General features: G+C 49.5%; 109 protein-coding genes and 13 non-coding genes across 132 annotated transcripts; 68 read left to right on the forward strand and 54 right to left on the reverse strand.

Moving 5' to 3' along the window:
- Positions 1 to 6,918: 6,918 nt before the first annotated feature.
- NCU03441 (ATG18) lies at positions 6,919 to 10,301 on the reverse strand. Its single transcript, XM_951634.3, has 3 exons — positions 9,630 to 10,301; positions 8,509 to 9,554; positions 6,919 to 8,452 (listed from the first exon to the last, which is right to left on the reverse strand). Exons 1-3 carry the CDS (start codon positions 9,843 to 9,845, stop codon positions 8,404 to 8,406), a joined length of 1,311 nt encoding a protein of 436 aa, XP_956727.2. The 5' UTR covers positions 9,846 to 10,301; the 3' UTR covers positions 6,919 to 8,403.
- A 488-nt stretch (positions 10,302 to 10,789) lies between these two features.
- On the reverse strand, positions 10,790 to 15,118 carry NCU03440 (AP-2 complex subunit alpha). The gene is made up of 4 exons (XM_951633.2): positions 14,261 to 15,118; positions 13,886 to 14,175; positions 11,522 to 13,823; positions 10,790 to 11,410 (listed from the first exon to the last, which is right to left on the reverse strand). The coding sequence occupies exons 1-4, from the start codon at positions 14,468 to 14,470 to the stop codon at positions 11,246 to 11,248; spliced, it is 2,967 nt and encodes a 988-aa protein (XP_956726.1). The 5' UTR covers positions 14,471 to 15,118; the 3' UTR covers positions 10,790 to 11,245.
- Positions 15,119 to 15,431: 313 nt separating this feature from the next.
- NCU03439 (hypothetical protein) lies at positions 15,432 to 17,123 on the forward strand. The gene is made up of 2 exons (XM_951632.3): positions 15,432 to 15,801; positions 15,887 to 17,123. Exons 1-2 carry the CDS (start codon positions 15,571 to 15,573, stop codon positions 16,721 to 16,723), a joined length of 1,068 nt encoding a protein of 355 aa, XP_956725.3. The 5' UTR covers positions 15,432 to 15,570; the 3' UTR covers positions 16,724 to 17,123.
- Positions 16,751 to 18,511, reverse strand: NCU03438 (Arp2/3 complex subunit). The gene is made up of 2 exons (XM_951631.2): positions 17,778 to 18,511; positions 16,751 to 17,647 (listed from the first exon to the last, which is right to left on the reverse strand). Exons 1-2 carry the CDS (start codon positions 18,158 to 18,160, stop codon positions 17,413 to 17,415), a joined length of 618 nt encoding a protein of 205 aa, XP_956724.1. The 5' UTR covers positions 18,161 to 18,511; the 3' UTR covers positions 16,751 to 17,412.
- Positions 18,512 to 18,773: 262 nt separating this feature from the next.
- Positions 18,774 to 22,382, forward strand: NCU03437 (hypothetical protein). Its single transcript, XM_951630.3, has one exon. It carries the CDS (start codon positions 19,207 to 19,209, stop codon positions 22,192 to 22,194), a length of 2,988 nt encoding a protein of 995 aa, XP_956723.3. The 5' UTR covers positions 18,774 to 19,206; the 3' UTR covers positions 22,195 to 22,382.
- Positions 22,383 to 23,405: 1,023 nt separating this feature from the next.
- On the forward strand, positions 23,406 to 23,521 carry NCU15656. Its single transcript, XR_897814.1, has one exon. It is a non-coding gene; the product is annotated as a 5S ribosomal RNA (ribosomal RNA).
- Positions 23,522 to 23,715: 194 nt separating this feature from the next.
- On the reverse strand, positions 23,716 to 25,952 carry tng (tangerine). Its single transcript, XM_951629.3, has 4 exons — positions 25,406 to 25,952; positions 24,881 to 25,277; positions 24,388 to 24,817; positions 23,716 to 24,315 (listed from the first exon to the last, which is right to left on the reverse strand). Exons 1-4 carry the CDS (start codon positions 25,551 to 25,553, stop codon positions 24,124 to 24,126), a joined length of 1,167 nt encoding a protein of 388 aa, XP_956722.1. The 5' UTR covers positions 25,554 to 25,952; the 3' UTR covers positions 23,716 to 24,123.
- A 308-nt stretch (positions 25,953 to 26,260) lies between these two features.
- NCU03435 (hypothetical protein) lies at positions 26,261 to 29,430 on the forward strand. Its single transcript, XM_951628.2, has 2 exons — positions 26,261 to 26,847; positions 26,906 to 29,430. Exons 1-2 carry the CDS (start codon positions 26,606 to 26,608, stop codon positions 29,181 to 29,183), a joined length of 2,520 nt encoding a protein of 839 aa, XP_956721.2. The 5' UTR covers positions 26,261 to 26,605; the 3' UTR covers positions 29,184 to 29,430.
- Positions 29,431 to 32,244: 2,814 nt separating this feature from the next.
- NCU03433 (hypothetical protein) lies at positions 32,245 to 35,952 on the reverse strand. Its single transcript, XM_951626.2, has one exon. The coding sequence runs from the start codon at positions 35,296 to 35,298 to the stop codon at positions 34,138 to 34,140; it is 1,161 nt and encodes a 386-aa protein (XP_956719.1). The 5' UTR covers positions 35,299 to 35,952; the 3' UTR covers positions 32,245 to 34,137.
- Positions 35,953 to 43,617: 7,665 nt separating this feature from the next.
- On the reverse strand, positions 43,618 to 44,833 carry NCU03430 (hypothetical protein). The gene has a single exon (XM_951623.2). It carries the CDS (start codon positions 44,716 to 44,718, stop codon positions 44,014 to 44,016), a length of 705 nt encoding a protein of 234 aa, XP_956716.1. The 5' UTR covers positions 44,719 to 44,833; the 3' UTR covers positions 43,618 to 44,013.
- Positions 44,834 to 45,341: 508 nt separating this feature from the next.
- Positions 45,342 to 47,182, forward strand: NCU03429 (hypothetical protein; the record flags this gene model as incomplete). Its single annotated transcript, XM_951622.3, has 5 exons — positions 45,342 to 45,417; positions 45,634 to 45,774; positions 46,367 to 46,702; positions 46,930 to 47,019; positions 47,097 to 47,182. 5 exons carry the CDS (start codon positions 45,342 to 45,344, stop codon positions 47,180 to 47,182), a joined length of 729 nt encoding a protein of 242 aa, XP_956715.3.
- An 815-nt stretch (positions 47,183 to 47,997) lies between these two features.
- On the forward strand, positions 47,998 to 48,082 carry NCU15255. Its single transcript has one exon. It is a non-coding gene; the product is annotated as a tRNA-Ala (tRNA).
- Positions 48,083 to 48,105: 23 nt separating this feature from the next.
- On the forward strand, positions 48,106 to 48,190 carry NCU15256. The gene has a single exon. It is a non-coding gene; the product is annotated as a tRNA-Ala (tRNA).
- Positions 48,191 to 49,879: 1,689 nt separating this feature from the next.
- Positions 49,880 to 51,518, forward strand: NCU03428 (hypothetical protein; the record flags this gene model as incomplete). Its single annotated transcript, XM_951621.2, has 4 exons — positions 49,880 to 50,187; positions 50,288 to 50,605; positions 50,677 to 51,198; positions 51,285 to 51,518. 4 exons carry the CDS (start codon positions 49,880 to 49,882, stop codon positions 51,412 to 51,414), a joined length of 1,278 nt encoding a protein of 425 aa, XP_956714.1. The 3' UTR covers positions 51,415 to 51,518.
- Positions 51,519 to 53,773: 2,255 nt separating this feature from the next.
- On the forward strand, positions 53,774 to 55,091 carry NCU03427 (hypothetical protein). Its single transcript, XM_951620.2, has one exon. It carries the CDS (start codon positions 53,778 to 53,780, stop codon positions 54,144 to 54,146), a length of 369 nt encoding a protein of 122 aa, XP_956713.2. The 5' UTR covers positions 53,774 to 53,777; the 3' UTR covers positions 54,147 to 55,091.
- Positions 54,022 to 57,991, reverse strand: NCU03426 (pps1 dual specificty phosphatase). The gene is made up of 2 exons (XM_951619.2): positions 55,669 to 57,991; positions 54,022 to 55,567 (listed from the first exon to the last, which is right to left on the reverse strand). The coding sequence occupies exons 1-2, from the start codon at positions 57,434 to 57,436 to the stop codon at positions 55,197 to 55,199; spliced, it is 2,139 nt and encodes a 712-aa protein (XP_956712.1). The 5' UTR covers positions 57,437 to 57,991; the 3' UTR covers positions 54,022 to 55,196.
- Positions 57,992 to 60,657: 2,666 nt separating this feature from the next.
- NCU03425 (threonine synthase) lies at positions 60,658 to 63,462 on the forward strand. Its single transcript, XM_951618.2, has 3 exons — positions 60,658 to 61,327; positions 61,387 to 61,971; positions 62,022 to 63,462. The coding sequence occupies exons 1-3, from the start codon at positions 61,232 to 61,234 to the stop codon at positions 63,000 to 63,002; spliced, it is 1,662 nt and encodes a 553-aa protein (XP_956711.1). The 5' UTR covers positions 60,658 to 61,231; the 3' UTR covers positions 63,003 to 63,462.
- Positions 63,463 to 64,688: 1,226 nt separating this feature from the next.
- NCU03424 (hypothetical protein) lies at positions 64,689 to 65,781 on the forward strand (the record flags this gene model as incomplete). Its single annotated transcript, XM_951617.1, has 3 exons — positions 64,689 to 65,058; positions 65,151 to 65,240; positions 65,558 to 65,781. 3 exons carry the CDS (start codon positions 64,689 to 64,691, stop codon positions 65,779 to 65,781), a joined length of 684 nt encoding a protein of 227 aa, XP_956710.1.
- A 3,143-nt stretch (positions 65,782 to 68,924) lies between these two features.
- On the forward strand, positions 68,925 to 70,784 carry NCU10483 (hypothetical protein; the record flags this gene model as incomplete). The annotated part of the gene is made up of 1 exon (XM_001728332.2): positions 68,925 to 70,784. The coding sequence occupies exon 1, from the start codon at positions 69,111 to 69,113 to the stop codon at positions 70,782 to 70,784; it is 1,674 nt and encodes a 557-aa protein (XP_001728384.2). The 5' UTR covers positions 68,925 to 69,110.
- On the reverse strand, positions 70,607 to 72,089 carry NCU03423 (secretory pathway protein Ssp120). Its single transcript, XM_950668.2, has 3 exons — positions 71,683 to 72,089; positions 71,291 to 71,612; positions 70,607 to 71,186 (listed from the first exon to the last, which is right to left on the reverse strand). Exons 1-3 carry the CDS (start codon positions 71,813 to 71,815, stop codon positions 71,021 to 71,023), a joined length of 621 nt encoding a protein of 206 aa, XP_955761.1. The 5' UTR covers positions 71,816 to 72,089; the 3' UTR covers positions 70,607 to 71,020.
- An 822-nt stretch (positions 72,090 to 72,911) lies between these two features.
- Positions 72,912 to 75,719, forward strand: NCU03422 (hypothetical protein). The gene is made up of 2 exons (XM_950667.3): positions 72,912 to 72,992; positions 73,070 to 75,719. Exon 2 carries the CDS (start codon positions 73,838 to 73,840, stop codon positions 75,443 to 75,445), a length of 1,608 nt encoding a protein of 535 aa, XP_955760.1. The 5' UTR covers positions 72,912 to 72,992; positions 73,070 to 73,837; the 3' UTR covers positions 75,446 to 75,719.
- Positions 75,720 to 76,114: 395 nt separating this feature from the next.
- NCU15257 lies at positions 76,115 to 76,204 on the forward strand. The gene has a single exon. It is a non-coding gene; the product is annotated as a tRNA-Phe (tRNA).
- A 696-nt stretch (positions 76,205 to 76,900) lies between these two features.
- Positions 76,901 to 80,878, reverse strand: NCU03421 (C2H2 finger domain-containing protein). The gene is made up of 6 exons (XM_950705.3): positions 80,378 to 80,878; positions 80,133 to 80,224; positions 78,960 to 79,641; positions 78,548 to 78,739; positions 78,404 to 78,483; positions 76,901 to 78,301 (listed from the first exon to the last, which is right to left on the reverse strand). The coding sequence occupies exons 3-6, from the start codon at positions 79,035 to 79,037 to the stop codon at positions 77,437 to 77,439; spliced, it is 1,215 nt and encodes a 404-aa protein (XP_955798.3). The 5' UTR covers positions 79,038 to 79,641; positions 80,133 to 80,224; positions 80,378 to 80,878; the 3' UTR covers positions 76,901 to 77,436.
- Positions 80,879 to 80,993: 115 nt separating this feature from the next.
- Positions 80,994 to 81,460, forward strand: NCU03420 (hypothetical protein; the record flags this gene model as incomplete). Its single annotated transcript, XM_950704.3, has 3 exons — positions 80,994 to 81,203; positions 81,276 to 81,295; positions 81,373 to 81,460. 3 exons carry the CDS (start codon positions 80,994 to 80,996, stop codon positions 81,458 to 81,460), a joined length of 318 nt encoding a protein of 105 aa, XP_955797.3.
- Positions 81,461 to 87,418: 5,958 nt separating this feature from the next.
- Positions 87,419 to 88,158, forward strand: NCU03418 (the record flags this gene model as incomplete). 2 transcript variants are annotated; one of them, XM_011395241.1, is made up of 2 exons in its annotated part: positions 87,419 to 87,589; positions 87,998 to 88,158. In XM_011395241.1, 2 exons carry the CDS (start codon positions 87,419 to 87,421, stop codon positions 88,049 to 88,051), a joined length of 225 nt encoding a protein of 74 aa, XP_011393543.1. In that variant the 3' UTR covers positions 88,052 to 88,158. The 2 variants fall into 2 exon arrangements, with proteins under 2 accessions (XP_011393543.1, XP_011393542.1); XM_011395240.1 differs by lacking the exon at positions 87,998 to 88,158 and adding an exon at positions 87,786 to 87,984.
- Positions 88,159 to 93,134: 4,976 nt separating this feature from the next.
- NCU15258 lies at positions 93,135 to 93,219 on the forward strand. The gene has a single exon. It is a non-coding gene; the product is annotated as a tRNA-Ala (tRNA).
- Positions 93,220 to 94,690: 1,471 nt separating this feature from the next.
- On the forward strand, positions 94,691 to 94,792 carry NCU15259. The gene has a single exon. It is a non-coding gene; the product is annotated as a tRNA-Asp (tRNA).
- Positions 94,793 to 95,107: 315 nt separating this feature from the next.
- Positions 95,108 to 99,205, reverse strand: NCU03417 (hypothetical protein). Its single transcript, XM_951771.3, has 4 exons — positions 97,920 to 99,205; positions 96,102 to 97,856; positions 95,859 to 96,035; positions 95,108 to 95,749 (listed from the first exon to the last, which is right to left on the reverse strand). The coding sequence occupies exons 1-4, from the start codon at positions 98,631 to 98,633 to the stop codon at positions 95,660 to 95,662; spliced, it is 2,736 nt and encodes a 911-aa protein (XP_956864.3). The 5' UTR covers positions 98,634 to 99,205; the 3' UTR covers positions 95,108 to 95,659.
- Positions 99,206 to 99,509: 304 nt separating this feature from the next.
- NCU03416 (telomeric repeat binding factor 1) lies at positions 99,510 to 104,056 on the reverse strand. Its single transcript, XM_951770.2, has 3 exons — positions 102,067 to 104,056; positions 101,485 to 102,015; positions 99,510 to 101,428 (listed from the first exon to the last, which is right to left on the reverse strand). The coding sequence occupies exons 1-3, from the start codon at positions 103,472 to 103,474 to the stop codon at positions 99,918 to 99,920; spliced, it is 3,450 nt and encodes a 1,149-aa protein (XP_956863.2). The 5' UTR covers positions 103,475 to 104,056; the 3' UTR covers positions 99,510 to 99,917.
- Positions 104,057 to 106,539: 2,483 nt separating this feature from the next.
- On the forward strand, positions 106,540 to 108,818 carry NCU03415 (aldehyde dehydrogenase). The gene is made up of 3 exons (XM_951769.3): positions 106,540 to 107,036; positions 107,119 to 108,410; positions 108,479 to 108,818. Exons 1-3 carry the CDS (start codon positions 106,969 to 106,971, stop codon positions 108,601 to 108,603), a joined length of 1,485 nt encoding a protein of 494 aa, XP_956862.1. The 5' UTR covers positions 106,540 to 106,968; the 3' UTR covers positions 108,604 to 108,818.
- A 320-nt stretch (positions 108,819 to 109,138) lies between these two features.
- NCU03414 (hypothetical protein) lies at positions 109,139 to 109,621 on the reverse strand (the record flags this gene model as incomplete). The annotated part of the gene is made up of 2 exons (XM_951768.1): positions 109,139 to 109,287; positions 109,402 to 109,621. The coding sequence occupies 2 exons, from the start codon at positions 109,619 to 109,621 to the stop codon at positions 109,139 to 109,141; spliced, it is 369 nt and encodes a 122-aa protein (XP_956861.1).
- Positions 109,622 to 110,961: 1,340 nt separating this feature from the next.
- On the forward strand, positions 110,962 to 112,149 carry NCU03413 (hypothetical protein). Its single transcript, XM_951767.3, has one exon. The coding sequence runs from the start codon at positions 111,008 to 111,010 to the stop codon at positions 111,956 to 111,958; it is 951 nt and encodes a 316-aa protein (XP_956860.3). The 5' UTR covers positions 110,962 to 111,007; the 3' UTR covers positions 111,959 to 112,149.
- A 449-nt stretch (positions 112,150 to 112,598) lies between these two features.
- NCU15657 lies at positions 112,599 to 112,714 on the forward strand. Its single transcript, XR_897815.1, has one exon. It is a non-coding gene; the product is annotated as a 5S ribosomal RNA (ribosomal RNA).
- Positions 112,715 to 114,594: 1,880 nt separating this feature from the next.
- On the forward strand, positions 114,595 to 116,325 carry NCU03412 (hypothetical protein; the record flags this gene model as incomplete). The annotated part of the gene is made up of 2 exons (XM_951766.1): positions 114,595 to 114,853; positions 115,001 to 116,325. The coding sequence occupies 2 exons, from the start codon at positions 114,595 to 114,597 to the stop codon at positions 116,323 to 116,325; spliced, it is 1,584 nt and encodes a 527-aa protein (XP_956859.1).
- Positions 116,326 to 117,689: 1,364 nt separating this feature from the next.
- Positions 117,690 to 117,788, forward strand: NCU15658. Its single transcript, XR_897816.1, has one exon. It is a non-coding gene; the product is annotated as a 5S ribosomal RNA (ribosomal RNA).
- A 549-nt stretch (positions 117,789 to 118,337) lies between these two features.
- On the forward strand, positions 118,338 to 119,444 carry NCU03411 (hypothetical protein; the record flags this gene model as incomplete). The annotated part of the gene is made up of 1 exon (XM_951765.1): positions 118,338 to 119,444. One exon carries the CDS (start codon positions 118,338 to 118,340, stop codon positions 119,442 to 119,444), a length of 1,107 nt encoding a protein of 368 aa, XP_956858.1.
- Positions 119,445 to 119,799: 355 nt separating this feature from the next.
- Positions 119,800 to 121,055, forward strand: NCU03410 (hypothetical protein). Its single transcript, XM_951764.2, has one exon. It carries the CDS (start codon positions 119,926 to 119,928, stop codon positions 120,796 to 120,798), a length of 873 nt encoding a protein of 290 aa, XP_956857.1. The 5' UTR covers positions 119,800 to 119,925; the 3' UTR covers positions 120,799 to 121,055.
- Positions 121,056 to 121,477: 422 nt separating this feature from the next.
- On the forward strand, positions 121,478 to 121,593 carry NCU15659. Its single transcript, XR_897817.1, has one exon. It is a non-coding gene; the product is annotated as a 5S ribosomal RNA (ribosomal RNA).
- On the reverse strand, positions 121,557 to 123,897 carry NCU03409 (RNA lariat debranching enzyme). The gene is made up of 2 exons (XM_951763.2): positions 123,660 to 123,897; positions 121,557 to 123,596 (listed from the first exon to the last, which is right to left on the reverse strand). Exons 1-2 carry the CDS (start codon positions 123,717 to 123,719, stop codon positions 121,803 to 121,805), a joined length of 1,854 nt encoding a protein of 617 aa, XP_956856.1. The 5' UTR covers positions 123,720 to 123,897; the 3' UTR covers positions 121,557 to 121,802.
- A 479-nt stretch (positions 123,898 to 124,376) lies between these two features.
- On the forward strand, positions 124,377 to 126,404 carry NCU03408 (hypothetical protein). The gene is made up of 2 exons (XM_951762.2): positions 124,377 to 125,493; positions 125,580 to 126,404. Exons 1-2 carry the CDS (start codon positions 124,829 to 124,831, stop codon positions 126,217 to 126,219), a joined length of 1,305 nt encoding a protein of 434 aa, XP_956855.2. The 5' UTR covers positions 124,377 to 124,828; the 3' UTR covers positions 126,220 to 126,404.
- Positions 126,405 to 126,553: 149 nt separating this feature from the next.
- Positions 126,554 to 129,778, reverse strand: rho-4 (rho-type GTPase-4). Of its 2 annotated transcripts, XM_011395239.1 has the most exons (4): positions 129,080 to 129,519; positions 128,291 to 128,605; positions 128,019 to 128,222; positions 126,568 to 127,954 (listed from the first exon to the last, which is right to left on the reverse strand). In XM_011395239.1, the coding sequence occupies exons 2-4, from the start codon at positions 128,444 to 128,446 to the stop codon at positions 127,508 to 127,510; spliced, it is 807 nt and encodes a 268-aa protein (XP_011393541.1). In that variant the 5' UTR covers positions 128,447 to 128,605; positions 129,080 to 129,519; the 3' UTR covers positions 126,568 to 127,507. The 2 variants fall into 2 exon arrangements, with proteins under 2 accessions (XP_011393540.1, XP_011393541.1); XM_011395238.1 differs by having other exon boundaries at positions 126,554 to 127,954; positions 128,291 to 129,778.
- Positions 129,779 to 130,542: 764 nt separating this feature from the next.
- Positions 130,543 to 132,103, forward strand: NCU03406. 2 transcript variants are annotated; one of them, XM_011395237.1, is made up of 3 exons: positions 130,543 to 131,039; positions 131,286 to 131,425; positions 131,527 to 132,039. In XM_011395237.1, the coding sequence occupies exons 1-3, from the start codon at positions 130,864 to 130,866 to the stop codon at positions 131,535 to 131,537; spliced, it is 327 nt and encodes a 108-aa protein (XP_011393539.1). In that variant the 5' UTR covers positions 130,543 to 130,863; the 3' UTR covers positions 131,538 to 132,039. The 2 variants fall into 2 exon arrangements, with proteins under 2 accessions (XP_011393539.1, XP_011393538.1); XM_011395236.1 differs by having other exon boundaries at positions 130,590 to 131,039; positions 131,286 to 132,103.
- NCU03405 (hypothetical protein) lies at positions 132,078 to 132,964 on the reverse strand. The gene is made up of 2 exons (XM_951759.2): positions 132,652 to 132,964; positions 132,078 to 132,525 (listed from the first exon to the last, which is right to left on the reverse strand). Exons 1-2 carry the CDS (start codon positions 132,814 to 132,816, stop codon positions 132,277 to 132,279), a joined length of 414 nt encoding a protein of 137 aa, XP_956852.1. The 5' UTR covers positions 132,817 to 132,964; the 3' UTR covers positions 132,078 to 132,276.
- Positions 132,965 to 133,682: 718 nt separating this feature from the next.
- On the forward strand, positions 133,683 to 135,542 carry NCU03404 (acid phosphatase PHOa). Its single transcript, XM_951758.2, has 3 exons — positions 133,683 to 133,918; positions 133,981 to 134,294; positions 134,381 to 135,542. Exons 1-3 carry the CDS (start codon positions 133,799 to 133,801, stop codon positions 135,102 to 135,104), a joined length of 1,158 nt encoding a protein of 385 aa, XP_956851.1. The 5' UTR covers positions 133,683 to 133,798; the 3' UTR covers positions 135,105 to 135,542.
- Positions 135,543 to 136,040: 498 nt separating this feature from the next.
- On the forward strand, positions 136,041 to 139,866 carry NCU03403 (hypothetical protein; the record flags this gene model as incomplete). Its single annotated transcript, XM_951757.2, has 4 exons — positions 136,041 to 137,449; positions 137,513 to 137,667; positions 137,718 to 137,861; positions 138,348 to 139,866. The coding sequence occupies 4 exons, from the start codon at positions 136,041 to 136,043 to the stop codon at positions 139,490 to 139,492; spliced, it is 2,853 nt and encodes a 950-aa protein (XP_956850.2). The 3' UTR covers positions 139,493 to 139,866.
- Positions 139,867 to 140,173: 307 nt separating this feature from the next.
- Positions 140,174 to 142,975, reverse strand: NCU03402 (membrane transporter; the record flags this gene model as incomplete). Its single annotated transcript, XM_951756.3, has 3 exons — positions 140,174 to 141,796; positions 141,859 to 142,550; positions 142,609 to 142,975. 3 exons carry the CDS (start codon positions 142,973 to 142,975, stop codon positions 140,174 to 140,176), a joined length of 2,682 nt encoding a protein of 893 aa, XP_956849.3.
- A 1,376-nt stretch (positions 142,976 to 144,351) lies between these two features.
- Positions 144,352 to 145,274, reverse strand: NCU03401 (hypothetical protein). The gene is made up of 3 exons (XM_951755.2): positions 145,223 to 145,274; positions 144,958 to 145,160; positions 144,352 to 144,899 (listed from the first exon to the last, which is right to left on the reverse strand). The coding sequence occupies exons 1-3, from the start codon at positions 145,235 to 145,237 to the stop codon at positions 144,707 to 144,709; spliced, it is 411 nt and encodes a 136-aa protein (XP_956848.2). The 5' UTR covers positions 145,238 to 145,274; the 3' UTR covers positions 144,352 to 144,706.
- A 637-nt stretch (positions 145,275 to 145,911) lies between these two features.
- Positions 145,912 to 146,786, forward strand: NCU03400 (hypothetical protein). Its single transcript, XM_951754.3, has 4 exons — positions 145,912 to 146,140; positions 146,216 to 146,247; positions 146,307 to 146,388; positions 146,466 to 146,786. Exons 1-4 carry the CDS (start codon positions 146,048 to 146,050, stop codon positions 146,490 to 146,492), a joined length of 234 nt encoding a protein of 77 aa, XP_956847.2. The 5' UTR covers positions 145,912 to 146,047; the 3' UTR covers positions 146,493 to 146,786.
- A 437-nt stretch (positions 146,787 to 147,223) lies between these two features.
- On the forward strand, positions 147,224 to 149,678 carry NCU03399 (hypothetical protein). Its single transcript, XM_951753.2, has 4 exons — positions 147,224 to 147,720; positions 147,815 to 147,842; positions 147,914 to 148,430; positions 148,499 to 149,678. The coding sequence occupies exons 1-4, from the start codon at positions 147,521 to 147,523 to the stop codon at positions 149,170 to 149,172; spliced, it is 1,419 nt and encodes a 472-aa protein (XP_956846.2). The 5' UTR covers positions 147,224 to 147,520; the 3' UTR covers positions 149,173 to 149,678.
- Positions 149,679 to 150,349: 671 nt separating this feature from the next.
- NCU03398 (hypothetical protein) lies at positions 150,350 to 154,805 on the forward strand. Its single transcript, XM_951752.3, has 14 exons — positions 150,350 to 150,381; positions 150,672 to 150,712; positions 150,983 to 151,977; positions 152,114 to 152,191; positions 152,295 to 152,414; positions 152,494 to 152,559; positions 152,641 to 152,703; positions 152,792 to 152,854; positions 152,922 to 153,005; positions 153,066 to 153,191; positions 153,258 to 153,338; positions 153,396 to 153,458; positions 153,532 to 153,591; positions 153,697 to 154,805. The coding sequence occupies exons 3-14, from the start codon at positions 151,698 to 151,700 to the stop codon at positions 154,707 to 154,709; spliced, it is 2,097 nt and encodes a 698-aa protein (XP_956845.3). The 5' UTR covers positions 150,350 to 150,381; positions 150,672 to 150,712; positions 150,983 to 151,697; the 3' UTR covers positions 154,710 to 154,805.
- A 40-nt stretch (positions 154,806 to 154,845) lies between these two features.
- Positions 154,846 to 155,984, reverse strand: NCU03397 (hypothetical protein). Its single transcript, XM_011395235.1, has one exon. It carries the CDS (start codon positions 155,894 to 155,896, stop codon positions 155,111 to 155,113), a length of 786 nt encoding a protein of 261 aa, XP_011393537.1. The 5' UTR covers positions 155,897 to 155,984; the 3' UTR covers positions 154,846 to 155,110.
- A 178-nt stretch (positions 155,985 to 156,162) lies between these two features.
- Positions 156,163 to 158,743, reverse strand: NCU03396 (nucleolar protein nop-58). Its single transcript, XM_951750.3, has 3 exons — positions 158,571 to 158,743; positions 158,289 to 158,378; positions 156,163 to 158,226 (listed from the first exon to the last, which is right to left on the reverse strand). Exons 1-3 carry the CDS (start codon positions 158,603 to 158,605, stop codon positions 156,558 to 156,560), a joined length of 1,794 nt encoding a protein of 597 aa, XP_956843.1. The 5' UTR covers positions 158,606 to 158,743; the 3' UTR covers positions 156,163 to 156,557.
- A 286-nt stretch (positions 158,744 to 159,029) lies between these two features.
- vma-6 (vacuolar membrane ATPase-6) lies at positions 159,030 to 160,801 on the forward strand. The gene is made up of 4 exons (XM_951749.2): positions 159,030 to 159,184; positions 159,241 to 159,329; positions 159,406 to 160,295; positions 160,356 to 160,801. Exons 1-4 carry the CDS (start codon positions 159,153 to 159,155, stop codon positions 160,437 to 160,439), a joined length of 1,095 nt encoding a protein of 364 aa, XP_956842.1. The 5' UTR covers positions 159,030 to 159,152; the 3' UTR covers positions 160,440 to 160,801.
- NCU03394 (ribosomal protein S15) lies at positions 160,461 to 162,218 on the reverse strand. Its single transcript, XM_951748.2, has 2 exons — positions 161,858 to 162,218; positions 160,461 to 161,756 (listed from the first exon to the last, which is right to left on the reverse strand). The coding sequence occupies exons 1-2, from the start codon at positions 161,901 to 161,903 to the stop codon at positions 160,840 to 160,842; spliced, it is 963 nt and encodes a 320-aa protein (XP_956841.1). The 5' UTR covers positions 161,904 to 162,218; the 3' UTR covers positions 160,461 to 160,839.
- A 154-nt stretch (positions 162,219 to 162,372) lies between these two features.
- Positions 162,373 to 164,690, forward strand: rap-1 (ribosome-associated protein-1). Its single transcript, XM_951747.3, has 6 exons — positions 162,373 to 162,655; positions 162,743 to 162,762; positions 162,855 to 162,912; positions 163,027 to 163,475; positions 163,540 to 164,376; positions 164,443 to 164,690. Exons 1-5 carry the CDS (start codon positions 162,564 to 162,566, stop codon positions 163,791 to 163,793), a joined length of 873 nt encoding a protein of 290 aa, XP_956840.1. The 5' UTR covers positions 162,373 to 162,563; the 3' UTR covers positions 163,794 to 164,376; positions 164,443 to 164,690.
- A 583-nt stretch (positions 164,691 to 165,273) lies between these two features.
- NCU03392 (hypothetical protein) lies at positions 165,274 to 167,273 on the forward strand. The gene is made up of 3 exons (XM_951746.3): positions 165,274 to 165,432; positions 165,905 to 166,853; positions 166,916 to 167,273. Exons 1-3 carry the CDS (start codon positions 165,397 to 165,399, stop codon positions 167,062 to 167,064), a joined length of 1,134 nt encoding a protein of 377 aa, XP_956839.3. The 5' UTR covers positions 165,274 to 165,396; the 3' UTR covers positions 167,065 to 167,273.
- A 2,691-nt stretch (positions 167,274 to 169,964) lies between these two features.
- On the forward strand, positions 169,965 to 170,945 carry NCU03390 (hypothetical protein; the record flags this gene model as incomplete). The annotated part of the gene is made up of 2 exons (XM_951744.3): positions 169,965 to 170,751; positions 170,866 to 170,945. 2 exons carry the CDS (start codon positions 169,965 to 169,967, stop codon positions 170,943 to 170,945), a joined length of 867 nt encoding a protein of 288 aa, XP_956837.3.
- An 11,554-nt stretch (positions 170,946 to 182,499) lies between these two features.
- On the forward strand, positions 182,500 to 184,284 carry NCU03388 (stomatin family protein). Its single transcript, XM_951742.3, has one exon. The coding sequence runs from the start codon at positions 182,539 to 182,541 to the stop codon at positions 183,784 to 183,786; it is 1,248 nt and encodes a 415-aa protein (XP_956835.2). The 5' UTR covers positions 182,500 to 182,538; the 3' UTR covers positions 183,787 to 184,284.
- A 1,555-nt stretch (positions 184,285 to 185,839) lies between these two features.
- Positions 185,840 to 188,950, reverse strand: NCU03387 (vesicular-fusion protein SEC18). The gene is made up of 2 exons (XM_951741.3): positions 188,309 to 188,950; positions 185,840 to 188,244 (listed from the first exon to the last, which is right to left on the reverse strand). The coding sequence occupies exons 1-2, from the start codon at positions 188,665 to 188,667 to the stop codon at positions 186,042 to 186,044; spliced, it is 2,562 nt and encodes an 853-aa protein (XP_956834.1). The 5' UTR covers positions 188,668 to 188,950; the 3' UTR covers positions 185,840 to 186,041.
- Positions 188,951 to 189,252: 302 nt separating this feature from the next.
- Positions 189,253 to 190,729, forward strand: NCU03386 (hypothetical protein). Its single transcript, XM_951740.3, has 2 exons — positions 189,253 to 189,322; positions 189,377 to 190,729. The coding sequence occupies exons 1-2, from the start codon at positions 189,315 to 189,317 to the stop codon at positions 190,434 to 190,436; spliced, it is 1,068 nt and encodes a 355-aa protein (XP_956833.3). The 5' UTR covers positions 189,253 to 189,314; the 3' UTR covers positions 190,437 to 190,729.
- NCU03385 (hypothetical protein) lies at positions 190,604 to 191,557 on the reverse strand. Its single transcript, XM_951739.2, has one exon. The coding sequence runs from the start codon at positions 191,432 to 191,434 to the stop codon at positions 190,772 to 190,774; it is 663 nt and encodes a 220-aa protein (XP_956832.1). The 5' UTR covers positions 191,435 to 191,557; the 3' UTR covers positions 190,604 to 190,771.
- Positions 191,558 to 192,218: 661 nt separating this feature from the next.
- On the forward strand, positions 192,219 to 193,976 carry NCU03384 (hypothetical protein). Its single transcript, XM_951738.2, has one exon. The coding sequence runs from the start codon at positions 192,526 to 192,528 to the stop codon at positions 193,345 to 193,347; it is 822 nt and encodes a 273-aa protein (XP_956831.1). The 5' UTR covers positions 192,219 to 192,525; the 3' UTR covers positions 193,348 to 193,976.
- Positions 193,977 to 195,406: 1,430 nt separating this feature from the next.
- On the reverse strand, positions 195,407 to 196,124 carry NCU03383 (hypothetical protein; the record flags this gene model as incomplete). Its single annotated transcript, XM_951737.1, has 3 exons — positions 195,407 to 195,491; positions 195,553 to 195,705; positions 195,781 to 196,124. The coding sequence occupies 3 exons, from the start codon at positions 196,122 to 196,124 to the stop codon at positions 195,407 to 195,409; spliced, it is 582 nt and encodes a 193-aa protein (XP_956830.1).
- Positions 196,125 to 197,331: 1,207 nt separating this feature from the next.
- NCU03382 (hypothetical protein) lies at positions 197,332 to 198,446 on the forward strand (the record flags this gene model as incomplete). The annotated part of the gene is made up of 4 exons (XM_951736.1): positions 197,332 to 197,334; positions 197,483 to 197,574; positions 198,073 to 198,082; positions 198,255 to 198,446. The coding sequence occupies 4 exons, from the start codon at positions 197,332 to 197,334 to the stop codon at positions 198,444 to 198,446; spliced, it is 297 nt and encodes a 98-aa protein (XP_956829.1).
- Positions 198,447 to 200,766: 2,320 nt separating this feature from the next.
- NCU03381 (phosphatidate cytidylyltransferase) lies at positions 200,767 to 203,181 on the reverse strand. Its single transcript, XM_951735.3, has one exon. It carries the CDS (start codon positions 202,406 to 202,408, stop codon positions 201,209 to 201,211), a length of 1,200 nt encoding a protein of 399 aa, XP_956828.2. The 5' UTR covers positions 202,409 to 203,181; the 3' UTR covers positions 200,767 to 201,208.
- Positions 203,182 to 204,177: 996 nt separating this feature from the next.
- Positions 204,178 to 206,594, forward strand: NCU03380 (ATP-dependent rRNA helicase spb-4). The gene is made up of 2 exons (XM_951734.2): positions 204,178 to 204,485; positions 204,550 to 206,594. Exons 1-2 carry the CDS (start codon positions 204,255 to 204,257, stop codon positions 206,281 to 206,283), a joined length of 1,965 nt encoding a protein of 654 aa, XP_956827.1. The 5' UTR covers positions 204,178 to 204,254; the 3' UTR covers positions 206,284 to 206,594.
- A 590-nt stretch (positions 206,595 to 207,184) lies between these two features.
- NCU15260 lies at positions 207,185 to 207,276 on the reverse strand. The gene has a single exon. It is a non-coding gene; the product is annotated as a tRNA-Glu (tRNA).
- A 4,260-nt stretch (positions 207,277 to 211,536) lies between these two features.
- NCU03379 lies at positions 211,537 to 218,998 on the forward strand. Of its 2 annotated transcripts, XM_011395233.1 has the most exons (3): positions 211,537 to 211,948; positions 212,207 to 213,026; positions 213,083 to 218,998. In XM_011395233.1, the coding sequence occupies exons 2-3, from the start codon at positions 212,545 to 212,547 to the stop codon at positions 218,061 to 218,063; spliced, it is 5,463 nt and encodes a 1,820-aa protein (XP_011393535.1). In that variant the 5' UTR covers positions 211,537 to 211,948; positions 212,207 to 212,544; the 3' UTR covers positions 218,064 to 218,998. The 2 variants fall into 2 exon arrangements, with proteins under 2 accessions (XP_011393535.1, XP_011393536.1); XM_011395234.1 differs by lacking the exon at positions 211,537 to 211,948 and having other exon boundaries at positions 211,991 to 213,026.
- A 175-nt stretch (positions 218,999 to 219,173) lies between these two features.
- NCU15660 lies at positions 219,174 to 219,288 on the forward strand. The gene has a single exon (XR_897818.1). It is a non-coding gene; the product is annotated as a 5S ribosomal RNA (ribosomal RNA).
- A 1,070-nt stretch (positions 219,289 to 220,358) lies between these two features.
- On the forward strand, positions 220,359 to 223,057 carry NCU03378 (TOL; the record flags this gene model as incomplete). Its single annotated transcript, XM_951220.3, has 4 exons — positions 220,359 to 220,923; positions 221,023 to 221,311; positions 222,209 to 222,374; positions 222,516 to 223,057. 4 exons carry the CDS (start codon positions 220,359 to 220,361, stop codon positions 222,849 to 222,851), a joined length of 1,356 nt encoding a protein of 451 aa, XP_956313.1. The 3' UTR covers positions 222,852 to 223,057.
- A 2,031-nt stretch (positions 223,058 to 225,088) lies between these two features.
- On the forward strand, positions 225,089 to 226,533 carry NCU03376 (hypothetical protein; the record flags this gene model as incomplete). Its single annotated transcript, XM_951218.2, has 4 exons — positions 225,089 to 225,383; positions 225,461 to 225,588; positions 225,651 to 225,827; positions 225,880 to 226,533. 4 exons carry the CDS (start codon positions 225,089 to 225,091, stop codon positions 226,531 to 226,533), a joined length of 1,254 nt encoding a protein of 417 aa, XP_956311.2.
- A 160-nt stretch (positions 226,534 to 226,693) lies between these two features.
- NCU03375 (hypothetical protein) lies at positions 226,694 to 227,698 on the reverse strand (the record flags this gene model as incomplete). Its single annotated transcript, XM_951217.2, has 1 exon — positions 226,694 to 227,698. One exon carries the CDS (start codon positions 227,696 to 227,698, stop codon positions 226,787 to 226,789), a length of 912 nt encoding a protein of 303 aa, XP_956310.2. The 3' UTR covers positions 226,694 to 226,786.
- A 946-nt stretch (positions 227,699 to 228,644) lies between these two features.
- NCU03374 (hypothetical protein) lies at positions 228,645 to 231,030 on the reverse strand (the record flags this gene model as incomplete). The annotated part of the gene is made up of 6 exons (XM_951216.2): positions 228,645 to 229,580; positions 229,702 to 229,895; positions 229,966 to 230,093; positions 230,168 to 230,453; positions 230,516 to 230,677; positions 230,757 to 231,030. The coding sequence occupies 5 exons, from the start codon at positions 231,028 to 231,030 to the stop codon at positions 229,765 to 229,767; spliced, it is 981 nt and encodes a 326-aa protein (XP_956309.2). The 3' UTR covers positions 228,645 to 229,580; positions 229,702 to 229,764.
- Positions 231,031 to 231,898: 868 nt separating this feature from the next.
- Positions 231,899 to 232,299, forward strand: NCU03373 (hypothetical protein; the record flags this gene model as incomplete). Its single annotated transcript, XM_951215.1, has 2 exons — positions 231,899 to 231,968; positions 232,028 to 232,299. 2 exons carry the CDS (start codon positions 231,899 to 231,901, stop codon positions 232,297 to 232,299), a joined length of 342 nt encoding a protein of 113 aa, XP_956308.1.
- A 612-nt stretch (positions 232,300 to 232,911) lies between these two features.
- On the forward strand, positions 232,912 to 234,939 carry NCU03372 (nonspecific lipid-transfer protein). The gene is made up of 2 exons (XM_951214.3): positions 232,912 to 233,574; positions 233,653 to 234,939. Exons 1-2 carry the CDS (start codon positions 233,081 to 233,083, stop codon positions 234,533 to 234,535), a joined length of 1,377 nt encoding a protein of 458 aa, XP_956307.1. The 5' UTR covers positions 232,912 to 233,080; the 3' UTR covers positions 234,536 to 234,939.
- A 3,701-nt stretch (positions 234,940 to 238,640) lies between these two features.
- NCU03370 lies at positions 238,641 to 240,472 on the forward strand. 2 transcript variants are annotated; one of them, XM_011395232.1, is made up of 3 exons: positions 238,766 to 238,982; positions 239,080 to 239,151; positions 239,216 to 240,470. In XM_011395232.1, the coding sequence occupies exons 2-3, from the start codon at positions 239,092 to 239,094 to the stop codon at positions 239,705 to 239,707; spliced, it is 552 nt and encodes a 183-aa protein (XP_011393534.1). In that variant the 5' UTR covers positions 238,766 to 238,982; positions 239,080 to 239,091; the 3' UTR covers positions 239,708 to 240,470. The 2 variants fall into 2 exon arrangements, with proteins under 2 accessions (XP_011393533.1, XP_011393534.1); XM_011395231.1 differs by having other exon boundaries at positions 238,641 to 239,151; positions 239,216 to 240,472.
- Positions 240,473 to 240,962: 490 nt separating this feature from the next.
- mig-8 (menadione-induced gene-8) lies at positions 240,963 to 242,504 on the forward strand. The gene has a single exon (XM_951211.2). The coding sequence runs from the start codon at positions 241,227 to 241,229 to the stop codon at positions 242,373 to 242,375; it is 1,149 nt and encodes a 382-aa protein (XP_956304.2). The 5' UTR covers positions 240,963 to 241,226; the 3' UTR covers positions 242,376 to 242,504.
- Positions 242,505 to 242,615: 111 nt separating this feature from the next.
- Positions 242,616 to 243,689, reverse strand: NCU03368 (hypothetical protein). Its single transcript, XM_951210.3, has 2 exons — positions 243,199 to 243,689; positions 242,616 to 243,072 (listed from the first exon to the last, which is right to left on the reverse strand). The coding sequence occupies exons 1-2, from the start codon at positions 243,287 to 243,289 to the stop codon at positions 242,870 to 242,872; spliced, it is 294 nt and encodes a 97-aa protein (XP_956303.1). The 5' UTR covers positions 243,290 to 243,689; the 3' UTR covers positions 242,616 to 242,869.
- Positions 243,690 to 244,195: 506 nt separating this feature from the next.
- On the reverse strand, positions 244,196 to 246,846 carry NCU03367 (hypothetical protein). Its single transcript, XM_951209.2, has one exon. The coding sequence runs from the start codon at positions 246,583 to 246,585 to the stop codon at positions 244,381 to 244,383; it is 2,205 nt and encodes a 734-aa protein (XP_956302.1). The 5' UTR covers positions 246,586 to 246,846; the 3' UTR covers positions 244,196 to 244,380.
- A 1,063-nt stretch (positions 246,847 to 247,909) lies between these two features.
- NCU03366 (hypothetical protein) lies at positions 247,910 to 251,296 on the forward strand. Its single transcript, XM_951208.2, has 4 exons — positions 247,910 to 248,214; positions 248,328 to 248,363; positions 248,422 to 248,662; positions 248,867 to 251,296. The coding sequence occupies exons 1-4, from the start codon at positions 248,198 to 248,200 to the stop codon at positions 250,334 to 250,336; spliced, it is 1,764 nt and encodes a 587-aa protein (XP_956301.2). The 5' UTR covers positions 247,910 to 248,197; the 3' UTR covers positions 250,337 to 251,296.
- Positions 251,297 to 251,763: 467 nt separating this feature from the next.
- On the reverse strand, positions 251,764 to 254,084 carry NCU03365 (hypothetical protein; the record flags this gene model as incomplete). The annotated part of the gene is made up of 2 exons (XM_951207.3): positions 252,245 to 254,084; positions 251,764 to 252,174 (listed from the first exon to the last, which is right to left on the reverse strand). Exons 1-2 carry the CDS (start codon positions 253,916 to 253,918, stop codon positions 251,764 to 251,766), a joined length of 2,085 nt encoding a protein of 694 aa, XP_956300.2. The 5' UTR covers positions 253,919 to 254,084.
- Positions 254,085 to 257,760: 3,676 nt separating this feature from the next.
- On the forward strand, positions 257,761 to 262,349 carry NCU03364. 2 transcript variants are annotated; one of them, XM_011395230.1, is made up of 3 exons: positions 257,761 to 259,070; positions 259,138 to 260,851; positions 260,909 to 262,349. In XM_011395230.1, the coding sequence occupies exons 1-3, from the start codon at positions 258,681 to 258,683 to the stop codon at positions 261,556 to 261,558; spliced, it is 2,754 nt and encodes a 917-aa protein (XP_011393532.1). In that variant the 5' UTR covers positions 257,761 to 258,680; the 3' UTR covers positions 261,559 to 262,349. The 2 variants fall into 2 exon arrangements, with proteins under 2 accessions (XP_011393532.1, XP_011393531.1); XM_011395229.1 differs by having other exon boundaries at positions 257,836 to 259,070; positions 259,138 to 260,857.
- A 393-nt stretch (positions 262,350 to 262,742) lies between these two features.
- NCU15661 lies at positions 262,743 to 262,855 on the forward strand. The gene has a single exon (XR_897819.1). It is a non-coding gene; the product is annotated as a 5S ribosomal RNA (ribosomal RNA).
- A 288-nt stretch (positions 262,856 to 263,143) lies between these two features.
- frh (FRQ-interacting RNA helicase) lies at positions 263,144 to 267,484 on the reverse strand. The gene is made up of 2 exons (XM_951205.2): positions 264,009 to 267,484; positions 263,144 to 263,940 (listed from the first exon to the last, which is right to left on the reverse strand). The coding sequence occupies exons 1-2, from the start codon at positions 267,146 to 267,148 to the stop codon at positions 263,760 to 263,762; spliced, it is 3,321 nt and encodes a 1,106-aa protein (XP_956298.1). The 5' UTR covers positions 267,149 to 267,484; the 3' UTR covers positions 263,144 to 263,759.
- Positions 267,485 to 267,781: 297 nt separating this feature from the next.
- Positions 267,782 to 270,349, forward strand: NCU03362 (steroid alpha reductase). Its single transcript, XM_951204.2, has 2 exons — positions 267,782 to 268,214; positions 268,286 to 270,349. Exons 1-2 carry the CDS (start codon positions 267,953 to 267,955, stop codon positions 268,972 to 268,974), a joined length of 951 nt encoding a protein of 316 aa, XP_956297.1. The 5' UTR covers positions 267,782 to 267,952; the 3' UTR covers positions 268,975 to 270,349.
- Positions 269,126 to 270,998, reverse strand: NCU03361 (hypothetical protein). The gene has a single exon (XM_951203.2). The coding sequence runs from the start codon at positions 270,741 to 270,743 to the stop codon at positions 269,301 to 269,303; it is 1,443 nt and encodes a 480-aa protein (XP_956296.1). The 5' UTR covers positions 270,744 to 270,998; the 3' UTR covers positions 269,126 to 269,300.
- A 360-nt stretch (positions 270,999 to 271,358) lies between these two features.
- Positions 271,359 to 275,543, reverse strand: NCU03360 (hypothetical protein). Its single transcript, XM_951202.3, has 3 exons — positions 274,548 to 275,543; positions 274,367 to 274,478; positions 271,359 to 274,306 (listed from the first exon to the last, which is right to left on the reverse strand). The coding sequence occupies exons 1-3, from the start codon at positions 274,862 to 274,864 to the stop codon at positions 271,646 to 271,648; spliced, it is 3,090 nt and encodes a 1,029-aa protein (XP_956295.3). The 5' UTR covers positions 274,865 to 275,543; the 3' UTR covers positions 271,359 to 271,645.
- A 2,334-nt stretch (positions 275,544 to 277,877) lies between these two features.
- On the reverse strand, positions 277,878 to 281,193 carry iap-1 (intermembrane space AAA protease-1). Its single transcript, XM_951375.3, has 3 exons — positions 280,967 to 281,193; positions 278,813 to 280,876; positions 277,878 to 278,752 (listed from the first exon to the last, which is right to left on the reverse strand). The coding sequence occupies exons 1-3, from the start codon at positions 280,991 to 280,993 to the stop codon at positions 278,312 to 278,314; spliced, it is 2,532 nt and encodes an 843-aa protein (XP_956468.3). The 5' UTR covers positions 280,994 to 281,193; the 3' UTR covers positions 277,878 to 278,311.
- A 345-nt stretch (positions 281,194 to 281,538) lies between these two features.
- NCU10376 (hypothetical protein) lies at positions 281,539 to 283,795 on the forward strand. Its single transcript, XM_011395353.1, has 3 exons — positions 281,539 to 281,917; positions 282,032 to 283,209; positions 283,335 to 283,795. Exons 1-2 carry the CDS (start codon positions 281,736 to 281,738, stop codon positions 283,173 to 283,175), a joined length of 1,326 nt encoding a protein of 441 aa, XP_011393655.1. The 5' UTR covers positions 281,539 to 281,735; the 3' UTR covers positions 283,176 to 283,209; positions 283,335 to 283,795.
- On the reverse strand, positions 283,202 to 284,854 carry NCU03358 (ketoreductase). Its single transcript, XM_951374.2, has 4 exons — positions 284,610 to 284,854; positions 284,497 to 284,517; positions 284,089 to 284,319; positions 283,202 to 284,026 (listed from the first exon to the last, which is right to left on the reverse strand). Exons 1-4 carry the CDS (start codon positions 284,629 to 284,631, stop codon positions 283,260 to 283,262), a joined length of 1,041 nt encoding a protein of 346 aa, XP_956467.2. The 5' UTR covers positions 284,632 to 284,854; the 3' UTR covers positions 283,202 to 283,259.
- A 1,184-nt stretch (positions 284,855 to 286,038) lies between these two features.
- Positions 286,039 to 290,020, reverse strand: NCU03357 (the record flags this gene model as incomplete). 2 transcript variants are annotated; one of them, XM_011395228.1, is made up of 5 exons in its annotated part: positions 286,039 to 287,112; positions 287,169 to 288,571; positions 288,631 to 288,844; positions 288,907 to 289,297; positions 289,364 to 290,020. In XM_011395228.1, 5 exons carry the CDS (start codon positions 289,659 to 289,661, stop codon positions 286,176 to 286,178), a joined length of 3,243 nt encoding a protein of 1,080 aa, XP_011393530.1. In that variant the 3' UTR covers positions 286,039 to 286,175. The 2 variants fall into 2 exon arrangements, with proteins under 2 accessions (XP_011393530.1, XP_011393529.1); XM_011395227.1 differs by having other exon boundaries at positions 286,046 to 287,112; positions 288,907 to 289,661.
- Positions 290,021 to 290,773: 753 nt separating this feature from the next.
- On the reverse strand, positions 290,774 to 293,442 carry NCU03356 (hypothetical protein). The gene has a single exon (XM_951372.2). It carries the CDS (start codon positions 292,936 to 292,938, stop codon positions 291,103 to 291,105), a length of 1,836 nt encoding a protein of 611 aa, XP_956465.2. The 5' UTR covers positions 292,939 to 293,442; the 3' UTR covers positions 290,774 to 291,102.
- Positions 293,443 to 294,473: 1,031 nt separating this feature from the next.
- On the reverse strand, positions 294,474 to 298,029 carry NCU03355 (calpain-5; the record flags this gene model as incomplete). The annotated part of the gene is made up of 5 exons (XM_951371.3): positions 295,974 to 298,029; positions 295,662 to 295,890; positions 295,363 to 295,598; positions 294,909 to 295,293; positions 294,474 to 294,821 (listed from the first exon to the last, which is right to left on the reverse strand). The coding sequence occupies exons 1-5, from the start codon at positions 297,284 to 297,286 to the stop codon at positions 294,474 to 294,476; spliced, it is 2,511 nt and encodes an 836-aa protein (XP_956464.3). The 5' UTR covers positions 297,287 to 298,029.
- A 1,093-nt stretch (positions 298,030 to 299,122) lies between these two features.
- Positions 299,123 to 302,436, reverse strand: NCU03354 (hypothetical protein). The gene is made up of 3 exons (XM_951370.2): positions 300,739 to 302,436; positions 299,712 to 300,672; positions 299,123 to 299,487 (listed from the first exon to the last, which is right to left on the reverse strand). The coding sequence occupies exons 1-3, from the start codon at positions 301,965 to 301,967 to the stop codon at positions 299,452 to 299,454; spliced, it is 2,226 nt and encodes a 741-aa protein (XP_956463.2). The 5' UTR covers positions 301,968 to 302,436; the 3' UTR covers positions 299,123 to 299,451.
- A 732-nt stretch (positions 302,437 to 303,168) lies between these two features.
- Positions 303,169 to 306,393, forward strand: aod-2 (alternative oxidase-2). Its single transcript, XM_951368.3, has 7 exons — positions 303,169 to 303,883; positions 303,967 to 303,989; positions 304,174 to 304,191; positions 304,259 to 304,574; positions 304,650 to 305,449; positions 305,518 to 305,714; positions 305,798 to 306,393. Exons 1-7 carry the CDS (start codon positions 303,727 to 303,729, stop codon positions 305,838 to 305,840), a joined length of 1,554 nt encoding a protein of 517 aa, XP_956461.3. The 5' UTR covers positions 303,169 to 303,726; the 3' UTR covers positions 305,841 to 306,393.
- A 254-nt stretch (positions 306,394 to 306,647) lies between these two features.
- Positions 306,648 to 309,980, forward strand: NCU03351 (hypothetical protein; the record flags this gene model as incomplete). Its single annotated transcript, XM_951367.3, has 9 exons — positions 306,648 to 306,723; positions 306,798 to 307,157; positions 307,229 to 307,380; positions 307,443 to 308,165; positions 308,222 to 308,349; positions 308,406 to 308,821; positions 308,873 to 309,430; positions 309,501 to 309,676; positions 309,756 to 309,980. The coding sequence occupies 9 exons, from the start codon at positions 306,648 to 306,650 to the stop codon at positions 309,978 to 309,980; spliced, it is 2,814 nt and encodes a 937-aa protein (XP_956460.3).
- An 81-nt stretch (positions 309,981 to 310,061) lies between these two features.
- xdh-1 (xanthine dehydrogenase-1) lies at positions 310,062 to 314,719 on the reverse strand. The gene is made up of 2 exons (XM_951366.3): positions 314,291 to 314,719; positions 310,062 to 314,212 (listed from the first exon to the last, which is right to left on the reverse strand). The coding sequence occupies exons 1-2, from the start codon at positions 314,485 to 314,487 to the stop codon at positions 310,282 to 310,284; spliced, it is 4,128 nt and encodes a 1,375-aa protein (XP_956459.2). The 5' UTR covers positions 314,488 to 314,719; the 3' UTR covers positions 310,062 to 310,281.
- A 5,393-nt stretch (positions 314,720 to 320,112) lies between these two features.
- Positions 320,113 to 321,955, forward strand: NCU03348 (aldehyde dehydrogenase). The gene is made up of 2 exons (XM_951364.2): positions 320,113 to 321,482; positions 321,557 to 321,955. Exons 1-2 carry the CDS (start codon positions 320,327 to 320,329, stop codon positions 321,838 to 321,840), a joined length of 1,440 nt encoding a protein of 479 aa, XP_956457.1. The 5' UTR covers positions 320,113 to 320,326; the 3' UTR covers positions 321,841 to 321,955.
- Positions 321,894 to 323,779, reverse strand: nic-4 (nicotinic acid-4). Its single transcript, XM_951363.2, has 2 exons — positions 323,417 to 323,779; positions 321,894 to 323,343 (listed from the first exon to the last, which is right to left on the reverse strand). The coding sequence occupies exons 1-2, from the start codon at positions 323,596 to 323,598 to the stop codon at positions 322,128 to 322,130; spliced, it is 1,398 nt and encodes a 465-aa protein (XP_956456.2). The 5' UTR covers positions 323,599 to 323,779; the 3' UTR covers positions 321,894 to 322,127.
- A 1,030-nt stretch (positions 323,780 to 324,809) lies between these two features.
- NCU03346 (hypothetical protein) lies at positions 324,810 to 326,974 on the forward strand (the record flags this gene model as incomplete). Its single annotated transcript, XM_011395226.1, has 5 exons — positions 324,810 to 325,751; positions 325,814 to 326,106; positions 326,165 to 326,192; positions 326,251 to 326,511; positions 326,576 to 326,974. The coding sequence occupies 5 exons, from the start codon at positions 324,810 to 324,812 to the stop codon at positions 326,972 to 326,974; spliced, it is 1,923 nt and encodes a 640-aa protein (XP_011393528.1).
- Positions 326,975 to 327,480: 506 nt separating this feature from the next.
- On the forward strand, positions 327,481 to 329,396 carry NCU11245 (hypothetical protein). Its single transcript, XM_951362.3, has one exon. The coding sequence runs from the start codon at positions 327,839 to 327,841 to the stop codon at positions 328,958 to 328,960; it is 1,122 nt and encodes a 373-aa protein (XP_956455.3). The 5' UTR covers positions 327,481 to 327,838; the 3' UTR covers positions 328,961 to 329,396.
- Positions 329,391 to 332,216, reverse strand: NCU03345 (hypothetical protein). The gene is made up of 3 exons (XM_951361.2): positions 331,792 to 332,216; positions 330,877 to 331,701; positions 329,391 to 330,821 (listed from the first exon to the last, which is right to left on the reverse strand). The coding sequence occupies exons 1-3, from the start codon at positions 331,918 to 331,920 to the stop codon at positions 329,679 to 329,681; spliced, it is 2,097 nt and encodes a 698-aa protein (XP_956454.1). The 5' UTR covers positions 331,921 to 332,216; the 3' UTR covers positions 329,391 to 329,678.
- A 330-nt stretch (positions 332,217 to 332,546) lies between these two features.
- NCU03344 (hypothetical protein) lies at positions 332,547 to 334,165 on the forward strand. Its single transcript, XM_951360.2, has 2 exons — positions 332,547 to 332,873; positions 332,935 to 334,165. The coding sequence occupies exon 2, from the start codon at positions 332,966 to 332,968 to the stop codon at positions 333,977 to 333,979; it is 1,014 nt and encodes a 337-aa protein (XP_956453.1). The 5' UTR covers positions 332,547 to 332,873; positions 332,935 to 332,965; the 3' UTR covers positions 333,980 to 334,165.
- NCU03343 (mitochondrial 37S ribosomal protein RSM25) lies at positions 333,913 to 335,313 on the reverse strand. Its single transcript, XM_951359.3, has 2 exons — positions 334,588 to 335,313; positions 333,913 to 334,497 (listed from the first exon to the last, which is right to left on the reverse strand). The coding sequence occupies exons 1-2, from the start codon at positions 334,971 to 334,973 to the stop codon at positions 334,161 to 334,163; spliced, it is 723 nt and encodes a 240-aa protein (XP_956452.1). The 5' UTR covers positions 334,974 to 335,313; the 3' UTR covers positions 333,913 to 334,160.
- A 316-nt stretch (positions 335,314 to 335,629) lies between these two features.
- On the forward strand, positions 335,630 to 338,814 carry NCU03342 (hypothetical protein). Its single transcript, XM_951358.2, has one exon. It carries the CDS (start codon positions 335,926 to 335,928, stop codon positions 338,209 to 338,211), a length of 2,286 nt encoding a protein of 761 aa, XP_956451.1. The 5' UTR covers positions 335,630 to 335,925; the 3' UTR covers positions 338,212 to 338,814.
- NCU03341 (exocyst complex component Sec6) lies at positions 338,608 to 341,542 on the reverse strand. Its single transcript, XM_951357.2, has one exon. It carries the CDS (start codon positions 341,116 to 341,118, stop codon positions 338,854 to 338,856), a length of 2,265 nt encoding a protein of 754 aa, XP_956450.1. The 5' UTR covers positions 341,119 to 341,542; the 3' UTR covers positions 338,608 to 338,853.
- An 816-nt stretch (positions 341,543 to 342,358) lies between these two features.
- On the reverse strand, positions 342,359 to 343,122 carry NCU03340 (cytochrome-c oxidase chain VIIc). The gene is made up of 3 exons (XM_951356.3): positions 343,026 to 343,122; positions 342,694 to 342,913; positions 342,359 to 342,620 (listed from the first exon to the last, which is right to left on the reverse strand). Exons 2-3 carry the CDS (start codon positions 342,911 to 342,913, stop codon positions 342,592 to 342,594), a joined length of 249 nt encoding a protein of 82 aa, XP_956449.1. The 5' UTR covers positions 343,026 to 343,122; the 3' UTR covers positions 342,359 to 342,591.
- A 252-nt stretch (positions 343,123 to 343,374) lies between these two features.
- NCU03339 lies at positions 343,375 to 345,682 on the reverse strand. 2 transcript variants are annotated; one of them, XM_011395225.1, is made up of 3 exons: positions 345,431 to 345,682; positions 345,058 to 345,373; positions 343,450 to 344,978 (listed from the first exon to the last, which is right to left on the reverse strand). In XM_011395225.1, exons 2-3 carry the CDS (start codon positions 345,309 to 345,311, stop codon positions 343,721 to 343,723), a joined length of 1,512 nt encoding a protein of 503 aa, XP_011393527.1. In that variant the 5' UTR covers positions 345,312 to 345,373; positions 345,431 to 345,682; the 3' UTR covers positions 343,450 to 343,720. The 2 variants fall into 2 exon arrangements, with proteins under 2 accessions (XP_011393526.1, XP_011393527.1); XM_011395224.1 differs by having other exon boundaries at positions 343,375 to 344,978; positions 345,058 to 345,682.
- Positions 345,683 to 346,566: 884 nt separating this feature from the next.
- NCU03338 lies at positions 346,567 to 348,510 on the forward strand. 2 transcript variants are annotated; one of them, XM_011395223.1, is made up of 2 exons: positions 346,567 to 348,093; positions 348,145 to 348,510. In XM_011395223.1, exons 1-2 carry the CDS (start codon positions 346,951 to 346,953, stop codon positions 348,442 to 348,444), a joined length of 1,443 nt encoding a protein of 480 aa, XP_011393525.1. In that variant the 5' UTR covers positions 346,567 to 346,950; the 3' UTR covers positions 348,445 to 348,510. The 2 variants fall into 2 exon arrangements, with proteins under 2 accessions (XP_011393525.1, XP_011393524.1); XM_011395222.1 differs by having other exon boundaries at positions 346,603 to 348,500.
- A 54-nt stretch (positions 348,511 to 348,564) lies between these two features.
- NCU03337 lies at positions 348,565 to 350,540 on the reverse strand. Of its 2 annotated transcripts, XM_011395220.1 has the most exons (4): positions 350,213 to 350,540; positions 350,039 to 350,157; positions 349,939 to 349,973; positions 348,565 to 349,883 (listed from the first exon to the last, which is right to left on the reverse strand). In XM_011395220.1, the coding sequence occupies exons 1-4, from the start codon at positions 350,287 to 350,289 to the stop codon at positions 348,663 to 348,665; spliced, it is 1,452 nt and encodes a 483-aa protein (XP_011393522.1). In that variant the 5' UTR covers positions 350,290 to 350,540; the 3' UTR covers positions 348,565 to 348,662. The 2 variants fall into 2 exon arrangements, with proteins under 2 accessions (XP_011393522.1, XP_011393523.1); XM_011395221.1 differs by lacking the exon at positions 349,939 to 349,973 and having other exon boundaries at positions 348,565 to 349,934; positions 350,003 to 350,157.
- Positions 350,541 to 350,727: 187 nt separating this feature from the next.
- On the reverse strand, positions 350,728 to 352,173 carry NCU16525 (steroid 5 alpha-reductase). The gene is made up of 2 exons (XM_011395371.1): positions 351,806 to 352,173; positions 350,728 to 351,749 (listed from the first exon to the last, which is right to left on the reverse strand). Exons 1-2 carry the CDS (start codon positions 351,899 to 351,901, stop codon positions 350,937 to 350,939), a joined length of 909 nt encoding a protein of 302 aa, XP_011393673.1. The 5' UTR covers positions 351,902 to 352,173; the 3' UTR covers positions 350,728 to 350,936.
- Positions 352,174 to 352,201: 28 nt separating this feature from the next.
- Positions 352,202 to 356,698, reverse strand: NCU03336 (hypothetical protein). The gene is made up of 2 exons (XM_951352.2): positions 356,391 to 356,698; positions 352,202 to 356,273 (listed from the first exon to the last, which is right to left on the reverse strand). Exon 2 carries the CDS (start codon positions 355,892 to 355,894, stop codon positions 352,643 to 352,645), a length of 3,252 nt encoding a protein of 1,083 aa, XP_956445.1. The 5' UTR covers positions 355,895 to 356,273; positions 356,391 to 356,698; the 3' UTR covers positions 352,202 to 352,642.
- A 527-nt stretch (positions 356,699 to 357,225) lies between these two features.
- NCU03335 (ER associated DnaJ chaperone) lies at positions 357,226 to 359,155 on the reverse strand. The gene is made up of 2 exons (XM_951351.2): positions 358,223 to 359,155; positions 357,226 to 358,152 (listed from the first exon to the last, which is right to left on the reverse strand). Exons 1-2 carry the CDS (start codon positions 358,743 to 358,745, stop codon positions 357,596 to 357,598), a joined length of 1,080 nt encoding a protein of 359 aa, XP_956444.1. The 5' UTR covers positions 358,746 to 359,155; the 3' UTR covers positions 357,226 to 357,595.
- Positions 359,156 to 359,580: 425 nt separating this feature from the next.
- On the forward strand, positions 359,581 to 360,701 carry NCU03334 (hypothetical protein). The gene is made up of 2 exons (XM_951350.3): positions 359,581 to 359,789; positions 359,866 to 360,701. The coding sequence occupies exons 1-2, from the start codon at positions 359,735 to 359,737 to the stop codon at positions 360,237 to 360,239; spliced, it is 429 nt and encodes a 142-aa protein (XP_956443.1). The 5' UTR covers positions 359,581 to 359,734; the 3' UTR covers positions 360,240 to 360,701.
- On the reverse strand, positions 360,565 to 363,057 carry NCU03333 (tyrosine phosphatase). Its single transcript, XM_951349.2, has 3 exons — positions 361,772 to 363,057; positions 361,523 to 361,712; positions 360,565 to 361,459 (listed from the first exon to the last, which is right to left on the reverse strand). The coding sequence occupies exons 1-3, from the start codon at positions 362,278 to 362,280 to the stop codon at positions 361,145 to 361,147; spliced, it is 1,014 nt and encodes a 337-aa protein (XP_956442.2). The 5' UTR covers positions 362,281 to 363,057; the 3' UTR covers positions 360,565 to 361,144.
- Positions 363,058 to 376,262: 13,205 nt separating this feature from the next.
- Positions 376,263 to 377,633, reverse strand: NCU03332 (3-oxoacyl-(acyl-carrier-protein) reductase). Its single transcript, XM_950803.2, has 3 exons — positions 377,323 to 377,633; positions 376,927 to 377,257; positions 376,263 to 376,837 (listed from the first exon to the last, which is right to left on the reverse strand). Exons 1-3 carry the CDS (start codon positions 377,456 to 377,458, stop codon positions 376,381 to 376,383), a joined length of 924 nt encoding a protein of 307 aa, XP_955896.2. The 5' UTR covers positions 377,459 to 377,633; the 3' UTR covers positions 376,263 to 376,380.
- Positions 377,634 to 377,716: 83 nt separating this feature from the next.
- On the forward strand, positions 377,717 to 379,051 carry NCU16526 (hypothetical protein). Its single transcript, XM_011395372.1, has 2 exons — positions 377,717 to 378,460; positions 378,526 to 379,051. The coding sequence occupies exon 1, from the start codon at positions 377,896 to 377,898 to the stop codon at positions 378,172 to 378,174; it is 279 nt and encodes a 92-aa protein (XP_011393674.1). The 5' UTR covers positions 377,717 to 377,895; the 3' UTR covers positions 378,175 to 378,460; positions 378,526 to 379,051.
- A 1,395-nt stretch (positions 379,052 to 380,446) lies between these two features.
- On the forward strand, positions 380,447 to 382,888 carry NCU03331 (hypothetical protein). Its single transcript, XM_950802.3, has 3 exons — positions 380,447 to 380,933; positions 380,990 to 381,023; positions 381,092 to 382,888. The coding sequence occupies exons 1-3, from the start codon at positions 380,627 to 380,629 to the stop codon at positions 382,692 to 382,694; spliced, it is 1,944 nt and encodes a 647-aa protein (XP_955895.3). The 5' UTR covers positions 380,447 to 380,626; the 3' UTR covers positions 382,695 to 382,888.
- A 1,067-nt stretch (positions 382,889 to 383,955) lies between these two features.
- Positions 383,956 to 388,081, forward strand: NCU03330 (TBC domain-containing protein). Its single transcript, XM_950801.2, has one exon. It carries the CDS (start codon positions 384,264 to 384,266, stop codon positions 387,675 to 387,677), a length of 3,414 nt encoding a protein of 1,137 aa, XP_955894.1. The 5' UTR covers positions 383,956 to 384,263; the 3' UTR covers positions 387,678 to 388,081.
- A 242-nt stretch (positions 388,082 to 388,323) lies between these two features.
- Positions 388,324 to 388,395, reverse strand: NCU15261. The gene has a single exon. It is a non-coding gene; the product is annotated as a tRNA-Trp (tRNA).
- A 125-nt stretch (positions 388,396 to 388,520) lies between these two features.
- NCU03329 (hypothetical protein) lies at positions 388,521 to 389,955 on the reverse strand. The gene is made up of 3 exons (XM_950800.2): positions 389,373 to 389,955; positions 389,264 to 389,315; positions 388,521 to 389,184 (listed from the first exon to the last, which is right to left on the reverse strand). Exons 1-3 carry the CDS (start codon positions 389,748 to 389,750, stop codon positions 388,730 to 388,732), a joined length of 885 nt encoding a protein of 294 aa, XP_955893.2. The 5' UTR covers positions 389,751 to 389,955; the 3' UTR covers positions 388,521 to 388,729.
- Positions 389,956 to 390,114: 159 nt separating this feature from the next.
- gh61-6 (glycosylhydrolase family 61-6) lies at positions 390,115 to 391,772 on the forward strand. Its single transcript, XM_950799.3, has 2 exons — positions 390,115 to 391,247; positions 391,329 to 391,772. Exons 1-2 carry the CDS (start codon positions 390,842 to 390,844, stop codon positions 391,616 to 391,618), a joined length of 696 nt encoding a protein of 231 aa, XP_955892.1. The 5' UTR covers positions 390,115 to 390,841; the 3' UTR covers positions 391,619 to 391,772.
- The last annotated feature ends 16,599 nt before the right edge of the window (positions 391,773 to 408,371 follow it).

The raw sequence follows: 408,371 nt of genomic DNA on the forward strand, positions 1-408,371 counted from the left end.
AATAAAGTAATATTAAATAAAAAACTAACTACGGGAGGTCTTATACGTAAATATATAGTCTAGGCAATTAAATTAAGTTTCGTTAGTATACCTCTAGTACGTTATATACTAGTTTTGTTAAAAGATAAGGCGGTAGGAGCCAAACGGTTTCTTACTATATAGTAATTAGTAGTATTAACGTTACTAGTACTAAAGATATATAAATAAGGGTATTACAACGTACTAATTATCAAATAATACTTTCTTCTACTATTTTATATACCGGTTAATAGTAATAAAGATATTCCTTCTGTAGTCTCACTAATATACTTAATATAAAGCTTTAATAAATACCGGGCGTATTTACTTCTTGTATATAGGGAATCCTATACTCTAATATATATTAATTTTCATACGTACTATAGCCTTAAATAATAGATATTTATTATTAGATATAGTATATAAGGCTATAATTAGGTTATCTTTATCCTTAACCTCTTATTTAATTAATTTATTATACGGGACTAAAGTAATAAATAACGATAGTACGACTTTAAATAGGGCCTTAAACTTCTCTATTATAATAGGCTTGTTTAGAAAGTTGTTGAATAGTATTAAATAGACGATTTAAATTAGGCCCTCGTATATAAGGTAATCTTTCTCAGGGTTGATGTAATTCTATTTCGTAATAATATTCTTCTATACTCTATTAATATAAAAATTATTAATAATTACTATTCTAATATAGTAACTCTTACGCAATACAATATTAAATGTATTAATACGGTAGTAAGCGCTTAAATTAAATATAGTATAGCAATAGCGAGTAGGGATTGGGGTACTTCATATTGATACCCTAATCCTATTAAAGGACTTCTATACGCCCTACAATAATAAAACGGGATAGAACTCTTCTCCTTTCTATTATTAATATAATTACTGTTATAGTAATTTACTTATATTTAAATTCCTTAATTAATACTATTAATAGAGCCACTAATCTATATTAATAATATACTCCTCTATAATATAATCTAACGTATATATTCGGTCGTATTACCTACTCTCGGTATTTTATTACCTTCTAAGTTTTAAAAAACTAACTAATATTAATATTATTGGCGACAGCTTCTTCGTCCTTAATAATTATAGAAATAGCGGCGGCGTTATTATTATCGGCTATTAATACTTCGGACTATCGGTTAGATTCGGGAGTATTTGAGGCCGGTAATGCAATGTACCTTACGAACCGGCGTAATTTTAAATACTACTGCACGCCCTACTACTACAACCCCGGGCGCTGCAACTACAATTACAACTATAGTTATAAGTAATTATTGTATTTATAATAGTTATTGCTATTAATATTAACCCGGTTATACTAGTAGTTCGGGTTATAGCCTTCTAAACTACTACGCCTTTAGTTGGAAATATTATTTATAATAATACCTTTACAATTAACTAAAATATCCGGCGGTTAATATATATTATTTATATAATACTATACTCGTCGGTACCTAATAGTAGCTTACTAATTGATAAATTAGTATTAATTCTTATAATAATTATTAATATAAATATTAAAATCTCCAGTACCGCTTTACTATCTACCCTCCGAGCAATCTATTTATTGATAGAGCAAATATTATAATCTAATCCGGGTTATCTATTAAATTACAATTACGAAAATACCCCCTTTATAGTGCAGACGAATAGTTTTTTGAAATCCTCCTCTTTCAACCAAAGTAGGCAAATTATCGTTATTAATACCGACTATCGAACGCTCTCTTAGAGACTATATTTTAGGATATTGTATAGAGATTATATATAATTCTAACCCGGGGGAAATAGTATCTATCGGAGAACCTTAATATATTTAATAATAGTTTTAGGTTTTATAACTTATAATATTGAGCAAAGTATATTAATTAATAGTTCCCACTCAAAGATCTCTTACTTACTATATTAAATAAGAATTAATATATTATTTTACTAATACCGTTGAATTCGGAATATACTGTATTACTAAGTTAACTAATGATAAGATTTAAAGCTAGTATAATTAGCAATATAGTAATTAATTCGAAGGATATACCCTATTATTATATAAATTCCTTTTTATAGCTCTTGAAACGCTTTTTATTAATAACCCTACGAAGACGGACCAGTTCTATATAGCTACAACCTTTACCGATAATATCGAAGTCTAGATTTCCGCGTTTAATATTAGTAATTATATAACTATAATACAAAAAAGTAATAGTAATACCTAAACAGCCTGCATTCTATTACTATTATAGTATATCCCTAATAAATACTAGAATAGGGGCGTATAGTAACACCTTCTTATTTAATTTAAGGGTTATATTATCGACGGTTATACTCCGGTCTAGCGTTTTTAATAATAATAAAGCCTCTATAATATTATAAAAATTAAATCCGTACGGGCCAAATATTACTAGTAAAATATTAACCTAACGGGTATAATTGTTCTGGGGCTAATAAATAAATTATAAGTAGCTGCCTATAATTAATTTCGTTATCGTATAATATAGGCTAAATCCGTCGTTAAAATTAAAATATAGGAGGCTACGAACCTCCCCTATTTTACTTAGAACAAACTTATTAATAAGTATCTACCGAATAAACTCCTCGATTTCGAAGATTATAAGGATAAGGGATATAAGGTATAGTAGTATTAAAGAATTTAATTCTTTAGTATATATCCGTATAATATAGTAGCGGTTAGTAGTATATAAATTCGGGTTATTTAAAAAGGATGCTTTACTACCAAAGGTAAAATCGAAGTATATATCGTATCTATATCGATGAATATTTTTAAGAGTAATGAGTTCTAGTGGATTTTCGGCGAATATCTATTTATTAGTACCTAGTACTTTGCCGATTAGATTAATAATAATCTTAGCGGCTAGATTATTAAGAATAATTCTATTAGGAAGTATATATGTAATAACAAGGATAATATTATCTAATTAGGTTTACTAAATACCCTAACCACCGCCGTTGAATAGATTAAAGGTGTATTTTATATAATAGTCCTAGTATATAGCCTTAATTTAGCTTGTATACGATTTTCTTCCGGTATAATAAGTAGGGTAGCTGTTGAAACTATATTTGAATTTAATAATATTACCTAAAAAAATTAGTTCGAAGGAAGGGTAAGGTGGGTAGAATGCGAATTTACTACTCGTTATATAGATAAAGCCTATTTATTATATCGAATACTATATTTCTATAGGACTATTAATAAGTTTAGCTATGTTGAAATATATATTGTTAGTTAATTGGGAGGTATAAATATACTATATAAAATTAATTAAGTTAAAGAAGAATAAATCCTAGGTAGGTTTCTCCCCTATTGTTATAGCCTTTTTTTCTCGAAACAACGATAATTTCTACGGATTAAGGGGCAGGTCCTTCGTTTTATATAAATTAATATATAGTAAATATTTTTAGACTTTACGCTTTAGGGTATTAAGGCTAGCTAGTAACTTATTAATCTTTAATACGGATCCTAATAATTTAAAGAATTATAATTAGGTAGTATACTACTTACGTATAACATTATAAACTAAGTAATATAAACCCTATCTAAAGATGAAGTTTAAAATTTAATTAATACCCTTTGCGCGGGGTTAGTCAATAGGCTCGGAATTTTTAAATAGGGCCTAGTCTTCTAAATTATTATACTAGCTATTACCGACGATAAATTTATTAAATATTACTAATTCATTATTAGCATTATTAATACTATCGGCTTTATCTTTATAATTATCGAATATAATATTGTTCTAATATTTAGTTAGCTTATAAAATTCCTCTTAAATAGGTATATTATCAATTACCAGCTTATCTTTACTAGTATTTAAATTTGGAATTATACAATAGTCTTCTTCGGCGGCTACCTCAATAAAAGTCCTTACTAGATTAATAACATTAAAGTTAATAGTAGCAATAATCGGCTCCCAATCATTATTATTATTATCGAACCCGCTACTTAAGTCCTAAAAGTTCGGTAATAGAGCTAGTTTAATATTTTTAGCCTAGTATATAACTACTTTAAATTCGTTATAATAGAGGGGTTATAAACTAAAGTTATAAATAGGCCGATTAATCCGGATACGTTACGTAGAAGGAGGGGTTATTAGGTCGATAATATACTACTATTCTTTCGTAGCATTTTTAAAAGTAATTAAAGCTTCTTATTTTGCCTCTTCTTCTTTATATTATTACTTTTAATTTAATTTATTACGGATAATTATAGTTTTATACCGATAATATACTCTACGAACTATAATAATAGTAATTAATAATAATAATTAATAGTAATAAATAGTAATTATAAGAATACGTAGTTAAAGGGAAATTAAAAGTGGAGCGTTTAAAGCGACGACTGTATTAATATTAAATATAAAAGATTTTTACTTAGCGGTATAGTATTAATTAAAATAAATAAAAGTTAAAGAAGGAAGTAATTAACGGTACAGTTCCTATTTAATAGGATACGTACCGCAATTTATTTACTAATTATTACTCTAACGTAACTATAGGTTACGTATTAATAATAAATCTCCCTCTACATTCGTAATATTAACCTTTAGCCGGGTAAACCCCTTTTTCTAATTTTAACTATCTATTCGCAATACTTAATAATAATAGCCGGGATTTACAATTTAAAGTAAATTAAAACTTTAGTTTCAATTATAACCGCAAATAACGAATAGTAATTAATATTAGTATAGTAAAAAAAGGAAAAAAAAAGAGTAATAATAATAATAAATACAACGAACCAACTATAAGAAAAAAAGAAATACAATTAAACATCCCGCCCGCCGTACTAGTTAATCCGCTAAAGGTAGCGCTTTATTAATAATAAATTTATTTAGTAAATACGCCTTCCGTTCCGCCTCCTTTACTTTAAACTTCTTCTAGTAGCGCTATTTTTCAAAAATTTCTTTAAAATGTTACTTCTCAATATTTCGAAAGACGGGCTTACTGGGTATTGTATTATAAAAATCTAATAAATCTATCCGGGTATAAGTACTCCAACTTTTCTCGGGCTTATAATTCTATTTATTAATTATTTTATCCCGGATATACTAAGCCACCTCCAATACTAGACCCTTAAATATAATTAGGAATTATATTATTAGTATAATATACTATAAAGTCAAGTAATATATTATATATATATACTTACTATATATATAGAATTGGCCGAGCTTATAACTATTCTTATAATCTATTATACTACTTATATATAACCAGACCTTAAAAAAATTATTAGGGGACTAAGCTGTATAAGCCATCTCCTTTATATAGTCCGGTTTAATAGTAATTTTGAAGTTAAATATATTAATATAGTTGGGCTACTTAGTATACTTCCTAATTAACTTCTATTATTATAATTCTAATTAATACTATATTATTTTAATTATTATATAATCGATATACCTCTATCTAGGTAAGAATTCGCTATTTGAAATTCTTTTAGTTATTTATAAACTGGGTCCTAGTATTAAACTAATTGGTACTATAGGGACTTATATTATTACTATATACCTCCTTAATATTCTATATAAAAAATTATAACTAATTATTAATATATATTCTTACCTTAAATATAAATTCGGAATTATACTAATACTTAACTAACCTTCTTATCTAAAGTAGGGATACGCTAATAATATAAAAAAATCTACTAGGCGCTTACGGCACTAAAGGCCCGCTTATTTTTATCGTCGGCCGCAAACTTAGTAATAAATTCGGTATCCTCTTCCTCCTTATCTTCGGGACGCTTATACTTATATTTCTTACGTACATCTATAGACTATTTACCGGCTAAAAGTCGCTAGCGCTCTATCTATACTACTATTAATATAATATTAAGAATAAATATAATATCAATAATAAGGAATATTATAATAGATAGTAAATAGACGGGAAAAATATTTACCAACCCGGAGTCGTTATTAGCCTCCCTATCCTTCTCCAAGTCTAATTTATCCTTATTGTCCTCCTCTTCCTCCTATAGCTATTATTATTACTATTTCTACTTCTACTTCTACTTCTATTACTATTACTATTATTAATACTACTAAACAAATAATTCGTTTATAAGTTCGTCCTACTACTCCTCTATCTTATTACCCTCGGGCTAAACAATATTTTTAAGCTTAGCAACCTAAGCCTAAAGGAGGGTAATAGTAGTAGTATTATCTTACTACTTCTACTTCTATTATTACTACTTCTACTACTACTACTTCTTCAACTCCTCGATCTTTTTCTATAATTCCTCAATTTTTAAGGCCTACTCTTAATTAATAGGAGGGGGGAAGGTATTATTCAAATTATTAAAAAGGTTAAGAGGGTACTAGGAAACTATAATTATAAAATAGGATCGTCGTTAGAATTTGGATAAAGTAACGAGGAGAAATAGCGTAGTAATAGTAAGTACTGTAATAGGACGGAAGGAAATTACTAAATTCGAAGTTTATTATTGCTGATACAAGTGGGGAAAATTTAATTTCTAATTATAAACCGGTCTTTCCTTCTACAATTCGAATAATAAATTATTTACCTATTTTAAATTACTTACTATATAAACGTTTAAAGAAAGAGCTATTAGCCTACTGCTTTATAAGTTTAAGCCGTTTAAGGTTTGAATTACTTATAGTTTAAATAATTTATTATATAAGTCGTTATTTTGCGGTACGCTAATGGTCTAAATATATAAATATTTAAAAAGCCTAAGCGTATATAGATTAAATTATGCGCTAGCGGTTTAGAAGAAGTAGCAATTCATACACGGTTCGATAATATTAAATATCTAAAATAATTAAAACGCTAATTAAATAAACCGTATCTACATAGTTCATTCAGTATGCCGTACATTTTTGCAAGTGCTTGCAAAACTGACCGCTTACTAAAAAAAGCTATGTACGTATGGTTTACTTATCTCAAGCCATTATTATACGGTACACCACACCCCCATAAATTCCGCTAAGTTGCCTATGTATCGATACTGTAAAGGCTAGTGTAGTCCACAGCTAATGAGCCTATATACTAGGTCTAGTCGGTGAGTATTTCCCCACAAGCATCTCAGTATAATAACGCTTATATCGACGGCGGAAAAACAAAATATTGACAAGCCGTAGAGTGAGATGAGACATAATCCTCAAACGCCAACGGAGTAAGGAAAGAAAAAGTAAACAGCATCCGTACGCTATGCAAAGAATGATAACAAAAGCAAGAAAAGAGATAGCCATGACAAAGTTCCCTACAGTCGTCTCAACGACGTCTAGTAACGGTTACCGTAAACAAACCCAGACGAGGTTCGAATCATCCCTCGGAAAGATTGGAGTAGGTAGCCCATCTAGGCAAGTTCCTTCCTCAGCGAGATGGATTAACCTCGTCGAACGAGCGCCCTTCAGTCCCTTCCAATTCCTCTCTAACCTGATCAGACCGTTGTCTAACGGGTCTAGAACGCTGCCTATCATGTGGTGGAAGTCTATTGACGACGTTTTCTCTCTCGGTGTCCTCTAATACCCGCAATGGGAAATCCGCATTGATCGGCATCTGCGGAGGAGGAACGTTGTTTAAAATTATGGGCTGGTTGGCCATCATCGAGCGACGAAGGAGATATGCGATATGACGACGGTCTTCTCTGATGCGAAGATCTTCCTGGCGTAATCTTTCCATGCCCTCTAGCAGTTGAGCTGCAGCTATGTTGGCTGCAGTCCTGCCACGCTGACGTGCCCTCCAACCTGCGCTTCCATCAAGAATGACAGGTTGCCGCGGTCTAGGGTTATTGGGCAAAGGATACTGTGGCGGCCAAAGTCCCGGTAATGATTGATGAAATTGGGGAAATCTGTCCAACAGGATGTGACGAAGCCACAAAGGCAAATCATCCAAGGACTGTTCCCATATATGTTCCGGCAAAGTATCATTGCGAATCCCTGGAAGATTAGTTCTCATGGAGGGTGTCCTCAGAATCTCTCCAATCCGAATCGGGGGCAGCGATGATTGCCGGTCTGGCTCTGCAGGAGATGGTGTATGAATAACAGTTCCGTTCGATGATGCTTCCGAGCGGGTTGATGAAGCCGAGGATCCAGAGAACTCGGAAGGTATGTCAACCATCGAATGCAAAGACGGGCTCGAAGGCGATGTGAGACTTGGTCGCTCAGCCGTGGCGACCAGATATTCGTCTGATGCAAATATATCAGGGGGTCCGCCGCCCCTCAAAGTTATGTAAGATCCCTTTGGTTGAAATGGATTGTCGATGCCACACGGGAAACGAAACGAGACTCTCTGTCCAATAAGTGACTAGCGTTCAGCGTCAATAGGGTCGCCTTCGACAAATTCGAAATCGTTTCCGACAGCTGCGTCTGTTTCAATGTCCTCCTAGGCTCCATAGTCCGAGTTCGTAAGCTTGTCGTCGCCGTCCAGCACCCTAGTTTAACAGAAATTAGCAACTGCTCTTTTTAGCATGACAAAACCACCACCTACGAGAATTGCTTCACCAAATATCCCTCTCCTCCCTTCTCCATATCAATATTGTAAACGTAGAAGCCACCATCACTTGTAACCACCATGACCTGCGGCGAGCTACTGCTCATGGCCACCACGCTCCTAAGCGGCGTCGCGCTCAGCCCACCCGCCCTGTTGTTAGAAGACTTTGGGATCTTGATAAACGCAAAATCTCGCTCTGGCTCCCACATCTCCGCGACCGACTGCGGAAGGTACGAGCTAGCCACGCCAGCCACACCGCGGACCATCATCTGCGATGACCGCCTGAGCATGTTACCGAAGGAACCACTTGGCTCTCTCTTGTGACTACCAGAGCCATTGTTGCCATTGCCCGCAGACGGTACTTCCCCTTTGTGTGGAGAGGGATCATTGACGTCAAAGCTTCGCGACCGGGTCCCCTGCGCCGGGCCACCTCCTGGCAGCGCATTCGCGTTCTTTTGGGTGTTGAGCAGACGGAAGATGTGCACGGTATCCGAAGTCGACGAGACGCACAGGAGCGTGGAGCTCAGGTTGAAGGACATGCTGTAGATCGAAGTAGGAACCGTGCCCCGGCGGAACTGGAAGAGCTTTTGGCCCTGGGGAAGCGAGAAGACGCGGATGATGGTGCCCGTCTCGGAAGCGGTGGCGAGCATGCTACCGTCGTGATTAAGCGCGATAGCGCAGAGAGGGGACTTGTGAGCCTCGACGACATTAACCGTCTTAAGGTTGAGGGCATCGTAAACAAGCACATCGCCGCGCTTGGGCGGGACATATTGGCTTGGTGGCGGGAGGTGTGCGGGGGCCTTGGCACCGACGTCTTCTCGCGGGTTGGGACGGGGGTAGACCAAATAGCAGGAGTCGGACGAGGGAGAGAGGGCGCAAATGGCGTTGGGGTTCGGCGAGGTGTCGATGGTCTGAACCAGATTCATATTGGACACATCGTAGAGGTAGATCTGGCATTCGAGCACCACGGCCAGGCGTTTGCGGTTCAGACGGACAGCTAGGACAGCAGAGGGGAAGGTAAGTTCGCAAATAACGGACGCTCTCTGGGTTGGTAAAATGGGTCGCCGCATTAGTCTGAGTTCGGAGGCTAAACAGTGGCGCTGGGAGGGCTGGTCTACCTTGGTGTTCTGGATCTCGAGTTGCCTAGGCGTCAGGATTAAAGCTACTAGCGAGGTAGAAAACAGCATCTCGATGATGGATACGTTGCCCTCATCGCTGCTGAAGATCTTGGAAAAGGGATCAGTGTGGTAGAAGCGGAAGCCCTTGGAGGTGCCCACAGCCAGGCAGCTGTAGTCCTGGTTGAAGGTGATGAAGTTGAGGGTGCCTCCCGTCATGGCGGCGGTGCTCCCTTGGGCAAGGGAGGAGGGGATACTAGGTAGAAAGTATCAGGAGGTCGATAGGGCGAGGAGAGTATGATTATTGATATGTTTGATGTTGTCGAGATTCGCCAAGGACAAGTTTGAGGGGAAACTTGAGAGATCAATACAAGAGATGGAACTGGATGTTTGGTTGGGTCCTCAGCTGTGTTGGTCAGTCCAAGCACAAAGGATGGGTGGAAATGTGCTGGTCGGCAAGGGCCAACTGAGCTCCAAGATGAGTCGCGAGTGCCTTGGGTGGGTCAGCAAGAGACAAATTGCGTGATCGTGTCGCGAGGGAGGAAGCAACGAAGCGAGCTCTTTGAAAAGAACGGAACCGAAGTGCAGTGTTGTTGTGACTGGAGAGAGAAAGAAGAATAGAGGTTGGTAACTTGAAGCTCCCAAGGCGGCAATGGCAGGGGAGTGGTGTTTGCACACGCAGTAGAAGCTCACGTTATCACTTATCACTGCGGTGAAAGCCCGCCGTCTCAACGGTCAAGTGATGCAACCGCAATCACCCACCCGACCAGCCGCTGATGAGCAACCAGAGTGATCGGCGCTAATAAACCTTAGCTTAATGGGTTTGTTCGTTAGCTCGAGACCTCTAGTCGACTTGTGTAGGCGTTTCAGCAATAACTTAATGTACTTGATATAATGATTGAGAGTTGTATCTGACATGAAAAGTTGAAGACAGATACAGAGAGTTTGTCTGGCTATAGCTGGTCTATCTCCAAACAACATTGTTGCGTTTGTAATAGGTTGGACAGTATCTTCCTCGGGGTACAGAGCTAACAAACAAACCAGCATTATATGTAGAGCTCGGACCATACGATCACGGCTCAGTGGGGCCAGCGGGGTACCATTTCTCGCACCTTGCTGGCTGCTGCAGTCTGACGTCCACGTCTGTTCACTTGTTGGTTATCGCCTTATCAGCCCGGGGATGGAATACAAGGAAAGTCCACACACAACACTCAACGCACACTCCCTACACCATCATGGAGTCCTGTCTTCCCTTGAGGTTACTTCCATATCAACATTATTCTTTGCCAGATATACTACCTTCTAGCATAATGAACTCTCTCATCAGCTCCTCCTCCTCCTCCTCCTTCTCCTCCTCCTTGGTGCTGCCTCTTGCAAGTTTCGACAGCCAGATAGACAATGACCGTCAACAAGTGCAGTTGCACCTCCGGTTATTACTATAATACTACACCTTTCGCTGACTTCGGGCCACACTAATCACATGTGTGCCCTTGGCTCAATGACTTGACCCGGTACTGTAGGTAGTCGCTGACTTTAATCAGTAGTCTTTTGACCTTCGACCACCACCCCTGACCCCTCTTAATCACATACACTACCGCCATCACCCACCCACCCCCTTATTACCTAACCATGATATTCCTAAACGACTCGGTAATGTCGCTCGCCGTCGGGGGTTCATATCTCTCCGGGCGAATCGACACACCCTGCGAAAGGCGTTCCTCCATCATCTTGAGCAACACGGGCGGCACCGTCTCATCCGTCGCTCTAATCGTCAACCGAACCATCTGTACACATTTCATCGTGTATTAGCATTCCATCCCATCCCATGCGTCAAAGTTGAATAGAGAGTGAGAGAGAGTAAAAGAGAGAAAAAAAAAAAAAAAAAAAAAACTCACCTGAGTCCCATAGTTAGGCTCCAACCTCATCAAACATCCAAACTTGCCTCCCTCGCTCGTATGCACCACACTAGCCCCCACAAAGTTCTTGCTGTTGGGATCAACATTATACAGCAATCCCCATCTGAACCCCTCCAGCACCTGGCGAATGAAACTCTCCGTAATCTCCCTCTCCCCATCCTTGGGCCCAGAGAGTCCAAAGATGCGCTGAGCCTCGCGCGGTGCGCCGCCAATCTGCTTCCACCGCTTGAAAAAGTCGTCAGCCGACAACTCGGCCTGGTCCATGAACTTGTGGATGACGACGGGCAGTTTCAGGGTAAGCGCCTGCAGAGCGCCAGCCAGATACGAAATGCGGACGGTGGGCGCCTTCTCAAACACGCGCTTGGCTTCAAAGACGACGACCTGCTGCGTTTGCGCGCCCTGGTAGATGGTGGTTTCGGGCATGCTCTTGACGTCCCAAGACAGGTTGGCGCGCTCCGAAGGGTCCAGATCGAGCGTGGTGGTGAAGGAGCCGATGACGGCTGGTGTTTTGTTGGTGAAGTAGAGGATGATGGCCGCCATTTGGCCGCGATATTCGGCGCGCACGCCGACCTGGATCTGCCCGTCTTCGAAGAGAATGCCGTCGGCGCGCAAGAGGAGCCGGTTGAAGCCCTTCTCCCACCCGGGAGACAAGTGAGCGGCGCTGGCGAGGTTGGGCGCCTTAATGACTTTGGCTTCGGCAGGACCGATGTTGTTCATGTCGAGACCAGCAAGGTCATTGGCAGATGAAGATCCGTTGGTGGCTCCGGCGGCCGGGGCAGCACCGCCGTTGGCTGGTCCGGTCTTGGTGCTAAAGGTCCGCCTGAGGCTGGCTTTCTTGGCCAGGCTGAGCTCTGCACTGTCCGCGTTGGCATCCTTGCCACCAACAATCCAGGTCCTCTTGTCGCTGGTGTTGGCGTGCTTCTGGTGTAGCCTCGAGAGCAGGGCGGATTCTCTTTCGGGGAACGGTGGCATTTCATCGCACACCGTTCGAAGGAGGTCGTCTGTGGGCAAGCTTGCGATGGCCAGGAACTCGCAGGCACGCTGTTGCAGTTCCGCATCGAGCGCGTGGCTATAGACGTGGAACACGTTGACGAGCTGCGGCTTGATTTCCGGAAACAAGTTGACAAACTTGATGAAGCACGAGAGGATCATGGCTCGTGTGCTGGAGGAGCATGCAGGAAGCTTGCCTTGAAGGGCCAGGAACTGCTCTATAGGACTGGAGCCCCTCTCCTCGGCAATCAGATGGCCGAACTCACCCAGGATATAGGCACCAATCTTGACAAGCGTCTCGTGGCAGTGGTCCTGCTTGCAGTACTGGAGAATATTCTGGGCTGCATACACCTGAAGCTCCTCGTTGTTCGTAACAATCTGCGTCACTCGCTGCCAAACTTCGTCGCTGACGTGGTCACCAGCCATGGCAATCAGGCGCAAAGAAATGTCAACATACCATTGCACGTCGGTGGCGTACTTTTCCGTGAGAATGGCAATCTTGAGCACCATTTCCTCTCGGATGGCAAAGTCGGCATTCTGTAGGTAGTGTAGCAACTCGGCCACGATCTGCTGGGCATTGGACGTGTCGCACATGCTGTACAGCAGGTCGAGACCCTTCCTCCGAACACTGATATCCCTGTCCTTCAGAGAGCCGATAATCACATCCTGGTGCTGCTTGATCGGTTCCAGGGTGTCGGTTCGTGCTGCCAAGTGTGTCATGGCCTCGAGACCGAGATAGCGGACATTGGTCTCTCGCGATTGGATGAACCGGCCAAGTCTCTGGGACACCTGCTTCATGAGGTCATGCTCGGTATCGAGATGGATGATGAGGTTGATAGCCTCGAACAGGACGGCGTTTTGCGCATTGTTCTGCTGAACGTTCTTCTGACTCTCCACAGCCAGGTTGAGAATCTTCTGCAGCGACTCCCGGATCATGGACCGGACATGGCTATCCTCGGATGGCGGGAAGTACTGCAGTAATCGTAGAAGCTTGACCTGGATCCATGGACAAGGCACCTTGTAGTAGAGGTAGTCCTGGCTAAACTCGCCGTCGATGAGAATCCGTTTTAGCCTGGCGGCGGCTTTAACATAGGCACCCTTGTATTGCTCCGTGTTATCCTGCGCCAGCGCCATGACAAGGGATGTTACCGATAAGGCCACGCCGAGGTCGGTATCGTCCATTATAGATATTATACGTTCCGCCCATTGAGCCTGGACAATATCGGGGTTTTTGCGGTATAGTCGGAGTAGCGTGAGTGCCGCCTTTTTCTTAACGAACGCCTTCGATGTTCTATAAACCGAGTTAGTATGACAATGCGCCGCTTCCAGATGTAATAGACAAAAACCACGTACGGGGAAATCAGAAGCCTGTGAACCTCGGGACTCAGCGCTTCACCCATCTCCTTGCCACCGACGTTCGCAATGGCGTGCAGCGCCAGGCAGTTGAACAGCTCGTTATGGTCCATCAAGTCCTTGCGAATGCTGTTGACGACCAAGTGTAAAAGCTCGTGCTTCTCGTGGAGGAATAGGGTCATAGCGAGGTAACCGATCTGCTTTTCCGAGTACTTGGTGGCCGAAATTAGATTAACGGCCTCTAGGTGGCCAAAGTCGACGTTCCATCCCAGAATGTAGATATAAAGCAGCTATTTGGGCATTGGTTAACCGTGGTGTTCTTGCTCTTGCTGGTGGTACAAGTGGGCGCTCAGGGGGTTTTGGCGTGGCGCATACCTTGCAAACGTATTTCTTCTTGTGATAACCACTTAGGCTGCCGTCCTTGAACTTTTGACGGATGTTGGCCAGCTCCTTGTTGATCCGCTTCTCCTCGAGTTCCCTAGCCCGAGCATTTCTGAGATCGGCAATGAACTGGACCAAGCCGCGCATGTTGGAGTTGCTGCTGGACGAGCGGCCCAGGAAGCCGGTTCCTGTTGACGACGACATTATGGCGGTTGTGCTGAGTTGGCCCGGGGTATCTTGTTGTGATTAAGTTTTGTATTCGAGCTTCTCTGAGTCTGACTGTTCGGTCACGTATACACGGTGGTATCGTCCAGCAGGAGCTTTTTCTCTACGCGGTTTCCGGAGAGCCAAATAATTCTGCTTTGCTTTTTTATGCCGACCTTTTCACACTGAGAGCATCACGAGCAACAGGATTGATCCATCGACATTCGATAATTAACAAGCTAATAACCGTGGCAGCACGAGTGGTGGTCGTCGGAGTTTAGTGTTGTGTATGAATGGTGGAAGTTGCGGTCGGCGCGGCGGCTGACAGCATCGATCGATGTCACTTCGTTCGGTTTCGAAGTGCTGAGTGGTCAACCAAAAGTGGAAGTTCGCGATGCGCTTCGTTCGGTTCGATGTTTCGTCGTGGTGTACAGGGTATCGGACAGTCGACTGAGACAAAAGACAGGAACCAGGGTCGCGGAGACAATGAAGGGCTGGCAGAAACACACACTTGTCGGGTTCAGTTCGCGACGTGTGCTGTGTCGAGTTGGGGAAGGTCGGCGTGGTCGGCGGCTCCGGACTGGTTGTTGGTTGACGACGAGGATTCTCAGGGGAGGGGACTGGCGGACGGCGACGGGCGGATTGGCGATTTCCTCCACTGCAAAATAAAGGGGATCTCCATCCAATAAGTTCAGTTTTAACCCGCTGAGGGAATACGATACGTACCGTACCGGCGTACCTATGGACCTCTACTGGGTGCCCTGGCCCCCCCGCGAACCTCGCTAGCCAGCGGGCAACCACGCTGTAACATGTACTTCTAGCGCTTCTCTATCACGACCAAGGGCGCCACAATACCCCCTTTTTGTGGCTAGTCGCACTTATAAACCCCGGCAAGAAATGTGGCTTCCACGCTACATCGAGCCTGAGAGGAGCTATGACGATTTAGATGCGCCTTGGCATCCACCAATCCGCGGTACCTCGATGTCCGGCGTAGGTAGCATCGATTAGTTGTCTTCAAACCCAAACTTCCCCTCTCAACTCTTGCCTATCATGCCAAAGCCGGGCTCGAGTTGTGACGGCTTCACTAGTGTACTCCGAGGATGCGGCTGACTTTGGCTCCAGTCTGCCGGCCGCAGCAATGGAAACCGCTCCTCACGGGCGGGACGGCCCGTCGATCATATGCCTTTCAGTCCGGCAGCCTCAACTTTGAAGTCTTCAACCGCCGCGCAAAGTGGTTGCAGAAGGAGAGGGCAGCTGCCAATGTTGAAGGGGGCCGTCAAGCCGACTACCTCAAGGATGAGGTCGCCATGCGCGTGTGCGAACGTCTTTTGGTAAAACATACCCCGTCTCCCTCTCCTCTCTTCTTTTATACTGTCTGTCATATGATATCGAACTAACCTCATCCCACCCCTCCAGGACGTCAAACGCCAATTTCCCCGCGTCCTCGACCTCGGCGCAAACTCCTGCAACATCGCCCGCGCCCTCCTCCGCCCAGACCCGGACCCCGAATCCGAGCCCCCGGTCACCGACCCCCTAGCCACCAAGATCACCGAGCTCGTCGCTGCCGAATCCTCCCACTCTCTCCTCCACCGGGACCACGACCACCCCTCTCTCTCCACCACCCACGTTCCCGACTTCAAGCTCACGCGCCACGTCCTCGAACACGACGAGCTCCTCCCCTTTGAGCCCGACTCCTTCGACATGGTGCTCAGCAGCATGTCCATGCACTGGATCAACGACCTGCCGGGCGTGCTCTCGCAGATCAACAGCGTGCTGAAGCCCGACTGCCCCTTCATCGGCGCCATGCTCGGCGGCGACACCCTGTACGAGCTGCGCACGTCTCTGCAGCTGGCGGAGCAAGAGCGCAAAGGAGGAATCTCGCCTCACGTGTCGCCATTGGCGGACGTGCGCGACGTCGGCGGCCTGCTGCAGCGCACGGGGTTCAAGATGTTGACGGTGGACGTGGAGGACATCGTGGTGGACTACCCGGACATGTTTGCGCTGATGCAGGACCTGCAGGCCATGGGCGAGGGCAACGCGGTGCTGGGGCGGGAAATGGGACCCATTGGCCGGGATGTGCTGCTGGCGGGTGATGCGATCTATAGGGCGCTGCACGGGAACCAGGATGGGAGCATTCCGGCGACGTTTAGGATCATTCACATGATTGGGTGGAAGGAAAGTCCGCATCAGGCGCAGCCGTTGAGGAGAGGCAGTGGGCAGGCGAGCTTGAAGGATTTGTTGGAGGGTCAGTGAGGGGGCGAAGAGTGACAGATATCGACAGGAAACAAGAGGGAAACAGAACTCGATGAGGAAATGAAGATATATTGAAATACGCTTTTTAGGTATGTTGTTAAAGTTTCACGACGTGACTCTGAGAATTCCATGCCGTCGAAATAGAATAATGGAAGTAGATATTCATCACGTTGGAATAAGATTTCTTTGTGTTCCCATTAAGGTGCGGCGTTGGTGGAAGCAAATATTCGTGTCGTTGGAGTAAGGTACCCAGAGTCTCGAGTTGACCTGTTGGTGTGGTTGAAAATAAGGGTGCTAGTGGTTGTGGCGGCTCTCTTCATAGGCTGTTCGTCCTGGAACTCTGGGTCAATTGCTCCCTTGATATCTTGAACCAATAACACCGTGAAGGAGGCACAAACACTTGCTACCGGCAAGACATTGTCAGCCGGTTCCCACCAGAGTCACAATTGTTTACATGGTCAGGGGTATGTAAACAAGACAATCCGGCCTGAGGCCGAGAATAGTCCAAGCATGCCTCCTCAACCTCTCCCTGCTCGTCAACCGCGGACATCAACCCAACATAGAGCCAGTTTGATGTGTAATGCGTTATGTATTATTGCTGTATGATGGCGTATATCTCGCTCGGAACCGCATCGCATCGCTTCAACTCGACAACCAGCTTTCTCTTGCCCTCCCTCTGCTTAACCTCCTCATACCCTCCGGAAGTCAGTCATGACGCGGCCTATGCAACCCAACCCAGCAACCTCGACAACCTTCTCATGCCAGCTCAACAAAACACTCATAGCCGAGCCGGTCGACTCGTTCGCAGCCATAGGGCGCTGACTGACTTGGCTGAACCCGGTAGCCTGGGGAGTCATGGCGCGAGCGGGCGTCGTCCTGCCAGAGCCATCGGAGGAGGCGGACGTGGCGCCCATGCCTTTGTACCTATTATCATATTAGAAAACCAAACCGTTAGCTGTATATCCCGTCTTGGTCTCCAACTCCTCGGCCTTCCTGCCGGAAGTGAAACAAAATAAAAGAACAAGGAAAGAGTTGTCGAGGAAGCCACACATACAAATACTTCATCAAAACATCCAAACACTCGCTGCCCCCTGGCTGTCCGTAAATGCGCTGCAACATGGGCGTCATCTCGCTCGCCTTGATGCTCTGCAGCACCTCGATGACCGTGTGCAGGTGCGTCTCCTTGGCCGCTTCGGACCCGGCGTAGACGGGCATCTCGAGACATCCGCGCAAGGCGCCCTCGGCGTCGCCGCCCCTGAGCAGCTGTCGCACCTGGCCGTTGATGGCGCGCGCGTCGGCCTCGCTGATTTCCGGAAGCGGGGGATGCAGCGTCGACACGTCAAAGTTGACCGACGAGTCTTCGGTGAGAGCGTCAATGTTGATGGTGCGCCAGGCGTCGCTGAGCGTTGCTTGCGTGTGTTGCTGGATGATGGACATGTTGTTGACTTTGGGGTGGTGGTTTGGTTGGTTGGTGACGGCGGTGTGAGGGTCCTGCGTTCTGGTGATTACGAGGGGGTTGGTGTTTGCGATGGAATCCTGATACGTTTCGGCTTGAGTCAAGGGCGAAGTTGGCAAAGTTACCCGGTTGCTGTGTTCTCGGATGTGGAATTTAGAGGATTGGTAGGTGTTATGGAGGCTTGATTCGTTCGGCGTTCGGGTGTTGGTGATGATGGATGCTTGGACTAGGTGTCTTGGCCAGTGGAGGCTTGAACTGCAGCTAGGCACCTAGGAACAGCGTCTGAAGAGGGGGAGGCGTTGCTTCAATGCCCTGAAACGGGTTGAACTGGGGGGGTATGTACTACCTCTAGGTACACCTCTGGCATTGGAAGCGGCCCCTCTCACTGGCTCCAGGTCAGCCTGAACTGCCCGGGTACCCGGGTGGGGCCGCGGTTACATAGGTACCACAATGGACTACACCTCCAGGTTCCGGCCCCGGCCCCGATCCCGTCACTGGACCCCACTGCGGCCCGGTGCTTGACGTACCTACCTCTACGTACCGTGACCCTTACTTACTTGTGCTTGCCTTTTCAACTTTCTCCAATCTTCACATGCCTGGTCCCCTCTGGTGTTTACCTACTTCCTCGCACCCAACTTCAGCGTTGCCTCCGTCTTCCATGAGGGGTGACTTCCAGCCGGCGGGTGCCATCCACATCATGATTCTGGATGGCTTCCCTCACTGGGACTTTGTGCTCCTTAGGTAGGTAGATAGCAGCATTGTTGAATGCCTACCCCGTTCCCCCCTTAAAGAGTTTCTGGAAATGTCCCTGCTCCAAGATAGGAACGATGCTACTTACCAATCCGTACTTGACTCTACCTAGGATTGGGAGGGGTCGCTGTGATTGTAGCCATCGCCTGCCAGCGACAACAAGTCATCAACAACAACAATAAATCTGCAAGTATTTCATCCTCTGCTTGACCATCATCTTGGCTTTTCCTGCCTCTTCACAAGCTCAGTCTAATTACACGACAATTTTATCACAACCATGACTATGACCATGACTACACCAACAACTACAGAGTCCAGGCCCTACTTGTACGCAAAGTACAGGTACCAAATCAGCCCTCTCGTCTACTGGGTTTTGCAAACATCCACCGCTCTCGTCTGGTCTCTGCCATCATCGCATCCAGACGCCCCAGACGTGCCTCTCGGCGACCCGCACATCACTCTTTCAAACCTCGTTGCCCTCTCCAAGTTCATCGGCAAGCATGTTGCACCCGGTGATGTTCCTACCGCTATCCTCGGCTTGTTTCTCTCCGTCACCGTCGCGGTATATGATTGCCAGGCCGCGCTGCAACGTATCGCAACCAAGAAAACACACCCTGATGTCGAAAATGGCATTTCTTCCCTGGAGACATTCGCCGAAGCCCTGGGAGACTGTTACCGTGCTCTCGGCGGGTGGGACTGGGCCCTTCATGATCATACCCCGTTAGACAGCCTGTCTCGCTGTCTTCCCTTGACCAAAGGAAATGTCGACTGCCTGGTGATCAAAGAGTTTGTCGCACTCGATCCCCCTGAAGCTTCCGAGGCCGACCAGGACTCGGAGCAAGAGACGTCTCAGCAAGCCGGCCCTCGGCTTGGGCACCAGCGGAAGCAAGCCAGACCCGGCAAAGGCAAAAGGGGCAGGCGTAGGAAAGATAAAGATACAGCAAAGCCCAAGGCCAAGGACATCGACAAGGGACCTCTCCCTGACGTGCTCAGCAATAGACTACTGGAAAGCTTTGATGTCACCCTGGATCAGCATGGTATGACTACCGGTTATATCATAGCTGCCTACGACCTGATCAAAGACTGTGTTGAATTCAGAGCATATCTGCAGGACCTGTGGTACGAGGTTGCCTACGAAGGGCTCCACAGCGCGGTAGCGGGTGCCCTATCCAACACCGCCCTGCTACTGGTCCAAAATGGTGAAGACTTCTTGTCGGTGTCGGCAGATTTCCCTGGCAGACAGGCTTTTCACAGCGTTGTAAGCACCGTGTCTTCCGTCCTCGGGTTCGGCGCTGAGCGAGAGGTCACTGGAGCCAACAAAGGAGACACGGATCTCATGGATGCCAAGGAGATGCTTCTACTGCATACCTACCACGATCTTCTTGATTTTATCACTGATTACCAGAAGAATGACAACGGCAAACCAACAAAACGGATGATGAAGGAAATCAACAACTGGAATCCTGATTTTGACCTCCGACGTGCCACCATGGGAGAACGTCTTAAATGGCGTCGTGCATATACGATCAACTGGCTATATGACCTGGCCAGTGTCTTGTCTAACAGACTAGCCCAGGTAACAGAGGTCAGTGCAAAAAGGCCTGGAGGAGGGATATCGCGTAAAGAAGCACAAAGTGCCAGAGTGTTGGGGCTCTCGTCGTTTGCCGTTCTTATCAGTCTTCTCGCTACCCCGGACGGCAAAGTTGGCATTCGCGAGCGGATTTTGCCTCATCATGTCTTTCAGCTGCAGTGCATCGTCGATTCACTTACCGTAACAAAAGGGTGGATACATGATCTACCCAAGGGCCACGTTTTTATTGCACCTCCGCCCGCCGACAAATTCCGGCCAATGCGCGATGTAGACCTTTTTCTACACGGCATCGGTGACGCACGGCCAGGCATCCTCACTGGGTTTGAGCGTCTGGAGGCCTTGCTGAGGATTGAGGCCAATCTGCGTCCAACAAGCAAGAAGAATCCGGAATTTCAGGAGACACTTGAGGCTGTCCGCGAGATATGTACTCAATTTCTCGGAAAACACCCAGCCCTGGGGAACAGGTCTCGATTTTCCACCACAGATTCAAACGCGTTGTGGCACTATTCGCCCTATCTTTGCGGTGTCGGCCTTGCAGACGCTCTGGACGCGCAGTTTGTCGCCATTCTGTATGTCTGGGGGCATCAGATGGAGCCTGTGATGCTAATGCATTTGTACCATTTCCTCCGACAAGAAGGATACCTCGAAAAGCCCGTTGATTTGTTCGAGAGCTTACAGCGACTCTTCCCAACTAGCTTCTTTCCGAATGGAGAGATGCCTGTTTCAGACCATGGTAACGCCCTAGCCGACTTTCTAATCGACCTCGAGAACAAAGACTCGAGGAAGAAAGGAAAGTGGAGAACCCTGAGTGGTTCGGGAGTTCCTATTCATCTTACAATCCCATATGAGTCTATGTTGGTCCTCCTACGCGAAAAATCATGGAACCGTTACCGGGTGCCTGATGATCACGTCGCTCTGTCTTCACTTCTTGCGAAGCTTCGTATTGCTCAAACCGAGCATATCATTGATCATGTCACCGGGAAAAAACGTCTGAAGCAAACAACCCTCGTTAAGCGGGCCAAGGCCGCACTTGTCACCGAAGGCCTCGCAGAAGACCTTGCCGAAGAGAAGTTGTTAGCCCTGGCGGATGCGCTGGAGGGAGTTGACTGTATGCAAGAGCAGCAAGCAGAGGATTCCCACGACATACCGCCAGAAATCAGTGACTGTGAGTGGTTTGACATTCTAAAGGTCGATCTCACGGCCGACGTCGATGGCGACCATCCACTATGCGGCCTCAATCTAGCTGAGGTCACGTGGCGCATGGTCAATATTTTCAGCTGTATCGAGGGGGAGTTGCGCAGGTTGCGCAACAAGACTTATCTTAGCTTTTGCAATGACAAGGGCGAGTCTGATAGCGGCAAATACATGTATAAAGAGACAGACGCACGCATGCTCCTGGTTCCGATGGCCATGGTCAACAAAGACGTGCAATTTTTTGAGGTTGTCGCAAAGACTCTTGCAGAGGAGTTCACGACGTTGCCGGATTTGATCTATTGGCGTGAGCTCAAGTTGGGCACCACCGGGCGATCAACATCACCACAGACGACGGGTCATGAAGCTACCGCCGATGCTACTAGTGCCAGTACCGTCGACAAGAATGCCGTTCATATGGATCACTGCGCGGTGATCAAGGGTGTGGCTACTGAAGATGGCACCATGTTGATCTGGAATTGAGTAGATTGTATTTTCTCTTTTGTTGTCTTTCTGTTGTACATGTTACTAATAGCAGTATAAACTACTGGTTTATCACAGCGTATAGTAATCAAAGTCTTCAGGTCAAGGTCGCAAATACTGATCTTAACCTAGGTATGTTTTTCCGGGTTCGCTTCGTTTCCGACGACGCGAAAACCTCAACTACACCACGTTAGTTCCCATGATAGGTTTAATTACATATGAACTTCAGTCATCATCGGTATTACACGAAGGCGTGGTTCACAAGTGATGCCAAAAGAGAATGATAGAGTGAGCAACTGGTTGCTGGACAGAGCAACAGTACGTAACGATTAACGACAGTCTTATCAAAGGAAGCAAAAGACAAGACCTGTCACGAGCCTCAACCTAGGACCTCGTACACGACTTCGCTAAGTATGAACAGAATAGACTATAGGTTGATATAATATTAACTAATAATCCATCCACCTTAACAGATATTGACGGGACGAGCACTCTTATATGACAGAAGCTATGCGCTCTGCCGAGCGGCTGAACATCTTCTATGCTATGGAGTTCTATTCTCGTCATCTCAGTGACCTATCATTACAAGCCTAGTGTACACCTTTCTATTATACATACCAGACGCCATCTCAGCATCCCTTAGTGAGCTTAACTGCCTGTCAAAATAGACTTGTCTTCAAATCCCATCTCCTCCAGCTCGTTAGTAACGACGAACATCAAACATTAAACCTATCATTTACCTTTTCGTTACGTACATGGATCAAAGAAAGTTATAATGACGCTTCAGTTAGAAGGGACATTGAGAATTCGTCGTTCTGGATTCGGGGAGGGAGCAAGGGCATGCTGCTGTTGACTGGCGTGTCTCAAAAGAATCTAACCTCATGACAGGCCAGAGGTAAGTAGGGTACAGATTACAAAGACAATAAAAGCAAACATAAAGAAATGGGGCATCACTGGCTGTTTTTGTCTGAACGAAGTCATCAATACATAATATAGATCTCAATCGCAGTCTGGATTAGGTAAAACCAATTAGAAGAAGAGTGCAGTGGTAGACGGACGAGTGTCCTTTGATACTACTGACTGAGATACAACGAAGTGTCTGTCTTCATAGTATATGTCTACACCTCTGCCAGCACCGCACCAGAATAATGTGGCTGATTTCAGTTGTGCTAGGTATTATAAACCCATGAAAGAAAGTAAGACAAGTACATACGACCATACCCACTGGAAAACTCGGGATCCCGTCCGCTCTCCCATAGATAAGCCAGTGAGGGCCAGACTAGTAGTTGGGTCGGTGACGACCAGCGAATCCCTGGTGTTGTATGTTTTTTTTTTCTCCTTAGTTTCCCGTCCTTTTTCTTCGTTTCCTCTTACCTTTCATGTTCGTTCATGCCCGTGACCTCGAGGGTCAGCTCTTGCACTGGCTCTGGCTATTTGTTGGATGTTGGTGACAAGAGAGGCCTTGTATTGTTGGGAGCCAATCAAGAGATCGAAACAATCACGCACAGACCACAATCTTGTGTTTTGGTTGTCTCCAGTTGCCCCTATTATTTGTGTTTAGCCAAAATCATCTTCCCTGCGACTCTCCCTTCATAGCTATCATCAAGTCCGCCACTTCGCTTTGGTGTTGGCTCCAACACTTAATGATTGAACAACGGTAAAAGCCATAACAACGGGATAGTGGTCGCTGGCACTTTCATAGCCTCATTCTGGCACTTGAAACACAAAATTGGGTAGTATAACGCCTCGGAAACGCCAAGTATAAATCCCAGGCAGAATGTCATACATGAAAATTAGGATCCTTGGAGTGGTTGCCACCAATTCCCGACGACAAAACGTGACCTGCCCATAACGCAACGACATGCTTTCTTGACAACAAGACAATCATAACACCGCCCTCTCACCTCACCTCGCGCCCTCGATGTTCTGTCATAGGAAGTAGTCACCCAGCCCCCTTCGGCCTGCGGGGATATGCCGTTGATCGTCTGGCACGGCCGAGAAGATGCTGAACTTTGTGTTTTGGTCGCGGTCCACCGTCATGATGGATGCGACGTTACCGCAACGGTAACAGTAGTTGGGTGCCGACCATACGGTTACGACCGACTTTTCGGCAAAGTGGAACTAGATGAGAAACGCAGGTTAGCTGGCATTCCTTCTCATAACTGTGGAGAGCAACAAAAAGTGATGACCCACCTTGTAACCCTCATTTACCAGCTGATGCGCTCTTGCAATGGTTGTCAAACCGTTGACGTGGTTGAACTCTGTCGCGACCTTGTCTCCGAACAGCCAACCAGCGCCACGTGGACTGACAGCCCATGTATCGACGTCTTCTGGGTCACTCCACACAAGATCGCAGAAAGCACCCTCGTGCGGAATCTCCTGAGCACGCGCAACGACGCGGATCTGGTCAATCGTGCGGATCTCGGGACTGAGACCGCCGTGGACGCAGAGAACGGTACCGTCGACAATGGCGGCAAGAACAAGAAAGTCAAACACTTGGCAGCAAGCCTTCCAGACAGAGGCGTTGCCGTACTTTTGCTGGCACTCCTCGTAGAAACCGTAGACCTGGGTGATTTGTCGGGACTCGTGATTACCGCGCACTAGAACAATGCGATCTGGGTATCTGTTGGGCGAAAAGTGTCAGCAGCGTGAACCGAACCAGAACTAGAACGGGGGGCCTTCGTACTTTGCCTTGAGACACATGAGAAGGGTAAATGTCTCTAAACTGAAGTACCCTCTATCCACGAAATCTCCGAGGAAGACGAAGCGAGTATCGGCCGATTGAGAGCCCGTGTTGGCGCTGGATTGGGGGGTCTCTTCACTTGGGGATTCCTTCTCGCTTCCAGCCCCAGCCTCACTGTCTGTACTGCTCTTGATCTTCTTCTTGAGGTTGGGATCTGTGATTTCCGTTGGGGGCTCGATGTCCTCGGATGTGATGACGGTTGTTGCGGTCTTGGGCGCCTGGACGTTTGTCTCACCGGGCATGCCACCAGCAACGCGAAAGAGTTCGAGGAGATCGTAGAATTGGCCGTGAATATCACCGCAGATGGTGACTGGCGTAACAACAGGCTGGATGTTCGATTCTGATGACGTGGGGACACAAGTCAGCTGGACAAGTTCCCTTGTCGTGCGCGCCTTGGGAACACGGGATGCGAACGCGCGCGCGCGCGCGGGCATGTGTAATCCTGACTAGTAGTTGGTGCTCAAGTACCTTCCATAAGAACTTCCTTGACAATTTCGCAGAGCTGCTTCATGACAGGCTCAGGAAGGTAATGACATTGTTTCGCCTCCTCCAGCCACTCATCTAGACCGGCTCCGGGACGAAGATTAGCCGGACCCGGCTTTGGAATCGTGGACATGATGGTTGTATATAATCGGACTCGAGCCTTTTGGTGTACGGGCTGTAGTTGCAAGATGGGCGAGCAGCGAGCAGCGGGCGAAATATCTTATCAATCGAAGGGATGCTTGTGTAAGGCTGCGATGGAACTTGGGTTCCGCAATTGTTAATGTCGCTAGATGAATCGCGGGTCGCAAGGATTCGTGATTGAAGGGTCCTGGGGCCACCAAGTGCAAGTGGGAGGGCACTGCTAGACTTAAGTTGTGTTGTCGGGTGTGTTGGGTTGTTGTTTGTTGTTGGGATGAAATTCTAAGGATGACGACGATGCCGAGCGCGGGATCTGGATGGCTGAGGTGAGGTTGAATGGATGGGGCTGGAATCAACCTCGACCTCGACCTCGAACTGTGACCGGGCGGGCAGCCTGCCACCCACCCACTGGAAACCTACTGGTACTGTGAAGGTACTGCGTGGGACCCGTGGCCAACTGCGGTTTGCCAGTGGGCGAGTGCCCTGAATGGATTGCGCTGCAGGCCAAATCACGCGCGCACATTGGCGCCGAGAGCTGCCCCCCTCAGCCGCTGTGGGTCTGTGCACTCCCTTAAAGCAAACGAAGTTCTGGATCCCCGGAATTGCGGGGCACTTGGATTGTGGATTTCTTATCGAATCCGATAAGGCTGAGCGGTAGGTACCGCCGTACCTTAAAGACCAAGCTCCACCCTTTCCACTTCACTCAGCAATCGCATCCCGTCATTGCTCTTTGGATTTGTTACCCGAAACACTCATCCAACACCGCTCGCGCCAGCCGCGCCCTCCACTCTCACCAACATCGACAGCTTGATGTAAACTGTCGTTTCTCCAAAGACGGAGTCTCCCATCACGACACGAGCCCCCGCTGGTCTCGACCACCAGTACTTAGTACGCCGACAGACAGCTCTATCAACCACCGATAGACAATCATTCCGCCAATACTGTGAGCGAAGCATGAGGCTGTGATTTCTACACTAGCTCGAGACTCCACCCAGAAACTACACATACCCCGACCATTCCAAGCCACGGTAGCTTCAAAATTCAACCATGATGGCGGCGCCCCAGCTGCTTCTGCGCAAACCTAATGGCACCGCTGCCGGCCAGGCCACCAATGATGCCCAGAACGCACCCAAGACCAAGCCTCAGTCCGAGGGCGAAAAGGTGGTTGTCCGTCGACTTCCTCCCCTGCTAACCGAAGAAGAGTTCTTCAAAATCCTCGGCGATGAATGGAAAGTCGGCCATGGCAAGGTTGACTGGTTTTCATACTGGCCTGGCAAGAGCTCCCAGCAGTAAGTACATCACCGCAGCTTCTCCCCAACGCGCTTCTCACACAATCATGTGTCACAGTCCCTCACGGCCATCTCGACCCTCCCGCGCCTATATTCACGTTATCAGGAAAGATGACCTTTTAGTGCTCTCACAAGCTGTACAGAATGGCGTTTGGGAGGACGCCAAGGAATCATACAACGACCCGGTCCTGAACCTGCCGCCCACAGTCGAGTTGTCGATTCACAAGAAGATCCCTAGCGACAAGAAAAGGGTGGATAACCGCCAAGGCACTATCGACCAGGAGCCTGAGTTTATGGCCTTTCTTGAGAGCCTTGCCAATCCCGATGCCCACAAGACTACAGATACCGCCGGTGAACCGAATGCCGAGGAAACATCAGCCAAGCCCGAAAAGGTCACCACCACGCCACTCGTCGAATATCTTAAGGAGAAGAAAGCACAGAGAGCCAAGGAGGCGGCACTTGCCCGGAGCGCCAAGCAACATGCTCGACAGGAATCGCAGGGAGGAAAGACCAAGACTGCCACCGCGACTATTACTCTGGAGGAGTTGAAAAAGCGGGCTAGAGAAGCCAAGGGCGAGAAGACGGATAAGGTTTCAGAGAAACCGAGGGACAATGTCAAGATTTTGACAAGAAGGGGCGCATCAAGTGCTGCAGCGGAAGCCGCCAAAGCTGCCAATACGGTTGCCAGCCAGATCCAGGACAACGCCCGGTCCAGCTCAAAGGCCGACTCCCAGACCAAGGCCGCCCAGAGCTCGTCACAATCCGCCACTCAGTCGACTCCTTCCGGCGACGCAACATCGGAGCTACCCAAGAGTCGACGGGCAGGCATCGCCGCAGCAGCACGCATCTTACAACGTGACCTGGGCCTCAGCCCGGGCAACGCTCACAGAAAGGCACGTCAGGAGGCAGCAAAGGCTGAGGCTGACGCAAAGGCCAGCGCTGCTGCTACTGCCAGTGCCAATGCCAGTGCTGCCAAAGAAACTGCATCCAGGGAGAAGAAGGAGAAGGAGACAACTCCTGCGCCGGCTAGCTCTGAACGCTCTTCGACGCCCGCCAATGCTGCCGACTCTTCGGCTGTTGCATCGCCTTCGGCGTCTGCTAGGGGACGAGAGTCAGCCTCCGGAAGAACGCGCGGAAGGAGAGGCCGAGGTGGGACTACAGAGGAAGGATCAAAGTCAAAGGGAACAGATGCCGGCAAGGAGACCAAACCTGCTGAGGTCGCGACACCACAACCGCCAATCAAGCCAACAATGATTCTCAAGAAGAGGGATTCCACACAGGCGACTCCATCTGCACTCTCGACGCCTTCGACGCCTGTAAATGCCCAATCGCCGGCCTTATCAGCCTCGCAAAAACCTAGTTCTCCCAAGCAGCCTTCCACTGGAGGCAGGCAAAGGGGTGGTGGCCGCGGAGGCGAAGCTAAAGAGAACGTCCAGCCCGGTAACAACACAGCCAACACCCCATCCACTCCGGCCCCCACAGGTCCAACCCAAGCCTTCATCAAGCACGCTCACCAAACACAGGGCGTCACCGAGTCAACACTACGCGAGGCTCTGCAAGCCTTCGGCGCCATCAACTCCATCGATTTGCGAAAGAAGGGCTTGGCCTACGTCGACTTTGCGGACCCCGAGGCGCTGAAGAAGGCTATAGCCTCGAGTCCCGTAACGATTGCGCGGGCGAGCGTCACGATTTTAGAGCGCAAATCGGATACCGATAAGAAGGAAGATGGCGGCAAGGATAAGGACAAGGAGACTGCTGCTCCCGGACCTGCGGGGGCGAGTGCACTAGTAGAGAAGGAAAAGACGGTGCCAGAGAGGGAAAAGGAAAATGAGAAAGAGAAAGCACCAGAGAAGGGGAGGGAGCGAGAAAAGCGCGATGATGAAAGAAGAAGGGGAAGAGGCAGGGGCAGAGGACGCGATGGCGGCGGCGGTGGCGGCGACAAAGACAAGGAGAAAGAGAAGGAAAAGGGCGAGAAGGGTGTTGATTCGAGGGGAGGAGCAAAGGGCGATGCCCCTGCTGGTGGTGCAAAGGAAGCCGTTCCTCAGGAGGGAAATGGGTCCGATCGTCCTGTTAGCACTCCCAAGGCCGAGAGAGGCGCCGCTGCTTCTGCTTCGGCCCGACCGACCTCAGCACAGGACAAGGGCGAGAAAGACAAAGAGAATGACAAGGGGGAGAAGGGCGAAGGCGAGAAGAAGGGTGAGAATCGCAGTCGCAGAAGACGCGGCGGGAGAGGAAGAGGTGGTGGTGATAAGGACAAGGAGAAGGATAAAGATGGCGGTGGTGGTGCCAAGAAGGCCGAGGGTAGTGGGTCCGCTCAGGCCGCTCCGGCTTCATAAAAAAGACGTTCACGGGCACGGCCTTGCAAGAAAATATGGTGAGGAAGAAGAACGGATATGACTAGTTGAGAGATGAGCAAAGTCTAATGAATGATGGTATTTGATCAACGTCCTACCGCCTTAGCGTGTTATCTCTCGTTTTGCTGAAGGTTTTGAAGGATTAGTTATGCGTATTAAGCAAAAAGGTTGGTTTAATATACGCTAACTGGCGCGCAGTTGTGAGGATGAGTTCAACAGAGCACCGAACTGCGAGAAGAACATCCCGAAGGCTTCATCTGCTTCGATATCGAGGACCGGGGGGGTGGGGGGGCAAGTCTATATAGACATCTATACTTTGCAAGCTCTCTAGAGGTAGTTCCGTTAATTCCACTTCATCACAATACACAAAGTCTGGTGCAGAGTAAAGCACAAGTCCTTGTCTTTTTGAGCTGATAGAATATATGCTCACTCCTGACTCTTCCAGAAAGACGCGGGTGAATCATCTCTCACGCCATGCAGTAAACTACAATTGAACGCGCCCCTGGAAACTTGATAGGTTTCAAAACCTCTAGTCAGTTTGTCCAGGCGTTTCCACATCCAGTTTGTTTTTATGTCTTTCCATCGATGACGGGGGGTTCATCATTGATATGATCAAGTCAAAGTATACCAATTCATTTCTAGCTGGTGATCATGTCGTGTAAAGTATTATTGACAGCGTCCGGGACAGGTTCCTGTTACGGCTATATCTCTCGAAGTTCGAGTGACGTGGATGATGATTGGAGAGAGAAAAAAAAAAAAAAAAAAAAAAAAAAAAGGGAAGAGAGTGTGAGAAGTTGATCAGGTAAAGATATGGATTCACCCCCGGGTTGGTTGTTGCATAGGTATCCAGAATCGAAGAGGCAGACAGATAGTCTCGAAAAGAGAGGTCTGGAAGAAATGAATGTACGTAAATCGTCTGCAAGGGAACCAGAGTCGTTGATGTCGTTGTCAACTTGTGGTGATGGCCCAGGCTGATGATTTCCTCCTCAGCCAGGTCAGGCTGCCGGGAGTTTCGTTCTGTTTCTTCTCTTGTTGCCTTTCGGATTCCCTTCTTTGTTGCCTTTCGGCTTCGCCGGTAACGAAAGTTACGAAACCAAATGGTAATTTGGCGATAGGATTAAAAGTTACCTACCTATCTGACGGATGCCTTGTGGTGTTTGGATGGTTAGGTAGACTCATGAACCAGGAAAAGGGAAAGGCGGACGGACCACTTGCATTGTTTCTGTACTTGGAACCGCCAGGGACACGCACGCACGCGAGGGGGGGCTACCTCCCGTCAGTTGAGATCCATGGAAGAAACAGATAGGGCGGGACGAGCTGCGGGGGGATATTGGATGGAAGAATGGAAGTCTTCGAACCCGCCCGGAAGTCGATGCAGAGGTTTGAAGTTCGGGGAGATTACCTAAGACAGATCGCAACGTGATAGTTGGCTAACGGTTTTTTTTTTCCCGACGTTATCGGCTTACGTTTGGCGGAGTTCGGTGTGCTAGTTGCAGATTTCTCTAGGATGGAGGGCCTTGAATTGGAGCGGAAGGAATGTAGGAATGTGGCGAATAGGCCAAGGAGTGCTGGGAGGAAAACTACAGTAGAAGAAAGAAGAAGTAAAGGAGCCGGATATCTTTGATTCCGCTGACGTTGTTTCCCGATTTCTGAAGCTCAACAAATGAGGGAATCCGATGTATGGGACCAACAGCACCGATGATGAAAAGTTCCAGCGGCACCACTCGTCAGGTTGTCCAACATGTTATGTATGGAGAGTTCATCCTCGTGACCACGAATTCAATGAAAGTGCACTTAAACGGGCAGCCGCGATTCCTTGCCTCCAAAGCGTCGGCCTAACTCCTGGGACTTCTCGACGATATCCTGAGCAACTTACCGGCCGAGCGACGCCTCGGGGTCATTGTGTATCTTTTTTTTTTGCATGAAGTAGAAGACCAAGTGGATGTAAGATGACGCCGTTTGTTATTCCTTCCTTCCTTAGTAAAGTCGCCCATGTCGTTTCTTGATCCTCACTTTGCTTCGGGCGCTTGCTCAAATGATGATGACCCCATTGGTACTATGGTTGGCGGGACTCCTGAGGCGGCAAATTGGGTCTGTGAAGAGAGTTACCTAGTCATGGTAGCCCCTGGATATGTCCTCTATCCTGATGCTTGTTTAGTTGGTAGGTTGCCATAATCATGGTAGTTTCTCTCAGGTGATTGCGCCACTACCTAGAGGTAGACTAGTCCTCGACAGACGCTGTGGTGAAATCAGCCACATCGACGTTAATATAGAATGCGGGTCTCACGGTTTAGTTCCCATAAGTAAGTCAGAATATGTGAACACCGTCTTCGTAAGGTATCACAGGCTTGGGTCGAAAATCATTACCGTTCACTAGGTGGTCAGCTCGACGCATTCCAGGCTTCTTGAGAACTTGACTTTGTTTTTTTATTTTTTTATTTTTCCTTCTTGAATATTCCTCGATGGAAAACCAAGGAAAACAGTCCGCAATCTCACGCTCAAAGTCCTCATACACCAAGCGGGATTTTCACCGACACAAGGTTCGCCTCTTGGCTATAGCCGTTATCGAAGATCCATTCTAGTCTATACTAGTACCTTATTGAGTGAAGTATTGTCCATATCCAGGCTTGCAGTTAATAGGATTGAACAACTCAGTTTGGTGCCGAGTGCTCTAGCATACTGGCTACTCCGGTGAGAAAAAAAAAAGAAACTTGCTAACCCATTATTAGAAAATTATGACAGCCCGAAGACAGAATCACAGAACTGGAACAGTCCCGAGCAAAAAAGTAAAGCTACCCGTGAATGGAATATGGTATTAGAGGGCGGAGCTGTCGACCAAGGCAGATGTGGTTGATTTGGATGTTTTGCCGCCGCCTTGGACATGGGGACCAAAATGGAGCTTTCACAGATTGAGGGAGTTCAGGGGAGGTGAGGTGAGGTAATGTTGAGGAGATATGTTTGAAGAGAAGCCCTGCATGCACCTTTCTCGAGAACTACACTTGCCCACCTGTTGGTTGGACACTTGACAATGACGCTGTGCTAACGATGTATAAATCTCGTGACATGTTAATTGTGGAACGTAACTGATACAGACTGGATATATCTAGAGTCAAGTTAAGGTATCGAAGCAGAATCGTCGCACTCTGTCCTGCCCGCCGAGCCAATCCACAATTAAAAACCATGAAGGGGCAAGAAAGTTATACGCAAACACTTGAAACCATGGAATTGACACCGTACTACCGCCCACCTTTTCCGACACTTTTCTAGACTACCCCATCTATATACCCATTCGTTACAAAACATAAACACATTTCTTTTTTTCATCCGCCCATTCCGCAAAGTACATAACATAACATCCACTCAAGGTACATAAGACAGCATTCCATTATACATCCAATCCGTCCAATTCGTAATCACAAATGAGACAAGCTTTCAAAAAGCGGGAGAAACAAAAAAACAAGCAGGTATGAATGGGTATACATGATGAAAGAAGAAAAATGTTCTACATGGTTTTTGGGGACGTAGGGGTATAATGTGCTTTTATCAGAAGAAAAAGAAGAAAAGGAGATGCCAACCAAGAAAAACAAAAGAAAGGAAGGAAGAACGAAAGGTGAACCTCGGCGAGCGAGGTATCGGATGAAGGTGTGAAGTTGCAACCGGACCCCGGGCACGGCGCCGATGCCGATGTGGAAAGAAGTGGAGATCCCGAAGTGGGGTCGCCGGCGGGTGGGGTCGGTCAGGCACCGAGACGTCCTCCATCAATGTGGTTACCGCGGTCACCGTGGTGAGTTGAGATGATGGAGACTGACACACAGTGACCATTGTGGCTTTGGCACATTGTGTGATTAGGCTTGTGCGTGTCTCGTGTGTTTCGGTGAGTCGGTGGTGGTGGTGGCAGTGGTGCTGGGGACCGAAGGACGTCTCCGGGAAAGTAAGAAAAGAGAAAGCCCGAGCCGACACCTTATACACGTGGGAAACGTGAATAAGAGCTCGAGGCAGGGGAGAGGGGAAGAGAAAGAAAAAAAAAAGAAGAAAAAAAAAAGAAGAAGAATGGTTTCAAGTTCCCGTCTTGGCCTTGACCTCGCTTAGTTGACCACGGTTGGAACCTGAAAGTTCCTTGATTCCTTCCTTTCTTCTCTGAGCTTGTTCCTTCCGTGGGTCCACCCGAACCCCGACGGGCCGATTGCCCACTTTACCCCTTGACTAAGACCGAAACCGAATGGTGGCCTGCCCCTCCGATTCCCGAACGGAACGAAAGACGCAAGTTGACCGATTGGGGATGGCGGGGTTGGACGGCTGACAGGGGGTTCGGAAAAATGATGAAAATTTTCTCTTCTGTTCCTGGCTGCGGTCCGAGAAGAGACTGGAAGCGAGGCGCCAGAAGACGATCCCTGCTTGAGTGTGCAGTGCGCGATCGTGGGGCCAGCCGTCCTCTCGATTTTGTTTGGAGGGGAGCATGCCGTCAGGCTTGGGTGTGAATGGCGGCGGCAGTGCCTGAATGGGTGCTGCTACCGCTGGCGCGCGGCAGACTGCTTGCTGTCCTGTCAATCAGGCACAGAGAGACGGGAGGGCGGTGCAGCCATGCTGTTTGGCAGACCCCTGGGAGGTCCGCTTGCTTCCTTGCTGCCCACGCGTGAACCTTGCTGACCAGCCAATATCGAAAGTCCAACGAAAACGAGGTGCCTTGCAGGAGACGACAGCCCAATCTGTTGCCGGGTGCAGATGCAGATCCGAAGACTGCCAATTGGGGAAGGGGATTCAAATGTGATGTTTGGCATGCAATGGTGAAAACGCAGAAAAGAGGTCTCAGCTGCGGCGAAGTAATCAAAAAGACGAGGTAGAAAGAAAAAAAAAAAAAAAGTATCCAATGACGGGTGTTGTTACAATAAGCATGGTTTTTGCTGATGGCCGTGGCGATTGATCAAAAAAAGACTCATTACCTCCGCGGCATCTTTGCGCTAGCGATGGCCTGTTGATAACGGAAGTCATCATCGGTGGGATACCGGTTGTCAACGTAGCCAGCAGGCGCCTGGACATAGACAGCTGGATGATGTGCCACAGCCCGAGGAACAGCAGAGCTTGGCTCGCGGATGCTCGCGTACTGTGGTGCCGGGTAAGAGGGCGCATTATAGGCGTAGTCGTAGGCATCTCTCGCCGACACGAGCTGAGGGCCTGGAACCTGGGGTCTGGGTGCGCCGCGACCAGAAGATTCAATGTAGCTATCACGCTGGCTGTTCCGTGGCTGGCCTCTGATGGTGGCCGGCGGGAGAGATGGGAGAGATTGGCTGCTGCTCTTGGCATCGCTGTCGTCACCCCGAGTGCGGAAGCGGCTGCGGAGACGCTCCTTCTCCTCGTCAATGACCGGTCGTTCGTGTGCCAGTGCCATTTGTCGCTCCCTCTCTAGCTGTCGCTCCCACTCACTGTCCATGTCCAACTTCTCGTGTTCTCTGTGTGGAGCACGTCGGCTCGAGCTTCGGCGAGGTCTCCTGTCCTCCGATGAGTCGGATGGCGGGGGCATGGACATGCTCTTGCGCCGGGGTCTCTTTGTCTTTTCCGAATCGACGGATTCGCTCGACTCTTTGGGGTCCTTTAGGTCTGTGGGTTTCTTGGCGTCTTCGAGTTCCCGCAGCTTCTTGTTTTCCTCCTTGAGCTGCGTGTTTTCGCTGGTCAGATCCTTGTTCTTTTGCACTAGCTCGGCATTCTTGGACTTTAGCTCGGTGAGTTGATCGGATAGGACTTCGTTTTCATTCTGCTTCGCGTCTAGCTGTGCTTGCAGTGTAGCCTCACTCTGAATGACCTCCTTGTGAGTGATCTTGAGCTGGCTGTGGGATACCTGAAGTCGCTCAAGGTGTTGGATTTTGGCCTGGAGATCTTTGATCTTGTCCTCTGCCTGCGTCAACTCATTCTTGAGGCGCAGAATCTCGCGAGCGTCCCGATGGTCGTCATAATCACGGGGTGTGTAGGTACGATCACTGTTGGGAACACCGCAGTCGCTTCCACTCAGAGAACCGACCCCGGAATCGCTCCTCTGGTGATCCGAGTAGTGGGATGCACCCGAAGGGGAGTCGTCCCGGAATCCAACCTTCTTGTGGGACATGGCTGCTGCGGGCGTCGTAGTAGCCTTGAGTACGGATAGGTATGTAGATAGCTGTAGCAAGCTGTAACCGTAGACGGAAGCGTATGTAATGGTAGGTTGGTGATGGAAGGCTGAAGGGTGTTTAGACCAGAAGCAGCAGAGTGCAAAGATGTGTTTTGTGCTGATTTGACGGCACAAGAAGGGACGGTGCTGCAGAGGTGCCCGACTGGTTATATTATAAAGAGAGAGTGGGAGAGGAAAGGGTTGCGGGCAAAAGAGACTGAGGCAGGGGGGGATGGATGGGAGGCCCGCGCCGAAATTGGGTAACGGACAAGAGACTAGGGCGAGGACAGACTGTGGCCGGACTGATCAGGACTGGTGTGGCAGGGGGTGCAGAGATGCAAGTACACTATGTAGACTCGGTAGCTTGCGCGTACAAGAGGGTACCTCTGCTCAGTGACGTCCACGGGCGGGACGGCGGATGACAAGACTATACTGGGCAAGATTAGGAATGCTGATGCTGCCCTGTTCTGTTTGGTTGGGTTGGGCCTCAATGGCACCGAAAAAGCCAGTCTGGATCCCGGAGTTGGGCCAATAAGCGGAGCTGGGATTCAAGGGTATAAAGCGCCGATGGTATGAAGTCCTGGGACAGAGGAATGAAAAAAGAGATGCCTGGTGAAAGTGTGCGTGTCTCACCGTCGTCAGTCACCCGGGCGACCAGAACGTTTTTATTTTGTTTTTTTTTTCTCGACTACGGTGTCTCGAGGCAAACACTGCCCTTTCGACGCCGCAGTTCACCAAACAAGCCCAATCGTCAGAAAACACAAGGGAAAGGGGGTACGGATTCGCACTACTACGACTACACCTTGGATAACAAGAGGTGGAAGCCAGGGCAAGCAGATGGCACAAGGAAGAAACGGGAAAGGGTGGTGACAGTGGGGAACCATGCCATACAGGGCACAAGAAGCCAGAAGGACTCTGGCCAGGTATCAACTTGTATTCAGAACTCGATGCTGTAGTGTAGCTGGAGAGCCACCATCCAGGCAGCTCGCGCCGGCTACCGACCACGAGGCTTACCTTGGTGACGAAAAGGGAAACAAGGACGTGTTGTAGGTATGTACTGGTTACTTGCACCCCTGTAATCTCATGGGTCTGGGATCCATTGATCGGCGGACCATGTCGGACCCCCCCCTGGAACAGAACCCAAGCATGGCGAGGCAGGGTTGGGAAACACAGCAAACACCCCATGTGAAGGTCAATTGTGCACCTAGGTATGGGCAAAAGAGCATAGGAAACACTGGGCATCAAACAGGAGGCAATTCTCACGCAGCCACCATGTTCACCTTCAGGGGCAACTGGGCCGTATAATCACCGCAAGGCTCTGACAAGACCAGAGCAGCAAAAGCGGCGATCAGGGTACCTAGGTGTGTGATACACGAGAATATAGGTGAGAAGATCCACAGCGGCACAGCCACATCCTGACACGTCCCGGCTTCCGGCTTTCACCAAGGCGTCTTTTGGGGAAATAGTCAAAAGTCGGAAGAAGGTTGGTCGTTTGCCATGACTGGTGAGACGGCCAAGCCAGGTCTGACAGAACAACGGCAACCAAGTCTCGAGTCGGGCATGTCATGCCGGCGACTATCGGTGCTTTTCGTTTGCCTGGCTGCATTTGCGGAAATTGGATGCTCGTTGGCTTTCTCGCGAGCTTGCTCATCTTGTGGGTTTGCGTGTACTGCGCGGGTCCTGGATCTTGCTTAGCCATTTCCCTAGCCTCGGAGGCTTGGTTTGACCGTTTCAGTAATCTGGCGAACCAGAAGACTGGCCAAGGGGGTGCTTATACCTCTAGCCCGATGTGCTGAGTGCGGACTAGCAGGACGAAGTGCGTCTGGGTAGTGTCTGCGAGGAATGCCATTTGCACACATGGGCGGATGGATTACCTACTGATGGGGGACCGTCCGTTTGCCCATGCTTTGTGTCGCCATGACAGTAATACCTACATACATATGTCTCTTGTGGTTTTCTTGGGGACAGTCCAAACATAGATTAAGTGGATTGCCCAATCCAGCCTTTTCACTGCGCCCTCGATTCCGAAGCACCAGTCAGGAAGTGCATAACGAGGCGAGCAACAAAGGGGAAGCGCGGCTTTGTGGATGTGAAGCTATTCGTCCGGTCGCGCAAACAGACGTCTGACGGGCGCGGACAAGCAGGGGAAAGGGGGGAGGGATTTTGGTGAGACGTCTCCTGGCTATTTCTGGCCCACGATGCGCGGCTGTGATGTAGGAGACGCCGTGACTGACGCATTGCGCACCCGCCTTTATTATGCGTGCTGTGCAGTGCAAGTGCAAGTACCTCTAGGATGACCAGACCCAAAAGAGTCGAGGGATTCCAAAAGGGACCCTTCCCCTTGCCCAAAACACGAAAAAGATCTCGGCCGGAGGATATCAAACCTTTTCTTTTTCTTGTTCAATTTCTATTCTGGTTATTCGATTATTTGACTGTACGCGTCCAAATGAAATTTCACGTGCGTCGTCACCTATTGGAGCCACTGTTGTTGCTGTTACTGCCGTCGTCCCTTGTCTTGTTTGTGAAGCGGGGCACGCCATTATCGCGAGATTGTTGTGGTTAGTTTTGTTTACTATTTCTCCCCCAGATATGTCTGATGGGCAGTCGTCGAGGGTTTCAGTCCGCGCTCGTGAGCGATCTTGGTCGCTCGACTTTTGTTGGCCATTTGTGAATGAGAGAGTTCCAAGATGTTGGATGGCGCTGTGAGTGTGAGAAGAAAACTAAAGATTTCCAGGGTTCGTACTGGTTGCCCGAGGTGTGGGTGACAACGGGCAGGAAATGGCTGAGGCGACTTCCATCTTCAACGGAAGTTGATGGACGCCCCCTCCTTTTTTGCTCAGTGGAAGGTCCCGTCCGCTACATACCTCTACAGTACCCCCGCCTCCTCCGCCGCCAAGTCCACTCCGAATGACCCCGCGGGCCCACACTGTGAACCCGCGATGATCAGGAGCTCCACTGCACCCTCCTTCCCGTCTGGGGCTCCGTCTTCCCTTCCTTCAACATTTCAGGAAAAAGATGGGAAAAAAGAAGAAGCCGGCGTCGCGTGTGTCTTTTGTGCAACTGCAAATCTCGCGACCTGACCGCTTTCAGCCAGCCCGTTCTCGCTTAACACATGACTACTTCATCCATCATGGCCTGTGTTACCACACGCAAATGGGATGCTTTTCTCTGAGGGCGGCTGGTTCTCGTGAGATTTTCCTTCGACGCGGATCCAAATGTCGCGACGGTCATTCGGGGGAGGGGGCTTACAAATTTTTTTTTCCCTTGCCTCTCATCTCTCCAAAGCTGAGGTCGCATCAGCTAATCTAGCGCGGGTCGGTCTAGGGCATCCGGATTCGACCTGTCGCTACCTGGATCCATCAGATTGGCAGAAAGGCGCGCGTCAAAAGGCCAGCTGCCACGGCTGCTACTGCATCAGAAATGAAAAGGGCTGTCACGGGGTTCTGCAAGTCGTCGATGGCTGTTCCCGTCTTCAAGGTTGCCATGCGACGCACTCCCACTGTCTACCAATCTGGGGAGAGGGATGCAAGTCATAAGCTCCCGTGTTCGTTTCTCTCGGTCTCCAGTCAGCCAGTCTCCATCCGGCTAACGTCGTTGAGCTGTCAAGGTGAGCGAGGGTGCCTGGCTCTCCCCGCAGCCCTACGACGAAGCGAATGGAGAATGGTTTGGTGGAGTTGCCGACGGGAGCCAAGAAAGACGGAGTCCACACCCGGACCGCAAGTCCACGACTCCATCGACGGCGACGTGCTCCACCCGGGGAACAAGAAGCCCCGACGCAGGCGACAGTATATCTATAGAGGTAGTGTCCACTCGGGGGTTCCATCGTCCGCCGTCGTCATCTCTCCTCCCCTCCAAATTAGTTTTCATCGCCGCTGTCGACCGCACCATTGCAAGCGGGGAGTGGGATGTCACCGACACCACGACCTACACACTTATCATCACAGAAGGGGGGTGCAAAGAATTGCGTCGAGGGCGACCAGGGAAAACGCCCGCGAGAGCGCCGAGGAACAGCCGTCATCTCTTTAGTCTGCCCAGAGATATACTAACCATGCAGTATATACTGCTCCATGTTTGTCAGTCCTTCATCTATTTCTCGGTCTACTCCCGTCTATCCGCCACAGGCGTCCATATTATTCAATTTATTTTGATGCATTCGCGCATTTGCGTCTTTGGCTCTTTAAGTCTGCAATATGCTATTCCCCAACTCACCTCGTGGTCTTTATGACTACACACCTTTTCAGAATCTCTTCTTGTCATACGAATGGAGACGATGAGGAAAGGTGTGCCATTTAGGGCGTCTGACTGGCTTATCATGTCCCCCCGCCACCTGAACTACAATCTGAGGCCACGCTGCCGGCTGTAGAGATACATGATGGGAACACGACCTTCAGCAGAACAGCCAGTTTCAAGATAGTGGAAAGACTGAGACAGATGGATGGGAGGGTCTACCACGGCCGACCTCGCACACCCCCATTTTGGCAACTTTCGGTCAAATGTGACCATTTGATAGGCCCGGTCAAGATCCAACCCTCGCCTAAGTGGGTGTAATGGACGTCCCCGGAAGCCAAGATCAGAGGGGGAAGTGGAAGAAGTGTGTGAAAGTCCAGGCTGAATTGCTCATTCGGTCATCCTCTGCTGATAAGAAAGCAGCAGGCGAAATATCGGCCACCAAAGGCCCGGAGGTTGTCACCATCCTAGTTCTCCCACTTTGTTGAGATCGGCAAGTTCATACCATCCCCAACGAATTTTCCCTTAATCATTCTTTTCCTGCGCAAAGAATGCGCAGTTCAAAAAGCGCGACTCCATCTTCTCATCACCTGCCTTTTTTTCTTTGTTCTTAGTTCATATCCGTTGGCGATCACGATGTCGACCAGGTCTCGGAGATACGTCACGCCGCCAGCCGGCCGTTTAGATTCGACCCGACACGCCAAAAAGCAAGCAACTACCCTGACAACCTTCCGATCACGATGTCTTTCGCTTCTCACCTCTCTTCTTCGCGTACAACATACATACATACCTGGCTGTGTGCGGCCGATTGATTTGACCATGCAAAGCTCCGCTGAGACAAGCAGAGCTTTAGTTCCGTTAGCCACAGTATCGGATCGAGAATAACTCTGATGTTTGCACATTCACCCGGGTGGGGTTCATGTCTTCAGAAGGCGGCAGTTCGCCAAGCCATCTCTGCCTACCCTAGCGCCAACAGGGGGGGTCTTCGACCACTTCCCACCATAACTTGAAGGATCCTTCGCCCTTCGTTATAACGATAGAGAGTCCTTGATGGCTCTGTCGGTTGTTATCTCACACTAAAAGCAAAGCTCCTACCGCCCACCATGTTAATTTTTCAAGTAGAGCAGTAACACTCAGAAAGCCGGGAAGTATGCCGACGGGGAGTCCAGTTTCGTCCATGTATGTATACATTTAATCAACCCTCGGCTTCTTGCTTCGTTTCAATCCCTTGTTACCTATGTAGTGTAAACGTCGATGCATATCTCCGCAAATCTCATCTACACTGCAGTGAACCAAAGTGAAAAAAGGAAAGCCCATTGTCTGCCTAAGACGCCGAGGCTCTTCCATGTTCCAGTCCACTTGTAGCAAACTATGGTACTACCCTGTTGGTATCCGCTTCTGGAACTATATATTGCAGGCAGAAAGCCTAAGGCCTCAGATCGGATTTGTGATATGGTATGCATACCTACCTTACCTAGATGTGGACAATGTGTTTCCCCTCATCTATGTATGTGAATTGCTCCGGTGGAAACCTAGGTATGCAAGTCATAGGCACAGCCAGGCATGTAGCCATTCGTGTAGTGTACACTATTAGAGATAACTACCTACTAAGCCGTTTGAAATGCCAACCACGTTCTAGACTTTGTCGCCACTTCCCAGGCAGGAAATATGCAGGGTTTTATGTACAAAATCACTAGTGTGTAGTTGTAGTTGAAGATCACTTCTGTTTTACAGACCAGCAAGCGTTCACGATTGTACACTACAAACCCCACAAGCTTCCGAAACGTGGAGGATCTCGAACTACACTACACAAGGTAACTCGGTGCCACGGGTGTTTGCCAGGGCTTGCAAAGTTGAGAAAATGCTAACCTGCAACTAAAAGAGAGAGTTCGGACCTTCGGGGAGACTTTCGCCTTCCCCTTCTCCTTCCTCACTTCCTTCAGTTCTCACCTTCCTCCTTCCTCTCACCTCGTGCCCCGCACCGGGCGGGCACAAAGTAGTACCCTCTACATCTTGACATTCTACAGACCTAAGAGCGAGCGCAGCCCAATCAAACCCGGACTCTTCCTCCAGCCCATATGTAGAGGTATCCTGAAAAGCGACAGGTCTCGTGCATTGTGCATTTCTCCTGCGTCTAGTCCCATTCTCGCAATCTAGGTACACTGCAATGCAGTACGTACGTACCTATTGCGTATTGCGTATGCATCCGGCGGTCGCATCCGTCTCTTTTCGCCAATGTAATTTCTTTTTTTTCCTTTTTTTTTTCTTCACAATCCAGCCTTTTGTACATATGTATGTATGTATGTATGTACGTAACGTCGGTGCAGATTATTGTAGGTATGTAGTTGGGGTAAATGTTGGTAGGTACCTAGGTAGGTAGGTATGTAGGTAGGTAGGTAGGGTGAAGTTCCACGGATATTCCTACCTTCCAACACAGCACTATGAGATAGCGCCAAACGAAAAGAATGGTCTCCAAAAAAAAAAAAAAAAAAAAAAAAAAAAAAAAAAAAAAAAAAAAAAAAATGACTCACAAAGGAAAGGTCAACTACATATCATCAGAAGGTAGTTATCTCTCAGTTACATACCCAGGCAACTACAATCAATAACAGCCTCGTTAAGTCCTAGACATAGGGTTCAGTTGCCCCTCATTTCGCATCGCATCGCATCGCATACCTATCTCCAAGACTACACCTACATACCCGCCAAGGCTTTCAATCCGTAGTCACAAGTGGAAGTGGAAGGTTAGGTAGTTGGCGGGGCCTCCCGCATTGCACTACACCACAACTTACCTCCACATACCTATCTCCTCAGTTCTATCATCATATGCTTTGTCACATGTTCCCTTCCCGTCCAAACCATCCACTCCGGACTAAGCCAAAAACAAAAACAAAAGAAATCACCATTCAAACTCGACCAACTAAACGGATGTGATTGGACAGGCCTCACTTACTTACGACATACATACGTACGTCGGTACACTAAAAAGGGACTTTACTATAACTTCCGACTTCTTCAGTACCAAGTAGGTGGGATGTTGGCCATCAGTCTTTTAAAGCGAGATGCTTCCGTTGAGTAGTGTAGGTAGGTAGGTAGGATGAGATGTGATGAGGTGAGGTGAGGTGAGGTGAGGTGAGGTGTAAGTAAAGATGGACCTATCCATCCACTAACGCTGAGCTGAGCGGGGGCTTCTCTTGAGGTCTACATGCTGCTTCTGTTTCTTTTCCCCCCTGCGTGCAATAATGTGTAAGTCACTGTCAAGAAATGTGCGTCATGAGGGTCTGTACTTTATGTTCGTGGTAGTTTATTGGTGAGGAGGTAGTGGTTGGTAGTGGTGGTGGTGGTGTTGGTGGTGGTGGTGGTGGTGTTGGTGGTGCTGGTCTTCTGCGGTGTTCTTCAAACTTGTATTTTCTTTCCAGACAGTCTGGTACTTCAAATGCGAACTGAACTAGCAGAGATTCTACTGCTTACTGGAATATATATTTCCTGACACGAAAGACATGTATGGGAAGATTCAAAAGTCTCCAAAAACACATGAAGGAAACACTCGAGGAGTGTACACCTCAGTTCATCTTTATACTGGTACGATTGGAAATTACCTAGGTAGATAGCACAAGGATCGCGAGGAGTCCCATCTGATCAAGGTATCCTATCCTAAAAGAGAATGTACAAAAAAAAAAGCACGGGCACCTGAACTTAATTGCCCAACTGCTATCCAGAGCTTTTTGAAAGTTGTGCAGGACAAATGTATGTAAGTCCCCCAGCTGGATTTTCTCTTCAAGTTTTGGCTGGATCCGGATGTAGTGATGCACAACATGACCACGGCGGCGCACGAACCACACATGACTTTGTTGGTAGGTAGGAATCTACCCAATTGAGTCATCCGTGTAGGAGTCACAACCTTTTTTGCGTTCTGCAGTCGCTCATTGCTTTCTCCTTCTTATTCGATGCCATCGGTGGCTTGCATGACATGTACACGATCCCAGTACATGATAATGATGATGAGCATACGAGGCTCTGAGGAAAAGCTAAGATAGTTTGGGTGGTAGGTTACTGGGATTGATCTTGGAATTTCAGAAGAATTTGATAAGTTGCAAGAGGCTAGGGAATTGATGTCTATGTAGTCTATTGTGTGGGTGAAACGGTGTAAGATAAGGAAGTAAAGTAATCGTTAATATCCTAGACGAAATCCTTCCATTTGAGGTCTCTGTTGCACGCCAAGTTCAAACTGCGAAAAAGACTGATGAAATACTTGGATAAAAAAAAGGGGTATCGTCGTCGCAGAGATGTTGAACAAGTGAAAAGAAACCAAACCGCAAGCGTACTCGGGAAGAATCGTATCGTACAATTCCACCGTGAAATGAATAGAGTGTGAAGAGAGACGAAGGGAAAAAAAAAAAACCAAAAAAAAAAAAAAAAAAAACCGTCAACCGCCGGCCAAAACGCCTCTTAAAAGCGAGAAACCCTCAACCTTCGCTCCAACTCGAGCACCTGAGCAAGCTGCTCATTTTCCGCCCTCAGATTCTCATTCTGGGTCCTGAAGGCTTCACTCTGCTGCGTGTGGATATCGAGGTTCTCACGCAACCTCCCGTAACGACGCTCAAGATCGTTATTTTTCCGCTTCTCCGACTCAAACTGCAACCTCCAGTTCGCAACCTCCTGCTTGAGCGCATTGATCTGGTCCACCATGGGCCTAATCTTGGCGTCTATCTCATGACGGAGATCGCGGGCTCTAGCGTTGAGATCGTCCCTGTCCTTCCGGAGCTTGGAGTTCTTGCGCTTCAGGTTATGGATCTCGCCCTCCTGGAGTCCGTCAAGGTTGGACAAGCTGTCGAGCGAGCGCCGGAGGTTCGTGTTGTCGAATTTGAGCTCCTCTATGCGGGCGTCCTTCTGCTGGAGCTCGAGGTCCTTTGCCCGGAGCTCGTTGCGCAGGTTCTGGTTCTGCCGGTAGGCTTCGTCGTAGGCCTCCCGGAGGACTCGGTCGTGGTCGGTCATGGTGTTGGTGTTGTTGTTGCTGTTGTCTGCCAGTAGCTCGTCCCGGTAGACGTAGATGCGCTCTTCGCTTCGGGTTCTGGGCCGATAGCGCGGGCTTCTTGGACTTCGTGGGCTCCTATCAACCGCTCGGGTTTCGATAAAGACTCGATGAGCGGGCATAGGGCCGGCGAGGAATGATGATGATGATGGTGTGCTAGGAAGAAGGTGTCTTATAGATAGGGGACTATCAATGGCTCGTGGGAAGACGGTGACTAATAGTTGATGGCAGGGCAAGTGATTGGTAGGGCTGAGCTAGGGATATGCAGGTTATCTGCTGCAGGCGTTCGTTGCTATTCACCACTAGGAGTTGAGAGAAGTAAAAGGTGGCCGGGAAGGGGGAACGAAGCAGGTGGGGATAGGTGGGTGCGGCTTGTTTAAGAATGACGATAGTTGAGCATGATATTGTGATAGGACTGGATGGATGGAGAGGTGTGTGTGGCACAAAGGTCACCAAACACTACAACACTGGCACATCTGAAGGCCCGGTTCCGGAGCGAGGCGTGTAGCAATGCCACGGTAGGTTGACTTGATTATGACATGGGAAGGGCGAAAGGTCCAGACTGACACGGATGTAAGGTTCTGCATGAATGTGTCCTTGACAAGCAATGATGACCAAGATACAGCCGCAACTCCAAGGGCAATCACAGGTCGGAAAGGCTACCATGAGGGCGGCCGCCGACATGATTGAGACAACAACTGTTGTTGCCCCCCTGGCCTTTTGCTCTTGATGTTGTCCATACCCCATGGGGAGAGAGGGGCCGGGAGAGGGCTGCCTTGGTGCCCTGGTGCCTGGAGCTGTTGGCCAGGAAGGTGTTCTTGGTAAGTGGTGTGTATGCCAGGGGGGTGAAGGGTGTCGTCTCCAAACTGAAGAAAGTTGTATCTGGTATGACTGGATCTCGTGTAGTTCAGATAAGGTGTAGGCAGTGTCTCAGGTCAAGGTCAACAGTCATTCCTATTCCACCCACTTGGACGGTGAATGACGGCGGAAGGCCGCACAAACGAGTGTGTCGGTGTCAGTCATGAACGAAACCCCAGGACAGAAAGAAGCACAAGAGCGTGGTTATGGCCAGAAGGGAGACGGACGATGTCGGCGGCGCCCAACACCAGAAAGGCAAATGACGTATGTACCTAGCTTCGACTCGGTGAGGTGCCCCTCCAAACTGAGTGTCAGCCAAGGTGAGTGAGAGGCCGACGATGGTTGCTCAGTAACCAAGAGGTTTGGACTGACGATGCCCGGAGAAGGCGCTTATTGTTGTCGTGGCCTGGCATCCAATTCCTGAAAGCGGAGGTGCAATCGAAGGAACGAAGAGAATAAACGCGGCAGTCACGTTCGGGACACACTGACTGGCTCATCAGTCGCTGTGCGTCAACGGTCGGTTAGTTACACCTAGCGGGGATGGCGGGGCCACCTGCCACGGGGCCCCTCAATCAATCATTACACTTGTGGCTCTGTGGCTTAGCTCCACTACACTATTGGTACCCGTGTAATTGTGCCTCACAGGGGCTGCCCCGGAGTCCTCCCTCTCTCCAGCAAACCTCCCGTTCTCCTCCGTCCTTGATCAAGTTCTCTTCCATGACAACTGAACCTACTTGGTCGTCACATCGATTTCTCAGTCCTCAGCCTCCAGTCCCCTGTCATCTTCTTTTCTCCAATTGACCCAGCAGAAACCTCTCCATTTTCCCACCATCTCGAATACCTTATAGTCAAGGGCAAAAGGCTGTCAATGTCTACGCAAAGTCCCCTGCTGGCTGCTGCCTTGTCATCTAGAATGGAAGTCGTCCAACAAGTTTGGCGATTGTGTAGTCACCACCCCACAACAGGATGTCTGTCATTCGGATACAGCCAGCTACACCACAACCACATGGCTTAGAAACATGACTATACCAGCCTCTCAGCCTCACTTCGATAGTCATACGGCAACCCTCTTTCTCGAAGCCCTCTGGCCGGTCGCTCGTCACACGTTCTTTGCATGCCCCTCAACCTTGGGCTTGGACATCGACAGAGAGTGTCGAGGTTTACGCAATCATCGCAGTCCAGATCTTCAGCCTTTTCGTGCGGCTGAACACCATGACTCAAGGACGGCAAGGCTCTGTGGCCTAGCAAGTCCATCCATGCTACTCGTTGGACTGACTGTCCTCTGCGACCGTGGCATGAAGTCGTGCCTCGTTGTCACATCAAGAGCCTCCGTCCGTGCCGCTTCTTCCAGCTGGTCAAGGGCCAGATGTAGTGGTATTAAGAGGCCGCCCTATCTCTTTTTCTGCCGTTGGCAACAACTCTCTGCTTGTATATGCCCGCCTGGGAAACAACTCATAGCTGATTCATCCTCACAGTTACATGCCATCAGCCCTTGATCGGTGCAGGGATTGACGGGTTTGATCCATCAAAGCACGACCGCGACAAGAACCAGTATTCGTTATGGTGTAAGACAATCCGCGTCGGTGATTAATCACTATTCGTCTTTGTCTGTCAAGCATTCCCTGCTCTATCACGCTGCAAGCCGTATACCTTGGCTACCGAGAAGTCAACGGCATTGTTCAGTACGCCGACGCACCAGCTCGACCCCGAGCCTTCAAAACAGTCTAGACCCCTCAAGCGATGCTGTATGGGCCTGGTTTGTTGGATAAGCACGGCCCATATCGACCAACGAATAGAAGAGAGGTCCATATTGACCACTACGGGCTGGAATGTCATACGTGTACATGATCTGTCGTCTCCCCGTGCGCTCATCATCTTGGACCCACTGAGCGGAAGTTGCTGCTGCCTGCACTAGTGTGCGGGATGCGGTCGTGAGATTTTGAGCAGTGGCTGTCACGAGCGCCTACGATCAAGTTCCCTTGTTGCAGCTCGCTGGTCAGTACCGGCGCTTTGCACCCTTCACTTGCAGAGATTCGTTTCGTTATGGAGCGGTTCACGCCACGGGTTCCTTTCTTTCTCCTTTCCCCATTGCAACCTGTTGAGGGCTGGGAGCGAATTGGTCGACAGAGCTTCCTAGATCCAGGCAGATATCCTGTTGGAAAATCGAGACTCCTCGGTGGCCAGGCCGAGAACGACCGATTGGACACCTACATGTCTCAACTATCTTCGGTCAACCTCTCTCAGGCATTTCTGCTCATTTACTTACTGTCACTCGTGCCGTCCTCATCATTCCTGTCCCTGAGATCGCCGTCACCTCCCGAGCTGAGTGCCACCAACCCTGTCCAGCCCTGCCCAGCTCACCCTTTAGTCCTTACGCTCTCCAGTTGTATTGAAAGCACTTCCTCCTCCTGCGAGTTTGACCCTGATGGCACCAACGGGGTATTCAACAGTTTCAGAGGTTACTGTGCTCGCAACCTCGAGCTGCCCTGACTCAGGCTTTCTGAGCATTATTCCCGGAAGTATCTACAACAATAAACTTGTTCGGGCGTGTGGCTCAGTTGGTAGAGCGTTCGCTTAGCATACTCACCTGTATGCGAAAGGTCCTGGGTTCGATTCCCAGCTCGTCCATTTCTCATCTCCGTTTCTCCTTAGGGCGTGTGGCTCAGTTGGTAGAGCGTTCGCTTAGCATGTTTCCGAGCATGCGAAAGGTCCTGGGTTCGATTCCCAGCTCGTCCAATACGGTTGATGTGATCTTCGTCTTTTCTTTTCCTTTTTCTTGTCTATGACCTTTCGCTCTATTTCTCGGTCTTATCCACTGCGTTTGGGTTGATGAACGCATATTTCATATTTTAGTCCTTTCTTTTTCGCTGCCCAATACAGCAGTGTACTATAGTCCGTTTCTTTTTTTTGAAGCCGGCTTTGGCATTTGGTCTTTTTCCTTCTTGTCTCGTTTTGCTCTTCGTGGCGCAATTCAAAGGGTCTACTACACCTGAGTGATCTTCACGAACCCAAGATTAAGGCAAAGCGAGATAATTGCTCTCTTTGCCACCACTTGTTCTCATTCGAAGCGGATCTATGTAACACGGGAACTAGGCTCAGCATAGTTAGTATATGCTGTGTCGCTCGATTGGCTGCCCGTCATTTGCGTGTCAGACTTGCCAGTCGCTCTAAATTGGTTTGCTCAGCTTACCGGCCCCGCCGGCTGCCCTGCATGCAGCAGATGCAGGTGCTTCCCAGATCTGCTAGATCGTATGGGGAATAAGGCAGATCTGGTTTGAATCTGAATTGCCTGTCGTTGAAGTGCTCGGGCAGATCTCTTCATCGAATCGATGAGTGAGTGCCCACTCGGTTTGAGGTTTGACACCTTGCATTGCCCGAGATACAAACCAGGCACAAATGAGCCACCATCAACTATAGCTGCATCACGGCTTCTCAACATCAACAGCAATATCAACAACAGGAATAACAAAGACGACGACGGCGACCGTGATACAACCAAAATTGTGTGGTAGTGGTGAACGTGGTGGTTCTGGACTGGGCGGGCGGCTCGTTGCAAGCGAGGTGACTATTCGATAGTGTTTTCTCCATCGCACATCTCTTCCCAAACAAAAGCCGAGAGATCCACGATAACAGACGAACCAGTATCGAGCTATACAGCCTTTGACAGCCGATCAAAGTGATCTATCTTCCTTGCCGATTAGGGTCATCTGCAAGCTGGCCATAAGGGTCCTTTGGGGCGGTTGGCAGCCTGGTCGCCACCACGGATGAATGACAGCCGAGCTCTTGATCAACGCTAAAGCATGCAACTGAAGCTCTTGTAGAACTTATTGGCATTTATCGAACCAACACACCAGGGCCCCGTGCTGGATCCAGCATAAACTCCTCGGACGTTCCTCGACTCAGGACGCACAAAGCCAACGACAACATGGCCTCTTGCTGTTTGAAAAGCAACGAGTAACTACTTTGATGTCTTGTTTTCCCTTTTCAGCTCATCAACATCGAGCCAAACTATGCTGGCAGTACCTTGTTGATGAGGCCGCAAGAGACTCGAAGATCGATGATCGACACGATAGCTTCATGCTGTACCCGAGCTATCACTTCAAGACTTTCCGTAGCATCTGAGCTGGCTACACGTCTAGCAGTGATCGACTGGTGGATTCAGCTCCAGCTGGTTTCTCGATGGCCCTCGAGCGACTTCACCTTTCGGAGATGCCTGGTCCGCGGCTCTCAGCCAGAGTTTCGTGATGGGTGCTACTAGGAAGAAGCATGTCGACGTTGCAAAACCAATATATATAAACCTCGATGCCAGTCAATCTCTGTTGCCTTGTCTTCTGCTCCTCATCTTGTCTCTTCTTGCAGCACGTCATCTCATCCTTCCAATTATTTTTCTCCCCAACCTAACATATCGCTAACTTTCTCACCAACATGGCTTTCTACAACAGCTGTCGAAACGTCAAACTCACTGGACCAGTACTCTCTGCCGATTGCAAGGACCACAATGGTAACTGGATACCCTCGGATATCAATCTCAGCCGTTACATTGGCAACAACAATGGATGCTTTAGCACTAAAACCGAAAAATTCTTTGAGAGTGCTACGAATGTCCGCCTGGAAGGCTCAGTCCTCCATGCGCAAATGCTAATGACTTCGGGACATTGGCATGACGAGCAAACGATTGATCTCAACCTGATCATCTACAACAATGATGGAGATCTCAAGTTCAAGCAGCACATGTGAGTCGCTCCCTCTTTCACCCTTACACACATGCAAAGACACCTCCTACGCTTGAGCTTGCTGTTTACCAATATTCTTGCTCACCTATCTACTGCACAGGCACGAGTCCATTCTGAAGACTGGCTCCTTCTTCTACCTCGACGGCAGCGTTCTGTGCGGTCTCGTCCTTGGCTACAACGGCAAGTACAACGTGGCCGAGATCGATCTCAACGATCACTACGCCAACAAGAATGGCTCCTTCCAATCCGAAGACAACCACTTTTACTATTCGTCTAGGAACCTCACGCTCGATCCGTCGCCCGGCGCTCTTACTCTGAAGGGCGAGCTGAGGAACTGGGACAAGAATTACCAACATGCAGAAATGAACCTGGCTATTTGCATCATGAACGACGATGGCAAGTTTCGTTTTGTCAGGCAGTAAGTTGAACTTTTCTATTCCCCTGAGCATTCTCTCTCTTTATATCTTGCGAACTAACATAAACAAACAGCGACGGCTTCTGGGACCGCGACGGCTGGTTCGCCAAGACCTTTGAAGGCGTGCCCCTCATCGGCTTCGTCATCGCCGGCGTGCACGAGGCCGCCGGCAACCACGAACATGCCGCTCGGGCGCTCGCCAAGTGCGCCAACAGCTCCATCGTCTGTGTTGGCGTCGTCGTCGGCTTCATGCTCGGCGAGTCGGTCGGGGCCGTCATCGGCGCCGGCATCGCCACGCCCATTGGCATCTGGGTCGAGACGGAGATCAAGGAACACCTGATCGAGGACCCGATGCTGCTGGCCGAGTTCGAGGACGCGACGCTCGGTCGCTACATCGGCGAGACCCTGCTGAACATGGGCATGGCTGCCATTCCTGGTGATCCGATTGCCAACATGACGGGTGCCGCTGGCAACGAGGCGTTGAAGGTGACTTTCCGAAAGGCCTTGACCAATTATACGCGCCAGGTAGTGGCGGGGATGAGGTCCACTGTGGCGCCGACGGAGGTTGAGGAGAAAACCAAGATTCTCTTGTCAGGGTATGCGTCCTTCCATCCCTTTTCCTCTCCCAGTTTCTGCACGTGGTATTATGGTTTGCTAACGATTTGTCTGTCTGGCAAAATAGCATCGGTGACCTGCTCAAGGGCCAGCCGCCTGCCAGCTGGTCGGAGGCGGAGGAGAAGGTCAAGAACGTTTTGCGGGACAGGGGCGCGGAAATGGTGAACGTGCCGCCCATGGTAGATTTCAAGCTTTAAGGGGATTGTGAAACGTTGAGCGCGTATGTCCCTCGAGAAGTGATGGATGAATGGATGGATGGATGGATACATATAGACGACGGCTTTCATGGATGAAGTTATAGGCCACGTTTAGACATGAACATGATGATGATGATGATGGTTCGTAGCCATAACCTTTGCAAGATCTCTTTGCTCCACAAGAAAGAGACAAGTCACCCACGCGGCACTCGCTCCTCCTGAATTAGCCACCCCATTCTGTTAAGATTTTAGTAAACCACTCAGTTACACCCATCACTTGCGATTCTCTAAAAGAGAATCACATGTTTTCACTGACATGACGGGGCCAATTAATCGCTAGTGTCCATATGGTAGTGTAGGTATCCTGGCACGCCTGGCACATGCCGAGCAACTATGTAACTTGAAAGATGGCGGGCGGGCCGTCCCGTTACATACGTACGTCCCAGTGTCGATAAGCGCACTGTACTATCTGCATCATGATGTGCCTTAGTTCAGTTCTGTAGGTACAAACAGCATTTGAGAATGTTGGAAGGTGCATTAGTGGCTTGGGCTGGGCTTTAGTCAAGTACTTGAAGGTGATTTCTCGTTGGTTTTTTTTTTCTTTCTGTTAGACTTCTCTTTTTTACAACTAACATCGCTCCACCTATTGAACTCTCCATCCGTAAGCCACCATTCTCTGATTGTAATGTCTTGACCAACAACTAAGGTAGGCCCGAGTTGTGGCTGCTTACTTGGGATTAGTGAATCTACCAAGGTTCTGGCGTTCTGCATTACAACACAGCTAGAGGTAGTTTACGATAGTGTTTACCTGCAAGTCTAGACATTAGTTGGAAATACCGCCTCGTTCTTCTTCGTCCTCCTCGTTATGCACTTCCAACGAGGTTAAGAAAAGGGAACTCCCCTCACTCCTACGGTTCGGTCTGCCTTCCAACCTACACTAGCTACACTGACTGGTTTCCATCTCACGAAAAAAAAGGCTCGAGAGAAATTCATTACGGAATTGCAAAGTCTACGTCCTTTGAGGTTTGAGGGGGAAGCAATAGTAGGAATAGGATTACCTTACCTTAGCCTGGACCAAAAAAAAAAAAAAAAAAAAAAAAAAAAAAAAAGGGTTTTCTGTAATTTGGGAGTTTAAAAAAAGATGCCGATAATATAATGGGGGGAAAAATAAAGGGAAGTCGCCAAACGGGGTTTTCATTCATCTATTTAACAAAAATGGCACCAGACCTTAGGAGTCTTCCACCAACTTCCTTTACCTCATCTACAGTGATTTTCAACTGGACCTAACTCAGCAAGCGCCAACCAGCTAGCCAGCCAGCCAGTCCTAGTAGGTCTATCTACCTACCTATCCAACCTACCTATCTAACCTACCTACCTATTCACCCTCAATACAGTGCCTCTTCCCGAATTGCTTGTTATGATCGCGTCCAGTCCTCAACATCTTGAGTTTAGCCCATACAACTACGACAAAGACGAGGACAAGGCGGACAAGAACAAGGACAAAGATAACGACTAAGATATCAAAGCTACCTTATAAGAGCTCTTCGGGAATTCTCGTGCAACACTCTACCCAAGCACCTCTCTCTATCTCCCCCCCCCCCCCCCCCCCTGCTGTGCCCCTCCCTCCCACATGCGGGATTCGGTGACTTGACACTCATCATCATCATCATCATCATCATCACCCGACCGGGCCGGACCGGACTACGCGCAGGCATTCTAGTACCACAGGTACTAGTTCGAGGCCAACATAAAGATGCAAGATCTATATATCACCCATCCCTCATCGTCAACCACTACGCCACTTTCCGGGGGTATCCAGCGTCGAACTTAGCCTCGGCACATACACATACACTAGACACAAGTTTCCCTCCACGACTGACTGGAGTGGAGTGGATTGGATTGGATTGGATTGGATTGGATGGCCCGTGGTAATGGAGAGGGGGTCTAAATCAGTCAGGGCCCGATGGTAGATACATATTCCCCCCCCCTTACAACGTCCGAAACCAACCGCACTGATGCAGAACTCTATAACCAGAAAGCACCATGGTACTGTACAGGTGTCTCTCGGTCGAGCTTCCTTTTAGCGATACCATGATTCCAAGGTCTTAAAGAAGAACTCTGTACTACATCTAGTGAAATCTTGGGAGGGGATATCAAGATGGTGGTGATGTTGTTGAACAGGGGATAGGGGTGCCGAGATGTTGGTCAGGATGACGACGGAAAGACACCGCTCTTGGTTTCGGGGAGAGAAGGACAACGATCATGGTTGCGAGGAACCGAAAGAGCCGGAAGGACGCAATGGGGATAGCAGCGTTGATGGAAATTAGCATTGAAGGAGAGAGGATTACCCCAGGAAGATGTTGATGAATGTGATGAGTACCCTATTTGGGCGAATTCAAGGCCGCCCAAGAAAAAGAAGACAACCTGTAACCGATGGTTGCGCTTTTCCTAAGTTAACTCGAGTACGTCTTAATTCAACGTGCGTCGTGGTCACCATGGTTGGAAAACCGAGAAAGCGTCTGAGTCTCGGAGAAAAACATCAGTATGTTCATTTTGGTAAACCCCGCCTTCCGTCCCGCACATTCTCTCTCGGAATCCTCCGTCTTCTTCTCCGCCACCTTCCTTTATTCGGCCTAGTACCCTCTCAAAATGGAAGTTGTTACACTTATCCAGGCCTCAGGGTCTTGCAGCGGCCCGGGAGCTTGGCACTACGCTACGCCGGCTCATCTTGACGCTTAGAGATGTCTCAACGCTCAACATGACTCAACGCTTAGGGACTGATAAGTCTCACGCAGCAATGACAAAGATGAAGCGAACCCACAACCCACAGCAGAAGTGAGCAAAAATAAACAAGAGAGAACTCGCGATATAGGTGATGCAAGCACGAGTAAAAGCAAGTAATATTGTGTGTAGGGTATCAAAAACATCTCTTCTGTTGAGTCACAGCGGAAGGGCCAAAAGCTAGACGGAGACTTCTCCGGTTCTGGCAAGACTTTTGGTGATCAGACAAGATCGACGGGTGTTTAGACCCGACGCCATCTTGCAAGCCTCCCCCGTTCAACACTCATTCCAATCCCATTCTTCTCCTTTCGTTTCATCGCATCTTTTCAACGGGGTATGCACACATCCTTGAATAATCCAATCCAGCCCTTCAAGCCAAAATGTGTATCCTGTTCTCTCGGGCCAACGTTTTCCTTCCAGCCGTAGGAACCATGTAATCAAAAATGAAGTCCAAGAAGATGGAGATGAAGAAGAATAGAAAACATGATACAGGGACAAGGTAACCAAAAAGAAAGAAGAAGAAAAAAGAAAGAAAGAAGGAAAAGGAAGAAAAAGCTAGCCGCGACGGATGAATGTGGCTGATAAAATAAACAGCAAAGTCCTAAATCTGCGACGATGAAAAATGGAAGCGAACTGATACTATTCAAGGACGGCTCAGTCAAGCACAACCTTCAAACGGGCCATGGAACTTCCGGCTTCTCGTATCGCTTATTGAACAAAAGGCACGTGTCCTAAGTCAGCCACAGCTTTTGTAGGTTGTCTGGCCTTGCAAAAAGAAGCATGGATGCCGGCGAACATGCCTGCACGTTGTGTAACGTTCGAAGACATTTTCGTTCCTCCAAGCGGGAGAACCAAGGCAGCCTGCCATATGCATCTGCTGGATCGCAATACTGTCGGCAATGTGAACGAGGCTTGGTAAAGCGACTGCTGCGACCACACCTCACAACAGTGAACTACCCTGGATGAAAAGCGTCCTGCTAAATCGAGAGTTATACCACGCTCTATCTCGAGTATGGCTTGTTCATCAAGGCAACCTCTCTCGCAATTTCTCCCCACTCAAGCTCCCGCATGATGCCTTGGCCTTCGGAAGACGACTCGTTATCGTCCTTGCCATCGGCCGTCAGGGTGTAGTTGCCGTGATCCTTGGTCTCTTGGTTTGAGCGAAGGAACTCCTCCCACTTGAGCAGCTCGTAGGCAAACCTGAGGTGAGGCTGGATGATGACGTTGAGCCGCCGAGCGCGGACAAAGCAGTATGCGCGCGGGAAGGACATCCCCATGGATCGCATCACCTCGGCGATGCAAATGGTGGCAGAGCGGGATACACCCACGCGACAGTGGACTAGGGTTGCAGTTCCGAGGCGGCGGCCACGGTCTGCGGGAAGTTTTGTCAGTGAATCTGTGATGTGGGGAAAGGAATATGGGAAATCATAGGGTGGAAGAATGTGAAGGAGGTTGAATCAAGAATCAACGTACCAATGAACTCCAAGCAACGCTCAAACTCATCTGTCAACGGATCAATCCCGTTATCTTGCACTCTTCGCACGATACATGTGTTCTCCTCCCCCCATTCCTGCAACTCCCCGTCTCGCCACATGGCCATCTCACCCACACTCAGAATCTGGCCGATGCCCATGGCCCTAAGCAGATCTGGATTGTTTGCGTGGGTAAGGTTGCCGAGGTACATGTAATCAAGGATCCTGCTGGGTAGGGACCCGTCGAAACCTGTCCACCACTTGGGTTCGTTTCTGACGAGTTCCGTTACTTGTGCGAGGCTTCGGTCGGTTCCCATGGGTGATTCTTGTAGGAGTCGGGGAGCGATTGTCGCTAGGAAGTTCACGTCGGAGGGGTATGCGAAGAAGTTGCGTTTCATGATGGTGTGCAGCTTTAACCAGGCTTCGGGGATAGGTAGGCCGGTGCTATAACTGTAGTATGCAATGGCCAAGACTGTGGATTCCGTATAACCATCTGCGCAGTGAATGAGAATCTTTCGTGGGCTTAATGGTGGCCAAGATTTGTCTCTACCAGTATCAGAAGATTTCTCTGGCCTAGTCCCATGTGAAAGATGCCAAAGCCATTTGCAAGTGTCCAGGAGAGCGTCTGCATCCTCATGGGAATAGTCGGGAACTAGGAAGCTTCCTGAGGAAGGAAAGTCAAAGTGAACCGGTTCTGGTACATCGCCCAGCCCATCTTCAGCAAGAGCTTGCAAGAAAGCTGCGCAGGTGTTGGCCCTTCCCATGTCGCTGCACTCGAGCTGAATATGATAGCCATTGTCCTCTTCGATGATTGGATCGGGTGTAGGACCCATCCACACGTTGGGTGCAATTTCCGAAGCCTGGGTCATGAGATACATTTCAAGTCTCTCTTGATTGACAAAGTCCAGTACATTTCCCGTCAGATTACCTGTCGAATCGACTGCCACAATCTCACGATGGTTCTGTTCAAACTCGTCGAATGGACTGAGGCAGATAAAGGTGTTGTACTCGGGAACCCAATGACACTGTAGCTCATGCTTGTAGCGCCACTTGTGCTGGGCCGAAGCTATGTCCCAGCCCAACTTGCGAACGGCCGCTTCGTTATCGCCGTAGACAATGATATCGCTCGTCATGGCGGCCTTGGCGGCTTGAATCTGGAAGTTGCGGACGGAAAAGCCATGCTCGGGGTCAACATCGATGAACTCGGCGCTGCTTGAGTGAAGGAACTCGTAAGGAGCAATAGCGCCCTTGAGGCGAGAGAAGTTGAGGTCGCCATCGGCCTTGACAAGGGTGATTCCACGAAGGCAAGAAGGGGTCTTTTTCTGCGCACGCCACGTGCGGGGGCTGGTAAAGAAGTGCTGCTGCACTTGGTTCCGGGGGTGGAGGCCATGATACCATGGGAAGACGTGCGCGGGGTCTGGCAAGGGTTGCCTCGAAAGATGGTCCAAGGCAGCAGCTACATCGGCGGCGTCGATCTCGTAGAGCGAGAGATGGCCGGAGTCGACATGGTGGAAGCGATGAGGCGGGTAGAGAAACGAGCGGGGGGGCGAGTGCTCGTCGGCGCCATTCGTCACGGGCCAGGGCGAAGGCGGCGGCGTATCAGCGTCGTCCCGCGAAGCTGTACCTGGAGGGCAAACGGGAATATGTTTGTTGGGGACGGGCGTCGGGTGACTGGGCGGCTGCTCTATGGTGATGGTGGTGGTCATGGAGCCAATGGTGGAGGTGGACCGATAGTTGTCGAATGGTGGTGGAAGGGCAATCGTCGCCATTGTTCCTGCGTTATGGTGGATATGATATATGCGAGACTAATAGAGCTAGTGGGGGTAGGGTCATTCGATTGCAATTGCAACGGATCGAGGTGGTCGGATGGTGAAGAGGGAGGGAATCATAGGAACATGTCGACAGCAAAGCAAACAGAAGGAAGGGAGGCGCCAAAGGGTGAAGTGGTCGAAAGTCGTGTAGCACAAGAGGAGGTTGTCAATGGAATGCCCAGGCGGATTGGAGATGAGGAAGAAGCAAGAAAGTGAGGGGAGCGGGTAGGGGTAGTGTTGTAAGGTGGTGTTGGGGGAGATGAAGAGAGACGGGGCTGGGCTGGCCGAGCAGGGAGGAGGGATGGTCGAGGCCGCAACAGTGACAGGCTTATCGCAGATCCCTGCTTGTTATATAACAATAACAGCCTTGGGTGGTGTGGGAGGGCAGCTCGCGCTGAGACAGGGCAGATAAGATCAGGGCAATGGCGTGGATTGTGTCAGGTTGTTCACTCCGAGACGTCGAGACAAAGAAAGGGGAATGGTGTAAATACCAGGCTCAAGACTGGAGATGAGGGGAAGGAGGAATAAGACGTCGCTTTGCTGAGCTCGAGACGGCACTATGAATGGAGAAATGTGGTGTGCTATTAACGAGGCTAACTGCTTCGAGACCGGTGTCTTCCGAGGGGTGGGACGAGAGCGTTGAAAGTCACCACCTCGTCCTGTCGTGTATCCGTGGTGTTGCGCACACCCGAACTGAGGTGCTGGCTGAGTGTGTGGTGAGGTGATTGTGGGGGGTCAGGATGAGGGAGAATGGTTGGTGTCAACAATACATCCCCCTTCTTGGGCTCTCAAATGGATGATGACGATGGTTGATGATGATGGCGATGATGTTGGAGACGATCAAGTATTTACTCCAAAAAAAAGAGATGCTGAAAGTGGAAGCTTTCCCCGGAGCCCACTTCGCCCACACTGCCCTGTTCCGCACCCAACAGTCTGGAAGGGTCCTCGTCACGAAGGGGCCGACATTGGGGAAAGGTTGCTTTATTGAGCGTTGGCGCTCAGCGGAATGGGGCGTCGCCAGGGTATCCCAGGGAGCGTGGTAACGAGCAGGGACTAGATGGGCAAGGCGTGAATTGCCTTGCTCCCCACGTGATATTGTTGGTTGGTGATTTGATTTGTTTCGCTCAATGTTGGATGACTAGGTGACTTGCGGTCGTGTGTGCAATTGGAATCAATTCCTCGAGACGGAACGTAGGTATGTAGGTATGTTTGTCATGCTGGGCTGATTGATGGTGCAGAGTGCAAGTGCGGGCAGGCAACTAAGCAAGTGCAACTAGCAATTGGGGGGAGAGGGTCCAATCACTGCAATGTGAAACAAAAGAGCATTCCAGCCCGTGTGTGTGTGTGAACAATGCGATACCTACATGACGGTATGTAGGTATGTAATTACCTATGATTGACGGCGAGCAGCGGGTGGGAAAAGAACGAAGCCATGATGGCACTCGCTTCCAGTGGTTGGCCAGGTGCAGAACCCCGCGCCGCATCGTCCAATGGCATGCTCGGGCGGCTCCTTTTTATCTGCTTGTTGCAGGCATGCGCCTTGGTGACCGTGTCACAGGCACAACGTCGAGATGGACCAGTAGGAATCCAACGTCGCTGAAGGATTAGACGACCACCTGCATGTCGAGCGAGCCAGTGGGGAGTCATTGCAGACCATCATGTCGTCCAATGCTGAGCTGATCGCGATCGCTTTCATGGCCGACAGAGTGCTTTCAGTTGGACATGCTCCAAAGATTCAAATCTGAAGGAGCTTCGGCAAGACAGCAGCATGCTGCTAAGAGGTAAAGCAGCTGGACAGGCCGGAGTCGGTCATGGAGACACTGCCGACTGCGAGACGGTACCTAGGTAGAGAGTATTTTGAAAAGTCCAAGGCCCAAAAAAGGCCGGCATACCCAGACAAAGTGGGCGCTAGGTGTCACTCCTTTGGACTGAATGCTCCGGGTGCCTGCCCAGAGTGTGACGGTTGATAAGATAAGGTCCATCCCGGACCGGGAGTCAACCTCATCCCGCGCCAAGTTTTCCCAAGTTCGTTTCCATCATGCTCGATATTCAAGACGAAGACTCCCAAGCAACTTATTGCGCCATATCTCTTCAGTCTTCATCAAGGTCCTATCTTTTTCTTTTTTTTTTCCCATCCCTCTGAACACAAAGCCACAAGAACAGTCACGGGTCCACCCTGGGTCACACGGCAGCACGCGTCTAATGATGCTACGGAAAGTTCCACGTTCCCCGCTTTGGCCCACGACGGGGGGTCCGGACCCTTTATGGGTGCCCGATCCCACGTGTCGATCGATGAGTTTTAGTTGTCGATAAGCTAAAACCTCGCAGTCGTCAACAATATTTTGGACATTGGCTACCTACCTAGAGGTACCCATGGCATTCTCCAATCTTCTCTTCCGTTTCCAATCACCTCAACTACACTATGTAGTACACTATAGACATCTTCAAGTGACATTACAGGGTTCAGTATTTTAGGTTGTCGAGTTAATATCAACCCAATATCCCCAACCGATAAACATTAGAGGTACCTTGTTCTCGCCTCATGTGTTATATGACAATGAGGATCTCGCACTCATGACTCGCACCCTGTAGCCGTTGTCATAGTTTCAAAACACCATAACCGTTGTTGATCTTGACGGATGCCAACCTACGACAGGTAAACATCGGCTGACGAACAGCAAAGACATTCTGGCGCCGACATGATCGGCCCAACCCAACTTCAAACTCAACAACATGCGGCGGCATATGCAGACCAGCCGCACACGTCACATTCACATTTCCGCCGGGACACCAGCGGGACATGGAAATGAAGCCTGGTGCTGATCATTTTAAACGCGTCCGGGATGCCTGGCTCCTCACCAAGCCCAAACAAGATATCCATCCGCCAACCGAGCCTCCCAATTGGTACCCATGCAGACGAGGCGGACATCACGCGCCGCAAACATGGCCGTCTTTGGTGGAACTAGGTGGTGATGATGTCCAATTGCTGCGTCATTCCCGTCTTAAATCTTTCAATCATGGAGCTAGGTAACGTTGGGATTTTCGGACGTTGGAATCATCACTAGTCTTCTTTCTTTATCTCAGTAAGTAGGCAAGCGCCCTTTGATACCTACACTAATTCAAACTCCCATCTACGGACACTAGATGCATTTTGCATGGTCCATGTTCATGTTCGGCATGATGCTGTCTCTCATTCGGCTGCCCCGCCCCGCCGTGACGCCGACCTACCTAGCGGCTGAGGATAAGAACTTAATTGGGCTCAACAGGGGGCTCAGGGGCGGCGGGCAGTTGCAAATTCGTCTCATGACGGCCGGGATGGGATGGCTTTTTAGGGAGGATGAGCCAAGGAACCGATACGGATGCGGGGCAAAATTTTCAGCGGCCCCGCCTCCAGTCCGTGCTTGCTTGCCCACGCATTTGCTACCTATGTAGGTGTTTACAATGGGCTGACAGGCAATTGCCCGCCAATTGCTGCCATATTGCCATCCGCCACGCCTTAAAGGGCGGGCCCGGCGGCCGATGCTCGGCGGGAGTCATTCATTTCTTGACTGCCCAGCCCGATCGACGAGACTGCCACTCAAAAGACTCTGAAACTGGGGCCGCTGTCAACAATTTCAGCTTCCACTTCCCCCCATTCCTCCATTTCCTCGACAAACTAGTTCCCAAACACCAAACCCAAACCCAGCAATTAGAACCCGAGCGAGGTCCGACTGCGAAAACCACCCTCCCAACACCGCCAGCAAATTGCCCACCATGTCCAACGGCGTCGCGACCAACGGCACTGAGTCCCAGGACCAGACTCACACCCCTTGCCAACGCTATCTGAGCACCCGCGGTGAGGACGGCGGTGTATGTTTCTCCCTCTGGATCGCCTCACCTGTGGTCGCCAGCTGCTGACTTGACCTTAGCACTCTTTCGAATACGTCGTCCTCAAGGGTCTCGCCGCCGACGGCGGTCTCTACATCCCCCAAGAGGTGCCTGTCGTGCCCGAGTCCGTATGGCAGAGCTGGAAGGACCTATCCTATACCGACCTCGCCTACAACATCATCTCTCTCTTCGTTTCCCCCTCAGAGATCCCCGCCGAAGACCTTAAAGACATCATCAACCGCTCCTACGCTACCTTCCGCACCCCCGAGGTTACTCCCCTTGTCCACCTCCAGGACAGCATACATCTTCTCGAGCTCTTCCACGGCCCGACTTTTGCCTTCAAGGATGTCGCCCTTCAGTTCCTCGGCAATCTCTTCGAGTACTTCCTCGTGCGCAAGAACCAGGGCAAGGAGGGAAGAGACAGGTACCACCTGACTGTTGTTGGCGCGACGAGCGGTGACACTGGCTCCGCCGCCATCTACGGTTTGCGCGGCAAGAAGGATGTCTCCGTTTTCATGCTTCACCCCAAGGGCCGTGTAAGCCCCATCCAGGAGCTTCAGATGACCACTGTGCTCGATGCCAACGTTCACAACCTCGCCATCACCGGCAACTTCGACCATTGCCAGGTAAGTCCGCCTCACCACGCCCTTCATCACATTCTCTAACCCCTTAGTAGGACATCCTCAAGTCTCTCTTCGCCGACCCCGAGATCAACGCTACCCACAAGCTCGGCGCCGTCAACTCCATCAACTGGGCCCGTATCCTTGCCCAGACCGTGTACTACTTCTACTCCTACTTCTCCCTGGCCCGCCAGTCCGAGTCCTTCAACATTGGCGACAAGGTGCGCTTCGTCGTTCCCTCGGGCAACTTTGGCGACATCCTCGCCGGCTACTTCGCTTTCCGCATGGGTCTCCCCGTCGACAAGCTCGTCATCGCCACCAATGAGAACGACAGTCTTGACCGCTTCTGGAAGACTGGCTGCTACACCAAGAAGCCCGTCAGCGGCTCCAAGGCTGAGGGCGGTCTTCCCGAAGACGGCGCCAAGGCGCACGAGGATGGAGTCAAGGAGACCATGAGCCCCGCCATGGACGTCCTGGTATCGAGCAACTTTGAGCGTCTGTTGTGGTATCTCGCCTACGAGTTTGCCTCCAGCGCCGGTATGGATGACGAGTGGAACAAGAAGCAGGCCGGTCAGGAGGTCAGCTCCTGGCTTACGGATCTCAAGGTGAAGGACGGCTTCGGCCCCGTCTACAAGGACGTCCTTGAGAGCGCGCGCCGCAACTTTGAGAGCGAGCGTGTCACCGACCAGGAGACCCTCGACACCATCAAGAGCCTGTACCAGGAGGTTGGCTACGTACTGGACCCCCACACCGCCGTCGGTGTCGAGGCCGCCAGGAGATCGGTCAAGCGCGCCGGTGCCGACATCCCCCACATTTCCCTATCGACAGCCCACCCCGCCAAGTTCTCTGGCGCCGTCAACCTTGCGCTTCAGGACCAGCCCGAGTTCGACTTTGAGGCCAAGGTGCTACCGCAGGAGTTTGTCGGTCTGGACCAGAAGGAGAAGCGCGTCCAGGATGTGGCCAATGACTGGACGGCAGTGAGGGAGGTGATCAGGGAACAAGTAGAGGAGGAGTTGAAGGCGCTGGATTCTGCTTAGGCTGTCTTTGAGCGGTGGAACGTTTGCGGATAGGAGCGAGGGCAGCAAAAATCAAGAGGTCATTTATTACGTTCAACGCGTGTGTATCGCGTGAGGTTTTCTTTTTGGGATAAGTTATCGTTTTGGCTTGGGTTTACACATTCCATTTTTATAGAGAGAGGTTGCAAAAGACAGTTTATCATTGTAAAGATGTAAAGTATGAGGTGATGGTTGACCTGCCTTTGCATTTGGGTATGTCACAATGATTCTTGGATGAACCATGATCGCCACTAGATAAACGGGGAGTGAGAAAGACGGCGTACCGGGTTAGACGGGTATGTTAAAATACCAATGTTTAGGCGTGCTTTGGTCATGTATGTTATATAGAGAGGTAAAGATATTAAGGAAGGGAAGTGCTACGAAACTGAACTATGTTGCAGAGGCCTCTTATTTCCGTCGGAATGAACCCAATCTCTCTCTCTCTCTCTCTCTCTCTCTCTCTCTCAAACTCTAAAAAAAAAGAAAAAAAAAAAAAAAAAAGAAAAAAAGGAGTTTTCAAAATAAAATGAAAAACTTTTTTTTTAAAGAAAACTCTAAAGAAAAGAGAAATGCAATAAAAAACTAAACAGTAAACATCTGTACAACACCATACATTCATTCTCTGGTCGTCCCACCGACCCAACCCTAACCCCAATTACTTTTCTTAGTCTGGCCCTCACCTGCTTCAATTATGGAATGAGCGGACTTCCGCTGGATATGTATGGTCGTGTGTGCTTGTTTATGGTTTTCCTTTTTTTTTTTTTTTTTTTTTTTTTTTTTTTTTTTTTTTTTTTTTTTTTTTTTTTTTTGGAAGGAGTTACAGATAATGGACGTTGGTCTGTCGAGATTGGGTTGTCGTGGGTGGTTCGTGGCGGGGGTAGTGATGGAGTGGAGAGTTCCCGATGGTTCGTTGTCGATGGATGGATAGGTACCTAGGGATGGGATGGGTTGAGGCTGAAAGGGGTACGGTGGTACGGCGGTACAATAAGTACGTAGGGGGGGATCGCTGGGTTAGGGGAGTTGAGGAGGGATGAGTGACTGGATGAATGGGGAGGATTTATGAGTAAGGGGAGCTGGGCTTCGGGTGTTATCGATCTATGCTGTGTGCGAATTGGGGCTGGTCACGGCTGTTCCTGTTCATCTTAGGTATCAACCCTGGGTTATTTTTTTTATTTCCAAGCCAAATTCAGGTGGGCGAGATGCGTGGTGGCATTGGGAAGGTGCGTTCTTCGAGTACACCGGTCATGACGATGTCGCCGCGCACGCTTGTATCCGGTTATGGGAGCCATCGATTGCCTATAGAATTTCTGACTGCGCGACGAAGATGACTGTGTTGTGTTGCGCTAGAACAGTCACGGCCTTTCTCCTCCTTGCCTACCTGATCTCACCAGTCATGTCAGTTTGGCCGCTCAACGTAATCGATAGACTTGAAGTTTGGCTTGACGAATGACTCTTAGTCTCTCACCACGGTGCAATGACTAATGAAGTCAAACATCGTTATTGCAATCAATTCGCCGGTGGTTGCATTTTCAGAGGTATAAAGGTATTCTTAATGAGCCGAGCCTTTTCAATCGCCATCTCAAATCCTCCAGCACCACCCTCACTTTTCAGTACCCTCCTTCTGTTGTTACCATATTTGCGCCACTTTCCTTCCTCCTGTCGCTAACAATGTCTTCCCCAGGCCGCCCCGACTCCCCAAATCTTAATCCTCCGCCATCCTCCCCTCTTCCCCTCCTGCCCCCCTTCCGCGCTCCCTCAGGGACATCCAGACCAACAGCAACCGACACAGCGCGCCAGCAAGGCGCCCTGCTTGGTCTTTTGTCAAGCGTTTGTCGAGTGATTGAAAGCTTGTACCAAGATCTCCGGTTCATGGAGAGAAGATTCGGCGGGGATGCTGTGCGCGCGCCCAAGCAGCAGTTGGAAGAGCGCAGGAAGAGGGTGAGGATTGTGTGGAAAACGGTGGAAAAACACCCCGGGTTGGCTTGGGAGGGAGAGGTGGTGAGGTTGTGTGAGAGAATGTTGGGGGATATCTTGAAAGGTGAGTTTTTGGTTCCCGGAATGATGGGGAGTGATGATTTGATGCGTGTGTGCTAGTGGAAATGATGTGAATGTGTGAAGATGTGAATGAAGGTTCAGTTGCTTTCAACGTTGGAAGGGCAAGGGGGTACAGGGGGCGGATGGGTCTTGGCGCGCGCAAGCTGGTGGGCGTGGGGGTAGATGGTGGGTAGAAGGGTTGGGGACACTCAACCCCCGTTTGCGAATCACCATTTCAATATTCTATTACCGCTCTATAACCAAAGCATACTATATATTGATTTAATATGGAGTAGATGTTCTGGAATCTTTGAAATACAAGAAAAAGATCTGGTCGAGTGTCCTCCTTCTCGGTACCTATTTTCTACCCAGGCCCACCCCTACCAAGGAGCCAACCCAATCTACCTCCCTGGCTTGGCATCGCATCAACATACCCCCCATCCCAAATGCAACAAAAAGTACACTACAGCACCCCAGTACTGACGAGCATATTTTTCCTCTAGTATACCACCCATTCATCAATAACGGAGAGAGCACCACCACCTTCATGGCGCCATGGGGAGAATACCTTGGGACCTTCACGGGAACTATCTCAGACGTTGAGGAGGAAGTAGACAAGGCAGTAAAGAAGCTGACCGCCAATGACCGGAAAACTTCCGGCACATATGGTGGCGCCGGCTCCGGAGGAGGAGTGAGGATAGAATCGTTGATGCGGCCACTAGGGTGATTTCGGCAGGTAGGAAGGATTTACCACATGGACGACGGGGCAGGTGATGGTGGGGTTCGGCGGATGCGAATCGGTGAAGACGAGAGGCCAGGCAGATATATGTAGATGGAAGAGTGAAAGAGGGTCTTCTATTCAAATATTAGCAAACCCCCAAGTTCCTCACAAATCTGTCCAATACGTCAAGTGACCTGGTTTATGTGAGCAAATGCATCGCTCGTGCGCTCGTGGCTGATGCAACTCGGTTTCTGGGCGTTGCTCACGGTTATGGGTAGAGTAGAAGGGAGTGGATTGGTTGATCAGGCTAACTAACGGTTTCTCGCCGTGGCCACTAGTTAAATACTGCTGCAAAGCCCACCAAAATCCTTACACCCCATAGCACCTTCCACTGACCCAACATGTTGGCCGGTAGGGAGCCGGTGCGCTCACGTCCTTTGGCGCAAAGGACGTCAACGACCCAACAAGCTCAAACAACCGACCGGTTTCATACATATAATGCTAACCGCCATCAAATCCTTCAAGAACCATATCGTCATGACGTGGTAAGAAGGCGAAGAAGTGCATGTTAGATTGCACAAAATACATAAAGCAAGAATCGGGAGGTGGGTTCATAATATTGAAAGCGACCTGAGGCTGCTTTGTTGCCTCCTACATGCAAATTTTTGACTCGTAGATTGACCAACCGATATCGACACTCAACGGATGGTTCGACCCCTGTGTATGATAGGGATGGGATGGACCGTCGCTCGCGGAGGAACAGGGGTTTACCGGGGAACTCTTAAGACATTGCAAAGTGGCTCAGTATTCACTCCGTAATATTACTTGAAAATGCCCATCATGGAATGACATGGACTGCATGATCACGAACATGATATCGCGAATTTGTCAAGGTGAATATGTAGATGATTAGAGTAGATGGGGTGCATAGAAGCTGATCGCTCATCGCCCTGGGAGAACCTTGAACAACCTAATCGAACTGACGGTCTATGTAGATGATTTGAGTAAACGGGATGTATAAAAGGCGGCCATGAACAGTATGGTGGCTACCCTCCGCGCTAAACTTTGCCCGCTCGGAATTGCGTGTCATCACTATCGTGATCGGTGCTGTAGAGTAGGTACATACGCTCATCCACGCCAAGGCCAATGATCCTGTCTTGTCGGAAGGTTCGTACTATCGGCAGGCCTTTGATCGATTGGATCACTTGATTGAGAAAGAGGCTGGCGCAGCCGGGATCCATGGATATCTCAGTGCCCAGGTGGTTGCCAGATCTATCGTCCGAATCTCGAAATTGGAAAGAGTGGTGTAATATGGCGTGGTGGGACGTCATCCTTGATCGGCAGGTATCTGGTGTGGCTGTTGCCGAATAGGCTTTTTAAGACTTTGGTAACCTGCCTGTGCAAGGGGTCTGGAATGTGTGAAGACCAAAAGGAACCAAGTAGGTTCGGTCTAATTGCTGGATGTTTTTGTCGCTTGTCATCTCTTTCAATTTTGGTGTCATTGCTCGTACTTGCCCTATATGCATTGTTAGAAATGTCATCACCGTAGGCATCAGACGACCAACTTCGGATCTCGAACGTACTTGTTTCCTATGTCGAGGAAAGTGCGAATCGCCGGTGACTCGGTTCTGGCATTTGATCGTCTGAGCTTGGGGGCTTCCTTGCAAGCTTCGCCAATTAAATGTGTCGTCAATGCCTGCACCAAAGGTTAGCATATTCTGTCCTTCCCAATGACCTTTCGGTCCATCAGTGACGACCCAGGACATTTCAACATCATCGCCTTCCGCCGCAAGTCAAAACCTTACCGTCGCCTTGATAAGCATCCTCTGCCTTCCTGTTTCGTAATCATCTGCTCTCCCGCTTTCCCTGCATCACCTCGTCTGTTGCCCTTTCCGACATCAACACCAGAACTGCTCGCTTCAGTTCAACCGTCATTCCGCCCACCTTCTCGCACTGGATCACTCCTCGCCATCAACATCACAACTTCCAACCAAGTCATTCTCTCCTCAACCCACCCAAACATCACAACTTTCTCTCGTGCACAGGCCACCTCGTCTGCCTATATAACCCCCAGTCCCCCTCAATTTTGCAAACAGTCTCCTCTTCTTTTCTTCATAACGTTCAGTCCGACTGTGGGAGGCTCAAGAATCTCTCACAGTAGGCAGCCATAAGGTTGCTTGCACTTCTCGTAGACCCCCCAGGGCCAACTCCCTGGGTAAAGAAGTCCGGGCACAATTTTTGGAAACAAACCTTCAGGTTTCACCTGACTGTGACATTTCACTCTTTTTTTCGTTGTGCTTCTCTGCCTTTGGGTGGGGACATGAGGAAGAAAAATCAATGCACGGGATAGATGAGGGATGGAGATGGAAGTGATGGGGTGGGATAAAAGAGGATGGGCAGGTGGTTGGAAGGAAGGGAAATCAGTGGTGGTGGATGTGGTCGATGTGGTGGATGTGAATGGACAGAGACAGGAGGAAAAAGAAACACTGGATTTGGGATGGGGATCTGGGGTTTAAGTACTGTGGTAGGTGTGGACGTGTCCTTGTTTTGAACACCATATGCACAGGGCATTTCTTTTCCAAGATTCATTGATGCATTGCAGCGGAGGTCACTTTGTTGCGCCGCTGGGCTCGGTCGCATGTCGCTCTTCCGAGGGCTGAGACCTTTCAAGAGGGGACTCTTCTACATCATCATTGATGCAATGAGCGTTTAATATCTTTTTCTCCGCTGTGAACCAAGGGCCGCTGTTTGGCTTGGAAAAGATGTGGCATTGTTTGTCTTTAACCATCGAGTCGTGAACTAGATGCGATACTATCAGGAATATGGCTTTGAGACGCACAACTTTGTTAGTACGGTATCGGTAGCCCTGGTTGCTTCACTCAGCGATTTGGCATGTCGAAATATCACGGCGTCCACATTCCATTTCGAGTAGCCGACTGAGAGATAATTGCCAGAATTAAGGACATCACGAAGAAGTTCACAACAACTGTATTATGATGCTGGCCGTGAAATCATGACCACGACCTTACCATGAGCTCGACCAAGTTCTTGGCATTCAGGAGTTTGAAGCTGTCTCTATTCTCACAGGGTTAGGGTCAAAGCGGAATGTTCGACTTTTCATCCGTACGCCAACATCCCCGCCGCCGATCTTCTGTTGTACCTGCATCACCGGCGGGCCGTTCCCCAACTCGCCAGACTCCCGGACCCCGGATATTCGACGTTTTTAGCCTGGTCCCATCAAGAAATTTTATTTGTACGCCGTCTCACCTTCAAAGACTGTCACCGGTCCACCAGATCCCGACCAATCACCAAGCACATCCAACAAGTGCAGCAACATGTCAGAACAAATTCCATCCACCGTGTCGAAAGACGAACATCAGAGGAAACCGAGAGGACCCAAACCACCGAAACAAAAGAAGGAAAACCCCATCACGGCCGCTGTCAACTCATGGCTCCAAGACCACACCCAATCCATTTCCCTTCCCACACTACTTTCAACACTAGACAGCATCCAGGATGAAGGCCAACTCAAAGCCCTCCTCCTCGACAAAGCGCCCAAGCGGTGGGTAATCTACGAACCCATGGTCCTTCTCCCCAGCGGTAGTTTCACCACCACTCCCTGGCCTCAGCTCCTTGACTCTCTTTCTTCCAACGTCAAATCCAGTTTGTGGACCCGCATCTTGTCAAACATCACTAGCGACGGGGCGTCAAAGGTGGACTTGAGCAGGTTGGCTGTTAATGAAGGGATCCCTTTACATATTGCCGACGGCGCTGCTGAAAAGGATGCAAGAGAAGAGGAAGAAGAGGAGAACTTGTTGCGCTCTCCCAGCGGCCTCAAGTTACTCCACGGCGACTTTGGTCCCGCCTTATCACCATCCCCCACCGTGGCCCTAGTACCAACGCCACAAGATTTCGAGCAAGCATTCTGGGTGTCGACCAAGCAGAATGGGATCACGCAGATTTGGGCGCCGCGGTACACCATGTTTTCGCGGGGGAACGTGAAGGAGAAGGCTAGATTGTTGGATTTCCACCGGTCTCCAACTCCCATTGGCGCAGCGCCCACCAGCAGCAACGGAGCAGCAGCACCACGACAGCAACAACAACAACAACAACAACAACAACAACAACAACAACAACAACAACAACAACAACAACAACAACAACAACAACAACAACAACAACAACAACAACAACAACAACAACAACAACAACAACAACAACAACAACAACAACAACAACAACAACAACAACAACAACAACAACAACAACAACAACAACAACAACAACAACAACAACAACAACAACAACAACAACAACAACAACAACAACAACAACAACAAAGCCTGAGTCATCGAGGAAGAGCACCGACCGTCCTAAAGGGCAAATACGCCCTAGATCTATACGCAGGCATCGGCTACTTTGTCTTTTCGTACGCCAAGCTGGGGATGCGCGTGCTCTGCTGGGAGATCAACCCGTGGAGCGTGGAGGGGCTGCGGAGGGGCGCGGTGGCGAATAAGTGGAGTGTTAAAGTGTTTCAGGGGGAAGAAGACCTGACAAAGAAGACCACGGCGGAGCTGCTACAGGAGGCAGATGCCGAGGGGGTACAGATTGTGGTGTTTTTGGAGGGGAACGAAAGTGCAGGGCGGAGAGTAAGGGAATTGAGAGAACGGAAAAGGGAGTTGGATGTGGTTCATGTGAATGGAGGGTTTTTGCCTACGAGTGAGAAGAGCTGGAGGGATTCGTGGCAGGCGGTGGTGGGGAAAGGGGTGGGGGATGGATGGTTGCATTTACATGAGAATGTTCATGTGAAAGATATCGAGTCGCGAAGGGGGGAGATTCAGGAACTGATGACCCGCTGGAACGAAGAGTTGGATGACAGTGATGGGACAACAACAGAGACAAAGGCGGTGGTGGAGCATGTAGAGCTCGTCAAGACGTTTGCGCCAGATGTGTGGCATTGTGTCTTTGATGTATACATTAAAAGGTGTTGTGATACAGGTAGTAAGTAGTAATGGTAGTGGTAGTAGTCGTCGTCCAACATGACGGTCTGGTTTCGTCGTAACCCTTTCGCCAATGCGCGCGGGTGGGTATTCATCAGTTTATACATAGATCCGTTTCCAAACAAGCATCCATCCGTATCTAGATATCCAGTCCATCCTGGACCTCTCCATATGCGCCGGGGAAAAAAAGAAACAAAAAATCAAATCATGTACGCAGATCGAGCAGCTAGGGAGGAGCGCTCGCCTTACCCACTCCTCCGGAACTTGGCGGGGATGTTCTCCTCGATGATGGCGATCTTGTCCATCTGGGCTAACCGCTCCTCTTCGAGTTCCATCTCCTCGTGCTTCTTGAAATGTTCAATGTCTTCGGGGTGGGTAAGGTCCTCGAGCTTGGTGTTGTCGTCGTGGTACCTGCAGCAAGCGATCGTTAGTCTCCGTCATCATGTCTTGGCACAGGGCCGGCGGGTTTTTGCGCCGCCCCCGTTTCGGGGGGGCCAGGGACAGGACAAACTCACTTTTCCCAGTGATGAATCTCGTATTCGTACTCAGCATCGCCGTGGTGTCCCGGTCCCGTACCCATATCTGGAAGCGTCTTGCCCTCGACCTCGATGAAGCGCACGAACTCGTCCTTGGTGATGACGCCGTTGCGGTCGTAGTCGATCAAGCCAAGGATGTCGCGGACTATCTCGTCTCTCCTGGGCTGGGAAACGCCCTTGTTGGAGTCGTCCATCAGGCCGTATGTGCGGAGAATCTCGAGTCCTTCCCAAGTGCCGTCGGCATCGAAGTCGTGCAGAGCGAAGAAGGAGGCGGCGTCGAAGTTCTCGACGTGGTGTTCCTCTGGAAGGAAGCAAGGGCGATGTTAGTGGCTGTCGGGCCGTGAGACATGGACTGCGTGCGGAAAACATACCAGCCATGTGCTTAACCATCCATGAGGCGTTCTCGCCGACAATGGGCTTTTGCGATCTGCTGCTGTGGTCGCCGTGGGCGAGGGCGGACCCTGTCAGGCCGAAGGCGGCGAGGATAACGGTGGACGGGCGCATGGTTTTGGTATGGACGGACGGATTTTGGGTCGGAGGATTTGGGATGGTATGACGATTGGAAGAATGCGCCGGGCGACTCGGACTGAAAGACGGATGTGTTTATAAAGAAGAAGAAAAAGATGCGACCAGCCCCCTTTTTGATCAATCGGTTTTGCGATTTGCGATTGCTCTGTTTTTGGTTTGGCAAGCTGGAAACGACCCCTGATCTTATCGCAACTTGATTGATCAATTGGACGTTTGCTCGTGGAGACGGTGACAAACTGGGTCTGGCGACTCGGTGACGTGCTTGTTCTTCCAGAAGGTTTAGCGTGCCAAGAAGATTCTTCAAGCCCATCGCCGACTCCATCCTTGGCGTTGGTTCTCGATGCCCTACAAAATAGTAGCGTTAAGGCGCCAAGTTTTCGCGTAATAAGCCTGGTTTTATGTGTAACGCCATCCGCACTTCGGGCGCCAAGCTCCAAACTGGATGTCCATGCTTCCACCCAACAACATCAGTCAGATACAGATGGATCTCCGACTTTTTGTCATCTGATATCTCATCGATCGCCCTTCCCATGGACTCTACTCAAGTCAGTTTGAAATCACCTGGATGCCAGGCTTCATGAACATCTACGGCATATCCCGCCTTGGTTCTTTCTCGCCAATGAGTGCATGTCCACCTCCACGTCCAGCAGTTCAAAAGGCAGGGTGATGAAACCTAGCTGTGTACAATTCTTTTTGATCTTGGAGTGCTGGGGAGACGGACACTTTGGTCCTGTTCAGCATGATATCTCGGTCCCGAGCTTCCCACTCTCGCTCCCGGATGCGACACTGATATCAATACTTGAATATCTCTCCACACCATTCCTTTTTCAACTCACCTCTTCGTCAACTCTAGCCAACTTCAAGTGAGGTGAGCAACTTCTGACCGGGGTGCTGCCGTCCATGATACACTGGTTACCCCCCCGAGCATGTTCATCAGCGGACGCTCGGGAGGAAACACTGAAACTTCGCAACCCTTGGGAAACTGGAACGGACATTACTGCGCCAAAGTCATCTGCAACTGCGAAATCACATGGAAGCAAGTGTGTCAACCATCTTCATGCAGCTAAGCATGCACCTCGCTGCAAAGGGCACCACACTCCGCGGCACCCCAAGATCGGCGGAGGCAGCCAACATGTGAAGCATGTGATGAAATGTCCTGAAGCTATATTTACCACCACCTCCCACCCCCTTTCAGTTATTCAGTACTAATACTTGATCCAGGAAGTCCAGAGTAAGACTTGCTCGCTTTTGCAAATGTCGAGGTTTTCTCTCTCGGAACACCCCAAACATCTACTTTCTTTTCGGAGCAGTTTATCGTTTTGTCCGTCTCTCCTATATCCATGGTATACCCGTTATTCATCCGGACTAGAAAGGGAAAGAAACAGCCAAGGCTCTACAGCCCGGACCTTAGCCTCTCTACGATTGACCAGGGAGTCATATAATTAATACCGCCGTCTCTCGTCGTTAGGAGGTGCCTGGGAAGAAGTTGGAACCAGCGACAAAACTACTTGGCTCGCGAGAAGATCAGATGACAAAGCGTACCTTTTCCGTTATGTCAGCATGTTATCTCGAGTACCGATGATCGATAAAGGAAAGGGAGTCAGGGACAAGGTGATCGACTTTGCAAGGATACGCGCACCTGGGACAACGACAACAACAACAACAACAACAACGACACCCCCCGCATACCACCCGAATGACATTCTCTGTATCTCAGCCCTCAATCGCTGCCAATTAACCAGACAGTACCGCAGTTTGAATCAGCGCGTCCGATCCGGAAGCTTATTGATCTCCTCTCTACCGTTGTTCAGGTTCACCAGATAACACGACTTTAGAAACTGAATTATGAGCACAAGCACCACCTCCTCTCATAGTTGAAGCACGCTTCAACAAACCTTGTTCTCACCTCTTTCCTGGATTCTTCCCTTCACATGGATTACGGGCTCACACAAGACTAATCAGCCATCCCAACGGTACCACTTCAAGAGAATCTACACGATGGCGTCCCGATACATTCAAGTAGCCACGCCGCCCTCCAAAAACGCCATCCTCGAATCCCTCGTCGAACATGTCCGCGCCCGCAATGCGCGCTTACCGCCCGGACGCGACAAGATGGCCTTTGGTGCGTGCGAACTCAAGGTGGAAATGCCGCTGCTTCTCAACCAGCCTGGCGCGCCCCTCCCGTGTAGGGAGTCGCCCGCCGAGTTCGAGACCGTCAACGCCCACTTTTCAGCCCAAATTCACGCTTTCTTCAACGCACTCCACGCCCTGGAGGACATGGCAGACAAAGCGTCCTCGGACGACCTGAACCTCTGCCGCCCAGACGAATGCCTTCGGCCCGTCATATGCGTTTCCAACCAGTCCTTCGAACCCCATCTAGACTGTTTGCACCGCGCCTTCCACACTCGCCGCCTCACCGTCCAGAATCCGGACAGCCTGCCCCTCTTCAACCGCGTCACTCAACTGCGCATCCTCCCCGACCGGGATGTCACCTTTGACCCAATCAACATGCGGCCCGTCTCCTTACGCATGCCCCTCGAACTCACCACCCGCCTGCCTCAACTCCGCGAGCTGGACTGCCCCTGGCTGTGGGAGCGCCTTCCCGTTGCCTTCACATCCAAAGCACTGCGCATCATTTCCCGCGTCTGGGCAGGTCCTTGGCGAGATGACCGCGCCGAGTTCGCGCGGGCTGTGCGTCATGCCATGCCCTTGTTGCCGTCCTCCCTCATCAAGGTCCGTCTCTGGTTTTGGAGGCCCAGCTCCCATGGGGACGAGGTGGACCAGGCGGCGCAGATGCCCGACCTTGTTGGCACGTCGTCGTCATCGTCCTCGACCAACGAGTTTGGAAGCATGGACCCTGTGTCTCTTGGCTTGCGGGACCTGGGAAGTCGCCTGGAGGAACTAGACGTCCGCGCGCTCATCACCCCCGATCTTTTCCCTTCCGGTGGCGACGGTCCGTCATGGTCACACATGCGGCACCTCAAGGTGGAATTCCACCCGTGCGCGCCTGACGGCAGCTGGTACTTTTCCGGCCCGCGAGGGGAGGATCCCCACGCGACAGGGTTCGCCATCACGAGGGAGGAGCACTACCCGCCCGGCTTGGAAGACGACGACGAGACGCACCAGTTGATGTCCGACGAGGAGGAAGAGTACTGGGGCGACGCACCGGATATATACGACCTCCGCAACCCCGACATGTTCCGTCTGCGCCCCATCGCGGAACGCATCAACCCTTTGCTCTTGGCGTTTGCCTTGTCCCTGCAACGGCAAAAGATGCTCGCCTTTCGAGACGCCGAGCTGTTCACGTGGCTTACGTGGCGGCCCTCCAAGGAGAGGACGAAGGAGTATGAAGGGAGTGATGACGTGTCTCCAACTTCGTATGAGGAGGAGACGGTGATGTTCCGATGGGGGGTGAGATACGAGGCGCCTGCTGTTGGAAGAGATGGCAAAGGAAAAGTGACGTGGCAGGTCGGTGAGGACTGGAGGCCTGAAGACGAAGTCATCAAGGCGTTTGAGCATCTTGTGTGCGGCGATGGGGAGAACATGGAGTGGAAAGCGTTTGAGTTTGTGGAAGAGAGGGAGGAGGACCCGGAGGACTATATCTGATTCCCATCAGATGTGACCACAGTCGAACCTCAAATTCAATCAACGAAGGGCCGACAGTCGCGCTCATCGCTACCGACAAGCAGAAAAGAAGATACAGCCAACTTCTTTGATCGATTCCTGTCCATATACTCCTCCTCCTGTATGGTCAAACTTGTTGCTACCTCGCTAGCTAGTAACCAGCACCATTAGTCACCCTTCCCGTACCAAGCACTGACACCACTACAGTACGCCTCACCCAATGAATAATTCGTCACACACAATCGCTACTGAACGCCGGAATCCACGCCAAAAACACTGCTTCAGCGTACGTAGTCCTCGCCTGGCTCGCCAACGCCGTCGTGCAAGAGAGGCGTCAGTCACAAAGGGACCACCTTACTTTCTTGTTTGTCTTTTCTTCAACGCCTCTTTGATTTTTTCGGTCCCCCCCCCCCCCCCCCCCCTTTTTTTTTTTTTTCTCTCCGTCTTCTATCAACCCTTTCACGTAGCGAAACCCTCCCGAAAACCATTGCCGCCAAACCACAAAGCGAGTCCCACCACCAACAAGCGACATCAATGAATTATTTGGTTGGCATCACACTCGACAAGTCACACTCAACCAGCCACACTCAACAACACACAGCTTCACTCATAAGACCCACCGCCACCCCATGTCTTCAAATCAAACAACTAGCGGGTTTAGCTCAGTTGGGAGAGCGTCAGACTGAAGTCCACTTCACTCAATAAATCTGAAGGTCGTGTGTTCGATCCACACAAACCGCATCTCTTTTTGTCTCTTTTTTTTTTTTTTTTTTTGGTCTTTTTGGGGGGTTTTTTTTTTTTTGGCTAACCACTTACTTACTTTACATACTTACTTTTACTCTACTTCCCGCTCTCTTCTTCTTTTCTTTTCTTTCTTTTTCTCGTTTCATTTCATTTCGACACCTGCCTGATCTTATTTCTATACCATTCTCCTTTCATAGTGTGTTCACTTCTGTGAGCAGTCATCACACAGCACACATCACACCCCGTCGAGGAACAACAAGTTGGCGGAGCAAGCGCACACTTTGTCTAATGCTCCGAGTTATCACGGGCTACATACATCCCAAGTATACTTTCTGCGAAAAGGCATGAAGACTTCGAGGAAATTGTTACACTTCGAAATATATTATAGTACATTCCCTAAACCATTAAGCAAGTGCAAAAGATCCCCTTAGTTTCAAGATGTTTCCTGCCTAGCTCACACTCAAACCAAGCCCAAGCTATCGGTCCATCCAGCAAATATATTCGTCTCGGTCAATCAAAACACCTCACGATCTTTTACCCGTACATGTCTTCTGTTTTCTCAAGACGTTCTTATTACATATGCGCGTTTTCTGTTGCTTCACTGTTGCTTCATACCCCTTCCTATTCCGAATCACTTTTCTTCACCCAGTTTTGCCCTAGTAGTCACAGCTCAATATTCCTGGGGTATTGTATCCGAGTCGCATTATCTCTACCAACTATCCCTTTCCCTTTCCCGCCCCCGTTGCTTCCATCCAATTGATCCTTCCATCTTACATTTCCATAGCCCATCATGGTCTTGTCATGTCATGCCATGCCCTTGATATACATACAATATCAATCTCAAGCCAACGTGAACCACTAATTATAACAGACAAGGAAAATTACAAAGAAGCGAAGGATAAGGACCAACCATCCACCAAGCCAAGCACAACCAAAAGCAACACTCCTTCCCAGGGCTTCCATTATGCAAACAAGTGTGTGTGTGTGTGTGTGTGTGTATGTGCGTGCGTGCGTGTTTTGAAACTTTCAGGTATCTCATATGCAAAAAAACCCACCAAATCCCATGCCCGAATGATTAAAAAGACAACGAAGGGAAGGAAGAGCAGTGGAAAAAAAAAACCGTACGAACAAACTCCGGGAGTCCAGGGAAAGAGAAAAAGGCAACCGCAAGCCGAGTTCACCAATTGATGAACTGACCGCGTTTTTTCTTCCTTTTTTTTGTTCTTTTTTTACAAGCCAGCAAACCTCGCATCTGGCAGCGTCATTCCCGGATTGTTATCGTCGGCAGTCGTTTCGACCTTGAAAAAGTGGTCATTGAGATCATCACCGACAAGTCTCGTACCATAGATATGGCCCGGCATGGGCTGCAGTGGCTGCATGGTTCCAGTACCGGCAGAGACTGGTACCGGCGTCAAGGGCTGCGACGGAGAAGGCAGTGAGTACTGACGCTGATCCTGCTGGCCCTGGTTCTGAGGCATGCCCCATGATTGCTGCTGTTGAGGCGGCGGATATTGACTGTTAAAGTCATTCTGGCCGGCCAGCATGTTGGGTGGCGCCGGATAGGGTGAGAACATCCTGGGAGCGGTATCGTTGGAGGTCAGCACACGCGGATACTGGCGCTGGCTGTTTTGGAAACCTGTCGCCCATGGCTGTTGTTGAGCGGACTCTACAGGCGAAGGTGAGTAGCTGCTGAAGCTGCCCTGCTGCGGCATCTGTGGGGTTATCATATTTGGGGGAGGCGCAGAGTAGGAAGGCACCACCCTTGATGGCATATAGGACATGAGCTGTGGTATCTGCTGCGACCTGATCTGGTTCTGAAGGGCGATCGACGCTTCCTGCAAGTTTGGCAGGTGCGTATAGTTGTTGAAATTCTGGTTGGACCAATCACCTTCCAAAGCAGCAGGCGAGTAAGCAGTGCTATCAGCCGGGCTACTATCGGTGCTGGCTGTAAGCTCGGGCGGTGCCGACATGTGGAACTGATCGAACCCAGAGCCGAAGCTAGGGTGTAGTTGCTGCCTGGGCGTCATGGAGCGATTGATACCACCCCGATGGGAGTTGGTATGGTGCTTGTCTCTGGTCGTTTTTCTGCAGAAACTGTTAAAATGGCGGTTAGTGCCGCAGATGGGGGGAGCGACATGGGGAAAGGAATGGAGGATCGTCAAGGAAGTGTGTTTTGGAATCGCGAGAAACACTTACGCTTTGTTACAGCCGACATCTTGGCAACGGTATGGCTTTTCTCCCCTATGGATACGACGATGTCTGGCCAAACTCGAGGACTATTGAACATACAAAGTCAGCGCTTGAGTCTCTCATCTCGAGCGATCAGTGAATCTAGCTTACGTCGGCGAATGGCTTTCTGCATTCAGGAACTTCGCATTGGTGAGGCTTTTCGCCTGTGTGCGTTCGAAGGTGTACGGTGAGGGCACTGCGCTGGATGAAGCGCTTTCCACAATCTTGCCAGTTGCATCCGTATGGCCGTTCGTTTGTGTGAATGCGGTGGTGTCTCTGAAGATCCGACTTTCTGTTGAAACGCTGGGTGCACGAGAGAGACCAAGTCAGCGAAAATTCACGATGAAGCCTTTTCCAATAACGACTGGCGTTGCTGCAATGCGGCACCAGAGGCGCCGATATAGAATGATATCCAAGAAGCTATCCCGAGCCATGGTCTCGAGCGACCAACGGACGAACAAGCAAACGAAGGGATGGACGGCCTGTGCAAAGAAGCTTCAGAAGGGGGTACTCAGTAACTAACCTTGCCGCAACCCTGCCAGTCACACAAAAATGGACGAGGCCTCTCTGGGTCTTCAGCCATGATTTGAAAGAGTTCCATACAACAAACGTCAAACTGCCTTTGCGCTTCGGGTCGTTGCTCCTTTGGTCGTTGGTGCTCCTGGACGGAAAGATCAAAGCACAAAGTTTTGCGGGCGGACGATGGTCGTGCACCTTGGAACTTGTTCTTATAAGGTGGTTGTCCTCGTGGATGGATTCGCCTCCCGCTATGGACCGGAAGAGTATCTGGCTGTAGGAGGTAAAGAGCGGGGGAGAAAGTGTGAAGGGATATACCTGGGTGGGAAAGAGAGTAAAGTTATGAATGATAGGGAGCTGGACACCGAAAGTCCGGATAGCCTGGAGCTGTCTGCTATGTTGCGTGTGCGGCGGCGCTCTGCTCCGGTGGGCGAGCCACAAGTGCGTGGTTATGGCGAGTGGCCAAAACCGTCTGAGGCCTGGCTCGGTGTGAAGAGAAGGAATGTGATCTGAGCAAAAGGCCGTGTGTGCCGGAATATTTAACTTGCTGGGCGTGAAGATGAATCCGACGCCAGTGTCGTTATTGTCCGCTTCTTCGGCAAGTTCTTCTCGTGTTTCTCTTGAGCGAATGAAATATACGACCTGAAATCACGACGTATAGGTACCGCAATTCAAATTGAACCAACAACCTAGAAACATAAACAACGGATTAGAAAGACGGAACTGCAGAAGATGAAGGTCGAGTCATTCGGTTTCCGGACGAGCTCCACGCGTGATGATAAACGTAGTGGATGGAAGGCAAACTGCCTCCTGGAGCTTTGACGTGGGGAAGAGAATACCGAGCCTTCTACTACAACACCGCGTGCCATACGTAGACACTCCAACGATGAGACGAAGGTCCTGAAGATATCAAAATAGATACGCATCAAAAGAGTACAACACTTGAGAGAGATCATCCAGTCGGCCACAGCACGTCCGACATGCCGATGCCAGCCTGGGGGTCCGTGTCGACTAAGATCCTCCGCCCGAGATCAGAATGACGACATGGCCCCAAGGCTGCATGATGCAGTAGATCAGAAGGACACCGTTGAGTTTGGTCAAACGGTGTCTTTTTGAAACAGAGGGGAAATGGTGGAAAGGAGAGCCACTGAGAAAACGTAACTGAATCGCGGTCACTCACCAAAATGCTCGTTGACAAGGCCGTGCCCTGGACACGAAGTCGTCCAAAAAGGTTTCCGTGGAGATACGTTCACAGGTGGTGACCCACAAGAGCTAAGATAAAGTACTTGGTTAGTGGACAAACTACAAACGATCAACTCAGCCGGACCTATGATCCATCATGGCCTGATACTAAACACGGAAGTCAAGGCGCACACTAGCATGCCAATGGTGTAAATCTTCAAGCTTCTGAACGTTCCAACTCACCCCAAAATGTAATTCCTGCTACCGAATGAGAGGAGTATCAGGAGATTCCGTTCCTTCTTTGTAAAGCAACGAGCAAGTGTCCGAGTTCGTAGTCGTGTGCTGAAGTATGCGTTTTCTCTTCGCTTTCGATCTCGTTTGAGGTTGTCGTTTGGTAATCGTGAAGTGGTGTGTGTGCACTAGCTGCTTCCCAAGTTCGGTAATAGCAAATGATTTGACAGAACAATTCCAACGTTGTTCAAGATGGTTGTCAACCCCTTGTCGCCAAACTCGTCTAAGTCACACGTTACTCGATTAACGCAGATGTCTGATATCCGATCTTTCAGTGGTTTCTGTTGATGTAAGCAGCGCAGCCGTCATGCGGGTTGGCGCGTCTGGCATATACGTGGTGGATAAACTGTCTGTAAGGCAGGCGCATAAAGGTTCGTAAGTAGTGAGCGAATGTTGGTGCGTTGGCTTGCAGTTATGGGCCTATATGCACAAGTTGGTGGTCACTCTAGTCGGATCGAGCTGGCACCTCGTTGGGTAAAAGGCACCACGAGACCCTTTATGTGAAGCGTTGCTGGATCAAAGGGGGGGAGTCAAAAAGGCTGCGGTGCCTGTAACGGGTACGGAGACAATGTTGCAGCAACAAGCAACCCTGGGCGAGGAGGGTCTGGTCTGGCACCGGGATACAGATGTCCATTGTCTCGCCCTGTCCCCTTTTTGGTATAACCATTTTTTCCTCACGACTGTGCACCATTTGGGCAGTCTCCCGCAACGGCCCAAGGCAAGGGGGGTAGTGCATGGGCCGACTACCGAACAAGGTCCGCCAGGGGTATCGGTAGGGGTGAGTGAGTTGCAGTGGGTGTGGCAGAAGCCCACGAGCTGCGGATATAGGAGGTACTGCAATAGTATGTAGGTAAGGATCCTATGCGAACTGTAAGTGGTGTGGTGCTAGGCAAAGTACGAATCTGGCATAAGAGTCTGGAGCCATACTGGCAAACCTAACCTACTAGCACCCAGGCCCCTTGCTTTGGTAATCTTGGGCGGAAGCTAAAGGCAACCGACGAACCACCGAGACAAAGAAGCGAGAGCCAGGGATGAAGCAATGACTTGATGGTGCACTAGGGTTAGGTGAACTTCTTGGATAATGCTGGCGTGGCGGCATGTTGATATCTGGATGTGTCCACTTTGCAATCTCCGGGGAGAAGCGATCCTCAAGAGTCGGGTTGCCCTGGGTACCTAGGAAGGGCCTGGCCAAAGGTATAGCCTCCATCGATGCGATGCGATGCGATGTCATGCCCTGGGGAATATCTCTGGCTTGCAGCCACAGTGCCGCCGCGCGCTTTGCTTTTTCCTCGGCTGTCTACTTACTGTAAGTGGGAAGTGCTTTCGTTGTGTACAAGTACCAACCCTAACCTGGTCGGCCGGCTGTGCCCTCAGGGGAGGGGACCCATGGCTCGACTATGCGAAGCATATCAGCTGGATGGATACCATGTGATGCAATAGAAGCTGGGTCCGTCGCTCGAGGTTGGTGAAGCTTGGAGGAAAGGATGTTGATTGAAACGCGGAGGATTGCGCTAGACGATAGCTCCGATTGAGGAGACTGACGAGGAAGTTGACGAGGGGACCGGGAGTACAAGGCCAAGTGGACCCCTCCGCATGCAATTGACCCATTTCACTGGCTGTGAGAAGCTGACAGTAGTGGAACCTCCTGTCTGACAGCTGAATTGCTGCAAGGACGGAAAGTGGGTGGATGGCGGATTGACATCGCATCCACAGGAAGGTACATAGTACACTACATTACGGCACTCCCGCCGAACGTCCGCAGTCAGGAACACACCCAACTGTCAGGAACTTTGAACAGTCGGCAACATCCCGTCGCTACGAGGTGGACTTCAGTTCCGCGCTTGATGTCAGCTATGCTTGCTTCCCTTGGGACGGGAGTCTTGAACCGGAGCAAACAACTGTGTACACGTACTGGGCAAGACATGACAATATGTCGATGCCAGACATCCCAAAAGGAGACTTGACGATGCAGCTTGAAAAGATGAAAACAATGAAGGTGTTGGGTACCTGTACCTATAGAGGTAGGCAAGGTACCTAAAGCTAGGTAAGAGACACGGAATGACAGACAGAAGGAGTGCCCCGAGAACCCCGAGGGGCCTGCCCTGCGACTGGGCCAGGCCTGGAGCCACCTACCCACACAGAAAGTGCAAGAGGTCCCTTCGAAGCGAAGCCCGCGACCTGGAATGGAGGGGTCCCACCTTTCCGCTCCACACTCACCCTTTCCTAATCGGGAATCAGACTGCACGGCCAAGCCAATTGTAGAAGGGAGTCGAGCCTATGAGACCGACCGGTGTGCAAGGGGGCCTGATCTTAAAACCAAGGGGCCTGCTAATATCGCAAGGGCGATAGGGTTTTACTGTAACCAAATGTTCCTTCCACGCCAACGGCGACATCACCTCTTGCTTTAAGCCGTTCACTGCCACCTCCTCTGTTCGTTTCTCGCTTCGTTCAGATGCAACCTGAACATCTATCGCCATGGGATACATCCCTGACGTTAGTATAAGAGACTGTGTAAATTTGGCGACCCGTTTTTTGGGGGGCAATGGCATCAGTTGTTGAACCGTGCCTCGACTGGGCGGAGCCGAAAGACAAAGAAAAAAAAAAAAAAAAAGAAGAAAAAAAAACCCAGCCAACCGACCAATCCCGCACTGTCAGCCATCCCGTTGCGGTAGTCTTCCCGCTCCGTCAGCGGCCCGCTTGTATTCCTGACCTTTGATGTCCGTCTCCACGTCGCACAATCTGGCATATCGTATCGTATGCGAGTCGCCGGCGCCGGAAATCACAATGCTTATCTCCTTCGCGATATGAATACTTTTGAACGATCGCGGCGCATCCTCGTCCAAAAGAAACTCCGCAAAGAGCTTTGATCATCTCCGGGGAGTGGATGGGCTAAGCCGCACTTGATCTACTATACCTGCCTTCTCACGAACGACCTTCCGCATTTGCCATGTCTCCTAACTGAACGGTATTTTGAGTGCTACGGTAGTCTCACGACTTCCGGAATAGATCTTAACTGCTGTCGTGATATCTATATATCAAGCACGATTAATCAATTCGCGTCTCGCGCTGTTTTTTGCAATAGGCCGATGCGACACTATATGTTGAGCGGCGGGCATATATACGCACAGGGTACCTTAGTTATAGTGCTATGCCGAATGTGTCGCAGCAGTGTAGAGCTTGCGTGGTGGTTTCAGTGTACCGGCTGTTGACGTCGTGACGGAGTCTCAATATCGTCTTTTTCGGAACCTCGGCCGGAGTTCGGCCTGTGAGTGTCTCGGGAGTCTGCCGAAGGGTGTCGGCACGAACGGCAATTCCTTTTTTGAAAATTGAAACACGCAAGAGACAGTATACAGTACGCCTTTCTTTTCTTTTTCTGTTGTTTCTCTTTGGAGCGGACATAACACCAGAAAGGGATTAAAAGGGTGGACTCCCCTTTTCCCATGTGATGCAGTTCACTCTCCTAAAAGTTCCGTTAGCGCGGTACTTACCGAGTGCTCTTTTACTGCTTTCAGGTGGGTTTTGCGAGAGTCCTGGCGTAACAGCGTCTACACTACTACTAGTCTGTTATCGCCAAGCTGTAAATCGAGTCATGTTCTACCATCGTGTGTATGTGAGACATATTCGCTTGCCGATCTTGGATGTAAGGTGGTTTGAACCAATAGGAACGCTGAATCTCCTTATCCTTTCCCCTGCCAAAAAGAGGTTGCAAGTGTTAACGCTAACAAACTTTCAAGCATTGAACTACACTATAGCGCCCCGTGACTACACTACACGACACTACATTACACGTAGAGACGGATTGCGCCAGAATGAAGCCTTGTCTCGCAACCTCCGTCGTTGATGATCTACCATAAACTTCGTGTTTCGTTAACTTTAGCTCAAATGTCAAAGCTACGAAGATCGCATCGATCGGACCTATCATGTAGCGTAGGTAGGCCGGCAATGCTGATTTCAATACCGACAGTCTTGGCACGCTGTTGCGAAAGTGACCGCAGTGGTGTGGGAATAGGTACTATACCTCTAGTTAAGTGAGATGTTATCCACTACCGATTTTTTCTCGGCGTCAATCATGTCATTTGATCTCGCTTCCATCTCTCTAGACATACGCTACTGATCTACGAAGACGGGGTCGGCAAAAGACAATATCGGACCATAGTAGGTGGGGCACCTATAATTCAATACTGGTTTGTTTCTTAGTTTGGTCTTCGGCCATAGGTTGAACATGGGAAGTTTGGGGCTCTCATTGGCCTCCAAAGAGAGAAACTGGCCTCCGTTTGAAGCGTCACAGGACAATAGCCAGGGTGGAAAACGCTACAGACTCAGGGCCCCCAAGACTGGATGATAACAGGGGGTGGTCCTCTTTCAGTACCCGTCTGTCTGAAGATCGAATGCTTTCCCTACAATTGGTGGCTCTAGAGTAGAAATGGCCTTTTTTTTTGGTGCCAAACTAACAAACAAACCAGGGTTAGATTGTATGACTGTCAAAATGAACACCCTGTCTTCCCCGTATTTACACGCACGGACGGATCCACGGATGGCTCCACGGAAGCCCGGTAAGGCACGTGGAACCGGATGCCGAACGAGCCACGGAGCCGAATGGACCAATTGCAAGGGATGGAAAAATGTCCGTCGGTACGTCGGAGCTGGACGGGAGACACGCCGGCTGCTTGTGATAAATTTCGGGATATGGGATATACCTGCCCAATCTGGTGGCAAGACAAATTACCTCGGCCAATTTGAGCAGGAGGTTTTTGGACTTGGGTCAAGGATGGACGGCAACCGCCGTGTCTCTTCATCTCGCACCCAGCTAAGCGCAGTGATGAACCGCTGACCAAGCGGGGGCAGCGGATGAAGCTTACTCGCCTGGGCTAGAAACGCCTGGCAGTCTTGATGCAGACGCGGCTCATAGTGTCGGGTTATTCACCAGACTCGGTTAAATTTGCATGTCGCTTGTTGTATATTGGTTTTGGGGATTCGAGGCGGTGTGATAACGAGTAAGTACCCTTCTTTGAAGCTATATCCAGTGTGACTTCAAGTTGGATTGCTAGCCGGCATCGAGGATAGCCATGTGAGTCGGTATGCCTCCATTCATTGAACGTTGGCGTGATCTCTCGCGATCTGACATTGCCTCGGAAGAGAAAAAAGAAAAGAAAAACAAACCTGAAACTTCTTCACATCCCCCCGATCTGCAGTGTCTGTGTACCCGCAAGTCCCCAATGTATCAAGGTTTCGCGGAGTAAGATGTCTCCGGCTCACAACCCTGAGCAGCCCTGCTCCTCTTCGATCTGCAAGTACCTACGATAATATGCTGATGTCTGTTTGTGCGCATTAGGTAGGGTTGTGCGTAGACCGGTACATAGTGTGGTGGAGCCGGTGCCGGTGTGCCGGTATTTCCGAGGTTCTTGAAGAGGATTCTCGCTTCGAGAGTGCTTGGAGCAGCGGGAAGCTAGTCGCATCGATGCGATGCAGAGATGATGATGCAAAGTGTGGGAGTCGATGAGGCAGACCTTCCTGATCAGGCGGGCAGGGACGTAGAGGTAGTAGCACTAGAGCATACCTCTACATTGTGATGCAGTCAGTAATTGCCCCTCTTTGGGATTGCGCGCTGGGAGTTGTTGTCTCAAAGGAAGAATGCTGCACCCCAATTCGGATTGACGAAATCCAAGTGCCGCTTCTCAAATACTGGAACCGGGCACTGATTTTCCATCACGGTATGGTCAACTAATTAAGGTGGTCGATTTAAACTTTTAGGTGCTGACTGTGCGACGGGACCGAAGATCACTTCTCGTCACTTGTCGGCCATTGGAAAGGAGGTATCGTCGGGATGGCTTGAGCGGGCACATTACGGCTTGTGTACATTTGCCGCTCCTATTGTCAAGCAAAGCGGTAGGCTCACTGATTAGGTATTTTCCTCCTTCATGAGGGGGTCCAAAACGGGAAAAGAAAAAAAAAATGGTTGCTCTGGGAGTCTGGGTGAAGAACGTCCATAGTACCCTAGCTACTAGGTAAAGTTGCGTTGATTGGTTGTCGATGGAAGGAAGACTCAGTGCAGTGGAAGAGAAATACAGCAAAACCCCTTGCAGTTGCAATGCAGTTTTGTGACCGATATTTCTTGCAATGGATAAGGTGTTTGCAGGAGGGGCATCCAGCGCACAGACCGCATTGTAAGTAGGTGCCTGGGCCACCAAAAGACCACCGAAAGACACTGCGTAAATGAGGGGGTCTCTGAATCCCAGTATGGGGTTCCAAGTAATTACTCTACAAAAACTTGACCCATGCTAATGCAAGAAACGAGTCGTTGTCTTTGCAGCTAACAGTTAGCAGTCTCAGTACTACATATGTATGCCTCCATGAATCTGGCACTCGGTGGTGCAATAAGTGGGGAGCTAGCATCAGGGGCAGTTGCAACTGCAGGAGTTTTTAGTGTGCTGTAAAATGCAACCTCCCTAAAGTGCAAATACCCCACAAAATGCAAAAGAATTCTGGCAGCCCTAATTGCTTGCACTTTCAGGGGTTTCTACTGTAGCTGGGGTTGGCTGGCCCTCTTCTTCTCCCCATAAAAAGAATGCAAGTGCTCGGGCTTTACGCAGGAGGAGGCGGCAGGTGGGTCCACAGTCAGCAAGTGCTTACAAGTTAGGTATAAGTCGGGGTTAAATGCCCCTGTTTTGTGCCTTAGTTCAGAGCCAATTCTACGTCCCCACCATCATAGAATCTACCCGGGACGCTACACATAACCTAACCACCAGACAACCATCTTGATGCTAGATGTGGAGGACGAAAATCAACGCATCCCGCCTTATCGCTGTGGACACCTTCCCTTACCCATTCCAAATTCCACTGTCAACTCTTTTGACATCCTCGTTTCTCAATATCCCACCAAACAACCTGCCGCGTGACCTGAAGATACTATCATCTCTACGGCCGCTCTCCCCCTAGGATCCGTAGTAGGTTGCAAGAAAGGCAACCTCGGCAGTGGACGAGAAATGGGTCTTGATGAACGCTTTTTTCGCTCATCCACCCAGTGGGCATTCGTTCACTCCCCGTGCGGGTACGCATCACGGCGACGCCGGTCAAGCTACCTCGCAGCCCGGGCTTCAGCATCCAGAACCACCCTCCGGGAATATCATCTGGGCCCGGGAATATCCTACCACTACAGATATCAAGGTGAGCTTGAAGCTGTTCCACAATCTGCACACACTTTCTGCACCTCATTACTCATGACTTCTTCTCCCTCAACCCACGGCCGCTCCTGCATACCTCTTCTCTCCACCTTGCTATCCACCTTGCTACCTCTATCCACGGCACCTTGCTGTTTTTCGTTATGAAGCCGAAACCACTGCATCAAGCTGTCCTCACGCAGCCGCCCCGTTCATCTGAAGATATCCAGGCTAGAAGCGAGTCCATCATCCACTGCACCGAGTGGCCTTCAATAAGGCTAAGCTCGAAACTTGGTGTCGGATCCTCTTCGGTGGAATTGTTCTAGCGTGGATATCGTTATGTTCTCGAAAGCGACCATCATTCCAACCACCTTCTTTTTTCTGGATCTTCTTTTAGCGTTGATGATCAGCTTAGGGCCGAGTTCGGCGTCTCCGAAAATCCGGACTCGGACATAATTTGGGAAGTTGAGAGGTGCAAACTGCAAAGGCGTCAAGAAGCATTCACCACCATGCCCGTCGGAAAAACACACTTCCACGCCTCAAAAGCTCCGGAAATCGGACATGGGTAATTTAGTTACCAAGCTCCGTTTATCTGGCAGTAGTGTAGTGTATAGGTATGTACATGATACGGACGACATCCCAAAATCATTTCCAAAAGTCCATTCACAAAAGTCGCCGAACACGCCCTAACTTGTTGGGGTTTGGTGAGGTCTTCAACGGTTTCTTGACTAACAACAGCTGAGGGGCTGCAGGGGAAAGTTCGCAACTGAGTTTAACCCCGCCTGTTTGATATGGTGTCGTGGTATTGTGATAAACAAGGGTAGCTCTCAGTTCGATAGAGAGCAGGTACGGATGGCCTGAAACTGCACTGAAACGCCTTGGCCATTTGGATAGCAACCGTCTTCTGCCTGTTCGTGATCATGCTTCCTCGTTCGGCCAGTCTTCAATGTGATGCAAAGCAAGCACACAGCCGGACACGCACCGACACGTCATATATGTGTTGATACTGTATGTGAGTTGTATCCTCCATGTCCAGACCAGCACTTTGAAAAACGCAGACCAATCCCAGGAACCCCCCAAAATCTCTTATTTTGTCACGCAAAGGATGGATATGACGAAGCTTATACGAAAGCTCAAATCGTTTCTGGCCTGTAAATATATGTGGAATGCGCCGTCATACTGTATACTCATATGAACAAACTATTGGTATGCAACGTGATTAGCTAGCATACGAGTCCCGTCGTAATGGGATGTGGCGTCGCCGTTGGAACCACCGGCCCGGGCCACCGACTAAATTCGGCATGTAGTATTACAACTCAACTCAACAACATATTAACGTGGTACGGGCTATGGGATGAACACACTACATACTGTATTCGAGGTTGGCACATTGATGTTGCCGGGGGAACGGTCACCTTCTTCGTTCCTTGCGACACATTGACCAAGCGTTCATTTGTAGCACGTCCACGAACCCTCGTCTGATGGCTGACATTCAGCTTTGTCTATGTTGAGGACGAGTACGACCCAGATCCAACGCCCACTAAGAAAGGCGTCTTGGCTTGGATCATTGCATGATTGGTCAATGGCATACTACATTGCTTCTTGCTTATTGCTTAACCTGAGAAAACTCAACGGTTGCAAGACGATACAACCCATGAGGTCACATTGCGCACCGGTTGGCGTTACAATCTTCAACTCCTTCCACGCAGCAATCACAGTGCACTACCGTGACAACTTACACATGCTACATGGCGCACTGAGTGCAGACAACAACCTCTATTTACAGAAGACGCATCTGGGACAAGGGGCGAGAAGTCGGAGACCACTACGACCTCGTTCCTGACAGATTGAACGCAGAGATATGTCTCATCACGACGAAACAATCACGCCCATGTTTAGCTATCTGATTGAATGTCTCGGAAGATTATCCAAGCCGTGGACAAACAAGTATGTACAGCTTGTTGAAGACCAAACTGATTTGAGGTTACAATATCTCCAACTTTTGCTGTCATGAATGGCAACACCTTGTCTGACCGTTCTTATAAAAAAAACAAATTCGCATTGGAGCGGCAGAAAGCAACACGATGGGAAGAGATGGGAAAAAAAAAAAAAAAAAAAAAAAAAAAAAAAAAAAAAAAAGATCAGTCTTCAGCTGAGTGGTACTGTTTCTTCATAACCGTTCCTGCATATGCTGCTGCACCGTTCGGCAAGCGATTCTGCGCAGAGTTCGCGAGGCGGATGGATGAGGCGGTCTGCCACTCCCAAGACGACACTCGACCAGAACAGCCCGAGTTGCCAACGGAGTGAGTAACCAGGCCCCCACGACTCATCTGCCGCAGAGCCCCTAAGTCGCAGAATATTGCAGAAGAATAAATCCATTCCGCTAAATCCTGCCGGGCGCGGTGTGGGTAAGTGTCTCTACAGACCTCGAGTTTCTTCCTTGCACCCATCAATCACTTCATTCGCTCCTGCAAAGTCAAAAGTCTTCTTTCCTCATTCCCTTCCGCTTACATAGGTAGTAATCTAGACAGCGCAGCTAATCGCACTAAACTCGAGCCCCGAAAACTTTCGGAAGGCAGGAGCGTCCTAGCACTGTGGGTCTCATACGTATTCGCATTCATCATCTTGCCCCCGCAACCAGAGGTATTCCTGTTTGGAGACCCTCCCGCGATCTGAGGCCATCCCGACCAATACGTAGAGGAGATAAACCTTCATTGTGAAGTGGAAGGAGATGGTCTAGAGCTCCACATCGGTGTGTCTCTCAACTCGGAGTTCGGCACCACGAGAAGCCAGCCGGTCTGGAACATCCTGACCAACATGCCACGCGGTATCTGGCAGAAGTTCCGCCGTCGATCTAGAGCGGCGCAAGGAGTTTTCACAAGGCCCCAAACAGCTCCCCAGCCTTCCATGGTCTTTCATTCAGAACTACTCGTTACCCTTTTGATCACCGAACCTCGAACAAGGAAGTCGCCACAAGCTCCACCTCTGCAGGCCGCCGCAAGCGCCCAACAGGTCGAACCCGAGACATGCTGATAAAATGCCCGGTTCTGACTGGATAGGAGGGATATCCGTCAGTCCGGGTCATTGACCTGCTTTGCGCTTCTTCCCCGTTGACAGTCTGAAGATTGTGTAAGGGTGGAATGGACCCTGAGGACAGTGTGAGACTTGCATGAAAGACTGAGATAAGTCCAGCCTTGTCTTCTCGTGTTGTTTACATATCTCATGGTTGTAACTAGTTGCACTATGTACTTAAAGCCTAGCGGAAGCAAGGTGAGCCGGTAGGAAGTTCGCATGAGCAATCTACCTTGGAGGTAACCACCACGAACATTTCTTCTTTTTTCGTTATCCGCCTTGGCGCGGGCCGACCCTTTTTGTGTTGCTCGCTCTTTTCTGACTTGGGCAAGGGCAGTGTCGGAAAGCTGAAAATTGTCAGTTGACAGGAACTAACGCCTCCAGCGAGTCCCCTGTTCGGTCAAGAACTTTTCAGTGCTACGATCGACATGATGGCATATTGATACTGTGTAGGTAGCCGTGAGAATGAAGAGCTGAGATTCCCGTCTCTCGGACTTTTCGATGGCATTGAAAACCCGGGATAATGGACTTGAGAACAGCACTAGAAGCACTAATTGCTTCACCAAGTGGATATTCGAATTTTTCTCCCGATGACCGCCGCTGCCTAAGCATGTCATCTTGGATGATGCTGGAGGTCAAGTCCATCATTCCCAGCTCCACAACCCAAAAATACAAATCCAATTCCGATTCCAATTCCATTTGTCTCACACGGCAACTTGACAGATCCCGATGGCTTTCCCAGCCTTTCGGGATGTGGGGAGAATCCAGGAGCCAGGCACACCGAACCAGGGTCCCTTCTCCAATGGACCACGTTGTGACAGCCTGCACGCCACAGGTGAGACAGGCTGTGAGGACCGTATTGAACGAGGGCTAATTGGACAGCTCAGCAGGAAAACATAAAGGTCGCATCAATAGGCCGCGCTACTGTCGGTTGTTTAGCACGTGTATTTTGCCGAAGACCGTGCCTGGTCGCATTCGCTTGGTGCTGGGCTGCACGCGCTGCTCGGTACTGTGTGGATTCCGGGAGTCTGTCACCGTACAAGTAGTTCAAAACGAAGACGTCGACGTCGTCCCTGAGGAAAAAGCTGGGACAAGGACATCATCTGTACTCCATCAACATGATGTTAGTTATTATGCGATTCTTCAGAGGCAAATCAGAAAACTTAGTCTTCTACGCTAGTTACGTCATTTTTGCTACCCTTCTTCAGGCCTTTTGCCATCGTTGATCTGCATTGTTTCACCCTAATTCAACCCTTTATCCAAGCAGTCGGGTGTCCCTGACCAGAAACCGCCTCTGTCAACCTCTTTCAACCCAATCCTACCTTTTCACATCCACAATGCTATCATCGCACTTCTTACTGTCATGACCTGACATTGAGCCGCCGGAGAAACTTCATTTTCCGTCCTCCTTCCGTGATCATACACCGACTATCCCGTATCTCACATACCACACAGTCCCAGTGCACCGTCGGGATGTATTCATCGTACGCCCTTGTTCTATAGCTGTCAGTTCCGCTCTATGTAAGCAGCAAGGATGATGATTGCGAGCTGTCAGATACACACAAATCCCAGCACCAACAACAGCACGTCGGGCCAGGCCTTCCACCTTCCCGTCCACCCGTACCCGCCTAAAATGTCTGTCTGTTCCGCCCGCCGCCACCGGCCGGTCTAGGTTTAGCTCAAGCCTGTCATGGCCCCGGCTCTGTAGAAAAGCAAGTTGCCGGGGCCATAGCCAAGGCGGTCTCGACGGATAAGGCTCTAGTGTAACTGTTCTGGATGGATGATCTTGCCTTTATCCTTCACAGTCGCCATCCGCGCGCGGAAAAGTCTCATGTCTTGTCCTCTTCTGCGCCGGCGTGATGAAATCTCCTATCCACAGCAGTTCAAGCACGTTGGTCCATCTCGATCTGGACTTACTCTTTTCCATTAGAAAAAAAAAAAAAAACCAAAAAAATTTGGCTAGACCCAGCCACAGCCACAGCCTAAAAATACGAAACAGCCGGATGTTTGGGATTTGGTTGACATCCCTGACAACACCGGACGTAGGGATTCCGATATTTAAGCCCCAGCTCGAACTAAAGGGACAAATGGGTCCAGTCCGATTGGGTCAGTCACCGTCAACAATTGCTAGCAAAGTATCTACGTACCGGCTCTCTACCTAGGCCTGTTTGAGGGGGGGGGGGGGGGGGGGGGGGAATGCCGGACTGGAGACTGGACGGAGTTCCGGAGGCTGAAGACTATGCCGGTCCGAAAGGAGGGTATCGATCCGAGTTTGTCTTAGTTGATCTTGATATATTTCAAGACTGAGGCCTCTTCTGAGGGACCAAGGAATGGGTACTTAACCTATGGATGGAGGTACAAGGTAGAATGGACGTCGTCAAGGGAAGACCTTAGAAGACTTCGTGGGGAGATGCAATACCGCGACAATGGAACAGCTTCCATTGATAAAATGCAGAAGGTTATTGTTATCTTCATCGTTCGGGCGTGTGGCTCAGTTGGTAGAGCGTTCGCTTAGCATACTCATCTGTATGCGAAAGGTCCTGGGTTCGATTCCCAGCTCGTCCAAAATCAGCTTTTTTCTTCTTGCTTGTGCATTTACTGCCTGGTCTCTTTTTTTGCCTTTTTCGTTTTGTCGCGATATGCTTTCTTGCACAGCATGCGGCGATATTGAGAGCAAACTCGTAGAGCGGCGATTGTTGTCCTCCCAAAAATGATCAAGAGGATTGACAACAAGGCTCCACTAAAGCTGTCCGACAACTTTCTAATATCATTTTCGATGCTTGCATTGTTGCTTTACGGGGTTCCAAATCGCCATTTGCGAGACATTAGTATTTTTCTAATTTTTCTATAAAGACATCATGGATGGAAGTTGGACGTCACATTTGTACTCTCGTTTTCATTTTTTTTTTTTCTACGAATAGTGCAGGCTTGAGCGGGCTAAGCTTCTTTGGAAGAACTCGCGCGTAAAATTTTCATCTCTTAGCTAAAGAGGTTGGACAAGATGTGGTCTAGATTCTAGAAGGGTGAGAACTTTAGCAGATTGCCCATCTCGCTCGCTGCAAAGTATCTTGAGGGTAGTTTTGTTCATCAAACAACCTTTACTGTCATGACATGACCCATATCTTATGTGATTTAATCCCAGGCTCAACCATACATGTGTGGAAGAAATACGACAAACTACCACGTTAACATGATATTTCGGTATCCAAATATCGAACAATCTATACCTCGGTCTCGACTACGTACAAGTAAATGTTCAAACAGTCAGTATCGCAAACGGCGACCCTACGAGCACTTGCCACCCAAGACAAGAAGACATCAATACCAACAAAACATATGAATCACACTCGATAGTCGATATCCGACAATCAAACGTTTACAACGTCCGGAGAAGGGAAGAAGCTCGCAGGTAGCAGGCGTAGAAGAAAACGGCGCATGCTATCTATCTATCTATCGAGTAACGAACTCCTAGACTAGACTTGACTCGACTAGACTAGAACTGTCATCACAAGTGCATGCATGCATGCATGCTAAAAGATGGATCGTTTGTTTCTCTCTCTGCTAAACTGGATACGAGCGCAGAAGACGATTTAATAACCCCCAGGCTAGAAAGAAAAAAAATCAAGAAGTTGCAAGACGTGACGTGCCGCGTGACGTTATTGCGTTATTCATCTGCACTTAAGCACTTCCACGCATCACGCATCACGCATCGTGCATCGCAGACTGCTGCTGCTGCTGCTGCAGCGGCGTTTTGTTTGAACTTCGTCACAACCACAATCAAAACTACACTACAGAGCCTCAGCTGACTTTGCAAAAATTTCGAAACCCCCATTTCTTGCCAAAGAGAATTACGAAAATTGTAAGGCGATATAACGAGTCGAAGCGCGCAACCTCCTCGAGTGTCTCCCGAGGCGAATGCCACATTCTGTAAGTGTCGCATTCCCACTCTCACCTAGATAGTCCCGCCTATATAAGCACTTGCTCCCAGCCCGATTCCCAACAACCAAACTACGACAGTTGCCTCACAACTGTAACATCTTCCGTAGTATAGTGGTCAGTATGTGAGCTTGTCAAGCTTTGAACATCGTCAAATCAGTTCGATTCGCTCGAGACCCGGGTTCAATTCCCGGCGGGAGAGACCAACATTTTTTTTCTCTTCTACTTCACTATCGTTGTAGTGCTTTGTCTCCTCTCCCCTCATAATTTTTTTTTTTTTTTTTTTTTTTTTTTTTTTTTTTTTTTTTTTCGCTTGTCGTTGTAAGTTCTTCTTTTGTGTTGCATGCCCCCTCCCCTCCCTTGACTTTGCATTTTTCTATTCTCCCACGGTCAGAAAAGAAAATCGGACATCACGCAGGACCTCAAACAGTGGAAGAAAGGTGCCGGTCGTACTTCACCCAAATCATAAACTCCAGCGAACCGCATCTATAGGTCCATCCATCATGGGAATGTCATCGTGATGCAACCAACCTACACCAGTTGTTCCATTGTTCTCCTTGTCCATCAAGTAATGTTGCTTTCCACCGCTGTGCTCGTTAATCGGTATCTATCTCTACTATATACCACAAGCCAGGCGACAACGCACCTCAACGCTCGCATCCCACCCATCCTTGTCATCATCAACTATCCCAAAGTATACATTATCCTGAAGTGTGCTTCCCTTAATCCTTTCGTGTGAAACCATTCTTTCTAATATATCTTTTCTTCCCCCCTCCGTCCTTTTCCTCTTGGCTCGCCTTTTCGCTGTCCATCCCCAATTTTTGTCTTTCACTTTCCTTTCGTGCCCTTCTTCCATGATCCATCGCGCTTTTTTTCAAGGTCATGTCCCTCCTCTTTAACCCACGGCATGTAGGTGTATATGCCTGCCTTTCTCCTGGCTTGTCTACTAAAAGCCCCCATGGTAATCGTTTGGTTGCTCGCTTTCTTCGCTTGATGATCGATCGCTCGATCCCTCCTCTCTTCTCTTGATTTGTTGCCGCATCTTACCGTTCCCTTAAGAATGGTCCCACTATATCAAATCCCACAAGTCAGACGGCCAAAGTTCGCCCATGCTAGCACCTAACTGGGTCATGTCGAATTCGGAGTTCATGGTATTAGGCTATTTTGAGTTATATCTGGTTAGCTTATTGCGCGCATACCATGAAAAATGAAGACGAGGAAAACAAGAAAAACATATTATGTACGATAGCCAGGGAAGGGATACTCACAAACTGAAAACCTCCAGCGTTAGACCATTCGCCTCCAGCACCCGTCAGACCAACACCGGGAACTACACTCCACGGTGTGCCCGGGATGTCTACCGCCGGACCGAGCGTGACTGGCGGCATGGGTGCTTGTTGCGGCTGTTGTTGCGTGTTTCCGGGGTGAAGGAAGGGCGTTGGGGGCTGATAGAACATCCAACGGTTAGCTTGTCTTTCGTATATATGCGAGAGAGGAGAACAAGAACATACCCTTAACCGAGCCATATAATCCGCCGCTATCCCATTTAGAAACTGCGAATTGGAAGGCGTCGCTAGCCCATTTGGCGCTACTTTGTTATTCCCAACACCACCAGAGACATCAGCAGGCTGACCATTAACAGGCGTCGCAGACTCCCTATTCCCAGCCAGTCCAGGCTGCTGTGGTGGCCTCTCCGCGTCTTCCTGCTTCTCAGCACCACACTGATGTCCACGTTCCTGACTACTGCTCGGCTGACTCTCGTTGGACCCACCGGCTCCTCCCTGGGTCATCGGCACGAGTTTACAGTGCAGTTTGATAAACCTTTCAGCGCTCGTCGCCTTTGCTTGCTCTGTTGTTTTAACCCCCAAGTGTGCCTCCAGCAATCCAACCGCTGCGCACATAATCGAGTACCCCCACGGTTCGTTGTTGCCGCATCGGAGTATACGGTCCTCCTTGATGGCCAGGCACTTCTCCAGAAGCTGCAGCGTGTGCTGCGAGTTAATCATGATCATGTTGGTGGAGCCGCGGGGCTGCAGCATGGTGACGCTGCAGAGATTGATGGCTAGGGTGAGACAGTCTTCGCGGAGGTAGTTGAGGGTGCGGATGCCTTGCTGAGCGAGCTTGTCGTTGAGAAGGACCATGTCGCGCGCAGCGTTGTAGTAAATTATCTCGGAGTATTGATACTTCGAATTGTCTTTGCGAAGCTTCAGGTAGGGATGATGGAGCTTGATGATGAACTGTCGAAGCTGGATGTGCAGGAGAGTGTAGGCGAGGAGAGGTTTCTTTAACACGCCCGTGGGAGCCTCGGCGTCGGTGACGTCCCATGAGGGTAACGAGTCGATCTCTTGATTGATCTCGTTGGTGTAGCGTATTATTTGGTCATAATCGAGTTTCTCGCATGGACCATTGAGGACGCGGATAAGGTCAAGACGAAGGTCGAGGCTTTGCCGGCTGAGATGTTGGTAGGAGGAAAAAGTATACTCGGTGGGTGGTTTAGAAGGAGGAAGTTCTTTACTGTTTTCGTCGAACTCGTCATCGTCAATGTTACGAGGAGGTTCGACGTTGAAGTGTAAAGCGCCGAGAATGCTGGGTAGGCCCATGTCAAAGGATGCTTGCAGATCAAAGCTCTGGATGGTTGCCCATATCCTGCGTCTCAGTTCCTGGTTGAAGGGGCTGATATTATGGCTGGGCTCGAGATGCAAACCAACCGAGATGGCATCCATCGACATGGCGCCAGCTCCTTTCCAGAATCGCTTTTTCTTCACCGTGTTGACGCGTTTTGCGAGGTACACCAAACATGCGATCTGGTAGTGGATGAGACGACGATGTTTTTGACTCTGCTTTTGCTGCCACTCATCAACGGCATCTATCCATTTGAGTGCATCAGCATGTGAGCGGCTGATCATTTTGTCAAACTCTTGGGGAAAATGTGAACCGAGACAACTGGAAACGCCCAAGATGGCCAGGATGAGAGCAGTGAAGGCGGCTGATCTTGTTTGAGCAGGGTCCCAAAACTTGTCATAGTCCCTGCGGAAGGTGGGGATATGAACAATGCGATGAATCTGCTCGAACTGATCAAGGTAGATGGTCACAAGGGAATCCGTCCTCTCCTTGGACGGCAGCAAAGACTCGAGCGACTCATCCGCTTGATGGAACCTGATCTCTCTCTCTTCTGTACGCTGTTGTCGGTCCTTCGTGTTAGGAATGGTAAACGGACGGAAGAACTCTTCCGATGTTTCCTTCATAAAGTGACAAAGGCCGGCAAGCTAGAGACGGTGATTAGCAGAAAGAACACCTCACTTGCTCACCGTCACGACTCCAATACATACCTCTGAGAAAGCACGGGATGCGCTGTGTGGGCCGAAATACCGCGTCTTGAACTCCTTGCCACGGAGAAATCGCAGCTCCTCCTTGGACTCATCGTTCACAGCATCGGAAAACTGGTTATACCCATACTGCGCCCCGATTTCTTGGTCCTCTCCAGAGGCGGCGTGAAGCTTCTGCATAGGAGGTGAGTTGTCTGTAACAGTGCTACCATCAAGCGAGGCGTGCTGCTTGAGCACGATGTTCTTTAGCTGGGCAATTTCCAACTCGAGACGACGGATCCTCTCGGACTCGCGGGCATCCTTGCGGTAGTAAGACGAGTCGCCGCTGCCGCCATTGGGCAGCGACAGCCTGGAGTCGAAGCCGGCCAGGGCCGAGTGAGACAGGCCGAGCTTGTTTGGCGGCGCCAGACCGGGCCGGGTCTCGTACTCGCAACGCTCCGGAGTGCCGGACTGCATACAGCGAGAGCAAGGGAACTCGCGGTCACACGAGAGTTTCCTCCTGCGGCACTCTAGACACGAGAGACGGACACGCTGCCTCTTTCTTGGGGGTGGGCGGGAGCCATTGCTGTCATGATGGTCGTCGTCCTGGTCATGGGACTCGTCCCGGTCCCGGCTGCTGATGCGGTCACGCCTGTTGCTGGCGGCAGGAGACTGACTCGGCTCGACACTGCGCTCAACACTGCTGGGTTCGACGCTGCCCCGGCTAGGCTCCGACATGATGAAGGGCAGCGGAGGTCCGAGAGTAAAAGCGAGGGGCGGCTCGGACTTGGACCCAGAGACGGCCGAGATTTTGGTGGGTCTTGGCCCCTTTAGCCCTTCAGCCCTGTTTGAGTGGGTGTTGTGGTGGATGGCAGGGTCAGTGCAAGATCAATGCTTGACCGTGTTTTTGCCGGCGGGTGGAACAAGAAGAAAGAAAAGAGTCGTCGGATTGGTACCGGAAGATCGGAGAATGACGTTGCGTGCGTTGGGGTTCTGCTGGGCTAAAGTGTTTTTGGAGCTGCACTGTCTCGCTGCAGTTCGCCTACTTAGGTTCCGTCGGGTCCAAGGAACGGGTACCCAGGCTGGCCCGTGGTCCCAGATGGATCTGATAGTAAGTACCTAGATCTTCCAAAAGATCCGGGGTAGGCCCTCGATGGAGCAAACGATGTGAAACGTGGCGTTCCGAGCAAAAAACAGCAACAGAGCAACTCAAGTCCCAGAGGGAAAGAAAGGTGGAGTTGAAGAATGTTGAGCGTGGAAGGATGGAATATTTTCAACAAGGCCCATCGTTGCCTGGAATTTTGGTAGTGTCCGGTGTCCCCCCCTCGTAAAATTTCTCACAGGCACTTTTCTGGCTTCGATGTTTCCTTCCCAGCGCTGACGAACATGGGGGAATTGTGCTGGGGGGCATGTTCAGTTCAGCCATTTAAGTCGGAAGTCCGAGCTTAACCCCGCACACTCCCTGCTTTATAGACTCATTAACCAGTCACGAGTCAATTCGCTGCCTGGGTAATCTTGGCCAACTCGGCATCAACCTCGGCGTTAATCAAGACAGTCGTGCATAAAGAGGGGGTCATGCATAAAACTTGAACTCAACCTGCATAACTCGACCGTTTGGACAACACGAAAGAGCATCATCTTAGTTTATGTTTCTCTATCACAATCAATAAAACCTTCCACTACAAAAGGTACAAGACAACACTGTCTAAACCCATACATATATTCCCCGTGGTATCACCATCCCTCTTGCATGGCCACTGGTGACCTAACGCCTCCTGAGAATTCAAAGCATGTCTAAAAAGCGCCCGACACTTCTGTCCTGCCGCCCATACTGTAACCCCAAACGCCTGAACATAATAATCATGACAGTCCCTGAATCATCTCAGTTTCATGCCAAGGAAGAAAATAACCTCCTCAATCCCACATGTACTCACATCCATCGAGCATCTGTAGTGACATGAAACGCTTTCCCAACTGTATAATACTCGTCTCCACGTCTTCATCACTCTCAGGGCTTGGATTCTATCCAGCAGACGTTTCCGGCACAGTTGCCGCTTGATGACTCTCGTGAGCAGGCGAAGTCGCTCCAATTGCAGCCTGGAGCGTCTCAAAGAGCTTCACGTCTTGAGCTTGATCTGGTGTTGAGTGGTGGTTCGGAGGTATGGGTGGGAGCCCAAAGCTCGGTGTAGCTTGATTGCTCAATGTTGAGCTTGCTGCTGCTGGCTCCGCAGCGGCTACGTGGACATGGGGCTGAGCAGCTGCTATTGCTGGTGTTGCCGTTGTCGTAGTTGATGTTGATGCTGGAGCCGGGGCCACATGGTGCTGCTGTTGCTGCTGCGGCGGCGGCGGCTGTGCCTGTACCTGAGGCTGCGGTTGCGGTTGCGTCTGCTCGTGTTGCTGTGAACCTGGGTGTAATTGCTGCTGCTGGTGCAACTGTTGGTGCTGCTGTTGCCCTTGCGGCTGATGATGTTGTTGTTGGTGGTGGTATTGTTGCGGTGGAGCTGGCGCCAGCGCTTGGGGAGTTTGAGAACGCATTTGGGATTGGGCTAGCTGTTGAGGTTGCTGTTGGGGTCGAAGTGGCTGTAATGGTTGCGAGTGTTGCTGCAAGTGCTGTTGTGAGTGTTGTTGAGCGTTTGCTTGAGGGTGTTGTTGTAGATGTGGCTGAGATTGTTGCTGGTGTAGAGGCTGAGGTTGTGATTGAGGCTTCAACGCCGGTTGCAAAGACTGAGGAGCTGGGGCCGGCTGAATTTGCGGCAGATTGCCGACCTGATGCGCTGAGTGGTCTACGGGCTCAGTCTTGACCATTGGTGAGATCGGGACTGGAGCAAGAGCCGCAGGCTGGTTTGTCGGTCCTTGCGTGGGCGTGGGCGTAGGCGTCCCATTCAAGTGACCAGTCCCTGGTCCAGGAGTTGCGGTGTGAGCACGAGCGGGAGAGGGCGCAATCGGACTGCCGGCAACTGGGTGGTGGTTGTTATGTAGCCCACCCAATGTCATGATGCCTGCTAACCGTGCTTGTTCATCCTCCGCATTAAGGCGGGCCTTTTCCTCCGCCTCCTTGCGAGCAGCCTGTCCGGGCGCCCTGGTCTTGAGTTCACCCGTAACACTCTGTAGATAGTAGGGCATCTCGGAGTTTGTCTTGAGAAAGAACAGCTTGAGGTTCCTTGCCTTGTCCTTGAGCTGGACCTGCGTGCGATCCTTCAGAATGTCCGAAACGGACCCATGAGCCCCAAAGAGTGACAGAATCTGACTCCAATGAGGCCCCTTCACCATGTCCAGACCCATCATGAGAGCCTTTTCCTCGTCGGGGGTCCATGGTCTGCGAGTCGAATGCAGTCCCTCCCTGCGAGTCGTACTCGATGACTTTGCGACAGCGGCCTGTCTTGCCTTCTCGTATAGCACTGAGGTGGGACAAGATTGGTTAGGAGGTAACGTCTCCCCCGTTGTCCCCATTCCAATATTAGAAGATGATGCTGGGGGATATTGCTGGTATGTCGGTGTTTGTAGCTGGTTGATGTTATGGTACTGAGGATGTACTGTCATATCAAAAATTAGTCTTGGGGTCCCGTCAGCATGATGTGTTCAGCCTTACCTTGGCCGTGATTCTCCCGCATGGTATCTTCATAGTTCTGTGGAACATTTGAGAGCCCGTCAACTGGTGTCCCAAGATTATCGTTTAGCTTTTCAGCAATGAGGGATGCCAGATCCTTTGTGTCAAAAAGCCCGCTTGATTCACCCTGCCCGTTTTGTTCTAGAAGCCCGTCTTTCAATCCATTGATATGGTCGGGGAGAGATTGCTCGATAAGTTTACTTAGATCGAAATTGTCATCAGCAGATACGGACGCCTCATTGTGGAGGTTTCCCGCGTGGAAGTCTTTAAGCTCGCCGTTCTCGACAATCTTGGACTGCAATAGGGCGGCCAAGTCGGCATGCTCGTCCTGGACGTTGTTGCCGTTTTGAATTGGGTCCGATACGATCGACTCGGGTGCAATCGGCTCCTCACTGATTGGGATCTTGACCCCATATTCTTCGGCATATTCAACGACTACCCCAATGTGGCTTTGCAAAAAGGCACAGAGGGTCTCGGGAAAAGTATCAGGTGGGTACTTGCTCTCTAGAGATTCTTTTATACGTCAGCATGACTTGCCTTGAAAAGGTATGGGGCCAGGCATACTTTTGGGCTGTTCACTGTTGGCGAGTGTGGACAACAGCTCCCTGCGGTCCTTGATCTTCACGGCGAGTTGGTCCGCATCAGTGTCTGTGACGACATCAAGGTTACGTTGCTTGAGCCAGTCTTCGAAGTTATCTGGAAAGAACTTGTCGAGTTGTTCTGTAACCTGCTGAGGAGTCGCCTGCTCATCCAAGGAATCCAGAAAGGCCTGAGTTTTGAGGCTGAGGAGCAAGTCGGCCAATGTATCTTTAAACTCGCCATCTTCCGGTACAAAGATTGAGAAGAAAGAGTCGTCCAAATCCTTGCAGGCAACATCGTTTGCACCAAAGACACTGATAGCCGTCGTAGCTAGGTTTGCAACCCGAACCGTCTCGCGGTCCTCTGAATCATTGATCTCCAGTTCGTCTGGAAGAAGCACAGGACTGTCGGAGAAACCCTTTCTGGCTAACTTGAACGACTCTGTCAACAAATCGTAGTGTTTCCGAAACTCGGCATCGGTTTCAGAAAGAAGTGATAATGTTTCGTTTCGGGGCTGTTGGGATAGTCGAAGCAGAATCTGGACAGCCAAGTTTCCGAGCACCGGAAGACTCATTGAACGGATCATATACGTCGAGTTAGATGAGGCCTTCATAAGTTTATCCCCGCATTTCTCGGGCATCGGTGTAGCTGTAGCAGACAGAGAGACAGCGAGCGCCGGAGGAGGAGCCGAGCTGGGGCCGGATGGATTTTCGAGCGAGCTATCATTGCCGATTTGGCTGTGCTGTTTCTCAAAATCGCCAAGCGCAGTTGCGAGGGCTGCCTTGATATCAAACGGTATGTCCTGATCCATCTCATCAACGTGTTCAAGCTTGGGGCGCTTGCCATTCGAGTCTTGCGGATCGGGGCTATGGGACCGTTTTGGAGGTTCTGTCAAAGCGGGAGACGCCTGGGGAGGCACGTTGGATACCGCATGAGGGCTCGGCTGGGGCAGCGGGACTTGTACGAGTGGTTGGGAGATCGGTGCAGCGGTCGTCGTTGAGGAGGGTTGAGGCTGGGGAGTCGAGGGCGTCTGATAAGACGGGGGATTCGAGCTTTGTAGAGCCTGCTGAAGAGCATGGCTGAGAGAGGAAGCTTGTGACAATTGCTGCTGGGGAGGCTGGGCTGTCTGGCTCGGGGGTCCTTGAGACGACTGTAGGGAGTGGTTCAGCGGTGGCTGCTGTGCTTGTTGTGGTTGTTGCTGCACTGGCTGGGGAGGAGGAGCAGAAGCACCTTGGGTCGGTATCGACGGTGGTGTCGGCGTGGGAACGGGAGCTGGACCCGGAGCGGGAGCGGGAGTCGGAGTTGAAGCCGGGCTCTTGGCTTCTTCGGTATGCTTGCTCAGGGCAGCGAGGAGGTTGGCCTCGATGGCCGCTGAGAAGTTGAGGTCGGCCATGGTGAAGCAGAGGGAGGACCACGACCCATTGAACGCGACAACGGAACGGTGTTCGTTGAAGGAGACTCGGGCCCTTGTCGCAAGGGAGCAGCGGCCTCCTGAGCCGGCGACCGGAGCAATCAGCGGCCGCGCGAAGGGATCGAGTCAGTCAAGAGAAATGGTACACGTGAAGATGCTACGGTATAGGATGGATATCAATTGGGCAGACGGACGGTCGGTCGGTCGGTCGTGGATCGGCGTTGGTTGCTGGCCGTTGAGGTGTTCGGACATGGATTGGAGGAGCTGGTAGGAGAAAAATTTTGCCCTTATTTCTAGCCCCAACGGGTTGATACACAACGTCCAGGCAATGCTAGCAAATTTTGGGAGGCGCGTCAAAAATTGCAGACCAACCGACGAGTGGCGGTTGGAGAAGGCTGCTGGAAAACGGAATGGCATTTGGCCGCAACGAAAGAACGGAATGATGCCAAAACTGTTGCAATTCATGGTTCAGTTTCGTTGGCCTCATCCGATGACAGAGTAAATTACCGTACTGCCCAATTCCGCCATCAAGTCTTTCATTCACAAGAGCTGCCTCGCTGGTCGTGAACTAGCAGACGACCGAGCGAGGAGTCGCTCCTTCCATCCTCACTAGCTAGTACCGACATTAGGTGCTACCCCTGGGTGTTGTAGCGGTAACTGAACATCGGCTAGCAGTTATACGTGCTGAGAATCTGGTATACTGTTAGGCTTGTGTTAGTCAGCGCTCCCGCCCCATTGCCTCTAACAAGACGCTGGCCCCACTTCGTAGTGTAATCGTGCATGGTGCTCGGCTGCCCCTGCCGGTGGCCGTTGAGGTTCACGCATTCCTAGTTGGTTGCCCTTTTGGCTGCACTTTGTCAACTGAAAGTCAAAAAGAGGTTCAACCACAGCAATGAGGTGAGCGGAAGTTCCACTTGTCGTGTGAGTGCCTACCTACCTATTTGTATCTCATTCACAGCTGATGACAAAGAAGATTGTTCATGCTTGATTCAAAAACACCGACACGCCCAACTGGTTGGTTTAGTAGGAACCGATGTCGAAGAACAATGCATCCTGCAGACGGGTAAGACCGGTCATCAACGGTAAGCAGACATTCCTCACTTTATGTACCTATCTATCTACCTACACCCAGATGCAGTTTAATGTGTAAGCAGTCCAATGTGTATGTACTTGGATTTCTCATTGGTGATCATTGTGCTGGAAACGTATGCTGCGCACGAACTTGAAGTCTGCTTGCTCTGACCTAAGCCACGTTGTGAAGGAAATGTGGACGTCTCTGAGCATTCGTGATGATGGGTGACTTGTGCGTTGATGTCCTCCTACACTGTTTGGAGAAACCTCCAAACAAAGTCCATCAAACATGTACTGGAATGACATCCAATCCATCTGATTCGATGGCAAGTCGCCTCATAGGCTTGCTTACCATCTGCTTGGTCCGTATTGTACACTGCACTAGAACCCGGAGGCTCGTTGGTGTGGGGATGGCCTCGTGTCATGGGAACGTCCAGATGCACAAATACGACGGATCGTGATAGGTTAGACAAAGCAAACCTAGTTAACGCTGGCACCGCCATCCCGCACCAAGACCCCCCATGCTCCGGAGAGAGGGAAGAATCTCGGAGAGCCGGAAGTGATTGATGCCTCGTGGCTGCATATGTGTCCGTCCGTGGGGGAAGGGCGCCGAATCCGATGTATGTACACTACATCTGGCCGCCAAGGTAGCATTTGAACGAACATCAGCTGGCATGGGCTTGGTTGTCGCCGGGTGAGGTTGGTGTTGTTGGTGTTGTCCTTTCAAAAGTCCGGGGTTGGAGTTCAGAACCAAAAAGAGTCCACAGCGGCATCGCACATGGTCAGCACTCCACCCCAGGCGCTTCGCAGAACATTACCCCGAAATTTGTGTTTTCGTTTCAGGAACTCCAACTAGTATTTTGTAGGCTCCAGTTTCGTTCTCGACGAAAGCCCCCCCCCCCCCCCCCCCCAAAAAAAAATAGCATTTGAGGCCGACACGCTTAGATCTTGGATATGCTTCATATTCCTTTCAGTAGCATTTTCAGACTGGTTCAAGAAACGAAAAAAAAAACAAAAAAAAGGCCTTTGGAGATGATGGTGGCTGGAACACGAGGATGGATGGGCGAACGGGTCCACGGAACAGGGGGTGGACTTTGGGGCAGCGAGATCCTATCTGGAGAAATCTGCGGGGTAAGCACTGCATCACCTATGACAATCCAGATGGCGCTCGCTGTTGTTGTAGTCGCCCACTGCTGGTCACTTGCGCCTCATTTGTCGTTTCTTAATCTGTTTTCCTTCTTTTGGAGAAGCTTGGGGAAACCGTCCAATGTGCATGAGCCCCTTCATCCGATTGATACTCTACACCTGGAGGGACGGTCGAGAAGAGGCTGTCGGCCCTATTGATCGTCAGCCAAGGAAAGGGTTGAGACGTCACGTGTGATTGGCTGTGCTCCAGCCCGGCTTCACTCTCAAACCATGATTGGCCACGCGCAGGGAGATGCTGGAAGCGGACTTTGCGCTTACTGGCGGGCCCCCTTTTCCGCACTGACAAGGGGAATGCGGGGGAGGCACGCGGGGAAAGAGTATGGAGACTGTGGGGACCCCATAGCGACGACGGCAACAATGACAGCCCCGACGTGGCCATCATGGAATGCCGATCCGACTACCCTTGCTGCTTGGTAATCCCATCACAATAGGGCAATCATGAATGGACATGGAACCTCTCAGCCTCCCGTCGGTCTCTCTCTTTCCGTGTCGCTGGACAAGTTATCCGTTTCCAGAAAATAAGACGTAACTCTTTACGGTAGGTTGCCATATGCGGTGTGTGTCCTGTGGTCTTCGTTGTGTACTATGTAGGTTCAACTGAACATCAAGATAAGGATCTGATGGAGCTTGATGAACGACTCGAGATCCGCAGTTTTAGTTTCGTATCCCGTCTTGCCCTGAGTAGGTGGTCAAGGCCGGGACGGAGGTGGGTGGCACTTCCCTTGGCCACACCCACACCCAAGACCTTTTCAGACTGGTTTCAACCGTCAGCCGCCCACGCTAACGTCGCCCGGCATCATTGACCCCGCTCCGTGTTGCGGTCATCCTCCAGGGGGACCCGACCTACCGCCCGCATTATCACGATCCACCTCGGGCGCAAAGAAGGACAAAGACGGTAAGCAGGTACTGGGGCTGTATGTACTCGAGTGCCCAGACTCTACTAGTCTCCAAGCCTACTTACTGCACATGCGCCGACTACTTGAACCTCCCCCTCCCACCACCTCGTCGTGCTTTTCTGTCTCTCCTATCTCCAAGTCGTCAACTATTTCTTCTCCTTCATCAAGTATTTAACCGGAACACTCTCCCAGAGTTTCGAGTTTGTGTTCTATTCCAGCCTTGCTCTCTTCTCTCTTCAGTTTTTGTCTCTTCTTATATACCCCCCACCACCGTACCCCACTTCTCCATTAGCTTCTGTCACAATGTCTTCCAACGTCTTTGTTGAGCTCAAGACGCCGGTTACCGGCACCTACAAGCAGCCCACCGGCCTGTAAGTTCCCATCCACAGCTCTCTCCTCCCCCAAGTTAGGTACTCCCCAAGCACGAGAGCTAACCACAGAATACGCTACCAGGTTCATAAACAACGAGTTCGTCGAGGGTGTCGACAAGAAGACCTTCGAGGTCATCAACCCCGCCACCGAGGAGGTCATCTGCTCCGTCCACGAGGCCACCGAGAAGGATGTCGATATCGCTGTCGCCGCTGCCCGCAAGGCTTTCGAGGGTGTCTGGCGCGACGTCACTCCCCAGCAGCGTGGCATCTACCTCCTCAAGCTCGCCGACCTGCTCGAGAAGAACCTCGACCTCCTTGCCGCTGTCGAGTCTCTCGACAATGGCAAGTCCATCACCATGGCCCGTGGCGATGTGGGCGCCGTCGTTGGCACTATCCGCTACTACGGCGGTTGGGCCGACAAGATCGAGGGCAAGACCATTGATATCTCCCCCGACTCCTTCCACTACACCAGGCAAGAGCCTCTCGGTGTTTGCGGTCAGATCATCCCCTGGAACTTCCCTCTCCTCATGCTTGCCTGGAAGGTCGGCCCCGCCCTGGCCACCGGTAACACTATCGTCATGAAGACCGCTGAACAGACGCCTCTCTCTGCTCTCGTCTTTGCTCAGTTCGTCAAGGAGGCCGGTTTCCCTCCTGGCGTTCTCAACATCATCTCCGGTTTCGGCAGAATTGCTGGTGCCGCCATGGCCTCCCACATGGACATTGACAAGGTTGCCTTCACCGGCTCTACCATGGTCGGCCGCCAAATCATGAAGGCTGCCGCCGAGTCCAACCTGAAGAAGGTTACCCTCGAGCTTGGTGGCAAGTCCCCCAACATTATCTTCAACGACGCCGATATCGACCAGGCCATTGATTGGGTCAACTTCGGTATCTACTTCAACCACGGCCAGACCTGCTGCGCTGGTTCTCGTGTATACGTCCAGGAGGGTATCTATGACAAGTTTGTGGCGGCCTTCAAGCAGCGCGCCCAGCAGAACAAGGTCGGCGACCCCTTCCACGACGAGACCTTCCAGGGCCCCCAGGTCAGCCAGCTCCAGTACGACCGCATCATGGGTTACATCAAGGCCGGTAAGGAGGAGGGTGCTACCGTCGAGACTGGTGGTGAGCGCCACGGTGACAAGGGCTACTTCATCCAGCCCACCATTTTCACCAACGTCCGTCACGACATGAAGATCATGAAGGAGGAAATTTTCGGCCCCGTCTGCGCCGTCGCCAAGTTCTCCACCGAGGAGGAGGTTATCAAGCTCGGCAACGACTCCAACTACGGCCTTGCTGCTGCCGTCCACACCAAGGACCTCAACACTGCCATCCGCGTCAGCAACCACCTTAGGGCTGGTACCGTCTGGGTCAACACCTGTAAGTATACCTGCTTTGTATTGGAAGGAGTAACGTTTCATCGTGCTAACCAAAATTTGTTCCAACAGACAACGCTCTTCACCACCAGCTTCCCTTCGGCGGTTACAAGGAGTCCGGTATCGGTCGCGAGCTCGGCGAGGCTGCTCTGGCCAACTACACCCAGTGCAAGTCTGTTGCTATCAAGCTCAACTAGACAATCCAAGTGTAGCCGACTTCACGATCACACAAATAAAGTAAAACAACAAAAATAACATAATTACAGGAAGGATGGTCAGCGACAGGAGCCGGGTCCGGTGTTATTTTTTCCTGGTGTCTACGGAAAGGGGGACAAAACCTTGGGCCTAGGGTTGTACTACTTGACATCTATGATATCCCATATGAGAGCAATGATTTTTCTATGAACACAAAAACTGATCCCATTTTACTGGCATGATTCTTTCGTGAAATGTTTGTTGATCATTACTTCTTAATCTAAAACTGTTCGTTGTCCTCTCGAGCTTAGTGTCAGGCACACTAGGTAGCTGGGTAGTTAATCACTTGCCGGTTATACAGTTCAAGAAAGCATAATGACGGGTAAAAGAACCTCATATTCGTCAAACTGTGGACGACAAGTCCTCAGACTCAGTCGAACCAAGTCTATCCATTCCTACCTAAACTAGGTACTTAAGGTAGTCCAGCTACCTTAGTCCTCTGTTCATTTGCGTAGGTACGCATCCCTTCAATCTAACCTAGGCTGCGGGAGCCACCCCGGTCGTCTGGGATTCCGTAATGGCACTTTCAAGAGCTTGTATCTTTGGGGTGATGTAATCACTGAGGGTCTGGACTTTCTTGAGGAACGTGTCCTTGTCGTCGGTTGGCATGTTCTCTGCCTTGGTTTCTAGAAGAGAGGTAGTGGAGAGTCAATCATCTTGTTGTCTTCCCCCCCCCCCCCCCCCCCATCCATAAGAAGGAAAGAACGACTGACGACAATGATGCAAGAAAACAAACGCACCTTCGTCGATATATTTAATCAATTCATCCCACTCTGCCTTGATCTCTACAGATTGAATGCCGCCAAGCTTCCTAAACAGGTCTTGGAGTTGCTTCTCTTGCTCTTTGAGTTTCCCTAATAAACGGGCCGCTTTCTCGTCTCCTTGATCCCACCCACATATCTTTATCATTGACAGGTGGCTTGAGAACTTGGCTAGTACCATGTCTGCGCGGTTATTCATTTTGTGCTGATTCTGGGGGGCTGGTCTTTGTGGGTGGTTTTTCTTGCTGAGAATGAAGGTCTCAAAGTTAAGAAGGCTTGTGATGGTCAACTGAGTTGCTTTTTAGGCGCTGCTTATTCGATGGTGGAAATAAGATGCTCTGAGGAACAGGGTAAGAGATGAAGACTGGAGAAGCATCTTTATACCTCTATAAAATGTCTCTTCACAGAGGTGTGGTGATGTTCGAGGCACGCTCATGGCGCATGAGCTTGACACACAAACTATGATTCCTTTGATCGTTTGGAGGCGGCGCCGATTATGAAAGAGATCACCAACGTGAAGTACATGTTGAGGTGATATCGGTTGAATCAGTGTTGGTGTGATTGCCCTTGGAAGTTTTGGGCCACTTGTCATCTCTAGATATTGACTGCATCACTGCCTTCTCCTGGCCTTGGTTGAAGTCATCGCTGATGTCAACGATGAGACGGAGCTCAAAGAAACGCACGGGAACATGACTTGATGTTGGCGCGGCACGAGCACGGCCGTCAACGTCAACACGGGTGGTTAGTGATATCCAGTTTGTCACAGATGGTAGTCGGCTCGTTGGGGCAGTGTGCCTTCTGAGTTCCTCGAGGGATGAGTCCCGACCGGTGAACACATCGAGTTGACCACAGGCCTATTGGGTCGGCTTTTCATCTGAGAATAATCACGCCATAACATGTAAAACGAGTGGCTTCAGTGATGGAGTTAGTTGCTTCATTGCACTCAATCTGCGTGGCCGGCATCGTTCAAGATCGAACAGCCCCCTGCCTTCTCTTCCAGTACAGATGCTGATTTTAACAGGCGAGATCACGCTCACCGGATGGCCTCGGGAAAAAGGTCTAATGCACTTACGTGTCCTCATCATCCTACGGAGGGTTTAACCATACCTGTGCACCACATTACCGGCAATCACCTCGCACTTCAACGATGATCGAAACCAACGGTGTTTTTGAAGGATTGACACACCTTCGAATGCCAAACATGACCAGTTTGGGAGTTTGTGCAATGTCGAATACAGGACGAATGATTCAAGTGCGTCACCGGTTCGTTTCTCGAGTCACTTCGTCGAGCTGATTTACTGTGTTGTCTTGCAGAATTCAATGCATATTGGCACAGCCGCTTGCGATTACCAACTCGATACCGTATTTCTCTAGATGACTGTCATTCAGGGAGGTATTGGTGAACCCGATAGTTTCCACTTGCGATGATCGATCAATGAACACCCCGCTCCCGCAGCATAAGCCACTGCGTCCAAAATGACTCGAAAGTAGCAACTAGGTTTACATAAGAAACAGGCTCGCCCTTCCCAAATGGAGACTAGTTCTCGAGCACCGAGCATCGATTATCGAGCGCAACACCGTCGACATGTCTACTTCTACAATCCCCAATCAACCCAAAAAGTCCATCGCTATCTCGCTGAGCCTAAAAATCAGCGAGGAAGACCGCAACTGCCTCCTTGATGATGGCGCAGAACCGCTCCTTCCATTGTTCCGCAAACTCTTCGAGAAACAGGAAGGCAACAGCAACACCAAAGCCGACCAGGGAGAGGCCGCAATCCCCGCATCACTCGATATTTCCAGCCGCATCCGTCTATTAGACATCATCAGACACGACTGGGATCCCCAACAAGAAGAACTCACCTCGGAAGAAGAATCAGAATGGGAACGCCGTCACAAGCGATGGCTAGGGCACCTCGCCAATGCGCTCACCGTGATAATGATCTCCCATTGGACCTCCCTACAAGACTCCGACTCCAGTGATGGCGACGACAACAGCGCCGCGGTAGGTACCTCTACAGATGATGCCGAGAACGAGGACGAGGAGGCAGATAAACAATGGGAGATGGATGCGCTACAAGATGCGCACGAACTAAGCGACCGCCTGATGAAAGAACCCAAGCGGTCCCGTTCGTGGATCAAGTACCTGGGTCTCGGCGCGGAGGAGCGGACTTTTACAGGGTCTGATTTTCAGGAGCCTTGTGCTCTCGCTGGAATGGCGGAAGGGTTTGTAAGTTATCTGCGGAGAGACAAGGTGGGGAGTAAGCAACAACGAAAGGGGCTGAAGGTGCTCATGAAAGCTTTGGGGGAGGATATAGAAGAGTGCGAATCGCTTGAGGACTGGTTGGTAACTAGTCTCATGCTGTTCTTGGGGGCGGCGGAAGTTCTTCGGCTGCAAGAGAACCCGACCAGACAAGCGGCTAAGCCTGTGGTTTTGTTTTTGAGGAACTATGTGGCGTCGGTGTTGCTGGTGGAGTCTGTGTTTGGGGGAGAGGGAAAGGCGAAGACGGAAGATGAGAGTGAGTTTGTTGTTGTCTAACGGATCAGGGAGGAACCCAAGTCATGGTAGCATAAAAAGCAGAGGGAATGGTCGAGGGAATAGGAAGCCTGATGAGGGGAGCAAAGTAGGGAATCCAACAGCGTACTCAAAATGCAGTAGATAGGAAAAGAAGAAGGTGGCCATGGTGCTAAAAAGAAGAGAGAAGGGGGCCAACCCAATCCGTTTTTTTATTTTTTATTCTTGGTGATCCGCTCCTTTCCCAGAATTTCCAGTGTGTTTTGACACGTCTTCGTTGGCCTGTTGGTTCCATAACCGCTTTGTGTTGTCTTGTGTGCTGCATAAACTCACACCCACCGTGTGTGTGTGCCGCGGGTGGAGTGACGTCGGCCTTTGTCGGGTTCGGAACCTGTATTCCCCGCGCCCATGTTTGCCATACCTCGCGGCTTTCATGCGGCTCTCGCGCGGTTCATGATATAGGTGATAATTCGACGGCGCCTGATATGCAAACGAAACGGACGGCTAGATGATGGCCTTGAAGATGGTATATATGAAGGGGGTCCTGTTCGCTTTTCTAGGGTACCTTATATGTTTGTTCAGTTCCTCACATCCTCGAAGAGGCCAAAGGCGGACCATTTGCTTTGTACTTTATAAGCAGTCAGATAGCACAAGAAAGACACATACGACCATACCCACTGGAAAACTCGGGATCCCGTCCGCTCTCCCATAGATAAGCCAGTGAGGGCCAGACTAGTAGTTGGGTCGGTGACGACCAGCGAATCCCTGGTGTTGTATGTTTTCCCCCCTTTTTTTTCCTCTTTTTGCTTTTTCTCCTTCTTTTACGCTGTCTTTCATGAACAATAAAAAAGTAGTAAAGGAAGTAACAAAAGAAAGAATCGTATCTACGGAGTAAGTAAGACTTGGTATTAATGGTAGTGGTGATCTGGAGGTAGACGTGTAAGAGGAGAATCTTCCGAACCAAGTATATATTTGAGGGCTTGGATCGAAGGGTTCGAAGGTTGAAAGACTTAACCGTCGTCAGTACCTGATGCGAGATGCGTTCAAGAGTGAAAGGTCAGCTATCTTCCATGCTTATAAGCGATTACCATCACGCAAACCGACGTTTCCCACTGCAACCATGAACTCTATCTGGTTCGGTTCAAACATCCCGCATATGATTCTCAATCATTACCTAGAAATTAGCGATATAAAAGGGTGATTAGGTAGAATTGCCCCCTCCAAACGCGAATGCCCGAGTTAAACGGCTCGCAAGTCTTGACCTCACCAGTTGTACCTTTACATATTGAGCGCCTTCTGACTACAATGCTTTGCATTCATGTAACTATCCTGGGGCGATAAGGAAGTTTTCAATAAGAAACGCCTCGCGATAAAACTAGCTGAAGTTATGTTCCCCGACTTATTTGATGACATTCAACTTCCTGCAGCCTTTTGGAAGGGGAAAGAAATACAGCAGAAACAAACCGACGCCGAGAAATTGCTCTGCCAGAACGACGAGCAAGAACTGGGAGATAAGAATTTGGATTGGGAGTGCTGGACCGACATGATAACTGAGATAAAGAAAGGAACGTTCATACCAGACGACTTTGCTTGCCATTGATGAGATCAAAAAAACCATGGGATGGGACGATGGCGGAACTGGCTGTAAAGATGGAAAAGCTTGACTTAACTTAGTGATCAGATTCCGTCCTAGCCAGTATGAAGACCAAACTACGTACGTCGCCTTGATTCTAGACATGGGCAAAGCTACGACCGAATGCTCGGACATGAAAACCTACATGCGCATCATTCTCTTCTTATTCTTGGCGGTGGATAGTCTCTTCCTCGAGATGAGGTCGTGGAGTGAGAGCGGAAAAGAAGGTGCGGGCCATTGGACGCAAACACTGGGGAATTTCGTGACGCTGGTGTAGGTTGGAGAAAAGATGCCCATGCTTGGGAATGTTCAGAAGACGAAAGCCAAGCAAGTGTCTGGATGTTTGTATCGACTTTGGTCAGTCAACGATCATCTTTAACATGAGGACAAATTGGGTTCGCGCTTTTAAGGGGAGACATGAGAGATTGATTTATTTAGTTCGAGAGATCACTTGGCTTTTCTGGCTTTTCTGACATCACTGCGTTGCTGAGTGTCTGATGGGTAGGTAATCAGCTCAGATCAAAAGCCTTTATGCCAGACATACACCAGCAGAATGCCAGTTACTGGGTATGACTAGGTTTCGGAAGCGATTTCTACCCAAGCGCCCTGGGAAAGTGGGCAGAAGAGGTTTCGACGCCTGTCGAATACGTGTGCTGTTGGTTCGAGGCCCCTTTGTCCACAACTGTGAAGTATTTCCGGAGGTCCTTCATGTTGGTCCGGATCCCACGCGCTCTCTTCTCACGCGCCTGTCTGGCCGATCACCAACAACACCTTTTGTTACCTGCTAGAAAGAGGTTAAGGCTAACGAGTCCGCGACGATGCTAGACAAAGGCAGGCGAGTGCTATGGTCCACGAGGACAGCGGCGAACAGGAAGGATGAAGGAGATATAAAGTAAAAGATACTCTGGGTCTTCCCATATGACCAGAGTGGCCTAGGACTATCGTCAACTTCAGACCCGCGCATTCGCTGTTCTTTTTTTGTTTCTTGTCAAATCACGGTTAATTCATATTCACCCTTACGATAACCATGTCTTTGACCCTCGATATACCACCCGAAGATGTTGATAGACTTCTCGACGAGCGAGGGAGAAGTCCCGATGCGGAGGACAACAGATTGTGGCTACTGTGTCGCAGACACCATTTGTCCAAGAAGTTTGAGACAGACGATGGCCAGTTCGACTCCGACGGACTCGCAAAGGCCTTGAGCGAAGTCATGGCTGGGGACCGCGGCGATAAATATGTACCGAATCTATCACGGCACGAGCAGCATCACCTTAAAGACGACCGTGAGCAAGAACGAAGACTTGCTCGCGAGCGGATACTGAAATTGACAAGTCAAGAAATGGAAGAGGGGTTAAGGAAGCAATTTGTTGCGGACTTTAGCCCGTTCGGTAGTCACAAGTTCTCATATGACGACTTGATTCATGTCGAAGATTTTCCTGACTTGGCAAACGTTGTAGCCAAAGCGGCGCGCCGTGCCAGAGAGTTTTGCAAGGGTGAAAAGGACAAGGAGGACCACCTCGAGTCGTTACGACGCCTTGTTCTCGATTTGGGGAGGGCAGTAGCAGACTGCGATTCAATCCAGGACTATCTCTCTGTCAGCAACCTTCTTTTCTGGTCAGCACAGAAGGTTTTGGAGGTTACTACCGACCCGTCAATGCCGAAAATCACAGGAATAGGATCATTGAAATCTATTGTTAGGGATTCCTTCATGAACTATGTAACGTCCCTCTTACTCGTCGAATCAAAGGCAGGGATCCCGAGCGCCGGTCTCGCTGGGATAGAACTGGGCATACCATCTGAAGAATTTGACAATCTCGTCAAGGATCGCCTTGAACTTGAAAGTATAGGGCTCGGTCCAAAGCGATTTGGACAGAGCCAGCTTTTCCCAAAGTCCTCCACATACCTTACACCCAAGGGCAGAGTCGATATCGGAAGCTTCGCAGATGTACTTGCGAAGATGATGGTCATCGATAAACGTGATGAACTGCCGCTGCTCATGGAGGTACAAGATTTTGAGAGCAAGTATCTCATCGCGATAAACACTACCAATCAGTTTGAGAGAACCGTGAGGTATCTTCAACAACTAGAAGGGGAATACAAGATTCGTGAAGAAATGGGGGCGAGTACGATTATGGAGCGCCTGGTTGGTATCGGGTTGATCTTGCCCATTTTCGACAAAGCGAAGTTTCTATCCGATGATTTGATCTCGCCAAAGTCAATGCAAGAGATGACTGAGGAGCTGGCGGTGCTGATCAGAGACCAACTACTGACGGAGGAGACCAAGATTGTCGAAACGCAGCCGAAGGACGGGGAGGTCCATATACGGCTCACAGAAGTTAGACCCTTTATCATTGACTTGGGCGGGTGTATAACGAGGTGCTGCAAGAGCTTCCCGATTTACTTACTAACCGCCACTCTTTACCTTTTCTTGGCTACGGCTGATGCCTGGTGGTCCTTGCCTGCCAGCGACTCCTGTCGAGAAGCACGAGAAGTTATGCGGAGCATCGCCGAGAAGTTCTTGCGGAACTACTTGGCCTTGGTTTTAATCTGTGAAACCAACGCTGAGGCACAGAAGGTGGAGGAGCTTGAGACCAATGAGTCTGAGGCAGAGCAGCCCAAGGCAGAGCAGCACAAGGCGGAGGGATCGGGAGCCGGTGAATCCACACCAGGAGATTCGGAACCCGTTGTGGAACCACTCGTAACGTACGACATCCCGCGAGAGCCGTTTTCGAAGCCATGTTGTATCCTTCTCTGACATTTTTTATATCTGGTTATCTAGTTACCCCGAATCCTTCGAACACGTTTGGAATGATTGGACCTATTATTTTTAACGTGTCGGACCGGTTATCGGAATTCGTGCAAGGCCAATTACGCCGGTCTTGATGTCGCAGCGGAAACGTTCGTCGGATTTCCTTCAGTTCGAGGATACGCGGGAAGGCTTTCATTTAGACCGGTTGCGGAGCCGGTCTCGCAATGTTGGAAAGAGGGCGTTAAGAGATAGATGTCATCGTCATCGTGTTGCAACCTGTTTCTGTCAATGTCAGTCAATCCATTTCCCTTTCTCGTGCGTGTTGATTCGGCTGTTAGCTCACCGTGTTTGCCGCTGATGTTTGGCTTGTTGGTTCTGTTGCTGCTTTGTCCGATGTGTTGGTGGTCGTCTTAGCCGCCCTGGATAAACTGTTGGTTCAGTGACCTACAATTGCATGGGCCTTCCTTTTGTTTGGCTTCAATTCGGAAGATGTATTGATCAAAGAGAATTGTTGGCGACGAGGCCGCCGGTGAAAATTTGACGACTAAATGCAGACCATGTGATCCGTTCTTGTCGAATGTTGCAGAAGAAGGAGCGATTGATCTGTACATGAGCCGGATTTTCTCCTCAACCTCCACGGCAGATCTTATCAATAATCCCTAATCGAAAATTTCCCATGTTGCCAAAATCGCCCACCGCGTCCACTTTCAACGTGGCCAAACATCGATTCTTACAACCACATACCGAGTTAATTGATAATTTCCCAAAGATGAAATAGATGGTGGTGGATCTGGATCCAAATCGTCATGTACGTATTCAACTTCATCTGGTCAACAAGCTTCCAAAGATGATGCTCTTCAGATACTTTGGTAGTTACATGATACATCGAGAACCACACTGGGAAGGGCAAATCACTCTGTTTCCGACCAGAGGAGACTTGCCTCTCTGTACAAATACCTACGTTCGTCCTAGACAAAATAGGTGAGACCTTTGACATTATACCTTGGGTCCACTCCTACTACGCATCCAGCGACTTTGTTACACCTCTGATGTTGAGTTCTGGGAAATTGCTGAATAGACATATCCAATCGGGACTCTAGCCGATGTCTTTTCGAATTGTTGTAAGTTTTTATCACAGTCTTGCAACGGCCTTTCTTTTTTCTTCTTCTTTTTTCCTTGACGAGTGGTAGCGGACTGGGTTCTCTAGTCTGTTAGTCGGTCTCATCTGTTTTGTCCCGGATGAGCTACGTTTATAATAGTATCGGGAGGTGGTACCAGAGGTAATTGGGATTTGTCGATGGCAGTTCTCACTTTGAAGTGTCTTATAGGTTTTTGTTTTGGTTGCAATAAGTATATACGGCCATAGATAGTGGAAAACTCGGGATCCCGTCCGCTCTCCCATAGATAAGCCACTAATCGCCTGACTAGTAGTTGGGTCGGTGACGACCAGCGAATCCCAGGTGCTGTATATTTTTTTTCATTTTTGTTGACTTCTTTCCCCAAGATCGCTTCTGATGAGACAGATGTGTTGGTTGGGCATCTGGTCAGAAGAGAAAAAAATGCGACCAAAATGTTAAGCCCTAGCTAGTTTGTGAGGTGAATAGAGGAACAAGGGACAGGCTGGAGAGCTTGAGCTTACTGGTAGAAAGATTGTGAGAGAGTCAGGACAAAATCGAGATTTCGGTCCATAATTGACTCTGACGTGTGTTGGCATGTTAGCGTATTACAATTCCGTGTCTGTGTGGTCAGCCTTCAGTTCATGATACAGGCAGTTTGCTTCAGTTCCGTCTTTTCCGCAGCATCGATAACCAATTTGTCGCTCAGCTTAAATGCTTGCCTCGTGCACTGATCATTCTCCCGTCAAGTTTGATGATTGTTATGGTTGCTTGATCGTGGAAGATGTCATTCAGGCCGCGATGGTTGCTCAATGAGTGTTTCCCTCGACAATCAACTTCAAGCGACAAACAGTGCCGCTGATGTATAAAGAACAACCGTTTGCCCCGTCTTCCAGCTGGTATATGGTGAGCGCTGAAGCACCATCGCCCTTCCGCTCTGAGTCCAACAAATTCTGCCTATACTCACACGGCCCATTCAAGATCATCCAGAGGACTCAGCACATACCCATCGTCATGGCTCTGCCAGTGTCAACAGTCGCGCTGGAGATATTCGTAGACGCCAATCCAGAAGTATGGTTCTCGCGGCTACGAGACCAAGCACACTGCAACGATCTCAACCGAGCAAAAGCGGCGGTACGTCACCGAGAAATTTTCCTCGTTGATCTCCTGCAAAAACATGTCGGCAAGCCCGATGGTCATTATCTGATCTCTGCCCAAACACACCCTTCCTTCCCCAGGGTCTTGGCAAGGGCCATGTACAAGGACAAGTCCGCGATATGGTGTCTCCCCCATTGCAGCGACATCACCTTGTCCAAAGAGGAGAAAGAGGAAGTCGACTTGACAAAGCGATGCCGTGCTCAAGTAGAAACGATGTCGGAATATGACATGGTGAGACGAATGCATGAAGAGGGTTGGATAGAAGAGGCAGGCCGTGCTCCGGTGACAGTGCCTGGGCCAGAATGGCAAGTCAGTTTGCGAGAGGAGGTCGATGAAGCGATTGTTTCGGCCATGATCGTGGAGACCAAGATCTGTCAGCGTTTCCAGGAGGTTCGCAGAAGGGCCAAGATAAGCCCAGGGACGCTGCCCCTATGGGAGGAGTTGGAGAAGATTGAGGAAGAAATTCGGAAAGTCAAGCTTCTCAAGGGGCTTCTAGGGAGCCTGAACCTTTACCTCAACAGCCGAAACAGGTCGCAATCTCCTCTGAAAGTATTGATGATCGACCCTATCAGGGCCTACCTCTCGGCCACCGTACACCTGTTTTGGGCCACAGCCAACCTCTTTCAACTGGCCTCCTCATCGTGTTTAGAGATTCCCAAGCCAAACAAGGCGAAGGTGAGATCAGATGGGGGTGGAATTCTGAGGCGATATGTGGCGGCCGTCCTGTGCGCGGAAAAGGGAAGCCAGATAATCGACGCCCAAGAGGGTAGGAAAAGGATCATGAAGACCCTCAAGGCTGGATCGAGAGACACCTACATCGATCCAGCATTTCATTTTGACGACCAGTGGTAGTCGGACATTGCTAGGGAACCTTTATCAAGTAGAATAGAGGCTGCAATTCATCTTTTTCTCCATTCCGTGCCCATGGCGACGATAGTAGTGAAGTGAATCGAGAAAGGCGACGTTGGGATGAAGTGCAGTTCAGCGGGACGCACTAACAATTATCAGCGGCTCGGCGGCAACCTGCAAGCCCCGCGCATGGGTCACCCCTACTACCTGACCCTGATCTCATCGACCCACAGTTGTGGTTCCCCTGTAATGTGCCCAATCGGACCATCTGGTAACTGTGTAGCGTGCCAGCGAAGCGCGCCCCCAGCTCCAACCTAAACTCAACCTCACCTCACCTCTCCTTTCCGTCCTCCTCCCATTTCATACTGAGCATCATCAACCCTCTCCTGCCACCAGCCAAGAATTAAATCTCTCGACGAAGGAAAACCCACCCACCACCAGGCCACCAAACACATAGAAAACCAAACAAATCACCACCGCAACAATGGCCACCCCCACCCCCACCACCACCAACAACAACAAAGACGGCATCGACCCCACCTCCCTCGCCCGCACCATCGCCCACATGAACAAAGACCACGCCACCGACCTCCTGCACATGCTCATCCACTACAGTCCCTTGGCCCTCCTCCAACTTCCCCTAGATCTCGAAAAGCCCGTCCGCCAACTCGTCCGCGACCTCCGCGGCGAGGACGTCGACCTTCGCCTCGTCGACATGTCCCTGGCGGAACTGAAAGTGCAGACGCGCGCCAAAGAGGGCGCTTTCCAAACCAGGACGACAATTGCGCATACGATCCCCATCCATCCGCCCATGAAGAGCTGGGCGGAGAGGAGGGAGAGGTTGGTGGCCATGACCAAGGAGGCCAGGGAAGGGTTGGGGCTTCCTGTTGAGGGAGTGGCTAGCGAGGAGGAAGGGAAGAAGAAGGAGCAGGAAAAGGTTGGGAAGCGGGAGAAGAAGGGAGGAGGTGGTGCTGTGATTGATACGTACCTGGCGCCTAGACTGTTCTGGGATGGCGCCGTGGCTATTAGTGTTGCCTTCTTCTTTGGCTGTTATGCAGCTGTTAAGGGAGGGTACGTGGAGCAGGGCCTGTGGGCGTGGGAGTTCACGCAGAAATGGTGGCCTGTAGGAGGCGCGGATGGGTTCAAGTGGTTGGTGAATGCCATGTTCTGGCCCGTGTTGGGGATCCATATTGCCGAGATGGTCATGTTTGAGCGGACGAGGCTGGCGAAGAACGACAAAATTCTGATGGGCGGGCTGACGTGGTTGAAGTGGATGGTTAGCGTTTTCTTTGAGGGGTATATGGCCTTCAGGAGGTATGATGAAAAGGCGGCGGAGCTGGAGAGGAAGCAGCATTAAGTATGGTCGGATGACTGCCTCATGCGAAAGTAAGCAGTGAGATCCATAGGTAGAGAAGGGCCATACACATACAAAAAACGGACAGAAGATGTGCTACATATCTCTACTGTTGCCATACTCTGTTAGACGAAGCGTGTTTTGATTCTGGAAAGGAAACACACCCGCGACAATCTTGAGGGACCCAGAACACAGACATGCCCCCTATGGAACAGGCAATGGCTATCACTGCAGTCTTCCTCCCAGGCCGTACTCTCCTGCTTCAGTTGCACAAAAAGGCTTCTAATACCGTGGGGCACCCATCAGTCCCGAGGACGTCAATCAGACAGGAGTAGCGTCATTACAGTATGGAATGGCCTGTTCATGTAGTCAGAGAGTGGCTCTAGGGAACTTGGCGAGGGACCAAACAAAAATGACCAGCCTTCAACTAGCATCAAGGGCATCACCTTAACACCAGACACCAATTTTTTGGGCGCAACGACACAAAGGCACCGGCGCCAAACCATCAAAGTCAAATGGTGTCATGCCCTGAATTATTAACTTGCCTAGTATCCTGACGGCAAACCACAGAAAAATACAAAGCGTGAATAGCAGCAAACGGAAAGCGGTTGAGGGGCGAGGGAGAAGAGGCCAAAACATCACTTGATGTAATAAGCAGAGTTTGGCTGAGCGATAAGCACATACGACCATACCCACTGGAAAACTCGGGATCCCGTCCGCTCTCCCATAGATAAGCCAGTGAGGGCCAGACTAGTAGTTGGGTCGGTGACGACCAGCGAATCCCTGGTGTTGTATGTTTCGTTTTTTGTCCTTTGCTTTTTTTCTACGCTGTCTTTCATGAACAGCAAGAGAGTTGCAAGAGAAAGAACAGAAGGAAAAGTCCTGCCACCGGAGCAAGACGTGGTATTGATGGTGCTGATATGGGGTTGAACGGGGAGGAGGAAGAAGGCTACAAAAATAGATCAAATCACTCGTGCACTTCGACAATTCCACCACACAATCATCCGTTACCATCCACCGCGTCCCCTACCTCTACCCCTACCACCGCCTCCTCCCCTTCCTCCTCCACCTCCTCGCCCTCCACGTCCGCCTCTCCATCCTCCTCCTCCTCCCCCACCACCGCCGCGTCCACCACCTCTATGCCCACCACCACGTCCACCAAACCTCTCCGCCATCGGCCTCGGCCCCTGCACCCTCCTCCCTTCCCTCTCCTCCTCACTAGCATCCCAATAATTCTCCACCCCCAACAGCCGACAAAACTCGGCCGTATGCGGATTCGTATACTCCACCGGCATCTCATCTGTCATATTTCCCGTTTCCGGCCTGTTGACCAAATCGATCGGCGGCGCCGTTTGCACAAAATCCTCCGGCACTAGCAACTTATCGCCCGTAATGTGCTCATCTACCCATTTTCTCGCTTCCTCGATCAAGGGCTTGTAGCCAGCTTCGCCGAGGTCCACGGGAATGGGGGCGTTGGGGTGCGAAGGGCAGTGTTTGCCGACGGCAGAGCGGAGGAGAGGGTGGAAGGCGAGGGTTATGGAGAGCCATTCTGGGTCGTAGGAGAGGCGGAGGGGACGTTGTAATTCTTTGGGTGAAGGGTTGATGGGTTCGATCTCGGCTAGTTGGAGGAATTTGCGGCCGGGAAGACATTTGTCGAGGGAAAGGAAGCGGACGGTGGTGTTGGTTATTGTTGGGGGAACCGGTTGGCCGGGTTTGGGCTTGTTGCCGCTGTTGCCGCCGTGGGGTTGGGCGTTGTAAGAGGATTGGGGGTTGGGATTCGAAAAGGACGCTGGGAGGAGAGAGCGGAGGGCTTCAGTTGGGTCTTCTTCTTCGGTGACGGCGGCAGCGGGGGCTGCCGATGTGGGAGCAGGTTGTGAAGGCGCTGTAGGCGCAACTTCATCGTCATCGAGATCAATCTCATCGGGGTTTGAGGTCGCTACGGGTGCTGCTGTTTGCTGGGGTGCTGGCGCGGGTTCGTCCTCCATGTCAAGATCTATCTCGTCAGGGTTCGCGGCCGCTGGTGCAGGTTGCTGCTCTTGGGGCTGAGGAACGGCTGTCTCCTCTGGTTTCGTTGTCTCTCCTCCGTCACTAGTCGTCTCCTTCGGCAGATCATACGTCTTGATAGCCGAGTACTTGCAATGCAGATGTGCCGAAAACCAGTAAGGTGGCCTCAGCCTATCCATCACATACTCGGCCGCCTGATTTCCCAGCGATCCATCAGCCGACTCCCTCTCAAAATCCGGCTTCATATTCCAGAGGTGTTTGGTGTTTCCATGCTTCTCAATGGCCCTTGGCCAGTCGTGGCTGATGCCGATATCCACCTGGGTTTGCAGTTGCAACAGTTTGCGAACATCGATCTCACGGACGTGGTAGAAGCTCTTGACGTCGTCGTCGTTGAATGGTAGGCGCTCGTGATGCGCCTTGCGGTAATTGTATCCCTTCCAGATACCACTCATCCCCGCAATGCGCAGGGGACCCAACCGAAGCACATTGGCGGCGCCCATGTAGTAGATGTTAGGGCACACCCAGCCGCCGTAGTACAGCTCCCACAAGTGTGAAGCAGCCTCGTGGTTGCCGGCGACGAAGATGGTCAGGTATGGCGCCTTCCGGACGCCGCTGTAATATTCGTGGAAATCCCCGAGTTCGCGGTACTTCTTGGGTACAGACATGGCGTTCAGATCAGCAGCGTTGCGGACGGCTTGAAAATCGCCTCCGATGATGAGGAGGTCGACGCCGTCCCATCCGCGCTCCTTGGCCGATTTTTCAGTGGCAGCGTAAATGGCGTTGAGTGTGCCATGACCCTGGGATTGGCGTTAGGATTGGGTTCAGTCAACTGGTGGTGTAGGGGAGATGGTAAAACTCACACAACCCTCTACGGCAATGCGTACGCCCTGTTGGGTCGTGGTCTGGATGTCGATACTCATGGCGATGCGACTCGAGGGTGGCCGATGGAAAAACCTTTGGATTGTTCTTTTTTGTTGTGTTCAAGCCAGGGGAATTCGGCGTGAGTTTCTGAACATTCAAGTGATGGATTTTGGTATCCCTGACCCAGGCGATGAGGTTGACGAAATTGGAGAGAAGTTCAATGGTTTTGGTGTTGAGGTTCTTCAGTTTCACTGCAGTTGCCTGCACTTCAAACACTCACAGTGCCGTGCAGTTTTCCCCACTATCAAACTTCTTGTTCCCACACTCAATCGCCTGTGCAGTCTTGGCGGATGTGTGTGTGTACACGCACACACGACTTTTTGGCAAAACGGACCATCGAAACGAAAGACGAAGATGAAGAAATTCAATTATACTATAGAAAAGATTATTGTCTTAGTAGTCTTAGGTACGCCGATTCTAAAATTTGAGTCCATTTTCTTTTATCTCTTCGTTTGGTAGAGATATAAGCAAACGAAATCTTATCGATAGTCCGTTTTGCCAAAAAGTCGTGTGTGCGTGTACACACACACGTCCGCCAAGACTGCACAGGCGATTGAGTGTGGGAATGACCCACTTATCAACAGTGCGCGGCCCTCATACAAGTACGTCCCCGTCTCGACTTTCCGTTGTCCTTTCAACTGTCAAACATCCAGACACCAAGTCTTACACTCGTATGAAATTTGACTTTATTTCTACATCACATCGCAATATCCCGCAGCCAGTCGCTATAAGGTTGTGTCACTAGTATAGATGGCCTTTTCCAAGCCAAGAATGGCTTTTGTCAGCAGCCCGGAACGGTCCCCGAGATTGCCCGGGTAGTCATCGGGGTTCAACTGCCGGATTCAGCCGCATCTCGGTATATATATATATAAATCACCACGAGCATATATCATCGCCAGACTCCCAGGTGTGATGACCAGGTATCTCCAGGCCTACTTCCGACGATATCAGCATTCTTTTTCTTTGGTCTCATACCATTGACTCTGAAGCCCGACCCAATCCAATAAATCAGCAACTCCCCGCTCGAAGACCGAATACAGTACCCAACAACCGCATTTTCCTCTCTTACTCTTGATAACTCACATCTCCCTCCCTCCCATTAACCAAAATGTCCTTCCTCAACCTCAACCTCAACCTCAACCTCACTTACCAAAACATCCACTTCCGCCACCCTTCCTCTTCTTCTTCCCCTCCCATCCCCTTACCCCCCCTTCCCCCGGGGATCTCCCGCTCCTTCATCCCCACCCCCCACGGTGACCTCGAGATTCTTCATACCGCCACCACCACCACCACCTCCTCCTCCTCCCAACAACCAGCCCTCTTCTTCATCCACGGCGGCATGGGTTCCGCCTCCGTCTGGCTCGAGTACCTCTCCTTCTTTTCCGAACAACAACAGCAACAACAACAAAATATCCCTTGCTACGCCATCTCCATGCGCGGCCACGGCGGGAGTTGGTACCCTTCTTATTTGCGGATGGTGTACGGGACGACCAAGGGGGATTTGACGGGGGATGTGGTGAGTGGGATTCGATGGGCTGTTGATAGGGAGCGGGGACAGCGGAAGCAGCTGCAGCAGCTGGGCCGGGAAGGGATTAAAGGTCAAGGGAAGGAGGGTAGGGGAGGAGAAGAATGGGAAGAGGTGGAAATGGTACTAATCGGCCATTCCAGCGGTGGAGGTCTGGCGCAGTACATTCTCAGCGCAGGTCTTCTGGGTGGATTGGGAGTGAAGATCAAGGGACTGGTGTTGATGGGTGCTGTGCCTGGGTTTGGATCGTATGTTTTTTTTTTTTTTTTCCTCTCCTCTCCTATTTGTTTCCCCCCTTTTCTTCTTCTTCCAGTCCGAAAACTAACAAACCCAGCATCCCCATCTACCTAACCTGGTTCCGTCTCGACCCCCTCTTCGCCCTCCGCCTCCTCCTCCACTTAGGCCACCCCAACTCCCCGCTCTCTCACCCCTCCCTCGTCCGCCTTATCTTTTTTTCCAGCAACGACCTCCTCCCCGACTCGTATCTCTCGAGATTCATGTCCTTCATGAGCCGCTACGAGTCCCTTCTCTGGCCATTAGGCATGGCCCGGTCTTTTGCTGATCCCAAGAAAGTACTGCTGCGGATATCTGGCTGGGAGGAAACAACAACCAAACAAGAACAGAAGCAGGGCCAAGAAGAGAGGGTCCTTGTGATTGCGGGCCAAAGAGACAAAATCATGACGCAGCCTATTATGCAACGGCTTGCAGACTGGTATCGCGCTGCCTATCAGAGGTTGGTGGTGGAGGAGAAGAAGATTGATGGGGTGATGGTAGGAAGTGGTGAGAATGAGACGGTGGATGAGGAGGTGGAGGTGGAGGTTGAGGTGGAGGGTTCAGGGGGATTCAAAGACACAGCGGGGAGAGGGGTCAGGTTCGCACTCGTTCCTGGGGCAGGACATCATTGCCAGAATGATGTAGGTTGGGAGGTCGGGGCGAGGAAGGTATTGGCGTTTTATCGGCAGCTGCTTCGATAACAACCTCGTTGCTGAGAGTTGTTGTTGAAAGGTAACAGGAAACAGGTGTGTAATTTTATACGTGGTTTATCTGGTGGGTAGATGAATTGTGTGGTGGATGATGTATACTGAATGTAAAATTAATGGTTAATCCCCTCTTCCATTTTCCAGCCTGTTTGCTTACTGAATACGCTACGAATCAAGTGGTGCGCAGGGTGGAGAGTAGCAATACTGCGTGATGAATATGGCGTACCTATGAGTAGAGTAGGAGAGACATCTCATAAGGTTATCCAGGGAGTCATCCCACCTGTCAAAGTTCATCTCATCACAGACTCATTACTACAACTGACTCACACAGGGATAAGTTCTCATGCAACGTCAATGCCAATAACAAATATTTTGCTATTGTCATTCGTTGCTTCGGCTCTCTCCTTTGATTGTCTCTCCACTGCACTATCCTACGCAGGTATCAAACCTAACACGGACACGGAAAGGTATACGTACAAACCAACGGGAACTCAAAAATGAAGTAGCAAGCCAGTAACCGAACTCTTTCTTTTCGAGTCACGCACGCCGCTTATGCTATGCCGCCATCGCCGCATGAGAAATGTTCCCCCATGTGAAACCTAGGCAGGGAATACGACGAGAACAGAGAAGGCTCCTCCCCTCATTCCTCTAGATGAGTAAAAAGAAGATGAGGTAGCAGCAAAACCAAAACAGGAACAAGAGAAGCTAACTGCAATGATAAAGAAAATGTGTAAGAGAAAACGGACAGAAAGTAAGACAGAAAATAAAACGAGTAATAAGGTAGTGTAGCCGTAGTAAGTGTAGTGTAGTGTGTAAGTGTGTGGTTGTAGTTCGTTGCAAATCATGCATGCATGCCAGTCCAGTCAGGTGTCATTACCTTCCCTCCCCTTTCCCCTTTCGTCTTCCTTCCTTTCCCTTGTCACCATGTTTCTTGCCTCCTTTCCCCTCCTTGTACTCCCTTACAGCAAACGAACAACACCAAATTCGCCATGTAATAGCCATTGACCCAGCTGCTTTTCGCTATGCAAGCATCAATCGCCAATTCGACATTGTTCGATCACATCCTCCTCGGTCGGTTTCAATCCAACCATCAGACCATCCAAACCGTTTCATCCATCCAGAGCTGTGTCCTCCATCCGTTGCAAAAGCGGTATCGGTAATGGTATCGGTATGCGCTATGCGGGCTGTCAAGCTCGGCTCGGCTCGGTCTTGGTAGAGTGGGTGTGGATGTCGAATCCTGTATAGCTGCTGTTCATCCCTTGTTTTCCTTCCCTTGGTTTCCTCACATCATACCACACTTTCTCTTCTTCTTCCTCGTTTTCGGGACAATCGTGCCACCCACACCGGCCGCCTTGACGGGCCCTATCCCGGAACCGGCCTTGTCACCACTGCTGAACGAGATTCCGCTGCCCTTTCCGCTTCCCGAGCCCGCGCCAACACCCAGCATGCCGTTCGCGGCTTCCTGTTCCAGTGTTTTCCTGTCGTTGGCGACTACTGTGAGGATGGCCTGCTCAAAAATCTCCTCTACACCCTTCATCTCCTTTGATGAGCACTCCATGTACTGAGCGCCCATCTTCTTAGCGACGGCGAGTCCTTGTTCGGTGGTGACGGGGGTGAGACCTTGTGTCTTGAGCATGTCGATGCACGTCTTCTTATTGCGGAGGTCGGACTTGAGGCCGACGAGGATAAGGGGTGTATACGGACAGAAGTGGAGGACTTCGGGGTACCACTGGGAAGGTGTGTTAGCATGAGCGTAGGTGAAAGGAAGGGTAAAAGACGGTATGAAGACTCACCTTGTCCATGACATTCTCGAGGGAGTTGGGGCAGTCAATGGCGAAGCAGACAAAAATAAGGTCGGTTTCTGGGTATGAAAGCGGTCGCAAGCGGTCGTATTCCTCTTGGCCGGCGGTATCCCACAGGGCGAGCTCGACGGTCTTACCGGTCGGTGGATGCGTTGGGTAGGTGATGTAGTTCTCAAAGACGGTTGGGACATATTTCTGTTTGCGAAATTAATCACGGTTAGCGCCAACCCAAGCGATACCTTTGTAGGGGTGGGACGTCATACCTCTGGGAAGTATCCCTGACTATAACTGATCAGGAGACATGTCTTTCCGCAACCGCCATCGCCCACGACCACCACCTTCTTGGAGTAGGCCGGGCCCTCGGTCATGGCCGTAGTTGCTGCTGATTCTCTTCCGGTCGACGATGTGGTGCTCATCATGGTACTCACTGTCCCATCGCTCGATCTCGTCCCGTTGTCGCGTGGTACTCGTCGGCTGGCGCTACCAGAGGATGTGTAGGACGAGGTGGTGGTCGGTCGTCGTTGGAGTTCTGCGCCGGGGCTGGTGCTATCGTGCCTGCCTAGGATTGACGACACCGACTGCGAATGATAGTGGTGTGAGCTGCGGAACTTGCTTGACGACGACATGCTAACAAGGCTGACGTGTGTATTTTGCGGGTAGGTGAGGTGAGGGATGTAGAGAGTTAGGGGTGTTTGTTTTTTTTGGGTGTTCGGTCACCGCCCCCTCCCGTAACTCTTTCGTTTCTGACGGCGTTAAAGTTGGCGTGGTCTAGCGTCCGGCAACGGTACGGCGTTTCGTACGCTTCTCCCAAACAGCCTCTCCTCAAGCCAACCACAGCAACAACAACAACGACAAGTCGTCAACGAACGGAAACGGGTTGGGAGCTTTTTGGTTGTTGCTTGCTCTCTCTCTCTCTCTTTTTTTTTCTTCTTTTCTTTTGGTGATTCTTCGGTGGGGGGGACCTTGGGTAGGCAGGCAAACAAAGATTGTGGTGCAAATGTGAAGAAGGAATTCAAAACAAAGCAGCACTGAAGGCAGACGAGCTTACTCACACCGAGTTGGGAGAAAGCGGCAGTGCGGAAATTGTCTGGGTGAAAGTGCGCAACGAAGGCAACTCAGGAGCGAGTGGCGGAGATTGGATGTTGTGTTCCTGTTGTCGTGTCTGACTTTTTGCGATTCCGGCTCGGCCAAAACTGAGTGGTGACTGACGATGCAACAACACAATCGAATGTTTTGGGGAGTCGCAAAAGGTGCTGGGAAAGCGCGAATTGAGGTTGTGACGGGGGGGCTTGCTTGTGTTGTGTTGCGAGGAATGCGGATTGCGGCGGCCAAGGCGGTCAAGCACTTGGTTAGTCGGCACACAGTATGGTTGGTAGCAGGAGATTGGGAGAGATGTTGTTTTAGGCCTCCGTGCCTGTGTCGCGGCGGTCAATCAATGTTGATCGAGGGGTTCTTGTTGGAGAAGAGCCGTCGAATGGGAATGGTGAGAAACAAGGTTAAGAGCGAGTGGACTGAACCACTTGCTTAGGTTGTGGTGGTGGGTGTGGATATTGTACTATGGAGGCCCTTGTCAGGCAGGTGGTGGTCAAGCAAGGCAATCAAGCAAGCACAGGCAGGGCAGGGCACCCAGCAGCACTCAGGAGGGTTTGTAGTGTAGTGTAGCGTAGTGTAAACTGTCGGCGGGGCAACGGTTTTCCCCTTTTGCCTTGGCTCCCGTCCTTGGTTCACTTTTAGTTTCAACAGCTTCCATGGCAATGACACAACTTTGGCTGCTCTCAACACATGGAACACTCGGGCAGACTCGCAGTCTGAGTCGCACCAGACGACCTACCTCGCAGAACGACCACAGCCTTGTTCAAAACAGCAATTCGGCCTTGGAAGAAAACAGTGCTAAAATTGGTCCGGAAAAGACAAGTCTGGTCCACCCTACACTAAAGAGATCCGTCGCGTTGGTCGATCGTCGGAGCGTCTCTCAAGTGCATCCGAGAAAGCCTGTTTTGATGCAGGTACCGAATCCGCGAGTCGCAACAGCAGCAGCACATCATACGGAACATGATACTGTGGGCATCGTCTCAACTTCTATCGCACCGCTTTCCCGCGCAGGAATAACCGACGAAAACGAGATTGGTTTTCAATACGCCCTTTGTGTGCGTCTTTTCTCGTTCCCGAGACCACATGCGGAGGCCTATCATCCATAGCCACATGTACAGATTCGGCCATGTTCAGCTGGGAACTCGAGGAGGCTGGGAGGCTGGTAAGGGGAAAAAGACCCACTTTGCCGTCCAGACACTGGACGAACAGGCACGAGCGGGAACGGGACCAGGCTTCGCCAAGAAAAGAAGCTCCAAGCTTCAAGGATGAGCTTGGGCAAAAATCATGTGGCTTGTGCGTCACTTGTAGAATACTAAGTAACTACCTACAAAGCGTTTCCACCATCTGCACGCCGGCCGGCCGGCTTTTCATCAGCTCCGGGGTGTGCGGACCCACTGCAGGTGCAAGTGGTAGGTGGAAGTGGTGCACGGGCTGTCGTCAGCCGCTTTTCTAATGTTCTTCGGTTTCCATCCCCCTTCCACTTTCCACTCCCCGCCCCTCACTTTGTCTTCTGAATTTTCTGCCCGTTGTTCCCCAAACCGCGTCTGGCACGCGTTGAGGCGCAACAACCGCAAACTCTTTCTTGCTGTTACACACTCCTCGTCAGAACAACAATAACAATCAACGAGGGAAGAGTACGGTATTTGACTGCTACTAATCACGCACAGTCCCCATCCTGTCAGGATTTTCATCTTCTACCCGGTCCAACAAACGAAGCTGCTCAAGTGCGCGCAACCCACACAAAATGGACGCCACCAACGGTAACGGCGGCGCCAGCAAGTACATCACCCTCGTCTCCAAGGATGGATTCGAGTTTGTTGTGCTCCGCGAGGCGACCCTCTGCAGTGACTACATTAGAGGTATGCTGCGTAACAACATGACCGAGGCCAGGACCGGTCGTTGCGAGCTGCAGGACATCAAGTAGGTTATCTCCTCCGTCCCCATCCCCATCCATTTTTGGCTCTCCGAGACAACAAGCTGCGTGATGAAAAATATTTTGCTGCGTTCTTTATGACAGACCAGCCTTCTCTTTTTCAAGAAGGGTGGCATGGCCTGCTTGATTATCAACTACACTTGATCTGATAGCTTTTCACGAACCCAAATCCGCTTGCTCGTTTGACCTATCTCGGCTTGCCAAGTCCCAGTTGCTAACCATTTCTTCTCTAGTGGCGTTATCCTTGAAAAGGTCGTTGAGTACTTCCATTACTGGTACAAATACCGTGACCGCGAGGACGTTCCTGATATGGAGATCCCCGTCGAGAACTGCCTTGAGCTCGTCGTTGCCGCAGATTACCTCGGAATGGACAGTAAGCCACACTGAGCGTTTCACACGCACATGCATACCCCCCTTCTCTTTGGCGTTTTCGATGAAAGGCATCATGCTTAACGTCGTGGTTTCTACCTGCAGAACAAGTCTGAGGATTTGATTCGGATATGATGATTGTCATGAACCATGAGACAACGACTTGGGACAAGGCATTGGCGCCGTGAAAGTTCAATGTTAGGACCAAACAATTTGTGCCTGGAAACTCCAATGATGGAAAGAAAAGGCTCAGTTCAAGAGGAGGGATGCCGTACAGGGTCGGCTTGGAGAACAATACCCTGAAGGACGAACTACAACGCCATGGGTTTTGCCAACAAGACCCCCATGATGCTCTTCCGACAACGCCTGAAACTTGCAACTTGCAGACAGGAAGAAACAAACACCATTCTTAGCCGAGACGGGTTTTCGAATCCATCTTAGCATCTCGTCACCCCAGCTTCCCCATGGGTACGACGTCTTAAAAAGAGGTGGAAGAGCAAAACTTTCCTCCGCGATCTGCTTCTACTCAAATCCTTTCCTACTGAGTTTTCGCTTTATAGACGAGGAGACATCTTGGTACATCAGATAGATGTTTAAAATCATAAAATACTTTGCCGCATCTTGGCCTGAGATCATCCACATGTGCGATGGCTGTCGTACCTCGGGGTGTATCTGTGAACCGAACTGTTAATAGTTCTTACTTGAATTGATTTGAATGCTTTCGCATTGGCCTAATTGCCTGGGTATCTTATCCATCCTTCCGTGTGATTATTTGTCCAATCCAGAGTTCAGCTGTCCGGCGTCCATTCTTCGGACGTGACATGTTGTCCTTGGATCTCCTTCCGTGTGCCCGATTCACCTCTCCATCTTAATCTTGCTATCCTCCTCATCCACCTCCATCTTGGTATCATCCTCTTCTTGTCGTCCTTCTTGGCCCCGTCTCTGTCCGTGTTCTTGTCGTGCTGTTGCTGTTCCTTGCTCGGCTTGTTGTTGCTGTCCTTGTTGCTGCTGCTGCTGCTGTCCCTGTGTCTCCGAGGGATCTTTGGCCATGACATTTTCAAACTGCGACCAGAGGGCTTCGACAGAGGAGAATTCGTTGCCAACCTATTATCGTCGCAACGTCACGCACGTTAGTAACTGAAGTCATCGGACTCACTGGACTTGCATAAAAAATCGAGACGAGCAGCAGCGAGTGGAAAGAAAGAAAGAAAGAAAGACAAAAATGCATACAGTAATAACAGCCTCCAACGAGCGGTTCAGCTTGTTGATATTCGCCAACACGTGCTCAAAGCTGTTTGCGATTTCCCCAATCAGTGCTTCGCGCTGCTGCTCAAAGTACGTCTTTTCTCGGGTGCCGCCCGTGATGGAGGCTCCTAGGAAGTTTTGGGATGCCATTTTTTTTTTCCCCTCCTATTTTTCCTTCAGTTGTTTACAGAGCGGAATGGCACTCCGGGTTAGGCATTTGACGACGAGCAGGAAAGGAGCAAGCCGGACGGGAGTTTTGGAAAATGTTCCTTAATTGCGGGGGGGGGGGAGGGGGGAAGACGCGACGACGCGACTGTGGGCGGATGGATGGATCTTTCCACGGACGGCACTTCAGGTTGTCGGGGGAGGGGGGGGGTTGGATCTGGGGCATGGAACCGAATACAATGCGGGGGGTGCAGTGCAGGTCAGTCAGTGCTGCCCAGTTCCATGTTACAGGGGATCGCTGTTCCAGCTTGGAAAGTGTGCCTGATAGGGGTCCAAACGGGCAGTCAGAATGACGACATCAGGCCTTGTCGTTAACAGTAATGGCGGTGAAACCCAATGTAGATCTGTTAGCGTCCTTGTCTTGGATCTTTTTGAGGTGAGATATCCCGTTCACTAGAGACATGGAAGTCCAGTCCAGGGGTTCAGGTTGAGGGAGACCACTCTTCAGGTTCGCTTCTCGGAGAAACGGTCACGACAGAGCATGGATGGAGTGATCTCTGGGATAAAGATCATACTATCTTGTTCACTGTGAGCTCCGATAGCACGATAATGTTCCATGTTCTCTTTTGGATCGTTTCGGTGTAGATCATAAAGTGTCCCAGGTGACACCGGCAACCAGGAACGACTGACTCGGGGTCGGGGTCGGCTGTCCGAGTCGTAAATGCACCATGCTGTGCCATAACCCGCCATTAACACAGCTGTGGTAAGGCGGCCGACAATGGGTCCAGAATCTTGCAGGATGCTTGGCAGCAAGTGCTCTGCTGCCGACGGCGACGTGGTTTTTCCTACCGTTTTATCACGAGATTCATGAGAGCATGCGAAAGGATCGACTGAGATTATCTCACACCACTCAGTCCTGATCAGGAAGTGGGCGTATGCAGAAGAGACCACCAACAAGAGCCTCGCGATGCGGAATTCCTTATTCGCCCTTTGCGGCCTTGCAGCTTTGCACACTGTGGGCGCTGCAGCTAACGTTGTCAAGGGAAAGGTCTTTGACAGATTCATCACCATTTGGCTGGAGAATCAGGTCAGTCCAGTCGTCTTGACCTGATATATTTCCATCAACAGGTTCACTGACTCTTCCCATAGGACTTTGCCAAGGCTGCGGTAGACAAAAGCATTGCCGACCTGAAGAAGCAGGGAGTCCTGCTCTCGAGATACTATGCGCAAACACACCCAAGCCAGCCAAACTATCTCGCTGCCATTGCCGGTGACTATTTCGGACTCAATCATGACTACGAAGTCAGAGTCCCGGAGAATGTATCAACGGTAGTTGACCTGCTCGATACCCGTGGCATCTCATGGGGCGGATACTTTGAGGACATGCCCGGCCCCGGCTTCATGGGTAACTACAGCGATGGTTCCACGCACAACGGCGGGTGGGATTATGTCCGCAAGCACAAGTAAACCGACACCTTCTTACCTTGCACAAGATCCCCTCTCCCCCTCTCATGTCACCATGACACCAAACTAACCCGTTATCTTTCAGTCCCTTTGTGTCGTTTGACAGCGTCACGGCCAACGGAACGCGTCTGCTCTGCTTGCAGTCTTTTGACGAATTCCACGACGACTTTGTGGCCAAGCGAGTGCCGCAATTTGTGTTTATGTCGCCCAACATGATGCATGACGGACACAACACGTCGCTTGAGACGGCAACCGAGTGGTCGCATGAGTTCTTGAAGCCCTTGTTGGACGACAAGGCCTTTGACGAGCGGACGCTCATCCTGCTCACGTTCGACGAGTCCGAGAATTACGGGGAGCCGAACCACATTGTCTCCCTGCTGCTGGGCAATGCCGTCCCCAAGGAGCTCAGGGGCACACATGACGACACCTTTTACACGCACTACAGCATCCTGTCTTCGGTGCAAAACAATTGGGGACTGCCCCATCTGGGTAGGTACGACGTCGGAGCCAATGTGTTCCGATTCGCGGCGGAGACGGCCAGGTACGGAGGAAACAGGGACCCGACGAACCTGGCGACACTCAACAACTCGTTGTCTTATCCGGGCTTTCTACACAACGAAAGCTGGTTGCCTATCCCGATCCCAAATTGGAGGCTCGTGGGTGCTGGTGGAAAGGGTGCCTTGCCAGCGGTCGAGAAGACGTGGCATATTGAAGATGGAGTGCCGTGGAATACGCCGTATGATGGGAGCGGGAAGGTGTTTGATGGAGGCAAGAACATGCCTATTTACAAGCCAGCCGTGGCGAACTGAGATGGCTACCTCTACGCTCTATGATTCCCGCCCCGGGACGATGGCGAAATATCGCTAGACGAGCTAAGGCATACTGGGTGCAGCTGGTTTGGTGTTGCAGGTCTGTGACTCGCGCAAATGCTAGCACGCGACTTTCGTTTTTCCATCTCTACCCCATGCCATGGTGAGCTGCACTTGCCGTTCACGTTGTTAAAGTTGTTGCACCTTCCACAGCGCTGCAGATGTCTTACCGCTCAAGGCAGGCAACCTCTCTACTGAAGCAGGGGCAGTGAAGCAGGAAAGTTATAAGCAAATAGGGAAAGAGTGATGATGGATCAGACCCTCAAGATTTCCAACATGGGATCCATCACACTACCAACCTACCCTAGAGGTAAGGTAGGTACTCGGTATCATCACTGAACCTAAGGTTCTTTCCTTTCCTTTCAGGTAGAGGTAGGTAGTAATCCAATCACAGGTCCAGTCTTACCTTATCCAGAGTCGCACGATTGATTCGGAACCTGCCCGGGCTTGAGGAACCTTGAACCCCTCCTCCGCACCTTCGCTACTTACCTACTTACACACTACCTCACCTTCCTCGTCAAGAGGAATAGCTCGAACCACGCCTCCCAGGAAATTGGACCAATGTTGCATCTACGCCCGTCACCTTTGACCTGTCGCTCTGTGTGACTGCTTCAGATTGCTCTTCTTGTCAGCTTCGTCTCTCTTCCACCCCTCGTCTTGCTGTTGGAGCTGCTCCCTTTCGCATCTTCACCCTGATCTGCTTCTCGTGGGTCTTGATGGCCCTGTGTTGTCCAGCCCATTACAGCGAAAACTACAACACTCCCTTTTTGGAAACACTGCAACATTAGCAAGCCTCAAAACACCAGCAGGGCCACTCACCCATGCGAAAGAAAAGCCAATGATCCATTGCTCCATCTCGACATAGCAGCCTGGACCATGACGGGCTTCTGCTGTTGTGGGGTACCTCGCCCTCCCAGAACAGTGACGCCGTCGACACCGAGCCCCAGGAATCAAACCCCGAAACCCTCGGGTGCACTTCCGCCACTTCCTCCTCCTGCTCGCTTACCTGTTGCAGGACCACTTACATCCAACCCAGTCATCGCCATTCCGCTGGCCGTTGACGCTTATCCAGACTCTTCCAGCAAGTCTGGTACATCGCTGCAGCTGGCAACATCTTCTGTGATCGTTCCGATTGGGCCAGCCGACTTGAGCGATCTCGTGGTTGAAGACTCGGAGGACGACTTACCAGGCAGATCGACCGAGCCAAGCAAGAGTACCAGCACTCTCCAGCTTGTCAGAGAGAATATTCGTCGTCACTTGTCCCAAGACTCCTTGCCAAAGAAAAAGTCTCGCTCAGCTGTTGGCTCCAGCCAAGAGGAAATCCAAAGACGGGCCGAGCTCAAGAGACTGATGCACAAAAGGATACAAGAGGAACTCCGCATTGAGCAATCCCACGAGCGGTCTCGGAGTGAGGTTTCCTCTGTGCTGCCACCACCCAGATCCTCTTCGCCTGACTACCTTCCGGGTGGAGGGCCCCGTGATGCATTAGAGTTCTCGGTAGCCCAAGAAGAGGAAGGAGAGGCACATTCCGATACGACTTCCTCGTCCATTGCAAAGTCCAGTGCCGATGTCTCTGCACCAGGAAAGGCGGCTCCCCTTTCAGACAAGGAAAACAGCTGCCCCCGAGTAAACAGTCTCAAATATCCAACAATTGCGGTTATCCAGAAGCCAGTTCGAGAACGCAGTTCACTCCCAGAGATGCCAGCCTCTCCGGTCTTGGCTCCGCAGCGCTATTCCAATACTATTGACACTTCCTCCTTGGGCTCTTGGAGGCTTTCTTACAGCGCTACTCAACTCGAAGACTTTCTGGGCTTCATCGATCAAGATGGTTCCTCCCAAGATGCCGAGTCTTCCCTCAAAGCAGCAGCTTCGAGGGCGGTTACCTCACGTTCAGTACCGCTACTACGCCGGTCCAAGTCAGAGACTCGTCCACGCTCTTCCTCGGCCCGCACTCCTGGGAATGCAACTCCATGCGTGTTGGATCAGTCACCAATGGGTATTTGGCTCAGAAGCCAGGGTCTTGGATCATGTTCGCCGTCACTTTCCTTGGGTAGGTCTTCGGATAGAGACGGTGATCCCGAAATAAGCGTGGAACAGGCTAAAGTGGTCATGCTCAAGAGATGCAGCTCGATTCCCAACCACCCTGGCGGTGACATTAGTCTTCAACGTCCTGAGATTGTCCATCTTCATGACATGGATATCCATCGGCAGCTTGCTACACAGACTCTGAACACTCCTGAGGAATCTCCTGCAAATACCGAGTCGGAACAGAACACAGTCCGTAGGTATGTTGTGAGACATGGTAGCTCGGATCAGACAGCTGCATACGGGACCGAGACATCACACAGACAGCCTAACGGTCAGGCTGGCCTCATCAGCAACCCATCATCGGCATATCCCTCAGCTGGACATAGCGCCGATCCTAGCGCAGGAACTTCTTCATCGCATCTACCGTCAGGTGTCATGGGTCCCCATAACTTGCTTTCAGCGACACCACTGCGATGTGAGTAGTCCACCATGAACGACTTCTGTTCGGATGCTAATAGATTACAGGGCTTCTTCCGTCCAACCCTTTTGGTGAAAGCCATTCGAACATGGCCACGGGAGGGAGCTCGCTCGATAGTCCTACTGATGGAGGCACCGCCACTCAGACCGAGCTAATCTCATCGGGCGTGGCATCAGATACCATCAACAAACGTCAATCGGTACCAAAGCTAAATATAATGGAGAGGAGCTTTGCTCGATTTCATCTAGGGCATGGGGCACCGTCCAATATCTCCAAAAGGTTCGATAAACCGACCGATTCCATGAAACTACGCGCCGAACCGTCGAAGCGCTCACTGCTGGCGAGATTACATTTGAGCTTACCTCGACGTGTCAAACTGACCCCGGCTTCCTTTGACGGTCAGGTAGACGGCGAGCAGAATACTCCATTGCCCTCTACATCACGCCCGGTTGATTCGCAAAGACACAAGAAATCTGCACTCAGTGATGTTGGTCCGCAAACGCTCCATCAAAGCAGCGAGTTTCCATTCTCCGACTGTGATGATAGTACAGTAGAGCTTTGGCAATCTGCTGTGAGAGAGGAAATCTGGAGACGCCATACAGGTACTAAAAAGAGACATAGCGACTACCGACCATTTGACGTTCCACCCAAAACTTATTACCCCTATCCGTACCCAGGAGCGCGCCCTGGTGGCCAAGATCAAAGCAGCAGTCCCGTGTCCATTTCCACTGAACTTTCTGCCAAGACACTTGAAAGCAATCCAGAGCCGAGCGATAATGTTTTGAACGTCGCAGGTGTGCGCAGATCGTCACTCGAGAGCCCAGGACCCGAGATACAGAGGCCTCGAAAGTTTCCAGAGGCATGGGCAAGGTTTCCTTCGTACAACCGTGCAGAACGAAATGAGGACCACGAAAATACGGACCAAGCTCGGACCGAGCGAATAGCTTCCCATAAACCGCCGAACCAAGAGATTACACAGACCGCGATCTCTGGGGCTATTTCCAACCGCCAACATAACGGGGTCATGGGTCACAGACAGAAGAACTCAATGTCAAGCAAATTCGGAAAGGCTCTCAAATCCGGCCTCGACAAGCTTGTTCATTCCCGAAGATCATCAGACGTTTCGTGCGGGGATTCGCATCTTGACCAAGCAAGAGCCACACTGGAATACCCAGAGCTTGCACTCCATCCCACCGAGGCTGGTTATCGAGAACTCGAAGCATTAGGCCGAGAAATCAGGCGCCTGAAGCGGTTGGTGTCGAATGAGGTGGAAGACGGACCCAGACCTTGGGTAACTCTCCCTGTTGGTTCCGATGTTGAACTTGATGGGTCCAATGCCGGCAGTCATCGGAATTTGACTATGCCAGGCACTTTCCCCAGAAGTCGTGGAGGGGATTCATCAGCTACCACTGACAAGTTTGCGACGCCACTCAGCTCTCCCTCTCTCAACGATGCTTCTTTTCACTCCTTTCCGCGGTCATACTCGCCAGAGTCCAGTCGTCAGTCGTCTATCCCCATTTCGAACAAAGCGGTTGTGCCAGAAATCAAAATTACCGACCTGAGTTCGGTCAAGAGTGATACAACATTGGTGCTGAGAACACATCAGGTCAGATTTTCGGATGAAAATGGCCAGTGTCAGAGTGATTCGGCCACTTCTGGCTCCTCAAAGTACAATACCTGGAGTGGTCCGAACGATTCGCAGACTATCGATGATGCAAACGAGTCAGACGATAGTGATCAAGTGTTTCCCACAAACAACAAGCGTGGATCTCATCTGGAGAACTCGCTTTCAATCCAGGAGATAGCCGCCGGCAACGTGTAGAAAAGGGGGAAGAAGTGAACCATCACTGGTTTTCAATGAGCAATCATATTTTTATTTTTGTTGTTTCGTGCCTTCTTAGCTTCATCCCTTGATGGATTTTCAAGTGTTAGGTATTGTGCGGAGTAGAGAATCAACGTGCATTTCCAGTGTTTGGTGGTTCTGCAAAAGTTGAAAGGCCTGATAACCACGCCAAAAGAGTGTGATTATAACCAGGCGGAACTGGGCATCATTGTCTTTGCGTTACTGGCCATCACGTGTGGTGTGGGAAACAAGTAATGACAAGCTTTCTCTGATGTAACGACTTACAGCAGCTGTGTTAGTAAAACCAGAGGTAGTATTTAAGCGATTATCATCAGCCGAAAGGCCATCCTCTACATCAAGGATTTCTTTCATTCCATATTGAACACCAGTGACATTTGTCCATCAAGTGTAAATAACCAAGCATTTTTCTCGCCATGATGCTCGTTTGTTTCTTCTTTACCTACACTTAAATCACTCAAGTTGTCGTAGTATCTTCCTTCGCGGAAGTAGGACGAATACCTCTAGGTAGGTGGCCCGCGTTTGAACACTACTAACCGGTGCTAAACACTTTTATTTTCCTATTTTTCTATTCAATTTATTTCCTTGGTTAGTATATATCTTTCTTCGTTATCGTACCATAACATCTGCGAATCCAATCATTCATTCATCTTTCTTCCTTTCGTTTCCTTCCCGACTTCCAATAACAAGCCCGTCTCCATTCAACTTCCCCCCTCCATCATCATCGCTATCATCATCGTCATGAGGTGTACCAGTGATCCGAGGCGGTGGAGGACTAACCGCCACGGTAGCTGACGAGCCACCACTTCTTGAACCTGAACCAGGCGGAGGAGGGTCATGGTCGTGACTGAATGAGGACTCGCCCACCTCATCAGCTCCTTCGTAGTCCGGGCACTCAAAGACATGATTCACCACATCGCCAGTCCCCCTCCTACCATCACCCGCCTGAATGCATCTTCGTTCACTGTGGCTTGAGTAGTTGCTGCCACTTGAAGAACTCTTCCTCCCCTCCATCTCCATCTCCATCTCCTTCCCTTTGTCCATCTCCATCATTCCCTTTTCCACATCCTTCTTCATCCCTTGCTGCTCCTCCTCCGCAATGTCCACCATAGCTCCTCCTCCTCCCAGCACCCTCCCCGCCTCCCCCCTCGTCTCCGTCCTCGCCATACCTTCTCCATAAGCCGAGAATCGCAAGCCAGCAGCAGCAGCAACAGCAGCAGACGACGACGCCGGCGGTGGCACACCACTCATCCTAATCGTCATCATGATTCCCGTCCTCCTTCTCTTCTGCTCCTCAATCTTCCTCTCCATCTCCTCCCTCCGTTCCCTCAACAACAAACAAAACTTGGAACTCCTTCTAATCTTCTCCCCCTGCCACAGGAAAATAAACGGCATCATCGTCATCAACAGACTCAATCCACCCAACAACGAACATGCGCCCGCAATGCCCAAGCGATGGAACATGGGCGCCGTCGCCAGCGGTAAGAGCGTCGCTAACAACGACCGCGAGCACGAAGCCGCCGCATTCGCTGACGCGGCAAAGATCTCGTACGCGTCTGTCAAGTAGTTCAGCAGCGCCTGAAACACGCACATGAAGCCCATGCCGAAGGGGATCCCGCTTAGCATGGGGATCCAGAAGGGGACTGAAAAACGGGAAGTGAAGCCCAGCCAGAAGAGACTGACGACGAACATGGGGCCGCCGAGGCAAGCGAGTGGCAAGCGACGGTATTCTTCCTGGCGAGTCCAGGGGGCGTTGCGGTGCCGGGCGCGGGTGAGTATGGAGTCCCATGCCATGAAGATCGGGAGGGCAATCAAGCAGCCGACGCCGATGGCGAGGTACGTGAGCCCGCATTGGCCGGGGGTGAGGCCGTACAGGTCGATGAAGATGAAGGGGTAGGCTTCAAAGGTCATGTAGAAGATGGCGTAGCAGAGGGAGATGTAAGCGCAGCTGGTGGAGACGATGGGTTCCATGAGGATCATGCGGATGGGCCGGGTGAGGACGATGGTGGTGAGTTCGGACAGGGAGTGTTGGGTGTCTTCGAGTTCGCGGGGGGCGACGACGTGGGCGTTGGGGTTGGTGAGTCGTAGGTGCTGGGCGCGACGGAGGAGGAGGATGGGGCCGTAGGTTTCGGGCAACAAAAAGAAGAGAGGGAGGAGGGTCAGGCCGGCGTACATGAGGCCGATCCAGAAGGCCCAGCGCCAGCCGATGGTGGTGGCCGCGTAGCCGGAGATGATGGGGGCGATGAGAGGGCCGAAGACTGTAGTCTGTGAGGGGAGGGGGGTGGTCAGTGGTTGTGTGGATGGGAAAGGGGCAAGGGAAAACTGACAGCCATAAAAATCCCCATGCTTCTCCCACGCTGCCTCGGTTCATTGTAAATATCCGCAATAATCCCCGGCACCAGCGCAATAGGCGCACTTGCAAAGATGCCCGAAAACAGTCTGAAGATGATAAAGGAAATCCAATGAGGAGCCAATGCACACGCCAACGTAAACAAAGTAAACATGGCAAACGTCCCGATACTCAATCTCCTGCGCCCATACTGCTCGCTTAGCGGCGCCCACAAGATCGGACCCATCACATAGCCTAAATCCGTCAGTCTTTGCGAGAAATAACTAAAATACTGCAAGGCCTCACCGATCAGGTAGATGGAAATGGGCAGGACCGTCTCCTGCTCCGACTCGATCTTCCACTCCTCCACAATAAAGGGGATGGCGTTGCTGGGCAGGGCGCTGCCCATGGACGAGTTGAGGATCAACATGACGGCCGTCAGCAAGATGGCGGCTTTCCTGCCGGAGGACCAGTTGTACGGGTTTTCTGGGTCGTTTTCTTCCCAGGAGATGATGGTGTCCTCACCGTCATCGATGAAGCCGAAACTGGTTATGCTGCTGGCTCGGGGCAGGAGTTGGGATGGGATCCCCCGTGGCTCAACAGTGGTTGGCTTTTCGTGGAACGAGGATGAAGAACTGGCATGTCCACTGATGGGGATGGTTGCCGGGTCTGAAAAGCTGACTCTGGGAGCTGTTGGATCGGTTAGCAGAAGCGGCCATGTAACTTGGAGAAGCATATGTGCGCTCACCACTAGTACTGTCCCGTGTTGACAGAGAAGGTAAAGACTCTCCGACGAGTGTATTGAACTCGCCGAAGCGAAAGGGTTGTTCAAGATTCACTGACTCATACGAGTATGAAGACTCGCTCCCACGGTGCCTCTCGTCGTCTCCCGAGTTGTGAGTTACGAGATAGAACTTCCTCGGCTCCGGAGACTTCTTGTTACGGAGGGACTCCTTGTCTTTGCTGGGCTGTAGTGTGCCATCCGTATTTTTGGGTCGTTGCACAAAATCAGAGTCAGCTCGATCTCCATATCTTGATATGCCCTGTTCTGCCTCGGTGGGTTGGGATTGCCGATGATCATCATCACCGGGGCTCTCTTCGAGATTGTGTGACATGGTGCGAAAGTATGGAGGTCATCAGACCACTCAATGGAGCGGAGAGGTCGATGGTTCTTTGAAGGTCAGGTCGTTTACACAATAATCAAGACGAACACAAGAAGAGTCATTTCCAAAACTTGACAGCGGGCGAGCGATGGAGAAAAAGAGGTGATATAGAGTTGCCATCTTGTTCAGATACCATTACAGCAGAGTCACGAAACGAGAATCGAAGCATGTGTCTCGCCCATGATAATCGTCATGAAGAAAGAATATGTCATGCATGCTTGAACAGATATAGTGTATGCATGACGGGAAGGGGATTTGATCACGGAAGTGATGATATCCGAGGATGAGCAGGGTAACAGTTAGTAAACTAACAAGCCACAAGTCAATCACATCATTAATCCATCCGGCCAAGTGATATTTCGTTGAGCAAAGCACCCTCATCTCGAAACGATGAAAGTCCCCCAATCAAGCTTCAGCGACTAATTTGTTGGAAGACAGGTGTCCCAGCTGGATGGGCAAGGATAGAGGGATTGCTGACGTTGCCAACATGGTGGTAGCCTGCGGCGCAAGAGGAGTTGAGCTGGGCATGTGAAAAGGATAAGGTCTTCAGGGACAACAAAGGGGATGGTCTCGACGTGGACATGACGTTCGTGCTGTACAATCCCTGATTTATCCCAACGGCCGAGGGATTGTCGACAGACGGGGAAGGGTGACGGAGTCAACTCGGTCAGCACATGGAGCTCGATGGGGCCTGCGGAGATGAAGCATAGCCGTGGGTGTGGCTGTTTCCAACTGGTTGGATCCGGGGTATCGTCACTTGCACGTCGAGGGCCAATATCTATATATATGTCTGTTCGCCACGGTCTGCAGCCTCAGGCCTTTTTCCCAGATCGACTTCAGGAAACTCTGTCATGGACATCAAGAAAAAAAACTCATTCGAAAGTCGGCAGCATTTTGGCTCGAGCTGTACTGATCAACGGGAACAGTGGTCAGCATTCCATGGGCCGGCCCTGCCAGTGAACGCAGGTTAGAGACTGGCGATTCTGAGGTCGTGTCCTGGACTAAGGCAAGCCGTCCGCGGCGACAATTTCGTTCGATAGAGTGAGTAAGGTGATTAGGACGAGGATCGGGTGATTGGCACATCTTAAATCGCTGAAGCGACGGCAAGGCGTCAAGTCCGTTCCTGCTTGAAGCACATCTCAGCGCATGGGACATGCGATTCTCGCATCTCCAATTATCCAAATAGTAGCAAATGCATATTCCGGCATTGATGGTCAAGATAAGAAGTCTACGAGGCCCCAGGTTGACATCAGTTATATTACCTGCTTCAGTCAGTACGGTAAGGGCGCCGGGACCGAGTTGCTGTATTGACTTGGAGAAAGGCTTACAATGTGTTTTTGGTTCCCACTGACAGCCAGCCGTTGACAGTGGAATATGGTGATAGGGCCGAGGCCCGGCAGCGAGCGGCTTGCAGTACAGGCGCTGCGAGCTGCAGATATGCTTCATTGGGCATTTGACCTGCCGGCGAGTCTGGCCTCTCTACCTGAGGGACTTTGAGTGACATAACATGCACGTTATATCCAGTAATTTGCCCAAGAGTCTGATCATGTTGTTGACGTGGTTTAAGTTGGTAGCGACTGCTCAGCCCTGGTCGATGGAACTGTTGCCAGTGTTGTACACGGAAGCATTATTCACACTCATCGAAAGGGATGTAAGCCGGCGAAATGGGTTGCGGGCATGGCTTCATGTCTCGAGGTTGATTGTCTTTCCAAATCTTGCGTACAATTCCACCTTGAGCCCCGTCATCTCCTTGCGGATGGTTTCAAGCTTGTCATCGAGGGCTTCGATCTCCTTGATGAGTTTTGCAGCCGCGATGCCGAGCATCTCCTTGGCTTGTTCGAGGGGAATGTGGAAGAAGGAATCGCCAATCTTGTACCTGTTGTCGGGTCTCAGTATGTGTCTGGCTACGTGTCGTGCTGACGGTTGCAACTTACTGGACAAGCTCGTCCTCGTCCTCGACAAGCTCCAGTTCGGTTTCCAAGTCGTCGAGTTCCTCCTTCTCCTTGTTTTTGTTCTTGAGCTCCTCTTCGAGGGCGAGTTCGCGCTGGTGCAATCGGCTGAACCTGTTGATCTTGTCCTGGTCCTCGCGACGGACCTCGATCTCGTCGCCGGCCGCCTCCTCGTCCTCTTTACTCAACTGTTTTGAGGGGTGGTTAGCGACGAGCGCGAGAGAGCAGATGTTATGGACCAAGGACTTACCATGCGACGGTTCATTTTGCCGGTGGAGTTGGTTGGTGATGTTTGATAGCGGTACAGTACATAGATAGAGTCGTTGGGTGGTGACGACTGACGACCTAGGGAGCGACCGAAGCGACGTCGAAGCTCCCGTCTGACCCCACCTGGAATCCATCAGGGGCACAGCGACGGGAGCTGTTCATCGACGCCAGGGGGGGGGGGGGGGGGTACTACCCAGGTACATACAGTCAGTACCCTAGTACGAGCAACACCAAAAATCCGGCCACAAGTATTGCTCAAACAGGGGGGATTGCTGGTGCTGGGGTAGGGTGCACGGGCCATACTACCAAAACCTGCACTTCTAGGAAAGCCTTGGCGCCCAGACCTCCCCATCCCCTAATGTAAAAAGTGTGTAAATAGCGGGTATAAAGTAGTATCAAGGCTATAATTGGGTGAGAAGTACCCTTACTTTAGAGCAAATTACTAAATAGACTATTACTGTATACTCGTTTGCTCTTACACATATAAAAAAGAGAGTTTTGGCCCATACTGTTGCAAATACAGGGGGGGTTGCTCATATACAAGGTTGCTCTTACAAGGGTTTTCACTGTACTTCATGGTGGGGTTGGGGCTCTGCTACCCGATTGGTCACAACGTCTGTGTTAGTGCTAAGTCCTCTGCGCAACGCCAAAACATCAAAACAACACATCTATCTGCCCTGATAGTGACCATCAACATCAACCTCGGGCACGGTTGGCCTATTCACAGCAGCAAAGGACATGGTATCGGGGATATCCTAGGTCTTGTCACGATATTCAATCAACTGCAAGAAGAAGTCTGGGCGGAAATATGCCCGGCCAAAAAGCATACCCGCGGGCAACGGTCAAGAAGATTGTCAAGGCCCACGCTAACTGCAATGTTAGCAAAAATGTCGATGTCATGGTAAGCGAAGATAACAATAAAAATGCCACTATTCCCAAAATCCAACGCGTCGCACTAACATCGTGTTTGTCGCAGATCTATCTCGATTATGTTTTGTTCATGCAAACGTAGGAACCACTTCCTCACACCTTCTGAAACGGTATCACGCTAACACACACTCTGACAGCCTCATGAAGGAGGCTACCATCGAAGCCAAGCAAGGGGGTGAACGGGGCATCACAGGTCGGAGTGTCAAGAAAGTCACTGCGGTCAGTTTTCTTCTTCCCCACAACCACGCCCCCCCCTTTTTTTTTGACCCCCTTTTGTTGACATTTTGCTGCAATAGGACACTCTTGCCAAGTTCAAGGGTTGAGGAATTCCAACACTGCGCCTAGACAACACACGGGCTGGTTACCCCCACCGTCAAAGGGATCCCGTTGGAGGTGAAGCAAACGGGAGCATGGTTTCGACGACCTATCAGTTTTCAATAGGGTACAAGTGCATACATGGACTTGTACACGTCCTCATTCGTGGATGTAGGTAGTGACAACAGTTGGCTCATACATGACAAGTTGAATCGAGTGCGGGGGAAGACATCTCGACATCCATCGTACATAATGGTAAAATCAAAATTCATGGTCATGTCCAAGAATTCTGCCGTACTATACTGCATGGACCGCCGTTGCCTGTGATGGAGCTGTGATTCTTGGTCTTTCTTCAGGCTTCTGTGCCTGTCCCTCCCGCGTCTGTGGGCTCCAGTCGACGGGAAGCCGCCGAGCTGCGGCCAACCCCAGACGGAACCCGATGGTAGCCTCAGCTGCCTGTAGGTACCTCTAGAGGTAGGTAGGTAGCTTCAGGAGGCCCGTTGTGACTCCTCCGCCCAGCCGTCGGACGCCCGCCAAAACCTTCCAATGGAAGGTATCAGCAACTGCCCGGCTCTGACTTCGTTGTAGGTGGTGCCCGCCTGGGCGGGAATCGCTGTCTCCACTCCTTCTCCTGGCTGCCCGCCCGCCCGCGGACGGAGAGAGCTCCAAAAAGGTCGAACGTCAGCAGCTGAGCTGTCCCGCCGCCCGCCGCCTTCCCGTCCCGCCCACCCACCCACCCACTCCCACCCTTCCTTCCGCCAAACAACAAAACAAACCCTCCACCACACCTTCTTTCGCAAACAACTCAACAAGCTCTTCTACCGCTATTCTCCTTTTTCTGCCTCACTCTCCATAATCAACACTGCTGCTAGCCACCCCTCTTCGCATCAGCAGTCAAGCAACGCAACTGAACCCCGCAAAGGAGCATCATAGGTAGCCCGACATATCGTTGGAGCCTTGTCCCCAAGCAACTGAATTACCCACCGCGCAACCACCACAAGCTTGACAAACCACCCCATCCACCACAACACTACACATGATGACTGCCGCCGCCGTCCAGAACCCTCCGGTCGCGACCGAGTCCAAGTCGGCCAAGAAGAAAAAGGCCAAGCAGGGCACCGAGTCCCCCGCCCTCGCTACCTCTTCGACCCCAGACAAGCCCGCTTCTCTCGCTGCTGGCAACGAGCCGTCTCAGGAGGGCGACTCGTCCAACCCCCATATTCGTGAGATCCAAAAGTCCGTTCTTTACCCAAGTCTAGCCGCCATCGTCGTCATTCCATCCCATCACCTTCTACTAGCTGCTGACACTTGTCTCTTCTCTCTTGTATAGGGCTATCCGCAATGTGTCCAAGAAGATTGTAGGTTTCTATACTCGCACTGACATGCCACGCCATTGCGCTAGAGACTGACTTTATGTTCCTCAATCTAGACCAATGCTTCCAAGATCGACCACCTGGTAGCTGAGCACGGCAACAAGTCTCTTGATGAGCTGGTGTCTCTCAAGATCATCAATGCCGACCAAAAGGCCGCATACCTCAAGAAGCCCGCCCTGCAGGCCCAGCTTTTCCAGCTTGACGAGCAGATTGCTCTCCTCAGGAAGCTTGATGCTGAGCACAAGATCCGCCTGGCCGAGCAGGAGAAGGCCCTCGCCGACAAGTTTGCCCAGGAAAAGGCCGACCTTGTTGCCGAGCTCGAGAAGAAGGCCGAGGCCGATGCCGACAAGAAGCTCCACGATAGCTTGCTCCACCTCTCTCAGTTCCTCCGCCTCGCAGCTGCCCGTCGCGCTGAGGATGCCGACAGCACTGCCGACGAGAATATGGCTCTCGAAGGTGTCCTGCTCCACATCTACTCGGGCGACGAGAATGCTGTCAAGAACATGCTGAAGCTCGTCCAGGGTGCCGAGGAGCAGACTCGCAGCACTACTGGTGAGCTGCTCAAGACTACCTGTAAGCACCCCTCCACTAGCACATGTAGCCCGCCTTCCATATATACTAACCTCACTCCGTCTTTGCAGTTGCCCAGGTTAAGCAGGTCGCTATTGCCTATGCGGCTCCCTTCTCCCAGCCCGCCGCTGAGGAGCCCGTTGCCCAGACCACCGAGACCGAGACCGAGGCCCCCGCCGAAACCAAGCCCGCTGAGACCGAGGCTGTCGAGTCCAAGCAGGAACCCCAGACCGATCTTACTGTTGCCAACGCTGGCCTTACCGAAATCGACGATGGTTCCGCTGTTGCTTTGACCAACGGAAACACCCAAGAGCAGCCTGCTACTGGCGGTGCCCCCGCCCAGACCGATGCCGGCGACAGCACTGCCAACCCTGCTGCCGAGAGCGGCTGGGATGCTTCTGGCTCGGCTGCTGCCTCTACCGACATGACGGGCTCTCAGGAGTGGGTCGAGGTCCAGCGCGATCCCGCTGAGACCGAGAAGGGCCTTGAGGCTACCCCTGCCGCGCCTTCCAACACCCAGTCGTGGGCTGACGATCATCCCGAGACTGCCGGTGCCCCTACTGGTGCTGATGACGGCTTCCAGTCCGTCCAGGGCAAGCGTGGTCCTCAGCAGCAAGGCTACCGCGGCCGTGGTGGCTACCGTGGACGTGGCGATGGACGTGGCCGTGGCCGTGGCCGTGGCGGTCCTCGTGGTGGTCGTGGAGGCCCTCGTCCTCCTCGCGCCGGTGGTGACGAGCAGCACTAGGAGTCTGGACGTCCCGAGCCTGTCGCGATGGAGTCTGGCTGGCCTGTTGAAACTGATTGGTCTGCCAAATCCGGTTGGCCTGCGGAATCTGGCTGGCCTGCTGAATCTGGCTGGCCTGTTTGAGCTTAACTGTCTTTTTTTTTTTTTTTTTCCTCGGTTTGATCTCGTCTGGCATCTATTTGTGTGAGCGTATGCATTTTTGCTCTGGGATCTTGGGCGTTCTCATGATCAAAAAAGTTCATATTGCGCTATAGCATGGATTTGCTTCATTGGTCTGTATTGTACATTAAAAATTGGGCAAGCGCAAAGGGGTTACGGAGAAACGGATGACTAAATGGTGGTTAACCTTGTTTTATTTGTTACCCCCGGAATACCTTGCATGATAACGACAGAAAGAATTAAAGGAAGGGAGGAAGGGAGAGGCCGCGCCGCCGAAATGGCGCAAGACAGGTGTGGATGTACCATAATGAAGCTGAAGGATGAATTGACGATGGATCTGATGAGGAGTCTGTTTCGAGCGACGTTGCTGGTGTTTGTGTGTTCGATTATGCTTTATGATGGGTATCATTATACTAAATTGGGGTTGGCGCGACATGCCAGGATATCGAGTCAAGTGCTGACGGTATCCGAGTGGCTGTCTTTGAAATATCCTCCACCAAACTGACCGGGTCGCACGTAACCGCGTCTCACCACTTGCACACGCGACCAGCATCCAGCACGAGGATGATACGCTTTCACGTGATAGGGGCCTCGATATGACTTGCATCCCTCCATTCTTTTTCGGGACAGGATCATCGTCGTCAAGCGACCATCCCCCTCCCCCACAGCCAACGCCGATGATAAAAAGTGATATGTACTTTGAGTCTGCATCGATTAAAGTTTTCTTTCCTTTTGCGCAACTGCGTCCTTATCGAAGGATTCCGGAGAAGATGACCGACGAGGACGATAAGATCAGACGGAGATGGAAAAAGTGATGGAATGTGCTTCATGCTTGATTGTTTATCAAGAGCGTTAAGCATTTCTACGTTTCTGATCGTCCCCCGCTCTTTGGGGATATTTCAGTCGTCACCCGTTGGCCGGCCGGGCGCTTGCATTTTTATGCTTTTCACATCAATCACACCATGGCGTTTGTTTATTTCTGTTCTTTTTGGTTTACTTTTACTTGAGCTGGCTATCCAAAAAAACAACACAGAAAACAAAATCCAGGAGGTCAGGACACCCTCTTCTCGAGACGCAGCCTCCCTCTTCCAATGCACGTTAGAAAGCACTGTATGCCTCTCGAAGTTTGTTGGATGGAGCCATCTGACTGGTGTGGTAACCGCTTGGCATCTTTCTTCTCCTTCCCCGCGCCCACATACACACACACATACCACACGCATGATCAGTGTTTGAGGAATGGCTGGGGATTTGTTGAATGGGAACCATCAACCAATGGAAAAGCTACTTGATGTTTTCCAGGAGAGATGCACAGGACTGGCTACTAACAAATGATAAAATAGGTAGGCGAGTTACGGGAAGCAACGAAGAGTCCCCGCCTCCGGTATGTATTGGTCCATCTTTCCATTTTACATTGGCGGCGACTACATAAGTGAACGATTGTAGAATGGGATGTTGTGCTGAAAGGTGCAGGTGGAAAGATTGCGGAAAGGAAGAAAGGAAGGAGTGCTTTGCCCCGCCAATGTGGTTCCGAACGGCAACCAAGTGAAACATCAACACAACAAGCTCCTACGTACAGGGGTGAAGGGAGGCAGGGGAGGCAGGGCTGATCACAACGTGGTGTGCCTGGTACTAACAACATACCTACCTCTAGGTAGCTACCCACGTACCCAAAGGCTCCTCCTGACTTGACTTGATTTGACAAGAGGACATGAGTGGTCTATGTCGGTATGTATCTGCTTTGCTTGCTCATTTAGTGTTTCATTCCTGTTTTCATTTCTTCTTTTTTTAGGGTTCTGACATTCCTCCGACCCCTTCCCTCCCCCTTGCCTGCTTGACATGTCTTTGTGTGCCTGGCCTGTCTGTCTGTTTGGCAGACACTGCTGTAACCAGTTCAACGGACGGTCCGGCCCATACCACAAAGCTGAGCTCATGACCTCGTCTTGCGTCCTCCCTTGACTCGTCTTGACTTGACTTGTCTTGACTTGACTTGACTTGACTTGACTAGGGTTCTGTTATCTTTTCCTTTCCCAGTCTCCTACCTTATCGTCTCACCTGACCTTTACCTTGACCGTGGACAACGGATACTGTTTGCGTCGGTTTGTTACTCCATTCTTCAACTCTCCTTTTGTTTCTTTTCTTTCTGTGACTTGAACAATTCGACCTGGATGAACTGGAAACCAGATCCTGAACCACTCGGTATTGGTTCACTCCGGTTGTTCTTACCCAACCCATTCGTTGATCGAGGCCAGGCCAGTTAGTCGAGACCAGGCCATCAACCTACCGATTAAAACCATCCTTCCTCCTCATCATCATCACCCATATTCCCGGATCTCCTACTACCGTAGGTAGGTAGGGTACTACCGACCATGAACCACCGAAGTAAAGGCCAACTCATGTGCCGACTCGAAGGCTGTCAGCACGAAGTCCTCTTCAAGACCGTCGACTCAGGAGGAGGCTCAGGAGGAGGCTACATCGACCCTCTCGAGCGCCGGGCCAGTATCATCAGGGATAGAAATGGCCACACTCTGCAGGGCAGAGGATCGCCGGCTGGAGCTGGAGCTCCGGGTGGAGGAGGGTATGGTCATCAACATCGGTATTCGAATGCCGGGGCGTCATCGACTGTTGCGTCGCCTTTTTGTCAAGCTCGTTAGCCCACCCTATTCTTTTTTGTCTCTTATAATCCGCACTGCCTACTGTCTATGTTGTTATTCTGAAATTCCTAGCATGTGATCTGCAGTTGAAAAAAAAAGATTATTCTAACATGGGTGACTGAGACAAATAGATACCTGCACCCACTTCTTCAGAGATGACGAGACTTGTACGCAGCTGAAGCCGTCGCATGATGCTGTTTGTGCTTATCGTAGGTTACCTCACCTCTCGCCTCTCCACTATCTACCTACTGTCCTCTTTCCCATCCATTGGACGAGTTTGTGACTGATCAACATATAATGTCAATAATACAGACGCGAGGTGTCCCGTTCCCGAATGCAGCCAGGCGAGACTTCAGTATTTGGATCCAGCCTACGAATCGAGACATGGTGATTCTCTGCCAGTGTACCAGAGGTGGGAGTACTGTGCTGATCGTGAGTCTTATTGCTGGGCATCCAGAGGCTTTTTGTTTGGGACTTGTGCTGATGTGAAAGGGTACCTCTCCCTTCACAGACAAGTGCACTATTCGAAGGTGTCCTCGTCGGAAACCATCGGCCAAGGCTAGCTATTGCAAGGAACGTGAGTACCAGGCTTTTTTTGCTTAAATCATCCGGTCGACTTCAATCAAGTAAGATGCTAACAAGTGAGCAATCTGTGAAGATGGGTGCCGTGCCGATGGATGTAAGAAACTGGTTCTTGAGAAACAGATTTGCTGTGAAGAGCGTGAGTTATCTATTTTCTGTTGCCTTGTATCTGGGGTATAATGGGTATAATATTCGTGAAGACTGACACCGTCGTGATCTCCCTTCAGACCAATGCCAGCAGGATGGATGTGGAACGATAGTCGAGGGGAAATATCCCTATTGTGCCATCCGTAAGTCATCACACTCGCTCTACGTAGAGGTAGCTTAGCCAACCCACTGACAAACACTATCTGAAAGACATCAAATGTGACATCAGTAATTGCAACAGAGCAAGGCATAATGTCGCCGGCACAAAGGAGTACCTCAGATTTTGCGTGGACCGTGAGTATTCTCTTGATCCACCTATTCAGTGCTGAAAAGTTGCTAAACTCCGACAATCAGATGCGACCTGCGCGGTAAACCGTTGCAAAGACATGAAGGTCGAGCAGTCACTTTACTGCGCACATCACACGTGTAGGGAGAGGGGCTGTAACAAGAGTAGCCAGTCGAAGCCGTTTTGCAGTGAGCGTGAGTTGCCCTTGTTCTTGTCCCTGGCTGGATGATGAAGTTGGACCTCATGTTGACATGGAACAGACTGCTGCGCGGAGGTCAACTGTCGATTTCCAAGACCTTGGGCAGCTAGTCCAAACCCAAGGGATAAATTCTGCCCGTTGCGTAAGTCACTCGGGGAGCCCAGACCCTTGGAGACCAGAGATACTGACAAAGTTGTAGACACTTGTCGTGCCCAAGATTGTCCCGAGTTCGTCGACCGCTTAGCCATCTTTTGCAGGACTCGTATGTCCCATCCCTTCTCTCCTATCATGAGGGCTTTGTCCAAGCAGAAACTGAAGTGCTGATAAAACAACAGATGGTTGCTCAAAACCCAAATGCCACCAAGAAGTTATCGTCGAGGGCTTCTGTCTCGATCGTACGTTCCCAACCTCTTAACCCTTATTTACCCCCCTACTCAAACCCCCTCCACCACCTCGTCTGTGCTTTCTCCTTCCTCATCAGTACTAACACAATTCAACAGACCTCAAAGCCCACTACATCACCCAAGGCGAACTCAAAGCCCGCGGCGGATCCTCCTCCTCTCCCAAAGACTCACCCACATCCACCACCGGCCAACCAACCACCATGACGACCCGCCCAAACCCGGCACAACCCCCCACCTTCCCCCGCCGCCTCTCCCAACAATCCCTCACCTCCACCCGTCCCGGGCCGGGCCAGCGCGCAAATTCCATCCTCCTCCACAACGGTCACGCCCACGAAATCCTCATTCCCCCTGACGAACACCCTGACGAGTTGCTCGACCATTCTCGTGTTGACCCTATCCGTTTCCAGCTCAACCAAGTCGTCGCCCAGCAACAACAACACGCCCGTCAGGCTTATCAGGCTCACGTAGACGATCCCGATCCCGACCTGGACAATGACGAAAACGACAACGACGACAACGACGATGATGATGACGACGACGACATAAATGACCACCACCACCTGCCCCCCAATCTCAACCCCAGTAGTCTAAACAGCCATCTAAGCCACGTCAGCCATCATACCAACCAGAGCCATCGAAGCCATCGAAGCCATCGCAGTCTACACAACGATATCCATAATAAAGAACCAGGAGGAGGAAGTGGTGGTAGTAATAGAAGTTCCCTATCCAGCGAAGCCGTGTCTGCTCTCTCTGATAATGAGAATATCGGCGCAGCAGCAGTGATAGTGAATGGGTCTTCTCTGGTTAACGGAACTAGTGGTGTTGGTAACGGTGGTGCTGAAAGCCCGGGTGATCCGCCCGAGTATAGCAAGGTTGCTGCTCCTGGTTCGATTGTGAGTGTTGGACAGGGACAAGGGCAAGGGCACGGGGAGGGAGGAGAGACGAAGACTGGGGGCGGAAGTAGAAGAGAGGAGAGGGAGAGGGAGAGGAATAGGAGGAAGGTGCTGGAGAGGGATGGAACTGGGACTGGGACTGGAGGAGGTGTTGGGATGCCGGGGAGTTTTGTGGGGGGAGGGGATGGGAAAGGGGAGGATAGTGATGGGTGGTGAGAGTTTTGGGAAGCAGATGTAGGGATTTATGAGTGATGGGTTGTGATTAATCGTGTTCACATCGTAAGGTGTTGTGGGCGATTTGGTTTACTTCGCTTTTTTTTTTCTTTTTTTTTTCTTTTTTTTTTTTTTTTCCGGAGGGGGCATCTTTTCACGGAATCTGGGGTTGATTCTGTAAGTAGTCTATTCGTTGAGCGAGTAGCTAGGTTTGATGATTACTATACCACTCTGTTTCGCCCAAGTCCTGTCTCGTATCATTTCCACGCAAAGTCCATACAATAATTCCAACATTTTCGCCATATAACTCTAACCACGACAAATGGTGTGCTGGCTTGCCAACCTGGGTATCCACGACGCGCGACATGTTGGCCAGTCCCATCTCTCGTCCCCTAGGTATCCCCTTAATCACCAGTATCAACCTCCAAATCAATCTGCACCCCGTTACTAACTCCATAGTCCGCCAAGCTCAGCTGATCCTTGAACGGCCTCTCGCCCTGCCTCTTCAGCAGGATCTCATGCGGCTCGCGACCGACCCGCATCGCCACCATGACCTTGAACTGCTTGATCGTGTCCGAGGGGAAAGCGGGGATTTGCGCCTTGGTGCCGAGTCGGTCGTTGACTGTTACTATAATCATTTCTTCTCCGCCGCCGCCACCACCTGATGTTGGGGCAGGGGCTGCTGCTGCTGACTTTTCTTTCTTGGGCCGGTCAGGGCGGTCACGACGAGGGGATCGGTCTCGGTCGCGGCGAGGTGAGCGATTGTTGTTGTTGTTGCGGCGGGGTGAACGATCACGGTCACGGTCACGGTATCTGTCGCCGTCGTCTCTTCTCCTTGGTGAACGGTCGCGGCGGTCGCGGGATCGGTCTCTCCTGTCTCTGTCCCTGTAGCGATCTCCTCCTCCTCCTCCTCCTCCTCCTCTTTGGTCCCTATCGCGGTCGCGGTCATCTCTCCTGCGTGGTGAGCGGTCGCGGTCTCGACCAAGGTCTCTGTCTCTGTTGCGATCATCATCCCGATCGCGATTCCTCCTGGGTGAGCGGTCCCTGTAGCCGCGCTGCAGACCGGCGCGGTCTTGGTTGTCGTCATAGCTGGTGCTGGACTTTTGCTTCCATTTGAACCCCCCCGTGTTGATTTTTGGTTTGCGCGATGGTGATCGCGAACGCGACCTCGGTCGGTCCGAGTCTGCCATGACGGCAGTTGTGGGGATTTTGTAGTTTCTTGTTGTAATGGTAAGAAGAAGGGAAGAAGGATGGGGTGTAAATAAACGAAGGGCAGCAAGGGACCTTCGACTGCTGGCCGGAGACCGCTCCTTGGCTCAGTGACGGAATTTTAGTGGGGCTATTGCGATGGGCTCGACGCGATAAGATAAGGACCACAAAAATTAATATTCGGACGTCAACACCATGGGAGAGACCCGATGAGTCGAGGTAAACTAGTCAAGGTGAACCAAGTCTCACTTCTCGAATCAACAATGGATTACTGACTGTCAATCGATTTCAAGCTTCAGAAGACGGAGGCTATTTAGATAGGTAGGAATACAACTTCGGGCCTCCGCCAACCGTTGACATGAACCGGGCCGCAGCGTATCACCACCGCTGCACCTGTCTCAATGCCCCCTTTTTAGATCCAAATGAGAATCGAGTCGCTTTATAAACAACATAAAACCAATATTCTTGTCTAAAACTCAAATCAATGCTCCATCCAGTACGCCGTCACATTGCCCATTACCAACGCCAGAGATCAACCACAAGCCGAAATTTTGCCGGGAGGTGTATCATACAGACAAACAAAACAAGAAGAAGGGAAGACGGAGCGGTAATTAACTCCCAAGATAAGACTTGAAAAGGAGATCACTCCTTGCTGGACTTCTTCTTCTTCTTCTTGGGCTTCTCCTCTTTCGTTGTCTCCTCCTCTTCAGCCTCAGCCTTGCGCTTGGAGCTCTTGGACTTCTTGGCAGGCTTCTCCTCCTCCTCAGCCTCTTCCTCGGCCTCGGCGTCCTTGCCCTTGAAGTCCTTCTTGCTGAGGATCTCGAGGGTACCGTCCTCCTTGATGCTGATCTGGCCGCGTTCGAAGCGGCGCTTGAACTTGTCGACAGACATGCCAGCGGCCTTGGCAAGACGCTCAAAGTCCTCGTCGTCAAGCTCCTTCTTGGCCTTCTTGTCCTTCTTCTCCTTCTTCTCCTTCTTGTCCTTCTTGGACTTCTTGGAGACATCCTTCATCTCTTCATCCTCATCGGCGGGAGCATCCTGCATCTCAACCTCCTGGATGAGGGGCTTCTTGGGAGCCTCAGCATCAGCGGCCAAGCCGTCAGCATCAATGTTGTACTTGCGAGCCTCCTTGATGTCCCACTTGGGGGCAGAAGCGACGGGAATACCGTTGGGGCCGACAGAGACACCCTTGCTGGCAATGGGCTTGCCCTCGAGCTGACGAAGGTTGTTCTCAAGCTTGGCACGGGAGCGGATACCGAGGCTGGCACGAGTCTCGTCATCGGCATCCTCGGGGAACTCGGCAAGAGCATCGGTACGGACACCGAGAGCGACCTTGGAGGCGAGCTGACGAGCCATCTTACCCTTGTTGGCACCAGAAGCCTGGCCAACGAGAGAAGCGTGGTAGATGAGACCGTACTTGGGAGTGGCGTGCTTGGTCTTGAGGGCACGGAAAAGGGCCTTCTCGGCACCGAGAATCTGGATGGTGGAACCGGGGTTCTTGGCAAGGTTCATGACGGAACCAGCGTGGGCAATGAGACGAGCACCGACAAGAGCGCCGACAAGCTCGGTCATGTTGGGAGCAATGGCGCGCATGCGGTTCTCGAGGTAGTCAGAGAGCTGCTTGCGGTAAACGGAGTAGTCGATGACGCGCTCAGCGAGGTACTTGATGTTCTGGAGATCCTCCTCGGAAACCTCAGTACCCATGGAAATATCGGCGGCAGCCTTGACGGCAGCCTCGATCTCGTGGGGAAGAATCTCGGACAAGTCGGCAGTCGTGGCGTTGGAACGCATGCCCATGGTGACAATGATGCGAGCATAAGAGAGGTTGTCGGGAAGGATCTTGGCCAACTCGGGGAAGTGCCAGCCGTACCATTCCTTGACACGCATGGCGTAGGTGTTGAGCTCCTTGTCAAGCTCGTCGAGGAGCGAGACGGCGTGGACGATCATGACATCGACCTTCTCGGGGGAGAACTTGAGCTTGTGGCGCGAGAGAGAGTGGGAGAGACCGAGGGACATCTCCTTGAAGTTCTCGGGGAGCATGCCAGGAATGAGCTCGGGAAGGTACTGGCGGATGGCACGGAAGAGGTCGGTGGTGGTGGAGTCGGCAATGGGCTGGATGTCGAGGTTGGGGATCTTGTTGATGGCAGCGCCGAGCTTGCTCTCGGCAACGGCGAGGGTGACCTTCTTCTCATTTCCAATCTCGGCAAGCAGGCTGTTCAGCTTGGGAGTGACCTTGCCCTCAACAACACCAGCGATTTCCTCGAGGGCAGTGGCGGCGCTCTCGAACTTGGCGAACTCCTTGTACTTGATCCTGTAGGCACACGCGTGTTGGTCAATTGCATCTTGTTGCCATGATGTGACGAGGCAGCTTACTCCTTGGTGATCTTTTCAACGCTGTTGAGACGCTCGGCGAGGTTGTCCGAGGACAGCAGCTTCTTGTCTGCCGCCTTGAACAGGCCATAACTGTAGGGACTTGTTAGACATGTTGGACTATTATGGTAGGTAGGTGTTGTTGAGGTTCGAGACGGAAGGGGAGACCTCTCGGTCTGATCGCAGCCGAATTGGACGATTCAAACTTGAAGCCTCCGCATATGCAGGCATGGACGACGCCGCCGCCGTTGTGTATGGACGTGAATTTGATGTGATGGCACTTACCCGGCACTGGTTTCTGTTAGGATAAAGAGAGGCATGGTTGCGGTTTGGTGTTTGGATCCCGAACGCGCTGGCAATTGTCGTTGGGAAACAGCAAGTGGGTGTGCTGTTTTTTTGCGATATTCACCACGAGCCTCGAGGGGGAGAAAAAAGTCGAGAGCAAAGAACAATTTTTTTCCACCAGACTTTGGAGCACCCACTTCTGCCCACACTCTGCCTGCCCACTCACCGAAATCCATGGCGCCCGTTCCCCCAATCAGAGCCCGGTGTGGGGTCGAAGAGGCCAGAGGTGGCCCGAGCTTGGCTATTGCACGTATCTTTTCAACGGCCAACTTTGTCTCCATCAACCCTCGCCTCTGGCCGCTCTGAATTGGAGATGCCAAGACCCGTCATGCACGGTCCAACCCTCTCTCTGAAGCGCCGATGGTGGGCGCCCTGTCGCAGCCTTCCTGCGCCTGTGACCTCGATGGACAACTGGAGCTCCAACAACGACAAGAGCAGCCCAGACAGGGAGTGCCAGCCATCTGTTGTTGTTGAACACTCGCTCGCTTGAACATATCACCACCTCCAACTCCAACCGCAGACATGGAGGGCCTATTATTCAACGTCAACAATGGGTATGTTGTCTCATTTCTAATTTGCAGATACAGTGCTGACCATCATTCATCAACAGCTACATTGAGGGTATCGTCCGTGGATACAGGAACAGCCTGTTGACGAGCACCAACTATACCAACATGACGCAATGCGAGTCGATTGATGGTGAGCCTCTCTCTCCCATCTCCATCCCCGACCCATTTCACCTCCATCCACATCGCCCTAACAACATTGCCCACAGACCTTAAACTCCAACTCGGACCTGCATACGGCGACTTCCTCGCCTCTCTCCCGCCCAAGCCTTCGACCTCCGCTCTCGCTGCCAAGACCACCGACAAGCTGGTCTCCGAGTTCCGCTATGTCCGCGCCAACGCGGCCGGCTCCCTGGCCAAGTTCATGGACTACCTCACCTACGGCTACATGATCGACAACGTCGCCCTGCTCATCACGGGCACCCTTCACGAGCGCGACACGCGCGAGCTGCTCGAGCGCTGCCACCCGCTCGGCTGGTTCGAGACCATGCCCGTCCTCTGCGTGGCCACCAACATTGAGGAGCTGTACAACAGCGTCATGATCGAGACCCCACTGGCCCCGTACTTTAAGAGCAGCCTGTCGCTCCAGGACCTGGACGAGCTCAACATCGAGATTGTGCGCAACACGCTTTACAAGAACTACCTCGAGGACTTTTACCACTTCGTCAACACCCACCCCGATATGGCCGGGACCCCGACTGCCGAGGTGATGTCGGAGTTGCTGGAGTTTGAGGCGGATAGGCGGGCTATCAACATCACTCTTAACTCGTTCGGCACCGAGCTGTCCAAGGCGGACCGTAAGAAGCTCTATCCTAACTTTGGGCAGCTGTACCCGGAGGGGACGCTCATGTTGTCGCGGGCAGATGACTTTGAGGGTGTGAGGCTCGCTGTTGAGGGTGTGGCTGATTACAAGTCGTTCTTCGATGCTGCTGGCCTCGGAGGCGGTCCCAGCGGTCCCGGTAACATGGGCGGTGGCGGAACTGAGGGCAAGAGTCTGGAGGACATGTTCTACCAGAAGGAGATGGAGATCTCCAAGATGGCGTTCACGAGGCAGTTCACCTATGCCATAGTGTATGCGTGGGTCAAGTTGAGAGAGCAGGTGAGATTAGGGTTCCCCTGTGTTGTTCGTTGAGCATCTGTTGACTAATGTGACATTTAGGAAATCCGCAATATCACTTGGATCGCCGAGTGCATAGCGCAGAACCAGAAGGAGAGGATCAACAACTACATCAGCGTTTTCTAAAGAGCAGTAAGTTGTCGTAATGAGGTTTGATTTTCAGGTTGCATTTTTATCAGAGGAACCTCGTCCTCCCCCTATGTTTTGCTTGAGCCGGGTTGTCAGTGCATGTTATCAATGACCAAGAAATGGGAAGGGGAGAAAAGGCGTATTGGGCGCGTTACGGCCAAAGTATTATATCTGGACTCTTGGGGAACACAAAAGGGGTATCATCATCATCGACATGGCCTGCCCCCGCGTGCGCCCCTTGGTTTTCTCCGGTTATTGTTTATTGTTGTATTGTACATAGAGAAGGCCTCTTTGTTTTGTTACACACGCTTTCATGCTACGACTGGAAATCACATCTTCTTCCGCTCACTCACACACAAACACACACGCGACAACCGAACCGGGTGCGTTGAATGTATTAGAGGGTGATCTGACCCTTCCAGGTGGCGGGCGTCAGACCGAGGGTCTCGAGCATGTGATGCCACCTTCCACTGCCTCTCTCCTTGCGCTCCATGTACCTCAGCAGTCTTTGGCGCTTGTGGCACAGCCTCCGCAAACTGCGCTTGTTGTTCTTATCTCTGTTGCCGCCGTGGCCCTCGAGCGCCTTGCTGAGCGCCCGGATCTTGGACGTCAGGATGGCGATCTGCACCTCACTGCTGCCCGTGTCCGGGCCTGCCCGCACCGGCTGGGGCTTGGGCTCCACTCCGCGCGCCAGCGGCGGCGTCGGCCTCTCGAGGCTCTGATCTGTAATGTGGCGACCGAAAGTCTCGATGCAGCGGCGGATGTTGGCGTGTTTGCGGTCTTTAGCACCACCATGCTCAAGCTTCGCGATACGCTCAAGGGCGGCGACGGCCTTGGCGTGTCTGGCGGCGTGCTCGCGAGCCTCCTCGTCCTCCTTCTCCGGGTCGGCCGTCAAGCGGTCCTCGGCCTTGATGGGCTTCAAGATGTGCTCGGCGTACTGAATGGCGCTGTCGAACTCGTCCTTGTTGAGCAGGTAATTCCGTAGGTGCGGCGAGGTTGGGAGGGGCTTGGGTTCCTCAACAAGCTGGCCGTCGGGGCCGACCTTGGGCGGAGAGACGGAAGCCTGGCCGGCGCTGTCGAAGGATTCGACGAAGGGGGTCGTGATACCCTTGACCGGGTCGCCCCATGCGGCGTCGCGTTGGGCCTGGAGCTCGGCCTGGCGCTTCACGTTGACGGCCTTGCGCTGTTGCGCCTGGGCCCAGCCGTAAGGGTCCTGCTTCATTTTACGCTTCTTTTCTTTCTGGGAGATGTTGGCGGTTTGGATGAGAGGTTGCAGGGCCTGCGCCGGAGAGGCCACGGCGGGGCGAAGACATACTGTCGTTTCCAGAGCAACATGTCAGTACGTAGGTGTGTTTGGCGGGGGACATCATGGACGGCATGGCAAAAAGTTGAAAGGTAAATAAAAGCTCACGTACGCGTGAGGCTGCGAAGCCCTTGAGGGCCAGGTAACCTGGGAGGCATGGTTGGTTGGTTGGGTGTGTGGTGGTGGTGGTGGAGGTGCACCGGCGTGGTCGGTCTCGAAGTGCAAGTCGGCGCAACAACTTTCTTTCAAGTCTCGCAGCTTGGCCCGGCGGTCCCTCCTCGTCCCTCCAGGTCACGGTCCGGCCGATGTTGAACAACTTCCCGTGTCGGTCCGCACCTGAACCAAAATTTGGGTTCCAAGTGCGCTAGGCTAGAACAGGGTTAGTCCATCTCTCAACTCGAGCTTGCAGACTGCGAAGTGGACCACTTCACTGATCACCCTGAGGTCGGGCCACCCAGGGTGAAGCAAACGGCAAAATTCAGAAAAGAGGCCCTGTCGAGGTTAGGATTTAATGGGGCTAATGGTATTTGAAGCTATTGATTGGATGCAGTCTGATGTCCAAGGAGAAGAATACGTACCATGCTGCAATGGCTTGGCACGGTCAACTGTCAACCAACTGCACAGCCCTGGCGGGGCAGTCGGCGCACTCGCGGCACTCCACAAAATTGAATTTGTGTGCGAAAATCAGAGGCAGAAAGCTCGGACGTCCCGCGACTTTGGCTGGCCTGGTTGAATTAGAAGAAAAATATATTCACCCTCCACGCCGTCTTCCTGACACCTCCTCAGTCCTCACACCGCAAGGCCAGAGATCAGTCAAGATGGCGCCCGCTAACCTCCCCTCCATCTTCAATGCCACGAGCACCGATATTGAGCAGCTCCTTGCTGCTCAGTGCCACATCGGCTCCAAGAAGTGCGTTTTTGCGAAATCCACATCGCCGGCGACATGGCTGAGAGAAAATGAGACCACGAAATGCTGACTTTGTGCGATTGCGAATAGCCTCGGTGTTCACATGCAGCGTATGCACTCCCTATCGATATATCCACACTTGTCGAAGCTACAACGACTTGCGATCGCACGGACAAATTTCTGACCTGACTTGACTCTGCAGCTTACCTCTGGAAGACTCGCGCCGACGGTGTCAACATCTTGAACGTTGGCAAGACCTGGTATGTGGAGGATCGATCGATCGCATGAGTGGATGGTGTCCAAGTGGAGGAGACATGGTCACCAGGATACCTCGAACAAAGGCCACAATGGCTGACAGTGCTGGCTCACCACAGGGAGAAGATCGTCCTTGCTGCCCGCATCATCGCCGCCATCGACAACCCGGCCGATATCTGCGTTATCTCTGCCCGTCCCTACGGTCAGCGTGCCGTCCTGAAGTTCGCCGCCCACACCGGTGCTCAGGCCATCGCCGGTCGCTTCACCCCCGGTTCTTTCACCAACTACATCACCCGCTCTTTCAAGGAGCCCCGCCTCATCATCGTCACCGACCCCCGCACTGATGCCCAGGCCATCAAGGAGGCTTCCTACGTCAACATCCCCGTCATTGCCCTCTGCGATGCCGACTCGCCCACCGAGTACGTCGATGTTGCCATCCCCACCAACAACAAGGGTCGCCACGCCATCGGCTGCGTCTGGTGGATGCTTGCCCGTGAGGTCCTCCGCCTCCGCGGTACCATCTACAACCGCGAGACCCCCTGGGACGTCATGGTCGATCTTTACTTCTGTATGTATCCCCCGGAGCCCCCGTGACCGTCTGAGGGACCATGTCTCTAACCATTAACCTACAGACCGCGACCCCGAGGCTGAGGCCGAGGAGAAGGTTGAGGAGGAGAAGCTCCCTGGCGTTGAGGAGGAGGGTGTTGCCGCCATTGAGTCCGGCTTCCCCGCCACTGGTGACTGGGAGGCTGCCCCCGCTGGCTTCCCCGCCACCGGTGAGTGGTCCGATGCCGCTCCCGGTGCCGCTGCCCCCAACTGGGACGCTACTGCCCCTGCCACCACTGCTGACTGGGCCGCCACCGAGGCCAAGGAGTCCAGCTGGTAAACAGTTGTAATCGAAAAAACACATTCGGTTTCTGGGTCAAAAATGGCGTAATGGAGGCGTGATGGAGACTGGACTTGTGGCTTGAACCTCGCCCACCGATTTCCAACACGAATTGATCATGAATACCCCCAACAATGGAATCTGGCTCTGGCTTCTTGCAAACCGCTTATCCCCTGGCAATGGGTCAAACTTGACCGCACTAATGAGGGAAAGATACTCGATCTGGCGCCATCTACTCTTGTATATGCTGTCTGGAAAGAGGGAATGCCCTGTGGGGTCAAAAGGGGTGGACTTAATCGTTATCCCGCCCTTGCCATGTGGTGCGATTTGTGAAGTTTGGGGATCTTGAAACAGATGAGATTTGCTCCGAATGGATACGTCCTGACCCTACTGTGTGCTTCCCTCTTGTGATATGATGACTTGGCCATATTCCAGATCGTTTGACTGACCCAGATTATGTAATCATGACCCTACAAGATTGGCGAAAGTAAACAAAGCATTCAGGGGCTGTGATCTTCGAACCGGCAATGGCTAACGCCTCTGTCTCTGGCATTTGTGAAGTGTATAGCCTGACATTTGAATAGTGTGTTTACCCTTTTACTTTGCTTTGTTCTAATAATCAACTGCAGATGTTGCTAACCCTGAACAGCTTTCCACGTACAGATGTTTGGCCCTGCGAATCTGCCCCGGGGAGTGACAATACTGACGGCTATGGCCGAAATATCCAGGCGAAGAATCCAAGAGAGCTGGCAGGATGAATGAATCAAGGTGATACTCAATCATCCACTTGAGCAACATCTCGAATCCACCTACTTTCCACCTTATGTTCCATTACTGACAGCGAGATTTACGGACTATGGAAGCCTTTCTGAATATGTCAACCAAATGAATCACTGAGTTTTTGAGTATTTCCATCGCCTTGTCGGGTGCCGACCTTCCTGATGGTACTAACTGCCGCGGCTTGAAGCACGTGCCGACTGGAACGAAGTTGTTGGGAAGAAAATGCTTTGAGCCCTGAAACAGGTTGTCCTGGTGAGCGAAGGAGGTATGTGTCTTCTTGACTTCTTCTCTTTATGATCAACAGTATTCGAGCACCATGGAAAATCGCGACTCCTTGGTCGATAGCCTTGGTTTGAACTGGCCCTTACTGGACACTCGCCATAGTTCACAACATCCAACATTTACACAACTGCATGGATACAAAGGCATAGCGCGATACTTCCATTCTACACTATCTAGGGATTGTGGAGTGACAAACACACCCATCTTTTGTAAGCAAAACAAGGTTGTCACCACTCTGCCATTCACCGCGCTAAGCCTTTATTCCATGCAGAGATGTATGTTCCTGCACCGGGTTGGTTTAAACGTATGCACTGGGGAAGTCGCCCCCCACTGTAGTCTCACGTCTGGAAAGAGCACCCCACACTGATTTTCCTCTTGGTGCTTCTAGACTTGGTATTTAGACCTGGGCTGGCACCCCATTGCTCTTCTCTCCCGCATGCCACCAATCAACCATTTCCCACACCCATTCATCACGTAGTCTCACCCCTCAGTATCGAAGTGGCATCATTCACGCAAGGGCAGTCAGTCATTCCGGGGCAACATGAGTCCCTTTCTTCCTTACGACGTTCTTTACCGCGTGAGTGACTCCCCGATCTTCCTGCCTGTCATTGCTCTTGAGAAGGAGCACATGACCATTCCAGATGATGAGTACAACTTTTGGGGTTCGGTGGATGTTCTACTTCGTACTTGTTCATGAGAATTCTTCCATCGTCATTCATCTCTTGTCGTCGTTCCCATCCTGTCGGACCTTGGGTAGTACGTTATCTCGTGCGCTACCAGTCCATCGCGGAAATGACCTTGCCTATCCTGGCAGGCAGGTGAATTCTATGCTTTTCCTTAGATCCATTCCAGATGTAAGAAAGGACCAGACTTACAGTCATCTTCTTCCAAACCAGGTTCTTCTCTTCTGTTTCAGCAACCCATACTCATCAACTTATCAAACGATCATCCTACGTGTCTTTTCGGCTCATAACACCAACCATCCTCCCAAATGATTCGGGCACCTTGGCCATTTTTCCTTCACTACTAACATCACGTCCTTCCTCCAGATTATCCACTACTTCTGCGTCCTCCACCTTCCCACGGCCTGCGAAATCCTCGACCATGACTTCCACTCCCACCCCTCCGTTCAACAACTTCTGCAATTTTGCTTCATCTCCAAAGCCTTCTACCACGCTGCTATGCCGCACATCTTCAAGCATGTCCCGCTAAACTTGCATGAATTTGATCATTGGCCGCAATGCTTGCAGTTTTGGTCTAGTAATGAGACGGAAGATTTGAGGGTGAAGGTGAGGAGGTTGAAGATTGCTGTCAAGAGCCATGGAATTTCGAAGTATTGCTTTGTCGAGAAAAACACCCCACATGATCAAGCGCTGGCTCTTTCTGCAGCCAAGGAGCGGCAACTACGAACTTTGATGGTTGGTTTGATTAATCAGCTCGAACTGCCCATGGCTGGATTACCCAGCCTGCGGGAGTTGATTTTCAGCGTTGACACATTCACCAACGTTTACAGTGACGATTTCGTTGTCAACAGAACCATCCCTGACCTCGTTCTCAGGACTGTCAGGGATCTTGGGTGTGCCTTAAGCAACGGGAGGTTTGACCACTTGACCAGCCTGAGGGTAAAGGCGCCTGCAGACCAGCTCGTGGAGATTCTATTGGGCGCAACGAGATCGAAGCAGCTGTGCGTGAACTTGAAGTCGCTTCATTATGACAGGTTTATGGCGATCGGCTCCGTGGAAGATCAGGATGCAGTAATGGCCGCCGAAGAGGCGGTTCTGGCCTTGGTGGAGCTGTGTCCTAACTTGAAAGAACTTTGTCTTTTCACGTTCCACGAAAAGCCCCAGCTTCATCCGGAAAACACGGGCTTAGACAAGCTGATTGTGGGCAGGATTGTTGTCAAACGGTGGAAGCCGTTGGCATTTTTGGAAGATTTGGTGGCGCCCCATACATCAGTGGAACTTGACGACGTCACGTTCGCGCGCAGGCGTCATATCAGTTGGTGACAATGAGCTCTTTAGCATATAGAGGCTTGATGCTAACCGGTCCATGTGTTTCAGGAGACCCCCCGCTTTCGCTTGCACCATCATGGCCCCAGTACAAGCTCCTACGCCCCGATTACGAGCTTGTACAAAAGGAGCTAAAGTGCCGCAGCTTACAGGTCATAAAGGGAGGTACGCTCGTCTTCCCAGGGCCAACGGCGCTATGATGATGGAGACCAAAAGTCCAGGACTTTTGCCGATAAAGAAAAGCCGTGTAGCTGGTCAATGATTCACTATGGAAGAGCCACATGTTGTTGTCTATGGTTGCTACTGGGAGATAAGCTGATGATTATGGGCCATGACTTACATGTTCCTAGGTTGCCAATAAAATGGATCATGGTGGCGCTTCTGTGTGAATGTAAAGGTACCTTGCAACTATTTTTGACATGGTGTTTGGCTTTTGTTGTCTCCGACTTGATCTTTCTCATGCTCGTGTTCTCTTTTTGCTACTGCACGTTGAGTTGCTTGTGTCATTAGTCTTTTTTACGTGTGTGTGTAAGTGGTTTTCCTTCCTGTTTTTTGAGCGATTATTGGCCGATATCTACCTGACGTTTTTATTGTGGGAGCTAGTTATATATATCTGAGGGCGAGTGTCAGCCCTCTTGGCCTGGGGCTTTCGGAAAAAAGTCATCATTTGATTACTGGACTTCTCTCCACCATGGACCGACTCCTCTGTGATATCGTGTATCAAGTAAGTCGAAGCCTTCAGTCATCGACTCTTTCTCGAGCTAACACGAGCATGCCAGTCTAAAACAGATCACTAAAATGCTCTGTAGATTATATTTTTCAGATTCCTTTAATGTGGAGTTAATCGAATTGCTAACAAAACAACGACTTTGCGCCGGCGTATGCCATCTTGCTGACGACCTCGTCATCAGCAATGCAAGGGAAACAATAACAGAAATGCGCCAGTGTGGACGGACTAAAGACGGTTGTCCGTGTTTGTTCAAATGAAGATTCACGAAGTGAAGGAGGAATCTAAGACGCAGGTGAAGAGGAAGGTTGGGATCGAAAGTGGCGACGGGTGACATAGCGTGAAGGTCTTTCAGGGTCAAGTCATAGTCTATTCCTAGAGGTTTTTGAAGGCTGACGATAGGGTCACAGTACTTGAAGAGTAAAATGCCTCGAGCCTCGCAACATTTGGACAGTAGGTCACACTTACAGACAAGGTAGAAGTAGATGGAAGACTGGCATTATATGAAGGCTGGATCTAGGTAAAGAGAAAAGCAATGAAGCAACCTTCAGTTGTAATCAACAGAATGTCTTGAAAAGAAAAGAAAAGAGAAAAGCAAAAGCATAGCCCGCGAATTGAACCCATTACCTCCCCCCTTCCACCTCCGAAGAAGGTACAAAAGGATACCCCCCCCTCAGAAAAAAAAAGAAAATGACCAACAACCGCTCAAACGAGTGGCATTTCAACGAACCATCGAAACACCTTCAACCGTTCTTATTCTTTTTTTTGTTTCTTTTTGTATGCTTATGATTATGCTTGATTACCTTCTTCTGTCGCTGCAGATACTTACAGATCCCAACTTGCATTGAAGTAGCAAGTGGTCGCGGTCTACGATGTGAAACGCTCTTTGGGTTACTTGAATGTACATCATCGTTCCCGAACCGACAGGTAGGTATCTTTTCCGGGTGGGCCCGGGTCGATATCTTAAGGTGCTAGGACGGTAAGCCGTTACGCCACTTGACCAAAGCGGTTGTTGGTAAAGGAAGGTGCTGGGGAGGTCGTCTATGTACCTCCCGTCGATTTTAGGCGGCCTGTTCTGGGATGAGATGGAAGGTAAGATGGAAGGAAGGAAGGAAGGAAGGAAGGAAGGAAGGAAGAAAGGACGAGGACAACGTCTGGTTGAAAATGGAAGGTGCTCCCGTCTGCTGGAAATTTGGATTTTGCAATGCACCAAGGTGCAAGAGACAGACATCTTGCTGGCTACGGCGACCCTCGGCTTCTGCCTTGACCCATCTTCTTCCTTGTCAACCAAGCAACCCAAGTTATTCGACCATTCCATTGGGGAAGCCATGCAAATTAATCAACGGAGCAAACAAAGAAAAACCCCTCTAAGGCCCTTGTTTTCAACACGCCCAGTTCCCTCAGCTTTGACCTCTTCCACACGCAACTAATAAAAGCTTTTTTACCATTTTCTCTTCCCTTCGCTACTCGATCCATCACCATGGTTGCGTCTGATGCTGGCACCTAGATACTCTCCTCGAGTTCTTTCCATCACTCGAGCACAATGGTGCCTCCTGGTCAGACATGCCCATATAACTACAGCGTAAGTATGCCCATACTCTAATCCTCGCGGCTAATCACACCTCGCCCAAGACAGTGTCTCGCTCGGTCAACGCTCATCAGCACTCTTCACGATGCTAGCCCGGAGAGAAAAGAAGATCGTCGCTTTGCAAGAAAGCAGAAAGAAGAAAAAGAAAAACCCATATCCTATGGTTGGACCGAAAAGAAGAAAACGTGCCAACCAAAAGAAAGGCAAAATAGTCGTTGCAGCCTCTGAAGTACTGCCAGAACCAGAGCCAGAACCGGAGCCAGAGCCGGAGCCAGAGCCAGAGCCAGAGCCAGAGCCAGAGCCCGGATCACCTTCAGATTCAGATGTGGAGTCATGGCTAGAGCTAGAGTCATCAGAGCCAGAGCCAGAGCCTCAACCAAATACAGGTCTCACACTTGATCAACTTCCTTACGAGATTGTATACATGGTCAGTCAGAAACTCTGTCCTTTCCGTCACCATCTTCGCCAATTGAAATCAGAAACTCATCTCCAGCCCAAACTAGATCATCTCTGAACTGTGGGCCAGCCTCCCACCATATGTGTATGAGCACGCGTCCAGTCTGGAACATCATTCTCGGTCCCTCTGCACGATCTGGCTCAGCACGAAGCGTGCCTGTAATAGATGTATTTTCCGCCACCTCCTCAAACTCCCTCTCATCAGCCGTACCTTCTACCATCCGGCCCAAGCGCATATATTTATATACACACCCCTCGCTCTACACCGTGATCCCCGGCTCTGGTCCCGCTGCCTCAGTTTCTGGGATAAGGAATCCTACCGCCCCGTCATGGACCGTATTCAAAGACTTCGTATTGTCGTGGATATGAAGGAACTCAGCAAGTATTGTAGACATGACGCAAAACCCAGCAAAGTGTCCCCTTTGGACGTGCAAAAGGTTAAATGGGAGGAGAGGGCTCAGAAGCTACTTGAGGAAATGGAGCGGTTGGGACAAAATCTCATCAGACCTATGGCGGGTCTGCCAGCCTTGAAGGGGTTGGATATCTGGATAGAGACACACCCAGATTTGCCTGCCACGCCCAAACTTCTGGAGGTTTTGGGTCAGTTCATGTTGGACTTACAAACCGCATTAGTTTGTGGCCACTTTGTCGGTCTAAGCAGCCTGAGATTGACTGCTGGTACCAACGATTTGGTCCCAATTTTGCGTGGTGTATTAGCGTCGGAGACTTGCTTGATGCTTCGATCTTTTTCTTGCAACCAGCTGCCTGAGAAGCTTGTCAGATTCCCCAGACGGCTTCCGGGGACTCCGGAGCGAGTGGCAGTTCTCATCAACGGACTATTACAAGCCCGTGAACCTGGCTCAAAAGATCTAATTGCCGATGTCGTTTCAAGCTGCCCTCAGGTTAGGGATCTTTCGATCCCCAGCCTGGCCCTACTCAACAAGAACCTAAAACTACATCCTGAGAACAAGGGATTGGACAAGCTATTTGTTGTAGGGGACATGGCTACTATTCATGAGGCTGAAAACATCGCCTCCATAAAGCGGTTAACCCCTCAGAGAAAAACTGCGCTGGTATTAGATTGGTATTCCCGCCTGAGAAAGAGGCCTGCTCTTGGTGAGTCTTGAGTAAAAACCTCTTCCAAAAAGCCGCGTTGTTTTTTTAGGTGACACAGAGTCTAAGAAAACATTGATTGGAGAGCTAATACAGAAAAACAATACTTTTCTATAGTGGAGATCATAGCAAGGTTACTCGGACGCGAAGTGAAGAAGGTCGATCAACGCGGCATTGTACTTGGAACACCGCAGTGATATACCCAATTCATGATCACTTTCGCGTCAAGGGAAGTCAGACTACTCAGCACCCACGTCAAGGAATTAAAACCCTTCACAAGTCTAACCAAAGAATTATTACCTACACTGGCTTGACGCCATTATCATATGTCAATTTAGTACAGAGGACGCTGTTCGTAACCGGGGTGTCTGTCCACCAAATATGAAGCTTTTTACCTGTGGACTTCTGATGATGTGGCTCATTTGGAACAAGACAATGAAATTATTGCCTGCTAGCGGTAAATCATACTTCTTACCTAATAGCGCTTATCCACAAATACATCCCCTTCACCTTCCACAACGCCAACAACTGATCTAGCCTCGCTGAATTTTGGAGTCGATCAGAGAATCGCCCCGTAATGGGCTATCTATATACGACGACTTTATATTGTCTTTGATCCAGAGGAACTCGACCGCTGGAATTTCGACTCGCGCTACGCCGATGAGCCTGATATAAAGAACCATCTGAACGGAATCAGACATCTTCAAAAGAGATTAGCGTGCTCCCTGACGGACCTTTCAGAGTTGCGAAGAGCTTGATATTACCATCGATAGTCTCCATGGGACCTTGTTAGTCACGTCCATCTGCGAAATGAATGAAACCTTGATGGAATCGCCTGACGAGCTCGCATAACGGGCTTACCCGCCAGTTCGATGATCTAACCACTCTTGCACTTATTGTCTTTGCCTATGATGATCTGGCCTTACTTCTGCGGAACGCATCGTCGGAACGAAACTCTGTACGAAGCTCCAAACGTTCTACTGCACGCTAGAGTACCAGGCTGTCGCAGCGCTTACAGAGGAGGATTCTTCGAGCCTCATGGAGACGCATTGCAGCAACCGATGAATTCAATCAATGCCTTCTGAAAGATTCGTATCTTGAGAAACTGTATCTTGAGTTTATCCCTGTGCGTACGTCAAAGGGGGGACGCTCAAATAGAGTTTTGGAATAATAGGGAGGCTTGTAAGTTGAGAATTATTTAGATTCACTGGACCAAGTGCGCAGTTGGTTTAGCTGTCAACTCCCAAAGAGTGAAAGCTAAGAGATAACCTTGCCCGTCAGACTGTGATCAGAAATGGTATCCCAAACCGGCGATAGGATTAGGCCGCAGACTGAATTTGGTGTCACAGGTGTACTTACCGTTTCCCCTACGAAGTCTCAGTCTGGTAGATGTGGTGCTGAGGTGGGAAAATCTCTCGGGTTTGCCAAGTGGTCGAATGGTCCGAATCGAGTGGTCTCGAGGCTAGAACAATGCAAGTGTACCCAAACGTTGGTCTAATGAATATGAGCGATTTGATGCTAGGACCTTGCATGGTACTAACGAAAAAAAGACCAATGGCACCGTGAAGGGGCAGTATGACTGCAAGGGGAATATTAGCATGTCGTACTACTCTCCACGATGACTCGAGCAACACCCTGTGTGCTTCCCCAGTGACAGTTGACAGATGTGCCTAGGGTTGAGGAATAATGACAGGGTCTCGGTGACAGATTGGGATGGACATCCATCACGAGTCTAGAAAGTCTAGAAGAAAACGGGTAAGATTCCATGCATATCTAGGGCTGGTGATTGACTTGATGCCATTGGATGGTTTTTTGTTGGCCGATCCTCTCTGTACAGCCTGATGGCGATGAGAAGATCGAGGCACACAGAGAGGCTGTTTCTTTGCCTGTTATCCCTTTCTGCTAAGTACGTATCAAGGATTACAATGGCCAAGAGATCAGACTGCCGTCCATGACTGGTGAAGTTGGTGCCGACGGCCGGCTACCGGATTGGGTGTGCAAGCAGGTGGTATTGTTGGCGTAAGAGCTAGCGGGTTTGTGGCTATGCTTGGTCAGATGGGGGATGTTGGTGATCTGTCAGGACTGCTTAACTGGCGGGGGCCTAGTCTCGGTTTAAATTCAAAGGTTTCCTTCTTGGGTTGGCTGTACCATTCTATCCAGGAGTCTTGAGATGTTTTTATGGTGTCGTGAGTGAATAACTGGCTTGATACATTGTTAGCAGAAGGGCGCAGGTGAGTGATGAGCAGGCAGCTTAAAGGGCAATTAGGTGATCACTCAAACATTCCAGTGGTAGCTCGTCAAGAAATATTATGGCCCATCATAACATATAATCATTGGTCAACAACCGACCGGGAAAAATGATCGCAGAAAGATATGTTTCGATGCGAGGTGCGGGCGGTGCGTCATTGGGGCCTCGATGCCCAAAAATAGTTCTCAGACACCGGTGCGATGCTGGATCCTCAGCTCAAGCAATGCCCGGTGTATATTGAAGCGTGCTTTGGATCCACATTATGTAAGCAAGTCAGATAATGCCAAGAAATGCCAAGACGGGAGCACGGGAAGGCTCTTGGCAACTCCAATTCACACTCAGGGGCACAACACCAGCCAAAACATCACCAGATCTAACCCCTTCCGCGAATCTTTCTATTATCTTACCTATAAACTAACAAACAGTCTCTAGAACACTCCAATCAAGTAAACAATATAATCTACTTCCAACTACCTTACTATTACCAGCCCCACCGGGAGTGCTATAGGGACGCCCGTGGTATAGCGGTTAAGGGGACGCCCACAACTACTACTAGTATAAGTCTAGAGAGCTCGCGCGTTCAACTCCCTGCTAGTGATTCGTTTTTCGTTTAAACGCTTAGTTATTGTACTGCTAACCTCTCTCAAATCCTTCTCATCTACAAATCTTGGTGTTGACTGCGTGTGTGGCCGATCTGGGGAATAGGAGATGTAAGACCGCCGTAAGACGTACTATCTCTCGGTGCTATTAACGGTTACTTTGAAAAAGAGTATACTATGAGGCATTCGATTAGGGTGCGCGGAATAAGTCGAGCTGAACTCCTTTCTTTTTTTTTTTTTTTTTTTTTTTTTGATTGGTATTAAGAATTAGCTACCTAAATCCTAAATTAGAATAATCTAAGTTATAGTTAATAATAAGGATAATATACTACTTTAAACGGATAGGAAAATAAAGGCTAGGGGTAGCTATAATCTTCTTCTTTTTATATAGAAGGTTATTTTTAATTAGCAATACTATTTTAGTATTAATCTAACTTCTAATAGTAGTACGTTAGTACTTAATAGCGAGTAAGTTACAGCGTTCTTCTTCTTCTTTTAATATATTGTTAAAGCGCTCCTCAAGCTCGAAATTATCGTCTTCGAAGATGACTGACATAGTAGCGCTGGGGGTTGGTGGTTAGTAATTAATAAAAGTAATAAAGAGTTGAATATAAGAGAAAGAAAAAGAGAAAGAGGGAGAGGGAGAAAAAGAGAAAGAAATACTAGATATAAAATAAAATGGAAGGAGCAGCTATAAATATTGTTAATAGAAGGAACGTTTAAAAGTATTATTTATATTATATCTATCTAAGGTCGGTACTAAACTGGAAGTAGTAATACTAGGTGCCCGGGATTTTAGTATTTAGACTAGGACTGGAAGTTTCTTTAGTAATTTTCTTGCCTTATTAATAGTCTATATAATAAAAGTACGATTTGAGGATATCCGCAGAGCGTTTAAATTAAAAGGCTTATTAAATATAAGGCCTTATAAGGTCTTAACCCGAGAGTAAGTTATATATATAAACCCGGCTTAAAAATCCTTCTTGGAAATATCTAATATAGTTATATTGAGTATAGAGCCCTATAATTTATATACTATAATAGTATATATTATTATTAAGGGGAATTATATCCTCTTATATTGGGTATTCCTATAGGAAATAAAGTTTCGTATAATACGGAAGATAAGAATTATATTCTTAAATTGTTTTTAATTTAAATTAGGGAAGTAGTAAGGACCGGTATACCGATTAAATTTAATTAATACAATAAAGGGATTTCTATAAGGATGCTATTTATTAGGTATATTTTAGTTAGGAAAAGTACTATCTTAAGCAATATTAAAGATAATACCCAATATACCATTAACCAAACTAACCTCAATCTAGAGATTCTCGATAAGTATTACCCGGCTTCCTATTATTAAAGGGAAATTGAGCTATAAATTATTAATTTCAATAGGGTCCACATCTTTAGTACTAGCTCCCTCGTAGTTAGTAGGAAGTATAAGGTATAGTTAATATAAGGCTTCCATATACTTAATATTATACGCGGCCACATTACTACGTTTTAAGTAAATTCGAAGGGTATATTCGAATTGAACAGCCTCCTCATTAGGCAATTGTATTTTTATCCGAATATATAAGAGTTCCCAATATTAACGAATAGGTTAATTATTCCGTAGTCCTTCAAGTATATCCTTAAATAGAATTTAATTATTACCCTATTATTATATAATCTATTATAGTTTAATAATTTTATTAAAAGCGTAGTAATAATTATAACCACCAACTTCAATTATTAATAAAATTACTTAATTATAAAAAAGGGATTTCTATATTACTAGCACTAGTTAATAGAAATTACTAAGCAGTAGAACGCTTCTACTATTAAAAAATATATTTTAATACTCGGAAAAAGTTTATCGAAGCCTTTAATTAATGAAGTTGATAGTTCGAAGTCCTAATATCGATTTCTCGTTAATAATAAAGTATTAGTATAGCTATAATTTAGTCTAGAATTGAGTAAGATTAATACCTTCTAGAGTTGCAATAGCTACTTTAGAATTATTAAAATTAATATTCTTAGGTATAATAAGAAGTTTGAATAAGGAATATAAAGTCTGCCTATTGATATTATTAGTTACTATACTAGTAGGAGCACTATAGATAATAGGATTACTCTTCCTTCGATTTACAGCTATTTACTCTAGTTTGAAAGATAGAAGCTTAATAAAATATAATTTTCCAGTACCTCTATAGCTATTAACCTATAAGAATAGAGGTGGAATGTAATAATAGCGTTTAATATTATTATTGTAATCTAGAATAGATTGGTAATAGGTAATAAACTAATTAAAGACAACCTTTTGAGCTGGGTTGAGATTATTAATGGCCGAGGTAGTAATAGTAGGAGCATTTGCTATTAAATGGGTATTGTCGGCTTTTATATTGCGCTAATAATCTGGTGCTAAAGGTAATAAATCTTAATAATCCAGGTAGTTATACTAGTTGTATAAGATATTTTGGTCCCGGAATCTAAATATTCCAAAATCCCTATTATTTTCAACTCTTTAATAAGCGGGGAGTTCTCTAGCTAATACTTGCTATAGTTCTCGTTATTTCTCTTCTTTAGTAAGAGGTTTAAATTTATTATCGGGTTTTCTATTAGGTATATCGTTATAATAGTTATAAGGGTGGTTATAATTACCTATATAAATTTCTGTATAAATTAGATATATATTAGAATATATTTCTAATTCTTAATAGATACTATTGGAACCCGGCTCTTAAATACTAAATAAATCTAAGTGATTACAATAGGGATGATATAATATAAGCTTAACTCTATACTAATTTTTATACTAGGTATCGTTATCGGATTTATAAATCGGGTAATAGTTAAGTATTCTCTTTTTAGTTTAATCTCCTAAGTGCTGATAGTTGTTAAATTGGGTAAATTACTTAAAGTAGCTAATATTCTTGAGGTTATTAGGGCGAAATAGGTATTTAGTATATTAATTTTGTATTTGGACTTATTAACTACCGGGCTGAATAATTATACTGGTACTATATCCGGGTATTCTATTTAAATACTAATAATTTATATTAACGATAATATAGGTATTTTCGTTAAAGGGTAAGTTAAGAAGTAGATAATTAATTTCTTGAGCTGACTAGTTACGTTTAGTAATAAGTTGATTTATTATTTTTGTAGTAAAGGAAACGATGTAATTCCTAGAAGCAATTTGAGGAGTAATTTATTGAATTATTTCTTTAAAAGGCCTTAATTACTTTTTTGCTTTCGAATAGTATTTAGCGATGTAATTAATAATAGCGTTATAGCTAGTATATAGCTAGATATTTGTATTGGTACGCTACGCTAAAGTAACGGTCTGGTTGTAGTTATTTATACGGTTATCGTTCCTTACCCTATTGTATAGCTAATACTTTAGGTTGAGACTACGTATAAGGTATACTTCCGGATAGTAATTCCTTAGAAAGTAAAACCGATAGACTTTAAATATTAGATCCTTAGAACGAAGAGCACCTTAGTTGAGCCGCTTAATACGAAGGTAATAGTCGTCGGTATACCGGCTATATCGTTGTATCCGGTTAACTATATAAGATAGGAGGTCGAAGGTAGGTAGATATTAGCCTTCGTCTTCCGGGCTATTATTAATAACAATAGATAGCGGATCCCCTTTATTTTATTAACCGACTCTTTCTAGTTTAGGGTTAAAAGCAGTTATATAATAACCCTATAATTCTGTAAATTCCCGCCGGGCATCTTCGTTGGCTAAATTAAATATATTAATATGTAGTACCTAATAAATACTATAATTATAGCCACTGCCTCTTACCTAAAATTCGATACAGTACTACTAGTCCTCGATCTTGAATTTGGGTATTAAAATATATTCTTTGAATAATTCGAATCGTCTTTAGAGGTAGTATACTACAATATACGGGTTTTCTTTGAGGTTCCTTTTTACAATTTTATTACGGACTTTAATAGATACTTCCTTCTATTCCTCGAAATTGGGTATATGTCGAGCAAGGCTTTCCTAGTGTGTGTCGGCTATACTAAATGTTATAAATATAGCCGGTATACTTAATACTTGTATATAAGCACGTAGCTCGCGGCTTTTACGCATCTAGTATAGCCGTATATTACGTATAGTATTAGAAAACCTTATAACCGAATCTAGAAGTTGGCGTGCCTCTAGCGTATTGGATTTAACTACTTCCCTTAATGCCTCGACACTAGCTAAACCCTCGTTATTTGTACTACTACGATTAAAGCGAATAAAGAAAGCCGACTTCGAATTGACTTACTTACGTATTAAAGTATTGAATATAATGAATAGGAATTAGTAATATCGAGTAAACTAACCGTTATACTATTTAAATATATATTTAATATAATCCGTATAATTAATAAATTATATACGAGGTTTAATGAAATTAGCTTTCCCTTTTAGGTAGAAGGTAGGAAATACCTATAATAGAATTGGCTGAAATTTATTCTATTTATATATAGGGTAGTTGTATAATAAGCCGGGTTTAAGGAAGGGTTAAGCTAGAGGGTGTTGGCTAATAGGTTGAAGTTAAGATTAAGGTTGTAGAGGTTGGCCAGCGGGTTAATTATGTATTAGTTAAACCAGTACCGTATTTGGCATATCTTATCCTCTACCTTGTAACTATTAACGAAATTACTCTATATTTATTTAATTAGTAATAAGGTTAGGGAGGGCGGCGATTTCCGGTTCAAAAGTATTATCTTCTTCTTTATTACTAGTATTACCGTCCCCCTCTCTATTTAAATTAAGATCCTCGTTATTCGGGAAATTATTAAGATTAAATTTATAAATAGCTAATTTATTATATATATCGCCGTTAGGAAGCGCTTCTAATTTTTAAAATCGAGCCTTTACAATTTCGATATCTTAGTATCTAGGGTAATACTCCTTTAGGTAGTTGAGCTAAATACGAAATTTAATAGGATTGACTATTATAATTTATTATATTCGCTGAGTAATACGGGGCTCATCCCTAGGTTTGCGAAGTTGAAGAATAATAATATTTAATTCCCGGGGGAGTTGAAGTAATTGGTAATAAACGTAACCAATATTACGAAGGAAGTTGATAATATAGCCGGAATATTTATACTAAGAGCCTTTAATAATTTAAATATTTATAAAGATATAAACCCGGGTAATAAACTGTTCCTCAATTTAGTTGAAGGGTAGTAAAAAATCGGGAACATTACTAAAATCGAGGTTATTTTGGGTATTGAAATATTTAAAATTATCGGTAACCCTCCGGTTATTACAATTATAATACTAACAATAATACCCGGCGGTTATATATATAGTAAACTACTTCTCTTTATAATGTAGATAGTATTCTATACTTTCTTCTTTCTATATAGCTTCAAAAGTTTTAATTAAATTGTAATTAATATTAATAATAATTCTTACTAGAAGGTCTTTAGGTTAATATAGTAGATCCTATTTAAATTCAACGCCGGGAAGTCCTAGGAATCGGCGAGGTCGGAGAGGAGATAGTAGTACTGGTTATTTAAGAGCAGGATTAGGCTGTATATTCGGATTTCTCTAAGGCGGACTACAACTTCAGTGAAATAGTAGAAGCTAGGGTAAGGGCGGCCTATTAGGAGGAGGAGGTAGTAGGGGACTATTATTATAAATTCGACACACATCGCAAAGTTTAAACTCTTCCCTATTGAGATCGGAAAACAACCCTCGTATTAATACCCAACGATACTATAAATAGAATTTATTTTCGAAGTCAGTATTACCGTAGGGAGCACCTAACCGGCAATATTTATAAATACTAGACTCGATATATTTATTTATTATAGTCCGAGCAATATTATATACTAGGCAAAAGAAATAGTTATCGTCTAGGTCGTCGTCTGGATCTAAATTTGGACCGGGGTTTTAACTAATATTAGGATTATAATCTCCTATATTATTATCTATATTATTATTTATATTAATATCCTAATTATTAATATTATCTTCTTAATTATTATTCCTATTGTAGATACTAGCATTGCGTCGTTTCTAATTGCCGAGGGAAGGAGTAATTAAGATTGGTTGACCGTCACGACGACGACGATAATAATCACGCCGAATTTGATTAATTTAGCGGCGGGCTACAGTAATATTAGGAGAGTCCTATACAAAGTATAATTAGCTATATCTATAACTTGAAGTATATTATTTTAAATATACTTATAAATTCTTACTTATAGGAAAGAAAGGAGTGATTAAACGCATAATATAGTCTCAATCTTAAAGCTATCTATTAACGTCAATAATTCTTCGAAATTATTGTACTAGCTAGGCTAGTGCCGGGGCCGGGGCCGGGGCCGGGGCCGGGGCCGGGGCTAGTACTAAGGGTTTTTACCGCGGTATTAGTATAGGCGGTACTATTGGTAATAGTGCTATTAGTAGTGCTATAGGTAGTGCCATAGGTAGAAATAGTTATAGCTCCCGCTCTGGAAACTCATCGAATTCTTCTTCACAGGCAGCTATCCCAACAGGTTAGAACTGCTAGCTTAGAATTAGAGCGACAACTTAACGGGGCTAAGGGTGTAATTAAAATGGTCGAGGTAGTAAGGGTTTCAATAAAAAAGGGGCTTAAAGTTGAAGTTGAAATTGAGGTCTTTAAACGGGCCGTAGTATCCTAGGAGGAGATTACTTAACGGCATCTCTTTTATACTGTATAGCCTATTAATAATATTAGTTATTCAATAGGCCAACCCACCGATACTACCTAAGTCGCACCCGTAACCCCCCGCAACTCGGATTATAGTATTACCCATTACTAAACATCCTATTCACCCGTAGGTAGTAAGATAATGTAGTATATTGGGTTCCTAATAGGATTTACGTATTTTGAAGGATTTACTATTAAATAGATAGTACTGGTTAATTAATAAAGGGAATATTGGATAGGGATAATAAATATTTAGATAGAATATACTTTGCTTCGTTTATTACGATATTCCTAATATATTTATACTAATTTAGTAGTATTTTATTTATTAGTAAAGTAGGAAACGGGTTTATCTTAATAGTATTTCTGGCAATTCCTTATAGGTATATCTATAATAATAACGACGAAAGGAAAGATATACAAGCCCCCAAAATAAATAAATAAATATCGAAAAGGAAACCCCTAGAAAAAAGGAAATCCTAAAAAAAAAGAAATCCTCCGCACCTATAATATCGGATATTAATAATATAGCAAATAAATAAATAGAAAAGGGAAAACTAACTTAATAAATAAAATCTAGAAAGTAGGATCTATATCTACTATCGAATTTAGGGCAATACTAACCTAGTAATAGGTTTTTATTAATTTTCTTTCGAGGGTATAATTTAGGTTAATAATTAGTAGAATAGTCTATCTAGTAGTCCTTACGCATACTAAAATAATCTAGTCGCTTTAGAGTTTAAAAATATAATAATCTATTTCGTTATAGATATAAACTTCGACTAATTTTAGAGTGCTTGGTTTATTATTGGCTTTAATAATTTTACGAGGGCTAATATTCCCTCTTTCGAAGGTAGAGTTGTAAGTTAGTAATTAGTAGGATAGTCTGCCCAATACCCGTTTCGAAGGTAGAATTTTAAATTAGTAATAAATAAAGGAGAGAGTTTAAGATTCGAACTAGGGGGAGGTAAAATTCTTATACCTAACGCGGGCTACTTTACCGGTTGGTCGCTAGTTGCTTATTACCTACCGGTCGCTTACCGGAATAGAAAATTACTACCTTTTAATAATAGGCGTTTATAACCGTCGTAATAAATTGTTTAGCGGTAAGCTAGGTATTGAAATTGAATTGTAGTAATAATATTAGTATTATTATTAATAGAAAATTGAAAATCGAAGTTGAATAGGGGGAGGGTTACGATATAAATAACTAGCTAGTACGGGTACTAGACCAATTAATAGCGCTAGTACTAAGCATTTACTAACTATCTACTAGACCCATTAGCTAACTATTATTTAGAATTGGAAAGACCCAGTACAATCTATCAAAGACTATCAAAAACACTGTCCGCGAAATAGCCAATCAGAGTATGGCTTAGTAAGACGCCCTAACTAATTGTAGGGCCGTACTACGTTTTTAACTAATAAAAAGCTAGGAAATTATTATACGAAGACCTGACTGTAAACGAACCGTCCCTCAACAATCCGTTCGGTAGATACGGGTTATAGAACTATGATGCCCTCTAAGACAGTGAATGTCATCCACCTCTGAATAGTTGAAGTACGCTTTAATAAGGTTGTCAAAGGTGGCGTGCCAGCAGACCCCAATACATATCAAAGACACCCACCCATTTCCCCACATAAACAGACAGTGCGGAGAATGTAAGGCTGTCCGGTCGGTTGGTCGGATATCGGCAACTGTATTTTGCTTTCGACTAGCCATTCGGACCGCGTGATGATTGTGAAGGCGTTGACGAGGCAGTGCATGGAAAACGGCAACGTCGGTGTTTGCCTATGAGGGAATTTGAAGGTGAAGACACCTCCTAGTTGAGCGATTTCTTAGGTCGGCGTGGATACGAATGGAAGTCGGATGGTGGAAGAAGTTGAAGCGAGAAAATGGAACGGAAGTGACCAAATCCCTAGATGACTCCACAGTGCCGTTCGCCTTACAGTAACACGATCCACTGAATGATCCCCAAATGGACCGCTAAGAAAATGCACCTTGCAGGACGACCCCAGCGCCATGCCTTCCCCGCATCGACCCTTGTCAATAACATCCCTTTTGGGAAATGCCATCGCTTACACACGCCTGCCTGAGCACACCACACCACATGAGGGAGGTTGCCTGTACGGACATGCACGCTGCACTCTTGTGTCCGGAGCAGTCTTTTGTCTCAAGAATGCTTAAAAGGTGCACTGTTCCCCTCCCTTTCATTGTCTCGAAATTTCCCACATTCCACTTCACACTTGGACTTGTATGGTAAAACTGCAACTATCACAACAACATCAACAACCATCCATCACCCCACTTTCACTCTCGCCATCACCACCACCACCATCACCACCACCACCACCACCACCACCTCCTCCTCCCCCCCAACCAACAACCATGAGCTCAATCTCGTCTGATCAGCCCGCCCTCAAGGGAAAGGGCCCCGTGCCCAACTACGATCACCATCACGAGTCCACCGCCAACGGCGCCGGCGGCTTCCGCCCGCAAGCTCCCATGGCCGTGCAGCCTCCCAAGGCCGAAGACCTCCAGAAGTCCTACGCCAGCATCATCACCAACGACGCCGACCCCAAGGACTGGTACGGCTACATGATCAACGGCCTCGGCGCCGTCATCGGCACCATTGGCGCCATCCCGTGCTGCATCATGTGCCCGAACCCCTACAAGACCGTGGAGCAAGGCAATGTCGGCCTGGTGACCAAGTTCGGCAAGTTCTACAAGGCCGTCGACCCGGGTCTCGTCCGTGTCAACCCGCTCGCCGAGAAGCTGATCCAGGTGGACGTCAAGATCCAGATCGTCGAGGTGCCGCAGCAAGTCTGCATGACCAAGGACAACGTGACGGTGCAGTTGACGTCGGTTATCTACTACCACATCGTCAGCCCGCACAAGGCCGCCTTTGGCATCACCAACGTCAAACAGGCCCTGATTGAGCGCACCCAGACCACGCTGCGCCATGTCATCGGCGCCCGCGTGCTGCAGGACGTGATCGAGCGCCGCGAAGAGATTGCCCAGTCCATTGGCGAGATTATCGAGGATGTCGCGGCCGAATGGGGTGTGGCGGTCGAGAGCATGCTTATCAAGGACATTATCTTCTCCCACGAGCTGCAGGACTCGCTCTCCATGGCTGCCCAGAGCAAGCGTATCGGCGAGAGCAAGATTATTGCCGCAAAGGCCGAGGTCGAGGCCGCCAAGCTGATGAGGCAGGCCGCTGATATCTTGAGTTCTGCTCCCGCCATGCAGATCCGCTACCTCGAGGCCATGCAGGCTATGGCCAAGTCTGCAAACAGCAAGGTCATCTTCTTGCCGGCGACGAATCAGACGATGCCTAGTCAGGCGCAGTTCAATGCGTCGTTGGATGCCCCGGGGTCCTTTAATCCGGGTGAGCAGGGCGAAGGCAGCGGTTCCAAGAACAAAACGTCTACATTCCACGACTTTGGAGGTTCCGATGGAGGGTTCCAGCAGGCGTTGAATGCCCACATTGTTGAGAACCTATAAGCCCTTAGGGGGTACAAGGTCATGATATGATGATCGACGACATGGACGAATTTTCCCTTATCGAAGTAACGACGATGACAATGATTGGGCTCTAGTCTAGCGGACTATACGACACGATCCCTCACACGAAGACAATGAACACGCCCCAACGCTACAGCTTACCGCTGCTCATCTAGAGCTTAATCAGGGGCTTAGTCCAGCAACATTACTCTGCTTGTTGCTCGTGCCTCCTTCCAACGGTTTCTCTTTTTCTTTCACAGTACATACCTTTTCTTTGCAGGATACCCATGAAATGCTTTGCTTTGTTTTCGCTGAGTTGGAAGGCGCGATACAGCGAAAGATGATGGGAACGATTTCTTCGCTTGGACTATGGGATCGTTTGTTACCAGTACATGCTTTGGACGATATTTCCATGTTTCATTGCCTTTACATTATTATACACTCGCTAGTATTGGTAATGATAAATTAATTCTACAGTCGCCACCTGTCCCATCGTACACACTTGTTCAGTATAGCTACAGGGTCTGCGGTGCTTGATCATGGAAATAAAGCGTCCGTGACCCATGGAATTTTTCACGATCATTGTGACAACCACTATCTCCTTTGTATGCTAAACTCCTCCAAATTCGCTCCTCAAACATACACATGCCTTTCTTGTCCCTGTTCAGCCTCCCCTCTTCATTATCCATATACGTACATTTGCCACTGATTATATTTACAGTCCAATGCTCGTTGACTGTCATCTCCGTACTCCCAGTGTGGCAAAACACATGCAACCCATCAGGGACCACCGCAAGGTCAGTGCAAGATGCCAAAGTTCAAAACCCAAGATGCATCACTTGTATCAACATGAACATTTTTAAAACTCATAGCAAGCCTCGGTGGTTTAGAAGGGCACATAAACTTATACATTAATCCTAGACAAGTTAATCGTGGGTTTATTGTAAAGGGGCAAAAAAAAGGAATGCAGAAAGAGGTTGCTTACTTAAGGACAGGTAATTGCTGAGAGGGAAAGAGACGCACGTAACCTGGCTGATGACCAGCTGAAATTGGGTGAGTTGCACGCTGGGCAGTGAGTTCCATTGGGACACGCAACAGAAGGTACCTACCTCCAGACTCGATCAAATCGTCGACACTTGCCCTTTTCTAAGAGAACCAGGAAGGGATCAGTTACCAGTAACCATGAACCAATAACCGGTGAAGAGTAACCACAAGTAACCAGTAACCAGTAACCAGTAACCGCAGTAACGGGGCAGGAGCCAGGAGCATGAAAGCCTCAACGGGCAGTCCCAACTCTCCAAAATACAACAGTTATCAAGACAAACCCACCACCACTTGCCAAGTGAGCCAGCCACACTGCATCCAGCTCACCATGAAAAATGGGAAGCCTTTGCTACTCTTACCTTACCTTACCTTACCTTACCTTTTTACAAACCCGTCAGTGAGTGAGTGTGCATGGAGAAATCAAGGAAGGTAGTCGTCTAGGGCGTTGATTAGTTTCGTCGCAGCCAGGTCCATGGTATACCTTTTTGTTTTAAGGTCTTCATTGCCTCGCACGATGGAGACAGCCCCCGTGGTGGTTGTGTTGGGCGTCATATGATGCTTCCAACCATTTCTTAGTTGTTTTTTTCCCTTCTTCTTTGTTTATATGTTGTTAAGAGAAAAAGAGGGAAAAAAAGAAAGAAAGGAAAGAAAAACCGAAAAAAAGGGGAAAAAAAAAAGAAAGGAAGGACAGCTTCCAGGGGGGTAAGCTCATCACGATAGAGCGGGTATCTGATCATCTTAAGCTCGTTACTAAGCAGGCGTCGTCGGGGACTGTGATAGCACCGGGCCGTTGGATTTTGACAGCTGATTGTCCGCAGTTGTATTTTTAACTGTCGACCGTTTCGAGTTTCTTCTACTTTCGCATCTCATTCATGGAGGCGCTGACCAATATGGTAAGTATTCGTTCGTGCTGTGAAGGTATACATAGTAGCGTAGGTCCAGAAATAGTGGTCCTTTGAATATCTCGGATACGTTAGCATGGAAATATATATACAAGTCTAACGAACGCTCGCGTTTGGTTTCCCATGAAACGCAGGGGTAAGATTCGGAACAAGACTGGAACAGTTATAACAAAGTAGTGGTCATCATTAACCTACTTCTATTCCCAAAAGGCATCACTGTCTATATCCTGAAGCTCATCCACTTGATATCCACCCATATACCCATATTAATGTATATACCTCCTTGTCTACAGCTCTAGTTCTCTCTCTCTACCTAACATTATACCGAGCAATCAACCCGGCCATCTTCTCCACGAACCATCCCTTCGGATCAGGACTCGTGTCCGCGCTCTCCGCAATCGTCAGGATCGTCCTGACACCCACACCCACGCTATCCGACCCGGTATACTCGCGTAGGGTATTCAACACCTCACTGACAGCCGCCTGGTCGCCACCAAACGCTCCCACCTCGTTCAACACTGCGCCCAACTCCTGGAGGTTGTTCACAGCGGGAACGGCAATCTGGTAGTCAAACGACTCAGTGACGTCCAACTGTTCCATGACGGTACGCTGCGAAGTCGTGGCGAGAATCAAGAGACGGTGGCCCTTAGGTGGAGGAGTAACCAAAAGGGTGACGAGGGCCTGGAGGATGGTGTTGGACAGGCGCGGGCCGACGGGGTTCCATTCGATAATGCGCTCGATGTTGTCAATAATGAGGAGGGAGAGCGGGGACTTGTAGGCGTCGGTGAAGATCTTGTGCATGTAATCCTTCTTGGCCACCTCGTCGCGGAAGCCGACCATGTCGGTGGGGGTGATGAACTTGATGAAGGGGAAGTCGGACTTCATGGCGATATGGGCGGCCAAAGCCGTCTTTCCAGAGGCCGAAGGGCCGTGAAGGAGGACGGTCATGTGCTTGAGGCGCTCGAGCTTGCGCACGTTATTGACGTAGAGCAGACCGTCTTCCAGGATCGACGTGATACTCTTGGAATAGTGGATGACGCCGTAAGCCAGGTGCTTCTCAAGCTCGGACTCGTCGGCGCCGAAGGCGGGCTTGACTTCGTCGAGGGCGTTGAGGAAATCCTGGCGGTTGACCTTCATGTTGGCCACGTCCTCTGAAACGCCAGCCATGGTGCCGACTTTGATGTGTCGGGAGAAGGCGTACGAGGTAGCGGATTTGACGAGACCGCTCAACTCGGCACCAGAAAAGTTCTTTGTAAGAGTGGCAAGCTCAGCGAGGTCAACGTCGTCAGCCATGACCTTGTTCTCCTTCATCTTGGAGGTGTGGATCTTGAGAATCTGGCCACGGCCATGCTCGTCGGGAAGCGAGATCTCGATTTGAACCTCGAGACGACCAGGACGAAGCAGGGCATCGTCGATCATGTCCTTACGGTTGGTCATTCCGATAAGGAGGATGTTGTTGAGCTGGTCGACACCGTCAAGCTTGGAGAGCAGCTGGTTGACAACACTGTCTCCGACGCCGGTACCACCACCAGCACCCGAACCTCTCTGCTTGCACACAGCATCCAACTCATCGAAGATGATAATGTGCAAGCCGGACTCGTCTCCCTTCTCCTTGTACTCCTTCTCGGCATCGGCGAAGAGCTTACGGATGTTCTCTTCAGACTGACCAACGTACTTGTTCAGCACTTCAGGACCGTTGATGACCTTGGGTTCCCTGGCGTTGAGCATCTTGCCGATCTGTCTGGCAATCAGGGTCTTTCCGGTACCGGGAGGACCATACAGCAGCATACCCTTGACGTGCATGATGCCAAGTTTCTCGATGAGTCCGGGAGGGAAGATACGAGAGGCAAAGGCACGACGGAAGATGGTGGAGAACTCGGTATCCAGACCACCAATGCCCATATTCTCGAACTTGAAGTCTGGGGCGATGATGGCGTTGGCCGCTGGGCGCTTGTTGGAGCCCTTGAGCTTGATGGGTGACCTGGCATCCTTGTAGAAGCCAATGCTGGCCTGGTTGGTGAGAATACCGCGTGCTCCAGGGTCACTGCGTGTGGGAGCCTCGCCCGATCCCAGCATGGTCAGGTCAACCAGAGTGACCGTCTTGACCATGACAGCCAAAGGGATGTTCTTGACGTCAAGCAGGAACCTCTGACCAGGAGCAAAGACCTGGTTCTGGAAAGTCTTGAGGAACACTTTGGCCAGCTCATCCTGGTCATAGGGGGTATCGACGATTCGGTTGGTTGACGCAAATCCGATCTCAACATCCATGGAGCCAATGTAGGCGTCGCCTCCACGGGCAAAGGGATCGTAGACCTCTCCCATCAACTCGTCCATCATGCCAACTCCGCACCATGTTCGCTGGGGGTCTGACAAGCTGATGTGACCCGGACGGAAGCCGGGGGTGGGGCGTGCCGTCACCACGTAATCTCCTCGTAGCTGTCTTCCTGTCAAGCGGATGTATAGATCGGTGCCATCGTGGTTCGGGGGGAAATCATTGGGCGATACGGCGCAACTAAAGTACGAGGTTAACAACTTTGGATTGGATAGACTGACCATGGGTAGCGCAGGGAACTCACATGTTGCCAAAGATGTAGAGACTCTGCAACGTCTTGTCATCCACCTTTGCGAGCCGAAGGGGGACACCGCGACCGGCTGGCTGAGAAGGGTATCCGCCAGGAGCGGGCTGTCCGCCGTAACCACCGCCACCGCCGCCGCCATAGCTCTTTTCAGATGGCGCACCTCCATATCCTCCAGCGCCGCTGCCAGAGTATTGGGGCTGAGAGGGAGCGCGACCACCTGGGCTGCCGTAGTTGGTTGGTGTTGCGCCGCCGCCGTATCCGCCTCCGGCTGCTTGTTGGACGGGACGACCGGGGAGACCAGCTCCTCCTTGTGGGGTTTGGGGCTTCTTGCCGAAGAGGTTGCCTCGAATATCCATGGTGAGTGTCGTGTGTGGATTATAAGTTACGGGTATCGAGGAGGAGTAGTAGGTGAGTGGACGTAAATGGGGAGAACCAGTCGCCCTTGGTGGTGTTTATCTATGTCTCGTTGGAGCGTGGAGTGGGCGCACTGGATTCGCGCGCAAGTACGTAGACACGTCGTGGATGTTGGTTCGGTTGATTGTAATTGACGATATAGCCGGGTATGACCACAGAAGATGCCTGTCCTTTGAGGCTGAGCTTCGGTGTTTTGTTGAGTTGAGAGAGGAGGGGATGCGGATGGAGGTCTGTTGTGTCAAGGGAACGCTATTACTACGTTGGGTGGTTTCAGCTGTGTCCCTGACGCTGTACAGGAAATGGTGTCAATGGCGGCTGTACTATGGAGCATATTGTCAGATTACTTGTACAAAGGCGCCAGCTTTCAATTAGTGGTGTATCCCCAGACTTGGTCCCCTGGCGCCCAGCCTGGACTCGCCCCTGACCAACGGGACCAACGTACGTCAAAGAGCGGGGCACGTGTTGGCCGCAAGATAAGATAAGAAGACTGACTCCAAGTAGAGGTGCTTCCTGGTTCTCCCAATGTTGTCGTCTTCAACTATCCAATCACTTGAAGGGAGACGATTTCATCGTTTGTCCCAACGTCAATATGCCTCTGTGAGTGAATACTGACTCCTTTTATCCAAGCAACAATTACCAACAGCATACAAGTCACCTTCTCGGAAAGAAATCATGGAACGTCTACAACACAGACAACGTCGCCCGCGTCCGCCGTGACGAGGCCGAGGCCCGTGCTCGCGAGGAAGCTGAGGAGCAACGCATGCAACAGGTCGACGCCGAACGTCGTCTAGCCATTCTGCGCGGTGAAGTTCCGCCGCCACTTGAGGAGCAACCGCCAGCATCAGAATCCAGCCATGATCATGGGCGCCGTCAGCGTGAACGTGATCCTCTGATAGAAGGACGCAAACGCAAGCGAGCAGGCGAGGATGACACCGATTTTGAAATGAGGATAGCGCGGGAACGGGCCACGGCAGGGCAAAATGCGGCGAGGGAGCTGTCTGGCCCAGTGAAGTCGACTTCCATCACTGCTACTACTGCATCGCTGGTCGATAGCAGGGGTCATATCACGTTGTTTTCTGAAGAGGAGCTGAGGCTTGTAGAGAAGGATGAGATAACAGAGACAGAAGCAGCCAAGAAAAAGCGTGAGGAAGCGGAGCAGCATCAGGTACGCTTTACCAGTGCGGCTGGCAGGGATGCGGAAGGCTTGTTAGCCAGAAATGGCCCCTGGTATGCGACACCGGATGGCGACGTTGCTGCGTTGGTGCCATCCAAGAACGTGTTCGGCAAGGAGGATCCCGGACGGAAGGCTCGTGAGGTGGAAAGACTGAGTGCAAGTGATCCTTTAGCGATGATGAAGAGGGGTGCCAAGATGGTGCGTGATCTCAACAAGGAACGGGAACGGGAGAATGAGGAGAGGCAAAGGGAGCTAAAGGAATTGCGAAAAGAAGAGCGACGACGAGAAAAGAGGAGGCGAACAGAATATCGCAAGGAAAAACATGATAGTAGAGCGTCTGGTGACGAATCTGACTGTGGTAGGCGGTCTCGGTCGGAGAGGCGGGAACGGGACCATGATCGAGACCGATCGCGAGATAGAGACCGACACCGCGACCGTCACCATGGCCATGACAGGGACCACAAACGGGGTCGTCACCATGAGGAAAGGGAGAGAAATCGTGACCGAGAACGAAGCCGCGGAAGTGAAAGAGATTAGGAAAGGAGGAGAGATCACTCTCGTGACAGGCACCATAGACGGTCTAGCAAGGACCGAGACGATCGCGAGTATCGCAAGCACAAAGACCGTGATGCCCATGATGGTAAGCATGACCATCACCGGCATCACCGCTCGGAGAGGTCAGATTACGAGCACGAGCCAAGACGTCCAAGAGACGAACAAGCATAGCATCCTCATTATTCTTGCATTGCGCAAAATCCAGAGTAGATAAAAACCTCAGCGTCAACATAAATAGCCAACAAGATACCCATCCAAATATAATCCCATCCAAAAACTCCCAATCCGACTTCAATCCCCCCGAACCTGTATCCCACTCACCTCTCCTTCCAAGGCAAACTAATCTTCACCTCCCTCATATCCCTCTCCACCATCTCCTTCAAGCCCCTCGTCCCCTCCCCGCCTTCTGTCAACACCTCCCCCAACACTTTCAACACCTCCTCCACCAACTCCTTACTCCCCCCTTCTGGCCGATCACTATAAACATCCACCCCTTCCTTTGTAAAAAGCGTCGACGCAAACCACGTAACCGCCCATCTCTCCTCGACCTCCCCGGTCTCCTCATTCTTGCGTTCCCCCCAACCCAGCACCTCCCAATGACTGCTCACAAAAAACAACCACCCGCTCCCGCGCCAGTCCCAGCTGGTCGTATCCTCTTGGATATTGTCCCAGTTACCCGTGTCGACTCCCGCGACGGTCTTGACGCCTCCTGAACCGGAGAGGGATTCGTATTCGACCAGGTCGTCGATACGGGGACGGCCATCTTTAGTCGGGGTAAGGGGGCGGTACGTGATGCGGACGTTGCGGGCCGAACGCCACATGGAGAGGGTCGAGTGGGTTACGGACCAGGTGCGGTGGAGGAAGCCGAGCGGTGGGAAGCGGATGGTTTGTGGGGGTGGGGAGGAGTGGGAGTATTTGTAGGGGAGGCGGAGGGTGATGGTGCCTCCTGGTGAGGAGTTGGTGGGCGGTGTGGTAGCCATAGTTGGTTTGATTATACGATAATTGATGGGTAAGATGGTGAGTTGACAAGTGTGGTCGAGGGCTAGTCTGAGGAGCAGAGTTGATGATGAGATGGGCTGGTCCTACACTATATATATATGTGCGAGTCTTGGGATGAAAGTGACGTCCAATGGTCGATGATCAGCTGAAACAGTGTGAAATGTAGGCTACTACCGATTGGCTCGCTGGAAACACAGGGGTTCAAGTTTGCTCGAGTCCCCTGACTTCCTGGTCTGGATATCCCAATTCCAGGCACGAACGGCTGGGCTTATCAGGTCGAGAAAAGTTGATGGAGATCACATGGGATTTTCGGCTTGCCTAGGATTGAAATCCAGAGAACATCCAGCTCAACACATAAGTCGTTGGGGTCCAGGTCTGATCGTGAAAGCCACAACATTAGTGCTCGATGGTCAGCTGCCTTTTCTCGCTTGTTTTCAAATATTCTTGCCGTCCTGTCATATCTCACCCACAGGTAGGTAATCTCTAATTCCATTGTCAAGTGCGGTTCAACAACCAAGGTGTCATACCGTACGACCCGATCATAATTCAAGTGAAGTCCAAAAGAAGATCCAAAGTTGAAAAGTGACAAAACACCAATCGGGAGGGTGACATTCCGAGACAAGGGTTCCATTTCTCCTCAAATCCACTGTGCGGCTGTTCCTGTGTTCTGTTTTAGCGAGGAACGAGTGGGGCCCCACAAGGCTGATTCAACGACATCTCTCGACTCCACTTCCTTGCCCGGTGTTTCTTGGCGCGTCGTTGATCCTTTTTCGAAACAACTTCACATCGACTTCTTCCCCTCATTCACATCGACAACTGAACGGCACTAACGACTTGATATCCTACATCTTGTTACACACAACTGGGCATCGAGTTACGCAAACCGTATATACCTACATACAGCTTCCACTTCAACCACTTCTCCAACACTGCGTCCAGCGACTCAATCCTCAATCCTGAACCTCACTCAAACAAGCCTCATCAATAACACCTCAACCTCACCCCATCCATCCATCCATCCATCCGCCCGCCGCAGCTCTCCCCTTTACCACTGACCAACCCACCCACTAAAATGACCCAACCACCTGTCGACAACACCACCACCACCAACGAAAATGACATCTTCACCGACGACGTAGAAGCCGAAGCAGCCGCCATGGCCTTAGCAATGGGTTTCTCCTCCTTCGGGCACCAACCTCCCGCCGCCGACTACTCCGAAGAAGACGACGACAACAGCACTTCTTCTGCGCAACGCCCCTCCAAGAAACGGCGCTACAACTCCCGCATCGACGACGCCTACGTCGGCCCCACACCACAGGGCACAGGGGCGAATGACGTGCCTGTTCAACGACAGAGGGTGTTTGATAATGCGCCGAGGGATGAGGATAAGAACGAGATTAACCTCGACGATGACGACGATGATGATGCTGAAGCTGCTGCTGCTACTGCTGCTGCTGATAAAACATCAACGACGACGACCAACGTCCAGGTTGGTTTGTCGCTACCGCCTAAACCGCAAGTCCAAGTTCAGGTATCAAATCAGCAACATAATCAAAGAGGCAATCATGGTGTGCACGGCGGACGAGGAGGCGGTAGAGGCGGTAGAGGCGGCAGGGGTGGTCACGGTGGAGGAGGAGGAGGTGGAGGAGGAGGAGGAACACATGGTCGTGACCCGACGAAACCTTGGTACGCGGATTACTACGACCCTTCGAGCAACGAGAACCCGTGGGAGCGATTGGAGCAGCAGCGCGGGATGGAAACCGTGGGGAAGTGGTTGCCTAGTCGCTCTGGAGGTGGAGGTGGTGGTGGTGGTGGGCGAGGTGGGTTTGGGGGTTCTGGTTCTGGTCCTGGTTCCGGGCAGCAGGAGAGTCATTCGGCTGTGCAAGCGGTGTAGGAGGTGCAGGGCGTGGCTTAGATGAAGGCCATTCCTCACTTCGTTGATGCAAGTGGTTAGGATGATGATGATTGCGAAGATGGTGGTGATGGCGGTGGCGGTGACAACAAGAGAGGCATATCGGTCAGTATGGACGTCTGCAGGGGCAGAGGCTGGAGGTCAAACTTGACGCCGCAAGTTGACGGGCGATGTGTGGCTTCGCTGCTGCTCGTGCTGCTGCTCGTGCTGCTGCTGCTGCTGCTGCTACTACTGTCGGTAATGCTGGTTGCTATGGAAGCAATCGATGGTTTGATACCCTAGTTCTTTATTCAACAAGTCATGTTCTTATGTTCCCTCATCCGCATCGGGCTTTCTCTTTTCAACACTTTCTTCCCATGGGCAGTCTCTACTTTTTTTGGGGTCCAGTCCTTGCGGGATGTATGATGGATGTCATCGAGGTCATGGATGACCCATAGATGGCGGATGGTATGTATATGTTCATGTATCAGTGTTGAGCCAAGCGGTTACCCTTTCACTCACTTACGTAAGGGTATGTGCTGGCCACATCACATGAGACTACCTCTATTCATCCATGGGTTTTCCTTCACCAAGGTCATGTCTACTTCTTCTTACCTTGCGTTCCCCAATCCCTCTCACACCATCATTGACCATTCAGGGGGAAAGAGATATCATGTCGTACGGGCCACTCGACCAAGTGCTCCACCCACCGGGACTAGGACACTTTCTTACCATACAAACAGTCACGGTTCTCATCTCTACACCCACCTCAACAGGCAAAAGATCTTTTTAACTACCAAAGGCGACATATGAACAAGCCAACCATCTCCACCAACGCCCTAGCCAAGACTAACGACACTATATCCAAGAAAGAGAGATTAAGCCACCAAATCCCCGAATCCTACCCTCCCCCCTCTTTGGTACAGGCAAACCCGGCTGGATACAGAAGAGCCATGAGCTATCCACCAACCACACACCAAACCACTTTCCCAACCACAACAACATCTACTCTATCGCCGTCTAGCCTCAAGGGGCAATAGTTACCCCACCGTCAGGGACCGAAGGGGAGGTACCCAGTCACGCGGCACTTCTGTCCACACTGTCCGCCCGTACCTGGGAACTGACAGTGTGGTCCGTTTCCCTGGTGTCGAACGGTCCCCAAATACAGACACGTGCCGGATCAAGCCAAGAAGCTGACAAGCAAGCCGCCCAGGACAACGGATCGAGGAGGGTGTCATGTCGGTACCTGGGTAGTGGGTGTGTGGAGCTCCTCGCAGGCCTCGGAGTTGTCTTCCAAGAATGCTGGACGAATAGGTAGAGCAACCATCACTGTCAGACCCGCTGCTACGCCCATGGTGCTCACACACCCATCCCCATGCCGGCAGTAACCATCACAATCCTGCAGCCCTGTCAGGCTTGTGCGTTCTGCAACGGCTCGGATCTCTCCTTCCGCGGCCATGTGTTCTAACCCTGCGTGTCGTCACCCTCCCCAAGCATCCGGGTTCCCACCCTCCCTTTCAGTAGAAACGAAGCCAAGAAAACGGAGGGGGGTGTACAGTTGCCCAGTGCCTGGTACCTGGTCCCTGAATGCGGCGTCTAACCCAACCCATAGAATATTCAGGATCAAAAAAGCCACAAAGAAAATCCCAAATAACAGTCCAATCAAAGAAATTGGGCATTTTCCCGAAACGATGTGGTCCGTGGCAAGGGAAGAGCAGGGGGTCGTGGAGTTTGAACGAGGAAAACGCCGCAAGCTGCACGTCTTGACGCATTCCAGCCCAACCTAATGACCACCCCCGTCAACCGTTAAAGTTGACTCCGTTTTTTGCTCTGTCTCCGCTGGGCGTATATCGCGGCTAAATTTGCCGCGCCTCATATTCTTTTTCCAACGTCATCTCTTCCGCAAGGCTGAGAATTGCAGAAGACATCCGGGGCATTTCCCCGTTTCGGACAAAAAGTAAACATGAAAAAGGGGTTATGTGCAAGTATACGCCTTACGTACCGACACAAAAGAAATAAAATGAAGAGAAATCGTGTTGAGATGCAGACGTAACAAATCGGTTTAGAACGCATCCGGAGAAGGGTGGCGTGCCCGCGCCTTGCTGTACTCCTTGGGGTGCTGCTTCGCCGCCTTGGCCGAAAGAGCTCTGATTCGAAGCAGTCAGTTTGAGTTCGCTTTTCTTGTGATTCTTGGGAGTCAAAACTTACGTCACTTTCTTCTGTGTCCATTCGAGATCTTTCCGCACTGCCTGTGCATCTTCGAGCCCCTGAGCGAATCGGGCTCTTGTTCTCGCGAGACGTGCTTGCGCTTTAGCTTGAAGCTCGAGGACCTCGCGGTGCTTTGCGTTCAGACCGCCAGAACTATTAAAAAAAAAGTGGATCCGATTAGCACATAGTCCAGGAGAACACAGCTCTCCGGTTCGGAAACGAACTCACATCTTGGCCTGCTCAACCGTCAAGCGATCGAGGGGGATCGGCGAGAACGTGTCCGCAAATCGATCTTGCATGTACTCGTTAAGATCGATGCCGCTTGCAGATCCCGCGCTCTCGTAGTCTCCCTGGCTACTTCCAGCATAGGTAGAAGCGGGAACGGAATAGGTGGAATGACCCATGCCAGACCCGGAAGTCACTGACGGATCGGATTCCTCAGGAGGAGAGACGGAGTAGTTGCTGTCATTGCTGTTGTAGTAGGCAGGGTACGTGGGGAACTGCCCCTTTCCGGAGGGAATGGGGACCGCGCCAGTAGCCGCGTAATACTGAGTAGAGTAGTTTGACGACATGATTGTAACTGTGTAATGTATGACCTGAATGCAGAGGACGTCACTGTAATGGTGGATACCAAGAATAGAGTTATGACGGCTTGTGCGTTTGTGGAGTTCCCCAGATTCGGATGAGGACTTGTGGGTAATGGGTTGTGGAGTGATGCCAGGGGCTAGACTGCAAAGAGTCAAGTAATGGGAAGATCCAGTGTCAAGATACTTGTCAAAAATGTCTGAGAGTGTAAATAAGGTCTTCAAGAAAGTTGTGGGTCTAAATCTGAAGACTGAAGATGTGATGGAGAAGGAGAAAGAAAAGCTCAACTACTTTGGTCATCAACAACCCCCTTTTATACCTTTCTCAACCTCCCCCCTGTCAACAACTTCGAGCCACCATGATCTCGAGGACATAAGAGTCGGTGACTCTATTCGTGGACAGGCCTTCCTTGACCCCGCTTGTAAACCGGCAGGAGATAGGATCAGGTTGGCAGGGACGGGGATGGTGGTGACGATGATGGACTAGTCTCGATAGTGCCCGGCCTGTCATCCACTCTTCTGCCGTGGCGACATGTCCAACGAGCATGAGGATGGCAAAGCGGATGGGGGGATCCCTGAAGCTTTCAACCATGAAGGAAGGCTCGGATTCGCCTGCAGATGGATTTCGATTGCTCAGAGGAAGGCAATGCATATGCCGAGAGGCATCTATCACCGTTTGTATTGGTGGACCCAGAGTGATGGAAGGAATATCAAGTGAAGGTCCTGTCAGGTTTTGCCAGGTTCACGCCGCATGTAAGTGAAAAAGGAAAGGGCAGCCCGGAAAGACATCCAGAGGGCGAACGAAGCACCAACGGGGAGGCCGAGCTGGAATAAACAGGGAACGAGAGGATCGATAATCAAGTCCAGAATGGAGCACAACGGCATGTGGAGGGGCGTGTGTGCAACAGGTTGTCGATAAATGGAAGCAGGCATCGGAGGCATAAGCCATTGTAGGTAATAAGCAAGGGGTGCTCTGGCCAGAAGTCAGGCAAGGATGGCTCGGGTATGAGGAATGCGTGAGCTGTTGACGGTGTATGGCGAACCGGTGGGTGGTAGAAAGTGAGTGTCGGGTCTGATATTCCCAAAAAAAAAAAAAAGAAAAAAAAAAAAAAAAAAACTTATTTCTGTGAGGATGAGTAGATTATGCATAGAGATGTAGCAGACTTGCGTTGGCTAACTGGAGTCAACATGCACCATGGTACGCAACACGGGTCGGGAAGCGGTACTAAGGCACCGGCTTTTCCTAAGCCGCTTCCGTGTACATGGTGCACTGTGTAGGTTGGGAGAGCTTCTCATTTCGAAAATTGGTGACGAACGAAACAAGCGCGCTCGTCCGTTAATGCTAGCCATATAGCAGAGATGTTGCTGGTTCCGTCAGCGGTAGAACCGTTTTCGTTGGTATGAGCAAATATCGAGTTCAAACGGAGGGTGCGAAAAGGTGTGTTAGGCAGTGATGCAGGGAATCGGGTGAGCGATGTGTTGTTCGAAATGCCTGCATCATAGATTTTTTTTCCCCCCTCCCTTCCTTGAGATTCGGATTTCTCCCATTTTGTTCAAATCCCTTGGCCTGACATCCGTACCTTTTTAGCGTCCCTGGAGCGTTCTGTATGGCTCGTAGTTCCCTTAGCTTCATTCTTTTCTCCCCTATAAGAGAGCGGGAAGGTCACCAGTACCTTGCTGTAAGACCAAACTCTATTCCAAAATTGAGATAATTCCATTGGGTGGAATGAAAGACGCCCCCAACCATCAGGCAGACTTGACCCTACAGCAATTGGTTGGAGACGTCCAACAGGGCATTACTCGCATTGTGCTGAACCTTGGGCAAGACAGCATAGGTGACATAAGTTGGGTCCCGATGGAAATGTCCGAGACATATATACCCAAATGTTTGTCTGGTCAAAAATGACAGAACAGCTTTGGGTTATGGACCTCGCAGGAAAGTTCAGGTACAAATTGAGGATGTAGTCAACTTCAAAGCTTTTCTTGAGGGCATTGGGCCGCTTGGAGAACCTCACAGATTGTTTTCGAAGGACGCTCTGTCGTTATATGGACTGTGGGAATGAAGCCTCTATGCGGGTCTCAGACGCTGGGATGTTCAAGCTGTTTTGCCTTGCCTAGATGACATGCCGAGGAAGGCCTCGGGAGCCTTCAGCCGTGACAGTTGACATGAGTATGATTCAGAAGGCCACGCAGTTTGACAAGAAGCGGTGCGCTCTAGGGCTCTATCCCTGGGGGATTCAGGCGAACTGCAGAGATCCAAGGGCGGGTGCATGTGCCGGTCTGTCCTGTGAGGCAACTCCGGCGAAGTGACATGTACGACAATGTTAATCCATGTAGGTCAAAGATAAACAGAAGAAGACATCGAGGCACTTGCCCAAAGGATCTCGTACGAATTTGGAACCCTGAGTGGAACTAACAGAACGTGACGGCCTGGATCCCCCTTACTTACTGAAGGAAACATCGATTGACTTGCAAAAGTAATATCCCACGTTCAAACATCCCAATATATTGGAAACCCAGCGAAGGAAAAAGCCCAGTCGAGAAACAGGCGTCCAAGAAGTCCGGGATGTAGACGGAACCTGACTTCTGACACCTAGTTTCTTGAACCGTTTCCATCCTGCGTCCCCCAACCACAGGCAAATTCCCAGACATTAATTCTAGCCAGAGGGTACCTCGATAAGGTGGGGGAGGAGCATGACTTGCAAAGCATGCGAAGACGTAGCTAGTGCGGTTTTGCCGTCCACCAACAAGAAGCGAGAAGCGATATGATATGCTGTCGTCGGGCCACTCACTTGAGCGCCATCAACCCGGACCCTGCTAGCATCTGAGAGAGGCAAAGCTAGGCCGGCCCAATTCACCTCGCATGGCTGATAGCTAGGATGCGAACTTGCGCCCCCGCGAAAACAACCCCCAATGGCGGCGCGAGGCATTGCGTCAGAAGTGCCGGTGAAAGTGAAGAGTCCAGCCCGGTGGTCAGCTTATCCTATGGGGTAGGAGTGGCAGAAGCCTGACAACGGAGAGCTCGAACGTTCCAACGACGAACCGGTGGAAGAACAGGTACCTTGGCTGGTATGTGACATGGCCCGTGGATGTGGTGTAGGTAGGTATGCAAACGGTGTACATACGTACATAAAATAAATCCCTTCGTGCCTGATGCAGGCTCGGGAGGGCAGCAAGGGGACAACGCATCAAGCCCTCCTGCACGTCCATGGCGTGGCACGGCGCAAAGACGTATGGGTGCAGGGGACGACGACGGCTGGTTGTTACTGGTGTTCGAGAAGGAAAATGGGTTCCGCGGCTGGATGTAGCCCGTGTGGGGACATTTGGTGACATGGAAAAGCGAAACTGTAACCTCAGTGTTTGAGTGGAATTAGGGAAATGCAGTCCAACCAAACTTGCGCCGGACGACTGATGACTGGGCACGATTTCATAGGATGAAAGATGCCATAGCCGGAGCCCCAACGTGCCTGCTGAGAGAACCATGCCGGACAACGTACACGAAGCGTACATGACGTGCCAAATCCGCGCCCGGGGGTATGAGAAACAAGCTTCCTCTTCATGTTTTGTGTTGTGACGAGGTTTTCAAAAAGGAAGGATGTGGCGGGAAGGCAAGCATTGAGATTGACGATGTTGACTGATGGTCCATCTGAGGGGAAAATGATAGTGGATGGCAGCCTAGCTGCATGCTTTGTTGTCCAAGGGACATTCGTTTGGCTTCTAAGATGTCGTTAGAGAAAAGAAAAACAGAAAAGAAACGTCAGTAGGTAGTAGGTAATCGTGGATAGGGCCAAACCGTATGGGGGGCGAAGAACTCTTTTGCCGCTCGTAGTTCGTCTACTTACCTAGAGCTATCTACCAATTGCTCTCTCCCGTAGACGTCCGCGCAGCTTGTAACGGCTGGTTTGCAGGCCAAGCCTCAGCAGTTCGCAGTTCGTGGCAGACAAATGCGGCTAGGCTTTTCGGACCATGAAAACTCGCGAATCATATCAACCGATAGGTTACCAGGCGTGACATGATATCCGGGCCATTCGTGGACATTATCATGTCGTGTAATCATGGGAAGAACGATGTCGGAGGATCACGAAGGCTTGGTAGCCGAATGTGTAGAGGTAAGGTGGTGAAGTGCGGGTCGGTAGTAGAGAAACAGACTGAAAAAATCCCATTTGTGAATCACGATGTCCAGTTCTGAGAGGATGAGAGGTGCTGGAAAAAGGCAAGTTCCGTTAACGGAGGATAATAGGACAAGAAAAATCGATCAAAGTCGAAAAAAAAATTACATACCAAAATGAAAGTAGCAGGCGCGAGACAACCCTTGTCAAAAACGCATCCCCTCCCCTGCACTTCCTTTGCTGTCGTGCTTCACGACCTTGCTCCTTCCCCGGATCTTCTCACAACATCCGCCCGTTCTTTCCGCCTTTTCACGGTTTGGCTGCGAAAAAGATGTGACTTACTCACCGCCTACCTAGGTCGCTTGACAAGCCGGGCTGAGTCAATGCATGTCATTTCGAGGTGCGGACACCGCGTGACAGATGCAGGCAGACGAACAGCCCGAGGCGGGCCTTTAACGTCCGGCCTCGTCCAGTTCCACCCACAAGAACACAAATCCCGAGTGACCCGGGTGGCCCTGGTCCTGAAGGAGACGGCATGGTTCATTATCGGATCAGCACCTTGTTCTCCGAGTTCTGTTTAAAGATGCAGAACGAACGGGGATATGCCCTTGATGGCTTTTCAAAGTTGATGGCTAGATGCTCCCGACACGAGACGATGTAGGATAGCTGCAGCCGTAGGTGATAGGATATATACAAAAAGTGGTGAGATATACAGGTGCAGCTGGGTATGAGTGTGTATCTCTAGACCTGACTATAGGCCTTTGCCCGGTCTTGCCGCAGAATCCATCCATTACAAAAGTGTCATAGCACCGACATCAGCCGCCCATTCAAACGTTGAACAATCGGACTCCTTTTAACCCCTTGCCGCCCCAGAACGCCGGTGATATGCATCGTTGACCACAGTCAAGCCAAAGTAGATGTATCAGGTATTGTCAATCAAGCTTGTGCCAAATCCTCCCTCGTTTAGCCAAAAATCTTCAGGAACCCCCAGATGCCGAGACCGCTCAGGACGGGGATCGTGAGGTTGTCATCCAGTCCGCAGACGTTAGCCACCTCGCTCGCCGCAGCGACAAAGCCAGACCAGAGGCTCATGATGCCCAGAGCAAGACCACCCGAGATTGTCGCCTGAGCCGGGGTAAGCCCGACCGCTTCCGACAGGAGCTGGGGCAGGCGAAGGGTGCCCGTGAACATGAAGAGCTCGTCGCCGGGCATGGGGCCCTTGGTAGGCACCAGCCAGCCCCAGAAAAAGGCAGAGGTGCCCACACCGACCAGAAATGCAGCCAAGGACCCGGCAAGCGACTTGCCGCTTCGAATACGGGGTGTGTAACGGCCGTACAGCCGTCCAAACGTACTTGCCGCAGTGTCACACCAGCTAAGCAGCAGAGTACCCACGACACCGACATCCTTGGGGAAGAAGCCCAGGACGATCCAGGCTCCGAGCAGGTAGAAAATGACGCCATTGTAACCCGTAAACTCGCTCTCACGCATCAGCGCCCCCAGCACCTTGACGTAGAGCCGGTTAAAGGCCGCGTTGTGGTGCCGGAGAACGTCCACGGCCGCGATGGGTATTAGGGCAGCCATGAGGTAAGGGCACACCGACAGTGTCTGCGTTCCCGACAGGTAGAGCCATACGACAAAGAAGCCGATGGACACGTGGAGCGCTTTCCTCGGTACCTCGTGCTTGTGTATAAAGGCCTTCCAGTGCCTGTGGATTGGGATCAGGCCAAGCGGGCTCGGACTGCGACTAATGTCTTTCCAGCCCCAGCCTGTATAGCCTGCCGGTTGTGGTGGCAGCAGGTGGCCGTTCGATACCTCCTTCTCCTGCTTTTCGGACACGGCCATGTCTCCCTTGGGCGCGGCTGCTGTCGAGTCTGTGGAGGTCGTTTTCGCATCGGCGGTCTTGGTGGTCCGCTTTTTGGATGTCCGCCGGCCGGCCGTTGGGCGCGTCTCTACCGGGCTTCTGCTTCTTGTGCGCGCTTTCCGTAGAGCGGGCACGCCATCCTCCTCGTTGCCCTCTTCACTAACAGGTAACGGTGTGGCCAGCCGTCTCCTCGCAGCCCTGGTCATGGGCCCCGTGTATGAGTCTAGCGCATCGCGTTCCGAGGGTGTCGGGCTGGGCGAGATGATCCGAGGCGTCGCCGGAATACTGCTACGCGTAGGCATATTGTCGTAGGGGAAGGGAGGCAGGGCGGGCAGCGAGATGGCGCCCGAGAGGATGCGTTGCAGGTCGTAGAAGCGCAGAGGCCAGAAGGAAGAGTGGATGTGGCTATCTTTTCTAGTCTCGCGCGCGCCGGTCAAGCAGTCGTATGCCGAAGACCAACCAGTACAAGGAGAGGTAGCGTTGTGTTGGTGTTGGTGGTGTATTTGTTGGTTTCGGGAAAACAAGGACGCTACGTGTTGGGCGAAGGAATCCAGCGTGAAAGTTGTTGTAGACGATGCGGCGGAGTGTGATGACTCCACCGCATGGCTTGCCGGGGGGAAAGGGTTCAAAAAAAGTTGGCGGGATTTTTGAAAGATGACAAGTGGAAGAATGAGAGGGCTCCAACCTCCGAGCTGAGCTGAGGCGGGACGGGTGACCGGGGGGCCGGGGATAGGTGACCTGTAACCAAGATGGACCGGGTTCCTTAGTCAAGTAAGACAGACAGTATCTCAGCAAATTAGGGAAACCCGTGGTGGCATCAAGACGAGTAATGATGCTTCTGACTGGCAAGTGTCGGTTCTTTTCGACTCTTCTGCCGAATCGATAGGATATGGAGGGTTCAGGTCCAGGAAAAAGAAGGGTATCTTGACAGCAAGAGGAAAAAAAGATGTGCAAAGCAGGAAAAAAAAGAAACTGTACCCGTACTCGGTGGCTGAGGTGGCACGTTACCCTGGGCTGGACTTGGTTTAGGATCCAGTGATGACGATCATAGACGAATGACAGTGGTTCGGTGTTTGTGAAGAACAGAAATTTCGGCTGTTGCGGATGCCCGGCCATGAGTGCGAGTGGGAATCAGCCGGCGCGTGTCCTGCGTTGCGCTTCAGGTGGTTGCACCGGGCTCCCCAGCTCACTGCCCTGGTCCGTTACCCCAATTGCGGCAAGGCGTGATGACATTGGTGGGTGGTGGCCTTTCAAGAGCAGCAACAGCACACAGCGACGCGACCTTGCATGTGACAACAGGAAGTTGAGACTGAACTGAAGGAAGACGGTTGGGCGTGAATGCCGCCATTTTCAGTTCATGCCAGGCGTTGCTCGATATACCTATACCATAGTATATTGCCGTGCCTTGTTGAAAAGAGACTTTGTACTCTGCTCAACCGTTGACGTTCATCACCTTGGTCGATCTCGGTTGATGGGGATTTCTTTGTACACAATCTCCTCATCATGTAAAAGTGGTTCAAGCGTTCTTAGCATGTTTGCCTATCATGGACTTGAGCAGACGGCCAGTCGTCAAACAAGGTTGGATGAAGACGACGTAGACTTCAATTTTGGGAGCCACTGGAGCTTAGTCGAGCTGAATATTGACACCTTCAGTTGTAGCATTACACTACCTATACCATGTAAGCAAATAAGATCAAGCCTTTGTCAGGTTGCCGTGGCTGCGTGGGTTCTTCGATGAGACCCACATTCCAATATCTGATAATTGCACTAGTAACAACAGACGATCGTGAAGATCCGAAAGCTGTCTATTGATATTCACGATACAAAACGGCTTGAGCGCACATCTGGGATATAATTAGTATAAGTCGTGAGTTGTCCAACGAATTTCTGAAATCTAATGGGAAGATCTTTAGGTTTGGACCGATCAAATTGGATTCGAAAGAAGTGAAGGCTGCTGTGTACTGTATGCAACTTGCGAGGTTACGCTCACGCTAGCTTTATCGATAGGCAGATAAGATAAGGATTGTTTGGATGGTCGCCAGGCCAATTTTTGTTTCAACAGCATCGCACTGCTATCACCACGGGCAATACGCAGAGCTTCAGGGATCGATTACAACGCCCCGATACTCCGCCAACCACATAATTAACATGGCGCCTACCCAACCACAGACTAAGGTCCGGAAGCCTCCAAGGTCTTGGGACGCTCTCACGCCTCCTCTCGCCCAATGGATTCTTGACTACCTCTCCTCCATGGGCTTTACCCAGCCGACTCCCGTTCAAAAGTCATGCCTTGAGCTCTTCCGTGGAAATAAAGATGTTGTCGTCGAGGCCGTAACAGGCAGTGGAAAGACACTTGCCTTTTTGATTCCGGTAGTTGAGGTAAGCCGGATCTCTTGCTGTCTACCAGCTCAGGATGATCATATGCTAACCGATTCTGCAACAGAAACTCCTGCGCGGCGAAGAACCAGCCAAGCGAAACCATGTCCAAGGCATTATCATCTCGCCCACCCGCGAACTTGCAACCCAGATTTACAATGTCCTCGTTTCCCTCGTCAAGTTTCACGAACCCTCCGCTGAAGCCATTTCCCACGCCAAAAGCGACGAGAAGCGCCCAACAGCAACCCAGCCTGTCGTTGTCCCCCAACTACTTGTCGGAGGCACCACCAAGGCTGCTGAGGATCTCGGTACATTCCTTCGTCTTTCCCCGAATCTCCTAATTGGCACTCCCGGCCGTCTTGCCGAACTCTTGTCGAGCGCATACGTCAAGGCTCCCGCGTCTACATTTGAGGTTCTCATTATGGATGAGGCCGATCGCCTTCTCGATATGGGTTTCGCGAACGAGCTCAACCGCATTCTCGGATATCTTCCGAAGCAGCGCCGTACTGGTCTTTTCAGTGCTTCGCTCAGTGACGCCGTTGAAAGGCTGATTACAGTTGGTCTATTGTACCCACACAAGATCACCGTCAGAGTGAAGAGTCTGAAGGACGGTGGCATAATTCAAGAGAGGAAAACACCAATGTCTCTACAGATGAGCTACCTTGTTACCCCAGCCAGCCAGAAAATGCCAGCAATTGTCCAGCTCCTCGAAAAGCTCGAGCCCAGGCCCCAGCGATCCATCATCTTCTTCTCTTCATGCATGGCCGTCAAGTACTTCAGCCGCATTCTCGGCGCCGTCCTGCCCGCCGGTTTTTCCGTCACCTCCCTGCACGGCAAACTCGAACCTAAAGTCCGCGAAAAGAACTATGAGCGTTTCGTCAACACCACCTCGCCCATGGTCCTCCTCACCACCGATCTTGCCGCCCGCGGTCTTGATATCCCCCAAGTCGACCTCGTTATCCAGCACGACCCGCCCACGGACACCAAGGTTTTCATTCACCGCTGCGGTCGTGCCGGCCGTGCCGGTCGTCGGGGTCTCGCCGTCGTTCTGCTCCAGCCGGGTCGCGAGGAAGGCTACGTACAGCTTCTTGAAGTCCGTCAAACTCCCATCACGCCCCTGGAGAAGCCCGCCATTTCCGTCACCCCTGATGAAGTCGAGCGCGTCTCCGCCGCCTTCCGATCGCAAGCCCTCGCCGACCGCGAGATCTTCCAGATGGCCCAGCTCGCTTTCGTTTCCTGGACGCGCTCCTACATCGAACACCAAGCTTCTTCCATCTTCCGCATCGCCGACCTCGACTGGCTCGACCTAGCCAAGGGCTACGGCCTTCTCGAGCTGCCCAAGATGCCCGAAGTCCGCGAAGCCAAGATCGACCGCTCTCTGGGTCTGGGCATCAACACGGAAGAAATTCCTTTCAAGGACAAGGTGCGCGAGAAAAAGCGTCAGGAAGAGCTGGCCAAGTGGAAGGAGGAGAAGGCAAAGCGGGCACAGGAAGAGAATACGGGCGACAAGCGCAAGAAGAACGAGGCGTGGAGCGGCAAGGCGGAACAGGAGGAGACGAAACTGCAGAGGCGCGAGAAGAAGAGGAGAAAGAGGGAGGCCAAGAAATTCAGCGAGATGACGGAGAAAGAGAAGGAGGAGCATCTCAAGCTGGAGCAGATGATTGAGGAGGTGAGGAAACGGAACGAGGCCAAGGCGGCGGAGGAGAGGGCAGCTGCGCTTGCGGCGAACCCACCCAAGCCGAAGGCTCCGGTGAAGAAGGTGGACGATAGTGATGAAGAGTTTGGTGGGTTTGATGATTGAGTAGCTTCTTGGGTAATGGGAGTTGATGGTAATGGTTCATTTTCTAAGACGTAAAGGCGTATGAGGCGTATATACCCTTTTGATGAATTGGAATTTTGTTGGTTCTTGGCATGCTGTATCCATGAGTCCTCATGGTAATCATGATAATGGGTGTACTCGAAAAGTACAGCTGTTTTGCCTGAGACAATATCTATCATAACACCCAAATGGAGACACAGTATCGATATCACAAATGTTCTCGAAATTCGAGACATTGTGGTAACAAAGTGTTCGTATGAACAAACCAAACCAATGTATTCAGTCCACTACATCACACCTTCAGTATACTCTTGCTCGCATGCATGCGTCTTGATTTTATCTTCTAGGCAATCTTCAAACTCCTTCCTGAACCAAATAATCCCTAATAGACTCTGGACGGCGTGGTTCCAAGTCATAAGGAGGCATATCACAGCCTTGCAACGGCCTTCCTTCCCTAGTAGGATGGATAACGTTGAAGTGTCCATGTTCGGTTTTGTTCTCTCAACCACACGCCGGGTTAACATGATTAGAAGTGGGACAAGGTTTTGCAGTTAATTGAATCTTTATTGTCTGAGCTGTAAGGACCATCATGTTCAGAGAAAAACATGCATTGTACCGGAACCAAATTCGATGTTCTCATTCATCAGTATGCCTTTGACTGTGATTCAGGCGAAGATTCCAAAACATTCAGCGAAATGAAACATGTTACAGAAAGCGACTGTTCGCCCGTTCTCCATGGATAAACCAAAAAGAAAGAAAAAGGGGAAGAACAAAACACACTCTAGAAAAAGGAAAACACAGCCAGAAACAAATGTGCGACAAGCAACAAGCAAAACATTTACCAACCTAGAGATTGCAAAATCTTGCTAAAAAAATGTTGAGACTCGGATACCGGGAGTCGAACCCGGGGCTGTTGAGAGAGCAGTCACTCCTGAGAAGTGAGAGTCAACGATGTTACCGCTACACCATACCCGATTGAACTGATATGGTCCGATTTTTGATTGGAAGGTGCATTGGGCTTAGTAACTATAGCCCTACTTGTCTTTGTGTTTCACAAACGCACACACAACCATCTAGCGACTTGGGAATCGCTTCATTGTCAACATTCCGTCTTTCCAACCACCCACTAGATATAGGATTAGTACATTGTTCAAACCTAAACATAGAACAGAAAACAAGTCACCCCCCCCGCACTTCATTATAAACCAGACAGGGGAAAGACCAGTCGAGTTTTAAAAAAGGAAACCTGTACCTATCCATTCAATCATTGTAGCATCCGATCTCATCGTCATAATGCCACCAGTAATGTTTGATCGGCAACGACAATGGCAGTCTGTTGTAATGAGTTCTTTTTTCCCTCCCCCCCCCCCCCCCCCTCCATTTTTCCATCGGAACTGAACGCAGTCAATTTGACCCCTTCCGGGTCTAGCCTTGTCACCAACACATATATCACTGACTGTGTGTGTGTGTGTGTGTAAGTCTACACGGTTAAGCATACCTAAACTCATCAAAAGAACGTTACATTCGCTACAGCCGCTTACCAGCATAATTTCAGTACACTACTGTAAATGTCGCTGATCATTCGCCGCAAATGGCATCAAACCAAAAGCGAGGCGATTGTTCTCTTTTTGGAGAGTCTGGCATGGAGCAGCAATGGAGAAAGTGAATGAAGATTTGTGTTGGAGTTAGTGGTTCACATGGGGATCCTCTAAGCCTACGTGAGTGTGCATCGCAGGTTTGAACGAGCAGAGGATAGACTCCATCTTCCCTACGGTAGGTAGCTCGTCATGAGAATACCCATGTATTTTGAGAGCTTGTCCAACGGGCAACGGCTGCAGCAAACCGTAACCGTTAGCCATTCCGCTGCAACTGCCGACAGGTCCGCCAAGAAGCCCCGGGTACCTACCAGAAAGGTACCGTGCGACATTCCACTTAAGCGGTCGAAAAGGTTTGCACGGCCATGAGCTGAGGCTCTGAACACTGGGAGGGATGAGAGGTAGCCTGACCGTTGGCTATTGACGTAATGCGACTCGAAAGTTACCTGCTTGACGGAGGTGAGGAAGTCCCAAAAAACCGCAAATGGCTCAACATCCGGTGGTGGATGGTCTCCCTCCCTCCCTCCCGTCCGTGTGCCTCGCTTCCAGTCCCCCACCACTGCACTCTGGGAGCTGAATGTTGAGTACCATTACTTTCTGTATAATGTGATACAGAGAACCCACCATTACGGTTTGGCATCACACCTTTCCTTTCAAGCCTACTGGTTCGAAAACGAGCGGACCACGAAGAAAAAGAAAAAGGGACCACGTAGTGTTTGGGTTCCTAGAATTGAAGCCACTGACTGACACCAATGGCATCGAAGGTCTCGGAGGTCTCACTTCGAGACATGATAACCCACGGTTTCGCAATGTTGGTTACCCCTCTAATGGCCTATACGAGAAACCCTTTCTTTTCCTCTTCAAAAGAAAACGCTCGAGTCTAGCTCGAGTCTCTACACAATCCGAGTGCGGACCGCGGCCGTTACCCGTGTCTTTCAAGCAAATAGTGTATCTGTATGTATATATGTATGTGTGTACCTGTGTCCGTAAATGCGTGTGCTCTTGTCTCGGGGAATCTCAGACTCACGGACCTCAAGACGAGAGTTCGGACGGAAAAACGTAGGCGTCGTCGGGCAGCACGGTGCAGTGAGTTTCAAGATCTTATCTCTACAACGGGATCGACAAACGATGTTGAAGGAGGAGTACTTAGGGAAACCTGCGTGAATGTTGTGACATGGAAGCCTTTGAAAGAGGGGGGGGAGGGAAAGCTGAGGGCCATCGTTAGACAAGCAGCCAGTGATAGGCGACTGATCGCACTGAGTGACGGCATGATTGCCATTGATCTGCTGGTCCGTTTGTGGTCGCTGCAGGAACAAAAACAATTGTATTGGATACGTAGGTAACTGCGCGTCAACTAGTGATTCACCCCCGTACAAAGCTGCTGCGAGTGATTGCATCTTGCAGCACGCAGATGGACAAGGCACTGGAGGTGTGCGGCTGGATCTTTCTGTGACAGTCGGTTTAATTGTCCGATAACCAAGTTTGTCGCTGGTTTTTTCTTACTATTTTGCCCACCTTGCAATACATGGCTGGCCGCCTTGATATTTTCCATCGTTCGATATACGAAGAGAAGAAAAGCGTACTTGTCTCAGGATGAGACTTGAACAGACATTCGGGGGGCCTCGGTAGGTACCCACCCATTCGAAGTTGAGCTGTTATTAGCGTGTGGGGCAGAGGGAATTGCATCTGCCCAGGCAGACCTTGAGGGGCTCTCGATAGTGGGCGATCGAAACGTCCTAGGACCCGGCAGGTTGGGAAATGAACATGTTGGAAGCGAACCCATTGGCCACCAGACCAGGCAAACCAGGCTCTCGGCAATCGCATCGTATCATGATGTTGAGTGTTTTGAAGACTGAAACGAAAAAAGAAAAAAAGGATAAGAACTTTGGAGAAAAATCAAAAAATTGAGATGTGAGAAGTGATCTCGGTGGCACACGCGTGATGTCAAGAATGTCAGCTATGCAGGTAGTAATACAGAGCTTTCGTAAGACGGCGAGCAAAGAGTTTCGGAGTAGGTAGGGTATCTTTCCAAGGTTTTTCGAAAGAGAGGTTATTTTTGACAAGTCCGATGAAGTCCCCGGAACGTGACTGAGAAGAAAGGATTCGACCCGCCCTTGCTTTCCAATCGCATGGTTGATCGATCGAGACAACAAGGGAACCTTGTTTTGTCGCCATCATCAGGGTCGATGCTCGCTATCCAATGCGGGCTCGCCAAAATTTGTGATCCCGCTTGTGGTCCATGGTTCCGTCTCGTCAATGGATGCCGTCTCGCGGATGGCACCAGGACTTGAGTTCCACGGTCCGTGGGATTCGTGTAAGAGGGGAAAAAAAAAAAAAAAAAAAAGAAAAGAAAAAGGAAAACGGCTGACTGGTAATTGGATGGTGTTGTCGCTGGAGGATTGTACCGGTCGTGCCCGGTTCTGCTAAATGCGGCCGTTGTGACTTGCGCCCTCCGAGCTTCCTGTGCGTGGAAGATCAGGTCTGCACGTCGTCTCGAGGCGATTCACGGAATTCCGCAGTGAAATGGAATGAACTCGGGCGCGGAACCAGGGGTGGAGAAGCAAACTGTACGGGCATCCCGTCCTAGAGGTATGGAAGTCGGGTTTCTGGGACCAAACTGGATCGTCTTCCCGTCGTCAAAAAAGAGGACCCACGCGTGGTGCCCTTGTCAACCACATGTCTGTTCTCACTGTTGACCCTGACCCTGATGGGCAGGGACAGGAGGAACACTTTTTTTGAGCAAAATAGGGCAAGCTGTCACAAGCGAGGGAGCGAGGAAGAAGTGCAAGAAGCAGGCCCAGAACCTCCATACTTCATAAGCGAGAAACAATGGACATAACCTCAAGTGCCCAGGGGTTCAGTTGCAGACGGCGGCCACTGTAAATCACTTGGGGGCCGTGGGTTCTGGGCGCCAAGAGAAGCCTTCCCTCTTCTTCCCCTTCCCCCCCCCCCCCCCCCCCCCCCCCCTACTCGTTGAGTCCGTACCTCTGGGGAGTTGAAGAAGGGTCCCCAGGAACTCCAGGAAGTCGGGTAGTAGCCCAGGGCATCCGTTCGGTGGGTGGTCATAGTGAGTACTGGACCTGGACCCCTGGCCAGCAGAGAGTGTTTCGTCCCAAGTCACAACAGGAAAGGAGGACCCAAGATGACGAGCATGCAGAAACTGACGCAGCCTTGCAAGTGGAACAAAAAAAAAAGATAAGAGCAAAAATAAGAAAAACAAGACAAAAAAAATAGGATCTCCAAAGGAACCCGTTCCACCGTGGTCTAGAAGACAGCCCCGTCTCCTCTCGCGACTCCTCCAGTGACCCCATCCAGTCCCTCCCAAGCTCGTGTCCGGGCCATCGCTCGTGCCAGATTCTTGATTCCGTGGGGCTCCAGACCGAGCATACTCCGATGGTTCACCCCATGTTTGTGCGAGCAATCTCGCACTTTTGTTGTCATTGCAATTGGGAGATTTGGGGGCACGCTGAGGCCGCAAAGTGGCAGAAGCGGTCGAGGATTCGACTTTCTCCAACGAAATCACAGTCCGGGCGCACCTTGCATGTTGCTCCATCTCGTCTCCAGCTGCACGTCCCCTGGAATCCCCAGTGCTTCCCCTCCAGCTCTTCCACTTGTGATCGGACACCTTGTTGTAATGATTGACACTTTGTCGATCTAAACTCTACCTACCCATCTCCATTTTCTCCATTCTTTTGGCTCCCGCTTCACAATCGGCAACGGTACCTCTAAGCTGCTGCCAAAGGCACCTGACTGAAGGGTTCTGGACGGTGTTGAAGTTTATCACTCTGGGGAGCCTACTGCCTACAGGTACCTACTACATACTAACTACCTCTAGGTATCTTGCTCAGACACCTCCTGCAGGCGGTACCTACTACCTTACCCAGGCAAATTGAAGTGTACCTTATCCAAGATTCCTGGACTCGCAGGCGCCGAATCGCGTGCTGTGTGTGACAGGGAGTGGCAGAGTGCACCGTCCGGGCAACCTTGACGGCGCTGCTGCCAGTACCTAGGTACCTAGGTATTTCCCAGGATAGCAGAGGTAACAACGCTCGGTATGTGCCTTCCTCCTTTCGACTTTTCTCCTCTCTCGCATTCTGCCCTGCCATTCTTTCCTCGCCTTGCTTTGCCTTCTTGATCAACCGTTCCTTGTGCAACACTCGTCGGCTGCTTCCCAAGACATGTCCTTCCTTCCTCGTCCAATGCGGTTATGACGACAGCCTCGCCGACCGAGATACTTTCGCTCTTTCCTTGCCCGGGCCAATGAGACCGCCACTGGTTCAAGGCTGATTGGGAAGTCGCAAGTCGCATAGGGGGGAAAACAAAAAAGAAAAGAAAAGAGACGAATCCCAACTCGAATCTTGGAAGCGCCGCAGCGCGAAACGAAAGAACGAACGACTAGCAGGCGACCAGACGTTAACACTCCTTATGCTTTTTCACCGCAGACGACGACGACCCCGATCTCAGTTCAGAAACAATCCTTGACCCTGCCCCCCCCATTCCTGTCCCCCATACACACGCCGGGGCCGACACCGACATCGACTCGGAACTCGATACTGTCCTCTTCGTCGCCAGCTACAACAACAGCAGCAGCAGATAGTACTGGACGCCGTCGCGAGCTAGAATCAGGCTGCCCACTGGTGCCACCGCAATGGAGGCCGACTCACCATCGGCTCCTCCGACTGCGGGCACCCTCAAAACAACAACACAAACCCCACGACTTCGACAGCAAAAACCCTTGCGACGAAACCGATCAGATTCCACTCCCACCCCGACATCTTCGACCCTTCTGGCCACCAGGTCTTTGCGCGATCTGCGATTTCGCAGACCTTCACAAAAGCTATCAAAAGATGGAGGGAAGACAATGCCCATGTACGCCTCGACGGGCCCAGAACGACTGAAGACGCCCAAGTCGCGACCCCCTATACCAGGCACAGGCTCAGGAACACCCAAACCGTTGCTCCCAGTTTCGGAGCGCAAATCAAACGACACCACCAGTCCTATCAGCACATGGCGGAAATATGGGCAGGGGAGTCGCGATTTCGACATTACCCCAGATGGAGGCTCTGCAGGACGCGAAGGAAGACACTTTGCCGTAGCGAATGTCGGGCACAATGGGCGCATTTACCTGAGGTATGCATGCAGTCATGATGACCGTGTCTCTACTGTCAATACTGATAATCTTGTAGGCCAACTATTCGCCCGGCTAACCAGCGCTACCCGCAACCGCCCTTCGTATTTCCCATGACACCGCCCGATACAGCTGGTCTGGAGCACTCATCTTCAGAAAAGGACGATACTTTTGGAGAAAGTACCAAAATGTTCGACAACCAATGGGCTCAAACACCAGACCTCCCTACCCCGCCTATCACGAGGCGCGACTACCTGGGGAGTCTTAGAAGGCCAGGACACCGCCGAGCCGCATCTGATTCGACCCTTGCCGACGGAAATGTGGTTCGCGAACCCGAAACTGGAGGCTTCAAGGTCATTATTACCCAACCCAGCGAAGGCACGCGACCCAGGACTGTTGAGGATACGGACATGACCAGCTCGCCATTGCTGGAAGTAGCCATACCGTCCTGGAGGATAGGCACCCCCAGATTCAGCATTCGAGGAACGCCCTGTATCCGAGGGTCATCTTATGCTCCGACCGAAGAGATACTCTCAAGTAGCGCCTCCGTTGAGGACCGTCGTATCAACAGCACCATGGCAAATTGTTCGGCGACTCCAGGCACAGGCCCCATTCATGGTATGGATTTTGCTATTAGCGACCACCGTATCTCGGACAATCCTGTCTCGTCAACGTCTCCTGCTTCTGATCGGCCGCTGCGCTCCACCCACATGTCGACTCACCTCGTGATTGAGCCCGCCATGTTTGACGAGCTGACCTTCAAACCTGCCTGCGATGATCGACTTATTGTTAGGTATTCGCCAAATACCGGTGCCGTGACTGCCGCTACGCCGCCTCGTCTGGTTGCAGAGATCACCTCGCCCTCCTTTCTGGATTATGACCTCGTGTCTGACTTCTTCCTCACGTATCGACAGTTTCTCGATTCTCACGACTTGCTTTCCATGCTGTTCGCGCGCCTTCGATGGGCTTTGGCAAGAGAGGGTGACTTGGGGACGGTGGTGCGTGTTCGTACTTTTGTAGCCCTCCGACACTGGATTCTCAACTACTTCATGGACGATTTCGTGGTCGACTACGACTTGCGCGTTTCTTTCTGTAACCTCTTGAACGATGTGGTCGACGAGTGGGCTGAGGTATCCAAGGCGCACAAGATAGAGATGAAGACTCTACCTGAGCTCAAGAAGTGCTGGAGGAGAATCTGTTCGCAATTCTGGGATGGGCCTGACTTCGACGCTTCCTTGGCAGCCGATATTCCCATCACCCCAGGAGGTATCGCAGGCCATCGTGACCCAAACTTGACTCCCAGCTTCTGGGTCAAATACGACAAAGGTCCGCCCCAGTTGGACGAGCTAAATGTCCCGACGACCCCTCGCGGACCAACGAGCTTCTACGCTGAGATCGCGAAGGCTGGACATATCGACTCCATTATTGTGGGTGAAAGGCCAGGGACTCCCGAAAACCCAGAGATCGATGAACCTCAGAGGAATCAGGCCTCGCCAACCAGCGTCACAAGCGTCGAGGTTGTATCGTGCTCATTCCCGATTAAGAGTTCGCGACATACGCAAGTAGCATCCAACCGTCCGTTGACTGCTCACCCAGCGGACCCCAGCTCCGTATACAATACCACCGAAGGCATAGCGACTACTCCTCGCTCCCTTACAGGCAAACGTGTCCGACCTCAGCACTCTTCGCACAAGCGGAACAACAGCTTGAGTGATTCTCTTCATGATCACGCCACTTTGACGGAAAGGGTTTTGTACAAAAATGCCGAGTTCCTTTTGACGCTGCCATATGCGGGAAGCCTTATCCAAGGTAACATCTTTCCGCCTGGGCAAGCCTTTGTTGAGGTACGTCCAAATAGTGCCATGGGCGACCCTTCCGGCCAGACCACTGTCTTTCAACCGGTAGAGGTGCGGAAGGATAAGTTCATAGGGTCGGCCATGTCCAGCCATGGAATGAAGAAGCTGCTTGGAAGCGTCCGGCGCGCGTTGAGCCACAAGACGTCAACACATCCATCCAATCAAACAATGTTGGCCAACATCTCGCCCATCGGGCCAGAGGGCGCAACAACGAACCGGCCTCCAGGGACAGCAGTCGTACCGCAATCAAAAGCTCGCCAGAACGGAGTCCGACCACCTGTGCGTATTGATCTGCTCGGCGCTGGAGTCGCGGAGGACTTTAAGAAAGCGATACGCGAAGATGCTGCTGTGGAAGCCGAAAAACTCGAATACGCTGTTCCTCCGGCAACTGGAAACGAAGAAGCCAAAAGTCACGGGAACGCGATGGAATATTCGGCTGCACACATGGACACGGCGTTTAACCTTCGCAGTGTTGAAGATGTACAACATAGGAGCGATATGGGGATATCATCTGGCAGCGACTCGATTGTCATTGTCGATGGTACCACCCTTCAACCTGTAATGTCCGGAGCGTTGCCAGCTGCCAGTTCATCGGCATCATTTTCGCATTCGTTCATCCCAATCACTGCGGATCCAACGCCACCAAATACGCCGCCAGATCTACAACAGGGAACACCAAGAACGTCTTCATACATCCTGGGCCAACAAGTCCTTCGCAACTCGGTCTCGACCAATCAGGCGTCGCCGATTATACTTGACTCTACTCCTAGAGAAGGGGAAGACCTCCCATCAGACGATTTCGGTCAGCCATCTATTGATCATGTCATGCAAGACTTTGATCAGACCCCCCGGAGCGGGCTGCATGGGCACTTCAGAAATCTTTCAAGCAGATCACAGCATTCAACTTGGTCGGCAAGGCATGGACGATTCGCGTCATATACTAGCGATATTATGCCACAGCCAACCGTTAGGAGCTTCGATGCTACGACATATTCGGAGGAGTCCGTGGCTGATGACTCGTCCCAAGTCCTCATTCCGCAGCCGCTTCGAATTCTAAGAAGGAGGCCAGGAGGTGACCTTCGTGCTGTGACCAATGTTGGCGATCTGGATCATCCACCGCTGAGAACATCCCGCTCGGTCGGATCCCTGACAACGTACACTGACTCGTTCGCAAGTTCGTTCATACGAAGTCCAGCCCATCAAGACTCCAGTAGCTTCGTGGATGTTAACAATCGGCCAGAAATGTTTTCTCTCGGAGCACTCGCTGAGCAAAACCCGAAAAAACGTCATCTGTCCCTCTTCAGCACTCATTCATCGAAGCCGGTGATGCGCCCATCATTCGAGGCTGAGGCGATCAAATTGGCGCAGATTCCTGACGATGAAGAGGATGGCGGTGTCGAGGCCGCACTTCTCAAGTTGGAAGGAAAATACGAAAGAAAGTCAACTATTCGCTTGTCCATGGACCTACCTAAATTCAAGGCCGAACAGAATACCAATCCCCTTCCGACGCAGCCTGAGGAGGTCACAGGAGAGGAGAGGATGGAACAACGACACATACGCGCTGCCGGGAAGAATATCTATATGCCACCTTCACCTACGACACCTGCACCAATGGATATAGCTGACAGCTATCTGGACGTCACTCCCCGTCAGCACCGGATTACCAATGCCGAATCCTTCATTTCTGCTACTTCCAGGGACTCCTACAATTCGAGCCCTCTGCTGGAGCAGGAAATGATGGATAATTATGGTGTCAACCAGGATACCCTGCAATCATGGACCGATCGTTCCATCCTGCAGCCTCCTTCCTCTGATGAGCAGAGTGTACAAAGCTCCCAACACCCTTCTATAGCTTCGTTTGACTTTGTGGAGAAAGCGGACAGCATGGAGCCCGTCAAGGTTGACGACGCAATACCCACTGCAGAGCCAGAACAGTCTTTCCTGACATTGGAAAGTGAAGATGACACAGACCTGTCTTCGGAAATGTCTGCAGAACCATTCGATGCGAGTGTTGACGACTACGGAGTCATTACCCCTTCGGCCGTTGGTGTTGCCATCTCGACAGAGCCCGCACATTCCCTGGCTGAAAATCAATTCGGCCCCAACCCGCCCTCCCCACCCACAATCATGATTCAAGCACTTCAGATGCTTCCGGATATGGCCAAAGGTTCCGCATCCCAGCAGCAGGGAGGATGGCACACGAAGCCTTTGCCACCAACGCCCGATACTACTCCGACCACAACAGCTGCTCCTTATGGCCAGTATCAACATTCCTTTCCCGTACAGCCAACTGCTTCGAAGGGCACGCCTCGTGATAAACGCCAGCTTGATGTACCCTCGCCCTTGCCCGAAGCTAGCGATGTTACCGAAGCGTCCGATAGCAGACTCTCGGCCCATTTGCCTTTCATTCTGGCATTCGACAGCGAGATCTTAGCTCAGCAGTTTACACTGATCGAGAAAGATGCGCTGAACGAAATCGACTGGAGAGAACTGATTGACATGAGGTGGAAGAATGCTGAGCAGAAGGGCTGTGACGCGCGCAGCTGGGTTTCATTTTTGAGGGATACGGATGCGCATGGCGTCGAGGTTGTGATTGCCCGTTTCAATATCATGGTGAAATGGGCCATTTCCGAGATTGTCCTAACTCGCGACATCGAGGAAAGGGCTCGTTGCATCATCAAGCTCATCCACATCGCAGCACATTGTCGACGCTTCCGCAACTTTGCAACCATGGCACAGTTGACCATTGCGCTGATGAGCAATGAGATTGGCCGTCTAAACAAGACATGGGCGATGGTTCCCTCCAGCGACCAGCGAACAATGCAAGAGTTGGAGACGTTGATGTCGCCTACGAGGAATTTTTATAACCTGCGCAAAGAGATGGAGGGCGGTGATTCGAAGACGGCTGATGAGGGATGTATTCCCTTTGTGGGAATTTACACACACGACCTCCTCTTCAACGCCCAGCGACCGAGCGAGATTGCGAGCTCTCCCACCACTGCACCTTTGGTGAACTTTGAGCGTTGCAGGATCGCGGCCGGGGTGGTCAAGACGCTGCTGAGGCTTCTCGAAGCGAGCAACCGGTACTCTTTCCAGCCTATTGAGGGCATTACTGAGCGCTGCTTGTGGATGGGCGCTTTGGATGATGACGAGATTCGAAGGCTGGGTGAGAGCTTGGAGTGAAAATGGACTCTTGTTTACGGCTGATACCCTGTTACCGATCCATACCACCAGCCACAATGCCTCTCGTCATTTGTTTCGCCTACAACGACCGGACGGTTCCTTTCCTACATTATTTTGTTTTGATTATATCTCGCGTTTGTTTTGGACCTCCTAACTAAGCGTATGCATCATCGCATTTATACCCCTGTACAAGCAATTAAACTGTTTCCCATCATATCACAACCATCATACCCTACCTACCTTCCATTTCCTAGTACAACAACTACATCATACCCATTAAACCATGTCATACCAAGCCATAATCATAACTGTCTCATTACTGTCGGGTTTTCTCATCGCCGACAACATCATCGTCTTAACCAGAGCCGCTACTACCTCTACTATTTTCTTGTTGCATATTTATATTCGAATTGGTTGTATTTTTACTCATGTTTTCTTTATTTTCATCGCTGATCTGGATGCACGGGTGCTCATCGTCATCTGGGCCGCACGAGGGCCTTGTTGCGGACAGCATATCATTATCTTGAGCGTGTAGCACATGTGAATAAGGGAAGGAAAGAAGGATCAAATGAACTGAAAGACCAATAGATATGAACTGAAATGTGTGGTTTGGGCGGTATGTGGTGGGTGGTCCTAGCCTGATCAATTTTCGGTTCTTTCCTCTTTTGTTTCACGCTTTTGGTACTCTAGCGAGTTGAGTTATAGCGGAATGAATCAAGAATGGAAGGAGATATCATAGGTTTTATACCCCGTATTCTTTTTCTTTATCTCCGGTGCGTTTTTTTTTTACCCCGTTGGATGCAAGGAAAAGGAAAAAGATGAGCAGAGGATTCAATTGGGAGGATAGTTAGGAAAGTTACGAGAGATACCAGGTAAAGGTAGCGAGCGGATGATAACACCTGGCGAAGAAGAATAAATGTGGATGCGAAGTGATACACTTGTCTTCGAGGTCCAGTCGTTCTTGAGTTTGTTGAATTGCCAGTGCTTCTGTTTTTGCATTGGAGTTTTTGGTGAATGTCGTCTAGCTGAGGAGGTATTGCTTTCTAAGAACAAACTTCTCAACCCTCAGCCTGGTCTCATAACCATTAGTTTGTAGTAAGTAAGGTACATACGACCATACCCACTGGAAAACTCGGGATCCCGTCCGCTCTCCCATAGATAAGCCAGTGAGGGCCAGACTAGTAGTTGGGTCGGTGACGACCAGCGAATCCCTGGTGTTGTATGTCTTTTTCTCTAGCTCTTTTTGAGATCTTTTTTTTTTGATCTCTTTTTTGCCCGTGTGCATGTCAATCGCCCATCCTTCCTTCTTTTCTCGTGTACGTGTGATTCAGACTTTCCAACTTCGAGTTACCTATGTTCGGCAATGCTGCCGAGTCATTGGCTAACCTGGTACAAGAACTACCCTAGTAAATGCAACTCATCCGAGCTGCCTTTGTTTTCTTGCATTTACTAGGGATGTGCATTTACTGGATCGGGGACTTATTTACACGGGGCTGGGCAATTTGGAAACGCATGTCAAGTTCCTGACAGCCCTATTAGAGCTGTCAGAATCTTGAATGACTGCAAGTTGGCATGTTCCAATTGTAGAGGTAACTTAAAGTTTGTAGCAAGCACCCAAGGGGGCGACGGAATTAAGGGTACACCAAAACTTGATATATGGTTTCGACCCAGAATCGCACCTTCGACCTCGAATGTGAGAGCCTACAATACTTCTAAAGTTAAGCCTGATCAGAACTGACCGGTCTTGTTCTGAGTGCAACATGATGTCGTCAGCTTCAGATACTAATTTATTTCTAAGAAAGACAAAGTCACAGGCGCCCTTCGCTTTGGTGATAGTTTTCGGTAATGGATCATCTATAATTCTGTCAGCCTCTTGGCACCGTACAGCAGAATTGCGTCCCCTATTCTACTAGCATTTGCTGGGGGCAAGGGGGAGAAGGCGGGAGGGGGAGTTGCATTTACTGGAAGTTGCATTTGGTAGGATTGCATTGCTGTGTAACGCCAGATGGTTCTGTTCCTTTGCATGACTGCCTTATCTGAGGTCAGCAGTGTAGGAAAGAGGGGGCAACGAAAGCTTGGCGATTGGCAGCCCTTAAGTATTGGTTGCCCTGCTGCTCTAGGCTGCCCTTCATCAAGCGTATTCTTATTCTCATGAGGCGTTTACTCTTTGCCTTGGTTCTTTCTCCGACAAAAGGTCTGAAAGGCCCAATCTCACCCTTCAACACAACTCCTCTATGAGCGGGCGATCTTATCGAGTTTCTTTAACATGATCTTCGGATGATGATCACGCCAGCTATGGACTTGACGGGCGTAACTGTCGAATCGTCCCGCTCGGCGGAGACAAGCCCTCCCTCCTCTGCTCCTCCGGAAGTCAACAAGCCGAACTCACAATCACCACGCCCTTCAGCTTTGCCACCATACTTCAGCTCGTATGAGGTCTACATCGAACATTGCGTAGCTAAAGTCGGACGAGAAGAGATAGCCGAAACGGCATTTGACCGCCTGTGCGCGAGCTGTACGGCGGCGTTCAAGAAGATCCACGAATCACCTGTTGACGATATGGGTCTGATAAAAGCTCCCTTTTGCAGCGTCAGCGAATTTCTCAGATCAGCTGCTGAAGCAAACTGCCATGTTTGTCATTGGCTCATGGCTGATATTCTGAGAAGACGTGAAAGTACGCCAACTTCATTCGATGCTCAGAGCCTAGAATCAGGTGTCGACTGGCTGGAACGGGGAGATGCAGCATTGACACTCGAGAAATGGTTCAGATCCCTGTGCATCAATGTTGTGAAAGATGATGGCACACAAGGGAACCTTACTTGGGTTGAGATCGAGGACGAAGATGAGGACTATAGTAGAGGTAAGCTTCTACTGCTGACACTGTGAGATCGAGTCCACAAGTGATAACCATATGATATACATGGTCAGCTAACTATATACATGCTTTCTTTACGCTTAGTCCGTGGTCTCCCTACTGCGCTCACCACAACAGGCGATGCAAGCTGGATTCAAGCGCTCAAATGGATCGAAAATTGTCGCTCGCACCCCCTCTGTGGTCCGGTCCAGATCGCAAATGCTCAGGATAAATGGCCTGCCCGGCTGGTCGCTGTGGGAAGCGTCGGAGATCCACAAGTCAGGATATGCGAAACGAGTCGACTAGGTTTTGTGGAAAAATCCTACATGACTCTCAGTCACTGCTGGGGAAAGAACGGAGTTCCCACTCGGCTAATGGAAGAGAACTATGCTAGGTTCTTGAACGGCATTCAACTTGGCCAGCTACCAAAAACCTTTCGAGATGCGATCAATGTTACTCGAAAATTGAAGATCCCCTTCATTTGGATTGATTCCCTCTGCATCATTCAGGACTCATACGAGGATTGGATCCAGGAATCAGCCAAAATGCAACAAGTCTACCAAAATTCCTTTCTCAACCTGGCCGCTGGCGCCTCACTCAATTCCAAAGGCGGCCTCTTCTACCGACGACACCCACTTTCTGTAGTACCTTGGTCTGTACGACTAGGTGCGAATGGATACCTTACGGCAAAACATATCAGTGAATATTGCCATGAAAGATACGCAAAGCTCATTCTTAACACTCGTGGATGGGTACTTCAGGAACAACTCCTGGCGCGACGTACCCTTGTCTTTGGTCGAAAGGAGCTACACTGGGAATGCTCAACGTGTCAAGCGAGTGAAACCTTTCCAGATCCCAAAAACAGGCCTACACCAAAATGGGTTGAAACGATATCCCGGCGTGACTGGCAATTTCTTCTTGGAGACAAGCTAGTTGACTCAAAGCGGCAAGAGGCATGGAACCGGCTGACAAGGACATACTTTGAGAGGTCTCTCACCCATGCTTCAGACAGGCTGGTAGCTATTTCTGGCCTTGCAGAGCAGCTAAGCAGTAGATGGACTGGTATAGGCTATCTTGCCGGACTATGGTCATACTGCCTTATCCAGGGGCTTTTGTGGTCTTGCGAGCCGCCATGCAGTCAGAAAAATATGGAAATAGCTCCTTCATGGTCTTGGGCTTCCCTCATTCAACCGTGCCAATCTGGGCAGCCGTCCAAGCTGTTGACTTGCAACCCACAAACTGTGGACATCTTGGCCGAGGTTCTGAAAGCAAGTGCAACACCAAAAAGTAGGACAAATCCCTTCGGCCCTATTACGTTTGGGGGAAGCATCAAGCTCCGGAGTCCAGTGCTACGAGCTAATATCACTGCTTTCTCTGACAAATCCGATGAGTACTTCCTGAAATCCGGGGACGACTGCAACTTGGATGCACTTGAACTCAAATATATTCGCCTAAACGTATGTTGGGATGAGGTTTACGACGTTAGGGGTGACGTACAAGATGCTTACCTGGTACCATTTGTGATCAAAGATCGTGGTATGAAAACGCTCGTTGGATTGATCATCTTGAAGACAGCAGTCCATTGCTGCAAAATACAGTTTCGAAGGGCTGGGTACTTTTACATCGACAGCTTTGGATGGAATAAAGAGAGCTTATTCAAAGACATTGAATCATGGTTTGCTGAAAAGGTCGGGGATAGCCTAGAAAAGCGAATGGATTACTTGGAGAAAGACCCATATGTTAACGGCCCTCCGTTGAATACTGATCTGGAGAATCGTTATCTCGCAGAGTCCGGTAGGGACCTTCTCCCTGAAATTTCGAGATTTCTCAAGGCTATTGCCCGGGTTGCCAAGCACAACAAGGCAAACGGGACTCCCGATCCTGTGCTTGGATTTGGCGAAGGGAATGGGTATTATACATACGAAATTGTGTGAAGGCTGAAAGCTTGAGGCGTTGTTAGTGTGTTTTCTTTTTTCCGTGTTTCGTCTCCTTCTCATTGATTCAGTGGTGGAGCGGGTGAGATCATGAATTTGTATGGAAGCTTGAGTTTATGCTTTCTTGAGTTCTTGATTCATCTCCTATCCAAGTTTTATTTCCCGAATCATAGCTGCAACGTACTATCCAATTCCGAGTTTACTACCTACTAGCGTGATTTTACTGGCTACCTCATCGTTACTGATTAAATAGGTCCCACAGAGACACCAAGAAGTTTTCGCAAAGGTGACAACATCCAACCTTTACCTTCTGGGGGATCTGTCTGCATTAACATCAACTTAGTCACATGTGCGCGATATCTGATTCAGAAATTGGGACACGTTAAGGATACAGTCAAGTCTGTACATAACGATATGTGCTTACCCCTTGGATTTGATCGTTGTTCCCAGATTATCGCAACCTTCAGTAGTGCCAAGCACGCCAAGACTGACTCGAATAGGTACTTGGGTACCAAAAAGCAGTGGTTAAGGTATAGCTAAAGGATGAGTTGGGAATGTTTCCCATATCTACCACCTAATGGGTATAACGATCACCATACAAACTGAGCCTGAATATTGATCGTAATCGCAATACGGAATATATCGTTACACTGCTGAAATCACCATACAACTGGAACGGTGGCAGTGAAATTGATCGTTATTTACACGATATCGTTATACCTCATATCGTTATGTACAGACTTGACTGTACTACGGAAAGCCACACTGAATTCACCAGAAGTCCGTTGTATAAAACAAGGTCACAAAGAAGATCGACAGACTTTCGTGGCCAAGTAGTCGGCAGTTCGGGTACGGGACCCATAACATCCTCTTGTCGTACACCTGGACTTCGACAGACACTTCGATGTTTCTGTCACTCTCACGGGCATAATGAGACCCCGGGCATATCGAGGAGCATCTGTCCAAATGCGTGTTCATTATAAAAGTGATGGCATGTGTCTCTACAAAGCGAGAAAGGAAACATTATCGCATCAAATTCATCCTTTACTCATACGTCGGGAGAATATGAATCCGTCTACAGTTGAGTTGTCAGGATAACTACCACAGTCCCACATCAAATCGTTCGTCAAGCTCTCCACTCTTCCTCCCAGTATCATACTCATCTGGTTCAAAGAAACTGTCTTCTCGGCAGCCGATCGCCACCCACTCCAGAATCAAGCTCTTTTTATTGTCGCCTTTCCACATTTACGTACGCGACAAGTCATAGAAGCACAACACAGTATGGAAGTAGCTTTCAACTTCATGCCCATCAATCCACTTGAGTGGGAATCCCTACGTCCGACCGTTTCCACCAAAATGCGCGAGCGGTTCGAAAATGAGCGTTCAAGGTACTTACATATACCAAGCAGAGTATAGACCCAATAACTATGGGAGGCTCAAGTACCTGGTTGAGAAAATGAGTACCTATATCCGATGACTCTTCAAAAAACGAAACCGGAAACATGTCTTCTCCTAGCCTCCCCTCTCGAGATGCGTCATGCCATCTAGACCAGTTCCTCATCCCTTTCCGCCGCGACGGAGGAACTTACAGCAAAGCTTGCCCTCGAGGGGCAGCAAGTTACTCTCGCGGCCGACACGGTTCGGGGGACTTGTCGTGGTTCTAAATCGTCGAAGTCTCCACTGGTCCTGCGCACTACGCGCTCCCTACAGCCGGCTGCGGCCGTTAGGACAATAAAAACGCCTCTATAGAGATCTCGTAGATGGCCGGCCGTCATCCCATCAAGACATAATCGGTTCGATTGCCAGAGATGGCGCAAATCCCGTCTGCGTCGCTCGGACACTTGAACTAGGCCCGGGGTCTCCAGGTGTTGATCGATGCGGATCTCCACTTCCTGTCGCTGGGTAAGGTTACTGTCGCTCGAGCCGAGGGACTGCCATCTTGCTAGGCACACTAGAGGTACTGCTGGCTGCTGCTGCTGTGTTGACAAGCTGCCCTAGGCCGCTCTGTATTGCCGCTACACTTGAGCGGATACCTATTTACCGCGCTAACTTGCTCAACTGATTGAATTATGTTGTATGGCTACCTAGTCTTTCACCGCTAACTCTCATCCACTTTTGGATCACTATGATTCAGAATGATTGTTCGGGGGCACGGCCAAAGCGAATCGAGCATATCTAAGACCGAATGCCACTGGATTCACCTGCCCGGTCAAGTTTCCAAGACACATACATTCACAATGGCCGACAGCTCAAAGCATGCCATCGTTTTCGGCGCCTCTGGTCTAATTGGTTGGGCAATTGTTAACCAGCTCCTGCGTGGTTACCCGCGTCATGGCACATTCTCAAACATCACCGCTGTTACGAACCGCCCGCTCGATACTTCGGAGTCTTTGTGGCCTACGGATTCGGACCAGCCAGACCTACAGCTCGTCTCCGGTATTGACCTCCATAAGGGCGATGGGGCTACATTGGCAGAATCTTTGAAGCAGGCAGTGAAAGATGTCGAATCGGTCACTCATATATATTACTTGGGTACTTGCTCCATCCATCCATTTCCCCCTCTTACACCACACATCTCGCTGTCATATAGAAAAACTTACCATGAACAGTATTTCAAGCAGTCGAGAACGACATTGATGAGGTAGCAATCAACCGTCGTATGTTTCAGAATGTTGTCGATGCCCACACGATTCTCAGTCCCAACTTGCAATTCGTAGCATTTGCTGGTGGGACACGGGTATGTTCACTACCGTATGGAGGCATATTGAAAATATATGAACCACGTGCTGACGACATCAGGGATATGGAATATATACCCCCGGAGGCACATTTACTCCTCCGTTGACGGAGGACATGGTCAAGAACTTGCCACCCGATTATGCCAAGACGGTCGTATATCCAGCATATCGTGAGCTGTTGAGCGCTGCAAGCAAAGGAAAGCACTGGACATGGTGCGAAGTCTGCCCTGATGCCATTGTGAGTCTTTCTTGATGCACCCGAGTATCGAGCATCACTGACATTGATCAAGATTGGGTTCACCCCCAACGGTTCCCAGTTCAGCTTAGCCCTCCATTGGGCTCAGTATCTATCCCTATATACCTATAATCACGGTGTCAGGCCATCTGCAACCGAAGCTGCAACAAGTTCTGTTGAAGTGCCTTTTCCTGGCAACGCCGCTGGTGCCAGCTCGTTATTCTCCCCGGTATCCAGCGCGACCATTGCGCGTTTTATGATCTATGCATCGCTACATCCCGAAACTTGTGGCGGCGGCCGTCTGTTCAACGTTGCCGACAATGAGACACCGTGCAAGTATGGCGAGATCTGGCCCCATTTAGCCAACTGGTTTGGCCTAGTGGGCGTTGGGCCGGTCGCTGAGAAAGCATCAGCTCCAGACAACTCTATGGGGGCTGGCGAGCTTCCAGAATCGACTTCACTCTTGCCACCTGGAGAATATGTGACCAAGTACAGGTCCATTTTCAACCAAAACGGTCGCGAGAACGCTGCCACCAAGGGTGTTGGAGCTGGTCATCGGCAATTGGACAGCGTGGGCTACTGGCTGACGTTCGATCGGCAACTCAGTATAACAAAGTTGAGGGAGACCGGGTTCGAAGGAGACAAGGATCCTGTTCAGGGTTGGCTGTCTGCCTTTGAGATGTTCAGAAAGGCCGGACTAATACTTTGAGAAAATCCTGCATTTGCTCATTCAAGAGATCCCTACGGTACCTACGTTTTATCATACAACAGAATTTAGATGACTCAGGAACTATAAGCACAGCACATGATGGACGCAATTTGCGAGGTTTCTTCAAGCTATATAACAGTTATGATACCTCTAGACAGCATATACAATGGTAATATGATATTCGAATATATTACCCTCACCTTTCACTTCTCCAAACAAGTGGAATCTCCCATCAATCCAAACTAACTAAAACTCAATGCCCTTCATGTCCCCCCTCCTCCTCTTTTCCCACCTCAAACCCACTACTCAACCTAACATCAACCTCCAACAACATCTCCCTACTCGGCGGATCCCTCCTCATCAACAAGCCATAACAATGCCTCGCATGCCGCCACCCATCAAACCTCCTCTCCATGACCGCATTCGTATCCCTCATCCGCACCAACTTCTGCCAGTAAAACAAACAATGCGCTAGATGCCACTCTCTCGTTGCCCAAAAAGAGACATTTCCCCCTTCTTTTGTTTTTGTCTGGTGATGATTATCCGCCAAAAGGGAGATTTGGTGCGGACTAAGACGGACGCTACCGTTTTGGTCGGCGTAATAAGCCCATGCTCCGCCTTCTCCCGGACCGGAACGGTCAAAGATGGTGGTTAGTTCGGGGTCGCGGCAGTAAGGGGGAAGCCAGGCGGCGGCCATGGTGTCGTAGACGCAACCGAGAGACTGTGCTTCGCGGATGGAAGAGCCGCAGGAGCAGAGGTCGTAAGAGGGGGAGGGGAAGGTGGAGGGGCGGTAGACGTCTACTGTGTCTTTTGTTGTGCTGGATGCGCCGGGTCTTGCCCCTGATGATGATGTTGTTGTTGTTTTGGCATGGTAAGAGGGGAAGATAGGTGTTATGGGTAAGAGGAGTTGGGCTAGTTGGAAAACGAGGGAGAGGAATCCCCAGAGGGCAAAGAGGTAGAGGATCAGATCTGGACAGGAGCGGAAAAGAACACATCGGAGGAAGGATGGCGAAGGTCTTCGATATGGGCGTGGCCCTTTTTGGGATGTGGTTGAGAGGGCGTCTTCGAGGTCGACGTCTGTTGTTGAATGACTTTCTGTTTCAACATTTTCTTCGTAATCCTTCTCAAGGTTCCGCGAGAGGAAGGGGGTATTGGATTGACTCATGCTTTGAGTTTGAGTCCCTCTAGGACATGATTTGGTGGTTGTGTAGACAGTAGGACATGCGTAGATGAAGAGAGATGGGCGGAGGGCATTTTGATGGATCTGGCGTGTAGCGTGAGAAATCGCCATTGAACAAATGGATTCCCAATAGGATGGCGTGGCTTCTCGCGGTAACTGATGAGACCATAGGGAGTGAAATGTAACCTTATCTTTCTCGGGGAAATGAAGACAGAACTAACCCGAGATCTTCGGTTGTCCGGTTGATGCCACGGACCGGTGCCACGGACCAGTGGCACTGTCGTTAGACACTCGACCCGTATTTCTCACACGAATGTTTGTCTGGTCGCTCTTATCCAAGTTACGAGTGTTCTGAACATGATTTTCGATCAAAGCGTATTGTAAGAAGGCCATTGCGACCTGCAACGAAACTGCATGTCATCCACGTTGATGTGATAGCACGGCAAACAAACACACAGACTTCGCAAGATGACAGTCTCTAACCCCAAAAACTCGCCATCTTCATCAACTGTCCAAACCTCTTTGGTCCACTTCCACCGTCGACTTATCTTCGTGGGCTCAATCAGGCACGGACTTCACTTCCCTGTCCTCAGCTTATTCCCTATTCCCATACACACGCAACTGACTGACCAGTCGCAGTTTGCCTCAACATCCACTCAACGTTATCTCAAACGGGGATCTTTCAGCTGCGATGCTGACACTTCTCTTCTCAAACAGGCAGGTTAGCGTTGACGAAAGTTGGAGGAAGCAAGACGATGTTGTAGTAGCGCAATCGTGATCGCTAGTGTGTTCCAGACTCGTTGGAAGATAGGGGACGAGCTGGGATGCAAATATTCGATAGAGTGCGTTAGTGTATTGCAATATTGCAATTAGGAACGAAAGTTGGCGACATGATGTAATCTATGTTACTCCCCGACGTCGTGTTATGCAAGGTAGGTATTATCGGATGGCCATGAAGCACCAATGGTGAGGTGAGAAGTGGTAGAGACTGGTACCATCTTACCCCTTGACTTGAATGTAGTAGCTTCTGCGATATCGGCGAAGAACCAAAGGACAGTGATAGTCCACGGGATAAAGGGTTTGAGGGAATCAACGTCCGGGGGCTCTAGTTGTGTCAATCCGCAAGAGGGGGGTGTCAATGTCCTGAGTACAGAGATATGCATATGCAAATCGATTCAGGTTCGGAAGCGGACTATCACGTTTGTCTTTGCGCGATGATCAACATGCCCTTCACGATAGGTATGATACGAAAGTGCATCAGGAAGCTTTGACGGTTTGGTCCATCGGATCTGGGCATGAACTGCTGATCTTGGACTGTCCGTAGTCTTAAACACCTCTTTGCTTGCTGAAAGATCCCGTTAGAAAATTAAGATCATCCAAGACATCCATGGGACGAACCTCCCCATCCCCAAGCTCTCGATTCCACAATTGGCGCTGCGGGCCGAACCGTGCCCAGCCTCGCCCGTATCCTCGCCAGAAGCATCATTTCTCGCTTCTCCATCCCGTTCAGGCCGCAATACTGCATGTTGTAAGATCGATAGTCCATCCTTCGCTTCTATCCGACCACGACCATCCGGCCACCCGACCCCAGCATGCATACGCTTCGTGCGGACTAGGTAACAATCTTGGGACAATATATAATAGTATGTGATTCAAACCGCATTGATGACGGCATTCCGGTTGAGATGGCTATTATTGCCACAAAGCGGCTTGTTGTCGTTATCTTCGTTCCTTTTTCTATCATGCACGTGTACTCCGCACTTCACTCTGAAGGAACGAGGCGGCGGCGCAGTTGAAATAAGGCTTGGAGCGATGTTACCGTGCCCATGTGTCAACTGTTTGGGGGCAAGTTGACATCTCGACGATTCTGTATGTGATAACAGCTCCGTTCCCGGATAGGAAAGTGTCAGTCCAAAAAAAGGAAAAAAAAAATAGGAATCAAGATTGACTTGGAACAGAAGCTCTAGGGTGGTCTATGTCGTGCTTACAGCGGTTGACGATAAATAATGTTGCGTCCAAGTGCATACTCATTGCTCGCTTATCTGCATACCTCACGAATGCAAATGTGCCTTGTTGCTACCTTCTTTCACCGTCCCATCTTCGTTCAGATGCAGAATCCCGCCGGCCTCTGTAAGGCCCACATTGACGTGGTGGTGAGACGCGTTTCGGTCGTACGGATCGCCTGTTTGCAATTGTATCTGTTAGTGTTTGCAGCGTATCAGGAATCAATCAAGCTGAGTGTCATAACTTACCAAAGATGGGATGCATCAGAATTCCCGGCTCAAAGGGATCAAAAGAGTGCTCCTTCATCCAGTCGAAAATGGAGTCCCACTTGACACAGGTGTGTTTGCCCAACCCCTGGGAGACAGGCTTTGGATCACTGGTGGGAGACATATCCTTGTCAGTAAAGATTTCGATCGTGGATGAGAAACGGTCAAAGGTGCAGTGACTCACTCAGTCGTCCACTCCATAGGAAGCAGAGTCGTGTCGGCATTGCACTGGAGATACTGCAAGAAGTAATCGATGCAATGCTCTGTATGCTTCAGCAGGGCAATGGCTTGCATCTCACTGAGGCCTGGGTAGTAATGATCCTTGTAGAGGTATTTCCGGAATCTCTCAACGCAGTGAAGCCCGTGGAAAACTGACACGGTGAAGTAGTAGGTCCCGTCTGTCAACCGAATGACAGTGTCGTCGTCCTGGAACTGGCCCATATCCTTTCTGGGAATTCGGACGTTTTGAACTGTCCCAACGTATTAGAAACATCAAGGATTTGAGATCACCTTTAGAGTAAGAAGAGCTCACATCGAAGGAGGTCATTCCAAGCATTTTCTAGCTCAGGTCTGGGTGGGCCATTAAAGTCGATGTTGCCCTTTTGCATGTTCAAAGACTTGTTTTTGCCCAGGCCATATATGGCTCCCATATCAAACGCCCTTTGTTCATATTTCACCACGGAGCGGAACGGGGCTGGATATTTGACAGTTAGAGGCCCTCGTTCGAAGAAGCAGCAGGATATACACAGAAGAGGAACATAGGGAAAACTCACTTGGTTCATGTTGAGGATCGGTGTATCGCACGGGAACTATAACCCCCTTCGTGTAGGCGATGAAGAGAAACAAGTTTGCCGCTATGAGCAAGGCATGGACGGTAACAGAGCGCCAATGCCGTTGAATCCATGAGCTTTTTGAGCCCGCCCAGCGAGCTGGTGAAGTGGTTGAAAACTCACGACACCCCTCGTCATCCCCGCCGGACCCAGGGTTTGGTGAGTAAGATTCTTCACGATCAAGTGGGAGATAGTTGCTGGGCTTGAAATTGTCCATCTTGAAAAGCTTAGGCGGGTCAGAAACACAGAAGACAACTGGCTCTGGCAGCTTCGCCGAGGATCGAGAAAGAAATGAATGTCGTGTTTGTAAGAAGGATAACAAGCAACTCGACTTGAATCCGGCTTGCATCGAATGACTCGAGGTAATTGCATAATCCCTTAATGGGGGGGGGGAAGCAAGTCAGAAAGATAACACTTAAGAAAGGGGGCCATGTTGCCGTGGTACATATTCGGCCGATGTCGCACTCGATGGGACAAACTATCCTTCTCCGACTGCAACACTAAGAGAAGCCTTACTTAACTCTTCGTGGATATGTGATCCAAAAGACCTCTTGGAACACGGTGCAAGACCAATTTAACATCACTAGCCGTTCTCTTTGGGAACTATCAGAGAGGATCAAGGTATGATCGGCCTTGCATCAATATGCCCACCAGAGAAAACGAATAGCAGCTTCCTCTTTCAGTCAAGCCTGCACTGTCTTGGTGCCTATGATGTGTGCGCAACCCTATCTGATGCAATCCAAAGTGTCTGATGAATGGATTCAGCTGAGAGAAGTTGCATGAGTATGTCCGTTTCGGGGGGCAGCATGGTCAGCAATGCATGTTTCGAAGTGACGAGGCGTCGATCGGCCCCCGCCCAGGTGAGCCCTCTGTGTTAATCCTGGAGTATCTCGGGAGAAGAAGAATGAGGCCGACAGTATTGACAACGATGGTGAGATGTTAGGCAGCAATGACTTAGGTTGTTGGTGTTGAAAGGCATAAATAGACCAGGCCTCCCGTCCTGCAACTGTGAGTTTCATCAAACAGAATCAGAAACTTGCCCCGAAAAGTAAACCCGCCGTTGATCCGTTCTCCCGTCATTCAAGATGCAGATCACCCAGACCTTCTTCATGATTGCCTTCCTGGCTATTGGTGCCATTGCAATCCCAACTCCTGGTATGCATTCCCGGAATGATGAACCATTCAAAACCGGTGCTAACAAAAACTACCTGTAGGCAAGTCAGACGAGGCATGGAACCAGATTATCAATCCCACTAAGCCCACGACCAAGAGGGCCGACGAGGAGGCGTGGACTCAGAACGTTGGCAAGAGGGCCGACGAGGAGGCGTGGACTCAGAACGTTGGCAAGAGGGCCGACGAGGAGGCGTGGACTCAGAACGTTGGCAAGAGGGCCGACGAGGAGGCGTGGACTCAGAACGTTGGCAAGAGGGCCGACGACGAGGCGTGGACTCAGAACGTTGGCAAGAGGGCCGACGAGGAGGCGTGAACTCAGATCAACACCTAGCCGACCACCTGAGAGTCTTCTGGAAGGATATGTGTTCTCGTTTCCTGTCCTATGTTCTTGAGTATTGGGCTTCCCACTTGGTGAGGAGTCGGGCCTGTAGTTGAATAAGATGTTAGCTTGATGAGTTTCAGATATGATTTCGTTGACATTTTCTCAGTGAGCAGCAGCCCTAGTATTCCTGCTCACGTTTACCCAAAAGCCACTCTTGAGAATCTCGTTGTATCAATGAAATGTATGTTGAGCTGAAACTATCATCACCAAACTGCGAATAGGTGTCTCTGTTGGTAATGCAATGAAGGGGTCGTGATACTCGAGGTCCGCCAAGACAAGCGGCTCTGGACCTAAGATTTTGGGTGCCGTCTGCCTAAGACGAAAGCCTTCCTTTTCTGGTAAGCCCTTCATTGGATGGATGGATGGGATGGTGCCAAATCGTTGCTTTGCGGTGATGTTTCGATGGCGGGTGGCAAGGGATCTGGTGTGTCGTCGTCGCAAGGTGCCTCGGTAACTGGGGCGTCCCCGCATTTAGCTCTGGGGAAAACGTGGGGAAACGGGCCCGTCACCGTCAGGGGAACGGTGATGCTACCGGTCTGAAGGCATAAACCTTGCCGTCACCACGGACGTTACGATAACTTTCTTATTCCCTCCTACTTTATGTCGTAGGTTGTAGTATTCTAACTTTTTTCTTATTCTTCTTCTCGCTCCCGTCGATCATCGATTATCCCACCACCCACCTGTCCGAAAATACCCATACCGACTTTTTACAATGGCCCCCAGGCAGAAGAAGCCATGCTACGTCCTCGGCGTGGGCATGACCAAGTTCATCAAACCCAGAGGTAAAGTGGACTATACCGAGCTTGGTTTTGAGGCTGGTGTCAAGGCCATGCTCGATGCGCAGATTTCCTATGACGATGTTGAGCAGGGTATCGCCTGTTACTGCTACGGCGACTCGACATGTGGTCAGCGCGTCTTCTACCAGTTCGGCATGACTCAGATCCCCATCTACAACGTCAACAACAACTGCTCGACTGGCTCGACAGGTCTGGCCATGGGCCGTAATTTCATCTCGAGTGGGGCGGCCGATTGTGTATTGGTGGTGGGCTTCGAAAAGATGCAGGCTGGTAGTTTGCAGAGCCATTTCAACGACAGAGAGAACCCTCTCGGAACGACATATAAGATGATGGCCACCACCAGGGGAGTTACCAAGGCACCTGGTGCCGCTCAGATGTTTGGTAATGCCGGCCGAGAGTATATGGAGAAGTAGGCCAAATCTCATATAATATCAGTGTAATGTTACAGAAAAAGGCATAATGACTGACCTCATTCCTTCTCTCATAGGTACGGCGCCAAGCCCGAGGACTTTGCCGAGATCGCTCGTATTAATCACGCCCACTCCGTCAACAACCCATACTCGCAGTTCCAGGACGTATACACCCTTGACCAGATTATGCAGTCACCCAAGGTCCACGAGCCATTGACGAAGCTTCAGTGCTGCCCAACTTCTGATGGTGGCGCGGCAGCAGTCTTGGTTTCACAGGAGTTCCTGGACGCCCGCCCTCACCTCAAGGACCAAGCCATCCTCATTGCCGGTCAATGCCTGGCCACTGATGCGCCCAGCCTGTTCTCAAAGAGCGCCATTGACTTGATGGGTTGGGACATGACCCAGCACGCTGCGCGTGTTGCCATGAAGGAGGCCGGTGTCAAGCCCAGTGACTTCGCTGTATGCGAACTTCACGACTGCTTCAGTGCCAACGAGATGATCTTGATTGACGCTCTGGGTTTCTCCGAGCCCGGCAAGGCGCACGAGTTTGTGCGCGCCGGTAATATCACATATGGTGGCAAGGTCGTCGTCAACCCCAGTGGAGGTCTCATCTCCAAGGGCCACCCTCTAGGCGCCACTGGTATTGCTCAGTGCGCCGAGTTGGTATGGCACCTCCGAGGATGGGCCAACAACCGCAATGTGCCTCACACCAAATACGCGCTCCAGCACAACCTTGGACTTGGTGGTGCCGCTGTTGTCACCGTCTACAAGCGCGCCGACGGCAAGGAGGCGCCAGTTATCGACTCGGCGACGGTTGGAAAGCTCAGCAAGCTGGGCTATAACCCGGCGGTCGAGGCCAAGGGCTTTACGGCGGAGCAGGTCAAGGCTGTTCGCAGCAGGGAGAAGGTGAACGAGTGGGCGTTGCAAGATACCATGACCAAGGTCGAGGCTCGCTTCTGAGTTGCGGGTCTGTTTCTAGCATATAGTTAACATTACACCAATTTGTTAAGTACAATCTTGGGGTCAGACTATGCAAAGCACCGAGGACATACAGGTTTTACTGTACTGACTTGACGACTTGAGGCCTTGGTTTTGTTGAAATTGGGAAGGCAAAGTAAGAACTAGAATGGAAGAATAAATGCAAGTCAGAGCAGAATTTTGGTGGTCGAGTGTAGGGTCATCGAGGAAAGTGGAAGTCACACAAGGGACTCCTGCCTACTTAAATCTCATCATCGGAGTTTTTCTTCTGGAACATTGTTCGCTCCTTCCACATGAGACTTTTGAACCTCGCTCACACTATGAACAAAAGACGTATCATGTTTTAGCTAAAACCCACTACAGCCAAATTCAACAGCTTGTTTGTAAGCGTTGACGAGACACAGCCAATCCTCATGGGCGATCAGAAGAACAAAATATGGACGTTGGTGTTGAACTGACCTGGTCTCCTCACTCCCGTACCATTTTTCGCTAAGCATATGATCAGCCCCTGAGAATATGAGCCTTGGCAACTCGATTGGCGGATGCTCGTGAGAAGAAACATGAGTTGTGATGACAGAATCCTCATGTTATTGACCACTGAGACGCCCGAAGAGAGTGATTTTAGACGTCTGCCCGAGGAGTTAGGATCAATGTAGGCATGGTCGGCCGCTGGCTTCAAGAGCTTGCCAACTGAATCATGAGTTTGTTTGGATCATTGACTGGTAAACTCATTGTCTTGTCTTGCAGTGTCGTGTCCGTCACTGTCCCGTCTATCTGGGTACTTTCACATGTCAGTCAGAAGCACCACTTTTAAAGAAAAAAAAATCAATCGTCTCGCTTCCATTAGCGGAAACATTCCGCACGTGGGACGGTCCGCCACATACACATGCCCAAGCTGGACTTCATGCGTAGTGGGCAAGGGATGATATTTCATCTTGACTGTCCGCGTGCCAAGCAGCTGGGACGAGTTGCAGAAGCTTGTGAAAAGAGCTGATGTTGGTGCAGTAAGGTCTGAAGATTTTTTCGGGCCGACTTTCAAAGAGCCTCAAGACAAGGCATATGGGAAATCACCCTCGGATCGAGTTCCGATCGAGTGCCGACTAAAAAACCCGTCTGGTACTATTTTATTTCCAAAGAAAAAAAAACCAAAGAGGAAGAAAAAAAAAAAAAGAAAAAGAGGAGTAGGGGGTTTCAGCCGAGGAGAGACGATGTACCGTCATCAGCTGCCCAGGCGTCTGGGCCCCGAGTTGCAGTCTGTCGGGTGTGCGTATGCGTAGTTGCTTGCCGGGTTTTCGATCTCACCCGATGGCGTTCGAAAATGTGGACTTCCAGACTTTGATTGGGACCATCAATTGTGAGGTGCAGGTCGACCGTGACGTAAGTTGTGCTTTGTGCCTGGTCTCAATCTCGACTCTATCAGTTTTGTGGTGCTTGTGCATACATATCAGCCTCATGGCAGCTGCTTGAACCGAGACCTGCAGGCTTCCTCCAGTCTGGCGGATATGCCATGCTGAGATACATCGTAGTGTAGAATGATATCTGCATCCAATTGTCTGGCATCTTCACAATCTTCATCTCACTCAAGATAACGGGCACTCGCCTGATGGAGGATGCACGAAACCGTCTTGTGCAAGAACGATATCTGCTCGGTCAACAGTCGGGCATGGATGCTGTGAGACCGCGGGTAGTGGAAGATGTAGGAGGTTTGTTTGGGCAACGTCAGCCCCTATTTTCACTTGATACCCTGTGCACCATGCTTTGAAACTCTTGTGATGCTTTACAGTCGACACAGTCAACGGACGAGGGGAGATACACGGCTTCGAGCTTGTCATATCTTTCTGTTTTTCTGTGGCTTGCATATGTAACCGATGATAGGACCAATTATTGATCAGCTCGCTCCGGGCGAATGAGGTCGGGTTAACAACAGATCAGAGTCGGATTTTGAGCTCTTACTCGCAGAAAAAAAATTATTAAAAAAAAAAAATTAAAAAAAATATATATAAAAAAAAACACACACACACACACACACACACATACACACAAACACAACCTGCCCAGTCGGTCATCTCGTCGCTTCCATGCTTCTGACATGTGAAAGTGGCACGACACAGGCCATCCCTGACAACCAATCACGCCAAAGCTCCTAAGGGGTTGGCGCTTCCTGCTTTGGTGGTGGCCCGGACCCCTTGGATCCACGCGGAAGGTAGTGTACAGGGGCACCCGCAACACACAAAAATGCCAAACATCATGTCAGCCCCTGTCGTCCACCAAATGTTTCCAAAACCGAAATCTTCCACAGATTTTGAACGGGGCCGACTTTGACTCTTCAATTGGACCTCACGGTGCACGTGCTGGTGCCCACGATGCGAGTCAATGTTCAGAATTCAAGGTCCTTTGTCCGACCTCTGCAAGGCCTTTGTGGAGGAACCAACTGAAGAGCTTACCACAGCGCCCCGACCACAATAAGTGCTGCGAGGCAACACTGCATGCTGCATTACTTGCATTGCTGGCTGTAGGTGAGCCTGATACCCCGCTGAACGAGGCAGCCTGGGAGATGTGGTTGGACGTCGAGCCTTTCGTCAGTTGTGAGCGTGAAATTGCTTCCGGTGCAGCCGGGGAAGTTGACATTTCCGTAATTCCAAGTGAAGATCATCAACCGTGGAAAAGGCGAAATTGAAGTTGTGCAGCCGAGAACTTCAAGTTTTGTCGTCATCCTCCAAACTTGCGTGGCGCTGAGGATTCTCAGGCTGGGTTACAGTCTCGTACGGATGATGAACCGGCAGCAACGGGTAGAGATGGCGTGGCGTGGGGGGTGTGAGGGCCACTCTTTCCATTCGTTCCGAGCCTCACCGGTTGTTACACAAAATGATTGCTTGTGTACGAGTCCATGATGAGAGAGGAAACCGGGTCCGAAGACCCAGACTTTCCATGAAGCAATAACCCCGCCTGGGACATGCATGTCATGTATCTGATTGTGCCTGAAAATCTCCCTTCTTATCTTGAACAACTTGACTGAACCACGACGAGCTCGGCAGTATCTCGATTGAGGAGTGCACTGTCCGTGAGCCTCCTCCGAGAGAATGATGTCACGGAATGACAACGAAAGGGATTTCACGTGAAGGCCCTTTGTTTCACCGATTGAAGTGGTCAACTGTGAGGTCGCCTGTTTAAACATCCAACATCTCACCTCCTTTCTCGTCAGGTATAGATAGCGTTGACGGCCTCGGTCGCCTCCGGGGCTCACGCTCTGGGTGTACGACACGCAGGCAATTCCATCGGCTGTTTTCCTCCAAGGCGACTGAAATGGATCAATCAAACCCCGGTGGTGATCCTGGCATGAGGATGATGCTCACATTTATAATGTCGTACAATGCCAGGGATACGGATGCTGTGGCTTCGGTTTGGCTTGTGAGCTTTCACATGTCAGAAGGAGGGGTTGCCACTTTCTCCCTCCCTTCGTTTTGACTGGCTGACAGCGCGTGCTTGGCAACCTGAACGGCCGGGGGTGTTGGCCCGACGCATGCAGCCCCGAAAGCGAGGGGTGCCCCACCAGAGTCTTATCAGGGCACTTCGATTGTTCGCCCCGGTTCGTCGAAGGAAAGCACAGGGGTCGAGAGGTCTGTTCAATGTGTTCAAGCCCACTTTGGGCATCCACACCTTGGACTTCACTTCGTGTTTTTGACGCACCAAGATCTGGATTCGGTCATGGAAGACGAGAGCGGTTCTGTGTCACTGTAAACGAACCACAAGTACCTGCCGTGTATCGCTCAAAGATACCGGCAGGGGAGGCAAACTCGCCCAGCTTCCACGCAGTAACTGGGCCTAAACATCGGAGATGCCATGTCTATCAGCTCCCCGCATCGACTCCCGCAGCTGGAGACTACCTACCTGTAGGTAGACTGAGTGTGATGTGCGCCAGATCATGACAGGATTCAGTTGAACATGCTCTCTTTCATGTGCATTTCAGTTACTCAGTTTTAGCAAGGTACAAGGGGATACAACACCCATGACGAGGGAAGGGGTGCCCTGAGGCTTCATACCACCTCTAGCCAACGGCTTATGCTAGCTTCTTTCATCGCAAGTTCCCCAAGCTTCTTGTGTTCTGATAGTGATCCTACCTACCCGCAATAGCCCCATGCTAGTGGCATGCATCGGCTGGACTACCAATATGTGAGGTTTCACCGGACGGGAAAGACGTCTTTCATCCCTCCACCCCCCTCTCCTTCCTCTTGACACAGGCAGTTGCCATTTACAAATTCCGTCCAGTCTCCTTCCAAACCACCTTGCCATTCTTCTGCTTGCATCGTTTTCTCCCACCTTCTGGTTTCAACAGTTCCGAACTCCGATACCACCTCATCCTGTTTAAAAGAACCTTCCGATCTCACGCTCGGTCCCACCCTTCTATCCTCTCTGGAAATCATACAAAACTGTACAGTCCGCCATTCTCACCTGCTCTCAATTCCTGAGTTTTCATTCTTCCTGTGTGGCACTCTACGTACTCTCCAGCATCTAACATGGCTCACCAGAAGAAGACCAAGATGTCGAACAGCAACAGGCAGGTTAATGGCGATGTTGCCTCCAACTCCGCGGTCATCAAGGTAAGCTTATGATGTCCCCCGTCATCTCTTGTGTGCTCCACGGCCGAGGCTAACATGTCGACAGCACTTGCTTGGATACCCTATCGTCGAGTCCAGCATCTCGACTGTGAAGGCCAACCCCTACGGCCAAAAACTCCTCGAGGTTACCGAGAAGGTATACCAGATTGGAGCTCCCTTCCTCGGCTACCTCCAGGGCCCGTACCAATATGTCTCCCCATACGTCCATAAGGCCGATGACTTGGGTGACAAGACGCTGTCCAGGATTGATGAGAAGTTTCCGATTGTCAAGAAGCCGACAGATGAGCTCGTCCACGACGCCCAGTCTCTTCTCCAGTTCCCCATCCGCCTTGGCCAGAGCGGCAAAGAGCATGTCCTCAGCACCTACAACACCGAGCTCGAGAAGGTCGGCGGCAAGGGCTTGAGCGCTTACTACAAGGCCGCTCTCACTACTGCTCTCACCATTAGCACCGAGACCTACGCTACTGCCGCCAGCTTCCTCAACGCCCAGAAAGAGAACGCCAAGCAGCAAACGGCTAACGGCACGGCCAACAACTAGAGGCTGGCCAGAACACCACCGCTGGCTGACCAAGAGTCGACTATGTCACACGGTTCGGATATGGTGACTACTCAAGAGACGGTCGACCCAGCTGGTAACGATACCACGCCCCAGGCAGCTGAGAGCTTAGTAGTTCCCGTCTCGCTTTGGGGCATGGCCTTTGGTTCTTGCGACTGATACGACTGCGAAGGCGTTCCTTTGTGGATTGAAGACGCAACTATACACTATACAACCTCACCTCTATCTACACTGGTGCCGTAGGCGGAATCGAAGGCTCGCTGAGGATGTGAGCACGTGGTTGAAGCATACGAAAAGCATGCTTATCACACAGACATACAGGAATAACGGATGATATCACTTTTGGAGGGGTGCAATTGGGTTTCTTATCTTTTCATCATGGCTATTGTTTGGACGTCGAGGTATCTTTGCTCTTCGAATTTTTATTGCGTTGTCACTTGGCGTGGGTTGCGTACTGGTGGATAAAAGAAGAAGGAAAGACGATGTAGATACCGGGGAGGTGCAACTTGCAAGTGCGTGGCTCTGAGCGCTTGATACCTTCGCAGCTGATACCACAAGTCAGGTGTTAGTTTTTACACTACGGCGGCTGTCAATAAAGAAGTCAAAACCATTGTTAAATACTTGACGCAACTGCCCCTTGTTTACTCATACATTTTGATCGGAACGATGTCCACAGCTGAATACGGTTATGCATTACTGAGTGGTTGGATTGCAGCCGATGCCGAATTTGACATCATTGAACATGCGAGCACTTAACTTGAAGCATTGGGTGAAGCCAACTTAAGTATAATGAGTTTGTGCTTCAGTAAACCCTGAGAGATCACCGCCTTTCTTATCCTGGCCACTGCATCGGGCCTCGCCCGTGATAGCTTCATTCTTTGGAACTCGGGAGTGACCGAGCGAAAGCGCCAACACACTCTGGTAAACTTGGATGGATGGTCAAAGCTTTTCCAATTCCAATTCGACGGCACTTGGATCTGGGAATGATGACCGACTTTGACGTAAGCTGCTGCGCTAACCGGATTCGGAAAGGCGTCTCTTTATGCTTCCCTTCGAGCCCCACCAAGCTCTCGGCTGTTTCCAGCTTTGTAATCATTTGTCTTCGAGGGGCATCGTTTTATGTTTGCAAAGCGACTTGCGACAGTGTCGATGGGCGGCGCAATTGTCGAATCCGTCCATGTCCAAGAGATCAGTGGCGGGAAGCGAATGAGCAAGCAATTGGAAAGAACTGACCGATGTGGCATGGGCAGAAGTTTCATGATAGTTCTACAGTATATCGATTTTGACAATTCTAGACCCTTTTTCCTGGTCACCTACTGACTACTCTTCTCATCTGGATTTCCAGCTGCTTACGTTGACCTTTATAATCGTCTAGACCATCTTTTTTCGTGAGCAACAAAGTCACAAGTGGGCGAAAAAGTCAATAAAAGTTCAAAAGCCGGATCCAGCAAATGGATTCGATCCTATAAGTATCCTTAACTTTCTCAACTCCTCCAAGGTCATGAAGAACTTTTTTCTTGTCACCATCATCTCCATCCTTGTTGGAATTTGTTCCATCTTCCTACTGCCTATCGACCTTTTACAAGTCGACATCTCTACACTGACAAACCAACTACTCAACTACACGAACATCAACACCTATTTCGCAACTCAACCCTCAGAAGATATCTCTGCTTCTTCTACTTCTTCATCAAACCCAACCATAGTCATCACAACAACCCCCACCGCCGCAAACATGTCCGTCCCGCGCCTCATCCGCAAAATCTTCCTCGCCACCGAACAGGCCGAGGGCGCCGGTGCCCGCGTGCGTCGCTCCATCGGCACCCCTCAGCTCCGCAACTTCTCTCCCTTCCTCATGCTCGACCACTTCACCATCCGTCCCGGCTCCGGCTTCCCCGACCACCCCCACCGCGGTCAAGAAACCATCACCTACTTGCTTTCCGGCGGCGTCGACCACGAGGACTTTGCCGGCAACAAGGGCACCATTGAGGCGGGCGACCTGCAGTTCATGACGGCGGGCAGGGGTATCATGCACGCCGAGATGCCGCGCCAGAACCCGGACGGGAGCGCCAACGTGGGATTGCAGCTTTGGGTGGACCTGCCCAAGGAGCTCAAGTCGTGCGAGCCGCGGTACCGGGACCTGAAGGCGCAAGAGATCCCCACGGTCGAGACGGACGAGGGACGCGTCAAGATCAAGGTGATCAGCGGCAAGAGTCACGGGGTGGACAGCGTCAAGGACCTGGCGTACACGCCCGTGTGGATTCTGGATGTGGAGGTGAAGCCCGGTGGCAAGGTGGTGCAGGAGGTGCCGGAGGGGTGGAACGCGTTTGCGTATACTTTGGAGGGCACCGCCATCTTCAGCTCGGGCAAGGACGGCGAGAAGAGGACGGTGGAGCAATTCCACAATGTGGTGTTTGAGCCGCAGGGCGAGGCGGTTTATGCCGAGGTGGATGCGGGCGCGGAGAAGCCGGCGAGGTTTGTTTTGGTTGCGGGAACACCGCTCGATCAGAAGGTGGTGCAGTATGGCCCGTTTGTGCTGAACAGTCAGGAGGAGGTGTACCAGGCTTTTGTGGATTACCAGACGCATTCGAACGGGTTTGAGAGGGCGCAGGGGTGGAGGAGCGAGATTGGAAAGTCGATGAGGCACTAAAGGGGGGAAAACGGGGAGTTGAGATACCAGTTTGCTTTTTTTGTTTGTTACTATCAAGTTGGATATGGGAGAGTAGGGTTAGCTGGGTAGAATAGATTCTGATGCATTTTCTGAACACTTCGTTTGGTCTAGTTGCTGTGATGCTATATCTGAGGTGTTCGACGAGGTCCAAGCTCTGAATGATTAGTACTTCGACAAGACTTCAAATGGGAACATCGAGCTTGACATAGCATAGCCACTCGAGATGGACAAATCTCAGTAGTTATCCGTTAAAACAAACAGCTTTATTGTAAATCAAAAAGGTATATTCTAAACCAAGCCATGCGCAATTCAGCCGCCCGAATTCATTCGTATGCCTTATACAATTCCTCCACCGCCTGCTTTCCCTTGTTCTAATTCATATTCTATGTTCTTCCGATCACCATATTGGGCGTGGTGTTGCCCCCAATGTCTTCCCCATATGATGTGTGTATATCGTCCTTGCCTGCATGCCCTTACTCGTCCTTAAGCACAACATCCACGTCACGAATCTTGTTCCCATTGCTGTCCAATTCCACGCAGGAGTTGACACCCTTGCCAGTCTTCTTGATTGTTCGGAGGATCTTTTCGTAAAGGGCAGGGGACTCGTCATCGACGGTGACGTTGGCGCTCTTTTCATCGAGGAGGACGGTGTAGGATACGATGTTTGATTCGTTCTCTGGTCATTGTCAGTTATGCATGCTTCTTTAGTACCGGGCGGCGGGCAGGGCAATCGGAATGTATTTGAAAAGGAAACCTTGGGGGGGGGGGGGGGGGAGCGGGGGTATGGACAGAGACAACGGACCTTTAAGTCTCTTGAGGACGCGGTCAACGGCGCCGGAGCAGCCCCCGCAGGTCATGGTGACATCGAACTTGTAGGTGTAGGAGCCGGACATTTTTGACGGGTTTGTTGGGTTGGTAATATCAGTGTTCAGATGACAGTTTATCGAAGTGCAAGTTGCGACAATGGTATGCGATGCGGTGCGGGGCAGTTGTGTGGAAACGTGCAACAATAGTAGTAAGTGAGGTGTTCGTGGATCGCGGGAATGGGGGGAGCGCGGACTTGGAGTCGGGAGGGGCAGCACTTTAAATAAGCTTCGCGACTGGGATAGCAATGAGCCAAAATGGGAGGAGCGGAACTTGGAACAACTCCCTACAGACAACGAGGTAACTTCACTCAGGGATACGGGCGAAAAAGCGAACCTGACAGATTGCAATAGAGACGCATTACTGATACGGAAGGAAAGATGGAGGACAAGCTTAATAATTTGCTCATTGCGTGGTGCTTACTGTCAGGTACGCCTGCCTGGTACCGCTACGCCTCAGATGATCTCGCGATGGTGTATCAGGGGACTCCGTGTCAACCGCAGATCTCCCAAGAAGGGATTCATGTTGCTTCCGTTGTTGGTGCGTGAGACGTCGCGCGATGGCGTCAGTCCCGCTTTCCCACTGTCCTGTTCTTGCTGCAAATGCCACATCAAACGAAGCTTTAACAGTGCCGCGCAGACTGTAACACTCGTGTCTCCACCCGCGTTTAGCAGCGAACCCTCGGTCGGTGTACTAAATAAGCGACGGACTGCCCTGAGCTTGAAACTTGCTCACCGAGACTGTCTCATGTCTTGTGATCCTGGACATCGGATTCTTGATCGGCTCAAACCGAACGTGAAGACACATACACTACCTATGTATACCTGTGCTGCTCCTTGGGTTGCCCGTCGTTGTTTATGCGTCGTAGAATATCGAAGGCTCAGAAGTTTGTTAGGGGTTTCGGTCTAACGCCGTGCGGAAAAGGTACATAGTGCTTCACAACATGTTTTGAATTGGTCCTGTACTGAATGGAAATAGTCGATGGTTCAAGCAGCATTTGCCTCATGGAAACAGCCATTGCGCTTTAGCTAATTCGCTACTACACCACTGTCCAAAATGGCAGTCTTCCAGTAATTTATTTCCCTTTTCCACTAATTATACTCTCCGGAGGAACATCTATCTACCTCCGAGCAGTCTCCTCCTCGTCGGTATCATCCGCATCCTCCACCGTCGCCCTCCTGTTGGGTGTGCCACCCTGTCCAAACTCCAATTCGAGTTCAGGATCAAGCTGATCCTCATACCAGTGATCCTCGTCTTCAAAGTCATCATCACCCCATCCATCATCGAAATCATCTTCCCAACCCCCAGGCATGACATCACCTCTCTGATTACCTTCACCTCCTTCCGCGCCGCCTGCTGCTCCGCCTGTCCATCCTTGACCCGTCAAAACATCCACGATCCTCCGCCACACCCCGCGCTGCTCCTCGTCGGCTTCAGGATCGTCGATTCTCGCACGAGCATCATCCACCACGGCGCGGAGCTGGTCTTCGTTCATGCGGGCCCTAGCCATCTGCAGCGCAGCTTGCGCCTGTTCATGCAGCCTCGTCTGTCTATGTTCGCCGTCGCCCTCGGCAATGCTCCATGGCATCTTCTGGGTCGGGCTGGAAAAGATGTTGTCCTCCTTTGGGGGTGGGAGAGGGTCAAAGTCAAAATTGGGAGACGCCGTGTGCAACATCTTGCGCGGAACGGCCGACATGAGCTCGGGTGTGTTGTCCAAGTAGACGAAGCGGGCTGTAGCGAGCGAGACGACCGGGCTGGGAGGCAGGCCAAAGAAGTCCACCTTACGAGCAGCGTTGGCGGCCTCGGTCAGGAGGGAAATCGCGGCCGGATTGTTCCAGATGTCCTTGGCTAGGTGGACGTAGAGCTTGGTGTGTAGCGCTTCCTCGTCATCCCGGGGCTGGACACCCCAAACGGAGCGTGGGGTATCAATGTTGAGAGCGCTGAAGAGGGCGCAGTAAAGCCAGGGGAGTTCCTCGATGCTTTCGATGGCAGCAGCGCGTGCTCCGGCGTTATCCTTCAGCTGAAGCTTGGCCAAGGGGAGGGTAGCCTTGACATAGCGACCGGTGCCCAAATTGGCAATCAGGGGTGAGTTGCACAATTCAATGAACCACTTAGCCTCGTATGCGCGGATAGCTAGAATGTGGATCCAGTTCAGCACGCCATAGGGGTCATCATGGTTGACACTGAGGACGAACTTGGCCCATTCCAGGGCCGTGCGGTAGGTTCCCTTGAGGACCAGGTTCTTGATCTGGTTATAGCCAGCCAAGAAGAACTGCCTGTTTTCGGGTCGGTTGAAGTCCAGTCTTGCGGTGCCATCTCCCAACCGCTTGCGAAAATCGCTCAGACTGACCCTGCCAAAAGTGAAAAGAGCTCGCTCGATGAGGTCGTGGGCTAGGTACGAGTTCTGGTCTTGGTGGGCAACCTTGCTCACTTGGATGAGCGACGAGACGTGGTAAGGGTACCTGGATAAGAAGTAGACGAGTTGCATGGGATCGTACATCTGAACGAGACCATAAAAGTTGCCCTCGAGGGCGTCGTATGTCTTGTCATGCGCAAAAGCAAACTCGGCGACACCAGGCTCACCGTTGAAGGACTCGGTAACACGCACCATCTTAAGACCGCGAGTAGAGTCTCTAGGCCACGTCTTCTTGCCCTCGATAAAGGGATTCGTGCGCAACACTGTCTCAAACATGCTCCTCTTTCCTAGCTGCTGCTGAACTGCTGGAGGGACCGAAAGGAAGGTTTCGAGGTCAACGTTCTGCCGAGCAGCTCCTCTTTGCTGTTGACGGCTGTTGGCCTCAGCAGCCTGTTCCGCTCGCGCTGCTTCAATGGCACTGCCAAACAGCTTCCGCATCTCGTTGATAGCCTTGAGATGCTGAAAGTTGACGCGCAAGAGCTCGTTGATTTGACTGGTCGAATTGGCCGTATTGGAAGTGGCGATGTCCGAGACAGGATTTTTGTTGTCCTTGAGCTTAAGCTCCTCAAGAACGCGATCGATCTCATCCAGATCATCTTCTTCCTCCTTTTCTGGGGCAGGTGATTCGGTCTTCTTGCCCTTCTTCTTCTTCTTTTTGGACTTTTTACTCTTCTTGGCGGGGGCTACCGGTTCTGGGACGTCCTCGGCTTCTTTGGTTTCCTCCTCGGTGTCCTGATCGTCGTCGCCATCGTCTCCCCCTCCAAAAGCGGCAAATCCTGCAAAAGCATTGGGCTTGGGCTTCGTAACAATGGGCTCGTCCTCGGATTCTTCATCTTCTCGTTCGGCTTCATTCTTCAGTCTAAGAAGTTCCTGCTGCTTTTGCAGCTTTCGCATTTGCCGTGTCGCCATGCTGAAATATGAGAATGCTTTTCAAGATGAGGATGACGAAGTTGCTGGACTGTGGCCGCGGGGCAATTCGAAGGCTTTATAACCCCACCAGCTCAGCTGAGAAAGATAGTCTTAATAATGCGACTGCCTGGGTGAATGACTTGGTCGGCACGCGTTGAACTGTGGTGTAGTAAGGTGAGCAACACCTGGGTTCTGTCAAGCGGCTAAGCTTCACTGAATTCGCTGGTGTAATCAAGTTCGTTGTTGCTTCTTGCCTTTTCAGAAACTTTGTCAAGGAACGGAAGTTGGAGTGGCCGATGGAGTCACCTTCCCGAGCATTGATAAAAGTGGGTCTGCCAAGCCCATGATGTCGACGAAACACCGAGGGCAGGGGCAACGGATGCTCTCATCGGCTTTGAGGTTGTTTGCATGACGGAGCTTCCAGCACTGCAGTACAGACGGGACCTAGGTACCTAGAGATACATACTAGGTATGTACAGAAATGGATCGATCGATAGTACCTCTATCAGGTGGGCAGCTGTTCATGACCGAGCTTGCTTGTTATGCTTTAAAGTCTTGGGCTTTCCTACATGTGCATAACAAGTGGTTTCACTCGAACGCATTGATTGCTATTTGGAAGCTCTGAGCGATGGACATGTTTGTTCCAACAAGTAACAACTGAATCAGGCCAGGTCACACGTAGCAGATGGCAGGTTGTACGTAGGTTATAAACAAGAAGGTAGCGTGCAGATTCCGGAGTGCTGCAAGTTTTTGAATGCATAAGTACCGCATGGTTAGGAAGTTATTGTACAGCCGATTTCTACCGAAGATATCATGTCTAGAATCCTATATATATATATATATGTCATGATCTCATAACAGAGCTCGACAATGAGGTAGGTACTCTCGGGGTCACGAAACACGACAGCTAGCGCAAATAAACAAGACTCACTTCATCGGCATGCTACCACTGTCTCGAGTCGTTATTCGATGGCCGTGAAACAGGCATATCGCAACAAATGTTAAGCTGACCGGACTAGCTGGTATTGACACTGACGAGAGCTACTGTGGTATTTCGAGGTACCTTATTCACTCAACTCGTCACCAACCTGAACTGAGTACATCATAACACCGACCGACGGCAAGGTTCAGTTCAGTTCAGTTCCATTCTGTCGGTCGGCCCCCGCTACTATCGATCTCAGCCTCCCGCCCTCCACCGTGGCGGTGCACGGATGCCGGGACAACATGCGCCGAAAGGTGCCCAGAGTGGTGACGACGGGCGCAATGTGGGGTCACAACACCACGAAACAAGGAGGCTGAACTCGGTGAGTTTTCGCTGGTTGGCTGCCTTTTTACCTCGTTCCCTCCCGCCAATCCTTCCCTTTCTTTCTTCTTCCTCCTTCCTCCATGCAAACTATGAAACCCCCGCCATGACAACCTAACACTGCCCACACTTTCCTGTCGTTGTCTTTTACTCCCTTTCCACGTCCAAGATCCGCGATCTTTAATTCTATTTTTTCTTCATTTTCGGCTCGATTGAAACCGTTTCGCCTTCTGCTTCTTTTTATTCACCGCACATCACACACACGCGCATACTGCATTCAACGCTGTTGCAGCCAGCGCGCTTTGTTCAATGTCTGAATTCCTTGGGTATGTTGGTCACGTCTTCCCCCCGCCATCACCTGATGGTGCTAGCTACTTCCCCTCCCCCTCCTCTCGTCCCCGACAATGCTTCATTTGCTAACGGCTCGCGCGATATGTAGCTCTCGGATATCCTTGATATCGAGGAGCGACATCCGGTAGGCTCTAGCCTCTGCATCCTGCTAGGCTTGGCAGCCCCGCTGACCGTCATTTCAGCTATGTCGGTACCTTGCACAACATCAACTCGGAGGAGTCTACCGTCTCCCTAGAGAATGTCCGGTCATTTGGAACGGAGGGCCGCAAGCACAATCCCGATGAGGAAGTGCCCGCCTCAGACCAGGTTTACGAGTACATCGTTTTCCGCGGCAGCGATGTGAAAGATCTTCGCATAGAGGAGGGGCCTGCGCCTCCCAAGGAAAACAAGCCCCCGATGCCTGATGATCCCGCAATCCTCGGCGTAAGTCTCCATTCCTGCGAGTCACTCCACCTACCCAGCCCACACCCTGATGAAATATTCTCGGATGTAAAATTTTACTTTTGTCTGAAAAGCGCAAAAACAATGTTGAGATTTCCGTTGCCTTCCTTCTGATCTGTGGTTCAACCATACCCTCTTTCACCCTCATAATACTGGCTTCCACAGTCGCTAACATGGAATGCTCAGGCTCGTCCTCGTCAGGCCAATGTTGCTCCTGGTCCTCCTGGCCCTCCTGGACCTCCGGGCCCACCCGGTCCTGTACCCCCCGGTCCCATTGGTGCTCCCGGACACCAAGGCCCGCCGCCGCCTCCCGGCGCCCCTGGCTTCGGTTATTATCCTCCTCATATGGGTGGCTGGGGCCGCGCTGGTGCTCCTCCTAATGCGTTCGGCGGCATGCCGTATCCTCCCCCTCCCGGATGGTTCCCTCCTGGTCAGGAGTTCCCCATGGGCCACGGTCCTGGTCCGTGGAACAACTATCCCTACCCGCCTGGTCCTGGTGTCGCTCCGGCCGGCGTTCCGGGCCAGGGAGGTCGCCAGTCTGCGAACCAGACCCCGAGCAATCAGGGTCCTGGCCCGAAGCCTGCGCCCATTGGCCCCGCGGGTGATAAGAAGCCGTCTACGCCTTCTCAGCCTCAGCAGCAACCCCAGCAGCATGAGCTGTCTGCCGAAGTACCCAAGTCTTTTGGTCAGCAGCCTGCTGCCGGCGCCCCTTCCTTGCCAAACGATTCAAAGCCCACTGTCGAAGAGGTCAAGGCCACTGCTGCGTCTCTAAACAATGCTGCTCCGGCTGGTCCTTCTCCCCAACAGAAGACCATCCCCACTGGTCCCAAGGGCAGCACCACTCGCCCCTCGCAAATTCTTCCTGCCGTTCCCCTTCCCGCTGCCCTTACTGCGAGACCCATTCAGCCGGCGGCTGGATCTGCCAAGCCAGCCGGTGAAATTGGAAGCGGACCGATGAGCGCGGCCCAGTTGCGTGACGCGACTCAACAGGCTAGAGCGGCCGTCGCTGTTGCCATGGCTAACATGGTTAAGCTGGATGGCCAAGTCGCTACCCAGCAGCAAGTAACCGCCGCCGCTGTTGACAATCTTACCAAGCGTGTTAACGAAATGAACGTTAACGCCGCTGCGACGGCTACCCCCTCTCGCGCCCCCTTGAGCCATAACGCCGCCGCTGCGAACCGCGGTGGTCGTGCTCGTGGTCCCCGTCCGGCCAAGGTTGAAGTCCCTGACTCTGACTTTGACTTCGAGTCCTCTAATGCCAAGTTCAACAAGCAAGAAATTGTTAAGGAGGCCATCGCTGGTTCTCCGCTTGGTGAGGAGCCAGCAATCGAATCGGCTGCTCCGGAAGCTGTTGCCGATGTCTCTGGTGTTGCTCAGCAAGCCTACAACAAGAGCAAGTCATTTTTTGACAACATCTCAAGTGAGGCCAAGGATAGAGCTGAGAACAATGGCCAAAAGCCGGGTGGTCGTGAGTGGCGCGGAGAGGAACAACGCAGGAACATCGAGACCTTCGGCCAAGGCAGTGTTGATGGTGGCTACCGTGGCTTTCGCGGTGGCAGAGGTCGTGGTCGCGGTGGTCGCGGCCGTGGCTTCCGTGGTGGACGAGGTGCGAGCAATGGCTTCCCTCGCCGTGATGCGCCGGCCGCCGCACAGTAATTTCGCTTTTCGTGACTTGCCCAATATTTGATGGGCTCTGTGGCGTTGTGAACGAACGTTTTCCTTTTTCGAAGCCTCAAGGTTTGGGACTGAGCATGATTTTATTGAACAGAGGCAAAGGCTTGTAGCCCGGAGTTTCATTGGGAGTTGTGGCATGATGCTATGAATTGGGACGACCCAGGGCAGGCCATATAGCGAGAGTGATTTTCCAGATCTAATCAAGGTGATAGCGGAGGAGTGAGCAGCACTCTCGCTGAGACTGGCCGCAGTACGGCCATCGCCGCTAAACAGCGCGCAACGTCTTTTACCCTCCAGCCATCACAGCATGGAGGATGATAATCACTGGATAGATGCGACCAGGGGCATCATCTGGGTTGACTGGTATTTTATTATGCACACAGATCCATAACAGCATGGTCTGTATGGGAAGGGGTTTTTGCTCTTGAGATGGAAGCGCAGCGGGACTGGCATTGGACAGACAGAGGCAAGCTAAGCTGCTGCCCTACAGACACATGAAACCGATGAACTTGGAGGACATGGCCATCAGGTTGACTTGAAGGACGCCTTTGTTGCGTCGGGATAATCAAAGCCATCAAACCCTCCTTACCTCACCAACTTGTGCAACCAATTTGCCCTGTTCATGATGCAAAAGTATGATATCATTACTGGGTACATACATTTGTCGCCTTTTCTAAGACATAGCATCATACGTTATTGAAGGAAGTCACAGCTACTTCTCCCTTGATCCTCATGATATCCCTTCTGGCATAAAGTGCTTTGGGTCAATGTCTAAGTCAACTACTTCTTATCCTAATCGTGTCCTGGTTGTCCAATTCCTGCCAATGACACTGTGAAGGCAGCTTGAGTATATAGAATTTTTCCTTATGAAGTTGTTTCTTTATTGGATTGACATAGGCTTCGACATACTCAGTGAAGTTGATCTATATGAAATATCACTCGATATGAAAGCATCAACGTCCATGTTAGTTCATGTCCATGTTGATATGTATCCGATTTCTGTTGCGTGGTTTGCCGATCTTGTCTGTTGTCCAGTTTCTACTCATCTTCTGTGAAGACAGTTCAGACAGGTAGATAGATTATGCTTGGGCTACTTTCTGTCCTCATACTTTCTAGTACTTTTTTTCCTTACTTTTTTTTTTTTTTTTGCTTCCCCATACACTTCAAAGGCAGAAGATGAGTGAGGTAGGTAGACATAAGCTGATAACCAGTCCATTACACTATGTTTCTACACGCAAAGCCATTTCCGCTACCGACTTCTGACAATACGCTTTCCCTTCCTGTTTTTTTTCGGTGCGAACAACATGACATCCATCCATATATATCCGCTGTCCACGCCAGACAGTTGAATGATAAATCTACCTAAAGAAGATTCTTCTTCTGTTCGATCCGAGTCCGATCCCAAAATACTACTCGGAATCGGACCCGTAGTTGACGAGTCCACCGAATCCACCACCACCACCCTTGTTGCCTGTGTCAGACCTCTTCTGTTGTGGTTGTTCTTCCACCCCGCGTTGTTGTTCTTGCCTTGGGGCGTCAATTTCCATATTCACGTCCATATGGGTAGGTGCTTCAGTCTCCTGTTTGATCCTCTGCTGCTGCTGCTGTTGGCCGCTTCCAAATCCTCCGCGACCTCCATGTCCCTGGCCGCCTCTGCCACCGCCTCGCTGTTGTTGAAAGTTACCGCGACCACCTCTTCCACCACGGGATCCACCACGGCCACGACCGCGTCCGCCGCGCCCACCGTGACCCCCGCGGTACCCGCTATCAGCATCGGCCATAACTTCGTCACCGTCGCTATTTATTTTCGCCGTCCTCCGCTGTGTCCCGGTTCGGACGGCGGTTCAAGATGACGTCAAAGTCACCAGAAGCAGCCTGCCTAACAGCTACTTCTAGCGCTGCCGTATCCACCTCTCCTCCCCCCACTTCACCCTCTTCAGCCTGCCCCTGCTGGTCTTCAGTACTCTCGAAGCGGACATTCTTCCCTCCACCACCACCACCACCACCTCTCCCTCCGCGGCCGCCTCGACCGCCACGGCCACCCCGCTCCCACTTCCCTCCACCTCGACTGCCACCGCGTTGATCGCGCTGATCCCTCCGGAACGCAGCTTGTTGCGATCCAAATTGCCTCTTCCTCCCATTAGGATTATTCGAAGAATTCTCCTCTACTTCGCCCTCATCCGACGACTCATTTGAATCAGAATCAGAGTCACTTGCGTCAGAGTCAGACGACGACGAACTGCTTGCAGACTCTCCCTCTTCGCCCGCCTCGGTTTTGACAATCTTCGCAACTCTCTCCTTCCTCCTCTTCGTATCCGCATATCCAAATCCCTCCGGCAAGTCCCCACCAGGCGGCAAGACGTAAACAGTCGGGAACTCGACCACCGTCCTACCGCGCAGAGCATGTGAGAAATTCTTGGTCGCGTTGAGCGGGATCAGCAGTTTGCCATTTGGTTTCGTCTGCCCGGACTGAGAAGAAGAAGCAGCAGAGGAAGTAGGAGCCCAGGTTTTGTGCAAGAAAAAACGCCATCCCGCCAACAAGCGGGATTGGTCAACGATTTCCTCGTCGTCGGTTTTGGGAATCGAAGCAGAGCCGTCGCAGGCTGTTTGTGACCAGGCGCCCGTGAGGGGGTATTGCATGGTATAGGGCGAGTCGGTGGACCAGGCGGAGGTGAGCGGGTTCTGTGGTGGGGAGGAGAGGTAAGGAGAGGCGATGATTTCGGTGATTTTCTTGGATTTCGTAGGGGCGAAGCCGGATTCGAGTTTGCGGCGCTTGAGGGGACGGCCGTCGGCGTCTAGCTGGTCTTCGGCGGCGGGGTCGAAGGGATCGGGCAGGGTTTCGGCTTCTTGAGCTTGTCGAGAGAGGCGTCTGCGGTACCAGGCGAGGGTTTCGGCTAAGGCGCGGTTGAGAGGCTTGCTTTCGAGCGCCTTGTGGAGGATCCGGTGTGGTTGTGGTTGTTGGCCAGTCGTAGGGAGACCGGGGACATTGAAGAGAAGCCATTCAACTTGCCAGTTAACGCATTGGTTGTTTCGATTCCACGAGGTTTCGTTTTCACGCTGTCTGGTCATGCCCTTGGGCATGGACACGGCCTCGATGTTGAGTTTCCTCAGCCTCTGGCGTACTAGTCTGCTGAAACCAGATATCCATGCGCCTTCCTCTTGCATCTTGTGCTGTTTCCAGCTTGGTGGTGGCAGCGTTCCGACGGGGACATGGCGCAATTCGTCGCCGTGCCACTCCTTGACAAAAGCCTTGTCCTCGTTTTGGGGATGTAGATCCTTGTCGCTAAGAATCTTGCGTACTTCGACAATTTCTTGCTCGTTGCGCTTGCAGGCGCGCTCGATAGACGAGATGAAGTTGTAGTCGTGGTCGATGCCGGCGGTGGTACGGAGACGGGTGGCGGGGACGAAGGCGGTAGGGTCGCGGACTCCAGAGCAGTCGGCTCTAATCTTGTGCTTCTGAGTACATGCTAATGAGCACGTTCGGGCGAGACAGCGCGGGCATTTGTATTTGGGTGGTTCGGCGTGGCAGATTCCGCAGAGGGTGCTGAGCACCGAGTCGGCCATGGTGACCAGAGATGGCTGTGTAGAGGTAGAGAGGAGAATTGACTGGTTATGCTGAGCAGTTCACAATGCCACAATGTGTCGATCGAGACTGAAATCGAGAATAGTAAGTAGTGTACTGATTGATGATGATGAGAACTGAGTGTTGAGTGATGATGTAGCGATTGAAGGTCGCAAAGCTCGATAACGGTCGCCCAAGCTTATCGTGGCGGATTTTTTGGTCGGACATTTCTCTTATCGATAACAGACTTGCCTCAGCCTGAGTGGCCAAAAGCTGCCCGGAAGTTTCCGCCTTTAGCTCCCGTCCCGCTGCGTGCTGTGTTCGGGTGCGGGAACCACTGGGGAATTATTGCACTGGCATCATCCATCCACTGCAGCGACTGAAATGCCTCCTCTGGACCACGGGTCACCCATTGTTTCCATTGTACGCTAGACTATCATCGAGTGCCCGAGGACGGGATTGTCTTGCCTCCGAATCCAAAACAAAACAAAATGTGGGGAGAGCTCACCTCTTCACAGTCCCCACATAGCATCTGGCTTGATAGCCTTTTGAGGCTTTCGTATGGCTGGAGGTTTCAAAGCTATCATATATACGAACGCCCAAGTCAACGCAAACTTTCACCTCTAATCGAATCGACATCGCAAATCTCAAAGTCTCGGAGAGTCGGAGCTGCCTCATTGTGCGACTCGTGTCACCACTCACTAATTCCCCCGCACCAACCGACCAACGTGATGGATGATGAATGGATGGATGGTTGGCTTGGATGTCATCCACTCATCACACTGCTGGCGGGACAAGCGAATGCAACGGCTTGTCCGAATGAGGACTAGCCAGGGGTATTCATTTCAATCTCGGGAGGGTTGATCGGGTCTTGTCCGCCAGTGTGGATTCCGCAATCTGCATTTGATTTTCAATTTTTTTCTCTCTCCCTCTCTCAAGGCGACCGGAGGAGGGGAACAGTATTCAGCCGAATATGCCGACCGAGGTGAGTTTTTGGAATGGTCTCGTTGTCGTGGTTTTCGTTGAGTGATTTCTTTCCATCGACCGTTCGAAGACATCGTCTCTCTCCTCCTCGGCCGTTTGTAGTGGCGTCTACTTAAAGTCGGCATGCTGTGCGCCATGTGGGTTGGAGGCGGGTTTGGTTGGTTGGTTGAAGCCCTCTCCTGCTCTCCGTTCGGTCTGGTAGGGTATGTACTCGGCTCAATCAACCAAGTGGTATCTATCGTTGGTGGCATTTCGGGATATCAGAAGGGCGATATTGGAGGCTCTTTTGTCAAGTGTGGTCCGATAGCAGACCCCTCACCTATAGTAGCCGCCAGTATCACCACGCTTTGACAGTAGGTTGTTGAAAAGTGTAACCCAACTCTTATCGGCTCTCTTTAGACCGAAAGAACAAGGGTTGACTGTGGTGGTGTCGCCATGTCGCGATTGTGATTGTCATGCCGAGCGGCAGCTAGCAGTCAAGAAGAAAAGCTGGAGGGCACGGGACTCATCTCCGATACTATACCTTACCCTATCAAACGCCATCTCTGTCGTCCATGCGAACAAACAGAGGCCCATCACCTGTGTATCGGTGTATCGTTCGGGCCTTTGACACGGCCACACGGACGATGAGATTCCGGCGAGATCCCACACACGGTCTGGGAGTTGTGCCGTCAGCTGCAGCTGGGTACACTAAAAGGACCAATTGTCCGACTCTCGTCGTTGTGGCTTGTTTCAGCCGAAGCTTATATTAGAGGCCTCTGTCAGCTATTCAAGTTCACCGCTTCACGCCATGAAACAAGTGGCCGTATAGATTGGACGCCGTGATACTGTAGGCGTGGTACAGGCTGAAGTCGAACAACCAACACACGAGCACACCCACTACCCACTGGATTTGCTTTTACACTAACTACATGGATACTATCCTGCCTGAACCTGCCGAGGGGCTCATCGATCGTGGACAAGCATCACCGGTTCTCTTTTCTCTTCAAGATAGCACTAAAGAACACTGCGGGGACGGATATATCGAAGAGAGTGGAAACGATATGCATAGCGATCCTCTCGGGGACCCGGCGCACTGGCTCAGCATAGGCAAAGCACCGATGATGGATTCTCGAAAAGGGTAGCATCGCGAGCCATGGGCTTGTGGGAATGGCCTCTGTGGTGGGTGGGACAATGGACTCGAATGGCCATGGGGGGGCGAGTGACGATCACTACCTCTTCCAAATTGCAAACGACTCACTTGAAAATTTGAGCGAAAGTGAAGCGCCACTGCCCATCAGAAAACGTGGCAAGGCGGCGAGCTGTTGGTGTGTTTTTATCTAGTCTGGAATTAGGCGATGGTGGAGTATTGCCATGTTGCCGCCGTCTCTCTACGAAAGGCAACCAAATGCTTGATCCAACTTCACTGCAGCTTCCCACCTGATATGCCTTGAATCAAACGAAGAGGGGGGGCCGCCAGCAAGCGTCGGATAGGTGAGGTGGAGGGGAAGAAGAGGGGCTTGAGAGGTCCAGGGGCCACACTCTGACCGAGGAAAGGAAAGGGAAAAGAAAGACAAGAGGTTAGAATGATCGATCGTAAATGTCCTACCACAAGGAAAGGATGGAATGCATTTTTCCGTCATCCCGGGCAGAGATGGTCAACGAGATGGTTGTCTTGCGGTTGGTGTCTCGGATACCTCCCCGGCCTCTGATAATTGCCAATGCTTATAAGCGGCCCCTAAGTATAGGATACCCCGGCGGGAAGCTGGAATTGTCTCGGACAAGCCCAGAGGGAGACTCAGATGATACCCCTAACGGGCTCTCCCAAGAGATGCAGGGACATGGCAGGTACGCCTCTGCCAGAATATGAAAGGTTCAGTTAGCATGGCACTTCTATCATACAGTATTTAGGAGCTAGGCAGCCAAAACACCGTCTATGTTTTGTACACAGAATGAAGCAACCGCCACTTTGTCATTCACTGCGCTAACTTTCTAGATCCCGGCAGAAGTGCCCTGTACGCACAACAATCCTGCAGCAGTGGTGCAGCAGCGAACATGCCGCTAGCGTTGCCCTGAAGGGGCCTGGATGGGTTCCTTCCGTCAGATTGTCCATTGAGGTGGCATTTGGGGGGTCATTGGGCCTGGGGTGCCATTGGTCCTCCACCTTTATTTCCCGAGCCCCAGTCTTTTTGCGTCTTTTGCTTCGACAGGACCATCGGCTCTCCCACGGCTCTTCTCGCTTGCTTCCCAGATGGGCCTCCTTCCATCAAATCCTCCGCCTGGCTGCAGCCCGGAGTGCATGCTGCAGGCAGGTCATTGGAGATGCAGCAAGCAAGAGTGCGTGTGTTGGGTGCATTGTGCAGGACATCAACCACCACGGCGCTTTGCCTCCGTTGGCCTGGCGTTTTGACATTGCACGCAGTGATTGGCATTGCAGGCCAGTGTACAGTACACTGCACCGGACTGTCAAACTGAAATCTCCTTGTCGTTTTTATGGCTTGTGGTGTCGATGCCTTCGTCCGATGTGCTGGTGCTTCCATCCCGTCAAAAAGAAACACTTGAGGTACCTACCTTAATCTGGGGAACGAACAGTAAGAGAAAAGAGATAAAAGCCATGTGGTACAGCACAGTAATACACCCGTTGGTGTTGTCATCGTCGTCAACGTCGTCGGCAACACCACAAAAAGACAAGAGACAGAGAGACGGGCACAAGAGACTTCAGTTGAAACCCCTGTTGGCTCCAAACTGAAGGTCCTCTTGTGGGCCCCCCCCCCCATATTGACCTCATTCCGTCCAGACCTCTCAACAGAGCACTCCTTCCGATCCAACCCAGTTCCCAACCCAGGCCCAATCTGAGTCCAATCCCATCCTAGTCGCTTCAGGGATCCATCACATTTCCTTTTTCTTCGTTTCCACTTCTCTCCTCCACCTCCACCGTGACCACCCCCCCTTGCTCACTTGCCAGAGTGCTTAGTCCACTCTCAGCTCACTCCCGGCCTGGCTCCTGACCCTGCGATTGCGACTCTGCCGGCTTCCTTTTGTCTCTGCCGTCCCCGTCCTTTCGCGTGCGTGGAAACCTACACCTGATTCCTCCACTTCCTTCTCTCTCCTCCGCTCCCAGCTTCAGGTCCGCCCTTCTTCGTTGAAAGGAGTCCCCTGGTAGCCTTAATCGACTGCGCGACTGTGTTGTGCAGCGGGTGTCCTTTTTCATCCAGACCTCTCTCTCAGTGTGCGAATGTCTACCTAGACACTAGAGAAGCCTACACCACACGGCCAACCTTCCAGTCTCACGGAGAAAGTCCTAGGTTGCCCTTCAGGTTCCCTTCCCCGGTTCGCGCCCTTGCGTGTGTGTGTGTGTGTGTGTGTCTCGCCAACCTCCAAGGAGCTCCCGTCACTGTCAGCCACTCACTGGTCCAACTTGGTGTTGTCTTGCCCATCACCATCGCCGCCGCCGCCGCCGCCGTCGCCATCGTCAATCTCTACTACCAACACGTTCACTCTCGCTACGCTTTAGTCCGGCAATCGGTGTAGCCGCTTCACTTTCTCTTCGCTCACAAACGCTATCGAACACGGGACTACCTCGCAAGCAAAACCCACCGACTACTCTCCTTTTCATCACCCAACTTGGCAAGTCCAGCGATCGGCAGGAGGAAACAAGGCAGTCCCCGCCGGTAGTGGCTGCCCACGTTATCGATCCGATCAACATAACTTCATCTCTTCGAACTGTTCGCTGTTTCCACATTTTGAAACACACGCCGTCAACCTTCTCTCAGCCGTCCCTTTGGGACATCAACCGGCACCATGATGCAGTCTTTAAAAACCCACGCCTCGTTCCAACGGCCACGGACCAGCGAGCGTGATGTCGGTTCCGTCGCCCGCGATCAGGCCGACGTCAATCCCGCCATCCCCAGCCGCAGCTCGTCCCTTCACTCCCGCATCACCCAACCAATGCCTAACTCGCTCAGTGGCAAGCCTCAGCAGCGCACCCCCAAGACCTTGACTCATGCCTACATGGTGTGTGGTGTCGGCCGTGAGCCTTCACAATGGGTCAAGGCTCCTGCTCCGGCTCAGGGCAAGATCGGTCACATGAAGGGCGCTGTTGGCCAATTCTGGCTTCCTGAGATCCTGGGCAGCAGTCCGAGGTTGGAACAGGACAATGACATTGCTCGCGCTCTTCACAACGCCATGAGGGTAGGTTCATCGTGTTTGATCAGCGCCTTTTCAGCTTATTTGCCTGTTTGCTAACCAACGTCTACAGGCTTGCTTTCCCCACGACGTCGAAATTTGCACTGGCAGAAGTCAACCACACTGCGTTCACCATGCCTTCGTTCTTCAGCAGGATTCCTCCCACACCTTGTACGGAATTTGCTTGCGTGTCTGGTCCCGCGCCGACGAGAAGAGAGCCGAGACGATTCGGGAGCTGAGAAGGAGGACCGAACCTGATTTTTTCGACAACCCGGATGAGCAGTACTGGATCCCTTACTGCTTGTCTTTCCTTTCTCGCTATCCGCTCTACAACCTGCTTGGCGACTACCTTCGTGGCATGTGGATTCACTGGAACAAGGCTACTAACCTTTTCCACGCGGAGGAGGTGTCCCGGATTCTCAGCTTCCCTGCTCCTCGCTTGAACGACCTGGTCCGCATCGACATGAAGGATTATGCGCTGTGCTACCAGTTTCCCTCGTCGCCCACGGGTTTCCAGAACTTTGCCATGTGGCCGCTGTTCAACTGCTTGTCTATTCCCAACATCGTTGGTGTCATCGAGGCGGCTATCTCGCCGACTCGCCGCATCATCTTTGTCAGTCACTACCCGGCCATGTTGACGATGGCTGCTGAGACTGTTCGCTTTGCTGTGCGCGTTTATGAGTGGAGTGGTCTTTATGTCCCTATCGTTCATGCCCGCCATGCTACTCAGCTTGTTGAAGAGCCTGGTCCGTATATCCTGGGTATCACGGCCGAGTGTAGGTCGCTCTTCACGCCTCCTGCGGATGCTCTGGTTGTGGATCTCGACCGCAACTTTGTTCTCACTTCAAGCCCACCCAATGCCCTTTCTCCTAGTCAGCGCAATAAGTTTGTGACCCGTCTAACTCAAGCTCTCAACGGGGACGTCACGCCTTCTGGCGTTCCTCCCCACCTTCGCTCCGCTTATGGCGGTGGAAAGCTGATCCCCGCTGGCCAGATCATTGTCATGCGTGGAGAGGTGGAGTCGATCCAGGACCCTGACTGGTGGAACCAGGATGCCGTCATGTCTGTCATGGATCATGTGTGCGAGAAGATGGGCCGCAACACCGGCATCAAGGCCGTCTTTGGTGGTTCCGCCAAGAAACCTCTGATGACAAAGGTGTCTATGAGGCACCTGAATGAAATTGTTCGTGAGCGAAACCAGTACTCGCGCGATGCGATGGAGGCTTGGCAGGATTTCATCAACCTCAAGGGGCGTATGGAGACGGAGCTCAGCAAGGTCACCAAGAGGAACAACTACCTTAACGATGAGCTGGAGAGCTGGAAGCAGCAGTTCCTCAAGTTCCAGACCTTTGCCGAGACCCTCACCAAGGAGACCCAGGACCTCAAGGCCAAGATCGAAAACTCGAAACGCGAGAACCGTCGTCTGGGCAGCCTTATCGAGGAGCATAGGAGCGACTACAACCGCCTACAGATGCGCCTCCAGGGTACGGAGAAGCAACGTGACGACGCTCTTGAGGCCCTTGTGCTTCAGCAGGAAATCGCCGAGGAGTTGGAGAGGGAGCGTAAGAGAAATAGGAAGGAGCTTACTGCCCTGCAACACACCAACAACACCATTACCCGGCAACGCGATGAGGCCCGTCGCGTGGTGCTTCACCTTCGTAGTCTGATTTCTGGCCAACACCATCATATGGAGCACATTGTCAAGACTATGACCTCTCCACAGGAGTTGGCTGCTGAGATTGAAGCCGGCTTTGTCGCAGCTGCGCAGGAGGCAGAGGAGGCTACTGGTAAGCGTTCGTCTGCCTATTCAGATTATTGTGAAGTGAATGCTAACCTGTATACAGCCGGCGAGGAGCCCAACAGTGAGAGGTTCATCAAGAACCTCACCCTGGCGAGCAAGCGCATTTCGTCCCAGACCTTTGTTGACGTGGCGGACCGTCATCTCAAGGACAAGACCGATGCCATTGCGCACATCATCCGTAACATCGCCGAGCAGTGCCAAGCGGCGGTAGACGGACTCCAGCTGGCGCAAGACGCCGAAATTGGCACACACCACGAACCACTCTCGGCGAAAGGGGCCGGGATGTATTCAAAAAGCAGGAGAGGGAGTAATCTCTCAATCGCCCACAGCGATGACGGCACCTCGGTCGCGACCACCGAGGCCGGCGACGACTCTTTTCTCCACCCCGGTGCTAGTGGACGGGTCTCCAGCATCCCGCCGACACCGGATCTCATTCCCAACCGCAGCAGCACTAGCATGTCAATCGCTAGCACGGCGACGACCCCTGAGCGCACCTCCCAACAGTATAGCCTGGGGCACCACGATATCCCCACCAGAATCCTCGAAGACGACGAGGATGAGCTCGCCGGTGAACGGAGCGAGAGTGAGAACCCCATCCCGCATGAGCCAAGTAATTTCGTCGGCAAGCACGCAGAGTCCCTGATCCACCGTCCTTCGGGTGCGAGGATCAGCGCCCTGGGTAGCTCTCGTTAAGTTCGTTGAGGAGAAAGAGTGCAAGGGCCGATTTATCTATCTATCTAGTGCAAGGAACTGGCAGTCCATCTAGTTGCTGATCCGAGATTCTTGTTGGAAAATTTGGAAACACAGAGGGACATATCATGACGACGATTTAGGATAAGGGCGTGTTGTTTTGTAGTTGATCCAGAGATATCCCCCATACTTCATGTCGATTCTACCTTTTTTTTTATTTAACTCACTATTTTTTATGTATCCAACCAACCTCGTTGTCTATACCATCATCAACTACCACCATTTGCCATCTCGCTTGCTTTTATGCAACGCAAAAAGCAACAAATCTTGAATACCACTGTGAGAGGAAAGGAAGAGGGGAGAACGTGGAGAGGAAGGTGGAAGGGAGAGGAGGAGGAGGCAGTGGCGGAAGAAGAGGAACAAGAGGAAAAGAAAGGAAGGGGGAGAGGGAAAGGAAGGACATTACTGGTCTCTTTTTTCGTTTCATGTCGTCACAGTCACACACAACTCATGGTCACCCACACACTCTTTCACATTTACATATGTTGTTCTATGACTTTTCACTGTGGCGTTATTCCCTTTTTGAAAGATATCAAGTTTTATTTTCCCTCAACTACCTGACCGACCAAACTACAAACTATTGGGTAATCCATCATCCATCTATCTGTACCTCATCTCTCTCACATCTTGCACTCAGCTGAGAGCAGGCAGAGAGACGCAGGGCAGTTTAGCATAGCATCACATACATCAACCACTGCACAGCGCAGCGTAATGTCATGATACGAAATTCCTGCTTATTCTTGTTTTCTGTATTCTCATGTCTCTGACTATCTTCCAGGTTACGTTCAAAAACGCTATTAGGTAGTTGGTACTATTTGTTGACCACATGGGTACTTGTGAAAGAGCAGTCAGTATTGGAACAGTTCAATCTATCTGAACACAGTGACTTATATTGTGGACAGATACCAACCAATATTTGCGTGCCACTCACTCTGCTTACCCAGGCAATATGGAATAATGTAAAAGAGTATAAACAGCACAAAAGTTCAAGATACCCACTCACCTTCACATCTCAAAAAACATCAACAGAAAACACTTTGAACCCCCCCATGCCCTGATCACTTCACGAATCCAACCTTGCTTCAGATCTTTATAAGCGCTAAAATAAGAGAGTAGAGACACATACAACCATACCCACTGGAAAACTCGGGATCCCGTCCGCTCTCCCATAGATAAGCCAGTGAGGGCCAGACTAGTAGTTGGGTCGGTGACGACCAGCGAATCCCTGGTGTTGTATGTTTTTTGTATTCTTTTATTCTTTTTACCCTTACTGTTCACGTTTCTTTGTTCCTCTTTACTACTTGGCTTGTTTTATGTTTTGATATGTATGTGTTTGTGTGGGTGGGAGTGTGCCTTGGTGCTCGCTACGTCTGGCGGTGGTCATGAAAGAAATAACAATAACCACGAACAACGAAAAGACGCGAGTTTGCTCACTCCGGCCAAAAGATGTGAAACAGAGATAGATCATTTACTGTGTGAGATAACCCGATCACTAAGAGGGAGGGTTCAATTAGATGATCAATTGCCTGTTTATCGAGGCTTACCGAGTGCCGAGTGAACGGTCTCAGATGATAGCAAGGTCAGACATACATGTTCTTGAATAATATCCGCATGTCTTGCACAATGTTCCCAGGTAGCCGGATCGTGGCTGGCTGGGCCTTGGTAAGGGAACCAGCCAGGGCAGCAGATGATGGAGAGGATGACTAGGACAGGCTAGATGGAAAGATAGTTCGATTTGAATACTCTAACAGCCCTTTTTGGTTTATTTTTAATATCCCATGACACCAAACCATACTTGCAAAACCAAACCAGAACCCAGCAAGTAGCACCCGCAAACTCCGCAAACAATGTGGCAAAGCGAATAAATGACCACAAGAATGGCAGTGATTCAGTGGCTGGCTCTCTCTCCAGCCGGAAAAGAAATGACGTGATTAAATCCACGATTCCCTCACCAACGCTTCTTTCTTCAAGAAAGATTGGTGAACAGAATCCAGGCCGCCCTTCTTCCTGGTTGCGCCACACACGCTAATACCTCGCTTTTCTCTTACTTTTGAAACAGCGTAAGGGGGTATCTACACGGCCATGCCATGACCGAAGCATATCCTATCTCAACTCAACTCATCGCATCCCTCTGTCATCCCTCTTTACAGATACAGACTGTTGAAAGAAACAATGTCACGTCTGATCTTAGACAAGCTGAGCTCGAATTTATCCTTGAGCTCTTCGCTGCCCATGACGCGGGCGGCCTCGGCCATTTGGCGGAGAAGCTCCTCGAGACGACGGAAGAGACGGATGAGCGAGCCTTCGTAGACGTTGGTCATTTTGCTGTTACAAATTGGTTAGCAAACATGATTCAGGGGGGGGGGGGATTGGGGGTTGACAGGCAGACATACCAAATCTCGGAGAACGGCCTTCCTTGAGCCCAAGCTAGGACAGTCTCCATAAGCTGCCACTTGAGACTCTGAACGTACTCGTCCTCATTGACATCCAGCTTACTTTCCGCGCTGACCTTGGCGATGATCCTGGCCTGGGCCTGAATCTCACGGAAGGGCTTAGCCAGCTCCTCCTTGAGCGCCTGTGTTTCGATCTTCTCGTCGAAGATGAAGCAGCTGAGAATGCAGGCGCAAATCTCAGGGCTCAGCTCGTTGAAGAAGCGGTTGAAGAGCAGCTCGGCAAGAAGAAGCTCATGACCCTCCGTTGAGGAGATCTCGCACGCGACACGGGCCTTCATCTGGACAACCTCGGCATCGTTGATGAAGCCCAGTCTGCGAAGGACACGCTTGCGAGACTTGAGCTCGTCAAGCTGCGCAACGCTGTGGGCCCGGGCAATGGCCTTCTTCTTTTCCTTGATCTGCTCGCCAAGTTGCATCTTCAGGCTGTACTGATTCCACAGTTCAACTAGGAGAGGAGAGTTGTGAAGAGGGTTGGCCACCAAACGCGACTCGAGGACCTCAATCTTGCGGAGCAGCTTCTTAAAGCTGTCATCGTTAATGCCCATGTTCTCCATAGGATCCAAAATAGGGATGCCGTCAGGGAAGCGACGGCTGATCTCGTCAACGGCTTTGCCCACGCCATCCTTCTCGTCGGCGCTCTCTAGCCTCTTGGGCAAGAAAACACGCAGCTGGCCAAGGGCCCTGAGACAGTTCAGAAGGCAGGGGACAACCTCCCACCTGGCATTCTTGCTATCCTTTCCGGCAGGCATAATGCCCTCAGGCATCGGCCCCTCCCCACGGGTCTTAGGGTTGAAATCGCCAGATACCTTCAACAGAACGTCCAAAACGTATGACTCTTGCTCTGGATAAGGTGGCTGGCCATTCTTCGGGGTTTGTCGCTGGATGTGTTTGATCAAAACACCCCAACCATAGTCTACTCCACTTGGGCTCTTGATGTGAATAAGACGGCCCTCCTGGAAAAAGCCAAGACAGTTTTGGGGGTGCTGAATGACAAAAACCATATCCTTGTTGTACTCTTCGAGTTGTTGACGCACACCGTAATAATCCTTGACAATGCTCTCGTCAGGAATGATGATGGCGTCCCTTTCTTGTTGCAGGCTGATGAGCTCACGCTCGAGCTGCGGTACGCTCGCAGCGTTCTGGAATTGGAAGAAACACCTCTCCAGCATGTACTCGGGGGAAATGGCCTCAATACGGAGCAGGTTGAGGACCATGTTGTAGCCGAGATGGAAGGCAGAGTTGAGCTTATCCTGATTTCCGACAACGATAGCTCTGGCCGTCTCGGGCTCAAGCTTGTCATCAACCATCATGATAACGATACCGCGGTCATCGAGACCACGACGACCAGCTCTGCCAGCCATCTGGATGTACTCGGAGGAAGTAAGAGGGCGGCGTTGCTGACCATCCCACTTGGTGACCTGGGTAAAGACAACGGTTCTGGCAGGCATGTTCAGACCAATAGAGAAGGTTTCTGTGGCGAAAAGGACCTTGATAAGACCCTCCTGGAACAGAATCTCGATGGTCTCCTTGAGGATGGGCAACAAGCCGGAGTGATGCACACCGATACCCTTGCGCAAAAGGGGAAGGATGTTGGAGATCTGGGGGAGGTTCTTGTCGTCCTCGGACAGCGAAGCAAGAGCGTTTTCAAAAACCTTGTTGACCATGTTTTCCTCATCTGGGGCGTTGAACTTCATAGAAGAACTGGCCAAGGCCATCTGCTCGCACTCCCTTTTGCTGAAGTTGAAGACGATGACAGGCTGGAAGTTCTTTTTGAGAATCATTTTGATGATCTTTGCGATATCCGCCTTCTCATCAGCAGCCTCTCCGCCCTTGTTCGTCTTTTTGTTTTTTCCCTTGCCCTTTTGTTTGGCACTCCAGTCGTTGGAATCGGTGCCCTTCTTCTCTTCGATCATGGCCATTGCTTGGTTGAAGTTGTTCTCCTTGAAATTGCCCTTTTCGTCGACAATGAGGAGGATACCCTTGCCACCAGCGGGGAAGAAGTAGTTTTGTAAGGGCGTGGGACGGAAATCAGTGTAGACGACGTGGCAGGCTTGACGATGGATCTTGGCGATCCATTCGGCGAACTGGAAAGCATTGGGAATGGTGGCGGAGAGGAAGACGTATCTGACCTTGTCGGGGAGCAAGATGATGGTCTCTTCCCAGACGACACCTCTGATCTTGTCGCGCATATAATGAATTTCATCAAAGACGACCCAGGCAACTTCGCGCATGATTTCGGAACCACGGTACAACATGGAGCGCAAAATCTCGGTGGTCATGACGAGACAGCTGGCTGTGGGATTAATGGTAACGTCACCAGTCATGAGACCGACGTCGCCAAACTCGGCCTGGAAATCTCTGTACTTTTGGTTGGAAAGAGCCTTGATGGGACTCGTGTAGATGACCCTCTGGTTCTTCTTGAGGCACTGAGCAATGGCATATTCGGCAACGACCGTCTTACCAGCAGAGGTATGCGCGGACACCAGGACACTCTCTTCGCGCTCAATGGAGGCGACGGACAGGGCCTGGAAGGGATCGAGCTTGAAAGAGTATGTTCGCGCGGGCTCGGCGGGGGGCTTGTGTTCAGACAAGGGGATATACTCGTAGTCCAAATCGGGAGGCAGGGCGACCTGATGCTGAATGTTGTGGGAGAGAACGATGGACTCGCCCTCGGTGGGCGCGAAACCCTGCGCGCCGGTAACCTCTCGGGACTCTGCCGTTTGGAAGGCGTCGGTCATGATGGGCTCGGCCTCGTCCGTCTTCTTCCTGCGCTTGTTGTCGCCCAGGCCATGGGGGCTCTGTGGCGACTGAACATCGTCGGCAGCGGCGGCGGCATCACCGTTGGGAATCGTGGGCTGGACGGCGCTGGTGGTGGTGTTGTTGTTGTTGTTGTCGTTGTTGTCAATGTTGTCTTTTTGCGGCGCGGGGGCGGCTTGAGCTTGCGGGTGAGTGACGGCGGCGGCGGCATTCGCGACGGGAGCGGCAGCGGCAGCTCCATCGGCCATTTCGACATCGGGAGAGGCCTTGCGCTTCTTCTGAGCGCGAGGCTGCTCCTCGAAAACCTCAAAGAGGTCGTCCATCTTGACGGGTGTTGCAGATGTCGCCAATCAGATGATGTTCGTATTGGCCGACGAATAGTAGTGCGAAAGGGTGAGAGATGGAAGGAATGCAGCTCCAAGCACCTAGGCTTCCTGAGCCTTGGGACTGTTGGCTGACTTGAAGGAAAAGTGGCGTACGTAGACGGCCGGGGATGTGTTGGATGAAGAGGGGGGGTTTGATGGATCAGAAACCCAACAACAACGACCCTACGAGAGAGACGACAGACGGGGGGAAGCCGATAAACTGTTATCGCTAACGCAGGAAAAAAAAGTTGAAGGCTAGGAACCAGGACGTTGACAGTGGCAGAATTATCTGCGGGTCTCCACAGGCGGTCAAGCCAATGGATCGCTCGATACCGTGGGCATCGATCGATGGGAATCGAGCAGCTTGGCCTATGCATCTACAAAAGCTTCTCCAATTAGGTAGGTTGCTTAGATGCATATAAGACCGTCACCTCAACTGAATTATTCCACTTGGGCTCAGCCAATCCGGGGTACTATTGGAGCTCAACGGTGGGGCCGTCCGCCAAAACTGAATTCTCGGGAAGAGTGGGGTACCTCTACCACCCGACGCCCGTGTTTCCCCCCCCCCCCCGCAACGGAAGCGGCCACCTACTGGAGCGCTGTAACTCCCGCGGACACCCGACCGCGCAACCCAAGAGCCCAACTTGAACCTTCAATTCCACCATTCATTCATTCATCCACTTTCGTCTGATCGATCCTCGTTTCCTTCCCCGGATCCCATTCCGTGTCATTTGATCTTGGTCGACAGGCAAACAAGTCAAAATGGCCGCCAAGCTCTCCCTCAAGCTCTCCAACAAGTCGCCGAGGCAGCCCATCCAGAAGCTGCCGGCTTCCCTTGAGCTCCCCGCCGATGCCACCGTCGAGGACGCGAAGCAGGCCGTTGCCCGCCAGTCCGGCATCAACGACTTCAACCGCATCGGCCTCTTCGACCCCGAGACCAAGAAGATCCTCAAGAACCGCAAGGCTCTTGTCCGTGATGAGGCCGGTGTTGTCAAGGCCGGCGAGCTCGTCGTCAAGGACCTTGGTACGTCATGATTTCTCCAAAGCATGTGAAGATTCCCCCTCCAAAACTCACACAACCCACAACAACCACAGGCCCCCAGATCGCCTGGCGCACCGTCTTCGTGATCGAATACTTCGGCCCCATTCTCTTCCACGTCCTCGTCCCCCTGCTCCGCCCATACATCTACAGCTTCGGCCCGTGGGCCTACAAGAACGAGGCCGAGACGCCCATGTCCAAGGTCCAATGGCTCCTCTTTGCCCTCTTCAACCTCCACTTCCTCAAGCGCGAGTACGAGACCCTCTTCGTCCACAAGTTCTCGGCCAACACCATGCCCGCCTTCAACATCTTCCGCAACTCTGCCTTCTACTGGCTCCTTGCCGGCCTCATGTGCTCCCTCGACATCTACCGCCCCGGTTCTTCGGCTGACCGCAACGATCTTGGTCTCCTGGACTACTTCGGCATTGCCCTCTTCGCCGTCTGCGAGGCCTGCAACTGGATTGTCCACCAGCACTTGGCCAGCCTCCGCAAGCCCGGCGGCACTGAGCGTGGTATCCCCAACTGCATTGGTAGCAACCTGGTTACCAGCCCCAACTACATGTTTGAGGTCCTCGCTTGGGTTGGTGTCATCTTGATCAGCCGCAGCCCTGCTGTTGTTATCTTCATTGCTACCGGTACTATCTACATGCGCAGCTGGTCCCGCGGCAAGGAGAGGGCTCTTCGCAATGAGTTCGGTGACCGATACAAGGCCAAGCGCTACACCATGCTTCCCGGTCTTATCTAAGCTAGCCTTGTAAGGAGGCTTGGTTTGGGTTTAGGCGTGGGGTATGTCGCGCATGGTTTACCAGCTCAGGGCGGGTGGTTTGATGTGAACATTCTTGTACACTCGGTGTATGACAATCGAGAACGGTGACAGTGATCATTCTATGAGGTGTCACTGCTATCCAAACTCGTGTGCTATAGGGTGTTAGATTTAAAACTGGTGATGGAAATATGTAACAAGATGAACGAATTCCTATACTCAAATATCATCATCATTCAGGTTTTTTGGGGCATCTTCCAGGTCATAACTTCGTAACATCGTTACACGCCCTTCAAACAAAAGGGAACTCATACAGTCGCAGGTGTCAAACTCAGAAACTGTGTGCCTCCGGAGCCATTGAGTTCCGGTGATCGGGGTAGAGGGACCATTGAGGGGTATGATATCGTGTCATCGACCGCCTTCCCTTTCCCCTTATCAAGTTTCGTGTGTCTCTCGTGGACATCATCTTCAGTGACCATGACCACATCCCCCACATCGTCTCTTTCTATGTCCTCCCCTTCTCTCTGATCACCGTTGACATCCTCTGCCTCAGCGGCCCTTGCTACACCATTATTCTTACTTCCATCCCCCACTATCCCACTCTCCTCCTCACCTTCCTCATCATTCTCTAACTTCCTCTCACCACCATCCCCAACCCTCTCATCTTTCCTATCCCCTCCTTCTGATCCATTCTCTCCATCCCTATCATCCCCATCCCCATCCCCCCTCTCAGACCCAGAATAACTGCCAGATCCATAACTCCCAGACCACTCACTCCCACCCCCACTCCCACTTTCATACTCTCCATTCGCCCTCTTAATCGTCTCCTCAATCCTCAAGAACCCCCTCTCCAAAACCTCCGCCCAATTCTGCACGTCCCCCACCTCTTTGAGCCTTTTCGTCCCTTCCCGCGCTACTTTTTCCAACTTATCATTTTCCTTCCTGAAACTCTCCACGGCTTTGCTCATCTCGCGCTCTTGTTTCAAGATGGCGTTGTGGTTCTGGTGGAGCAAGGAGGCGCGCCCCGTGAGTTCTCTGTCTAGGAGGTTGGAGATGGATGCGAGGACTGCGGTGCGGGCTTGGGCTGTTGGGAGGGTGGTGGTGGTGGTGGTGGAAACAGGAATAGTAGGGGTGCGAGGGGTTGCGGGGACGGAGGGAAGATTGACGTGGTGGGTTTGAGAAGAAGTTCGGGAGGAGGGATGGGAATGGGGATGGGGGTGAGAAGAAGGGGGAGGGAAAGTAGGTGCTGATTTCCTGGCGGCGGTAGTAGTGGTGGTGGTAGTGGTGGTGGTACTCGTCGAAGTAGATGATCCCGTGGTTGTCGTTCGCAAAGATGTCCCTGAAGTTGAGGAGGCTACCGGTATTGATTGCCCGGTGTAAGCGTGGGCTTGAACATTCGGAACCGGAATAAGCGGTTGCGGCGCTGTTGAGACCGAAGAGACACTTGGAGCAGTTGATCGCTTTGATGAAGAGGAGCCGGCGAAGAAGGGGAGGGAGAAGGCTGAAGAGGCGCGTCCGGTTGTTGTCGTGGTTGAACCAGTTGTTGATGGTGCTGCTGTTACTGATCCCGGACCTGGACCCGGACCCGGTCTGTGTTCCGTGTCATGGTGGTAATCGGAACTGTCAATGTCAATGTCAATGTCGCCGGGGGCGGTTACCATGGCCGCGGTGACATTGGTGTTGGTTACTGATGCCGGGGCGGGAGCGGACCGGACTGGTTGGAGGAAGCTGGGACGAGATGGTCGAGACATCTTGTGATTCCTTCCCGTTGGTCGTCACTCATCAGTGATTGTGATGGGAAGTGAGTGTAAGTGATAGCGATCTCATGTGGGTGGACCGGGCAGGCGAGTTCAGATTGAGCGTGAAAAGAGACAAAATGGATCAAGCTCTCCTTCAGCAACGATAAAACCAGCCACTGAATCGAGCAGACGCTAAGTAGAAGCAGAACCAAGTAGGCGCAAGTTTGACACCCGCCGCCTTCCAGCGTTATATGTAGATGCAAGTATGTTGTACGGTAGTTTTCAATATTAAATGCAGAAAGGTGGAGACGGCCATTTATACGACTGGCGAGAAACACAGCAAGACACAAAAAGAGGCAAAGCACAAATGTAACGCGGGGTAGCTTCCGGGGACTTAAGCGTACCGTTGCCGGGGATGGCCTGGTTTGAATTGGTTGTTCGAGATTAATGCACGTCATTCGTTGGTTCTTTTGGCTTTGCAGTTGGGACTGTGTGTAATGCATTGAAAGGTTTGTTTGTTGACACCCCTTTTTTTGTGACCAGGCCGGCGGACTACAGCCAGACAACTCACCTTAACCCGGTCTATGATCCTCTCTGTGCAAGTGAAGAAGACTTCAAGATGTTGGAGTGGACTTGAAATTGGTTGTACACATTATAGGTTTGTGCTATACTTAAAAACTTTTCCTCTCTCTTGCAAATGCCAGTCTTGTGTTCACCTTTACTCGCCGCTGCGCCTGCCTCCCCTTGTCATGCAACCTGTATTCGCTCGCTTCTAGTCCTGTCCGTCTCAACCGGCCTGCCCATCAATGCTCCCTTCCTCCAATCTTGTTTAGGAAATAAGAACGCCTAGATGCTGTGTGTAGATAGACATAGTATAGGAAATGAGACCAAGAAAAAAGGAACGGCTTGTCTTTTCAAAGACTTAGACTCTGACCACCTAGTTCTGTACCAAGACAACATTGTAGCCTCATGTATGTGAGAAATATCGCATCCAACCAACCGCTGAACCCGCAGCCTGGGGGAGCTCTTTTGATAACTGTATGAAAAATCCTGGTGCAATGTGTACGTGCTTTTTTCTGATGAATACACGGGCCCTCGCCTAGAGGCCCACTTTTCCCACTGTTCATTCGAAAGGGAAGCGGCGTTAGTGAGCCCGGACCCGGACTTAGTGCCGAGTTCGGAGTCATAGCACTGTCCCCGGAGAGCGTTGTGCCAATCGAGTTCAGACTTGCTGCTGACGACGATTGCATGGTTCCGCTTCGGCTGCCCATACCCGGGCCTCCCATTTGAATGAGCGTCTCAGCCCTCTCAAACAGTCCCCCGCTGAACGCGGCCGAAAACGAACTATTCTTGGGCGTCGATGGTACCGTGGCCTGAACGGCTGGACCAAGGGCCGCGCTCTGCGGCGTCATAGGCATCAGTACCGGTGTATTGGTGCCATGCGTGCTGTAAGGGCTTGAGGTATCTTCAACTCCTTCCATTCCTGGACCTGGCATTCTCCCTCTCATTCTGCCCCTTCCATGCCCGCCGCTACTAGGCTGCGGCTTCAAGAAGTGAGACCACGGCGAGTGTACCATGAGCTCCCATGCATCCTTCATCGCCTTCTGAATGGGCCGCATCCTGGATTTGGCATCGACTGGCAACTGGATATCGGTTTGAAACTGCATAGTTTTCTTACCCAAGACATACCAGGCGTCGATGTAGTCGTTGCACATCCTCCAGAACCCCGGCTGTCCACGGATCCCCGGTTCTTTTAGCTTGATAGTCGATAACCTCTCCCTCAATATCTCGGTGTGACGGATCGAGTCGTTACACTTCACAATGAGTGCTTTCCAACAGTGCACTACATGGTCGGACGCTCGTTGCGTCGTGGCATTTCGCAAAGCTACGCTGAACTGCGCACTAAGATTCGGCAAAACCTTGAGGGCAAGATCGGCAGACTTCATCAAAGCCAGGAAAATTCTCTCGAAGATTCGATCCTCTTCGTCACTGGGCATCCGCATACCACCCGCACTCATGGGGAAAGGATCCCCAGACCGAGGCGTAACAGCGCTCATAACCTGTCGGTGCATGCCGTTGTTGTACGGCATCAGTGGTACATCCGTCGCGACACGGAGATTGGCGTGAGGATGCATTGGTCCAGGGTTGCGTAGTCTCGCGGTCTGAGGTGGACGGTCGATCGTGGGAGTAACCGAGTTGTCTCGCGAGTGCGGTCGAATGGTCTCGAGTTCTAGCCGATGGGGGACGGGCGGGACGGGCGGGACATTGCGCGAAGGCATTCCGGGCGATGGCTGAGAGCATGTAACACGCAGCTCCATAATGCTATTATAAAGCTGCGTCAACAGAGTGCGAATGTACCTAGGGTCACCGTTATCGAGAAAAAGATCAACGTTGTTAGCCAGGAGGGAGCACACATGGCTGTATGCTTGCACCAGCGTAATGCATGCCCTCTGCACGTTCTCGTTCTCTCTCGGCCCCCCGCCGTCTCCTGCTTGGTCGTGCTTTTGAATTTCCAATTCCAATTGCTCCACATGAGCATTGGTATTGTAAAAGACAATCTCCAGACTCGAGCGCTTGCTGCTGCCGTCATTTGCAAGGCCCATCAACATCTGAATCATGGGGTGAATCTGGAAAATGGAGTAGAGGATACCCTTAGCAGCCTCCAGTACCGGATCAATAAACTTGGATTCACGCCTCCTTTCGGGTAGGATCGAGAGTCGTCGGACATAGATGGGGCGTTGCAAGGATATCGAGTCAGCTGGGCTTGATGGTGCTGTGCTCTGACCGGGCACACTGCCGTTACCAGGCTGCATGGCCGACCCATGACTGAGGCCACGATAATGGATGCTGAATCGATCCTTGGCTTCTAACTCGTCAAGAGTGCCCAATTCAGAGCCCTTTCTGGAGACAATACCCATACGGCGGGACCTGCTCTCGGATCGCTCGCGGCTCGAATGATGGGCGCCAGTTGTTTCCGAGTTGCTGCGTATTCGCTCGTTGGGGTTACCAATGGTGAGTGGCATGACACCAGGTCTTCGTTGGGCCGAACTCTGCTGGGAAAGACCTCGATAATGCGATCGGCTCGGGATAGGCGGAGGACGGATCAAGTTGGGCGACCTAAGATCTGGAACATCTGTGCCGTTGACCTTGATGGGAAACCGTCCACTAAACACGCGCTTGATGGTCGGTCGTGGTGTCTCGATTCCGTCGGTTTCGTCATTGGGCGATTCGGCCTGTTCTCTTTCCAATATGCTGTTGGCTGTTGCTTTGAGGTACTTCTTGACGTGTGCCGTAACCGTGATTTCGGTCAATTCACTTTCTTTCAAGATACCCTCGTTTTGCACACTTGGCGGCGGCACCTGGAAAACTTGGGGTGGCGGGAAGACCAGGGGATTGCCTTCGAGTTTGATGACGGAGAGCGATGGCATATCGGCGAGACAAAGCGGTAGCTCGGAGACCTCATTTTTCTGTATCGAGAAGACCTTGAGTGATGATAGTTTCACAATATCTGGTGGAAGGACACGAAGCATATTTCGACCTAGATCCAGAATCTCTAGTGATTTGAGGTCGCAAAGCTGTGTAGAATCACGATCAGCGTCAGACCTTCTGTGAGGAAATAATGAATATAACCTTACCGCGAGCGGAAACTCCTTTATCCTATTCGACCTGACATTGAGGTAACGAAGCGAGGTACACTCGGAGAATCGGGCAGGGAAGGTCTGGATGTAGTTGTGTGACAACGCAAGCCTGTTGAGTCGCAGGGGAACATGTTAGCTCATGGGCCGACCAGCAGGTAACTGGGAAATGTTGTAGTACCTCTCCAACTCATCCTTGATTATATCGACCACCTCATCTGGTAGCTTCTGTATCCTCTTTCTGCTCAAGTCAATGGTGAGTCCTGGTTTGAGGGTGCTGATGCCCTCTGTTGCCTTTGCTTCGTTCTCATGGGCAACTCGCATGGACTCGCGCACAAGGGCGATGACTTGGTTGGAAGATAGCGGCGGCGAGGCCGACAGGGACGAATTCGATGCATCGCGATGGGGCGGGTGCGGCAGATGGTTCCCATGGGGACCAACAGGTGGCATTCGCCGAACCAGGCCTGGATTATCAGGCAGACCGCGCGGGCGATCCATCGGGACGTTTTATATATTATCGTTCGTTCGCGTTCGTATTTGTTGGAGAAGCGGTTCGGGACGGGGCGAGTAATGATATTGTTGACAGAGGTTCCCGCTGCGGAACTGGGACAGGGAGTCGGGGTCGATGACGGGGGAAACTCCTATGTCTTTTGGAAGGATGGAAAATCGACGGGTCGTCCGACGGGTTGGACCGGGGCGAAACAGGCTGGTGGTGCTAGGTGGGATCGAAGCGAAATCTCATGGCATAACTGATCGGCCTCTAGTCGGGGCTTTTAGGGCGGGCGGTGACAGTTCGAGAAGGATCAATTCCAGTGTGGCGCGGCGGTGAAAGGAAAGGAAGCGAGCGGCCTCTTGGCTACACCATGCGTTCCTTGTTGACTTTGTTGGGCTGTTGTTGATACGATGAGAAAGCTGGAGCAGCCGAGGAGATGGGCGAGAGAGGTACTCGAGGCGGGCAGTTAGTTCTCTTTGCTGAAGCCGTTGCCCGTGTCTCTCTCTTAGTTCCGAGTCTCGGATCTCGGGGGGAGATGGGCGTTATGGTGTAGCTTCAGAGTTTAAGACCACGCCAACACCCTTGGATTCCTGGGATCTAAACTTGACCGGAGCTCCAAAATTTCCCTTTGTTAGTAGCTAGAGACTGAAAGAGGGTCAGCCGGGTCGGGTAGCAAAACAACACCCACGTCTCCAAGATAGGGGTTAGCGCGTCTTTGGCAGAGGCCAAGCAAGGGGTGGTAGGTACCTCTAACCAGGTGTCTCTCAGTGTTGGGAACTCGGGGGTTGCATCAGCACCAGCACCAGGGCACCAGCAGGGCAGCGTCCACGGGGCATCAACGGGCATCCAGTTGAAAGCATGGCACAGGGAAGCGATCATGGAAATCCAGCCAGGGTCGACAGGGGCAGGGTAGCCTTGCGGGGGGGGGGGGGGGGGGGCGGAAAAGAAAAGAAAAGAAAAGGAAGAACGGAAGAAGCGAGGACGGGAAGGGGGAATCCACACTAGAGGTAGAAACTGGAATATTCCACCCAGGGGAGGCCAGCAAGGGAAGAAGAGGTCAGTATGTAGTGTAGTATCATGGACTGACCTGATGGACCACGACGACACCCACTGCCTGAGAGGAAAGAAAGTCCAGTGTCAACAATGGAATGGGGAACTGAAATGATCGATGCACACCTGCATGGACGTAGTGTACCTATTTACAAAATCAAGCCAAAGACCCCGCTTTTCCTTTCCCGCCCATTCATCCCGTCTTGACACGGGGTTTGGCCAAACTGAGGTGTCTCACCAAAAGCACAGCAAAGGCACAGTAACCTACAGTGTCTTGTGCCTGCAATCCGGGCGGGGGTTAACATCCAAGACAGTGGGCCCGTGCGGCACAGCGCTGTGTGTACCTATATAGGTATGTATTGTGCGAGTAGTGTACTGTCTCTAACCATCCATTTAGCGCGCCGCACCATGCACACCCTGATGGACTGCAAGGGACAAAGCTCAAGCTCCCATCCCCATCAAAATGATTTGATACACTGTGACGCCCCAACCACGTCCGTCGATTGCACAACATCAAAGCGAGGAGACATCGAGATGAACTGCTTCAGGAACCTATAAAGTTCATTGGGTAGACGATCGGCCGGCCGTGGTAGCCGGTAACCCTTTTTTTCTCTATTTCAATTGTAACTCCAAGCACTAGACACTAGACAACGTCGAACCAGCACCTAGAGAAGAGGTAAGTAGGTAGGTACCTATTCCGGATGAAACTCTGAAACGAAGCGCCGGTAACAGAATTGATCGAAACTGGAGCCACCCTCATTACCGCCCCATGGCACACTACGACTCACATCCCCGACCATAATCACTGCAATATGATATCTGTTAGATCTTATTACTTACCTACTATAGAGGTACCTACCTGCCTTCTATCCATTCAACCAACCTTTTACTTTTTCTGGTATGTACGCAATGTACATACATATAACTAGGTTTTGGTCAGCCGAGATCCGATCGCTGGTCGCATCTGGAAACTTGATTGTTTAACAAAACGAAACATCCGAAGCCATCGCTTGCTGCCTTGGCAAGTCGTATTTTACCATGGACTTTCCACTCATGGTGCATGTTTATGCTTCCGTCCTCCGAGAGAGCACCGCACGAACAACTGAACTCAACGAATGAATGATTCTTTTTCCCGAGAACCGTGCCATCGTGACACCCGCCGGGACTGTGCGCAATTGTAAGAGCAAACTTGTCAGTTGTCACCACTTGAGGAACCTTTTTGAACTCAAGTAGTCTCACAAACAAACAAACAAACAGCGGAGAATTCAATGGGATATTTTTGGCAACTCAAATGTTTGATACTGTAGCTAGGTACACATCCAAGAACTAGAATAAGTGATCGACAACAGACCCATCTAGCTGTCTGTCAACAGAGAGGAAGATCAACTGAACATCAAACATTCCCTCCCGCCTGCCAACCTGCCTCGGCTTGCACATCCGGATGTTTAGCTCCGCCCGTGTAGCCGTCCAAGACCACTTGCAGCGAGGCACTCGAGGCTGAAGTCTGAATGCATAGTGTTGATTGACTTGCTTTTCAGCCTCAAGTAGCAGCCTTCGTATAAACTTTCCGCTTGTATTCAGTTGTTTTGGTAGCGTCCAAAGTCAGCTCCGAAGCCTCTGTGTTCCAGTACCAGAGTGGCTTGCTTGAGTGGCTTGATTGTCCTACGCCACGAGACATGATGCGCGATACATCATACGGAACAATATCGGAAAACACACACAATCACTCAGCGTGACTGGAGAGTTAGGTACATGCCAAATTGGGAGGGAAGCGGCCGTGAATGTTCAGGACAAAGCACCATATATTTTCATACATCAACTCAGCTTCGCTATAGGCAGACTGTTGCGGCTTACCTACACCCGACCAAGCCAGTAACTATATAAGAGCGGCAGTAGCCAACATCCTCACCATCCTCACCATTACCATCATCATCAACCATGGGATAACAAGAGGAAGTGGTAGCAAAAGTAAAAGTGTACTACTCCTAACACAACACACAAAAACGCCATCTAATGCCTCCATCCACACCTACTACCTTTATCCATCCTCCCATCCAATCTTCATTCTTCCTCGTCCTCATCAATTTCTTGGAAAAAGAAAGTGATGCGCTTTGTAAACCCAACATAATAACATGATAAGAATTAAAAAAAAAAAAAAAAAGACTAAAATACAGTTCATAAAGAAAGTGCCTGATTTGATACCTTAACCCCGCTACCCATTAGAATGGTGTTGTTGTGTGATGTGAGATTCATGCTTTTTGTGGTTTGCCCAACTCCCCAAAATCAGAGAAAGATTTCAGGCTTTTGTTTGTTCATAATTGATTTATAAGAACAAGTTATGTCCTGTCCCGCACCTTTACTTACACCCAACCCCCCACTCACTCAACTCACCTCTGCGCTCCTCACGCGGGCACAGGCGGCGGCGGGGCCGGTCCCGGGCCACTGTCACCCGGGGGCGGCACGTCGCCAGGTAGGGGTGGTAGGGGCAGGCCCGGCTCCAGGGTGTCGCTGGGCTTGGGAATAGCCATAGGCCCTGGCGGCACCGAGATGCGATCCTTCAACTTCTCTCCCCGAATCACCCTCTCAACTTCCTTCTTGTCCAGTGTCTCGTACTCGACGAGCGCCTTGGCCAAGTAGTCGAGTTCGTTCCTCTTGGAGGTGAGCAGGTTACGCGCACGCTCGTACGATTCGTCCAGAACTCTCTTCACCTCGGACTCAACCATCGCCCTGGTCTCGGAGCTGAGCTGGTTGTACTTGCGGAGGTACTCAACGGGGCCGAGCTTCTCAGACATGCCGAGCTGAGCAACCATCTGCCAGGCGGTTCTGGTGGCCATGTCAAGATCCTGAATGCCATGTTAGTTAACTCGTCTAATCAAGTGGAACAAGGGGAGGGGAGAACGTACAGCGCTAACACCGCTAGTCACAAGCTCGTTACCATAGACAATCTCCTCAGCGACCTTGCCGCCCATGGCACGGTCAATCATACCCAAGTAATCCCTGACAGTAAACGAGTGCTTGTCCATCTCAGGGAGGTAGGCAGTGTGGCCAAGAGTCTGGCCACGTGGAAGAATGGTGACCTTGTAAAGCGAGCTTGCGCTGTCCTTGGCGTAATATCCGACGAGGGCGTGACCAGCCTCATGATAGGCAGTCATCTCCTTTTCCTTGGCTGTGATAACCATACTACGCTTCTCAGCACCCATGATGACCTTGTCCTTTGCCCATTCGAAATCCTTTTGAGTAACAGCCTGAGCCTTCAACTTGCTGGCGTGAATAGCAGCCTGGTTGACAATGTTCTCCAGCTCGGCACCAGAAAGACCAGAAGTTCTGGAAGCAATAGCCTCCAGGTTGACATCGGCAGCAGCCTTGATGCGCTTGGCGTGGTGCTGGAGAATGGCCATACGGCCGCGGACATCGGGAAGAGAGACAACAACATTGCGATCGAAGCGGCCGGGGCGGGTAAGCGCCTTGTCAAGGGACTCGGGGAAGTTGGTGGCGCCGATGATGATTACACCACTGTTTTGCTCGAAACCGTCCAACTCGGTAAGAAGCTGGTTGAGAGTCTGACGTACGTAGGTAGCGTCCCTGGAGTTACGCCGGCCACCAATAGCATCAAGTTCGTCGATGAAAACAATTGAGGGAGCCTTGGCCTTGGCGGCGGCAAAGAGATCACGAACACGCTTTGCGCCAACGCCAACGTAGACCTCTTCAAACTCGGAACCGGACATGTTGAAGAAGGGAACGCCAGCTTCGCCGGCGACAGCACGAGCCAAAAGAGTTTTACCAGTACCGGGGGGTCCCACGAGCAACACGCCCTTGGGGAGCTTGCCGCCAAGAGTCGAGTACTTCTCAGGGTTGCGCAAAAAGTCGATAAGTTCCTGAAGCTCTTCCTTGGCCTCATCACAGCCGTGGACATCAGCAAAGCGAGCCTTCTGGTTCTCAGGCTTGACCTCGCTGGCCTCAAGCTTGCCACCGGGGCGCTTGATGCTGCTCAAGCCCTCGAAAACCATTGTGATGACGACCATGCTGAGATACGTGAAGAGAGTGAACCACATGAGAAACTTGACCCATCTGAGAGCGGAGCTTCCGAAACTTTCGTCAACTACGATATGCAGAGGACCCGTCTTGGCACCAGCAGCGATCGGCTTGACCATGGCCATGTTTCCACCAGTATGCTGAGCAGCAGCGGCAGTACCAGCGGCATGGATCTGGCTAGCGGTGAAACCGGAGGGGTGATAGCCATTGTTATCGACGGTGTTGTTCGCAGGCGTGTAGGGTTGACCGGTAGACATGGCAAGGGCTTGCTGGTAGATCTGGTCTACCTGCTCGTTCGTGGCGAAACGTCCAGACTGATACCTTTCGATAATGATAGCAGGCATGTTCGCCTTGAGAAGAGCCTGGTAGAAAGCATACTGAGCACCGGCGCTGGTTGGGAACTGGTTGGCAGCGGCCTCGCGAGCAGCCAGGAGGTTGTGCGAGAGACCACCGTTTCCAAAGCTGCGGACCTGGAGAGTGAAACCGAGAGAAGAGTGTACTGGCGAGCGGAAGAAGGACGGAATGCGACCGGGCTGGTGGGTGCTCATGGACCGAAGGGTGTTGACAGTGCCCAGGGGCCTCGACATGAGCGCCGAAAACGAGCGCCGGAAGAGGGGGTTCGCCATGGCGAGCTGGCGGGAAGACATGCTTGAGATTTCCGAAAAGATGTTTGTAGGCGAAGCATTTGCTAGACCCTGAGAGACAACGGGCTGGGGTAGAGGCGCAGTTCTCAGGAAGGCGGGCAGCGCCGAGGAGCTGGAAGCTTCGCGCGCGGGGGAGCTAGCAAGGGTGCGGGAGGCGTTCGAAGATGCTGTCGAGACGTTCGAGTTGTAGGAAAGCCGTTGTTGCGCCTTAAGAGAGGTCGGTAACCCGAAGGGAACGGTCAGGGTTGTCGCGATGGAAGGCCACAACTCGGTGGTTGCCGCCGCGATGGTCTGGCAGGCGCGCGGAGGGGTCAGCTTCATGGAAGAGGACGGCAACTTAAGGTACTAGCTAGTCTAAAAGACGGATTGCGCAAGACTTACCGGCAGCCCACTTGCGTGGAAAGCCATGGTGGATTGTTTACACCCACTCTCTCTCTGTTTGCGACAGACGGATGCGAAGGAGCGGAGATCTCACAATGACCAGGGCAAACCTAAAGTGTTGGTGGTGGAAATGACAGTACAATAGTCAGTGCCAGTCAGTCACTCAGTGGCGGACTGCAGCAGATGCAACTGAGTGGACGCGGCGGCGGCGGCGGAGAACGAAACGGTTGGGTGAGCAAGTTGATTAGCTGATCAAGGGCCATAGTGCCGCCTTAAATGCTGATGCCGCCGTGGCAGGTGGCAGCCGCTTATTCTGTAACGCAGAGTCAGTCGCTGTCAGTGTTCTCGCCACTTTGGACATCTGGCCTCCCGCACTGCTACACTAAAAGCTCGGTGCGCACATTGCCCCACAATGTTACGTAGTTCTTAGTTACCTAGGGAGCAATTATGCACTAACAGGTGCGCCGACAGCGCAGTCTCGACACGTGATTTGGCGTCTTACACGAGGAAAAGTCTCGTCGCGTCACGAAACTCGGTCTGTTCTGTTTGTTCACTTTGTGATTCGAGAGGCTCATGGACTGACTTAATCATAAACAACTTATTCATACACATGTTAGGTTCGAAACATACCTAGCCTACCAGGAGTACAAATACAGCCATTATTTTGAAATTAAGCTCACTTCTCAACAAATCACCACCTCCATTACTGAATCTGAAGAAGAAAAAAAATACAAGTAAACAAATCACCTCCTAAAGTGTGGAAGCCAAGATGAATCGCTCTATAGAACAGGCGCTCTTGTCACTTCTACCAACCCACAACACGACTCTCCCACAACCACTCGTCGATCTCGCCAGCTCACTCCTCGCCCAATCCCGCCATCGTGCAAGCACACTCAAAGCCGAAGAGGAGATTGCACGCACCTATGCCTGCGCCCACCTGGCATGTGACAGGTACGATACTGCATCTCATCATCTCGACTCATGCCTTCACATCTCATCTCGTCTCAGCCTTACTTCACCTTTTGTCTGTGACTATACAAAACCAACACTAACACATGCTCGCAGACTCAAAATAACCCTGAATCTCCCCCCCATCGACCCCCGCCCTCCCATTCCACCACGCATCTACAAGCGCCTCTGCTCCCACCTCTCCAATATCCTCCCCTCCACCTCTTCAACCCCCGGCCGCGGCGGTGGAACCCCCAGAAAAGCAGAACAAACAACCGCCGCCACTCCACGCAGCCAACGGACAGTCAAAACCCCTACCTCTCGACTTCGCGACCAGCAACATCGCGCTGATGACCTCACTGCCTCCCCCTCAGCAGGACGTAGCGCGAGGAGTAATCGATCAGCTGCTACTGGCAGGACGACGACTCCCGGCACTACTACTGGGCCAGGAAAAGAAAAACCCCTTCATCAATTCCGCGGCACACTCTTTCCCCGCAAGGATGGGACTTCCGGAGAAGGAGGAGGATTACCAGGATGGATGAAACCCACCCTCCGCTTTCTGCTCAAAGAACTCGGTCCGTCACACATCGGGCCAGTGGTCATGTCAGGCCTTGAATCCATCGTTGCCCCGCGTGGTCAGCGGACCGAGGACGAGTGGGTGAATGCGAACTTGGTATCACTGTTGGGCGCGCTATACCTGTTGGTCTGGCGCGGAGTTACCTGGCCCGGATCGGATATTGACGAGGGCAAGTACTTAGCGATGAGAAAAAAGGTCGTGGCGGCGCTGAAGAAGGCGAGGGAGAATGTGAAGGTGGCGGTTAAGCTTGGAACTGGTAGGGAGGAGGAAGAGGAGCAGGATGAAGAGAAGGTGTGGGAGGGTTGGGTGGATGATGGCGCGAGGGTGAAGGATTTGAACGCGGCTACATTGCACATTGGAAGGGAGGGGTGGTTGGAGATGGATTGGGCTGCCGGTGTGGAGGATTTGGCGAGAACGGTGTTGGAAAAGGAAGATTATGATGATGCGGCGGAAGATGGACGGGGCTCAGATAAGGTCGATCTATTCCGGGTTGGGCAGGGGGATAGCATGTTCCAGGATCGGTATGATTACTTGGGCGAACGCAAGCAGAAGGAGTATGCGATTTGGAAGCAGGGAATACTGAGGAAGATCAAGGCGCTGGAGAACCCTTCTGCTAGCACCACCGCAACGCCTCGGAAGAGGAAAGTGCCGGAGGCCAATATGGATATTGACGAGGATGAGTGAGCAGGTCACGCGTCGCTCAAAGGGTTGAAACCAGGTTCGTAACCAGAATCTTCTTTATCTATTTCCTCTACATCACCACATGCTTTACGCACCATGCTCCTTCAAGCTCTTAACCGTGTCAACCACCATCTGCTCCACACTAATGAAATCGATCTTCAGCAACTCATTCGTCGCCTTGTTATCGACCTTGAACCGCTGATCATCCGGCGGCAGCTCGCCGCTCTTGAGCGCCTCTCCCTCCGGCAACTTATCCCCATACTCGGGGAAATTCTTGCGCACCTTCTCTGCAATCTCACTGTTGCTGAACGTCCCAGCAGTGGTGAACAATCTCTTGCCACCCGCCTCTGGCACCTCCAAACCTGCACGGATATGCGCCCTAGCAACATCGCGCACATCAATCCAAATGGTGGCGGCACCGGTGGATGGCACGCCCTCCTTCCACTTGCCCTGCAGCAAATCAACAATGCGTTCGTTGCTGGTGTTGATGCTGCTCAGGCTGGCGAGGTGGTGGACGACAGGACCAAACACCATGGGCGGGTTGATGGTGGCCAGGTCGAACTTGACATTGTTAGCCGGGTCGCGGACAAAGTCCCAGGCGGCCTTCTCGGCGAGCGTCTTAGAGGCCCGATAGGCGGTCGCGGGGTTGCGGTGGATGTCGTCGATGGTGACGGGGTTCCAGGAGGCTTCACTGAAGGTGTGGTTCGGGTCCGTGATCTTGTTCTCGTCCAAGATGGCGGCGAAGGAGGAGGTGATGACGACGCGGCGGACAGTGGGCGCGGAGCGGGCGATGGCTTTGAGGATGCCGGTTGTGCCGTTGACGGCGGGGTCGATGAGCTCGGTCTTGGGGTCCTCTTTGGGAGCTGTTAGGATATTCACAGGCAACTTGTGTGAAGCAGGATACGGAGTCACTTACTGAACTTGAAGTGGAAAGGTGAAGCAGTGTGCAAGACAACCTCAAGACCGGGCTCCTTCACAACCTCATCGAAAGCATCGAGCTTGGCGATATCGGGAACAATGACGACCTTGAGCTCGCCGCTGCTGGCCTTATCAGGGTAGGCCTCGCGGATGTTTTGCGCCTTATCTTCAGACCGGACGGTGGTGACCACGGTGTGGCCCTTGGCAAGAAGCTGCTCGAGGATGTGAGCTGTCCATTGAAGTCGTTAGCATCCATCCATTGCTCTTTGCTATCTCAACATCTCTAAGTCCATCCATAGTGTAATCCCTGCCTGTCCTTGCGGCCGTCCGGGGCTCACAGTCAATGGTGTACACATCGTTTCACCAGTTGGAGTCATGATAAAATAGTATCATGGTTTGCACATACCAGCAATGAAGCCCGAACCACCTGTAGAAAGACATCATGAACAGTCAGCAATCCGGATATCCACGATTCAAGCGAGAATCAACGTGCATGTGAGGAGAAAAGAGGAGACTCACCAGTCAACAGAACCTTGGTCATTTTGTTTGAATTGTATAACACGCAGAAAACAGACACAAGATGGATGGGTATCAAGAAGCGTGATGAAGTTCTAAAAATCAATGTAAGTAGTGTATGTGTATGATAAAAAGCGATAGCACAATATCGATGATGCCTCTTCCACTCTACTACTTAGTATAACGGGGGCATTCATCCCTCTTTTATACAATTACAAACCCGCGCGCCGGGCTCCCCGCAATCCCGCCATCCCGCACTCCGATCCCGTGTCTCTCCCAACTTTGTTCCAATTCCCGACCGGCAACCCGCCCCCACATAACCTCATCCCCCCAATTCCCATCCCCATCCTAGACTTAACCCCGACACGTTGTCCCATACATCTTTCATCCCATTTCGAAGTCAGCCCCTCATCAGGCACCCTCCCACGATTTCGAACTTTCCTCCCCCTCGGATATGTAATGTGAACTGTATGTAACACGGAACCCCGCCCCTTCCCAAGCTAGGTACCTACCTACCTACCTACCTACCAAGCAATTGCTAAGCTCGCCCCGTAGCTCGCCTAAGCACTGTGGGGTCATTACACTACTGCGTACAGTATACTACTGTAATGGAGACATTCCGTTTAGCGTGGGGTCCATTGAAAACGTCATTGATGCACAGGTGCGCTCGCTACTTTTTTGCCCCGAGGTTACACAGTATTTCTGTACTACTACGCTACAGTACACTAGGTACACTACGGCGGGCGATAAACCACATTTGTTATCTGCTACCTAACTCCGAAACTGCCGTCTTGTTAACGCCGTTTCGTCCTTTCATTGTAACACCCGGACTGGTCTGGTGCGACAACTTGATTGGACCTGAATATTATATCAAGATCGAGTTTTCATTGAGTAGCCAAATGTCGATTTGGTACTTACACACTACAGTCTGTTTGTCGGTGATAAAATATCATGAGGTGGATCAGACCGTTGAAACCAAGTGTTGCTTACAAATTGGTTACTATCTCATGTCAACGACCGGAGACTCTTTTTTCTTTTTCTCGTGGTCAATGTACGTTCGTGTCCTTTGTATGCTGATGGGAAATTCCATGAAGCTTATACCTATAATGAATAATGTCTTGCCCTTGACAAAGTTGATGGAACTTCTGGAAGTAGCCTTGGCGGGCGAGCATAAACCGAACAGGAACAGTCCAATACTGTCCGTTGTGGTTAGGAAAGCTGCCAGAAAATCGTAGTAGGAATCATCATACTATGCAAACACGCTAGCTACAGTCCCTTCGGGATGCCTTTCGTTATACATGAAATGCCTAAAATTCAGGTTCAAAGGTACAAACAATATGCGTAGAAATATTATGAAAGTACACCTGAGGCATAATGTACAAACCACAATTGTGCAGACTAACTGGGTCTCAACAGATTTGTCAGGGACGAGCCAAGATCCATAGCGATTTTCTTTACGCTTCTTATATTCCTCCTATCTCTTATTTACGCTGATGCTTCATGTTATACCTACCAAACCAAGAATGTATGTCTATGTAGGCATGTAACCACAACATCCACCCCGACCTCTTACTCGGTAGTGTCCATAGCATCTCCGCCCGTCGCCGCCTCCGCTCCGGCAATATCACCAACAGCAGGCGTCACTTCCTCGACCTTGCCGCGAATCTCTGCCCTCCTGTCCTCCATCCACTTCTCAATCTTAGCCTTCAGTTCCGTATCCGGAATGACATCATCAATAGTCATGGGCTGTCTCGTGAACGGGTCTTTCGGGTCACTGAGCAAGTGCTGCACGATAGTCGACCGATCGACAACGTGCTTGCTGGGTAGAATCACCGGGTCCTTCATCAAGTCGCCCATGATGGGGTCTTCGAACTCGGGCGGTGCGTCGCCAAAGTCGAGATCAGCCTGGTCGACGATGGCCTTGGCCTCTTCGAAGCATTTGCACAACACCTCCCACGCGTGCATCTCGGTAGGATTCTTGAGTGCCTTTGAGCGAAGAATGTTGGTGGCAGACGCCATGGTCTCAGGCTTGTAGGATCTGCCGTCTGCAGCAACGGCCTCGACAAAGGCAGGCGAGGAACCCAAGTTCAGGTAGATGTCCACGAGCTGCGGTAGCAGAATCTTGGGGTTGAAGCCATACTTGTCGGGGTTCTCAACCTTCAACGTCCGGCTCTTAGGACCGGTGAGGAGGTCAAGGTTGAAATCGAGCATACCGGCCAGGCGGTGAACGATTTCTGGCATGGTGAAGGACTCAGCCAGGGTTTGGGTGAAGAGCTTCATCATGCCGACTGTCTCGTTCGCAAGCTGCATATAGGAACTGGCCTTGTTTTCCGCGTCGTGTAAATCGCTCTCCATCTTTTCGCGATCCTCTTGCGAAAGACTGGGGTCCTTTAGCTTTTGCTGGAAGTCATGGATCTTGGGGAAGTTGCTCAATGCTTCATCCAGAACGTATGTTGCATCGTTCATGAGAAGATTGACAAAACGAACGAAGAAGTCGCGGTCCACCCTAGGTCGAGTTAGTCGGATTCAGCAAAGAGATCGTAGGACAAAACATATACTGACCTGCTGGACTCTGTCAACTGCTTCTTGTAATGGTCATTGGTCCAGACGCACTTGATAACCTGGAAGATCTCAAAACGTATGTTGAACTTTTCGTAGAACGCGGAACTGGTACCATTCGACTCGCACTCAATATAGTACTTCATCACAGCATGTAGCAGGTAGTCATTCGCGAACTTGGTGCCGGTAAGGATGTCGCCAAGAATGCCCTTTTTAAGATGGTATGCCGGCCAGGTGCCCTGATAAAGGAGGGTAACCAGCGACGATTTCAAGTACGGGTTCTTGATGTACTCGGAGGATTCCAGAAACGTTATGCATAGAGCAACGACCTCGTCACCAATGGCCGAGACCATGACCTCTGGCCTATGGCGGAAGGTGAACTTCAAGTTATCAACAATTACCTGCAGAACATACTCGGGAAGACACCTGAAAGCTTCTGGCTGAGTTTCAGGCAGCGGAAGGCTGATTTTCTTCCATGGGACGTAGTCGGACTGACTGGCTACTCGCAGTAGCCACACAATCGTGTACTTCATGAACTGTAGTGACCGCGTTTGCAGCGTCTTGTCGGTCATAATGCCTTCGATGGCAAATTTGGCCGACATGGCGCTCTCCAGCATCTTGATCAGTCTCCTCTGCGCCGCCTCTAGCATAGGTACTCGTTCCGGATGATTGGCGACAATGTTGGGACGGTCAGCCTCCATAAGGGTCAAGTTCTTTTGGAAATGCTTAATTTGCTTGTCAAGTTCCTTTAGCTTGTTTTGGGTGGCTTCGGTGCCATACTGATGTGCCGCCAAAGCGAGGAAGAAGACCTCTGTTATAAAGTTGTTCTCCCCTTCGAGTTTTGTAGAGTAAAACGCGTCCGAGTGCTCTTGGTCAGCGTTGAGCTTGGTCTCTTCCTTGATGTCCAATCTGGGCTTCCGCCTGAAGTAGTCGACCTGAATACGGTCAATCTTGGTAAAGGAGTTATCCATGAAAGGCTTGCATAGATTGTCGAGGACGACAGTGACATTGACCATGAAGCCGTCCGACGAAACGGTCTTGGGGTCGACATAAGTGGCTGTGCGCTTATGGTTGACATTCATGATGTAGGCGAACCAGTCCAGGAGCTTGTTTCTCGAGCTAGTGCTTGCTCGTATGAAGGCATTAGCTATCGTCGTCAAGTGTTCCTGATGGGCAGCCAACGTCATTTGTAACGATTGTTGGGTTGTGCCAATTCGGCCCTTGTCAAGAGTCCTTGGTGCGGCAAAGTCGTAACTGGCCGCCTCTGGGTGTAAGGGCGACAGGCGGAAGAATGGCCCGAGCAGCGTGAACCGTTCAATGTTGGGGGCTGATTGCGCCATAAGGAAAGTAGGGTGTTCCGCCAAAGCGTTCACGAGAGCCGGATATCTCGAGTATGTGAAGAGGGCCTGTGAGGTTCCAACGTCAACGCTCAGCACAATTCGTTCAAGTCGCTTGTCAAACTCACCTGGACGTGCGGCTGATAATCGCCGTTCATGTTTTTGGTAGACAGCGCTGTGCTGATTTCCACCATGGCCTTGGTGAAGAGAGGTACAATGCTATCGTCGTCCTCGATCCGTGTCATGGCCTCGTTGTAAAACTCGATGTCGAGGCCTTCTTCCTTCGCAACACCTTCCAAAATGTAGGGGACTATGGTATCGTGCTTTGGGTTTGGTTCTCGACTTTTCAAATTTGGATCATGTCAGCTAGAGCAAACTGTAAAGAGGACACGGGGGATAAATACCCAAACATCTCGGGCATAGTAACGGCGAAGATGCAGTTCGAGAAGCACAAGCGCTTGGCCTCCTTGAGGGCTTCTTCCTTCTCAGGAGTCGACGCCCTCAATATCCTATATCTGGTGACCCGCTTCCAGCATGCCAGGAAGTATTCGAATAGGGGCTTGTGCGGCGGATAGATCCTTCCGGCCTCCATAACGGCCTCTTGAAATCGGTCGATCGACAGCAAGGGCTCCTGATACTCGCCCCGAATTTCCTGGCTGAGTTCTGGCAGAAAGGTCAAGTTATGGCCACTGCTATCGAAGGTCTGGTTCGGATCGAGAGACACGCGAAGGATGCTGGTGAGTAGCTTGTCGGTCCATTCCTCGAGCGTCTGTTCCCTGTATTGCTTTCGCGGTGCTGGTGGGCATGGAATATCATCAATATTTGAAAGGGATCTTTCTCTCTTTCGGGAAGCGGAACTACCTGGTGGTGGCTCTGGCACATCTCGTGACGCCGGCTTGATTATCGACCTTGGCTGAACTCGCGGTGCCTTGTCTTCGATCTTTGACGAACTCGCCGCCGCCGCCGCCGCCGCCACAGCAGCAGCAGCGGGAGGGGTTTCGGTGCCAGGCTGAGGCGTGGAAGAGGACGCAGCTGGCGATGTAGTAGAAGCGACATTGGGGCCACCGAGCTTAGCCAGTCGTCGGGCACGGATCTGCTCCATCGTCTCTTTATCAGGCGCATCCGGCGTGGCCGCCGGCTGTTGCTGATTCGGATCCATCTTGTCGTCGTCGTTGGGCGAAGAGGAAAGGGATTAAGGATGTACGGATATTGTGATTATCGTGACGGAGAGAGCCTAAGGAGAAGAAGGGCTCAAGCTGGCGGTGACGACGTAAAGCTGGATGTGCGTTGGGAGGTTGAGGCGAAGGATGAGGAGAAGGAGGATGGAGGTGACTGTCCGAAGCTGGAGGTTGTCTTCGGCTGCGGGTGCTCAAGGTTGGTACTTCGCTCTTGAGCTAACCACAGTAGTATGTGATAGTGCGGGTGCCAAAGTTAGGTAGTAATAAGGAATGACTCTAGCATACTCTAGCGGAAAGCCCTCGGATAGTGATCAGGAGGAAGTAGCAATTCCCATGCACCTTTTGCGCTGACAAGATTACGTTGACATCTGTGAATGTGACGTGGAGCCTGCCTGCCCCGAACAAGCCTACTGCATGGAGCTCCTGGAGTTCACAGGTTGGCGGGGTATTTCGGGACGTTACTTACATTTAGTGCTTTTGGCGGGACATGATTTACTGCACTGTAGGCAATACTGGTTCGATTGTTAGCTCCCGCGGGTCTTTGGATCAACTTCCCGTCCCTATAGCTACCTCTTAGACTATGCGTTTTCAGACTGGGAATATGCTTCCATTTCTCCAAAATGAAAGAGAACGAATTGGATCTTGTTCATGCCTTTCATTCAGTCCTTGTACGGTTTGGGACAATTCGGAAGACGGGAGATCTCGTCCAGTGTACCAGGAGTACCTCTAGGTACCAAGCTAACAAACAAACCAGCACCATTGTACTACATATGTAGTCTACCATAAGGGGTACTTCTATGTAGAGGTAACCTCGCAACCTAATGAAGCAGAAACGGGCTGAATGACAAGAAGATGATAACTAATTCTTCGTTGGCGTTTTTCATGGAAGGACCCTAGAATCACTAGTATAACGCTGGATGTGACAGTGACTTTCCTTCGCCGTAAATGCGGAATGCAGCTGTCATTGTTCAACTCATCTACATGAATAGGTAAGAAGATTACGGGGAGCCAACAAAGTCAAAGCATTCTAGATACTTTGAAAGCCGTCTTGTCCAAAACACCATGGGAAACAGACCTAGACCATGTAGCCGTTCTTTCAGTTGCTATTAGCTCTTTCAAGCGTGCCAAATTCCAACACAGAGGTTTGATTCGTCTCCTATATTCTTTGGTCTATAGGCTATCTAAGCTTTAGACCAAGGCCCGACGTTGCAATAAGACAACCTCCAAGTGCTTTCCCGATCCATCCCAAACGCCAACATACAAAACCTATGCATACCCGTTCTTCTCCTTCAGACCATTATGGTATGTTTCCAAAACCAACAGACACTGTTACTTCCGTTCGGGACGGCTCAGACACTGAGGCACAGCAGCAGAAATATATGACCCCAGTGTCTGCCCCAGGAAGGCGAACCCAAACATCCATCAAAGTCGAGGTGGATTCTCACCCCTCCCCACGCTACTCCTCCTCAACGGCGGGATATCACTGGTATTGAGATACCTCCCTCTCGCACTCTCTCCATCACCATTTCTGCTACTCTGCTGTGTCTGTGTAGCCGTCCTTGACGAGTTGGAAGCACCAGCCGCCGCCGCATTCGTCCTGCCTCTCCCCTCCTCGTTATTACCACCAGTACCGCCACTGCCGCCACCACTGCCACCACCACTAGCAGAAATATTTGATCTCGTAGTCCCGGGCGTTGACCCAGAGCCATTTTGCTGTCCGCGACTTTGCCTTTGCATGCTCATCAACCACGTAGTATGCATTCCTAATACTCCCACTTTACTCCCAAGCTCGGCGATTTGTTCATTCATCCTCATCGTATCATTGACCAGCCTCATTGTGTGTCTCCCGTCAAGCTCCACCATCATCTTGCGCAAGTCTTCAATCTTGGCCTCCATGGCCTCAAACTGGGAAAGCATGTAATCCTCTGGTGACTCCCACGGCCCGTCGCCACTGTTGTGTGCCCACGGGGCCGGGGGTGCATCCGCCGCCATCGCTGCCGCCGCCGCTTGTGGGCTACTGTAGTTGCTGTCATTGTGGTGGTTGTTTTCTTGGTCGAAAGTTTCAAAGAGGTCATCCAGCGTGATGTTGTGATTGGCCTCGTCGATGTCTGCGTAGCCTGACGTGGCCGACTGCATACGGTTCAAGTTGTTGAGGGCATCAGCGGTTAGGCCTGACGATGGCGGCGCTGCTCTGGTGAATGCAGATGACTCCCGTACCCCACTGCTGCCAGCACCACCACCACCACCACTACCACCACCATATCTTTCCAGATGTCGTGTTCGTCCGTCTAGAGCGTCTAGTCGTCCCTTCAACTCATTGATAATCTTGTGGTCTTCCTCCCGCGCCTGCATGAGATTCGCAATCGCCTCATAGATGCACCCGTTCTTGAGATGCTCCTCGATATCTTTCCTCCGCGCAACCTGTTTGCACCCAGCGCTCCGGAACTGGCAGTGTGTTTCGACCTCGCGGCAGTCAGTCGCAATGTGCTTGGCCAGACGGTGGCGGACGAGGACAGCGTCGCAGTGCGGGCACTCGGCTTCTTGTCCCGTACACTCTTGGTCGTAGTGCCTCTCGAGGTCGTTGAAAGTAATGGCCATCTCGCAGTAGGGACAGGGCGTAACGTAATGGAGACACCCGTTCTCGGGGCGCGCGTCTTTCCGGCAGATCATCTCGTCGCAATGATGGTCGGGGCAGCGAACAAGGGTTTGTCCGCAATAACGTTCGACGTGTGCGTATAGAAGCTCCCGCGAGCAAACATGATCGCAGCCGCTATTTGGACACTTGACTTTGAGACGGTCGAGCTGGTCGAGTATTACGCGGGTTCGGGTCTGGCTAATGTCTCGGCTGATGTCGAGGGGTCGGCGGTCAATAGGGCATACGTGCTGGGTCTCGAGAGCGCGGTCGAGGCACGAGGCGCAAAAGGTGTGACCACACGTCTTGGTCGTCATGGGCATGAAGAAGGGCGTGTGGCAGATGGGACATAACAAAGCCTCGTCGATCTGTTGGGCATAGTCGAGCGCCTGGTAGTCGATTCCAGATTGAGACTGATGGTGCGTATGACCCCGTGAAGGGACTTGATACGGGCCGTAATCGGCAACTGAGCTGCGTCTGGAGCCGCCCGGGGACGAGGCAGGAGAACCGTAGATAGTAGAGGGGACCCCGGAGCCGAAAATCCGGCGTGCGTCAGCTCGCGAGGAGAGCGTAGGGGCTGCTACTCCTTCTTCGGGTGTATTCGGTGGCGGCATTTCGAATGACATTGGCAGATTGGGGTTTCTTGATTATGGTGTAGAGGGGTTGATATTGTTGTCTTCCATTCGCCCGAGGCCTGCTGTTCCACTTGATGGTTTGTTGATTGTTGAAGATCGGACAAGAGATGGGTATCACGGCGCGGATTGTTCGAGGGAGTTGGAAGCAATTGGAAATTGAAGATATATAGAGACTGTATTTAACTGCTGTTGGTGTGGTGTAGTGGGCAGGTGTCTTCGTTCGAGGCGGTCACCACTTTCCAAGAATCATATTGATGCGGTGATGGAGAGAGGGGCTCAGCGGATCTGGAGAAAAGGAACAGACACAGGCTTGATTGTGACTAGTCTCGGTGCCTATCCATGGTTCAGGTCAGCCGCTGCAGGTGACCGCCGAATTGTCTTGCACGGCGGCACAGAGTAGTCTCGGAGATGCGCTGGTGGTTGACGATGGCGAGAAGAAGATGAAGTCGAAAGCCGAAGACGGCGGAGGGGGCGAGCGACGCAACCGACGGGAAGGAACAAGCCCCAGGCGATAACCGATAAGGCGCTATTTTAGGGGACCTCCAGGCACTGACTGGATGCTGGGACCAGCCCGACGTCAGCCGAGGTCAGATGCGTTTATCAGTGCATGTTAGTCCGGGTACCCGAAGCCCAACAAAGAGACTGTTGTTCGAAGCCAACACCTTGGATATGATGGGCTGATTTGCAGTTATTCACGGGTTCAAGATCATTGAGACCAAAGAGGATGAAGGATCGGCTGTTTCCCATAACAAAATTGCTCAGAATAGCCTCTTAATCCTTGTTTCGTGATGTATACCATATCTTAAGAAGGTCCTAGGAGAGATAATGCTACTATCGTGCCCCTGCGCTAGCGGTGCTCTTCAGGGAACGGGAACCTTGATAGCCAACACACCACCCCGCAGCCCCTTCTCAACTGTAACTCCTCTAGTTTGACGTCAACATGAATTGGTTACTCTAGGGGATCAATCATGTGGTTACTAACATGACAGCTATCCACTAGCTAGTTGGAGTGTTAGTGAGATAGGTCACAAAACGTACCTAGGTTCCTGACATCCAAATCATGGAAATAAGAGCCTGGGGCTCCCTTGCACAACCCCTTGAATTGACCCTCTCTATTCGTGCTCTCTGGACCCCTTAGCAGCACTGTCGCTACCTCATTAGTACAAGGACAAAGAACTGAGGAGGTACATGAAAAGGGAAGAAGAAATATGAGAATGATGAAGACTGGGGGTTATCCCGAGGCCATCGCCATATCCAAGGGCTTCGAACGCACTGCTGGAGGCATCGAAACACTGAAAATCTTTGGGCCTAAAGCAGGACACAGGTATGACAGTTGTCATCACATGCCGAGTCCGTCTATGGGAGCCCAGTAAAGCTTTCCAGTCATTCACATTCGAACCAAGTAACCCCGGGAGAAGAGATCATTTTCTGCCTTACATCATGACTACAGCCTAGGTAGGTATTTTGTATCCTTCAGAGTCTCCAACCTGTTCTCATAAAGTTCACCTGGCTCACAATCCACGCCCTCAAATGGTAGCCCCAACAGCGTGCTGATCCATAACAAGACTAGCGCCCTCCTCCGCAGTGTTCGGGGTCGCCAGCGTTACCGTGACATCGGCATCCTGAGCATACACCCTCAGCCCAACGACGCAGACGGCGTTCCAGGGAATCTTGCCCTCCTCATATTCGATCTTGGGCTCCTCCTCTTCTTCTTCCTCATCTTCAGACAGGTCTTCCTCAACCTCTTCAGTGGCAGCCGCCGTCGGCTTCGACTCCCCAACTACCTCTATCTTTTCTTTTTCCTCCTGTTTCTTCTCTTCCCCTGTGACCTTCTCCTCGATCTTCTTCTCTTCTGCAGCAGCAGTATCTTCCTTCTGTTCACCGTCCTTCTTTTCAGTATTCTTTCCTTCACCAGCCGCAGCGTCTCCGGCGCTCTTGGATGAGGATGAAGGAGCACTTACCCTCTTGGGTTGTTCCTCCTTCTTCTTCTCATCATCTTTGGCCTTCTCCTCCACAGCATCCTCAAACTTCTCCTCTTCCTCCTTCTTGTCCTCGGCCGTCTCCTTCTTCTCCTCCTTTTTATCAGACTCTGTACCGGTACCGGAAGTGTCCACAGTAGACCCTTCAGGCATGTTGATGGTGATCTGCACCTGCTTCTGCTTCCTCTTTTCTCTGCGCTCCTTTTCACGCTTAGCCTTGGCCTTGGTCTTCTTCTTCTCCTCTTTCTTCTTCTTTTCTTCCTTTCTCTGGGTGATGATCTCGTCCTCATCGGGGACGCCGCCCTTGGCGTGGGCGAGATCATACTGCATGCCGATTTGACGGAGTTTGGCAGGGTTTTCCTCGGCCCTGGTATCAGTCGTTGTTAGTCTACATGTAATTTTCAAAGCGTAAGTTAGGCTTTTGAGTTAAGCATACCATCGGGTGACAACATCCTCAACCATACGCTGGCTGGTATCCCGTTCGACCGTAATCTTCGGCAAGACTTCGTAGCGCCCGGGCTCGAGATCGAGTTCGCAGCTGACCGATCGGGAACTCCAGTTAAGGGTAGGACGCACGCGGCAGAGCTGCTCCTTTCCGTCCTTATCCTGTAGAACGAAGTGGAGAATGAACATGTATTGTCCTTCCAGACCTTGGAAATAACGCTCATCGAGCTATGCAGAACTCAGCTGTTAGCGAAAAGAATAGCCGGGAGCATGAGGGAAAGAGTCACGAACCTGGCTCAGCACAATCACCACCGTTCCTCCCTTCTTGATTTCGATGACAAACTTCTTGTTCAGGTACCCGGCAATCCAGCCAACTGTGACAGTGGTCCACTGCTGAACGACCGTCCATTTGTCGTCGAAGAGACGGGTGCGATAGAGGTACAAAAAGTTATCCAACATGTCTTGATACGACATCCAGAACTCGCCGTCGTCACCGAACTTGTGGTCGAGTTTCTTGAGCCTATAGAGCACGGTTCCTTGTCAATTTCTGCCATGTAATAGCATTGTGTGTGATTATGTCGGTGAGAGATGGAGGTGGCATACCAATAGGGCGTCCATTCCTTAGATCCGTCCGACCAAGGCCCATCCCACTCGCCCTGTCCCGCCGACGTCCGCTCACCCCATGGGTTTCGAATCTTGACCAATCTGACCTTTTTACCATCCTCGTCAACCTCCTCTGTGGCTTTCAGAATGGAATACGCATGGCCGTTGGCCATGCTGCCTCTCGTAGAGGCATAGCCGTGGGCACTGCACGAGAAGACAAAGTCGCCATTTGAATTCACCAACTCCTTCCACAGCTTGTCCTTCCGCAGCACTCTGTTCGACTGCAGCATGGAAGACACACCGCCCGTCATGTCTTCGACGCCCTCGCCAGGCCAACCGCCGGAAATGGCTTCGTAGTCCCCGTGAACCTTGGCATATGCCTTCTCCAAAAGGGGCAGCCACGTCTCGTTCGGATCCGAGCATTGGGAAAAGTAAAGGGCCCCAGACCCCGTTTGTTTGTCTTTCCGGTGCTTACGTCCCTTCTTCCCCGTCGGGTCGTACTCGTCGTAGTAGTGCCTGTAGTCCTCTTCCGTCAGGTAGAGGTTGTCGTCCACCACAGTGCTAATCCACTCGCCGTCCTTGAAGAAGACAAAGCCGTAAACGCCGATTTCCTCGTCACGGGCAACGCAGACTTTTTCCATGAGATCCTTGCGGTGAGCAATGGTGGCCACAGCAGCCAGCCACCAGCAGTCCCCGTCACAGCCCTGCTTGATATCGGATGAGGAGTAACCGTCCTTAGTCCACTGGGGCGATTCAAAGATCCAGTCGAGGCGATGGACGGAGCCCGGGGTGAAAGTTTCACGCCAGCCAGCCTTAACACCCTCACGTCGGCCTTTTGATCCTTCGGGCGCCGGCGCTTCGGGAGCGTCATCGGCACTGCGAGGAGCTCCGCGAGACTTGATGCCCTTCTTGGCGCCTTTGCCGGCTCCTAGGTCGTACAGCTCTTGGAGCTCGCCGAAGAACTCATTCAAGTCAGCGTCATGGGTGAGTCCGTGGAGACAGTTCCGGACTTCAAAGTCACCCTCAATGTCGAAATCCGGATCAGTGAACTTCTCGTTGGTGCGCTCGCATTCCTTGACAATGCGCTTCACCTTCTCCTTGCATTCCTTGACGGCGGCCTGGTAGCTATCCGTGGCATTGCGGGAGGAGCTGACACCTTGTGGCTGGGAGGGTGGCAGGAGAGTCTCATAGAGGCTGCGTGGAAAGATCCGAGTAACTTTTCCGGGTTTCTTGACGAAGAACTGGTCCCAGAATTCGGTGACGAGTTCTTGGGGGGTCTTGTTGAAGTCTTTCTTCTTGGCAGGAGTGGCCATGGTGGTATAGCGGCGTTTGTAAGAAGGATGACCACTAAGCAAATAGTAGGTAGAGTAAAATGACCAAGGCCTTGGGTATCAAGTGGCTGAAGCCGTGATAGCAAGTAGTTAACCCTGAGCCAAAGACAAGTATAAGAAGCCTGGAGTTGGAAAGAACAACGCTCCCACATGGGCAGCCCTTGTAACTTATACATCATAGTCCGAAGCCTATCAGCAGGCCAAGGAAGAGGCTATCAGCTATAGGATGGCAAGGTATCACCATCTCATCTGCTGGGGTTTGGCTGACAGCCTTAGAGAAGGATGCTATGATCCGCACACCATACACGTCAGCAGAACTAGGCAAGGTGTATTGACAATCAGTGCTCACAAAGGACACTAGGTAGGTTGTGATCAATCAAGTTGCCCGTTGGGTTACCGGCCAAGGTGGCTATCTGACAATCGATTCGTCCTCCATTTGATTGATATACTGGAGGTGTTGCAGCGAGGCTTTACATGGTGCCATTTCGTCTCCTCGTGCGGCTCTCATATGGGTATAAGCCAATGGAAGCAGGCTAATCAAAAGAATGTTCATCCTAGCAAACCTGGAAGTTATGAAGATGGCACCAGTTCACGGAGTGGTGACCGAGACAACAGGAGAGACAAAGAAGATTTTCATAGATTGGAAGCTCAACGTTGAGACAATGCAGGCTCAACAGTTGAGGTTAATCAAGTGCTGGGCTGAAGGATGAGGGATCAGATGTCTTGTGGTCTGGCGGCACAAGCTTCCAGGAAAACGAGGAGGGGTTGTGGAAGGGCTGAAGAAAAAGGATTACACTACATACTGCGTACATATTGTGGAGGTAGCTGTATCCTTGTAGGGCAACTAGCTTCATGCAGCTGCTGTCCAATCGTTTGAACATGTTCACGTTCTCGTTGCCGACCCCGGTATCAACCCCCAGGGACAGGGGCTGAGAGGGGCTAGAATCGTGCTGTTGCAGCCCATCTCTGTTTCGATCCGCACCCGGCGAGAGGCAGTCTCTACAACAGGTCATCGCCCGTGCTATACGATCCCTTATGTCGACTTTTAAGTTATATATTTGGGGAGGATCCAGCCAACGTAAATGTGGAATCAGTAGGATATTTCGAGATTATCATTTCGAGTTTGCCAAGCGTCAAAATCATGTCATCACGAGGCTGGCTCCCACTTAGACCGTCTCACCTACATCATGCAGTCAGCAGTGGTGGTTGGGGCTAGTTGCTCACCATCATCAGTAGCGTAGTATACGACTTAGGCACTCAACGGTGGGCAATATGATTTGGCAACGTTTGCATCAGGCAACCTTTGTTCAGCTCGTCTCAGCCTTTGGCCTTATGAAATTGATAGTATCGATTTGTTCTCGTAGGAGCGAGCGGTTACCTGCTTTTCTTCAGCAGGCAGCCGGAAAATGTGCACAGGTTGGCGTGGCTCCGGGAAACCTTCACCTTTGGGTTGACAGGGGTAGGCAGTGGCACTTTAGCAGCATTTCGAAGCTGACGCTACCGTGACAACGGTGAATAGCCATGGCTCGACAATTAAAATGGCTGAGTAAAGCTGCTGCTTGCTTCATGAGCTATCATCAGGCTGTAAGCGTATGAATGAGAGAGGGGCATCCTTCTTTGTCATTAGTGCAATGTTTCACCCTTGTTGACGCCGAAGCCTGGAGGAGAAAGAAAAAAAAAAAAAAAAAAAAAAAAAAAAAAAAGGGGGTCGTCTTCTGGTTATCGAGAAAACAGTGATGTCGTTTTAGACCTTTCCAAAGGTTGAGATATCATGGTTCCCTGTCGCTGTCAGGGTGGCCCCAAAAGCAGGCTCCGGCGCGAAGAACAAAAAACTTTAGATGATGAATATCTTCTGCCAATCATCCATCGCCTCTTCAGGATCCGTCTCGTACATTGGGAGCACCAACGACTTGGCTGCCAATTTGATCTCCATCGAGGCTATGCACGTCGCTCTTTGGTACTCTGTTGCTACATCAATGTTGACCTTTAACACGGACGCCGCTGTGCTCGAGTTCTCTGCGTGCGCAGTATCCATATACACCAGAGCCTGTTCAAGGTAGCCGGCAGCCTTTATGGCGTGGATATATCGCATGTTGTACCAGTATAAACTGACGCCCGCGAAGTCGTACCATCTTGGACAGTATCTGTCACCTTCCTCTTGCTGTCGAGCTGGCAGCTTCTGTCTGTATGAGAGACGATCCTTAGCAAGTGAATCAAGTTCTTCGGAAATGCTTGCGTCTGGGGCATTTCCCGCCTCCGTTGCCTTGCGCGTGAGACTCAATAGACGCATAGCCTCGCCCAGTGTCTGTAGTTGCCGCCGTTGTTGTCGGAGCTTCTCTTTCATTTCTTCACGAGATGACATTGAAGCAGTCATCAGTTGACCAATGATCTCGGACCAGAAACTTGCCTGTCTTGCAAATGCCTCTTCTAGGTCGCTCAGTACTATGGTTTCGGACCAGAAATTTGACTGTCCTGCACATGCCTCGTCTGAGTCGCTCAATGCACCACGACGAGCTGTCAGGGCAAATGCATCCTTTCCGAATCGGTGTAGAACATTGTCCCAAATCATGTTGACCCGCTGTCTGAGATCTTTGAAAAAGGCTACTTGCCACGCAGAATATTCCGTATGGGCTGCGGAGCACATTTCGGCTAGCTTCAGATGAAGAGCTTGAGTGTTTTCCATCCGCAACCCTTCGAAAAAACCGGTAGAAGCATGTAAAACAGTCCACTGTGATATTTGTGCAAGATCATCAGGATAGTCCGTCCTCAAATCCGAACCTTCTAGTGTGATCAAGGAGCCGGGGCTAACATAGCACAAGCCGACGAATGTAAACAAGTCTTTCCTAGGAAGCCCATAGCGAGTCTTCTTTCGCACCGGGCGAAGGGCTACCGGTACGTCAAACCCGCGGAGAAAATAGATGCAGTCATCAAATTCCGAGTTGTGTGGTGCGGTGACGCTGAAGAAATCCCCCCAAAAGACAGCATGTGTGGAAAAGTCATGTCGTTTGAACTTTTTCGTCAGGCTTGTTAGCCTAATTCCATGGACGCACAGCGTACCAGTAGGCCCATGAACTGTCGCCTTTGGAAGGGTGAGCTCATCAGATATGACATCATCAGTCTTGTTCCGAACCCATCCATCTTCACCCCAACGACGCAGCTGCCATGGGTATTGGATGCATTCATCGGGCGCTGGGACAGATTGCAGCTCGACATGTTCCATTCGTAGCATGATTCCCCAGTCGCGCGAGAGGAGGCGCCAGTCAGGTACCCAAGATGGCAGGTTCCTCGACTTTGCGTATCCGCTGGCGTAACGGAGGATGTCGACTTCTCCATGTTTGGTCAAGGCAAATGCGGCTAAACCAGTATATCTGCAGCTCAAGTCAGCATCTATAGGATTCTTGATGATCAAGTGCTCTTGTCAAGCAGCCACTTACACTTGTTCAACTGAGAGAGAGTAGTCCCCGACTAAACCATCAGCTGCAGCCCCTGTGACGACCCCAAGAAGGGCGAATATTTTGTCCCGCGGATCAGACGCCTGTGAAGACCAGGAGTCCATCACCAACCTCACCAAGTAACCGGGCAACCTGTATTTGCGTGTCTCGAAGTCTTTGATCCAGGGAAGGAATGTCCTTGAAGCATATCCCTCAGCCTGGGCATCGATGATGGGCCACGGTTGCCACGATGATCCGTCGGTGACCCAGGCTTTTCGAGCAGCGGCAATCTCCTGGATTATCCAGCTTCGGAAGAAGTAGTGGCACTTTAGTCGGCTGTCCATCTTGTCCCAATTTTTTTCCCATTGGTTGCGAGTTATAGTTCGTTGTTGTCGTTCGATTTTGTAAGTCCATCCTATATCTACGTCCCATTTCTCATTGCCAATATAGATGACTACCTGGGTTGCGGTCGCATATATTATGGGCATCAGCTGAATCTGGTGGGTGCGCTCGGTGTCGTTTTCCTGGTTGATACAAATTGCATCGACCCATATGCGTCGGTCGGCATCAGGAAGACGGAGGGCGCGTAGAGCCGCCTCACAATTGATGGTGATGGGAAGTATGCTCCATTCGCGTCCCAGGTAAAGCTTCCTCGTCCTGCTCGAGTTTCCTGATGCAGTGCCCCAGGTGTAAGATAGCGCCTCATATTCAGGGAAGTATTTGAGTTGGCAAACTTCCAAGCGGCCATGCAACGGATCAGACTTGTTGCCCTTGCTGAGACACAAGATTCGAATACTGTCGGACGCGACTAGATTGTCTTCTCGTGGATTTAGTGACGACGGGTTTATGGCCCCTTGTCTTGGCCCTTGGCCTGAAGACAATGGTTCGCAAGAAGAAACTCCATCTTTTGCTTTCATGCTTGAGGGCCGCTCGCTGGATGGCCTGCTCGTCTTGTCGTCCCATGGTTCGGTACCGAGAATCTCTGCAAGCTGTGATGAGATATCGCAACCATTGGAGTCGTAGCAATGAGTCTCGTAGTCAACAGAAGCTGGCCAGTGCAGTGATAGAGCCTTTGTCTCGTCATGATAAAGCACTGATGGGTTTGACGGGACCTGACTGGCTGACAGGTCGTCCAAAGGCGCCAACGAATCGCAACTCATGCAGAAGGGTATGCCTCCGTCAACCAGATAGACATCTGGTCGACCACACGTTTCTCGATGCCAGGAGATCATATTTGGCTGACAATTGAGTTTATTGCCCCCAAAGCTGGGATGAGTTGTGGAGTACACGATGGACACGACAGGAAGTTGAGGATCTCGAATCTGGGAAGTGAATGTCAGGATGTCAAACTGAGTGATAATGATGGGGTTTCAGCCCCCTTATGACCAGGCGATAGGCCATTAGTCGGGACGAAGATAGCCATCTCGTAGTAGAAGTCTCAGAGGTAGGTTCACTTGGTTGCGGTCAACAGACTTCCCCGCTCTAGACCTATTGCATCAATTAGGCTCACGATTCCTTACTGCCTGCTGTGAAACAAAACGGCCCTTATTGGCTGCTCTGGCTAGTTAGACACAGCCTGGTAAAGATCGCCCGCCTGTTGGATCTCTGCAGGGAAATCGGAGCAAGACTCATGCGCTTCAGTTCTCTTGGAAGATCAAGAACTTGAACCCATCTGCATTTTGAGTCAACAGAGTGCTGCGCATGACTTCATGTCGTTATATGTGCTCCTGCAACGTTGGAGTTGTTATTCAGGCATATAGATCAAATAGGTAAACCCAACACGAATATGATGGTCGGCAGAAGAGTCACATGTAAAGACTGAACATGGAGTAGGTACGTATGTGCACTAAAATGCCGACAAATCGTGGACAAGTTAGCATGGGATATTATGTAAGTCATAGCATTGGCCTCGGTTTTGATTGGAGGCTCCCGAAAGGGAAAGAGGACGCATGATCACAAGGGCACTGAACTTTTTGTTCTTGGTTGTTTTTGGTTCCCTTTTGAGTTCCAGATTGATTTGGTCCTCACTCTTCATTTACCACAGTGACCACAAGGATACCTTTGAGTGATGGCTTGGTGATATTATCGGTACATGTAAAACACCGGTCTATAGTTCAGCATTCAACATCGACATCTCGAAATTCATCAGCTGGCGAATCCAGGCTTCAGGACCCCACTTGCTGTTTTCGACTTGAAGGTGTGCAAGGAAAGTTACAGCGGGTTACACACTGTGGCCAGCCCTGCAGCAAGGCACCTGTGGGTGTCCATCCCCTCCTGTCCAGCGGTCCTGGCGAATGAGGGCGGGCGGACAAGAGGAACCCCTGCCGTTCTTGGTGTCCCGGTCTGGCCGTCTGTTGCATCCTTCAGGTTCCATTACATGGGAGACGCCGCATGCAATTGAGCTTGCGCGACAGTGGAGGCCAATGAGGCTCCCTCGGTGCCGGCAAACAAAAAGTATCGATTACGGAACTTTGACAAGAGAGCCATTTTCCCGAGACGAACCGCCAGAATCCTGCCGTACTGCTGCCGCCAGTCGACGACCATTGCCGTCTTGAATCAATGTTCATCGCAGTCGCATGACCGAGCCCGTAACCACTTGCGAACGACGCAGTCACGGACCATAACCACAAAGGAACGCGACCGCTACCTACCTATACACTTGAGACTTGGACGAAAGGTGACGAGCCGAGGCAACCGTAACGAAACGAGCTTACCAACCGACCGGGGAACCCGAGCAGAACACCAAGGAAAGAACAATACCGGAGGAAACATCCGCCAAACGTCAACAACGCCCGAGGTTGTTAAAAGAGAAGATTCATATTTAAGGGAAAGAGGTGTAAGAACAACCACAACAAAGGCTGGCTCGGAATCAACGTTAAACTGCCACCATCCCCCTGCGAGGAGCCGCCGGCCTGGCTTTAGATGAGCAGTGAACTCAACGGCCGTTGCGTAACCACCAGATCCAATGGGAGCCTCTACACTCGATAAGCAATGACGGGAACAGAAGCCACGGAAAAGCCCAACGGCAAAGAGGCGGGAACCAAGGACATCACCAAGTCCGGAAGCGACACCAAGCCCAAGGATCACCATCCCACGCCCGCTGACGATGTGCAAAAGGCGCCCAAGAAGCGCCGCAAGGTCAATCATGGTACTTTTTCCGCTGTCTTCCTGCCTACATCACTTGACCGCTCTTCTCCAGCTTGCTAACTTTGTCTGGTGCGCCTGTTGTAGCCTGCCTTTACTGCCGCCGATCTGTAAGTCGACCAGAATGCACCGCCGACACCCCATCTCCTGCCGTGCTAGTTACCCAGGCTTCGTACATGGGCTACCGTAACTGCCATAGTACGGAGTCCTGCAGAAGACCCCGCTCGGTCTCGATATACACACAGACTTTACTAGTTATCCTGGTGGCTGACCATGTTGTTTTGGCTGCCTTAGCACATGACGTGTGATCTTGTATGTATTCCTCCCCCCTTCGCCAAGGTGGAGCTCTAGCTAACGAATTTTTCGTTACCATTCATAGGAGAGACCTTGTACAAGATGCATCAAGCGAAACATCGGCCATCTCTGCCACGATGAGCCTCGCGATACCGAGTCGCGCAAGGCCAAGAGCGTGCTTGGGACTTCGACCCTACATGACTCCGAGTCCCAGCCGGACATTGGGCGCAACGCTACAGACAAGGCCATGAGACCACCCGGTTTTGATAGCGGTATGGGCAATGGATCTGTCCAGGTAGCAGGTGCTGCAGCGGTAGGCCGGGGCGCTCCTCTCCAGCTCGTGCAACCAGGTTCTGTTGCTGGTATACAAGCCAGCGCCCTTGGCGGTAGCATGAATCAATGTGAGTGTTGGCGCTGGATCCTCCTTTTGCCTTTCTCCACTATGGTCAGTCAGTTGCTGAAATTGCCCAACATAGTTGCCGGACTTCCGGATTCTTGGTTAACCACTCAAAACCACTATCACGACATGCACAACTTCCATCCAAACTACATGGTGGCACCAGAGGTTACGAATGAATTCAATCTATTGAACGAATTCTTGTCGGCAGGCTTGCTCGAGGAGTCGGCCTTCATGTCTGATGATCATGGCCTAATATTGGGGGCCAACCAGTCTGCGGTGTCGGGATTGCCAAATGCCAATAACAACGGCAACAATGCTAGCAGTAACAACAAGGGAAACAGTAGCAGCACCAGCGGCATGCTCCCCCCAAGTGCCACACAGGGGACCTCGATGCTACCACCAAGTAGCGACCAAACAACGGCGATAGGGAAGCCCGCGAGTACAAACTTGGATAATGCCCGGGATGCATACTATCTTCAAGCGGCAGATCCGTCCGGAAACGACACACCGGAGGAACGCATGCAGCGCTTGCTACGAGCCAAGTACGAAGCCGGACTATTAAAGCCGTTCAACTACATCCTTGGCTATAAGAGGCTATCGGATTACCTGGATGGACACGTGTCGCCGACGTCAAAACAAAAGATTCTAAAGCAGATCGACCGATTTCGACCCAAGTTCCGCGAGAAGATACAATTGTTGACTGATATGGACCTGCTGATGGTGGAAATGTGGTTCGAGAGGACGCTGTTGGAGTACGACCGAGTTTTTGCCAGTATGGCCGTTCCAGCCTGCTGCTGGAGACGAACCGGACAGATTTTCAGGGGAAACAAAGAGATGGCGGAGCTCATAGGCGTGCCAGTAGAGAGTTTACGAGGGGTAAGAGACACAGCACCAATGCGCCGACGTGGAATATTAGCTATGATGCTGACTTTGGTTTTGCTTAGGGTCAAATCGCCCTGCATGAGATCCTGACGGAAGAGTCGAACGTGAGATACTGGGAAGAATTCGGCACAATAGCATTCGACCCGGCTCACGATACCCTGATCACAGCGTGTTCACTCAAGAACCCCAACGATGACAAGGGGACCAAAGTTGTGAACTGTTGCTTTTCTTTCAGGATCCGTAGGGACGATCACAAGATGTAAGTGTCTTTTGTTTTTCACGGATCCCCTGTGTTTGTTACAGGCAAAGTGGTATGGTGGTGAGGCTAACAGGTACATGTAGTCCGAGCTTGATTGTTGGCAACTTCCTCCCACACGACCCATGACAGTGTTTAGTATACACTCTGCCACAACATATATTTCCCAAATCAGTGCTCCTGTGATCCGCAATGCGGATGAACAATGCGACACTTGTTTCCCATGAGCAGCAATTGCTAGCTTTGGTCGGATAAGAAGCGCGGTGAACAGTACATGGGTTTGCGACAATCCATCAGAACTACCTAATTAGCGTTACTGGTATGGCCATGCTCGATACGGGACTTGATGCTTATCGTTAGTGGGCAGGATATGCATTTCGCGCAAACTAGTAATAAATGGCGGTAGGAGTAGGGCAGCGTAAAGGCAAAAAGAAGGTCGTGCCTTCCGCGGAAAGACAGAAGGGGGGCTGGCGCTTCTTCGATGATGCCTAATTTCGATGGGCACACCTGGGCAACGAAAACTTGATCAATTTTACTGCAGCGTACCTCACTTGACATTGCAAACCTTAATCATTGCATTGCAACTTGGAGCTACATGGTCTCACTTCCGAGCAACAAAAGGAAAAAAAAGAATATTAGAAGTTAGCCCCTGACGATAATTCAAACCAGGAGCCATGTCTCAGCGGTGTGTTCGTTAAAGAATTTCACCTGTGATTCCGTTGACCTTGTGTTCCTCCAGCGTGCTTTCCCTCTCTGCTTTACTCCTGTATCCTGCTTCGAGCGGTCGTCCTTTCTCTTTCTGTTACATCAGATTTGGCATGCGATCGCCTCATCCGCCGGCTTGTCAGATGAAGACGACTCGAAGATAACCAGTCGCAGACTGAATGCAATGTTGGTGACACATCTTGTCGAAGCTTCTCGCTCCCATACTGCAATATGTCCATCCGAACAGGAAATAAAGATGTGTCTCAATCAGGCAATAAGACGGACAAGCGCATTGAAACAGCGTTAGGTGCGCTTTCATCTTGGGTTTTCTTCCTCGATTTCTACAGTTCGCCAAGCTGACATTAGCTCTTCTTCTCTCAGACTTTGTTCGCGATCTATGCAAAATCTTGTCGGGTGACCCAAGCGATGCACCGGCAACAGACCAGCTGGTTGATGAAATCAACCAACATGTCAAGAAACTTCGCAACCACACCCACAAGCACGGTGCCGGGGTCTCTGGCGACCCCGAGATAGACCAGCAGGGTACCCGTCTATGGAATATTTGCACTCGACTGCGCCGGGACTGCGAACCGACAAACAAGAGACTGAAGAGGCTTTATCTCCACGGGCGAGTCCTTGCTTTCCATTTACTTGTGGTTGCAAACCCAATCAAAACGAGCAAGGCACAAGATCTGATCTATGTGGTCAAACTGGCGCTCAAGACGGCGCGAGACTGTGTCGGTATGAACAATCACTCATTCACTTGATATGTGCCAAATTCCATGTGACTGATAGAGAGCGTTAACGTCTAGCAAGCTCCGAATTTGAACTGGCCACAGGGGTACTACAAAAGGCCGCCGACTACAAAAGCGATCTTCAGGATCTTGCATCAGGGCTTCTCAAGGAGGAAGTGGACGAATGCAACTGTCTGGAAGTGGAATACTTGATTATGAGAACGGCTCTAGTGAGTTCTGGCAAGAATTTTGATACTGTTTTACACCTCAGTCAGCTAACTTGGAGTGTCAGTCATGGGCAGATAATCATGTTGATGTTGCCGAACACATGTACACAAAGGCAGAGCGCCTTCGCCAGTACCTAACCCCCGACTACGCCGAAAAGCTGGCCGATGTCCTTTACGAAATCGGAAAGTCGCTCGCCTCCCGCAATGACTTCCCTCTCGCAAAAAAATGGTTGCAACGAGCAAACGAAATTATCAACTCGCCGAATCTCGAGCATCTGTCGCGCGAAGGACTCGAGCTCCGGCTGGCTATCTTGCAAGCACTCGTGAGCGCCCTGCTAGCCACAGGCGCTTCCGCAGATTTAGACAAGGCCACGAAGCTTGTCGAATACATCGAGTCAGAGATGGGCAATAGGCCAGTAGTGTCCCTCCTCAAACTCGAGGTGCTTCGGAAGACGCCCGCGGAGATATTTGACGATGACGCATACGCTGATGTCTTGCGACGACTGCTCAAAGACGTCAACTCCTCTGACGCTGGGTTCAAGTTGATCATACACCATATAAGAAAACTACATGACAAAAGTCCTGGCGCTGCCTGCGCGGTACTAGACGATTTCACTCTCTCGCTACGCGGAGTTGACGAAAATGTGTGGATGGAGAAGGCGGTTATCACGCGGATGTGGATGATAACAAGCCAGAGAGACACAAACGAGACTATCGACACTGTAAGAGGTGTTCTCTCAAACTTGACGAGGCCGTTGAGCGCAGAAGCTGCTGTTGCGGCGCAAGCGGTATATATACATGTCATATCTCCGTTCTAGGTAATTACTGACCGACAGTGAATTAGTTGATATGGAAGAAACTAGAGTCCAATTACAGCCAAAGACAATACGACATAGCCGAGAACTGGTGTCGTTTGTCACTCCATCACATCTTTCAGAATTGCGGACCCGGTAATGTGGCAAAGCTGGAAAGGTAGCCAGTCATGTCTCCTTTATTGCCTTGGTTAACAATAGTCTGACTTTGAGTAGGAAGTTGCTCCTTTGTGCGCTCGCAAGGAATGAGATGGGAGCAGCTATATCAGTCGTTCAAAATCTGTCCAAGCAGAGTTGGCGAGAACCTATGACTGCATATCTGGCATTCAAAGTAGCTATTCGATGCGAGGACCGCAACCTGGCGGAACAATGCATTCATATCATAGGCCAGGCGCCAGAACACGTCGACTTTCTGGGGGCTTGTATTGCGGAATCTCACAAAAAGGGAGACATCTTCTGTGCCATCGCCGCACTGAAGAAACTTCAGGAGAATTACGAGTACAAAGATCCCAGCCCGATCCACCTACCAGCGCTTTTCAGATGCTTGATACGGCTCCTAAACATATTAGCCGAGAAGCCAGATGAGCGGCAAGGCGATTTCATCAGCGACCTTTGCCGTCAGTTTGACATTGGTAAGCCCCGGTTTACCCAAATTACCTTTGCCTTGTTGCTAACAGCATCAGTCGTGTATGCCCTTGAGCGGCAGTCAAACGACCCCCAGACTCCAAAACTCTTCACCATTGACGAACTCGAATGGTTTAGCAGAAACGCCTATAACCTCGCCCTAAAACATACCACAAGCTGGGACCTCCGCTGCGTGGTGCGTCTACTAACGGCTTGTGTCAACATCATCAACCACTTCCCCTCCGACATGCGATCTCAAGTCGAAGTCACCCTCAAGGCTCTCTTCTCTCGCTTCATCATAGCTTCGGCCCTTGTTTCCTTTGCCAGAACCCAGGACAATGTCAAGGAGCAACTCGAAGATTACCAACTGATGCGAAAACATGTCTCGGCTTTTGACCGCCTGGTGCCTGAATACCTGTCACGCTTGGATGAGCAGTCGCGAGAGGACATGGTGCGGAAACATGCGACATTGCTGACCTTCGACTTTGAAGCGGCAGTTGCGCTGGGTCAGTGGGATGATTTAGGAGGGATTGTGCAGAGGGCAGTGCCGTGTCGAAATGCTGTGGCATTTCAAACTATGGCGGACAGTCTTTTGAGGGCACAGGTTCCCGGGCAAGGTACGATGTGATCTTTATCATGCTTATCTTGTATTCGGTTTGGGGGTTACTGACACATTGTTTCGCAAAGTGCTCTACTCAACTATGCGAAAGCTCGTCAACGAAATCTGGGATCTGGAAAGCTTCGACGCTGTCAAGCTAGCCAAGTACACAAGGTGTCTGTTCCAGGCGACACTTACGCTGGATGATACGCTGGCTATGAAGCTGCTTCAGGAGGCATGTCGTAAGGCGAGGGAGTTGCATGAGGTTAGTTACATCTTGACTCATTTCAACCACTCTGACGTTGAATCACACCTTGTTGCTAAAACATGAACAACATCACTAGAGCGATGCCCGTTGGCCGGAAGAAGAGCTAGAGTGGATGGCAGCCACAGCTTTCAACCATGCCATTGACTTGTATGGAGCCTACGAGCGAGATCGAGCAAAGGAGTGGGGATCTACTGCCATCAATCTGGCACATTACTGTCCTGATAAAAGCTTTGAGAGGATGTTGCAAGATAAGTTCATGAGATTGAATTTTGAGGATGACGAGAGGAATAGGGGGAGATGATCGCGGATTCAGTCGAACAGGGAATAGTTGACCACTATCGGCATTGTCGTTGTTGGAGTACAACATTCGAGAACATCAAGACTGTCACACCATGTACTTGAAATTTTGTTTGTATGGTATGCTTGGCATCAATCATTGACTCGCGTAAGAATCTGCAACAAGCTACCTTGCAATGTCACAGAACCCGGTCCTGTTTCCCTCATCCTTCGTGAAGTACGTATAAATGTTCCCGTCAATAAGACCTAAATTTCACAGAACCAACCCCAGTAAATAATCCGCAGTAAGCAAACAGAACAATAGCTCAGATGGCAATAAAGAAGCTCTTCTCTCCCTCCTTCGGCAACACCCTCGCCCTCTCAACAATAGGATCAACACATGCCAACCTGATCCTCTCCGGCGTCGCCGGGCTCTCCAGCCTCAACAACCCATCATCCTCCCCACCCTCGGCCCCAACCTTGGCCTTGACACCATACTGCGCTCTCGCCGCTTTGAGCGCATCACGAATGGCAAAGAACACGGCGCTGCCCATGAACAGCGGCGGCTCGCCGACACCTCTACTCCTCTGAATCGTCCTCAGCTCCTTCCACTCCACGTCCTTGAGCAAGCTAACATTCCACTTTTGCGGGATATCGCGGAAGCCAGGGATCTTGTATGTGCCCGGGCCGCGGGTGAACAAGTTACCCGCCATCGGTCCGTTGCGCATCCACAACGACTCTTCCATGGTAAACAATCCCAAACCTTGCACAAAAGCGCCCTGGATCTGCCCGTAGTCAATGGCAGGGTTGATACTCTGCCCGACATCCATCTTGATGTCGGCGCGCAAGCACGTCCAGGTACCCGTAAGCGTGTCGATTTCGACTTCGGCGGCCGTGACACCCTGCGTGAAGTAGAAGAACATCTTGCCCTTGTTCTCGCCCCAGGTGTAGCCGATCTCGGGCGTCTTGTAGAAGCCCTGGGCGGACAGATTGACGCGGTCAAAGTAGGCGGCGTGGGCAAGGTCCTTCATGGTGGCGTCGGGGCCGAGCTTCTCGCGGTAAGGGGCGAGACGCTCGTTAAGTTGTTGGCAGGCGTTGTAGATAGCGTAACCGTTGAGATCGGAGGAGGCGGAAGCGGCAGTGGCTGAGGCGTTGGCGACGGTGTTGGTGGCGGTTTCCGAGATGAAGACGTTCTCGAGGGGGACGTTGAGAGCTTGAGCGGCGATCTGCGTCATCTTGGTGTGTAGGCCTTGACCCATCTCGGTACCGCCGTGAGCGACGAGCACGGAGCCGTCGTGGTAAATGTGAACGAGGGCACCGGCTTGGTTGAACCACAAGGCAGTGAAGGAGATACCGAACTTGGTGGGGATGATGGCAAGACCGCGTTTGCGCCACTTGTGCTCGACGTTGTACTTGGCGATGGCCTCGCGACGGGACTCGTACTCGGCCTCCTTCATAACCTGTCCCCACATCAGAGGAACGTGCCAATCTTGAATCTCTTGATTGAAGTGGGTGCGCTCGCCAGGCTTGTAGAAATTGATCTCACGGAATCTCTCAACAGGCATGCCGAGACGATCGGCAACTTCATTCATATACGACTCGGCAATGAACATGCCCTGAGGGCCGCCAAAACCACGGAAGGCGGTGTTGGACATGGTGTTGGTCTTGCAAATGCGGCCGGTGACATGCATGTTGGGAATGCTATAGCAGTTATCCGAGTGTGTCATGGCACGCTCGCAGACGGCGGCACTCAGGTCCCAACACCAACCACCATTGTTGAAGATGTCGACTTCAAGGGCCTGGATCTTGCCATCCTTGTTGACACCCATCTTCCACCGGCCCAAGAAGGGGTGACGCTGTCCGGAGATGACCATGTCTTCTTCACGAGTCAGCATGCAGCGGACTGGGCGGCCAGTCTTCTGCGCGGCAAGGGCAATGATACTGCTAAGCTGCACCGATCTTGTCTCCTTTCCACCAAAACCACCTCCCAACCGCTTGACCTTGACCACAATCTTGTTGGCCGCAACATCCAAGACACGGGCAGCATATGCTTGAGCTTCGTTGGGATTCTGGGTACTGGAGATGATCTCCATCTCGCCGTCTTCGTGCTTGGGGATCGCCAACGTGGCGTTGGTCTCCAAGTAAAAGTGCTCCTGACCGCCCATCCTGGCAACACCAGAGAAGACATAGTCGGAGTTCTTGAAGCCTTCTTGCGTATCACCCTTCTTGATCTCCCTGAAGAAGTCAAAGAAGCTCTCCTTCTCGATAGCCTCCTCCATGGTGTAAATGGCAGGCAACTCCTCATATTCCACCTTGACAGCTCTGGCACCCTCGGCAGCACGGGCAGCCGATGTAGCAACAATAAGACCAATAGGCTGACCAGCCGTGTAGACCGTGTCTTCGGCGAAGAAGACTTCTTGGTAGTGGGGGGCACCCCAGTGATTGGCTGCGGCATTAGGCATGTCATTCTTGTCGATGTAGTCAACAACTCCTGGAATATCCAACGCAGCTGAAGCGTGAACGGACAAGAGTTTGGCATGCGCCTTGGTAGAGAGGACCAGGCAACCGTACAGTTCGTTCTTGAGTGGTGGAATGTCGTCGGTATATTGAGCCTCTCCCGTTACCTGCTTGAGCGCCGCAAGATGAGGATTTGACTTTCCAACAGTCTCCTGCATGTAAGCAGCAGCCGCCTCTCTATCTTCCTGACCAGTAGAGATTTCCCTCTCCAGCTCGGGTACAACCTCTTCATCGGCGCTACTACCTAGAATGAGCATAAACTCGTGGTAGAATCGGTAAAAGAGACCAATGGCCAGCGACTTTCTGTAAGTGGCCATGCCTCCCGGTACGCTGAATGAAAGGTTGAAGTCCTGCTCCAACGCATTCATGACACCTTCCAATGTCTCTTGTTCGGCGAACTTCTTGCCCAGAAGATACGAATTTGCCGTCTTGGCACCGACGGTTGTAGGTGCCATACCGCCGTAGACAAGGCTGCATTGGTCGACAATGCCGTCCTCGTTCAGGCGAACTCTGAAGGCAGAAGTAACGATAGCAATATCGTCATCCTTCCTCTTGGCCTGCTTATAAGCCCTGAAGAGCTCGTTTTTCTCCCGAGTTAGCGGGACACGAATAGCAGCCAGAATAGCGTCCTGCGGAAGTGCCGTACGGCGATAACCCGTAAAGAACTGGGACATGGGGATCTCGGTCTCAACAATTCCATTTTCGCCGAGAGACTTGGCCACCAGGACAGCATCAGCAGCCAGCAGTACTGGGTTCAAGTCGGAGATGGGTGAGGCAGTCACCAAGTTCCCTGCTGGTGTACCGACATTTCTGATCTGCCTGCCAGCAAAGTACTTGAGCTGCTTGTACATGGCATTGAAGATCTGCCCCCTCTTCTCTCCATAGTGCTTGATGGCTTCCTGGCAGACATTCTCCAGATCGGTAAGAGTGATGTTGCCGCCCACCTCGAGATGATTTTCCTTCAAGAAATACTGTCGTAGTTCGGGAATATCGCCAACAAAGACAGAAATGGGATATTGAAGAGCCTTGAACTTGATCTCGATTTGTGTTTCCGTGCTGCCACCAATGATCTTGGCATTGGGGTACACTTTCTTGATCTCAAGCAGCTGCTCCAGCTTGGTGGGACGGAACCATCGTTTCCGCTTGTTTCCAAACGAAAGTGGCCTAAACTCCTGCTTCTTGAGTGCTGGAGGGAAGATGAGCTCGGTCTCTGGGTTGTACTCGATGAATCCTGGAGGAGTGAAGCGCTTGATGGGCTGGTCGTCTCCGTTCTGATTTGCTCCTCCGCAGCCACCACCACCACCACCTCCCTCCATACAGCATCCACTGCCGCCATTCGCCTTGCTGTTACCGCAAGCTGAAGGCGCCTTCTTGATGAAAGTGTGAGCAGCGTCCAGAATAGGGCGGTATCCGGTACACCTGCAGAGGTTTCCATCAAACGCCTCCTCAATGTCGTGTTCTGAGGGGTTGTCATTGTTACGCAGAAGAGCGTACAAGCTCATGACAATGCCGGGCGTACAGAACCCGCACTGGGAGCCATTACCCTTTGCCACCCGTTCCTGGGCGGGATGTGGCTTCTTGACGTTGCCGATACCCTCGACAGTGATGACATGCTTGCCGTCGACAGATACTAATGGTGCCAGACAGGCGTTTACACTGGCATGGTAAATTTTGTTTGTTGTTGGGTTGAACTGGGAGACGACAACAGTGCATGCTCCACACCCACCCTCTCCACAGCCGCTGTCAGGGGGGGGGGGAATGTCAGTTGGCTACCTAACGGCCTTTAATTATCCACATAAACCTGAGTGACAAACATACAGTTTTGTGCCCGTCAAACCGATACCACGAAGGTATTCCAACAAAGTGATTTCCGGGTCGATGTCATCCAAGACCACCCGGGTGCCGTTGAGGTAGAATCGGAGAGTGTCGTCGAATGTCGTCGTTAGGGATCCGGGCAGTGATCCCAAGTTTAGAGGGGTGGCGCCCGACTCCACGGGGACAGCGCTTGGAGCCATGGTCTGGATGAAAGAAGCTGGGGACACACAACAACAAGGACGGAGAGCAAGACAAGTGGTCCCTTTTGGTGTTGATCCGGGAAATATAAAACAAGAAAATTAAAAGCAGAATGCAGAATGCAAATCTTCACAAGTGGGAGGGTCCGGAAGAAGAAACGTAAGCCCAACGAGGTTGGATCGGGGGAAATCAGTTGGCCAGATGTTGCTTGTTAGTGAAACACTTGTCTATCAGTGCGTTCCATTTATTATAGATAACCAAGTGTCAAACATGATGGGAGTGCCGAGGGAAACCACAGGTAGGTGGCAACCCACTCGAGGACAGAATACTTAGTGCCCGTTGTTATCCTTTGGGGGGGGAGCCTTGAGGTCGGTGTGCCCCGATCAGGTACACGACACTATTAGACTAGGTAGGTATGTACAAGCCTCACAAAAAGCGGCAGAGAGCGGCTCCACGGTGGACGTGGGAGAGAGATAGAGGTAGGTATCACCTAGGACGGAGCAAATCAGAATTCTAGGAAAGGATCAAAGCTTATCAAAGGGAAGGCGACATAAGGGACATGGAAGGCCGTCAATAAAGTCGAAGTGGGGTAATAAAACTGCGTCGGACGAACACCTTCCCCCACAGTCTCAGAATCGCGGAAGTTGCCATCCAGGAATGCACTATTCTTCGTCCTCGGCCGGTTCCGCCACCGTCGGTCCCCTCTGTTTTCACTCCAAGATCGCTGTGTGCCGTCTTCAGTTCTCCGCAGCTTTCCATTGGGCTTTCGGAGCACTCCCAGGTCCACTTGCCTTTGACCCTAACCCTTTGGCTTCCTTACGTAGAGTTCCCACACTCAATCGCCTGTGCAATCTTGGCAAGAGGTGTGTGTGCGTACACACACACACACCGCATTTAACAAATCTAGCCATTTGACATCGCTTTATACAACTCAACTCAATCGTTTAATATTGAAATCTAGTTAAAACTAGTACAAAAAGTCGATATTTTAATACTCTACGTCGTACAATTGTCTATTTTAATATTTACATTATCTTTTAAACCGTTATCAATATAGTATACTACCCTAATACCCGCCAGAAGGTATTAATAACAATAATACTAATAAATAACGAATATCCTAACAATATCGCTAAAATTACTAATATAAATATAAGGAGTATATAAAAATATAAACGTACTCTATCGAATACTAGCAAAGTATTTTTACTATTGTAAGCTTCCTAAAATACTAGAAAGCTTCCTATATAAGCATTTAAAGTACAGCGTATACTATATTGCTCCCTATACTTTATTAACTATAATTAACATCGTAAAGGAAATTATAAACTTCCTTATATTAAAACCCAATTTATACTTCAACGAGATTTGTACCTTTCTAGCCAACGAATATAACGTATATATTTCAACCGAGACTGTACGGTAGTACCTTCAATAAGAGAAGTAGAAGAAGAAGCAACTTTATATAAAAGTATTATAATAATCCCCTATACTAGTAACCGAGTAAATATTAAAAATCTCTTTATTTACTATAGAAATATTTGTATTCTATAACAAATCTAGTACAAACCGAAGGAACGGCGCTTATTATACTAACTAGGCACCCTACAGCGCCATTACAACAATATTAAGCAAATTCGTATACAGTATACAATATTACCTCCTCCCAACTATTATAATAAATAGGCTATTCAATATACTAGTATTTAGAAATACAATAGACTCAACCGGGGTTTAAAATTAAATAATAAAATACCTACTCCCTAAAATAAATTTATTTCCTAATTGCAATAGTATTTTAGTAATAAATAATACTAACTAGCACCCCTGTACCGAATTCTAGTACGCGTATAATTAGAAGGGGGTTCTATTATAGTATTTACCGCTATACTCTCCCGAATTCAACCCTATCGAAATATACTTTAGCAACTTCAAATAGCAATTCAAAAGGGTATATTATAATAAGGGTAATAATAAAATATTAAACGACGACTTTATTACATTTCTTAAATAATTAACATAGGATATAGGTTATAGAGTATAATAAATCTGTAGCTATTTCAAGAACGCAAAACTAGTAATAAATCGACTTAATAATATTAATAAAGAGTATAACGAACTATATACTAACAAGCTAATCGAATATAGAGAGACAGGTACTATATTTAGACGGCAGTAGAGAGTATAGAAGGGAGAGATAAATTTATATATATTAAATTAAATTATATACTAAAAATGCTAGAAATACTAGAAATACTAAAAGTACCAGAAGTACCAAAAATCGTATTTATCTATATAATAATACCAAAATACTAGAAACCCCCCTCTTTCGCTATAAATCGACTCGTAATATTATTATTACTTACTAGGACCGTTAGTAATAGTACTACCTACTATAGAAGTAAGAACTCTAACAACGCTGTACTCAAATACAATATTAAATCGCGGGTCTAAAGTATATACTAATTAATTAAATTATAATAATAGGGGTTAAAGGGTATATTTACTATAATTTAATTATATTACTAATACCGCGTACTTAATCTTAAGGAAATCTTTAATACTATCCCTAAATACCGTATAAAAATCGTAATTAAACCTTAGCTTCGTAAACTACTCTACCGGCTACTTTTTAAACGCAAATATATCGGACGGCGCCTCCTTATTCTAAAACTCATTCCTCAAAGCAATTAAAACTCTATATACTAATACTATTTTAATTAATAATCTAATATAATAACGCTTATAGAATGCTTTAAAGAATTCGGTAATAATCTCTTTAATTAACCGACTAAGTAAAACGGAGGGTAGTAATAATAAATAAAAACCGAAAATCGAAGGTACGGACGGACGTAGTATAAATAATTCTCTAGCCTCTATTAAAGAGTCTCTAATCTCCTTACCCTCATCCTCCTTGCCCGTTACTAATAGTAGTATAATTAATAGTAGTACTAATAGCTAAATAAATACTATAATCGCTATAAAAATAGGAGGAGGGTTAGTGTTAATATACCTAATAATAAAAGTCTCGTAGTTAGTTGGATACTTATAGAATATAGTAGTAAAATACTCTAACAATATATACGAATCGATAATTACCGCTTTACCCAGTAGGGAAAGAACGCTCGCTATATTGTAATTATAACTACTAGTAATTACCGAATTGGCGATAAAACCGCTAATAATATAAAGTAACTAAATTTAGGGATATTAAAAGTAGAGAGGGAAGTACTAATATAGTAGCGGGTATAGTAAATATAGGGGAAGAAGGTATAATTAATATAAACTTTTAAAATCGTCCCTCCTTAGCATAATTTATAATAAACTATTTATAATCTCTATATTAGCACTACTATTACTACTATTAATATTATTAATAATATTAATATTAATTAGTAAATTATTACCTCCTCCCCTATATTTACTATTACTATCGCTAATATTAAAGGCGGCTACTACCTTATTACCTAATATATTTCATACTAATTCAAATAATAAATTAATTACTATAGCCTTCCCTAGCGATATAGCGTATACCTACTTACCTATATCTTTAATATTAAAATTATAATAAATTATATTCCTATTTATAATGTAGTACATTTAATATTCAATAGCCTTATTATAATTCTTATACTTATAGCCAAAACCGTACGCCTATACTTATACCAACTCCTAATATATAATACCGTATAGCTTCACCCCTGTATACTCCTCTTACTACTGGTCCTCCTCTAAATTCTTTTTAACTTCTACTAATATAATATTTATTGTAACGTACTTAAACTTCTCAATACCGGCTAAAGTCCGTAACCTTCGTAATAATAGTATATCGATTACTTATAGAATTAAAATAACGAAAAGATTAACCAAATTATAAAAGGGGGTAGGAGTAGAAGGTATACTACTATAGAAGGATAGGGTAGTAGGGATTTTACTAATAAGCGGGTTAATTAACCGAAATTTAAATAATATAGTAAAATAATAATATTAGCTAATATAGTAGAAGTACAACTTTATAACGGTCTTATACTCAATATTATTATACCTATTATAAAAATCCTTCCTAGGAACAATCTTATTATATATAATAACCCGGGCGCGGCAATTATTATAAGTAGCGGCGATATATATAACGTTATATAAAAAAACTAACTACTTTATCCCTACAGCTATATTATCGCTAATAATATTTTCCACATAACCTTACTATATATATAGGATCTCGCTAAATAATATCGTCCTAAACCGCTACTTATAAAGCTCGCCGTTGTTTTACTCAACCTCAACCTCTTTAAATAAACTATATTCTTCAATAACAGGTAATTTAGTATAACTAGTAATAATATATAAACCAACTATATTAAACTAAACCCGTATCGAATTAGGGTATTTAGGACGTAGCGGCGGTAATACTATAATAACCGGCTTACGGGCGGCGTAGGGCTAGGCTAGTAACGCCGAAATAATTAATTTAGTCAGGGAAGCTACCTCGCCGTTATCGTCGCTTAATAAATAAAATAAAATATTGAAAGCCCGCTTCTTAAGGGTAAAGCAAACGGAGAGTTATTACTCGACCTCGTCATCGTCGCTAAAATCCTCTTCGTTACTAGAAATCTCAATAGGTATTGTAGGCTTAAGGGGGGACAACGGCAACTCTAGGACTAGGACTAGGACTAACTTTAGTACGGTAGCCTTCCCCTTCTTAACAATAGTCTTTTTAACGGCGGTTTTAATAGGAATAGCCTTCTTCTTAGGTAGAACAATCTTAAGAATAACTTCAATAAACTACTCAACTTTATAACTCTTCTTTTTAAGGCGGGATAAAACGCGTTATAGAATTATTAGGTTAGGATCTTCCTAATCTTAATCCTCATCGAAGTAAACTACTAGCGCGCCGCTTCAAATATAAGATCACTTTACGCCAGCGGATTTTAAATTAAGGATTATCTTAGGAGGTATTATCACAATAAATTTAATTAATTACTAGTATTATAATTACTTTACACGTTGAAATGGCTTCAAATTAATATAGAAATTATTGTAAAATAATGAATTTTGACGAAGTTGTACAATACAGAAGTGCGGTGTGTGTGTGTGTGTGCACGCACACACACCTCTTGCCAAGACTGCACAGGCGATTGAGTGTGGGAAAGGTAGGTAGCACTCTTGGCTTCCCCTCATTGCTGTCGCCATCCCTCTCCAAATTTCACTTTCACAACTTCAACAGGCCGACAGCAGGATGTTCTCGTCAGCTGCCGTTGCACATGATAAATATTTTATGCCATCCTGGCGCTTATACACCACGACCTGAGATGATCAACGGGTACTGGCCCCCCTTACATACACACCTCAAGCATACTCTTCCCTTGGCATCACTTGCGAATAGAGTCATGACCACCATCTGCCGTCGCTTTGACGCACCCCTCCTTCTCCGCATCGCGGCTATGCACTGACAAGGAACACTTCCTATAAAGACTGGCTGACTGGCATTCTCCTCATTGACAACCTCAATCGAGCTACATAATGTCTTCGTGGTTAAGTTCACCGGGTATATCTTGACCCGGTTGAGCAAAAAGGCCATGCAGTAGAAACCGGGGTCGTATACCCGCTCAATATCATGGCAGCGTGTTACTATGGAAGCGTGGTTGATCGTCGTTGCGAGGGAAACACTAATGTAGGCCAAGTTGATCTACACCTTGCGAATATGTAGAGGTAGTGGTAATAGCCCCCATATGATCTGTTAAATATACACTTGATACCCTCTAGACATCATCTCTGTTGATATTCTCACCACAAGCCTCACCACAAACGGCGTTCAGACCCAGACCTTCAAACAAAATGGAAGAACTTGAATTTCACAACATAATCAACGACACCCTCCGCTCATCCCCCACCACCCACACCGTCACCGACCCACGCACCGAATCCCCCCTCTGGCCGTGTCCCATTGCCTCTCCCGCCGACTTCGAAGATGCTGTCGCCTCTGCCCAAACCGCCTTCAAAACATGGATGCTCACCCCCCTCTCCGAGCGCCAAGCACTCCTCACAAAGCTCGCCACCAACCTCGAAGACCACCTCCCGCTTCTCTCCCAGATCCTCGCTCGCGAATCCGGCAAGTCCCTGCTCCTCTCGGAGCTCGACGTCCGCACTTCCATCGCCCAATGCCTTCACTACGCCCAACCCGCCAACGCTTTATCCGACCACATCCAATATGAGGATGAAACCGTCAAGATCATCGCCACGCACGTTCCCCTCGGCGTCGTAGCCGCCATCTGTCCCTGGAATTTTCCCCTGATCCTGTCCAACATCAAAGTCGTTTCGTCGCTGGTCACGGGGAACTGCGTCATCGTCAAACCCTCGCCCTTCACGCCCTACGCCGTCATGAAATGGATCGAGCTGGCTCGCGGCATCTTGCCACCTGGTGTCCTGCAAGTTCTCAACGGCGGTGCGGATCTAGGTCAGATGATGACGCTGCATCCGGGCATCGCAAAAGTAAGCTTCACGGGCACTATTGCCGTAGGTAAAGCAGTCATGGCGGCCTGCGCCAAGACGCTCAAAAAGGTCACGCTGGAGTTGGCAGGGAATAATGCTTGTATTGTTTGTGCGGATGCCGACTTGCCAAAAGCGGTGAAGAATGTGGCTAGTGGTGCGTTCTTTAATGCTGGGCAGGTGTGTGTGGCTACCAAGAGGGTGTATGTGCATGAGAGTGTGTATGAGGAGTTTGTGAGGCGGTTGGTGGAGGAGGTCAAGGGGACTTATACCGTGGTGGAGGATGCGAGTGTTCCTAGTGTGTTTGGGCCAGTGAGTAATAAGGTCCAATTTGAGACGGTCAAGAGGATCGTCGAGGATTGTAGAGGGAAGGGGTATGAGATCGTGGCCGGAGGCGAGGTGAGGGAGAGTGGGAATGCGGAGGGGAATAAAGGGTTCTGGTTGGAGCCGACGATTGTTAAGGGGCCGCCAGACGATTCGGTGTTGGTTAAGGAGGAACAGTTTGGTAAGTCTCATCTTTTTTCTTGTCGGGTTTGATGTGTAGTGGTTTAAACACTGACTAGTTATGCGCTCTTGCAGGACCCATCCTCCCTGTGATGAGCTGGTCCGACGAAGACGATGTTATCAGCCGCTCCAACTTAGCCAATGCTGGGCTTGGTGCTTCCGTTTACTCCTCTGACCTGGCTCAAGCGGAACGGATTGCTCGTCGTCTGGAAGCCGGGGGTGTCTGGATCAACAAATCTGAAAGGCCACACATGGGCGCCTACTTCTCCGGCTTCAAAGACAGTGGTTTTGGCGGTGAAATGGGCAAGCAAGGTCTTCTGTCTTACTCGTATACCCAGAGCATTCATTTTGCCAAGTAACGCTAGAAAATAAAGGTCAAATGAGGACTGATCATCGCTCATGATACCGAGGATGGGGTTTCAAAGAGTTTGGCTGTGCGCCAAATGCTATTAGACCGTTTCAACCAAGCTCTACCTGATGGACCCTTAAAATGTGTTTTGAGATGCAAAAGGAAGATAATACGCTCTCTGACTGTCTAAAATGCCTTCATATGGAAGGTCACCGTGTGGTAGCAAAGGTATTGTCTTTCCAAGATCCTCTGTTCAAATCATCGCAAGATCTATGATCGCCATCTCCATTCCCCCTTTTACTGCTTAATAAACTTCTTCAACCCCCTCAGCCTCTCCTTAGCATCCTCCAACACCTCATCAGGCTTGCACACCGCGAACCGCAACCAGTCCTCCACAATGTGCGCATTCACATCCGTATAAAACTCACTGGGTGGGATCGCCGCCACGCCCAGCTCCTGAATCAAGAACCACGCCAGCTTGAAATCCCTCGGGCGCTCCGCCACATGCGGCGGGAAGGGGTACCCCTCAGGAATCTCCACCTTGTTCAAGTTGGCCATGACAAAGTACCCGCCCTCGGGGATTGAGTACGGCAGGCCGAGCTCGTCCCAGATGGCGTTGAACCGGCTCATCTTGTTCTGCATATCCTCGATGCACTGCGTCCAGAACCCCTGTTGGTCGGCCTCCTCGAAGCCGATGGCGCAGGCTTCTTGAAGGGGCGAGACGGACGAGTAGCAGATGCGTGTGTGCGCGGCGGCCACGTACTGAATCAGCTCGGCGGGGCCCATGAGCCAGCCGACGCGCCAGCCGGTGGCGTAAAAGTTCTTGCCGGCGGAGCCGACGGTGAGGGTGATCTTCTCGACCTCGGGGGACAAGGTAGCCATGCGGGTAAAGGGGGTGTAAAAGAGGCGGTCGTAGACTTCATCCGAGAGAATGATGATCTGGTTCTTGACGCACAGTTCGGCGATGCGCTCGAGCTCGGCGCGCGAGAAGACCTTGCCAACGGGGTTGTGCGGGGTGTTGATGACGAGCATCTTGGTGCGCGGAGTGACGGCGCGCTCGAGCTCGTCAAAGTCAATGGTCCACTCGGACGCCGACAGCGTCTTGATGTGGCCCTCCTTGGGCGGGTGCATGGGCACATACACGATCTTGCCGCCGGGCATCTCGATGTTGCTGATATACTGGTCGAAGAAAGGCTCAAACACAATGACCTCGTCACCCGGCTCGATGAAGGCCATGAAGGCGCTGAGCATACCCTCGTTGGCGCCCGTAGTGATGGTGATCTCGGTCTCTGGATCCAGCTCACGCCCCCAGTGAGGCGCATAGGCCTTGGAGAGGGCCTTCCTTAGCCTAGGACGGCCGCGGGTTGGGGAGTACTGGTTGCATTCGACTCTGTCCAGAGCCTTCTTGGCCGCGTTCAGGATGAACTCGGGAGGGTTGTAGCCAAAGAAACCCTGGCCCATGTTGACGATGGGCTGTCTGGGCGAGGCGGCGGCGGCCTCGTTGACGATGGTCCTGAACCCCACATGTTAGCCAAGCCATTCCCTTCAAGTCAGTGTAAGTGAGGCTCCATCTCATGATCACTCACCAAACATCCTGGCGGTTGCCGGCCACGCGGGCGGCGGGCTTAAGTTTTGCGCTCATTAGGCGGTAGGAGTAGTGAAGATGATGACGCTGTGGCTGCACAAGGGGTTGAGGTGATTTCACGACAAAGCCAGTAGAAATCAATGACGAAGGCCGACGGAGGATTGGGAGCAGCAATCCGCTCATGAAGACAAAAACGACAGAGTCACAGGGACAAGGTAAGTTGGTTAACAGAAGAGGTAATACTGTAACTGTATTGGGATGCGTAAACCTTTTTATCTTTCACGGGTTATTGCACCATCACGCTTTTGATACACTATAGCGGTCGGTATGACTCCGTAATCGGGCCTCGCACCACGGAATCCCTTCTCCGCTCAAATGTCGCAATCCGGGGAAGTGGGGCTTATGCCGGCTCCTGCCGGGCGGCACAATATGTAGTGCACAAGTACATAAGCGTGTGTGTGTGGTTACTGTGATATTTGCATATACAGTTATGCATATACCCAGCATATCAACAACATCCATCTTGGTCACTGGCTCTTGTATCTTTCATTATCAGCTTGAATTGGGGAATCATCTCTCAAGGTGAAGGAAAGAAGGAATAGATTCAGAGCGGAAGATATCTGGACTGTGCCAAATAACAGACTAGTTGCGAGAGTAGGCCACTTCTTCAACTCGACATGACGGAACAGGTTGGTTGAGGATGATATTTTATACCGAGACGTCGAGATACATACCTCTATGTGACTTCTGAAACTCCAGTGTTGACCTTTTTGAGTGTTTGGCAGATCTTGAGTAAGTCATACAACTTCTGTAGGATTAGATGATAACCATCGACACTCGACGACCAACATGCTCTTCTTTTATACCCTTTGTCTGTCCATCTTATCATCAAGCCTGATCTCATTCAGCGAAAACGACATGGTAAACTGAAACGAAAACCATCATCAAATTGCTTCAATCATGTTCCTGCGTGAATGTGTCGTCCGCCTGTCGCTGATGTCTCCTAGGGCAACGAGATGACTTTTGCCTTCCATCCCATCTAGTCTGCCCAAGGACCTTTAGAACCATTCCACCTTTTGCCGGCCCGATCTCTGCACCAGCCACAGATTGTTCAGCTTGCTGTGTTTTTTTCCTGCTTGGATCAGAGTTGGCTGTGGTTAGGGCGCTTGCGAATTTGCAGCCAGATTGTTTCGCGAGGGCCTTGTTCTCATTTTTGTGTCCATTCCTTGCATTCGCGACGGACCTTGATCACCCCAGCAAACAACCAGACATTCGATCACGAAAGTTTGCGCCCCTCTTTATTCTTCAGTCATCCGTCTTGTTCCAGCACTTTTCCCCTTTCTCATTGATACAGCTTCTAGTCCTTCTTGCTCTTCTCCACCGTCGCCGCCAACATGGTGCGATCGCCAACTCCTAGCATACCGTTGCGTATGGTCGGTGGTCATCCCCTTCCCGCCAACGGAATGCGACCACCTCCGTCACCGAGCTATGAATCGGCTCCGTATAGCTTCAAGTTACGGGTCCCTCCCCGCCTTTGTCCTGCCAGACAGCTTGACTCGTCTCCAGCAACCAACACAGGCGGTGTTCAATCGGCGCGCTATCAACCTCACAGTCCTTTCCCTCATCCGTCAACCTCAGAAGTCCATCATACGATCTCGAGGGCGGATCGAGCCCCTTCCAGACCCCATAGAGACTATCATCCGAATCGCGAATTCGAAACAAACATCCCTGGCTTGGATTTGCGCGAGGTTCAGCACATCAAGACTCGTACCAAGGCACCTTCATCGGGTGTCCAGAACCACCACCACCAGAGTCAAAGGCACATACACTCGTACTCCCGATCCCATAGGCCTTGCGACAATATCGACCACAAGATTAAGGATCCGGTGCCCATGTATGGCGTAGCGCTTGTTGACGACAGAGGCGGTGTTGAATTCTTAGCCACCGACAGGATGGACGACTGGTTGGCGGGTGTCGAGAATGATGACTTCATAATCTATGAGGACCCTGTGGAACACGGACCAGACAAAAACGACACCGAATTGAGCGGTGCCGAACCCCAAACTGATGAATCCGGATTGGCGTCCACCGTCGTTCGTTATGCGATGATGGAGATAGAAGACGGCGGCGACTCAGACAAGGAGAACCAAAACGACGCCCCGAAGTATCGCCGCATTCGTAAACCCACCCCTATAAAGCCTACTATCCTGAAGGAGATCAAACTGAACCAGGTCAAGACTGAAATTGTCAAGGAGGACGATGCGAAGACCATTTGGCCGAAGGTGGACGACTCTATGCTTAGCGTTCTAAAGCGGAGGAGCATCAAGCGTCACGCTGTGCGTCCATACTTAGCCCAGCACTATAACGTAGATGAAGTGGCCGCTAACAGTTTGTCCAGGACTCCCAAGCCGACACGCTGGAGCCACCTGCTTCCAAGCGCAGCAAGCTTACCAACACTCTCAAGCGTGGCTTGTCCAAGATGAGCCTGAGGAGTATCAGAAGCAGCCGTGCTTCCAAGCGAGCAGGCACTCCATCTGTCGGCACTCGGGAGGCGTTGAGCCGACTGAGCTCCTGGTCGTGGGTGCCTGGCTCCGAAAAGTTGCGCTCCGTCTCAGGCTCTTCTGGACAGGAGAGAAAGATCAAGATTTGCCTGGTTGGTGATGCTAACGCAGGCAAGACGGCGTTGGCCAAGTGAGTACTCTCGTCATGTTACTGGGAATGGGGAAAGATGCTAACGCAAAGTGAATAGTCGTCTTGTTTCTGGAGAATTTGTCGAGGTAAGTAGGCACTTGCCATTGACACCTACCACAAAAGACCTGCTAACATCCAATCTAGGACAAGATATCAGATGTCACTTCTCAGCACTCGCCAATTACGGACCACCAAATCCCAACCGCTCCCTCCTCCCACGCTACGGATTATCACAGTTTCTCCATCATCGCTGATGACGGAAAGCTCGTCACTATCGAGCTCTGGGACTTCCCAGGTAACATTGCCAATGAGCGGACCACCCAGCTAGCATCCAACTTTTTCCAAGCTGCCATCATCTGCTACAGCGTCGAGGACGTCAAGAATATTCCGTCCATTTGCGATACGGTATGTTTGCACCATGGTTTTCGGGATGAAACCGCTTAGGTGACTAACCCAATGTCTTCTCCAGTGGAAACCCAAACTCGACCGCTCCCTCATCGATTGCCCTCGCTTTCTCCTTGGCCTCAAGAAAGATCTCCGCCCTGCCTTTCCGCCTCTCGGCCTCAGCTTTCTGCCTCGAAAGGAGCCTGTCATGGCCGACATGGGTCGCAGCGCAGCCTACCACTCCCGTGTTGCCGGCTATGGCGAGTGCTCGGCAAAGACGGGTGAGAACGTCGACGACGCATTCCGCGGCATTGTCAACTTTACCCTGAGCCACATGAGAAAGAAGGAGATAGGCATTGCCCATGGAAAGCGTCGCGACAAGGCTAAGGAGACGGTCAAGGATGCGGGCAAGGTCATGGTTGATGCGCTGTGTGGATTCCCGAATGGCCCGACTCCGGGCCGTGCGTGGAGCCGTCACTTGTAGACAGTCGCCGATGCCGATCTGCTGGATACGATTTCTTTCGTCCGGATATCAAGATGGAGTGGCTAATTGTCAGATGGATATCATCTTTGCTGTGAAGAATGGATTGCCTAGATAATGTAGGATGTTTACCTCTTGGCCGGTTGAGAGGAAAAAGGGTCTGGGTCGAGGTTTAGGAGGCAAGTATGCCAAACAAGGGAACAACCAGCGACACCTATTTTTGGGGTTCCTCTAAAAAAAGATCAACTGGAGGGCTTGTATGAGTATGTTATAAGTAGGGTGTTAATGTGGGAAGGAACATGATGTTGTATCTTAGACTAGTGGTGGTTGCAGTGTTAAAGAATCCTAGGCGCGTCGTTAGGTTCTCTAGTTCATGCAAAGCAGGTAGACCCGCTAGATGCATAAACGTCATGGAGATCTCCAAGTCAGAGTGGGGAAGGTTGGGGGAGCTTGGCCTGTTCTGGGCAGGTACCTACTTCCACTTCCCTTAAACACTCAAAGCTCACAAACCAAAAGTCCGTGAACCTTGATGGCTTCATAGATCTACATAGGCCACTGTATCACATAACTTGTAATAGTTAATACGCACGTCTTAGTTGCTATGCCTTTCACTCTCAATGGCATCACCTTGTCCTTGATCCTTTCTATTTAGACCACCGTGCCAAATCAAAGCCTAGGTGCTGTGTCTATTCTCAATTGTCACTTCATCTCTTGATTGTGTTCCAAATCATCGACCAGTTCTGACGGCCGCTTTCATCTTGCTCAGCACGAATCCGGAAATCCAGTATATACGGTCGGTTTTCTTTTCGCAAAAAAAAAAAAAAACCTCCATATCGGTGGTCTCACGGAGCTACTCGAAATCCGACCATGAGTGACGACTGGGAAAATAGCTCGCCCTCCAATCGAGCTTCCAGACCACCAGTCTCCCGGGTGAATACAGCCTCATCACCAAACAAACCATTTTCACCATCCCTCCACCTCACAGTCAGATTCAGCGCCTCCCTCCCTGACCTCCACCTCGACATACCCTCTCCCAACCGCACCACCATCGTCGCTCTCAAGCATCGCATCCGTGAGCGCCTCCTATCTTCCAGCAAAGACAGTAAAGATGAAACAACCGTTAAAGCGGCCCGGAGCCGCCTCCGCTTCATCCACGCCGGCAAGATCCTTCCCGACAGCGCCATCGTGAGCTCCGTCCTCCGACCGCCACCGCCGCCGCCCATGATCATGGACACCAAGGGCAAGGGGAAAGCCGTTGATCGTCAGCAGCAGCAGCAGCAGCAACGTGTGTATGTGAACTGCAGTATAGGCGACGAGCTCACAGACGAAGAATTGGCCACCGAGGCAGCAGCCGCGGCGTTTGTACCTGTCCCCGTTGGATCCGTCGATTCCAACCTTTCGGGTACTGGTTCCGGCGCCGGCGGCGGGAAAACCAGCCGCACCACCGGCCTTCAACCCTCCTCCTCTTCGTCGTCAACAGGAGAATCCAGATCCCGGATCAACGCCTCCGCCGGCCAAGCAACGACAACAACAACCACAACAGACCGCAACCACCCCCGTGGCTTCGACCGCTTCCTCTCCGCGGGCTTTACGCCCGCAGAAGTGAACCAGCTCCGTCTACAATTCACCTCCATCCAAGCCTCGCGCTTTACTCCCGACACCATGCCGTCCCCTGATACTTTGCGATCCATGGAGGACGCCTGGATAGACAACAACCACGGTGGCGTCGGCGGACCGGGCATGGTAGAAAGCGATGACGGCAGCGGGATGGTTCCGGAACCAATAGGTGCCGAAACGGATGGGTTCAATGGCATGGTGGACACGCTCGTCAAGGGCATGTTTATTGGGTTTGTGTTTCCCTTGGGGGCTATTGCTTGGCTGTTGCGGGAGGAGGGGATGCTGTCGAAGCGATGGCGGGTTTCTATTGCGTTTGGCGTGGTGTTTGGGTTTGGGATCGGGCTGTTGAGGGTGTTCTCGTCTGATCAGTAGGGAAGTGGTCAGGATCCGCTGGTGAGGTGGATTAGGGACGTCTTCATGAAGATGGCGCATTGGGTCGGAGCGTGGGACTTCTGCCGGTTCGTGGTTGCGTTCGGCATCATGTCCTGGTCTATCTACAGGTTTGCTGGGGGGGTTCAGGATGTGGTAGAGGAAGAATGATTGAGATCTAACCAGCCTTACAGAGTAAGTATAGTAGCTTTTTTGGTGGAGGGGTTGCTCGTTTTGGGAATACAACGACTCGAGGACGACGAAGGTTGACGAGAGACCAAGAGCGAAATACAGCGGTTTGCTTTGGGCGTATCCCGTACGAAGAGTGGCCAAGAACAAGTTTATGAGATATCCTTCAGGGTAGTCAAGTATATATATAACAGAAGGGCGAGCATTGTGTACCTGAAGAACGCGCAAACACCCCAATGTTAAACACCGATCCCCGTTCTAGAAGATATCCTCAAACACACGCGCCTCTTGAATCCATTATGTTGGTCTCTATCTGTAACGAGCCAGTACTTCCCACCTCATATACGACCATGACACCGCTGGTATCTATGCACATGTACAAAACGCCCATTGTTATGCAAAAGACTCCCATGTTCCTTAAAATGCAAAAGAACATCCATTGCCTAACAAGAAACCCAACTCCACAATGCAGGGCCAACCAGACAATGCTTAACAATTATTCATTTCGATAATCTCAACCCAAATCCCAGCTTCACTGGTCCTTTTTCGCCGGCGTCGACCTAAAAGTAAGCAACCCACCGCCTAACCAACCTCTACTCTTCTTCTCAGCCTCCTCCCTCTCCGCCTCGCGCTGCTCCTCCTCCTCCTCCTGACTCAGGCTAAAGCTGCGACCTAGCATTTCGGAGAGCGAGTTCCTGGGATCGTTCTGCGGCGGAGGCACAAAGAACTTGGGTGGCGCAAAAGCAACCCGTGCCGGGGTGGGATCGATTCCCGTATCCTCTCCAGCATCTCTCCTCATAGTCATGGTCATGTGGTCGTTGTTGATCCTCCCGAGAATCTGTTTCTGCGGAGTGTTGATGAGCGCAGTACTTCCGAAGGATGGTATCCCTGTGCCTGGCCGAGGTGCCGTGTGGCGGGGCGCGATGATGCGTGGTTGTTTTGTGAGGTAGTTATTTAACCTCTGAGCGGGCGCTGTTGGCGCTGGTGGTACACGATACCAGAAAGGTCCCTTGTTCTCATCGGTAGGAGCTTCGTTAAAGCCTTGGTTTTCTCGCTGACCGACGGTTTGGAAGGCGCGGTACTGTGACTGAGTAGGCGTCCAGTCCATTTCCTGCGTGTAAGCAGCCGTTGCTGACCTTGTGTTGGCAGCTGGACCAAGAGACGAGAAGGAAGGACCAGTGCCAGTGCTAGCACCAGTACCAAAGCGGCGTGGTGTTGGGGAGAATGGAGACCCTGGAGTGGTCGGAACATTAGACCTTCCTACCCGTGGCACGAAGAATGGTGAATGGTCTATTGATGGTGTTGGGGATGCTGGGCTAGATGGGCCATTGACTATCTCGTCCAGCAAGTCAACCATGACTTTGATTTCGTCTGGTTTTTCATCCGGTGTCGGGGCAGGAGCCGCGACCGGAGCCGGAGCTGGAGCTGGCGCTGGAGCTGGGGCCGGTGGCAGTGATGATGAGAATGAAGATCGCGCAGCAAGTAATTGGGACGATGGCTTCACTGCTCTTCCTGATCGTCTCGGACCCGTAGCTGCTGCTGCCGTATTCGCCGTTGTCGGCCTATACTTAGACGGTTGTGATACAGATCCGCCTTGTGGTGCAGATGGTTTAGAGGTGGTCCCGAATAGGGGCGCCATGTCAATACGGATAGCACGGGGAGCGAGGAGGTGAACCTGAAGCAAATGTTAGTCATGATTGGACTATCAAGGGGCCAGCAAGACGACTTACAAGAATTGCAAAGCCGGCCCAAAAAACATGCGCGGCTGCCGGCATATTCAGCTCTGCTTGCTCCGGGCCAGCTAAGATGGGTAACCTCCTGACCCAAAATCGCATAAAGACCAGAATGGCCTGATACATGTACCAGGCTCGAAACCCAGTTATGTGTTTTGTAAAGCCGCGGTGTAGCTGAGGATACCGTGGATTCCACCAGACGCTTAGAATCGCAGTAGTGAGATTCCAACCACTCAGCCGGTCGGTTGACGGCAGAAGGTTAAAAAACCAAAAGCATGTATCCACAGCTCTCAGAGCCCACGGGTTCGGCGTTTCACCCAACCGCGTCAGGATGGCCGCCTTGAACAACATGAGCATTATGGAGAGGTGCCAAAGGAGTTGAAGCACCAAGCTAGCAGTCCGTAACCACCTCCCCAAAGAGTCGAAGACGTTCAGCCAACTCCATCCTGTAACTTGCTGTCGCTGCTTGTTGCTTCTCTCAATCATTCGGAGTAAGACATCGGTTTTTGCCGTATAAGCTGCTTCGCCTAGTTTCTTCTGGACGCGCGGTTCGCATTCGGCGCACATTTGAGGATAGAGGCGCTCTTGCAAACGTCGGAACTTGTAGATGTTCCTACATCGCTCTTCGTATTCAGAATCATCGGGATCCGGGAGATACTGGGCCAGAACAGCTCGTAGCTTGTCCTGGTTGGCCAAACATTTGTTGCAAAAAACGCTGGCGCTCGAGGAACCGACGGTGGGCGAAGTTGCTCGCGTCGTGGCAAACTTGGCAGGACTTGCTTCGTACTCGGTGGCTACAGGAGGATCGGTGATGTCGCCGTTCTAGCGGAGCAAAGAGAAGGTGTCAGTAAATAGGTACAATATGCGCCAGCCAGGTCAACTGGATAGATTCAAGACAGCAGGGAGACCTACACCATCAAGGTAGTTTGTTGCGTCGCAGTTCCGGCATTCGAAGTTGCGGATAGAGCTGTTCCATGGGGTCGAGGTCTTGCGGCCACAATAGAAGCATGTTAGATATCGAGTCCTGTTCAGTCTGGGCATTGCTTCGAGTGGTTGCGCGTTCACGCGATGCCCATTGCAGAATGTGTTCGGTTTTCAGAAAGCGGCGCGCAATGTCTTCCCTTTCTCTGCGACACGGGGCAGAAAGCCTCCTTCAAATATGTCCCCAACCGCTGAAGCTAATCGCAGGTATTGGAGACCGAGAACTCAATTTGTCGTGGAATGGTTCCTCTGTTTATAGGTGATTGCTCAATTGGAGGTCGTCTAAGTGGTGAAAGGTGGTATCCATTCAAGACGGATGGAATGTGAAGATGGAACTGAAGCGACATGGGACTTTGGGGTTACTGAGTGAGGAGGAGCTCTCTCTCTTGAGGTTTCGTTGACAACAAGCATCCATGCGGTTCCCAACTTCCCGCTTTCTGCCAGGCGGTCGGTCAACTTTTTAGCGGCCTGGGCCGCCAAATGCGCCCAAATCGCAGTCACCAGTGGGGCCACCGTCGTCATTCCCTTCCGCTATTCGGCAGATCATCAGGGCCCAGGGGTGCGTGTCGGGTGTTCTCCAGGTCTCTCTTTCAGGGGTTTCAATTTGGCCCAAGCTTCCCGTCATTCATTGTCGTGCCCCGTAAAGCGACATGCACTGGCTCATTCCCGTCATGTAGCTACCTCTACAGAAACCACACCTCCATCGCCTTTTGCTCAGTGTCATTTTTTCCACATGCCTCTACGACTTAAAAGCCTTTGATCTTGATGTCATATATCACGCTTTAAATCTTGCCAGATCTAAAACACCCATTCACCTGGAGACACATGTGTCAAGTCGGCATGGGGCTTATATGAGCGAGTCTACATGTTCACCTCCAGACGGCACCAAACAAGCCTCTCCTTCTTACCCCAATTGGATGTGCCCCTTTTGTCATTGTTTATTAGCCCCTTTATTTTGGAAGGCGTGACTTCAGGAAACCTCCAAACAAAACACGTTATCAAGATTCGACGAGGTGACACCATCAAGTACCCAGACTCCATATTCAAAGAATGTGAAACTAATTATACCAATAGAATTTTGAAGAGACCTTTGGGGCTCTCTAGAATGGCCCCTACTACTTCAGCGTCCGTGCTGGCGGGCAAGGAAGAATCGCGCAATGATCAAGAGCTAAAGCCCGACACCAGAGCTGAGAGCTACTCTCAGTTACATGTTGAGACTGTGAGCGGCATCAACTTGACAGCAGCCACCTTTGTTGCGGGTGCAGCATCCTCCACCGCAGCCGGGCTTCTCCTCTCTGGTCTATCATGGCTATGGCTCATCTCCCTCGTCATCACCGTCGGGATAGTGCTTGGTACCTTTATTGTCTACCGGCACTTTGAAATGATACGCCGGCGTCAAAAGCCAGGTGGCAGCTGGCTCGTCCCCAGCAATACGCCCCAACCCAATGCCGCTGGCACACAAGTTCCCAACACCACCTCTCTTCCTGCTATTTACTTCACATATATACTTGGCTCTGGTGGACACACTGCTGAGATGATTGAGACCATCAAGCAGTCATTTCGCGGCCAGGCAAACATCCACCGGCGGTACATCATCTCCATCGGAGACACTTCCTCTCTCGGCAAGGCCCGCCTTCTGGAAGCGACTATCAAGGACGCCTATCCCGGAGAAGATGATCGAGCAGGCACCTCTGATATCTTCTTAATCCGCCGTGCGCGCAAGGTCCATCAACCGCTCTATACGGCACCCTTTACCTGCCTCATATCCGCCTTTCATGCCGCCAATGCCCTCACACGGATGCCCAACCCACGGTCAACAAAGGATCATGGAAAGGGATTCAGATACCCGCATGTGATTGTTACAAATGGGCCTGCCAACGGCTTTATTGTGTGTTTGGTGGCCCACTTGCTCAAGATATTCTACCTCGTACCCGAAAACAGGGCCAAGGTGGTGTACATCGAGACCTGGGCCAGGTCCAAGACGATGAGTCTGACGGGGAAGTTGTTTCTAAAAACGGGCATTGCCGATGTTGTCGGTGTGCAGCACGAGAGTCTGGCGAAAATATTCAAGGGCAGTCAGTATATCGGGCCGGTGTCTGCCGGGTTTCTTCGAAGATAGGCGACCAGGCTCCTGAATCACATGTACTTCTACAAAGTCTCTTGCCCTCTCTATATGTACAAAGAGACGTGATATTCTTACACTTGTGCACGAGTGGGCCGGCATCGTCTTTCCCCGACACGGATGGGTATCAGCCACGCTATACCACTCTGTCCCTCCCCTTTTACTCCAATTCGTTGCCTTAATTCTGCGCGAGCAGCTCGTCCTCCTCAGATTCCTCGAGCGCAGAGTTGTCGACGACATTGGTGTACATGGAAGCCCTGGCAGATTCCTGGCGGGCGATCTCGGTCGTAGCCCACTTCTTCCAACTCTCATACGTCTTGTTCTCGAGCTCCATGCCGACCGTCAGAAGGTCCTTGCCAAAGTAGCCACCAACCATGCGGGCCTCCTCGACGGCTATCCTGCGCTCCATCTGCTCCAACTGCCTCAACTTGTAGAACTCGTGGCGCGCCTTGTCGTAGGCTTCCTGCTTGGTCATGCCTTGATTCTCCATAAGCCAGAGCTGACGTTGAACGACACTATCGTTTGCGATTCGGGTTAGCATCCAATTTCCATGCCTGTCCGCCGGGCTTTTGCGCCATGTGCAATGCGCTCATCCAACAACGTACCTCTCGCCGGACAAGGGGATGCCGCGTTGCCTGAGGCCCTTGGACCAGTCAAGGAAACGGGCGTCCTTGCCATCCAACTCGATAATCATCCTAGGCCTGGCCAACTCCCAAGGGTGGTCGCGGTAGAAGTCGCGGCGCAACTCATCTTCGGGATAGACGATCTTGGTGGGCCTAAAGAGGTTGCGTGGCTTGCGCGCTCGCGGGTTCGGCGGAGAGTGCTGGATCGGATACGGTCTGGTGTTGATCTCAGCGGGAGGGATGGACTCGATGGCCTTGAGCCACAGTGGTGGGTTCCGTGGTGGCAGGCCAGAGACGATGTTGGTGGCAGCAGCCTCGCTGGCCCTCTGGTAGACCTTTGCGGCCTGGAAGATGCGCCCCTTGCCCATCTTGTCCGGTCGTCGCTGGCGGCGTTTGGGTGTTGTGGAGGGAATTACTGGTGATAATCGACGGCAGCGGTGGTGTTGGCTGAGATCAGAGGACCATTGGCGGATTCGGCGGTCCTTTCGTTCCTCAGGTACCCTCCCAAGGCAAAGGCAAGGCTACGAGGTTACGGGGTGTGTATACCTGTGTAAGGTAATAATAATACACTGCGCTGCGCTGCGTAGGCACAATGGATTCCCTCACCCGCCAAACCTATCGTTATCGCTATTTGCTTAGCTTTGTCCAAAGTGGAGCTGTGCCTTTTGGAGACAGGCACGATCCGACACGACCTTCAGTTGTTGCCGGTAACCCGCGCGACCTGCTGTCCTGCCTGCCGCGAGCGGGCGAGCAATTGGAAGGACGTGCCGGCAAAAAAAAAATAGTTCCCCGCCCCGCCATTAAGCGACCAAAGGGAAGGGAAGTACCTAGCTAGGTGCTTATCGATAACAGAAGTGGGGGTCTTGAGCCCGGCCGAGACTGGACCCTATTCCAGCTTCCCCTCTTTCGTAGAGGCAGGGGTGGGGTGTGCTCACGGCAAGGTACCTGGAGCTGTGCCTCGTCCATGTATTGTAGTGTACACCACTACACTACCCCAACTTTTTCTCAATCATCGCGTCGCTCACCCGACCCCAGTTTCCTGCCACATCCCTCCTCACTTCATGACTCGAGTTCTCCCCATTCTCCCCATACTTCCCCGCCCTCCACGAATCTGACGCCCTGACCACATCGACCTGAGTACGATCCAATTCGCCAGTAACCGCGATTGCATCGAGTGCCAATCGAGTGCGCAGCAGCCAGCAGCTTGTGATTGCGTCTTCTCTGAGCTCTTCTTCATCGAATTGCGGCCGACACTCGCGGGGAACAGGCAAGAAAAGGTTGGCTGAATGGGCAGGCCATCATGTTGGACGGCGGCAGCTCATGAAAGTCTCCAGCCGATTTGAAGGGTCGATATGCGGCACCATCTTCTTGCATCGTCCGTCGTGGAATTGGTCTGCCATTGCCGCCTCCGCAACCGCAATTGCTGCCACCAGTTCCGTGTCGCAAACCACAGCATCCATCCAGCTCGGTGACCAAGGCAGCGGACGAAGAAGACAGGTTGCGACAGCAGGCCTCGGCCCAGTACAACAACGACGGTGCTTCCACGGCAGCTGGAGCTCACAAAGTGGTGGCCTTGTCGATGGGGTCGCGAGGAGACCCATAGGCGGCTCCACCGGTTGCCCGCTACTGACCACCCCATCCCTGCGGGTAACTCCCACCAGTCTGTCCGGCACGAACAGCAGACGAGCACTCGACTCCAACTTCTTCCGCTATTCGGTCTCTGCTCCCCAAAAGCGGAGCCACACGGCGGCGGCGGCGGCGGCGGCAGCCCCGGTCCCTGACCCCGTTGCCGCAGCTGCCCCCGAACCCAGTGCCGATCAGAAGCCCGCCGACTCTGTCTTCTCGGCCCCATCCGCGCTACATGACGATCTATCGACCGAGTCCCACTCGGGCGCAAACCCACAATCACAAGAGCTGCCCGAATCCCACAGTGCGAAGCTCGGTCATCTCACCAAAGAAGAGCTGCTTGAACTGGTAGATCCCTATCATGATCTAGATGGAACGGTCGAAGACTACCTCAAGTTCATTCGCGATCCTTACATGCATAATTATGCGCCCGCTGATAGGCCCCGGTTCACCTTTGTACAAAATGAAGATGACTACGAGTATCCAGGCCCGGACGAAGTGGTTGGACTGGACGAATTTGGCCAACACACACTGAGCGATCTCAGGTTTGCTGTACTCGTGCGGCTGCGCACTCCACACAAGGTTGACCTTGACACGATCTACGACCTCTACCAGCAACTGCCGGAACCGCGCATGCCCTACATCAATGGTCGATTGCGACATCAGCTCCTAAAAGCATTAGGGCAGCCTCAGCGGAGAAACTCCAAGTCCATGCTGCGGTACTTCGCCGTCATAGCGGATGTGAGGAACTGCAGCATGCCCTTGACGGCAGGGGAGTGGAATTGCGCCATCTCTTTTGCAAGCCGATATGTTGGCACTGTCACCGAAACTCAGGCGCAGTCTGCCATGAGACTGTGGCGCGAGATGGAAGTCGACGCTGGCATCAAGGCGACCGAGGTAACCTTCAACATTTTGTTTGATGTGGCCTCGAAGGCTGGCAACTTCACTCTCGCTGAAATGATTTACCAAGAAATGGTCAGTCGTGGGCACTATTTCAACCGCTATCACCACGTAAGCTTGATCCATTTCTTTGGGCTCAAGAGGGAGACTGGTGGACTGCGCGCCGCGTTTCGGGAGATGGTTGAGGCCGGCGAGATGATTGACACGGTTGTCCTCAACGCCGTCATATCTGGACTGTTGCGATCGGGCGAGGAAGCAGCGGCCGAGCGTATTTATGCTCGCATGGTGGCTTCTATCGCGAAGTGGTCGGAGGTGTCATTCCCAACCCGGAGCTATGCCAGCGATCGCGCCATCACCCAGGCGCTGAAGATGATGGCCCGGGTTGCAAAGAAAGCTCCCGAGTTGCAACACAGCTTTCAAGAGATGGTACCAATGCATCCGAACCTTCGGACGTATAGCATTCTGGTCAAATATTACGGCGTTCGGTGCGGAGATCTCTCCCGCGTGGCCAAGTACATCGACGATATGAAGCTGTTTGATATCCCTGTTCACGGCTCCATCTTCAAGGTTTTGTTCAGAGCTTTTGACCGTCATGGAGGTTACGCAACTTCAGCATGGAGCGCGAGGCGGTTAGAATCAATCTATTCGGCCCTGCTAGAAGCCATAGATGCTGGACGCACACTTATTCATGACTCGGCCCCTCCACCAGTTGACGAGGCAGCGTTTACTGATGATCAAGCTCAAGAAACCCAATTTCATGAGCCAGTTCAGGTCCAGCAAGATCATATCCAGGAGGAACACCTTCCTGATATTTACGACGATGAAGCTGAACTCCCCTTCGAAGAGGAGGAGTACCAACAAAAGAAAGAATGGGGTGTCGACCGGCCAGGCATAGAGATCAAGACCTGGCTGGCCATTTGGGTCCTGCGCGCATTCATGCGATGCACAAACGGCGACAGAGTCGTCGAAGTCTACGACCAACTCAGGGCCCGCTGGGAGCTCAGTGACAAGGACGAGTTATTCATGGCGGACTTTTTGTCTTCGCTGCTCATCAACGGATCAAGAAGAGGGAAATGGTAATACAGTACAAACACATCACGACAGAATATTGAGACAGACACAGAGACAGACAAAGAGGTCTGGCAACGGGACACAGAACGTCACGGACACTACCATGAGCTAATGATGCTTAGGCACAGATTTTACATATTTACAGAGAGTTGTTGTTGCTTGTGTTCTTATTTCTTTTTTTTTTTAATCTCTTTTTATAATGGCGTCGGTGATGGTTGGACGTCAAATGTTTCTTGTATATTGCTTTCTTCTTTTTCTGTTTTCTTCGCTTACCATAGACGCGGACCAGTCGCGTAATATCTATGGGCATTTGCATGTTTGCGAACCAGAAGGGCACGCTTAACGAGCCGGAGTTTGGACTCTGAAGAATATTTATGTGGAACTCCGAAGAATATTTGTGTGGTTGCATGAATGATGGAAGTTAAAGGCAGCATTTCAAGTGAGGGACAACCACCCACCATTAGACTGGCCTTCGGTTCTCTTATTCACTCTTGAAAATGTCTTCGCTGTAGCTTACAAAAGCTGGTATCATTATATGCATAGAACTTCCAACTCCCTTCCCGACTTCCGTACCTACTACAGTCCAATCCCAAGTATCTCACATCATTAAACCTATCCATTTTCAACCCAGGATAACTATTGCGTGTCCCCTTATTTGACCTTGCTCATGATAGTTTCCGGCCCTCTGACAACGTCCATTTGGGCGGCCCTAGCCTTGACAGCATTCAACATACTTCTCTCAAAATCGTCTCTGGACCTTAACACTGCCTCGACCCAGCTGATCTGCAAATCCCAATACTGGCTCTTGAACTCTGCAAACGCGTCCGGCACCGCCTCTTTATCGACCGTCAACAACTGTAAGAACGGCTCCGACACGCGCCACGTCTCTTTGATGGCATCGCCCACATCGGGGTTCGGCAAGTTGTTGAAGAAGTCAAAGGCAGTCGACAGGTCGTCAAAGATCTTGTCTTGGAAGTTATCTTGCCTGCGGAACTTGGCGCCCTTGTTGCGTACCGATGACAGGTAGCGAATGAGCAGCTCCTCGGCAAAGATCTCGATGAAGATGTCGACGAGCGAGTGGTGCAGCACCATCTTGTAGTCGGACACGTACTCCTCGAAGGTGGCGATCATGCGCGCCATGGCGTTGGTCGTGTACCAGCGGGGGGTGAAGAAGTCGGGCATGACGGTGCGGAAGTCAACTGCGAACACCAGTTGGGCAAATTTGGTCATGCACCACGTGCTCAGGTCGACGTAGCCGTCGCGCAGAGCCGTGATCTCCGTCTCGGCCCGGTCCATGTACTGCGGCGACACGAGCGTGCTGAATTTGCGCCGGAAGTCGGAGAGGTACGCCATCCGGCCTTCGTCCTCGTTGTCATCGATGCAGGCGATTTGGTCGTTGGCTGTCGCCACGAGCCAGTCCTGCAGTGGCTGGAAGCCGTCCAGCTCTGGTTGGCCTTGTGGGGGTTGCACCTCGTACCGCGCGGCTTCGTCCTCGAGCATCTTCTGCCAGGACTGCTGGCGGGTGCGTAAGCGCTGGAACATGGTGTCGATGACACCTTCCACAACATCGGCACGCTTTGAGTTGCCCGCGGCATCGACCTGTTCGCGGAGCATGCGCCACAGATCGACCAGGTTCTTGGTGCGGAAGTATCCATACTCGTCCTGGTCGAGGTTGCCACCCTCGACGTTGCGGTCGACAAAGTCCTTGCACTCTTGCTTGTAGATACGGTCAATCCATTCGTCGAGGAACTTGATGATGAGGGCGCGGAAGTCGCGCACCAGTTCTGCCTCGCGGTTGTCGATCACATGTGGTGTTAGTTCGTCCTGCTTCATTCCCAACTTGGTCATCTTGCGATAGTAAGCCTCAGGCCAGCTGATAATGGCTAAAGTATGTGCCGAGCTGGTCTCCGGGTCGTCAATGAGCCCGATGAGATAGTCATGCATCAAGCCGTGGTAGATAGTAGCCCATGTCTTGAATATCTTCCACTTCTTGGGCATAAGCGGCGTCATGCCGATCTTGACGGCGTTCAAGTCGTTGAAGTACCATTTCAAGGACTTGTCGAGCATGTCCGGATCACCCAAGAACTTCTCCTTGCTCTCTTTGAACTGGTCCTCGGCAAAGGTCTTGATAGCCTTCAAAAACTTGTCCTTATAGCCCCTGACCGTCTTGGCGCCGTCGGTTATGCTCTGGAAGCGTGTGGCCATTTCCTTGTGATCCTTCAGCGCTTCTTGCAAGGCCAAAACCCTCTGATCGCTCTTTTCCTCAGCTTCTATTATCAGTGCGAAACGTACGACCAGACTGTTGTTGTCGGCAATAACCAGGTTGATCAAACTCATGGCGACGAGGGTGATATTCACATCAAACCACTCAATGTATTTATCCAGGCGGGAGAAGTAATCCTCTAATGTAGACTGCAGGCCTGGATCGTCACCCCTCTGTATTTGCTCGATGGCATCGTCTCGGATATTACGGAGCTGCGTCAACTCGTAATGAATAGCCAGTAGGTTGGGCATGTTTTCGGGGTCCTCGTCGTCCTCGTTTAACATCCTGTCGATAGCGTCCAGGCGCTCGCTGAAAGTCTCGAGGTTGCGGCGCATAGTCTCGACGGCGCCAAAGTTGCGGTGGGCTTGGGACACCAGGTTGATGGTAGCAAAGTCGGTGATCATGTCTTGCGACTCGGAACAAATCTTGTCGATTTTCATCATCTCCTCCTTGATTTGCTGCACCGTCCTTTGCCCGTCAGCCAGGCCGTTCATGCCGGCTTGTGTCGTCTCGAGCTGCTCCCGCAGGCCACTGCGTAGTTGGGAGTCAACAGCTGCCTTTTTCCGCATGAACTCGGCCTTCAGGGTGGTGATCTTGTCGAGATCATCGGGGTGCCGAAGCAGCTCGGCGAGGTTGACGGGCGGTAAGTCCATTTTCGTGTATGTGTGTTTGGGTGTGTGTGTGTATGTGTATGTGTATATGTATTATTCGCGTAGTGGTGGAAAGTCCGTTGTTGGATATGTTTTGTTTCCCCTTGACGTCGTCTTCGGTGATCCGTAAAGCGTGTTGCCTGGACGGCAAGTCTGCATGTTCGCTTCACCTCATACCATGTCGCGCAATGTGTTCAGCGTAGTTTCTGTCGCAAGGCGGGTCTAAGAAGATGCGGGTGATCCTCTCTAGGTGTTCCGTCGTGGTGTTTGGGTGGTAAAAGTAGTGTAGCGTTTGTTGGCGTTGTGTTTTGTTGCGGCTCCTGCTCCTGACAGGTGGAATGGAATGGCGGTTGACGTTGTGATCATTGGGGGGGAACCGGCGGCGTCGTGGGTACCCTAGAGGTAGCGGACCCTAGGCAAGTACCTGGCACTAACAGACAGGGGGCGAGCTCCGAAAGGGTACCTTCGCTCTGCTCTGGCGCAAAGTATCTGGAATGCATTTACACGGGATAACGGAAGCTGGCCGATTGGCTTGTGCGCATAGCTGCATATCTGCAACCTTAGTCGGTGTCCTGAGTGTGAAACATAGGTTGGCTGTGCCGAGGACTCTCCGATCAGGGGCTTTGTTTACTTTGGTCGTTGGTCTTTTCCTGATAGCTACACCGTAGCAACCGTCTTGTCCTCCGGCGCCCAAGTCGTCGCCTCCATCCGGTGCCAAGGTCGATGTCGATATGTCATGGGGCATGATCAGAGTCGGTGGAATTCCATCACTGCTGTCTATTATGCCTACGAGCAGCTGGCCGGGAAGCTGCTGGCAGCAATACCCTGAAAACGTGACCATGTAGCTACATCCTTGAGCTCGCATTGTCGTCTTTATTTTGAAAGTCACATATTTGAGCTCCAGAACTCTACCGAAGCAGTGAATAGGTCAGAAGCACCGCTTTTCCGGCCTTGGAGTGCTATTCTCAAGACACCTTACCTGAGAAGACTTACCATAACGCCACTCGATACAGACGCAGTCAGTTAATGGTGCTCTACGTAGCTTGCTTACCTCACACCAATGATGAAGCAGTCAATGGCTTCCAGGTCGTCCCATGCCAGATCTCATCCCAGCAAGCTTTCCCTCCATCATCCATGATCAGAGCTTCAGCCAGGAGCCTCAGCACCCATTGCCACCATCCATCTTCCCCTTAATAAAGTCAGAAGGTTTGCCAGAGCCAATGGTTCTCGTAGGGTCCCAAGAGAGAGAAACGTCGGGGTCGATGTTGATGATGATGGTGGTTTCTATCCGTGTCGTATCATATACAGAAGAGCGCCCGGACAGTCCGGACTACCTGCGACTATATTCGTGCCGGTCAATTCTTTGCGTGTCCCCCCTTTCGGCATTCCTCCCCTTATTACGCACCCATCAAACTCATCGCCCGCTCGAACTTCCCAATCATATCGACACCCCCATAACAGCTGGTAGCGAGCCGTTTAGGAGCGGGGGCGGTAGGTCTGCCAGACTGTTGTGTTTGGAATCAGGTTACGTCAGTGGGACCGTATGCTTTCGCTCTCGGACAGGAAGAAATCACGCACCGGCAATGGCAACAGGGGAGCCGAAGCCGACGACGCAGTACATCAGGTAACGGAACCAGAAGAAGCGGGTCTTGGGGTTGAAGGGCAGGTTGGAGCGGGGACCCTCGGGGTAGTGGTAGGGCGACGAGAGCTGGGCGCGGGTGGTCTGGAAGGTGCGGCGAGCAACGAGGCTGAAGGGCTGTTGGCGGGGAGCCGCGCGGAGGGCAACACGGGAGAACATCTTTTTTCTCGCAAGCAATTCACACGCAGTCAGCTATCCAGAATTCAAAGGTGCAATTGGGAGCAGAGCTCAGGGCGACCTGCAAAGTGATATCACAAGGAGAACGGCATACCTTGAGTGGAAAGTTGGCGATTCCTTGCTCGGTCAGAAGCTGGTGTCAAGGAGAGTCGAGGTGGGAAAGCACTTGGAGTGTGGTGATGAAACTGGAGGAGCTGCCCGAGGTGGTCCGTGACGCTACTGCGGAATCTTGACATTCGGTATTGGGAACAAGCTAGGCTGTCTCAGCTGGCCACACAGCTCTGGCAGCTGTGCGTAGTGGGTATCGTGTCTGACCAGTGTCGTAGGCCATTGGTTGTGGTGGTCTGACTTTTTGCGCCCCTGACAGAATGGCTCGCCGTACAGGTACTAGAACACCGCGAATGGATCTCCCTCCCAAATTCGGGTTCTTCCAGCTGCCAAGTACCCTCGGCTGAAACGGGCCCTAGCTCTACAGGTTGAGCACTTCTGGGTACAAAGCACGTCACAGCCAGTTCTATCTTATCGGAGTACATTCCATGGGCGCTTGTCGCGTTCTTGCTCTTTATCTTCGCCTATCTCGGCGGTTATTTGATGTCCCCAACTTGCACCCAAGAGAACATAAAGTGGTATCTCGCGAGTGTTATATGTTCAGGTATCATTTCCAACTTTTGCTTCTAATAAGGCTGCCACGCTACGAATAAACACCATCTTCCAAACATGCAGAGGTATATCCGGTTTATATAGGTACAAATCAATGAGAACCACCCTTTTCGCCTATCCGTACCCTGTTTACTTGAGGGTCACCAACTCCTCAGCGCTGGTGGGGTGAATAGCCACGCAGTTGTCGAAGTCGGCTTTGGTCGCGCCCATGTTGACGGCCACACCGAAGCCCTGGAGGATCTCGCCGCTGCCAAGGCCGATAATGTGCAGACCAACAACCTTCTCCTCGGGGCCGGCGCAAATGAGCTTGTAGGCGGTCGGTGCCTTATCCTCAGGCTTCATCATGGCGTAGTACATGGCAGTGAAGCTAGACTTGTAGATTTTGAGGTTCTCGGCGCCGTACTTGGCAACCGCCTCGGGCTCGGTAAGGCCAATGGAACCGATTTCAGGATGGGCGAACACAACGGATGGCACATTATCATAGTTCAGCTTGAGTGTCCTGAACTCCTCGGGGCCAAACAGACGGGCGGCCAGCTTGCGACCGGCAGCAATGGCGACGGGGGTCAACTCAACCTGACCGCACACATCACCAACGGCGTAGATGTTCTCGGTGCTGGTGTTCTGGTACTCGTCCACCTCAATGTAGCCCTTTTCGTTGGTCTTGACACCCGCCTTGTCCAAGCCGAGACCCTCGACCGCCGGCGTGCGACCAACAGCCCAGATGAGATGGTCAACGTCGGAAATAGACTGCTCGCCCTCACCCTCTTTGAAGTTGATGGCCAGCTTGCCCGCCGCATCCTTCTGGACACTGGTGAGTTGGCTCTTCTTGTGGACCTTGACCCCGATGCGCTCATACTCCTTAACCGACACCTGCTGGATCATAGGATCGAAGCTACGAAGGAAGGTATCGTGGCGGATGAAGAGATGAGTCTCCACGCCAAGGGCGTTCAACATGCCAGCAAACTCGACAGCGATATAACCGGCGCCAACAAGGGCAACCTTCTTGGGGAGGGTGTCGATGTCGAAGAAGCCGTCGCTGTTGGTGCCGTATTCTGAGCCGGGGATATGGGGAGGGATGGTCGGGTTGCCGCCCACGGCGATCAGGATCTTCTTGGCGTTGACGACCGACTTGGTACCGTCATCAAGAGTAACCTCAACCGAGTTGGGGGACAGGAGCTTGGCCCAGCCGTGCACATACTCGACCTTGTCGTTGGCGAGGTTGCGCTCATAGATGCCGTTGAGACGGGCGACATAAGCGTCGCGCTTTTGCTTGAAGGTAGGCCAGTCGAAGGGAGCAGTTTGCTCGACGCTGAAGCCGTAGTCCTTGGCCTGGTGAATGGTTTCGGCAACAAGAGCGGCGTAGAAGGTGACCTTTTTGGGCACGCAGCTACAAGAGGAAGAGAGGAAGTTAGAGCTTGACCTTTCGAGCAAGACAGACGCAAAGACAGAATTGGAATGCGACTTACCCAACGTTGACGCATGTACCTCCCAAACGCTTGCCCTCGACTACCATGGACTTGATGCCATACTTGCCAGCAGCAGCGCGGGCAGTCGCGATGCCACCACTGCCACCACCAATGACAAGGAAGTCGGTTTCTCTGGAAATGGGAGCCATGTTGAGAGCTGTGACGGAGAAATGTCTAGATAACGAACCAACTCGGCCTGAAGCTAGTCTGGACGAGACAACAGAAGGTCGGACAAGGAAGGACAGAGAGGGCATGGACGAAAGATATACACCACCACAACGGTGTCCGGGCTGGTATCGCAGAAATAAAGAGTGGTCTGGGGGACGCAGGGTCAGGACTCGAAGCAAGTAAAAGACAGCCGCGGGGTACCTACGGTTGCGACAGCTGCGGTTGGTAAGTGGAATCCTTGGGGCGTGGTTGCGGTGGTGTTGGTGCGGGTAGTAGTTACCTTACCTCTAGTTGTCTGTGGACTGTGTTGGCGGCCCCAGGATTTGGAATATGTACGCTAGTGTCGGCACACTGTCTTAATCGAAGTGGGGGACTACCCTGCATCCAATTGCGACAGGCCTGATCTAGAATGTCTTTAACCCAATGCGTCGGGTTTTGACACTACTGCGTACACCGAGAGACTGGAGAACCACATTGGATGTGCTATCTATTTGAGATTTGTATTTGGAATGGTGACATGACCTGGACCCTATCTGACGCAAGCGCGGCCGTGTCCACCTCAGTAAGCATGCCGGGGTTAGCGGCGGTAGGATTAGTGTCTGATCCGAGTATCCTTCCAAGTACCTACAAAACCAACAGAGAGAACAGAGAGAATCGTGACGTGTATACACTACAATGTGAATCGCAAAGTTTGCCTCTTTCACGGCTTCTTCGTCTCCCTCCCCTTTTGTCATCATCTGAGTAATGATATCATGGAGACCATCTCCCTCTACACAAGAGTTACAGGGAGACAGACAGTACGGGAAAAAGTTGAATATGGACTGGCAAGTGTGGGTTACAGTAAGTAAGGAACGCAAAATGCCGAAGCGCGTAGAAGTCGATCATGTAAGCAAAGTCTCTCCATCCGGGTATTCGACGGAACAACCCGCAAGGGAAAGGAAAGTTTATAGATAGGCTGTCGGTTATAAATGAAACTTCAAAAATGTCAAGATACGACTTGAGAGCTTCTGAACCAAGTGTGCAAGGCAGCTTGGACCCCGCGAGACGTTGGGATGGAAGGCAGGAACAGGGCCGCCTTTGTTTGGTCAATTGCATGCCACTGGAAGATCAGAAGAAAAGGGCAAGGGCGTCAAACAACCTAAGGGACCTTCCGTCTGCATCTGATGTGCCCCGCTGTCGATTTGCCTGCCGCCGGCTGTCCCGTGCCAGCAAGGTTCTCGAAGCCCGGCAGGCATTTTGAGCTACGACGTGATGGAATCCTTGGCAAGCATTGACCAAGCCCGTAGAGTGCAGACAAATTGCTTGCTTTCATGTACGATTTACCCAGCGATATCAGCCATACGATAACAAACAGTGTGGTACTGGGTACCATAGACGAGACATCCTGGGTAGTGTGGTATTCTCAACTTCAACTACAAACTTCCATCAATTTGGGGCAGCAAGAGACGGAATCGACACAACACAGAACTCGCTATCTCACCTCGCTCGGGGCATCTCACGACTCTCCAGCTCAATAACTCGAGAGAGAGATGCACTCAACTGATCAGCCACTACACTCATTTGTGGGAGCACTCGAAGAGAGTCAAGCGTAGAATATCAGCTCAAGCCATTCGAAGCAGTCGACTGCTAGGGAAGGCCCGGTTCCAACAGATGGCTGTATTGGCAAAAGCTTGTGAGGAATTTCTGGCTTGAGTCGAGTCCGGTATTACCGGCTAGTTGTACATCATGGCGGGTAAGCCGTCCGTGTTGGCCAAGTTGTCCGTCGGCCAGTTGCAGGAGCTCATGGTCCGGTGTGGTCTGCCAAAGACTGGTGCAAAGCTTCTCCTATACAACCGTATTCGAACCGCGGCTAGAGAGCACAAACCTTTGGCTCCCAACTCTCGCATTCTCAGCATCGACATGGGTCTCAAGAACTTCGCCTACAGTGTTCTCACTCCAGTCATGCAAGACAGCAAGGCCATGGCCGAAGAGTATCCTTTGCCTGGAGACGGAGGGATCGGGATCAACAAGCCCAAGGACGGAGAAATCAGGATCAACAGGCCCAAGGACGGGGAAATCATGTTCAAGAGGCCCAAAGGCGGAGAAATTGTCGACACGGCTAGTTTCTTCGGGATGCTTGAAGGGACCAAGGACGGGAAGAACGGCGTCCTCGGGTCCACATTCGAACAAAATCTCAACAATCAACAGTCTTATAATATAAAGAACACTACAAGGCGTGTGGCCGACTTGCACGCATGGCGCCACCTCAACCTTCTCCCCTGGCTTGAGGTGAGCAATATCGATGGGAAGAATACGGACGCCGTCAGCGAGAACTTTGCCCCTAACGCCATGGCTGACATGGCCTACCGTCTTATCACGGAGCATATTCTGCCCCAAAAGCCAACCCACATCCTCATCGAGCGTCAGCGCTTCCGTACCGCCAACGCGGCCGGCATCTTTGAGTGGACCGTCCGTGTAAACATGCTTGAATCCATGATCTACGCCATCCTGCGCGTCATGCAAAACCGCGGCGAGTTCAAGGGCGTTGTGGTTGCCGTGCCGCCCAAGCGCGTGGTCAACTACCTCGTTGACAAGTACGGGCATGAGATACCCACACCTCGCGACCTGATGAGTCCTAACAGGGTCAAGATGAAGCCAAAATCGAAACGAGGCTTCTCGAGGTTGGAGAACGAAATTTCACCCGAGGAGGACAAGGATGACGAGCTTCTCAACCCATTCGAGGAGCCCATCAACGTTGACGAGAAGGAAATCAATAAGAAGATCAAGGACGTCAAGAAGGCCCGGATGTGCCTTTTGGGTTCGTGGTTGAAGAACCAGGAAAAGCTCGGTCTCGCAAACCGTGAGATGCAGCGCATGGCCGACTACTTCGTAAGGGCCGTTCCTGTCGCCGTCAACAATTTGCTAAGTCTGACCAAGCAGAAATTGAGGAACAGCGCCGTAGAAATGCCGGCTCCCGCGCACCTCCCGGAGTCCCTCGGCGTCGGCACGTTGATGGGCAAGAGAGAAGAGAGGACAGAGCGTGTTACCAAGGGCGAACACATCGACAAGATGGACGACTTGTGCGACTCGGTCACCCAGGGACTCGCCTGGCTGGAGTGGGGGTTACAGTTGGAGGAAGCTATGAAGAGGATGCCGTGGATTATGGAAAACAATGAGGAACCGGAGAGACCCAAGCTGGGAATTCCTGTGAGAAAGAGGACAACGGGCGGAGGTCTATAAATTTTTTCTAGATGTACGATAAAGTGTTGCCAAGATACCTACCTGTCACCGAAAACGATAAACTGCGTTTCTCTCATTGTGTTGCCCACTCAATGTTGCCGAACCACTGCGCGCAAACTATGAACGAAAGCATGGGTATCATATTGAATTTAAACCTCAAATACTGCGTCAACCAAGACATCAACCAGGTAGCAAACTCCAAGGCTCCAAGTTCAACCCTACTCACTCCAATATTCATCGTACATGCCCTCTTCCCGCTGAGTACTAACCCATTCCTCACTCGCCAACCCCCTCGCCATCCTCCTCTTCAGTCCCTGCGGATCCTTATGCCAGTCACACGCGTAATCGCACGCAGGCACTTGCGTCTCCCCAAAATACCTGCAAATTGCCGCATGCCGACAACAACCGGTATCCTCACAATACGCCACCAGCCTACTAAGACTCATCTGCCTTGCCTGTTTATTAATGATGCCATCCGCGGACGCGTTTTTCGACACTGGCTCCCTCATGACCAAGTTGCAAACCCTATCCCGGTCTTCGCGGCTATAGTAAAGAAAACAATAACTCGCATTCCCATCACGACCCGCCCGCCCGGCCTCTTGGTAATAGCCCTCAAACGACTTGGGCAGCCGCCAGTGTACGACGAACCGCACGTTCTCCTTGTCGATTCCCATGCCGAAGGCCGTCGTAGCCACGATGACATCGTACCCCGGATCGTTGGCAATCCACTTGGCCAACGTCTCCTCCTTCACCTGGTTCGGCAGTTTTGCGTGGAAGGGCCGCGCGCCGATACCGTCGTGTCGTAAGGCGGCCGCGAGCGACTCGACTTCGTCGCGAGAGATGGTGTAGATAATCCCCGGTACGTTCTCGACGCGCTCGCCGATGGCGTCTAGCTCGGCTTTTCGATCCACGGCCGCTCGACGGTCGTACACGCCCTTGAGCCAGGTGACAAAGTCGTCGTAGCGGTCGTTGGCTTCGTCGCTGGTGAAACGCACTTCGAGGTGCAGGTTCGGTCGGTGGGCTGTCATGCTGAAGATCTTGAGTTTGCCGGGCGTCTTGTCCAGCCCTAGCGTGGTAAGCACATCGTGACGGACTTGCTCGTTGGCTGTGGCGGTGAGACACATGACTGGTACATCGGGAAAGGTTTCGCGGAACCAGGAGAGCCGTTTGAAGTCTTTGCGGAAGTCGTGGCCCCATTCTGAGATGCAATGGGCTTCGTCAACCACGATACGCGCCAGCTCGTGCTGTTCGTAGACCAGCTTCAGTTTCCGCCGGAAGTGGTCGCCGGAACACAGCTCGGGAGTCACATAGAGGAGCCGCATGAGGGGATGCCCAGTTGCGAGATCAGCGTAGATGTAGTCTCGCTCTGCCAGGGTAGTGTTGCTGTTCAAAGTGCGAGCGTCCACATCTGATGCCTTGAGGGCTTCGACTTGGTTCATCTGAAGGGTAATCAGCAAGCCGCTTGGACCCATATGTCTGAGGAGTGACACCTACCATGAGACTCAGTAATGGAGAGATCACAATGGTGACTGTATAGAAAAGGTCAGATTGGGCTTACTTCAACCGTCAGTTGCTTTGGAAAGGCGGAACACACTTCCACGGTCTATAACTGCTGGCAGTTGGAAGCATAGACTCTTGCCGAAGGAGGTGGCTGCCTGGACGAAAACATCATGACCGTCGAGGGCAGCCTCGATGATCTCTCTCTGATGTGGTCTGCGAATATCGGTCAAAATGGAACCACACGTACTCGACAGCTCATTCATCATACCTAAAGTTTTCTTTGCCGAATTGTCGACGAAGAGTGAAGTCAATGTCTTTGAAGGAGTCGCTCCTTAGGAGAGGCATCGCTGCTTTCGCCGATGCTGAATTCGGGCCCCGCGTCGCAGCTATCGTGCCGCTCCGATTTCCATGAGATGGTGCAGTGGCAAAGAGATCTAGTCTAAGCCTTACAGCTTTACTTTCTAATCAGGGGTCAAGAGCTCGCGAGGGTGACGAATTCATCCCATCACGTCGGCTTGGTCGCGCCTGTTGTTTGTGGACTTGACTTTCATTGTTGTGCATTTTGAAGCAACCTACCCAGTACCAAGTGCCAGAAGTTCTGTTTGTTTTGATCCAAAGTTCCTGGGTGTAGGGGGGTTCCCAGTGTTAGTTGGCGGCTTATGGCCGCGCCAAGCCACTGTAAGCAACGGTCCCCACCACCTGCAGTTCAGCACCGGGTGCAATTCCGCCCGTTGTAAATCCTCGGGCACGGCTCGTCCAAGGAAGCTTCGTTGAAATTCCCGTCATATGTAATCACAGTTGGCATCTGACTCTATTGGTATCTCGGGATCAGACACATAACACATGATCATGGGCTCCTTGAAGTGGTAGTTCAATAATCGATCATGATCGTGATGCCGACTCAAGTAATGCCACCAGCCGTCCATGTTCTTCCTTCCCTCTGACCTTGGTTCGCTTTCCAATCCACCATCAAAACATGGGAGATGCAAAGCTCACCAACCCCCCGGAATAACCGCCCACTTCTTGCTAATCTTCTCCTCCCCAAACTTCTCCATATACCACTGCTTCCCTTTCACCGCCCTCGGCAACATGGCCGCCACCTCATTCAGCAAAAAACACCTCGCCGGCAGACATCCCCAGCCTGCCGCCATGTAAAACCCAAGCCACTCAACCCATTCGCAAAAGTAGTGCGGGTAAAGCATCACCTTGAACAGTCCCGCCTTGGGGATCTCGTAGTGCTTCCCTACCTTCTTCCCCGGCTGCCCCTTTTGCCCATTCTGCTTCGCCAGCCTTTCCTGCCTGCGGTTTTCCCGGCGTCTGATCTCCCGCAGCTCGTCATCGTGGTAAAAGTTCGCCATCAGACCGACGTAAAACAGCGCAATTCCGCAAGTAAACTGCAGCGTGGGGAACGAGCTAAAGAGCTGCCTGTCCCACGCCGCGTGACTCGTGGGACCGTAGGCGGCGAGCCAAGCACCGATCAACGTTCCGTTGATAATCTGGAAGCTAAGCGCAGAGAGCCAGATGGCGATGTGTATGGGCGCCATGCTGGGCTGCAGAAAAGGAAAGGCGAGGGCGCGATAGGAATAGTGAAATACAAAGAGGCCGGCGAGCACCTTGTTTTGCCAGGGCAGGTCGCTGAGGGTGAAGCCATGTTGGGCGGGGAGGGTGCGCATCATGTACACCAGGGTCATGAAGCCAGGTGCTTCCATGGTGAGCCAGCCAATTCGGCCGGGCAGGTTAAGGCGGCTGGTGACTGATGTCTTGCCCATCCCGTACCAGGAAATACCCCATTGAAGGGAGGCGGCCTGGTCAGTTGTGTCAGTTGTGATGTAGAGCATTCTCGTAGGGCCGCGACACATACCACGGGGAACCACTTCCATAAGGAGAGAATGAGATCGTAATTCTCCCTTGTGGGAGGATACCAGTTGTCGATTAGACCTACGGTACTAGTCGTCATTGTTCTCCAATCCGTTGGCGCTCGGCCAACAATTTATCTGGTGAGTTGGTCAAGTCGAAGGCGAACGGCAACTTCAAAGTGGTTGAGGTGATCGGCGTACGGGTGATGACTTAGTTCAGAACCGTCTTGTTGCACTAGATTGGGGTGCTAATTCCCCACATTCCCAAGTAGGTATGGTCATGGGGAAAGAACGAGAGCGAGAAAGTGCAAGGCAAGAGAGAGACAAGTGAGAAACAGACCACGGACAGTTTGTAAGAGATGTTTAGATTCGCTGTCACCGTGCTTGGATAGCCATGAAATGAAAGGAAAGCACTCTTCGATCATCCCAACAAGGGCAATCTAACCTGGTACATAACTAACGTTTGGCCTAATCCCCTCCAACCCCCCGGGCGTTGCCACAGGGTTCACCCATCAAGTAGAGTTGTAAATTTCAAACAAACAACACTGGACAGCATCGTTGGGGTTGCTACCACCCAGTTCGACCACATTTGTAACCGCTACACTTACTCTCTTCACAGGTAATATCTACCTAGCCATCAGACTTATACTATGCAAGTCAAAAAACTGCCCTTATAAGCATCGTTAGGAACCATTTTCCAATTCCAATCCTCCCTCTTTGGTATTATTCGTTCTTCATGATGACATTCCAACAAGACACGACAGACATCCTTGCGCCCGAACTTTGACACCAAACCACTCCAGCATGATTGCTTGACAGAGAATCCACACGTTAATCACCAGTCACATCACAACGCATTTATCTTCTTTCGGAATCCCAGGAACTGCAACCGCGGCAGGCGGAATCCCCTGCCTCATCGGCCTTGGGGCGGCCATGTTCGGGTTACCAGGAAATCCCGATTGAGGTCTACCAGCCTGGCTGATTGATGAATGTCCAGGAGCCTGGGACGGGTTTCTCAATCCCATTGAACCCGCGGTTGAACCCAACCTTTGCGGAGGACTTGCCGCTCCAGAGCGAGGAGGAGGTGCGGCTTCCGCACCGTTGGCAACAGTGGCGCGAGCCACAGTAGGGCTGCTCGTGGGATGACTGGGATGCCCTTCTGGAGGAATGTACGGTGCCTGTGTAGCAGCGACATCATAGCTAGGTGGAGCGTCTTCTGCTCCTTCATCCGCTGGGCGGTTTGTGAAGGGCTGTGACTGTTGACCAGGAAGAGGCGGAATGAGCGATCTCACTGTTTGACCCGAGGTTCTAACCCCGGTTCTGTTCGCTGTCGGACTAGCTCCTCCACCATTGTTCACAGAGACGTTCATCGAGCTGGTGCTTCGGCGCGCAGACGGAGCCGTGGAAGAGACCGATAGTGAGCTGCGTGATGCCAAGGCCGCCGCTCTTTGGTTCCCAAGACTTGCGGTACTGCCACCTCTGCCGGCCCGTAAGCTACCACTTCCACCAAGACTACCGCCACGGGCATGTCCTTGACCGCGGCCCTGGTTTTGCTGTCCGTTCGAAGTGCGTGCTTGCTGCTCGATAAACTGCTCCGAGAGTTCTCGTTCCCGGCGTCTACGTTCTTGTTCTTCTCTATGACGCTGCTCCTCCTCTTCCTGCAGTTGCAGTGCTAGAGCAAGGTCGTGGTCCTCCTGTTCATGTGATGGAGATGTTGGGGCATCTTCGTGCATATTCCCACTCTGTGTCCGTCCCCTACGGCCTTGAACCGTCGTCCATCCACTGCCCTCTCCCGAGGTACCATACGATGAGCTGTCGGTGTAGCTTGATCCCCGCGGGCCTGCAGAATTGGTGCTGAGGTCATGCGAAGCGCCGCCGACTGGGCGGAAGTCACCAGAAAAGAACTCGGCTCGTTCACCGTTCACGTCCACCAGCGATTCCCATACTATCTCGTCATGGGTGGCGTATCCTGCATCCGTGACAAGTGTCATGAGTTTTCCATTCTGCGGGTGCTTGTACAAAGTGGCGAAATGGTCGTTCCGGAAGAGAATTGCCACAGACGCTGGCTTCATCGAACTTCTAATGACATCAAGTCCCCATGTGGTAAGTTGTGTGGCTGAGATTTTCCAAAAATCTTTGATGGCGAAAATATCCTGGAGCATTTGCTGTTCATCTTCGGTCAAGCCCTGTTCATCGCGGCTGCTCAGCTTGGCCTCCAGCTCCTCTTCACGGAACAGAAGGTTCTGGGCGTCATCATACGACGCCGCTTGTCTCTCAAATGCACCATACACCGGATCACTTCTAGGCGGAAGCCAACCATGGATCAAGGGAACGGAGAAAGTGGAATACAGTCTCATCTCCCTCGTACTCTCGAACGTCCCCGGAATCTGACCACCTCTCTCCATCGGGGGCAAATTGGTGAGTGATGTACGATTGAAGGCGTCTTCCATTTGCTTAGTCGGGACAAAGCGTGGGTTAACATTCATTCCGGTATGAAGGCTTTGCAGAAAGTTGTAGAGTTCGGTAACGTCCGGTAAAACGGCATCTTCACCCAATCGCCGCTCAGACATTAGTTCGTCGAAGACGGCATCAATAAGTAGCCCAAGACTGATTTGCTCTCGTGATCGAAGGGTCTCCACTAGGACCGTATTGTCCTGATGTGCCGGAGTAGAGAGGATAAGCGCGTTGACGAGCGCAAGAAGCGGGCACGGCCCATTGGCGTTCTGAATCAGAATCGGCGACGTCCTCGGGTTGATCTCCGCTGTGGTGTCATACCAGTTAATTCTCTTGATTTGATATGTCTCGGATCTGTCAACCTGGCGTATTCGTTGCGCAGATAGACTGGCCTGCGCTTCGGTAGACCTAGGTGGTAAATCGGGTGCATCCTGTTCCCTTCTTCTTTCAAGAAGTGGGGGAGCTTGTTCGACGGCAGGCGTTGAACTAGGGGGCACGGTAGATGTTGCAGTAGAAGATACGGCAGGCGGTGATGTAGGGGGCACAGTAGCTGCTATTGTAGGAGGCGCGGCAGGTGCCGTAATGGTATTCTCGGTGATGACCTTAGGAGAGCTCTCTTCGTTGTCGTCGTCGTCGTCGTCGTCGTCGGCGAAATCCTCCCAGGTGCTCTTTCGTGATGGGGGGCCGGGACGTATGTCAATATCGATCAAGTTCCAACCGTCTCCCGTGGTTGCAGGCGGGTTTCCCGGTGCCTTGTCTCTGGACATATCACTCAAGTCATCCCATGCATGGGAACCATCAAGTGTCTCCTCTCCTGTAGTTGATGGTAGAAGCTCAGGAGCCTTGCTTGAACGTTGCTCACCCCACTTTGCAGAATCCTCTTGAGAAGGCAATGAGAGCAATGTTGGCGGGCTCGACGATGGTCCAGGGGTGGGCTGCTGAGATGCGTTTGTAGACTTCCAAGGGTCTCCTCCGGTGTGATTTTGTTGCAGATCCGAAATCAACAGTGGTGCAGGGCTGTCTCCTCTTTGCTTCAGTAACGGTTGCCAGGGGTTTTTGCTCTGTTCGGCACCTTCAGACAAGCTCAAGTTTGAAAGGGACGGGAATAGTACAGGTGATACGGGTGGCAAATATGTTGGTTGTGACAGGAAGGTGTCTTCTCCCTCGCTGCCCGGCGTACTTCCTGACATCTTTTTCTTGAACGGATTAGTTTCTGGTTGTCCGTGGGAACCTCCTGGTCGCAGTACGGTTGGTATCCGGTTAATATCGCGTCCTACCTCATCTGACTCCATCGCACCGGACTTTGACAGTTGGGCGCTGCCGCCGGGCCTCAGAACGGTCGGCACCCGGCTAATGTCACCTGGCTGTCCAGCAGTCGCAGACTTGTTCCCCTCCGCGCTGTTATCGGCCCACACATTTTCGTTCTCGACGCCTGATAAGTTAGAGTAACTTGGACCGGGCCTTAGAGATCGTGGCACATCATCGACTTGTCCGTCTGATCCGCCCTGGCGTTGCTGTCCTTCGCGCTCGTCGTTCCACGCCATGCTTGCTTCCGAGTCCATGGCGGAAGACCAGGTTGGTTCTCGTCGAACTGCCGGATCCAGGGCAGCATTGGCTGGAAGAGGCTTTCTGGTCACCATGTCTCCAAGGGTTGGTAACGAATGTCGAAGGAAAAGCCAGTTATCGAAAAAGTGTTGGCGGTCGATGGGATGTAAGCCCGAGGAAGCCGGCCAGCGCCTCTAAACTGTGATGGAATAGGATCCTGTTAAAGACTTTACGAACCACGGGCTCCGGAACAGGTGTATACTGTATTTTCTTTCCGGCCTTCCAGAGAGATCCCAAGGCCCAAACGGTCCTAGCCGTGGAGACGCGGTTCAGCCGACAAAAGGTAGCCTTTCGTTGTGAAGGTCGAGCGAGGTCATGAGCGGTTCGAGGTTAAGTGAACAGTTGCGTCATTGGCGCGCGACGTACCCAGGTTCTAGGATGTTGCTGGGATAGCGCTGCGATTCTAGCACGAGACTGGGGCCCAACATGGGTATCGTCAGTGAATTATGCACTAGATTCACTAGGATCCAGCGCAGAAGCGATTGGAAGATACTTTGTGAGTTTCTTCAAGTAGGTTAAGTACTAACTTACAAGATCAAGAGTTTGGGGCCAGCAGTTGTACGTCCCTGGATGTAGCCAGTTCGGTGATGGGAGATGTAAGTTAGAAGTCACGATTGACCGTCTGTGTGTAGTTCGAGATGGTTTCCAATGCTGAAATCGCCAATGTGAAATGGAGAAAGAGACGAGACGGAATCCCAGCAGCTGGAAAAGTGGTGGCAGTGCGTAGCTGCAGCGGGAAGCCGGCGGACTTGAACCCCTCAAGGTTCCCGTCGTAGTGGGACGGGGGCTTTATCTAATCGTGGCGACCTCGGTGCCCCGTTGGCGCAAGTGGATAGAGTGTTGACTTCAGTCGGTTGTAGACGGGAAGACGGGCTGACTGCTGCCACCAACTGAAAGGATAGGTAGTATAAAAGGGTGATCGAAAAGAAACGGCAACGTCATGTTATACAACCTAATAGAAGGCTGGACAGTCGGAGGCTGGTGTAATGCTTGGCTGGGCATGAGGACCTATCCGGGGGGAAGCAGCTTGCATCAATACCTAGGCGAATTACGTTGTTGGCCACTCTGACGGCCTCCCACGCTCATGGTTCATTGCAGGCTGGCAGCAGCAGCAGCTACCCCTCACCAGGGAAGCACCAGGGCACTTCCCTTGCCCTCCCCGTAAGGCCTCGTCATCTCCTCTCCTGCCTAGGCGATCCAGCAGGCATCCATGCTGTGTTTTCAACAATTCCACTTGACACAGGAACCCGGAATGTCTAGGTACATAGTGTACTATTTCCGTCTGCCACCGAGTTGTGACCTAGACGTAGGTACTGTAGTCCCATTGTAGGTATTGGGCGTAGAGGTAATCGATAAGATCCCACGAAGAGAATTGCTAGTAGGTACAATGGCTTATCCTAGGCCATGGCCCACGGCCCTCAGCAGTCTCAACACTTATGGCCATTTCCCGATTCAAAGGTAAGAATGTCATGAAGAAGCAGTGACCAGGAACCCCATGTAAATACACAGATATTTGAATTAGGATTACACAAACATCATTTCTCATAAGACGTTAGCCAGTACGCATCAAGTATACGTTTCGACGTCCACTCCGTCTGTTGGTCTACTCAAGAAGGTCTCCCACGGAACTGCATGCTATGCCTACAGCTCACTAATACTACCCAGCGTTTGGGCCCAACACAAACAGCCTCCACATCACGACGACCCTCTCCGCAAGGCAGATATCAACCTCCGTTTTAGTATTTCGATCCTGGAGAATAAAGGTTCTTGATCCTGATACAAGCTGGTGTCTCGAACCTTTCGGCCTTGGCCAACTTCTCTTGATCTGTACGGAACCACCCCTGGGCCTCCTCGATCAACCGCCGCTTCTCTGTCATCTCTCGTTCGCACTGTTGCTGTAGCTGCTGCACAAAGATGTGCTCGGCCCTCTGATCCAAGTTGTACAGCTTCGAGGCAGAATAATGCCTGACGTCGTTTGGGTTGACATAGTAATTGACCTTGACGTTGGGCATTTTACGTGCCATTGTGTAAGGGGGTATGGCCTGCTCAAAAGCCATGGCCGGTGTTGATGGCCCCGTTGTTGCTCCGGAAAATAGCGAGGAGATCATGGGGAAGATGAAGAGAATAATGATGGGCAAGAGGCTCATCAATGTGCTCCACATACTATTGCCTCCTTCTTGTTGCTGTCCAGCCTGCCGAGGACGAGTCCTGGGCCTTCCTCCGCCGAATTGGTGCACCCGAATACCAGGCCCGCCGCCAAAGTTGAAGACGAACTGCGGCCCTCCGTCGAAAGCTGTAGCGAAAAAAAATCATGTCAGTATACCGAAAACCCATGTCGTGTTGACTGAAGGTGGTGCACAAACCGGCTCCGAAGGGACCCCCACCAAAACCTCCCCCGCCAAAGAACCTCGCAAACATTTCCTCGGGGCTGATGTCTGCGTCGTCTCCCCACATGCCTCCCTGATGCGCCCTTGCTGCTCCCCTATTTGCAAAGCCGGCAAACGGATTCTGCTGCTGCGCGCTGGCAAACCTACTGTCCGGGTCGGTTCCGAAGCGGTCATACTTGTCGCGTTTCTCCTTGTCACCCAGAACGCTGAAGGCGCGCGACACCATTTTGAATGCCTCGTCGGCGTGCTCGTGGCCGTTCTTGTCCGGATGTGTCAGCAGGGACTGCTTGCGGTAGGCCTTCTTGATCTCGGCGTCGGTACATGTCTTGGACACCTCGAGGATCTCGTAAAAGGCGGTGGGTTCGCATTTCCGGATTCGCAGGACCGCAGCCTTCTGCTCGGCTGTGTATTTGCGCTCTTGGTTGCCCTGGTTGTGCTGGCGGTTGTGGGCGGACGATCCGTTTGAGGCATCAGCCCCAGAGGTTGTGGCTGCGGGCATGATGTGCCCTTTGTCTTATGATTCTAGTCTCAAATACTTTAAAAGGGTGTTGTCGATGACTATCTTCGAGAATCAAGGCGAAACGTGCTTTTGTAAAATCTAAACGTCGGATCGTCTGGTTGGTCGACCTTTCGTTGCGAAGGGCCGGGGAATGTACTAGTGACGCAACGAGGCAAAGGCGGTGTCCGTGACAACGTCAAGGTTTGTTGAAGCTGGACAAGGAGAAGCCGGGCGATAGGTCGGCGACAAATAATTGGTCGTTATTGGGATCACAGACCCTGATGGGAGAACGATTTCTATAGCGTTCTGATGCTAGATGCCGGGTTCAGGTCAGTCGCGATTGTGTAAATGCATTGACAAGGAGAGCGGACAGGGGAGTCGAAAGCGTGGCTTTTTTTCGGGAACCGCTGCAGTGGACGGTGGTGTGGTCCTTGTCCAAAAAACAGTGTAGGTACGTACTTGTATCGATTGGCGAGTCTTGATCAGTGGAAGTCAGAGTGAGAGAGTACCTCATGTACAACAAGGTGTTTAACAATCGCTACCCTATGAAACCAGAACAACTACATTCAATACCTCTATGTTTTTGGACATAATTCTTATGCTCACAAGTAGATTCGCTTGCATAGACGCGCGTAGTGACTACAGGAACAAGAATCGATCGGATTTTCGAAACAATACTTAACTCGGTGACTATTCAGTAGAGAGCTGTGGCCACGCTCACGTTTCTTTCCATCCCCTCACACATGGCTCGTGCCCCCGTGCGGTTGGCCGAAAAATGGAGAACGACCGATCGCAATCGTGAACTGGACGGGAACGGCAACAAGGAATGGGTCCAGTTTGCTTAGTCATCTACCAGTGTTGTCACAACTGCCTTCAATTTGACATGAGCCGATTCAAACTGCAGATAGCTAAAATCTGGTAAACAGAAAAAGCTGGTGTTGAGATAGTAAGAAAAATCAACAATCAAATCCTATACTTTCACACCCATCATGTCCACCGAAGAAACCAAGGCATCCATCGTGGACCGCGTCAGGGCTTGGGGATGTAAGTATCTCAACTACTTACTCGCTCTACTCACAATCCTCACTTACATGCTCTTGATACTAACGCTCAAACATAGCCTCTTCCCTCCCCGGCATGGGCCTAGCAACCCTCATCACTGCCCTCCACTGGCGCCCCTTCCAGGCCATGCCCATGCTCCTCACTCCTCTCCTCATGTTCTCGAGCTACCTCAGCGTAGCTGGCTTCAAGATCGACAGCGCCGGCATGACGGCCGCCTGGAGCGGCATCTACTTCCTCCTCGCTGCCCGCCGCCGTCCCGCCGCGCTCAAGAACAAGTTTTCGGCTCGCGGCGCGGTGCGGGCTACGGCCATGGGTCTGAGCGCGGCCAACGTGATTGCGGGCACATACACCTATGTGACGGGTGATCGCAAGGCCGAGGAGCAGGAGAGGAAGGAGATGGACAAGTGGGGCATGTACAGCGATAGCGAATGAAGAATCCTCAGGCTTAGGGACGGCTGAGATGGTGCGGAGCAGTGCGGAGCAATGCGTTCGCTGTGGTTGAGGAGAATCTGCCTGCCATACAGGAGCGAGTGTGCTCTGACGTGCTATAGTGGACAGCCCGACGATATTCTACAAGTAACTGCACATCCAGAAGTTGCTGGAAGGTGAGGGACTAGACGGGTTTGTTGTTTTGCAGGTTTTCTTTTGGCGGGAGAAGTTGTGTGTCTGTAACATACTAAACCATGAAGAGCAAACATTTTGGCGGCGTCAAAGGGTGGGATATGGCAGACAGGGAATACTCGGGAATGCGCCAAGTCACACTTCTGAATGAGTTCGCTTTGAGCAGTAGACGCCAAATGGGTGCTGGATTTCCTGCTCACTCTTCTGGGAGCTGGAAGCTTGAATAGCGTATAACTAAATGCAAAAACCATAAACATGTTTTGACTATGAACATAGGAAACCGCCCTCATGTAAACCAAGGACACACGAACGCCAGGAGACACTCAGCACTTGATAGTCTCCGCTCTCCATCCTAGTTTATCTTTCCCATGCTGCAAGTAAAACCGATTGCAAGCTTGTCAGCTCCGGATCTGGGTTCGTGGCCATGTGATGCCCCTGAATGAAAGCCGTCTGCCAGCCCTCCAGGTTTCCCGTACCGAAAGATCCCATTGCAACGCCACACCGCTGTACTCACTCCGAAGAAGGATATTCGCTGGATCCCGTATTCCAATTGAACCAAAATCCTTCCACTTCATTCTCCTTTGACAATGGAATTCTCCTCGCCGCCTGATCAAGCTACGCTGAGCCTGTATGATGCCTGTGGGGTTGTGGGGGCTAAAAAGTGTGATAACATGACCAAAAAGAACTGACGGGCATCCGAAGGCCACGCCGAAAAGCTACTGGGTGAGCAGCTTGCGATCCACCGCGTCCGAAGTTGGCAGGGGAATTCCGGAAAAATGGTACCAAAATAATAAGAAAATCATGGCCACGACCGTGGAGTGGGCGAACTTGGGCGACCCAAATCGCCATCGCTGCAAGTTCATGTCCTTGGAGAAGAGGTTCGAAATTTGAGCCATTTCGAATCCTTGGATGTAGTTGACATCGGTCTCGCGGACTTTGGGCTCGGCATAACTCCGGTACTCCTCGAGTATATTGCTCACGTCCCAGCCAAGAGTCCTACGAACGATGCCAACCACGCAGCCGGTGCGATGCTGCACAACCGATATCAGCCTGACCGTTCCACCAAGTCAACATATCGTCGAGGGGATGTTTACCTTTCCGTGGTTACAGTGAATCAAAAGCGGGTGATTGGCTTGGTTGAGTACCAGCCGGAGGATGGCCTTCATCGTCGTAATGGGGATGGCTTCTTTCTTGGTGCCCTTCATGTCAAAGACATGATGCTTAATTCCATTTCTGCTGAGAAAAGCATCATAGCCCACGGGGAAGTCCTTCTGGACCAATGTGCTGAAAAACCCTTGTCAGTATGTTGGAAGAGAAAAAAGGGTTTTAATCCGGGTACAAACACCATGGTCTTCAACTTGAGGCCCTCGATGAATGGGTAGTCCTCGGTCTGTGGAAAACTACTTCGATATACCCCAGGAACAACGACACCGAAGTTCTTGGGGCGCCCCTCCGAGGGAATGAGCGGGAAAGTAGGATTTGGCCGCAAGGGAGCTTTGGCACTGTGGCTGTAGGCTTGAACGGCATGTGGAGGCTCGATATCGCGAAGTGCGTCAGGGAGGCTAAAGTGTTCATCTTTGCTCAAATCTGACAGATCCGTATCCAATGACGTCGCGGCAGTCATGGGTGAGCACTCGAGGCTCGTTTGGCGGCTTGAGCGGCTGCTTTGACTTGTGAATGTGCCTATGGAGCCCTTCCTGTGCGGTCCCACGTCCGCCCTCTCATCTTCCTTCGCCAACCTTTCTGATTGAGACCCAACCAGGGCCTGCTCTGTGTTGTCACCAACAAATGCTCTCGTGTTCCTCTTCATGACGGCCTTGTTGCCCCCGGCCATGGTAGCCAGGGCTGTCATGGATTTCGATTGCAGCGGTTGGGTACAGGACGCTCTTAGTCGGCGAAGCAAGCGTTGAGGAGTCGGGGGTGAATCATCCGAGAGCCAGAACCGGCCAGAGCTAAGGAGATGCTCAAAGAGAGACAGGGGAAGCTGGTTTGACCGACGAAATAGTGCAGGGGTAGCAGGTGGGTTGGCGGTTCGACTTGATCAGCACGGCGGCTTGTCGTTGACTGGAACGTTTTCGGTCTGGTAGACTGTAGGAGGTGGAAAATGGACAAGATGCAATGGACTACTGTTGGTAGTAGAAGTGGAACGGACGGTCTGGTTTCTGTGTTGACGAGCAGTGGAATCAAAAGCGTCCCAGGGCACTTCTTTCTGGAGACTATGAGCTGCCCATTTTTGCTGATTTCCCAAATTGTTCCGGGGTTGTGTGGGGGTGTGTCGTGGATAGATATGTACCTGGGAAAGCCCGAGCTCGTCGGGCTTTCCTGCGAGGGTATGCGAACAGGAAATTCGAGGTCCGGTGATACTTGAGTTGCCACTGATCGAGGACAGTAAAAGAGGTCTCGTCGAGGGTTGTGGGCGGGACACGTGAGCGAGCGCCGAAGAGTGCAATGGGGAGATGCAAGGATCGGGATAACTCTGGTGTGAAAACCCAGTTTCAAGATCGAGGGTAGCGTTATCGTTACTGTGATGCCGGTGGTGCCTGAGGGGGCGGGCGTTAAGTTGAGCGCATCAAATGTCGTTCAGACGAGTGGGTAGTGTTGAAGGAAAAGGCCGTCTTCCATGTGAGGGAATGGCCGGATTAAAAAGATCCATGGAATTCATTGTGAAGTAAGACTTAATTGCGGGCTTCGCCTACGGCAGCAGTTGCCGCAGTGTGATGGGGGGATTCATGGCGCACTAGCGTAGAACTGTGTGGGGTCTAGGCCATTGACTGTTAGTGGCACTGGTACTTGACTCTACACCACACTATTACCTCTGTGTACGTACCTCTGCACTACACCAGAGGTGTGGACATGCCGTTTCCTACCTGATGTACTGCGATATGCAGCTGTACTACCCATTATTTTGTAGAACACCGGACACGTCTGAGCAGCCAAGGCCCAGTATGACGCCCGGCAGGCCAATCAATGACTCAATCAGACTCGCTCGCCACTGAAAATACAGTCGCCCTCTCTGGCAGACCCTGCATTGGGAACATTTTACACGTGTATAGCTGGCACGGCTGGATCCCTGGCCGGCCCTGCTTCGGTCGGCAGAAACCTGGCTTGCTGCTTGTGAGAGCGAGTCGAAGTGTGAATCTCCAACTTGCACCTGTAACGTCGGACGCTCAAGACCCAACGGTGTACGTACAGGCGCTGGTAGGCGTAGAGGTACCTAAGGTACGAACCAGGATGAGAGAAGGCGGGTTGGCACCCCCTCACTGCCCCTGAACCGAAAGTCACAAAGATTCGGTCTCTTCATCTCAGTCATCGTGGTTGTCTGAAAGGCATGAAGGAAAGGGAGTCGGGCGCTTCTTCTATACCGTGGGCTTTGTCATCAAAAGACTCAGTCCCGTCCAGTGCGAGGAGTGCCTGAATCGGAATCGGCCTACGCCTGACATCACAGATATAAACAGCCACAAAACCCCTCAGAAATAATGTAGCATCATATGTACACTGCTGGAAATACCACTTGCCCGGAATGCCAAATACCTACTTCTTCCACTGCTTCCAACTCGCAGACAGGCTAGAGGTTGGAGGGTGAACGAATGCTGTGATCCTTTTGCAGCGCGATCCAAGCCCAACTTGACCTCCCAGGCAGACCCAGACATGCGAGCGGAGACCGAGCAACGAACAAAGCGGTCCCAGAACATTCGATTCGTACAGCAAATATGTAGTAATACTACCGCTTACAGCATCTGCGTGCATTACTACATGCACATTCTTTCCCTTCACGAGATATCACTCTCACTTTCTGCTCTTCTAGTCACCAGCTTGCTTGCTTGGGCCATGGATGTGCTAGGAAGTGCTGCGAAGTAAAACGTGTGTGTTCAACAAGATCAAGTGCAAGTTGCGATGAAAGCCCTAGAGGAAGAGGGGAAGGCTACACACGCGCATAGTGCCGCCAAACCTAATGATTCGAATATCGGTCACATTCTTTTGAGCACAAGCTTGAACGGCCAGGTCCAAAGTTGGCTTTCAGGTTGGAAGACGCTCAAATTGAGTGTACTTGGCAAGAAGCAGAAAAAAAAAGAAGAAGAAAAAAAAGACTGCAGTGCAGTCAGGTCGCGTGAGCACGCAGGCCATAACGTCATTGTCTCCTCTGCTCGCTCGGCAACAGTCCACCTAGCCGCATAGTCCGAGCGCGGGTGGTACTGTTCCCTACCTCAAGTATTGGGAGCACTTTGTAAGATCGTAAGTTAACATCAAACGCCGTACCGTGCTCAATTGCTACTCGAGGGTGATGGCACAAATGGCACACATCAAATGCTACCCTCCCTCTACAAGATAGTCACATCTGACACGCCCGGGTCCCTTTTTTTTTTCTTTTTTTACAAGACAGTGAGGCGGAAGTACTTACCTACATACCTTGCCTGGTAATGAGTGGTAGCATGACTGATACCATTCAGTTCCTCAAAGAGTTCGACACGTTCGCGGTTAGGTTTCTGGCCCAAAGGTAGTAGTAGCCTGGGTCAGAAGCGACCAGGGCGCCTCGCTAGGAAATCTCAATACACATGTACACTGGGGGTCGGTAGGACCAACTTCCGCGGGTGGACAGTCGAAGATGCCGATCGCTAGGTACCTTGGGCGCTGCCAATCTGCCTGCCGAGTTGAGCACCTGGGACATGGAAACGAGATTGCCATTGAATTGGGAAGCCAACGATAACGCCAAGGCAGAGTATCTGACAGATTCCCGGGCTCATTGGAAAATATTTCTCGTGGCCATCCTGACGTTGTGAGATCAAGACATCAAATGTCGAATCAACTTTGATTGATAAAAGAGACTTCGTCAAGACAAGAGGCCATCGGACAATCCCAGCAGATGAAAGGCATTTCCACAGATGCAACGGGATGCACCCCACACCGCTGCAACTATGGGAACGAGGCGGGTTATATCTAGACTACCCCCTTCCCCTATATCTAGACTACTTAACCGCTTGGGGTAAGAGTACGAAGCAGGGGAGCTGGCACGTCAAATATTTTGTGCGTGCCGGGCGTGCAGGGGTCCCTGTTATTGAAATCCCCGCAAAAAAGTAGGGTTTCTTATACAGACTAGCCCCGTATACCTATACATACCAAATCTATTAACGCATACCGCTAAGGCATACCCAATTATACCCTATATTACTAAATTCGTATATAGTATTAAGAAGTGTGTAGAGAGGAGAGGAGTATTTATTTTTTATAGTCTTTTTCTAGAGCTCTCTAATTTATATGATTTTATGACTTACCTTATATATATATATATAATTATATACTCTACTACTCTAGCTCTAGTACTGGCGGCTACCCAAATAGGGGTAACGAGGGTATATAAATAACCTCGCAAAGGATACCAACTAGCAAATTAATATTAAAAATACGGGGAACCTCTACTACTAATACTACCGGGCCGCTATAACCTCTAACAATATATCCCTCTTCCTAGCAAGAGGGTAAATAGTCGCTAGGCTTTATACCCTTCTAATTCTTAATAAGGCTCACCTTCTAACCAATTATAAAAGGGGGTTGGTATTAAATTATATAGCCTATCTAACCCACTTAACTACTAATACTAAAAGTAGAATTAGGTTAAGTAGCCTGCAAGGGAGTAGGTCTTATAAATCGGGGAGGTAAGTCCATTGCCTTCTATTTAGCCTTCTTCGTTCGCTTAAGGATTTTAAGGTCCTTAATATACCGTTTAGGGTTAATCACCGCCTAATTTTATTAGTAAATAGCTTCTAATATTATAGGTTAAAAAGAGATAGGAAATTACTAAATCCTTAGGCAAATACTAGTATTGGTCGATATCTTCTAAAACGAGTAGCTTTTAGACTACTACTCTTTTTACTCTATTATCGTTACGCTTATATACTATACGAACCGCCAATACGTAGTAATAAAATAATCCAAGCTATTAAGAGTAACTATACGTATAGAAGGTTATTAGAACCTCACCTATAAAATACATCTTAGCCCAATTATATTAGTTTTAAATAAAGGTAAGCGCCTTCCACAAAACCTTCTCTATAATAATTATTAATAGAGGGTTATATTTATAACTATCCCTTAAAGCAAAACTCTCACGGGCAACTTTATTATCGTAATCCTTTTACTTCTTTTTAATAAATATATATATTTTATTAAATATATTATAAAGTAAGGTATATAGATTATCGAATACGTATCTAAACTCTACGTACAATAACTTAGATTAATTAGTAGTTATAATACTATAATTGTAGTACTATTTTGTATAAGACCGTGCCTATTATTAGCGGATAGGCTAGAACGTATTATTGAGGTAGTTCTAAATCTCTATTATATAGGAATTAGCTAGTAACCAAAATAGTAGTAAAAAATTAGACCTTAATATTACTTATTAGACTAGCGAATAGAGAAGGTCTTATTTAAATAATCCTACAAATATTTATAGTAATCAATCCTATCGATATAGTAAATTACTTTAATAAAATATAGTAACCCGCCCGGGCTATAATCCTAATTAAACGGGTTAATAATATATAATACACCTTCTAAATAGCGAGCTTTAAAGTGTCTTACTACCTTATTGAAAGTCGGTCTCCCTAGTAGTATCTAGAGTTTGGTGCCAGTACTAATACTAGTACTAGTACTAGTACTAGTGCTAGTACCAATACTAGTACCAATATTAGTACCAGCGGGGTCAGCGCTAGTAATAGTAATTATAACAATCGGTTGTAACGGCGGCGGTTTAATTAGGTCGGTAATACTAGGGCCGCCAACTTCAATAGTCTTGGGGTTAAGAGAATTATAGTCGTTTAAGGGACTGTCCTAATTATTATTAATATATTTAATAATATTCTTGAATATATACTAGAGATAGAATTGGGGTTGATTGTTGGGGAAGTAATGTATGAGAGTTTACCTCTCCGCCGTAGAGTAATTAGTAATATAAACGGCGGGGTAAAGTATAGTAATACAACGGACGAAATTACTAAAGTATTTAAATAACTAATTTATAAATTCGTTATTCTCTTTATAACCGAAATTAAACATAACGGGGAAGGTAGTATTAATAGAACTTATACCTATAATTATAAATATTTTTAATTTAAAATATAAAATTTAAAAATCAATTAAATTAATTAGTTGAACTAGAGAGGGGAGAGGAGGGGAGACCTATATTATAAATATAATCGATACTCAAAACTATCGGATTTCTATACTATATCTATAAATACTAGGGGAATATAAAGATTAAGAACTTAAAGCGACTAACGCGGTCGAGGGTATAAGTATATTATAAATTAAGGGTTTCAAATTCTCTTAATAGCTTTTAAATATTAGTTAAACTAGCGGCGTACTCTTAATTCAACTATATAATATTATTCTTAATATCGATATTCTTAATTTCGTTATATAAATTAGAGTAAACACTCTAGAGGGTAAATTAGATTTATAAATTAATAAATCCTTAATTAATAGTCTTATTCCCTATACTATAACTATAGCGCCTTATTGGCATAGGGTCCTTCTCCAGTTCTCTAGAGGGAAAACCGTATAGTATTAAGCACCGCCGAATAAAAACCCCTAGCTCTATCTCGGTTGTAATTCTCTACACCGCTCCTACTTTACTTACAATTATAATAGTTCTTACCCACCGCTACAACGAACTAATCTCGTTTCTCCTACCGCTACGTTATCCTAATATTAGAATAATAAAGATAATAGGAATAGAATTAAATTAAGCGTACTACTTCCTCTACTACCTTTCTATTTCACTCCTTACTACTCCTTCTTCCGCCTTCTTCCTACTTCCCCGTCCTATTTCCCTATTTATTATTCTACCTCTCTACCTCCTTACTCTATTTACAAATACCTCCTCCCTATTATTTACTTTATTACCCTGCGGATTTATATTTATTTACAATAACGTAAAAACCCCCTTCCTTCGTCTATATAATCCCCTATACAACGCCCCTTCCTAATCCTTCTTCTCCTTCCTCCCTATCGTACCTTCCAATAAGATAACTTCCTCCGGCCGTTATCGCCCTAGTCCGATCAACTTAACTTCCAATATAAAAGGTCCCTCCCCTAACACGTCCCCGGGCTCTATATCCCTTATAATTATACTTTTAGAACTTATATTCTTTATTCGTACCTTTCGTAACTTCCTTAGTAATTATCCTCCCCCAAACTAATATAACTTCCTTCTTCGTTCTCTTCGGCTCTTATACTAATTTAATTAATATCGTTCGTAAAATTCCTTACCTTTACTATACTCTAAATTTCGCTTCCGTTCCGCGTAGCAATAAATTTAATTCCCTTAATACCTTCTGTAAAATTATTATTAAAAAAATTTATTTTATTTTAGTAATTAGTAAGTCTCTTATTTTCTGTATTTCCTTTCCTTTATTATTATTTAACTTCTATCCTAATTAGTAGTACCTAAAACGCTATTTACTCCTATACTTATAAAATATATATACTAAATATTCCTATAGGCCTATATAACGCCCGCAATGCTATTTAGGCGGTAATTATTACTATAGTATTAAGTAGTTAAAATAAGTTCGAATTCAATTTAAATACCTTTGTTTATATTATTAATAATTTCACCTATTGTATATATACTTATTTAAAACGTAACGAATTGCCTACTAACTACAAATATTTTCCCTGTACTATTAATTATAGTATTACTAATTTTTAATAGAAAGGTTATTATAAATTAATTATAAGAGATATTCGCTACAATTGTATCCCTTCTCTTCCTAGCGGTAATACTATAAACCTAGTTCGGATTACGTCCGGTTTTAGTAGTAGTACTATTATTCCTATATATATTATATTTAATAGTAGCGGTTTTACTATTCCTATTCGTATAATCTCTGGTTCTAATAATAGTAATTCTATTCCTAATAACCCTATAGCTATCGACCCTCCCAGCCGCCCTCTTATAAATAATAATTAAATTTAATAGCGTTATAAAATTACTATAAATTAAATTCGTATAATAAAATTATTTAAATAGCTTTTTAAATGTAATTAAATACTTATTAAATAGTATTTTTCAATTTTTACTATAACTACAACTTAAATAATTTCCGTAATTAGCACAATCGTCTCCTTTCTACTCCTATCCTTCTATTTTAATATTATTAATATTCTATATTCTTTTTAGGAGTACCTTACAATCTCTTTGTACTACTCCTCCTCTAATTCGATTATTAAATAATATTCTCTTAACCTCCCTAATTTTAATACCTATAATAAAATTCTTTCGGCTTTAATTCTATTATTTAGGAACTCCTAGAGTTCCTCCTTTATTAGTAGCTAAATTTCTAGGTTATTCTAAAAGTTAGTATCCGCATTAAAATAATTTAGGACAATATAAGTAAAAGTCTCCTTTTTAAATCCGTAGGTATAAATAGGGGTTAGAACGCCCAATACTTTCCTCCTATAAAGGAAGGCTTGAAGGCCGATAATTTCCGTCCTAATTTAAATAAGGAGGGAATTCTTCGCTTTAATTAATAAGTATAATTCTTCTTTATCTTCTCCTAATTTTCAACATCTTCCCTTCTTCTTTTTCGTACTAACTATATATCGCTAAATAGCTTCTCTACTAAATTTAAAAGTAAGGTTAGCGATAGTAAATTCGTACCGTTACCCTAATTTCGCTACCGCCGCTATTAAATAGTAATTATAATACAATACCTATTCCCAATTTATTATATCTTCTAACTATTCCTCCTAATTAGTAGCTATTAGTTCTAGGATTTATAATAGTAATAGTAGGGTCCTTAAATTTAAAGAGGAATTAGCTACTATTACTAATAATTTTTCCGTTAGTACCTATTCTTCAACTTATTATACTTTAATTATACTACTTTCTAATTTATTAGCAGATAACTAACTTCTTAATCGTTGTACCTAAATGTAATTAAAGACCTAAGTTACTATCCTCTATACGAACCGGGTTTAATTTATTTAAGTGAACTTTTCTTCGAAGGTTCGGACCTTCTTATTAAAGTAGAAGTCGAGTAGTAAATAAAATATTTCTATTTCTAAATTTTTTATTAGTATAGCTTTATATACTCCGGCAATAATTTTTAAATATTTAATTTAGTATTTCGCCAACCCAATTACAATCCTTCGTAGTTTCCTATTAACTTCGGTTAGTTAGTAGAATATTGAGGCTCTATATATAATAGTACTACAAATATATTTAGTATATATTTCCCTTACCTAAGTAAAGGAGCAATCTTATATCTTCGCTATTAATCTCGTAAATACATTTATTTAAGTTATTATTTTTTTTTTTACTACTTCCGCGTAAGCCCTATAATTAAATTTATAGTCTAGCCATACCCCTAGGAATTATATTAATTCCGTTAATTAAAGTACAATATCCCTAAATTAGAGAGTTTCCGTCCTTAATACCCTCGTCCGTATAAAATACATTAGTTCCGTCTTAATTACTTCAAATTCTATACCTCTCGCCCCTACCTATTTTAAATATACTTCCTACGCTACTTATAATATCCGACAATTCTCTTTAATAATATAGGCTATTACTATAATATTAATATTATTTACGAAACTAATTATAATTATATTTAGAATTACTACTAACTTCCAATATAATAAAGTAATAAAGAGAATAAATAGAATAAGAGAGAGGGGGGAGCCTTGTAATACGCTAGTAGTAATTATATAAAAGTAAAATATTTTATTATTAAAGAAGAGGGAACCCCTCCTATTAGTAACGAAATTCGCTACCTACCTAATAATTTATATTAAGAACTATATTTCCTATAGAATATATAAAAGCTACCTATAATTAATTCTATTAAACGCTCCTTTTAAATTAAAAAGTATAAAAAACATTACAATTCTAAATTTTTAAACTATATATATTATATTAGTAACTACCTAGATTATAAATTCTATTGAATAGCCTACCCAATTATTTATTTAACCCTCTAGTAGGAGATTAAACTCTTTAGCTACTTACGTAAATCTCTTAACTATAAATACTTCGAAAATTTTTCCTATATTATTAAATAACGATATTAATCTCTATACGCCTACTAACTTTTATTAGGCGGCGCTCTTTCTAAGCTTCTTAAAAATAATAATTTTCGTATTTTTAAACTATTATAGGAAGTAGCCGAACTGGAAGCTAGCGGATATTAAATATACTATAGCCTATTGGAATAATTACCTATATAGTTTCAAAAATCTATTTAAATACCAATCGACCTTAGGGGCTTTATTAAGTACTATCCGGGAAAATACGTCCTAAACGTCCTCTTCGTTAATTAAATTACTAATAATTATTGAGTTAATACCTTTTAGTAATTTAATTCAATTTAGTAAATAATTTGTTAGGACCTCTACCTTCGGGAAAAAGCAATTGGTAAAAATTTTAACCTTATTATTATAATTTCTAATTTCTACTACCCCTTCGTAAATTTAAAGGGCTAATAATTTAGGTAGATCTATTAATTAGTAATTTTAAATTTAGGCCTATTATTTTAATAGTTAGAATCGATTTAAGTTCTTCGAAACTTTAGTAATACTATTGCGCTATATAACCTATTAAGTTTTTATAATAATCCTCTTCTTTTTTATTATAACTTTAATAAATTCCCTCTAATTTAATATTATTCGGCACTTAAACTACTCCTAATATATCTTCTACGCTTCTTTTATAACTATTTTACATCCTAACGTCTACTAATTCGCTCTCTTCCCTCGACTTTTCTTCTAATATAAAATAAATTCCTCTATAATACTTATAAATTTTCCATCGAACCTACGAAAAGCGAATTTAAAGTCCTCTACTATATTAATCCTTTCTAGGACTAATATCCGTTTTTCTAACGCTTCCTTCACTTTCTCCGTATTTATAAAACTCTAACTATATCTTCCTTTTTTTTTAACTTTTTTATTTTTTCTTCCTATTTAAACTTAAATTTCCTAAGGGCAATAGTCCGAGCCAATTTACTCGCACCGCTATACTCCCTAATATTTAACTTCGACCCTAGGTAATAGTTATATATAATCGATTATCCTATCCCTCTCTCCTCGTATTGCATTCCTAAATTTAATCGGCTTACTACGGGGGGTAAATAAATTAAATCTCCAACGTTATACTTATATAAGAAAGTGAATAGCCCTTAAGCTAATCCTATTCTTTAAATCCTAATTAGAATAGTAGAGGTTAAAGTCCCTAATAGCAATTAAATTTCCTACTAGAAATCCGGCTTTAATAAATTCGAAGAGTAGTAACCCCTATTAATACTCTAATATTCCCTATATAAGAATAGGAAAATAAATAGAATAAATAGTTATTAAATCTCTTAAATTCTTAAATATAATTATAATCCAATCCCTTCTAATTTAAAAGTCTAAATCTTTTAAATTCTATTTCTTATTTATATATATTACCGCCCTTCCCTTCTCCGAATAATTAACCCCGAAATACCTTCCGCCTCTAGGACAATAAATATCCCTATTTAAATTTCTACCCAATTCCTAAATCGCTATAATATTGTAAATCTCCTCTTATTCGAATAAAAATTTTCCCCTTTTATACGATTTCCTTATATTCTAATAGAATATTTTTAATTAGATTATTAATTACCCTAGGATAGAGTTCCTTCTAATCCTTTAGTAGAGGATAAGGGTATTACTTCCCTAAGGGGGGCTATAATCGTATAGGCGCTATTACCGCTATATAGCCAACTTCCCCCTATACTTTATAAATATATATAGTATTTATTTATTAGACCCTACGGGGTTATAGACTTTAGCCGGCTAAATAGGCCGATTAATTTTCTTAACCGTCCCCTCTTTACACCTCCTCTAATATATCTCTCTAAAGTAATAATAATATAGGAGTTGGGAGGAGCGTTTAGTAGGACGCCCTCATCTACAATCTCCATCGTTAACTCCAATACCTTTCTAGCTAAATTTTTATAAGGGGTAAACGCCTATAACCTTTTAACGTACATAATAAACGCTTTTATAATTACTTTCTAGAGAATAGGGTATTCTTTGTAATTATACGTATAATACCCCTTCTTCCTATATAATTTACAATAAATAAATAATTTATTATTGTTAAACGGATAATTTACTTCGCTAAAGTAGTCTCCTTTATATTTAATTTTATTACAATAAGCGTAAATATTATTTTAATAGTAAAATCTTACTATATATTCAATTCCCTAATATTTAAAGTATTATTAAACGTTATTCGAAGTTTAAAATAATTTATATAAATATACGCCGCTATCCTAAAAAAAGAAATTATTCTAGAGGAAGTATACTACTAATATAATAACAACTTCTATAAGGAGCAAACTTCTACTCTCTCCATTTCTTCTCTTCTATAGCCAAACTCTAATAATAGATACCTTTAAGTTCCTCTCCTTTACTACATTTAAAATAACTTCTACTATAGTATAATTATTAATATTATTCTAAAGTACGCCCCGAATTAGTATATTTATAGTATTTATAGTAATAAAAGTATTAGGGCCGAAAATTTCTTTAACCTATACTTAATTTCGCTAATACTAAATATATATAAGCTTATTAAATATAATTATATAATCTCCGGTTATTAGTATCCTAATAGCTATACAAACTACTAAGCCGGGTTTCTTCTTACCTAAGTAAATAGCTAAGGTCGTTTTCGTATCTTCGTTCGAACGGTTTATAAATTCGGCGGTAATTGTTATTCCTTTAATAATAAACTACCGTTCGAAGTTAAAGGGAATAAACTTCTTAATAATAGTAAGTAATTATTAGAAGGTAGTATTAATTTTATTCGGGCTAACTTTCGCTATAATATCGGCCTAATACTTTAATACTTCTTAAACGCCCTTCTTAATCTCCTTCAAAATATCTTTCTTTAAATTATTAAAATCCTTCCTAATAATAAACTAATCGGTTCTAACCTTATTAACCTTGGGTCGCATAGACCTACTTTTTCTAATATATACCTTTACGAATTTGAGAAGTAACTTTCGAACCCAACGATAATCTTCGGTCGAAATAATATTGTAGTCCGTAGATTTATTCGCTTTAATAATAAACTTCTTCAATATTTTATTATCTTCTTCCGTTTTATCCGAGGTCTTCGTAATAAGTACGGCTTTAGGATTATTATATATTGAGATTTCTACAAGCGGGTTATAGATACTATTTTCGAATCCACGAGCACCGCTATCGATGGCTATTGGTAATGACGATATAACGCTATCGCTGCGTTCGTTGTAAGATATTGTGAGGGATATAAACGACCCTTCTAAATTGATTACCGTTGTTAGTTTTCGTTTTGGAGCACTCTTCGATTAGAAATCGGCGTTTCCGGTTTTAAAGCAGTTTTTTAATAAATCCTTATTAATAGAATTACTATACAAATTCCTCTACTTCTAAGGTTAACTTGCGCATTAAAGGGTAAGTAAATACCTTAATCTATAGCGGGTAATTATAATAAGGATTAGTAAACTCTAGAGAAATAGGAATTTTCTTTAATTTAATAACCGCTTTAAAAGGATAGTTACACTTTATTATATTAGTCTTCCTCATCCTAATACCTATTGGCTTAAACTTCCCGAACTTAGTATATACAAAATAAATACGGCGGTTGCTAGAGGAAATAACTATAACAGCGAAGCTATTATTTTAGATAAAGATTTAAAGGAAGTGCTTCGCTATATCCTAATCTTCGAATAACTATTCAATCGGTACAGTAATTTAAGGATTATATAACTTCGGGCGGTTCTCAAATATCTACTCAATAAAATTATTATCAGTAGTCTCATTAGCGGCGATAAGGGTATTAAATATATAATTATTATCTTCGTTAGAAAGTAGAGGTAGGGGGGGGAGTATAGCTATAATTGCAAGTAGGGTGCCTTATAGGGTAATTTATAAGGCTGGCTCAGATGTATACTAGCATAGGTAATCGAGTACAATCGAGTATAAAGTATAGTGCGGGATTAATTTTACTGATATATACGCTAGCGACCGTAGATTTATAGGGTATTTTACAGGGCGAGTTATACTGTAATTGTAGTATATTACAACGCTATTTGAAATGCCGGGCTAGTCCCGGCAGTCGATTATGGGGGTGTAGGGAGGGTTCTAGTGGCTTGGCGGTTGAAAAGTCACGAAATATGGGATTTATCGATTTTATGTGAAATGTGTGCTCAATACGGTTAAATAGTCTAGATATAGGGAAGGGGGGTAGTCTAGATATAACCCGCCTCTATAGGAACCGTAGATCCTGACAGTGGAGGATTCGCGATTGGTCAGAGGAGGGCCATCCCACTGTACAGCATCACTGTATCGTCAGCTGTTATGAACTGTACATAGTAGTCCCCAGCTACCCGCGTTTCCCCAACTTCTCCTGAGACTTTCCCCCCACGTCTCCTTGCCTCGGCGCCCATGCTCTTACAAACACTGAACCTGGTCAGTCTTGTTGTGGGACAATTTCAATGAGCTGCATTGTATTTCCCACCAGATTCTCTCTCAATTTCATGGGCCATGTGCCTGCTGTTTGTATGTACTCGCGAGAGATCTCTTTCCGGTCTAGAGTAGAGGTGCCCGGGCAAGGAAGTCAGCTAAAGGCGGGAGGGTTTGGCCTGGAGATGCTCTATCCAAGACTCCAAAAGGACGGTACACACTATTCTACATCAGTGCGTGCATGGCAATGCCGTTATACCCAGTCGGTGAAGACTTTACAACCTGGAGGGTGAAGTTGCCCCCTTTTCGACCGCCCGCGGTTTTGGGCAACGACTACAGTACGCCCTTGTCGAAAACACATCATCACACTGTTTGCCCAAGCAAGGGATGCCAAATACTGCAAAAGTATGTGATTCCTTCTCGGTCAAGGTCACACTGACTCTAGTTATGATACTGTCCCAGTGGTCTACGCAATCTTGCCGGGCACATAAGGATGGCCAGAACTTAGACCACCATCCACCGCCCATGCTTGCGCGTTGACATAGCTACTCTCATCACTTCCCAGGAACAAGGCCACACGCGCAATCTCGTCAGCGTGTCCACCCCTCCTGAGAGGGTTGAGCTGTCCAATCTTACCTTCGGTACCCCGAGCTCGTGCGCTGTCGAATACGGGCGCCGTCATAGCCGTCTCGATCAGGCCGGGGCAGAGAGCGTTGACCCGGATGTTGGTCCCGACCAGTTGGTAGGCAATGGTTTGTGCCATGCTGACGACGGCTGCCTTTGAAGCAGAGTATGGTGTCCCACCGGCGTTGGACCGCAAACCGGCTACCGAAGCTGTCATGATAATGCTGCCGGAGGACTTTTGCTTCTCCGCTGATGTTTTTTGCATGGCCGGCGCCGCGTATTTGGCGGCAAGAAAGGGGCTTTGATGGTACGCATGGTTAGCGATGCTCTACGAGATCAACCAGACAAGAAAGGGCAGTTCGGACGGAAAGAAAACCAGGCGTCCTACCCGAGCGCGTTGACCCGCATCGTCTCCATAAACTCATCAGCTTCAACGTCGGAGAACTTGGTATGAGGGCCAAGAATTCCGGCATTGGCAAAGAAGACATCGAGCCGTCCGTACCGGTCCAGAGCATCCTTGACAACCTCGCTGATGGCTTTTTCATCGGCGGCATCAAACTGTCGCGTGTGTACATTCGCGCTGGAATATAGTGTTTCGATCTCGCGCTTGTGCTCTTCGAGATTGGAATCATCGTAGTCGCAGATGTAGACTGCCTTTGCCCCGTTCTGGGCAAACTGGTGAGCAGATGCTCGGCCAATACCGAGAACGGAGTTTGCCCCTTGAGAACCGTTAGCTTCAACCCACGAAAAGCAAGCGGCCTACAGCAAGTACAAGTCGACTTACCGGTGATGATAACCACTTTGCCAGTTACTCTAGGTCCATTCGAGTCCCCAGCCATCTTGATAACGGGTGGGATGGCTTTATTGGCAGCAAGATGGTTACCAATCGCCTGGATACGTTGCTTTGCGAACTCGGACATGGTGGGTTTTCTTCGAATCCTCAAAGTTCAAGTGCGCTTCTTTTTCTTTGGGTTCGTGAGCTAGTGTTATCTTCAAGACATGACAGAAGACCGCATTCAAGAGTTGGGAACAAAATCAATTTTGGGACACAAACGCTGTGTCTACATCTATCATCTCACTGATGAGACATTGCCGGTTGAGCGCGGGGAAACCAAGCCTAGCGGGCACTAACAAATCCGGGGGCGGGCCGAGGTTCAATTTGCCGCCAGTTTTGTATTGGCTCGACCGCCGACGAATGTCCAAGAACGGATGACACACTTCCCGTCGCGTCTGTTCCCTTTCCCTTTAGATCCTTCTCTTTACAATGGCACATCAGAACATCATAGTCCAATGTCTGGGCTTTTATCACGTCTAGTCCGCAACATTGCAGTTCAACTTCGGTTGCAAGTTCTTTGTCATGGCTGACGGACTGGCATGCCCCTTCCGCTACTTCCGCGGTGAAGGAATCGATGGCCTCAGCAACCATGCCATGACGAGTCCACGCATTGTTACTACGGCCATGGTCTGGGAAATTGGTAACTGCCGCACTCGAGGATTCTTTGAGACGTCAACACGTATCGAAGCTGAACAACAAAGTTCGTTTCGACCACGATGCCGCGCCCGGCTGAGCATCGTGGTCACACACTGCATCAGTCAACACCCGAGCATGGCATATCTCCACGCCCCGACTGGCTGACCGTTTTCGAGCCGAACATCTGGTGAAAACAGAGGAGAGGCACAGATACGAAAGCCCTATTCCGAGTCTACTTCAGCAGTTCTCTTTCTCTGCTCAAGACGTGGCCCTCACAACTATTTCCACTGGCCGCGAAAGCTGGGCTTCAGTCTGGGACCAGGAACACGAGGCATGGTCGAACCAACAACTAATTTCGGCTCTTGAGCTGACGCCATTTACGGATCTTTTTCAATGTATTCGTACTGGACGCGCCTTCACAGCTGTTCAAAAACTTCATGGCCGCGATGGGGTATGGCTTTGCCTTGCTCGTGTCTTTTTACTCCTGGTCGTATTTCTGACTGGCTATCGCATCAGTAGCACGGTCACCAACGATCATGGATTGACGGGCGAAGGTTCTTCCAGTCGGAGGCTGATAGGGACTCGGCGAATATACGAAGCCTCCTCCAAATGGTGTCATTGGCGGATAGTGACCTTCTTCCATCTCCGACCCTTGAACTACCTCCGCCGAACCTAGGGCCTGGGTTTTCGAGAAGGACTTGATTGGAAATTCCATATGAATCAACCTTCAGGCACCTGTTTGGCAACAGCCAATGGCTGAGACAGATGCCCCTGCCGCGCCCAAGTACGGCTTCTCGCTATGTTCTTGTGCGCTTATTTGGGATGGGTGCATTGCAAGGGGGCTAATCGCCGGCGATGCTGGCAATTGCGGTGCAATCTTGGAAGGGAACCGGCATGCCAAAAGACAGCCGTGAGACCATTCCTCAATCCACGTGCAAGATGTACCAGAGCTTTAAGCACGCCAAGCCAGCTGGAAAGAGAATTCAAAAGCAAACACCCCAAAAGTCTCACAGTCTGTCCCAAGCCCTGTTGGATTACACGCAACTACACAACACAAAGGTGCGATGGCATGACCATCTCACAAGTCTCTCTCACAGCTGTTTCACTATGGCTGTATAGGACTTATATCCTGTCACCTTACCGTGGATTCCATTGGGTATCCAGAAACGCGGGCCCCAGTCCGTCCCTTCCCTCTTGCAACCTGGCCCTATACATAACCTCGTGAAAGCCAGACTATACGACACGCATGTAACAGCCATGTTCAGCGCAGAGCAGCTTAGTTTATCAATTGCGGACTCCATGAGGCTGTTGTGCTGTGAATACCTTCCTACAACGGCTATCTATCCCGATCTTGGATCCACGACCCGGTACCTCTGCCTGGCAATGCATGCAATAGGGGTGTCATATATGACGTTATACCAACCCTATGGCTTCTCTCGGCTGATGAACTAGCTGTGCTAGCGGGAGTGGCTGGCTCATGATCAAGGCAGACATTTCCAGCCAGTGCTGCCGTCGCAAAAAAAAATTAAAAATAAAATAAAAGTAAAAAAAAGTTTTAAAAAAATTTGTACCTCTTTATAAGAATAAAATAAAGAAAAGGGAAAAAGAATTCTTGAAAAAAAAGCTTTCAGGCAGCCTTCCAGGTCGGCTTGAATCGTACACCGTCCGACTAAACGGACTATCCAGTTTGCTTTACTGGTCAAGCTTTGGAAAGAGACAAAATTAGTTTCAACATCTTCAACCGCGCTGGAAAACGAAATGACGGACTACCACCTAAGCTCCCCTTTGCCCCCGAAGGTAACCTTTTTCTCGCACTCTCATGCGTACTACAAGGCTTGTGCAACCGTGGGTGAGGACTCGACAGGGAAATCCTTCTCTTTGCGAAGCCCAGCGGATGCCTGCAGGCTCCAAACCTCTAGTGGCAAGACAACCTAACCCCTTCCCGGTCCTCATACGAGACTATTCTCGTCGGACTACGGAGACGCGCAGTAACGGTGTAACACGAAAACACTCCTTTCCCAGGTGATGAGCATCTCCCTCTCTTCCGGCTGATGCTTCATTTGTTCCAGCGCCAGTCTTCCTTCCTCAACCTGTCCTTTTGTCTCGCACTCTCACTCTTCCTTCACTCTACATAGTGTACATGTCTAGCAGCCCCTCCCGTAGTGACTCGTGCGATGTTGTGTTCCCGTTCCTCAACATCATGGGCCTCTCCTATTGCTTATAGAACACATGACCCTAATGAGAAAGCTGTTCGGGTCGGATATATAGTCTCGCGCAGAACTTCACACCTGTTCCCGCGGGAATCTCAAGACCTTCAGCTCACTTTCTTATTTTCTACTCAAAAAAACGTCATTTATCGGTTGAGCAAGCGAGCTGGTTGTTGTTCCCGTTGATCAGTTATCAACACTTTTCTTGATCACATGCTTCTTTTGGCTAAGCGGGCCCTCTGGTACCAGTTGAGCACTTTTATCTCTATTCACTTTGGACACATCCTCACGCGATAAACCTATCATATCGGTGTCTGGCCATGCAGTTATGGTGAAGAAGCCAAGTCCTATGCATTTGACTTTACCATTGGCTTCAAGCTCGGCTTCGTACACATCCTGAGCACAAGTAGATGGCCTTGGTGGTAGCTGCGAAAGTTATGGGGGGCTCAAGCGGCGATGAGGAATGCGGGTGCTATATGGAAGCGATCGAGATGCGAGGCGATTCACCAACAGCAGAAGCGAAACAGTGTTTGCAATCTTGCAGGGACCAGTTTCTAAGGACGGTATCGATCGACCACGAAACCCCCGAGGGCTGGAAATACATTTGCAACGATCTAACGACCACGACACCCAGCTCTCGATTTTGGGCATTATATTGGTGCGACACAACGTTTTGCGGCGTCTGGATAAACCAGACGGGGGGGCTGCAGCAAGACCGTGAGTGGTAGCCGGAGAAGTAATCGTCAGTGGCTCGGGCTAAGTAGGACAACCAGCAAACGTCGACCTGATCATCAACAGCTGCCAGGAGTGAGTGAACATTTCTAGCTGGTCGTCATGAGCTCGAGGGTACTTGCCATGCTAACGTGAGATGGCAGCGTTGGATTTCACTCGGTATTAGATCCAGGACCACCACCCAGGGGCTTCGTCTGCCAAACTAGCAAGGGAGGAGCTGGGCCTTGTGCACAAACAGGCTTCAAAATCAACCCCGTGTCGGCCCCATCTCCACTGGTGGTTCAAGAACCGATTTCCATCCCCTCAACTTCTGGAAGCACAACGTTCAGAAGCGCAACTGCGCCTTTGTCCCTCTCAACGTCCTCAGCAACTCTAACAACAACTGGCGATATCTCTCTTATAACGGACCCATCATGGCTATCAGCAACACCAGCCCGACCCACGGTTGCCGAGTCTTTTGGGGTAAACAATGGGACTACAACACTCAAAGGCGGGCTATCCATGGGGGTCAAGGCCGCAATTTCGGTTTGTTCGGTTACTGGGTTCATCATTATGGTTGCTTTGGCCTTTTTGTGCCTGCACAGACGAAAAAAGCACCGGTGCGGCTTAGATGACGTTCGGGGACAGTCTCGTTCGAGGTTCGATAACGGAGTTGCTCCTAGAGGTCGGCCAACGCCGCTAATTGCGTCCAGCTATGATTCCAGGCCGCTGATACCCCCTCTCCGCCTCCGGGACCGCAGGCTGCTCCCTTCGATCCTACGTTCGGGCCACAACCAGTCGCCATCTCCGCCCCTGACGCCGCTCACCCCGGCACACAGCCATGGCGGCGGCAACTCCAACGTCATGTTTCCATCATCACCGATAACATCACCTACGACGAACAAGCTCGTACCACGGTACGAGGGCATGCCAAGGGTTTACGGCACTACTGGCAGTCTTCCTGGTCCACCGCCCCCGGCCTTGTTTGAGATGCATGGCTTTGGTGCGCCCGAAAGCCGGGGAAGTTTGAGTAGTTTCGGGGCAGGTTCGACAACAGGACCGTCATCTTTACGGAACGAAGCATTTTCCTTGTCTGGAACCACTTCTCCGCCGCCCACATCACCAACACGCCCTCCACGACCACATGAGGAGCCACTGGAGATACCCGACTTGGTGAAACCAGCATCCTTTCCCTTTGGTTCAAGAATGAATCGATCGGTTCCATCAGCACCGTCGGCGCCCATTTCGCCGCTATCACATACATCATCCTTGGCCATGAGCGGCAGCAGTGTGAGCCGAATGTGGAACCAAGTGCGGGCTATCTCATCGCCAAGGGATGAACGGGAATCTGGCAACCATCGCGCTACTGGGGAATACTCGGGCAAAGACCGTGGCAGTTGGGGGAGCTGGAGCGATAATGGGTACGGATACGGTTACGGCAACGGAAGTGGAAATGGTGCAAATGGAAGCGGAAACGAGGGCGGAAGGAAACTGACCAGCGCGATTGTTGATAATTTTGGTCATGCGGCTGGATCGCTGTTACCCGTAAGGGGCTCCAGATTCATCTCGAAAGGCGGAGTAAGCCCGCCGCCTAGACTACCGCTGAGGCCGATGGCTATTTCTACCATGTCCTCTACCGTGGTCATTCGTGACGCCAGAGGTGGTGATCTTGGACCGATAGGGGTTGCGATGACGGGAGGGCCGGGAAGAACAGGCAACTTTGCGGCCGTGTCAACGTTGCACGAAGAAGATGGCGGATTGTTCTGAAGGCGGACAGTGCTCCATCCATGATCGGGTGGTAGTACATACGAAAGCGGCACACAGGATACAAGATTATAGGTACGTAAACGGGCAAAGAAAAGGCGTACAGGAAACATGTCACAGGCGGACAGGATACTGGGCGCCGGGGCAGGGTTTTTAGCACAGCAGAGCAAAGCACAAAAGGATACCCATCTTGATATATGATGCTTCACCCTTGATTCCATTCTTTTTCATTGTAACAAGGGCCAAAAATCAAAAAATCAAATCGGCCGGCAGGGAAGGTCTAGATGGAGTGAAAGCATTCGGCACAGGCGAGAAAGGTTGATTGGCTTCGGAAAAGCGATACATACCTATCTATACTGCATGACGGGATTACTTGTACGTAAAGATTGATGTCAGTTTTACGAGAAGAACTTGAAACAGTGCTAATGCAGGAAATCAAGGCACCAAAGAGACAAGCATTGTAAGTTGCCAGGAACGAAAACAGACCAAGCATCAAGGAACAGGAAAGAGATCGGACTTTGCCTGTAGATCTCTCTTTTTTTTTTTCCTTTTTTTTTCAATTTCTTTTTCTTTTTTTTTGGGTACAAATTTCTTTGCCAGATTGTCCCGTGAGTTTGCAGTGCAGTGACGCTCAAATCAAAAGGGACAACAACAACAACAACAACAACAACAACAACACCGACAACAGGGGCTGTTGTGGATGTAAATCTGGAAAGAATATCATCTCGCTGGAGGTATCTCAAAATCTTAAAAGAGCCGTGCAGTATATTATTACGTGTCACTCTTTCTCCCTGCCCCAATCCTGTCTTTTCGCCATTTCTGCTTTTCCCTGGACATCCGGTGCCAGAAAACACGTGTGTCCACGGAGTGGAAGGCCGTCAAACGCCCACTGACATTTCGGACAACTATGTAGGAAAGGCACTCGAATGGAAAATGGCACGTACTGTGCAATGTAATCCAAACAGTTGGACCGCAATGAAGGGCGTCAAAACCATTCATGCATCTACTTCACATCCTCAAAACAGGACACTGGATGTACCTGTACATTTGTAGGCCTACATGAGCGTTAGAATGACCGTGGGCTCCTGGGTGAACGTGGGTATCTCTACCTACAGCCAGCCTCAGGCGGGGTATACTCCACGTGTCCCAGGTACATACATACACCATATTACACTAGTGTACAGCAATCCATCCGAGTGGATGTGGGCGTGTCGACACCCCTCTCAGCCCTGGTTCGATTATTCTTTTGCTCGTGTTGGTACATCACGGCCTGTCGCGGCACTCTGCCGGGCACCTCAGCCCAGACCCTTCGAGAGCTGTCGTCTTCCTCCCGTCGTCTCCTTCCCTGACTTCTACCATACCTAGATATTCATTGCTGGTTCAGCTCAGTTGTTTGGACAGCTCGACCGGACATGATTACAGCTACCTCTCCGGCCAGACACCACCAGCTACCTATTTCCATCCTCTTTCGAATCTAGAGACGCTTACGACTGGCGCACACTATCAAGTCGACCGAGGAAGGCCATGACATGAGGTGCGCTGCCCTTGTCCTGGTTCGACCAACTGGAAGACATGGAGGACACTACGCCGACCCCAACCACTCCAGCTGCGGTCATCGCTCCCGCTGCCGCCGTGGCTCCTCTTGAGCGCTCCGTGTCGCAACAGTCCGTCCTCTCAACCACCCGGAGCCATCGTTCCCGGGCCTCCAGCACTGCCCGCGCCCGCAAGAGGTTGACATCATACCCGTCGAGTTGTGCGTCTTCCATCGCCCCGTCCGACAAGTCGCTTACATCGTTCCCCTCCTTCTCGCCCGAGTCGCCTCGCCAGGAGCTGTCCTTCTTCGAGCTCAACCCTTCCTCCCTCTCACCCTCCATCTCGCCTTCACGTCACTCGCGCAAGCTGTCCGATCCCGTTTCCGTCGCCGACTCCGTGGGCAACGACCGCGACCCGCGCCAGACCCCCGAAGCTCCACAGCCACAACGGATACGGCCTGCCTCTACTGTCGAAAACTTGATCACGGCTGAATCCGAGCCGGACACACGCGACGCACTCTTCCAAGATGTACCTCTTACCGCCAACAAGATCCCTGGCTCCCTGCACCACGCTGATAATGCCCACATTGAGCGCCTGATTGCTCGCCATGGCGCTGTCAACCTCGTCCGACAGATATCCCGGGATTTGGCAGAGCGCGATGCTCAGATCGCCACTTTGCGGCGACGTGCCGACGACCGAGAACGCGCCTTGCGGAAGCTTATCTTGGAATGCGGTCTGTCCACCCTGGACCTGGAGACGCGCCTGCGCACAATCGAGCAGGATGCCAAACAGACAAATCTGGCCAGAAGGGGGACCGCTGGCGGCGGATTATCGGACCTCATGAACGAAGCCATGGCCCACGATCTCAGAGCCGTCGGCGCGAGCACAGGCCTCAATGACGCAACTATACGCGCTACCACCATATCGGTGCCCCCTGCAGCCGATACTGGAACCACAAAGGGTATGACCAAAGGCTGGAAAGACTTTCTGTGGGGTACTGGGGCGGCGGGAAAGAATTCAGGTCGGCCGAGCAGCGTGACCGGTGCAAGTGCTACGGAAACCTCCAAGACGGTCCTGAGATGTAGTGGCTTGGGGCCAGAGCAGCGCCGCCCGACGCTGGCCGACGGTCTGTTCAACCCGCCCGAGACGGACTCGACAGACTCTGTGCGGAGCTCTAGTAGGGCATCCAGTATCAACTCTGCGAATGAGTCGCGGAAATCGTCGCTGGCCAGTCTTGCGTTACGGCTGGTCGCGGGTGGTGCAACCACGGGACGTAACGGTGACATGCGCGGCCGTGCCAGCACCGTACTGCAACCTGGGGGCTCCATGAGAACCCCATCTACATCGAGCCGCGCCGCAAGCTCCCTCTCAGGCCGTACAGTCTCGGGCGCCCAAACAGGCCCTAGATCGTTCATGGCCATGCGTCGCGCTACCGGCCCCACTAAACCTCTTGACGTACCCCAGCGATACCAGCAGCAGGACCGATGGGATACCATGGGGTCCAGCCCCTCGAGAGACCTCGTGTCCCGCCAGCAGAGTTATGGTCCGGTCGAGATGGACACCATTCTTCCACCCGAGGTTCAGCCGCCAACGCTGACACACATATACAACAACCATCTTGGGTCCGAATTTCTCACTGACCGCTTTGGCTTCATCTATGACCAGCGGAGGAAAAAGCGGCAGAGAGAGGCCACCAGAATGGCGCGTCATGCCAAGCAGCCCAGCCGTACCGAGATGCTCAGCACTGGGCGGAACAGGTTATCCCCGGCCATGTTAGACGAGAGCTCTAGTGGCAGAGGAGACACAGCGAATGAGGCCGGGCCGGAATCTCCTTCGGCTGAGGAGCAACGGGATGATTCTAAGCCCAGAAAGTGGCAGGATTACCTCAAGATCGCAACATTCCCAACCGAGCTCCTCTCTCACACCCCGTTGATTACTGTGCCAGGCTTCGAGCTGATGGAAGGTGGTGAAGTGCCCGAAGCACCCAAATCGCCTGGCTTGATAACGTCGGAGGAGCGTGGGTTCGTTCCGTCAGCTACTCCTGCCATCGCCGCTATCGCATTGCTGGAGAATGAGGATCAACCCTCCCCAGACGAAGGGGAGCAACAATCGTCGTCGGCGAGCATGGCGAAAGAGGATGCGGAACCAGTTAGGCTGCTGTTGCAGAACCTCAATCAGCTCCACGATACACTTCAGAGGGAAAAGACTGTGCGATGGAACGATTTCCTTCGTAAAGTACGGGCGGAAAGAAAACGAGACGGGGAGGCTGCCGCTGCTGCTGCCGCCGCTGCCGCCGAGGCTAGGTTTCAAAGGGCCGAAGCAGTAATGCCTGAAACGAGATTAGGAGATGGTGAGCTGATTGGCGTTGCAAGTTTGGGTATTCAAGGCAAAGTTGGACGTGCCAAGGCCAATGAGTTTAGGCAACTCATACTTGGTGGTATTCCTGTCGCCTACCGGTCCAAAATCTGGTCCGAATGTTGCGGGGCCAAAGCTTTGCGTATTCCGGGTTATTATGATGACCTTGTCAACCAGGCAGGGGACCAGGACGATCCGCAGGTCGTGGCACAAATCAAGGCCGACATCACTCGCACCCTTACGGATAACATCTTCTTCCGCAAAGGTCCAGGGGTCAACAAGCTCAACGAGGTACTACTTGCGTACGCCCGACGCAATCCAGATGTGGGTTACTGCCAGGGCATGAACCTCGTCGTCGCTAACCTCCTTCTCATCACCCCATGTGCCGAGGACGCCTTCTGGATCCTGGTATCCATTGTTGAGAATATCCTGCCGCCCAACTACTTTGACCATAGCCTTCTCGCCTCCAGGGCCGACCAGCAGGTCCTGCGCCAATATGTGTCTGAGGTTCTCCCCAAGCTCAGTGCTCACTTTGAAGAGCTTGGCATTACCCTCGAGACCATGACGTTTCAGTGGTTCCTGTCTGTTTTCACAGACTGCCTGTCTGCTGAGGCTCTCTTCCGCGTCTGGGACGTACTACTGTGCACCCATGACGGCGGCGTGTTTCTGTTTCAGGTTGCACTGGCTTTGCTCAAGCTGAATGAACGCCAGCTGCTTGCCTGTGACTCGGCGGCACACATCTACAGCTACATCAACCATCAGATGACCAATCATGCGATCAGTATTGATGGATTGATACAGGCTTCTGAGGCGCTGAGGAGGGTGGTGCAGAGAGATGAGGTGGAGGCAAGAAGGGCGAAGGCCGTTGACTTGGAGAGAGAAATGAGTCTGGCCAGGGAGAAGAGACGAGAGGAGATGCAACAGCAGATAAAGAGGCTGGCGGAAGCGCAGGCGCCAAAGACAGCGGGATCGCCGGCCGTCGCTGACCGGGCGGTGACATCGGTGAACGGATATTCCGATGATTTAAGTTCACCAATGGTGGAGGCAGATGATGGGATAACAGGAACTATACAAGCAGCTGGAGGGATAACTGCATAACAAGTTGTGAGACAGAACATGGAATCAAGTAGTTGCATGAGGCGGCGTTATGTTGTATGTTTCTCGATCCATCCGCAACGACGGAATCGTCTATCGTTATTTCTCCTCTTACAGTTGGCAACTTTTTTCTTTTCTTTGTTTTTCTATCTTTTTCTTGGTGTACGGGCTGGATAGGTGCATATCTCGGATTGATACCAAGCAGCGCATGGAAGGGAGGTAAGGGCAAGCAAGTCAGGCTCAAATTATTAAATGTCATCGTCTGATTGATTCAGTCTCAATTTTCGGAAGGAGCCGCAAAGTTCACATCTGCAAGAGCCATTGAGATGAGTCAAAACTCATCGCTCGTGGCTACACGTTGCATCCGTAAGTTGATGTTGCAATATCAAGGAATACCGGTTAACAAGCATTGGGGTGCCTGTACAGTTTGAGTGGTCTAGGTATGTTGTTGCTCGACCAATTCCACCCAACAACCTGAAATGAGGTCCTACAGTCGAGACAATGTAGTATAACTCCTTCGCAATCCTCATTGGGATGCGAACAAGGGATAACTAACCACTGTGCGACCACGTGATTGTACTTGGGAAAATAAAAAAAAATATGGACGACAGAACAAAAAAATAGAGAAGATCACAAAAACAATGATGATTGACCCCAACCCGATTTGAACGGATAACCTTTCGATCTGGAGTCGAACGCGCTACCGTTGCGCCATGAGGCCTTGTTAGGAGCAACAAAATATTTTGGATTCTATAGAGGGGTCTTGAAAGGAAGATTGCAGCACTATCCTCTGTACATGACTGCTTGTCGATGTGCCGCCAAATCACCAAATAGAAACTTTGTGATTGCCGCACAGATTGAGTTCTCTCTTTTGAAGCTATTTGTATTTTAACGAGTTTATCTTTTCCGATCTCTCTACTGTGCACCACTTAACCACCTTACATTGTGGGTTGCGGACGTCTCGAGCTATAGACCCCGGCAAATACATTATAGAAGCGGACATAGGTCCTTGGCCCAATCTCCCTCAAAAGCCGTTATGTTCCTCACCAGGTTATTCAGCTCTTGCTCTCCAATTCTGTCATGGTCTCAATGGCTTCGTCAATAGCAGAGCTTCGCGACTCGCTCACATGGCTCCGTAGTTCCCCAAGACGCCTCTTCCAAAAGTCCCATCGGTCTCGCGAATACCCCGGCTGGCCTTGATATAGCTCTCCAGCTCTAAGCATTCTTGAATCAGTCTCATCCAAGTTTTCCGGCTTGCCTGAAAGGGAATGTTCCCAGATGAACTTTCCAGCATGCTTGATCCACAAGGTGGCAACCACAACCCGTGTGTCCTTGCCTTCCTGGGAGAGCTCCTCCACGCTCTCCTCCAGACCATCGCGAAGTTCCCATATGGGCAATTCCCGCCAGTTAATTGCGCCCGTGCTGAGCAAGATCGCTAGGAATGCGTTGAGGTTGCACCATCGTTCGTGGACCTCTGCATCGGTGGCAGATTCCAAGTTGAGGGTTGGATCTAACTGGTGTTAGCAACCATGGATCTCAACCTGTCAGGCTCCTAGCTTGAATTGCATGAAATCTTCTTATTTGCCTACCTTGCCATGCATCTCGGTTGCAGATGGCGAAGCCGTCCAAGCGCTGCCATGCCTACAGAATCAGTGTCAGCAACTCAACCCTTCCGGATAGATCCGTAACAGAACTAACAGGATGTCCATCCAGGCCAGCCAAATCATGTAAAACCAAAGCCAGCCGGTGATGCGCTTCATGGCCGGCGGGTACTAATTGCACTGCTGCCAACAAGGTGGTGTATACGTTATACCGAGCGTCCTCAACCTCCGATTCCATGTCCGCAGGGTCGTCGCATGTGGGTATAGTGCTGTCAAGCTGGTCTGCGAGGCGTTTGGCAGCCTGGGGAATGAGAGCATCATCATTGATGTTAAACGCAGCCTCCAAAGCATCAACAATCTGCGCATAGCTCTCCCCTATCTCTCTGGTGTTGTCCCGAAGGACTTGTAGACTAATTGGACCGGTCTTGGACATCTTTCCGGATGGCGTTGGGATTATGGACTCTTGAACTGGCATTATGGCGATGGACGAAAGGAGAACTTTGCAGGTAGCACAGAGGATGCGGGGTGGTTACTTTGGTTATCGAGCAGGAAACGTATAGATACCTAGGTAGGTTTACACAGAAACATCTGAGTTCCTGGTCGTGGCTGAGGTGGGCTCCCTCCATTCTTGCCCCGAGTTGCACGCCATGATCCGCGCGGGCGCCGCCTACCTAGATAAGGTGTCATTCTTGATGCCAAAGAAGGAAGGAGTTTGGGGTCGTCGCCCCGGTGCGCTCTAATCTAGCGCACGAATGCATGCACGGCACTAACTCCACCCAGCGTCATCCAATGACATGTGTCAAGTCAACAACATGTTGTTTTCCGAACGAGGCGGCAACCCCAACCGCACTTGCCACCAAGATATTTGGTTTTATCAGCGGCGATACGGCTTCCTTAAAAGAAGACTGAATGATCCCGTCGATACTCGGTCCAAGCTCTTATTCAGGGGTATAAACAACGTCAAGCGCGGCCGGCATTTTGTGCCTTGCGAGACTCGGCACTGTCAACAATCGACTTGCCCAGAAGGGATAACGGATGCATCGCACCGAACCAAACCTTTGACATTTTTTTAAGATCTCGGGCTACGACTCTGAGAACCAAACAAGTCGAAAATCCGCTGACATCTTGCAGGCTTCATACGCACACCCCGCAACGCCTCCAAGCATACGGAAATCTGAGAATGGAGGAGGCTTCTCAACTCCCGTTGTATGTCTTATAGTGTTCGAATCCTCTGTGACCCTCCGAATGGTCGACCATGACTTTATCCGGCCGGGACAAGGCGGCCATCCAGCTATCCCAACCTGAAGACCATGGAACGGCAGCCTCCGCCAAGTACTTTCATGCCGCATCGGGTCACGGAAGGAGCTCGATGAGGTTATGGCTTGCCATTGAAATATGCAAAGAGTGATGTGCATTGACGACCTGCGTCGCCTGACCGGGTATCAGGGAATGATATAGATGTTCAAAAGGGGCTTCATTCCCAACTTTCGATAACTTGGATGAAAGGTCCAGCACCCAAGTCTTGACTTCAGGATCTTGTTGAATACGGAATTTCACTGGCCCATTATGCTTCCCTCGATCTCTCTCCTCCTCGCCGCCGCACTCGGCACTAGCGCCCACTACACATTTCCCAAGGTGTGGGCAAACAGCGGAACAACTGCCGACTGGCAGTATGTTCGCAGGGCGGATAATTGGCAGAACAATGGCTTTGTCGACAATGTGAACTCGCAGCAAATTCGGTGCTTCCAGTCCACCCACAGCCCTGCCCAGTCAACTCTCAGTGTCGCCGCTGGCACCACCATCACATACGGCGCAGCTCCCAGCGTCTACCACCCGGGGCCAATGCAGTTCTACCTGGCCAGAGTTCCGGACGGCCAGGATATTAACAGTTGGACCGGAGAAGGTGCTGTTTGGTTCAAGATCTATCACGAGCAACCCACATTTGGCTCACAACTCACATGGTCTAGCAATGGTAAGAGTGCACGACTCATCACGATAGAGAACAGCCACACATCCTTGTCCAGATACTGACACTACATCTTGATCCATACAGGCAAGAGCTCTTTCCCCGTCAAAATTCCCAGTTGCATCAAGTCCGGCAGCTATCTCCTCCGTGCCGAGCACATTGGACTGCACGTCGCTCAGAGCTCAGGAGCTGCCCAGTTCTACATTTCATGCGCTCAGCTCAGCATCACCGGTGGCGGCAGCACTGAACCCGGTGCTAACTACAAAGTCTCATTTCCTGGGGCCTACAAGGCTTCCGATCCCGGTATTCTGATCAACATCAACTATCCCGTACCTACCTCGTACAAGAACCCTGGACCGAGTGTCTTTACCTGCTAAAAGTTGTCTGATATGGGCTTTTCAATGAGTGGATAAGGAACCCAAAGGAGGAGGAAAATACTCGGCCTTGGTTTATGAAACTCGAATACTGTATTGCATAGCTTTAAGTAAATCAAGACAACCACTGTTTGTACTCGGCCCTTGACGCTACACCATCCATCTCTCCGGACCAGATATTGTCCCTGTTCACCTGAAACCCCACCCCGGGCCACTGGGACACTCGCTCTGTACTCAGACTGTTGAAAGCCGCATCCTCGGTAATACTTTGCTCCACGCAGTGATCATCACTACAAACTTGGTGTTCTGGTTGTGTACTACCAATCTTCTCGCATCGGCAGTCACTCCTTGCATCACTAGACGTCAACAAATTAGGATCGGAACAACGAATGCCGCAATAAACGGTCTGCATTTACCCGACTACTCGATAAATATATCATCAGACCTGATTGCGGCAGTCACTTTCCGCACATTTAGGATTGATTCCACGATAGTTCTATTTGATGCCCGAAGAGAACACCCTTGATGGGCGAAGGACCTCGTCTCAGGATCTCGGTAGCGGCAAAAGACGAGTCAAGCTAGATAATTTTGGTCTAGTTAGGAATATATATCTTGGTTTTCTTCTGGCCCCCAGGGCCAAGGTTACAACTAGCACCCTAGTTACCTCTACATATTGGCATCGAATAATACCTACCTAGTATAGGGATGAAGTTCCCAGTTAGCATCTCCCTGAGTGTGGGGGCCGTTCAGGCCCATTGTATTCAATTGTTTGTTAAACATGGCTGGAGCATTCCAGGCCACTTCAGATTGAAGCATCTATCGGACGCCTTTCTTAGGTTTCTGGTCAATGGCAAGTCGGGGAGAACAGCTGAACTATCGCTCGTATGACCAAGAACGTTCAAAGCAAGCAAGGAGTCGAAAGTGCAGCAAGTGATAACATCCGTTACTACTCTTTGCAAATGACTGGAAGTTCTGCAATTGTTCCTACCGAGTCATCAGTTCACTATATTTGAACGAGGCAGACCAGCTGCCTAGGCCCAACACAGTATTACCTCACTCAAGTCCCGGATGACTCCTCCGCCACGACGTTCGATAGTTGAGGTGCCGTTTAGTTCAGAATCTTTGACAGCTATACCGACAATAAATAGAAACAAGCACCTCAATTGGCTCAATTAATATATAAACTGCATATTTCTTTGGATCTCAATTTAAAGGACTTGCTAGAGACTAACGAAAACGGATATTTTGTAACAACAAGTATACAATGGTGGAAAGAACTATCTTATTAAGCGTTCTCAGCTTTGAATGCCTCTCGCAATTAGATATACAGTGCAGTACTAGTTTATTTGTTGGTTCAAACCCTCGTGTCAACTTTCCTATGCACCTTCATAGCTAACTAATACATGATGTTATTAATGGATACGCCATCTCTAACATCCAAAATGTCAAACCATATCCAGCTGATGCTTATTGATTAATGAGTATAAGCATTGAAACTATTCGAAATAGATTTATTTAGTGCACTATGTGTTTTGTACTACTAGGAGTGTCTAGTGTACTCTACTGACACAGCTAATAAATAAACCAGCATCGGACTGTATTGCTCTCCATATTAGATTGTAAATAAACAAAACCTAGTTCTACGTTCGCTGCTGGATCTAGATTACAGGTGGTAGTACTGAGAGTTCTAGGCTCTGGATCTTGCTATTTGTGCTTATCAAATCTAGAATTCTGATACTTCGAGGAACTTATATACAATGTATTTAAATGCTCACCTACTAGCTGGTTCAGCTTTTGAGAAGAGCTAGAGTTGAATATTGTTATTATTATTGATAATAAAGTGTAGCGCGACGAGTCATTGAGAAAGACAGATAATTGGATATAAATATATATAGTTAAGGAGAATGTAATTATAGTGTAGTATAATATTGATTGAGAGTATGAGCGTTGAGAACGAATGTAGACTCTCTTCTTCTTTCTAGACTAGATAACTAGGTAAAGAGAAAAAAAAGAAAAGCGAGTGTTATTTTATAGGGAAACATGTATTATGGGGCTAGCGCCCGGGTTATAGACTTTAGTCTCTGAGACTAGAGCTATTATTAAATACAGTGGTGTAGAGCGCGCAGCCCCGATGAAAACCTCTGCGCCGGTGGATCCGCGTTCTTAATAGATCTTTTCCTCCTTTATAGAACTTTAATTAAGCTATACGACTAGTACCCGTATTAACCATACTATTCCTATTGTATTAGATTCTATTAATTAATAGAATTGATAGATTAAAATATATTGTTACTATAGTAGTAAGGGTAGTAGTACGCTATATCGAGCGTAGAAGAAGAAGTGCGATAGGTTGAAGCTTAGCGAACAAAAAGAGAGAGAGACGATTTTATTAGAAGTATTTTTATAAATATAATATTCGCCGAAGCCATTAAGACCGCCGTTAGTACATCGCCTATAATTTAGGGGGTATAAAATAACCTTTAAACGCCCACTTAAATAATTACTCATATAGTTATTACTACTCCTAGTATTATAATCGGTATTATTTAAGAAGTTACTTTTATTGCTACTCCTAATATTAAATATAAAAATATCTAATAATTACAATAGGACGGATTTACTTCAATTTTCTCCCTATTCTTTATATATTTGCATTTTATATACGAAGAAAAGAGAGTAGTTAAAGTAATTTCTAGTAATAAATTAGAATAATTAATACTATTTAACGTATTCTTTAATAATAAAATAATTCAAGTAGAGGCTTTTTGGCGTAATAATTACACTAATAATTCTTACTATTTTATTAATTAATTTAATTACTTAAAGTTAATCTTCGGTAGTAAAAATAGGAAATAATTCGGATTAATTCGTTTACGAACTATTTATCAATATGAGAATTAGAGTTTTACCGATTTCTTTCTAATTTTTAAAGAGAACCTTACGAAGGCGGACGGTTTAATATAGGAGAACGAATTCTAATTCGCTTAATTAGCCACCTCTATATTTAATACTTTATATAATTAATTAATTTTAATTTATATATTTTAAATTTATAATTGATATATAAAGGGATTGAAAGATATTACTTAGAGGTTTGAAGTGAATTAAGCTTTTTATAAGTTTAATAGAAGTAGTAAAGGGGCTATTAATTACTACTAAAGGTCTTTCCTCCGACGAGAGTAAGCTGTAAACCTACCTTCTAAAGATACTAATAGTGATATATTTATAATAATAGGCGTTATTAAAATTAAGAGTAAGAATTATAATAAGGACACTAAGTATATTAAATAAATCTTATAGGAGGAATACGGTAAGTAATATTCAATTAAACTTTATTTATATTACGGAGTTAATAGGTATATAATTAGCAGTTGTATATATAGACTGGTTTAACGTCCTAATGGAGTTAGTATTAGAACTACTAAATTTTAAATCGATTTATTATTAGAAAATACAGAAGATTCTTCTTTAGAGGGGTTGGGAAAAGAATAGCTCCTATATAAAATTGGGTATAGGAGTAAATAGGAATATTAAGTAAGGAGGCGGGAGTTTCGAATTTTTTAGGTCCTATAAAAATAAACATTATTAAGATCCTTATTACTATTAATGATAAAAATTAATTTTATACTTTTATTAATAAAAGTTATTAGTATTATATTGCTATTAATAAAAGAGTAATTGAGAAATTAAAGATTCTAGTAATTCCAATTCTCTAGAGATAGGTTAGAGGCGCTTCTACCGAAATGGAGGGTATAGAGATTAAGGGTATCATTTATTTTAAGGTAAATATTACGAATTAATTATTTATACTTACGTAGTCCTTAAATCAAAATTCCTAGTAATATTGGGAAAATTGTAATTAATTGTAATAAAAGTTCATTCGGTCCTATATAAATATAGATTTTAGTATAGAGTAGCCGGATATTGGATCCTATATTTAGGATATACGCCCGAAGGGTCTTCCCCTCGTACTATAGAGATTAAAGAAGTTATTTATTATTTAGCTACTACCTTTATAGCTATTTTAAACTAGATTAAGAAGAAAAGTGGTAGAGAAGTAGCGGAAGTAGTAATATTTATTATTAGCTCATAAAATATAAAGAAAGCTTTTAAATTTAAGATGGTTTTAATTAACGAGAAACAAAAGAAGAGGATTCTTATTAATATATATAATTTATTCTATGTATAGAAATTTCTGGAGGTTGATAAAGTAAACCTATACTATTCCGGTATTGATTATAAGGTAGAAGTAAAGAAAGACGAATATAGTAAAGAAATATTATTTTCCTATAAATTATTTTATAATATATTAAGGGATGAATTTTTAGTATTGAAGAAAATACTTAAAAACTTTCTTAATAAGAGGTTTATTTATATTAGTAATTCTTTAGCTATAATATTAGTTCTTCTTATTAAAAATTAAGTAGGGGATTACAATTCTATTGCAATTACCGAACTTTGAATACTATTACAAAAATTAATTATTACCCGCTACCCTTAACTAAAGGAACTTTCTATATTTTAATCAAAATAAAGTAGTTTACTAAAATAAATATAGTATAGGCGTTCTATAAAATTTATATAACTAAGGAAGAAGAAGGGAAAACGGCCTTCCATATTCAATACGGCCTTTTTAAATAATTTATGATACCCTTCGGGTTATTAAGGGCTCTAGCGACCGTCTCATAGTATATTAATAGTATCTTTAGTAATTACTTTAATAATTTCGTTTTAATTTATATAAAAAATATATTAGTCTTCTCCTTTAGATTGAAGAAAGACTATTTAGAAAGAAGTTTATAAAATAATAAAATAGTTAACGGTAGTTAAATTCCACCTAAACCCTAAGAAATACGAATTCGCTATTAAAAGTATAAATTACTTCGGTTTTATAGTTATTGTAGGCGTAGGTATTTAAGTAGACTTCAAGAAGATCGAGGCGATTACGGATTAGGAAGCTCTAACGTTTTAGAAAAGGGTAAGGAGTTTTTTTGGCTTTATAAACTATTATTAAATATTTATTAAAGACTTCTCTATAGTAGTGGGAGTATTAATAGCGTTTATAAGGAAGGGGGTCCCCTTTAAGTAAATTATTAAATACGATTTTATAATCGAATAATTAAAGAAATTATTTACTAAAGCCTTTATTTTTATATAATAGGATTCCAACCTTCCCATATTCTTAGAAGCGGATTATAACAGTTATAGGCTTAGCAATATCTTTATATAGGAGAAGGATAATAAGAAGACTATAATAGTATTAATACCGTTGAGAGGGTATTTGAACGTTGTAATAATAATAGGTGTCTGATTGAATATATATAAAGTGATGCTCCAGGAAGAATCCCGAGCAGGAAGCTTACGTGCAATCAAATAACCTAAGGCACACAAGCCTTATCTAATCTACAAGACCCACAATGTAGGTGGGCTCCCGTAGGAGCGGTTCATTCAATTGAATAAACCCGACCGACCGGGCTATACCATCTAATCAAGTAATCTAACATATAATACCATCGGCGATATTATTCCGGTATTAAATCCCGGCTGCAAAAACGAACCACTACTATCCTCAGTAGTATAACTAATATATATATATAAATATCCTCATTTACTTCCTTCTTAGCTTCAAATTCCTACTATAAGTAAGAGCCTCGCATACAGGTAATTCCTCCTTATCTTACTCGAAATAAACCTTCCTTCCCCTTCGCAATACAACCTTTAACTTACCCTTTTATAATCCTCCCAGTCTTTCCCAATACTCTATAACCAATTTCTAAGTATTTCCCATTTCCTTTTCGGGTAAATACTTATTGCAATAATAACTATAGCCAATCTATTTTACTAAATACTTCCATTCCCTATTTTTCTTATCTTCCGTATAATTCAAAATCACGTCTATTTCGTACTCTCCGTCCTCGTCATTAGAATCTTATTAATTATCTTTAACGGGGCCCGGCGGAGATTAAATATAATTAAAAGGATCTAATCCTTAAGGGGCTCGCTTCAAGTGCACTACTAAAATTACTAAATAAATAGTTATCTCGGGTAGTAGGTCCAATTAGTAAGCCAATTCGCTAATATATTTAATAATAATAAAGGGTCCTACGCGTTACTATAAGAATTTTCGTAACAGCCGTCCGGGCAAATAATAACTTTTATATAGTTTAAGAAAGACTTTATCGCCTACTTTAAAAGCGAACTATTAGTATTAATTATCGTATTTCTTCTTTACCTTAGCTATTACGAATACTATAACTAATTATACGTCTTCTCTTAGACCGTTTTATAATATAAGGTAATTCTTAATTACCTTAGGAACGTCTTTAGCAATAATAAGATCCAATAGACCAAGAAGTTTAAAACCAAATAATTATTTATATAACAATAATTTAATCGGCTCCGAATAAGCGCTATTTATATTCTACTAAAAATTAAATAGTATCTCTACCTAATTAGATTCTAATTATATAAAATAATAAAAGTAAATAACAATCTCTATATCCTAATTATAACGTTCGGCCATCCCATTACCCTATAGGTAGTATACAGTCGTTATTAATAACTTCGTTCCCAAGGTAGCCCACATTCCTTTCCAAAGTCGGGAAATAAACTTCCTATCTTAATTAAATATAATTCCTTAAGGAAATCCTTAATCGCCCAGCAGTAGATCTCTTACTAATACTTTACCCCAATCTTCAATAATATAAATAAAATATCCGAGTATTAGTCTAAACCTCTTAAATAAATAGTAAAATATAAATATTAGTATATTAAAGAAGTTATAGCCGGGTAAATACTATAGGGTACCGGATGCTACCACCTTAGGAAGGTCTATAATAAAATTTATAGCGATAGTTCTTATAGGTAGTATATACTCTAAGTTAATTAATTGGTAATTGCCAATAGTAGCTTCCCTATCGGTACGGTTGAGTTAGTATACTAGATAATATTGAAAGTATTCTTTGATTTCATACGTCTTTCTAATAATAATATAGTCTTTAAGATCGTAGGTCATACAGTCTCTACTAAAGTAGTACTTCTTATTGTATACTATACTCAATATTATTAGGACTATACCTTTAAGGACGTATAGTCTTCTCTTCTTATTAACTAGGTTAATATTGTATATTAATCCTTCTACAATCTCAAAGAGGTAGCCGGTATATAAAATAATACTATTAACCTCAATAGTACCCGTATAGGTTTTTAATTCCATTATAATTACACCGAATTTAGTATCTTTATCGTAAGCTTCCTTAAATTATACTTTCGTAATTAGGTCTATTTATACTTCTACTCTAAAGAAATAAATTCCTACGAACTAAATATTATCTAAAACGGGTATCTTATCCAACCGCCCTTACTCATCACCCTTAGAAGGTAACTAACTTAATATATTAAGTATAAAATTAAACCTTCCTATAATATAATATATTTAGAGGTTGTACTGAGATAAGTAAATAGAAGTATTAATTAAACATCAATTTCCTTTATCTATAAACGAAGTATCGAAGATAGTCTACTTACAAATACCCTTAATTATTATATAATCTATAAGTATAATAACGGGCTAATTATAGGAATAGAGAAATATATATAGTCGTTTAACTACCTAAATTAAGTAAGCAACCTCTATTTCGGACGGGCTATATCGCATCTCGGCTTTACTAAGAATTTTATTTAAAAATATAATAGGAAAGATTTAATTAGCTAGGATCGGACTACCAGAGGCCCAGACGTATCCTTCCTTTAAGTAGTATATTATTACTCCGTACCCTCTTTCTAAAGAACTATCGATTTATAGAAACGCTTATTTATCGGAATCCAAATAATATAATTTTATATCTTTACAAATAGCCTTTTAAACTATATTAAACGCTTATTTCTCTACTTCCGTAGGGTCGTACGTAGTTTTCATATAGTAGCTAACTCGCTTTACTAAGTTCCTTACAATTATAGCGCTAGATTTACGTCCCTCCGTTAATAGAGCGACTTTTCTCTCCTATAAAGGCTCGGCTAGCCTAGCGTAATAAGGAATAAATTATCGGATAAATCCGGATATACTAATATATTATTCTAATAATTTCAAAGTATTAGGGAATTCTAGATTTCGGAAGGCTGCTATTCTCTCGTTTATTATAAATAATCCTAATGCATCTACCTTAAAGCTAAGCAACTCTATATTTAAGTAAACAATAAAGGATTTCTTCGGGGATAGGGTAATATTCTTAAAAGCGAATAAATTAAATACTTATTTTAAATAGCACAAGTAATCTTCTTCTATATCTAAGAAAATTATAATATTATTAATAAACGTACAATAAAATATAGCGAGTATAGCTAACAACTAATTTATAAACCTCTATACGTATATTAGAGAGTTTCAATAACCTATTAGGGTAATATTGGGCTACTCCAATCCCCGTAGGCTAATTAGGGTAAACCGGTTCTAGTACTATAGCTATATACTAAATTAATATAAAAAAGCGGTAGCATCGATAATAATAATAAATTTCTTACCCTTAAGGGATACAATAACTTCGGATTATAACAGCAATAAATAATTATCTAGAACGGTAACCTTATTAAATATACGAAGGTCTATTACAATACAACCCTTCTACTACCCCTTAATAGTACATTAAACTACAAATACAAGGTAGGTAAAGGGCGTAGTATAATTAACCTAATCTATTTTTCCTTATTTATATAGAGACTTAAAGATTTAGTCTAGAACTTCCCTATCCTTTTTATTCAAAGGGTATAACCGGGCGCGAATATACTAATTCTACTATCCCTTTACTAATAGTATATATATTATATTATCCTCTTCTATAGAGATAATTCCTCCCTCTTCCTACAAGGAAGGGTACTTATTAATAATACTCTCGATTTTACATATAAGGGCTAAGTTCTAAGCGTATATATAAATACCTCTATTAATAATCTTCTCGGGTAAGTTCTTAGAAGTCTTAAATCCTAATATTAAATACTTTTTAACGTTCAGTTTTAATAGTAACTTCTCAATATCTATTATTCCGTTTAATATTTTAGTAATTTCGTATACTATATTTTCGTCTTCGAATTCCGCTTTAAATTCGGCTAGAATCTCCTTATCCGTTATATCATTAATATAATCGTACTTACCCGGGGGTTCCTTATAACCTAGGAATTCAATATTACAATTAGCCTTATTAACAATATTAAATATCCTAATAGTAAGGATTTCGAATTTATAATTGAATAATATCTCTATTTACATTATAATAGCTAAATTAACTATTATCCTCTCCAATAATACGAAATAGCCGCTATCGGTAGCTTCGGTAATATTACTTACGTAAAATTTCTTCGGGATAACCAATACGCTATTAATAGTATTACTAACGAATATTATAGAGGGAGATTTCGAATTCACTACTATATTAGCGGCTACTATATATTTGGAATTTAGTATAAAATTTCGTCCTTTAAGGAATACCTTATACTGAATAGGAATATATCTAGACTAGCCGGGTATAATAGTAATCTTTTTTATAGTCGTAACCTTATAGAGGCAAGGCTTTAAATTGACCTACGCAATAAAGTCGACCCAAAAATTATTAAAATTCTGAAATATAATAGTTTTAAACTTATAGTCCATATTAGTAGCGTATAAATAAAGGAAATCATTACTAAATAGAACATTCGGCTCCAACTCCTCAATCACCTATACCCCCTTTATAAACTTCATTAATATAGGGTTCCCCTTCTTATTAAAGCCTTCGAAATAAATCTTAAAAGTAACCCATTCGGAAATACGAATTAACTTTCCCCCTACTCCCTTCACTTTAGCATTCCGAACCTTAGTAGTATACTCCAATATCTTAAGAAACTTCCTTCCAATTAGGGTTCTACTAATACTAAGGTCTATATATACTTCAACGGGGCCGCCGGCTAAGTTTAATCTAGCATTAGCCCTCATATAAGTATAGTTAGAGATAAAACTATTATTAATATTAGCAATAATCGTTATTATATATACTTTACTAATTTTTATTAGGGTAATTATTCTAATAGGGGTCGGTATAACCCGGGGAACAGAGGTTAGCTTTTCTCCCTTCAACTTTCCTTCTACTACCAGCTTACATTTTTTAAAATGCTTAAAAAGTACGTTGCGCAATTTATATTATTTTTTATAATAATTATAAGTCTATTATTCGGGCGCTAGAAGTAATAGGGTTTTAAATTTCTCAATTCTAACCACTAGTAGTAATTTACAATAGTCTCAATATTTCTCCTTACCTTTCTAAGTCTTAAAATACTTAAAGTATTTACAACACTTTTTTAATAATTCCAAGACTATATATACTATTATATTATTTATACAATTCTCGTCGGAGTCCGAATCTTCATTTATTTTACTCTCTTTCGCGTAATAGGCACGGTCATATACCTTCCTATCGTAAACAAGGTCGCAATTGCAACTCGGATTGCAATACCGGTTTTAACCTTAGTTTTTAGCTTTATTACAATAAGTATCGCGGCTGCAATTATAATTATAACTCTAATTACGGTTGTAATTACAGTCTTAATTCTAATTACAACTGCGGTTTCGGCTTAGGTTATAGTAACGGTCCTAATTCCGGTTGCAGTTATAGTCCTAACTATAATCGTAATTACTATTAAATTTACTACGGGAGTAGAAATTAGTATTCTAGCGGCTACCTCCCCCTATTTTTTATTTAGCTACGGAAATTAATATAGCCCGAGAGGTGGCGATTAATTGTATATAGTTGGCTAATAATTCGCCTTCGATAGATACTCTTAAAAATTACTTTACTCAAAGATTTATACTCGATTAGATTTATATTATTACGCCGTACTAATTCTTATTATCTTTAATTAAAGTACCTATTACCTTAGCGAAGCGTATTTATTTTTAAATATAATAAGTAAGGGTATTGTAATTATTAATAATTTCCTAAAAGTAGAACCTACCTCTAGTGAATTTAGTAATAACTATAATTAAATCTAGAGAGAAACGACCGATTAAACAATTTAATAATTTGTAAATCCCCTTTTCTTTCTAACTAAGCTTTGTATTACTATTTACCTCTACCGTCCACCAAATGTAAGCTATTCCTACCAAATAGGTGTAGAATAAGTATATAAATTGTTTATTTATTCTACTTATTAGGTATCTCTATTTCACATCGGTAATAAAAGATAATATTTATTTTCGGAAAGTATAAACGTCGGTATACATAGTATATTTACTATTATTAATAATACTTTAGTCCTTAGGGTTATAGCTATCGGGGTCGAAGTTTCTAATATTTTCCCATTTAACCTTCTTAAAGTCCTTATCTTCGTTACCGTTATTAAATCTACGGCGTCGTCCACTATTATAATCCGATAGACCGCCTCCTCCTCCGAAAGAATTTGAAGGTTCGCCTCTACCTAAATATAAATATAATTAACGACTGGTAGGAATATAGGGTGAGCGACTGTTACCGCTACTTCCGTTGTTACGTAGGGGGTCTAGTAAGTTCAATAATTCTCCCCCGCTATTTCCGGAATAAAGTAAACTATTATTACTATAAATAGTATTAGCGTTACTTAATATCTATTCGGGTGGGATATTATTTATAATAACGATGGGCTTAGTGGGAGAATTAATAGTTGGGCTATAGGAATTAATACTAAATCTTCAAAATTAATATAATATCCAAGCCTTAGTAGGGGGTAGGGCCGATACTCCTTTAAAGTTAGATTAAATTAGGGGCTAGCTAGTACTTTAAGGGGGTATGGATTAAATCCGGGTTATATTAACGGTCGCCCTTATTCTAAGTAGGGTAGTAATTATTTTTAGTTTAATAATTTTATTAATATTCTAATTAGCTCTAGTAAATAAAGTGTACTTTTGGAAAGGATTTGTTGGAAATAATACTTTATAAGGGGCTTCCTTAAGTATACTTTCTATAGAGGCTTAAAAGGCCTAGGGTTTACCCTTAGGGTATACTTTATCCCTAGCGATTATTTTAATTAGATAGTTATATATTATAACTTTAAATAATATACTAAAAATATTATCGGCTTTATAGGTGGTTATTTTGGTCGTCGGTTTGGTAGGAGCTGAAGGACTTTAGTCTTCCTCCGGCTAGACTCGAAATAGGCTAAGAGGAGTATAAGGATTATTAGACAATCCTTTAAGTACCTCTTCCTAGATTTCCTTAGTTACTTTAGTACGAATACTATTAATTTGTTTAATAATATTATCTATAATAATCTTAGTTATTTCCTTTTACTAATTAGCGAACTTCTTAATAATACTATTTAATAATAATTTAAAATGCTTCTTCTAAGTATTAATTTAATTATTTAAAGCGGTTTAGAAGTCGCCGTTAATATTACGACGCTATAAATTGTATATCGCTTCATTCTATTTATCCAATTCGTTAATTATCTTCTATATATTAATTAATTATCCGACCAATATATCTCTAATACGGGTAAATTCCCTAGCAAATAAATTATTAATTTTCTTATAATCCTTATCTAAAGAATCTTAGATATTAACCGATTATAATATAATTTAATTAAATAGAGCGTCAATTTACCTATCGAATTTAGTACTTAAATATTTAATTAATTCCTTATTATTACCGAATTTAGTTAGCCTTACCGGGAGAGCCTTATTAGGGTCGCTGTAGGGTAGACTTATAGTTCTAGATTCGTATCCCAACCTTAATTGCAGCGCGGAAGCCGGATTTTTTATTATTTTATAGTGAAGCTAATTTATAGAGGGGTATTGAAATTCGCGCCGAAGGTCCGCGACGGGGGGAATATAAATATTAATTAGTAATAGTTTACTTCGGGGTTTAATAGTAGAAATTACAAATAATTTGTTAAGTTCGTAATTAAGTTAGTAGAAATTAGCCTCGCTTTCGATATACTCAATATTAGCGTTTATATTACAAATATATTCGTTTTAAATATCTAACGTATCAGCTAGGCTATTGTAATTGTAAGGTCGTCTACGGGTATTAAGTAGACTCGAACTAACTTCGGAAGTAGGGAGAATATTTCGAACTCCTAGTATAGGGCCGTCGGATTCGACGAAAGAGCCGGGTATAGCGAAAGGGCTCCCGAATTACTTAAAGTACGTTAAATAAATACGAATTCAAATATAGTCTTACAATAACAACCGGTATTTAGAAGTATAGAAAGTACGTAAATAGGAATTAGAATAGAACGGATACTACTATATACCTAAGTTCGGTAATGGGGGAAACCCTTAGCATTTAAATAAATTTAGGATCTAGGTAGTAATACACAGTTACCCAAATTCGCCGTACGGGGTAGAGGAGTATAGATTATTAACTTCGCAATTACCTAAATTCGTCGCATTATTAAGGAAGAGGGGGGTAGATTATATTAACTAAATAAATAATACGCTCTCTTAAATCGGAATAATAGTAAAATCGCAAGAATACCCAAATTCGTCTTACGTACCTCTAGATACTTCCTATCTTTATTAGAAGAGAGAAGCGATTTTATATCGCTTCAAAGAGCGATTTTACTGTCGCTCGGAGCGACGTCGCCTAGTACCTTCTTGAATAAGGCCGGTCGGCGATAATAGTATGGTTCAAATCAAGCAATCAAAGTTGCAGCTACTATTTAATACCGTTGAGAGGGTATTTGAACGTTGTAACAATAATAAGTATCTAATTGAATATATATAAAGTAATGCTCCAGGAAGAATCCCGAGCAGGAAGCTTGCGTACAGTCAAATAACCTAAGGCACGCAAGCCTTATCTAATCTATAGGACCCACAATGTGGGTGGGCTCCCGTAGGAGCGGTTCATTCAATTGAATAAACCCGACCGACCGGGCTATACCATCTAGTCAGGTGATCTGACATGTGATGCCATCGGCGATACCATTCCGGTATCAAGTATATTACTCCTGGAAGTTTATATTAGTAGAATATAATTACCCTATTTATAATAAAAAGATATTAGCGATTATTAGGTATTTGGAGGAATAATTAATAGAATTTAAGAATTATAAGAAGTTTATTATCATAATTAATTATTGGAACTTTAAATACTTTATAAAGAGGTAAAAGTTCTTTGAGTGCTAGGCGCGTTGGGTTAAACTCCTTTCGAAGTTTAATTTTGAAATTTAGTATTATTTAAATAAATTTACTATAGTATTTAATATTTTATTACAGCAGGATTAGGATAGACTTAACGAAAGGGATACGGAAGCGAGGGAAATATAATTAATCCTTTAGGAGGTTCTTAAGAATTATATTCGTATAATAGCCTCTTCTATAGCTATAGGGGAGGGTATAAAGGTATTTGAGAATCTGGATTTATAATAAGTCTATAAGAAGGTAGTATAATAAAATACAATTTATTAAAATATCTTCTAAACAATTACTAATAGCAACTAAAGCCTACCCGTTATAGTTCAAGGCTTAAAAGTATAGTTAGACGAATATTTGATCGATAATTCAGGAAGGTTATATTATTAAGGGCGCATTTAAGTCCCTAGTACCCTGGCTATTATAGAAGTAGCTATTCTCCCAATATTGCTAGTAGATTTGGAAAGAAATGTCCTATATATATATACTTTATTTAAAGGATATACAATTTAATTACTCTTAATTACCTAAGGAGAAAAAGTACTATTTATACTATTAATAGAGATTTCTATTAACTATTAGTAAGTATTTATATTTATTAATTTATAATTAATTATAATACTTATAGAAGGGTAAAATATTAAAGAAATTAAAAGAGAGGGTTGTTAAGACTATTACCGATCCTAAATTAGTTTTTTACAGATATTTAAATAGACTTATTACTAATCTACTACCTTTATGAGGTTGTATTAACCTTTTGGTTATCAAAGACTAGTTTAATAAAGTGGTAATTTTAGAGTCTATATTTATTATTGAAGTAGGAGTAGTCGTTAAAATATTTCTATAATACTTTATATACTATTATAATTAATCTTAATTTATTATTAATAATAAAGGCCTTAATTAAACTAATAGTTTTTAGAAATACTTTTATAATTTCTTTAGAGTAGAATAGTAATTAAGTACAATATTTCACCTCTAGACTAATAGCGGGTTAGAATATATAAATTAAAAAGTGTAAATATTCTTAAAAATCTTTATAAATTATATTTAAAATAATTAGGATTATTAGTATCCTATTATATAATTAGCAAAACTGCTTTGAAACCGGAAACGCCGATTTCTAGTCGAGGAGTGCTCCAAAACGAAAATTAACAACGGCAATCGACTTAGGAGGGTCGTTTACGTCCCTCACAATATCCTACAACGAACGCAGCGATAGCGTTATATTGTCGTTACTAATAGCTATTAATAGCAATACTCGCGGACTCAAAAATAATATCTACAACCCGCTCGCGGAAATCTCAATATATAACGATTCTAAAGCCGTACTTACTATGAAAACCTCGGATAAAACGGATAAAGATAATAAAATATTAAAGAAGTTTATTATTAGAGTAAATAAATTTACGGATTATAATACCGTTTTAATTAAAGACTATTATTAAATTTAAGAGCTACTTCTCGAATTTACGAAGGTACGTATTAGAAAAAGTAGGTCTATATAACCCGAGGTTAGCAAAGTTGGAATCAATTAGTTTATTACTAAAAAGGATTTTAATAACCTAAAGAAGGATATTTTAAAAAAAATTAAAAAAGGTACTTAAGAAGCGTTGAAGTATTAGGCTAATATTATAGTAAAAATTAGCCCGAACAAAATTAATACTACTTTCTAATAATTATTTATTATTATTAAAAAGTTTATTCCCTCTAACCTTGAGTAGTAATTTACTATTAAGGGAGCGATAATTACCGCCGAATTTATAAACTATTCGAATAAAAATACGAAGACGACCTTAATTATTTATTTAAGTAAGAAGAAACCCGGTTTAGTAGTCTATATAGCTATTAGAATATAAATAATTAGAAATTATGTAATTATATTCGATAAACCTATATATATTTAGTATTAGCGAAACTAAATATAGGCTAAAGAAGTTTTCAGCCCTAATACTTTTACTACTATAAATACTATAAATATATTAATTCGAGGCGTACCTTAGAATAATATTGATAATCATATTATAGCGGAAGCTATTTCGAATGTAGTAAAGGAGAGGAACCCGGAGGTATTTATTATTAGAATTCAGTTATAAAAGAAAAGGAATAGAGAAAGTAGAAGTTTATTCCTTATAGAAATTACTATTATATTAGTAATATACTTCTTCTAAGATAATTTCTTCCTTTGGGACGGCGGTATATATCTATACGAATTATTCTAAACCTTAAGTAGCATTTAATAATACTTTAAATATTAAGGAATTGGATATATAGTAAGATTTTATTATTAAAATAATATTTACGCCCGTTATAGCGAAATTAAATATAAAGGAGATTACTTTAGCAAAGTAAATTATTTGTTTAATAATAATAAATTATTCGTTTATTATAAGCCGTATAGGAAGAAGGGGTATTATACGTATAACTATAAGGAATACCCTATTCTCTAGAAGGTAATTATAAAGGCGTTTATTATATATATTAAAAGGCTATAGGTATTTACCTTCTGTAAAAATTTAATTAGAAAGGTATTAGAGTTAACAATAGAAATTATAAATAAGGGTATTCTATTAAACGCCCCCCCTAATTCCTATACTATTATTACTTTAGAGAAATATATTA

This window comes from Neurospora crassa, linkage group II, assembly GCF_000182925.2.
Source record: "Neurospora crassa OR74A linkage group II, whole genome shotgun sequence".
Classification (NCBI taxonomy): Eukaryota; Fungi; Ascomycota; class Sordariomycetes; order Sordariales; family Sordariaceae; genus Neurospora; species Neurospora crassa.

Bases quoted from the DNA above. Each gene is read 5' to 3' on its own strand.
- NCU03425 (XM_951618.2), top strand. From the start codon at position 61,232: ATGTCCAACGGCGTCGCGACCAACGGCACTGAGTCCCAGGACCAGACT. The intron at 61,328-61,386 runs GTATGTTTCTCC...ACTTGACCTTAG, and splicing joins CCCGCGGTGAGGACGGCGGT to CACTCTTTCGAATACGTCGT. The intron at 61,972-62,021 runs GTAAGTCCGCCT...ACCCCTTAGTAG, and splicing joins GCAACTTCGACCATTGCCAG to GACATCCTCAAGTCTCTCTT.
- NCU03360 (XM_951202.3), bottom strand. From the start codon at position 274,864: ATGGATCGCCCGCGCGGTCTGCCTGATAATCCAGGCCTGGTTCGGCGA. The intron at 274,479-274,547 runs GTACTACAACAT...GCGACTCAACAG, and splicing joins ATCAAGGATGAGTTGGAGAG to GCTTGCGTTGTCACACAACT. The intron at 274,307-274,366 runs GTAAGGTTATAT...GATTCTACACAG, and splicing joins TAAAGGAGTTTCCGCTCGCG to CTTTGCGACCTCAAATCACT.
- NCU03356 (XM_951372.2), bottom strand. From the start codon at position 292,938: ATGTCATTCGAAATGCCGCCACCGAATACACCCGAAGAAGGAGTAGCA.
- NCU03330 (XM_950801.2), top strand. From the start codon at position 384,264: ATGGAGGACACTACGCCGACCCCAACCACTCCAGCTGCGGTCATCGCT.
- NCU16526 (XM_011395372.1), top strand. From the start codon at position 377,896: ATGGCTGACGGACTGGCATGCCCCTTCCGCTACTTCCGCGGTGAAGGA.
- NCU03384 (XM_951738.2), top strand. From the start codon at position 192,526: ATGACCCAACCACCTGTCGACAACACCACCACCACCAACGAAAATGAC.
- gh61-6 (XM_950799.3), top strand. From the start codon at position 390,842: ATGCTTCCCTCGATCTCTCTCCTCCTCGCCGCCGCACTCGGCACTAGC. The intron at 391,248-391,328 runs GTAAGAGTGCAC...TGATCCATACAG, and splicing joins ACTCACATGGTCTAGCAATG to GCAAGAGCTCTTTCCCCGTC.
- NCU03406 (XM_011395236.1), top strand. From the start codon at position 130,864: ATGGACGCCACCAACGGTAACGGCGGCGCCAGCAAGTACATCACCCTC. The intron at 131,040-131,285 runs GTAGGTTATCTC...TTTCTTCTCTAG, and splicing joins TGCGAGCTGCAGGACATCAA to TGGCGTTATCCTTGAAAAGG.
- NCU03415 (XM_951769.3), top strand. From the start codon at position 106,969: ATGTCTTCCAACGTCTTTGTTGAGCTCAAGACGCCGGTTACCGGCACC. The intron at 107,037-107,118 runs GTAAGTTCCCAT...ATACGCTACCAG, and splicing joins TACAAGCAGCCCACCGGCCT to GTTCATAAACAACGAGTTCG. The intron at 108,411-108,478 runs GTAAGTATACCT...TTGTTCCAACAG, and splicing joins TACCGTCTGGGTCAACACCT to ACAACGCTCTTCACCACCAG.
- NCU03397 (XM_011395235.1), bottom strand. From the start codon at position 155,896: ATGGCAGACTCGGACCGACCGAGGTCGCGTTCGCGATCACCATCGCGC.
- xdh-1 (XM_951366.3), bottom strand. From the start codon at position 314,487: ATGGCTCCAAGCGCTGTCCCCGTGGAGTCGGGCGCCACCCCTCTAAAC. The intron at 314,213-314,290 runs GTATGTTTGTCA...CCCCCCTGACAG, and splicing joins GGTTTGACGGGCACAAAACT to CGGCTGTGGAGAGGGTGGGT.
- NCU03387 (XM_951741.3), bottom strand. From the start codon at position 188,667: ATGGATATTCGAGGCAACCTCTTCGGCAAGAAGCCCCAAACCCCACAA. The intron at 188,245-188,308 runs GTGAGTTCCCTG...CTCGTACTTTAG, and splicing joins CTCTACATCTTTGGCAACAT to TTGCGCCGTATCGCCCAATG.
- NCU03426 (XM_951619.2), bottom strand. From the start codon at position 57,436: ATGGCGACGATTGCCCTTCCACCACCATTCGACAACTATCGGTCCACC. The intron at 55,568-55,668 runs GTACGTTGATTC...AACTTCCCGCAG, and splicing joins GCGTTGCTTGGAGTTCATTG to ACCGTGGCCGCCGCCTCGGA.
- NCU03440 (XM_951633.2), bottom strand. From the start codon at position 14,470: ATGTCGTCGTCAACAGGAACCGGCTTCCTGGGCCGCTCGTCCAGCAGC. The intron at 13,824-13,885 runs GTACGTGGTTTT...CTCGGTTTATAG, and splicing joins CACAGGCTTCTGATTTCCCC to AACATCGAAGGCGTTCGTTA. The intron at 11,411-11,521 runs GTGAGTTTTTTT...AAATGTGTACAG, and splicing joins AGCCTAACTATGGGACTCAG to ATGGTTCGGTTGACGATTAG.
- NCU03388 (XM_951742.3), top strand. From the start codon at position 182,539: ATGGTAAAACTGCAACTATCACAACAACATCAACAACCATCCATCACC.
- nic-4 (XM_951363.2), bottom strand. From the start codon at position 323,598: ATGAGCGGATTGCTGCTCCCAATCCTCCGTCGGCCTTCGTCATTGATT. The intron at 323,344-323,416 runs GTGAGTGATCAT...TGTGGGGTTCAG, and splicing joins GGCAACCGCCAGGATGTTTG to GACCATCGTCAACGAGGCCG.
- NCU03340 (XM_951356.3), bottom strand. From the start codon at position 342,913: ATGTTCTCCCGTGTTGCCCTCCGCGCGGCTCCCCGCCAACAGCCCTTC. The intron at 342,621-342,693 runs GTGCGTGATTTC...CAAACACAACAG, and splicing joins CTCCCCTGTTGCCATTGCCG to TCTGGCAGACCTACCGCCCC.
- rho-4 (XM_011395238.1), bottom strand. From the start codon at position 128,653: ATGTCGTCGTCAAGCAAGTTCCGCAGCTCACACCACTATCATTCGCAG. The intron at 128,223-128,290 runs GTATGACGTCCC...TTTCGCAAACAG, and splicing joins GTCAGGGATACTTCCCAGAG to AAATATGTCCCAACCGTCTT. The intron at 127,955-128,018 runs GTGAGTCTTCAT...ACACCTTCCCAG, and splicing joins TCGAGAATGTCATGGACAAG to TGGTACCCCGAAGTCCTCCA.
- NCU03417 (XM_951771.3), bottom strand. From the start codon at position 98,633: ATGTCGGAGCCTAGCCGGGGCAGCGTCGAACCCAGCAGTGTTGAGCGC. The intron at 97,857-97,919 runs GTATGTATTGGA...CACCGTCTCTAG, and splicing joins CATCCCGTGCTTTCTCAGAG to CTTGCCGGCCTTTGTCACTT. The intron at 96,036-96,101 runs GTATGTTCTTGT...ATGTTCTATCAG, and splicing joins ATTATATGGCTCGGTTAAGG to CCCCCAACGCCCTTCCTTCA.
- NCU03381 (XM_951735.3), bottom strand. From the start codon at position 202,408: ATGCCTACGCGTAGCAGTATTCCGGCGACGCCTCGGATCATCTCGCCC.
- NCU03364 (XM_011395229.1), top strand. From the start codon at position 258,681: ATGATGCAGTCTTTAAAAACCCACGCCTCGTTCCAACGGCCACGGACC. The intron at 259,071-259,137 runs GTAGGTTCATCG...CAACGTCTACAG, and splicing joins CTCTTCACAACGCCATGAGG to GCTTGCTTTCCCCACGACGT. The intron at 260,858-260,908 runs GTTCGTCTGCCT...ACCTGTATACAG, and splicing joins AGAGGAGGCTACTGGTAAGC to CCGGCGAGGAGCCCAACAGT.
- NCU03396 (XM_951750.3), bottom strand. From the start codon at position 158,605: ATGCCTCTCTTTATCCTAACAGAAACCAGTGCCGG. The intron at 158,379-158,570 runs GTAAGTGCCATC...AAGTCCCTACAG, and splicing joins CTAACAGAAACCAGTGCCGG to TTATGGCCTGTTCAAGGCGG. The intron at 158,227-158,288 runs GTAAGCTGCCTC...GTGTGCCTACAG, and splicing joins GTTGAAAAGATCACCAAGGA to GATCAAGTACAAGGAGTTCG.
- NCU03372 (XM_951214.3), top strand. From the start codon at position 233,081: ATGGCCCCCAGGCAGAAGAAGCCATGCTACGTCCTCGGCGTGGGCATG. The intron at 233,575-233,652 runs GTAGGCCAAATC...CTTCTCTCATAG, and splicing joins GGCCGAGAGTATATGGAGAA to GTACGGCGCCAAGCCCGAGG.
- NCU16525 (XM_011395371.1), bottom strand. From the start codon at position 351,901: ATGACGACTAGTACCGTAGGTCTAATCGACAACTGGTATCCTCCCACA. The intron at 351,750-351,805 runs GTATGTGTCGCG...ACAACTGACCAG, and splicing joins TATGGAAGTGGTTCCCCGTG to GCCGCCTCCCTTCAATGGGG.
- NCU03358 (XM_951374.2), bottom strand. From the start codon at position 284,631: ATGACCAAGGTTCTGTTGACTG. The intron at 284,518-284,609 runs GTGAGTCTCCTC...GTCTTTCTACAG, and splicing joins GACCAAGGTTCTGTTGACTG to GTGGTTCGGGCTTCATTGCT. The intron at 284,027-284,088 runs GTAAGTGACTCC...CAGCTCCCAAAG, and splicing joins ACCTTTCCACTTCAAGTTCA to AGGACCCCAAGACCGAGCTC.
- NCU03361 (XM_951203.2), bottom strand. From the start codon at position 270,743: ATGTCTCGACCATCTCGTCCCAGCTTCCTCCAACCAGTCCGGTCCGCT.
- frh (XM_951205.2), bottom strand. From the start codon at position 267,148: ATGGACGACCTCTTTGAGGTTTTCGAGGAGCAGCCTCGCGCTCAGAAG. The intron at 263,941-264,008 runs GTATGTCTGCCT...AATTTGTAACAG, and splicing joins AGGCCGTTCTCCGAGATTTG to CAAAATGACCAACGTCTACG.
- NCU03404 (XM_951758.2), top strand. From the start codon at position 133,799: ATGCGGAATTCCTTATTCGCCCTTTGCGGCCTTGCAGCTTTGCACACT. The intron at 133,919-133,980 runs GTCAGTCCAGTC...CTCTTCCCATAG, and splicing joins CCATTTGGCTGGAGAATCAG to GACTTTGCCAAGGCTGCGGT. The intron at 134,295-134,380 runs GTAAACCGACAC...GTTATCTTTCAG, and splicing joins GATTATGTCCGCAAGCACAA to TCCCTTTGTGTCGTTTGACA.
- iap-1 (XM_951375.3), bottom strand. From the start codon at position 280,993: ATGGCTTTCCACGCAAGTGGGCTGCCG. The intron at 280,877-280,966 runs GTAAGTCTTGCG...CGCGCCTGCCAG, and splicing joins TCCACGCAAGTGGGCTGCCG to ACCATCGCGGCGGCAACCAC. The intron at 278,753-278,812 runs GTACGTTCTCCC...CATGGCATTCAG, and splicing joins TGACTAGCGGTGTTAGCGCT to GATCTTGACATGGCCACCAG.
- NCU03380 (XM_951734.2), top strand. From the start codon at position 204,255: ATGGCGCCTACCCAACCACAGACTAAGGTCCGGAAGCCTCCAAGGTCT. The intron at 204,486-204,549 runs GTAAGCCGGATC...ATTCTGCAACAG, and splicing joins TTTTGATTCCGGTAGTTGAG to AAACTCCTGCGCGGCGAAGA.
- NCU03336 (XM_951352.2), bottom strand. From the start codon at position 355,894: ATGGTGACCAGAAAGCCTCTTCCAGCCAATGCTGCCCTGGATCCGGCA.
- NCU03334 (XM_951350.3), top strand. From the start codon at position 359,735: ATGTCCACCGAAGAAACCAAGGCATCCATCGTGGACCGCGTCAGGGCT. The intron at 359,790-359,865 runs GTAAGTATCTCA...GCTCAAACATAG, and splicing joins CCGCGTCAGGGCTTGGGGAT to CCTCTTCCCTCCCCGGCATG.
- NCU03333 (XM_951349.2), bottom strand. From the start codon at position 362,280: ATGACAGCCCTGGCTACCATGGCCGGGGGCAACAAGGCCGTCATGAAG. The intron at 361,713-361,771 runs GTTTGTACCCGG...AGGGTTTTTCAG, and splicing joins CTCAAGTTGAAGACCATGGT to CACATTGGTCCAGAAGGACT. The intron at 361,460-361,522 runs GTAAACATCCCC...TCGGTTGTGCAG, and splicing joins TTCACTGTAACCACGGAAAG to CATCGCACCGGCTGCGTGGT.
- NCU03342 (XM_951358.2), top strand. From the start codon at position 335,926: ATGAAAGTCTCCAGCCGATTTGAAGGGTCGATATGCGGCACCATCTTC.
- NCU03367 (XM_951209.2), bottom strand. From the start codon at position 246,585: ATGGCGACACGGCAAATGCGAAAGCTGCAAAAGCAGCAGGAACTTCTT.
- NCU03337 (XM_011395220.1), bottom strand. From the start codon at position 350,289: ATGCCTCTCCTAAGGAGCGACTCCTTCAAAGACATTGACTTCACTCTT. The intron at 350,158-350,212 runs GTATGATGAATG...CGATATTCGCAG, and splicing joins TTCGGCAAAGAAAACTTTAG to ACCACATCAGAGAGAGATCA. The intron at 349,974-350,038 runs GTGTGTTCCGCC...TTTTCTATACAG, and splicing joins AGCAGTTATAGACCGTGGAA to TCACCATTGTGATCTCTCCA.
- NCU03341 (XM_951357.2), bottom strand. From the start codon at position 341,118: ATGGACTTACCGCCCGTCAACCTCGCCGAGCTGCTTCGGCACCCCGAT.
- NCU03405 (XM_951759.2), bottom strand. From the start codon at position 132,816: ATGGCATCCCAAAACTTCCTAGGAGCCTCCATCACGGGCGGCACCCGA. The intron at 132,526-132,651 runs GTATGCATTTTT...CGACGATAATAG, and splicing joins CGTTGGAGGCTGTTATTACT to GTTGGCAACGAATTCTCCTC.
- NCU03345 (XM_951361.2), bottom strand. From the start codon at position 331,920: ATGCCCAGACTGAACAGGACTCGATATCTAACATGCTTCTATTGTGGC. The intron at 331,702-331,791 runs GTAGGTCTCCCT...TTGCTCCGCTAG, and splicing joins CAACAAACTACCTTGATGGT to AACGGCGACATCACCGATCC. The intron at 330,822-330,876 runs GTAAGTCGTCTT...CATTTGCTTCAG, and splicing joins GGGCCGGCTTTGCAATTCTT to GTTCACCTCCTCGCTCCCCG.
- rap-1 (XM_951747.3), top strand. From the start codon at position 162,564: ATGGCGCCCGCTAACCTCCCCTCCATCTTCAATGCCACGAGCACCGAT. The intron at 162,913-163,026 runs GTATGTGGAGGA...GGCTCACCACAG, and splicing joins TTGAACGTTGGCAAGACCTG to GGAGAAGATCGTCCTTGCTG. The intron at 163,476-163,539 runs GTATGTATCCCC...ATTAACCTACAG, and splicing joins CATGGTCGATCTTTACTTCT to ACCGCGACCCCGAGGCTGAG.
- NCU03343 (XM_951359.3), bottom strand. From the start codon at position 334,973: ATGGGCAAGGGGCGCATCTTCCAGGCCGCAAAGGTCTACCAGAGGGCC. The intron at 334,498-334,587 runs GTACGTTGTTGG...CGCAAACGATAG, and splicing joins ATCCCCTTGTCCGGCGAGAG to TGTCGTTCAACGTCAGCTCT.
- NCU03379 (XM_011395233.1), top strand. From the start codon at position 212,545: ATGGAGGCCGACTCACCATCGGCTCCTCCGACTGCGGGCACCCTCAAA. The intron at 213,027-213,082 runs GTATGCATGCAG...ATAATCTTGTAG, and splicing joins AATGGGCGCATTTACCTGAG to GCCAACTATTCGCCCGGCTA.
- NCU03413 (XM_951767.3), top strand. From the start codon at position 111,008: ATGTCTACTTCTACAATCCCCAATCAACCCAAAAAGTCCATCGCTATC.
- NCU03332 (XM_950803.2), bottom strand. From the start codon at position 377,458: ATGTCCGAGTTCGCAAAGCAACGTATCCAGGCGATTGGTAACCATCTT. The intron at 377,258-377,322 runs GTAAGTCGACTT...ACGGTTCTCAAG, and splicing joins CAAAGTGGTTATCATCACCG to GGGCAAACTCCGTTCTCGGT. The intron at 376,838-376,926 runs GTAGGACGCCTG...GTACCATCAAAG, and splicing joins ATGCGGGTCAACGCGCTCGG to CCCCTTTCTTGCCGCCAAAT.
- NCU03427 (XM_951620.2), top strand. From the start codon at position 53,778: ATGAATGTGATGAGTACCCTATTTGGGCGAATTCAAGGCCGCCCAAGA.
- vma-6 (XM_951749.2), top strand. From the start codon at position 159,153: ATGGAGGGCCTATTATTCAACGTCAACAATGG. The intron at 159,185-159,240 runs GTATGTTGTCTC...ATTCATCAACAG, and splicing joins TTATTCAACGTCAACAATGG to CTACATTGAGGGTATCGTCC. The intron at 160,296-160,355 runs GTGAGATTAGGG...TGTGACATTTAG, and splicing joins GGGTCAAGTTGAGAGAGCAG to GAAATCCGCAATATCACTTG.
- NCU03400 (XM_951754.3), top strand. From the start codon at position 146,048: ATGCCCGGCCAAAAAGCATACCCGCGGGCAACGGTCAAGAAGATTGTC. The intron at 146,141-146,215 runs GTAAGCGAAGAT...TGTTTGTCGCAG, and splicing joins GCAAAAATGTCGATGTCATG to ATCTATCTCGATTATGTTTT. The intron at 146,389-146,465 runs GTCAGTTTTCTT...TTGCTGCAATAG, and splicing joins GTGTCAAGAAAGTCACTGCG to GACACTCTTGCCAAGTTCAA.
- NCU03430 (XM_951623.2), bottom strand. From the start codon at position 44,718: ATGCCCGCTCATCGAGTCTTTATCGAAACCCGAGCGGTTGATAGGAGC.
- NCU03441 (XM_951634.3), bottom strand. From the start codon at position 9,845: ATGACGGGAGGCACCCTCAACTTCATCACCTTCAACCAGGACTACAGC. The intron at 9,555-9,629 runs GTAGACCAGCCC...TTACCAACCCAG, and splicing joins TCGAGATCCAGAACACCAAG to AGAGCGTCCGTTATTTGCGA. The intron at 8,453-8,508 runs GTAGGTGGTGGT...CTGTTAAACTAG, and splicing joins TATTTGGTGAAGCAATTCTC to GGTGCTGGACGGCGACGACA.
- NCU11245 (XM_951362.3), top strand. From the start codon at position 327,839: ATGAGTGACGACTGGGAAAATAGCTCGCCCTCCAATCGAGCTTCCAGA.
- NCU03422 (XM_950667.3), top strand. From the start codon at position 73,838: ATGGCGTCCCGATACATTCAAGTAGCCACGCCGCCCTCCAAAAACGCC.
- NCU03408 (XM_951762.2), top strand. From the start codon at position 124,829: ATGTCCTTCCTCAACCTCAACCTCAACCTCAACCTCACTTACCAAAAC. The intron at 125,494-125,579 runs GTATGTTTTTTT...TAACAAACCCAG, and splicing joins GCTGTGCCTGGGTTTGGATC to CATCCCCATCTACCTAACCT.
- NCU03399 (XM_951753.2), top strand. From the start codon at position 147,521: ATGATGACTGCCGCCGCCGTCCAGAACCCTCCGGTCGCGACCGAGTCC. The intron at 147,843-147,913 runs GTAGGTTTCTAT...TCCTCAATCTAG, and splicing joins GCAATGTGTCCAAGAAGATT to ACCAATGCTTCCAAGATCGA. The intron at 148,431-148,498 runs GTAAGCACCCCT...CCGTCTTTGCAG, and splicing joins TGAGCTGCTCAAGACTACCT to TTGCCCAGGTTAAGCAGGTC.
- NCU03437 (XM_951630.3), top strand. From the start codon at position 19,207: ATGACTATGACCATGACTACACCAACAACTACAGAGTCCAGGCCCTAC.
- NCU03416 (XM_951770.2), bottom strand. From the start codon at position 103,474: ATGGCCGACCTCAACTTCTCAGCGGCCATCGAGGCCAACCTCCTCGCT. The intron at 102,016-102,066 runs GTATGCCTGGCC...GACGTATAAAAG, and splicing joins CAACAGTGAACAGCCCAAAA to AATCTCTAGAGAGCAAGTAC. The intron at 101,429-101,484 runs GTAAGGCTGAAC...TTGATATGACAG, and splicing joins GCGGGAGAATCACGGCCAAG to TACATCCTCAGTACCATAAC.
- NCU03398 (XM_951752.3), top strand. From the start codon at position 151,698: ATGAACCACCGAAGTAAAGGCCAACTCATGTGCCGACTCGAAGGCTGT. The intron at 152,704-152,791 runs GTGAGTTATCTA...ATCTCCCTTCAG, and splicing joins ACAGATTTGCTGTGAAGAGC to ACCAATGCCAGCAGGATGGA. The intron at 153,459-153,531 runs GTATGTCCCATC...ATAAAACAACAG, and splicing joins AGCCATCTTTTGCAGGACTC to ATGGTTGCTCAAAACCCAAA.
- NCU03344 (XM_951360.2), top strand. From the start codon at position 332,966: ATGGCCCCTACTACTTCAGCGTCCGTGCTGGCGGGCAAGGAAGAATCG.
- NCU03362 (XM_951204.2), top strand. From the start codon at position 267,953: ATGGCCGCCAAGCTCTCCCTCAAGCTCTCCAACAAGTCGCCGAGGCAG. The intron at 268,215-268,285 runs GTACGTCATGAT...CAACAACCACAG, and splicing joins GCTCGTCGTCAAGGACCTTG to GCCCCCAGATCGCCTGGCGC.
- NCU03392 (XM_951746.3), top strand. From the start codon at position 165,397: ATGAGTCCCTTTCTTCCTTACGACGTTCTTTACCGC. The intron at 165,433-165,904 runs GTGAGTGACTCC...TCCTTCCTCCAG, and splicing joins CTTACGACGTTCTTTACCGC to ATTATCCACTACTTCTGCGT. The intron at 166,854-166,915 runs GTTGGTGACAAT...CATGTGTTTCAG, and splicing joins CGCGCGCAGGCGTCATATCA to GAGACCCCCCGCTTTCGCTT.
- NCU03368 (XM_951210.3), bottom strand. From the start codon at position 243,289: ATGTCCGGCTCCTACACCTACAAGTTCGATGTCACCATGACCTGCGGG. The intron at 243,073-243,198 runs GTCCGTTGTCTC...GACAATGACCAG, and splicing joins CGTCCTCAAGAGACTTAAAG to AGAACGAATCAAACATCGTA.
- NCU03335 (XM_951351.2), bottom strand. From the start codon at position 358,745: ATGCCCGCAGCCACAACCTCTGGGGCTGATGCCTCAAACGGATCGTCC. The intron at 358,153-358,222 runs GTTTGTGCACCA...TTTTCGCTACAG, and splicing joins TGGGGGTCCCTTCGGAGCCG to CTTTCGACGGAGGGCCGCAG.
- NCU03366 (XM_951208.2), top strand. The intron at 248,364-248,421 runs GTAGGCTCTAGC...CCGTCATTTCAG, and splicing joins ATATCGAGGAGCGACATCCG to CTATGTCGGTACCTTGCACA. The intron at 248,663-248,866 runs GTAAGTCTCCAT...TGGAATGCTCAG, and splicing joins ATGATCCCGCAATCCTCGGC to GCTCGTCCTCGTCAGGCCAA.
- NCU03329 (XM_950800.2), bottom strand. From the start codon at position 389,750: ATGCCAGTTCAAGAGTCCATAATCCCAACGCCATCCGGAAAGATGTCC. The intron at 389,316-389,372 runs GTTAGTTCTGTT...CTGATTCTGTAG, and splicing joins CTGGCCTGGATGGACATCCT to GCATGGCAGCGCTTGGACGG. The intron at 389,185-389,263 runs GTAGGCAAATAA...AACACCAGTTAG, and splicing joins CAACCGAGATGCATGGCAAG to ATCCAACCCTCAACTTGGAA.
- NCU10376 (XM_011395353.1), top strand. From the start codon at position 281,736: ATGAATCGCTCTATAGAACAGGCGCTCTTGTCACTTCTACCAACCCAC. The intron at 281,918-282,031 runs GTACGATACTGC...ACATGCTCGCAG, and splicing joins GCCCACCTGGCATGTGACAG to ACTCAAAATAACCCTGAATC.
- NCU03370 (XM_011395231.1), top strand. From the start codon at position 239,068: ATGGCTCACCAGAAGAAGACCAAGATGTCGAACAGCAACAGGCAGGTT. The intron at 239,152-239,215 runs GTAAGCTTATGA...ACATGTCGACAG, and splicing joins CCAACTCCGCGGTCATCAAG to CACTTGCTTGGATACCCTAT.
- aod-2 (XM_951368.3), top strand. From the start codon at position 303,727: ATGACGGGAACAGAAGCCACGGAAAAGCCCAACGGCAAAGAGGCGGGA. The intron at 304,575-304,649 runs GTGAGTGTTGGC...TGCCCAACATAG, and splicing joins TGGCGGTAGCATGAATCAAT to TTGCCGGACTTCCGGATTCT. The intron at 305,715-305,797 runs GTAAGTGTCTTT...AGGTACATGTAG, and splicing joins CGTAGGGACGATCACAAGAT to TCCGAGCTTGATTGTTGGCA.
- NCU03354 (XM_951370.2), bottom strand. From the start codon at position 301,967: ATGATCTCCTGGCATCGAGAAACGTGTGGTCGACCAGATGTCTATCTG. The intron at 300,673-300,738 runs GTAAGTGGCTGC...CTTGAGCTGCAG, and splicing joins TCTCTCTCAGTTGAACAAGT to ATATACTGGTTTAGCCGCAT. The intron at 299,488-299,711 runs GCAAGTTTCTGG...TCTCTCATACAG, and splicing joins AAGAGGCATTTGCAAGACAG to ACAGAAGCTGCCAGCTCGAC.
- NCU03438 (XM_951631.2), bottom strand. From the start codon at position 18,160: ATGTCCATCATCCAGCAACACACGCAAGCAACGCTCAGCGACGCCTGG. The intron at 17,648-17,777 runs GTATGTGTGGCT...ATATGATAATAG, and splicing joins GATGTTTTGATGAAGTATTT to GTACAAAGGCATGGGCGCCA.
- NCU03410 (XM_951764.2), top strand. From the start codon at position 119,926: ATGGCCACCCCCACCCCCACCACCACCAACAACAACAAAGACGGCATC.
- NCU03409 (XM_951763.2), bottom strand. From the start codon at position 123,719: ATGAGTATCGACATCCAGACCACGACCCAACAGGGCGTACGCATTGCC. The intron at 123,597-123,659 runs GTGAGTTTTACC...CGCCAATCCCAG, and splicing joins GCATTGCCGTAGAGGGTTGT to GGTCATGGCACACTCAACGC.
- NCU03348 (XM_951364.2), top strand. From the start codon at position 320,327: ATGGAAGAACTTGAATTTCACAACATAATCAACGACACCCTCCGCTCA. The intron at 321,483-321,556 runs GTAAGTCTCATC...GCGCTCTTGCAG, and splicing joins GGTTAAGGAGGAACAGTTTG to GACCCATCCTCCCTGTGATG.
- mig-8 (XM_951211.2), top strand. From the start codon at position 241,227: ATGAAGAACTTTTTTCTTGTCACCATCATCTCCATCCTTGTTGGAATT.
- NCU03394 (XM_951748.2), bottom strand. From the start codon at position 161,903: ATGCCTCCCAGGTTACCTGGCCCTCAAGGGCTTCGCAGCCTCACGC. The intron at 161,757-161,857 runs GTACGTGAGCTT...TGGAAACGACAG, and splicing joins AGGGCTTCGCAGCCTCACGC to TATGTCTTCGCCCCGCCGTG.
- NCU03339 (XM_011395224.1), bottom strand. From the start codon at position 345,311: ATGCCCTCTCTGTCCTTCCTTGTCCGACCTTCTGTTGTCTCGTCCAGA. The intron at 344,979-345,057 runs GTAAGTCGCATT...TTCCTCTTGTAG, and splicing joins GGTACATGCGTCAACGTTGG to CTGCGTGCCCAAAAAGGTCA.
- NCU03385 (XM_951739.2), bottom strand. From the start codon at position 191,434: ATGGCTACCACACCGCCCACCAACTCCTCACCAGGAGGCACCATCACC.
- NCU03439 (XM_951632.3), top strand. From the start codon at position 15,571: ATGCGGCTGACTTTGGCTCCAGTCTGCCGGCCGCAGCAATGGAAACCG. The intron at 15,802-15,886 runs GTAAAACATACC...CCACCCCTCCAG, and splicing joins GCGTGTGCGAACGTCTTTTG to GACGTCAAACGCCAATTTCC.
- NCU03401 (XM_951755.2), bottom strand. The intron at 144,900-144,957 runs GTAAGTTGCAAC...ACCCGACAACAG, and splicing joins GACGAGGACGAGCTTGTCCA to GTACAAGATTGGCGATTCCT.
- NCU03331 (XM_950802.3), top strand. From the start codon at position 380,627: ATGGCCTTGGTGGTAGCTGCGAAAGTTATGGGGGGCTCAAGCGGCGAT. The intron at 380,934-380,989 runs GTGAGTGGTAGC...TAGGACAACCAG, and splicing joins GGGGGGGCTGCAGCAAGACC to CAAACGTCGACCTGATCATC. The intron at 381,024-381,091 runs GTGAGTGAACAT...GTGAGATGGCAG, and splicing joins ATCATCAACAGCTGCCAGGA to CGTTGGATTTCACTCGGTAT.
- NCU03338 (XM_011395222.1), top strand. From the start codon at position 346,951: ATGGCGGGTAAGCCGTCCGTGTTGGCCAAGTTGTCCGTCGGCCAGTTG.
- NCU03423 (XM_950668.2), bottom strand. From the start codon at position 71,815: ATGCGCCCGTCCACCGTTATCCTCGCCGCCTTCGGCCTGACAGGGTCC. The intron at 71,613-71,682 runs GTATGTTTTCCG...GCTTCCTTCCAG, and splicing joins GATGGTTAAGCACATGGCTG to AGGAACACCACGTCGAGAAC. The intron at 71,187-71,290 runs GTGAGTTTGTCC...CGCTTGCTGCAG, and splicing joins GAGATTCATCACTGGGAAAA to GTACCACGACGACAACACCA.
- NCU03433 (XM_951626.2), bottom strand. From the start codon at position 35,298: ATGTCCCACAAGAAGGTTGGATTCCGGGACGACTCCCCTTCGGGTGCA.
- tng (XM_951629.3), bottom strand. From the start codon at position 25,553: ATGTCCACGATTCCAAAGCCGGGTCCGGCTAATCTTCGTCCCGGAGCC. The intron at 25,278-25,405 runs GTACTTGAGCAC...CCACGTCATCAG, and splicing joins CAAGGAAGTTCTTATGGAAG to AATCGAACATCCAGCCTGTT. The intron at 24,316-24,387 runs GTGGGTCATCAC...TTTCTCATCTAG, and splicing joins TGGTAAATGAGGGTTACAAG to TTCCACTTTGCCGAAAAGTC.
- NCU03435 (XM_951628.2), top strand. From the start codon at position 26,606: ATGATGGCGGCGCCCCAGCTGCTTCTGCGCAAACCTAATGGCACCGCT. The intron at 26,848-26,905 runs GTAAGTACATCA...CATGTGTCACAG, and splicing joins CCTGGCAAGAGCTCCCAGCA to TCCCTCACGGCCATCTCGAC.
- NCU03421 (XM_950705.3), bottom strand. From the start codon at position 79,037: ATGGAACTCTTTCAAATCATGGCTGAAGACCCAGAGAGGCCTCGTCCA. The intron at 78,484-78,547 runs GTAAGCTAGATT...TATGTTCAATAG, and splicing joins GCAGAAAGCCATTCGCCGAC to TCCTCGAGTTTGGCCAGACA. The intron at 78,302-78,403 runs GTAAGTGTTTCT...CCATTTTAACAG, and splicing joins GATGTCGGCTGTAACAAAGC to TTTCTGCAGAAAAACGACCA.